This window comes from Ranitomeya imitator, chromosome 1, assembly GCF_032444005.1.
Source record: "Ranitomeya imitator isolate aRanImi1 chromosome 1, aRanImi1.pri, whole genome shotgun sequence".
Classification (NCBI taxonomy): Eukaryota; Metazoa; Chordata; class Amphibia; order Anura; family Dendrobatidae; genus Ranitomeya; species Ranitomeya imitator.
This window is the reverse complement of record NC_091282.1, coordinates 131653012-132229727: the sequence shown is the minus strand read 5'-3', so window position 1 is coordinate 132229727 and position 576716 is coordinate 131653012. Positions and strand designations below refer to the sequence as shown.

At 44.1% G+C, this 576716-nt stretch overlaps 4 protein-coding genes across 7 annotated transcripts; 2 read left to right on the top strand and 2 right to left on the bottom strand.

The window, feature by feature from the left end:
- The first annotated feature begins 23828 nt into the window (after window positions 1-23828).
- LOC138664412 (avidin-like) lies at window positions 23829-61372 on the top strand. Its single transcript, XM_069751095.1, has 4 exons — window positions 23829-23986; window positions 26631-26841; window positions 27031-27151; window positions 61187-61372. Exons 1-4 carry the CDS (start codon window positions 23924-23926, stop codon window positions 61215-61217), a joined length of 426 nt encoding a protein of 141 aa, XP_069607196.1. The 5' UTR covers window positions 23829-23923; the 3' UTR covers window positions 61218-61372.
- Window positions 61373-61510: 138 nt separating this feature from the next.
- Window positions 61511-68586, top strand: LOC138664420 (avidin-like). Its single transcript, XM_069751106.1, has 4 exons — window positions 61511-63748; window positions 64844-65054; window positions 65246-65363; window positions 67810-68586. The coding sequence occupies exons 1-4, from the start codon at window positions 63686-63688 to the stop codon at window positions 67838-67840; spliced, it is 423 nt and encodes a 140-aa protein (XP_069607207.1). The 5' UTR covers window positions 61511-63685; the 3' UTR covers window positions 67841-68586.
- Window positions 68587-87430: 18844 nt separating this feature from the next.
- ZCCHC9 (zinc finger CCHC-type containing 9) lies at window positions 87431-99146 on the bottom strand. Its single transcript, XM_069751082.1, has 5 exons — window positions 98833-99146; window positions 98198-98348; window positions 97725-97817; window positions 93189-93257; window positions 87431-89950 (listed from the first exon to the last, which is right to left on the bottom strand). Exons 1-5 carry the CDS (start codon window positions 99082-99084, stop codon window positions 89835-89837), a joined length of 681 nt encoding a protein of 226 aa, XP_069607183.1. The 5' UTR covers window positions 99085-99146; the 3' UTR covers window positions 87431-89834.
- A 28306-nt stretch (window positions 99147-127452) lies between these two features.
- Window positions 127453-527999, bottom strand: RASGRF2 (Ras protein specific guanine nucleotide releasing factor 2). Of its 4 annotated transcripts, none has more exons than XM_069751043.1 (28): window positions 527127-527766; window positions 366947-367053; window positions 362559-362706; window positions 342782-342871; window positions 338385-338638; window positions 289727-289806; window positions 266977-267170; window positions 264451-264560; window positions 247493-247611; window positions 241707-241867; window positions 238281-238347; window positions 233504-233640; window positions 227156-227238; window positions 226924-226968; window positions 224938-225186; window positions 224106-224476; window positions 214702-214830; window positions 194864-194956; window positions 170136-170242; window positions 155813-155925; window positions 144818-144878; window positions 143305-143408; window positions 143130-143214; window positions 141213-141410; window positions 140328-140407; window positions 138673-138790; window positions 133139-133207; window positions 127453-128789 (listed from the first exon to the last, which is right to left on the bottom strand). In XM_069751043.1, exons 1-28 carry the CDS (start codon window positions 527400-527402, stop codon window positions 128697-128699), a joined length of 3741 nt encoding a protein of 1246 aa, XP_069607144.1. In that variant the 5' UTR covers window positions 527403-527766; the 3' UTR covers window positions 127453-128696. The 4 variants fall into 4 exon arrangements, with proteins under 4 accessions (XP_069607144.1, XP_069607161.1, XP_069607152.1 ...); XM_069751060.1 differs by having other exon boundaries at window positions 224938-225141; window positions 527127-527543; XM_069751051.1 differs by lacking the exon at window positions 226924-226968 and having other exon boundaries at window positions 527127-527999.
- Between the last annotated feature and the right edge of the window lie 48717 nt (window positions 528000-576716).

Genomic DNA, 576716 nt, shown 5'->3' with positions numbered 1-576716 from the left:
AACCACCCTTTGTTTCCTATCCCTGAGCCAGCTCTCAACCCACTTACACATATTTTCCCCTATCCCCATTATTCTCATTTTATGTATCAACCTTTTGTGTGGCACCGTATCAAAAGCTTTTGAAAAGTCCATATACACTACATCCACTGGGTTCCCTTGGTCCAATCCGGAACTTACCTCTTCATAGAAACTGATCAAATTAGTCTGACATGAACGGTCCCTAGTAAACCCGTACTGATACTGGGTCATGAGGTTATTCCTCTTCAGATACTCCAGTATAGCGTCCCTTAGAATGCCCTCCAGGATTTTACCCACAGTAGAGGTTAAGCTTACTGGCCTATAGTTTCCGAGTTCAGTTTTTGTTCCCTTTTTGAATATTGGCACCACATTTGCTATACGCCAGTCCTGTGGCACAGACCCTGTTATTATGGAGTCTTTAAAGATTAAAAATAATGGTCTATCAATGACTGTACTTAATTCCTGCAGTACTCGAGGGTGTATCCCATCCGGGCCCGGAGATTTGTAAATTTTAGTGATTTTTAGACGCCGCCGCACTTCCTGCTGGGTTAAGCAGGTGACATTTAATTGGGAATTTTTATCACTAGACATTTTGTCTGCCATGGGATTTTCTTGTGTAAATACTGATGAAAAAAAGTCATTTAGCATATTGGCTTTTTCCTCATCCTCATCCACCATCTCACCCAGACTATTTTTAAGGGGGCCAACACTATCATTTTTTAGTTTCTTACTATTTATGTAGTTAAAGAATATTTTAGGATTATTTTTACTCTCTCTGGCAATGAGTCTCTCTGTCTCAATCTTTGCTGCCTTGATTTGCTTTTTACAGAATTTATTTAATTTTCTGTATTTATTTAATGCCTCCTCACTACCTACTTCCTTTAATTCTCTAAATGCTTTCTTTTTGTCCCTTATTGCGCCCCTTACAGCTCTATTTAGCCATATTGGTTTCCTCCTATTTCTAATATGTTTATTCCCATACGGTATATACTGTGCACAGGTCCTATCCAGGATGCTAATAAACGTATCCCATTTTCTCTGTGTATTTTTGTGTCTCAGGATATCGTCCCAGTTAATTGCACCAAGATCCTCTCTCATCCGTTGGAAATTTGCCCTCCTGAAGTTTAGTGTCCTTGTAACCCCTCTACTACACATCTTTTTAAAGGATACATGAAAACTTATTATTTTGTGATCGCTATTTCCCAAGTAACCCCCAACCCTTATATTTGATATGCGGTCTGGCCTGTTGGTTAATATTAGGTCTAGCAGTGCCCCCCTTCTTGTTGGGTCCTGAACCAGTTGTGAAAGGTAATTGTCTCTCATAATTGTCAAAAACCGATTACCTTTGCTGGAACTGCAGGTTTCTGTTCCCCAATCTATTTCAGGGTAGTTGAAGTCCCCCATAATAATGACTTCTCCTTGAGTCGCAGCTTCATCTATTTGCTTTACGAGGATATTCTCCATTGCTTCCATTATTTTTGGAGATTTATAACAAACCCCTATCAGTAATTTATTATTTTTTCCCCCTCCCCTTATCTCCACCCACAGGGATTCTACATTTTCATTAAATTCACCTATATTATCGCGCAGGATGGGTTTTAAGGATGATTTTACATATAGACACACCCCTCCCCCTCGCTTATCTGTACGGTCATTTCTGAACAGGCTATAGCCCTGCAAGTTAACAGCCCAGTCATGGCTCTCATCCAGCCACGTTTCAGATATCCCCACCATGTCATAATTATGCTCCAACAACATTAGTTCTAATTCGTCCATTTTGTTGGCGAGGCTTCTGGCATTAGTATACATGCACTTTATGTTCCTCTCTGTACTTCTATTTCTTAAATTATTAACTGTTCTGACCCCACCCCCCATGCCACCGCCACCCCCAACTTCCTTATTTGTGCCCAGGACTCTGTCTGCACTATCTTCCCCTCCTATAAAATGAATACCCTCCCCCCCAATTCCTAGTTTAAACACTCCTCCAACCTTCTAGCCATTCTCTCCCCCAGCACAGCTGCACCCTCCCCATTGAGGTGCAGCCCGTCCCTAGCGTAGAGCCTGTAGCCAACTGAGAAGTCGGCCCAGTTCTGCAGGAACCCAAACCCCTCTTTCCTACACCAATTCTTGAGCCACTTATTAACCTCCCTAATCTCCCGTTGCCTCTCTGGCGTGGCACGTGGTACCGGCAGTATTTCGGAAAATACCACGTTGGAGGTCCTTGCTTTCAGCTTGCAGCCTAATTCCCTGAAATCATCTTTAAGGACCTTCCACCTACCTCTAACTTTGTCATTAGTGCCAATGTGCACCATGACCGCTGGGTCCTCACCAGCCCCTCCCAGTAATCTGTCCACCCGATCAGCGATGTGCCGGACTCGAGCGCCAGGTAGGCAGCACACCGTTCGACGATCCCTGTCTTTGTGACAGATTACCCTATCTGTTCCCCTAATAATTGAGTCGCCCACTACCAGCACCTGTCTGGCCTGCCCTGCTCTCCTATTTCCCTCCTTACTGGAGCAGTCACTCCTCCGGCTTTCAGAGGACATGCCTGGCTGCAGCAGTGCTACCCCTGTACTGGCACCCCCCTCATCTGCCAACTTAGCAAACTTATTGGGGTGTTCCAGATCAGGACTAGCCTCCCTGGCACTCTTCCCTCTACCCCGCTTCCTAACTGTCACCCAGCTTGCTACTTCATTGTCCTGCAGCTCCATCCCACCATCCCCCCCCTCATCTGTCCCATTGAGCGTCTGCTCCGTGAGCAGAAGACTCCTCTCCATGTTGTCTATGGATCTCAGTGTTACCAGCTGCACATTTAGAGTCAGAATCTGGGTTTCCAAATGCACAACGTGCTCACATCTCGCACAGCAGTATGCACCCTCGATCGGCTGCTCAAGGACTGCATACATGTGGCAAGATGTGCACTGGATGGCATTAACAATCGTGGAGCACATTTCCTAATGGGGATTGCACCAGACAGAACAGTTCAATAAAAAAATAAATAAATACAAAGTATTAATAAAAATCAGACAGCAATTCAGTAATTCCTCCCCTGAAAACTCCCTGACTCCAAAGTCACTGAATCACAAGTCACACTTACCACCGTCCACACTTACGCTCTGGTCACACTCAGCTCGCTCACACTCGCTCTGCTGAAGATTTATAGAGATTTTTTTTTTTTTTCCTAGTTCCCCTCTACACTACATACAATGATCTCTGTTATCCAGCTTGGATCTTGCAGGTTCGACAGATTCTCAAGTTGGAAGTCACTTACTCGAGCCATTACCTGCCTGACTCATATAGCTCGCTCATTCAGGACCATCAGAACTTGTGGCACAGAAAAATGTAAAGGTTGGCATCTTTATAAAAATACCTACGTTACCTCTGACTTACAGTTCTCTAGAAATCACATCATCCTCACTGTTCAAAGAGAAACCTACTTTTCAGAAATCCAATGTCTTATTAACAAAGCTCCAATACCAGTGAGCAGCGTATTGAGAAAACTCGACCCATTCATCACAACAGCGGCCTACTGAGAGTAGGAGGCCGACTCAAAGAAGCTGAGATGGAGTTTGTGGAGAAATTCCCTCTTATACTTCCCGGAAAATGTCACGTTGCCTACCTAATCGTACAACATTACCAAAATCTGGTCAAGCACCAAGGAAGATTATTTACAGAAGGAGCCATCAGATCTGCTGGCGTGTGGATCATCGGTGCAAAAAGACTCATCAGTAGTGTCATCTACAAATGAATTACCTGCCGTAAACTTCGTGGTTCAACTCAAACCCAAAAGATGGCTGACCTACCAGCAGATAGACTCAGCCCAGACCCTCCTTTTACTAGCATTGGTCTCGATGTGTTTGGGCCTTGGTCAGTTGTTACACGTCATACGAGAGGCGGCCAAGCCAATAGTAAACGTTGGGCAGTCATGTTCACTTGCATGTCAATCAGAGCCGTCCACATAGAGGTCATCGAGTCCCTTGACACGTCAAGCTTCATCAATGCCTTAAGACGTTTTATGGCCATCTGTGGTTGTATGAAGCACATACGTTCAGACAGAGGTACTAACTTTGTCGGTGCAGCAAAGGAATTAGGAATACCTTCAAATCTAAACTATAAGACTCTTGAGAGGTTCCTCAGTGACCAAGACTGCACATGGTCATTCAACCCACCTCACTCTTCACATATGGGAGGATCTTGGGAACGAATGATTGGTCTAGTACGGAGAATTCTTGACTCCACTCTTCTTCAAGAGGGAGCAGCGAGGCTTACCCACGAAAGCCTAATCACCTTCATGGCTGAAGCTGCAGCTATAATCAATGCAAGACCCCTGGTTCCACTTTCTAACGACCCTTAGGAGCCCTTGTTATTGACTCCATCTACTTTACTTACCCAGAAAACGGGACTGTCCAGTGCCCCTCCAGGAGGATTCGACACTAAGGACCTCTACAAGTGCCAATGGAGACAGGTACAAAGTCTTGCAAATACCTTCTGGGACAGGTGGCGCAAACAATATTTGTCTACCTTGCAGCCACGTACAAAATGACAATCTACTAAACCTAATCTGAACATAGGTGACCTTGTTCTTGTGAAAGACTGTCAGATTCACCGGAACCAGTGGCCACTTGGTCTAGTTACCGCAACGTTCCCGAGCAAGGACGGCAACGTCCGCAAAGTTGAGCTAAGGATGACCAAAGGGAATGAACCTAAGGCATTTTCCAGACCGGTATCTGAACTGGTCCTATTGCCTTTGGAAGAAAGGAGTAGTGACATCCGTTGATGCCAGACGGGGAGTGTTCTGTCTCCGCCATCTAATTTGTTACCCCAATTATCTGTTTGCATAATTGCAGGTTTCTCAGTATTGATATATTCATACCTTTATTTGTTTGTAGTGCTTTGGCTCCCTCTAGCGGTCAGAGTTATGTTGGCAGTTCCATTTTCTGTTTTTGGTATTTTCCATTTCTCATTCTCCTCCCCCTTTGCAATGCATTATGGTAGCTCAGCCTCCATTTCCCTTTCACTTCCTCCAGTTTGCTTCCAAGGAAAGACGTTTGCACTTCATCCCCCTTGCGTTTGCATTGCCGGTATGTCTTTATGCTTTCTGTAGATATTTCTGCTCTATATTAGCCTAGTTTAACCAGTTGTACTCTTAGTTCAGTTACTAGCTTTCTAAATGTTATGCATAATGTACATCATGTGTAGTATGTATCTGTTCTATGCCATGCACTGATTCTATGTATATCATTGTTCACAGCTTCACTGCATCAATATACCACTATGTTTAATAAAGCACAGACTCAACCACAGTCTTCTTATTGGACCCCGGGTATAGCGGTTTAGCTGACTGTATAGCTGCGTATGAGCCTGCCTCATCTAGTGAGGACAGAACAATAGTGGACCTCCAAGTATATACATGAACATAAAGCACCACAGTAGATAGTTCGGAGCCGGATTCATATCAGAGTATGGAAGCAGATATGGAATGAATCAATCCTGCAATATTCCCATGCCACGGCAATGATTGTATAAGCTGCGAATAGATGACATGACCGGTAGCGTAATACTACAAGAATATAAAAAAAACAAAATAAATAAAAATTAAGAAACACAAAAACGAAAGATAAAATAACTATACACAAGCCTGTACACTCGGCCAACCCAAAGGAACAGCCAATTCATAGGAAGGGAGCGAATGAAAGACATTCATTTAGGCCAGGCGGATGAACAGTGTACAGCTGCCAAATCCATCTGGGCTCCAGCTGACTAAGACCTTTGGACAGATTACCACCACAAATATTGATTTTAACACAATCTATGCCACGTACTCGTAAAAGAGCACTGTTGCAATTGTGAAATAACTTAAAGTGGCGAGGAATTGTTTTCAGGGTGGCCGGTTCCTTGTGGCCAGCTGCCGCCTCGATGCCCAAAACATGTTCCCTGATACGGACCTTAAACTGTTTTGAAGTGAGTCCAATATATACAAGACCACACGGACACGTGGCATGATATACCACGTATCTTGTTGTACATGTCCACTATATTGACAGATATCTATAACTCGATAACTTTTTGTTGTCCTATGCTATATGTTTATTCTCTTAATATTCCCTTGCACATACTGTCACTCATTATATATTTATATTGTTATTTATTATGTATTGATCTGTAACATTGGTGGTATGTTGTGGAATTCCTGTTACTTCTTGTCGTTTTTGTATGCTATTTATGTGAGTGCACATAGCATGTCCCCATAAAGCCTATAACTATAATAATCACAAGACACCTTTAATTGTTGGAATAAATGGCCATGAGGTTTTATTTTGGGTTACAAAATCCAATTAATTAAATAAATAACCAATAAATAATATCCATAAGTTCATAAGTCCAAATGTCCATAAACTTCCAGAAACCAAATCCACCCAAAGTTGAGTGATTTTTACCCAAAAGGCCAAGGTTCAAAGAGCCGAGGCCCCCCCCCCCCCAAACCACACAGCCATTTTTCGATTATATTGCCCATGTTAAGATTAAATATATTAAGTCCAATATCGGACAAATGAACCAAATCATTTCTGAACATCCCTGGTAAAAAGCCTTCTAAGTCTGTATGTCTAAAAGAAAACCCAGAAATAAGAGGTAAAAACTTCTTCATGGAGAAATTAACCCTCTTCCGGATCTTATCCAAAAATGAAAGCTGATTACAGTGCCAAGCACGCCTGGGAATGATTTCTGAAAAAACGACACCAGACAATTGAAAAGTCTGTCTTAAATAAGTAAGATCTGACCGCATAATGGCCAGTAAATTCAAAGTGTTGATTCTTCCTAAGTCATTCCCAGCGAGATGCACTATAATTAAATCCGGATAAGGGAACTTCTCCAAACAACTCCCTACCTCAGACACCAAAGAAGGTCATTTCAGGCCGCGAATGCCGTGCCAAAAGACTTGAACTCTAGAAGAATGGAACGACAGATTTTCAGAATATGATCGAAGGCCGGCCCTCTTCTGAGCCCAGAAGACAAATGAATGCCCAACGATCCAAATAACTGCAGGGTATAAGAGAAATGAAAATTAATCGGGATATAAATCAGGACGAACATAAATTTTGAATCTTTTCGACTCCCATCTTCCCATTCTTTTAATTCTATCGTCAGGCCAGCTCTTGAGGCTTCTGTAGCCGCACCTATTCTGAAAGAATGGGAAGTAATTTTGAGATGACCTTTACCCAAAAATGTCAAACACTTCTTCAAAATAAAATTGAATTGAAAAACCATCACCGGGGAAGAATCCCTATGAATAAATAGGGAGCCTTCAGCCGGAGGCCTAAACGTAATCCATTTGGACAGATTGGCCACAGGACAAATTTTAGATTCAGGGAACGAATTCAATCTTAGTTCAGATCCTCTCCCCAGCTGATCCGTTTTAGACTTCCTGATAAACAAAAGAAGAAACGATTCAAAAATTCTGACGTCCGAAAGCATGAGCCCAGATGAAACAGATTTCTTGGCTGATACTACCTCACTAACCCTCAGTGCCCCAAAAAAGGAGATAGAAAATATGGAATTAAACAAAAGCGCTTCCTCAAAATTCTTACAAACGTGCGCAAGGGCAGAACAGATGTCAATTAACAAAGAAATAGAAATAGGGCACCTTGAATCCGGAAAAAACCTTTCCCTTTTCAGGCCCTTCAAAAATTGCTTAACTAAGAAAAATTCCGTTAACGCAGTACCGCCATGCAATTTCAAAAAGAAAGAGACTCCCGCAAAGCTTTTGGCTATTGCGGAGTAAGATAAGCCCTGCTTGACCAGAGACTCTGCGAATTTCAAAGCCGAAGTTGGGTCAGGAACATAGTAACATAGTAACATAGTTAGTAAGGCCGAAAAAAGACATTTGTCCATCCAGTTCAGCCTATATTCCATCATAATAAATACCCAGATCTACGTCCTTCTACAGAACCTAATAATTGTATGATACAATATTGTTCTGCTCCAGGAAGACATCCAGGCCTCTCTTGAACCCCTCGACTGAGTTCGCCATCACCACCTCCTCAGGCAAGCAATTCCAGATTCTCACTGCCCTAACAGTAAAGAATCCTCTTCTATGTTGGTGGAAAAACCTTCTCTCCTCCAGACGCAAAGAATGCCCCCTTGTGCCCGTCACCTTCCTTGGTATAAACAGATCCTCAGCGAGATATTTGTATTGTCCCCTTATATACTTATACATGGTTATTAGATCGCCCCTCAGTCGTCTTTTTTCTAGACTAAATAATCCTAATTTCGCTAATCTATCTGGGTATTGTTGCCCTCCTTTGTACTCTCTCTAGTTCCATTATATCCTTCCTGAGCACCGGTGCCCAAAACTGGACACAGTACTCCATGTGCGGTCTAACTAGGGATTTGTACAGAGGCAGTATAATGCTCTCATCATGTGTATCCAGACCTCTTTTAATGCACCCCATGATCCTGTTTGCCTTGGCAGCTGCTGCCTGGCACTGGCTGCTCCAGGTAAGTTTATCATTAACTAGGATCCCCAAGTCCTTCTCCCTGTCAGATTTACCCAGTGGTTTCCCGTTCAGTGTGTAATGGTGATATTGATTCCCAACAGGAACAGAGGCGTCAAAACCGAAAAGCACAGAAAAATCGACCCATTTCTTCCATGCAGCTGAGTAATCAGCCCATGATCTGTTTGATAAAGAATTCTGAATAAAATAAGGAATTATATCGGAATCAGGTCCTGAATTGAAAGGGGGCAATCGTACGCCTCTTTGTCTGCCATTGGGACCTGTAGATAATAATCAAGCCACTGACGATGCAATATAAGATCAGTTAAATAACTAACTTTACCACTTCCCGAGACTGCCTTTAACCAAATATTGCAGTTCAAACATTCCAAAACCAATTTTCTCAAAATTTTTGCTGCATTCGCATTCTTGGATGATAGGGTATTGATTGAAAAAATTACTGCCTGATTCATGGAATGTAGTAGAACCCTGGAATTTCGCAATTCACGGCCCCATAAGCAAATACATAGAAGGATTGACAAGAGCTCAGTAATAAAAGGGTTCTTGTTTAATTTTCTAGCAACCTTATTGACAGGCCAGTCCAGGGATACCCAGTGAGATTGGAACAAACAAGCTACTCCTAGAGTGGCGTCTGCAGAAAAAACAAGGGGAATAGAATCCGAAGAGACAAAAGGAGATTGGATTATTGATCTGCCATTAAAACCCGCTAAAAATGATAGCCAGATTCTGGCGTCCTCTTTCACCTCGGAACACAATCTGATATGAGAATTGGGGGAAGAATGCCCCTTAGTAGCTTCGTAAAGCGACCTGGAAAAAACCCTGCCAATCGGAATGACCCTTAAGGAAAAGTTCAGTAGCCCCAGCAGGGACTGAAGCTCCTTAAGAGTGATTTTGTCTTTTGCTAGTAAGTTTTCCAGAGAACTACGAAGCTTGTCAATTTTCTCCTGGGGCAGGACGGTTTCCATTTTGACCGAATCGATCATGATGCCCAAAAATTCAATGCGACTAGAAGGGCCTACTGTTTTCTCGTGGGCAATTGGGACTCCAAAAAATGCGCACAATTCAAGAAACCTAGAAAGAGTATTTTCACAAGACATAGATTGGGATGGGCCAACAAAAAGGAAGTCATCTAGATAGTGTAGAATGCCTGCCTCACAACCGCTAGATTCCAAAACCCAATGCAAAAAGCGGGAAAAATTCTCAAAATAGAAACAGGACAGGGAAAAACCCATAGGAAGGCATTTGTCAAAAAAGAAGCAGTTATCAAAATGAAAACCTAATGAATTAAACCCCTCCGGATGAACTGGGAGAAGTCTGAAGGCAGATTTAATGTCTGATTTGGACATAAGGGCATTAGGGCCGAATTTTCTAAGCATATCCAGAGCGCCATCAAAGGAGGAGTAGGTGACAGAACACATTGTCTTGTCCACCTCATCATTCAGTGATTGGCCGACTGGATAAGATAAGTGGTGAATCATCCGGAAAGAACCCGGCTCCTTTTTGGGAACAATACCCAGGGGGGATAAGCGAAAATTTAAATATGGGGGGGACAAAAAGGGGCCGGCGACTCTGCCTAACTCAATTTCAGAAAAAAATTTTTCCCTAGCGACATCAGGGAAGTCGGTAATGGACGGGAGATTTTTAACTAAAACACAACCAGAACCTTTGAATTGAGGAACACGAAAACCTAGAGAGAAACCGTCATATAGTAAACTACTGATCTCCTTGTCTGGGTATTTGCTTAGCCAGTGGACCATTTTTTCCAGCCTCACTGGCGATTGAGCCCTTTGAAATTGATTCCTTAGAGGATTGCTGGGCAGCCTGCTTTTTAAAGCATTTGGACATTGAATGGGAATTCCCACAGAAAGAACATTCATGCTGAAAACGGCAACTATTGTTCCACTTACAGAAAGAATCATTGTAAGCAAAACAAACACCTTTTTTGCTGACAGAAACAGAAGGCTGCCTAGTACCAGCATTCCTCATAGGAAGCATGAGATTAATCCATAAACCAATGTCTTTGGAGCCCCATTTTACTTCGGGATGAACTGACAGCTTCTGTCTAAATGCCTCATCATAACTGAGCCATGCGGAGCCACCAAAATTTTTATAAGCCTCCAAAATAATGTCGACGTGTTGGAAGAGACTACTACAAAGGTTAGGTGATTTCTCTCCCAACACGGCAGCATAGATGGCAAACGCCTGGACCCAGTTAGTAAAGGACCTAATACTACGTTTAGGGTCATCATGGTCAGATATGTCATCTTTCTTCTCTGACTTAGGGGGGTGATCCCTACTTGGTAACAATGAAAACAGATCGACAAATTGATTATTCCAAATGAGCTCCTTAACTGAGGGGCTCAAATGGAATCCCAGTGGAGAAAGCTCACAAGTTAAGGCCTCCTTGAAAGGATTCAAAGGAGGCATACTAAGGGCAGGAGCTTCTGAGCGAAAAGGAGCAGGAGAAGCTGCTGCCCGAGATGAGTTATTAGCCTCGCTTAACGCTTCAGCTACTACGGATTTAATTAAGTCTCTTAACTGGCTCTGAGGGACAGACAAGGGGACATTACAAGTCTCACCCCTCGCAGGTCGGTCGTCCGGTCTTCTTCCTCCTTCACAGCCTGCGCTCCAGCCCGCAGAATGGGGTGAGCGCAGCTGCCTGGCAAGTCTTGGGTCACGATCCTCCTCTTCATCAGATGACAGGGGGGGCGGAGCAGACCTCGAGTCCCGTGCAGCAGCTGCAGGAGCTGACCGGGCGCCAGCGGAGAGGGGCACCGCAGCGCTTTTACGGCAGGTGCCCTTTCTGGCTCTTCCGGCCGCTCCCGATGACGTGGACGGCTCACCCAGCTGATGGCCGCCGAAATCTCGCGGAGGGCTGCGAGACTTCGACGCGCAGCGGCGGCGTGACTTCCCGCTTGCTTCTGACAGACCGGGCCTGGATGCCACAGGAGACGGAGCAGGGGAGGAAGCCGCCTTCTGTCTTCTGGTCCTCGCCGGAGGGCTCACAGCAGCCGGAATTCCCATTTCTTGCCCCGCAGCTGGCACCGCAGGTTCCGGAACAGGAGGAGGAGCGACGGCTTCGGAGGCTGCTAATGGAGGTTTCATAGCCAAGCAGCTCCTCAGCCAATCCTCCCCGTCCTCCCCGCCGGCTCTTGATAGGAGTTCCTGCAGGAGCTTCTCCATCGCTCGGTGAGGTCTCTTCTTTTCTTCAAGCGCCGGCGAACTGAGTATCCAACGCCGGCGCTCAGGTATATAACATAACAAATTCTGCCCAGCAACTGATTGACAACCAATCATCCATCACAAATTTAGGCGGGCAAAAAGCCAGTCAGAACCAGATCTGACTGCTTTTACATACAGTAACAGTAAATACCCTGACCTCAACTTGACCCCTAATATTCATAGCATAAATGAATGAGCCAGGCCTATGTGGACATGGGACCCCCGCTATATTTCTGCTGTCTGAGCGGGGGGGCTTACATTATAGTTACCTGGTGACCGGCTACATATATGTGGTATTTTCCCCTCTTAAAAATGGCCGCGAGTAAGTTTTTTCGGTCCTGCGCATTAGCATGCCTTTACACATACTGTGTTTTCCCTCTTTCAATATGGCCACGCGCTCACTTCCGGTCATGCGCATGGGTAATTATCTTCCCCCTTACCTCCGGGTTGCAGCCTGGCGCCGGATTGCATGGGCCCGAGCTTTCCGGTGCCGGTCTGAACGCCTTGATTAGTTGGGGGCTTGCGCATTGGCCAATCCTGGTCCTCGGTGACTAGAAAGTTTATCTGCGGTGCTGCCATGACACGCCCCCTGAGGAAGGACATCTCCGAAACTCGCGTCGGGATGGGTCTGGAGCGGACGCTCTCCCCACACCATCAGCTGGCACGGTATTTCTCTGGGTAACTATTTCAGATATGTATCATCTTGTTATTTATATCTGCGGGCTCTGGTCTTGATATGCTACGATTGATGGTTACTATTATGGAGCGTGCAGAGGCTATTTTTTGCCTTATACTTCCCAGTGTGCTTTACCTGGCTGTTGATGTGGGGTGCGTTGTCTGTCTCTTTGTGTTCTATGCATCATGTTTGTAGATTTTAACCCACTATTATCCTTTGATTCCTTGTATTGTTATATTTATATATAGTTAATAAAGATATTGTTACCCCTTTTGGACTTTTTTACACCAATTTGTTTGTTCTTTTGCTTAGCAGTATCTGGTGTGTCCTGCACTGTTCCGTAGACAGGCGTCAGTTACCTCTCATTTACATTGTTTTGTGACATCATGAGTAGAGGGTGTATACGGTCTTGCCTGCTTTGTTTTCCTTGTATTTACTGTCCTATACTACCTAAGTTCCTTTTCTAGCCCTATCCTACAAACAGTACATAACATCACAATATGTAAACATTACATATTACATCAATGACAATAGAAAACTGCACTTACCGGTATATTACTAAACAATGAGATGCCGCAGATGACTGTGTGAACAGCACCCGGAAGAGAGGAGGCACGTGAGGTTCTCCGCCACCTCTTTACATCTGTCCCTCATTTGATGTGTTTTGGCAGCTTTTGGGGCTGTTATAAGGCGTTGTGCATGTGTTTGTTTTTGCCTCCCATTGACTGTAATGATGTTCGGTTATGCTCGGCGAATATTCGTCAAATAAATTGGCGAAAATTACAAATTTGGCGACCGTAATCCGAACCAAACATTGAAATATGTCCGTCTTTTATATGGATGTGACAGGCTAGACCATCGATAGACGCCGTTAAAGCGGGGGCACCATTCTCGTGCTCTTTCTACTGTGCCTACCCCTGCTGCTAGGAAGCGGTGCTGTACTATAATTCAGGGATAGATCACTCTTCCATCAAATTAGACAGATGTCTTGCACCGATTCACTTTTTGCACTTATGCACCTTAGTTACAGTCCTGCTCATTGTTATTGGCAGCCATGAAATTTGAGTTCATAATGTGGAATATCACCTGAAAAATTAATCAAGTGAAAGTTTTTTTGCATGGAGCACTCGTGTTAAATACAAAAGAGCAAATGATAAACAATAATTTAAAACAAAAAACAATGGGATGGAAAAATAGAAAAACCTAAAGCTCACTGTGACACTTGTACTGGCACCCTTTACATTAAATTAGTATGGAAACACATTTTGACTCGCCAAGTGAGAATCACCTGTGATTAAGTGTCCAAAGCCATGTGACATGAATTAGCCAATGAATGATGACTTCAGTGTTTTAAAAAGCTACATGGTAGGTCCTGTTCCTTGGTCACAATGGTGAAGACAAAGGAGCTGTCTGAGGAGATCAGAAGTGCTATTATTAGCAAACGTAAGGGTACCGTCACACTATACGATTTACCTACGATCACGACCAGCGATATGACCTGGCCGTGATCGTAGGTAAATCGTAGTGTGGTCGCTGGGGAGCTGTCACACAGACCGCTCTCCAGCGACCAACGATGCCGAGGTCCCTGGGTAACCAGGGTAAACATCGGGTAACTAAGCGCAGGGCCGTGCTTAGTAACCCGATGTTTACCCTGGTTACAAGCGTAAAACTAAAAAAAAACAAACAGCACATACTTACATTCTGGTGTCCGTCAGGTCCCTTGCCGTCTGCTTCCCGCACTCACTGACTGCCGGCCGTAAAGTGAAAGTGAAAGCACAGCCGCTGTGCTCTGCTTTCACTTTACGGCCGGCAGTCACAGTGCGGGAAGCAGACGGCAAGGGACCTGACGGACACCAGAATGTAAGTATGTGCTGTTTGTTTTTTTTTAGTTTTACGCTTGTAACCAGGGTAAACATCGGGTTACTAAGCGCGGCCCTGCGCTTAGTAACCCGATGTTTACCCTGGTTACAAGCGAACGCATCGCTGGATCACATCGCTAGATCGGTGTCACACACACCGATCTAGCGATGACAGCGGGAGATCCAGCGATGAAAGAAAGTTCTAAACAATCTGCTACGACGTACGATTCTCAGCAGGATCCCTGATCGCTGCTGCGTGTCAGACACAGCGATATCGTAACGATATCGCTGGAACGTCACGAATCGTACCGTCGTAGCGATCGAAATGGTATAGTGTGACGGTACCCTTAGGCTTCCAAACGCTATCAGGCCATCTACAAAGACCTTGGTATCCCAGTTTCAACAGTGCGCAATGTTATTATGAATTTTGTACCATCAAGAACCTCCCTGGACGTGCGAGAAATAGGAAAATTGACAAGAGCGGTCTTCAAAGGTTGGTGCGAATGATGGAAAAACACCACGTCAAACATCCAAAGACCTGAAGTCTGACCTGAAACAGTCTGGGGTCATGGTTTCAACAAGTACCATATGCCGCACACTAAACAAAGCATAGCTTTTTAGGTGAAGGCCAAGGAAGAAATCATTGCTAAAGAAAACACATAAACATGGATGGCTGATCTTTGCCAAAAAGTACCTTGAAAACCCACAATCCTTCTGGGAAAATGTTCTGTGTACAGATGAAACAAAAATAGAGCTTTTTCGCATTGAAAAACAACAGTTTGTTTACATACGGTGCAGTGAAGCTTATAAGGAAAAGAACACCCTACCAACAGTTAAGCATGGTGGAGAATCCATAATGCATGCTGTGGGTTTGCTTTTCTGCATCTGGTACTGGAGGCCTTGACTGTATCACAGGAATCATGAAATCAAAGAACTATCAAGAGATTTTAGAGTGAAATGTCCTACCCTGTGTAAGAAAACTTCAAAGATCATGGGTCCTCCAGCAAGACAATGCCCCAAAGAACAGACCCAAAAGTACACAGGAATAGTTGAAAAAGAAAAAATCTACTGTTTAAAATGTCTAGCAATGAGTCCTGACCTCAATCCCATTGAAAATATTAGGGGTGAGCTGAAATCCGCCATTGGGAAAAAGAACCCTGTAAACATTCAACAGCTTGAACAAACTGCAAAGGAAGAGTGGGAGAAAATACCAGCTGAGAAGTGCAAGAAGCTTTTTCATGGCTGCAAGGAACGTTTGGAGGCTGTCATCAATGCCAAAGGGTGTGGAACTAAGTATTAATTAAGGGTGCCTTTATTGCTGCACATGCTGTTTATTCTGTTTCTTCTTTGAAATTGCAACATGTAAGTTGAAAAACAATGTTTTATTGTTATATTACTTTGGACCATTAATTAAAAAATCCTTCGGATATAACTTTGGTACTTTCCATTTATTTCTGAAGATATTGTACAGTCTATGAAAAAAATGAAGGGGTGAAAATAATGGTGAGCAGTAGGGTTGAGTGACTTTTAGTTTTTTAGGGTCGAAAAAATCTCAAAAGTCGAGTCAAGTGAAATCAGCCGATTATCGCGAAAAGTCGGGGATCGACCGAAACACGAAACCCAATGCAAGTCAATGGGGAAGCATAGTCGGCAGTGAGTGGAGGCCAGGAAAACACCTACAGTGCCCATTTTAATGGCAAAAACATCCATTCTTGGTACTGAAGCTTGTCAATCTTAATTTACCTTATAATAATAGGCATTGGACATTGGGGGTCATTTGGCTAAAGTTGTGGGGGGTATGGATGGTTCAAGTATTTAGTGGGCCCGGGAAACGTGGACCACGTCACGGCAGTGGAGCAGGGAGAGGTAAGTGTTTCAACTTTGCAAGTGCTGTGATCCTGAGCAAGCAGGGGGGGCCCACTCGTTCGCATTGGCACTGGCACAGGGCCCCTCAAAGTACGGCGGTGTTTGCACGGCGGGGGTGCCTCCCACCGGCAGCGACACTTTTGCGTACTATGAGGGGCCCTGTGCCAGTGACGTCGCCAACGAGTATTCCCCCCCACCTGATGAAGGAACCTGCACCTTCCTCTTTGTCCCCGTGTAAGGTGGTATGGTATGCGGGAAGGGGAACCTCACTTTCAGCAGGGTCAGAAACTGGCTGTGTAGCGTTGCAAGGGGAATGTAGCGGTCCGGGTCAATGTACCAGCAGAGTCATCTAGCACTGGCTGGGCAATGGGCAGGATGAGGAGGAAACACAGATATAGTTCCAAATACAAAAGTAGGCTAAAAGCGGTTCAAAATTGGTAACAGGACTAAACAGGCGGCATTGCTTTGTTCAGTGGAGGACAACTGTAATGAGAGGCTGACACAGTGAGTAGGCCCAAATCAGTAGTCTAAATGCAGTTCAAAATTGGTAACAGTAGTAAACAGGCGGCACTGCTTTGTTCAGTGGAGGAGAACAGCAAGGAGCGGCAGACACCGTTAGTAGGCCCCAACCAAACTAGTAGGCCAAATGCAGTGTAATATTAACAACTACTTAACGAGAGCCTGAAAATGGAAGTTCAGGACAGGAAACCAGGAGAACAGCAAGGAGCGGCAGACACCATTAGTAGGCCCCAAAAAAACTAGTAGGCCAAATGCCGAGTAATATTAACAACTACTTAACGAGAGCCTGAAGATCGAAGTTCAGGACAGGAAACCAGGAGAACAGCAAGGAGCAGCAGATACCGTTAGTAGGCCCCAACCAACTAGTAGCTCCACTGCATTTGTTCCATTTAACAACTATTTAACAAGAGCCTGAAGATAGAAGGTCAGGAAAGGCAACCTGGAGAACACCTTGGAGCGGCAGACACTGTTAGTAGGCCCCAACCAAACTAGTAGCCCCACTGCAGTTTTAAAATTCCGATACGCTGAAAACCTGACAACTGCAGGTCATTTTTTTTAAGAGGACTGCTGTATTGAGTGGCACAGACAGACACTGCTAGTAGGCTTTACACCACAAAGTTGTCTCGAAGCAGGTTTAAAAAAGGTTACATGGGTACACAGGCAGCATTGGTGTGGTCAGCGGAGGACAATTGGAAGGAGGGACCGCAGACAGACTTACTAGGCCTAAAATAAAAGAAGTAGGCTCTATGCACTTTTAATTAGGTTCCAGGGGTACACAGGCAGCATTGGTGTGGTCAGCGGAGGACTATTGGAAGGAGGGACCGCAGACAGACTTAGTAGGCCTAACATAAAAAAAAGTAGGCTCTATGCACTTTTAATTAGGTTCCAGGGGTACACAGGCAGCATTGGTGTGGTCAGCGGAGGACTATTGGAAGGAATGTCAGACACAGTTAGTACTCCAAAATAATACATAGATGTTAATGTCTTACAAAAAAAAAGGGTGGCATACTTAGGTACAGGGGTGGGCTCCTCTGCTGACTTTCAGACATTGTTATTTGGCGCAAAGTATTTACTGGTGTAAATGTAGGACAGGGCCACTGAATATTTTAAGTAGCATCATACATGTCAACAAATTGGTATTGTCAGTGCCAGGCATTGAAGGATTTCACCACATAGACTAAACAGCGGTGGAGCAGTGACAGATAATTTTGCAAGTGGTAGAGCACAGTTTGAGCCTGGGGGGTGGGGTGCACTCTCTCGTGCCCGGTGGTACTGTCCCAAGGCCCCTCAGGTTACAACGGTGTGTCTGATGTTGGGTGCGCGCCACCACCACCAGAGACACTTCATTGTACTATGAGGGACCCGATGCCAGTGCCGTCGACCAAAAGTGGGCACACCCACCTCTTCAGACAAACGGCACTCTCACGGGTACTTGCACCAAGTAGGGAGGTGTAAACATGTCGTATGCTGCACATACAGCAGCTGCAACTGGAGAAATTGGAAAATTCAGTAAGACCAGTCCAAAAGCAAGACCTTTTTAAAGGAAAGCTAGGTGTCAGCCGGGAAAGGTGGGGCAAAATAATTAGAAATCCATGAGTGGTTCATTTTAATGAAGGTTAGATCATCAACATTTTGGGTAGCCAGACGAGTCCTTTTTTCGGTCAGTATTGAACCAGCAGCACTGAATAATCTTTCTGATAGCACACTAGCTGCTGGGCAAGCGAGCTCCTGCAATGCATATTCGGACAATTCAGGGCAGGTGTCTTTTTTTGGATGCCCAGTAATCAAATGGGAATGACGGGTGAGGGAGAACATCGATAGGGGAGGAAAAACAGTAACCATACTGGACAAATGTTGTCTCCTGTCACTTTGAATTGATGCTGCAGTACCTGTCCTGTCTACGGTTATTGCGAAATCACTCCACAACCTGGTCAGAAAACCCCTCTGTCCAACGCCACTTTTGATTTGTGCACCTCTAACACCTCTGCCCTGTTGCCCCCTGCAGCTCGTGTGAGAACCATCACCGGCGCTGTGTGCTGGGAATGCCTGAATCAAACGGTCAACAAGAGTTGCTTGTTTGGTTGCCAATATTTGTTTAAGGTTCTCATGTGGCATGATGTTTTGCAGTTTCCCCTTATAGCGTGGATCCAGGAGGCAGGCCAACCAGTAATCGTCATGGGTCATCATTTTTATAATTCGGGGGTCCCTTTTTAGGATACGCAAGGCGTAATCCGCCATGTGGGCCAATTCCAGTTGTCAATTCACTGCTTGTGCTGGGTTGAGGAGCACTTTCGGGCAAATCAACGTCACTTGCCTCCCTCAAAAACCCTGAACCTGGCCTTGCAACGCCACCAGTTTCTATTGCTCCCTGAGAAGCTTCCTCATCCAAAAAATACTCATCCCCATCATCCTCCTCGTCGTCCTCCTCTTTGCCCGCCACCTCGTCCAGTAGACTTCCCTGACCAGACTGGTTGACTGTCATCATGGCTTCCCTCGTCCTGGGCTGCAGACGCCTGCTCCTTTATGTGCGTCAAACTTTGCATCAGCAGACGCATTAGGGGGATGCTCATGCTTATTATGGCGTTGTCTGCACTAACCAGCCGTGTGCATTCCTCAAAACACTGAAGGACTTGACAGAGGTTTTGTAGCTTCGACCACTGCACACCTGACAACTCCATGTCTGCCATCCAACTGCCTGCCCATGTATGTGTATCCTCCCACAAATACATAACAGCACGCCTCTGTTCGCATAGTCTCTGAAGCATGTGCAGTGTGGAGTTCCACCTTGTTGCAACGTCGATGATTAGGCGATGCTTGGGAAGGTTCAGAGATCGCTGATGGTTCTGCACATGGCTGGAGTGTACGGGCGAACGGCGGATGTGCAAGAAAGTCTGCGCACCTTCAGGAGCAGGTCGGATAACCCCGGATAACTTTTCAGGAAGCACTGCACCACCAGGTTTAAGGTGTGAGCCAGGCAAGGAATGTGTTTCAGTTGGGAAAGGGCTATGGCAGCCATAAAATTCCTTCCGTTATCACTCACTACCTTGCCTGCCTCAAGATGTACACTCCCCAGCCATGACTGAGTTTCTTGCTGCAAGAACTCGGACAGAACTTCCACGGTGTGTCTGTTGTCGCCCAAACACTTCATTGCCAATATAGCCCGCTGACGCTTGCCACTAGCTGTTCCATAATGGGACACCTCGTGTGCAACAGTGGCAGCTGTGGATGGAGAGGTCATGCGACTGCGGTCTGTGGACGAGCTCTCGCTTCTGCAGGAGGACGAGGAGGAGGGGGGGGGCGAACGCCTACAGCCAACTGTTTCCTAGACAGTGGGCAAGGCAGAACTATCCCAATATTGCTGTCCCTTCTGGACCCTGCATCCACCACATTAAACCAGTGTGCCGTGATGGACACGTAACGCCCCTGGCCATGCCTACTGGTCCATGCATCTGTTGTCAGGTGCACCTGTCTACTCACAGATTGCCTGAGTGCATGGACAATGCAGTCTTTACCATGCTTGTGGAGGGCTGGGATGGCTTTTCTTGAAAAGAAGTGTCGACTGGGTAGCTCGTAGCATGGTACAGCGCAGTCCATCAGGGCTTTGAAAGCTTCGCTTTCAACTAACCGGTAGGGCATCATCTCTAATGAGATTAGTCTAGCAATGTGGGCGTTCAAACCCTGTGTACGCGGATGCGAGGATGAGTACTTCCTTTTCCTAACGAGAGTCTCATGTAGGGTGAGCTGGACTGGAGAGCTGCAGATCGTGGAACTAGCGGGGGTGCAGGTGGACATGGCAGACTGAGAGAGGGTTTGAGATGGTATTCTTGCTGGTGCCCTACATGCAGTGTTTCCTACAACGAAACTGGTGATTCCCTGACCGCTTTGGCCTGGCGACGAAATCTGCACATTTGCTGCAGGTGGTGCGGGAAATGGTGGGCTTACAGTGAGGGAAGGGATGTAGCGTTGCTGACTAGCTTCATTGTGAGAGGGTGCAACAACGTTAAGGGATGTTTGGTAGTTAGTCCAGGCTTGCAAGTGCATGGTGGTTAAATGTCTACGCATGCAACTTGTATTTAGATTTTTAACATTCTGACCTCTGCTGAAGGTCCTTGAGCATTTCTTACAGATGACTTTGCACTGATCATTTGGATCTTGGTTAAAAAAATGCCAGACTGCACTCTTAAAAGCTACTTTAACCGGATGACCACGCTGTCCTACAACTGGTTTTGGTTTTGCCACACGTTTTTGGCCAGATACAGGCCTGCCAGATGGAACCTGTTGCGATGTTGATGCCTGCTGCGGCTCCTCCTCCACTTCAGAGCTACTGCCAGCTGCACCCTGTTCCCCCAATGGCTGCCAATCGGGGTCAACAACTGGGTCATCTATGACCTCCTCTTCTATGTCCTGTGCACCTTCCTCTGTATCACCGTGTAAGCCGGTGCTATAGCGTTCGTGACGGGGCTCCATAGTCTCATCTGGGTCACATTCTGGCTCAGTACACTGCGAGGGCAATGATGTTGATCTGAGTCAAAGGAACAGCATAATAATCTGGCTGTGGCTGTGCATCTGTGCACTCCATGTCCGATTAATCTTGTAATGGGCATGGCCTGTTAACAATTTCCCTTTCTAACCCAGGAACGGTATGTGTAAAGAGCTCCATGGAGTAACCCGTTGCGTCGCCTGAAGCATCCTTCTCTGTTGTTCTGGGTGAAGAATGCAAGGAAGCGACTTGTCCCTGACCGGGAACATCCACTGACGACGTGCTGCTTTTACATTTTGCACTTTCCAAAGAGGAGGCAAAAGAGCTAGAGGCAGAGTCAGCAAGGAAAGCCAAAAATTGTTCCTGCTGCTCCGGCTTTAAAAGCGGTTTTCCTACTCCCAGAAAAGGGAGCGTTCGAGGCCTTGTGTAGCCAGACGATGACGGTGGCTGAACAACTCGAGACTTAGGTGCTATATTGCTTTTCCCATGACCACCTGATGCTCCACCACCACTACCATCATTACCAGCTGGCAATGATCGCCCACGGCCACGACCTCTTCCACCAGACTTCCTCATTCTTGGAAATATGTAACCAAACTAACAAACGGTATTTGGTACTGTAAAACCAGTTACAAGGTGGACGCAAAATTGTTGTGAATTTAAATCTCTCTTTATAGGTGTGTGAGACTGCAGGGAAAATCAGGCCCACTGTATTACAGTACCCAATTTCAGTGGCAGACAGTGGCTGACACATATGCCACTAACAGGACTGACGCAGATGCACACACTAGAAATAAAAATCTCCCCTTCTTTTTGTTTTTATATGGAAGACTAGTAAATAAATCTGGACCACTGTTTTACAGTATTGTTTCTGTGGCAGAAAATGACAGATACCACAGACTGGACTGGCAGAGATGCACAGATTTGCCAATATTAATCTCCCCCTTTTTTTTTTATGGGAGACTAGTGAATAAATCTGGCCCACTGTTTTACAGTATTGTTTCTGTGGCAGAAAATGACAGACAGATACCACAGACTGGACTGGCAGAGATGCACAGATTTGCCAATATTAATCTCCCCTTCTTTTTTTTATGGGAGACTAGTGAATAAATCTGGCCCACTGTTTTACAGTATTGTTTCTGTGGCAGAAAATGACAGACAGATACCACAGACTGGACTGGCACAGATGCACAGATTTGCCAATATTAATCTCCCCTTTTTGTTTTTATATGGAAGACTAGTGAATAAATCTGGCCCACTGTTTTACAGTATTGTTTCTGTGGCAGAAAATGACTGACAGACAGATACCACAGACTGGACTGGCACAGATGCACTGATTGGCAATATAAATCTCCCTTTTAGGTGTGGGACAGTGCAGAAAAATACAGGCCCACTGTTTCACACTACACAGTTTCAGGGGCAGAAAGTGGCTTGAAGCTATATATATATATATATATGGGACTGTACTACAATTACAATCTCCCTACAGTAACCTCTGAAAAGTATGGCAGGCAGCAATAAAAAGGACTGCTGCACACAAAAGTGTGGACAAACAAACAAGATAGCTGTGCAGAAAGGAATGCGCAACAGGATTTGTGCTTTGAAAAAAGCAGTTGGTTTGCACAGCGGCGTACACACAGCAATGCAGCTATCAGGGAGCCTTATAAGGCAGCCTAATAAGCTACAGAGCTGATGCACAGAAATCTAGCCTCCACTGTCCCTGCAAGGAAAAGGTGGTGTTGGACAGTGGAAATCGCTACAGCACAAGCAGTTTGGGGTTTAATGTACCCTGCCTAACGCTATCCCTGCTTCTGACGAAGCGGCAGCAACCTCTCCCTATGCTCAGATCAGCAGCAGTAAGATGGCGGTCGGCGGGAACTCCCCTTTATAGCCCCTGTGACGCAGCAGAAAGCAAGCCAATCACTGCAATTCCCTTCTCTAAGATGGTGGGGCCCGAGAACTATGTCATCACGCTGCCCACACTCTGTGTCCACCTTCATTGGCTGAGAAATGGCGCTGAACGCGTCATATGAAACGCGACTTTGGCGGGAAGGTCGCGTACTGCATGGCCGATCCCACGCTGGGATCGGATCGTGTTTCATGAAACCCGACTTTGCCAAAAGTCGGTGACTTATGAAAATGACCGATCCGTTTCGCTCAACCCTAGTGAGCAACACTGTACCTTTTTGCAGGATTTTGATTGGACTATTACTTTTTAATTGAGGTTTTCTTTCTGTGAGTCTTGCATAAATACCCTTATGCATATAAAAATCTACTAGATATTCTAAATCTACCAGAAGTCAGCATCATTAAGGAGCGAGATGGGATTCTGATTCACCCCAGTTTTGCGCTATGGTTTTCAACAAATACATTTACAAACCTGAGAACTGGCCAATCACCACCCCTGAGTAATCTTCAGAGACAGAATGCTCCTGTATCATAACATTGGCTTATAAAACAATGCTAACTCTGTTTAGCTTAAGTGAATTTATATCTCCATATTTACTTTATTGCACCATCATATAACCACAATCTACAACGCCAGTTTCCAAGTGGCACATACACTGAGTTTTTGTTGAACGATGAATCATCACAGATTAATTTCTTGACCATTTCTCAGAAATGTGTCCTCAAATTAATCTCTTACGATAATTGGGAAACTTGTAGACTTCCTACCTCATTCTCTGAGCTCTATAAATACAGCAGCAGGACAGGCTCAGGTGTCATCGCAGGTAAATATTTTGCTGAATACTGGAGCAGAGCGACAAGGATGGAGCAGATTCTGGCACTAGTTGGGCTTCTGTCCTGCTTGATGATGTCTACTGCTGTAGAGGTAAGAAAGATGATATAAGGATTCAACCCTGGGAGCCATCATCTGTCAGGGGATAGTTCGACAATGCCAAAATCAGTGGGTTCAGCCGACCTTGGTGAGGTCTACAGGTCCTTCTCAAAAAATTAGCATATAGTGTTAAATTTCATTATTTACCATAATGTAATGATTACAATTAAACTTTCATATATTATAGTTTCATTATCCACCAACTGAAATTTGTCAGGTCTTTTATTGTTTTAATACTGATGAGTTTGGCATACAACTCCTGATAACCCAAAAAACCTGTCTCAATAAATTAGCATATCAAGAAAAGGTTCGCTAAACGACCTATTACCCTAATCTTCTGAATCAACTAATTAACTCTAAACACATGCAAAAGATACCTGAGGCTTTTATAAACTCCCTGCCTGGTTCATTACTCAAAACCCCCATCATGGGTAAAGGTACCGTCACACTTAGCGACGCTGCAGCGATACCGACAACGATCCGGATCGCTGCTGCGTCGCTGTTTGGTCGCTGGAGAGCTGTCACACAGACCGCTCTCCAGCGACCAACGATCCCGAGGTCCCCAGTAACCAGGGTAAACATCGGGTAACTAAGCGCAGGGCCGCGCTTAGTAACCCGATGTTTACCCTGGTTACCAGCGTAAAAAAACAAACAGTACATACTTACATTCAGCTGTCTGTCCCTTGCCGTCTGGTCCCTGCACTGACTGCTGGCCGCAAAGTGAAAGTGAAAGCACAGCACAGCGGTGAGTCACACAGCGGTGACTCACTGCTGTGGCTGTGCTCTGCTTTCACTACGGCCAGCAGTCAAGGCAGGAACCAGACAGCAAGGGACAGACAGCTGAATGTAAGTATGTACTGTTTGTTTTTTTACGCTGGAAACCAGGGTAAACAGCGGGTTACTAAGCGCGGCCCTGCGCTTAGTTACCCGATGTTTACCCTGGTTACCAGTGAAGACATCGCTGAATCGGTGTCACACACGCCGATTCAGCGATGTCTACGGGGAGTCCAGCGACGAAATAAAGTTCTGGACTTTCTTCCCCGACCAGCGATCTCCCAGCAGGGGCCTGATCGCTGCTGCCTGTCACACTGGACGATATCGCTAGCGAGGACGCTGCAACGTCACGGATCGCTAGCGATATCGTCTAGTGTGACAGTACCTTAAGACTAGCGACCTGACAGATGTCAAGAAGGCCATCATTGACACCCTCAAGCAAGAGGGTAAGACCCAGAAAGAAATTTCTCAACAAATAGGCTGTTCCCAGAGTGCTGTATCAAGGCACCTCAATGGTAACTCTGTTGGAAGGAAACAATGTGGCAGAAAACGCTGTACAACGAGAAGAGGAGACCGGACCCTGAGGAAGATTGTGGAGAAGGACTGATTCCAGACCTTGGGGAACCTGAGGAAGCAGTGGACTGAGTCTGGTGTGGAAACATCCAGAGCCACCGTGCACAGGCGTGTGCAGGAAATGGGCTACAGGTGCCGCATTCCCCAGGTAAAGCCACTTTTGAACCATAAACAGCGGCAGAGGCGCCTGACCTGGGCTACAGAGAAGCAGCACTGGACTGTTGCTAAGTGGTCCCAAGTACTTTTTTCTGATGAAAGCAAATTTTGCATGTCATTCGGAAATCAAGGTGCCAGAGTGTGGAGGAAGACTGGGGAGAAGGAAATGCCAAAATGCCTGAAGTCCAGTGTCAAGTACCCACAGTCAGTGATGGTGTGGGGTGCCATGTCAACTGCTGGTGTTGGTCCACTGTGTTTCATCAAGGGCAGGGTCAATGCAGCTAGCTATCAGGAGATTTTGGAGCACTTCATGCTTCCATCGGCTGAAATGCTTTATGGAGATGAAGATTTCATTTTTCAGCACGACCTGGCACCTGCTCACAGTGCCAAAACCACTGGTAAATGGTTTACTGACCATGGTATTACTGTGCTCAATTGGCCTGCCAATTCTCCTGACCTGAACCCCATAGAGAATCTGTGGGATATTGTGAAGAGAAAGTTGAGAGACGCAAGACCCAACACTCTGGATGAGCTTAAGGCCGCTATTGAAGCATCCTGGGCCTCCATAACATCTCAGCAGTGTCACAGGCTGATTGCCTCCATGCCACGCCGCATTGAAGCAGTCATTTCTGCCAAAGGATTCCCGACCAAGTATTGAGTGCATAACTGAACATTATTATTTGATGGTTTTTTTGTTTGTTATTAAAAAACACTTTTATTTGATTGGATGGGTGAAATATGCTAATTTATTGAGACAGGTTTTTTGGGTTATCAGGAGTTGTATGCCAAAATCATCAGCATTAAAACAATAAAAGACCTGACAAATTTCAGTTGGTGGATAATGAATCTATAATATATGAAAGTTTAATTGTAATCATTACATTATGGTAAATAATGAAATTTAACACTATATGCTAATTTTTTGAGAAGGACCTGTATATGGGGGCCTTAACTTTAAGGAACAATACATCTTGTGTCATCATCACACGACCAGGGCAAATTATAATCGCAGCTGCATCACTGCTGACCATCTGGTCTTACCATGTAGTCTGATGAGAAGGTTTTTTTTTGTTTGTTTATATTTTGGCTTGGTATTAAGACTTCATCAGTAATATTGTTCTTTCTCTCCTTGTAGTCTGCAAAGTGCAATCTGGAAGGTCAGTGGAAGAATGACCTGGGCTCCAACATGACCATATCTAGTGTTGATAGCAATGGACAATTTGCAGGGACCTACCTAACAGCTGTATCAGTTACTAATAAGACCATTGTGAAATCACCTCTTATTGGATTTCAGCAAGAAAAAGATTCTCCTACATTCGGCTTTACTGTGAAGTGGAAATTTTCAGGTAAAGTATTTTCTTTCTTGATCTCTAAATTAAATATTGCAAACAATGTATGCAAGCCATGTATGATAATCCATCTACATTTGCAGAGATTTCAACTAACATAGTATAATATGAAAATAGTGTATCAAAACAGAAGAAAATGTAATATTCAGAGATTTATGACAAATACTTCTGTTTTTCTTCCTGCAGATTCAATCACAGTGTTTGCGGGTCAGTGTTTCATCAGTGAAACAGGACAGCCTATTCTACAAGCCATTTGGTTGCTGAGATCAGAAAGTGATGATATTAAAGATAACTGGAAGCAAACAAGGTAAACTAATATATATTGACATGGTATATTAAACTTTAGGATCAACAGCCAAAGATTCTCTCTATAATCAACACTTTCCTCTACAATACCCCTTGCACTACGCATATACACACTGTTTATCAGCCTTCCTAACCTGATTCTTCCAATTAGTATCATGTATTTGAAGGATGCCACTCTACCGAGTGCGTGGAAGTTCTAGGTCTCTCGAGTACAACGCCACATAGTCTTCCCTAGAAGCTATGCTAAACATGTAGGTCCAGATTCATCAAAATGGTCTTGATGAGGGAGCGTGTTGGAGTCAGATGCTCTGGATTAGAGATGAGCAAACCTTTCAAGGTTTGGTTCGGATTGGCGAACGTCCCGATGTTTGCTGAGCAGTTCGTCGAACATATCCGGACCCCATTGAATTCAGTGGGAGGCAAAACCAAACACGTAGACAAAAAGCTGCCAAAACAGATCAAACTAGAGGTAGACACCAGCAAAAGAGTCATCAATTGACCCAGAGTACAAATACTATAATTGTGCAGCATGGATGCATGGGACAGGGCTTGAACCAGCATTTCTAGTTGAAACATTGATCAGCAACAGGTGGATGAGTAATAGGTGTAGGTCTGGTGCTCTGGTAGACCCGCCAAATTTAGGCAACACACATGAAGGAGACCCAACTTGCAGTTCAAACATTAGGGGCAGACACCAGGAAACGTGGCATCAATTGACACAGAGTACAAATAGTATAATTGTGCAGCATGGATGCATGGGACAGGGCTTGGATCAGCTTTTCTAGTATAAATTTTATAATGGTGCAGCAGCAGTGAGCCATGGGCCATGCATAAGGTATCAGGGTCTAGGCCAGTATTTAGAGCTTTGAATTTAAGTTTAAATTAAGATGAGGTGGGCGAGGGAGCAGTGTAATCCTGCTGTACTGGGAGCCCTGATACCTCATGCAACAGTTCAAACTGTTTTTTTTGCTCAGCCACACTCAGGTGGCACAAATATCAGCTTTGTAAACTACTATTGTTAGAAATATTTAAGGATAGTAACACACGTAGTTGACTGAAAGTGCAGGTGGAACGCACACCAGGGCTGAGGGGTACTCGGTACCGGGGTGGTACTTAAAGGGTATGTGTCACGGTGGCGGCGACTCGGTCCGTGGCCCTGGGCGACCATATTAAGGGGATAGTCTTTAAAGGGATTTTGAATAAAGGTTGTGTTTGTGACGCCACCTGTGGTTCTCCGTCAGGGATGACCGACGCTGCTTAAAGGGGTCCACCGGGGTGATGTTATGGCAGCTAAGATGGTATGGCTTCCCACAGTTGAAGCTGGGTCCCCAGGGCTCCCGATGTATAGCTGAAGATGGTGGGTTGTGTAGTAAAAAACGGAGGACACAGGTTTGCAGTCTCTTTACCTGGTTTACTGAAGACTTCAGGCAGCCACAGTCCGGGGCACCAGATCACAGGTACAGGTAGGGTCCGGCCGACATGGAAGCGAGTTCCGAGTCCCCTTTACCAGGTGGAGTTAGAAGCCTTCCTACTAGCACTGTCCCTTGCTCCCTGTGGCTTCTGTCAAGGTCCTCACTGTTCTCTCTGTCCTCCTTATAGGTGGGACACTAACCCGTATGACATGTGGCTCGAGCCTTTTTACAGGGTCTCTATCACGACTTGGGCTCTATGCGCCACTGTGTCTCCAGGTGTCAGGGCGGACAGGTGACGTGTAGTCCAGCTGTCCTGCCGGTTTCTTTTGTAAGTCTTGGAGTCCCTCACAACCTCGGTCTTCCGGCTACCGGTGTCTGCGCTCTGTAGGGTGGTAGCCCAATTGCAGCTGTCCTCCCCAGTTATTACTCTCCTGCGCTTCGCTTCTCCAACATGCTCTCTGCAAATTGTTCGTCTTTCTGTCCTATCTCTTTCCTTCAGGACCTGCAGCACCCTCGTGGCTGCACGGCCCCTCTCTCTTACGTCCTGCTTCAGCAGTTCCAGTCTGGCACTCAATGACTGAACTCAACTTCCCTCCAGACCAGAATATATATAGGGGAGCCACCCACAAGCTGGATCAGAGCTCCCCCTTCTGGCCTGGAGTGTGAGCATGTTACATGCTTGTGTGTACCTAATAAAAGAGATCCTCCCTCACTTCCAAGCGTGACATCACTCTCCTGTGAGGAAATCAATGCCACTGTAACAACTAGGAACCTGGGGTGTTACACAGGCCTGTCAGTCTGGGAGCCCTACACACATGAAGGAAACATGTCCAAACATTTCAAAAAATTTTTGCCACACACCACTAATGGCATAAAATTCCCCAGAGTAGAAACGGTATAATGGGACTCTGACACCCCTTCCACTTCAGAAAGCCTACCAGATGGCGACCCAACCTGGGGTCTCCACATTTCCAAAAAAATACTGCCACACACCACTAAAGTGGCAGCAATTACCCCATAGTAGAAATAGTATAATAGGGCTCTGACACCCCTTCCACTACAGGCAACCCATCAGATAGAGACCCAATTTGGAGTCTCCACATTTCAAAAAATGTGTTGGCAACATCAACAGTAGTAGAAACAGCAGGCACAGAAGCCACGACAAAGGTGAAACAGACTGCAATAACGCGAGATCAATGCAGCACACTAAAATCCACACCATGGCCTACTGTGCCCAGTCTGCGACTGGGGTGCAAAAGTCATTGAAGATCCATGACTTGTTCCTCTGGACAAAAGTTAGGCAGTCTATACTTTCATGGGACAGCCAGATGCACTTATCTGTCAGGACACCAGCAGCAGCGCGTTCTAAGAGATCGCTGGATGCTGGGCATGAGAAAACCTCTAAGGCATGGCAAGCGAGGTCAAGACACTATTTTTGAAGACCAAATGCAAAAGGTCCAAACCCCCACTAATTGCATTGATACTGAGCTTGAGATACTCATGCACCATCCTCTCCAGTCATTCACCATGTATCAGACTTGTTCTCTGTTCTGCTGGAGCACGGGCTGGTCTAAAAATGTATGAAACAACTCACAGCAATTAATTCTGTCACTTGCACTGCTGCTAATGTTTTTGCGCTGATCACTTGACATGCCTGGCGTTGGAAGTCTATGAATGTGATGAACACTGTGTGCCTCACTGCTATGTTAGGGAAAACCATTCTTAAGATTGTCTACAAGTGTGTTTCTATACTCCAGCATGAGTGCTTCTCTTTCCAGTGGGGGAAGCATCTGGCAAAATTTACTCTTGTACCTTGGATCTAACAGAGTGGTAACCCAGTATTCAGCACTATTTCTAGCACTAAGTATACGGGCATCATGTTGCAGCAAGAAGGTGCTCCTGTGTTGGGCACTTCCATGAGATCCAAGTCTATGGTGTGTTGGTGGCTAGATAACACTCTAGCTTGCTTCTTTCATCCCTTCCCGTCAACCATGGACAGCAGAGAGGGGATCCTTATCCTCTTCATCTCCTGACTGTTGCATGCCCATCACCTCTTCCTCCTCATCTTCCTCCATCTGTTCTTTGGCTCTTGCACCTTCACTAACAGTTTGTCTGGTACCATGAGCCCCCCTGGATAGCTGTAACCCACCCTCCCATGGCACCCGCCTGTGGGACGACAGTCTGGAAATTTGAGATATTGTTATCCCTTCCGCATCTCCTCTGCTTCCTCCTCTACCTCTGGTACCACCACTTCCCCCCTCAGACTATTCAAAGTGTGCTCCAGCATGTAGATGACTGGAATAGCGATGCTGATGATGGCATCAGCAGCACTAACCATCTTATTAGCCATTTCAAAACTGTGCAGAAGGGTGCAGAGGTCCTTTATCTGTGCCCACTCCGCAAGCAAGATTTGCACCATGTCCATACTGTGTTGGCCCAGGCTATGCAAAACGACATACTGCACTAGGAATCTACTGATTTGTTTTTTCAAAGATGGCAGATAACGTGAGTTGGGTTGTCCTTTGAGGTCTCAAAAAAAGTCCAGGCTAGGCAACCCTTGCCGCTCGTGCGAACTGTAGACCCGTGACTGCTGCTGACCACAGCCAGAGTTGTGGCTGAGCATGCAGTGTTTGTCCTGGTTGCATCACTCCATGTATGTGAGGCAAGCTGCAATGAAGCTTCCTCATCTTCCTCCTCCACCTCCTCTGCTGAGCTACTCAGCTGCGTGCCTCTGGGTTCACACCAAGTGGGATCTACAACCTCATCATCATCCTTTCTGTTATCTCACTCCTCACCCTGAGTGTCAACCTCCTCCTCTTTCTGTCCTGACAGCAAAGTACAGTCCGCTTGCGCCTCAGGTATCTGAGTCTCATCATGATCACCTCTACCCACAAGGGTTAACATCTGGTTACAAGACTGGATTCTGCTCGGACTTTACTTCCCAGATTCAACTGAAAAAAATTTGGGGTATCAGTGCAGCTTTCCTCCTCCAGCATTTGTTTGCTGAGATAGTGTGTCTGGACCACACTATTAGCAGAAAGGATTTAGGTTCAGAAATGTGGCCTGGTGTCTGGCCCACATTATTAGTGCAAATAATTTCAATTCTGAAATGTGGCCAGGTCTCTGGCTTAAAGCATTAGCACAAACAATTTAGATTCTGAAATGTGGCCTGGTCTCGGGCTCACACTATTAGCACTGTGATGCAGTGACCGCTGTAACAGGTAGGGGGCGCTGCATGGTCTCCCCAGTATAGGCATGGAGGCGTATTGAGGCCATGAGAGTGCATAGCAGTTGCATGCATAGCTGTGGTAATGAGACAAAGTCTGGCAGTGTGGTGAATGACCGGTATATGTGTCGCAGAGGAAGACACTCTGCGCTACCAGCCTGAATTATGTTGTGTTCTGGGACCTGTAGTCCCCCAAGTATTTGTGTTGTTTTAATGGGAGGCTGGCAGGGCTAGTTATGAGAGATGGGCGGGTCAAACTAGCCACACACCCACACATCCACCCAGGGGAGTGGTTACAGGTATGTAATGTGACCAGGGTGTGGGTCACATGGTCTGAGTGAGGGGACCTGAATGGTCCATGTGCAAGGTCCTGGTAGAAACCTCGGTGTTGGGTGTGCTAGCCCTGAAGAGCACGTGGTGGGACTTTGCTACTGGTGGCCTGGGTAATGGACGGTCCCAGCCCGGGATGGACGTCCTGAATAGTACCCGTACAGGCCATCTGTGTGATCCCGAGTAATCTGGGTGTTTGGAGGTCCTGGGAGTAGAACTGGATCCCTGAACAGCACGAGGTGAGGGCAGGGATCTGCAGAGCCAGTTACAGCTACTGTGTGGGGAGGCTACAGTTCTTCGGTGGGTCTGTAACTGACTAGTGTGTGCCGGCCAGGCAAGTTGGTGATCCCCATAGGCAGCTTCTCCAGAGAACAGGACTCATGTGGTACTGCTAATGAAAACATGCAACGCTGACAAGCAGGTAATACCAGACTGTGTGTGTTTGGCTCCAGAGCGAGCCTGAATATTGGACTCGACCAAGAGTGTAAGGTCACAGTCCTCATGCGTTCGGCCTCATTTATTCCCTATGGGACTTGAGGACATGTGCGGCACTTGCGGTTTTGCCACGATCCGGCAAATGCGGTACTTGCAGTAATGGGAAAAAACGCTTCAAGCAGTGTTTTTGTCTCACTGCAAGTGCGAAACCACAAGTGCCACACATGTCCGCAAGTAGCCATCACTATCTGTCCCTGCACCTTGCTAGCTCATCCCTAACCATCCCTCCCTGACCTAAAACTGCACTATAAAGCTTTAGAAAAACAATTTATTAAAGGGAGTCTGTCACCCCAAAAATCGTATGAGATAAGGCCACCGGCATCAGGGGCTTATCTACAGCATTCTGTAATGCATTCTGTAATGCTGTAGATAAGCCCCTGATGTATCCTGAAAGGTAAGAAAAACAGGTTATATTATACTCACCCAGGGCTGGTCCCGCTGCGGTCCTGTCCGATGGGCGTCGCGGTGCGGGTCTAGGGCCTATCTTCAAACGATCACGTCCTCTTCTTGTCTTCCTGCCGTGGCTCCAGCGCAGGCGTACTGTCTGCCCTGTTGAGGACAGAGCAAAGTACTGCAGTGCACAGGCGGCGGGAAAGGTCAGAGCTGCCATGCGCCTGCGCACTCCAGTACCTTGCTCTTCCCTCAACAGGGAGGATAAAGTATGCCTGCTCCGGAGCCACGGCAGGAAGACAAGAAGAGCACGTGATCGCATGAAGATGGGAAGCGCTGCTCCTGCACCGTGATGCCCATCGGACCGGACCGCAGCGGGACCGCCCCTGGGTGAGTATAAAATAACTTGCTTTTCTAACCTTTCAGGGTACATCGGGGGCTTATCTACAGCATTACAGAATGCTGTAGATAAGCCCCTGATGCCGGTGGCCTTATCACATATACGATTTTTGGGGTGACAGACTCCCTTTAACTGACATATTCCTCTGATAATGTGGGCTCCAGGCTGTAAGAGGGTGAACTGTAGTCCCACTGAGAGGGCACTAGGACCCTGTGCTTTTTGCCTGTTGCAGCAGAGGACAGACCTCCCAGAGACAATGTGTGCTGCGGGGTGGGGTCTAGTGTCTCGAGTGTAAAGTGAAAGTAGGAAGTGAGAGCTGAGAGAGAAAAGGCGGGAAGAGAAGGAGAAGCTGCTGTGAGATCTTAAAAAGAGACTGTGTGGATTTACTGCAAGTGTTTTTGGAGGAAAAGAAGCTTTTGAGAGACTTTTTGTTGCTAACGTTCCCCTGGAGAAGAGCTAACCTTTTGTTTAACTCTGTGAGAGACTTTTGTTGCTAACGTTTCCTGGAGAGGAGCTAACCCTTTATCTAAGAAAAGACGGAGACTTTGCTAAGAACCCAGTACGAATTTGGAAGTCTGTGGATTCCCTGTGCATTGAGTGGAGGAACAAGTCTGGACAGACTGCTGATACAGAGACGGACGGATTGTCGTGGAAGCATTCCTAGGAGCTACAGAAGCAGAGACAACATCGTGAGACCACTAACTAAGTCCCCGGCGTTTGGGCTCGGCATCGGCCGACAAGACAAGAGGAGCTTGCTGTAACTTATTGGCGCTGAAGATATGAACTGCTGCAGCCTCTGCGGATTCCTGCCTGAGAGGAAATCCATCTCAGGATACGGTACCATAGTTATAGATACCCGGGTATCTCTGCTCAGAGTGTTAAATTGTTACTTTAGAGGTGTATCTTATATTAGAGTTGTGTAAGTTATACTCAATGTGCCATTCCAGGGGCTCCCTTAATAACACTACATTCAATTTACACTTGTTCCTGTTTTTAGTTGCCTGTTAGGTAAATTTCTTACTAGTCTGTTGTAGTACACAGTTCTCAGGAGACCTTTGAGTGGCACAGTGATTTCAGCTGCTGCTGAATTAGTGTATCTTTGGGGTGCATCTGCCTTAATATTCTCCATATTACCTTGATTAATTTGCCTTTGAGTAAATACCGTTGGAGATTTCTGCCTTGGTCTTGGTTTGTGACTCACTGGATCTTATTCGGACCTCTGGTCATTACATTTTTGGCGTAGTCGGCAGGATCCAGTGTTTGTCATGGACGAGGGCGAGGGTGGAAATGACCCCGCTGTATCCGCATCCTCCTCGGGGGTTGGGGTTCCCCTGGCAGCCGCTGCGACTCCGGGAGGGTATGTGCCTGTAGGAGCTTTACTTCAGCACATGCCGAAATACGATGGGCGCAATATGGCGTTGCAAGATTGGGCTGAGAGAATCCGGAGTATTCTGCGCATGTGTAATTTGACCCCCGCGTTACGCGCTGAGCTGGCATTAAATGCACTGGAGGGTGATATTAGGCGTATGGTGATGGTGCGCCCAGAATCAGAGAGGGATACATTAGAAAAGATTTTGGAACTGTTAGAGGGGAGTTTGGGGGGCCGAGCGCGTGTGGCCCAGCTTCGGTCCCTATTCTTTAATCGTCCCCAGAGAGAGTGTGAGTCCCTGATGCAGTACTCTAATATTTTACAAGAGATGTTGAATGAGATGCAGCGACTAGACCCGGGGGCCATGGGGGCGTTCCGGGAGGTAGACCGCTTGCTCCGGGACCAATTCATCACCGGTTTAGCCCATAGACTTCTCCGGGACAAGCTGTTGGAAATGGCCCGGGTTGCACCAGAGTTATCTTTCTGGCAGATTTACCGAGCTGCAGTGGAAAGGGAAGAGAAATCAGCCTATGTTCCCGAGGGGTCAGTGAACAGTGCCCAGCTGGAGGAAGGTGTGTCATCAGGGTCGGGGGGAGAGGGGCTTGTAAGCATGGTACAAGCTTTGCGTGCTGAGGTGAAAGAGTTGAAGCTGAAATTGTCTCAACTGACAGTTGATCCCGCCTCTACCCCCTCACGGGAACCTCCTGCCCCACCCCCTGGAACGGTGACCCCGCAAATGGCCAGGTCGTCCTATCAGAATGAGTCAAGCCCTCGCCCACGAGGAACAATCACCTGCTGGAAGTGTGGCCGCCAGGGACACATCTCGCGTTACTGCCGGGCGCTTACAGCCCCAGAAACCCCGTTGCCGGCTTTAAACTTCCGGCCGCTGCCATGAGAGGGCAAGCAGCAGCGGCCCCACCCACACAAAGCCCTCGACGGAATGAACAAGATTTGTTTGCATGTAGTCCAGTGATAGAAGCAGAGTTTGAAGGGCGGAAGATGAGGTGCTTGGTTGACACGGGATCCGAATGTACTATAATGCCTCTAGAAGTATATGAGAGATACTTCAGTCGACTAGTGATTCCAGAGGATGGCCGAGTGATACGACTGACCGCCGCAAATAATGGTCAATTGTCAGTCAAAGGGATCGTGTGGATGCAACTAAAAATGTTTGGTCAAGAGCTGGGGCAGAAAGGGGTAGTACTGGTGGATCACCCCCCTAGAAGAGGGATGGAAGTGACGCTCGGAATGAACGTGCTGCGAGATTTGAATCACCAGATGTATGCCAGTGAAGGACCCCGATACTGGGCCCGTGCGACAAGACACCGACCCACACAGAGAATTCTACACCGTCTAGTGCTGAGTTGCGACTTGCTGAAAAGTGCGGTCCCAGGTGGCCGGGTGGGCCGGGTCCGAGTGACTTCGAGGGCCCCGATCCTGCTGGGACCCAGACAAGAGGAACTCTTAATGCTGCCTGTGGGAGCTGCACAGAGATTGAATGGGCTTGAAGTGCTACTTGAGCCCGCCCGAGAGGGTTCCTCATTTGCCAAGGTACATGTGGCCCGGTCTTTGGCGATTGTGAAGAATGGACGAGTGCCGGTCCGATGCATCAATGTTTTAGATGAAGCTGTTGCAATTCCCGCTGGGACCATACTGGCTGAACTGTTCGTGCCGGCAGAGAAGGTGCCGGAAAATGCAGGGTTCGAATTGCGACCAGACCAACAGTCATCCTGGACATTCACGGTCGAGGTAGGCCGGACTGAACCTCCTACGGAGGAATGGAATGTTCATGTGATCATGGAGCAGATGGGAGTGGATCAGGAGAAGCTGACCCCCGTGCAGTTGGAGCAGTTGGAGAGAGTTTTGTGGGAACATCAAGAGACATTTTCCCGACATGGAGAGGACTTCGGGTGTACCCAGACGATTGAGCATGAGATTCCAACGGGGGATACTCCACCCATTAGAGAAAGATATCGTCAAATTCCTCCGGCGCTCTATCAAGAGGTGAAGAGCATGGTGGCCAGTATGCTGGACAACCAAGTGATCCGAGAGAGCCGGAGTCCCTGGGCGGCCCCTGTAGTCTTGGTCTGCAAGAAGGATGGGACACTCCGATTTTGTGTGGACTATCGGAAATTGAATGCCCACACCGTACGGGACGCATATCCTTTACCCCGTATTGAAGAATCCCTGTCGGCCCTGGGTCGGGCCAAGTATTTCTCAACGTTGGATTTGGCAAGCGGGTACTGGCAGGTCCCAATGGCTGAAAAAGATCGGGCCAAGACGGCGTTTGTCTTGCCAATGGGGCTCTTTGAGTTCAACCGGATGCCCTTTGGCCTCGCTACCGCCCCAGGAACCTTCCAACGCCTGATGGAACATTGCTTGGGCGATCTAAATTTTGAATCAGTCCTGATATATCTAGACGACATTGTGGTGTTCGGAACCTCATTTGAAGATCATCTGGAGAAGCTGCGTCAAGTTCTCCGGCGGCTCAAGAGCTACGGCCTGAAAATAAAGCCAAAAAAATGTCAACTGTTACGAAACCAGATTGAATATTTGGGGCATCTGGTGACCCCGGACGGGGTACTACCTTTAGCCAGTAAGATTAAGGCGGTACAAGAGTGGCCACCTCCTTGTGACCTGCGAGAAGTGCGGGCCTTCCTGGGCCTAGCAGGATACTATCGGCGGTTTGTGCCTAAATTCTCACAAGTGGTGAGTCCCTTGAATGAACTTTTGAGAGGGACAGCGCTGGGTCCTCGAAATCGCCCCATTCCATGGGGGCCCCTACAGAAAAAGGCATTTGATGGAGTGAAAACCGCCCTAACGAGTGCCCCATTGCTGGCCTATGCCCGGTTTGACACCCCTTTTTTGTTATATACCGATGGTAGTCTTCATGGGTTGGGGGCAGTACTAGCACAGGTGCAGGACGGCCGAGAACGAGTGATTTCTTATGGCAGCAGATCTTTAAGAAACTCCGAGCGAAATCCGGCTAACTACAGCTCATTCCGGCTGGAATTGCTGGCCCTGGTGTGGGCAATGACAGAACGCTTCGCCGAGTATCTAACAGGAGCTGAGGTGCTAGTCATGACAGATAACAACCCGCTAGCTCACTTAGAGAATGCAAAATTGGGGGCGTTGGAGCAGCGGTGGGTCGCCAGACTGGCCAAGTTCAATTACCGCATTAAATTTCGCTCTGGTCGAGAGAACGGCAATGCAGATGCATTGTCAAGGGTGCCCCTTGGGTCATCCGGGGAAGATGTTGACGAACAACTTGAGGATACTGAAACTCCAGCTTTGGGGCAGATACCTATCTTCCAAAGTGTGGTACACTCAAGTGGGGTGGCCACCGGGATGCCCTGTGTCCTGGGTAAAACACCCTCAGATTGGACAAGAGTCCAGGATGAGTGTCCGGACATTGCACTTGTGCGCCGTTGGGTACAAAACAAGGCCTGGCCCAGTGCAGAGGACAAGGCTCAGTTGTCCATGGAAGGAATGAAACTCCTTCGACAATGGGATAAATTGTGTGTGGAGCAAGGTCTTTTGTATCGTAAGGTGTACCTGCCATCGGAGCTGCAGCATCGGTACCAACTGATAATTCCTGTGGGGATGGGGCCAGTGGTTGCTCGTGAGGCGCATGAGAAGGGGGCCCATTTTGGAAGTGAAAAGACACTTCAGTGGTTGCAGCGAGTCCTCTACTGCCCTGAGTTGGGAGGGATGGTGGCCGACGCGTGTCGGCAGTGCCGAATTTGTGGGCTCAACAAAAGCCCTGAGCAGCGGGCTCCCACACAGTCTATTAAGACTTCAGCTCCACTGGAGCTACTCATGATTGACTACGTGTTGATAGGGTACTCTACGTCAGGGTACTCCTATTGCCTGGTGATGACAGATCACTTTACCAAGTATGCTGTAGCGGTGCCGACAAGAGATCAGACGGCCAAGTCGGCGGCTGAGGCAGTGTGCCGACATTTCTTCCAAGTGTTCGGGTGTCCGCAGAGAATACATTCAGATCAAGGGGCCTGCTTTCAGGGGACGCTGATGAAAGAGCTGCACCAGCTCTATGGTATCGAGCAGTCGAGAACAACGCCTTACCACCCTCAGGGTAACGGGGCGTGTGAGCGTTTTAATCGGACCCTGTTGCAAATGTTGAGGTCCTTAGAGAGTCAGCAACAGACATGCTGGCCTGAGTATCTCCCCGAATTGATGTGGGCTTACAATAACAGGGTGCACAGTACTACTGGTTACTCACCACACATGTTGATGTTTGGTAGACCTGGCCGAGACATTGAGGATTTGAACATGCCAGATCCCTCCTCCGCCCCCCTTCGGACTGCATCCGAGTGGGTACGAGAGCATCGGCGGCGGTTGAGGGTGGTGCATCAGGTGGTGGGCGACCGCCTTCGACAGGTGGTCCATAAGGACACGCGACCTGTACAAACAGAGCTGTTCTCTCCGGGGGACAGAGTGTTGGTGAGGACAAAACGACGGGCAGGAAAGCTGAGTGACCGATGGGAGGCGATACCGTATCTGATAAAAAAACAGGTGAACCCTGAGATTCCAGTGTACGAGGTCGAACCGGTGGGGACAGGGGGGCCAACCCGTAATTTGCATCGTAACATGTTACAACGGTGCTGGTTTGAAGATTCGGCGCCTACCCCCCTAGAGCCAGAGGCCATGTTCCAAGGGGCGGAAGCTCTGAATGATCTTGAGTTTGATGGTGTGCTTACTCCTGCGCCTGCTTATTTGCCCCCTGTGACCGATCTGGCCTCGGGTGATGAGAATGTTGGGGATATGGAGGATGTTGTTGAGGAGAGTGCATCAGGTCAACTGCTTGGTCCTGATGCTGTATCACAGGACATCGAGCCGCAGGAGGAGACAACTCCACTTACGCCCACTAACACGACCACGGAAGAGACTCTAGCTCCCTCTAAGGTCGCACCTGTTGATGTAGGACTCAGGAGAACTACACGATCTACGGCAGGAATACCGCCTCAGCGATATGCTCAAGATGAATTTGAGTGGGAAGGTATGTCGAGGACGCCAACCTCTAGTGGGGTGGCATGTAAGAGGGTGAACTGTAGTCCCACTGAGAGGGCACTAGGACCCTGTGGTTTTTGCCTGTTGCAGCAGAGGACAGACCTCCCAGAGACAATGTGTGCTGCGGGGTGGGGTCTAGTGTCTTGAGTGTAAAGTGAAAGTAGGAAGTGAGAGCTGAGAGAGAAAAGGCGGGAAGAGAAGGAGAAGCTGCTGTGAGATCTTAAAAAGAGACTGTGTGGATTTACTGCAAGTGTTTTTGGAGGAAAAGAAGCTTTTGAGAGACTTTTTGTTGCTAACGTTCCCCTGGAGAAGAGCTAACCTTTTGTTTAACTCTGTGAGAGACTTTTGTTGCTAACGTTTCCTGGAGAGGAGCTAACCCTTTATCTAAGAAAAGACTGAGACTTTGCTAAGAACCCAGTACGAATTTGGAAGTCTGTGGATTCCCTGTGCATTGAGTGGAGGAACAAGTCTGGACAGACTGCTGATACAGAGACGGACGGATTGTCGTGGAAGCATTCCTAGGAGCTACAGAAGCAGAGACAACATCGTGAGACCACTAACTAAGTCCCCGGCGTTTGGGCTCGGCATCGGCCGACAAGACAAGAGGAGCTTGATGTAACTTATTGGCGCTGAAGATATGAACTGCTGCAGCCTCTGCGGATACCTGCCTGAGAGGAAGTCCATCTCAGGATACGGTACCATAGTTATAGATACCCAGGTATCTCTGCTCAGAGTGTTAAATTGTTACTTTAGAGGTGTATCTTATATTAGAGTTGTGTAAGTTATACTCAATGTGCCATTCCAGGGGCTCCCTTAATAACACTACATTCAATTTACACTTGTTCCTGTTTTTAGTTGCCTGTTAGGTAAATTTCTTACTAGTCTGTTGTAGTACACAGTTCTCAGGAGACCTTTGAGTGGCACAGTGATTTCAGCTGCTGCTGAATTAGTGTATCTTTGGGGTGCATCTGCCTTAATATTCTCCATATTACCTTGATTAATTTGCCTTTGAGTAAATACCGTTGGAGATTTCTGCCTTGGTCTTGGTTTGTGACTCACTGGATCTTATTCGGAGCTCTGGTCATTACAAGGCTACGGCGTAGACTGGGATAGGCAGTCTACGGGTCTCCATTCTCTCTCTGTGCACACCCTCAGTTCCTGCTTCACTGCCTGTGCTGCACTGTGCACAGACATCCCTCCACCGGACCCGGTAACCACCGCTCACAGTAGCATACCAGCAGAGGTGTATCTAGGGTTTCTGGCACCAGGAGCAAGAATTCATTTTGGCCCCCCCCCCCCAGGACATATGCGATTTGCATCAGTCATGTACCCACGAGCTCCTCTCCCTAATGCTCTCAATGTTCAGTGAAAAACAGAGAAGCTGAAGAGAAGCTCGTTGTCAAAGGACCATAAGTATGAAAGTCACATATGAGGGAAGTGTCCATGCGACGACTACTGGAACCTGCAGAGCTGAATCCTGACATTGCAGGTTCTGAATTCTCACAACGCATGCACTGCACACTTTTAGGATTCTCCCTTGCCGGTGGAAGGTCATGTCAGCACAAGCATGTGATTTGCATACTTCTGACCACATTCCAACTAGACGTGCCCAGCCTCGCTCAGTTCATTTTCATTGAGTGAGGCCACAGATGTCTAGTCAGCACGTGACCGCATGTATGTAAATCGCCAGCAAGAGAGAATCCTGACAGCGTGCAGTGCGCACTGTGAGAACTCAGAAGTCTGCAGTCACAAAGAATGACTGCAGACTCATTACAAACCTGGACATCCCCTTTAACCCCTTACCGGCATCGGACGTACTATACCGTCCGATGCCGGCTCCCCTGCTTTGATGCAGGGCTCCGCGGTGAGCCCGCACCAAAGCCGGGACATGTCAGCTGTATTGAACAGCTGACATGTGCCCGTAATAGGCGCGGGCAGAATCGCGATCTGCCCGCACCTATTAACTAGTTAAATGCCGCTGTCAAACGCAGACAGCGGCATTTAACTACCGCTTCCGGCCGGGCGGCAGGAAATGACGTCATCGCCGACCCCCGTCACATGATCGGGGGTCGGCGATGCTTGTATATTGTAACCATAGAGGTCCTTGAGACCTCTATGGTTACTGATTGCCCGTCGCTGTGAGCGCCACCCTGTGGTCGGCGCTCACAGCACACGTGCAATTCTGCTACATAGCAGCGATCAGCAGATCGCTGCTATGTAGCAGAGCCGATCGGGTTGTGCCTGCTTCTAGCCTCTCATGGAGGCTATTGAAGCATGGCAAAAGTTAAAAAAAAAAGTTTAAAAAAATGTGAAAAAAAATAAAAAAAACATAAAAGTTTAAATCACCCCCCTTTCGCCCCAATCAAAATAAATCAATAAAAAAAATATCAAATCTACGCATATTTGGTATCGCCGCGCTCAGAATCGCCCGATCTATCAAATAAAAAAAAGTATTAACCTGATCGCTAAACAGCGTAGCGGGAAAAAAACTCGAAACGCCAGAATTACGTTTTTTTGGTCACCGCGACATTGCATTAAAATGCAATAACGGGCGATCAAAAGAACGTATCTGCACCGAAATGCTATCATTAAAAACGTCATCTCGGCACGCAAAAAATAAGCCCTCAACCGACCCCAGATGATGAAAAATGGAGACGCTACGAGTATCGGAAAATGGCGCAATTTTTTTTTTTTTTTTTTTTAGCAAAGTTTGGAATTTTTTTTCACCACTTAGATAAAAAATAACCTAGTCATGTTTGGTGTCTATGAACTCGTAATGACCTGGAGAATCATAATGGCAGGTCATTTTTAGCATTTAGTGAACCTAGCAAAAAAGCCAAACAAAAAACCAATGTGGGATTGCACTTTTTTTGCAATTTCACCGCACTTGGAATTTTTTTCCCGTTTTCTAGTACACGACATGCTAAAACCAATGATGTCGTTCAAAAGTACAACTCGTCCCGCAAAAAATAAGCCCTCACATGGCCAAATTGACGGAAAAATAAAAAAGTTATGGCTCTGGGAAGGAGGGGAGCGAAAAACGAACACGGAAAAACGAAAAATCCCCCGGTCATGAAGGGGTTAAGGCTCCTAAGATAAATAAAAACATGAGAGTTAGTTAGTATCACAAATAACATTTACATCCAGGTACCTTATAGATTACATCGTCTCTGGAGTCGTTCTCCTTCTTTTCTTCATCTTGTCCAGACCCCATGATGAGTTTTCTCATTCCCAGCAGACTTGTCTTTGCAGACTTCCATCTTCTCCGCTCTTTTGCAGAAAATCTCCACATTATGCCCTTAAAGATACAAGTGTCATTATAATGCTCCTGAATAAAAAATGCCCCTCACTACATTGTCTGCAAAAAATATGACCCCCACACTGTCCTTCTTATGGTACATGCTCTTCACACTGACCTTTCCTTTCCATATTGGCCCCTCTTCATACTGTGTCCCCCCTATAGGGCAGCACGGTGGCGCAGTGGTTAGCACTACAGCCTTGCAGCGCTGGGGTCCTGGGTTCTAATCCCACCTAGGACAACATCTGCAAAGAGTTTGTATGTTCTCTCCGTGTTTGCGTGGGTTTCCTCCGGGCACTCCGGTTTCCTCCCACATTCCAAAGACATACTGATAGGGATTCTAGATTGTGAGCCCCATCAGGGACAGTGATGATAATGTGTGCAAAACTGTAAAGCGCTGCGGAATATGTTAGCGCTATATAAAAATAAAAAAGATTAAAAAAGAAGATTATCTCTATACTGTACTCTCTCATCACACTCCCCCTCCTTGGCATACTGTCCCCTCCTGGCTGTGCCCTTACACTGTCCCCCCATGCTACGAACCCACTACTCAGTTTCTATTCTGTGCCCACTCACTTTTCTCCCCATACTCACACTATTCCCCTGTCTCCTCACACTATTCCCCTCCCTCCTCATACTGTCTCCTCTCACATCCCCCTGTTCACCATACTGTCTCCTCATATATTTAACCCCTCACTTTCTATACTGCCTGCTCACCTGACTCACCATACTGTCTGCACACATCCCATCACCCTTACTCCCCGTACTCTGTCTACATACATTTTTCACATCGCTACTCATAATGTGTCCACATACATTCCCCAGTCGCTCCCCATAATGTCTGCACCCATCCACCATACTGTTTCCTCATACATGCCCCTCTTTCCCCCAGTACTGTTTCCCCATCTACCCCTTTGCTCTTCATTTTGTGTCCTTAAATCTCCCCTACACATTAAATCCCCCCATCTCCACTCCGATTCTCCCCACACATAATAAATCCCCCTATCCTCGCTCAAATTGTCCCCCCCCCCCCTCCGTGCACTTAATCTTTGGTTTCTTCAACTCCACTGGAGCACTTACCACCAGTGTTCACCTCTGCACTGTGAGTGAGCGACATCAGCACTGTGATCACATGATCTGATCACGCTGCTCACATTGCTCTGACCCAGCAGTCAGAGCCTCAATTGTACTCACTTCTGTAAGATGCGAGTTCAATTGTTACCTGGGCAGGGGAGGACACTGACAGCTTGGGCCCCCCTCCTTTTATGGCGACAAAAAGCTATGTAGGTATATATATATATATATATATATATATATATATATATATATGTATCCACACACATACATGTGTATATATTACATACTGTATATACCCGAGTATAAGCTGGCCCGTGTATAAGCCGAGGCACCTAATTTTGCCACAAAAAACTGGGTAAGCTTATTGACTCGAGTATAAGCCGGGTATGTATTGTCCCCTCATTCCTATCCCGTTATGTGTGGTCCCCCCATCCTGTCCTGCTCTGTGTGGCTCCCCCTGTTATAGCATGGCTTCCCTGTCCCATCTTGTATGCATGGCTCCCCTGTCCCATCCTTGAATTCGTTGCTCTGCTCCCCCTCCCATCTAGTATGCATGGCTCTGCTCCCCCCTCTCATCTTGTATGCGTGGCTCTGCTCCCCCCATCCTTGTATGCGTGGCTCTGCTCCCCTCTCCCATCCTTGTATGCGTGGCTCTGCTCCCCCCTCCAATCCTTGTATGCGTGGCTCTGCTCCCCCCTCCCATCCTTGTATGCGTGGCTCTGCACCCCCCTCCCATCCTTGTATGCGTGGCTCTGCTCCCCTCTACCCATCCTTATATGCGTGGCTCTGCTCCCCCCTCACATCCTTATATGCGTGGCTCTGTTCCCCCCTCCCATCCTTATATGCGTGGCTCTGCTCCCCCCTCCCATCCTTGAATGCGTGGCTCTGCTCCCCCCTGCGTGGCTCTGCTCCCCCTCCCATCCTTGTATGCGTGGCTCTGCTCCCCCCTTCCATCCTTGTATGCATGGATCTGCTCCCCCCACTCATCTTTATATGCGTGGCTCTGCTCCCCCAACATCCCTATATGCGTGGCTCTGCTCCCCCTCTCCCATCCTTATATGCATGGCTCTGCTCCCCCCTCCCATCCTTGTATGCGTGGCTCTGCTCCCCCCTCCCATCCTTGTATGCTTGGCTCTGCTCCCCCCACCCATCCTTATATGCGTGGCTCTGCTCCCTCCCCTCACATCCTTATATGCGTGGCCCTGCTCCCACCCTCCCATCCTTGTATGTGTGGCTCTGCTCCCCCTCCTATCCTTATAAGCGTGGCTCCCTGTCCTCCTTCATCCTCCCCGTCCTCCTTCATCCTCCCCATCCTCCTTCATCCTCCCCCATCCTCCTTCATCCTCCCCAGTCCTCCTTCATCCTCCCCAGTCCTCCTTCATCCTCCCCAGTCCTCCTTCATCCTCCCCAGTCCTCCTTCATCCTCCCCAGTCCTCCTTCATCCTCCCCAGTCCTCCTTCTCCTCCCTCCTCCTTCATCCTCCCCAGTCCTCCTTCTCCTTCCCCGCTGTCCTCCTTCATTCTCCCCCGGGCCGTCATACTCACCCTCTGCATCGCTGTCCCGACTCCCAGCGCATGGTACCGCTCATTAAGGTCATGAATATGCATCCAGGTCATTAGGTCATGAATATGATCCCAGACTTTAAAAAAAAAAAAAAACCTTGCTCAGGTGCCGCCCCCAGCATCCTGGCTCCCTAGGCACGTGCCCACACGTGCCTAGTGGCAAATATGGCCCTGTGTATGGCCCAACCTATTAGCAGAAAGGATTTAGATTCTGAAATGTGGACTCCTGGCTGGACCTCACTATTAGCACAAACGATTTAGATTCTGAAATTTAGATTCTGAAATGTAGACTCCTGGCTGGACCACAATATTAGCATACATTATTTAGATTCAGAAATGTGGCCTGGTGTATAGCCCACACTTTTAACAGAAAGGATTAAGATTCAGAAATGTGGCCTGGTGTCTGGCCAACACTATTAGCAGGAAGGATTTAGATTCAGAAATGTGGCCTGGTGTCTGGCCAACACTAATAGCATAAACTATTTGGATTCTAAAATGTGACCTGGTGTATGGCCCACACTATTAGCAGAACAGATTTATATTCTGAAATATGGCCTGGTGTCTGTCCCACACGATTAGCACAAACTATTTAGATTCTGAAATGTGGCCTGGTATATGGCCCACACTATTAGCAGAAAGTACAGTATTTAGATTCTGAAATGTGGACTCATGGCTGTACAACACTATTAGCACAAACTATTTAGATTCTGAAAAGTGGCTGGCCTGGTGTCTGGCCCACACTATTAGCACAAATGATGTAGATTCTGAAATATGGCCTGGTGTCTGGCCCACACTATTAGCACAAACGATTTAGATTCTGAAATGTGGCATGTGTGAGCAAAAAGGATTAGGAGTATGTGTACATGATCAGTAAACGTTGCGGGTTGGACGCTGAATACATGTGTAGCGTCCAATCCCCAGCGGCCAGATGTTACAGATAGTAGATGGAATTTTAAGAAATCCCATGTCCGCTATGCATCCACAGACGCCCACGGCTCACCTGCGAAGACGGACATGCGGTGCGTCTCTCCAGAGCGCAGCATTTTAATTCCTCTTGCGGAGATGCTAGTCTCCGCAAGAGAAATTTCACCAATAGAATGTATTGGACGCGGTTCAGTGAACATATGCGGATTTACCTGTGTTCAATAGACGGCAGCGCTTCGGACGCAGTGAACATATGTTGCATCCAAAGTGCTACCACTTTCGGATCGTATGCACATACCCATAGATTCTGAAATGTGGACTCCTGGCTGGCTGAGACCACTACCACAAACGATTTAAGGTACCTTCACACTAAACGATATCGTTAGCGATCCGTGACGTTGCAGCGTCCTCGCTAGCGATATCGTTCAGTTTGACACGCAGCAGCGATCAGAATACTGCTGTGATGTCGTTGGTCGGGGCTAGAGGGCCAGAACTTTATTTGGTCGCTGGCTCTCCCGCTGACATCGCTGAATCGGCGTGTGTGACACCGATTGAGCGATGTCTTCGCTGGTAACCAGGGTAAACATCGGGTTACTAAGCGCAGGGCCGCGCTTAGTAACCCGATGTTTACCCTGGTTATCATCCTAAAGGTTAAAAAAACAAACGCTTCATACTTACCTTCCGCTGTCTGTCCCCAGCGCTGTGCTTTCCTGCACTCACTGTGAGCACAGCGGCCGGAAAGCAGAGCGGTGACGTCACCGCTCTGCTTTCCGGCCGCTGTGCTCACAGCCAGTACAGAGAAGCACAGCGCCGAGGACAGACAGCGGAAGGTAAGTATGAAGCGTTTGTTTTTTTAACCTTTTAGGATGGTAACCAGGGTAAACATCGGATTACTAAGCGCGGCCCTGCGCTTAGTAACCCGATGTTTACCCTGGTTACTGGCATCGTTGGTCGCTGGAGAGCTGTCTGTGTGACAGCTCTCCAGGGACCAAACAGCGATGCTGCAGTGATCCGGATCGTTGTCTGGATCGCTGCAGCGTCGTTTAGTGTGAAGGTACCTTTAGATGCTGGAAGGTTGATTTCACACAGGATTATATCTATCTGAACCATCTGACTACTTGCAGCAGGAGTAGCTTCTCTGTGCTGTTACACTGAGAAAGTGGTGCAAAAACAACATGTTCACTTTTTATATGGAGAGGGACATATGACTTCAGCAGCCAATGACAGAAGCCCTTGTGGATGGTTTCTGTGCCCTGATTGGCTGCTGGGATCTCCACACATTAAGTTAATTAAAAGAAAAAAAAATACAGTCCGCCGCTACTCTCAACTATCTGACACGTCCCCCCACTCATTATGCAGCATCAGTATCCTAGCCAAAGTCCTAACAAAAGCATTAGTGGAAACACGATCATTTGGTCGAATTTTGACAATGTTGAGGGAAATACTTGGGAATCTGAATCCGAATCTGCAAAGTTCGGGGCAAATTTGAGATTGATCTTGTTCGGAAAATATTTGCCCATCATCTCTACTCCTGTTTCATTAAGAGACACATTTTTCTTAATTAGGGGTGGGCAATTAATTTTCACAAGGGGCCACATGAGAGACTGTGACTGTTGTGGATGGCCAAACCATTAGACTGAAATAAATTCTGCTTGATATTAATATGATCCTATTAGTTATAATAATTTTATAGTAATATTGATTGTTTCACATAATATTGAGCAGAATTAAGTTTGATGACATCCATCCCCCTATGTACCGTATGAGCCCACACACAGCCTCCTATATAAGCCCTCACATAGCATCTATATGCAGCATGAGCCCGCACATAATCTCGCTATATACAGTATGAGCACTCTGTCAACATACAATATGAGCTCCACATTAGCCTTCTTTATACAGTATGAGCCCCCACATAGCCCCTCTATACAGTACGAGCCCCAAATAGCCTGACTGTACCCAGTGTGGGCTCCTACATAGCCTCCTATGCATGCTATATTATACTGTGTGTGGGGGGGTGGCATTATACGGTGTGTGTGTGGGGGCTGCATTATACTGTGTGTGTGTGTGTGGTTGCATTATTCTGTGAGTGGGGAGGGCTGCATTATACTGTGTGTGTGGAGTGCTGCATTATACTGTGTGTGGGCTACATTATACTGTGTGTGTGTGTGGGGCTGCATTTTAATGTGTGTGTGTGAGGCTGCATTATACTGTGTGTGTGTGGGGGGCTGCATTATACTGTGTGTGTGGGGGGGGCTGCATTATACTGTATGTGTTAGGTGTCGAGTTCCCACTGCTGCACAGGAGGAATCTCGAACCATGTCTGCTGCAGTCTCCCATTCTCCTTCAGCCGCAGTGGAGCCTGCTCAGCAGAGCCGTCGGTCCCAGCATCTGACTCAAGCAGATAGTGTGCGTTTGGTTACAGCTGTCATTCCAGGCTCAGCCTTTGTAGCCAGCATTGATCAGAGGCGAGCAGACGTTCCATAGACTAAGTCCTGCTTTTCTTCTACTGAGCATGCCCACGGGACGAACACTCATTGGTGGTCGGGGGTCACATGCTCAGGTTCTGTTGCGGCTCCAATTGGAGCACTAGGAAGGTCCTGGAAGGCTACAGATATAAATCAGTTTTTGTGTGTGTGTGGATGTGTGCCTGTTCTGGTGAAAGCTCCGAATCATTCCTATCTCTAGTGTTGATGAATGCTCGCGAATGTTGGAGCTGTCTAGCGCCAGTTAGTGCCATCCAGCACCAGGCACAATCTATAGCATCTAACAGCAGTGTTAGCCAGTGCTGCACCATGCGCAACCAGTGCGCTTACCTGTCCCTAGCTAGGGCGGTTAGTGTTGTTCACCAGAGCAGCTTTGCGCACTCAGTGCGATAAATCATTATTTAGGTTTTTCCCTGGCACCACAGTTGCGACGCCAAGCGCTAGTGGTCTAAAGGGACTCTAACCCCGTGTCCTTGGGGCAGAGTCCTGTGACCCAATACTAGCATTCACTCTGCGGTATTGCTACCCTGTGACGCAACAGGGTTCACTTCCTTACATAGCGGGTGAAGTTAACCCGTGTATGTTCACATTATACCGCCATATACTGTCCGCCATTACCGAGCAGCAGGTGTCATCTCTGCACGGTGGACCCTGGGCTGCGAACGCACCTTATACATCCCTATAATTATCTGGTGCGTTCCGCCAGCCCTAACAGTATGTGTGGGGGGCTGCATGACAACATGACATCGTTACAAAATTCACTATACCCTTGGATTCCAAAATGGAGTCACTTGTGGATAGTTTCAGCTGTTAGGGCAGTTTAAGGGTCATGCAAATGCAACATGGTGCCCGCATTTCAGCCAAATTTGTGTTCCAAAATTCAAATGGTGCCTCTTCCCTTTCAAGCCCTGACAATTGTCCAAACTGAGGTTTCTGGCCACGCGTGGGGTATCATTGCACTCAGAAGAAACTGGGTAACAAATTTTGCATCCATTTTCTCGTCCTATCCCTTGAAATAGTGAAAAAAATGGGGATCTCAAAATCACTGGGATACATTGGAACATTTCAGACTTATTACCACATAAAATGACATTGGTAAGATTTAAAAAATTTGACCTAGTTATTAAAGGGGTGGTCCGAAGGCAAAGCATTTTTCCCTATCTATTTAGTCCCAGAATCTAAGCCATTTTCTAATATACAGTACAGACCAAAAGTTTGGACACCTTCTCATTTAAAGATTTTTCTGTATTGTCATGACTATGAAAATTGTAGATTCACACTGACGGCATCAAAACTATGAATTAACACATGTGAAATTATATACTTAACAAAAAAGTGTGAAACAACTGAAAATATGTCTTATATTCTAGGTTCTTCAAAGTAGCCACCTTTTGCTTTGATGACTGCTTTGCACACTCTTGGCATTCTCTTGATGAGGTTCAAGAGGTAGTCACCGGGAATGGTTTTCACTTCACAGGTGTGCCCTGTCAGGTTTTATAAGTGGGATTTCTTGCCTTATAAATGGGGTTGGGACCATCAGTTGTGTTGTGCAGAAGTCAGGTGAATACACAGCTGATAGTCCTACTGAATAGACTGTTAGAATTTGTATTATGGCAAGAAAAAAGCAGCTAAGTAAAGAAAAACGAGTGGCCGTCATTACTTTAAGAAATGAAGGTCAGTCAGTCCGAAAAATTGGGAAAACTTTGAAAGTGTCCCCAAGTGCAGTGGCAAAAACCATCAAGCGCTACAAAGAAACTGGCTCACATGAGGACCGCCCCAGGAAAGGAAGACCAAGAGTCACCTCTGCTCCTGAGGATAAGTTTATCTGAGTCACCAGCCTTAGAAATCGCAGGTTAATAGCAGCTCAGATTAGAGACAGGGTCAATGCCACACACAGATCTAGCAGCAGACACATCTCTACAACAACTGTTAAGTGGAGACTTTGTGCAGCAGGGCCTTCATGTTAAAATAGCTGCTAGGAAACCACTGCTAAGGACAGGCAACACGCAGAAGAGACTTGTGTGGGCTAAAGAACACAAGGAATGGACATTAGATCAGTGGAAATCTGTGCTTTGGTCTGATGAGTCCAAATTTGAGATCTTTGGTTCCAACCACCGTGTCTTTGTGCAACGCAGAAAAGATGAACGGATGGACTCTACATGCCTGGTTCCCACCGTGAAGCATGGAGGAAGAGGTGTGATGGTGTGGGGGTGCTTTGCTGGTGACACTGTTGGGGATTTATTCAAAATTGAAGGCATATTGAACCAGCATGGCTACCACAGCATATTGCAGCGGCATGCTATTCCATCCGGTTTGCGTTTAGTTGGACCATCATTTATTTTTCAACAGGACAATGTGACCATAAACACACCTCCAGGTTGTGTAAGGGCTATTTGACCAAGAAGGAGAGTGATGGGGTGCTACACCAGATGACCTGGCCTCCACAGTCACCAGACCTGAACCCAATCGAGATGGTTTGGGGTGAGCTGGACCGCAGAGTGAAGGCAAAAGGGCCAACAAGTGCTAAGCATCTCTGGGAACTCCTTCAAGATTGTTGGAAGACCATTCCCGGTGACTACCTCTTGAAGCTCATCAAGGGAACGCCAAGAGTGTGCAAAGCAGTCATCAAAGCAAAAGGTGGCTACTTTGAAGAACCTGGAATATAAGGTATAATTTCAGTTGTTTCACACTTTTTTGTTAACTATATAATTCCACATGTGTTATTTCATAGTTTTGATGCCTTCAGTGTGAATGTACAATTTTCATAGTCATGAAAATACAGAAAAATCTTTGAATGAGAAGGTGTGTCCAAACTTTTGGTCTGTACTGTAATTGCTTTAAAAATTCCCTACCATTCCCTAACTACACTAACTACTTTTGAATTTTTTCTCTACTTCCTGTCTGATGACGATTTGTTTGAGTATCCCCAGTGCATGCTGGGATACTCAAACAAAACATAATTGGGGGAAAGAAGTTGCGGTTATTGCTACAACCCCTCGTTGACACTTGTTTCATGGGCAGTGCTTTCCCTGCGCTGTACCTGAGTGTCTCCTCCTTTGTGCTGTGTCTTCCCCAGCGCCCTGAGCAATGAGCGCAGCGTCCAGTATGCTGTCTGCTTAGCTGAATAATAATAAGCTGGCAGCAAAGCGAAGTAGCTATACCAAGCATGCAGGAGGACTAGAGCTGCTCCCGCATGTGACGTTACTGGTCTTTGCGGTGATTAGTGACACCTCTCTGCTGTCTGCTAATTACTATTTAGCTAAGACAGCAGACCGGACGCCGTTCTTATCGCACAGTGCACAGGGGGATAATAAACTGCACAAGGGAGACACTACAGGCACCAGCCCCTGAAACGAATGCCACTTATGACTCTTTGTTTCAGGGATGGGGCAGTGGCTGTGACAATGACTGCAGCCTCTGCCCACTAAGCATGCTTTGTTTGAGTATCCCAACATGCACTGGTGATACTTGGAAGAATTGTCTTAAGACAGAAAATAGATTAAAAAAACAACCAAAAGTAGTTAGATTGTGTACTTAGGAAAGGGTAGGGAATTTTTAAAGCAAGTTTATAAAAAAAATAGCTTCGATTAGAAGACTAAATAGATGGGGAAAAATGCTTTGCCTTGTGTCCACCCTTTTAAGATCAAAATTGGCTCTGTCACTAAGATGTTAAACATGGGTCTTGGTTAGTGTTGAGCATTCCGATACTGCAAATATCGGGTATCGGCCGATATTCGCTGTATCGGAGTTCCGATACTGAGTTCCGATAATTTTACAATATCGAATACCGGAATCGGAAGTTCCCATAATGCAATGAGCCAGTTTTATTCTATTCAGCCAATGAGGATCCTAAGAAGTGTGGACACATCCTGTTAGGCATGTTAGCCATGTTAACTAATGGCATGGCTGTGATAGGCTGCTGAAATGATGTCGGTGGTGGGAGGTGCGTGGCGGAGACTGCGTGTCTGTGTGGGCCTGCCGGGATCTTGCGGCCCTCTCGGGGGTCTGTGCGGCCCTCTCGGGGGTCTGTGCGGCCCTGCCGGGGGTCTGTACGGGCCTCTCGGGGGTCTGTGCGGTTTTCCGGGGGTCTTTGTGTCTGTGTGCAGGCATCGTCCGATGGGACTACAAGTCCCATCGGGCTATGCCTGCTACAATGACAGTGATTGACACATTAGCCAATGATGGGACAGTAGTAGTCCCATCATCCGGCTAATGTGTTGAATGTAAAAAAAAAAAAACAACATACATACTACATACATACTGCATACATACAAACATACAACATACATACATACAACATACATGCTACATACATACATACTATATACATACAACAAACTACATACATACAACATACCATATACTACATACATACTACATACATACAACATACATACAACATACCACATACATACAACATACATACAGTACAGACCAAAAGTTTGGACACACCTTCTCAGTTAAAGATTTTTCTGTATTTTCATGACTATGAACATTGTACATTCACACTGAAGGCATCAAAACTGTGAATTAACACATGTGGAATTATATACTTAACAAAAAAGTGTGAAACAACTGAAAATATGTCTTATATTGTAGGTTCTTCAAAGTAGCCACCTTTTGCTTTGATGACTGCTTTGCACACTCTTGGCATTCTCTTGATGAGCTTCAAGAGGTAGTCACCGGGAATGGTCTTCCAACAATCTTGAAGGAGTTCTCAGAGATGCTTAGCACTTGTTGGCCCTTTTGCCTTCACTTTGCGGTCCAGCTCACCCCAAACCATCTCAATTGGGTTCAGGTCTGGTGACTGTGGAGGCCAGGTCATCTGGTGTAGCACCCCATCACTCTCCTTCTTGGTCAAGTAGTCCTTATACAGCCTGGAGGTGTGTTTGGGGTCATTGTCCTGTTGAAAAATAAATGATGGTCCAACTAAACGCAAACCGGATGGAATAGCATGCCATTGCAAGATGCTGTGGTAGCCATGCTGGTTCAGTATGCCTTCAATTTTGAATAAATCTCCAACAGTGTCACCAGCAAAGCACCCCCACACCATCACACCTCCTCCTCCATGCTTCACAGTGGGAACCAGGCATGTACAGTCCATCCGTTCACCTTTTCTGCGTCGCACAAAAACATGGTGGTTGGAGCCAAAGATCTCAAATTTGGACTCATCAGACCAAAGCACAGATTTCCACTGATCTAATGTCCATTCCTTGTGTTCTTTAGCCCAAAAAAGTATCTTCTGCTTGTTGCCTGTCCTTAGCAGTGGTTTCCTAGCAGCTATTTTACCATGAAGGCCTGCTGCACAAAGTCTCCTCTTAACAGTTGTTGTAGAGATGTGTCTGCTGCTAGAACTCTGTGTGGCATTACCTGGTCTCTAATCTGAGCTGCTGTTAACCTGCGATTTCTGAGGCTGGTGACTCGGATAAAGTTATCCTCAGAAGCAGAGGTGACTCTTGGTCTTCCTTTACTGGGGCGGTCCTCATGTGAGCCAGTTTTTTTGTAGCACTTGATGGTTTTTGCCACTGCACTTGGGGACACTTTCAAAGTTTTCCCAATTTTTCGGACTGACTGATCTTCATTTCTTAAAGTAATGATGGCCACTCGTTTTTCTTTACTTAGCTGCTTTTTTCTTGCCATAATACAAATTCTAACAGTCTACTTAGTAGGACTATCAGCTGTGTATCCACCAGACTTCTGCTCAACACGACTGATGGTCCAACACCATTTATAAGGCAAGAAATCCCACTTATTAAACCTGACAGGGCACACCTGTGAAGTGAAAACCATTTCCGGTGACTACCTCTTGAAGCTCATCAAGAGAATGCCAAGAGTGTGCAAAGCAGTCATCAAAGCAAAAGGTGGCTACTTTGTAGAACCTAGAATATAAGACATAATTTCAGTTGTTTCACACTTTTGTGTTAAGTATATAATTCCACATGTGTTAATTCATAGTTTTGATGCCTTCAGTGTGAATTTACAATTTTCATAGTCCTGAAAATACAGAAAAATCTTTAAATGAGAAGGTGTGTCCAAACTTTTGGTTTGTACTGTACATACAACATACATACTACATACAACATACTATATACATACTACATACATGCAACATACATTCTACATACATACTATAAACTGTACATACATACTACATACATACTACATACATGCAACATACATACTACATACATACTATATACTGTACATACATACTACATACATACTACATACATACATACAGTACAGACCAAAAGACCGGAGTTGATTTAGCATCTGTTTTTTGCCGGATCCGTCAAAAAAGCTTTTTCTGCCGGACGGAAAACACATATAGAGCAATGGTTTTTCTGTACGGCGAAAAAACCCACAGCGACGGATCCGGCAAAAAACAGATGAAACGTGTGGCCGTCAGGCGCAATACGCTGTAGTATGTTGTATGTATGTATGTGTGTAGTATGTATTTTGTATGTATGTATGTAGTATGCATGTAGTATGTTGTATGTATGTATACATGTTGTATGTATCTAGTATGTATGTAGTATGTATGTATGTAGTATGTATGTATGTATGAAGTATGTATGTAGTATGTTGTATGTATGTAGTATGTTGTATGTATGCATGTGATGTTCGTCCTTCGTTTTCGAAGATGACCATGACTTCAGGGTTAGAAGAGAATTAATAGTTATGGGTCCGGAGGTGGCTGATGAGTCCAATCCGGGCCCTGAAGGTTCGCCCACATACTTGACATACGAAAGCAGGTGTGGTCAGTACACCAGATTCTACTTGTGCCTTGCGTACAGCACGCTTTCTTTTTGCGTCACAGATTTTCCTATCTTCAGCTACACGTGCTCCTGAGGTGATCCTGCCCCGCCAACCTGGATGATCCAGGGCAAGCTCTTCCCATTCATTGGTGTTGACTTCCAGGTTTTTGAGAGACACCTTACGGCAGTCTTTATAGCGCTTCTTTTGCCCCCCAACTACTCGCTTTCCTTGGCACAGCTCTCCGTACAGCAGTTGTTTCGGTAGTCGGCTGTCAGGCATTTGGACCAAATGTCCAGCCCACCTGGCTTGGACTTTCAGCAGGAGAGTGTAAACGCTGCAGAGCTCAGTTTGTTCCAGAATTGCTGTGTCCGGGACCTTGTCTTGCCACCTGATGTCGAGGAGTCTGCGGAAGCAACTCATGTGGAAATGATTAAGCTGTTTAGCATGCCGGCTGTACACTGTCCAGGTCTCGCTAGCATAGAGAAGTGTGGTAAGGACCACCGCGCAGTAGACCTTCAGCTTGGTGGTAAGGCTGAGTCCCCTTCGTTCCCAGACGTTCTTACGCAGTCTCCCGAAGGCGGCACTGGCTTTGGCGATTCTGTTATTAACCTCAGCGTCTATGGTTACTTCACGGGAAAGTGTGCTGCCTAAGTAGGTGAAGTTATCGACTGCTTTGAGGTTTTGCTCCTTCACCGTGATACGTGGCTCCTTGTACAGTTTTCCTGGAACCGGTTGATACATGACTTCGGTTTTTCTAATGTTGATTTCGAGACCAAAACTGTCGCAGGCTTGCGAAAAACAGTCCATTTCATGCTGCATCTGCTGTTCCGTGCTAGCATTAAGTGCACAGTCATCAGCAAATAGTAATTCACGGATAACAGTCTCATGCACTTTCGTAACCGCCTTCAGGCGTTTTGGGTTGAATAGCTTGCCATCAGTCCTGTACCTAACCTGGATTCCATCTTCACAGTTGTTAAAGGCATCACTTAACATTGCAGAGAACAGCATACTGAACAGGGTTGGAGCAAGCACACAGCCTTGTTTTACGCCGTTTGTTACTGGGAAAGCCTCAGATACGTCTCCATCGTTCAGAACCTTCACCATCATGCCATCATGGAACTGCCGGATGACTGAGATGAACTTGCTCGGGCAGCCAAATTTTGCCATTATCTTCCACAGGCCGTCCCCACTGACTGTGTCAAAAGCCTTGGTCAAATCAACAAAAGTTACATAAAGGTCACGGTGTTGCTCCTGGCACTTTTCCTGAAGTTGACATGCTGAAAAGACCATATCTACTGTTCCACGTTTAGCACGGAAACCACACTGGCTTTCGGGTAATAGTCCTTGCTCAAGGTGACGTAAAAGGCGGTTGAGCAAGACACGAGCCAATATCTTGCCTGCAGTGGACAGAAGGGAGATGCCTTGATGGTTGTCACAAGATTGGCGATTACCTTTCCTCTTGTATATGTGGATTATGCTGGCATCTTTCATCTGTTGTGGAACCTGTTCCTTTGTCCACATATATTGGAATAGTTTGGTCACCATTTGCATCAGAACAGGGCCGTCAGCTTTATATACCACAGCAGGTATAGCATCATTTCCAGGTGCTTTTCCACAAGAAAGTTGTTTTACTGCTTTCCTGACTTCATCTCCACTTGGAAGAACATCAAGCTCCTTGTTGATTTCTACCTGGGGCAGGCGAGCAACGGGGTATATGGGCTATGTAGATAGAGGTAGCACCTCTGGTGGAGTGCTTGCCGTGTCCTTTTTGGACAGCTCTTCCATCTTTGGTCCTCATCTGATGCTCAACTCTCACCTGTACCTCCAAGTAGCTGCTAGCATGCGGCAGCGGGTGCACCCCGGAACACCGTCTCGGCAGGTGGGCCAAACCAGGTGAGGGTAGCTGTTGGGTTTCTTTGAGACCTACGGTGATTTTCAAGGGTTTGCCTACCCTTGCATGTAAAGACTGGATATGGCAGACTGTGCGGAAGAAACCAAGATTCAACGGACAGCCAAGCGATTTCCAGCACAGTGTTGTGGAGCGTTGAGAGGGCGCAGCGAGGCACATATAGGACACTGCTGGCCATCAACTGCACCCTGACCTATCTCCAGTTGTCTCGTCTAGTTCTTGCCACTGGGGCTCGATAGGTACGGGCGAGAGAGTGAGGTTGACGACTGCACAACTCCTCCTCACTTTAATCCAAGTCAAGCGCAAGTCATGACTTCAACCACTGCGTATCAAAAGTCCTGTGGCGATGGGAGAGTGGCAAAGCAGCAGGTGTGGAGTCACTGGAAGCTGTAGTCACGAACCTGCACACAGGCGGCCCAGGCCATATGGTCGCTCTCTACTGGACCGAAGCAGCAGTGGAGTTCGGCAGCCTCCTGGGTGTCTGAGCAGTCCTGTTCAGGATCACTCTGCTCACCTCAATCGAGGAAGGGGCTAGAAAAGGTGCCTCAAACATAGTCTGCTTCATTTCACCTGGCCAGCCTACCACAGCTGGCGGGTTTCCCATACAGCGGTCGACACACAATAAAGAAAAAGAAAATGATGGTACTCAACCTTGGCACATGGAATGTGAGAACTCTGCTGGATAATACCAAGGCAGACAGACCAGAGAGAAGAACGGCATTGGTTGCTCGGGAGCTAGCTCGTTACAAGGTTGATATAGCAGCTCTCAGCGAAACACGACAGGCAGACAAGGGTCAATTGACAGAGCATAGTGGTGGATATACATTCTTCTGGAGTGGTCGAGGCAGCACTGAAAAACGAGAAGCAGGCGTGGGATTTGCTATCAAAACCCATCTTGCTCGTAAACTTACCAGGCTTCCGGAAGGCATCAACGACCGTCTGATGACATTTCAGCTCCCACTTACAAACAAGAAACACACAACTCTGATCAGTGCCTATGCTCCCACGATGACTAATCCGGATGACATTAAAGATAAGTTCTATGATGAACTTGACACACTTATTTCAGCAATCCCACAGGCAGACAAGCTCATTATACTTGGAGACTTTAATGCCAGGGTGGGAACAAACCATCAAAACTGGGAAGGGGTCATTGGGAGACACGGCACTGGCAAGTGTAACAGTAATGGCCTGCTGCTCCTCAAGATGTGTGCCACACATGACCTTGTCATAACCAACACTTTATTCCGCTTACCCACACGCAAGAAGACATCATGGATGCACCCACGCTCAAAGCATTGGCATCTCATTGATTACATCATTGCCAGGAAAAGGGATGAGATGGACTTTAGACTGAAGAAGGTCATGTGCGGTGCAGACTGCTGGACTGACCATCACCTAATTGTTTCTAAGTGCAGGCTCCGCATCCTGCCTGCGAGGAGACCCCAAGGGCAGAAAACGACAAAGAGGCTGAATATCTATAAGCTGCAAAATAAAAGAATTGCAAGGGAATTTGCCAATGACCTTGATGGCAGACAGTTAAATATACTACAGGCAGAGGAGATTGGCGTTGAGGAACAGTGGACAATTCTGAGAGATGCTGTTTATAATACTGCTCTGGAGCATCTCGGATCAGCAACCAGAAATAATCAAGACTGGTTTGATGAAAACGACGAGGAAATAAAGACACTCCTAGAAGAGAAACATCAGCGGTATAAGGTGTACCAAAATGACGCCACATCGTTAGCTAAGAAAGGTGCCTTTACCAACATAAAAAGGAAGGTACAAATCAAGCTACGTGAGATGCAGGATATCTGGTTTAGCAAGAAGGCCGACGAAATTCAGGGCTATGCAGATACCCATGACCAGAAACGCTTCTACGATGCACTCAAAGCTGTATATGGACCCCAGTCATCAAGCTCTTCATCTCTGCTTAATGCAGATGGAACTAAGCTGCTGACAGAAAGGAAACAAATTCTGGAACGGTGGGCTGAGCATTTAAATAATATTCTTAATCGCCCTGCCAATATCAAAATATCATGTTCGTCCTTCGTTTTCGAAGATGACCATGACTTCAGGGTTAGAATAGAATTAATAGTTATGGGTCCGGAGGTGGCTGATGAGTCCAATCCGGGCCCTGAAGGTTCGCCCACATACTTGGCATACGAAAGCAGGTGTGGTCAGTACACCAGATTCTACTTGTGCCTTGCGTACAGCACGCTTTCTTTTTGCATGTAGTATGTTTGTAGTATGTATGTTTGTGGTTTTTTTTTACATTCAACACATTAGCCGGATGATAGGACTAATACTGTCCCATCATTGGCTAATGTGTCAATCACTGTCACTGTAGTCCCATCGAACGATGCCTGCACACAGACACAAAGACCCCCGAAAGGCCCGTACAGACCCCCAGCAGGCCCGTACAGACCCCTGGCACGCCTGCACAGACCCCCGAGAGGCCCATACAGGCCCCGGCAGGCCCGCACAGACCCCGGAGAGGCCCGTACAGACCCCCAACAGGCCTGCACAGACCCCCGAGAGGCCCGTACAGGCCCCGGCAGGCCTGCACAGACCCCCGAGAGGCCCGTACAGACCCCCGAGAGGCCCGCACACACACACACACACAGTCTCCGCCAACGCACCACCCACACTCTTCCCCCCTCCAGAACAGGATGTGCAAGAAAAGAAAAAGTTTATTTTAATTCCGATATTTGTGTCCCATTGACTTGCATTGGTTTCCGGTATCGAAATCGGCGATACCCGATATTTTTGGGGTATCGGTCCGATCCGATATTTCCCGATATGGGAAGGTATAGCTCAACACTAGTCTTGGTGTTAAACACTATAGAGGGCTGGTTAGGCAGGGTGTTTAGCAACAAATAGTCTAATGGGTTTGTTGGGTATGTGGGACCTGTCAGGTTCCCATTAAAGAGATCCTGTCACTATGATATATCCAGTAATGACATTCATTTGCTGTCATAGTAAAGCTCTAAAATCTAAATCTCAGAATTGATTAAACAAATTCACTTCTGAGGCAATGAGAGGATGACATATTATCATTTTCAGAGCTGCTGACTACCTGACATGGATCATGTCCACTATAGGACTTCAGAGATCTAAGCATTGCCAGATGTGTCGGCTGTATGGTGGATGCAGTTACACTAGTAGCTCTGAGGTCCTCACACATATGCGGTCATATATAGGAGGTAGTTAGACACTTCCCTTAACATTTACCATCCAAAGCATTTCTGGTATAAGCACAAGATATGCCATAAGTGCCTCAAATACATCATTATTTTAGCAGACAAAGTATTATTAAAATAAGGGCATTATATTTTATTTTACATTTTCTCTACTTTTTCTTCCAGAGTTGGGAATAACATTTTTCAGCCAATGTAATAACAATCCAACTGAAAGTTCTTGTCAGCCATGAGTCCTCGAGATCTGACACACTGCGACTGAACAAGTTGGAATTTACCATGACGGATGAAGAGTTTGTCTGGATAGTAGCATAGTTCTTTAATAAACCAATAAAGCATATATGTCATATACAACGTAACTTGTTCATGGTGTTTATACGTTAATTGCATCTGTTACTTGTTACAGTTCTCAAGAGAGTCGATTAGTTCTGTGTTATTAAAACTGATTTTAATGATCATTTAAAACTTGACATGGCTGCAATGGTGCTGTAAGGTTAGGTTCATATTGCGTTAATGTGACCGCGCTAACGGACAGCGTTGCACGGCGAAATTAACGCTGTGCAACGCGTCCGTTAGCGCTCCCATTAACAGCAATGGGGACGCGCATCACTAGCGCGTGCCATTTTCGGCACGCGCTAGCGATGTGCCGGTGTTTTGTGGCGCGCCGCGGACGCTGCAAGCAGTGCAAGCGGTGCGCCCGAGGTCCGTTCCCCGGACTCGCGACCCCATAAAACAACATTGTGTTAGCGCAATCTGCTAGCGCTAGGCGCTAAACGGATTGCACTAACGCAATATGAACCTAGTCAGATTACATTAATACCTTTGGTGAAAAAATCCACTTTGTGGTTTTTATTTTACTCCTTCACCTCTGGGCAATTGTCAGTTTTTGTTCTTTCTTCCCCTTCCTCCAAGAGCCATTCATTTTTTCATTTTTCCATCCACATAGCCATATGAGGGCATGTTTTTTGCGGGACAAATTGTGCTTTTGAATGACAGAATTAATTTTATCATGTGAGGCACTGGAAAGCAGAGAAAAAAAATTAGTGCGTTGAAATTGCAAAAAAAGTGGTGGTGGGGGGTTGTTTACTTGTCATGTTCACTATACATTAAGCCTGATCTAGCAATATGATTCTTCAGGTCAGTACGATATATACACAGATACCAAAAATCCATACTTTTTTTTCATTTCAGTAGCAAAAAAATCAGAAATTGATTTAAAAAAAAAATTGTGTTGCCATTTTCTAAAACCCTTAATGCTTTCAATTTTCAGGTTATAGTGCTATATGATGGTTTATTCTTTTTGCCCTGAGCTGTCATTTTTACAGATTTTGATTTGGGGGCAGATACAATGTGTTGATTACCTCTTAATATGTAAGCTCGGCATGCAAAAAATAAGCCCTTACCAAGCCCTGCCTCACAAAAAATGGAGATGCTACGAGTCTCAGAAAATGGCGCTTTTTTTTTTTAAACTTCAGAATTTTTTTTCATCACTCAAATAAAAAAGAACCTACTGTGTACACGTTTGGTGTCTACAAACTTGTAATGACCTTGAGACTCATAATGGCATGTCACTTTTAGCATTTAACGAACATGGTAAGACAACAAAACAATTGTGGGATTGCACTTTTTTGCAATTTCACCGAACTTTGAATTTTGTTCTCATTTTCCAGTACACTATATGGCAAAACCAATGGTGTAGTTCAAAAGTAAAACTCATCTCTCAAAAAAAAAAAAGCCCTCACAGGGCAATATTGACAGAAAAATAAAAATAGTTATGGCTCTGGGATGGAGAGGAGCGAAAAACGGAAACTCAAAAACAGAAAAACCCAAGGTGGTGAAGGGGCTAATGCTGTCTGATCGCTTGTGCTATACATAGCAGTGCATAAGTTTAGAAAATAAACAAGGGCAAATAGATAAGGCTAGGTTCCCATTGCGTTAATGGGTGAACGCTAACGGACAGCGTTGCACGGCGAAAATGACGCAATTAACGCCGTGCAACGGGTCCGTTAGTGCACCCATTGACAGCAATGTTGTTTCTGCCTGTAGCGCATCGCTAGCGCGTGGCATTTTCGGCACGCGCTAGCGATGTGCCGTTCTTTTGTGAAGGACCTCGGACGCTGCTTGCTCGGGGATCTGCGGTAGCGGGGACGGCGAACGCAGACCCAAATTAAACATTGCGTTAGCGCAATCCGCCAGCGCTAGGCGCTTAACGGATTGCCCTAACGCAATGGGAACCTAGCCTAACACAGGTGCTTCTCACAAAATTTAAATGTAATCAAAAAGTAAAATTCATATATTATATAGAGTCATTACAAACAGAGTGATGTATTGCAATTATTAATTTTTGTTTTTAGCCAGTTTTCAACAACTGAGAACTGGCCAAGCACCACCCCTGAGTAATCTTCAGACTCACAATACTCCTGTATTATTTTACGAAGCCACCAGAAATAACTAATTTCCAATGGCATATACTTTCACTTTTTGTTTAACGATGAATCATCACAGAATAATTTATTGACCATTTCTCAGAAATGTGTCCTCGAGTTAATCTCTTACGATAATTGGGAAACTTGACGACTTGAAGAACTCTATAAATACAGCAGCAGGACAGGCCCCGGAATCATCACAAGTAAATATTTTGCTGAATACTGGAGCAGAGCGACAAGGATGGAGGAGATTCTGGCACTAGTCGGGCTTCTGTCCTGCTTAATGATGTCTACTGCTGTAGAGGTAAGGAAGATTCAACCCTGGGAGCCTTCAATAAGCGTGTCTTGTCTGGTTAGATGCAATGAGAATTATGGCTACTTAATGGGATCTTCTCATTCTCTTTAAACAGTCATATTTACATACAATTCGAATTTATTAATTCAGATTTTTATTAATGGAATTGTACAATTTTATTAATGGAATATTTTATTGCTAAAACTGTACAATTTCTCTTTTTTTGTTTTTTTTATACATTTTCATGTTTTACGCTTTCACTCATCCAACATTTACCGTACTTCCTGGGAATAAAAAACTGTTCTGGTCATGAAATCACACCAAAGCTCAACTTTTTCAAGATTTAGCAATTGTACTGTATAGCTGACCATACACAACTTAGCTCTTCGTCTCGTTCTATTTTTCCACGACTCCCCCATACACATGAATGTTTTTTTCAGTGGGGAGAAGGCTGCTGCCAAAGAGCTGTGACAGTGGCTTATTTAATGGAGAGTAAATGTGCCAGGGGTTTCCACATCAATTTTAAACATCATCTATCGGGAGTCAAACAATGCTGGTATCAGTGGGTTCAATTAACTTTAGTGGATTGTCTATGGGGCCTTTAAGGGGTTGTCCATGTGTGAACCCTCATATCGTGTGCAGCGAGGATTCTTTAGTGAGAATGTGACCGTAACTAAGGGATATGCATACTCCCGGCCACATCCCAACTAGACATGCCCGACCTCGCTCAATTCACTTGTATTGAGCGTGTCCGCACACGTCTACTCGTAATGTGACCAGATATATGCAAATGGCAAACTTGGAGGTCACATGACTGTTCAGTCTCGCCACCAGCGCCAGAGAATCCTCACAACGTGTGCGGAGTGTGAGTATTCAGAAGTCTACAGTGACATAGAGTGACTGCACACTTTCGTGATAAACCCAGAAAGCCCATTTACCCTTAAGGAGCCATGCACCCAAGTATCCATCACATTACCAGAACAAATCATGATCGCTCCATCTGGTATTAACCATATAGTTTTGCGAGGAGGTGATTTTATTTATTATTCTGCATATTGTTTTTTTCTACCAAGCGTTCATCAGTTATTTCTATCTACTGTCTAGTCTGCACAGTGCAATCTGGAAGGTCAGTGGAAGAATGATCTGGGCTCCAACATGACCATATCCGTGGTCTCCAATAGTGGACTATTTAAAGGGACCTACCTATCAGCTGTATCAGCTACTAATAAGACCATTGTGGAATCACCTCTTATTGGACTTCAGCAACTAAGTGATTCTCCTACATTTGGATTTACTGTCAAGTGGGCATTTACAAGTAAAGTATTTTTTTCCTTGAGATTTACATTATAACCAATGTATGCAAACCATGCAAGATCACTCATCAACATCTGCTGAGATTTCTACTGTACTACCAGAGTACAATGCACAAATACTGTAAATAGCAAAACAGGAGAAAACAATTTATTCTGAAATTTATGAAAGTTACTTGTGTTATTCTTGTTACAGATTCAATCACAGTATTCACGGGTCAGTGTTTCATCAGAGAAACGGGACAGCCTATTCTACAAACCACTTGGCTGCTGAGATCAGAAGGTGATATTAAAGATAACTGGCAGCAAACAAGGTAAACTAATGTAAATTGACATGGTATTCTTATAGGGAATGTGTCAGTAGGATCACCCCTCCTAAGCCGTCTATATGGGCATGTAGGTCATAGAAAGCTGAATAACATGATGCCTTGATATTTGTGCTCTGATGTTTTATTCCAGAGATATTCATGTTTTTCTTAATATGTAAATGAGCTGTTAAGATCTATGGGTCAGACATAGATCTCCCTAAGAATCTGCCTCCATAGCTTATTTTAAATGACTGACAGCCTGCTTCCCTTATATACATGCCTCACACTGGTAATGCCCTCCTTCATTTGAAGTAAGCTTAGGAGGCAGATTTTCAGGGACACCATCGTCCAGCCCATAGATCTTAACAGCTCATTTGCATATAAGATAACCATGGATTTTTCAGGAATAATACATCAGATCACACATATCAAGATATCATTTTATTCAGCTTCCTATGACCTACATGCCCAGATAGACAGCTTAGGAGGGTTCATTCTATTTACAGATGCCCTTTACTTTTAGGATTTATAGCCAAAGAGTTTCCTTATAATGAACATATTCCTCCATAATACACCATGCACCACTCCTATACACCCTGTTTATGAGCTTTCCCATTATTGAAGGATGCCGCTCTTCGGTGTGCATGGAAATCGTAAGGTTCTCAAGTACAGGGCCCCAGATTTCCCGAGAAGCTAAGCTAAATACATAGGGTAGCATGACACATGCTGTGATAGTTTTATCATTTCCTTAGGATTTGTACAGAATCAAGGCATACAGAGATAGAAACCTCATGTACCTTTATTAAGTACAAAACAAATACAGCGATGACCAGACTTGAGTCCTATCTTAAAGGGGATATCCAGTTCTTTTCATTTTTATTTGGTCCCCAAGTGGTCTAAAAATTAGAAAAAAAAACAAACATTCGCTTAGTTTTCCTCAGACAGTCTTATCACGTGCCATATTGCTAATTACTGCTTGGGTATGTGCACACGTCAGGATTTCTTGCAGAAATTTTCCTGACAAAAACCGGACATTTCTGCCAGAAATCCGAATGTATTTTTTTTGCGTTTTTCACGTGTTTTTGACACGTTTTTGGTGCGTTTTTTGCCAAATGCATACAATAGCGGGAAAAATGCAGAAAATCCGCAAAATTAATGAACATGCTGCATTTTTTTTACCGGTAGAAAAAAACACATCATGTGCACAAAACATGCAGAATGCATTCTAAATGATAGGATGCATAATGTATGCATTTTTAATAAGTTTTTATAGCGTTTTTACCACGAAAAACGCAAGAAAACCTGAAGGTGTGCACATAGCCTAAAGGAAGTTTGTCTGCACAAAATACACATTTAGAATTCACAGCACCTCATCAGGTGTGCTTGCCAGAAAATGTTCTTTATACAAGCATGCCAGTGATGTGCTCAGTGCACCTTCCTAGCGCCTTGTCTTCCATCTATCTCCACCCTTCTCTGACTCCTGTAAACCTAGAGATATCGGCCAAAGAGTGGGGAGACGTTAGATGGGGGAAAAAAGTACACTCTTTGGAAATGCAGCAAGGGTTTTGAACACTAAGGGGCCGATTCATCAACGTGTTAATGCCGGTTTAAAGGGAACCTGTCAGCTGTTTTGGCCGCTATAAGATGCGGCCACTGCCTTTCAGGGCTTATCTACAGCATCCTATAATGCTGCTGATAAGCCCCCGGTCCGAACTGCAAGATAAGAAAAATAAGTTTTATTATACTCACCTGGGGGGCGGTCCGGTCCAATAGGTGTCGCATGTCCGAGTCCGACGCCTCCCATCTTATGATCGCCGCCCTCCTGCTTGCTTCATGGCTCCCCGGCATCACGCTCCTGCGCAGTCGTACTTCTCTGCTCTGTTGAGGGCAGAGCAAATTCCTGCAGTGCGCAGGCGCTGGACCGCTCGGACCTTTCCTGGCGCCTGCACACTGCAGTAATTTGCTCAAGGGGATGTTTGCTTTGAACAGTCATTTTGTGCTGACAGACACCCTATAACGAGATCCTGTCACTATAATACACCCAATAAGGACACTCGCGTGATAGTAAAGAGCTAAAATCTAAATCTCTTAGTTGCTCTAAAAAAATCACTTCTGAGGCAATGAGAGGATGTCACATTATCGTTTTCAGAGCTGCTGACTACCTGACATGGATGATGTCCACCATAGGACTTCAGAGATCTAAGCATTGCCAGATGTGTCGGCTGTATGGTGGATGCAGTTACACTAGTAGCTCTGAGGTCCTCACACATATGCGGTCATATATAGGAGGTAGTTAGACACTTCCCTTTTACATTTACCATCCAAAGCATTTCTGGTATAAGCACTAGAAATGCCATAAGTGCCTCAAATACATCATTATTTTAGCAGACAAAGTATTATTAAAATAAGGGCATTATATTATATTTTACATTTTCTCTACTTTTTCTTCCAGAGTTGGGAATAACATTTTTCAGCCAAAGTAATAACAATCCAACTGAAAGTTCTTGACTGTCAGCCATGAGTCCTCGAGATCTGACACACTGCGACTGAAGAAGTTGGAATTTACCATGACGAATGAAGAGTTACTCTGGATAGCAGCAACATCCATTAATAAATCAATAAACCATATTTGTCACATATGGTGCAACTTGCTCATGGTGTTTGTATGTTGGATGCAGCAATGTCACTTGTTACAGTTCTCAGGACAGGCGATTGTACAGCAGGTAGTTCTGTGTTAATAAAACTAATGATCGTCATATGCAATTTGAGTATTAGGGGCATTTGCATTTCAGCCTTTCATGGTAATAACATAGTTCAGGTCCTGGCCACTAGAGATGGAGCTAAGGAATCAGCAGGGAGCGGCGGATCTTCGCGGATTCCATACCACCTCCTGTGGTCGGTAGATGAAAGGCATTTCCCCGAAATGCGCGTCGGGGTGGACAGGGGTGGTGTGCCTATACATCCTACTTCACTATTCTTTACGGTTGATCGGTATGTATTCTATATTTATGGCTGTTCTTACTGCTTACACTTGTTTGGAGCATGCGCTCATATACGCAGACATATGAACTGACCTTCTACCTACATTTGTGATTAGTATACACTCTGCAGGGTCATTCCATATAACTAGGTATGTGGTGTTAGGCTACCTACCCCTGTCCTATTTTTGTGCGTGCTGTGGGTGGCACGGTGATTCTTTCTTACTATTATCTATTTACTTGATATTATTCTCAATAAAGTTTTCTATGTTTTGCATATATTGGACTTTTGACTGTAGTTCTTCTTTTGGGTTTTGGTGCATGGTGTTTGTATGTTGGATGCAGCTATGCCACTTGTTACAGTTCTCAGGACAGGCGATTGTACAGCAGGTAGTTTTGCGTTAATAAAACTAATGATCGTCATCTGCAATTTGAGTATTAGGGGCATTTGCATTTCAGCCTTTCATGGTAATAACATAGTTCAGGTCCTGGCCACTAGAGATGGAGCTAGGGAATCAGCAGGGAGCGGCGGATCTTCGCGGATTCCGTACCACCTCCTGTGGTCTGTAGATGAAAGGCTGAGATGGGAATAAACTTTTGAGGGTTTTTTATTCATTTTTTATCATTTGAATAAGCAAAAGGGTCAGAACTCTACTGCTGAGCTGTTTGACGATGCAGTAGCACCATGTCCACCTTATTCTTTATCAGTCACGGCTCCCACCTTAGTTGGGACTGTATTACATAACTGAACCATGCCCCATTCACTTAAATTTTTTTCCTTTTATGATCACTGCATTGGAAAAAAGCATAATTAAAACATTTGCCCCAACCCCATAAGTTCTATAGGGGTTTTTACTGCTTTTCACAAGACATTTAAGGCTGACAATACATTTTTTATGAGGGTCTGGGACTCTTGTTTGGGCAAGTCCTCTAGACCCAGACAATGAAGCCACACAGAAATTGTTTTTTTATTCTAGAAAAATATTTAGAAAAGAGAGTCCTCAGTGGTTGATACCTTTTAATGGCTAACTGAAAAGATGGTAACAAATTGCAAGACTACACAGAGCTCTTCATCAGTCAAAGACTAAAACAAATTCTGAAGAATCACATATTTATATTTATATAAAAGGTATCAACCACTGAGGACTCTCAATTCTAAATATTTTTCTATCTACTGGCTAACACGGTACCAAGATATATATCTTTCCTGTATTTTTTATTCTATGGATTCCACAGATTTCAAAGATTCCATACCCCAGTTCTTATTAGGCACATGATATTCATGGACAGGTGATCAATATCAGATTGGTGGGGGTTTAATGTTGGTACAGTGTGTTAGGGTTGGCGGAACGCACCGAATATATTTATTAGATGAGGTAGGTGCATTCGCAACCCGGGATCCACCGTGCAGGAAAGAACCTGCTGCGAAGTAAGGCGGGGAAGTAAATTAGTATAAACGAACTCTGTTACTTTTCTGTGAATTACTGGTATGATGGACTCCTCGCCAGAGACGGACTACACCTCAACAAACCTGGGAAACACACATTCGCCAGAAGACTCGCTACACTCATCAGGAGGGCGTTAAACTAGAAGAAGAGGGGACGGGAAGAAAAGCATTAGACTCGAACAAAGACGACCCAGGAAAACATACTCAGAAGGGAGGTAAGAACATTTCTAAAACAATCCACAGTGAGGAGATTGGAACAAAACAAAATCCTCTAAACTGCATGCTCGCAAACGCCAGAAGCCTGACAAACAAGATGGAAGAACTAGAAGCAGAAATATCTACAGGTAACTTTGACATAGTGGGAATAACCGAGACATGGTTAGATGAAAGCTATGACTGGGCAGTTAACTTACAGGGTTACAATCTGTTTAGAAAGGATCGTAAAAATCGGAGAGGAGGAGGGGTTTGTCTCTATGTAAAGTCTTGTCTAAAGTCCACTTTAAGGGAGGATATTAGCGAAGGGAATGAGGATGTCGAGTCCATATGGGTTGAAATTCATGGAGGGAAAAATGGTAACAAAATTCTCATTGGGGTCTGTTACAAACCCCCAAATATAACAGAAAGCATGGAAAGTCTACTTCTAAAGCAGATAGATGAAGCTGCAACCCATAATGAGGTCCTGGTTATGGGGGACTTTAACTACCCGGATATTAACTGGGAAACAGAAACCTGTGAAACCCATAAAGGCAACAGGTTTCTGCTAATAACTAAGAAAAATTATCTTTCACAATTGGTGCAGAATCCAACCAGAGGAGCAGCACTTTTAGACCTAATACTATCTAATAGACCTGACAGAATAACAAATCTGCAGGTGGTTGGGCATTTAGGAAATAGCGACCACAATATTGTGCAGTTTCACCTGTCTTTCACTAGGGGGACTTGTCAGGGAGTCACAAAAACATTGAACTTTAGGAAGGCAAAGTTTGAACAGCTTAGAGATGCCCTTAATCTGGTAGACTGGGACAATATCCTCAGAAATGAGAATACAGATAATAAATGGGAAATGTTTAAGTGCATCCTAAATAGGCAGTGTAAGCGGTTTATACCTTGTGGGAATAAAAGGACTAGAAATAGGAAAAACCCAATGTGGCTAAACAAAGAAGTAAGACAGGCAATTAACAGTAAAAAGAAAGCATTTGCACTACTAAAGCAGGATGGCACCATTGAAGCTCTAAAAAACTATAGGGAGAAAAATACTTTATCTAAAAAACTAATTAAAGCTGCCAAAAAGGAAACAGAGAAGCACATTGCTAAGGAGAGTAAAACTAATCCCAAACTGTTCTTCAACTATATCAATAGTAAAAGAATAAAAACTGAAAATGTAGGCCCCTTAAAAAATAGTGAGGAAAGAATGGTTGTAGATGACGAGGAAAAAGCTAACATATTAAACACCTTCTTCTCCACGGTATTCACGGTGGAAAATGAAATGCTAGGTGAAATCCCAAGAAACAATGAAAACCCTATATTAAGGGTCACCAATCTAACCCAAGAAGAGGTGCGAAACCGGCTAAATAAGATTAAAATAGATAAATCTCCGGGTCCGGATGGCATACACCCACGAGTACTAAGAGAACTAAGTAATGTAATAGATAAACCATTATTTCTTATTTTTAGTGACTCTATAGCGACAGGGTCTGTTCCGCAGGACTGGCGCATAGCAAATGTGGTGCCAATATTCAAAAAGGGCTCTAAAAGTGAACCTGGAAATTATAGGCCAGTAAGTCTAACCTCTATTGTTGGTAAAATATTTGAAGGGTTTCTGAGGGATGTTATTCTGGATTATCTCAATGAGAATAACTGTTTAACTCCATATCAGCATGGGTTTATGAGAAATCGCTCCTGTCAAACCAATCTAATCAGTTTTTATGAAGAGGTAAGCTATAGACTGGACCACGGTGAGTCATTGGACGTGGTATATCTCGATTTTTCCAAAGCGTTTGATACCGTGCCGCACAAGAGGTTGGTACACAAAATGAGAATGCTTGGTCTGGGGGAAAATGTGTGTAAATGGGTTAGTAACTGGCTTAGTGATAGAAAGCAGAGGGTGGTTATAAATGGTATAGTCTCTAACTGGGTCGCTGTGACCAGTGGGGTACCGCAGGGGTCAGTATTGGGACCTGTTCTCTTCAACATATTCATTAATGATCTGGTAGAAGGTTTACACAGTAAAATATCGATATTTGCAGATGATACAAAACTATGTAAAGCAGTTAATACAAGAGAAGATAGTATTCTGCTACAGATGGATCTGGATAAGTTGGAAACTTGGGCTGAAAGGTGGCAGATGAGGTTTAACAATGATAAATGTAAGGTTATACACATGGGAAGAGGGAATCAATATCACCATTACACACTGAACGGGAAACCACTGGGTAAATCTGACAGGGAGAAGGACTTGGGGATCCTAGTTAATGATAAACTTACCTGGAGCAGCCAGTGCCAGGCAGCAGCTGCCAAGGCAAACAGGATCATGGGGTGCATTAAAAGAGGTCTGGATACACATGATGAGAGCATTATACTGCCTCTGTACAAATCCCTAGTTAGACCGCACATGGAGTACTGTGTCCAGTTTTGGGCACCGGTGCTCAGGAAGGATATAATGGAACTAGAGAGAGTACAAAGGAGGGCAACAAAATTAATAAAGGGGATGGGAGAACTACAATACCCAGATAGATTAGCGAAATTAGGATTATTTAGTCTAGAAAAAAGACGACTGAGGGGCGATCTAATAACCATGTATAAGTATATAAGGGGACAATACAAATATCTCGCTGAGGATCTGTTTATACCAAGGAAGGTGACGGGCACAAGGGGGCATTCTTTGCGTCTAGAGGAGAGAAGGTTTTTCCACCAACATAGAAGAGGATTCTTTACTGTTAGGGCAGTGAGAATCTGGAATTGCTTGCCTGAGGAGGTGGTGATGGCGAACTCAGTCGAGGGGTTCAAGAGAGGCCTGGATGTCTTCCTGGAGCAGAACAATATTGTATCATACAATTATTAGGTTCTGTAGAAGGACGTAGATCTGGGTATTTATTATCATTTATTATGATGGAATATAGGCTGAACTGGATGGACAAATGTCTTTTTTCGGCCTTACTAACTATGTTACTATGTTACTATGTTACTTCACAGAGCCCGTAGTAAAGAAAACGCTGTGCCCTGTTTAGCTCACAAGGAACACAGCTACTGAGTAGAGCCGACAGTGGTCATGCAGTCCCAACGAAACACGCTGCTCCTCTCCGAGTGAGCCGGAATTCTAATAGCTATTAGCCAGCCCTGAATTCACTCATGAGAAACTCCTCGCCGGAGGTGCCAGCATTCTAGGGGCTTATTTCAGCCAGGTCCCTGACTGCATACACACAAAAACTCCTCGCCGGAGGTGCCAGCATTCTAGGGGCTTACTTCAGCCAGGTCCCTGACCACACTGGCGCTGATCTCGTACATATTTGATACCAGCGCATGGCCGTGCGGCCATGAGAACCTTTTATAGCTGCAGCAACTTCAGGACCTTCCTAGAAGGACCAATGGAAGGCTGCCACAGAACTTGATCAGGTACAGGACCTTCCTGGAGGAACAATGGAAGTTGCTGCAGTACCTGAGCATGTGACCCTAGACCTCCACTGGAGATCTTACCCTGGGCATGTTCAGTGTGTGCAAAGCAGGACTTAGCCCCAGAAAAGCCTGCTCGTCGCAGACCAGTGCAGGGTACAATAGCAGAGCCTGGAGAGGCAGCATTAACCCTTTGCACAGTATCAGATTAAATGAGACGCTGGGACCGACGTCTCCGCTGAGCAGGCTCCACTGCGGCCGATGCAGAATGGGAGAACGCAGCAGACACGGCTCGAGATTCCCCCTGTGCAGCGGCGGGAACTCGACTCCTAAGGTTGCCGTCACACTATCAGTATTTGGTCAGTATTTTACATCAGTATTTGTAAGCCAAAACCAGGAGTGGAACAATTAGAGGAAAAGTATAATAGAAACATATGCACCACTTCTGTATTTATCACCCACTCCTGGTTTTGGCTGAGAAATACTGATGTAAAATACTGACCAAATACTGCTAGTGTGACGGCAGCCTGACACAGTGTTTCAGCTGTTTGCTAATATTATTAGTGTCCCACCAAGGACAACATCTACAAGGAGTTTGTATCTTCTCCCCGTGTTTGCGTGGGTGTTCTCCAGTTTGCTCCCACATTCCAAAGACCTACTGATAGGGAATCTAGATTGTGAGCCCCAATGGGGACAATGGTGATGATTAGTGATGAGCGAGTGTACTCGTTGCGCGAGTTTTCCCGAGCACGCTTGGGTGACCTCCGAGTATTTGTTAGTGTTCGGAGATTAAGTTTTCATCGTGGCAGCTGAATGATTTACAGCTATTAGCCAGCTTAATTACATGTGGGGATTCCCTAGCAACCAGGCAACCCCCACATGTACTTAGCCTGGCTAAAAGCAGTAAATCATTCAGCTGAGGCGATGAAAACTTAATCTCCGAACAATAACAAATACTCAGAGGTCACCCGAGCATGCTCGGGAAAACTCGAGCAACGAGTACACTCGCTCGTCACTAGTGATGATGTATGTAAAGCACTGCGCAATAAGATTGCGCAATATAAGCAAAAAGCATGATAATAATAATAATGGGGCTGCATAATAATAATGGAGTTCCATGTGGTATGTAGTGGCCATTATCACATGCTGAATAATCTTATTCACGTGAACAGGATCAGAGGTGTGGGTACCCTAGATAGGAGACCCCCTTTTCTGCACACGGCTCTATTTGCCATTTATCAGCCCAAGATTCTAGTTTACACTCCCTGACAGAAGTTGTGTCGCTTCTCCATGTTATGTACATAAAAGCTTATAACCTGACGTTAAATTCATCCATTTATACAATGATTCTTTTGAAAGCTGAAACCCTCTGAAATGTGGTTTAGGTTAAGAAAATAAATTGGCATCAATGCAGAAATATTGATCAGTTAATAGACACAGAATGGTCAGATTTTGGCAAGGCAAAAGTTTTGTCGCCTGTTCATATAATGCACCCAATCCTAGTTTACATCCTCACCTGTGATCACTAAATGATCGGTTAATTAGTGTGTGTATAAAAAGAAACCCAGCACCCCAGACCTTCACTTGAACTGCAACTTGCGCTCTGACAACATGCCAAAAATCCACCCTGCGACCAAAGCCTGGATTATCAAGAGGCTGAAAACCAGATCCACTGCAGAGGTGGCTGGCACCTTTAATGTATCTTAGCATCAAGTACAAAGAATTAAAAAAAAGATTTGAAGAGACTGGAGATGTGTTTGACAAGCCCAGGTCAACCCCACAAGACAACTGCTCAGGATGAATGTTTGTTGGTTAGAAAATCCAAAGCAAGCCCCTCTTCCACTGCAGCAGAGCTCCAACAGGTCTGGTCACCTCAAGTCCCTGTGTCAACTAGAACAGTTTGTAGGATTCTGTCTCGAAATGGCCTCCATGGTCGAATCAGTGCCCAGAAGCCAGCACTAAACAAAAGGCAAATAAAATAAAGTGTGACATTTACAAAGTCCCAAAGCCTGCTAAACAGATGGACGCTGGAAAAGTGGCAAAAGGTGGATTTCTCTGATGAATCTTCAGTAGAATTACACCACAGCCACTGCAAATACTGCAGAAGACCTACTGGAGCCCGTGTGGATAGGGTTGAGCGAAACGGATCGGACAAATTAAAAAATCGCCGACTTTGGGCAAAGTCGGGTTTCATGAAACCCGACCTGATCCTAGTGTGGGATCGGCCATGAGGTTGGCGATCTTTGCGCCAAAGTCGCGTTTCGTATGGCACTTTCAGCGCCATTTTTCAGCCAATGAAGGAGGACGCAGAGTGTGGGCAGCGTGATGACATAGGTCTCGGTCCCCACCATCTTAGAGTAGGGCATGACAGTGATTGGATTGCTTTCTGCGGCGTCACAGGGGCTATAAAGGGGTGTGCACGCCGACCGCCATCTTACTTCTGCCGATGTTAGCATAGGGAGAGGTTGCTGCAGCTTCATCAGAAGGGATATAGTTAGGGAGGGAAGATTAACCCCCGAAACTGCTTGTGCTGTAGCGATTTCCACTGTCCAACACCACCATTTGTTTGCAGGGACAGTGGAGGCTATATTTTTGTGCATCAGCTCTGTAGCTTATTAGGCTGCCTTATAAGGCTCCCTCATAGCTGCATTGCTGTTTGCACGCTGCTGTGCAAACCAACTGCTTTTTTAAAAGCAAAAATCCTGTTGCTCCTTTCTGCACAGTTATTTTGTTTATTTGTCCACACTTTTGTGTGCAGCAGTCCTTTTTATTGCTGCCATACTTTTCCTGAGATCATTGTAGGGAGATTGAAATTGTGCTACTTGTGTCACAATTACATTGTGTTGTTTTATACACTGGGCCTGAGTTTTGGTTCAGTCTCCCCCCAAAAAAGTGAGATTCAAATTCTCACAAAGTGGATATACTTCTGTCCTGTTACTTTGTCGTATATCAGCCAGCCACTTACATTGTGTTGTTTTATGCACATGGCCTGAGTTTTGGTTCAGTCCCCCCCCCAAAAAAAAAGGGAGATTTAAATTCTCAACAAGTTTTATATACACCTTCTACCTTGTTATACAGTACCATATAACAGTTGTTATTTTGGTTAGATTTTCCAAAAAATGAGGAAGTCTTGTGGAAGAGGCCTTGGGCGGTGGTTGCCAGCTGGTACTGATGGTGGTGGTGGTGGTGGTGCATCTGGTGGTAGTGGCAAAAGCACAATAGCACCTAAGGCTGGAGGTGTTGAGCCAGCATCGTCATCTGGCTACACAAGGCCTCGAATGCTCCCTTATCTGGGAGTAGGAAAACAGCTTTTAAAGCCGGAGCAGCAGGAAAAAGTTTTGGCTTTCCTTGCTGACTCAGCCTCTAACTCTTTCGCCTCCTCTTCAGAAAGTTCCAAATATAAAAGCAGCGAGTCGTCAGTGGATGCTCCCGGTCAGGAACAAGACGTTTCCTTGTATCCTTCACCCAAACCAAAAGTGAAGGATGCGTCAGGCGACACTACAGGTTACTCCATTGAGCTCTTTACACATACCGTGCCTGGGTTAGAAAGGGAAATTAACTGCCCATTACAAGATGAATCGGACATGGAGTGCACGGATGCACAGCCACAGCTAGATTATTATGCTGCTCCATTGACTCAGATCACTACGCTGCCCTCGCAGTGTATTGAGCCAGAATCTGACCCTGATGAGACTATGGTGCCCCATCCCGAACGCTATAGCACCTTACACGGTGACACAGAGGAAGGTGCATATGACATTGAAGAGGTGATAGATGACCCAGTTGTTGACCCAGATTGGCAGCCATTGGGGGAAGAGGGTGCCGCTGCCAGTAGCTCAGAAGCGGAGGAGGATGATCCACAGCAGCCATCTACATCTCAAAAGCTGTCATCTGGCAGGCCCGTATCAGGCCAAAAACGTTTGTCAAAAACAAAAACACTGGTAGGACAGTGTGGCCATCCGGTGAAAGTAGCACAGCGTGCAATGCCTGAAAAGGTATTCCATAGTAGGAAGAGTGTAGTGTGGCAATGTTTTAACCAAGATCCGAATGATCAGTCAAAAGTTATCTGTAAGAAATGCTCAAAGACCTTTAGCAGAGGGAAGAATCTTCAAAATTTAAATACAACGTGCATGCTTAGACATTTAACCAGCATGCACTTGCAAGCCTGGACTAACTAACAAACGTCCCGTACTGTTGGTGCACCTGCTCAGAATGAAGGTAGTCAGCAACGCTACATTGCTTCCCTCACTGTAAGCCCACTGGTTAGGACACAACCAGCAGCAAATGTGGAGGTATCGTCGCAAGGCCAAAGCAGTCAGGGAATCACAAGGTTATTGGTAGGAAACACTGTATGTAGGCCAACATCAAGAATACCATCACTAACCCTCTCTCAATCCGCCATGTCCACCACCACCACCACCACCGCTAGTTGCACCATATATGCACCTCTCCAGTCGAGCTCACCCTACAAGAGACTCTCGTTAGGAAAAGAAAGTACTCATCCTCTCATCCACATACACAGGGTTTGAACGCCCACATTGCTAGACTAATCTCGTTAGAGATGATGCCCTACCAGTTGGTTGAAAGCGAAGCTTTCAAAGCCCTGATGGTCTACGCAGTACCACACTATGACCTACCCAGTCGGCACTTCTTTGCGAGAAAGCCATCCCAGCCCTCCACCAGCATGTCAAAGACCGCATTGTCCATGCACTGAGGCAATCAGTCAGTAGAAAGGTGCACCTCACAACAGATGCATGGACCAGTAGGCATGGCCAGGGACGTTACGTGTCCATCGCGGCACACTGGGTTAATGTGGTGGATGCAGGGTCCACAGGGGACAGCCATAGTGGGACAGTTCTGCCTAGCCCACGGTCTAGGAAACAGTTGGCTGTAGGCATTCGCCACCCCTCCTCCTCCTCCAGAAGCGAAAGCTCGTCCACAGAGCGCAGTCGCACGACCACTCCATCCGCAGCTGCCAGTGTTGCACACGAGGTGTCCCATTATCGAACAGCTAGTGGTAAGCATCAGAAGGCTGTGTTACAAATGAAGCGTTTGGGTGACAACAGACACACCGCGGAAGTACTGGCCGAGTACTTGCAGCAACAAACTCAGTCATGGCTGGGCAATGTACATTTTGAGGCAGGCAAGGTAGTCAGTGATAAAGGAAGGAATTTTATGGCTGCCATAGCCCTTTCAGAACTTAAACACATACCTTGCCTGCCTCACACCTTGAACCTGGTGGTGCAGTACTTCCTCAAAAATTATCCGGAGTTACCAGCCCTGCTCCTGAAGGTGCGAAGACTTTGCTCGCACATCCGTCGGTCGCCCGTACACTCCAGCCGTATGCTGAACCATCAGCGATCACTGAATCTTCCCCAGCACTGCCTAATAATCGACGTTGCAACAAGGTGGAACTCCACACTGCACATAGTTCAGAGGCTGTGCGAACAGAGGCATGCTGTAATTAATTTGTGGGAGGATACACATACACGGACAGGCACTTGGATGGCACACATGGAGTTGTCTGGTGTGCAGTGGTCGAAGCTCCAAGACCTCTGTCAAGTCCTTCAGTGTTTTGAGGAATGCACACGGCTGGTAAGTGCAGATGCATCATAAGCATGAGCATCCCACTAATGCGTCTGCTGATGTAAAGTTTGACGTACATTAAGGAGCTGGCGTCTGCAGCCGAGGAGGAGGAAAGCCTTGATGACAGTCAGCCATTGTCTGCTCAGGGAACTCTCCTGGACGAGGTGGCGGACGAAGAGGAGGAAGAGGATGATGGGGATGAATATTTATGGGAGGAGGATGCTTCTCAGGAGGCAATAGAAACTGGTGGCGTTGCAAGGTCAGGTACAGGGCTTTTGCGGGACACAAGTGATGTTGATTTGCAAGAAAGTGCTCCTCAACCCAGCACAAGCAGAAAATTGACACCTGGAACATTGGCCCACATGGCTGAGTATGCCTTGCGTATCCTAAAAAGGGACCGCCGCATTATCAAAATGATGACCGTTGACGATTACTGGTTGGCCTGCCTCCTGGATCCACGATACAAAGGAAAATTACAAAATATCATGCCACATGAGAACCTTGAGCAAATATTGGCTACCAAACAAGCAACTCTTGTAGAACGTTTGGTTCAGGCATTCCCAGCACACAGCGGCAGTGATGGTTCTCACACGAGCCGTAGGGGGCTACAGGGCAGAGGTGTTAGAGGTGCACAAATCTGAAGTGGCGTTGGACAGAGGGGTTTTATGACCAGGTTGTGGAGTGATTTCGCAATGACCGCTGACACGACAGGTACTGCTGCATCGATTCAAAGTGACAGGAGACAGCACTTGTCCAGTATGTTTAGGAACTACTTTTCCTCCCTTATCGATGTTGTTCCTCACAAGTCATTCCCCTTTGATTACTGGGCATCTAAAATAGACACCTGGCCTGAATTGGTAGAATATGCATTACAGGAGCTCGCTTGCCCTGCTTCTAGTGTGCTATCAGAAAGAGTCTTTAGTGCTGCTGGTTCAATACTGACCGAAAAAAGGACACGTCTGGCTACCCAGAATGTTAATGATCTAACCTTCATTAAAATGAACCAATCATGGATTTCAAACTATTTTGCCCAACCTTCTCCTGCTGACACGTAGCTTGCCTGAAAAATGTCTTGCGTTTGGCCTCCTCTTACTGACTTCTCCAATTCCTCCATTTGCAGCTGCTGAATGTCCACCATAGGCCATTTTTATACCTCCCTAAATGGGCTGACTCCCCCCACAGGGCCATGGTCACCACCTGGCGCAAGCACCCGTGCGAGTGCCGTTTGCCTGGACAGGTGGGTGTGCCCACTCTTGGGCGACGGCACTGGCACAGGGTCCCTCATAGTACAATGAAGTGTCTCGGACGGTGATGGTGCACAACCAATGTCAGACACACCGTCGTAATATGAGGGGCCCTGTGCCAGTACCGCCGCCCACGAGAGTGTTCCCCCCAGCTCGAACAGTGCTCTACCACTTGCAATACTTACCTCTCCCTGCTCCACAACTGTGTAGTCTGTGCTGTTAAATCCTTCAATGGCACTGCCAATACAAATTTGTTGAAATGATAGATGATAGTTAAGATATACAGGGGCCCTGGCCTCCATTTAGACCAGTTAATACTTTGCGCCTACTACCACTGTCTGCTACTCAGCAGCGGAGCCCACCCCAGTACCTAGCTATGCCACCTGTTCATTTATGAACTATTTTTTGGCAGACATTTAGCCCACTTTATTATTTGGGCCTACTGTACCAACTGTGTCTGCCACTCATTACAGTTCTCTTCCACTGAACAAAGCAATGCCGCCTGTTTATTCCTGTTACCAATTTTTAACTGCATTTAGCCCACTTTATTACTTGGGCCTACTAACTGTGTCTGCCACTCATTACAGTTGTCATCCACTGAACAAAGCAATGCTGCCTGTTTAGTCCTGTTACCAATTTTGAACTGCATTTAGCCTACTTTATTATTTGGGACTATATCTGTGTTTCCTCCTCATCCTGCCCATTGCCCAGCCACTGCTAGATGAGTCTGCTGGTACATTGACCCAGACCACTACATTCCCCTTGCACTCTACACAGCCAGAATCTGACCCTGCTGAAAGTCAGGTTCCCCTTCTTGCATACTATACCACCTTACACAGGGACAAAGAGGAAGGTGCAGATGAAAGTGCAGGGTCCTTCATCAGGTGGGGGGGGGCATACTTGTTGGCGACGTCACTGGCACAGGGCCCCTCATAGTACGCAAGTGTCTCTGGCAGTGGGAGGCGCCACGCGCCGTCAAACACACCGCCGTACTATGAGGGGCCCTGTGCCAGTGCCAACGAGTGGGCCCCCCCTGCTTACTCAGGATCACAGGACTTGCAAAGTTCAAATACTTATTTCTCCCTGCTCCACCGCCATGACGTATTCCGCGTTTCCTGGGCCCACGAAAATCTTGAGCCAGCTCTACCCCTCCACAACTTTAGCCAAATGACCCCCAGTTTTCAATGCCTAACTATTATTATAAAGTAAATTAAGATTGACAAGCTTAAGTAATATGAATTGATGTTTTTGGCATTAAAATGGGCACTGTAGGTGTTTTCCTGTCCTCCACTCAATGCCGACTTTTATTCCCCATTGACTCGCAGTCGGTTTCGTGTTTCAGTCGCCCCCGACTTTTCGCAATAATCGGCCGATTTCACCCGACCCGACTTTTGACAAAGTCGGGTTTCGCGAAACCCGACTCGATCCGAAAAAAGTCGCTCAACTCTACATGTGGATGCAAAATACACCCTGAAAACAGTTAAATTTGGTGGTGTAAAGATCATGGTCTGGGGTTACATTCAGTATGGGGGTGTGCAAAACATTTGTAAGGTGGAAGGCAATATCAATAGCCTAAAATATCAAGAAGTATTAGCTATCTCTTATATTCCAAATCATAAAAGGGGTCAAATTCTGCAGCAGGATGGCGCTCCATCTCATACATCAATCTCTACAACAAAGTTCCTCCAGGCAAAAAAAGATCATGGTGCTCAAGGACTGGCCAGCCCAGTCACCAGACATGAACATCATTGAGCATGTTTAAGGTAGGATGAAAGAGGAAGCTTGGAAGACAAAACTAAAGAATCTAGGTGAACTCTGGGAGGCATGTAAGACTGCATTCTTTGCTATTCCTGATGACTTCATTAATAAATTGTATGAATCATTGTTGAACCGCATGCATGCAGTCCTTCAAGCTCAGGGAAGTCACACAAAATATTAAATATGACTCTAATAGCCCCACAACTTCATTTACCAATGTTATGCAACATATATTTGTATTTTAAGTTAATTCTTTGTTTTAATATCACATTACTTAAAATTTGACCATTCTATGTCCATTAACTGATCAATATTTCTGCATTGATGCCAATTTATTTTCTTAACCTAAATCACATTTCAGAGGGTTTCAGCTTTCAAAAGAATCATTTATACAACCAAAGGATGAATTTAACGTCAAGTTATAAGCTTTTATTTACATAACATAAGCGACATAACTTCTGTCAGGGAGTGTACATAAATCCTCCTGTAATATAAAATTGTCCTCCTCAGTATTGATTACCCTGCAGTTTTGTGTCATGTGCAAACATTGAAATTCTACTCTGTATGCCCCTTACAAGGTCATTAATAAATATGTTAAAAAGAAGTGGGCCTAAGGCCAGGTTCACACTGCGTTAGCAGCAGCCCGTTCAGCACATACGCTGAACGTCGACGTTTACATCGCGCTAGTGCAGATAGCGCATCTATGACGGACCCGGAAACACTGCAGCCCGCGTCTCAGGGTCCGTCACTCAATGACAGCACATCCCTAGCTAGCGATGCAACCGACATTGCTTTCAATGTCGGCGTTAACGGACTACGTTACACCGTGTTATGCCGCGGTGTAACGTAGTCCGTTTAACGGACCACCATAACGCAATGTGAACCTGGCCTAATACTTACCCCTGTGGTACTCTGTTAACTGTGACCCAGTCCGAGTGTGCTCCATTAATAACCACCGTTTGTTTCTTATCCCTGAGCCAGCAACACAATTTGGGGCAAACTTCACTCCATTACCCCAAGCCCCACCTCACCCCCATGGTGGATTTTTGAGCATGCCAAAAAAATGTATACAATTTTTGTGATTTTAAAAAAAATATAGTTCAAGACAGGAAAGAAATTTTCTTTTTTGTTTTTTTACTTTGTGCCAAACTCATGATTCGCATGCGCCATGTTGATCAATTTTTCACCAAATACAGCAATACCACAAGACAAACAGATAAATAAAAATAAAATGCAAATGATGAATCGAGGCCCAGGTTCCTTATGCAGTACAATGGAAAGACTGCTTAACACTTCTTTGAGACAAGGTCTGTCATTAAAAAAAGAAAAATTACATAAAAAAAATGCCTGAATGAAGGAAGAAACAACATAACACACAAAATCAATAGTCACGGTGGAGCAAATACCATGTAGAGTCGCTTTTCTATAGTGGGCTTTGGGAGAGTTTGGAAGGGAGAAGGTCAAATTAAATCTTGGTAGAAGCTTTCTGAGCAGATTCAAAGCAATAATTGCTGCATACAGGGTATAATTCCCACGCTGCAGATTCTGTGCTGTATTCTCTACAACTGAAAAGGAGTTCCATTCATCTGTATGAAAAATTACACACAGATTAGAAAAAATATCTGAAAATGCAACACCGTGGAAAGGATGGATGCTCTTATTTTTGCTTGCATCGATCCATCAACTGCTGAGTGCCAGCAATTTATACAAGGAGGAATGGATCAGAGTTAAAAGGATAGAAAATTCCAAATTTTTATTCCATCAGATTAAAAAATAGGATATCCATTGTACACAATTAAAATCATGTTCACTCTGACACGTTTCTAGCCGGACCGCTTAGGCTTTTTTTTTCCCTTTTTTTGCTATTAAACTGCCCCCAATGTCATGTTTGTGTCAAGCAAAACGTCCCAATATTTAGCGCAAAAATTATGGCATTCCACGTCGCAGGAGAGGATACAGAGAGGCGGCACTCTCCGTGCTCGCCTGCTGATGGTTCGGGGAGATCGGAGCCTTGAAAGGATCCGTCGCCCCTTCGTCCGTTGTAAAAATTAAAAACAAAAATGTAAAAAAAATTGTAAAAAATAAAGAGTTTTGGGTTTGAATAGCAGACCCGCCTGTGTGCTTCCTACGGATACTAAGCAAGAACTGGTTCTCTGGGAGCCAGCAGGAGGGTGTGTGCTGCAGGGGAGGAGCGAACTCTTTATATCACTTAGGCTACTTTCACACTAGCATTGTGGCGACGTACGCAGTTTTACAATGCATCCGCTGCACCATTGTGAGCTCTGGGGAGGAAATGGCGGACACAACGCACCAAAAAACGTTACAAGCAACGTTTTTTGGTGCCAACTTTCCACCACAACACGACGCAACCGTCGCACGACGGTTGCGACGTGTGGCAATGCGTCGCTAATACAAGCCTATGGAGAAAAAACGCATCCTGCAAACTTTGCAGGATGCGTTTTTTTCTGCAAAACGACGCATTGCGACGTGCGTCGTACAACACTAGTGTGAAAGTAGCCTTAGGGTATGTGCACACTTCTTCTGGAGGACTGCGTATTTTTCCGCAGCGGATTTGGAAAAACTGCAGTGCAAAATCGCTGCGGTTTTTCCTGCGGATTCCGCTGCGGCTTTACACCTGCAGTTTTCTATTGGAGCAGGTGTTAAACCGCAGCGGAATCCGCACAAAGAATTGACATGCTGCGGAATGTAAACCGCCCCCCCGGAGCGTGCTCGGGAAATCTCGAGTAACAAGTATATTCGCTCATCACTAGTGGGCAGCTCTAGCTTTTCAGTCACAGTCAATCAAGTGCGGTTTAAAATTCTCCACGCCCATCGATTAGCATTCCTTCCCATCACTGCAATGTCTCAGCAGATCCCGTGCTTGTGCAATGACGCTCAGCTTTCCGGGCACTGACACTGGGTGTACGTCCCAGCTTCGTATCCTACATGCGCATGCTCCGACGCCGAGAGTCAGCGTGGCGAGCAAATAACACATGTGCGCTCAGGAACTGTCATGTGGCCACAAACGCTCAGCGGCTCCAAGACAGATACAAAATATTAACAGTGAGAACAGAACATATTCTGGTGCAGCCAAACATTTTATTGATGGACATAAATGGCAACATGAAGTTTTTATTTTGTTTTAGCATCGAGAAGGTTAATCCTCCTATTAGAGGAGATTGGCAAAACAAAACCTCTCGTCGAAGTTTCTTGGATTGTGTGGTTGGATACTAAACAAAAGGCCTGAATTATTGGAGACACTAGGCTTGCAGTGTATTATTATTATACATTTTTATAGCGCCATTTATTCCATGGCGCTTTACATGTGAATACGAGGCAAATATAGACAAATACATTAAACATGAGCAGATAACAGGCACACGGGTACATAAGGAGGGAGGACCCTGCCCGCGAGGGCTCACAGTCTGCAGGGGATGGGTGATGAAACACTAGGAGAGGCTAGGGCAGGTTGCGCGGCGGTTCAGTAACTTCAGGATCACTGCAGGCTGTAGGCTTGTCGGAAGAGGTGGGTCTTCAGGTGTACGGAATTTTGTATCTTATTTTTTCTGTTATAACCGATAACTACTTATTATGAAGACATTTGTATATACCGTACTTCTTACATGCTAATTTTTGTAATTGATTACTCTATTACATCAGATAGGTTGTAGCCTTCCTGCGATATCGTGAGACACTGTACGACTAAGGCGCTGGCCAGAACCTGTATACCATGGATATCTTTTTTTTTGTTGTTGATCGGATGAAATAAAAACTTGAAATTTTATATCCTTTTAGGTCGATCCATTACTTCTTTACACAGCAGATTGGTGGCGGAAGGCACTGTATTGTGTATCTAAACTGACAGTAAGCATCATCGTGTTAAAAGGAGATCACGGGTTTGTGTCCTGTGCGATGTGCCAGGCTCAGAGTTACTGCAGGAAGCAATTGCAGAAATTACTCAGTTACATTCAGTTCCTATTTCTATGAATCAGTGAAGAAATTGCAGAATATTGAAGAACAATGAAATTATTCATTCCAAACTAATGACTTTCTGTAATTGGTTGTAAAGCCACAATAGAGGGCTATAATTAGTATACAGAGTATGTAAATTACAACACGGCAGAAACATCCACCAGGTTATATTCATTATAAGGTAAACTGGAGTTTCTCAAATATTGTCCATTCTAAAGGAAGATATCCCAAAAGTCTAGATTTGAAGCTCTAAAAGGAAGCCAGCGGATATCAACCCATGTATCCCCCCCCATACACACAGTGTCTTAAAGTTGTCCATTATTAACAGATAAAAATCAGTCAATTTTCACCTATTTTGTCATGTGTGCAATCCATATGGCATCCGTTATATAAATCAGCAGTGAGATTTAGTAAAAAAAAAAAAAACCTATCCAAAAGAATGAACATGCATTTCTATGTAACAATTGCTTGCTGTGCATACGTTGAGGCTTCCAATTGTCTTTTAACCACTTCAAGCTTCAAAAAAAACACCAAGCGGTATAAAGAAGCGACCTGACCAATCTTTTGGCACAGAAGACACTCTGTACTTTACAAATAAAAGGGAAATACAGCCAGCAAATTACCGGACGTTATTGGAGCATTTTTCCATGTTTCGCGTAAAAAACAAAAAAAAGCCAGCAGTTTCTTCATTATTCAACAAGGTGAAAATAAACGTCAAGAAAACTACAGTTTAAAAAAAAAAAGTCACAGAAACTTCACTCACTTCTTTCGGAGGTAACGGCCATCTGGAGGAACCCAGACAGCAGCAGCAGACTCACTTCTTCTGAATGGCTGTTTTGGCCAAAGGAAGAGCGAGTAAGGGTATGTGCACACGTATTCTGGGTTCACTGCGGATTTTTCTGCAGCGGATTCCAGATTTGATAAATCCGCAGTGGAAAACTGCTGCAGATTTATTGCGGATTTACCGCGGTTTTCCATAAGGGCAGTTGTAAAACCACTGCGGAAAACGCAGAAAGAAGTGACATGCAGCTGAATGTAAACCGCTGTTTCCGCGCATTTTTTTTCCGCAGCATGTGCACAGCATTTTTGGTTTCCCATAGGTTTACATTGTACTGTAAAAGCATGGGAAACCGCTGTGGATCCGCAGCTGCGGAAACTCTGCGGATCCGCAGCAAAATCAGCAGCGTGTGCACATAGCCTAAAGCAGGCCAGTAATGGCCACTGATTGGCTGCAGGCAATGTCAAGCAAGCCCCGTCACCATCAGGGAGTAGTTTGTTTTTATTTTACTTAGGGGTATATAGTAACTGAGAAGGGGGGTTGTCAAAGTAGTGGCCAAGCCCTATCAGAATTGCAAAGTAATCAGTAAAAATAAGATGCTAAACGAATGATCTATACGAGATCAGATTTTATTTTTTGAGCACGCATAGACAAATAGGTGAGCCTCATCCAAAAAAACAGAAGAATAGCATGTAATGTCATTTCTTATTTTTTCACGCAGACATGTGGACTGTAGTAAGAAATGGTCTCTTGAACAGCCCAAATTAAGTTTTCCTAGTGCTGTTCATGTGATGAGTTTTTTTTTCCCCATGGATGGCACTCAGATGGAAAATATGGTTATGAATAAAGCCTTAGGAAGACACCAACGTGAGGCAAAATCAGGTCAAGTAACAGAGGGATAGTTATTTTACATTTTAAAATTATCACAAGAAAAAAAAAAAACACTTTCACTTGATGTAAAATGTTTCCAAGTTGTTTTTACTGCCATTTGTAAAAGTATATACATCAACATTACAGGTTTACACTGCAGTTACTCAGGTTTTTTTTTTTTTTTTTAAGCAAAACTAGCTGAACTCGCTTCATGACCCCTCTTCCACTTGAGTTTGTGAAGTTTTTCCTTTCCTGAAGTAGTTGAAAAAAAAAATTCCCTAAAAAAAATGTTTTATTTAAGCCATTTGATTGGACAGTGCCTAGTTTGGAGAGGATTCCATAAGGTTCTGGTACAGAAAAGTGACATGCAATTAGATTTTTTTCCACACAGGAATTTTTTCGAAACCTGACAAAAAAAAAAAAAAAATACTCGAAAGACTGAACATATGAACAAAGTTGTTTTACATTATTTACAGTAGAAATAAATAGCAGCCGTCCTTAAAATCATTTTTAGCCATTTTTCCAACGCTCTTTTTGCTGTGGAACTGCTCTAAATGTTTCTTCAGAAACTATGAAAGTGAATATTCCCGCCGATCTTGATTCATGAATCCAGAAAAAAAGAAAAAAGATCACCTCCGCACAGCTGCAGCCAAACTAACCACCTAGCATAGCAATCGAATAATGCTGAGAGTCCCACACGGCAGCTCCAGTGGTGCAGTATCCAAGGAAAACAAAACGAAAAATATCCAAATGTATAAGAAGAGAGGAACGCACTCACCGGGCAGCTAAAATCCAATCCTTTATTACAGCATGGACAAACTTAGCAGGGAGGGGAGTGGAGGACGACGGCCGTTTCACGCTTACGAGCGCTTCTACGGGTCCCTGTAGAAGCGTTCCTCTCTTCTTATACATCTTGATTCATGAATCAGGAGTGTCAGACAAGTAGCATACACCTCTGTCTGTCTCGCTAGAAATCCTACTCCAATCCCTGCTGGAGTAAGATTTGTGATGTAGCGAGCGCCATCGCTGGTCATGAATTTGACAAGTGGTGGTCGCCATAATCTCTTCCTCCCCACTTTGTCATAGTTAGATTAAACTGGCAGAGAACACCAAATGCTGCAAAATTTTCACGCAGCCTCAAGTTGCACAAATATTATGTGGCTTTTCAAAGACTTACGCCAGAATACCGGTGTAAAAGCTTAGATCAATCAGGCCCTTTGTTTGCACATATCTCAAGGCTACGTTCACACGTTGTGTCTTTGCTGAATCTCTTTTCCATTCAAAACCTGCTCGTCAGTAAAGAAGATACCGTACTTACAAAAAGCAGGTTTTGCTGTGTTTTTTTTGGGTATGTGCACACATTGCGGATTCCATTGCGGATTTTTCCACACAGATTCTGCAGAGTCCGCAGGTAAAATGCCCTGCATTTTTCCTTCGGATTCACTGTTGATTTTCTGCGGATTTCACCTTCGTTTTTACACCTGCGGATTCCAATTATGGAACAGGTGTAAAACGCTGCGGAATCTGCACAAAGAATTGACATGCTGCGGAAAATAAACCGCTGTGTTTCTGTGCGGAATTTTCCGCAGATGGGGCACTGCAGATTTGGTTTTCCATAGTACTGTACATTGCATGGAAAACTGCTGCGGATCCGCAGGGCCAAATCCGCAACGTGTGGACAGACCCAAAGACGTGACACGTTTGCAGTTCACAAACACGCAGCAGTTCCAATTCAGTCGGGGGGAGTGGAACAAAAAAAAAAACAACTGAGCATGAGATTTCTGAAATCTCTTATCTTTGGCTGGTAATGTAAAGCACAGCATAAAATCGGCAGTGTGTGAACATAGCCTAAGTCTACTTGTAATAAATAACCTTGCCCTTCATTTTAATGGGAAATGCGTCCATAAAGTATGTGGTGGATTTTTAATGTTTGGCTGTCGCATGAATTCCCTCCACTGGTCACTTGTATGTAGCCGGTCACCAAGATGCCGCAAGCCGGCGCTCCTTCCATAGCACTTACATATTATACAGCGGTGTACACAGACCTGTACACCACGTCCCTCCGGGCACACACTCCATACCCTAATCACACACATACTGGCAGTCACATATTGCTGTGTTGGAGGAAGCCCACGGACATCACTGCTGTCACATCTATCCATATTTACAGCCTTCAGGTCTCTTTGGTTTCAGTCTCCAGTTCTCGTGATCCATATTTTCATAATGAAGACCGTGTCAGAAAGTGACAATTTTGGGCACTTTAGTTGATGCTTTCTTCACTTTTGTCTGTACGGGAACATCTTCATGATCTGCGCTCATACCACTCGACCACCTGCTGACTGTCATTTGGGCTAAAAAATAAAAAAATAAAATAGGTACAGAGAACACCAAGTGCTCTAAATGGTGTCTAATGGGTGGAGAATGGCATGTTATACAGTGTTAATACTGATGTGTGTGACCCCGGCCTGAGCCTGTACAAAATCTGACACTAATAGAGGGCGGCGATATATGCACAAAGACACAAAAACGAAGATTAATGGACAGGGCGGAGATATTATTACAGTACTTTATTCCCCTTAGCCAGCATTTTTCTAAGGATGCCATCACATTGTGTTTTTGTTGTTAATAATTGGCTTTGTCTAATAGCTTTTTTTTTTTTTTTTTTTACAATTTAGTCGCAATATAAATGACATTGTGATGTTTCTACTACAATAAAAGAAGACCGAAAAAAAAACAGGAGAACCAAAAACCCTTATTTGTTACCACCTATATAAAAGAATACAACCAGATAAAGACGATTATCAAAAAATACTTGCCAATGCTCAAAAGCGATCCTGCTTTGGATAGTATTCTTCAGGAAGGGTGCTTATTTTCCACAAGGAGGGCTCCCACCCTTTCTAATCTGTTAACCCCTAGTATGGTAAGGGATAGTCCTGCTAAAACGACCTGGCTGTCTACTAAAGGTTTCTTTAGCTGCGAGGGTGGCAAATGTGGAGTATGCAAATATGCAGTAAATACCAAGCAATTTATTAAGAAAGTGAGGTCTGAAACAATGGTTATTGGTGACTATGAATTGCAGTAGTACATGTGTCATATACATGGCTACCTGCAGTATTTGTGATCTCTCCTATACTGGCTGCACAACACAAACCCCGGCAGCGCATCAGTGAACACCTTAATGGATTCAGTGAACAGAGATGCACCTAATCCCTCTAATGTATCCAAACATTGTTATCAAGTGCACAGTGGTGATTTGAGCGGTTTCCAGTTTTTCGGAATGGAAAGGGTCAGTAAACCCAGAAGGTGCGGAGCTTGGCGACAAAAACTTCTTAGCCGAGAAACCCATTAGATCCTGATGATTGAGACCGCCCATCCCACCGGTTTAAAACAAGCGAACAGATATAATATCCTATTAATACTGTTCACTGACCTTTTGACTGTATCTAATGACAGCATTATATTCATTGGTTTTACGTTTGTATTTTTGTACTGGTAAAAGGCTTTTAATGCTTGTGGGTGTGTAAAAATTTGAACCATGTGATAGGGGCGGGTTTTTTTTTTTTTTTTAATCCTTGGTCAATATAAAACCCCGACTCACTGGAATAACACTAGGTTATGACTAAGGGGCATATTTGGCCCTGAAACGCGTAAACTGGTGTCTGGGACCTCTGCTATTTTGCCATTTTTCCTATTGTCGGTTGTCTATGTTTTTATATGAAGATTTTGGAATAAAGTTTGCTGCAGTGCAACTTCTTGGGGCAGGATTTTTTCACTACGTAATAGGTGGAAGTATCCAGGAGTCAATATTGGTGAACAGCATTTTTAAATGTCAACGCGTTTCAAAGTTCTCATACCTCTTCGTCAGACTAAACCACATCCAGAGACTGACAATGGCATTTAAGTGGTTAAACTACAGTGATCGGATTGCGGTACAGGCATCTGCCTGGTATGGTGTGTGCTCAGCCCCTGAGCCTGCTCCATACATGTGGAACAGACAATGCAATGTGTCCCATATCAGAAAGGAATAAAAGATACTCCCGAAATTACCGTATTTTTCCGACCATAAGGTGCACTTTTTTTCTTCCAAATTTGGGAGGAAAGTGTGGGTGCGTCTTATGGTACGGATGTAGCATGTGGGGAGGGGGGCAGCAGTGAGTGGGATCACACTGTTATCCCACTTCAGGATGTCCCCACTGCCCAGAATCACCACTGGGGAAACCATGTGGTCCCGATGATTAAGTGCAGTGAATATTCATTAGCGGCTCCCCGCCCACCTATCAGCTGAGCTGTGAGCCCGGAGCAGCAAATGAATACTGCACTTAAGTAGGGACACACATGGCTTCTCCAGCGCTGATTCCTGCAGCAGCTGGGGAGGTCTGTGTGTCCGGGGGAGAGGAGGCAGCAGCAGGGGCCAGAGGAGAGAGGAGATCGCTGCATACCTGCCTGCCATGCCTGGATGCTGAGTGCTGTGCACAAACAGGACCTGTTTGATGTCAGGAGTGGGTGGGCTGGAGCATCACATGGCAGCTCAGAGCCCTCCCTCTTCTTGACATCATCACAGGTCCTTCAGGCTCTCCACTAGAATCTGCAGCTTCCTCATAACCTGTGCTGTGGAAAGGAAACGAGGGAAGGCTCTGTGTGCAGTCATGGGATGCTTTTACCTCACCACAGTGTGGCTGGCTGCCACATTTAAGAGGCGAGTCTTTACAAAACACAATAAAGCACTCTGCCACTCCTTTGGTGAACTATAACTCCCAGCATGTCATAGGATCTGCAGGACATGCTGGGAGTTATAGTTCTCCCATGGGATTTTAAAGCAGCACTCCAGTGTTATTTTGCAGTGCTGGAGTGGTGCTTTCAATATAAGCCCCCATTCTTATACTCACCCTCCAGCATCTTCATATAGTACTGTACAGACACCACACTGGTCCCGCAGCTTCCAACATAATAACATACTATTATATATAATAACACCACATATAATAGTATGTTATTTATGTTATTAAATATTTTACCACATTTTTTTTGCTTCAAATATTTTTTTTCCCTATTTTCCACCTCTAAAACCTGGGTGCGCCTTATAGTCCGATGCGTCTTATAGTCCGAAAAATACGGTATATAAAAGGCTAAATATTTTTATTAGAAAAGTTCCTTTTCCTCTCTGGTAGAAGATCTTGTTAGAACCAAGTTATACTTAATCTCCTGTTTACACCATTAAAGAAATATTCCCATATATATCATTCTGCCCATGGCACTGCATGAATTGGAGTGTCACATGTGAGGCGACACATTTAGTACAAGTCACCAGACAGGTGTCCAACACATGTCACAGCTCATGCATGCCGGGTTATAGATTTGGTACCTCGTTACGTGTCAGACACATACTATTTTCTGCTTGGCTTTGTTAGGACCAGTATTTAACACTAAAATTTTGGTGCATTGTCACTGAAATTTGTGGTGCAAAGCAATAAAAAAGGTTGGTACTTAGACTATAGTAAATTTTCAGTACACACATGGTTACCGGTTTCCCCCAATTAAACTATAAAGAAAGTAAATTTTCAGTTAGCTGGTTGTTATCTGTTATCTCACCTGAGGTTTGATGCTCTGGACAGTCCCTTTGAAAATGCTCTACAGAACCACAAATCCGACAGCCTCCACCTGAAAGGGAAGACACAAAGTTTTATATAACGGTTGTGAATTTCTGATTGAGAGGTGCAAAGATTCAAACTGTCAGATGTAAAACTTACAAGAGGAACCGCCAGCTACCGGTTGCCCAAGAGGAGCCGCCAGCTACCGGTTGGCCAAGAGGAGTCGCCAGCTACCGGTTGATATTAAAGTCTTAAAATTACAAGTGTTTCCAGGATCTCCCAGCACTGACTTGACAGCAGGCCCCAATGCAGTGCCAGCCAGGGGCGAGGTTACAGCCGCTCCTTCCTGAACAGAGCGGTGACTAAACCCACAACTGAAACTGAATGCTGCTGGGTAAAATAAGGTTAATTTTCTCCCTGCAGCATTCGGCTAAGTGCAGGCACCGAGCAGTTTAGTAACGGTATTAACCTGCACGTTAATAGCGTTTTCTTTTCTGGTGACAGGTTCCATTTAATATGGAGCTGCCTCTTTTTTAAAAAAGAGACCAAAAGTAATTTGACATTTATGTCAAAAGGTCTTTAATCGGCTGCATGAGCTATTGCCCCAGATGTCAAGTGTGGCATTTGCAGGTTATTAAAAATAGTGGGGACCCCAAGTCATATCATGGCGGCTGATATTAATAGGATGGGAACATCCACGAATGTTGGCCCCTTCCCAGCATAAGACCATCTCACAGCTGTCTGCTTTACCTTAACTGGTTATTAAAAATAGAGGGACCCCACGTCGCTTTTTTAATTTATTTATTAGTACAGTAAACCACACACAGAGCACTGCTCCACTACTCCATATGTACCTCCACCCCTGGTTCAGGATTTTTAAAATAACTTAGAATAAAAAGAAAATAAAATTAAGTAATTTCCCCATCGAAGGGCAATTGTCCTGCTTCCACGCCCATTTCCAGCCCCGTAGCCCTTGCTACGACCATTTTACAGCACCAAAATTCAGGACCCCTTTGACTTATGGGGTTGGGGTTCAAGTTCGGAACAAGTTCTAGAACACAAATCGAACTTCGGACTTAAGTTTGGCTGAACCCAACGAACTTTCACGGGTTTGCTCATTCCTACTCTCAATGGAAGTGAAATAAACCATCATTAGGCTGAAAAAAAATAAAATCAAGAGATAGCCGAAATTTTAGGAGTGGCTAAAAAAGTCTGGCACATTCTATTAAAAAAACACAAACAAAAAAAAAACCTGAAACATACTGGTGAGCTTGGGAACTCAAAGGCCTGAATGTCCCTGGAAGACAACAGTGGTGGATGATCGCAGAATTCCTTCTATGGTGAAGAAAAACCCCTTCAGAGCATCCATTCAAGTGAAGAACACTCTCTGGGAAGTAGATATTTTATTATCTAAGTCTACCATAAAGAGAAGACTTCATGAGAGCAGATACAGAGGGTTCACCACAAAGTGCAAACTATTAATCAGCCTAAGGGTACCGTCACACTATACGATTTACCTACGATCATGACCAGCGATATGACCTGGCCGTGATCGTAGGTAAATCGTAGTGTGGTCGCTGGGGAGCTGTCACACAGACAGCTCTCCAGCGACCAACGATGCCGAGGTCCCTGGGTAACCAGGGTAAACATCGGGTAACTAAGCGCAGGACCGCGCTTAGTTACCCGATGTTTACCCTGGTTACAAGCGTTAAACTAAAAAAAAAACAAACAGCACATACTTACATTCTGGTGTCCGTCAGGTCCCTTGCAGTCTGCTTCCCGCACTCAGTGACTGCCGGCCGTAAAGTGAAAGCACAGCCGCTGTGCTCTGCTTTCACTTTACGGCCGGCAGTCACAGTGCGGGAAGCAGAGACGGCAAGGGACCTGACGGACACCAGAATGTAAGTATGTTCTGTTTGTTTTTTTTTAGTTTAACGCTTGTAACCAGGGTAAACATCGGGTAACTAAGCGCGGTCCTGCGCTTAGTTACCCGATGTTTACCCTGGTTACAAGCGAACGCATCGCTGGATCGCATCGCTAGATCGGTGTCACACACACCGATCTAGCGATGACAGCGGGAGATCCAGCGATGAAAGAAAGTTCCATACGATCTGCTACGACGTACGATTCTCAGCAGGATCCCTGATCGCTGCTGCGTGTCAGACACAGCGATATCGTAACGATATCGCTGGAACGTCACGAATCGTACCGTCGTAGCGATCGAAATGTTATAGTGTGACGGTACCCTAAGGCTATGTGCAGACGATGCGGATTTGCTGCGGATCCGCAGCAGATTTTTCCACGCAGAAACGCTGCAGATCCACACTGTGATGTACAGTACAATGTTATTCAATGGCAAAAAAAAAAAATGCAGATGGTGCGGAAAAATCAGTGCAGAATTGCTGTGGATTTCAAAGAAGTGCATGTCACTTCTTTTCTGTGGATCTGCAGTGTTTCTGCACTCCTCCATGTTCAGCAGAGGCAAAAACCGCTGAAAATCCACACAAAATCCGAATCAATTCCACACAAAATCCGCATAAAAAACACGGCTGCGGATTCTGCCAGGAGATGCGGATTTTGTGCAGAAAATTCGGCACCTCTTTTCCTACGTGTGCACATACCCTAAAAGTACAAGGGCCAGATTAGAAAAAAAAAAAAAACATCTAAAGAAGCCATTCCAGCTCTGGAAAAGCAGTCTTTGGACAGATGAATCCGAGATCAACCTGTACCAGAATAATGGGAAGAAAAAAGTATGGAGAAGGCTTGGAATAACTCATGATCCAAAGGCCACAACGTCCTCTGTATACCATGGTGGAGGCAGTGTGATGCCGCCATGCATGGCTTCCAATGGCATTAGGTCACTAGTATTTATTGATGATGTGACTGAAGACAGAAGCAGCTAGATGAGTTCTGAAGTGTACAGGGCGATAGCCTTGCTGCACAGATTCTAAGTGAGTACAGATGGACAATGACCCAAAACATACTGTGAAAGCAACTCAGGTGTTTAAGGCAAAGAAGTGGAATATTCAGTAATGGCTGAGTCAACCACCAGATCTCAGCCCCACCAAGCAGCATTTCACATGCTTTTAAAGGGGGAGACCCAGAAACAAGAAACAACTGAAGTCAGCTGCAGTAGTGGCGTGAAAAAGCATCACAAAGGAGGAAACCAGCGTTATGCCTGTTAAGGTACCTTCACACTAAACGATATCGCTAGCGATCCGTGACGTTGCAGCGTCCTCGCTAGCGATATCGTTTAGTTTGACACGCAGCAGCGATCAGAATCCTGCTGTGATGTCGTTGGTCGGGGCTAGAGGGCCAGACCTTTCTTTGGTCGCTGGATCTCCCGCTGACATCGCTGAATCGGCGTGTGTGACACCAATTCAGCGATGTCTTCGCTGGTAACCAGGGTAAACATCGGGTTACTAAGCGCATGGCCGCGCTTAGTAACCCGATGTTTACCCTGGATACCATCCTAAAAGTTAAAAAAACAAACGCTTCATACTTACCTACCGCTGTCTGTCCTCCGGCGCTGTGCTTTCCTGCACACAATGTGAGCACAGCGGCCGGAAAGCAGAGCGGTGACGTCATCGCTCTGCTTTCCGGCCGCTGTGCTCACAGCCAGAGCAGAGAAGCAGAGCGCCGAGGACAGACAGCGGAAGGTAAGTATGAAGCGTTTGTTTTTTTAACTTTTAGGATGGTAACCAGGGTAAACATCGGGTTACTAAGCGTGGCCCTGCGCTTAGTAACCCGATGTTTACCCTGGTTACCGGCATCGTTGGTCGCTGGAGAGCGGTCTGTGTGACAGCTCTCCAGCGACCAAACAGCGACGCTGCAGCGATCCGGATCGTTGTCTGGATCGCTGCAGCGTCGTTTAGTGTGAAGGGGCCTTAAGTGCTTAGATGCATTTTTTTGTTAAGTCCTGGATATCCCCTTTAAAATCTGCAGTTGCTCTATGCGACTGCAGATTTGTGATTCTTCACAGTAGTGATGAGTGAATATACTCGTTACTCGAGATTTCTCCAGCACGCTCGGGGTCCGCTGAGTATTTTTTAGTGCTCGGAGATTTAGTTTTTCTGGCCGCAGCTGAATGATTTACATCTGTAAGCTAGCATCAGTACATGTGGAGATTCCCTAGCAACCAGGCAACCCCCACATGTACTTATGCTGGCTAACAGCTGTAAATCATTCAGCTGCGACGAGAAAAACAAAATCTCTGAGCACTAAAAAATACTCAGCGGACCCCGAGCGTGCTGGAGAAATCTCGAGTAACGAGTATATTCGCTCATTACTACTTCACAGTTGGCTGTAAGATTCTCCGTTGCAGGTACCGGGAGCAGGCGATCATTTGACCGTAATTTCCGCACTTTGAGCCACATAACGTGTCTGGCTTTACTCAATTCACTTGTATGGAACGAGGCCGCGCACGTCTAGTCGGCACGTGACCGCAAATCACATACTTGTGGTCTCACTCCCAACTATTTCATATAGCATTCAGATGCAAACAAAAAAATATGTATACAAAACCACAAGATCCTACCTTCCGCATAGAGGCCTTTGGGATTGTCTGGGCACGACCTCGCCAAGTGTCCCATCTCTCCACATATGAAACATTTAGCAAATGGAAATTCTCCTGAAACATAAAACGAGAACATTTTTATTTTCACTAACTTGTTAAAATATTACTAACGCTCAACGTCCTGCAATTCCAACCATCCTATACAGATTTACCCATTAGGGCATATGGCTGTCAGAGGAAAGATGGGTGGGGGTCCCTTCCGTTAGACAGGGCCCATCCATTCTTTACATAAAACACCGTTTCTCTGGCCTATATCTAAGGCTGCGTCCACGTCAGCAGTTCTATATTCCATCAGGGCAGCAATCATTGCATGGAGTACCACGCCACGTACCCTATGGGGGAGACAGCTGGCGGCAGATCAGTGCCCGCACTCACCACTACCTACAGCATTAGGGGATTCACAAACTACAGGTCTGGGAGGTTCTCACATGTACCAAGTGCTGGATCCACTTTGGCTCTGCATTTATTGACTTCATGCTCTGTGGATCCACAGCGAAAACAGATCCCGGTGCCCGTGTCCTGGCATCTCAGGGCTTCTGAGCAATCAGCCATGCCGTGCCCAGCCTTCCGACAGTGAAAGCAGACCTGTAAGACATAGAAGGCAGAATATCCTCAGTAACGCGCCCGCCGTCTCCTCACCACCCGGGAGCTGGAGCTAAAGGGGTTGGCAGGCAGCTCAGAGCTGTCCCCAATCCACCCGGCACTCCAGCACCGCCACCATGACTTTCTCCAAAGGACCAGAAGAGATGACACCGTGGACACCAGCAACCTGCCCGCAGCCAATCAGCGGCCAGGTGACTGGTGGTCGGGACGTCATCTCTCCCGGGGGGAGGTGTATGTACACGAGCAGGGGTCCGTGCGCTACAGCTCAGGTGTGGAGGCCCCGGGCCGCTCTGTGCACACAGGCCGCACTCCGACCACGATCCCCGGATGTGTGGAGGCCCGGGGTTTGCATACAGGCCGCACTCCGATTACGATACCCGGATGTGTGGAGGCCCCGGGCCGCGCCGTGCACACAGGCCGCACTCTGATACCCGGATGTGTGAGGCCGCAGCCGGGCGCTTCTCACCATCTTGTCCTTTTTGCTCTGCTGCCTCCTCTGCCTCCGGCCCTCGCTGCGCTGCACCTTCCTCAGCTGCTCCTCCTGCGCGGCCCTGAAGCCATTCACATCTTCATCCACGTAGGCCGCTTTCTTCTTCTTCCTCTTGGCGGGGCCGGCTCCCGGCGGCTTCCCGAGCTCTTCCCATGGAGTGGCCGCACACACTTTGCGGTTCCGGGCCGCTGTATTATTACTCTGCCCCGGACGAGCCCAGCGAGTCATCACGCCGCGGACAGACTACAGAAAAAAAAGCACATGGGAAATACTCCGGATATTACGTCACTAGTGACCCGGAAGTTCTGGGGACTTTAGTTAGCCGGCGGCCATCTTTGTTACTGGACAGAGAAGATACAAATTTAAACAAACATTGGTCAGAGGCTGGACACTGCTCCCATCCCATGTTATCATAGTTCTACCGGAGACCATGCTGCGTGCGTCACAGAACGGCGCATGTGCAAGATACAAGCAGAATAACATGGTTATCTCCTAAAACCCAAGGAAACTTAGGAGGAAAGTATCAGTAAGGCTACGTTCACACTAGCGTTGTGCGCCGCTGCGTCGGCGAAGGAACGCACAACGCACGCAAAAACGCGGCAAAACGCACGCAAAAACGCTGCGTTTTGCGACGCATGCGTCGTTTTTTGCCGAAATTCGGACGCAAGAAAAATGCAACTTGTTGCGTTTTCTTGGTCCGACGCTTGCGGCAAAAAAGACGCATGCGTCGCACAACACAACAAACAAAAACGCATGCGTCCCCCATGTTAAGTATAGGGGCGCATGACGCGTGCGTCGCCGCTGCGTCGCCCGACGCTAACCCGACGCACACTAGCATAACGCTAGTGTGAACGTAGCCTAAAAAACGTTTTCAACAATTTTTTTTTTAGAGTATCAATGTTTTATTTTTTTTTAAATAACTTTTTTCAGGGTATGTGCACACGTTACAGATTAGCCTGCGGACTTTTCTGCACTAAATCCACAGCTCTTGGCAGAAAACGCAGGTGCGTTTTTTGCGTATTTTTTATGCGTTTTTGAAAGCTAAATAAAGGTCTATTATTGAACAAAAAAAAAGGTTTGTGATGTCATTTTTTTGTCCAACTTCCTCTTTCACATTTGTCCAACCTACACTTTATTAGGCCAGTTTCACACGTCAGTGTCTCAGGTACGTGAGGTGACAGTTTCCTCACGTACCGGAGACACTGACACACGTAGACACATAAAAATCAATGCATCTGTGCAGATGTCATTGATTTTTTGCGGACCGTGTCTCCGTGTGCCAAACACGGAGACATGTCAGTGTTCGTGGGAGCGCACGTATTACACGGACCCATTAAAGTCAATGGGTCTGTGTAAAACACGTACCGCACAAGGACGTTGTCCGTGTGCAGTCCGTGTGCCGTGCAGGAGACAGCGCTACATTAAGCGCTGTCCCCCCCACTGGTGCTGAAGCCGCGATTCATATCTTCCCTGCAGCAGCGTTTGCTGCAGAGAAGATATGAATAATAGTGTTTAAAATAAAGATCTATGTGCCCGAACCTGTGCGCCCCCCCGCTGTTCTGAAAATACTCACCCAGCTCCCTCGTTGGCTGTCGCTGCTTCCTGTTCTGGCCGCATCTTCTCCTGTATGCGGTCACGTGGGGCCGCTCATTTACAGTAATGAATATGCGGCCCCATCTCCCATAGGGGTGGAGCCGCATATTCATTACTGTAATCAGCGGCCCCACGTGACCACATACAGGAGAAGATGCGGCCAGAACAGGAAGCAGCGACAGCCAACGAGGGAGCTTGGTGAGTATTTTCAGAACAGCGGGGGGGGGGGGGGGGTTGGGGGCGCACAGGTTCGGGCACATAGATCTTTATTTTAAACACTATTATTCATATCTTCTCTGCAGCAAACGCTGCTGCAGGGAAGATATGAATCGCGGCTTCAGCACCAGATGCTGGTACGTGTGGTACCCAGCACGGTGCGTGTGGTACCCAGCGGGCACACGGGCGGCACATGTGTGCCGCACGTCTGCCACACTGATGTGCCACAGAAACGTAGGGGCACACGGATAATTCCGGTACATAGATCGATAGATATTATCTATCTCTAGATCTGTCTGTCATCTATCTAGCTCATTCTATCATCTATCTATCTCATTCCTTCTATCTATCGATAGAAGGAAGGAGTGGGATAAATAGATGGAAGGAATAGGATAGATATATCTATATCTATCCATAGATATATTTATCTCATTCCTTCTATCCCATATCTAGAAAAAACAGATCCGTTGCAAATAGTAAAAAACCGATGCAACTGATCTGTTTTTTTTTTTTTAGAGAGAACGGGAAATGTGCATGATTTCATTGAAAAAAATGCATGAAAAACGGATTTGGAGGCCGGATTCATCATTTCACATCTCAGTTTCATACGTTTTTCGCAGGATCCGTCGCTGTACGTTTTCTCTGTCCGCCGGAAACAGCTTTTTTTGGCGGATCTAGCAAAAAACGGATGAAACGTGTGGCCATCAGTTGCAATCCGGCACTAATACAATTCTATGAGAAAAAAACGGATCCGGCAAAAAAAAAGGATGTTTTTTTCAAAACTCGCCGGATTATGCCTGCCGGCAAAAACCTGATGTGTGAAAGTAGCCAGATAGATATATGGATAGAAACATCTATGTATCTATAGATATATCTATCTATAAATATATCTATTGATGGATATAACCATAGATATATAATAGCAAGGCCGATGTTGATTAATGAATGTTTAATTAAAAAATATAAAAAAATGGCGTGGGCTCCCGCGCAATTTTCTGTGCCAGAGGGGAAAAGCCAACTGCCGGGGCCAATATTTCTAGCCTGGAAAGGGGGTAATAGCCTTTACTGGCTATTAAAATAGGGGGACATCCCCCAAAAAATGATGTGGGATCCCCTATATTTTATAGCCAGAAAGGCTATGCAGACAGCTGCGGGCTGATATTCATAGCCTAGAGAGGGGTCATGGATATTTGCCCCTCCCCAGCTATAAATACCAGCCACCCCAGAAATGGCGCATCTGTAAGATGCGCCAATTCCGGGACTTAGCCCCTCTCTTCCCACTTCCCTGTAGCGGTGGCATATGGGGTAATAAGGGGTCAATTTCACCTTGCTATTGTAAGGTGACATTAAGCCCGGTTAATAATGGAGAGGCGTCAATAAGACGCCCATCCATTACTAATCCTATAGCAGTGAAAGAGTTAAAAAAAAGACAGCCAGAAAAAAGTATTTTAATATTCTTAATTTCACCATACTTACCATACTCGATCGCATGCAAAAAATTAAAAATAATAAACCAACCGTATACTACCTTTCCGCCGTAGTCCAATTAATAATGAATGTCCCATGACGATTTCCCCTATAGAACTGACATCAGGTGATGTGACCGCTCTATAGGGCCTCCAGTGACACACTGATAGGGGACAATGGCTCCTGCAGTGCATCACTGAAGAGGTTACCTGAGTTCAGGGTCTCACTTTATGGCAAAGCTGCGTGGAAATTTTCCCACACAGCAGTGCCACAAGTGAGAATAGGGACTATTTTTCACAGTGGCGGAGGAATACATTGCGGAGGGATACCTTCCGTCATTTTATTGTCGGAGCCCCTGGAGAGCGGTCGCATCAGCTGATGTGGCTGCTCTCCATGGGAGATCGTTGTGGGACACTCGTATTAATTGGATATCTGCGGATCAGGAAGTATATTGTTTGTTATTTTAATATTTTTACAGGTGATCAAGGGCTTCGGGGATCAAGGTGATGGTGAGTATGTACTTTATGTTGTATGTACTGTATGTCTATATGTATGTGTTGCATGTACTGTATGTTTTATGTTGTATGTATGTTGTATGTTCTGTCGTATGTTGTAATGTATGTATTTTGTATGTACTGTTGTATGTTGCATGTACTGTTGTATGTTGCATGTACTGTTGTATGTATGTCGTATGTTGTATGTACTGTTGTTTGTTGTATGTACTGTTGTATCTATGTCGTATATTGTATGTACTGTTGTATGTATGTTGTAGTTGTATGTACTGATGTATGTTGTATGTCGTGTTGCATGTATGTTGTATGTACTGTTGTATGTTGTACGTACTGTTGTATGTTCTGTTGTATGTTGTATGTCGTATGTTGTATGTATGTTGTATGTACTGTTGTATGTTGTATGTACTGATGTATGTATTGTATGTTATATGTTGTATGTACTGTATGTGTGTATGTGTTTTTTTGTCTTTTTTACATTCAACACATTAGCCGGATGATGGGACTACTACTGTCCCATCATTACCTAATGTGTCTATCACTATCACTGTAGCAGACATAGCCCAATGGGACTTGTAGTCCCATCGGACAATGCCTGCACACACACACACACACACCCCCAACAGACACGGCATACCCCCGACTGGCCCGCACAGAGCCCCGGCAGACCCCCCGACAGCCCGCACAGACCCCCGACAGCCCCGCACAGACCCTCGACAGCCCCGGCAGATCCCGGACAGCCCGCACAGACCTCAGACAGCCCCGGCAGACCCCCAAGAGCTCGGCAGATGCCCCGGCAGACCCCCGACAGCCCCGCAGACCCACACACACACACACGCAGACCCAGCCTGCACGCACAGACACGCACAGTTTCCGCCCACACACTTCCCTCCTCCCGATCTGCAGCGTTTCACCCGCAGCTAACCCACAGATCTTTTTTACATCTGTGGTTTTGCTGCGGATGTTCCCGACTCAATGCAAGTCAATGGGTGCAGAAACGCTGCAGATCCGCACAAAGAATTGACATGCTGCGGAAAAAACAATGCTCCGTTTCTGTGCGTTTTTTCCCCGCAGCATGTGCACAGTGGATTGGGCTTTCCATAGGTTTACATGGTACTCTAAACCGCATGGAAAACTGCTGCAGATCCGCAGAGTCAAAAATGCTGCAGATCCGTGGTAAAATCCGCAACGTGTTAACATGGCCTTATGGAGTGGGTGTAGAAACACAGCAGTTCTGCACAGAATTAACATGGTCCTTTTTTGAATATGCTGCATTTTCCATGCAGATTTTTCTGCACCATCAGCACAGCATTTTTTTTTGCCATTGATTTATATTGTACTGTAAATCACTTGAATATCTGCAGCGTTTCTGTGCGGAAAAAAAATCTGCAGATCTGCAGGAAATCTGCAGTGTGTGCACATACCCTAACAGGTCCCGTCACCAGATCACATACATAGCCAGCAGCTTTTGTTTTGGCCAAAAGATATTTTTAAGACACCATCACGGTAGACTCTTTTGGTCGAGCTCTACTCTAACCTATTAAACATTTGTTAAAATATCTAATACTCTTTTTATGTATATTTTTATTTGTTTCTTATTTGTTTAAGGCAATGAGTCACATACATTTTTTAAAACGAACAATAATATCACATAAAAGGGAGAAATATCACCATACCATGATCAGACCACATAGTACCACACAGTGAACGAATATTACAGTACTGATCATTAATAAACAAAAGAAGATAGTATTCTGCTACAGATGGATCTGAATAAGTTGGAAACTTGGGCCGAGAGGTGGCAGATGTGGTTTAACAATGATAAATGTAAGGTTATACACATGGGAAGAAGGAATCAATATCACCATTACACACTGAATGGGAAACCACTGGGTAAATCTGACAGGGAGAAGGACTTGGGGATCCTAGTTAATGATAAACTTACCTGGAGCACTCAGTGCCAGGCAGCAGCTGCCAAGGCAAACATGATCATGGGGTGCATTAAAAGAGGTCTGAATACACATGATGAGAGCATTATACTGCCTCTGTACAAATCCCTAATTAGACCGCACATGGAATACTGTGTACAGTTTTGGGCACCGATGCTCATGAGGGATATAATGGAGCTAGAGCGAGTACAAAGGAGGGCAACAAAATTAATAAAGGGGATGGGGAAACTACAATACTCAGAGATGACAAATTTTATTAATTTAAAAACACAAGTCATAAATACCATATCATAGTGTTAAGTAAGAGGAAAGGATAAATACCCAAGTACATAGCACAAGAAGTGATACAAGAAAAACATACAGGCTTCTGGGATCATATAGTTTATGTCAGAACATATGGGCATCCAAAATATATAAGTCCTGATCTAAGTAGTCCTAAAGTGCATAGTGCAAAATACCCAAATGGGTCAACACGTATCAAATGCCTGACACATACCCATGTGGTAAGCCCGTCCTTGGTATCACAAATGTTGGGACGTACTGCACATGATGAAGTGGGGGTTAAAGGGGGCTGGACATGATGAAGTGGGGGTAAAGGGGACTGCACATGATGAAGTGTGGGGGTAGGGGGACTGCTAATGAATTGGGGGGTAAAGGGGACTGCACATGATGAAGTGTGGGGGTAGGGGGACTGCTAATGAAGTGGGGAGGTGAGGGGCACTGCACATGATGAAGTGGGGGAAGAGGGACTGCACATGATGAATTGGGGGGAGGGGAGACTGGAAATGATGAATTGAGAGTGAGGGACTGCACATGATGAAGTGGGGGTTAAAGGGGACTGGACATGATGAAGTGGGGGTAAAGGGGACTGCACATGATGAAGTGTGGGGGTAGGGCGACTGCTAATGAATTGGGGGGTAAAGGGGACTGCACATGATGAAGTGTGGGGGTACGGGGACTGCTAATGAAGTGGGGAGGTGAGGGGCACTGCACATGATGAAGTGGGGGAAGAGGGACTGCACATGATGAATTGGGGGGAGGGGAGACTGGAAATGATGAATTGAGAGTGAGGGACGTGGATAGCAATTGAATTAAAGGTGGGGGTGGAGAGAACAAATGATGATCTGGGAAGAGAGCAAATAATAATGAATATTGAGGGTGGGGGAGAAAATGATGTATTGAATGTAGGGAGAGAGCTGTTGATAATGAATAGAGGGTGGGAGAGAGTAGACATGACAATGAATTGGGGCAGAAGGGGCATGTAAATATAATGAGTCGGGGGAGCGGGAGATACATAGTGGGGGCTGTTGAGTATGCAGTGACTGGTAATGAATTGGGGGATAATTGGGGCTAATTAATTTATATATTAGGTGGGGAAAGTGGCTATGTATAGCTAGAAAGGGATCAGTGGCGTATTAATAAAATAAATAATCTTTATTTTTATATAGCGCTAACATATTCTGCAGCGCTTTACAGTTTGCATACATTATCATCACTGTCCCCGATGGGGCTCAATCTAAATTCCCTATCAGTATATCTTTGGAATTTTGGAGGAAACCGGAGTACACAGAGGAAACCCACGCAAACATGGGGAGAACATACAAACTCCTTGCATATGTTGTCATTGGTGGAATTTGAACCCAGGCCTGTATTATAATTAATATTTGGAATGGTGGGTTGCATAATAACTAGTGATGAGCGAGTGTACTCGTTGCTCAGGTTTTCCCGAGCATGCTCACTCATCACTAATAATAACCAATTACCGTATATACTCGAGTATAAGCCGACCCGAGTATAAGCCGACCCCCCTAATTTTGCCACAAAAAACTGGGAAAACTTATTGACTCGAGTATAAGCCTAGGGTAGAAAATGCAGCAGCTACCGGTGAATTTCAAAAATAAAAATAGATGCTCCATACCGTTCATTATTGCCCCATAGATGCTCCATATACAACTGTGCTATATAGAATGCTCTGCACCGTTGATTATGGCCCCATAGATGCTCCTTATAATGCTGTGCCATATATGCTCTGCACCTTTGATTATGGCCCCATAAATGCTCCTTAGAATGCTGTGCCCCATATATGCTCTGCACCTTTGATTATGGCCCCATAGGTGCTCCTTAGAATGCTGTGCCCCATATATGCTCTGCACCTTTGATTATGGCCCCATAGGTGCTCCTTAGAATGCTGCCCCATATATGCTCTGCACCTTTCATTATGGCCCCATAGGTGCTCCTTAGAATGCTGCTGGTGCTGCCATAAAAAAAAAAAAATCACATACTCACCTCTCTTCTCAGGACGCCGGCGCTTTCAATAATTACCTGCTCCTCTGCGGCTCCGTCTCCAGCACTGACGCTCAGCAGAGGGCGCGCACTGACTACGTCACAGCGCCCTCTAACCTGAGCGTCACTGCTAGAGGATGCTGGAGACGGAGCCGCACCGGAGCGAGGAGCAGGTAATTATAGCGCTGCGCTCCCCTTACCTGCTGCGGCGCGGTCCCTGCAGTCCCTGGCTTCTCCGGCGCTGCAGCTTCTTCCTGTAATTGAGCGGTCACATGGCACCGATCATTTACAGCAATGAATATGCGGCTCCTCCCCTATGGGGGTGGAGCCGCCTATTCATTTCTGTAATGAGCGGTGCCATGTGACCTCTCAGTACAGGAAGAATCTGCAGCGCCGGAGAAGCCAGGGACTGCAGGGACCGCGCCGCAGCAGGTAAGTATGACTACACAGCCCCCGCTCTCCCTCCCCTGCTGACACCCGGGTATATGACTCGAGTATAAGCCGAGAGGGGGACTTTCAGCCCAAAAAAATGGGCTGAAAATCTCGGTTTATACTCGAGTATATACGGTATGTATTAATGGTGGCTGCATATCTGTATTCAGATGTGTAGTGTAGAAGGAAAAAGTGGGGAATGTGCTCTGGAAGCGGTGCTCTAAGTAACTATGTGTTATTTTATGCAGAGATGAGTCCTGGCTGGAAGAAGTGATGGCGATCTGCGCTGCATGAAAAAGAAAAGCAAAGATGAAGGACTTCAGCTAGAGATGTCACTGGTGAGTCAGTGCGTTAGGCCGGGATCACACTGGCGACTTTTTATCTCATTGCACTCGGACCAATGTTAAAGTATGGGGCAGCTCCCAGCAGCCGATTTTTTGTCAGCACACTGCGATTGTTACAGACACTCGGCCGACTGTCGGCTCACTCGCACCCATATAAGCCTATGGGTGCGAGTGAGACAGCGCACACCACTCGGATATCATCCGAGTGATGTGCATTAAACGCTGACCCCGGCAATGGAGGAGATGGAGAAATTAGTTTTTCCGCCTCCTCCATAGCTGTGCTCTGATCCGCTCTGTGCAAGAGGCTCGGAGCACAGACGCATTACACTCGGCTCCCGCTCGCAGCAGAGCAGGAGCCGAGGGTCATTAGCATATCGCAACCGATGCTCTCGCATCGGATGCAATACGCTAGTGTGACCCTGGCCTTACCTGTACACTGACACCATACACTGTATACTCTGTACAGAGCTCCTGTGTATAATGTCACCAGTGATCACTATATTATCTGTACACTGACATTGTATACAAAGCTCCTGTGTATAATGTCACCGGTGATCACATTATTACCTGTACACTGACACCATATACAGAGCTCCTGTGTATAATGTTGCCGGTGATCACTGTATTACCTGTACACTGACACTATATACAGAGCTCCTGTGTATAATGTTGCTGGTGATCACAGTATTACCTGTAAACTATACACTATATACCGAGCTCCTTTGTATAATGCCAATGGTGATCACTGTATTACCTGTACACTGACACTATATACAGAGTTCCTGTGTATAATGTCACCGGTGATCACTGTATTACAGTACCTGTACACTGACACTGTATAATATGTACAGAGCTTCTGTGCATATTGTCACTGGTGATCACTGTATTACCTGTACACTGACGGTAATTACAGAGTTCCTGTGCATAATGTCACTAAATATTATGGGCTTTTTATTTTATTAATGATCAGTATTGTAGTATTCAGTCACTATGTAGTGGTAATATGTGGTCCGGCCATGGTGTGGCGTTATTTGTTCCTTGTATGTGGTATTATTTGGTGACTATGCGGTGCTAATATGTGGTCTGGTCATGGTGTGACAGTATTTATCCCTTGTATGTTGTATTAATGGTCATTTAAAAAAAAATGTATGTGACTCATTCCCTTAAAAAAAAATACCGTGTTGTGGTGGTGGCTTAAAAATTCTTTTGGTCAGAAAAAAAGCTGCTGGTTATGAATGTGATCTGGTGTTTGATGGGAACTGTTAATATCTGATTGATGAGGATGTGGTGAGGAAGTTGAGTTTGTCCAAGAGTGGACGATGGGACTGTGGAAGGTTCAAAGGGTGGAGGCAGAGCTGGGGTATAGCCTGGGCAGAGTCTCAAGGGGGCCCGAAAATTTTGCCAGTATGGGCCCCGAAATTCCTAGTGGCAGCCCTGCAAGACACGCGTGTGAGCTTTCCTCGCCGTAGGGCCACCACCATGTTCGCACCGTTATCAGACACAGCCTTCCCTGGATGCAGGTTCAGCAGAGACAGCCATTGCTCAAACTCTGCCTGGAGAGCTGTCCACAACTCTTCAGCTTTATGACTGTGATCTCCAAGGCATATCAATTTTAACACTGCTTGATTGCGGTGAGCACTGGCTGGCAGTACGGCGGTGGTGGGGATTCACTCTGCACTGTTAGAACGCATGTATCATTAAAGCAGAGGTTGAGGGGGCACAGGTGGAGGCCCAAGAGGAGGTTGAGGAGGTAGAAGCAGTGGTGGAAGTGTGAAATATAGAGGATCGTCCTGCAAGCCTTGGGGATTCCAAGACCTGTGGAGCAGCGCCTGCCCCCACAGCCAAACTCACCCATTGCTCAGTCAACGAGATGTAACACCCTTGACCATGCTTACTCATCCAAGTGTCTGTAGTGAAATTCACCTTGGCAGACAGATTTAATCAAGGAACGGGTAATGTCTGCGACATACCGGTGTAATGCAGTCACAGCTTTTTTTAGAAGAGTAATGACACCTGGGCAACTGGCACTCAGGGACTGCGATGGCCATCAGCTTCCGGAAACCATCTGTATCTATGAGGCGGAAAGGCAGAATTTCCGTGGCCAACAGATTGGAGATCGTGGAGTTAAACCTCTTAGCTTTGTCATGTGTAGAAGGAAACAATCATTTATGTGACAACTGCAGAGATGTGGGCTGGCTGCAGTGCTGAGAGAGGGCTGAGTTAGGGTACCGTCACACAGTGGCATTTTGATCGCTACGACGGCACGATCCGTGACGCTCCAGCATCGTAACAATATCGCTCCAGCGTCGTAGACTGCTGTCACACTTTGCAATGTACGACGCTGGAGCGATAATTTCATGACGTATGTGTGATGTAGAAGCTGTTGGTTACTATGCGCACATCGTATACAATATCGTGCACACCTTTGTTACACCATGCGATCATGCCGCCACAGCGGGACACTAGACGACGAAAGAAAGTTTCAAACGATCTGCTACGACGTACGATTCTCAGCAGGGTCCCTGATCGCAGGAGCGTGTCAGACACAGCGAGATCGCTGGAACGTCACAAATCGTGCCGTCGTAGCGATCAAAATGCCACTGTGTGACGGTACCCTAAGGTGAACCGGACAAACTGCAGGACTGTGGGGGAGGTGCAGGTTGAGATGTTATGGTGGATTGAGAAAGTTGTGGTGTGCTCGTTCTCAGAGATCGGTCAGAAACAGCAGGCATGTCCACTTCCATTACAGCTTACGGTGGGCTCTCAGCGTGACTGGAGCAGGTAAAGAACCCAAGATTTTGTGGTCAGAAACCTGCGCCACAATATTTGGCACAATAACAGAGGAGGAAGAAGCAGCAGATGCAATTGGTGGGGTGGCTGATGGTTGCTGAGGTCCGCTTGTTAGCACAGTGGGATTCCCAGAGTAATGCATGTTGATTGCGCATACGAAGGTTCATACATGTAGTAGTCAAATTATTGCACTTTTTAGCTCTACTCAGTTTTCTTTTGCAAAGTTGGAAGATTTGCGGTGTCAAAAAACGCCCAGGCTAGGCAACCCTTGGCACCCCTGTGAGCTGCAGACCGATGGGTGCGGCTGGTTACAGCCACAGTTGTGGCTGAGGATGCATTGCTAGTCATGGCTGCATCACTACATGTCTGCGACATAAGGCACAGCGTAACCTCCTTGTCTTCCTCCTCAGATGACCGACTCAGCTGTGTGCCTCTGTGTTCACATCAACTGGAATCTAACACCTCATCATCCTCTGTGTTATCACATTCCTCTCCCTTGTAGTCACCCTAGTCTGTGTTAGCCTCAGATATCGGAGTCACATCAGGATTACCTCCCCTCCATGGGTTAACATCTGATCACAAGGGTCAAGATCCTGCCCCGGATCCAAGCTAAAAAAAATTTGGGCATCGGTGCAGATTTCCTCCTCTTGTCTCTGTGAAGCTTTTGAGTACACCGACGCCCATGGTATAGAATGTGTGAACAGCTCTTCAGACTCACCCATCTGTGGTTCCCTACAGGCAGTTGTACGGTTGGAGAGTTGTGACGCGGGGGAAACAAGGGTAATTTGGGTGTCACCTCTATGGACTGTACTGGGTGTGATGTTGAGGTGGAGGAAGAGCAGAGGCCTCTTGAAGCTGCGCTTGCCATCCATTCAAGCACATGCTCTTTTTGGGCCTCATCAACAAGGCATTCCGCTGTGCATCTGCCAATGAAAGGTAGTGGAGTAGCCGGTCCAGAAACAGAAGTTGTCAGTTGTCTTTGTATAGGATGTGACGTTGTTGGTTCACTAATGCTTTCACAACCATTAACACCTACTCCAATACACCTTGAACATCAAGCCTAATTCCCCTTCCACCACAACCTCACTTTTTTCCAGTCATGTTGCTCAGATAATGTGGTAGGAGCACAGTATTAGCAACAAAAAATTAGATTTAAATGACAAGGTGAAATATGTTGTGCTGAATCGCACTAATCACAGAATTGTTTGAGTGTGGATGAGGCCTGTATGACAAAGATATGCTCCAAACAATTTTAAAATTAGATCTCCCCTACTGTATGACATTAGTAACAGAATTATTTTTGGGGGGTCTGTGGATGAGGCCTCTATAACAGACAAGATGCTACAAACAATTTAAAAGCAAGATGTCCTCTACTACACAACATTAGTAACTGAACATTTTTTTTAGTGTGGGTGATGCCTGTATAACCTAGAAGATATGCGCCAAACAATTTCAAAATCAGATTTAGCCTGCTGTAGCACGCTTGTAAAACCCCCAAAATGTTTTTTTTGTGGTATTTTTTATGTGCAACAGCTCTGCACACCCAATTTCATCGCGACAAAATTACAACATGGGATATGTATCACGTTTAGCAACATATTTTTTTTCTGTGCGTAGGTCTGCAAACAGCTTAATTTCAACCCAAAAAAATAGCAATGGATATGGCGGGCTGTAGCATGTTTACCAACAGAAAAAAATTATATAGTCCTCCTGGTATGTAATGAGTAGGGCACATGTAAATATGGCCAATTATTGGGGTAATTATTTGGCCATATTTGCATGTGCCCTACTCATTACATACCAGGAGGACTATTTGCTGTGGGCAAGCTGCAGCCTGACAGGGTTTTGCTATTGACAGATATATCTTTTGCTGATCAGGACAGGGCGGCTTTGCCAGTAATTATTTGTGTATACTATTTCATTATCTGCCATATTTGATGCATGTTTTCCACTACTATATGGAAGTATTGTGTATTGGGCAGTGTTGGGCACACGTATATGGAGGGAGTTTTGTGTGTATGGTTTTAATTGTTTTTATATGTTACCAATAAAGCTTGTGTGACTTATTATAACTTTTGGTGGTGTGCATACATTATAGTGGCTTTTCTTTTCTTGTTTATTATCTGCAGTGCCAGGATCAGGAGCAGCCTCTCTGCGCTATTACAGTGTCAAAATGGCACTAAAACAAGATCTCTGCTCTTTATATGGAGAGGAACATGTGATTTCAGCAGCCAATGACGCAAGCCAGTTTGTCAGAATATTGTGGATGTTTTCTGCGCCTTGATTGGCTAGCAACAATGTGCACACATAGTTGAAAAAAAAAGTAAAGTTTACAAGAATGCTGAACCTCTGAGCTCTTCAAACCCCCTCCCCTCATCAAACACGTGTCAAAGGCGCATGATACACTACCGTTATAGTAGCCAAAGTGCTGAAAATATTTTAGTGGCAACACATGCTTTCCTGCACTTTTTACCGAATGTTACCAATTTTTCTCGATTTTATAAAATTTTGTTCAGGTTTCCGAATGTGCCATATTCGTGCTGAACTTATGTTTTGCTTTCATTTTTCAAACAAATTTGCTCATCACCAGTGGTGATTATATATACAGCTCTGGCAAAAATTAAGAGACCACTGCAAAATGTTCAGTTTGATTTTTCTCTGTATAGGTATATTTTTGAGTAAAATGTAAATAGTTTTTTTATTCTATAAACTTCTGACAACATGTCTCCGAATTTCCAAGCAATACATTTTGTATTTTTTTTCTGACAAAGAAAAATTGTCAAAATAAAAAAACAAAACAGTGCTTCCAGACCTCAAATATTGCAAAGAAAGTAAGTTCATAATCATTTAGAAACAAAAATACTAATGTTTTAACTCAGGAAGAGTTCAGAAATCAGTATTTTTTGGAATAACCATGATTTTTAATCAGGGCCGCCATCAGGGCATGACGGCCGTGACTGGCGTATGGGGCCCGTCTCATCTGCTCACCGGGCCCCTATCGGCAGCCGCAGGCTAACCGGGCCCTTAGCGCCGACGCTGCAGCTGTTTAAAGCTATTGATGTGCGGGCGCGATCCCGCACGTCAATAGTTAACAGCCGCCAGCCAATCTGAGGCTGGCAGCTGACGTCAGCCGCAGCGTGCAGGTCGCCGGCGTCTGACGTCATTGTCAGTCACCGGTGAGTGCACGCTGCAGCTGCGTGGAGACTTCGCCCGCCGCAGGAGCACGTCCAGGTAAGAAGAACTTCTTTTTTTTTTTTTTTCTTGAGAGCGGCGATCCGGGGGGCCCAGGGAAGAACGCTGGACACAGAGGCAAAAAGCTGGACAGAGATGGGGCAGAGTGCTGGACCGAGATGGGGCAGAGTGCTGGACCGAGATGGGGCAGGGTGCTGGACATAGATGGGGCAGGGTGCTGGACAGATGGGGCAGGGTGCTGGACAGAGATGGGGCAGGGTGCTGGACAGAGATGGGGCAGGGTGCTGGACAGAGATGGGGCAGGGTGCTGGACAGAGATGGGGCAGGGTGCTGGACAGAGATGGGGCAGGGTGCTGGACAGAGATGGGGCAGGGTGCTGGGCAGAGATGGGGCAGGGTGCTGGACAGAGATGGGGCAGGGTGCTGGACAGAGATGGGGCAGGGTGCTGGGCAGAGATGGGGCAGGGTGCTGGACAGAGATGGGGCAGGGTGCTGGACAGAGATGGGGCAGGGTGCTGGACAGAGATGGGGCAGGGTGCGAAACAGATGGGGCAGAGTGCTGGACACAGATGGGGCAGGACTGGACAAACATGGGGCAGAGTGCTGGACACAGATGGGGCAGAATTGGAAACAGATAGGGCAGGATTGGAAACAGATGGGGCAGAGTGCTGGACACAGATGGGGCAGGATTGGAAACAGATGGGGCAGGATTGGAAACAGATGGGGCAGGATTGGAAACAGATGGGGCAGAATGGAGACAGATGGGGCAGGATTGGAAACAGATGGGGCAGAGTGCTGGACACAGATGGGGCAGGATTGGACACAGATGGGGCAGAGTGCTGGACACAGATGGGGCAGGATTGGAAACAGATGGGGCAGAGTGCTGGACACAGATGGGGCAGAATTGGAAACAGATGGGGCAGGATTGGAAACAGATGGGGCAGAGTGCTGGACACAGATGGGGCAGGATTGGAAACAGATGGGGCAGAATGGAGACAGATGGGGCAGGATTGGAGACAGATGGGGCAGGATGGATACGATGGAGACAGATGGGGCAGGATGGGGAGATCATATGGGGCAGAATGGATACTTATGAGGGCAGGATGGGAGAACATATGGCTGGAGCCTGGAATGAGACACACGGGGGGCTAGGATGGCGAATATTACCATAGGGGCTAATTAAGGGATATTATTATTGCAGTGATGCATTTATTTTATTTTTTGAGTATACTGTTTTAAATGGGGGGCGGTCCTGTTACTGTGTAGAGTGATACTATGTCGCCTTCTTCATGTGGTGTAATGTAGAGGCTGGGAAAATTAAGTAATGTGTTCTACAAGCGGAACTCGAGATAACTGTGTTATTTCCTGCAGAGACGAGTCCTGGCTGGATGAAGTGATGGCGGTCTGTGCTGGATGAAAGATGAAGGACTTCACCTAGAGACGTCACTGATGAGTCAGTGTTACCTATACACTGACACTATACACCATATACTATATACAGAGGTGCTGTGTACAATGTCACCGGTGATCACTGTATTACCTGTACTGTTGTGAATTCTGCTCTTGGGTTTCCTCCAGTGGTTGTAGGTGGGAATGCAGTTGTCTCTGAGTCACAGTCTTGGCCAGGTGTATCTGCTAATTGCTGTTCGGACTGGGATATTTAAGTGTACAGGATTCATTAGCCCTTTCCAGTTGTCAATGTTTCTTGTGAAGTGATGGTTCACTTTCTGGCTTCTCCTGCCTGCTGCCAAATTCTGCAAAGATAAGTGTTTGGTTCTTTGTATCTGTGGCACACTGCTGTGTGCTGGTTTCAGTTTTATTCCTGCTCTGATTGTAGGATTCACTGGAGTTGCAGATTTACGCAATTACATCTATTAGTTAGATGTAGGTATTTTTGTTATTTCTGCAGTGGATGTTTTTGAAGGGTTTTTTACTGACCGCACAGAACTGTGTCCTATTCTGTCCTATTTAGCTAGTGTGGCCTCCTGTGCTAAATTCTGTTTTCTGCCTTTTTTTTTTTCCTCTCCGGCTCACCGCCAATATTTGTGGGGGGCTGTCTATCCTTTGGGGATTTTCTCTGAGGCAAGATAGTATTCCTCTTTCCATCTTTAGGGGTAATTAGTCCTCCGGCTGTGACGAGGTGTCTAGGTGTGTTAGGTACACTCCACGGCTACTTCTAGTTGCTGTGTTAAGTTCAGGATTGCGGTCAGTACAGTGGCCACCATCTCCAGTGAAAGTTCTCATGCAGCTCCAAAGTCACCGGATCATAACACTGTACACAGACACTGCTTACTAATTACAGATCTCCTGTGTATAATGGCACTGATGGTGATAGTATTGTGGGTTTTTCTTTTATTACTGATCAGTATTGTAGTATTCAGTCATTGCTGGTAATATGTGGTCTGGTCATGATGTGGTGGTATTTGTTCCTTGTATTTTATATTATTTTGACCACTGTGGTGGTAATATGTCATCTGGTCATAGTGTTGGGGTATTTGTTCCTTGTATGTAGTATTATAGGTCATTTTAAAAATTGAAAAATAAATAAAAATATACCTAAATTGCATTGCATATTTTAACAAATATTTAATAGGTTACAGCAGAGTAGGGCCCGGCCAAAAGTGTCTACCGTGTTATGGTGGCGGCTTAAAAAAATCTATTTGGCCAAAACAAAAGCTGCCGGCTATATGTGTGATCTGGTGATGGGAACTCTCAATGTGTGATAGGTGAGAAGTGGAGTTTTTCCAAGAGAGAGCGGTGGGACTGTGGACAGTTCGAGGGGTGGAGCCTGGAGGCGGGGCTGGGGTGGAGCCTGGGCGGAGTCTCAAGGGTGCCCCGAAAATTTTGCCAGTATGGGGCCCCAAAATTTCTAGTGGCAGCCCTGTTTTTAATCACAGCTTTCATGTGTCTTGGCATACTTTCCACCAGTGTAGAACACTGCTTTTGGCGCAAAAATTTAAGCAGTTCCTCTTTGTTTGATGGCTTGTGACTATCCATCATCCTCTTGATTACATTCCAGAGGTTTTCAATGGGGTTCAGGTCTAGAGATTGGGCTGCCCATGAAAGGGTTCGATGTAGTGGTCTCTTAAATTTTGCCAGAGCTATATATATATATATATATATATATACATATACACAAACACATATATATATATATATATACACACACACACACACACACACACAATCTCACCATACATCACTGCTTTGAACGGGAGACTGTCATCATTTTATAGACAATCATTTTGGCTGTCTCATACATACCATAATTTGACTTTCAACTATTTAGCATATGATCAGTTATTCAGATTCTTGTCAGTCACATCACCACTTTGTTACTGTTTCGCTCCTGGTGGTGTAAATCTTTTCCTTTCTGAATTCTTCAAAATACAACCTGTTCTCACATTCCCTAATAGCTCAGTGTGTTATTATGTAGATTCCCAAGGGAAAGGTCACTGGTTCAAATTGAGGAGCAATTAAGACTTCCCAAGAAAAGAGTAACAGCATCAACCAAATCATCGATAGAGGTCTCTCGGCCAAGAAAATGGACAAACTGCGTGATGCGTGTGCCATGACAGTTGGAAGACTACAATACTGAAGTCAGTCCATCCATTCAAAAGCCAAGAGGTGGACAGGTGGACATCCAGGTAAAATATTGGCATCAACAAGTCAGTTTATCGTAAGTACTATCAGTTTTGGTGAGATAAACAAGGCAGTGGAGATGGCTCGTATGCTTTGCAATAGTGAAATAACAAACGTCCATGCAAACATCGGGCGATGCACTTTACACAAGTCTGGAATGGTGGCCTGAAAAAAAGGGTGAAAAATCCTAGACTTCAATATTGTCACATGAAGAGTCAGCCCGAGTATGCAAAAAAGAATGAAAAGTGGACAGTAGAAGTTTGTAAACGGATGATTTGGAGTGATGAGATGAAAGTCAGTAGACTATGCTCTGATAGATGTAAATGAGTCTAGGAGAAACAATTTAAAATTGGGTGACCAATAAATTGAAGGAACTTTCAAGTTTTGTGGAGGAAGCCTGATGATATGGGGTTGCTTTCCAGCCAAATGCATTGGATACTTGACCAGGATTGATGGTGGTCTCATTGCTGAGCTATATGTGAGTATCCTACAAAACAAGTTACTTCATACACTTGAGTACTATGGGCATGAAAAGGACGACACAGACTCTCTATGTGATTGTACTATGAGAGGGGCCTTGAATGTTACATGAGAGCAAAGTCGAAGGATGGGATGCACCAACCATAAACCAGTGCATTGTGCTGGACTCCCAGGCTAAAATTTGCCAACCAGTCCTTGTGCAGGTGCTTTTAGGATATCCTATTGTAAATCCATTAATGTGGAGATAATTCCCCCTTTGCAGCCATAACAACATCTACTGTTCGAGGAAGACTTTTTACAAGATTTTGGATTGTGTCTGTGTGAATTTTTGCCAATTCATCTAGTAGAGCATTTGTAAGGTCACACTGATATTGGATGTGAGGGCCTCGCTCACAGTCTCCGTTTTAGTTCATTCCAAAGATGTTCGATGGGGTTGAGGTAAGGGCTCAGTGCGGGCCACTAAAGCTTTTTCACACCAAGGTAATCTTGCCTTTTGCAGGCATGTACTACGGAGGACAGAGAATGAACTTCAATCCAATATTGCAGCCAGCATGCAGCCAGCGGGTAAGGAAAGGGTGAATCAAACACCCGAAAACCCCACCTCTATGGCTGAAAATTGTTCCCTCCAAATTCAGGTGACAGAGTCCCTTTAATTGAATTGTCCATTCTTACTCCCTGAACAAAATTTATTGGTAATTTTAAATTTTTGTGGAAATTCAAAAACTGGTAAGTGGGGCGTGCAATATTATTCGGCCCCTTTACTTTCAGTGCAGCAAACTCACTCCAGAAGATCATTGTGGATCTCTGAATGATCCAATGTTGTCCTAAATGCCTAATGATGATAAATATGATCCACCTGTGGGGGCGTGGCCTGAACGTCCATGTGAGCGGACGTGTGACAGAGCGCTCCCGCTGCTAACGCTCAATTTATCCTTATAAGCCGCAGCTGAGCGGCGATTCAAGGCGCTTACCGGCTGCAGGAAAGTCCCGGGAGTGCGGCGGTGAATAGAGGCGGCCTCGAGGTCAACAAATATGACCAGGAGGAGGCAAAGAGATGCAGGAGCCGGCGAGGCTGGGATCAGCCAAGATGGCGCCGACGCCAGAGAGAAGGCGGAGAAGGACAACGCGGCATGCCAGAAGAGAATGTCGGCGGCGGCAAAGCTCCAGCAGTTTGCTAGAGTGGAGGCCGCAGGGAACACAGGAAAAGCAGAGGAGGATGCCGGAGCAGACACAGACACAGAAGGAGAGGAGGAAAGCCCAGCAGAGGAGCAGGAGGTACAACAGGGGAGCAGGGATGGTGACATGGCGGTGGTAGTAGGGGGATCTGAAGATAAGGAGTCAGGAGCAGAGCCCACCCTTAGAGATGTTTTTGCACTGGTATCATCATGCAAACAATCCCTCACCCAGCAGCTACAGGAGGTCAAGGGGGATACAGCCCAGATAAATGCAGCCCTGCAGAAGATTGACAAACGTGTGGGGGCTGTGGAGGAAAGAGTGAGCACGGCAGAAGACCATATAGTGCAGCTGCAGAAAGCGGAGAGGAAGTTTACTCAGGCAATATCGGAGCTGGCTGCAAAAAATGAGGATCTGGAGAACAGGTCCAGAAGAAATAACATTCGTATAGTGGGTGTCCCTGAAAAAATTGAGGGGAGGAATCCCACGGAGTATATTGAAAGCTGGCTCCTTGAGACCTTTGGTGATGCAGCACTGACAAAAGTATTTGCGGTAGAAAGAGCCCACAGGGTCCCACCGAAACCACCTGTCCCTGGAGCAAATCCCCGTACCATGCTTGCCAAAATCCTAAACTACAGAGACAGAGACATTATCCTGAGGAAAGCTAGAGACATAACGGATCTGACAATTGGAGGTCAAAGAGTTGCTATTTACCCTGACTATTCCGCCCTGGTACAGAAACAACGGATGATGTTCACGGGTATCAAGAGACGGCTGAGAGAACTGGGAGTGCAATACTCCATGATGTTTCCGGCACGACTGAGAGTGGTAGCGCTGGATAAGATTCATTTTTTCCAGACGCCGGAGGACGCTACCCAGTGGATAGATCTTAATGCTAAAAAGCTTAAAGGGAAAGGAGATTGAAAATGTGGGGTGGGTTAGTCGGGAGGTATTTTAATTCTTTCAAAAAGGGGAAAAAGAGATGGACTGACAGTACACTGGTAATTGAAATGTGAAGGTTGGAGGGTGGAGCTGGGTATTATTCAGGGAATGTACTGGGTGTGCTGATGCGGCGGAGAAGTACGAGGGAGGAAGGGTGTGCAGCGTACTAAAAGTTTATTTAGTTTCTTGCAGTTGTAATTTAATACAGGTTGAATTATATTGTTCTTCTAAGAATTGCGCCGAATTCTGTTATAAACGGTAGCGGGAGGCGGAAGGAGAAGGTTACGTTAACAAGAGTGTTCGCAATGGGTGATGGTGCCCCACTCTTGATAAGAGGCAGAATGTATAGTATTAGGGGGTGTGGGGGAGGGGGGGTAGGGGTAAGGGTGGGGAGGGAAGTTAGACAGCTCAGAACGGGAAGTAAAGACATAACTAAAGATGATGAGTCACATAATAGGGGACCGCTTTAAGATTTTGAGCTGGAATGTGAGAGGCCTGGCGGATAAGTCTAGGAGAGCTGCGAGCTTGCAGTATGCGAAGGATCAGCGGGCTTCTATGATATGCTTGCTAGAGACGCACTTGATACAGGAGAAAGTGGATGTACTGAATAGACGTTGGATACAGAAAGGGTATCATTCTACCTTTTCGACGTACTCAAGAGGTGTGTCAGTGTTGGTGCCGGTGGGAGTGCAGTATGAAGAGGTGAAAGTATGTGTGGATGCTGAGGGTCAGTATGTGGTGATACAATGTATATTGTATGGAGTGAGATTGTGTGTGGCGGCAATGTATATTCCACCTCCATATTCAAGTAAGAAGATCAGGGAGGTGTTGGAGAGGGTGCAACGATGGGAACCACTACCACTCTTAATTATTGGGGATTTGAACAATATCTGTGATGACTTTTGGGATAAAAATAAGAACACCCAGAACAGGTCGGAGGGGCACACTACAACATTTGGTACCTATGTGCGTGAAATAGGCATGATTGATCTATGGAGAGTTAGACATGTTGGGGAGAGAGGGTACTCGTGCTACTCGCCGGCTCATGCTACGCTATCCAGAATTGATATGGCGCTGGGTAACCGCCTGTTGGACACAATGGTGGGAGAGGTGCGTTATCTGCCGAGGGCCCTTTCGGATCACAGTCCAATTGAGGTGGAGGTTAGGTTGTTGGGGACACGGACCGCAAGTGGGAGAGAATGGAAGATCCATCCTAACTGGTTACAGAGTATTGATTTGGACGGTATAGGGAAGGAGGTGACGGAATTCTTTGCTTTAAATGATGGGAGTACAGATGCTCTAACTGTTTGGGATGCAATGAAAGCGTACCTGAGAGGGTTACTATTTAGAGACATTAGTAGGTGTAAGAGGAGGACAAGGGAGGCGGAGAGAGTGGCGATGGAGGAGCTGAAAGCCGCAGAGGACGAGATGGTAGTGCTGGGGACTTCTGAGGCAGAGAAAAGGTTGAGAACAGCGCAAAATTGTATGGAAAAGATTCTGCTGGGAAAAGCTGAAAGGAAGCGGGAGTTTCAGAGGGTGGCTTATTTTCAGGAGGGAGAAACAGTGGGACACATGCTATCGGTGGTAGCCGCGGCTCAGCGTGGTACCTCGTATGTACATTCGTTGGTTTCAGATGGGGGGAGCAGGGTATCTGAAACACCTGAAATTATAAAGGTCTTTGCGGACTTTTACGCGGACTTATATTCCTCCAGGGTCAATGAGTCAGCCGGAGATACGGAGACTTTCCTTGAGAGTCTGGGTCTTCCGAAATTGAGTGAGGAGGATGGGGTGAGCCTCGATGCCCCTATCACCGAGGAGGAACTGAGTCGGGCGCTGAAGTCTATGGCTAATGGGAAGGCACCTGGGGTTGATGGGTTACCAGCCGAAATCTATAAAAGTTTGGAGGAAGTGCTGATTCCCAGATTAAAGTTAGTACTGGAGGAGGCTGGATGCCAAGGGTATCTCCCAGCATCTATGAGGGAGGCTATTATAGTGGTTATTCCGAAGGAGGATAAGGATCTGGGGAAGCCTGAGTCGTATCGACCAATCTCTCTGTTAACCATCGATGTCAAACTCTTGGCCAAGGTGTTAGCTACCCGTTTGTCCAGCGTCATTGCTAGCCTTGTACATCCGGATCAGTCTGGTTTTATGCCTGACAGGTCTACAGCGGTTAATCTGCGGAGGCTGCATATGAACCTACAGCTGAAGTCTGACAACTGTGGCCGAAGGGTTATTGCATCCTTGGATGCCCATAAGGCGTTTGACAGTGTGGAGTGGGGATATCTCTGGCGGGTGTTGAAGTGTATGGGTATTGGTCCGCAATTTGTGGCATGGACTCAACTGTTATATTCACTACCAACAGCTAGAATTAGAGTGAATGGGGAACTTTCTCAGCCTATAAAGTTGGCCAGAGGTACGAGGCAGGGTTGCCCACTGTCGCCCCTTCTGTTTGCCTTAGCTGTGGAGCCACTGGCCGCTAAGATCCGACAATCGGATGAGGTTCCTGGGTTCAGATATGGGAGTGTTGAGGAGAAGATCGCGTTATATGCAGATGACATTTTACTGTTCCTGGCGGACCCGGATGAAGCCTTGAATGGGGCTATCGAGATCATTGGGAAATTTGGAGCCTTGTCGGGATTGAGGATAAATTGGGATAAATCGGTCCTCTTCGAGGTGGATGGGGTGGAGGAGAGCAGAAGTGAGCCATTGGGAGAGGGGCGGCTTAAGGTGGCATCCCTTTTCAAATACCTGGGAATATGGATCTCGATGCCAGTTACAGAGTTTTTGTATAGGAATTTGACTCCTCTCATGGGCGCCCTTAAAGCAAAAGTGGATGCGTGGAATAAATTACACCTATCGGTGGTGGGTAGGGTTAATCTCATTAAAATGGTTCTGATGCCCAAATTACTTTACGTCCTACATAATGCGCCAGTTTGGATTCCACGTGGGAAATTCCGGCAGATTAATGCTCTTTTTAGAAGCCTGATATGGGGGAGGCGGTACCCACGTATTCGCCTGGAGACGCTTCAGCGACCCAAGGAAGATGGAGGATTGGCTTTACCCAATCCTGAGTTATATTTTCTTGCAGCCCAGAGCCAGCATTTGAAGGGCTGGGCGCGGGGAGCGTCTACCAGTGCGGTACAACACTTGATGGAGAGGGTGACAAACCGAAGACCGGTGGCGCAGTGTCTGGAGGATGGCTCCTTGGGAGTATTGGGGAAATTATACCCAACTATGTTTTTGATACATAAATTATGGACCAGACTGCGACATATTCGGGGGGTTACGGGGCTGACTAAATTTACACCGATATGGCTTAATAATAATTTGGTTGAGTTTGCGGCTCTTGGAGTGCTGGCGGAGTGGCAGGCCAAAGGAATCCACTTGGTGGCTCAGATAATTCAACAACAAGGATTAAAGTCCTTTTCGCAGCTGCAGGGAGAGTTTGGATTGAGACCGACTGGGGAGTATCAATATGCTCAGATGAAACATGCCTTTAAAGCGCAAAACAAGGGCGGTGGTATTGAGATCCAGGAGGACATAGTTCTGGAATACGTATGTGGGGAAGGGTCCACAAGGGGAGTCATTACCACCCTTTATAAGGACCTTCTACATGCATATTTACTAGACTTCCCTCTAAAAGCGAGAGCGAAATGGGAAAGAGATTTAGGCCCAATGGAGGATGAAACCTGGGAGTCGGTGTTGGAGTGGGTTCCACGAGTGTCACTGAGCGAGCCGTATAGACTATCGCAGCTGTACATCTTGCACAGAGTCTATAAATCACCGGAAGTGTTGCACAGAGCGGGGTTGCGTGCGGACTCTGAATGCCCGAGATGTAAGACTGAGAATGCAGGAATATACCACATGATGTGGACATGTCCAAGACTGGTTGCTTTCTGGTTGGTGGTAATGAGCCGTGTGGAAGGGGCGTATAAATGCAGAGTGCCGAGAGATCCGATAGTGTGTATACTGGGACATGTAGAGGAAATTAGAGTGGATAACACCTGGAAGATAGCAATAGCTAGGCTATTATATATGGCAAGGAAGGTAATAGCAAGGAACTGGATCAAGGATGAGCCGCCTACAAGGGGTGAATTCCTGAAATATGTTAAACATGGTCTCAATTTGGAAAAGGGGGTATACAAAAGACGTGGGAAAATAGAAACGTTTGATAAAATGTGGTCTCCGTGGCTCGAGCTGGGATAGTAGGTATGGGAAATGGGAGGATGAGGGCCTCTGAAAGGAAGAGAGTGCTAAAGAACAAGCGGACATAAGTGATTCAAATGGCTCAAAGAGCCATCAATACTGGTAACAAAGTATAACTGGGTATGAGCTGTCAGGGGAGGGGGAGGTTTGGGTTTTGTTGGGATTGTTGGGGGTTTGGAAAATGTAAAAATTTTGTAATATACTGGAAAATGCATAAATTGTATTGTTCATATTCGCTTTCAATAAAAATCTATTTAATAAAAAAAAAAAAAATATGATCCACCTGTGTGTAATCAATTCTCCATATAAATGCACCTGCTCTGTGATAGTCTCAGGGTTCTGTTTGAAGCACAGAGACTATCATGAAGACCAAGGAACACAACAGGCAGGTCCGTGATACTGTTGTGGAGAAGTTTAAAGCCGGATTTGGGTACAAAATGATTTCCAAAACTTTAAACATCCCAAGGAACACTGTGCAAGCGATCATATTGAAATGTAAGGCGCATCATACCACTGCAAATCTACCAAGACCCAGCCATCCCTCTAAACTTTCATCTCAAACAATGAGAAGACTGATCAGAGATGCAGCCAAGAGGCCCATGATCACTCTGGATGAACTGCAGAGATCTACAGCTGAGGTGGGACAGTCTGTCCATAGGACAACAATCAGTCCTACACACATCAGGCCTTTATGGAAGAGTGGCAAGAAGAAACGCATTTCTCAAAGATATCCATAACAAATTGTCATTTAAAATTTGCAACAAGCCACCTGGGAGACACACCAAACATGTGGAAGAAGGTGCTCTGGTCAGATGAAACCAAAATCGAACTTTTTGGCAACAATGCCAAATGATATGTTTGGCGTAAAGGCAACACAGCTAATCAACCTGTACACACCAACTCCACTGTCAAACTTGGTGGCAGCATTATGGTTTGGGCCTGCTTTTCTTCAGCAGGGACAGGGAAGATGGTTAAAATTGATGGGAAGATGGATGAAGCCAAATACAGGACCATTCTTGAAGAAAACCTGTTGGAGTCTGCAAAAGACCTGAGACTGGGACGGAGATTTATCTCCCAAAAAGACAGTGATCCCAAACATAAAGCAAAATCTACAATGGAATGGTTCACAAATAAACGTATCCAGGTGTTAGAATGGCCAAGTCAAAGTCCAGACCTCAATCCAATCGAGAATCTGTGGGAAGAGCTGAAAACTGCTGTTCACCAACGATCTCCATCAAACCTCACTGAGCGTGAGCTGTTTGCCAAGGAAGAATGGGCAAGAATTTCAGTCTCTCGATGTACAAAACTGATAGAGACATACCACAAGCGACTTGCAGCTGTAATCGCAGCAAAAGGTGACGCAACAAAATATTAAGTTAAAGAGGCCAAATAATATTGTGCACCCCACTTTTCAGTTTTTGAATTTCCACAAAAATGTAAAATAACCAATAAAGTTCATTCAACTTCACAATTGTGTTCCACTTGGTGTTGATTCTTCACCAAAAATTTACATTTGGTATCTTTATGTTTCAAGCATGATATGTTGGAAAAGGTTGAAAAGTTCCAGGGAGCCGAATACTTTCGCAAGGCACTGTATCTGTCTGGTTAAAATTATCACTACACTCCTGGATAAATTCCTTAAATGGTGTATTTTACAAAATTGGGTCTATTTGGATGTTTCGCTTATGTTCTGGCACCTCAATGACTCTGCAAACCTATGCTGGTGTCTGGAAAAAAAGTCATAATGAAAGGTCTCAAAATCCATAAGATAGTTCTTCATTCCTGAAATTCGTTTTTGTGCCAACAAATGGCAACATACTGGATCGTTCTAAAAAGAAAAGAAAAACACAGCTAAAAGTGCATAATACTATACAGTTTACATTGCTGTACAGTCCTTCTTTCACTACACTGTTATATGTCTTTACTCCAGCTTACTTCAATTTTAACAAAGATACTACGTGGACCTGCTTAACTTTGGATTTAGGTTGTCAAATAGGTTATTTGGGTTTCAGGTATAATACGATACATAGAAGGTGTTTTAGGAATTTGTTAATTCTGTCTCAGTCTGCCAATATTTGCCCAGTGTGGTGACTAGAATGTACTGGTAGTTTATCCATAATCCTTTTGTTACATGAACACATCAATCACTTACTAAGGTAAAAAAAAGAAGTGGTAGATCCCCACCAATCAAAAAGTGATTTTCTATCCAGAGAATAGGCCATCATTCCTAATGCCCAGAGGGATTTTTGTGTGTTTTTTTCCCACTTCCACAGATGGAGAAGCACAACGCTTTATCGGGTAGCCCAGCCTAACTAAAGAAACAACACTTTCCTAGATAGTTATTACAGATTCTTTACATTGCGAGTTTTCTGCCTACTCCATTATGCAGCCTTGCTGTATTGCTCAGTACAAGCAGTCATTTATGGTACATAGCATCCTAGGAGAGCCTGAAATTTGAGGCACATTTTCTACAGCTCCAGTGAGTTTAACTGTGGTGCTACATGGGCCAACATTTGCCAACTAGGGTGTTGTGATGGATGCACCATTCTAACCGTTAAGAGGCTTGATTGCCGATGTGCTACATGTCCTCCAAACAGTGCTTCATCACCTACCAACTGGTATTAAAAAGGAATTTTTCTGGCAATTCATACTGCTGAAACCATGGGCAGCATGAATTGCAGCCTTGCTACACAATTACTTTGAAGATCCTGACTGGCTCTTCTCTGCGCTTCTGCATCTGATTGATAGGTCTCTCTCTTGCTTTTACATAGGGAGATACTTGTCAATCAGATAGCCAGAGTCTAGATTAGTCCGGCTCTTCAGAGCATGGCTGCAGATCACTGACAAACACAGGAGCGTTTCAGAAAATAATATACCTGACTGCGGGCAGCATGTATGACTTGGTGGGTTCCCATTAATCTCACACTACTTGCAGGCTCTATGCTTTACAGACCGCTCGCTATGCTCTGAAGCTCACCAGACTCCCAGATCTTCCCAGCTTCAGTCCGCTTATGCTTCTCCCGTCCTGTGCTACAGATGTAAAGCTACGTCTATACGTCTACTAGCAGCCTGAAGTGTACACCGCTCCATCCAGAAGCACCACCAAGCCACTAATCCAAAAATGTCAAATCTTCAGGAGCGCACCATCCCCTGCCAAAGTAGTATGGAGCTGGGAAGCATCGGGCTCCTGAAGATAGAATATTAGAACAAGCCCTTAATACAGGCCTAAATGTAGCACACATGACATCTAGTGCGGTCCAAATGACATTATGAATGGAAGAAAGGATGTGATCCGGGTCCCAGAGCCAATTTGATGTCTTTCATCTATCCATGACGTGTATGCACTCCATGTTGTATGTTTAATCATAGAAGTAACCTGTTCACATTCATGTGATAGGTAATTTATTAATGGGACACATGGGTTGTTCCTGTGTGGGGGTGGTCTCCAAACTGTAATATACAAGGCATGATCACATATGCAGGGTGTTACACTGCGTCCTTCTCCCTAACAGATGATACGGTAAGCATATTTACACATTTCCCGTTCATAATTCATTCTTTTTTTTGTGGCGTCCCAATGTGATTTGATGTTGGGGTTCACTCCACTACAAGTCATAAAAATAATGGCCACCGATCTAGTCGAGCAGTACAAATGTTTTTAGGTATACATTCTTTGAGCAAGCAAAAAAATGATATATACTGTAAATGAGGTTTGACACAAACAAAAACAGCATCTGAAAAAAACCAGAACAAAAAAACCCCGCAAACCACATTAGATATCCTCTAAGGAAGTAAATCAACAGTCATCAAAATAAGGAGTAAAAGACAAAACACACGGTTAATATCTAGGTTTGCCAGGCAGTGCAGTCACCTCCAATACGCACAGTGTCAGTAGTAGATACGTTACAAAATTAATGATACGGATTGTATGTTGTTTGAGATATTCAGTGTAAAATGAAGAATAAAACGCACAAATCCTGCTGCTCATAACACAAGGTCAAAAGCTTGAAAATAACGGAAATATGTTGGTTTTCGTCTTTCTTGGAGATGCGGGTTGTAAATCACGTGCTTGTGAATGCGGCGACTAAATGCGGTCCTCTTTTTCTCATTCACTCTTCGTTATGATGATAAAATACTCCATGCAAAGATTTACCTTTGTTATTTTGCGCATTATACTGCGGTACACTACACAGTAGACAGTCTCACTTCAATAGTCACAACTGTCCCCTAGGGGGCGCTCTGATGACACAGTACTCCGGGCACAGTGATTTGCACATTACAGATGGCTCACTTCAGTCTGTCCTTTACATCTTAGGTCTTCAGTCTCAAACACTTAGTGCCTTGCAGTTATTCAAGCCGTGGCACTGAGGTCAGAATTGCTTTTCACTTTTGTTCCCTTCCATAATGACCACCTCCTATAGTATTAGTATCTGCCCAGCACAGTGCCCCCAGACGTCACTCGTAATTTAGATCTGTTCCATTACACTTGCTTTAAAGCACCGACGGCACCGTCTGCTTCCACCGAAAGGGTGTTGTTGGTCTGCTCCCTGCTAGGCATGGCATGCATAATTCGGTTTGTGAAGTGAAAGCGTTGTGTTGCCTCGAGACGCACAACAAAACTCTTCATGCTGGGAGCCTCGGTTCAATCGTTAAGGATAATTCATACAGAGTATCTTCATCCAAGATCCAGGACTTGTCCAGGAGGAACTGAGTAACCTTAAGTACAAAACAAAGAAAGGTTCATTCATAATATGCAACACAATGTACGATTACGGAGGAATATTTAGTAATGCAGCTGTGCCAGTCATCCGGCATAACTGCACTCAGGAGAATGGCGTTCTGGCTCAATGTATACACAGGGCGGTTCAGTACTGATGCCCTTGCTAACCTTTATTAGCACTTTTAAAAGGGAACATGTCAGCTAATTCATACTGCCAGAACAGAGAGTACAGCACATGTGCAATTCTCTCCAGTTATTTGTACTGGAATTCCAAAAATTGCTAAGCGTGTCTTGTAATTTTCAGAACTCCCATACAGTTGAATGCAGAGAGCAACATATAAATGGCCACCTCTCCAATCCATGCTGCACCATGGGGCCCAATACTCAAAATGGTGAAACCTACATCTACCAAACATTTATGGCATATGTCATATGTGGCATACCTCTTATGTACAGGCAAAAGAATGTTTTAGTGATCTTTGAACTAAAAACTGTTGCCCCACATAGCCTCCTAGATACAGTATGAACCCCCCCCACATAGCCTCCTAGATACAGTATGAACCCCCCCACATAGCCTCCTAGATACAGTATGATCCCCCCCACATAGCCTCCTAGATACAGTATGATCCCCCCCACATAGCCTCCTAGATACAATATGACCCCCCCCACATAGCCTCCTACAGTATGAACCCCCCACATAGCCTCCTAGATACAGTATGAGCCCCCCCACATAGCCTCCTAGATACAGTATGAACCCTCCCACATAGCCTCCTAGATACAGTATGAACCCCCCACATAGCCTCCTAGATACAGTATGAACTCCCCCACATAGCCTCCTACAGTATGAACCCCCCACATAGCCTCCTAGATACAGTATGAACCCCCCCACATAGCCTCCTACAGTATGAACCCCCCACATAGCCTCCTAGATACAGTTTGAGACACCCGTATAGCCACCTATATACAGTGTGAGCCCCCACATATAGCCGCCTATATCCATTGTGAGCCCCCATATACATTGGGGAAAAAAAGTATTTAGTCAGCCACCAACTGTGCAACTTATCCAACTTAAAAATAAGAGAGAGGCCTGTAATTGACATCATAGGTAGACCACAACTATGAGGGTCAGAATTGAGAAAACAAATCCAGAATATCACCTTGTCTGATTTGGCAAGATTTACTTTGCAAATTATGTAGGAAAATAAGTATTTGGTCATTAACAAAAGTTCATCATCTTTTTTTTACATATCCTTTGTTGGCAATGACAGAGGTCAAACGTTTTCTGTAAGTCTTTACAAGGTTGGCACACACTGTTATTGGTATGTTGGCCCATTCCTCATGCAGATCTCCTTTACAGCAGTGATGTTTTGGGCCTGTTGCTGGGCAACAAGGACTTTCAACTCCCTTCAAAGGTTTTCTATGGGGTTGAGATCGGGAGACTGGCTAGGCCACTCCAAGACCTTCATATGCTTCTTACAAAGCCACTCCTTCGTTGACCTGGAGGTGTACTTGGGATCATTATCATGCTGAAAGACCCATCCAAGTCTCATCTTCAATGACCTTGCTGATGGAAGGAGGTTTGCACTCAAAATCTCACTATACATGGCCCCATTCATTCTTTCATGTACACGGATCTGCAGCGCCCCAGGGTCCTGGTCGTTGCAGTAATGTAATTTCCCACTAGGGGGGAGTGATGTTACGTTTGAAGGCAATAAAGGAGATCTCTTTACCACGTATAACAAACATGCAACACACTTCACACTCCAGCCCACCAGGGGGAGCTATGCTCCTATTTATTAGGGCACTCTTCACAATTAGGTAAAACTGGTGGTCTGTATAGGAAGTTAGTCAGTTCCTGTCAGGCAGACAGAGAGGAAGGAGGAACATCTAGTAGCTGCTGACAGGGTTGGTCCCTGACAAGGGTGGGGTCCTGTCAGAGGCCTAGACGGAAGATCACGGAGCTGCGCCTGCCCCGCGTGCGGCAGCATCCTAAGAAAGGGACACGAACAGCGAATTGTATTGTAGCTGGTGAGAAAAGAAGTCTTAGCAAAAGGAGAGGAAACCAGAAGGAGTTCTGCCCTACACAGGCTGCCTCCTTCTGAGGCACAGGATTCGGTAGCCGGAACACCGAGGGAGCAACAGTCTCTATGCCTTGCTACAGAGACCGGCAGGACAGCTAATTCCAAGTTACTGATCCGACCTATAACCAGGAGGCACGGTGGCAATTTGTGGGGGCAAGGGCATGCTAGAGTCCCTGTAAAAAGCCTCAGGCCACCAGTCATACGGGTTTGTTCCTATCCATCTGGGGGACAGAGAGAGACATAACACCTAGAACATCTACAACAGTTGTGAGGACCTTACCGAGAAGCTCAGCAGGAAGGTACTACAACACCCAGGCGCTAGAGGAAGGCTACTGATTTCCACCTGGATAAGGGGACTCTGGATTTGCCTTCAAACCGGCCGAACTCTGCCTGCCCTGTGATCTGGTGCTCTGGACTGTGGACGCTGAAGCCTTCAGTAAAGGTAAAGAGACTGCAACCTTGTGTCCTCGTACTTCACTGCGCCTTACATCATCCACCATCTACACACTGGGAAGCCCTGGGGACATACTTCACCTGTGGGAAGGTATACCATCTAGCTGCCATAACATCACCCCCAGCGGACCCCTTAAAGCAGCGTCGGTCATCCTGACCGAATACCACAGGTGGCGTCATGAACATTTCCCCTTTAAAGACCTTTTCTCCTTTTTCAATGGACCACCCAAGTGCCACGGACTGGGCCAGCCACCATGACACCCCCCTTGAGAACCGAAGGACCCGGTACCGAGTACCCCTAGGCCTTGGGGGCAATCCAGATCAGTCGTCCTGGTCCCTTTGCAGAGAAACAGACCCAAAGCATGATGCTGCCACCCCCATGCTTCACAGTAGGTATGGTGTTCTTTGGATGCAACTCAGCATTCTGTCTCCTCCAAACATGACGAGTTTTGTTTCTACCAAACAGTTCTACTTTGGTTTCATCAGACCATATGACATTCTCCCAATACTCTTCTGGATAATCCACATGCTCTCTAGCAAACTTCAGATGGGCCTGGACATGTACTGGCTTAAGCAGGGGGACACGTCTGGCACTGCAGGATCTGAGTCCCTGGCAGCGTAGTGTGTTACTGATGGTAGCTTTTTTACAGTGGTCCCAGCTCTATGCAGGTCCTTCACTAGGTCCCCCCGTGTGGTTCTGGGATTTTTGCTCACCGTTCTTGTGATCATTTTGACTCCACAAGATCTTGCGTGGAGCCCCAGATCGAGGGAGATTATCAGTGGTCTTTTATGTCTTCCATTTTCTTATTATTGCTCTCACAGTTGATTTCATCACACCAAGCTGCTTGCCTATTGCAGATTCAGTCTTCCCCGCCTGGTGCAGGGCTATAATTTTGTTTCTGGTGTCCTTCGACAGCTCTTTGGTCTTCACCATAGTGGGGTTTGGAGTGTGACTGTTTGAGGTTGTGGACAGGTGTCTTTTATACTGATAACAAGTTCAAACAGGTGCCATTACTACAGGTAATGAGTGGAGGACAGAGGAGCCTCTTAAAGAAGAAGTTACAGGTCTGTGAGAGCCAGAAATCTTGCATGTTTTTAGGTGACAAAATACTTATTTTCCACCATAATTTGCAAAAAAACAATCTTGTCAGATCAGACAAGATGATTTTCTGGATTTGTTTTCTCAATTCTGACCCTCATAGTTGTGGTCTACCTATGATGTCAATTACAGGCCTCTCTCATCTTTTTAAGAGTGGAGAACTTGCACAATTGGTGGCTGACTAAATACTTTTTTCCCCACTGTAGCCTCCTATATCTAGTGTGAGCCCCATATAGCCTCCTATATACAGTATGAGCCTTTCACATAGCACCCTAGATACAGTATAAGCCCACACAGCCCCCTAAATACCATATGAGTCTACACACCACCACGACATAGCTACCTATATGCAATATGTGGCCCACATAGCTCCTTATATACACTATGAGCCCCCACATAGCCTAATAGATACAGTATAAGCCTCCATATAGCCGCCTATATCCAGTGTGAGCCCACATATAACCACCTATATCAAGTATAAGCCCACACATACTATGAGCAAAATTAATTTCAGCATGTTGGTTACGGCCTCCACAATTGTCACGGTCTGTCATGTGGCCCCTTAGGAAAATTAATCTCCCACCCCTTCACTTTGCATAGTGCTATATTATGTATAGAGCTGTATATAAGGGAAACATTTGTGAGGCACCTGTCACAATCTTTGTCATTTTCCGTGTATGTGCAGTGCAGTGTTTACCAGGTTGATCGTTACCTTAGGCTGGTGCTCTATCCGGTATGGGGTCTGCTGGAACTGTCGAATTTCTCGAATAATATGTGATATCTGTAGAAGAAAAACAAAAATTAAAAATGTTTCCAAATAAATGAGGCAGTTTGTAAAACCTTTATTGCTGCTAACTTTTTAAACCATTCAAAAGTGACAAATTAACACACCAGTGAACTTGGGAAATTAACATATTATAATAGATTGTCATGAGCTAAAACACATTTAATATATTTGTCCTGACATTAGGAACATCAATTGGCCACTTCAATACAATTTGTCAACATTTTTTTTCTACCCCATCTGAGGTGTCACTTACTGAGCTGCTTGCTGCAGTTTTAATAAAATACTGAGCTTTGTATAACCCTGTCCAGACTACATCTGTATACACTACATAGGCAAAAAGCTGCCAATCAGTGGTGTGGTTGGGGTAATACAGAGCTCATGATTATGGATGACTACAGGACAGCAGGTTTATTAGACCTATAGTGATAATCTCCTACTGATAAAACAGTGATTTTATCAAAACTACAGCGAGCAGCCCAGTAAGTAACATCCCTGGAATCAGCGTCTTTGTCTCTACAATATGCTGCCCTAAGATTAGGCGGCAAAAACCTGGTTATAGATTCCCTTTACAAAGGGATTCAACACAAATGCCCTTTACCACTTATCCACAGAACAGTTAAAAAATATTTCATTGCTGGGACCCACTATCATTCAATACAAAAGGGTGGTCCGAGGCACCACGGTGATTGAGCAAGCAGAATGTTGCTCTATTCAAAGTCAATGGGTCTGATGGAAACCGCCAACTACAACAATTAGGCTATTTCCATCAGTCCAGTCAAACTCTTCCTAACTGCACCAGATGCTTGTCGCGCTGTCATGTGCAAACACAGCTTCTGATCGATGGTAAAATCATCACCTCCGGTCAGAGAGCCGCGGTTCCCATGCTGTCAAAATACAGCATGAGCGCACAGCTGTATAAAGTTTACCTCCGGTCATTGGTGTCAGCTGATGGTACTACTGCTCCCATCAGCCGATGTCTGCTGCCACTAATAACAGCGAGAGCAGGAGCGACTGATGGGAGCATTCATCAGCGGCATCCTGTGCTGTAAATAATTATAAAAGAAAACAAAAGTGTAAAAAAAACAACTGTATTTTTGATAACCAGCCAGACAAAACTCACAGCTGGGGGCTGACTCATCTGTCAGAGGTAGCAAGGCTGGTTATCAAGAATAAAAAACAGCATGGGATCTCCCCCATTTTTGACAACCAGCCAAGTTAAAGTAGACAGCTGGGGGGCAGTATTCTCAGGCTGGTAAGGGGCCATGGATATTGGCCCCCCAGTCTAAAATTAGCATACCACAGCTGCCAAGAAAAGGCACTTTTCTGGTGCTTTGCCTAGCTCGTTCCACTTGCCCTGTAGCAATGGCAAATGGCATTCATATTTGTGGGGTTGATGTCACCTTTGTATTGTCAGGTGACATCAAACCCACAGATTACTAATGGAGAGATGTAATATCAAAAATAAAGGGGAACCCATTCTGGTTTTTTAAAAAAAAATGTATTTACAGTGCAGGAGCTGGCTGATGAATACTCCCATCAGCCGCTCCTGCTCTCACTGTTATTAGCTGCAACAGGCGTTGGCTGATGGGAGCAGTAGTCCCATCAGCCGACAGCAGTGACCGCAGAAAGCACTAAACTTTATACCTTCGATCATAGCTGCGGGCTCACGCTGTCATTTGATAGTGTGGGAACTGCGGCTGTCTGACCGGTGGTGATGATTTTACCGCTGATCAGAAGAGATGTTTGCCTCCCTGTCATGCACATGACAGTGTGGCAAACACTGGATGTTCGGGCCCCCATTCAAGTGAATGAAGTCCGGGTTCGGGACTGAGTACTGTTCTGGTACCCGAATCCAAACTTTTTCTAACGGTTTGGCTGAACTCACCAGACCTGAACAAAAACTAGTAAGCAAGGCTTCAGAACCAAATTGAGTCATTACCAGCTATTTGTGGTTAGACAACACAGACATAAAAGTAGTCACAGCCATAGATCAAGACTGATGGATTAAGAGTGTCATGACTCATGAACTCTCGATCATAAAAAGTGAAGATGGAGTAGTGTTTTGATCTGTACTCAAAAGAAATATATCTCCTTTGAACAGAGGTGGATCCATTGGGGATGGGAAGGCTCGAGAACAGCAATCGGGAGCAGGACCACACACATTCACTCATAAACCGTCAAGATGGCGCAGTGTTTCGATCCATGTTCAAGTTCAGATCTGGGCAAAGTGAGGCCCGCGGGCCACATCCGACCCTCTGGCTGTTCCAGTCCGGCCCGATGATCGAGACAGCTGAAAGGCTGTAACAGTGGCTCACAGGCAGAACAGTGCCTTTTGCCGCCTGCCGTCCACCTGCCGCATGGTGAAGGAGGCGGTGCCGATCACCAATCAGCATGTGAGACAGCTGACGTGATGACAACATTTCATCACGTCAGCTGTCCATCGGTAACAGGAGCAGATGCAGAGCGCCGAGGGAATAGGAGTGAGGCGAGTATGTGGTGTTTTTTTTCATGTGTATGAGATGTTTGCATGTACATAGGAGGCTATGAGGGGCTCATACTGTATATACCGGAGCTTATCCTGTATATTGGAGGCTATGTGGGGCTTATACTGTATATATGGGGCTCATTATGTACATAGGAGGCTTTGTGGGGCTCATACTGTATATAGGGGCTCATACTGCACTTAAGCAGCTATGTGGGGCTCATACTGTATATAGAGGTCTCATATTATACTAAGGAGGCTATGTGGGGGCTCATACGTTATACATGAGGCTATGTGGGTGCTCATCCTGTATACATGAGGCTGCGGGGGGCTCATCCTGTATATAGGAGGCTATGTGGGGTTGTGTGTGGGCTCATCTACTATATAAAGCTGAATGTGTGTATGTGTGTGTGTGTGTATGTGTGTATGTCCGGGATTGGCATCTGCACCGTCGCAGCTACAGCCACAAAATTTTGCACAGTCACACGTCTGGACCCCGAGAGCGTCAGGCTATATTGTGAGGCGAAATTTTAACCCCGCGCTTTCCAATTCACCAAACAATTTTGCCCCTATCTACATAATGGGGAAAAAAGTGAAAGGAAAAGTGTTGGAAGCGTTGCAGCTACAGCCACAAAATTTTGCACAGTCACACGTCTGGACCCTGAGAGCGTCATAGGCTATGTTGTGAGGTGAAATTTTAACTCCGCGCTTTCCAATTCACCAAACTATTTTTCCCCTATCTACATAATGGGGAAAAGTGAAAGGAAAAGTGTTGGAGGCAAATTGACAGCTGCCAGATGTGAACAAGGGGAACTTAAAGAATGAGAGCGATGGCGCCAAAGAGTATATACTGATCAGTTGCTAAGGTGGGGCCCCGACATGAGATACTCACCACACATGGGGACATGAACACACACACAAAATGCGCCACACACTACCACGTGCTTGAACACATATTACCCTCAGCACACATTTCACCACACATACACCAACCTCGCCACATAAAAGTCGAAACACAAAAGTCGCCGCTCAAAACTCACCACGCTCAAAACTCGCCACATGCAAAAACTAGGCTCACGCAAAACTCCCCACAAGTGCAAAACTCACCTCATGGAAAACTCGCCACACGCAAAACTTGCACATGCGGAAAAATTGGCACATGCACAAAATTTGCAACACATGCAAAAGTTGCCTCACACAAAACTTGCACATACTCAAAAGGCACCAGACATAAAACTCACCACGCGCAAAACTCGCCATGCGCAAAACTTGCTGCACACAACTTGCTACACTAACCTGTCACATGCAACTCGACACACAAAGTTGCTACACGCATGTTGCCACACAAAACTCATCTCACAAAAGTCGCTACATGCATGTCGCCACACACAACTTGACAAACGAAACTCGCCCTAAAACACACACAAGTCTGGTATTATCCTTCAAAAATAAAAATCTGATTAATAAGCAGACAAACTACAAGAGCAACAAATGTACCATATAGGAAATACGGCAGCTGTCAGTCACATGACCTGTCTATTATGTGTATGTTTGAGCTAATATATACTGCCAGGGGGAGGGCTTCCTGTTGGCTGGGGATTTATCAGGCTGCCAATTTATCTTACAAATACTGAGGTAAAAATACTGAGCAAATAACGTGTGAACGAGGTCTAATACAGGAGGAGATGACATACAGGTATATACTATATACAGGGGAGATGACACACAGATATATACTATATACTGAGGAGATGACACACAGGTATATACTATATACAGGAGGAGATGACATACAGGTATATACTATATATAGAAGGAAATGACATACAGGTATATACTATATATAGATGATGACATACAGGTATATACTATATACAGGGGAGATGACACACAGCAGGTATATACTATATACAGGTGAGATGACATACAGGTATATACTATATACAGGAGATGACATACAGGTGTATACTATATATAAGGGAGATGACAAATATGTATATACTGAGGTGAAAATGAGAGGTGTGAGGTGAAAATGAAAAGGTGTGAGTGCAAAATGAGAGGAGTGAGGGAAAATAGTGGAGTGATCGGAAAATGACAGATGTGAGGTCGAAATGACAAGTGTTAGGGGGGAATGAGAGGAGTGAGGGAGAAAATGAGAGATGTGAGGGAGAAAATGAGAGATGTGAGGGGGAAAATGAAAGATGTGATTGGGAAAATGAGAGGCGTGATGGGAAAATAAGAGAAGTGAGGTGCTATAACTAACCACAGATATTTACTATGCCCAGGCAACGCCGGGCTCTTCAGCTAGTATGTTATATAGAGGGTCTGTGTGTGGGCTCATAATGTATATAGGGGAATATCAGCATACCTATTTCTACTCAATATTAAGTGATACAATTAATAGAAAATAATTATAATTAATATGTTAATATTAATATGTAGCAGAATTAATTTCAGTCTATTGGTTTGGGCCTCCACAACAGTCACGGTGTCTCATGTGGCCCCTTTGGAAAATTAATTGCCCATCCCTGCTCAAGACGAATCAGTTGTAGTGAACAGGGATAAATAAAGAAAACGGCAGATTAGGAACATGTGGTCGTGTTCCCAAATGCTGTCCCTGTGTCTCTTACCCCCTTTGCGATGGATCCCTCTCTATATGTAGGACTTTAGTGAGATTGAACTGATTCCTGTTGAGGCATGGATCTAAACACTTCACGGTTTATGATTGAGAGTTTGTAACCCTAGTAATCCACCAGGCCTGATCATTTATGGCTTTGATGATTTTTTATGTCTATGCTGTGTGACCACATACAATGGGGTAATGTTACTCCACTTGGCTTTGTGGCCTCACTCACACTTATTTTTATGACATAGTTATTGATAAGTGAGTTATGTGTTGAAAATACATTCTAAAAATATATTGTATTAATGGTCAATAAAATGTATTTATTTAATGAAGTTTTGGAATTATACTGACCATTCGCATTTTCGAAAAATTTACAAGGCCTTCCTCAGTGAAGTTTGGTGTGCCCTCTTCAATGAATGCTAGGTCAGTTAGGTACATCCCCAGGTAGGGTACAGAAGGCGGATTACAGCTGCAAAAAACACACCGAATAGGAGACAAACTGTTAAAGGCGTATCCCGACTGCAAAAGAATTAGCAAGTTACACATAGATTAAAGGTGATGCTCATCCATATGCAGTATATCCCTTTTAAATACACCTTTTTTCTTTACTTTTGATACCGGTAAAGCTTGTACATTTACGCGCAGCAGATTAACCGTTAGTAGGTTAAAAAGAAACGGTGTCGGTGTACAAAATGAAATGTCATGTTTTAACAGAACTTTATTTATTTTACCACTTCTGCAGCCGCTAGGGGCTGCCATTTTTATTTTCTCTTGTGTGTCTGAGCACAACACTTACCAAAAAAACAACTTGAGATATGCTCTGAGATATAATTTCCCCCTGTCACAGCTCTGAAGTGTTAAGCGAGCGGTGACTGCAGGTCCGGACAGCGGCGGTGAGCATAGGTCGGCAGTCTGACATTGTACTACTAATGAACGGCTTCTGAGCAGGTCTCCCTTCTGAAATTAGATGCACTCTGAACAGTGAGGGCAGGGTGGCTACTAACCACATGGCCGGAGTGAGAAGTTACTATTGAAATCTAATGCACTTTTTATTCCATGGAGAGCAGAAATGCTTCACTGAAATTCTGTTCCCCAAACAGTGAATTTGGAGTAACTTGTGCCCCTCTCTTTGTGCTTTCTCGTGACCACTAGGTTACAACTTTTTTGCGGAGTTCACGCCTAAGTATTCACAGCTTGTTTAATGCATGGTTGTGGGTCAGATCTAAACTGAGTGGGTATCCATTGTTTCTCTACCCTCTAGGAAGCAGAAGAAACTCTGCAAATCGTGTCAGGTACTTCTGTTATTTCTATTTTTTGTTCCATTGTGCCTTCTTTGTATTTTCTATGTGGTAAAAGCAAATAGATGCAACTGCAAAAACCAAGTCTATGTCACATGGTGAAAAAGGTGGGACAAGATCCATCTAGTGGTAAGATCTAAACTATGACAAGAATTACAAACAAACAGCAGTAGAAATAAGGAGCGCAGTCCCAAACATTGACATTGGTTCACCAGACTCACTCCAGGTGACGGCGTTCATGCCCCAAAACTGCTGTACTGTTACATTGCTGTAAGGTAGGTCCATTCATGTGGGACTTAGCCAATAGTGAATTTCCACAGCAAATCTCTGGCAGCAGATTCTGCACCAAAACGGTGTTGAATTTGAGATACTGCATATTCATGTTGGGGTGTGTCTTTATTACAGATTTTAGCCTTTACACTGAACCAGTGAAATCCTCGGCGAATATCAGCAGGATAAATTGTCATCTGCAGCAGTTCACAATTTACAGTGCAGATTTTCTCTACATCAAGTGGTTGAGTTATTGTAAAATTTCATACACAACGCTGGCACTGTACTGTGACCCGTACTGTACTGTGACCCGTATCCGTATCAAACCCTACCCTATAAGATGCTGTCAAAAAGTAATGATGACATGCCATTTACAAAACAACTACATTTAGATAGAAAAGTCAAGATGTAATTAGCTCAAAAATCAAACAAACATACTTTTTAAGAGACTCTCTAAGGTTTTTGAATCTCCCTTCTGATGAGACGGTCTTCTGAAGTTTGTCCATAAGCGCTTTAGTCTATATAGAAAAAATAACAAAGTTTAGAATGGAAACCATACACAGGTGAAAATATACTATCTATCTATCTATCTATCTATCTATCTATCTATCTATCCATCTATCTATCTATCTATCTATCTATCTATCTATCGTAGATTGTGAGCCTTTGCGGGCAGGGTCCTCTCTCCTCCTGTACCAGTTATGACTTGTATTGTTTAAGATTATTGTACTTGTTTTTATTATGTATACCCCTCCTTACATGTAAAGCGCCATTAAATAAATGGCGCTATAACAATAAATAATAATAATAATAATTATTAATAAATATATATATATATATATATATATATATATATATATCGCACACACATGTATATTTTGCCTTAAAACAATTTTCCAAGGTAAATACAATTTTGCCTGGGGGCTAAACTCTCCCACTCTCATCTGCTGTCACCTTCGTGGATCCAGTTCAGGCCACTCAATGAGTTCTTGTTTTTTTTGAGTGACAAATAACAATATTGAAGTTGTGAATGACACCATTCAGTTAACCATAAAACGGGGAAAAAAATATAAGTGGGGTGAAGCGGTGAAACAAAAACATAACAATGCTGCCCTTGTTTTTAGGAGTACGGTGTTCCTTCTGGGTATAAATAATCTGGTAAAAGGCAATCCCTGCATGTGTTGCGGCTGTCAATCAGCAACGAGACATGCAGGAGCGGGGACTCAAACATATTTTTTGAGAAAGCTGAAGTCACACGGTTAGCACACAAGCAGGTTCGTATAACGCCTTACCCTAGCACGTTCGCTGATCACTATTTCTTACCTGTTTAGAAACTTTGGCCCAGGTTTTCTTGAGTCTGTAGATTGCACTTCTGTTCAAGGCGGAGGTGATCTCCAGCACCCCATTATAGTTGTGCATGCAGCGGCAAATATCGGCTACCACCACCCACTTTTCAATTGAGCTAGCTCTAGAGGCGATATCGGAGTGACTCATGATTTCGGAGGCAACAAGGTTACTCATCTAGAAGAGAAAGACAGGAAATGTAATAATGATTTGCATGCACTTGAATTAAAATGCAATATGCACAACTGTGTCTAATTCTCAGCTAAGAGCGGGACTCAGTATGTAAGTCTTTATACTTAATGGAAGTAAAAAATATTTCTAAAAGTGTGATGCAAAATAATAATAATAATAATCCCTAATAATAAACCCTAATAATCCAACTGGTAGCACAATGATGAGGATATGCATTGTGACTTTCGAAAAATCTTTCATGGATTTGCCACTCTATAAGTGAGGGCGCTGTTAGACGGTCATAAACAAAACAAAGGCGACAACAGCGTCACAATGTGACCAGATCAGCCTGTCCGAGCATCGCACCTTTACTAAGAGTCTTCATATTATCTGCAGATTTCCACGTACACTGTAACCGATTCCCCCCTCCACAATCCTGTTTTCATGAACGATACAGAAATCAGGCCCACTCTAGCATTTTCTGTCCTGCATCTGGTGGGTGCACGTTTCTTTGTTCCTCTTGGCATTGGGCTTCCCTACTATACAACATTGCAGACAGGCAGGAGACTGGGCTCTGGAAGCTTCTTCATTCTTTGAGCTACCTGTAGCAAATGTTTAAGGGGCTGGGGTGTCACTATCTCTGCTCAACCAGGGAGCTGATCCCAAGAGATGGAGAACAATAAGCCACATGTTTGGTTAGTTAGTTGATGCTGTGTCATGTGAAGGGCGAGGATCTGCTGCTGTGGCCAGTGTATGGACTATTGGAGATTGGGGATCACATTGACATATGGCATTGTGATGTCTTGCCACCTTGCTGGATTTGAGGAACTAGTCTAAAGACTGTTGTTGCATTTTATTTGTCCCTTTGTGTGGCCACCTTGCAGACTCTAAAGGAACCATATCTATGTTTGGGGTTAAATTCTCCCAGTCCAAATAACGGTTGTTGGATTGTTCTATAATGTATTATAATATAATAGCTGTACATGTTCTGAAAGGAGGGGTGGCAGAGAAATTCTTAAAGGAAGGAGGGAAGGGGCCAGGACAGGGGACATTTTTTCATAATGTCCCCCCATCCTAGACCCTTTGTTTAACAAAGAGTCCAGAATGAGGGACATTATTAAACACAGAGGCCAGGACAGAGGACATTATTACAGGATGGGGACGAAGATGGAAACGTTTTCTAATAAAGTCCCCCTTACTGGTCCTTTTCATTAAAAAGGTGGGCAAGATAGGGAACGTTATTATTATAGGATGGGATACATTATTAATGACCAGACCAGAAAAAGAAAAAAAGTGAGCGTCACAGCTCGACTTTGCAGAGATTATAATCTCAATGTGGAGAGTTTCCCAACAAAAGGTAGTCCGATCAGGTGAAAGGCGGTGCTTGCGTGAAACAAAGTGTCCATGTAAATAAAAAAATTGAAAAAACGCAATAGCACTCACCAATCAGTGGCAATTCAAACGTCCTTTATTAGAACATGCAGCAAATCATCTTCACGGTTCAAGGGAGGGAGTGAAAGTAGGAGTGCGACAGGCAAGACGACGACGATCGTTTCGCGCTACTACCAAGAGCTTCCACCCGGACCCAAGAGCGCAAGAATATACTACTTGAGATGAGCAGTTTCCCACCTGATTCGGGACCCTTGTCACAGAACCTCATTTTCTGGTACAGGATTCAGAACACTATGTCAATGCTCATTTCTAACAAACTGACTGCATACTCACATCATTGAAGTGTTGGCTAGTTTTCATTATAAAAGGTGTCCTCCCGCTTTTGTCCGTCTTCATCCACCCCTGGCCAAGGAATTCCCTAGAAGTAAGAAAAATGACCCAGTTTGCAAAAAGTATACACTATTGTAAAAGCTCAGGGTAGATATATAGAACAGTAGTAGAGTCTTACTGATATGGTATGCTCCTAAACACTATGTGGTCCAAAAGAGTGATTTGCTCGGCTAGTTCCATGGCAGACAGTGAATCCAAATATTCTGTTGGTGGCCCTTCTGACTGCACCGAAAAAGACACATGACTTCATTAACATTCTGCACAATTAGCAACAGCAGCGGTACACACAATAGCAAAATGCACATGTCATAAAAAGGTATTATCGTATCGCCCACATCACTGTCCCATGCAAAGAAAAAGAAATCATGCAAAGGTTCACAAATTGTATTTCAAGCACCAACATATTCCATGGAGGTGAGTATCATAATTAGGCCGGGGTCACACTTGCGAGTGCAATGCAATGCAACTCGCACGAGTCTCTCGCCTCAATACACGGCACTGCCCCGGCACTCGGGACCGGAGTGTGTGGCTGCCTAGAAATACAAGCAGCCGCATGCTCCGGTCCCAAGTGCCGGTGACAGAGCCGGGTATTGAGGCGAGAGACTCGTGAGAGTTATTCGCATTACACTTACAAGTGTGATCCCGGCCTTAGTCATCACATATTTACCACATTAGCCTCGGTGGCCAATAAAATTATCCCGAGTCTGTGTGTGTGTGTCCCCAGTTTTATTTACCCCACAACTACAGACTTTTCAGTGAGGTTGTCCGACACGTCACTGGTAGCGGGAATAATGAGGCTGATGCAACGTGTTATGCCTAGTGCAGGTACTCAGCGGAAGAGCATGACACAAGGATTGAAAAAACACCAAAAAGGGATATCTAATCAAGGTGGGCATTAGCCATTATAGACTGTTATACTTCAATTATTTCAGTTTCTCAAAACAGAACTTCTACTTATAATAGAGCCCCCTTAAAAGGCCGCTAACATGTATTGTCTAAATTATGCACTTATATCTATATTCAGTGCAGGCAACAAACTATCTGCATCAGAAAATGCTGCTTTATAGAGGTGTAATTTCTTACCTTTGCTCAACATACCCCAAACTGTGTGGCGAGAGACGACCATTTAAAAAACAAAATCATGATTCTGTGATACTGTCACGAGAGGTTTATGCTATGTGTGTCCCTGTGTGGCCACTCAGTGGTTGTGATGTGAATTGCAGCCTCTATATAGGCTTACTAAGTGGAGCTTACTATTTGCCACATGTTTTTTTTTGCCTTCCTCTGGATCAACATGTTAGGGCATCTTAGGTTAGGCTATGGGTTGAACTAGATGGACTTAAAGTCTTCCTTCAACCTTAATAACTATATTACTATGTTACCTGCAATAAAAAGTGAAGTGTTCCCCAACGCCAGTCCGTAAGGCCCACCACCAACAACAGATCATGATTTCTGAATGTCCTTGGATGCAATGAAATGCTGAAAGTATGATCTGTTGGTGGGCTTGAGGACTGGTGTTGGGAACACTATCTTCGTGTACTTTGTATGTAATTAAATCAACATGACAGGAAAAAAAACTGGTATGGCTGATTGAGTACTGAAACTAAAAATGAAAACATAACTAAGCTCACCATGGCAATGATGTCCTCCATTGTCAAGTGGCAGTCATCTTGTTCTTCCTGAGAAACAGCGCTGATGGCAGGAAAGACCATAATTAGTAACAGCGGTGGTCTCAGAGTGTAGGAATAACACAGGACTTACTAATACAACATGCCCTTACTAATCATATAAAAGGCTGACAACAGGCAGTCACAACAGGATGCATAATATTTGCTATAAAGGCATGTTCACATGGTGCAGTAAGAAGCCACTAATGTTCCTGGTACAACTTCAGATATAATGGCAATGTAGAAAGGATGTCAGCAGTGCTTCTGATAGGACAAGCTGTGGTTATGAAATGTCTTAAAAGGAGTCTGTTAATACAAAAAGATGTCTGTTCTAACCAAGCACAGGTGAAAGGTGCCCCCTAGGTGTAGCCAAACAGTTCAGTGCTTCTTCCCACATATTTATTTTGTACCTATTTCCGCTCTCCTCCTCCTTGATTGACAGTTCTGGATTTATAAGAGATAGAGGAGAGTGGAAAAAATGGAAGTAAGTAAGTGGGATGGTGTACTGAACGGTTTGGCCTCACCGAGGGTGCACTGAGTGCCTGTGCTTGCCATTTTGTGCTGACAGACTTCATTGAAAAACATATCAATTCATAGCCACAATGTGCAAACATTCACGTCAGCGAGACTGAGGTGTAATTCCAGACACATGATTGAGACATGAGCAGCAAGGGGTGTTAATGCAGAATGGTGGAAGTCCCATCACCCATCACTGGTAAATGCTATCTATATATGTCACAGTTCAACCTAAAGATATCTCCAGATCCCTGGTTCAGACCAGAGGTGTCCTATTAAATGCGACATCATGGTGACTCTTCTATTTCCGATCTTCTCCTTCTTGATTAATGTCATTACAACATAATGACATCATGGCAGCCTACTAATCAAAGAGGAAAAACCTAAAATAAATAAATTGAGCATATACCCTGCTGTAAGTAAATACGTAAAAAGCAAAAGTGCATTTAAATAAAATAGGGTTCTTAATAACATTGTTTTTGATCAAAAATGGCATAAAAGCCATCTCACAACGACAAGGTGATCCTGATCAGGACGGTCCTACACTAATATTAAAACCTTACCATGTGCCAGAAGTGAATAAAGGCAGACCAACGACTAGGTCTTGAACTCTGGACAGCTCAGCCATGGGAAGCTTTTTAAATGTAATGTCCTGCTCAAGGATGGGAGTCCATGGCCTCACACACACATTGAGCTGGAGTTTGAGTTCGTATTATCAGGAACACCGACTGACAGCACTCCAGTCAGTTCACGTGTCCTGCTGGGTGCAAGACCAGCGGCGCTCGCAGCTCCCAGAGAGATTGCCGGGTTGGGGCGCGACCGCTGGCGTGCAGGACCTGTGGCACATGATCGCAGAGGGAGGGACCAGGGCGGAGACAGCCAGTGCACTCCCAAAGGAGGTAGCGGAGAGCGGCAGGGACCGGCAGGACAGATGAGAGGTCAAGAGAGCCGAGGTCAATACCGGAAGGACAGCGAGGTACAAGCGCGAGATACAGAAGAGAGGTCAGGTACAAGCCAAGTGTCAGAAACCGTGGAGGGCGACAGAGGTACCATGGCAACAGGCAAAATGGGCGTCAATGAGGAGCAGAAGTCAGAAACCAGGTAAAGAAACATAGCCAGACAGAGGCCAACAGCATTAACACCTGACGCACAAGCCGACAACTTAACACAAACCATGACAGTACCCCCCTCTCAACGGGGGGCCACTGGAACCCCAGGCCTCTCAGGATGTCTGGCATGAAATCTCCGAACCAGACGGTCAGCATGTACAGAGTGGACAGGAACCCACAACCGATCCTCTGGACCATACCCCTTCCAATGAACCAGGTACTGCAAGGAGAGGCGTACCAAATGAAAATCCACAATGTGTCCAACCTCATACTCCATGTGACCCTCAACCAAAACCGGGGGAACAGCTGACACACAGTTGTCCTCCACCGACTCCAAGGGTTTCAAAAGGGATTTATGGAAGACATTAGAAACATTAAAGGAGGCTTGGAGGTGTAACCTGTATGCTACAGGATTATCTCCACAATTTCATATGGACCAATGAACTTTGGGCCCAATTTGGATGACAGAACCTTGAGGCTGATATTCTGTGTGGAAAGCCAAACCTTTTCCCCAACCTGAAATGCATGACCAGAGTTTCTCCTCTTGTCTGCGAAAAACTTATACCTCCCTTGAGCCTTGGAGATATTGTGACGGTCCTTCGCCCACAGATTTTTTAATCTGTACAGACCCCTCCACCTCAGGGCAACCCGAATCCGAGTGGGAAAATTCTCCAAACTGTGGGCTAAACCCACACGCAGTTGTGGGCTAAACCCACACCCACACAATACCCAGTTTCTTAGAGAAAGCCCTCCAAAACCTAGCCACAAACTGCACACCTCTGTCAGACACCACATTCATGGGTACCCCATGCAAATGGACCACGTGTTGCACAAACAACCTGGACAAGGTTTCAGCTGAGGGTAATGCGGACAAGGGTACAAAATGAGCCTGTTTAGAAAACCTGTCCATCACCACCCACACAACAATACTACCCCTAGAAGGAGGGAGATTGGTGATAAAGTCCATGGACAGGTGAGTCCATGGTCTATCAGGAACCGACAAAGGCACCAGTTCCCCAGCCGGCCGGCAATGAGAGCTCTTAGAATGGGCACAAACCCCTCACGCAGACATAAATTTTTTTACATACATCCCGTGAGGGCCACCAAAAAACCTTTGCCACCGCCTCCTGCGTAGCCAAAATGCCAGGATGAGCACTCAGCCTAGACTCATGAAACTCTTGAAGGAGTCTAAGCCGAAATCTCCCTGGAACAAACAATTTACCCCCCGGCTTGGAGACAGGAGCAAGAGACTGAGCCCCCACAATCTCTCGCTCCAACTACGGCGAGACCCCAGCCACTACCACCCTGAGATAAAGAATGGGGGATGGCGGCTCGGGGGGGAAACACAGGATCAAAACTTCGAGATAAAGCATCAGCTGTAACATTCTTGGACCCAGGACAAAAAGTAATAAAAAACTGAAATCGAGAAAAAAAAGCGACCAGCGGGCCTGTCTGGTAGCCAATCTTTTAGCAGACTCAATATAGGCTAAATTTTTATGATCAGTAATCACAGTGATCGGATGAGCCACCCCTTCCAAAGAGTGCCTCCATGCTTCAAATGCCAGTTTGACAGCAAGAAGTTCTCTGTTGCTCACATTGTAATTTTTCGGCTGAAGAGAACTTCCTGGAAAAGAAGGCACATGGCTTGAGATTGGTCAAAGTGGTCGGTCCCTGGGACAATACTGCTCCCACCCCCACCTCAGAAGCGTCCACCTCCAAAATAAAAGGTTTGGACGGATCTGGCTGCACCAACATTGGAGCGTACATAAACCATTTTTTCAGTGTCAAAAAGGAATCCTGGCCCCTTGCGTGTAAGTTCAGTAAGTGGCTTAACCACCTGTGAAAACCCCTTAATACATTTACGATAATAATTGGCAAATTCTAAGAAGCGCTGAAGTTCCTTCAGATCCCGGGGTTGAACCCAGTCAGCATTAGCCTGCACCTTCTTAGAATCCATGCGAAACCCTTTACAGGACACAATCAGGCCCAAAAAAGACAGCTCCTGTACGAAAAACAAACATTTCTCCAACGTGGCAAACAATTGATTTTCTCTGAGTCTTTGGAGAACGATTCGTAAATGTTGTAGATAAGTATGACTGTCCGGGGAATATACCAAAATGTCATCAAGATAGATAACAAAACGGCCTATACGGTCAGCAAACACTACATTAATGAAGTTCTGAAATATGGCAGGGGCATTAGTAAGACCAAACAGCATAACCATGTTTTCAAAGAGTCCCTCAGATGTGAGGAATGCCGTTTTCCACTTGTCCCCCTCCCGAACCCTTATCAAATTATAGGCTCCCCGAACATCCAGCTTGGAGGACCATTTAGCCCCTGACAACTGGTAACACAAATCTGGAATAAGGGGAAGAGGGTACGCGTTTCTCACAGTAATGCTGTTAAGTTCCCGAAAATCGAGGCAGGGATGTAGACCACCATCTTTTTTTTTTAACAAAAAAAATCCAGCAGCCATTGGAGAGACAGAGGGACATATATGCCCCTTGCGGAGGCTTTCCACAATATACTCCTTCATGGCTAAACGCTCAGGACCGGACAAATTGAACAGACGTGCTTTAGGCAACTTAGCCCCAAGAATCAATTCAATGGCACAATCAAAGGGTCTATGTGGAAGTAAAACATCCGCCTAGCTTTCAGAGAACACATCTTCGAAGTCCTTCAGTTACTCCGGAATACCCTCCAGACCGACAGACGTCACAGAGACAGAGATCTAACAGGTTCAGACCAAAATGCAGATTTACAACATTGATTGACACAGTTAGAACCCCATTGAACAATTTATCCAGGCTCCCAAATGATGAGTGGGTTGTGGCGTTGCAGTCAGAGCATTCCTAACACCAACCCACCGCCAGGCAGATTTTCCAAGACAAAACAACTTTTTTTTTTCAACATGATCAGAGCCCACCTTGAGTGAGTAGACCTCCGAAACTTAGAGAATCCCTTCTTTGGTGAGGGGAGAAGAATCAATGGCCACCTATTTAATCGGAGTTTTAAGCCTAACTGTCCGTATCATTCATTGAGACATCAAACGAGGGTTGACCAAGTTGATGGACGAACCGCAGTCAACAAAAGCTGTAGAAAAAGAAGGGCAACCATCCACCAGCAGTTCTACTTGCAGCAAAACATTAGAAAATGAGGAAAAGTGTACCTGAGGATCTGGGTAGTCTCCTCGACAAGCACCCAGACCTAGTCGTTTCCCGACGCCTTGGCCGATGAAGGACAAGAGGGACAGTCCTTCTTCCAGTGTCCAGACTCCCCACAATAAAAGCACATCTGCTTCCCACGACAGCTTCTCAACTCTTTCTCCTTAAGGGTGACAGCGCCCACTTCCATGGCTTCAGATGTGGACGTGGCTTCACTTCCACTGGAGAATGGGGTTTCCTCTCGCCCACAGCCTACAGTCCATACGGACAGCCTGAGTCATGGCGTCCTCCAAAGAATCATGTGGGGGGTGAAGTGCCAATGCATCTTTCAGATGCTCAGACAGGACTCTGGGGAACAAGCCCCGAAAGGCGGCGTCACCTCAAGAAACCTCAGTGGCCCACCGTCTGAACTCAGAACAAAACCACTCGGCCGAGTACTTCCCCTGACTAACACTCATCACCATGTCCTCAGCCAGACGCACATGATCAGGTTCATCGTATGCCCAACGGCCTCAAAAAATGCATCCACCGACATTCTCTCAGGGGCCATTGAAGGGTGAGAAAAAGTCCAAGGCTGCGGGGCTCCCATTACCAGGGATATTATGACCACCTACCCTCTGACTTTCATCCCCAGAAGAGCAGGGTCTTAATGAGAAAAAAAAGCTTACAGCCCTCCTTAAAGGCTCTAAATTTCTTTTTGTCCCCAGAAAAAGTGTCCGGCAGCTTAACTGGAGGTTCAGGAGGAATTAGAGTAACATCTCTAGCCCCGCCCCCTGAACCCCAGAAGACAAAGCCCCCTGCACCGCATCAGATACCTGCTGCTGAGACCGAGCAAGGTTTTGTTGCTCCATATTCAGTTTTTGCATCATCTCAGAGAGGGTGTGCATGGGATCCATACCACCCCCAAGCACCAGGAAAATGTTAGGGTCAGTTATAATATCAGGAACGCCGACTGACAGCACTCTGGTCAGTTCATGTGTCCTGCTGGGTGCAAGACAAGTGGCGTTCGCAGCTCACGGAGAGATAGCCGGGTCAGGGTGCGACCGCTGGCGTGCAGGACCTGCGGCACGTGACCGCAGAGCAAGGGACTGGGGCAGAGCCAGCCAGCGCTCTCCCGAAGGAGGTAGCGGAGAGCAGCGGGGACCAGCAGGACAGAAGAGAGGTCAAGAGAGCCAAGGTCAGTAATGGAAGGACAGCGCGATATACAGAAGAGAGGTCAGGTACAAGCCAAGTGTCAGAAACTGGAGGGCGACAGAGGTACAAGGGGAACAAGCAAAACGAGTAGTCAAAGCGGAGCAGAAGTCAGAAACCAGGTAAACAAATAGTACCGAATCAACAAACGAATGCCAAACGGGAAGACAGACTGGATCAGAATCAGGAGATAATATGAAAAGCATGCACAAGGCACAAGCACACAGGGGTCAACTAACTCAACCGCGGGCAGAAGTATAACTGACAAGGAACGAAGCCCAATAGAGGCTATTTAAAGCCCTCCCATAGCCAGCTAGAGGCCAACAGCATTAACCTCTGATGCACAAGCCAACAACTTAACATAAACCATGACAAGTATACATGCAACATATAAACGCATATTCACATTGGCCATAAACAGACAAAACCTTCAACTGTGACTTCTGACACATGGAAAGGGTCACCTTACCGTGGTGGGATGGCTTTTATGCTATTTTTGATCAAAAACAGTATTACTAAGAACCCGGAGATATTTAAATGCACTTTTGCTTTTTACATATTTAGTTACAGCAGGGTATATGATCATTTTGTTACTTGTAGGTGCTGTCTGTTTATGGCCAATGTGAACATACATTTATATGTTGCATGTAAACCAACTCAAATTCTAGCTCAACGTGTGTTTAATCAGAAGAGGCATCTTGTATGCCGTAGGTATGAGGAGGTTCGCAGGGCTCTGGACCACGGGATCTGATGTGGCCACTGAATCAAGGTCCTGCGAGTCATTTTTCTCAACTCTGTCAGAACCGCTTTAAGAAAATATATGCCATCCCGTAAAGGGGTTGCCCCAAGATTGTAAATCATTCCCTATCCATTAAATAGGGGATAACTTATTGATTCCTGGGGTTCTGATTGCTGGGACCCCTAACAATCCTGAGAATGGGGCTCTGCAAAGTCCCATCTGAGTGGAACAAATATCATACAAAAAGTTATCAGAAATGACAGATATTTAAAATATATCTGGCAAAATACATAACTGAAGACATTACAATGTAATTGGAAGTCCACTACTCTAATTCCCCAGACAAAAGCCGAATTTCTGCCTAACCGATATATTAAAACCATGTATAATCAACAAATAAAGTTGCCCTCTGTATCTCTATATCTCTACAGCATGAAAACATGAAATATAGGATATTTGAGTAGAATTACTACTCTAGAAAATAGGAAACATTGAGAATACTTAGAGAATAAATGGCCAATTTATGTATACCCAACAGCCGCGATAAGGTGATTTTCACTGCTGGGAACCTGCCTAATGTGAATCCTCTCCTAGGCTGAAGCCTGCATTTATGTGGGTAGATATCCAAATTTCATAGACCAATTAATGTACAAGGCGTACCTCCAACATAATATATAACCAAACAAAAAGGGAAGTAGCATACCAAAATAAAATATAAAAGAATTTTTATTTGACAATATTTAAAAGCCAAACAATACGAATAATACATACAAAAAAGGGGTACAAGCACGGCAAAGTGAGTCCAAGGCAGTCCATAAAAAATGGTACTATATATACATATAAATATAGCAGTAATAAACTGGAGTATACGTTTACATGCAACAGCAGGCTCTGGATTGCAGAGAAAAAAATGACCAAAATGTGCCTACTAAAAATAATAACTAGTACCTATAACAAAATAGCCAGACGATGCTGAAAAGCTATGCTAGCAAGAAAAATGACAAATCAGTATACGAAAGTCTAAGAGTGGTATGAGAACCTACTAGAGACTGCGGGTATATAGGGCCATATGCTGGTATATAATACAAAAATGGTGACGAAATGGTATAAGGCTATAAGGCAATGCCATTAAATAAGTATCAGTGCATAATGCTACTAGGTGAATACCAAATTGCGCCTATGTAAAAGCCGTACAGAAAGGTCATTAATAAAGTAGTGGCATTGTGCTCATACCTGCTAATGAATGAATCTGCCTGGGACAGGAAAACCCCGACGCGCGTTTCGCAGCGTAGCTTCTTCCAGGGGGTCGTGGTGGAGCCTGCTGTTGCATGTAAACGTATACTCCAGTTTATTACTGCTATATTTATATGTATATATAGTACCATTTTTTATGGACTGCCTTGGACTCACTTTGCCGTGCTTGTACCCCTTTTTTGTATGTATTATTCGTATTGTTTGGCTTTTAAATATTGTCAAATAAAAATTCTTTTATATTTTATTTTGGTATGCTACTTCCCTTTTTGTTTGGTTATATGTGGGTAGATAGCCTCATGCTATGATTAAAATCGCCAGAGGCTGATGCATGGAGTGCTCAGTCAGGCTTCAACCTAGGAGAGGGTTCACATTAGATAGGTTCCCAGCAATGAGAATCACCTTATCGTGGCTGCCGGGAACACATGAATTGGCCAATTTATGCACCAAGTATTCTCAATTTTTCCTATTTTCTAGAGCAGTTTTGCAATTCATATATCATATATTTCATGCTATAGAGCTACATTGTGCAACGTTATATGTTGGTTACATATGGAGATGGTTAGTTAGTAAGCACCTGTACACACCTGTGTTCTGCTTGGAAGTGACGATCAGTCTTTTGTTATTTATATTAAAACCACGATTTTAGTTGAACAGATGATCACCGGCAATATACTAGTATCCGAAGACCACACAAGAGAATACACATAATCTGGGATGTATATATAAATATATAAAAGTAATTACATGATAAATCACACTTGAAAATGTGTATATACATATAAATGAAAATACTTCTAAATAACAAAGTGGTAGCACTATTTAAATGCTTCAGAAGTAGGAAACAAACAATGTTCAGCTTCATCAGGGACATCCCTTCCCTGAGGAACCTGTACATGCGAAACGCATTTTTGGTTTGTGGTCGGAGTGCCACTCTGATATAACAGGAGAAATAACTGCCTTTGAATACATGTGGTCCTGTCAGCCTTATAATTAAATGTTCTTTGTTGTACTGATATTAAAGATACATGCACCTATATGTAGTGACAATTGGTAGATATATATGGCTGCATTTAAAACAGATATGTTGGACATGTTATAGATATGATGTAATTGGTTTCCTACTTATGAAGGCTGAACATAGCCCTTTATTATTTACAATTATTTTCTTCTATTTGTATATACCTATATCATGTAATTTTATATACAGTGGATACGGAAAGTATTCATACCCCTTTCAATTTTTCACTCTGTTTCATTGCAGCCATTTGGTAAATTCAAAAAAGTTCATTTTTTTCTCATTAATGTGCACTCTACACCCCATCATGACTGAAAAAAAACAAAGGTAGAAATTTGTGCAAATTTAATAAAAAGGAAAAACTGAAATATCACATGGTCATAAGTATTCAGACCCTTTGCTCAGACACTCATATTTAAGTCACATGCTGTCCATTTCCTTGTGATCCTCCTTGAGATGGTTCTACTCCTTCATTGGAGTCCAGCTGTGTTTAATTAAACTGATAGGACTTGATTTGGAAAGGCACACACCTGTCTATATAAGACCTCATAGCTCACAGTGCATGTCGGACCAAATGAGAATCATGAGGTCAAAGGAAATGGCCAAGGAGCTCAGAGACAGAATTGTGGCAAGGCTCAGATCTGACCAAGGTTACAACAGAATTTCTGCAGTACTCAAGGTTCCTAAGAGCACAGTGGCCTCCGTAAGCCTTAAATGGAAGAAGTTTGGGACCATCAGAAGTCTTCCTCGACCTGGCCGTCCAGCCAAACTGAGCAATCGTGGGAGAAGAGCATTGGTGAGAGAGGTAAAGAAGAACCCCAAAATCACTGTGGCTGAGATCCAGAGATGCGGTCGGGAGAAAAGTTCCACAAAGTTAACTATCACTGCAGCCCTCCACCAGTCAGGCCTTTATGGCAGAGTGACCCGACGGAAGCCTCTCCTCAGTGCAAGACATATGAAAGCCCACACAGAGTTTGCTAAAAAACACATGAAGGGCTCCCAGACTATGAGAAATAAGATTCTCTGGTCTGATGAGACAACGATAGACTTTTTTTGTGATTTTAAGCGGTATGTGTGGAGAAAACAGGCACTGCTCATTACCTGCCCAATACAATCCCAACAATGAAATGTGGTGGTGGCTGCATCATACTATGGGGGTGTTTTTCAGCTGCAGGGACAGGACGACTGGTTGTCATTGAAGGAAACATGAATGCGGCCAAGTACATAGATATCCTGGATGAAAACCTCTTCCAGAGTGCTCTGGACCTCAGACTTGGCCGAAGGTTCACCTTCCAACAGGACAATGACCCTAAACACACAGCTAAAATAACAAAGGAGTGGCTTCAGAACAACTCTGTGACCATTCTTGACTGGCCCAGCCAGAGCCCTGACCTAACCCCAACTGAGCATCTCTGGAGAGACCTGAAAATGGCTGTCCACCAACGTTCACCATCCAACCTGACAGAACTGGAGCAGATCTGCAAGGAAGAATGGCAGAGGATCCCCAAATCCAGGTGTGAAAAACTTGTAGCATCATTCCCAAGAAGACTCATGGCTGTACTAGCTCAAAAGGGCGCTTCTACTCAATACTGAGGACAGGGTCTGAATACTTATCACCATGTGATATTTCAGTTTTTCTTTTTTAATAAATTTGTCAAAATTACTAAATTTCTGTTTTTTTTCAGTCAAGATGGGGTGCAGAGTGAACATTAATGAGAAAAAAATGAACTTTTTAGAAATTACAAAATGGCTGCAATGCAACAAAGATTGAAAAATTTAAAGGGGTCTGAATACTTTCCGTACCCACTGTATTTTTAGATACATCCCATGTGTATTCTCCTATATGGTCCCCCAATACCACTATGTAACTTATTTGTGGTCTCCCTTTTCTAACATTTCTTAATAAATCAGTACAAATAATGTTTTTCCTTAGGCAGCAAACCACGTTTTACTCCATCCATAGTGCGCTACCTTAGAATGTTGCTTGCTGCTTTCCTTTCCTGGGGGAGGAGGTCGGGGTCACGTAAAACATCTTCCAACAAATTCATGACGTTCATTTTCACTTCATGGTACAATTCAAAGTCCTGGAGGATGAACACAGCAATGAAAATGTCTTGTAGTGCAGGGAAATCTAAGCATTGAGTAAATGCCGCCGCTAGCAACAAACTAAACTGCATGCTTCATAGAGCAGCGGCGTCTCGAGATGGTTTATTCAAAACATACAAACGATATGTAAATTATAAAAATCACCAGTAGATGGCACCAGTGCCTTAAAATTGAATAGGCGGATAGAGTGCAGGAGACAAGCAAAAGTGCAAAGACAAAAAAAGTCTGTAATGTATCCATTCTTTGTAGCATGTAGAAAGGCACATGTAAGAAAAGTTGATAATATATTTTAACCCCTTCCCGACCTCCGCTGTACTAGTAGGGCGGAGGTCGGTACCCCCGCTTTGATGTGGGCTCCGGCGGTGCCCTGCCTGGGGCCCCTATATGCTGCCTGTGGCCTCTGTATGCTGCCTGGGGCCCTGTACGCTGCCTGGGGCCCCCATGTGCTGCACGAGCCCCAGTGTGCTTAATGGGGCCCTGTGCACTGCTTGAGGCCCCCTGTGTGCTGCCTGGGCCCCATGTGCTGCCAGAGGCCCCTGTATGCTGCCTGGAACCCCGTTCGCTGTCTCTGCCCCCCATGCACTGCCTGGAGCTCCCGTGTGCTGCCTGGGGCCGTCTGCGCTGCCTGGTGCTCCCGTGTGCTGCCTGGGGCCCCCTTGTGCTGCCAGTGGCCCCTGTATGCTGCCAGGGGATCTGTGCACTACCTGGGGCCCTTTGTGCTGCCTGGGGCCGTCTGCGCTGCCTGGTGCTCCCGTGTGCTGCCTGGGGCCCCCTTGTGCTGCCAGTGGCCCCTGTATGCTGCCAGGGGATCTGTGCACTACCTGGGGCCCTTTGTGCTGCCTGGGGCCCTGTGTGCTGTCTGGAGCCCCGGTGTGCTGCCTGGGACCCTGTTCGCTGTCTCTGCCCCATATGCTGACTGCGGCTACTGTGCGCTGCCTGAGCTCCTGTGTGGTGCCTGGGGCCCCCATGTGCTGCCTGGGGCCCTGTGCACTGCCAGGGGACCCTATATGCTGCCTGGGGCCCTGTGCACTGCCTCAGGCCCTGTGCACTGCCTAGAGCCAGTTTGCTGTCTCTGCCCCCCATGTGCTGCCTGGGGCCACTGTGCGCTGCCTGGCACCCTGTGCCCTGCCTGGGGCCCCTGTGTACTGTGTGGGGCCCTTTGTGCTCCCTGGAGCCCCCATATGCTGCCTGGGGCCTGTGTGCTGCCTGGGACCACATTCGCTGTCTCTGCCTCCCCCCCCCCCATGTGCTACCTAGGGCCCAGTGTTCTGCCTGGGACCCAGTGTGCTGCCTTGGGCCCCATTATTGAGTATATCACTCAATGGTTCTCAAAAGCCTGAAAAATCTGATCTGCAGCAGCTGGGGTATATTCTGACTCGGAGGGGTATAAACTGGCCTAGGCCACTTTAAAGGGAACCGGTCACCCCCAAAATCGAAGGTGAGCTAAGCCCACCAGCATCAGGGGCTTATCTACAGCATTCTGTAATGCTGTAGATAAGCCCCCGATGTAACCTGAAAGATGAGAAAAAGAGGTTAATTATACTCACCCAGGGGCGGTCCTGGTATGATGGGTGTCACGGTCCGGTCCGGGGCCTCCCATCTTTTTACGATGACGTCCTCTTCTTGTCTTCACGTACTTTGTCTGCCCTGTTGAGAGCAGAGCAAAGTACTACAGTGCGCAGGTGCCGGGCCTCTCTGACCTTTTCCGGCGCCTGCGCACTGCAGTACTTTGCTCTGCCTTCAACAGGGCAGACACAGTATGCCTGCGCCGGAGCCGCAGCGTGAAGACAAGAAGAGGATGTCATCGTAAGAAGATGGGAGGCTGCGGACCGGACCGCGACACCCATCATAGCAGGACCGCCCCGGGTGAGTATAATGTAACCTCTTTTTCACATCTTTCAGGATACATCGGGGGCTTATCTACAGCATTACAGAATGCTGTAGATAAGCCCCTGATGCTGATGGGCTTAGCTCACCTCCGATTTTGGGGATGACAGGTTCCCTTTAACCCCGGGTATATTCTGGGTTAATCTGGCCTGTTACACTGGAAATGAGCGCATCGCCGAACCCCGTCACATGATCGGGGGTCAGTGATGCGTCGGCATAACAACCAGAGGACTCCTTGAAACCTCTATGGTTGTTGATGCCAGATTGCGGTGAGCGCCACCCTGCTGACGGCGCTCATAGCAAGCCTGTAATTCAGCTACATAGGAGCGATCTATGCATCACTGTATGTAGCAGAGCCGATCCAGTGGTGCCAGCTTCTAGCCTCCCATGGAGCCTATTGATGCATGGCAAAAGTAAAAAAAAAAGTTTTATAAAAATATGAAAAAAAAATAAAAAAAAATCTAAAAGTTTAAATCACCCTCCTATCGCCCCATTCAAAATAAAACAATAAAAAAAAAATCAAACCTACACATATTTGGTATCACCGCGTTCAGAATCGCCTGATCTATCAATAAAAAAAAAAGATTAACCTAAACGGCGTAGCAAGAAAAAAATTCAAAACGCCAGAATTACGTCCACGACATTGCATTAAAATGCAATAATGGGTGATCAAAAGAACATATCTGCATTTAAATGGTTTCATTAAAAACGTCAGCTTGGCACGAAAAAATTAACCCTCACCTGACCCCAGATCCTGAAAACTAGAGATCTTACGGGTATTGGAAAATGGCGCAATTTTTTATTTTTTCGCAAAGTTTGGAATTTTTTTTTACCACTTACATAAAACATAACCTAGACATGTTTGGTGTCTATGAACTCGTAATGACCTGGAGAATCCTAATCGCAGGTCAGTTTTAGCATTTAGTGTACCTAGCAAAAAAGTCAAACAAAAAATAAGTGTGGGAGTGCACTTTATTTGTAATTTCACCGCACTTGGAATTTTTTTTGCCAGTTTTATAGTACACCAATGATGTCGTTCAAAAGTAGAACTTGTCCTGCAAAAAACAAGCCCTTACATGGCCATATTGATGGAAAAATAAAAAAGTTATGGCTCTGGGATGGAGAGGAGTGAAAAACGAGAACGCAAAAATGGAAAAGGGCAAGGTCTTGAAGGGGTTAACCTGCCCTTTGTCTTGCCTCGTGCATAGTTTACAGACATGGACCCATTTGAAGGAGCGTATTAGTCAGAAACAGCAATAATCGTCTATTTTACATACTCAATAGTGTAAACCTGGGGCAAACTGCATTGTTTAATTAGGAGGAGCGTCAGCCACTTATACAGAATCCTGAACTCCTGCAGAATGCATAAACTATAGAAGACCTGACCCCCTTCTCTGCAGTGGGGGCCACACTAGATCAATGGAAAGTAGGGGATGTATTGGGATCGTTCAGCTGAATTCCAGCTCTTATCTCTCATATCCTAGTTAGAAACTTACATTAACAACACGGCAAATAGTCCACTCATCCCAGCCACTGGTTTTAGAAATGTCTCCAACCATTAAGCTTGATAAACAGTGTATGTGTACCGTACTTATACAGTCTTTGTAAAAATAATACAACCTCTCTGAATTCTATGGTTTTACATAACAATAATAAAAAAAAAAAACATCTGGTCCTTCCAGTCTGCTAATAACCTAATACTAACATCCTAAATAATCGGAACCTCCCGCTCCCGTCTCCAAGACTTCTCTCATGCTGCATCAGTTCTCAGGAATGCACTACCCCAGACAATCCCAGGATCCACATCTCTTTAGACTGGCCTATCGCCTCACCACAATAGTGTAACAATTCTTTTTTTGCTCTGTTCAAATTTTCCTCAGAATCTGGTCCCTCGAGTCATCTGTTCGCACACCCTCCATGCACTTAATAGCCCTCTGCATCTGTACTTGTAAGTACTGGCTGGTGACCGGTTCCTGCAACTATATGTTCAATTATGTGTTATTCTGTATTGTCTTTTATTGTCTGTACAAGTCCCCTTTGGGTTGTAAAGTGCTGCGGAATATGTTGGCGCTACAGCAATAATTTGTATTTAAATCTATTACTTTTAAAAGATCTTAAAATGAGTTAAATAAAACCCTAGAGGAACAAAACATGAGAAATTATACCGGGTCATTGTTTAACAAAACACTAGGCTAAATGCAGAAGCAATGTGTGAAAAATCATATACACCCCATGAATCAATTTAGAGAACCACCTTTAGGGTATGAAGTGCAAGATACAATGAAGAGGGCCCCCGATGCAAGAACAGCACGTGGGCCCCATTATGTGTCTGTGACAGAAGCTGCTTGTTGCTTTGGAGATGGAATAGGGCACCTTTAGCTCTTGGTCCAGTTCGCACTAATGGTATGTCCGCCCCTGAGGGTATGGGCACATTGTGTCTTTTGAGACACCATCTTTGGAGACCTGCCGAGATTTTCCTATGTGAATAGGCTTCTGGAAAGTGACAGTAGTCTTTTTTCCAGAAGTGGCTTCGCTGGCGGTCCTGCCATTGTTTTGCGGAAGCTAGGGCACCGGTGTCTTTTTTCCATAATGCTGGACCAAGATCAGCGACGCTCATTGGACCGGACCGCCTCGCAGGTGAGTATAGTAAGTTATTCTTCTTCTCTCACAGGTCAGGTTGGTGACAGATATACAGCTTTATAGAATGCAGCATATCCGGCCCGAAATGACCGCATTTCTTATCGGCCAAACCGGGTGACAGGTTCACGTTAAAGATTCAAGTATTGACTACATCAGTCTTGTCCGAAGAGCGGACAGACCCTCATGAATATAATACTAGGAGGGCAGAGAAATGTAAAACATTTGGGTTCTTTATTACAGTAGTCCAACGTGATGTCATAAAACCTTGTGGCAGATGTGTGACAATATTTAATTATCTGTAAAGTAGCATCTTAGGGATTCATATACAATATGATAAAAGAAGACTAAGCAGAGTTGGTTTGTAAAAGGAGCACATTAAAATTCATGTCTTTTGCCACCAGCCAAAAAAATTGACTTCATTAAGAGTCCAAAAATGAAGAGCAGATGTGTCAGCAGCAGCTCATGCAATGGCCAGTAGACCTGTCCTTATATGATCCCCTCGCTGTAATGGCATACAGCTGTACAATTTATCTCATCATTACAAACACAAAGGCAGCTGATGGCGGTCAGACATCACAAACAATGGAAATCTGTGCTGTTTGGGATGAGCACAATGGCGAGCGGACGAAAGACTTTTCCTTTGTCCTACAAGATGTCTCATTGTGCTCTAAACATTTTGTCTCTGTATTATACGGTCTCATGCCGACACCTCAAAAATTATCATGTACTCAAAGCAAACATGACAGTGTTAAACGGCATCATACATGGTCCTGCACAAGAACTAGAAAATGTTCTACATCCAAAAGACACTGAACATCTTCTGCCAGTATTCCCCCCACATATTACACATGATGACTGGGGGTCCAAACAGCCGCACACGCTGTGATCATCTTTTTTTTTTTTTGGGGGGGGGGGGGGGAACACTTCTATAAAAAAATATAAAAAATAAAAAAGGTGATTGTTTTATGAGGACTACCCCGATCGAAAATAACCTATTTTTTAACTCAGGTTTTTGTGTTGCATATATTTCCAATTTTTTTAGTGATATCATGATCTTTAGTTAAAAAATAAATTCCTGCAATTTTATCATTAGCAACAAAGACATTTTTAGGCTTATGCCACCTGTCCTTTCATGGAGATTTTTCATTAGACTCCTTATCATTAGGCCGGTTTCACACGTCAGTGGCTCCGGTACGTGAGGTGACAGTTTCCTCACGTACCGGAGACACTGACTCACGTAGACACATTAAAATCAATGTGTCTCTGCACATGTCAGCGTGTTTTCATGGACCGTGTGTCCGTTTGAAAAACACGGAGACATGTCAGTGTTTGTGGGAGCGCACGTATTACACGGACCCATTAAAGTCAATGGGTCCGGGTAAAACACGTACCGCACACGGATGTTGTCCGTGTGCAGTCCGTGTGCTGTGCAGGAGACAGCGCTACAGTAAGCGCTGTACCCCCAGCATGATGCGGAAGCCGCCATTCATTTCTTCTCTCCAGCAGCGTTTGCTGGAGAGAAGATATGAAAAATCTTTTTTTTTTTTGGTGTTTAAAACAAAGATCCCTGTCCGTGTGGTCACGCGGCACATCAGTGTGGCACACGTGCGGAGGCATCCGCATACATCCGCATGGCCTGCGTACCCAATGTTAAAGATAGGGTAAAGAGAACGCATTGAGACGTAGGCGGAGCTGAAGAGACGCGACAGTGGGCGGGGCTTCACGGAGGAAGAAGGCTTTCATCCGTAGCCCTGCCAAACGCTAGTGTGAAGCTAGCCTTACTCACTGTCAGGATTCAGCTCTGCTTGCAGATTCCAGCAGTCATCACATGGCCCCTTCACTCATATGCATTTTTCAATCTTACTGTCTCGTGACAGCGAGTTTCTCTTCCTGCTTCTCTCACTTTTTCACTGAACATTGAGAGAATTAGGGAGAGCAGCACATCGCCACGTGACTAAGTGTGCAACTCGCATATGTGCTTGGGAAGAGGGGCGCCAAACTGAACTCTTGCCTCGGGTGCCAGAAAACCTAGAAACACCTCTGACCCTGCATATGAGGGTCTCCTGTTTATAACATAGTAACAGAGTTAGCAAGGCCGAAAAAAGACATTTGTCCATCCAATTCAGCCTATAATTATTATAATCTGTTGCAGATTCAGGGATCTCAGTGTGATGTACCCCTTGATCCGTTCTTATTTTCACTCACATGACTTCTATTCTGACTTGACAGATCACACAGCGCTCTATGTGAGACCTGGAAGTGGATATTATTCTATGTGAGACCTGGAAGTGGATTTTGTAAGTAGGTCTATGTAATGTCAGAACAAGGCTCTACACCAGGGATGTCAAACTCAAATACACAAAGGGCCAAAATTAAAAGCTTGGACAAAATAGCGGGCCAACCTTGATATTTATTTTAAAAAAAAACTACAGTTGAGGACGTTTTTCCATATCATCAAATATAACTATGAACTTTTTCATATGGAAACAAACTTAAATGGGTTGTCCCACCAACAAAGTAAATTTTAATTAATAGATTTTAGAATAAAATTTTGAAATAATATAATATGTTATGTAAGAGCAGTAAAAAGCATATGGCCCAATAGCCTAATTAAATATGTAATAACAAAGGATAAAACAGGGGTGTCAAACTGCAATCCTCAAGGGCTGCAAACAGGTCATGTTTTCAGGATTTCCTTGTACTGCACAGGTGATAATTTAATCACCTACACACATCATGATTACAGCACCTTGTGCAAAGCTAAGGAAATCTTGAAAACACGCATGGTTTAAGGCCCTCGAGGAATGCAGTTTGACACCCCTGGGATAAAAGACCTTGAATAATACAGATAATAAAGTGTGATGCCAACAAATGTGCCTGTCAAACACAGTATGCTACCTCCACAGTGAATTCCTCCACACGAATGGTATTGCGACCCTACTGTGCCTCCTCCCTCAATCCCCCTGACAAAGATGGTGACCCCAGCACAGTATGATTCTTCAAGTGTAATCCCCACACAACCCTCCATACAGTATAATGTCCGCACACAGCCCTCCATACAGTATAATGGCCACGAATAAAGCTCCATACATTATAATGTGCCCCACATACTGTAGTTCTCCATATAGTATAATGGCCGCACATAGTGCTCCATACAGTATAATGGCCACAAAAAGTGCTCAATACAATACAGGGTGGGCCATTTATATGAATATACCTGGGTGGGCCATTTATAAAGTAGCATGCAAAAATGGCCACCTTGGTCTCCACCCATCTTGAAAAGTTTTCCCCTCCCATATACTAATGTGCCACAAACAGGAAGTTAATATCACCAACCATTCCCATTTTATTTAGGTGTATCGATATACATGGCCCACCCAGGTGTATCCATATAAATGGCCCACCCTGTATAATTGCCCTACATAGTGATCCATCTAGTATAAAGGCTCCACATAATGCTCCATACAATATAATGGGGTCAGGCATTGCCTTTCATACAGTAAAATAGGCCCCACAAAGTGCTGCATACAGTATAATGGCCAGAAAAAGTGCTCCATACAATATAATGGCCCCACATAGTGCTCGATACAGTATAATGTGGCCCACATAGTGACTGAAACCACGCCCCCCGTCCCTGACTGACAGCCGGCCCCATTCTCAGACCAGTGACTGAACCAGCGCCTGCGGTGCCCCCATTGAAACAGGAATGCTGCTCAGGAGAATAAAGTTAATTTTCTCCCCACAGTATTAGGCTACAGGCTGGTGCCGGCCTGCATAATAACATTATTAACCTGCAGATTAACCCCATATATGTTAATAGCGTTTTTTTCTGGTGACCGGTTCCCTTTAAATATTCAGATTTAGTAACTTTTTGGATTGACCAACAGCACTGTATTTGTTCAATAATGGACTTACAATGTAAGGCTACGCTGCGGTGTTGGGAGCAGCGTCGTCGACGCATACCGACGCATGCGTCATGCGCCCCTATCTTTAACATGGGGGGCGCATGGACATGCGCCGGTATGCGTTGTATTGCGTTTTACGATGCATTGCGTCATATTGACGCACAGACAGGGCGCAGAGGACGCTACTTGTAGCGTTTTCCCTGCGCCGAAATTCCTGCTCTGTACGATCTTATGACAACGCATGCGTCGCAAAACGCTGCGTTGTGTACATGCGTTGTTGGTTGCATCGCCGACGCTGCGCCCAACAACGCAAATGTGAACGTTACTTAAAAGTGACTTCAGACTCACAGATAAACCCCTGCGTGATCCAGCAAGTCAGAATAGAAGCCGTGAGACCCAGAAAAAGACTTAAGCGCCATTGGAAACTGGGGAAGACGGTGATCATTGAGTACATTACCACAATTGCACAGGTTTAGGCAATAAAAAACAGATTGGGAGAGCTTATTTAGTATATGGTACGAGATCTATTATCACAGAATTTTGGACATAAAAAAAGAAAAATTAAGTGACACATACACTTTAGGTGCCTGTAGTGCCGCAGCTAGCAGAGGATCTGGGATGCAGCTGCCGTGTTTCAGGCACATGCACAGCGCGTTCACAAGTCTAGTAAATGTAATATTCTTGAAAGGAATATAAAGCCAAGAGGCGCTGTCACATTAATAACACTTGGACGTGGTAAGAGATGACACGGGGGCTTGTAACTTCCAGGACTTATAATCTTTAAATGCATCACAAAGCAAATAAGAGAAAGGGAACCTGTCATTGCCCAACACGAGCCAGAGTAATGCACATCTAATTAATCAGACTGACTGCATGCTTGACTGACGCTTGCACAGCGACTTCCAGTTCTCACAGGGCTACGAGTTTGCAGCATCCTCTGATGATACCTTCCTAGTTATGCAATTAAGAGCTAGTATTCACCCCTGAATTCCCAGTGCAAGTGACAGTGCAATTATGTAGTGGAGTATGAGAACTGGGGCAGAATATTATGTAACTCACTCCAGTTATTAAAAAATAAATCCTGTGTAAATACAATCAGGAACAGACCAGAAGGCTATAGCCTGCTCTCCAAATATGATTTTGTCATTGACTGTACACAATATGCAGCTCAATGGGAATGAAGAAGAATTTCAACCGTAGGCCGTGTCGGTAAGGCAATGAATGGGAGTAAGGGTCCTCCGTCCTTCTATACAGTACATATACACATCCACTTTTATCTTAATTTGTAGACCTCATTGCAGAAATAAAGACTTCCAAAAGGTCTAAGGAGTTATTTTTTTTAAGCCAGTATGCAAGAAAAAAATCCCTAGTTGTTGCATAGTCATCCCTAGGTTCCTGCTACAGCAGTGCAATGGTTGCCTCTTTCTTCTCCTGAGCCTTGCACTACTCCACTTTCCTGGATGAGCTCCTCAAACTTCCTATTAGCCGATTCCACAGTCCCGTAGATATGGCAGCCAAAACTTGCACCAACGTAGAGATCGTTGAAGATCGCAATTGACTGAGAATTCCAACATGTGGCAATTAATGGGAATCAGTAGGTTGGATAAACCTTCCTAAGCCGTCTATATGGGCACATAGGTCATAGGAAGCTGAATAAAATGATACTGTGACATCTGCAATCAGATGGCTTATTCCAGAGAAATCCATGTAAATGAGCTGTTCAAGACTATGGCCAGGACCCTGATGTGCATAAGAATCTGCCTCCTGAGCATGTTTTAAGTAAAAGGAAGTGTTGCCAGTGTGATGTGTGGTGGCTGCTCCCTTCTCTCCTTATCTCACCGCATAGCTGTGTGTGATTATACCTGACACATCTACAGATTCTTCTCAGACTCCATCTCACAGGCAGACAGTGTTGTAATACAGCAGAGCTGTGAGAGCTGCAGCTCCTAACATGTTTGTTATGAAATAAAGTTCAGCTTTACTGGTCTGTGTTAGATACATGTCTCACACTGATAACAGTAAATACTCCCCACAATTTTTCCCCACATGTACAGTATAATGCCACACAATGCCTCTCAAATAGTAAAATATACCCACAGCATGATGTCCCTAAAATGCCTCCCCCCTACAGTATGATGTCCCCATAGTTCCCACACACATAGTATCATGCCCCCCTCACAAATGATGGCCTGTCAGTACAATGGATCCCACTGATTATGATGCCTCTCATATACCCACTCAGTATGATGGCCCCTCAGAATCATGCCACCATGGCCCCCAAGCAGTATAATGGCCTCCACTCAGTAAGGTAACCCCAAAGCCTACCACACCGTATCATAGCAGCCACTGCCTCTCACTCATTATGATGGCCCCACAACCCAACTTCTACTCACTATGTCGTCTCCCATGGATCAAGTCACCCATTAAAATAAATGCTTTGGTGAAAAAAAAGGCAGCACACTCCATCCCGTGTGTTATCAGAGTGCTTTTAGTTTTTGCCATTTAATGAATGAATAAAAGCTTTGAACAATGCCTAATGATAAAAATGGACACATGGACCAAAAATGGAATGAAATTGGATAAAGCCCATTAATGAAAAACAGTCTGTTTTTTCATATGCAAAAAAACCCCATACATCTGAATGAGACCTAAGGTTGGTTTTACATATCAGACATATATGGTCTGAGCATTAAACACATACATTACATGAGGCTGTTGAATTTGGGTAGGGAGAACCAAAAGCCTTTCACACGTCATGGTTTGTCCTTGGCCCATCAGGAATGTCGGATGTGTGAAGTTGGCCCTTTTTAAAGTTTTTGTGCAAATGTTGTATAACCCCTTGTATATCCATATAAATTGACTCTCTATATCCTACAATATGGACCTACAGAGCATTATGTAATGATGAGCCGCCCCAAAACCTCCCTATCCAACATCACTGAAGGGTAGCTTAATGGTCTTCACTCCAAATCGCACCTCACCACCTGTGCACTCGACCCCATACCAACCCACCTCCTCCCCAACCTCACCACCACTCTTCTCCCATCCCTAACCCACCTCTTCAATCTATCACTAACTTCTGGTACCTTCCCTTCTGCTTTCAAACATGCCACAATCACGCCTATCCTTAAAAAGCCAACACTCGACCCAACCGCTATGTCCAGCTATCTCTCCAATATCGCTGCTCCCATTCACTTCCAAACTCCTGGAGCAGAACTTTCCTTCCACCTCTCCTCTAACTTGCTCTTTGACAATCTACAATCTGGTTTCCGCCCCATCACTCCACTGAAACTGCCCTGACCAAAATTACTAATGACCTACTTACAGCCAAAGCTAACGGACAATACTCTATACTCCTCCTAGACCTGTCCTCTGCTTTTGACACAGTTGACCACTACCTCCTACTACAGATCCTCTCCTCCTTTGGCATAAAAAACCTTGACCTATCCTGGATCTCCTCATACCTTTCCAACCACACATTCAGCGTCTCCCACACTACCTCCTCATCCCACCCTCTCTCTGTTGGAGTCCCTCAAAGCTCTGTTCTAGGACCCTTACGCTTCTCAGTCTATACGCTTGGCCTGGGACAACTCAAATTCCCATGGATTCCAGTACCACCTTTACGCTGATGACACTCAGATCTACCTCTCTGGCAGATGTCACCTCACTGCTGTCCAGAATCCCGGAGTGTTTATCAGCCATATTCTCCTCCTTCTCCTCTCGCTTCCTCAAACTCAATGTGGACAAATCTAAACTCATCATCTTTCCTCCATCTCATAGATCTTCCTTACCTGACCTACCTATCGCAATTAAAGATATCACGCTTTCCCCTGTACCGGAAGTCCGCTGCCTCGGAGTAACCCTTGACTCTGCCCGGTCCTTCAAACCGCACATCCAAGCTCTTTTCTGTCACCTCCAGCTCAAAAATATCTCCAGAATCCATCCCTTCCTCAACCCTCAATCTACTAAAATGCTTGTGCATGCCCTCATCATCTCCCACCTCGACTACTGCAACATCCTTTTCTGTGGCCTCCCTGCTAACACCCTTGCACCTCTCCAGTCCATCCTTAACTCTGCTGCCCAACTAATTAATCTCTCTTCTCGATACTCCTCCGCCTCTCCCCTCTGCAAATCTCTTCATTGGCTCCCATTCCCTCAGCGTATCCAGTTCAAATTACTAATATTGACCTACAAAGCCATCCATAACCTGTCTCCTCCATATATCTCTGAACTAATCTCCCAATATCTTCCCTCACGTAATCTCCGGTCCTCCCAAGACCTCCTTTTCTCCTCCACACTTATTCGCTCCTCACCCAACCACCCCCAAGACTTCTCCCGAAAATCCCTCATCCTCTGGAATTTTTTGCCCCAACACGTCCGACTATCAACCACATTCGGATCCTTCAGACGGAACCTGAAAACCCACCTCTTTAGGAAAGCTTACAGCCTGCACTGACTCCGCTGCCTCCTCACCACTACCGGAGCTACCGCCTCAACAACACCGGAGCTCCTGCACCCCTCAACCTACTGTCTCCTTCCCCACCATCCTGTAGAATGTAACCCTGCAAAGACAGGGTCATCTACCCTCTGTATCAGCCTGTGATTGTTAGTTTGTCTACTCTAAGTGATATCTGTAACTTGTATGTAACCCCTTCTCATGTACAGCACCGTGGAATCAATTGTGCTTATAAATAAATAATAATAATAATGAGGTATCATCTGGTCATTTACAACAGACGCAGGGTCTAAAATTCATATTACAGATTTGCTAGACATAAGTATATTTTTTCTTTATAGAATCTATGTTTTAGCAATGAAACTTTTTACAACCTTTAGGCTACATTCCACAATGAATTTTTGGTGAGTTTTTTTTACTATGTGTATATTTGGAAAAATGCAAGCAACCTATGCTTAATGTACGTAGAAATTCTGCAACATCAAAAACTCACCTAAAACTCATCTTGGGGACGTAGCCTTAAGGTTTATTTGCATGAGCTGACTACCGACACTTAAAAGACCGCTGATCAACAATTGTGTTAAAGCCCGAGTATGGAGGCAGGCCCCTCTTAACGATGCGCACTGAAAGATCTGCAATAGCTCATTCAGGGAGCATAGGCTGCCATTAGTCTCGGCGGCACAGGTGCTGTTTACACAGGATGATGCGCTTCCAAGAACGATCATTTTTTTAATACAGCACAAAAGAGAATTTCACCTGACGATCAGCAAACCATTTAGGGTATGTGCACACGTTCAGGTTTTTTTGCGTTTTTTCGCAATAAAAATGCTTTACAAACTGCAGACATATGCATCCTATCATTTAGAATGCATTCTGCAATTTTTGTGCACATGATGCGTTTTTTCCGCAAAAAAAACGCATTGCGGTAAAAATAGCAGCATGTTCATTAATTTTGCAGATTTTTCGCGTTTTTCCCGCTATTCTATGCATTGGCAAAAACGCAAAAAAAAAATGCACAAAAAATGCGCAAAATAACACGTCAAAAACACGAAAAAACGCGAAAAAAACGCAGGCGGATTTCTTGCAGAAATGTCCGTTTTTTGTCAGGGAATTTCTGCTAGAAAATCCTGACGTGTGCACATACCCTTAGGCTTTTAAGATTATCAGGAGCCATGTCTCCATAGGAATACTCGATCACAATAATCTTGTAATCTTGCAGTGTAAATGGACTCTTAGCCTCATTTTCACACAAACACTGGAGACACAATAACAGTAACCCTGACACATTGTTCTGTAATACCTGTGAATGCTTTGAAACCCAGTGACGTAGAACATTCAAGACCCGGTTTGTGGCAGCCCTGCGAATTATGAACTCTTTGTCGCACATCCTTTCCATATTGTTAAAACCTACAGGGTAAAAAAGAAAGAAGACAAAAAAAAAACCAGAAAATGTCATAATGTACTGGCAGTGAAACACAGCACTCCTTTCCAGAAGGTTGGGCTTACAAAAGCCTATTCAAGGAATGATTGTTTGGTAAAATGCTGCAGTTCTGTTCAGATGCTTCCATCTAGGGTCACACGTACAAATAATACTATTTCATGTTGTAGACTGGAAGGCAAATTTATTATGATCAATTTAATTAAATGAAGAATTGCCTGCTACATCCACAATAAAGACGGAAATCTAAGAGCAATTGAACTATGGTGCACCGGGATTTAAAATTCATTTCCCCAGTTGCTGTAGGCAATCGGATACTTTGGTGACAAAATGAGGTTTTATAAGGTTCATTTAGTTTTATCCAAAAAAGCATACAATGAGCCAAAAATAGACATGACAAGAGCATATCTGGAGAAAAACACAAAAATGACATCGAAGGCAGGGTTATGCCTCAGCTGGACATTTTTGTGCACTGGTGTGGCATCCATACAGCACTTCCTTGTTCTGGGCAGGGAGAGGTTTAGCAGCACAACTGATACAATGGATATCAAAACTGACCCATAGGCAAAAAAGGTATCAGCTCCGGTATCAGTTTTTATCCAGATAGTTTGCTCCACCCCAAAAGGAAATCATTGGGTGATGAGGGGGTCTTTGTTCATGCTTAGGGTCCTAAAGCCAAAATTATGTCAAAGCATCAACAACATGTCTTGGCCAGTTGACATTTTATAAGCTAAACTTCTGTCTGTTTTCTTTAGATAAATCAATAGTACAACTGAAGGTATGAACCCTTGTAATTTAGCTAAGTAAAAAGGACCTCTTTCCGGAACCTATCAGATTCCCGGAGTTGCTGCCTAGAGAAGTCGACAGAGACAAGAAGGGAGAGGAGCAGAGATGGAGCTAGAGATGCAGGCAGGAAGAGAGGGAAACCAACCCAAAAAATGCAGGATGGAAAACATAGTCAAAACTAGTATTTTTACACATACACAAGCACACACACAGACGCGCGCACACACACACACACACACACACACACACACACACGCACACACACGCCAGCTGATCCTGAAACAGGTAACTTTTCATAACACGAGCAGATATCTGGAACAAAGGCTAAAAAAAGGGATAAAATGGAAACAAAAATAATAGAAAACCATAATAGAAAAAGAGATGGAGAAGAGGATCGGATGATCCTTAGAGCCTATACAAAGCTTCGTGCATCTGTGCAGACCCTGAACCGGCACAGTGATGTTAAAAATGGAGACATGGATGACCACTGATGGTAAAAACGGACACACTGATGAGACACCGATGGTAAAAATGGAGACGTGGATTACACACCGATGGTAAAAATGGAGACATGGATGATACATTGATGGTAAAAAAGTACACACGGATGAGACACTAATGCCAAGAAAGTACACATGGATGACACACTAATGGTAAACAGGTACACACGATGAGACACTGATGGTAAAAAAGTACACACGATGAGACACTGATGGTAAAAAAGTACACACGATGAGACACTGATGGTAAAAAACGGACACACGGATGGTAAAAACGGACACATGGATGACACACGGATGGTAAAAATGGACACAGATGAGACACTGATGGTAAAAATGGATACATGGATGACACACTGATGGTAAAAATGAAGACATGGATGACACACTGATGGTAAAAATGAAGACATGGATGATCCACTGATGGTAAAAAAGTACACATGGATGACACACTGATGGTAGAAAACGGACACCCGGATGACACACTGATGGTAAAAAACTGACACACGGATGACACTGATGGTAAAAAACGGACACATGGATGACACACGGATGGTAAAAATGGACACACGGATGAGACACTGATGGTAAAAACGGATACATGGATGACACACTAATAGTAAAAATGAAGACATGGATGACACACTGATGGTAAAAATGAAGACATGGATGATACACTGATGGTAAAAAAGTACACATGGATGACACACTGATGGTAAAAAACGGACACATGGATGACACACGGATGGTAAAAACGAACACCCGGATGACACACTGATGGTAAAAAACTGACACACGGATGACACACTGATGGTAAAAATGAAGACATGGATGACACACTAATGGTAAAAATGGACACATGGATGACACACTAATGGTAAAAATGGACACATGGATGACACACTAATGGTAAAAATGGAGACATGGAAGACACACTGATGGTAAAAACGGACACATGGATGACACACTAATGGTAAAAATGGAGACATGGAAGACACACTGATGGTAAAAACGGACACATGGATGACACTGATGGTAAAAATGGAAACAGATTACACACTGATGGTAAAAATGGAAACAGATTACACACTGATGGTAAAAATGGAGACATGCATGACACACTGATGGTAAAAACGGACACATGGATGACACACTAATGGTAAAAATTGAGACATGGAAGACACACTGATGGTAAAAACAGACACATTACACACTGATGTTAAAAATGGAGACATGCATGACACACTGATGGTAAAAACGGACACAGATTACACATTGATGATAAAAACAAACTCACTGATGACACACTAATAGTAAAAACAAACACACAGACTACACACTGATGGAAAACACTTTGGGTGGTAAATAAAATGCATTGATTATGTGTAGGGAAATGGCAAAATAAAATAAAATAACCTAACTTCTACCAGTTGCTGTTTGGTCCCAGGCACAGTAACCTATTGGCACTGTGGACCTACTGACTGATCGAGGAGTTATAAGCCTGTAAATGCTGCACAGATATCTTTGATTCCGGCAGATGTGGCAAGAGTGCAGCTAAGTACAACTGTATGCTTCCCTCAATCCTGGTCTGTGAATTGGGTACAACCCCTAAAATTTTACCGGCAGAAAAAAAAAATTCCTTCTCACCCCCAATTGGAGTGGTCTTTGCTGTCCTTTCCCATTCTCGGGTCCTCTACCAGAGGCCTGGGAGTTTGAGAGTTCTGTGCAGGATCTTCGCTGTTCCCAGCATTGAGCTTTTCTGGACAGAGCTCAGATGTTGCTCCTGGGATCTGTTGAAGCCATTCTTCCAACTTAGGGGTCACTGCTGCAAGTGCTCCTATCACCACTGGAATCACTGTTGCCCTCACCTCCTACATCTTCTCCTGTTGTCATTTGAGGGCCTGGTATTTCTCCAGCTTCTCATATTCCTTCTTTCTGATGTTGCTGTCACTTGGCACTACCACATCTATTATCATTGCTGTCTTTTGATCCCTGTCTACTATCACAATGTCTGGTTGGTTAGCTTATCCATCTGGATCTAGAAGTCCCACAGGATTTTAGCCCTTTCATACTCCATCACTTTTTCTGGGGTCTCCCACTTGGACTTAGGAGGACTTAGCCCATATGCCGTACAGATGTTCCTGTATATAATCCTTGCTACTTGGTTGTGGCGTTCGGTATACGCTGTTCCTGCTTGCATTTTGCATCCTGCCACTATGTGTTGGATGGTTTCTGATGTTTCTTTGCATAGTCTGCACCTTGGGTCTTTTCGTGTGTGGTAGATTCTTGCTTCTCTGGATCTGGTACTTAGTGCTTGCTCTTGTGCTGCTATGATTAGTGTCTCTGTGCTGTCTCGGAGTCCTGCTTTCTCCAGTCATTGGTAGGATTTCTCCATGTCAGCCACCTCCATTATCTGTCGATGGTACGTCCCATTCAGCGGCCTGTCTTGCCATGATGCTTCATGTTCCTGTTCTTCCTTCCAGATCTGTTATTGCTGCCTTAGGCTTTCTCTCAGCATCTCATCTTTTGGTGCCATTTTCCTGATGTATTCCTGGATACTCGTTGTTTCATCTGTGATGGTGACTTGGATGCTTATCAAGCCTCGACCACCCTCCTTTCTGTTGGTATACTACAATCTTTGTGTGTTAGACTTAGGGTGGAGACCTCCATGCATTGTGAGCTTTCATGTCTTCACAACTGCAGCTTCAATTTCTTCTTTTTGGCCGGCACACTATGCCAGCAGGGTATCTGATAACTGGCAGGGCATATGTATTGATGGCGCGGATTTTATTCTTCCCATTGAACTGGCTCTTCAGAACCTGTCTTAAGGCCCCGTCACACATAGCGAGATCGCTAGCGAGATCGCTGCTGAGTCACAAGTTTTGTGACGCAACAGCGATCTCAGTAGCGATCTCGCTATGTGTGACACGTACCAGCGATCAGGCCCCTGCTGTGAGATCGCTGGTCGTGTCGGAATGGCCTGGGCCATTTTTTGATCGTTGAGGTCCCGCTGACATCGCTGAATCGGCGTGTGTGACGCCGATTCAGCGATGTCTTCGCTGGTAACTAGGGTAAACATCGGGTAACTAAGCGCAGGGCGGCGCTTAGTAACCCGATGTTTACCCTGGTTACCATCCTAAAAGTAAAAAAACAAACGCTACATACTTACCTATCGCTGTCTGTCCTCGGCGCTCTGCTTCTCTGGTCTGGCTGTGAGCGCCGGTCAGCCGGAAAGCAGAGCGGTGACGTCACCGCTCTGCTTTCCGGCCGCTGTGCTCACAGCCAGACCAGAGAAGCAGAGCGCCGAGGACAGACAGCGATAGGTAAGTATGTAGCGTTTTTTTTTTTTACTTTAACGATGTTTACCCTGGTTACCGGGGACCTCGGGATCGTTGGTCGCTGGAGAGCGGTCTGTGTGACAGCTCTCCAGCGACCAAACAGCGACGCTGCAGCGATCCGGACCATTACCCGGTGACTACCTCTTGAAGCTCATCAAGAGAATGCAAAGCATTCATCAAAGCAGTCATCAAAGCAAAAGGTGGCTACTTTGAAGAACCTGGAATATAATACATAATTTCAGTTGTTTCACACTTTTTTGTTAAGTATATAATTCCACATGTGTTAATTCATAATTTTGATGCCTTCAGTGTGAATGTACAATTTTCATAGTCATGAAAATACAGAAAAATCTTTAAAAGAGAAGGTGTGTCCAAACTTTTGGTCTGTACTGTATATATCAATTTATGGAACAAACCATACATGGACAAGGCAAGAGAACCTGTATCTGATGAAATGCTACTATAACAGTAGACCAAATGAGCGAGGATATATGAAGCGTATGAGGAAACTCTGGATGGATACAAGACCTGCATGTCCACCGACTGAGAAACAACTAGTCACCCAGCATTTCAATATCATAAAGAGAAAGCTATTGTCACAACTTGAGATGGATCCACCCTACGTGAAGACCTGGAAGAACAACATGTGCAACCCCCTGAAGATCCTGATCTAATCCGGCAACTAGAGCACTGTAGCTGATCTGAAACAGAAGATCTTAGATAAACCATATACCATCAATACCAGAGATTGGCTGACAAGGCTCAGCAAAGAAACACCACCAGACAGTAAGCTAGAAGATGCCAATAGAGCACTTGCATCAATATCTACCACCACCATAACTCAAACTAATAAACAGATCTATGCTACTGCCTCAGCAATCCTGGAAATGCTTGGCTATACAACCAGCAAGAACAACAAAAGTACCGTATTTTTCGGATTATAAGACGCTCCAGATTATAAGACGCACCCCAAATTTAGAGAATTTTTTTTTTAAATAAAATGGTGGTGCTTCTTATAATTCTTGCATCTTATTGCTTACCAGGGATGGTTGCTGCGGTGAAGCGGGGTCCCAGGGTCGCTGCTGGAGGAGGCAGGAGTGGGGTGATGCTGCAAGTCGCAGGCTGGGATGAGGGGGTGTTCTGATGTGCGGCACGCTGCTACCGGGGTGTCCGGTGCTGTGCAGGAGTGTCTCCGTGTGCCCCAAGGTTGCTGGCCTATGCTGCGTGGGGCCTCCGGTGCCCAGCGCTGAAATCTCATATCTCGAGATCTTGATCCCGAGATCACCATCTGCACATGCATCGCCCCCAGCGGTGGCCATATTCCCGAAGACCACAGCACATGGAACCGTGGAAGTGCCGGGGCTCTGGCCTGCAGCACCGGACACCCACGCAGCACCGCTGGGCACCGGACGCCCCCCGCAGGACAGGCCAGCAACCGTCGGGCACTCGGAGACACCTGGACACCCCCTCATCCCTGCCTACGGCCTGCACCCACGATCTCGGTAAGGCATGTTACCTTTCTAAGACGCACCCCCATTTTCCCCCCCAAGTTTGGGGGAAAAAAAGTGCGTCTTACAAAGCGAAAAATACGGTATGTGCCCCCCTTGGAAAAGAAGACTGGAGACCAAGATCAAAGTGACACGATGGGAAGTCAGCCAACTAACAGAAATACAGAAGGGTGTAAAGATCAATAATTAAACCAAGTTAGACATGTACAAAGGTCTGACCCCAACTGAAGCCCTAGAGACTGCAAAACAGAAGCTCACAGCATTTGCTGCAAGACTAGGGAGATACACCAGAGAAGCTGAGGCCAAGAGGATAAATGCCATGTTCTCCAAAGAACCATCCAAGGTGTACTCCCAACTTCATATTAACAGCACAAAGGCAGCAACTCCACCAATAGCAGAGACTGAACAACACCGGAGGATCATATGGGAGAAGGAAAAGACACACAACACCAGTGCAATGTGGCTGCAAGATCTGAGAATGAAATACAGCAACCACCTAGAGTAAGAACCAGTCACCGTTACAGAAGCAGACATCCAGCAGCGCATCAAGAACATGAAGAGCTGGACAGCACCTGGCCCAGACATGATCCACACCAACTAGCTAAAGAAATAAACAGTGGTACATGAACGCATGGCAGAGCAGATAAACCAACTGCTAGAAGCAGGCCACCACCCAGATTGGCTAACACAAGGATGAACAGTGCTGATCATGAAGGATACTCACAAAGGAACAGTTCCATCCAATTACCGCCCAATTACCTGCCTTACAACAACATGGAAACTCCTGTCAGGCATCATAGCAGCCAAACTACAGAACCATATAAACCAGTACATGATTTCAGCTCAGAAAGGCATTGGGTCTGACACCAGAGGCTCTAAGCACCAGCTCCTAGTAGATAGAGTAGTCTCTCAAGACTCAAGATCCAGACAGACCAATCTCAGCACAGGGTGGATTGCCTACAGGAAAGCCTATGACTCAATGCCACACACATGGATCGGTGAATGCTTGGCTCTCTACAATGTCAACAGGAAATTAAGAACCTTCCTCAGAAACTCAATGGGGCAATGGAGAACAACATTGGAAGTCAACTAAAGACAACTAGCACAAGTGACCATCAAATGCGGCATATACCAAGGTGATGCCCTATCCCCATTGCTGTTCTGCATAGGCTTGAACCCCCTCAGTCAGATAATTACAAAGACTGGCTATGGATACAAGTTCAAGAGTGGAAGCACCATCAGCCACCTCCTCTACATGGATGACATCACGCTGTATGCGAAAAACAAATGAGACATCAATTCACTGATCCACCTGACAAGGATCTACAGTGAAGACCTCATGATGTCCTTCGTACTGGAGAAGTGCGGCCAGTTGGTAATAAAGAGAGGCAAGGTAGTCAAGACTGATGGAGTGGAATTACCAGCAGGGCACATAGCAGATGTACAGACATGCTACAAGTACCTCGGCATCCCACAGGGATATGGTAACCATGATGAGGAGGCAAGGAAAGCAGCAACATCCAAATACCATCAAAGGGTAAAGGCCCCGTCACACATAGCGACGCTGCAGCGATACCGACAACGATCCGGTTTGCATTCTCTTGATGAGCTTCAAGAGGTAGTCACCGGGTAATGGTCTTCCAACAATCTTGAATAAGATCCCAGAGAAGCTTATCACTTGTTGGCCCTTTTACCTTCACTCTGCGGTCCAGCTCACCCCAAAACATCTCTATTGGGTTCAGGTCTGGTGACTATGGAGGCCAGGTCATCTGGCGTAGCACCACATCACTCTCCTTCTTGGTCACATAGCCCTTGCACAGCCTGGAGGTGTGTTTGGGGTCATTGTCCTGTAGAAAAATAAATGATGGTCCAACTAAACGCAAAACGGATGGAATAGCATGCTGCTGCAAGATGCTGTGGTAGCCATGCTGGTTCAGTATGCCTTCAATTTTGAATAAATCCCCAACAGTGTCACCAGCAAAGCACCCCTGTTATGATCTGGTGGTTAGAACAAATAGTGGACCTGGTAGTTAGAGCACCAGAAAAGACCTGATAGCACATTAATACAGGACAAGCTCTGGGAAGTGGAACCTCTGCTGACCGCAATCCCTAATCCTATCACGTACACTAGAAATAGCCGTGGAGCGCTCCTATCATGACCTAGGCGCCTCGTCACAGCCTCAGAACTAGCTAGCCCTAGAGATAGGAAAAATAAGCCTATCTTGCCTCAGAGAAAATTCCCCAAAGGAAAAGGCAGCCCCCCACATATATTGACTGTGATTAAGATGAAATCACAAACACAGAGATGAAATAGATTTAGCAAAGAGAGGCCCGACTTACTAAACAGACAGAAGATAGGAAAGGTCACTTTGCAGTCAGCACAAAACCCTAAAAAAGCCACACAGAGAGTGCAGGGAAAAGTACCTTCCGCACCGACTAACGGAGCGGAGGCGTCCCTCTGCGTCCCAGAGCTTCCAGCAAGCAAGGCAAAATTCACATAAGCATGCTGGACAGAAAAAAATAGCAAACAAGCAAAAAAGCAAAGCGAAACTTAGCTTCTGCTGGAGAAAACAGGTAACCAGGAAGATCCAGGAGCGAACTAGACAAATGCTACAACATTGACAGCTGGCATAGGACAAGGATCCAAGTGGAGTTAAATAGAGCAGCCCACTAACGAATTAGCCTCATCACCTGTGGAAGGAAACTCAGAAACACCCACAGGCATCAGAGAAAGTCCATGGACAAAACCAGCCGAAGTACCATTCATGACCACAGGAGGGAGCCCGAAAACAGAATTCACAACACACCCCCACACCATCACACCTCCTCCTTCATGCAACACGGTGGGAACCAGGCATGTAGAGTCCATCCATTCACCTTTTCTGCGTCGCACAAGGACACGGTGGTTGGAACCAAAGATCTCAAATTTGGACTCATCAGACCAAAGCACAGATTTCCACAGGCCTAATGTCCATTCCTTGTGTTCTTTAGCCCAAACAAGTCTCTTCTGCTTGTCGCCTGTCTTTAACAGTGGTTTCCTAGCAGCCATTTTACCATGAAGGCCTGCTGCACAAAGTCTCCTCTTAACAGTTGTAGAGATGTGTCTGCTGCTAGAACTCTATGTGGCAATATGCTGGTCTCTAATCTGAGCTGCTGTTAACCTGCGATTTCTGAGACTGGTGACTCGGATAAACTTATCCTCAGAAGCAGAGGTGACTCTTGGTCTTCCTTTCCTGGGGTGGTCTGTTGTGAATTCCGCTCTTGGGCTCCCTCCGGTGGTTGTAAGTGGCACTTTTGTGAGTTCTGCTCTTGGGCTCCCTCTTGTGGTTTCTAGTGGTATGGCTGCTCCTTGGAGTTAGCTGTCATCAGCTGCCTCCACTAATCGTCTCTTCTGCTCGGCTATTTAAGTCTGGCTCTTTCTTCAGCCAGTGCCACTTGTAAATGGTTCCTGGTTGGATTCACATCTCTTTGGAGTTCCCTGTTATCCTGACCAGTTCAGCTAAGCTAAGTTTTTGCTTGCTCTTTTCTGTCCATAGATTGTGGACTTATCCATTCTGTGCTTTCTATGTTTATCCAGCTTATCAGTGTGAATTAGTTCTGTCTTGCTGGAAGCTCTGGGAGGCAGATTTGCCCTCCACACCTTTAGTCAGGTGTGGAGATTTTTTGTAAACTCTGCGTGGATTTTTGTAGTGTTTTATACTGACCGCACAGTATTCCATCCTGTCCTATCTATTCAGCTAGACTGGCCTCCTGTGCTCATCCTGGTTTCATTCTGTGTATGTATTTTCCCTCTCCACTCACAGTCATTATTTGTGGGGGGCTAATCTATCCTTTGGGGATTTTCTCTGAGGCAAGATAGTTTTCCTGCTTCTTTCTTTAGGGGTAGTTAGCTCTTAGGCTGTGACGAGAAGCCTAGGGAGACTTAGGAGCAGGGGCAGATTATCAGAGGATCAATATGGGCGGTAGCCCAGGGCCCAGTGGTCTGGGGGGGCCCTGGGCTACCGCACAGATTGACCCTCCGCTAATTGTCTGAATGCCCACCGGCATTTGTGTGCCCCCGGACCCGGTGGGCAGAGAGAGGGGGCCCGCATCGGGCCCCTTCTCATCTGCTCACCGGGCCCTTTCCGGCGCTGCGGCATTTTCCTATTGACGTGCGGGCGCGCACCCACACGTCAATAGTTAACAACAACAGCCGCCAGCCAATTGGAGGCTGGCAGCTGAAGTCGGCCGCTGCGCACACGTCGCCGACGTCTGACGTCATTGTCAGTCACCGGCGAGTGTGCGCTGCTGAAGGGAGCTCACCGCCTGGAGCGCGGACAGGTGAGGAGACTTTTTTTTTTTTTTTATCAGTTAACGGTGGACACACTGGGGGGCAATGCTGGAGGACACACTGGGGGGCAATGCTGGAGGACACACTTGGGCAGATTGCTGGAGACACTGGGGCAGATTGCTGGAGACACTGGGGCAATGCTGGAGACACTGGGGAAGATTTCTGGACACACTGGGGGTAATATGCTGGACACACTGGGGCAGATTGCTGGACACACTGTCTGGGGGCAATATGCTGGACATACTGGGGCAGATTGCTGGACACACTGGGGGTAATATGCTGGACACACTGGGGGCAGGACTGCAGGCATGGGCAGAATGGAGACACGGGGTAGAATGAAAGACATGGGGCAGGATTGGATCATGGGGCAGGATGGATACGATGGAGACAGATGGGGCAGGATGGGGAGATCATATGGGGTAGAATGGATACTCATGAGTGCAGGATGGGAGAACATATGGCTGGAGCCAGGAATGAGACACACGGGGCCAGGATGGGGAATATTATTACCATAGGGGCTAATTAAGGGATATTATTACTGCAGTGATGTATTTATTTTATTTTTTGAGTGTACTGTTTTAAATGGGGGGGCGGTCCTGTTACTGTGCAGAGTGACACTATATCGCCTTTTTTTTCTTCATGTGGTGTAATTTAGAAGTTGTGAAAAATTAAGTAATGTGTTCCGCAAGCGGAGCTCGAGATAACTGTTATTTCCTGCAGAAACGAGTCCTGGCTGGAAGAAATGATGGCGGTCTGTGCTGGATGAAAGATGAAGGACTTCACCTAGAGACGTCAATGGTGAGTCAGTGTTACTTATACACTGACACTATACACTGTATACTATATACAGAGGTCCTGTGTACAATGTCACCAGTGATCACTGTATTACCTCTACACAGACACTGCATACTAAGTACAGATCTCCTGTGAATACTGGCACTTATGGTGATAGTATTGTGTTTTGTTTTTTTTTTTATTACTGATCAGTATTGTAGTATTCAGTCACTATGTGGTGGTAATATGTGGTCTGGAAATGGTGTTGTGGTATTTGTCCCTTGTATGTGCTATTTAGTCACCAAGTGGTAATATGTGGTCTTGACATGGTGCGGTGGTATTTGTTCCTTGTATGTGCTATTTGGTCACCAAGTGGTAATATGTGGTCTTGACATGGTGCGGTGGTATTTGTCCCTTGTATGTGCTATTTGGTCACCAAGTGGTAATATGTGGTCTTGACATGGTGCGGTGGTATTTGTTCCTTGTATGTGATATTATTCGATCACTGTGGTTGTAATTTGTGGTCTGGTCATGGTGCGGTGGTATTTGTTCCTTGTATGTGATATTATTCGATCACTGTGGTTGTAATTTGTAGTCTGGTCATGGTGCGGTGGTATTTGTTCCTTGTATGTGATATTATTGGTCAAGATATACCTAAATTGTATTGCAGATTTTAACAAATATTTAATAGGTTACAGTAGAGTAGGGCCCGGCCCTTTTTCTGGAATAATCTGGTTCGGGTATATCATGACCCCCGTCACATGACCCTCGTCACATGACCCCCGTCACGTGACCCCCCACCCCCGTCACATGACCGGGGGGGGGGGCCCACAGTGTGTGAACAGCCCGGGGCCCTGGTTACCCTTAATCCACCCCTGGTTAGGAGCATTCCACGGCTACTTCTAGTGTTGTGTTGAGCTTAGTGACTGCGGTCAGTACAGTTACCACGTCCTTCAGAGCTCGTTCCATGTTGCTCCTAGACCAACGTATCATAACAGTACAAGTGGCCAAAAATGAATTAAATGCATCTCAAAAGAAGGAAAAGAAAGTTCTGAACCATTTTTTTTTCTGTGCTTTGGTTTGTCTTTTTTTTTTCCTCTTGATATCTGGGTGGTTCAGGATATATGCTTTGGCATGGATGTTCAGGGTTTATTTTCTCGTGTGGATCAACTTGCTGCAGGAGTACAGAGTATCCAGGACTATGTTGTCCAGACTCCGGCTTTAGAGCCCAGAATTCCTACTCCTGATTTGTTTTTTGGGGACAGATCCAAGTTTTTGAACTTTAAAAATAACTGCAAATTGTTTTTTGCTTTGAAACCCCGTTCTTCTGGTGATCCCATTCAGCAAGTAAAAATCATCATATCCTTGCTGCGTGGTGACCCTCAAGACTGGGCTTTTTCTCTTGAAACAGGGGATCCGGCATTATTGAATGTAGATGCATTTTTTCAAGCACTCGGATTATTGTATGACGAACCTAATTCTGTGGATCATGCAGAAAAAACCCTGTTGGCCTTGTGTCAAGGTCAGGAAGCGGCTGAGTTATACTGCCAGAAATTTAGAAAATGGTCTGTGCTCACTAAATGGAATGAAGAGGCTCTGGCTGCTATTTTCAGAAAAGGTCTTTCTGAAACCCTTAAAGATGTTATGGTGGGCTTTCCTACGCCTGCCGGTTTGAGCGAATCTATGTCTCTAGCCATTCAGATTGATCGGCGTCTGCGCGAGCGCAAAGCTGTGCACCATATGGCGGTATCCTCTGAGCAAAGTCCTGAACCTATGCAGTTTGATAGGATTTTGACTAGAATAGAACGGCAGGAATTCAGACGTCAGAATAGGCTGTGTTTTTACTGTGGTGATTCGGCTCATGTTATCTCTGATTGCCCTAAGCGTACTAAGAGAGTCGCTAGGTCTGTTACCATTAGTACTATACAGCCTAAATTTCTCTTATCTGTGACCCTGATTTGCGCATTGTCGTCCTTTTCTGTCATGGCATTTGTGGATTCAGGCGCTGCCCTGAACTTAATGGACTTAGAATTCGCCAGGCGCTGTGGTTTTTCCTTGCAGCCTTTGCAGAGCCCTATTCCTTTGAGGGGCATTGATGCTACACCCTTGGCCAAGGATAAACCTCAGTACTGGACACAGATGACTATGTACATGGCTCCTGCACATCAGGAAGATTGCCGTTTTCTGGTGTTGCATAACCTGCATGATGTTGTTGTACTGGGATTTCCATGGTTACAGGAACATAATCCGGTGCTGGATTGGAAAACTATGTCGGTGACTAGTTGGGGTTGTCGAGGAGTATATAGTGACGTTCCTTTGATGTCAATTTCCTCTTCCCCCTCTTCTGAGGTCCCTGAGTTTTTGTCGGATTTCCAGGATGTATTTGATGAGCCCAAGTCCAGTTCCCTTCCTCCACATAGGAACTGTGATTGTGCTATTAACTTGATTCCTGGTTGTAAGTTCCCTAAGGGCCGACTTTTCAATCTGTCTGTGCCAGAGCATGCCGCCATGCGGAGCTATGTTAAGGAATCTTTGGAGAAAAAGCATATTCGGCCCTCTTCGTCACCATTGGGAGCGGGTTTCTTTTTTGTTGCTAAGAAGGATGGCTCCTTGAGACCCTGTATTGATTATCGTCTTCTTAATAAGATCACGGTCAAATTCCAATACCCCTTGCCTTTGCTTACTGATTTGTTTGCTCAGATTAAGGGGGCTAGTTGGTTTACTAAGATTGACCTCCGAGGGGCATATAATCTTGTTCGTATTAAACAGGGTGACGAATGGAAAACTGCATTTAATACGCCCGAAGGCCATTTTGAATACCTTGTGATGCCTTTTGTGCTCTCTAATGCTCCATCTGTGTTCCAGTCTTTCATGCATGATATTTTCCGCAATTATCTCGATAAATTCATGGTCGTATATTTGGATATTTTGATTTTTTCCGATGATTGGGAGTCTCATGTGAAGCAGGTCAGGATGGTGTTCCAGATCCTTCGTGATAATGATTCATTTGTGAAGGGGTCTAAGTGCCTATTCGGCGTTCAGAAGGTCTCTTTTTTGGGTTTTATTTTTTCTCCCTCGTCTATAGAAATGGATCCTGTTAAGGTCCAAGCTATTCATAACTGGATCCAACCCACATCTGTGAAGGGTCTTCAAAAATTTTTGGGCTTTGCTAATTTCTATCGCCGTTTCATTGCCAACTTTTCCAGTGTGGTTAAGCCCCTTACTGATTTGAAGAAGAAAGGCGCTGATGTGACGAATTGGTCCTCTGAGGCTGTTGAGGCCTTTCAGGAGCTTAAACGCCGATTTACTTCTGCCCCTGTGTTGCGTCAACCGGATGTTTCTCTTCCTTTTCAGGTTGAGGTCGACGCTTCTGAGATTGGGGCAGGGGCCGTTTTGTCTCAGAGGGAGTCTGATGGTTCTTTGATGAAACCGTGTGCTTTTTTTTTGTCGGCCAAGCGGCTGAATCCTAGACAGGCTCGATGGTCCCTGTTTTTCTCCCATTTTGATTTTGTGGTCTCGTGTCTTCCGGGATCTAAGAATGTTAAGGCTGATGCCCTCTCTAGGGCAACTTCATTCGTGGGCGAAACGCGCGTCGGGGGTCGGTCTGTGGATCCCATCTGGTGTGCCCCGTCTTGGTGCCTCGCATTGACCTTCATTTGGTAAGAGCCGCTCTTATTTACCTGTCATCTCACGCCGTTATTTGGCATTCCACATGGACAGTGTGACAGGCAGTTGGCAGTAGCACATTTCTTCTACCTTTTGGTATGCATGTTGGCTCTGATGACAATGTGCACCGGGGGATGCTCACTCACGTTTTTACCATCCTTTAGTTTTGTACTCTATCAGATTCTTTTGTATATTACTTGTTTTTGCAAACTTAAATGTAAATTATATGATATTATGTGATTTAATAAAATATTACATTTTTCTAATTACCTATATGCCCCTGGTGTACTCCTATTTTCCTTTGGGGATTTTCTCTGAAGCAAGATAGTTTTCCTGCTTCTTTCTTTAGGGGTAGTTAGCTCTTAGGCTGTGACGAGATGCCTAGGGAGAGTTAGGAGCATTCCACGGCTACTTCTAGTGTTGTGTTGAGCTTAGGGACTGCGGTCAGTACAGTTACCACGTCCTTCAGAGCTCGTTCCATGTTGCTCCTAGACCACCGTATCATAACAGTGGTCCTCATATGAGCCAATTTCTTTGTAGCGCTTTTTGCCACTGCACTTGGGGACACTTTCAAAGTTTTCCCAATTTTTCGGACTGAGTGACCTTCATTTCTTAAAGTAATGATGGCAACTCATTTTTCTTTACTTAGCTGCTTTTTTCTTGCAATAATACAAATTCTAACAGTCTATTCAGTAGAACTGTCAGCTGTGTATCCACCAGACTTCTGCACAACACAACTGATGGTCCCAACCCCATTTATAAGGCAAGAAATCCGACTTATTAAACCTGTGAAGTGAAAACCATTTCCGGTGACTACCTCTTGAAGCTCATCAAGAGAATGCCAAGAGTGTGCAAAACAGTCATGAAAACAAAAGGTGGCTACTTTGAAGAACCTACAATATAAGACATAATTTCAGTTGTTTCACACTTTTTTGTTAAGTATATAATTCCACATGTGTTAATTCATAGTTTTGATGCCTTCAGTGTAAATGTACTATTTTCATAGTCATGAAAATACAGAAAAACCATTAAATGAGAAGGTGTGTCCAAACTTTTGGTCTGTACTGTATACATACATATATATATATATATATATATATATATATATATATATATATATATATATATATATATATCAATCAGTATGGGATGAACCTCCCATCTGTGATATGTGGACTGTATATTTGTTACTAGATGGGAAGGGTATGCAGCTAGGGTCCTTTTTTTTGCACACTGCAGCCAAAGAGACTAATGTAAGAGTCTTGCCCATTTCATTGCTTGAACATAAAAAAAGAAGTGTTAACACTACTGGAATGTGTGTTTTAGTAAACTAATTTTTTATTCATTCTTAGACCTCTAAGATCTGCATTTCCTCTGTTACTCCTCCTGGAAATCTCAAAATAAACTTGGCACGTGGAAATTCAGACTCCCTTCCCTATGGGTTGTATGTCAGCCAGGGCTGGCGTTAGAGGCAGGCAGACCAGGCAGCTGCCTAGGGCTCCCGCTCCTCCAGGGGTCCCCAGCCAGTGGAGTGTCGCTAATAGCGGCATACCACGCGGCCGCTATGGGGCCTGTGAGTAACAGGGGCCCAGTGCCGCACCTCCCTCTGCATTCAACTTATCGGCATCATAGATGCCGATACAGTTGAAAGCAATAATGGAGAGAGCGTCACATGACTCTTCCTCTCCCATCACTTCCCCTCTGCCTCTGACTCAGCGTGTGCCAGCAAGGGAGCTGAGATGCTCTGCAGAGTACAGAGGTCAGAGCAGGGGGAACGAGGAGGAGAGGTAAGCATTGTATGTGTGTCTGCTGCACTATACTGTGTGTGAATGCATTCTAGTGTGTGTGTGTGTCTCTGCTGCACTATACTGTGTGTGGGAGGACTGCACTATACTGTGAGTGTGGGGGGACTGCACTATTCTGTGTGTGGGGGTGCACTATACGGTGTGTGGTGAGGCTGCATAATACTGTGTGTCGGGATGCTTTATACTCTGAGGGGGATACATTATACTGTGTGTGGCGCTGCATTATAATGTGTGTGGGGGGCTGCATTATACTGTGTATGGGGGGAGTGAATTATACTCTGAGGGGGCTGCATTATACCCTGAAGGGGCTGGATTATACTGTGTGTGTGTGTGGGGGGCTGCATTATACTCAAGTGGGCTGCATTATACTCTATGAGAGGACTACATTATACTTTGAGGGGGCTGCATTATGCTCTGAGGGAACTACATTATACTCTGAAGGGGCTGCATTACATTTTGTGAGGGGGGCTGCAGTATACTCTGTGAGGGCGGCTGCATTAAACTCTATGTACTATATGGGACCTGCATTATACTGCATTGAGGACTATCTGTACCCATCATTCTTCCTCAGCCAATGTAAAGAGGCCGGGAAATAAGTGTCGAACGACTTCAATATTGTCGATTACGCTTGTTTAGTGGCCTGAACTCACGTACTGTAAATACAACAGAAATGTTTCTGTGTGATGGTGCAATATTTGAGCATTTGGGGCCCCACTTTAAACTTTTGCCCAGGGCCCCACTTTGTCTAAAACCGGCCCTGTTGTCAGCACTGATCTAACAGACTATGTAGGAACACACCTTAAGAGGAAAGCAAGCATGCAAAAGCCCACTTGTCAATTTAGAACATTTCCAAGAGGAAAAAACAAATGGTATAAACATTTATTAAAGTTTTGCTAAAATATGTCGGGAGAGGTCTTCTCGAAAGACACACAGCCTCAGTGTCCAATGAGACACATCTAGATCAGAATAAAGCTGTAAAATAAAGGGGACAAAAATCAGCCTCCAAGTTGTGAAGGAAGATGTTTTTGCATTTTTTCATTTATTTTGATCTTCAAATGTTTTTAAAATTAAGAAGTCAGAGTATAACTAAAGAGGCAGGCTACTGTAAGAAACCGGGCTACTCAAGACAAATAATACACCGAGTTCCTGAAATCCTGCAATTAAGTGTCCCCGCTCTGTTATCACCTTTGCCAGACGCTGACAGTGATTATATGGCATCGCACCTGAACAGATTATTCATTGCTCCATGTAAGATATGTACATAAACAGTTCCTAGACAATGTACATCTTGCCTTTCACTGCAATTATCTTAATTATAATGTATGAAGATGCAGATGGAAATTATACTTTTCTTTCACTAAATAGCAGTTATGATGAAGTCTCTAAAACACAACAAGGTCACGAAACGTAAAAAAAAAAGTTTTAATGGAAAATTTGTTTCTTGTAAATATCTCCACTTTTTCCCCCAAACAGTGCATATACATAGTACAGCCGTTGACAATTTTGGGAAGTAAAAAAAATGCTAATTTACTATTTGCTATGAAAATTAACTTGATCTAAAAAAAAACAATTCCATTGAATTTCAGCCCTGCCACAAAATGACCTGCTAAAATCATTTTAATGATTTTTTGGTTAGCTCATAAAGTGTTAATGACGATAAAATTGCCAATATCATTCGGTGATACAAACTGGTTTCTTTAAACAGGGTTGGTTCTTGAAATCATTGTCTTCCTCTGTTAACCATGGTTAACTTAAAGGAAATATGTGCAATCATTATTGCTTTACATCAAAAGGGCTTTACAGGCAAGGACATTGCTGCTTGTTGATATAGTGGAAATCTTACCATCAATCGGATTTTCAAGAACTTAAAAAAAAGTCCAACAAGTGTCAAGACTGTCTCCTAAAGAGGATTCAGCTATGGGATCAGTTCAGCACTAGTGGAGAGCTTGGTCAGGGATAGCAGCAGGCAAGTGTCAGTGCATTGGCATGCACAAGGCAAATGGTTTTGGAGGCTGGCATGTTGTGAGAAAAGGCAGAAAATAAGCCACTTCTCTTTAAGGAATCATAGGATGTCACAGTTGGAAGGGTCCTCATGCCCAACCCCCCAGCTCAAGGCAGGATTCACTAAACCATCTCAGACAGATGTCTATTCAGCCTCTGTTTGAAGACTTCCATTGAAGGAGAATTCACCACCTCTCGTGGCAGCTTGCTCCACTCATTGATCACCCTTACTGTCAAAAAGTTTTTCTAATATATAATCCGTATCTTCTCCCTTTCAGTTTTATTCCATTGCTTCTTGTGTTTCCATGTGCAAATGAGAATAATGATGATCCCTGTGCAATGTGACATCCCTTCAGATATTTGTAGACAGCTATTAAGTCTCATCTTAGCCTTTTTTTTTTGCAAGCTGAACATTCCAAGATCCGTTAACATTTCCTTGTGGGACATACTTTGCAGCCGGCTCACCATCCTGGTAGCTCTTCTCTGAACTTGCTCAAGTTTTTCGATGTCTTTATTAAAATGTGGTGCCCAGAACTGGAAAGAGTATTCCAGATGAAGCCTGACCAATGAGGAGTAGAAGAGGATAATTCCTTCATGCCATCTGTGTTTTGCCTTTTTTTGGTGCTGCATCACACTGTTGAATCTTGCAGTCTGTAATCTATTAATATACCCAAGTATTTTTCACACGTGCTGTTGCTTAGTTCTATTCCTCTCATTTTGTAGATGTAATTTTTGTTTTTCTTGCCCAGATGTAGAATGTTGCATTTCTCCCTGTTAAATACCATTCTATCAGTTGCTGCCCAGACTAACATTTGCTGACAGACTAATAGTTAGCAGGAAGTAAAGGGATCAGACTGCAGAAGACGGAGATAAAAACATGATCTCTGATGAAGCCAACTTCAGACTGTTTAGGACATCAGTCCTCTCCTCAAGAAGGATGATTGTCCAGAGAAGAAAAGGTGAGAACCACATTGAGTCATCTGCATTGCCAATAGTAATATATCATGAGACCATTTATAGTGTGGGGGTTGCTCTTTATCCAAGGGAGTGGGTTCACTCACAAATTTTGCCTAATAACAATAGCATGAATAAAGAAGGGGATCTAAACATCCTCCAAGAGAAAATTCTCCAATTTACTGATGAACAATGCTTTTTCCAGCATGATGGAAGCCATACCACAAGGCAAAAAGCTATAAATGAGTGGCTTGGTGACCAAAACATTGAAATTTTAGGCCAGACCCAGGAGCTTTCCATATCTCAATCCCATTGAGAATCTGTGGTCAATCCTCAAAAAAGAGTGGGCTAACAAAACTCAGAAATTGTGATACACTTCAAGAATGGATTAGGCAAGAATGGGTTGTCATCAGTCATGATTTGACCCAGAACCATATCTAGAAAGGAGCACGAATTGCAGATGTTTTGAAAAATAAAGATCAACTCAACACTGTAAATATTGAGTCTTTTATTAACAGATACATCAAGTTTATGCAAAGTTTTAAGACATTAAATGCTTATAATTATACTTCAGTAACCATAGAAACATCTGACTAAAGGTATGTGCAGATATCGTTTTTTTTTTTTTTCGACACAGGCGTAGTTTTTGATGCAGAAGACTTTTTACGAAAAGACTAGCAGTGTTTTTCCTGAAGCGTCGGCTCCATCATTTGTGTTGCAACTTTGCCGCCGACATCTTCATTTTTAGATCATTCATTCGTTCATTTATACAGTGCCTTGAAGAAGTATTCATACCCCATGAACATTTTTACATTTTTTTCATATTAAACCCACAAACTTAAATGTATTTTATTGGGATTTTATGTGATATACACTTCACAAACACTTGCTATTTGGTGTTGGTATAAGGAAATTATACATGGTTTTCTAAATATTTTAAAAATATAAATGTGAAAATAGTGATGTGCATTTGTATTCAGCCCCCTATAGTCTGATACTTTGTAAGACCACCTTTCACTACAATTACTGCTGCAAGTCTTGCGGGGTATGTCTCCCCCAGCTTTGCACATCTAGAGGCTGACATTTTTGCCCATTCTTCTTTGCAAACTAGTTGTATGTCAGTGAGATTGGATTGAGAGCGTCTGAACAGCAATTTTCATATCTTGCCACAGATTCTCAATGGCATGTAGTTCTGGACTGTGACATTCGCACACATGCTCTGAACTAGATCATTCCATTGTAGATGTGGCAGAATGTTTAGGGAAGTTGTCCTGCTGGAATGAACCTACACCGCAGTCTCAAGTCTTTTGCGGGCTCTAACAAGTTTTGCTCCAGGATTGCCATGTATTTAGCTCAATCCAACTACCCATCAACTTTGACCAGCTTCCATGTTCCTACTGAGGCAAAGCATCCCCCACAGCATGATGCTGCCACCACCATGTCTGACAATGGGGATGGCGTTTTCGAGCTGATGTGCAGTGTTAAGGCCCCTTCACATTAAGCGACGCTGCAGCGATACCGACAACGATCCGGATCGCTGCAGCGTCGCTGTTTGGTCGCTGGAGAACTGTCACACAGACCGCTCTCCAGCGACCAACGATGCCGGTAACCAGGGTAAATATCGGGTAACTAAGCGCAGGGCCACGCTTAGTAACCCGATGTTTACCCTGGTTACCATGCTAAAAGTAAAAAAAAACAAACACTAGATACTTACCTACCGCTGTCTGTCCTCCAGCGCTGCGCTCTGCTTCTCTGCTCTCCTCCTGTACTGGCTGTGAGCCGGAAAGCAGAGCGGTGACGTCACCGCTCTGCTTTCCGGCTCACAGCCAGTACAGGAGGAGTGCAGAGCACAGCGCTGAAGGACAGACAGCGTTAGGTAAGTATCTAGTGTTTGTTTTTTTTTACTTTTAGCATGGTAACCAGGGTAAACATCGGGTTACTAAGCGCGGCCCTGCGCTTAGTTACCCGATGTTTACCCTGGTTACCAGTGAAGACATCGCTGGATCGGTGTCACACACGCCGATCCAGCGATGTCAGCAGGAGTCCAGCGACGAAATAAAGTTCTGGACTTTATTCAGCGACCAACGATCTCCCAGCAGGGGCCTGATCGTTGGTCGCTGTCACACATAACGATTTCATTAACGATATCGTTGCTACGTCACAAATAGCAACGATATCGTTAACAATATCGTTATGTGTGAAGGTAGCTTTAGTTGTTTGCCACATATAGTGTTTTGCCTATGACCCAAAAAAGTTCATCTTTGATCTTATCTGACCAGAGCACTTTCTTCCACATGCCATGCAGGGGACATAGGTGCACTGGTCATTAGATTCCTTCTAATAATGCAGTGGTGTCTGAAGATCAAGCTTAAAAATAATTTTACACTACAAATAGATGTTTTACTCATTTGTCGGGTCACACTGCACAATTATCAGTGATTTCTAGGAATTCTCTGACAATAATTGTGCCATGTAAATGCAATCCAAGGTTGACTAAAATGTGTGTGGCTGTATAGATATAACAATTGTTCACCTTGTTAAACATGGTTAACCCTTCAAATAGTGCTACATATTGCAATTATTCCTCTGCAGCATCGAAATCTGAAATTCTAGCAGCTGAATCTTTTTCCTCCCCATCCCCTTTTATACACATAATAAAGCCAACATGTTTCATGGTACTGCACAGAGGACGTCAGAAAATATTATTTATTGCACCATTTCTACACACACACACAGAGCAATCTTCACTTTCCACAGGAAATGAACCATTGAGAGAAATCAGCCACTGGATAATGGCACAAGCATGTATATCTGGATTCTTTTACATAGACGATATTAAAGCATCAGGGCAAGTATTATCAGTCAGTGCCAGAGTGTCAGCTTTCCGTCACCTCGGTTACATCTCGCGTTTTGATTTACTGACCTTATTCACATGACAGAGCCGCATGTCGTGTCTTTTTCTGCTTTGCATATATTATGATACATATTAGAATTTTCTTACAAGGACAATGATGAAGTTTATATTATGGAGGAGCACACATCTGTGAAGACGGCAGCTGACATCTGTACATATGCAAATCAGCCTATCTACATTAGACATGTGAATTTACTTTAGTTCATTGTTTTCAGGTTGATTTTTCCAACCACTTCTAAAATTGTGCTGCTTGCCCTTGGAAACAGACAGCTCCTTAGCTCCTGTCAGCTTTCAGACATGCGATCCAACACTCCTTAGCTCCTGTCTGCTGCCAGACATGCGATCTAAAGGTACCTTCACACATAACGATATCGTTACGGATATCGTTGCAACGTCACGCTTTTTGTGACGTAGCAACGATCCCGCTAACGATCTCGTTATGTGTGACAGCGACCAACAATCAGGCCCCTGCTGGGAGATCGTTGGGGAATAATCAGGACCTTTTTTTGGTCGCTGATCACCCCCTGTCATCGCTGGATCGGCGTGTGTGACGCTGATCCAGCGATGTGTTCACATGTAAACAGGGTAAATATCGGGTTACTAAGCGCAGGGCCGCGCTTAGTAACCCGATATTTACCCTGGTTACCATTGTAAAAGTAAAAAAAAAAAAAAACAGTACATACTCACATTCTGATGTCTGTCACGTCCCCCGGCGTCCACAGGGTTAAAACTGCTTTTGGCAGGAGCGCTGCTAATGCACGCGCTCCGGCCGAGAACTTCCCTGCACTGACTGTCAGTGCCGGCCGTAAAGCAGAGCACAGCGGTGACATCACCGCTGTTACTGCCGGCGCTGACAGTCAGTCAGTGCAGGGAAGCTTCTTGGCAGCAGCGCGTGCATTAGCAGCGCTCTTGCCAAAAGCAGTTTTAACCCTGTGGACGCCGGGGGACGTGACAGACATCAGAATGTGAGTATGTACTGTTTTTTTTTTCTTTTACTTTTACAATGGTAACCAGGGTAAATATCAGGTTACTAAGCGCGGCCCTGCACGGCCAGGTCGTATCGCTGGTCGTGATCGTTGGTAAATCGTTTAGTGTAACGGTACCTTAACACTCCTTAGCTCCTGTCAGCTGTCAGACATGCGATCTAATGATCCTTAGCTCCTGTCTGCTGCCAGACATGAGATCTAGCACTCCTTCGCTCCTGTCTGCTGCCAGACATGCGATCTTACGTAACTGTAATAGTATCTGCTGAGCTACCACAGTCAGCTGCTCACTGGTAACACAAAATCATTACCAATAAAATAAAAAATGTGCACAAATGCACAGGTTTTATGTAGATTTTTGTGAAATGGGAATTCTTCCTCCAAAGCAGATTCATTTGATTACTTTTGCTGACTTTAGATCTATTGGAAATCTTTGCCTGGAATTTCTGGATTTCTCTCTTTTTAGACACTATTTTTTTTTTAAAGTCAATTGTCCACTACTTCGGTCATCAATATCCAAATTGGTCATAAGCCAAGCTTTAATCCTTATGTCAAAAAATAAAAGTAACTCATAATAATGAATGACAACCTGGGGCTCAAGTGATAAATCAAGAATGGCTATTTATCACTATAGCATGAATAATAAAATCATAATGCTAAATTAAGACATTATAACAATTTGTTTATTTTCCTTATTTCACTAGCATCCTATGATAGTTAGATTTCTGGATATATATGGTATTATTCCTAAAATAAGTGCCTATAACTCTTCCATTAGAAAGCACTATGATATTTAAAAGAGCTAGTCTTAATAAGCTCCCTAAACTAGAGTCTTGTCCAAACTTACTACACCTCTAGAAGCATAGCATAAAAAACAAAATTAGACAAATTGCTGAGAAATAAAGAGCTAAATTAACTTGCCGTTCATGTCATATTTGTTAGGTTTATGGGTACAGGAAGATCAGTCGAAGAAAAATTATTTAAAGTGATATTCATACTTCTCTTACAATACATCATTTTGACATTCGTACCTGGCGGGCTCCCATGTCCAGCAGCAGCTGTGGCAATGGCAAAGGCTGAAGCAGGAGAGACGGAGCAACAGCGAGAGTTGTCAGAAGTCTGCACTGTAAAATAAGGAAACACATTACAAAATTATGAAAAATTTTAATGTTGCGGGGGAAACAACAACGTAAACTGTAAAAACCCATTTATAGTAAACTATAAAACAGTAAGCATGGCATGCGGAGCATATTTGCACATTTTTCTTTTCAAGAGTGCATTTCCTCTTTAAAAACCCACCCTCTTTAAAGGGAACCTGTCACCACCAAAATCGAAGGTGAGCTAAGCCCACCGGCATCAGGGGCTTATCTACAGCATTCTGTAATGCCGTAGATAAGCCCCGATGTATCTTGAAAGATGAGAAAAAGAGGTTAGATTATACCCACCCAGGGGCGTTCCCGCTGCGGTTCTGTCCGATGGGCGTTGCGGTCCGGGGCCTCCCATCTTCTTACGATGAAGTCCTCTTCTTGTCTTCATGCTGCTGCTTCAGCGCAGGCGTACTTTGTCTGCCCTGTTGAGGGCATAGCAAAGTACTGCAGTGCGCAGGCGCCGGGAAAGGTCAGAGAGGCCCAGCGCCTGCGCACTGCAGTACTTTGCTCTGCCCTCAAAAGAGAAAACAAAGTATGCCTGCGCCGGAGCCACAGCGTAAAGACAAGAAGAGGACGTCATTGTAAGAAGATGGGAGGCCCTGGACCGGACCGCGACACCCATCGGACCAGACCGCCCACCCAGGTGAGTATAATCTAACCTCTTTTTTCTCATCTTTCAGGTTACATCAGGGGCTTGTCTACTGCATTACAGAATGCTGTAGATAAGCCCCTGATACCGGTGGGCTTAGCTCGCCTTCGATTTATGGAGTGACAGGTTCCCTTCAACCCTTTCGCGCCAGAGCCTGTTTTCACCGTTGTGACCAGACCAATTTTTACAATTCTGACCACTGTCACTATTATGTGGTTATAACACTTGAACGCTTCACTGATTCTGAGATTGATTTTTCGGGACATATTTTATGACAGTGGTAAACATTTGTTTTATATGACTTGCGTTTATTTCTAAAAATATCGGAAGTTTGGCAAACCTTTTGCAAATGTCACAATTTTCAAACTTTTAGTCTTTATGTCTTTAAACCAGGGAGTTATGTCACACAAAATAGATCATAAATAACATTTCCCACCTGTCGACTTTACATCAGCACAATGTTTGGAACATAATGTTTTTTTGTTACAAAGTTAGAAAGGTTAAAAGCTGATCAGCAATTTCTCATTTTTCCAGAAAATTTACAAAACCATTTTTTTTTTTTTTTTTGTTAGAGACCACGTCACATTTGAAATGACTTAGAGGGGCCTATATGACAGAAAATACCCCAAAGTGACACCATTCTAAAAACTGCACCCCTCAAGATGCTCATAACCACATTCAAGAAGTTTACTAACCCTTCAGGTGCGTCAAAAATTAATGGAACGTGAAAGGAAAAAAATGACCATTTAACTTTTTCCCACAAAAATAGTACTTTAGCGCCACATTTTTCATTTTCACAAGGGTGACAGAAGAAAATCCACCACTAAATCTCTTGAGTACACCAATACCACATATGTGGAGGAAAACTACTGTTTAGGCACACAGCAGGGCTCGGAAAGGAATACTAAATTGGCTTGAATTAAAGGGAACCTGTCACCACTTTTTTGCTCTATCAGGTAAAAATGTCATTTAATTGATTGTCAGGTATGCATTCCACATCTACATTTGAAACCCCCTGACACCCCATGCATCACCCATAGAAACCTTTTTTATTTGTCCCGCGCTGTATATTAATCTCGCAGAGCGCCATACTGCTTTTCGGCTTTGCCCGCAGTTGGGCAAGCATACTGTGCATGCGCAAGGTCTCATTGCAATGCGCAGGCGCAAAATCTGTACGCACTCTCCGAGATTCACGGCAAAGAATGCGTACAGCAAGCCAAGGAGGCGTGGAGTGAGGGAACAGAGGCAACGCCCATCGGACCGGACTGAACAGATTAACATACAGCGCGGGACAAATAAAAAAGGTTTTTATGGGTAATGCATGGGGTGTCAGGAGCTTTTAACCCCTTCATGACCGGGGGATTTTTCGTTTTCCCATGTTCGTTTTTCGCTCCCCTCCTTCCCAGAGCCATAACTTTTTTATTTTTCCGTCAATTTGGCCATGTGAGGGCTTATTTTTTGCGGGACGAGTTGTACTTTTAAACGACATCATTGGTTTTAGCATGTCGTGTACTAGAAAACGGGAAAAAAATTCCAAGTGCGGTGAAATTGCAAAAAAAGTGCAATCCCACATTGGTTTTTTGTTTGGCTTTTTTGCTAGGTTCACTAAATGCTAAAACTGACCTGCCATTATGATTCTCCAGGTCATTATGAGTTCATAGACACCAAACATGACTAGGTTATTTTTTATCTAAGTGGTGAAAAAAAATTCCAAACTTTGCTAAAAAAAAAAAAAAAAAATTGCGCCATTTTCCGATACTCGTAGCGTCTCCATTTTTCATCATCTGGGGTCAGTTGAGGGCTTATTTTTTGCGTGCCGAGATGACGTTTTTAATGATAGCATTTCGGTGCAGATAGGTTCTTTTGATCGCCCGTTATTGCATTTTAATGCAATGTCGCGGCGACCAAAAAAACGTAATTCTGGCGTTTCGAATTTTTTTCCCGCTACGCTGTTTAGCGATCAGGTTAATACTTTTTTTTAATTGATAGATCGGGCGATTCTGAGCGCGGCGATACCAAATATGCGTAGATTTGATATTTTTTTTATTGATTTATTTTGATTGGGGCGAAAGGGGGGTGATTTAAACTTTTATGTTTTTTTTATTTTTTTCACAATTTTTTAAACTTTTTTTTTTAACTTTTGCCATGCTTCAATAGCCTCCATGAGAGGCTAGAAGCAGGCATAGCACGATCGGCTCTGCTACATAGCAGCGATCTGCTGATCGCTGCTATGTAGCAGAATTGCACGTGTGCTGTGAGCGCCGACCACAGGGTGGCGCTCACAGCGACGGGCAATCAGTAACCATAGAGGTCTCAAGGACCTCTATGGTTACCATTCACAAGCATCGCCGACCCCCGATCATGTGACGGGGGTCGGCGATGACATCATTTCCGGCCGCCCGGCCGGAAGCGGTAGTTAAATGCCGCTGTCTGCGTTTGACAGCGGCATTTAACTAGTTAATAGGTGCGGGCAGATCGCGATTCTGCCCGCGCCTATTACGGGCACATGTCAGCTGTTCAAAACAGCTGACATGTCCCGGCTTTGGTGCGGGCTCACCGCGGAGCCCTGCATCAAAGCAGGGGAGCCGGCATCGGACGGTATAGTACGTCCGATGCCGGCAAGGGGTTAAATGTAGATGTGAAATTCATACCTGGCAATCAATTAAATGATATTTTTAGCTGATAGAGCAAAAAAGTGGTGACAGGTTCCCTTTAACAGCCGACTCCAAGTGGCATTCGGAGAGCCCCTGAGGTGCCTAAACAGCGGAAAACCCCCACAAAATACCCCATTTTGGAAACTAGACCCCACAAAGATTTTATCTATATGTGTGGTGAGCACTTTAAAACCTCAGGGGCTTCACAGAATTGTATAATGTTGAGCTGTAAAAATTAAAAAACACATTTTTTTCCACAAAAAAAATTTTTTTTGCCTCATTTTAAAAATTTTTTCACAATGGTAACTGAAGAAAAGGAATCCCCAAATTTGTTGTGCAATTTTTCAAAAGTAAGCAGGTATCCCATATTTGTTGTAAAGGACTGCTTGTGTGGATGGTAGGGCTGGAAAGGGAATGAGTATTTTTTTGGCTGCAATAGGTTGCGGATACTATGTCACATTTGAAGAGCCCCTGGCATGCCAAAAGAGCAGAAACCCCCAGGTGATCTTAATTTTGTAAACTACACCTCTCAAGGAATTCATCTAGGGGAGTAATGAGTATGTTTAACCCTCAGGTGATTTACAAACTTGTATAAAATTGGGCTGAGAAAATGAAATATTACTATTTTTTCCACTAAAATGTTAATTTGACCCCAAGTGTGCAATTTTCAAAAGGGGTAATAGGAGAACATGCATAACAAATTGTACTGTTTGTTTTCTCCCGAGTGCATCAATACCCAATAAGTGGATGAAAACTACTTTGACGTACAGTGCCAAGCTCAAACGTGAAGGAGCGCCATCTTACAGTGCATTTTGCTGCACTGCTTTGAGGGGGCCATGTCACATTGGCAGAGGCCCTGAGGTGCCAGAACAGCAGATCCCCCCATAAATGACCCCATTTTACAAACTACACCTCTCAATTAGTTCATCTAGGGGTGCAGTGATCACATTGACACCACAGGTGGGTCACAGAACTTTATTTTTTCTTCACTGCCTAATGGTATAATTACATTTTTACCACAAAAAAAAATTGTTATAGCCCCAGATTTTACATTTTTACACTGGGAAATGGGTAAAAATTTTGCCAAAATGTGTCACACAATTTCTGCTGAACTTGTCAATACCCCATATGTGGCTGTACAGTACTGCTTAGCCACATAACGAGACTCGGGAGGGACGGAGCACTATTTGACTCCTGAAGAAATTATTATAGAGTAGATTCTGGACTCCATATACAGAGCCCCTAAATGCTAGAAAAGCAGGATTCCCCTCAAGTGACCCCATTTTGGAAATTACACCCCTTTGGGAATTTATCTACAGGGGTAGTGATGATTTTGACTCCATAAGTGTTTTCCAGAAACAAGCAGCAGTGGATGTTGCTGAGGGAAAACTGCTGTTGTAGTGACCAGTACACTGTAATGACCAGCACATTATGCTCAGCACATGCTTCAAGAGACATGCACTCGTAAATTAGGCGGGCTCTCATCGCTACAGAAATGCCAAACATGTGGACGCTAAATGTGGATTAAGCACACTGGGGCTCAGAAGGGTGGGGGTATTTGAATTTGGGAGCACAGAATTTGGTGAATTTCTTTTGGAGGGCCAGGAGCCATTTTGCTTTTCCAGAGCATTTGTGCTACCTGTAACGTGGAAGCTTTTTTTTGGATTGAGTTGAAGCTTTTATTGGGAACATTTTACATAACATTTGGGATCACATTTATCTACACTCTGCGCTTACCACTTACTTTGGAGTTTCCATCTAAATTTCAGAGTGACGTGATTTAGAGGAAACCTCCAAGGTATCCATTCACTATAATGAGGCAGCAGAGTTACTCTGGACTCTGTCTGGCCTCTGTTCAGTGGTGCCCTACTTTTCCCAGGTGAACAAAACTGTCGGACCGTGCATTTATGTATGACTAAAACGAAGGACACCACCAGATGACAGGTCAGACAGCATCCACAGTGCCTCCATCTGCCCCATTATAAGGAATTTTTCCCCCGGGGTTTCGTTTGAATCACATATTTCAGAGATTTACACGGAAATTCCGGCATAAGCGCTCAGCGCAGATCGCAGGATAAATGTGAGCCGAGCATTACTGAGATCTTTTTGAGGCAAAATGAACAACTCAACAGCAGGCGAAGAATTGGTTTTATTTTATTTTCACGCCGTGCCTTGTGTGGTATAAGTGATTAGATGACTTTATTCTTCGTGTCAGTGCCATTACAGCGATACCAGATTTATAGCAGGTTTTTATGTTTGGCAGCTGTCACACACTAAAAGATGCTTTTATTGCAAAAACAAGTTTTTGCATCACCATATTTTCAGAGCTATAATTTTTCCAAATTTTGGCCGACAGTATTGTGACGGCTTGTTTTTTTGCATGACATTTTTGATCACTTTCTTTTCTGATTTTTGGGAGACAGAATGATCAAACACAAGGAATTTAGGAATTGTTTTTTAGGGTTTTTTTTATTGCCATTCCATGTGTGGTACAATGGATAAGGCAGTTTTAGGCTACTTTCACACTTGTGTCGCTTGGCGTACGTCGCAATGCGTCGGTTTGGTGAAAAAACGCATCCTGCAAATGTGCCCGCAGGATGCGTTTTTTCTCCATAAACTTGTATTACCGACGTCATGCGTCGGATGCGTCGTGTTTTGGCGGCCGCGACGCACAAAAAACGTTCAATGTAACGGTTTTTTTGTGCGTCGAGTCCGCCACTTTTGACCGCGCATGCGCGGCTGAAACTCCGCCCTCTCCTCCCCGGAACTCTCAATGGGCAGCAGATGCGTTGTAAAACTGCATCCGCTGCCCACGTTGTGCTACATTTAACGCACTGTCCGTCAGTACGTCGGGCCGACGGTTTGCAACGGCCCCGTACCGATGCTAGTGTGAAAGTAGCCTTATTCTTCGGGTCAGTACTATTACAGCGACGCCACATTTATACAGCTTTTTATGTTTTGACGCTTTTCACAATAAAAACTATTTTATAGAAAAAAAATAATTGTTTTTGCATCACTTTATTCTGAGAGCTATAACTTTTTTATTTTTCTGCTGTTGGAGCTGTATGGCAGGTTGTTTTTTGTGGGACTAGATGACGTTTCAATCACCAGCCTTTTTATTTCGATTTGACTTTTTGATTGCGTTTTATTCTGTTTGTTAGGCAACATGATGAAAAAGTAAAAGGTTTTTGCTTTTTTTTTTACACTGTGGACTGAAGGAGCTAACAAGTGTCACAGTTTTATAGGACAGCCTGTTCCGGATGCGGCAATATCAAATATGTGTACTTTTTTTGGTTTTACATAAATATATGGTATGTATTTATTGGTTTAATATTTTTCTTTTTTATTTTGCGATTTTTTTATTGTTTTAAAACATTTTTTTACTTTATTTTTTTTTTTACTTTTTTTACTTAGTTCCTGTATGGGACTTCAATTTTTATATCTCTGATCACTGGTCTCATATAATGCAATACACATGTATTGCATTTTATGAGAGCTGACAGTGTTACAGAGGCAGATCGCTTGTTAGACTCAGCTGCAGACTAGGGATGAGCGAGTATATTCGCAATCATTTGGTACTCGGTGAGTAATGCGGGACTTGGAACACAGTGAGTATTTCACTACTCGCCTCTCAATATTCGGATCTCCTGCCCAGTCAATGGGTGCGAGTAAAACAATTGCAGAGCACTCGCACCATGCGAGTGCTGTCCAATTTTTATGCACCGGTGTCCTTTGAAAAGCTGGCAATTCATATGCGGCTACAGTAAAATCACAGTGACAGGTTAGAATAGAATAGATAGAATACATATATACACATAGAATAGGTGTGTGTGAATATATATATATACTGTATATACTCGAGTATAAGCTGAGATTTTCAGCCCAGTTTTTTGGGGAGGGGGAGCGGGGGCTGTCTAATTATACTCACCTGCTCCTGGTACGGTCCCTGCAGGTCCCTGGCTTCCGCAGCTTCTTCCTGTACTGAGCGGTCACATGGTACCGCTCATTACAGTAATGAATATGCTGCTCCACTTCCCATAGGGGTGGAGCCGCATATTCATTACTGTAATGAGCGGTAACGGTGACCACTCAGTATAGGAAGAAGCTGCGGCGCTGGGGAACCAGGGACTGCACAACGCCAGGAGCAGGTGAGTATAATGGGGTGGGGGAGCGCTGCACGATATTCATCTGCTCCCCATTCCGGCGCCGCTCCGTCTTCAGCATCTTCTGCAGTGACGCTCAGGTCAGAGGGCGCGGTGACGTGGTTAGTGCGCGCCCTCTGCCTGAACGTCAGTGCAGAAGACACTGAAAATGGAGCGGCGCCAGAACGAAGTCAGGTGAATATTGAATGTGTCGGGGGCCTGAGCGACGGAGAGGGGAGTATGTGATTTTTTTTTTTATCGCAGCAACAGCAAATGGGGCAAGTGTCTGTATGGAGCATCTTTTGGGGCCATAACTTTTGTGCAGCACTATATGGGTCAAGTGTCTGTATGGGGCCATAATCAACGTTTGTGCAGTACTATATGGGGCAAGTGTCTGTATGGAGCATCTTATGGGGCCATAATCAACGTTTGTGCAGCATTATATGGTGCAAATATCTTTATGGAGCATCTTATGGGGCCATAATCAACATTTGTGCAGCATTATATTAGGCAAATGTGTCTATGGAGCATCTTATGGGGCCATTATTAACCTTTATGCAGGATTACATGGGGCATATTTTAATATGGAGCATCTTATGGGGCCATCATAAACTTTATGGAGCATTATATGGGGCTCCTGATTCAATATGAATATTCAAAAATACTCAACCTACTGATGTCTCAATTAATTTTACTTTTATTGGTATCTATTTTTACTTTTGACATTTACCGGTAGCTGCTGCATTTCCCACCCTAGGCTTATACTCGAGTCATTAAGTCTTCTTCCCAGTTTTTTGTGGAAAATTAGGGGGGTCGGCTCATACTCGGGTCGGCTTATACTCGAGTATGTACGGTATATATATATATATATATATATATATATATATATATATATATATATATATATATATATATATATATATATATATTAGAGATATAGATGGAATATTAGCCGGTAATTCATTTGTCAGATTCTATAAAACCGGGAGCGGTGCTAATGCGACCATCCCAGCTGAATGAATGAGAAGCTGCCGGAGCAGCATCAGTGACTAGCTCTGATGTCACTGATGCTGTGCTGCCTCACAGCTTGACCCTCAGTGAACTCTTGGGCGTGGGAAAATGCATTAGCACTGCTCCCGGTTGTAAACTTTGTACCTCCTAGATATGAATTACGGCGTGGGACTGAACGCCGGACAGGTATGGTATACTGTTAGTTTATTATTTTTTCTTTATTACAGGAGATCGAGGGCGTCGCATGGATTAGCAGTAACAATAAAAAGGTCAAACTGCATTTAGTGTTTTATTTCATTAAAATACTTTTTTCTGGCTGTGTCTTTTTATAACCCATTAACAACTATAGGATTAGTAATGGCTAGGTGTCGTACCGCTCCATTACTAAGCCGGCTTGATGTCACATTACAATACAAAGGTGACATTAACCCCCTAGTACGCCAAATGCCACTGCTGCAGGGCAGTGGGAAGAGAGAGGCTAAGTGCCGGAATTGGCACATCTTAGAGATACGCCATTCCTGGGGTGACTGTGTGCTGTTGTTTGTAGCCAGAGGGGGCCTATAACCATGGTCCCTTAGGCTAGGTTCACATTGCGTTAGGGCAATCCGTTAAGCACATAGCGCTAGCGGATTGCGCTAACGCAATGTTTATTTTGGGTCCGCGTTCGCCATCCCTGCTAGCGCAGATCCCCGATCTGCGCTAGCGAGGGACGGACCTCGGATGCACCTCGGACGCTGCAAGCAGCGTCCGAGGTCCGTCACAAAAGAACGGCACATCGCTAGCGCGTGCCGAAAATGGCATGTGCTAGCGATGCGCTACAAGCACAAATCACATTGCTGTCAATGGGTGCGCTAACGGACCCGTTGCACGGCGTTAATTGCGACATTTTCGCTGTGCAACGCAGTCCGTTAGCGTTAACCCATTAACGCAATGTGAACCTAGCCTTACTAGGCTATGAATATCAGCCTGCAGCTGTCTGCATAGCCTTTTCTAGGGGGACTTCACGTTATTTTTTTGGGTGGGTCCCCTTACTTTAACAGCCAGTAAAGTCTAAATATACAGCTGCAAGCTAAGATTCATATCCTGGGAAAATCAATGGGTATTAACCCCTTCCTAAGCTACAAACATTGGCCCCCAGTCACTGGCTTTCCCTCTCCGGCGCAGAAAATTGGGCGGGAGCCCAAGCCATTTTTTTCCCCGAAAAGATTCTTTTATTAAATACATACAAGTCCCATAATCTGCACACTCACTATATTAATTGCATTGGACACACACATAAATATATCTGCAAGGATTTACTGTATATAAACCATGTCTCCTATCCTGTCGGCTCCTGCATTGATTTTACAGAAGCCGACAAATGAATTACCGGCTAATCTTCTATTTATATCTCTATGCAATATAAAGATATAAATATATATGTGTGTGTCACTGACATATATATACAGTTAGGGCCAGAAATATTTGGACAGTGACACAAGTTTTGTTATTTTAGCTGTTTACAAAAACATGTTCAGAAATACAATTATATATATAATATGGGCTGAAAGTGCACACTCCCAGCTGCAATATGATAGTTTCCACATCCAAATCGGAGAAAGGGTTTAGGAATCATAGCTCTGTAATGCATAGCGCCCTCTTTTTCAAGGGACCAAAAGTAATTGGACAATGGACTCTAAGGGCTGCAATTAATTTTGAAGGCGTTTCCCTCGTTAACCTGTAATCAATGAAGTAGTTAAAAGGTCAGGGGTGGATTCCAGGTGTGTGGTTTTGCATTTGGAAGCTGTTGCTGTGAGCAGACAACATGCGGTCAAAGGAACTCTCAATTGAGGTGAAGCAGAACATCCTGAGGCTGAAAAAAAAGAAAAAATCCATCAGAGAGATAGCAGACATGCTTGGAGTAGCAAAATCAACAGTTGGGTACATTCTGAGAAAAAAGGAATTGACTGGTGAGCTTGGGAACTCAAAAAGGCCTGGGCGTCCACGGATGACAACAGTGGTGGATGATCGCCGCATACTTAATTTGGTGAAGAAGAACCCGTTCACAACATCAACTGAAGTCCAGAACACTCTCAGTGAAGTAGGTGTATCTGTCTCTAAGTCAACAGTAAAGAGAAGACTCCATGACAGTAAATACAAAGGGTTCACATCTAGATGCAAACCATTCATCAATACCAAAAATAGACAGGCCAGAGTTAAATTTGCAGAAAAACACCTCAAGAAGCCAGCTCAGTTCTGGAAAAGTATTCTATGGACAGATGAGACAAAGATCAACCTGTACCAGAATGATGGGAAGAAAAAAGTTTGGAGAAGAAAGGGAACGGCACATGATCCAAGGCACACCACATCCTCTGTAAAACATGGTGGAGGCAACGTGATGGCATGGGCATGCATGGCTTTCAATGGCACTGGGTCACTTGTGTTTATTGATGACATAAGAGCAGACAAGAGTAGCCGGATGAATTCTGAAGTGTACCGGGATATACTTTCAGCCCAGATTCAGCCAAATGCTGCAAAGTTGATTGGACGGCGCTTCATAGTACAGATGGACAATGACCCCAAGCATACAGCCAAAGCTACCCAGGAGTTCATGAGTGCCAAAAAGTGGAACATTCTGCAATGGCCAAGTCAGTCTCCAGATCTAAACCCAATTGAGCATGCATTTCACTTGCTCAAATCCAGACTTAAGACGGAAAGACCCACAAACAAGCAAGACCTGAAGGCTGCGGCTGTAAAGGCCTGGCAAAGCATTAAGAAGGAGGAAACCCAGCGTTTGGTGATGTCCATGGGTTCCAGACTTAAGGCAGTGATTGCCTCCAAAGGATTTGCAACAAAATATTGAAAATAAAAATATTTTGTTTGGGTTATGTTTATTTGTCCAATTACTTTTGACCTCCTAAAATGTGGAGTGTTTGTAAAGAAATGTGTACAATTCCTACATTTTCTATCAGATATTTTTGTTCAACCCTTCAAATTAAACGTTACAATCTGCACTTGAATTCTGTTGTAGAGGTTTCATTTCAAATCCAATGTGGTGGCATGCAGAGCCCAAATCGCGAAAATTGTGTCACTGTCCAAATATTTCTGGCCCTAACTGTATATATATATATATATATATATATATACATACACCTATTCTATGTGCATATATATGTATTCTATCTATTCTATTCTAAACATGTCAGTGTGATTTTACTGTACACTGGACATGAATTGCCGGCTTTTCAAAGAACACCGGTGCGTAAAAATTGGACAGCACTCGCATGGTGCGAGTGCCGTGCAAGTTTTTCTCTCGCACCCATTGACTTGCATTGGACTCGCTACTCATTACGAATACCTGAGTATTAGGACCTACTTGTTATGAGTCCGAACATTTCACTACTCGCTCATCCCTAGTCATCATTTGATAGTCTTCAGCTCTGTCTATCATCACCATCCCTCCCCAACTGATTGACAGCCTTCAACCTATGCACAGTGTAGTCAGAAAGCGGTGTGGATGGGATTAGACAGAGCTCATTATTGAGAGAAATAGCAGAGCTTCAGCAGATAAAAACAGTGATATCATCAAAATTACAGCAAAGAGCCAGTAAGTGACACAGCGCTAAAATTTGGTTCTTTTTTTTAAATTTTGTCCTTTTTTTTTTACTGCCCTCAGATTGAGAATTATAAACCTGGTAACAACTACCTTTAGGGCATTTATCTTTATGTTAAAGAGGACATGTCACTTGTAGAAAAAAATGAATTAAATATTTAGTAAAAATCACAGAGCTTTCCTGATTCTGCAGCTTTTTTCCATTTTATTCTGCATCACTTCATTGATTAGATATTCCCATTTATTGCTTTTGAAATGCAATATGTGAAATCTCTGGTTAAAGGGAACCTGTCACCAAGTTTTGTTTTTCCTATTTAAAGTAGGGTACCTGTACGCCCTCATATACAGCATTCTAGAATGAAGTCTATATATCCCCAATGAACTCTGCATAACACACAATAAAACTTTTATTTTACTCACCTACGCTGCGGTCCAGTCTGATGGGCATTGCTTGTCTTGATCCGGCACCTTCTCTCTTCTTGTGATCGCTGTCTTCCTTCCTGCTTCGTTTGGAAGATTCGTCTAATATCATCCACAGTGTGTCCTCCATTGTGCTCCTGTACAGGTATACTTGTCTCTGCCTTGCCAAGGGCAGAGCAAACCTCTGTAATGCACGGGGAAAGACAAAATGGCGTTGGCATATATGCACAACAATACTTTGTTCGGCCCTCAGCAGGACAGAGTGCAGTACACTTGCGCAAGAATGCAATCGAGGACACTGTGTGGATGACAGCGATTGCATGGAGTCGTCTGATAAAGAACAGCGACGCCCATCAGACCAGACCACCCTGTAGGTGAGTATAATAAAAGCTATTTTTTGAGTCATGCAGAGCACATTAGGGACATGCTGGTGCTTCTCACAAAAGTAGAATATCATCAAAAAAGTTAAACTCATATTACATAGAGTCACTACTTATATTGATGATTATGGCTTACAGCCAATGAAAACCCAAAAGTCATTATCTCGGTAAATTAGAATACTTTATAACACCAGCTTGAAAAATTGATTTTAAAATCCGAAATGTTGGCCTATTGAAATGTATGTTCAGTAAATGCACTCAGTACTTGGTCGGGGCTCCTTTTGCATCAATTACTGCAACAATAAGGCGTGGCATGGAGGTGATCAGCCTGTGGCACTGCTGAGGTGTTATGGAAGCCCAGGTTGCTTTGAAAGCAGCCTTCATGTTGTCTGCATTGTTGGGTCTGGTGTCTCTCATCTTCCTCTTGACAATAAGCCATAGATTCTCTATGGGGTTAAGATCAGGTGAGTTTGCTGGCCAATCAAGCACAGTGATACTGTTGTTTTTAAAACAGGAATTGGTACTTTTGGCAGTGTGGACAGGTGCCAAGTCCAGCTTGTCGGCAGAGGGAAGCAGGAAGTGCTCTAATATTTCCTGGTAGATGGCTGCGCTGCCTTTGGTCTTGATAAAACACAGTGAACCTACACCAGAAGATGACATGGCTCCCCAAACCATCAATGATTGTGGAAACTTCATACCAGACCTGAAGCAAGCTTGGATTGTGGCCTCTCCACTCTTCCTCCAGACTCTGGGACTTTGATTTCCAAATACAATGCAAAATTTACTTTCATCTGAGCAACAGTCCAGTTCTTTATTTCTTTGGCCCAGGTAAGATGCTTCTGGCAGTGTGTATTGGTCATGAGTGGCATGACACAAGGAATGCGACACTTGTAGCCCATGTCCACGTCTGTGTGAGGTGGGTCTTGAAGCAATGACTTCAGCAGCAGTCCACTCCTTGTGAATCTCTCCCAAATTTTTGAATGGCCTTTTCTTAACAATCCTTTCAAGGCTGTGGTTATCCCGGTTGCTTGTGCACCTTTTTCTACCACACTATTTCCTTCCACTCATTTTTCCATTAATATGCTTGGACACAGCGCTCTGTGAACAGACAGCTTCTTTAGCAATGACCTTTTGTGGCTTACCCTCCTTGTGTAGTGGGTCAATGACTGCCTTCTGGACATCTGTCAAGTCAGCAATCTTCCCCATGATTGTGGAGCCTACTGAAACCGACTAAGGGGACCTTTTTAATCGCTTAGGAAGCCTTTTCAGGTGTTTTTTGTTAATTATTCTAATTTATGACATAAAGACGTTTGGGTTTTCATTGGCTGTAAGCCATAATCATCAACATAAGCAGAAATAAACACTTAAAATAGATCACTCTGTTTGTATTGACTCTATATAAATTGTTGTGAATTCTGCTTTTGAGCTCCCTCTGGTGGTAGCAGATGGTAATGCAGTTGTTTCTGGGCTGCAGTCTTGGACAGGTGTATCTGCTAATTGCAGTTCTGACTGGAGTATTTAGGCTTGCTGGACTCATTAGTCCTTGCCAGTTGTCAATGTCTTTTGGGATATTATTGATCTCTGCCTGGCTTCTCCTGCTTGGCTGCCATTTCAGCAAAGATAAGTGTCTGTTTCTTTTTCTGTGGCACACTGGCTGTGTGCTTGTTTTTGATTGTATTCCTGCTCTGAATGTAGGATTCGCTGGAGTTGCAGATTTACGCTCCTACGTCTTTAGTTAGATGGAGGAGGTTTTTGTATATTCTGCTGTGGATATTTTTGAAGGGTTTTAATACTGACCGCACAGAACTCTGTCCTATCCTGTCCTATTTTAGCTAGAGTGGCCTCGTGTGCTAAATCCTGTTTTTCTGCCTGTGTATGTTTTTCCTCTCCGACTCCCCGCCAATATTTGTGGGGGGCTGTCTATCCTTTGGGGTTCTGCTCTGAGGCAAGATAGTATTCCTATTTCCATCTTTAGGGGTATTTAGTCCTCCGGCTGTGACGAGGTGTCTAGGATTGTTAGGTACATTCCACGGCTACTTCTAGTTGCGGTATTAAGATCAGGATTGCGGTCAGTATAGTGACCACCTACTCCAATGAAAGTTTTCATGCTGCTCCAAGGTCACCGAATCATAACAATAAATATACAAGTTTAACTCTTTCTATTGAAAAACTGAAATTAACTTTTTGATGATATTCTAATTTTGTGAGAAGCACCTGTATATACAGCATTCTAGAATACCGTCACATAGGATTTCCAGGTGCTGTCTCTACCTTACATCAGAAAAACCTTCTCTGGGAGCGTGTACTTTCTTCCTCGATGCTGTGAATCACAGCTGATCTACCAGTCAGACGCCATTAAACTGTGATTGGCAGCTTATGAGAAGGAGATGTGAACATGCTTGCCTTGAAAATTCTGAAAAACACTGTGTTGAAATACAAGCAGAGATTTCACATATTGAGATCCAAAAGCAATAACGGTGAATATCTCTGCAATGCAAAACAGGAAAATTGCAGAATTAGGGGAGGTGAGGGATTTTTACAAGATATTTAATGCAATATTTTCATCAAGTGACAGCCAGGTCCTTTTAAAGCAATGGAAAGTTTGATATTAAGCGAGTAGAGGATGTGTAACTTACTAACAAGTAAAAGAACGTGTACTAATATTCGTAAATGAACTCCCCTACTTCTAGTCCAAGGCAAGAATTTCCCATGCAATCTGTTTATGGGCATAAAAAGGTTCTACAGGAAGGAGGGTATATAGCTATATAATCGGAGCTCACATTTAGGGCACAACCATATAACGACCATGTTTTCACAGCCATATAAAGGAAGATGTTTGCTAGGATCAGGAGACTCTGGTTGGGTCGGGAGTTACAGCCATAATGCAGAATATCGACACTATATGGACATGGGAATTAACCCTTAAAATGCATTACTAGGAATAATCCCACTAATTAAACATACAAGTAGTATATGCTAAGCATGGTTTGGCCTTTCCACACTCATCACGGGTGATCCCGAACAGCCACTTATGATCAATTCCTGTAGTTTTGATAAATATAGTGCCAGAAAAAATATCCTTCATATAAAGTACATAAATCTTTATTAGTATACATTAATAATACCCCATTAATTAAAATAAAAATGTATAAATGGAGTTATTGACAGTCAATCCAGACTCAATGAAGGCAATAAACCATCAACCCTATAAGTATAATACCGAAAACAGATGCATATTAAGGTAGCCGGGAAAAACAAAAGGTCCAAGGTAAAGTAATAATACACAGAGTTGTATAATTACTTGGACCTTTGCTTTTTCCCAGCTATTTTAATATGCACTTATTTGGGGTATTATCCCTATAGGGTTTATGGGTTACTGTTCTCACAGTGTCTGGGCTGACTGTCCATAACTACATTTATATTTTAATTAATGGGGTATATTTAATGTATACTAATAAAGATGTATGTATTTTATAGGAAGGGTGCCTTATAGAATTGCAATGGGCTTCAAAGCAATTCACATGAAAACTTGAAGCCGGACTATAATCCTGTTAATCCCTAAATATTGGACTATTAGTTATATTAGCAAAATTACCGCAGCAATAAGAGCAGTTAGCCAGGCCACGACAATGTTTGTTCATTGTTAATAGCGGACTCCTCTATATCTTGAATATATAGTCTTCTGACGTCTCCATGACAACATAAACAGCCTTTGTCTAGAAATATGTTTTTTCATGGTGGGTTTTCGTTACCATGGCATTATAAAACTTCTCTCCCATCTGTGGATCTCGTTACATAATATAGATAAGGAATGGATCTATTTTTAAATCATTATCCAATTCTCTTTAAAAAAAAAATTAAAATATCTAAAGTACAAAAAAACACAAAACAACTCGGAGAGCTATACTGCCACCATGAACGGCAAAGGTTAATTAAAAACACTGGGGAAAAAAATCTGAAGTCCGGTAATAAAGAGTTAATTTAAAAAAGAAAAGAAAAGAAATGGATTTTACAACAGAATATGTAAAATGTTCATATGACAAGGACACAATGTAATCAGGTTTAAGGTCTATGGTTCACAGGACGCCACCAATCTATTACAGTCCTGATGAGAGCACAGGACGCTGCAATGAAAGCTGATGGAAATGACAGAAAGGCAACATCTGTCCTGCGTTTTACCCAATCATCAGAATACGCACCCGCGCTGCATCTATAAATATACTATCAAAATAATCCATCCAATTAGCGCTTCTTCCGATCACAAAGGCAGCTGAACGCTGTGGAGACAGAGTCCAATCAAGTGCACAAATTACAATGAAAAATTTCAATGCTTCGTAGGATTACCGCACGACAGCTGTCAGAAATGACAATTTTCTAGTCAAAGGCCCTCATTAAACTACGTGCGCAATAATGATTTATTTTTTTCTTCTGCCTTTCTCTTTTCTTTGTAGAAGAGGCTAAAGAAACATTGGATGGCCTCCTCCAGCATCAGTAACCTGTATGCCGAAACGGGGCGTCTGTGTGCAAGGTTCAAGAGGAAATCAATATCAGGGAGAAAAAGTAAAAAAATAGAGTGTAGATCAAGATACATGCTGTAATTTGTATTTTTTTCACATTCATGCAATCCCAAAATCATAATCTTGCATCCAATGGTGAGAAAAGAGGAAAGCACAGCAAAAGACAAAATTAGCCCTCCATTATGGTGCCGAGTTCTGACTTCTGAGATCTCGGTGTTCCCTTCCCCCTTCTCACTACTTTTGATGGCGTTGGCCTATCTTACGTTGCTTGTTTTCCAATGATGGCAAAAATGGGTACTGGCACTTTTAGGCGGGCTATGCTGCATGAATGAAGAGCCATGGGGACCAATATCAACGCATTTCTCAGCTGGCAGTGCCTTTCTTAAGAATAAAAACCAAGTGGCTTGCTAATAATGTAGCTCCCATGGATAGGGAAGTCTTGGCAAAGAGAATCAAATAACAAAAAGCCCTCTCTCCAAAGATCTTAAATTAGTTGCACAATTTGGCTTTGTTATATATGCGCTTCAATGTTAAACATTCTGCAAAATTACAACTCAAAACTAAAGCAGAATTTTTCTTTTCATTGTACCTCGAGTGTGAGTCAAATCTAAGTTACCATGAAGAAGACTAATAAGTCGAAACGCGTCGACACCAGAACACTGTCCTCTTTGTGACCGGCTTTTAATGGCTATGTAATAAAGCTGCCAAAATTTTACCGGAGACGCCAATTTTTCTTTCTTATATTGGACTCAGTTGCACAAGTCGAGCGGCTTGCCATATTGAAAAAATGTAAACTTATACCCTAAAGCTCATAACGTTTTGCAATTTTTTAAATATATTTTAAATTTCAAAGATGGGTTTAGTTGTATATAACAAAAGGGAAGACAAGTAATAAGTAGCAACAACTCAGCACATTGCATCAATCTTAACAATTCCCATCAGGGGATCTTGAGTAAGCATTTAAAGAGTTCAGAGAGTAAAGGTACCGTCACATTTAGCGACGCTGCAGCGATCTAGACAACGATGCCGATCGCTGCAGCGTCGCTGTGTGGTCGCTGGAGAGCTGTCACACAGACAGCTCTCTAGCGACCAACTATGCGAAGTCCCCGGGTAACCAGGGTAAACATCGGGTTACTAAGCGCAGGGCCGCGCTTAGTAACCCGATGTTTACCCTGGTTACCAGTGTAAATGTAAAAAAAAAACAAACACTACATACTTACATTCCGGTGTCTGTCCCCCGGTGCTCTGCTTCCCTGCACTGTGAGCGCCGGCTGGCCATAAAGCAGAGCGGTGACGTCACCGCTGTGCTTTACGGCCGGCCAGCGCTGACAGTGCAGGGAAGCAGAACGCCGGGGGACGCGACAGACATCGGAATGTAAGTATGTAGTGTTTGTTTTTTTTTTACATTTACACTGGTAACCAGGGTAAACATTGGGTTACAAAGCGCGGCCCTGCCTTACCAGTGAAGACATCGCTGAATCGGCGTCACACACACCGATTCAGTGATGTCTGCGGGAGATTCAGCGACGAAATAAAGTTCCGGCCTTTCTGCTCCGACCAACGATGTTCACAGCCGGATCCAGATCGCTGCTGCGTGTCAAACACAACGATATCGCTATCCAGGACGCTGCAACATCACGGATCGCTAGCGATATCGTTGTTAAATTGTTCAGTGTGAAGGTACCTTAACAGAAGAAGAAAAAGAAGAGATTCGAGATTAGGATAAAGGTAGAGGGGAAACAAAGAGGAGTAGACGCCATAACTTGGTAACTCTAGAGACTTGCAGTGCTGAAAGGCACCTAAGAGGACTTGGAGGAAAGATCAAATAGGTAATTTGGCATTGTGGAGATGAGTGATCCTATGGAGACATTTGGAGGGTTTCTTGTTCTGAAAACTGACTGGTATACATGAGCCAAGGCTCCCAGATAGCAACATAAAGATCCCTGGAGTCTTTTCTTTTAGCTTCATTACATTCATAGATCACAATAAGATTAAATCTATTTATAATTGCATGGAAGGAGAGAAAAAATGATTTTACTTGGAAGTTGTATGGATTTTAATTTTCAAATAAAATAATTGAAAATCTCATCTGCATGAGGCCAAATCTGCACTGTGTAATCAGTGCCTTTATAAGACAGTCCTACGTATGATATAACAATTTTTGTAACAAAGTAAATGGTCACAGGTTTCTTTATCTCAGTAACTCAGAATACTTAAAGGCTATTGCACCTTTTACAGATGTTTCTCATGTCCCTCCTGTTGTAAGGATGTGAGGTCTGTGTGTCCAGGAAGAGCTGTGTGAACAGAGCCTAAAAGTCAACGTATTTATTAAATTTCCAAAGCAAGTTGCTATTACCTCCTGCTTGACGGTACCGGAGATGCCGTGGAGTTGATGGAGATCGACATGGAGAACTCTCAGCTGTGTCCGGGGAAGCGTTACTTTCAGGGATGGTCCTGTCTAATGACGCCGATTCTAGGACCGCAGCTGAAATAATATACACGCATATAATATCAGTTATACCCTTAAGACAAAGGATCATTTCTCTATTTCAGATTGAGAGAAGAAAAACTAGTTTTTTATTCTCATTTTTTTTCAATAGAACAGAATCATCATCAGTTTTCGGGAGTATGACAGATTGCCTTTAACAGGGCAATAAAGGTCTCTATTTAAAAGAAAAAGAACAAACAGAATATCAAACATTTATCAAATATGTGCTACAAAATATTCACACATCGGAATTCCGGAACAAAAAAAAATTTAGGTGCACTTGAATAACAATTTAGATTTTTTTAAAATATTTGGTAGCAATGGGCAGAAAATAATAAAATATACCATATACTGAATTTATAGGGACAATGGCTTTTGTATATTTTTTTTTACTCAAATGTTTTTTATTAAATAGAGTCCAATAAAACATTTCACATTAAGACATAAATTTAAATTTTCCCCACTCTTAACCCCCGTACCCATCCCGCCCCCCTCCTTCCCTTTTAGATAGCTCACGCTTTCCTCTTAACATATCCTGTGGTATTATATACATTAACCATATACAATAACTTTCATTTGTAAACGAATACACCGTAAATATATAGGCGAACCCTCCTCAGGCCTAACTTCTCTTGGCCTCCCCTAGCCTAGTTCCAACCAAGGCGTCCACAATTTTTCGAACAGGCCCATCTTCCCTCTTTTCTGATATACACCCTTTTCCAGGGTAATGACCTGCTTCACATATTTAAGATATTCTCCCCTCGAGGGAGGTTCCTCTTTGATCCATTTTCTGGCTATGACCTTCTGAGCCATGTATTGTAGTCTGACGATTGCTATTTTCAGCTTGTTATCCACAGCTATCTCTTGCACGTACCCCAGCACGCACACCAAAGGTTCTCTTGGAATTACACATCTGTATGCCCCATCTCGGACACGACCATAACATATGAAAAATTCCAGCACTATCATTCCTACATCTAGGGCATTCCGAATCACATCTCAGCCCAGCTCTATACAGGACATCCGCAGATCTATACACTCTGTGTACAATATAAAGCTGGGAAAGTCTATATGGCTTATTCAGTGATAGTTTCGGTATCCATTCTAATACAGATTCATAGTTATTAAGGTTGAAGGAAGACTTTAAGTCCATCTAGTTCAACTCATAGCCTAACCTAACATGCCCTAACATGTTGATCCAGAGGAAGGCAAAAAAACCCATGTGGAAAATACTAAGCTCCAATTTGGGGAAAAAAATTCCTTCCCGACTTCACATACGGCAATCAGACTAGTTCCCTGGATCAACGCCCTATCAAGAAATCTAGTATATATACCCTGCAACATTATACTTTTCAAGAAAGGCATCCAGTCCCCTCTTAAATTTAAGTAACAAATCACTTACTACAACATCATAAGGCAGAGAGTTCCATAGTCTCACTGCTCTTACAGTAAAGAACCCGCGTCTGTTATTATGCCTAAACCTTCTTTCCTCCAGACGTAGAGGATGCTCCCTTGTCCCTGTCTCAGGTCTATGATTAAAAAGAAATTCCCACATTTCATCCTCTAAACGACCCAGCTCTCTTTCCCATTTAGCCCTTGCACCAATCAGATATTCTAATAGATGAGTGTGAAGCAGATCCTTATATAAAGATGAAATAGCACCCCTCGTTGTCCCCACTCCACAGATGTAGTCTAATACTAAGTCGTTTTGAATCTGGAAACAATCCCCCTCATTCTGGGCCACAAACGCATGCCGTACTTGTGCATATTGGAACCCCCCAGATGCCCTAAGACCATATTCCGACTGTAGCTGGGAAAAGGATTTCAACTCCAGTTGCTCTAAAATCTGACAGGCATACTGGATCCCCCTGGCTTGCCATTCTGGTATATGTCCCATCGCCAAAAACTCCGGTAGGTTATTATTAAACTACAGCGGAGAAAACCTGGTCAGGCAAGTAACCCCGCAAATTTGTTTAACTCTCCCCCATACTTTATATATCAGAAATAATGTTGGGTATTTCTTCCCCAGTATCTCAAGGGATCCATCTTCCAGACACTGTGCCGCCGGACTTCTCTTCACCACACTCTCTATCAAAAGTTGTGCTACATTGGAAGACGACTCGTGTTCCCAGCTCTTTAAATGCTGACATTGGACCACCAAGAAATATATTTCAGGGTTAGGTAAAGCCAAGCCTCCCGCGTCCTTAGGGCGCTGAACGGTCTCCAATCTAATTCGCGGGTGTGGCCTCCCCCACACCAGCCCTCTAAATAAAGAGTTAATCAATTTGAATTTTACACGTGGTATCCAGATAGGGGAGTTATGGAGAACATACAGTATCTTAGGCATCAGAATCATCTTAATGAGATTAATTCGGCCTGCAACAGATAAATGCAACTTAGACCAAGCCCCTACCTTTGCCTTAAGAGTTCCCAGCACCGGTGTAAGATTTGTATGCAAGCAATTCGTGATCGGCAAAGAGATTAGTATCCCCACATATTTGAATTGATCTGCTACTTTAAGTCTACCCCCTTCCATAGAATCTCCCGGCTCACCCCCTGCATCATCCACCATAAACAGAGTTGACTTATTCCAATTTTTTTTTAAGCCCTGACAAAGCACCAAATCCCTTGATGAGCCGAATTGCATTACTAAATTATTCATGTGGATCACTCAAGAACAGCAGTATATCATCCGCATAAAGCGCTATCTTTTCTGTTGTGAGTTCTGTTTTTGGGCTCCCTCTGGTGGTTACTGATGGTACTGGGTGATTTGTGTTCTGCTGTCTCTGGTGTCCACCTGTTCTATTAGGATTTGGGAGTTTCCTATTTAACCGGGCTTTCTTGTCATTTCCCCGCCGGCTATCAAGGTTATCAGAGTGTTTTGTTACCTCAGCTTCTGGCTTCAGTAATCTTCAGGACAAGCTAAGTTTTTGATTTTCTTGTTCCACGTTTTGCTTTATTTTTGTCTTGTCCAGCTTGCATATAATTGTTTCTTTACTGCTGGTTGCTCTAGTGGGCTGTAATTGCTCCTCATGTTCCATGAGTTGGAACATGAGTTCAAGTAATTGCAGGATGGTTTTTTGAAGGGTTTTTTGCTGACCGCGCAGTTTACTTTTGTATCCTCTGCTATCTAGTTTTAGCGGGCCTCATTTTGCTGAATCTGTTTTCATACTGTGTATGTGCCTTCCTCTCATTTCACCGTCATTATATGTGGGGGGCTGCTATTTCTGTGGGGTATTTCTCTGGAGGCAAGAGAGGTCTGTGTTTTTTCTAATAGGGGAAGTTAGATCTTCGGCTGGTGCGAGACGTCTAGGATCAACGTAGGCACGTTCCCCGGCTATTGTTATTTGTGTGTTCAGGTTTAGGGTCGCGGTCAGCTCAGGTTCCATCACCCTAGAGCTCGTTGGTGCTTGTCCTTTTGTGATTCCCTGCCATTGGAATCATGACACTTTTCCTCTATCGATCCATATTTAAACCCAGAGACCTCAGCGGACTGTCAGATCCTGGCGGCCAGCGGCTCCACAGCTGAAGCAAACAAAAGAGGGGAGAGCGGACACCCCTGTCTCATCCCTCTATGTAGCCTTATTGTATGAGAAAGCTCCCCATTCACTCTCACCCTAGCTGATGGTTGTGCGTACAATAGCTGAACCCAGGACACAAATTGTGGGCCAAAGCATTGCAATACCTGCCACAAGTATCCCCATTCCACACTGTCGAATGCCTTATGGGCACCTAAAGAAGCAATAACTCTATGCCCACCATTATCAGCCCCCAATAGTAAATTCAAAAAAAGCCTTCTAAGATTGACTGCCTTGGACCTGTCGGGCATAAAGCCAGACTGATCTGGATGAATCAACTTAGAAATAACACCCGACAATCGGGCCGCTAACACCCCAGCCAGAAGTTTAACATCCGTTGTGAGCAAAGAAATCGGACGATATGATTCAGGCAGTCGTAGATCTTTATCTTCCTTCAGGATTAAAACTATTATGGCCTCCCTCGTGGAGGCTGGAAGAATCCCCCCATTCCTAGCCTCCTGCCAAACTACTCGTAATCGGGGTAGCAACACCTCCTCCATCCATCTCATTATAAATTTCAGCTGGCAATCCATCTGCTCCTGTTGCCTTACCTCTTGCTATGGCTCTTAACCCCTTCATGACCCAGCCTATTTTGACCTTAATGACCTGGCCATTTTTTGCAATTCTGACCAGTGTCCCTTTATGAGGTTATAACTCAAGAACGCTTCAAAGGATCCTAGCGATTCTGAGATTGTTTTTCCTGACATACTGAGCTTCATGTTAGTGATAAATTTAGGTCGATAATTTTTGCGTTTATTTGTGAAACAAAAAGGAAATTTGGCTAAGATTTTGAAAATTTTGCAATTTTCAAATGTTGAATTTTTATTCTGTTAAACCAGAGAGTTATGTGACACAAAATAGTTAATAAATAACATTTCCCACATGTCTACTTTACATCAGCATAATTTTGGAAACAAAATTTTTCTTGCTAGGAAGTTATAAGGGTTAAAATTTGACCAGCGATTTCTAATTTTTACAACAAAATTTACAAAACCATTTTTTTAGGGACAACCTCACATTTGAAGTCACTTTGAGGGGTTTATATGGCTGAAAATACCCAAAGTGACCCCATGCTAAAAACTGCACCCCTCAAGGTGCCCAAAACCACATTCAAGAAGTTTATTAACCCTTCAGGTGCTTCACAGCAGCAGAAGCAACATGGAAGGAAAAAATTAACATTTAACTTTTTAGTCACAAAAATGAATTTTAGCAACAATTTTATGTATTTTCCCAAGGGTAAAAGGATAAACTGGACCCCGAAAGTTGTTGTACAATTTGTCCTGAATACGCTGATACCCCATATGTGGAGGGAATCACTGTTTGGGCGCACAACAGGGCTCGGAAGGGAAGGAGCGCCATTTTACTTTTTGAATGAAAAATTGGCTCCAATCTTTAACGGACACCATGTCGCGTTTGGAGAGCCCCTGTGTGCCTAAAGATTGGAGCTCCCCCACAAGTGACACCATTTTGGAAACTAGACCCCCCAAGGAACTTATCTAGATGCATAGTGAGCACTTTAAACCCCAAGGTGCTTCACAAATTGATCTGTAAAAATAAAAAGTACTTTTTTTTCACAAAAAAATTCTTTTAGCCTCCATTTTTTTGTTTTCACATGGATAACAGGATAAAATGGATCTTACAATTTGTTGGGCAATTTCTCCTGAGTACACTGATACCTCATATGTGGGTGTAAACCACTGTTTTGGCACACGGCAAGGCTCGGAAGGGAAGGAGCGCTATTTGACTTTTTGAATGAAAAATTAGCTCCAATCGTTAGTGGTCACCATGTCACGTTTGGAGAGCCCCTGTGTGCCTAAACATTTGAAATCCCCCACAAGTGACACCATTTTGGAAACTAGACCCCCAAGGAACTCATCTAGTTGTGCGATGAGTACTTTGAACCCCCAAGTGCTTCACAGAAGTTTATAACGCAGAGCCATGAAAATAAAAAATCATTTTTCTTTCCTCAAAAATTATTTTTTAGCCCACAATTTTTTATTTTCACAAGGGTAACAGGAGAAATTGGACCCCAAATGTTGTTGTCCAGTTTGTCCTGAGTACGCTCATACCCCATATGTGGGGGTAAACCACTGTTTGGGTGCATGGCAGAGCTCAGAAGGGAGGTAGTGACTTTTTGAAATGCAGACTTTGATGGAGTGGTCTGCGGGTGTCATGTTACGTTTCCAGAGCCCCTGATGTGCCTAAACAGTAGAAACCCCCCACAAGTGACCGCATTTTGGAAACTAGACCCCCCCAAGGAACTTATCTAGATGTGTGGTGAGCACTTTGAACCCCCAAGCCCTTCACAAAAGTTTATAACGCAGAGCGGTGAAAATACAAAAATCATTTTTTTTTCCTCAAAAATCATTTTTTAACCCGCAATTTTAAATTTTCACAAGGGTAACACGAGAAACTGAACCCCAATAGTTGTTGTCCAGTTTGTCCTGAGTACGCCGATGCCCAATATGTGGGGGTAAACCACTGTTTGGGCACACGTCGGGGCTCGTAAAGGAAGTAGTGACGTTTTGAAATGCAGACTTTGATGGAATGGTCTGCGGGCGTCACGTTGCATTTGCAGAACCCCTGATGTACCTAAACAGTAGAAACCCACCACAAGTGACCCCATTTTGGAAACTAGACCTCCCAAGGAACTTATCTAGATTTGAGTGGTGAGCACTTTGAACCCCCAAGTGGTTCGCAGAATTTTATAACGCAGAGCCGTGAAAATAAAAAATCTTTTTTTTCCCCACAAAAATAATTTTTTAGCCCCCATTTTGTATTTTTCCAAGGGTAACAGGAGAAATTCGACCCCCAAAATTGTTGTACAATTTTTCCTGAGTACGCTTATGCCCCATATGTTTGGGTAAACCACTGTTTGGGCACACGTCGGGGCTCGGATGTGAGGGAGCACCATTTGACTTTTTGAATGCAAGATTGGCTGGAATCAATGGTGGCGCCATGTCGTGATTGGAGACCCCTGATGTGCCAAAACAATGGAAACCCCTCAATTTTAACTTCAACACTAACCCCAACACACCCCTAACTCTAATCCCAACTCTAACCATAACCGTAATCACAACCCTAACCCCAACACACCCCTAACCCTAATCCCAACCATAACCCCAACACACAACCAACCCTAATCCCAACCCTAACCACAAGCCTAACCCTAACCTCAACACACCCCTAACCCTAATCTTAACCCTAATTTTAACCCTAACCCTAATTCCAACCCTAACTCTAGTTACAGCCCTAATCCTGAGGCTATGTGCCCACGTTGCGGATTCGTGTGCGGATTTTTCCACACCGTTTTTGAAAAATCCGCAGGTAAAACGCACTGCATTTTACTTGCGGATTTACTGCGGATTTCCAGTGTTTTTTGTGCGGATTTCACCTGCAGATTCCTATTGAGGAACAGGTGTAAAACGTTGCGGTATCCGCACGAAGAATTGACATGTTGCGGAAAATACAACGCAGCGTTTCCGCACGGTATTTTCCGCACCATGGGCACAGCGGATTTGGTTTACCATAGGTTTACATGGTACTGTAAACGTGATGAGAAACTGCCACGAATCCGCAGCGGCCGCAGTCAATCCGCACCGTGTGCACATAGCCTAATTCTAACCCTAAATGCAACCCTAGCCGTAACCCTATCCCTAACCCTAGTTCTAACGCTAACCCTAGTTCTAACCCTAACCCTAGTGGAAAAATAAAAATAAATATATTTTATTTATTTCATTATTTTCCCTACCTATGGGGGTGATAAGGAGGGGCTTTATTTACTATTTTGTATATTTTGATCACATCAAAATGTACCTGTAATGAATCTTCCGGCCAGCAGATTCGGCGGGCGCACTGTGAATGCGCCCGCCATTTTGGAAGTTGGCGGCGCCCATCGAAGATGCCGGACGGACATCGGGAGGGTCCCCGGGACTCCAGCGGTACGGGGGGGGGGGGGGATCGGACAGCAGGGGGGCACCAGAGCAAAGAGGAGGGGAGAGGAAAGCAGCGGAGCACAAAACGGAGGGGAGGAAAGACTGACAGCGGCGGCAGATCGCCGCTGTCAGTCGGTGGGGGGGGGTCAGATCGCGGCCGATGATATTGCAGCATTGGCCATGGCTGGATTGTAATATTTCACCATATTTCATAGGTGAAATATTGCAAATTGCTCTGATTGGCTGTTGCACTTTCAACAGCCAATCAGAGCGATCGTAGCCACGTGGGGGCAAAGCCACCCCTCCTGGTCTAAAGTACCACTCCCCCTGTCCCTGCAGATTGGGTGAAATTGGAGTTAACCCTTTCACCCGATCTTCAGGGACGCGATCCCTCCATGATGCCACATCGGCGTCACAGGTCGGATTGGCACCGACTTTCATGATGCCTGCGTGGCGTCACAGGTCGGGAAAGGGTTAAAGCACGACTTAGTTCTTCATCCGTGATAGGTCCCTCCAAACTTTCCCTATCCTCCTCACTCAGTCTAGGTAAGACAATACCTTCTAGAAATGCCGCGTTGTCAGTCCCCGATGGGTCCACACCAGAAAAGTACAGATCCGCGTAGAAGTCCGTAAAGACCCTTAAGATCTCAGAGGTCTCCGACACTTTTATACCGTTAACAGGCTCTAGTGAATGGTGTACCCCTCTGGGCCGACGCCACCAGCAAGAGCATATGCCCCACTACCTCCCCCTCCTGGTAAAAGGCTAGTCGCTGGAACTCTCTCTTCCTCCCTGCCCTTTCCAAAATAATTTTATCCATATTATTCTGGGCTTCTCTTAATCGTTTCCCAGCCTCAGGGGTACCCAGTGTGGCCATCTCATCTTCAGCAATTCTCAGCCTTTCCCTTGCGGCATTCTCTACCTGTTTTGATCGCCACTCACATCTACTGATGTCCCTGAACAGCAAACCTCTCAAATATGCCATCATCGTCTCCCATATAGTGGGTATGTCCGAGCTGCCCTCGTTAATTTCAAAAAACTCCTCCACTTCCCACTGTATTCCCTCCAAACTCACACTATTCAGCCAGTTAGGGTGAAATTTCCACTCTCCCCTATGCCGTGCTTGTGTCCCCATTGGCCATAACCACACCTCTATAGGATTATGATCGGAGCTCGCTCGTGGCAAGTATCTCACTTCTCCCACCATAGAATCAAACATATTGTTTCCGAGCGCCATATCAATTCTGGATAAAGTATCATGAGCCGGTGAATAGCAAGAGTATCCCCTCTCCCCCACGTGTCGCACTCTCCACAAATCAGTCATACCGATCTCTCAAATATATGTTACGAACGGCGTAATATGGCTTTCCGACCTGTTTTGTGTATTTTTGTTTTTATCCCAGAAATCATCACATATATTGTTGAGGTCTCCAATAATTAAAAGCGGCATCGGGATCTCCCCATCCAATCAATTCTAACACTTCTCTAAGTCTTTTACTCGAAGAAGGGGGAGGAGTGTACATAGCCACCACGCACATCAAAATACCAAGCATTCTGCATTTCACTACCACATACTGTCCATCCACATCAACATACACCTTCAGCTCTTCATAGCGCACCCCAGCTGGGACCAATACCGATACCCCCCTTGAGTATGTAGAGAAGGTGGAATGATACGTTTTTTGCAGCCACCGCCTAAGTAAGACGTCTACCCTCTCACGAACGGCTTTTGTATATTTACATAGAAGAACTTTTTGTTACCTCTGTGAATGCTCCTCCGTAACTTGTTACACAAATCGATGCGTGGGTTCTCTGAATTCTCATCAAGGCATCCTGGGCTTTGTTCTGGTGAGGAGAGTCCTTTACTGAGGTCCAGAGGTACTTTGCCAGTGCTGGGTGGTGGAGAGGTTGCAGGGCTGAACACGGATGTTGGGCTGCTTGCACTGGAGGATGTGGATAAGTCTAAAGCCCCAATTCGTGAATTTACAGGCGAGTTTAGGGACAGTTTTCTTGCCCTGACAGGCGATGACGTTCTAGAAAGGGACAATGGAGGTGGAGAAGAAAACTTGCGGCAGAGATGTGGCGATTTCCCATCTAAGCTTTGGCTAGATGCGAAAAACAACTCTAAAGATCTAGGAAAGGAAAGGAACATTTTCAGATTTTCACAGTTCATTGATCACTAGAAGGACTTTGATCTTTTCTCCAATGTTTTTATTTAAAACTATAACTACATAATGTATAAAGAAAGAAAAATGTTATTAATGGACCTGAACCATCTACTTCCATTTTTGGTACAGTTATACAGAAAAAGATTACAATCTTGATGCTGTCAATTTAAAGTCCATTGATTCTTTGAAAATTAACAATATTATATAATATATCAAATGAGCCTTAGATAACATAATCTTATAGCAGCAATTGAATTGCGGTAAATTATTCATGTAATCCGGCATGACATTAGATTAAGGGTCTGAAGGGCACATAAGCCATAATCACTGCACTTCTATTAAACCTCAAATGTGCGAAAACTGAGGGAATTATACTTTAAATATAAAATAACAAACAATTTGAGAGGTGGCTGTCACAGAGTTACCTGACCGGTATTGATGTGAAAGGTCTCTTGTAAATATCAGCTAGTTTTTCCAGCACTACAAAAGAAGTGGTGAATATCCTGTAGGTATGCAGGAAAGTGTTGAGAAAATCAATGCTGAGGAAGCGCAAGTCAGTCAATCTCTCCAGGAGACGCTCCACACTGGCGTAGCGGATCTGAGGGACCTTGCAGGAGTTCAGAGTTTTGCTGAAACATATATCGATATCATCTCTATGAAGTCTGGCATCGGACCTGTAATATGAATATAACATTGGAGTAATGTCACAATTCTAGGGGTTGAGGGACACCGCAGGAGAGAGAAGCTCTGTAATCACTCTTGTTGTATTGACAACAGTTGTGGGGCTGAAGGTCCCCGATCTCTGTCATGGGTCAGGCGCACACAGCTGGAAATCCAGGGTAAAAACACAGAAGTCCAAGTACTTTTCATAGTATGTATGATGGGTAGAGTTTGCCCACGGTTCCCTATGGTCCCCATGTCACCTCTAAATACCCACTATTTTTACTGAAATGTTATTGCTTCCTCAACTACTGTTTGCAGCGATGTTTCAATATGATTGTATCCCAATACAATGCTCTTTGAGGCCTATTTAGTTGGCATTTAGACAAAACGTTGTAAAAACTTTCTGTAGCTTTTCAATGTCACATCACCCCCACGGCACATGAGCCTACAGGTCACAGTATTACTTAAAGTGGTTGTCTAGAAGTATGACAAAGATTAAGAGGTCATTGAGGTCAGATCAATGGTGGTCTGCCATCGGGAACCCCCACTGATCAGCTGTTCTAAACTATCAGTGGCCATGTGAAAACTGTATGGAGCCAGAACTGTCTAGGGCTGTTCTCGAGTATTGCAGCTCCGTGAATGGAAGCTAAGCTGCAATATCCTGGGATTAGCCACTACGCAGTATATAGAGCTGTGCTGTTGCGGGCGGCTCCATAAATAAACTTCAGGTCACCAGAGTAGTTATAACAGCTGATTGTTGATGGTGCTAGGATTCTAAGGATAGATCATTAAACTTTCAGTTCTGTACTACCCCCTTAACAAAGTTATTGAGAAATACCATATGAAGAAATTCTGCTTATAACTCAGGCATGAAGAGGCTACAGTTTAATTAAAACCAACTTTTATATGTAAAAGTGTCTCTGATCGAGAACTCCTTCTGCTTCTCTCCCCACAAAAAACAACAGACCAGGCATGTTTAACTACAACTGCCCAATCTTCTTCTCTACCACATCTGTTACGGCAGGTGCACACGACAGATTTCACAGTCCAATTGTGCGGATCTCGTTTTTCTAAGAAATGGAGAGAAAAAAAAAGTTTCTCCATCAAGTCAGACCATGAAAGTTGGACCACACTCCGATATCTCAGTGTGGTCAGATGTTTTCCATGGACTCAGACTTGCCTTGCCAATTTTGATCCGACACTCAGATCAAAATCGGACAGGTCACTGATCTTTGGACATGTGCACAGCCCCATAGAATAACATGGGTACAAGTGCCATCAGTGTCTGTAAAAACCACAGATAGCACTCGTCAAATATAAGTGGTCACGTGCACCCACCCTTAGATGAAGATTGGAGACCCCAATACACACACGATGGAAAGCTGGTCCCACCAAAATCACTGGGTTTGGATGACGATTTTCAATAGCTTTGTATCTTTGTGACAACCCGCGCACTTGTGCCCTTCACGAGAAGGACACATTTAAATTCAATGGAAGCAGAGATTTGGAAAACCATCGGAAATTTCGAGAGTAAATATTGAAAAATTGTCGATGATTCGTCATACAAAGACTAACTGGTAGTTGCTGAACCTATAATATTCCCCAATATAACTAGCTAACTATCGACACCCATCTAGCCCATGAAAATGCTGGTGTACACCGCTTACATCGAGAGCACTGTATATAAAATTATTGCCGTGTAGAGAATGTAATACTAATTAATACTGTTATTAGTTTATATCACTTACAAGATCGGCGCTTTGACAAGTTTCATCCTGCTGCTGCCAATTGTCCTACACAACAGAAATGATAGTGTTTCTATACGGGCATGTCTGCAGGACTTCTCTAGAGCTGCACCACCACTTTGTACATACCTTTCTTACTACATGTCAAAAATGCAGTAAGGTCGTTTACATGAGGTTCAACACGCCATGTATGTTTCACTCGTGGGTAAATGCTTATGGATGGACGGCTTCTTACCGGATCATGTGTGGCACAGTAACCTTGGAGTTCTCCTCGTACACGTTGCTCATCAAACCATTGCATCTTATATTTTCAATACACTGTCAAAATAAAACGATACATAATTAGTAGGATTTGCCCGAACCAAAATTTTCGCATTGCAATTGTCTCGCGTTAAAGGGCGCCTCTGCTTATCGTATGCCATTTAGTGATTCACGGCATTATTACTGCCAGCTGAGGATTTCTCCAGAGTAATGGCGAACTAGCATATGCGAGTGACAGCTGCACGTCTCCCAACAGACTATACACCGATATATCATTTCCTCACCTCCGCGACTCACTCAGACATATAACATGAAATCAACGTGCACACCAAGGTTTGCTTTGCCATGCTCTAATTTCTGCACATTCTCCTCTGTAATTTCTTCCCTTTTCCCGCTTTCTAAATGTGATCAGATGACTTTGAAATAATATCTGTAATTAGAGGCTTCATCATACCAGTTATTAATCAGTATGAACTAATAATTAATTTGTGAGTCAGAAATAGTGATATATACATATGGTAGCTGCATTATACCAATCATATTTCCTGAAGCAGTGTGTATTTGCTTTATGGCAGCTGCAATAAAAAGGAGTTAATGCAGGTGCAGACAGAAGAGGGCCCCTGTGCAATAGCAGTATTAGGCCCCTTTTGTATTCCCATAGCTCATCATAATGCACAATTCAACCTGCCTTGGAGATGGTAGTGGCTCCTTACTTCTTGGGCTCCTGGTGCAGCTGCATTGGTTGCACCAATGGTAAGTCCGCCCCTGAGCTAATGCTGAGAAAAGTGTCAAAAGCGTAAAGGGAATCTGTCAGCAAGATTTTGCCATGTAAGACAGCATGCTGCAGGGGTTCAAACACAGAGTTCAGCGATGACTCTCTTATCACGCTCCAAGGTTTTGTTTGCTTTCAATTATTGTTTACGCGCCAGTAGCTTATCATTGCTGTGACTAGCTAGTGCGTGAGCCCTCATCCCATATGCCCTTCCTGTGATAGGCAGCTTACTGTCTATAGACATTGTATATACAGAGCCTGGTGTGCGCGGGGTTAGCTTCCTCAGCTCTGCTTCACTGCTAAATCTAAAAGCTCTGATTGTGTGAGAACGGCTGCACCCAGTAAACTAAATGATACATTGTCTACATCAGGCTGCTCTCGGATGAGGAAGCAAAAGTCTGCTGACAGATTCTCTTTAAGGATGTCATGGGGACTAGTTCACAGACAATGGTGACAAAGGAGCTTAAAGTGTAACCATTGTATTAATTTGTATTTTATAAATCAATACTACATGTAAAAATTTGCAACTTTGTAAAATGGCGTTTTCCCCTCAAGCTTTAAACATGCCTGAATCACACCAATCCTCAAAAAGCCCTCTCTTGACCCATCCTCTGTATCTACCTATCGCCCTATATCACTTCTCCCCTATGCCTCAAAACTACTGGAACAACACGTCCATCTTGAACTATCCTCCCATCTATCTTCCTGCTCCCTCTTCGACCGCTTACAAACAGGATTCCGGTCACACCACTCCACTGAAACTGCCCTAACTAAGGTCACCAATGACCTAGTAACCGCCAAGAGCAAGCGACACTACTCTGTCCTCCTCCTCCTGGACCTGTCCTCTGCCTTTGACACAGTGGACCATTCCCTATTACTACAGACCCTTCTCATGCCTTGGCATCACAAACTTGGCCCTATCCTGGATCTCGTCATACCTAACTGACCGAACATTCAGTCTCCCATTCACGCACCACCTCCTCACCTCGCCCCCTATCTGTTGGAGTCCCGCAAGGTTCAATTCTAGGACCCCTGCTCTTCTCCATTTACACTTTTGGCCTGGGACAGCTCATAGAATCTCACGGTTTTCAGTATTATCTCTATGCTGATGACACAGAGCTACATCTATGGACCAGATATCACCACCCTACTAACCAGAATCCCTCAATGTCTATCTGCTATTTCATCCTTCTTCTCCGCTAGATTTCTAAAACTTAACATGGACAAAACAGAACTCATTGCCTCTCCCCTCTGTCAATCCCTTCACTGGCTCCCCATTACCCAGAGACTCCAGTACAAGACCCTAACCATGACATAGAAAGCCATCCACAACCTGTCGCCTCCATACATCTGTGACCTTGTCTCCCGGTACTTTCCTGCACGCAATCTCCAATCCTCACAAGATCTCCTTCTCTACGCCCCTATTATCTCCTCTTCCCACAATCGCATACAAGATTTCTCTCGCGCATCACCCCTACTCTGGAAGTCTCTACCACAACATATTAGACTTTCACCTACCATCGAAACCTTCAAAAAGAACCTGAAGACACACCTCTTCCGGCAAGCCTACAACCTGCAGTAACCACCGATCGACCAAACCGCTGCACGACCAGCTCTATCCTCACCTATTGTATTCTCACCCATCCCTTGTAGATTGTGAGCCCTCGCGGGCAGGGTCCTCATTCCTCCTGTACCAGATATGACTTGTATTGTTCAAGATTATTGTACTTGTTTTTATTATGTATACCCCTCCTTACATGTAAAGCGCCATGGAATAAATGGCACTATAATAATAAATAATAATATATCATATCAGAGAATCTGCTTCTTTCTCCTCCTGGACTGATCATTAATTTTCAAAATTCTCAATTCTGGTGTAACATCTGCATTCAAGGAAGACATACAACATTAATGAGATAGAAGATGGCAGCTGCAGAGAGTATTTTGACCATATTATTTTTATGCAGATTTTCCAACTCCAAGTTGTATACAAGTGAATGCTTATTTGATGACGCTGACCAGGTGATTTGTACTTGTGTAATGAAGGAGGGTGAGGCCTAAGGATGCAACGGCCTTTATACAGGTGTGCCTTTGAAAAAAAAAAAAAGAAAGAGTACCACTCTAGTGTTTTTTATTTAATTTTACCTCCTGCTAATTATCTAAGGTCCCTGCCCCTACTCATACTTACCCGCTGCCATCTTCACCTTCTATTGACGCTGCTTCCATTGGTCTCCAGCAGTTTGTGACCTGTGGGATGGCTCCAGTGTTTGCTGGAGCAAGCTGGAGGTCACTTTTTAATGAAAGTCTATGAAAACCTCACTCAGGCTCTTATAGAGTTGCAATGAGAGTTCGTGATCATTAGCTCTCCCTTCTGGCCAGAAGTTGCAGTCACAAGATGGCACTGGAGCGGCGCCGAAAAGCGATGAAGACGCCTGTGGGTAAGTATCAGACTATGGGCAGAGAGCTTAGATTACCAGGAGTGATGTTCTAATGGACTCTGAAAAGTCAATAATTCTGCAATCCTTGATAAAGGGAGAATATTCATACAAAATGATGATATGATCAAAATTCTCTCTTACAGTGTAGTCGGATTATACAAAATGTAAAAAAATAGCACTATCAAAATATAAAAGAAAAGTAGGTAAAATAAAACGGATTTAAATTATACAGAATTGTTTAATACACTCTCTTTAACTCGACAACGAATTTCTCTCTCCTTCTCCATTGACATATATACTTAGCTTACAGGAGCGGATTAATTTTACTCTCTATATACTTTTCCACGCAGTGTGCAAAGTGATTACGCCCTACTTCCTTACTTACCTGCAGACAGCAGTGTAAAGAACATGTAATCTCTAAATCTCTCTGCTGTTCCGGCTCCTGTATTTGTTAAAGCTAAATGAATATGCATGAACATGATGGGGATGATAAACTCGAAATAATCTCCAAGCTCTAATATACATGAATGTGAAAGCACACAATAGATAATTATTTATGCAATATCCTCTCCAAAAGACTTTGATCTATCCTTTATTGCTGAGTTCATATTACTTTGCCTTACATAAAGGGTTATTCCCCTCCCCAAGATCCTTTTCCAATATGTAGTAGGTGTAATAATAAATAATATTAGCAAATACCTAAAACTAGAAATGTAGTATAGTTCTCCTGATTCGCTATGTCACTTACCTCTTGTGAAGGGCATTGAGGTAGCTTAGGTATTCATGGTTACGACCACTGGCAACTAACTGTCACTATATGAGTGGTTATAACCATTTATATCTAAGCTACTACAATGCCCTTCACACGACATAGCAAATCAGGAGAACTATACTAGATTTCTCATGGGAGCAAGTTGCTAATGTTATTGTCATTATTATTATTACACATATTTGGATAGGATCTTGGAGATGGGAATACCCCTTTAATTGAATAGTTAACAGAAAAGCTTTTGTTCACATACCAAGGATGCAGGACTAAAACTTGTTCTGGCCCTTTTCTGATCCTGTTAGACCTAGCTTATGGTTATACATAATGATGAGTACTTGTCAGTAGAATGGGCGAACCCAAACAGTAGAGTTCAGGATCCGTTTCCGAACACCTACTGTTCATGCACGGACTCTGAACATGGACTTCTCCATTAAGTCCATGTTACTGTTTGGGTGTTTTCACCAGTGGCTATGATTGGCAGTAAGATCATTACCGTTTGTCAGAGAGTTGTGGTTCATTTGACAGCTAGCAGCTGTGACCGGCGGTAAAAAGTTTACCTCCGATCACAGAAGCTTCGTCTGAGGTGCGTACTACTCCCATCAGCCTACACCTGCTAATAACAGTAAGAGCAGGTGCTGCTAATGGGAGTATTCATCAGCCAATGCCTGCCCTATAAATATTTTTTTTTTTTTAAATGACATAGGGCCTGTTTTATTTTTGATGACCATCATGGCAAAACTGACAGCTGGGGGCTGGTATTCTCAGGCTGGTAATGGGCAATTGATCTTGACCCCCCACCCTGCCTAAATATAGCAGCCTGAAGCCACCTCAGAAAAGGCACATCATTTTAAATACCTTTTGTCCTTATTTGTTTTGTATTTACTTTGAATATGATGTTATAATATTATTTAATAAAAGATTTTTGTGATTTTTTTTTAAAACGTGTTTCATTGTACTCCCTGTGCTCTTTGTTTGCATCCATGATTGTATGCACATGTAACTCTTTCAAAAACAATCAATACCTTCACATGTCCAGTCAAGTCCTCTACTAGGGTAAACCTGAAACTTCTGTCACTCCAGCTCTATTCCCTGCCCAGCTCTGCCTCCTTCTGCTTGACTAACAGCTTCTTTGCCAGCTCTGCCTCCTTCTGCTTGACTAACAGCTTCTTTGCCTGGAGTCACACAATATAGAGGCTGCCAGTCAAGTAGGGGAAAGTTGGGATCTCTGGGGGGCTGTCTCATGGTATCCCCCACGGTCAGCTGACTAAGGTGGCTGTAGTGCACCGGTACTGACCTATCACTGTACCATTGTGCAGTGGCCATGACTGGAAGTTCATCTTTCTCTTATTCAAGTAAAAGTTCATCAATATTAAAGGGGCTTTCAACATTCAGCATTCTACAGAAATTGACAAGCAGCCGGTACTCCCACTCCCAAGGTTCAGTGCTGCGTCTTTGAAGATTCTTCAAGATTACTTACTTTATGAACGTTAACAGCGCTGCAGCCAATCGCTGGGCTCCGCAGCTCATGCAGTTTACATTGGCAGAGACACGTTGGGACACTATTGACTTATAATAGGCTCAATTAGAGATGCATAAAGAACGTTAGAATATTAACAAATGTTTATGTGTGTGAGTATTACCGTAATGAAGAAAAGTTAGTCTGATTTATTGGCTGAAACTAGATTTTAAAGTGCCAAAGTAAAACAGGTTTTTCCACAATATATTTCTACCTTTGACAGAAATATTCTAAAATACAATTTTCAAAGAAGCAAATTCTCTTTCATGCTTCAGCGGCTTTGTTGATATGCGAGTAGAATTAGGAAGTTACTTTGGAAATACTGCATGGCATGTTATGTTATACTAGGTGGGAAAAGATAAAGAAACAGCCATTGTTAAAATTACCAATTGGCCTTTAACCAATGGCATTTCAAACGTTCACAGCCATCCATACATAAAAAAGTCAGGCAAAAGTAAGGTTAAATTAACCCTACCATGCTGACCATTAAGCAGCCCACTGTACCATAATCTTCAAGCTACGACGGTCTACAGTGTAAAAGAAATCTAACATGAAAAATTAACAATATTGGAGATTTTTTGTTGGGCCCTAGTAGTTTGCATGGAAAAAAACAACCAAATAATGCCCATGAATAGGGAAAAAAAAGTTGGAACTGGAAATTTTTGTTGGTAATCATCTTTGTCTTTGGTTAATAATGTTGGATTTATGTGGCAAGGTGTTGCCAATAACAAGCAGACTTCTGCCAACCCTAAATGTAACTAATTAAATTATTGTATTACAACGTATCTAAGTAAATTATTGACAGCTAAGTATATTGAAATAAATACCTGACTGATATCACTGGTCCAGGCTGCTTTTTCTTGACGCGATGGTGCCAACAGAACCACAGTGAAACGTGTAGCATCTACTGATTCCACCACAATCTTAAAGTCCAGGTGGCCAAACACATATCCGGACCCCTTTGCTTGAGAGAGTAAAGTTATAATTACAACAAAAGCAGAAACATAAAACACACAGAAGATCATAAATAAGAAAGTCTTCATTTTTACATCACGATGACAAACATTTATGTAGAAATCCCACAATTACGGTATTTAAAATGGAACTGCACTTCCAATACACTTTGAAAAGATCAATGGTACAGACAAACAAACTTGTAATAAATCTCATCAGATTAATCCATTTTTATTCCCAATTATCAGACACTTCTTCCCTAACTCCTGAACTCACCACCAACTTAAAAAACAAACAAACAAAAAATCAGATTAAATGAGTCTAGTTTAGACAAGGAGGACTGCCAGCTCACTATGCAGTCATGTGGACCATATTTTATTGTATGGCTAGGGGAAGGAGCGGAGGAGCGAGGAGCAGGGAGAGGAAACAGGCAGAGAGAGAATTAGAAAAGTCAAGGTGAGCTTTCTAACAAGTCTTCTTTCACATCCAGATAGCTCAGCTTTGTTGTACAATATCCTACATGTTGGTAGTCTCTGTGTTCTAAAAAAGGAATAAAGACCAGGAATCCCTCTCTGTGCGCTCTAGTATGTTTGGGAGAGATCTCTGCAGCTGGTCTACTGCCACTAATTCCCAATAGATTGCAAACGAGAGAGATAGCCTGTAGAGAGAAAAAACTGTAAAAATGTAGGAAAGAGGTAATAGAACGGACAGTACCCGTGTTATTCCTCAGGTACACACACGACAGCTTATTCTGAAAAGCATAGTTATCCTTAAGAGAAAAAAAAATGATGTTAAACATATGGTACAAATATATATATATATATATATATATATATATATATATATATATATATATATATATATATTAAAATCTCTTGGGCCAGGAAATTTGCCATAAAAGGGTACTATTGTCAATATATGGGCATTTACATAATGCAGTAGCAGCGTAACATACATGTCCTGGGGTCAATACAATGATAGGATAGTACTCATAATTCAATAAAAGTGCTAGGCTATTATCATCTCTGCATAAAGGGATCAAATTATGCAAATTTGCATAAAACTGGATAATCAGTACAAATTATATGTCTAAATTTGGGATCTTGTGGCAGAGTCTGAGGCTCAATGGTCAGCACAATAAGCTACAATGGAATATGTCTTACTACTACCAAAAAATGTAAAGGATGTCAGCCATATGTTCACATGAACAAAATATGGAGTTAGCATCTGGTTGTGTGGACAGTACACATGGCTTCATGGTATAACAACTAAAATACAGTGTTTTTTTGTAGCAATGATTTTCCTTTGAAGGCGCCTTAAAGGACCAAAGAAAGAACATGTTGAAAGAATGTATTAGTCTCTCCAAGAGAAATGTAAGCCTGATTATATTCAGCATAGATCAGGGAGGCACTTCAGTGCACTACAACATATATAGTGCTTTAAAAAGTGATATATTTTTATCAGTGACAGAAAAAAAGGATTTAAAAAGTAATAATAATGGAAGTTTTCAATTGGACATCAGGAGACACTGATGGCCTGGTTATTTTATCTAAGCCCTGGCACAAGATTTTCTACAGCTGAGTCTTCTGCCTAGACATCCACGCAGCTAAAGGCAGAACAAACAATCATGGAAAAAAACAAGTTGAGAACATAAAAAGCTTATGTAGATTAAACCTTATGTAAAACAATCGTCGCCCTATACTTTGTGATCTCACACCATGTAGAAAACCATGATGGCACATGCACAAATGTTGTCACAGCACTGGAATAATGTAGTGACATGATAGAATAGCAAAAAGTAATGCCACAGAAACGGGAAAATGTAGAAAACATAGGAAACCAAAGAAACACTTGGAATATATGCACACATTGTATTTTTCAGGTGGATTCCTCCATGGAAACCATGTGAAAAATCATAAAATATCTCAAAAGAATGAACATAAGCAACTATATGTAAAATGACTTGTGAAAAAGTTCTGGCTTTTGGGCGTCTTTACGACTTCAGGTTTCCAAAAACGGCAAGCAGTCAAAAGCGACCTGACCATTGTTCTGGCTTTTTTTCAACCGGAAGACGCTCAGCACTTTACTATCCAAGTCACAGGGAAAAATTCAAAAGACACCTGCACGTCATTTGAAGCATTTTGACATCATTTCACTACAAAAAAAAAAAAACAAAACTGCTAAAAACTACCTGAAAATGATAGTAAAAATGACGTCACAAATACCATGGGAAAACCGTCCAAAAAATCCACTGTCAGCTGCAACCGTAGGAAATATGCTCAGGAAAGAACTGAAAAAAAGACACAAAAGATGCTTGAGGAATATAGAAAAGTTTCCCGAAAAGTCTTCTGCTTGAAAAATGCGGCAGGCTCGCTAGAGTTTAAAAAAACGTGTGCACACACTCAGAATGTGACTGCATTCACTCTTCAATAACCACTTTCATTGGACCAGAAGTCTGTGGGAAAAAGGCCAATTGCAGCTCTATGCCTGGTACCCTGGTAGTTACCATCGAAAGAAGCCCATTTTCTTTACACTTTTTGGCAAGTGAAAAAACAATACTAGGACAGTTTGACTACCAGCTATAAATATAGAATGTGCCCCCTGGGGTACATGAACTACAAGTTGAAAAACGAGGGCCTAGACAATCAGATAGCCCACTCACCCAATGATTCTCACATCCTAATTATTATATTAAACCCGCAAAGTTTAATGTAAGTTTCAAAAATTATCATGAAAGGAAAACTACAGACATTTTTCAGTGTCCCAGCTACGGCGCGAAGCGAGGAAGGAGGGGACAGACAGAAAATAATCATCTCCTGCAATGCAGCTAATGAAGTGGCATTGACAGATTCCGGATCACTCGGGGGCTGTCATAGTCTCCCTGACATAATTTATATTGTTATGAGGCAAAACAACATGTGGAGACCAGACAAGGAACAGACACGCTCCACCACAAATGTCATTTGATCTTTTCCGACACAGAACAAAAAATGTAAGACATTAAAACAAGCTCCAATTCCGATCACTATCTCCTAGATATCATATCGTTCACCACAAGATGCTATTAAGCTCCTGGTCACCGATACAATATTTTAACACCTCTATCCCCCTCTACTATTATACCAGGAAAAATTCTTCAATGTTTTAAATCAACATTTTAAAATCCAGTATCCTAGTCCATACAAAAAGTGTTACAGGGATATGCAACGTATAAGCAACACATCCCCTTACAGGAAATCTGTCAGAAACGTTTACCATCCCAAACCAATATTCTGATTGTGTGGCCTTGTAAAAGATAAGGCAATCAATCCCTTTATGATCCCAAAGCGCTGCAATAGCTGTGAGAAATCACATTCTGGAAGTGCATTGGGGCGTGACAACGCAGCTCTAACTTTTCAGCCTATTTCCTACCTAGCAGCACCCTTCCTTGACCTAACAGACGGGTTGTTTGCTCTGGTACATGGTTACTGACCTGTGAATCAGCTGCGGGAAGGTTCGGCTAGTGTGGAAAAACGTGGAGGCCAAGGAGCTGTAAGTGCATCTTCACACCCCAATGCACTTACAGACACAACTTCAAAACACAAGCTCTCTCTGCTGGAGCATCACTTTAGGGCCATAAGGGGATCGAATGGCTTATCTTTTAAAGTGCTGCAAAGTCATATAACAGATTTTTTTGGGGGTAAAAGTTTTTGGCAGGATCGCTTTAATTGTGGGGCATCTCCATAGTAATGTTCCCCAAGACTTTGCAGGTAATTGCACTAGCTTCATGCTGTACTTTGAAGTCTACCTGCATCCTTTCAAGTAATTTTTCTGAATAAGCCGATCGGTGTCCATGATCAACAAAAGTATTTCTGGACATTATATGAATTGTATCCTACATTTTGCATTTTACATGCTGCTACTGTAGCTCTCATACACAATACAGAGAGATGGATTCCTGTTCGTGGTTCTCTATAGCACACAAACAGAAGAAGCAGCATGAAAAATGTTACACAGGAGTACTGAGCTTTGTAGCTGTGAATCCAGCACTGAAGTGAAAACCGTTACCTGAAGGATGCAACTCAATCTCTCTTTCTGTCCAAATCTACCTGGTCTCTCACTCTTCTCGCCTCCTCTCCAAAGACTTAAGTATGCCCTGACACCTCATTATGCTGGCAGCCCATCTTGTCTTTAACCAGACAGGTTGGAGCTGTACTTCAGAGTCGGGTGCAGTCAGATGGCTGTATAAATTGGACTGCAATAGATCGGCTGATGGCTCTCATGACCCGAGTGTGACCACTACAGATACGGTATTTCTATGCAGCTGTCAAACTCGGGTTGGGAAAGCTGCGGGCGGTCCGAACATTGCGGTCTGATTCATACGGCCGTCTGACTGTGCTCTTTATGGTGAGTTCAGGGGGCAGGTGGTGGGGGGAAATAGCTCATAAGTGGAGAAAAAAAAGTAGATTTTCTTGATCAGACATATTACAAAGTTTCTCATAATAACTTGCACTAATTATTTAGGAAACATTTATTAAAATGACAGTGATCATTTAAATGTATAGCGCACTTGTGTAATCACAGTATGGGGGGCACCTTTAATAATGGCTACATCGCTTAATAACAGTGAGAAACACTAGTCTAGTAAATTAATTGGGTGATATTACTTACAGTCATCATCATTAATGTCTGGTTCTTCAATCAGGGTGCATTCGATCAGAGAAAGGACCCCACCTGTCTGTAAAAAGGAAACTCCATGATAGTAATGCAACCTAAATGCTTTTATCAGCTACATGTTAACATGACATGCCGATTCAGAGATGGCCCAAATGGACTTTCATCACTGGAGACAACAGCTACAAGACTTGCTGTTACTTTACTGTTACCTTACACAATATCATTACTATAGCCAATACTATATATATGTATATATATATATATATATATATATATATATATATATATATATATATATATCTGTTTTGGTGCACAGGAATACGATCAGGATAGCTTAGGAGGCATGAAAATGTGCTCTAAAAATGATGCCAGCTTAAAGCTGGCTAAGAACTTTAAAACACCGCATGTTCCTCATTAAATGGGTATTCTCAAGTTTGGAAGTTACCCCATATCCATGGGATAGGAGATAACATCCCAATCACTGGATGTCTGACTGCTGGGACCCACACTGATCCCAAGACAGGGTTGTGTGAATGGAGTGACGCCGACCATGTGCAGTGCCGTTCACTTATTCCTATAGGTCTGCCAAAGACCAGCCAAGTGCAGTGCTTGGCTCTCCCTAATGGTTCTACGAAGAATTCATGGAGTAGTAGTGCCAATGAGCAACCATCGCTCCATTCATATGGGTCTCGGTTCTCGGGCATGGTGGGGGTCCCAGCGGTCAAAACCAAGAAGTTCAAGAAGTTATCCACTATTGTATGGATAGGGTATAATTGCCAAACTTAGGGATACCTTTTAACATGGAGAAAGTCAGCCAAATATCCATGTTTTTTAAGGATGCGGTACATTATGGTATGTCTGGTATGTCTATGCCTGATAAAGAGACCCGAGTAGTCTCGAAAGCTTGCAATTTGTTACCATCTTTTCAGTTAGCCATTAAAAGGTATCAACCACTGAGGACTCTCAATTCTAAATATTTTTGTTATTTAAGGAGGAAGATTGGATTAGTCAATGCCTTTTTTACTGCAAAGAGGAAAGGCAGAGTTCTGGTGATAAGAAATGTAAAGACTGACAGTCCGCTCTCCTGATCTATATGTCTCACCCTTGTAACACCCCCTTTCAGTTAAAAAACTCTCTGGAGGCAGAGTCTTGGGGAAATCTATGTCTGGCTCATAGTCATATGCAGCTCATTCCCATAAAATCAACCTGTGGATTTCTCTAGAAGAAGACATCAGATCGCAGATATCAAAATATCACTTTGTTCAGCTTCTTACGCCCTACATGCCCATATAGGAGGATTGATCCTACTGAAAAATTACCTTTAAAAATATAATTTCCCCTGCCAAATGAGTATGTTGCTGGATCATCGGGTGGTCGGCAGCCTGTTTACACTGCACATGTATTGGGAAATTAGTGTTCTACAGAACACTTGGTCACGACAATCGGCCACTGTTTATCCAGCTTATCTGTCTTTGGACATTTAAAAAGAGACAATATACACATTCTTACATTTATGACATTACTATACAAAGCCATTAAAGTGAAGAGCAGACCGCTTCATCCACACGTTTTAATGTCCTCCATCTTATTCCTCCTTTGCAGGGTCATGTCACTTGGCTGAGGGCACATTTTACAGAGCTGTCAGATAATACTTCATGTTAAGCATTGTCATCTGCTTACTCCAAATGAAACACATGTGATTTCTCTATATATGCTACAGCTAGTAGCTAAATGCACTGAGCATTAACCTTTTACTGCCCTAGGATCTCCTGTCCTCTGTAACTGCATTACGATGACGTCTTATAAACTTTGTTTACACTGTCAATGTCATTCTGAAGAGAAGTGTTCTGGAAATAAATGCAAAATGTTTTTACATTTTCTGGTAAAAAGAATAAAAATTCGCAACACAGATTTACATTGGCCCATGAATATATTTGTATAGTTAAGTGACCTCCTCCTGATGAAGACTGGCGAAACGCGTGTTGAGGCAGCAGGTGGGGGTTTACAACTCTTACTTAAGGTACCGTCACACAACGATTTCTTTAACGATATCGTTGCTTTTTGTGACGTAGCAACGATATCGTTAACGAAATCGTTATGTGTAACAGCGACCAACGATCAGGCCCCTGCTGGGAAATTGTTGGTCGCTGCGAATGATCAGGACCTTTTTTTTGGTCGCTGATCATCCGCTGTCATCGCTGAATCGGCGTGTGACGCCGATCCAGCGATGTGTTCACTGGTAATCAGGGTACATATCGGGTTACTAAGCGCAGGGCCGCGCTTAGTAACCCGATGTTTACCCTGGTTACCATTGTAAATGTAAAAAAAAAAAAAAACACTACATACTTACATTCCGGTGTCTGTCACGTCCCTCGCTGTCAGCTTCCCGCACTAACTGTGAGCGCCGGCCATAAAGCACAGCAGTGACGTCAAGATTCTAGAAGTCAAGATTCACCGCACACTCTTAAGTTCAAGTGATGCAAAATATTTTTATTCAGGTCCGTGAATAATGGGGAAATGATGGGAGCGGGGAAGTAACAGTGCAAAGTGACTATGATATATAACAGACGTTTCGACCCATCCCGACCCTTACTAATTATGTCACTTGTTATGGTAGAGTAGCATTAGATCACTACTCATAGTAGAGGAGGAGAGTCTCCCTGTTAGGTTCACATAGAAAAAATGCTGTAAAGTCATTAGTGCAGGAATTAAGGTGAAATGTGCTGCTTATATAGATGTGATCAGCTGTCATGTGCCGGAAAAAATGCGGGCTCAGTGTCGGAGCCCACGTCAAAGGGAGTAGACGACCTATGACGTATATGTTATAGGTCGTGAAGGGGTTAAAGAGTGTAATATCTAAACCCTTACTCCATGTAGCATGTGAACACCCACAAGTTAATGCTCAGAGTCTCCACTTTAAGTCCATATTGAATTACATGACTATCTGGAAAATGTTTTAATAAGCAGATAAAATACCAAAACTTGTATCACTGTCAAAATGTTTCTGTACCTAACTGTATATGTGAATGTAAATTAATACAGGATTCAGCCCAGTGCAAGTACTACATGTGCCTTTATTCACACTGCAGTGGTCAGCTGCTTTAATTGAAGAGTCTATTGGTAATTTTGGCAAAAAAATGTTACATTAAGTTTGCATTTATGAACTATAAATTATATGAAAAATACAACAAGATATTTTAACATTCCTGATATCTATTAAATACTTTATGGCATGATTAAAAAAAAAAAAACACAAGGAGGATTGCCAACATGACCACAAAACTAGTCTTGAAACAACGGGCAGGTTGTATTTGCTTAATTAGCTACAACCTTGGAACCAGAAAAACAGATAAAATGGCAGAGACCCAGTAATGAACATATATACTGTGCGCACTAGAAATTTTCCCATGACTCTCTTACCTTGAGTAAATGCAATTTGCCCCCGGAGCTTCTCGTACATATTAAGAAATGTTTTGTGAATAGAAAGCATTGCCTTTCCCCTTCTCTTTTTAAAGACAGAGGCCCCAGGCGAACTTTGCTTAGCTTCCCTCTCTCTACAGACGGGACCTGGATGAGAGTACCTGGAATGGAAATATCTATTATGAGCTCTTCTCATCTTACATTTACTAACCATGACACTTCTGCTGGTCGGGGAATTAGACGTGCTGTTAGCTCGATCTGCAGTAACTATATTATAGGACACAAAAAGCTGAGCAGATTGATCTACAGTTTTCTAGGAAAAGATTCAGTATAATTTCATAGAAATCTTGCTCGTTCTAGGCTTAGCAGCTAGGCGGGTCATCCAAATCGACGACCAACGCATCTCTCTATGCAAATAGCCTCTTCAGAGATTAAGATGACATGAACTCATGTAGCACCTATTAGATATAGAAGTCCTAAAAGTTAATATTGACTATTTAACGAGCCTTGCCACATGACTTGGGATAAAAAGCCAAACAGAAACTCCATTTGTGGACACGTTTTGGAGTGTTTTCCCCAAATCATTGCATCAGTGCTCACCCAACCAAACTGGTCATCCTGCTTTTTACTGATGAGGGACAAATCCCCCAAAACACATGTCTGCAAATGGAGTGTCTGCTTTGGCTTCTTATCCTAAGTCACGTGGAAATGGTCGATATTGATTTTAGGGGGTGCTACTTCCAATAAAACACACAAATTCCTGTTCTCTTCCTCTCTAAAATTACTATTGGTATACTTAAATTCACAGAGATGTATTGCATGGCCTATAAGGTCTCATGCACACGTGGTTTTCACGGATAGCACTCATACCTATGATATTCTATGGGACTGCATATGTCTGATTTTGACCTGACTGTCAGATCAAAATACAAGTCTATGGGTCCATGAAAAAGATCGGACTGAACTGACAGAATGGAGAAGGTGCAAAACTTTTTTTTTTTTCCTCTGTCCACAACCGAGAAATATTGATGACACTGATCAAACTAATCACAATAATTGGACCACTTTTCACGGATGTGGCGAAAAGGCCATATGACCCTACCCCAAGTCTCCTTACGGTGAGCTACACTTTCCACATGGTGGAACTTTACCCTTTAAATCTGTAAATGCACACTCATTTATGGAAGAGTATGAGTACTTTATTAGGACCACCCACCTGACTAATAAGCTAAGAATGAGCAGGGATTTCAAAGGAAACAATACAACTGATATTGGATCTTTTCCCACAAACCTAAATATCAATCTGTTCACCTTCTCCCGCTCTATACCAAGCTACGCACAGATTGTATAATATTAAAAAAAACAATGAAGAATTGTTTTAAACATTTCACAGCATTACATTATAGAGATTCTATAATCTATAGAAAATTTCAAAAATATATTTCAGCAGATTTTTAGAGACAGAAAATTTAGTCTAGTCCTAGGATGACATTGTCAAACTAAGGTATTTCCTCAATAACATGAATGAACTGTCTGTTCAGTGTCATGCAACAGTGACCTGAGTGTTAACACTAGGACTTACTGGACTCGTGAACCCTGACTAGAACTATTGCAAGTAAATAGTCAAAATGACTATACCAGTAGTCCTAGTGTTAAATAGTCATTGGCACATTTAGGCTACCGTAATAAAATTGTTAATAGGGAATCTAGATCATAAATATATCATTGGAGCATATAAACCTATCTCCAAACATATCACATCAAGCCACATCTGGACTATGCTTACTCAGCTATTGCTTAGACACATGTGGTACTCCAGAGATGCCCAGAGCTCATAATCTCTACCACTGTTTCTACAATATACATGCACAGCTCTGGCAAAAATTAAGAGACTACTGCATAGTTTTATAAAAATCAGCTTCTCTATATGTCTGACAGCTTTTCCATTCCAGTGCCAGTTGAATTCCAACCAGAGTACACCACATTCTACTAAAGGGGCTTCTGATTAGGTGATCACCGGAACCAAATCTTATTTACGAAGGAAAGTATAAAAAACACTGCTGTGGTGTTCACAATCCTCTTGCAATAGGACAAGCTGGATGGCAAAACAAGTGCTAGTAATATCCCAAAAGTAATAGGAATGAAAAAATAATTTTTAACCATGCCAAAGGAGTTGAAAAGAAAAGTCTTGAGTGAGGAAAAGAAGGGCTTAATTCTGGCTTTACTAGCAGAGGGACACAGTGAGGGTCATGTTGCTTCCATCCCTAAAATTTCTAAAAAGGCAGTCCATTACAACAAGGTCAAGCAGCAGACATTGGGGACAACAAAGCTACAGACTAGCAGAGGGCAAAAATGACTCTCCACTGACTGGGATGACCGTCATCTTATTCGACTGTCACTCAGCAACCGCAGGATGACATCAAGTGATCTACAAAAGGAATGGCAAATGGCACCTGGGGTGAAGTGCACGGCAAGAACAGTTCGTAACAGGCTCCTAGAGGCAGGACTCAAGTCATTTAAAGCTAGAAAAAAGCCTTTCATCAATGAGAAGCAAAGGAGAGCCAGTCTCAAGTTTGCCACAGACCATAAGGATTGGACCATAGGAGGACTGGAGTAAGGTAATCTTCTCTGATGAGTCAAATTTTCAGCTTTGCCCAACACCTGGTCATCTAATGGTTAGATGGAGACCTGGAGAGGCATACAAGCCACAGTGTTTTGCACCCACTGTGAAATTTGGTGGAGGATCGGTGTGATCTGGGGATGCTTCAGCAAGGCTGGAATTGGGCAGGTTAATCTTTGCGAAGGACGTATGAATCAAGCCGCATACAAAGTTATCCTGGAAAAACAGTTGATTCCATCTGCTCAGGAAATGTTCCCCAACTCTGAGGACCGGTTTTTCCAGCAGGACAATGTGCCACGCCACACAGCTAGGTCAATCAAGGAGTGGATGAAGGACCACCACATCAATTCCCTGTCATGGCCAGCCTAATCTCCAGACCTGAACCCCATTGAAAACCTCTGGAATGAAATCAAGAGGAAGATGGAAAGTCACAAGCCATCAAACAAAGAAGAACTGCTTAAATTTTTGTACCAGGAGTGGCATAAGGTCACCCAAAAGCAGTGTGAAAGCATGCCAAGACGCCTGAAAGCTGTGACTAAAAATCATGATTAATCCACAAAATATTGATTTCTGAACTCTTCCTGAGTTAGTATTGTTGTTTCTAAATGATTATGAACTTGTTTTTTTTTGCATTATTTGAGGTCTGCAAGCAATGCATTTTTTGGTTATTTTGACTATTTCTCATTTCAAAAAATAAATACAAAATTTATTGCTTGGAACTTCGGAGACATGTTGTCAGTAGTTTATAGAATAAAAGAGCAATTTACATTTTACTAAAAAATATACCTATAACGAGAAAAATCAGATAAACTGAAAATTTTGCAGTGGTCACTTAATATTTGTCAGAGCTGTATGTTATACATAAATATACACATACACAAATATATATGGTATATTAAATGACAATTTTGTCTAATGCTAGCACTCATACAGCTTCTGTATCTTTAGCACTATATATGGTTAGAAATGGCATTAGAAGAATGGGGTGTCACTATATCTGGAGGTACAAAAAACCCTGAACGACAGCAGAATAGTACAAGGCAAGATCCCCACTGCCAATAACCAAATCTGGAATTTAATACTTATGTAGTTGCCAAGTTGGATAACAATCCCTGAAGCATGTACATCATAAAATAATCTCACATGCCAAGTTTTTTTTTTTTTTTTCTTTTTTAAAGGCCTGGGATGTGTCAAAAATGATTATTTTGACTACTGGGGTGCAGACCCAAAATTACCAAAATATAAGTGAAGCTCACATGAATGTGACTGTAGAGACCTTCAGTGGCATGTAAAGGTCTGGGTACCCCTGGTCACAATTACTGTTATTATGAACAGTTAAGCATGTTTTAGATTAAATGATCTCTAAAAGGCCTAAAGTTAAAGATGATACATTTGCTTTGTATTTTAGGCAAAAAAAAATATGTTGCCATCTTTTACATTTTAAAAATTACAAAAAGGAAAATGGGCCGATGAAAAGTTTGGGCACCCTTGGAGGTTTGTATGCTCAGATAACTTTGCCCAAGGCTTCAGACCTTATTTGGCCTGTTAGGGTTATGGATTGTTCACTATCCTCATTAGGAAAGGCCAGGTAATACAAATTTCCCAGCTTTATAAAAAGCTAGCATCAGCTAACCTTGTGCCAAAAAACAGAAGCCATGGGTTCTTCTAAGCAGCTGTCTGGCACTCTTAAAATGAAAATGGCGGAGACCCACAAAGCAGGAAAAGGCTAGAAGAAGATAGCAAAGTGTTTTCAAGTTGTCCGTTCCTCAGTTTGAAATGTACGGTAATTAAGAAATGGCAGTTAACAGGAACAGTAGAGGTCAAGACGAGTTCTGGAAGACCAAGCAAAATTTCACTGAGAACTGCTCGTAGGATTGATAGAGAGGTAAACTAGAACCCCCGATTGACTGAAAAAGACCTTCAGAAAAATTTGGCAGACGTTAAAGTTGTGCTATATTGTTCTACTGTTCAGACACCTGCACAAATATAACTGGAATGGTCAGCAGAAGAAAACTTCTCCGGCATCCTCACTTTAAAATTTAGAATCAGATGTATGCAAAAGAACATAAAAACAAAACTGATGCATCTTGGAAACAAGTCCTGTGGACAGATGAGGATAAAATAATAATAATAATCTTTATTTTTATATAGCGCAAACATATTTCGCAGCGCTTTACAGTTTTTTTGCACACATTATCATCGCTGTCCCCGATGGGGCTCACAATCTAAATTCCCTATCAGTATGTCTTTGCAATGTGGGTGGAAGCCAGAGTGCCCGGAGGAAACACATGAGAACATGGGGAGAACATACAAACTGCTTGCAGATGTTGTCCTTGGTGGGATTTGAACCCAGGACCCCAGAGCTGCAAGGCTGCAGTGTTAACCACTGAGCCACCGTGCTGCCCCTAAAATAGAGCTCTTTGGCCACAATGACCAGAGGCATGTATGGAGAAAAAGGGCACAGAATTTCAAGAAAAGAACATCTTGTCAACCATTAAGCATGCGGGTGGAAAAATCATGCTTTGGGGTTGTGTTGCAGCCAATGACACTAGGAACATTTCACTGCTAGAGGGAAGAGGGAAGAATGGATTCAATGAAATTTCAACAAAGTTTTCATGCAAAACATAACACCATCTGTAAAAAAGGTGATGTTGAACACAAATCAAAATCCACATTTGACTACCTCAAAAGGCACAAGCTGAAGGTTTTACAATGACCCTCACAGTCCCCTGATCTGAACATCATTGAAAATCTGTGACTAGATCTCAAAATAGCAGTGCAAGCAAGACGACCCAGGAATCTCACAGAAGTGGAAAAGTGTTGTAAATTTTGTAAAAACTGAAAAGACTCTTGTTTTGATACAAAAAGCATTTCCAAGATGTGATACTTTCAAAAGGGGGAGCTACTAGGTATTAACCATGCAGGGTACCCATTTTCCTTTTTGAAATTTTTAAAATGTAAAAAATGACTTTTTTGCCTAAAAATGGAAATGTGTCCTCTAACTTTAGCTCTTTTAGAGATAATTTTATCTTCAACTTGCTTAACTGTTCTCAATAACAGTAATTTTGACCAGGGGTGCCAAAATTTTTTCCATGCCCCTGTATATATATTGATACATGTCACATATTTCACTGGTAGTTTGTATGTAAAAAATAGTAAATCTTACCTTGGCGTATGAATGTTTGGCTTGTATCTAGTAATATATCGCAGCCCTCCACAATCATTCTTTCAATGGACAAGTTTTTTCGAATGTTTTCTGTGTCGCTGACTTCATCATGCATTACCCTGTATAGCACAATCTATATTAAATGATTTGTCTACATAGCAGAATAGCACTAAAAACACATGCCGATTTGTCCTACAATTATCACCTCCTCAAACATGCACACTTTAAATGACGACATTAGCAGGAGGAGCAGTTTACATCATCTTAATATAAGGTTTTAATAATATTTTGTTTGCAAAAAAAATATCCCTCAATTCCCTGTAGTTGCAACTGCTGGTACCAGAGTTGTATTAGTTAACATTATGTCCAGAGAAGGGCGATTTGGAGTCCTGTATCAGGCTCATGGCATTGTTACATGCAGCACTCATGGAAAGTGTACGCTGGGCAGACTCTATTTGGGATATATCAATTAGGCTATGTGCACACATCAGGATTCTTTGCAGAAATTTCCTGAACAAAACTGGACTTTTTCTGCAGGAAGTCCGCATTTTTCCCGTATTTTTTGTGCGGATTTTTCCCTTTTTTTTCGGGAGCTTCCCAATGCACTAAATAGTGGGAAATCTGCGAAAAATCAGCAAACTAATGAACATGCTATGTGGTTTTTTTTCCCGCGGAAAAAAACGCAACATGTGCACCAAAATTGCGGACTGCATTCTATTAATAGGATGCTTAATGGATGCGTTTTTTTGTGTTTTTATATCGAAAAAAACGCGAAAAATCTGGAATGTGTGCACACAGCCTAAATGTGAGATAGAGTGAAAGTCGAGAGGAATATTTAATCAGATACTTTTTCCCCATCACAGCACACAACACTGGTTGTAAAGTCACTGACTAGGTTTTCTCTAAAACTTGCCAGTCCTTATGGCGCTTTCACATGTGATAAATGGCACTGTCATTTTATCATGTGGTAACTGGATGCACAGCATTAAGACCGTATCATTTAGAAGCTGAGTACTGTTCAGTAAGGTCATGGGACCAGTCACTAAAGTAAGTTACACTGCAAGAACTATGACAGAACTATGACAAAACTAGGGCAAAATCCAATGAATTACATGTAGATTTGTCCCAGGGTTTTCTGAGGATTGAGATGCGGTATTTTTGCAGTAATTACTTATTGTATAGTGTATAGCTGCAGCGATGGCTATATGGCTTATAGATGCAATTATGGCTATAAGAAGTATTAGCTGCATTGATGGCTATACAGCGGACTGTCAAACTCTTTTTCACAAAGGGCCATATCAGCATTATAGTTGCCTTTAAAGGGGTGCTTATAATTGTAAGGGCTCGTGCAGTTGTCTGTACAACACAGTACGAGCATGGACTGCAATGAATGGACTGGGGCTATAAGACAGCGTGGCCCCTAAGGCCAAGAGCACGGCCCATGGACAGCAAGGCCAAGAGCACGGCCCACGGACAGCAAAGCCAAGAGCGCGGCCCCTTTGAAGCAGGGCCAAGAGCGCAGCCCCTGGACAGCAGGGCCAAGAGCATGGCCCCTGGCGAAAAGGGCCAAGAGCACGGCGCTGTTCCAGGGCAGTAGGGTTAAGAGCGCTGTTCTAGGGCAGTAGGGTTAAGAGCGCTGTCCCTGGGTAGTAGGGCTAATTGCGCTGCGTCAGACCTCAGAGTTTAAGATGGACTGCTCCCTATGATAATTAATGGCTGCATCTGCTCTCATTCAAAGATGGAACCTGATTCCTTTGCCAGCCCCTCCTGCCAAGTACTGACTACCTTGGTTCTGATTTAAAGATGGAACCTTCTCCTTTTGCTGATCAATCTGCTAGGCACTTGCTGGTCCCATTCCAATTTAAAGATGCTATCCGCTTAGTTAAATGCTGGCTGACTGCATCCACTCTGTTTCAAAGATGGTCCTCGCGCCTTGTGCTGGTGCCACGCCCTTTACTAAGTGCTGGCTGCATCCACTCAGATTCCAAGCTAACACCAGCTTTACTACACGCCATGTCACTGAAGATCACAGACAGTGCTTCATAGAGGGGGTGGCCCAAGCACAGGCGGGTGTCATCTCGGATTTTGAGCTGCAGCGCACACTTCCACACTGCTCTTTAAAGGAAACTCACATGCAATGGACACAGAAAGCATAGTTTTCTGTACAGGAAAAGTGGAGAGACGTTTCTTCTGTGTCTTAACCTCACTAGCCACATGAATTGACGTGTCGGGCCAGATTCGGCTAGCGGGCCTCGAGTTTGACAAGCCTGCAGGTTATTGTTGCAGCAAACGATGGCTATATGGGATATTGTTGCAGTGAGTGCTGGCTCTACGGGGTATTGTTGCAGCGAGTGATGGCTATACGGGGTATTGTTGCAGCGAGTGATGGCTATACGGAGTACTGCTGCAGCGAGTGATGGCTATACGGGGTATTGTTGCAGCAAGTGATGGCTATACGGGGTATTGTTGCAGGGAGTGATGGCTATACGGAGTACTGCTGCAGCGAGTGATGGCTATACGGGGTATTGTTGCAGCGAGTGATGGCTATACGGAGTATTGCTGCAGCGAGTGATGGCTATACAGGGTATTGTTGCAGCGAGTGATGGCTATACGGGGTATTGTTGCAGCGAGTGATGGCTATACGGAGTATTGTTGCAGCGAGTGATGGCTATACGGAGTACTGCTGCAGTGAGTGATGGCTATAAGGGGTATTGTTGCAGCGAGTGATGGCTATACGGGGTATTGTTGCAGTGATGGCTATACGGGGTATTGTTGCAGCAAGTGATGGCTATACGGAGTATTGTTGCAGCGAGTGATGGCTATACGGAGTACTGCTGCAGCGAGTGATGGCTATACGGGGTATTGTTGCAGCGAGTGATGGCTATACGGGGTATTGTTGCAGCGAGTGATGGCTATACGGGGTATTGTTGCAGCGAGTGATGGCTATACGGAGTACTGCTGCAGTGAGTGATGGCTATACGGGGTATTGTTGCAGCGAGTGATGGCTATACGGAGTACTGCTGCAGTGAGTGATGGCTATACGGGGTATTGTTGCAGCGAGTGATGGCTATACGGGGTATTGTTGCAGCGAGTGATGGCTATACGGGGTATTGTTGCAGCGAGTGATGGCTATATGGAGTACTGCTGCAGCGAGTGATGGCTATACGGGGTATTGTTGCAGCAAGTGATGGCTATACGGGGTATTGTTGCAGCAAGTGATGGCTATACGGGGTATTGTTGCAGCGAGTGATGGCTATACGTGGTATTGTTGCAGCGAGTGATGGCTATACGGGGTATTGTTGCAGCGAGTGATGGCTATACGGAGTACTGCTGCAGTGAGTGATGGCTATACGGGGTATTGTTGCAGCGAGTGATGGCTATACGGGGTATTGTTGCAGCGAGTGATGGCTATACGGGGTATTGTTGCAGCGAGTGATGGCTATACGGAGTACTGCTGCAGCGAGTGATGGCTATACGGGGTATTGTTGCAGCAAGTGATGGCTATACGGGGTATTGTTGCAGCAAGTGATGGCTATACGGGGTATTGTTGCAGCGAGTGATGGCTATACGTGGTATTGTTGCAGCGAGTGATGGCTATACGGGGTATTGTTGCAGCGAGTGATGGCTATACGGAGTACTGCTGCAGTGAGTGATGGCTATACGGGGTATTGTTGCAGCGAGTGATGGCTATACGGAGTACTGCTGCAGCGAGTGATGGCTATACGGGGTATTGTTGCAGCGAGTGATGGCTATACGGGGTATTGTTGCAGCGAGTGATGGCTATACGGGGTATTGCTGCAGCGAGTGATGGCTATACGGGGTATTGTTGCAGTGATGGCTATACGGGGTATTGTTGCAGTGATGGCTATACGGGGTATTGTTGCAGCGAGTGATGGCTGTACGGACCCAGCCAAGTGAGAATTTCACAGCATATTCTAACATATTTACTACTAGAATTCTCATACTAACTTGCAACATTTTCATGCAGTTAACAAGACTGACTGTCCCCAGACTAACTGCCAGCATTAGGCTCTACTATTTACTGCCAGATTACTAAGGTTACACGTAAACTGTGACAACCATGTATGTGGGTTCTAAACATAGCACAGCTCCATACTTTTAGTCAAATTAGAGATTGATCAAAAATGCCAGAGGATAGCAGAAGGAGAACAAGAAAAACACAAAGTATAATGTATGCATGTTTAAAATTCAGGTCAGTATAATGTATACATGTTTAAAATTCAGGTCTATATTTCTACTGTAAATAACAAAAAGACTGACCTGCACCTCCAAACAGAACAAGACAAGTGTGAACAGTCAAAGCTAAGAAAAAATAGAAGCACTCGGAAATGCTATAATCTGCAAACATTGAATATATGAAACTGGAAAGGAATTACTGCTATAGCAAATATGTTAAAAAGGAAGGTACTTAACGAATATTTTGGGCAATTTGAAAGAGCCAGCGACAAGGCCCTTAGTTGGGACCGTAACCTAATATGCCAGTTTCGATTGCATATATTCAATGTTTGTATATTATAGCTCCCTCTGAGCACTCCTCCCATCAGCCTAAGGTATCTTCAATTAGAGCTGAATTTGACTTGCCATTAAACTGTAGGCATTCAGCACGGGAAAGGTATACTAGGTTAGGGTCCCAACAAAGTGGTACACCTTGTCGCTGGCTGTTAGGCTCTCATGAACTGGCCAATTTGTGCGCCAAGTACGTTCATTTTTAATGTATTTTCTATAGCAGTAATTAAGTAATTATAGCAGTAATTAAGTTTCAATTTCATAAATTCAATTGTTGCATATTATTGCATTTCATAGTACAGTTGTTTTTTCTTAGACATATTTGTACAGTGACACAATTTTCAGCATTATCTACTTTACACCAGTACAAACGGATGTGAAACAAAGTAACCAAGATGTGATTACAGTGAAACCTAAGGTCAGGAGTCTGCCTCTGCCACTGAAGAATCTTCCATTACTGGTTGAAATGCAGTAAGTTTTGGTCATTAAACAACTATATTGTCAAGCGGTATTAGCAGGTTTTAGAGCACTTGACCAAGTCTGAGCAGAATGCATGTCTGTATACAATTCATTCTGTTTCTTCATTCTGCTATCCAGTTCAGGGTTGCCAACTTGACTTATTTTTTCTGGACAGCTGCTATCCAAAAATCACGGACAGACAATATTTTTACAGACACATTAGAAAATGTGGAGCAGGGGTACGTCACTCGTCATACGTTACAGATTCATGAGGAGGCATGCACCTTCTATGAATCAGAAGCATCTGACTCCAGCATGCCCATTTATCAAGACTGGTGTGAACAACGCTAGCCTTGATGATTATGTATTTTTCCATTGTATACTATTGTATTGTATAGCGTAATATAATACTGCAAGAAAAAGATTTATAAACATATACTGGTCTGACAGCACCCCAAAAAAGACATGACTTCGGAAAGTGTAACTATAAGGCCTTAATCACCAGATCCAATCTACCAACCCCTTATCTAATAAATAAATACACCATACTGCATGACGTTAGATATAATGACCATAGCAGCCTCATTTTATCAAATAAACATATAAAAAAATAATAATTCTTTGTCAAAATGACAACCAGAAAGGAAGGGGGATTGAAGGTTCCGAAACCATTCTAAAACCACAACGAAACAGTTCCTCCACACCAGCCCCATTGCACCTAGCTGAATGTTGCCCATACTAAAATGTTCCGCTAGACCTCACCCAGTAGGGACCCGTGTACAATTCTGTAGAATTCTGTAAGAACTTTGAAACAGATGGGAGTCACCCATCCCTGCACTTGGCTTCCACGTCCTTCAGTGCAACTAACCTCCTTCAAAACACCCTCTTTTAATGCCAATGTGGGCAAGCATGACCCCTTATGCATGAGGGCCACGCAACACCAACAACGTATTCTCAACTCCTTCCATTAAAGCCAGAGCCCATATGTCAGTCCCAATTGCATTTAAATTAATAATGTCAGGCCTCAGAAATTCCCTGGAAGGAATTTCCATCTTGCGGTGCCTTACCACTACCCCCTCATTGCGTGCAAGGAAGCAGGACACCCAGTTAACTTTACCATGGGCTTTGTTGATCCTCTCTAACGACTTTGCCTGTCTCCAAGAAAGGTGCACTACAATATCGGACTAAACCCAGGTAGGAGGACCAGTGCCTCAAACAATCATACTTGATGTCACAACTCCCTTCACAGCCTGGAGTTATTGCCACCCGTGTGTAGTACCAGAATATCTGGGGGCTTATCTAGAGTGATATGCAAATGGTATTCTGACATTACTCTGTTCCACATCAAATTGCTGAAACCATCCATTGCACATTTTGCAGAATCTCTAAGGAGACCCAATTGCGGTCCTGCCCATCTTGCATTAGCCGAAGGGAACTTCAATACACTTAAGAATGACCTAAAACCCAGACCAACAAAGGTGTTCCTGCAACACAAGAAAAGTTGGGATGCAATAGGTATTAACTTCAAGAAAATATACGTACAAGTATGTTTATAACATGCAGTCTAACGTAGGACTGATATCCTGTAGACTCCTAAAGGCCAACCTTCTTTACTGCCTTGAACCTTAAGCTCTAGCAAGCAGCCTTGGTTGCGATGCCAATCCGGAAAGAGTGAGAACCAAAATCCCCACTATTCAAACCGCACCGATACCAACAGCGCCTAAAGATTATATTGAATTGATAGACCGTTAAAGCCGACCAATACTGAAATCAAAAAGAACCGTGGCGTGGAACCCCTCACCTCCAAAAAAGAAAAAACTAATTTTAGCAGACATTTGAAATATGCTTTTAACACCCCACAACTCTAAACAGATTTTCCCATCCATATCAGATTTGAAATCTTCAAGTAGCATCGTACTACGTCTTCAAAACACGATACAGCCTTTGAAGACAAACCTCCATGGCACTTGACATTTTGCTGACCAATTCTACCACCCGAAATGCCCCCAAAAATGCCAAAACAAAAGCTACGTAAAATAAACAGCATTCATACTCAGACTTGCACACGTCTCCCAGGCAGCATAATAGCTGCTCTAAGATTTTAAAAGATACTTGGATTCGCCAACCCCGTATGATGCTTCCTAAACACTTTCATTGCCTGGTGAACTAAAAAATCTTATGTGAAGTCCCTCCAACTCAACAATTTAAAGAAAATGGCCAAGCCTGCTATTCTACCCAACATCTCTGAGAATGACAAACTTTCCTGAAACGCTCTCATATATAATAACAAATACGGGCGGTCAGCTGCCAATACCTGCTCGCCAACGGAATCCTTGAGTTCCTGGCAAAAACACCAGAAACCTACACAAAAGTGCTTGGAGTGACGGGACCCCTCACCAGCCAAGGCTGTGCGAAAATAAGGTCCCAAAACCACTGGGCCCATTTGGTCTCCAGTCGCTCCATGTCTGGTGCCAGCTCCTGAAACCGATGTGACTGGAAGCAAGGCAATATATCAGCTATTGAGTTCTGAACCATTGGCGCATGATCAACATGAAACCATACATTTAAATCTAAACACCTGAGCACTAGATGGTGCAACAGAGATAAAACCGCTGACAAAGGCTTCATACAATGCACTATACTTATCACAAAAGAAGCATACCCTCCTTTTCCTAAGCTCTGTCCCCCAGACCTCCAAAGCTACAACGATAGGAAACATTTCCAACTATGCCAAATTCCTGATCACACCTGCAGTTTCCATGTCTCCAGCCATTCATTCAGGCACAATCTACTAGCAAAATGGGCCCTGAGTCACAAGAACCAGATGAGTCCATGAATTCCACAAAGTCAATGTTAGACATTACCTGATCCAACCACACTGATCTTTCATTGTATGATTGAAGAAATTGCTCCCAAACAGCTAAATCCACTTTGTGCTCGGAGTTTAATTGCACATAATGCATAGGATGCTTTATACCAGCGTTAGCCTGGGCCAATCTCCCTGAGATCACTCTACCCATAGGAAGAATTCTGCAAACAAAATTGAACTTGTCCAAAGGAGATTGTAATTGACGGAGACAACATTTTTTGGCCTGCAACAACTCCTACACACAAGCTTTCAAATCCCTTAACTTATCCACTGATAAGCGACATTCCATTTTAATAGTACCCGGCTTAATACCTAAAAACTTTAAAACCGTTGAAGGGCCTTCAGTTTTTTCTGGAAACAAAGTAAGGCCAAACTGGGAATCCACCTACTTAAACGTCCTAGGCAGTGATGAACAAAATGCGGATACACAAAGTCATCTGAGTAATTCAAAACCGAACCCACATCAGATTCTTCCTTCACTAGCCACTCAATGAAACTTTTCAAAGTATGATCACGAAATCAAACAACTCATCAGTAAACAACAATCCACATAAAATGTTCCATCCCAAGAACAACCTAGGAAATAAAAAAAATCTCTGGATGTACTGGCAGCAAGCGAAACGTGGATTCAAGGTCCGTTTTTGCCAAAGAGCCCCTACTCCTAACATGCGCACCCAGTTCATGCCTTATCAAACAAAACGTAAGAAACAGACACCAACTCTCAAAATTACATAGGAAAGACCTGCTGACAGGTATAATTTAAGCTAACATAATTGTAAACTGTAAGGGCAGCCATACGCTGGGACTGATTAAGGTGTGGATAAAACCATAATGTCCTTTGTATAGCATTTTTTCCAAGTAATGTTGAGTGCCCTTTTTCATCAGCAATACATATTATATACCGTAATGAGGCTATTTACAGGTTTAAAAAAAAGGGAGTGATGTTTCACTTTTACAGTAGTGTCCCTTTAAGTGTTCTCTTTGCGATAAAGTATTATGCAATGGCATCGATATTTCCTTGATGAATGCATTATCCTTCAGCCAGTGCATCAGCCAATGACCTGGGCAAATAATCTTTTAATCTGATCTAGATCAGAAGCATGCTTTCTATTCATTTTAAAGACATTATATGACTGACATAAGTAATGATGGGAGAATAGAAAACCAGCCTTCTACATGAGGCATTATCGTATCTAATAGGAAAGGAGTGTATAGTAGAGACAGAAATAGAAGGAAGCATCTAGGCAGAGGCAAGCTCTTAGCACCTTCACAACAAGGCCAATTATTGTTTCTGCTTTTCAATTTTTCCTCCCCATCTTCCCAGATACATAACTTTTTATATTTCTGTCCACAGACATATGAGAGTTTGTTTATTGCAAGAAGAGTTGTACTTTTGATTGACATAATTCATTTTACCACATAATGTATTGGAAAAAGGGAAAAATAATCCAAGAGGGAAGAAATTATGAAAAAATTCAATTCTGACATTTTTTTGTTTTTTGGGGAATTGCTTTTACCATGCACATTTTGCGCTAAAAATTAACTAGCCATACGATTCTACTAATCAGTTCGATTACAGCGATACCAAATATGTCCCGCTTTTTAATTATTTTAGTGGTGAAAAGAAAATATCAGAAATGTAAAAGAAAATCTCGGGGTGCTGTCACTGTTTTCCAAAACCCATCACATTTTCATTTGTTCGGTCGATGGAGCTGTGTGACGGCTTATTTTTTGGAGTGCGAGACAGTTTTATTGCTATCATTTTGGGATAGATGTGACATCTAGATTATTTTCCTATTTTGATAGATCGGACTTTTCTTAACACGGTGATACTACATGTTTGTATTTTCTAAGTTTTATTTTATTTTTAATGGGGGAAAAGGGTCGATTTGAACGAATGTTTTTTTTTCATATTTTCCAAAATATAAATTTTTCTACGTTTCATTGTTTTTATTAGTGCCCTTAGGGCAGGGGTCCCCAACTCCAGTCCTCAAGGCCCACCAACAGGTCATGTTTTCAGGATTTCCTTTGCATTGCACAGGTGATGCAATTATTACCTGGGCAAGACTAAGGAAATCCTGAAAACATGACATGTTGGTGGGCCTTGAGGACTGGAGTTGGGGACCCCTGCCTTAGGGGACTTGAAGCTGCAATTGTCTGATCGCTTGTGTTATATACAGCAATGCCACAGTATTGCTGTATATAGTAAAAATCACGGTCTCCTTTGAAGCTCGGCCACTCCATAATGAGAGACTCCGATGTCTTCAACAGACCCTCGGCTGCAATAGCAACCCATCGGCGACCGACCTGGAAATCATGATTGGGGCACACCAATGGGTGCATGGAATCACGCGCCCCCATACCCAGAGTTTCACAACTCCACCCACAATTGTTAGAGGCAAGTCCTGGCTGTGACACAGAGCCATCAACTGCCGAGTATTCCATTAACTTCACGTCATCTCACACAAAGACTACAAGTGCTTCTTACTAAATTAGAATATCATCAAAAAGTTAATTTATTTCACTTCTTCAATACAAAAAGTGATACTCATATTATATACAGTCATTACAAACAGTGTGATCTATTTTAAGTGTTTATTTCTGTTAACGTTGATGATTATGGCTTACAGCCAATGAAAACCCAAAAGTCATTATCTCAGTAAATTACAATGCTTTATAACACCAGCTTGAAAAATGATTTTAAAATTCTAAACGTTGGCCTACTGAAATGATTGTTCAGTAAATGTACTCAATACTTGGTCGGTGCTCCTTTTGCTTCAATTACTGCATCAATGCGGTGTGGCATGGAGGCGATCAGCCTGTGGTACTGCTGAGGTGTTATGGAAGCCCAGGTTGCTTTGGTCTGGTGTCTCATCTTCCTCTTGACAATACCCCATAGATTCTCTATGGGGTTAAGGTCAGACAAGTTTGCTGGCAAATCAAGCACAGTGATACTGCTGATTTTAAACCAGGTTTTGGTACTTTTGGCAGTGTGGACAGGTGCCAAGTGCTGTTGGAGAATGAAATTTTGATCTTCAAAAAGCTTGTCGTCAGAGGGAAGCATGAAGTGCTCTAAAATTTCCTGTTATACATTTGCACTGACTTTGGTCTTGATAAAACAGTGGACCTACAAAAGCAGATGACATGGCTCCCCAAGCCATCACTGATTGTGGAAACTTCACACTAGACCTCAAGCAGCTTAGATTGTGTTCCTCTGAACTCTTCATAAGGACTCTGGGACCTCGATTTCCAAATGAAATGCAAAATTTACTTTAAACTGAAAACAACACTTTGAACCACTGAGCAACCGTCCAGTTCTTTTTCTTCTTGGCCCAGGTAACACGCTTCTGGCGTTGCCTATTGTACACGATTGGCTTGACACAAGTTATGCGACACTTGTAGCCCATGTTCTGAATACATCCGTGTGTGGTGGGTCTTGAAGCAATGACTCCAGCAGCAGTCCACTCCTTGTGTATCTTCCCAAAATTTTTTAATGGCCTTTTCTTAACAATCCTTTCAAGGCCGTGGTTAACCCGCTTGCTTGTGCACAGTTTTCTACCACACTTTTTCCCTCCACTCAACTTACCATTAATATGCTTGGATACAGCACTCTGAACAACCAGCTTCTTCAGCAATGACCCTTTCAGGCTTACCCTCTTTGTGGAGTGTGTCAATGACTGACTTCTGGACATCTGTCAAGTCAGCAGTCTTCCCCATGATTGTGGAGCCTACTGAAACAGACTAAGGGACACTTTTAAACGCTAAGGAAGCCTTTGCAAGTTTTTTTTGTTAATTATTTTAATTTACTGAGATAATGACTTTTGGGTTTTCATTGGCTGTAGTGAGAAGCACTTGTATGATCATGCAGAGCAAGATGGCAGTGGAGGCTTTCCTCTACAGGGATCAGTCTAGCTTTTGTCTTGGATGCAATGATAGCCAGATATTGGTCTGGAAACAATGCCATTAAAAGGCCTTCATGAGGGAGCATCACACTGGTCCTGCTCCTGAGACTGTGACGTGAGGTGGCATAACATACATTAGTTGTACCCCTCTAGTCTTCATTCCAGGTACACTAACAGCTCGGTGTTACATTCATTTTGTGGTGAAATCAGTGGTACATCCATTTCTCCAAAGTGTCCCAGGATTTATTTATTAATGTTACAATGCTAGGCTGCAAATTGGTTGTGCTACTGTGAGCAGCCTGTGTGTGACCTATACGTATTGCCATGGTTCGCAGAATCTCCAGACTTGTCTCCCATCGATCACAACTCAGATGTAATTGAAAAAGGAGCTGGCAGCAGCGAATCCTGATGATTTGCACCCCTAAATGCATTCAGGAATATTTACAACAATTTAAAAACAATTAATTTTGTTCAATATGGAGAAAGTGATTACCCATATAGCGTGCTGCAATGTGTACTATATGTTTACAGACTTGCCAGAGGAAAAGACAAACTCTACATGCCAGAAATGCAAAGTGCAAAGTCTTCAGGAGAAAATAGCTACCGTATATACACTCGAATATAAGCCGACCCGAGTATAAGCCGACCCCCCTAATTTTGCCACAAAAAACTGGGAAAACTTATTGACTCGAGTATAAGCCTAGGGTGGAAAATGCAGCAGCTACCGGTGAATTTCAAAAATAAAAATAGATGCTCAATACCGTTCATTATGGCTCCATAGCTGTGCCATATAGTGCTCTGCACCGTTCATTATTGCCCCATAGATGTACCATAGAAAGGTGTGCCATATAATGCTCTGCACCGTTCATTATTGCCCCATAGCTGTGCCATATAGTGCTCTGCACTGTTCATTATTGCCCCATAGCTGTGCCATATAGTGCTCTGCACCGTTCATTATTGCCCCATAGCTGTGCCATATAGTGCTCTGCACAGTTCATTATTGCCCCATAGCTATGCCATATAGTGCTCTGCACCGTTCATTATTGCCCCATAGCTGTGCCATATAGTGCTCTGCACAGTTCATTATTGCCCCATAGCTGTGCCATATAGTGCTCTGCACCGTTCATTATTGCCCCATAACTGTGCCATATTGTGCTCTGCACAGTTCATTATTGCCCCATAGCTGTGCCATATAGTGCTCTGCACCGTTCATTATTGCCCCATAGATGTGCCATATAGTGCTCTGCACCGTTCATTCTTGCCCCATAGCTGTGCCATATAGTGCTCTGCACAGTTCATTATTGCCCCATAGCTGTGCCATATAGTGCTCTGCACCGTTCATTTTTGTCCCATAGCTGTGCCATATAGTGCTCTGCACCGTTCATTATTGCCCCATAGCTGTGCCATATAGTGCTCTGCACCGTTCATTCTTGCCCCATAGCTGTGCCATATAGTGCTCTGCACCGTTCATTTTTGCCCCATAGCTGTGCCATATATTGCTCTGCACCGTTCATTTTTGCCCCATAGATGCTCCATAGAAAGCTGTGCCATTGCTGCTGCAATAATAAAAAAAAAATGCCATACTCACCTCTCTTGCTTGCAGCTCCTCAGCGTCCCGTCTCGGCGTCTCTCTGCATTGACTGATCAGGCAGAGGGCGGCACGCACACTATATGATATCATCGTGCCCTCTGACCTGAACCTGAACAGTCAGTGCAAGAGGACGCGAAGACAGGGCGGCGCCCGGCGGGTGGAACGCGGACAGGTGAATATAAAATACTCACCTAGTCCCAGCGCTCCTGACGCTGCCCCTGCCTGTCACACTGTCTTCGGTGCCGCAGCTCTACCTGTCAGCGATCACTGGCACCGCCCAGAGGAATGAATATGCGGCTCCACCCCTATGGGAGTGGAGTCCATATTCTTTTCTCTAATGAGCGGTCCCACGTGACCGCTGAACAGGGGAAGAGCTGCGGCACCCGGAGAAATATGGTAGATGTAGTATATTTTTACTTCTGCAAAGCATGATAAAATATCTCATACTATCCTTATTGAAAAAATGATTAAGTATGGGATGGACAAGGCTACGGTTAACTGGCTCACTGATCGTATTCAAAGGGTGGTAATAAATGGTGGAACATCCAATTGGATGAGTGTTTTAAAGGGAACCTGTCACCTGCCTTGTGCAGGCGTGTACTTTGGAGGACACAGCATGAACTTCAACCCAATATTGTGGCCAACATGCAGCCAGTGGGTAAGGAAAGGGTGAATCAAACACCCAAAACCCCGCCCATATGACCGCAAACCTGTCCCACCAAATTCAGGTGACAGGTTCCCTTTAAGTCGAGTACCACAATACTCTGTCTTAGCCCCAGTGTTCAACATTTTTATAAACGATCTAGATAAGGGAACTGAAGCTAAACTAATGAAATGGTAAGCTAGGGGGATAGCAAACACTAGAGAAGACAGAGAAAGGATTGAGATGGATCTAGATAAGCTTGAAAAAATGGTGTTAGAATGGTATTTAACAGGAAGAAATGCAAGATTCTACTTCTGGACAAGAAAAACAAATGACAGCTACAGAATGGGAAGAACAGAATTAATTAGCAGCATGTGAAAAAGACTTGGGCATACCAATAGATCACAGATTGCACATAGTGTCAATAGAGAGACAGCAGCAAAAAAAAAGGCAACACAGTTCTGGGATGTATTAAAAGAAGCATAGAGTCTAGATCACGTGAAGTAATTGCCCCCCTCTATTCCTCCTTAGCCAGACCTCAGCTTGAATACTGTGTCCAGTTCTGGGCACCACAATTTAAAAAAAGATATCGAAACAATTTAGCAAGATCAGAGAAGAGCTATCAGGATGGTGAGCGGACTGCCAACTATGTCCTAAGAGGAACGGTTAAAGGATCTGGGAATGTTTAGCTTGTAAAAAAGAAGGTTAAGAGGAGACTTAATGTCTATCTACAAATATCTGAAGGAATGTCACAGTGTAGAGGGATTATGCTTATTTTTATCTACATGTGGAAACACGAGAAGCAATGCAAAGAAACTGAAAGGGAGAAGATACAGATTAGATATTAGAAAAAACTTTTAGACAGTGAGGGTGATCAATGAGTGAAACGGGCTGTCATGAGAGGTTTAAAGTTCTTCTTCGATAGAAGTCTTTAAACAGAGGATGGACAGACATTTGTCGGAGATGGTTCAATGAATCCAGTACAGAGTAGGGTGTAGCACATGACGTCCTTGGAGCTCCCTTCAAACTCTAACATTCTATTAATATACACTCAGATAACCATTAACCCCTTCACGACCTTGCCCTTTTTTGTTTTTGTGTTCTCGTTTTTCGCTCCCCTCTTTCCCAGAGCCATAACTTTTTTATTTTTCCATCAATATGGCCATGTGAGGGCTTGTTTTTTAAGGGACAAGTTGCACTTTTCAACGACATCATTGGTTTTAGCATGTTGTGTACTAGAAAATGGGAAAAAAATTCCAAGTGTGGTGAAATTGCAAAAAAAATGCAATCCCACACTTGTTTTTTGTTTGGCTTTTTTGCTAGGTTCACTAAATGCTAAAACTGACCTGCCATTATGATTCTCTTGGTCACTACGAGTTCATAGACACCAAACGTGTCTATGTTTCGTTTTATCTAAGTGGTAAAAAAATAATTCCAAACTTTGCTAAAAAAAAAAAAAAAGCGCAATTTTCCAATACCCATAGCGTCTCCATTTTTTGTGATCTGGGGTCAGGTGAGGGCTTATTTTTTGCGTGCCGAGCTGGCATTTTTATTGATACTATTTAGGTGCAGATACCTTCTTTTGATCATCAGTTATTAAATTTTAGTTTTTGTCAACACTAGGGTTGAGCGAAACGGGTCGAAATTTTTCAAAAGTCGCCGACTTTTGGCAAGGTCGGGTTTCATGAAACCCGACCCGACCCCAGTGTGGGGTCGGCAATGAAGTCGGCGATCTTTTGAATCTAGAATCGGAATTCCGATACCGATTCCCGATATGTTTAAGATATCGGGAATTGGTATCGGAAATCAGATTTAAGTGTAAAATAAAGAATTAAAATAAAAAATATCGCAATACTTACCCTCTGACGCGCCCTGGTACTAACCGGGAACCTTCCTTCCTTAGAATCAGCCTTCCAGGACCCTGCGGTGACGTCGCGGTGACGTCGCGGCTTGTGATTGGCCGCGCGGCCGCCCATGTGACCGCTCGCGCGGCCAATCACAAGCCGCGACGTCACCCGCGACATCACCGAAGGTCCTGGAAGGGCTGATTCTTAGGAAGGAAGGCTGCCGGAAAGAAGCAGGGCGCGTCAGAGGGTAAGTATTGCGATATTTTTTATTTTAATTCTTTATTTTACACTAAAATATGGATCGCAGGGCCTGAAGGAGAGTTTCCGCTCCTTCAGACCCTGGGAACCATGGAAACCCAATGCACTGCATTGGGTTTCGGGTTTCGTCCGACCCCGACCCCGACTTTTTTATAGGATCGGCCGATTTCACTCGACCCGACTTTTTCAAAAGTCGGGTTTCGTGAAACCTGAGCCGATCCTATAAAAGTAAAGGTCGCTCAACCCTAGTCAACACAGCTGCATGATTTGCGGCTGCTAGACAGCTTGAATACATGTGGGGGTTGCCTGTTTGTTAGGAAATCCCCACATGTATTCAAGCGGTCTAGCAGCTGCAAATCATGCACCTGCGTCGATAAAAACTAAATCTCCGAGCACACTGAAATACTGGGAGACCACCCAAGCATGCTCAGAGAAACTCAAGTAACAAGCATACTCACTCATCACTAGTGGTGATGCGTTAGACAGCAGGATGGAGCAACAGAAGTGTAGTAGGTTATGAGTCTAGTAAGGGAGGAAACATAGGAATTAAAAAGTGGTTGTTCAAGTAGTGGACAACCCCTTTAACTTATGGTACAGCACCTACACAACTAAGGATGTTCTCAGGGAAAGATGAGAAAGTGAACATGTGGGTAAATTATGTGACCACTAGATGCAGAAACCTGTCTCTAGTGTTTAAGTAGCCCATGTATGGACAGCAGGCAAGGCATTTGCAGACCTGGGATAAGTTACAAAGACAGTTGCATATGTAACAAATTAACAGTCTATGGCACTAAGTCAGTACCCCCCCTTCCCCCGTTACCTGAAAATAAAACATGATTTGAGGACAGTTCTGTTGCCTTACCTTGAAAGTTCCTCTAACTTGGATTGTGCAAATTCTAAACTTTTCCTCTCTACATGCTCATGTGGAGTATGGGCCAGAAGCTCATGGAGGGTTATAATGTACCGAGGTATCTAAAAGAAAGATATATTTCTATTTAATACTAAATTATGTCATCAGCATAAAATGCTTTAATTAAACATGTGCGAAAATTTCAGTGACTGAAATATCCAAAATTTTAAAAGATAACTATGAAGGCATTTTATGTGCAGAAAGAGGGATACTTTGTCATTTCATAAATTCATCTTAGCAAAAATGCTTAAAGAAAACCTATATGCAAATTGCCTCTACAGAGAGGAAGAGGACTTTAACTCTACAGCACGACCTGTTGGAAGCAGCAATCCTACAAGTCATTATCGACCCTTTAACGAGTCTTGCAATATGACTTGTGATAAAAGCCGAATCAGAATCTCAATTTACCGACATGGCGTTTTGTGGTATTGCCCCTCATCAAGCAAAGTATGAGAACTGATTTGGCTGGGTTAGAGCAGTGTTTCTCAACTCCAGTCCTCAAGACCCACCAACAGGCCAAGTTTTCAAGATTTCCATAGGTGATGGAGTTAATGCTGTAGCAAGTGATGAAATTATCACCTGTGAAATACTAAGAGATCCTGAAAACTTGACCTGTTGGTGGGTCTTGAGGACCGAAGTTGAGAAACACTGGGTTAGAGCAGGGGTCCCCAACTCCAGTCCTCAAGGCCCACCAACAGGTCATGTTTTCAGGATTACCTTTGCATTGCACAGGTGATGCAATTATTACCTGGGCAAGACTAAGGAAATCCTGAAAACATGACATGTTGGTGGGCCTTGAGGACTGGAGTTGGGGACCCCTGCGTTAGAGGATGTGGACTGATCTGAGGGGTAATGTCCAAAAAAGAAGAAAAAAGGTGGCACTCACCATCCAAATTAAAACAGTCCTTTATTCAATCCATTTAAATGGGTACAGAGGGGGAGAGGTGGATGCCTTCTGTCGACGATAACTGCGCTACAACGGGTCCTATACTGTGTACTTAGTATAAGACCTGTTGAAGCGCAGTTAGCACGAAATGGCCGTCTTCCACAGAAGGCTTCCATCCGCTGTACCCGTTTTAATGGATTGAATTAAGGACTGTTTTAATTTGGATGGTGAGTACCACCTTTTTTCTTCTTTTTTGGATATTATTTGATTATCCCTGTTTGGTGTGCACCCGTATTCCTGCAGTTGTCCGGTGTTCATAAATACAGGTAGAAGTTGAATTACAGCTGTAACAATCACAGAGGTGCCAGCAATACATTCTCCTTTACAAACATTTTTGAGTTGAGGGGTAACGTTTCTCTTGAGAGTGACATACCAGCTATGCCAAGGTAAGGCTGATTCGTCGTGCAATGAACCTCACACCTGATGGATGCTGCCCAGTCCGTTGGGGAAAGAGATCATGCTACAGACAAGTCAGAAAAGTGGGTCCTCGGTGGCTTCTTCCTGCCCACAGCGCTAGATTCAGAGGTCTCTGCCTATATGTGTGTACAGGCAAAGAACTGGCAATCCAGGGCAGCGGGTGGGGAGAAGCCACTGAGGATCTGCCAATCAGACTATTCTGTAGTACGGTCTCTTTCCCCGGCAGCTTTTAAATTATGTTTTTCTCTGAAAATGCCGCAACATTTAGGAGTCAAACACAAATGGCTATGTTCATACAGCCAGTGCCCGATACAAGCTGCCCATGGATTGGGCAGTATGTAATCATTGTCAGATTTTTTTAAATGATCTAACTTTAGCTTTTTTTGAATCTTTGATTATGAAGACCAAGCTTTTAGGCCGGCCTTTGCTGGGTGCATGAGGGCTACAGAAGCTTCGTCTTTAATGTTTGGTAGTTTCTTAAAGCGCATTTCGTGTACAGTCCCCTGTAACCTCAAAAAAATGAAAACTGAAACTAAGTTACAGTTATTGCATTTGGTTGTCTACAGTAACTCCACAACTAATCAATTGTAGCTGTAACATTATGCTTAAGCGTCATAAACACTAAGAATCTCATTAGCATCAAAGCAAGCCGAGCTTTCAGAATAGGAAATGCTCAGAATTGATATTTGCTATTCAGTCAGCCAAGCAGTTAATTATGGAATAAAATGAATACTTCCCTATCTCGGTATCTATATATGGATTAGAAAAATTCTGTATGGTTTCTCACAATAGACCTTCTAGCTACAACCATGGTAACATAGGCCGCTTGTCTGCAGATCAACCAATAATTATCCATGGTCACTCCTCATTGTTTGGAAGAGGTGTACTTATTTGGTCAGCATGACAAAATTGCGCTACCAGACAATTAACAGGTGGCAAAATATCTGTTTTCAAGGACTTCCAACATCAATAACAGCCACATAAAAATCTAGCAAATAAAGCACCTGCTTGCAAATGAATTAGAACTGTGAAATCAGAGTGTACGTGGATAAACACATGCATTTGTATCAGTGTTACAGACTGGTATGTGCCGTTTGACCATGCACCAAAATTACCTGGAACATTGGATAGGTCAGGAACGTCTCCAGCATCCTCCCTTCACATGCTGGATTGGCTTCGTATTGTTTGAGGAGTTTGTCGAAGTCACGGTTTTGCTTGCAGTTTGCCAGCACTTGCAGACTGTACTGATGATTCCGGACAAATTCTTGGTAGATGTTCAGCATGGGCAGCAAAATATCAAACAAATCAGCTGGATGAAAAGGAAGAAAGGTCTGAGGATTGGTTTAAGCATTTCTAAGAACGGAAAAGCTACCACAAACAAAATAAACTACAATGTGAAAAGATTAATCGCCAAAGAAAATGATTATACTACTGCAGAAAGAGGAAATAAAACTATGCTTGGAAAAAGCATTCATTTCCAGTGAACTATTCCACATTTCTTTTTCACGTTGCACCCGCAAACTAAAATGTATTTTATTGGAATTGTATGTAATACACCAACACAATGTAGCAAATATTGGGGAAATGTTAAGAAAATGAAACATGGTGTTCTAATGATTTTAAAAATAAAATCTGAAAATTGTGACATGCATATGTATTCAGCCCCCAATAGCCTGATACCCCTATATAAATCCTGATTGACTTCATAAGTCATATAATTAGAATATAATTCATATATTAGAATAGAAGGCCACCCAAACAGAGATCCCAAGCAAAGAGAGCACTAATTAGAAAAGTAGCCAAGACACCCATGATCACTCTGGAGGAGCTGCAGAGATCCACAACTCAGGTGGGAGAATCAGTCCACAAGACAACTATTAGTCATATACTCCACAAATCTGGCCTTTATGGAAGAGTTGCAAGAAGAAAGCCATACAAAGTCCAGTTTACAAAAAGCCATGTAGGGGACACAGCCAACATGTGGAAGAAAGTGCTCTAGTGAGAGAAGACCAAAGTAGAACTTTTTAAGCTAAGAACAATGCAGAACGATATGTACGGTGGAAAACTAACACTTTAAATAACCATGAAAACACCATCCCCACTGTCAAACATGGTGGTGGCAGCATCATGCTGTGGGGATGTTTTTCTTCAGCAAGGATTAGAAAGCTGGTCAGAGTTCATGGGTAGATGAATGGAGCTACATACAGGGCAATCCTGTAGGAAAACCTGTTAGAGGCTGCAAAAGACTTGAGATTCGGGCATAGGTTCACCTGCTTGCAGGACAACAAACCTAAACATTCTGTCAGAGCTACAATGGAATGGTTTAAATCGAAATATATTCATGTGTGTGAATGAGTCAGTCACAGTCCAGACCTAAATCCCATTAAGAAGCTGTGGCAAGACTTGATAATTACTGTTCACACACACCTCCATCCAATCTCCCGGAGCTAGAGCTATTTTGCAAAGTAGAATGGGGAAAAAAAAATCTGGTAGAGACATACCCCAAAAGACTTGCTGGAGCAATTCCTGCAAAAGGTGGCCCTACAAAGTATTGACTTAGAAGGGGCTGAATACAAATACAATTTTCAGATTTAGATTTGTAAAATAATTAGAAAACCATGTATCATTTCCTTTTAACAAATACTTGCTACTTCGTATTGGTATGTATTAAATAAAATGCCAATAAAACACATTTAAGTTTCTGGGTGGAATGTGAAAAAATTCACCAGGTATGAATATTTTTACAAAGCACTGTAAATATACAGTGCCTTGCAAAAGTATTCGGCTCCCTGGAACTTTTCAACCTTTTCCCACATATCATGCCTCAAACATAAAGATACCAAATGTAAATTTTTGGTAAAGAATCAGCAACAAGTGGAACACAATTGTGAAGTTGAACGAAATTTGTTGGTTATTTTACATTTTTGTGGAAATTCAAAAACTGAAAAGTGGGGTGTGCAATATTATTCGGCCCCTTTAACTTAATACTTTGTTGTGCCACCTTTTGCTGCGATTACAGCTGCAAGTCGCTTGGGGTATGTCTCTATCAGTTTTGCACATCGAGAGACTGAAATTCTTGGCCATTCCTCCTTGGCAAACAGCTCGAGCTCAGTGAGGTTTGATGGAGATCGTTTGTGAACAGCAGTTTTCAGCTCTTTCCACAGATTCTCGATTGGATTGAGGTCTGGACTTTGACTTGGCCATTCTAACACCTGGATACGTTTATTTGTGAACCATTCCATTGTAGATTTTGCTTTATGTTTGGGATCATTGTCTTGTTGGAAGACAAATCTCCATCCAAGTCTTCGGTCTTTTGCAGACTCCAACAGGTTTTCTTCAAGAATGGTCCTGTATTTGGCTCCATCCATCTTCCCATCAGTTTAACCATTTTCCCTGTCCCTGCTGAAGAAAAGCAGGCCCAAACCATTATGCTGCCACCACCATGTTTGACAGTGGGGATGGTGTGTTCAGGGTGATGAGTTGTGTTGCCTTTACGCCAAACATATCGTTTGGCATTGTTGCCAAAAAGTTCGATTTTGGTTTCATCTGACCAGAGCACCTTCTTCCACATGTTTGGTGTGTCTCCCAGGTGGCTTGTTGCAAACTTTAAAGACACTTTTTATGGATATCTTTGAGAAATGGCTTTCTTCTTGCCACTCTTCCATAAAGGCCATATTTGTGCAGTGTACGTCTGATTGTCCTATGGACAGACTGTCCCACCTCAGTTGTAGATATCTGCGGTTCATCCAGCGTGATCATGGGCCTCTTGGCTGCATTTCTGATCAGTCTTCTCCTTGTTTGAGATGAAAGTTTAGAGGGACGGCTGGGTCTTCGTAAATTTGCAGTGGTATGATACTCCTTCCATTTGAATATGATCGCTTGCACAGTGCTCCTTGGGATGTTTAAAGTTTTCAAAATTATTTTGTATCCAAATCCAGCTTTAAAGTTCTCCACAAGAGTATCACGGACCTGCCTGTTGTGTTCCTTGGTCTTCATGATGCTCTCTGTGCTTCAAACAGAACCCCAAGGCTATCACAGAGCAGGTGAATTTATACTGAGACTTGATTACACACAGGTGGATTATATTTATCATCATTAGGCATTTAGGACAACATTGGATCATTCAGAGATCCACAATGAACTTCTGGAGTGAGTTTGCTGCAGTGAAAGTAAAGGGGCCGAATAATATTGCACGCCCCACTTTTCAGTTTTTGAATTTCCACAAAAATACCCGCTTCCCACATATACTGGTCAAAAAAACTGCCAATGTAGAAAGTTGGCCACCTATGTCGGTACCACTGGCATGGAAAACATCAACACCACAATTCAGGTCACCCCCATAAAGGGCAGACCAATTGTGTCAGGAGTGAACAGTCTCACACATAGCCTTGATGTATATCTTGATAGGATCCTCCATTCATTTGTGATGGCATTGAGCTCCTAAACTTGTAACACTTCTGATCGACTCCAAAAAATTGATGGAGTCATGCTAGAACAAGATACAATCCTGCAAGCATTGATGTGGAGGCCTTGTATTCTTCCATTCCCCGCAAAAAAAGGCCTAGAGATAACCAATTACTATCTTAACTGTTCTGACATTAAAAACTTTAAACATCAGGCTGGGGACTTAGGTAATAGTGTAAGAATATAGAAATATTATAAAGAGGGAACAAAATGTGTGGACATAAACCCCCTAAAAACTTTATTAATGACTAATAAAAACCACCCAATTTCTGTAAGTGCAAAAAGAAACAGGTAATGAACATTAATAATATTATTATTACCTAAGACAGTAATAATTTTCTATTTAATATTTCTAACAGATCAAACATTGGTCTGCCATTTATTGATTGTTTCTTTTTGCACTTAGGAAAATTGGGTGGCTTTTATTAGTCATTAATAAAGTATTTAAGGAAAAAATAAGCAATGTGTGCATGGGACTTCAGGGATCTCATTCACTTTGCTTATACTGTAAAACCATGCATATATTCCATGTGCACATAATCTTACAGCTAATCGAGGAGAGTCACTGACTGAATAATTTATATTATTAAGCAGCAGAGATTATAGTTAACTAGCTATTGAACCCGTTCTACGCCCGGGTGGCGAGCATTTATATTGGTATATGGTCTCCATCCTGGTATGTGCTGCTCCATCCTGCGTCCCCATCCTGTCATGTGCTGCACCCATCCTGCATCCCGAACCTGTCATGTGCTGCACCTATCCTGCGTCCCCATCCTGTCATGTGCTGCTCCATCCTGCGTCCCCATCCTGTCATGTGCTGCACCCATCCTGCGTCCCCATCCTGTCATGTGCTGCACCTATCCTGCGTCCCCATCCTGGTATGTGCTGCACCCATCCTGCGTCCCCATCCTGTCATGTGCTGCACCCATCCTGCGTCCCCATCCTGTCATGTGCTGCACCCATCCTGCGTCCCCATCCTGTCATGTGCTGCACCCATCCTGCGTCCCCATCCTGTCATGTGCTGCACCCATCCTGCGTCCTCATCCTGGTATGTGCTGCACCCATCCTGCGTCCCCATCCTGTCATGTGCTGCACCCATCCTGCGTCCCCATCCTGGTATGTGCTGCACCCATCCTGCGTCCCCATCCTGTCATGTGCTGCACCCATCCTGGTATGTGCTGCACCCATCCTGCGTCCCCATCCTGGTATGTGCTGCACCCATCCTGCGTCCCCATCCTGTCATGTGCTGCACCCATCCTGCGTCCCCATCCTGTCATGTGCTGCACCCATCCTGCGTCCCCATCCTGGTATGTGCTGAATAATTTATATTATTAAGCAGCAGAGATTATAGTTAACTAGCTATTGAACCCGTTCTACGCCCGGGTGGCGAGCATTTATATTGGTATATGGTCTCCATCCTGGTATGTGCTGCTCCATCCTGCGTCCCCATCCTGTCATGTGCTGCACCCATCCTGCATCCCGAACTTGTCATGTGCTGCACCTATCCTGCGTCCCCATCCTGTCATGTGCTGCTCCATCCTGCGTCCCCACCCTGTCATGTGCTGCACCCATCCTGCGTCCCCATCCTGTTATGTGCTGCACCTATCCTGCGTCCCCATCCTGGTATGTGCTGCAACCATCCTGCGCCCCCATCCTGTCATGTGCTGCACCCATTCTGCGTCCCCATCCTGGTATGTGCTGCACCCATCCTGCGTCCCCATCCTGTCATGTGCTGCACCCATCCTGCGTCCCCATCCTGGTATGTGCTGCACCCATCCTGCGTCCCCATCCTGGTATGTGCTGCACCCATCCTGCATCCCCATCCTGTCATGTGCTGCACCTATCCTGCGTCCCCATCCTGGTATGTGCTGCAACCATCCGGCACCCCCATCCTGTCATGTGCTGCACCCATTCTGCGTCCCCATCCTGGTATGTGCTGCACCCATCCTGCGTCCCCATCCTGTCATGTGCTGCACCCATCCTGCGTCCCCATCCTGGTATGTGCTGCACCCATCCTGCGTCCCCATCCTGGTATGTGCTGCACCCATCCTGCGTTCCCATCCTGTCATGTGCTGCACCCATCCTGCGTCCCCATCCTGGTATGTGCTGCACCCATCCTGCGTCCCCATCCTGCGGCCCCATCCTGGTATGTGCTGCAACCATCCTGCGTCCCCATCCTGGTATGTGCTGCAACCATCCTGCGTCCCCATCCTGCGTCCCCATCCTGGTATGTGCTGCAACCATCCTGCGTCCCCATCCTGGTATGTGCTGCAACCATCCTGCGTCCCCATCCTGTCATGTGCTGCACCCATCCTGCGTCCCCATCCTGGTATGTGCTGCACCCATCCTGCGTCCCCATCCTGTCATGTGCTGCACCCATCCTGCGTCCCCATCCTGGTATGTGCTGCACCCATCCTGAGTCCCCATCCTGTCATGTGCTGCACCCATCCTGCGTCCTCATTCTGGTATGTGCTGCACCCATCCTGCATCCCCATCCTGTCATGTGCTGCACCCATCCTGCGTCCCCATCCTGGTATGTGCTGCACCCATCCTGCGTCCCCATCCTGTCATGTGCTGCACCCATCCTGGTATGTGCTGCACCCATCCTGCGTCCCCATCCTGGTATGTGCTGCACCCATCCTGCGTCCCCATCCTGTCATGTGCTGCGCCCATACTGCGTCCCCATCCTGTCATGTGCTGCACCCATCCTGCGTCCCCATCCTGGTATGTGCTGCACCCATCCTGCGTCCCCATCCTGGTATGTGCTGCAACCATCCTGCGTCCCCATCCTGCGTCCCCATCCTGGTATGTGCTGCAACCATCCTGCGTCCCCATCCTGCGTCCCCATCCTGGTATGTGCTGTACCCATCCTGCGTCCCCATCCTGTCATGTGCTGCACCCATCCTGCGTCCCCATCCTGGTATGTGCTGCACCCATCCTGCGTCCCCATCCTGTCATGTGCTGCACCCATCCTGCGTCCCCATCCTGTCATGTGCTGCACCCATCCTGCGTCCCCATCCTGGTATGTGCTGCACCCATCCTGCGTCCCCATCCTGGTATGTGCTGCACCCATCCTGCGTCCCCATCCTGTCATGTGCTGCACCCATCCTGCGTCCCCATCCTGGTATGTGCTGCACCCATCCTGCGTCCCCATCCTGTGTCCCCATCCTGGTATGTGCTGCAACCATCCTGCGTCCCCATCCTGGTATGTGCTGCAACCATCCTGCGTCCCCATCCTGGTATGTGCTGCAACCATCCTGCGTCCCCATCCTGCATCCCCATCCTGGTATGTGCTGCAACCATCCTGCATCCCCATCCTGTCATGTGCTGCACCCATCCTGCGTCCCCATCCTGCGTCCCCATCCTGGTATGTGCTGCAACTATCCTGCGTTCCCATCCTGCGTCCCCATCCTGGTATGTGCTGGAACCATCCTGCGTCCCCATCCTGGTATGTGCTGCAATCATCCTGCGTCCCCATCCTGTCATGTGCTGCACCCATCCGGGGGCCTGAGCAGGCGGGGACACCGGCGCGCTGTGGGGGTCAGGTGCCGGTATCGCCGCCAGCTCAGGCCCCCCAGCACTTACTATACTCACCTGTCTGTCCCGTTCCAGCGCTGCGCGCCGCCATCTTCCCGGTCTCCTGGATGTGACTGTTCAGTCAGAGGGCGGCGCCGGCGCGCATCATCGCGCCCTCTGAACTGAAGGTCACAGGCCGAAGACCGGGAAGATGTCGGCGCTCAGCGGTGGAACGCAGGACAGGTGAATATGGCCGATACTCACCCTCCTGGCGGTCCCTGCTTCTCTGTTGAAGATCGCTGTGTGCGTTCAGTGTGAACGCATACCGTGATCTCTCGGGAGCGTCATTCTGTGAGGCCCAGACTGCGCCGGCGCTTGCGCCTGCGCAGTCTATAAAGGCTTCGGACAGAGTGACGCTCCCAGCGTTATATTATAGACTAGATGGCAGCCCGATTCTAAAGAATCGGGAGTCTAGAATCCATATATACTTTATTTATTCAAATGTAAGAATAATACAATTAATAAATAATAGTAAGAAAGAACAAAAAATGGCTGCACTCACCAGCTCTTGACAATTCTTGTTATTTAAGGTACAGTTACACAGGATCCATGAACATGCTTATGAGGGGAGGGATGAAAGACATCAGACGACAACTTTGCGTGTTGTGGCAAATGCCACAACAACGGTTCTTTGCGAAAATAGCCAGCTAATAATAGGCAATAGTTCTTTGCAGGAATGCAGATATTAATAAATAGGCAGTTTATATTGCAGAGAAATTGCTGGGCAATAATGGACAATGTCCTTATGTGGCAAATAATAGAGCAATATACCCAATGTGGCAAAGAAGAGGTTAATAAACGGCAGTCTCTCAGTATAACAGTCAGTGAATAATAGGCAGTATATGGAGAAAACACCAAACAAAAGTTCAAAATTGGTGTGAAAATGTCACTGAACCACTTCACAACTAAATATATATAGTTTTGGTAAATGGTATTATCATTTTTTTGACGAAATTCGGCAGGAGCTTGAAGAGCAACGTCACTGGGCCCGCCTCCACGCAGTAGAAACTTGCTGTGAGGTAAAAATTCAAAAATCACACCAAAATGGCGGGCGGAGTGTGTCACAGTACGGCACGTTTCTGATTGGTCGCTCGCAGCAGGCGGCAACCAGACACTGGACACTGTTGACGTCACTTATCTCCGGACATTATCTCCGGACATTATCTCCGGACATTAGCTCCGGACAGGAAGTTGGCACAAATTGCAGGAAGTAGTATTCTAGGCAATTATATATTAGATGGGGGGGGGGGGAACGGACCACGCTGCTTATCACTTTATATTTTGATTGGTGTGTGGCTAATAGTATGTTGATGGTGAGACACATGTATCTATACAATGTATGTGACCTTGTTAATTTTAGGGCTGTGACAAGCATCGTGATAAGACGAGTCGTGGCAGGGAAATGTCGACATGAAGGTCTGAACAGATGGAGAAGAAACAGCAGAAAACAACTGTAATCAGATGAGATGTCGGTGGCAAGGGCCTGGATGTAAATATTATTCTGTATCTGTTCTGTGTGACTGGGAGTGATAATGTTATCTGTAAAATCCGTTAGGCTACAGTCTCACATTTGTGTATTATGTCCGTGTGCTGCCAGATTTTTTCTTATCAGATGGCACATGGACTCGTAGAGTTTTATAGGTCCATTCACACATCCGTGAATATCATGGCTCTGAGAATTAGATCCGTGAGGGTCAGAGAATGTTCTGTTCTGATCCAATTTTGAGGATCAGAATAGGAAATACTCAATGCGTCTGTAAAAGCGGGCAGCACACTGACACTGCACACGGATACAGGAATGTAGCCTTATTATGTATAGCACAGTCCCTTAGCATATATTGTACTCTCTTATTATGTACAGTGCTGTCCTTAGTTACAGTTTCCTCTTTTATTATGTGTATCACCGTCCCTTATGTACCATCCACTCTAGTTATATATGGTGCCATCCATTATTAGATAGCTTCCTCTGCTGTTGTGTAGAGTGCTGTCCCTTACATAGCGTTTTCTTGTTATTTTTCTTAATCACAGTGCCCGCTCTATTACATAGTCATCTCTTGTTAGATACAAAATGACTGCTGGTGGAGTAGCTGGAGACCAGGAGACCAGTCTATCAGCTCCTCCATTAGAAAAGAAGCTTTCTCATGCTCCATCAGCCATCATAGCATTATATATCTATGAAGAAAAAACTATACATAATAAAGGCGGGGGTGCTAAAAATAATACGATATGTAAGGAGCCGTAAATAAGTTAACACAGTATAATAAGGGACAGCGATATACATACTAAAGGAGACCATGCAAGATATTGTATGTGTAGGTTATATCTAAATATATACACACACACATATATATATATATATTATAATCTGTAGCCTGGTCACCATAAAAGGAGGGGGGGCCCAGACACATTTTTTGAAAAGGGGCCCAAAGGGGCTGACATTATTATTCATAATATATACATATATACATACATACAGTATATATACACACATATATACATCCACATGCAGACCAGACTGTTGCGCTGCAAGCACCTTTGTTGAATTCTTTAGGATAGATATTGTTATAGCAGCTGCAGTTCTTATCAGTAATGTCCACAATATCACACAGAGAAACTGATATTCATTGATTCTTTGCTTGTGAGCAGTAAAGAGGATTTGCATCCAGCAGGGATTTGTGTAACAGTAGTATTTGCAGTAATTGTTAATGGAAATGAACTCTACATTTATGAGCACCTGCTGTCCTGCACGTGCGACCTCAACACTACATCAATTGCTGTAGATGAATGAAAGAAATCAGTGCTGGAAACAACTAGATAGTGACTATGCACCGCAACACAAACCAGTATTTCATGTGCAATGCCCCAAAGTTGTGGTGTATGTACCTTTAGGACAGGGGTGGGGAACCTCAGGCCCCAGGGTTAATGATGGCCCTCGATGACCTTTAATCAGCCCCTCCCCCCGAGCAGATTTTCGGACCGCATTCTTGGGCAGGGAGGTGTATTTTGAGTACAACCAGCTCATTAATTTTTTCTTGCTCTGTTAGCACACACACAGTGTTCACTACTGAACATTGAAGGGCATGCAATGAAAGATTACATCCCGAAACCAGTGCCAGAGTCAGGATGTACTTTGTGGGCAGATTTTGTACAGCCCCGAAGGTTGGCATAAATATCCAAATGGCCCTTGGTAGAAAAAAAGATTCCCCACCCCTGCTCTAGGATGTAGCAGAGCTAGCGGCTACCTCATTATGTTGAACAATGTTCACGTTTCCTTTGCAGATAATGTACAGGAGAATCCAGTACATGGAAGTGGTAAATATGTATAAATTGCTGAACTGATTAGGTCCTGCTACCAGGAGATTAGTAAAGAGTTAAGGCTGCTTTCACACATCAGGTTTTTTGCTTCATGCTAAATCCGGCTCTTTGGAGAAAAACCGGAACCGGAAAAATTAAAAACCGGGACCGGTTTTTCCCCCATTGACTTGTATTACCGCTGAATTGCGACGGATGGCCCAGCGTTCCTTCCGGTTTGTCGCCGGATCTGGCGAACAATCGATTCCAGCGTTTGGAAAAAAGGTCTACTTTAAAGTTTTTTGTCTGCGGCGAAAAAGCCGGAAGGGCCGAATCCGGCCTTTCTGGCTTTTCACTACAATGCATGTCTATGGACACCGGATTGCACCGGATCCGAAAAAAGGCAGATCCGGCGGCCTGATCCGGCTGTTTATACTGAGCATGCTCAGAAACTATGACATGCCCCCAGGACACATATATAAAGCAATGCCATTGAGGCCCTCACTCATTTCCAGCCATACTGCCAGCCAGAGAGCCCACACCTTGCCAAGACTGAAGAAATGACGGCCAGAGAGTGGAGCCAGCTACAAACTTGCCACAGAGCCCAGCCAGCCAAGTCTGGAGCAGAGCCTGCGACAGAGGCCAGCCAGTTATAACCTGCCACAGAGGCCAGCCAGCTATAACCTGCCACAGAGCCCAGCCAGCTCTCCTGCTACAGAGCCCAGCCATAACCTGCCACAGAGCCCAGCCAGCTCTCCTGCTACAGAGCTCAGCCAGCTCTCCTGCTACAGAGCCCAGCCAGCCACGGGCCTGCCACAGAGGCCAGACAGCTATAACCTGCCACAGAGGCCAGCCAACTATAACCTGCCACAGAGCCCAGCCAGCTCTCCTGCTACAGAGCCCAGCCATAACCTGCCACAGAGCCCAGCCAGCTCTCCTGCTACAGAGCTCAGCCAGCTCTCCTGCCACAGAGCCCAGCCAGCTCTCCTGCTACAGAACCCAGCCATAACCTGCCACAGAGCCCAGCCAGCTCTCCTTCCACAGAGCCCAGCCAGCTCTCCTGCTACAGAACCCAGCCAGCTCTCCTGCCACAGAGCCCAGCCAGCTCTCCTGCTACAGAACCCAGCCAGCTCTCCTGCCACAGAGCACAGCCAGCTCTCCTGCTACAGAGCCCAGCCAGCCACGGGCCTGCCACAGAGGCCAACCAGCTACAACCTGCCACAGAGGCCAGCCAGCTACAACCTGCCACAGAGCCCAGCCAGCTCTCCTGCCACAGAGCCCAGCCAGCTCTTCTGCTACAGAGCCCAGCCAGCCACTGGCCTGCCACAGAGCCCAGCCAGCTATAACCTGCCACAGAGCCCAGCCAGCTCTCCTGCCACAGAGCCCAGCTCTCCTGCCACAGAGCCCAGCCAGCTATAACCTGCCACAGAGCCCAGCCAGCTCTCCTGCCACAGAGCCCAGACCTCCTGCCACAGAGCCCAGCCAGCTCTCCTGCCCCAGAGCCCAGCCAGCTCTCGTGCTACAGAGCCCAGCCAGCCACGGGCCTGCCACAGAGGCCAGCCAGCTATAACCTGCCACAGAGCCCAGCCAGCTCTCCTGCTACAGAGCTCAGCCAGCTCTCCTGCTACAGAGCCCAGCCTGCCAAGCCGTACCAGAGCAGCCATGTCTTCTTCTGGGAGCTCTCCCTCCCTTCGGCAACGCACTGTGTTAAATATGTTTTTTACATAATTTTGCACTCTCGCTCTCTCTCTTTTGTGTATGTGTGTGCATGTATGTGTGTATGTGTATGTGTGTGTATGTGTGTGTATGTGTATGTGTGTGTATGTGTGTGTATGTGTGTGTGTATGTGTGTGTATGTGTGTGTATTTGTGTATGTATGTGTATATATTAATGTATTTTGCCATTTTTCATCTTTGTGGGAAGCTGGTGAAGCTGCTGCCACAGTCCAAGAGGTGCTCCCTGAAGAAGAGGGAAGGGGTGGAGAAAGACCTGGAGCGGGATCACAATTGGTATGTTTCTTTCATGTATCGCGGAACCACAACCTCACACTACACACAACACATAACAATACAAGATACTTACAGATAGAACACAACACATACAAACTGATAAATTCAGACATCACACAACACATAAACAATGATCATTATAGATATCACATGGCAAACTACACATAAAAAGGCTACATACAAGCACATAATTGTTATGTTTTTTTCTCTTCTAGAGTTCGGATTCTGGTGCTTAATCCAGAGGTCCTCCCAGTGGCTCCCAGGGTCGTCGGCATGAGAGTCATGGCGGCCGTCATCGTGTAAGCATATGGTTTTTTTTATTTTAAGGTTTATTCTTTATGTTGTTTACAATTTAGTTTTATTTTTTTTTCCTTTCTTTTCACAGGCTTCACAGCGTGCTCCTGATTCTGACGGTGAGGAGGTCGGCCTCGATACTGACCTCCTCATCGATCTTGTCCGAGACAGGGAGCCGCTGTGGAACATGGGTGATCGCCGCCATGCTGATATCATCGTGACCCGGCGACTCTGGGAGCAAGTCTGCCAAGAGCTTATAGCAAAGTGGGAGGACCTCGATGTTCGGGCCCAGAATCAAGAACGTAAGTATACTCTGTTCAGTTTTGTTCATGCATTCTAAGTATTGTTTCTAACCAATTTGTGTTTCTCCTTTTTTAACAGTTGAGAGGATTGTAAAACGGTGGCGGTCGATTAGGGATCGCTTTAAGAAGGAATTCAATAAAGAGATGCGGGCCCTGATTGGTTCTGGAGGACGCAGGAGCAGATACAAGTATGCCAAAGCCCTGTCGTTCCTCAGCTCTACGATGGGGGACACGAAGGTAAATATTACCCACCACATGTGATAATTAATGTTTTACATGTCTAACCCTCTTTTGTTCTTTCAGCCAGGACCATGCAATTACAGTATATTAATTGTTTGTTTTTTCTCTTTTGTTCCACAGCACCGTCGGCAGCACTCGGGAGCCTGCAGCACACTTGAATCCTTCTGGGGTGATCCCTCAGGAGGCCGCCACCGAGGGACATTTTGACAGTGCCAGCCCCTCTGCACCTTCCCAGCCTTCCCACACATCGGATCCCTCTGTCCCATCCGCGAGCGCTGGAGCATCCTGGCCGGTTCCATTGCATGTATCTGCTGGTGAGGATATAGCGTTTCCTGTACCTTACCCCTCTGCTGCTGCCACCTCTAGTACACCTGTAGCATCGGGGCACCATCGGCAGAGGGGTCAGGTACACAATTATGCGCCCGAGTTCTTACACCTGAACGCATCCTTCCAGAACTGTCTGAAAGTTTTGTCCGAGCAAATGGCTGTAGGTTTTAATTTAATAAATAAAAGTATACTCGAGATGCATACACTTCTGTTAACGATGCGTTCAGAGGCAAGATAGTCACCGAACAACACTTTTTTCCAGTTGGTACTTGAGCAAATGGAGACGCTATCTACTTCTCAGCAGATGCAAGTAATGGAATCCTGCCAGTTGACTCTAGCGCTCATTGCCTCAAAAGCAGAGACTATAGCCACCCATGCTGCGACTGCCCCCCTTCCTCCACTGTCCATCACTACAGCCACTACCATCCTCCTGACCCGTACCACCAACCTGCCCGTGCCCCATCCCACCAACCTCACCATCACCCACATCGTGCCCGTGCCCCGTCCCACCAGCCACAACACTTCCAGCGTTCCCGTGCCCCTTCCCACAAGCCACACTACCAGCCTCCCGCCACTAATATGATGATCCCGACCCATACCACTTCCCATCTACTTCATCTGTGCCTCCTCTCCCTGCCCACTACCAACAGCCTCTTTCACCTCCTTCCCAACTCTTTTCTCCACCCATCACTGCTTCTGCCTCCCAAAACATCACCTACACCCCTCCATCCTACCAAATTCCTAACCCCAATCCCACTTTCCTGTCCACCTGCTCAACTGCCTTCTCCACTCCTTCACCACTACCTATTGATCCTTCCCCACCACCAACACATTCCTCTCTCCACACTCCCACTGTCTAAGTGTCCCTATCCGACAGCCCCTCCAGCACTATCTCCACCCCGACATATTCTAATTTATAGTTTTGTGTGCTGCAAAATAAAGTTTATTTTTGTTATTTAAAAAAAATAATTAATAAAACTGTGTTGTTTACAGCTATTTTGTATTTATTCTTTATAAGGTATAGATAACACTTTGGTTAAACAAGGTTTATTGGTCAGAGGTAAAATACTTTGGGTACAACCCAAACAGGTGCACAACTTGGGTAAAAGGTAAAACCAAACAGGTATACAACTTGGGTAAAAGGTAAAATACTTGTTACAAGGAAAAAGACAAATTGTTCAAACTCTCTCATCCTGCCAGTCTATTCTTCCTTCGGGTGAAATAAAATATTCTGCAAATTGATCCCGAATTCTGGAAACAGTGGCAGAACTTCTATACGTTTGGTTGCTATAATCAGCCAAGGTGGTTTGTTCAGACTGGTCCTCAATTGAAATCTGTTCCTTGGATAGCACATAATTGTGCAGGACAACATAAGCTTTCACTACCTCATCCACAGTGTCTGTCTTCAAGTTAATAGATGTCAGGAGAACTCTCTGTTTGGCCGTTAAGATCCCAAACGCACACTCCACCATTCTCCGTGAACGTGTGTCGGTAGTTGAAAATTCTTTTAGTATTGTTTAAGCCACGGCTGGAGTAGGGTTTCAAAAGATTATCTGAAAGCTGAAAGGCTTCATCCCCAACACAAACAAAAGGCATTGGTGGCTCAGAGGTTTTAGGCAGTGGTCTGGGGGGGGGAATTGAAAGGTTTTTCCATACAAATGCCACCCCATAGAAGACAGTTTGAAAACTTGTGAATCATTTGAGCAGCCATACGCCCCAATATCCACCGCTACAAATTTGTAATCCGCATTGGCGATGGCCATCAGCATGATGGAAAAGTACTTTTTATAGTTGAAACACTCGGATCCAGAACCAGCCGGTTTCACGATACAGATATGTTTCCCATCTACCGCGCCCAAGCAATTAGGTAACTGACACACTTCCTGGAATCTGTCTGCTACTTCCAACCATGTCTGCATTGTGGGATGTGGAATGAATTCATTGTGCAGAGAGTCCCACACAGCACGTCAAGTGTGCCTCACTATTCCAGATATGGTCGAAATTCCCAGTCTGAAATGGAAATGTAGTGAAGACAGGGATTCTCCAGTAGCTAGGAATCTGTGAACAAAAGCAAGGCAGAAATTACTGCAAATTCAAAATATCAATCAATGAAAGTGCGCTACAAGAGTACATTAAAAAAGAATGCTTACCAAAGAGTGACCATCAGACGCTCAGCCGGTGTAATGGAGAATCTGCAATATGTATCACTCCTTCTTATTAGATGTTCAATCCGCTCCACCAATACATCAAAGTTCTCCGCTTTCATCCGCACATAGCTGAAAAACTTATCCGGGTCTCCTCGTAGCTCCATGTATAAAGTAGAAAAGACTCCCTGCGTCATTGGGGTGGATCCACAAACGGCAGCGTCGCCGCAGATGTATGAAGCGCTGTCTCTCCCGCTCCTTCTCAAGAACAATTGTTTTCAATCGATTCGCATCCACGATGAAATCCACGCTGTTCTGCAGAATCTTCGCAATAATGCTGTCCATCTTGCTCTGTATCTTGCTCCTCTCAAACCTGTCACTGATGGCCTGTAGGAACACTGTATATATAGTTTTCAGGGGGCCAATCACATTTTTAGCCTGTCAGGGGGCGTTTTTAAAAACCGGCTCCATCAAAAACGAGATGGAAAACCGGACGAAACAGATGCCAACCGGATGGGACGGACCCGGTTTCCTCGCCGGATCCGGACATCTGATCCAGCTGAAAACCGGATCCGTCCAGTTTTCACAAAATAAGCCGGATCCGGCGCTGCAGCGCGACACCGGAATCGGCATGTGGTGAAAAACCTGATGTGTGAAAGCAGCCTAACAATTCATCCCTGCTTTCCACACATGGCAATAATGACACATGATTTGACCCCATGAACAGGGCCTGAGCTTAGCACCCACACAGAGTCCCAGAGAGGAGACATGTATTTCAAAGCTGGAGGAGCAGGTACATGACGTAAGGGGTACACGTGACTCATGACCGCCTTTACTGACTTAAATGCCTAAACTTAATTACTTACTGCATGGGATCTCTTGTAAACTGCCTTATCGTAAGATCCCCTCCTGAATAACGACATTACACCAGATTTGGATTAAATGGCTACAGCAGCCTTTTATTAAACATAAATACAACATGTAAACAATATCCCCCCAGGGAGTGGTGGTCCACGAAGCCTCAAAAATAACCTTGCAGAAATTCAAATTGTGTACCTTGGCCTCCAGGCTTAGTCTTGCCTCCAGCCGCTAAACACCAGCTCGGAGGCAGATAATGACCAACCAACCGGCCAAACCAACCGATTACCAAATCCTTTAATCAGCCCCTCCACGGGCTGATCTACCACATCCACTCGCAATCCACTCCGGGGAAGTCCAGGACCGCTAGAGGTCCCCCCCCCTAGAATCTGCCATTCCCCTCTTTCCACCAACTTCAAGGACCTCCCTCCCCCGCCTAACTGCTATGACAAAAATTTCTTCTTTCCCTTAAACAAGAACATAACCTTAAAATAAACGCGATTAAACAAAATCGAAACAAGAAAAAGGGAGGGTGAGTGGGGATTTCAGCCACCGCCGGACCAGCAGGTGAGCGTGGCAGTTGCTGAGGTGAAATCGGTTTCTTATCCAAATCACCCCCTCAGTAAGATCCCCCCGCTTGCTCCTCCCTGCCTCATCCAAACCCCGCCCCCCTTCTGTCCAAATTCAAAAGTACACAGCCCAAGCAAACTATTCAACCCCCGACTTACCCTTGCCCACCCTGAGGCTCTGCCATTCCCCGTGACCCCGTCATGCTGGCCTCCCTTGAGGGCCAGGGGCCCAGTACGGCCTTTTCTTGAGAGAGCACAGGCTTAGCTGCAGCCGTTGTGTGAGAGACTGGGCATAAAAGCAGAAGGTAACACTCAGGACTCTGCACCAATTATGCACCTGCAATACTAGACTGGAAAACACATGTGCTTACTGCATTGGGATTGAGTCTCTGCTGAATCATGGTTTCTCAGGATTTACCTGTGCTTTTTTGCAATAAGTAAAGCTGATTAATAACCTATTGGCCTCTCTGTGTTTCTGGACAATCGGGTGATTTACATATCACATTACCAGGAAACAGCAGTGAATACAGTGCACCCTGACGTCACAAACTACATTTTCTTTTACTCTTGTTCCTACCATAGCGAGGTGGTAACATCCGCACACCACATGGTGCGTGACCTATGACAGAGTATTGCGTCACTGGCATTACACATGTAATAATGGATATATAAGTGAGGCAACCCAATTCAATCACATGTACGCGAATGGAGAACAGAGCACAAGCAACCCAATCCATTGATGTGTACAGTAATGTATAGCTGAGCGCAGCACCACAATCCAGTCACATGTACAGTAATGGATAGCTGAGCGCAGTGTAGGAGGGTGGTGCTGTTATGAACAGTAAGGAACATGCTGTTACTTAAAGAGACTGCACCCCCTTGTCTGGCGTGATTGAATGTTCTTCTCCCCAGCAATAGACTGTATAATGGACTGGACTGTGCAGATGGCAGGGGTGGAGCCTGAACTGTGTGTGAGCTGAGGCTGCTGCAGAGAGAACTTTGTGCTGATAGCTGCAAGAGAGGAGAACTGTGTCCTGATATAGCTGCAAGAGAGGACCAGAAGCCTGTAACGGAGTGGTCTTGTGAGATTTGACAGACTTTTCTGGGTACAGCAAGGGTGGCTGTCCTGTGTTAGTTCGAGGAGCCACGAAGATACCAAGAAAGGGATTTACAGTTTCCAGGAGCACTTCCAGGACCCAGAAGCAAGGAGAAGACCACGTTTCACGGAGCTGGCAGAGAGCCGTGCGCACCACCGTACTAGACTGCTGGGGACCCCTGGGACTGTATCGGAGTCCCCAACATCACCGTGAGTTTGTTCCTGTTTTGTGCACATGTCAGGGCCTAGTGTAGGCTTCAATAGTCAGAAAACGGCAGCCGTATGGCCTGCTTAGTAAAGGCCAGGGAGGTTATATGTAGAGTAGCATAATTCTTTGTTCATTGTTTGCATTTACTTGTGTAACATATGTTGAGTCTGTAAAGGTACCGTCACATTAAGCGATGCTGCAGCGATATAGACAACTATGCCGATCGCTACAGCGTCGCTGTTTCATCGTTGTATGGTCGCTTGAGAGCTGTCACACAGACAGCTCTCCAGCGACCAACGATGCCGAAGTCCCTGGGTAACCAGGGTAAATATCGGGTTACTAAGCGCAGGGCCGCGCTTAGTAACCCGATGTTTACCCTGGTTACCATTGTAAAAGTTAAAAAAAACAAACACTACATACTTACATTCCAGGGTGTCTGTCCCCCGGCCTCAGCTTCCCTGCACTGTGTCAGCGCCGGCCGGCCGTAAAGCAGAGCACAGCGGTGACATCACTGCTGTGCTCTGCTTTACGGCCGGCCGGCGCTGACCAGGGATGTTTACCCTGGTTTACCCTGGTTACAAGTGAAGACATCGCTGAATTGGCGTCACACACGCCGATTCAGCGATGTCAGCGGGTGATCCAGCGACGAAATAAAGTGCTGGCCTTCTAGCTCCGACCAGCGATCTCACAGCAGGATCCTGATCGCTGCTGCATGTCAAACACAACGATATCGCTATCCAGGACGCTGCAACGTCACGGATCGCTATCGTTATCGTTCTAAAGTTGCTCAGTGTGAAGGTACCATAACAGTCGGATCACCGTGCTATTTTACGGACAAGCTAAAGAATATAACTCTTGTAAATTATCTTTTGCCACTGCATACCCCTGTTTGCATCTTCCTCGTCCACTTCATTCCTTGCCTTCCAATAAATCTACCCTTTGTTGTTTGCACCTCATTATTATTATTATTATTTATTTATATAGCACCATTGATTCCATGGTGCTGTACATGAGAAGGGATTACATACAAGTTACAGATATCACATACAGTAAACAAACTAACAATGATGGACTGATACAGAGGGGCGAGGACCCTGCCCTTGCGGGCTTACATTCTACGGGATTATGGGGAAGGAGACAGTAGGTTGAGGGTTGCAGGAGCTCCGGTGTTGGTGAGGAGGTAGCTTTGATAGTGATGAGGCGGGAGCGGTGTCAGTGCAGGCTGTAGGCTTTCCTGAAGAGATGAGTTTTCAGGTTCCGTCTGAAGGATCCGACTGTGGTTGATAGTCGGACGTGTTGGGGCAGAGAGTTCCAGAGGATGGGGGATATTCGGGAGAAGTCTTGGAGGCGATTGGATGAGGAGCGAATAAGTGTGGAGGAGAGAAGGCGGTCTTGGGAGGACCGGAGAATGCGTGAGGGAAGATATCGGGAGATTAGATTAGAGATATATGGAGGAGACAGGTTATGGATGGCTTTGTAGGTCAGTATTAGTAATTTGAACTGGATACGCTGAGGGAATGGGAGCCAGAACCTCATCTTGCGTACAGTAGTCTTCCTGAACCGTGGTGGTCCCCCAGCCATCGCTTCAGCAGCACCACAATCCAGTCACATGTACAGTAATGGATAGCTGAGCACAGCACCACAATGCAGTCATATGTACTGTACAGTAATGGATAGCTGAGCGCAGCACAATAAAGTCACATGTACAGTAAAGGATAGCTGAGCGCAGCACAATACAGTCACATGTACAGTAATGGATAGCTGAGCGCAGCACCACAATGCAGTCATATGTACTGTACAGTAATGGATAGCTGAGCACAGCACCACAATACAGTCACATGTACAGTAAAGGATAGCTGAGCACAGCACCACAATACAGTCACATGTACAGAAATGGATAGCTGAGCACAGCACCACAATACAGTCACAAGTACAGTAATGGATAGCTGAGCACAGCACCACAATCCAGTCACATGTACAGTAATGGATAGCTGAGCACAGCACCACAATACAGTCACATGTACAGAAATGGATAGCTGAGTGCAGCACAATACAGTCACAAGTACAGTAATGGATAACTGAGTGCAGCACCACAATACAGTCACATGTACAGAAATGGATAGCTGAGTGCAGCACAATACAGTCACAAGTACAGTAATGTATAGCTGAGCACAGCACCACAATACAGTCACATGTACATTAATGGATAACTGAGCGCAGCACCACAATACAGTCACATGTACAGAAATGGATAGCTGAGCACAGCACAATACAGTCACAAGTACAGTAATGTATAGCTGAGCACAGCACCACAATACAGTCACATGTACATTAATGGATAACTGAGCGCAGCACCACAATACAGTCACAAGTACAGTAATGGATAGCTGAGCACAGCACCACAATACAGTCACATGTACAGAAATGGATAGCTGAGTGCAGCACAATACAGTCACAAGTACAGTAATGGATAGCTGAGTGCAGCACAATACAGTCACATGTACATTAATGGATAACTGAGCGCAGCACCACAATACAGTCGCATGTACAGTAATGGATAACTGAGCGCAGCACCACAATACAGTCACATGTACAGTAATGGATAACTGAGCGCAGCACCACAATACAGTCACATGTACAGTAATGGATAACTGAGCGCAGCACCACAATACAGTCACATGTACAGTAATGGATAGCTGAGTGCAGCACAATACAGTCACATGTACAGTAATGTATAGCTGAGTGCAGCACCACAATACAGTCACATGTACAGTAATGGATAGCTGAGCGCAGCACCACAATGCAGTCATATGTACTGTACAGTAATGGATAGCTGAGCGCAGCACAATATAGTCACATGTACAGTAAAGGATAGCTGAGCGCAGCACCACAATCCAGTCACATGTACAGTAATGGATAGCTGAGCACAGCACCACAATACAGTCACATGTACATTAATGGATAACTGAGCACAGCACCACAATACAGTCACATGTACAGAAATGGATAGCTGAGCGCAGCACCACAATACAGTCACATGTACAGTAATGGATAACTGAGCGCAGCACCACAATACAGTCACATGTACAGTAATGGATAACTGAGCGCAGCACCACAATACAGTCACATGTACAGAAATGGATAGCTGAGTGCGGTATAAGAAAATGCAGTATAATATGCTCAACATCACTTCCTGGGCCTTATCTTGTGTTCACATAAGAATATCAAATGGCAAATTAAAGGTTTTCAAAATACTAATGTATAGGTGTAACAGGAGCGATAAAGGCGGTTCTATTGGCTTCTACTTTTTCCTGGGCCACATAAAGTAAGAAATAGCTGAATAGAACAAAAGACTTCCGATATGACACCAGCTAGTCATTAGGGATTTTTTCCTAGTTCAGAAGAAATGTCACTAACTATCCAGTTCTAAGCTTTTTCAGCTTTTAAATATGAAGTGGGGAAAATAGCTTCGCCTTGGGAAAACTGGAACAGGAAAGCTCCAATTATAAAATTAATTGTGTCTTAGCAAAATCGAAGTGCATCACTTCAGAAAGCGTCAGCCTGATACTTGACAAATTAATTTCCTCAAACACTTCATCTTGAGCAACAGATTGGTCATTAGAAAAAGAAATGATATCTAATTCAGTGACAAAAAAAGGCGATCTCAGCCAACACAAGACATACTTCAAAATGAAGCAAGAATCCTAAAAGGCGAATGTCAGTCCAAATGGACAGTAATAATTAAGCACGCAGTTTTGTGGGGGATATAAACCTTCTATACCTGGCACCTCTAGTGTTCTAAACTGGAAATCTATTCGGATATGCTTATTAGGGCACTCCGTGCACCCCTGGTGCGCCCAATGGTGACTGACAGCACTGTCAATCCCCAGTGAGGACTTCGGGGGCATATATAGAAGATCCAGATGTATATATTACTAATAAGCAGATACGGTAACTCAGGTCGGGAGATCCGGCAGTCCGGCCATGGTTTCCGATACAAGAACAGTCCCATGTTTCATGAGTGTGTGACTATAATGGTGTTATATCCCCTACAAAGCTATTTACTTCATACATATTGTCAGTTTGAGCCAACACACACCCTTTTAAGAGACCGCACACAGTGATATACATTATGGGGACAGCATGGGCAGCACGGTGGCTCAGTGGTTAGCACTGCAGCTTTGCAGCGCTGAGGGCTAAGATTAAATCCAACCAAAGACGTCTGCAAGGAGTTTGCATATTCTCGTGTTTTTGTGGGTTTCCTCCGGGTTCCCTGGCTCCCAAATGCCAAAGTCATACTGATAAGGAATTTAGATTGTGAGCCCCAATGGGGACAGTGTGATGATGTCTGTAAAGTGCTGCGGAATATGATGGCGCTTTATAAGCAAAGCATAATAAATAAATAAAATAAAAGTATTAAATAGCCATTCTACTTGGCAGCCCTCATTCATTTATTGTTTACAGCCCTACAAATCAGAGTCACATACCTAAAATTAAAGTAGGCCAATTAGTAATTCTCGCCTTGAGTCCTTGGTGAAAGATTTCATGGAGAAACATGATGGTTTCACTGCAGGAGATAAAGAAAGAAAATATGACAATTTCTCCGCACGTCCCAGACATTATATTGAATGCTACCAGTAAACAGCAAGTCTCAGCTTTACATGAATTTTCAGTACATTGTTATTAAATGGATAAATAGTGCGAGGAGGACGACTTAAAATAAATGAGCAATAAAAGAAGTAAATAATTCATCAGTGAAAAATGAAGAACTGAAGGTGAAATTACAGGTCACCAGCAAGAAAGGTCAGGATTAATCAGCCTCCAGGCATTAAATAAGGCACAGCTGGTGACTTTTATTGTATGATTGTGAGATTAACAATAATTCCTGCAGATAGAGGACAAACCGGGTAATATATAGGAGTGAATATGGCCAAATATAAAAATTAAAGGAGTGGTCCAAAACAAACATTTATTTTAATCCTAAATTTCAGTCTATTTAATGTCATAATTAATCTTTTATTTAATATACCGGTACTTTAATTAAAAATTCCCTATCTGTCCCTCATTATGCGATCTAACTGCTTTAAACTAATTTTGTTAACCTACAATTGAGAATTTACATTGCATGTTGGGATACTCAAATGAATGGTTACTGCTGCAGCCTCTGCCCTCAACCTGAAATAAAGCATCAGTGATGTCCGTTTCATTGGCTGGACTAATCCCTGCTCTACTGAGCATGCATCTCTTAATTCTGAAGGATGCTCAGTAAGAACTCATCACTGTGCAATACTCTTCTCGGCGCACAGTCACAGTGCACTCTCTCCCCAGCTCTAATGGGAAGTGACGAGCCAGCAAGAGAGCACACTGTCAGAATATTGCACAGTAACAAGATCCTAATGAGCTTATGACAAAATCGACAACAGATGCAGAGAAGTGACCATAGTCGCTACCCCGATGATGACTTGTTTGAGTATCCCAGCATACCCTGGAGTCTGTCAAACTAAGAGTCAAACAGGAAGTAGGTTAAAAACAAAACAATAGCAAGAGCCAAGAAAAAGATGTCATGCTATCCAAAAAGGGGAACCATCACACAATAATAAAGAAATATGAAAATAAGCTAAATAATTTTATTATCGACCAACACACAAAACAAACCACTACAGTTTAAAAACATTTAAAACAAAGAATAGGTCATCAAGGATTCCAATAAGGAACCCCCCCCTGGACATGTATTCTACAACACTATAAGCTTATAAATGACAAAGTCAATGGCAGACACAGCTGCTCTACCTGCACATATATACAAATGATAGAATGATTCAAAACATGTGTATAAACATAAGAATAATAGCAGCAAAAAATGGAGTACATCTATTAACCCCTGGTCCAGCTCGCAGCACACAATGATAGGTATATATACAACAATGTCAGGTATGTACATACATATTTAGTGAGGAATATATAGTGTGTAAACCAAATATTCTTTTTTTATTATTTTTTTAATTTTTTTATATATCCCAAATAGGTACACATAGAGGTACAAATTCAAGAGTGGCTAGTACGACATAACCTGATAATAAGATACCAATATATAGATGTAAAAGTATACCCATACAAGTATAACAACAAATGTATCTCTTGCGAGCGGATAAGAGCAGATAGACGCCAATAAAGGGCAAATGCACAGTGTCTATGATAAAAAAACACTATGCATGCGCATAACCCCACATATAGAACCAGAGGTCAGAAATTATCCGAACCTCCTGAGGCATGCACAATCCCAAACAACGCAGGTGCATACTGCCAATCCTAACACAGTAAAAAATAAGACAAAAATTGTTGTCTGTATAGAGCCCTCAAAGAGAGGAGGGACACTGTACTGCCATCTATGTGCAAAAGATACCAGTAGAGCACGACCAAATACCAAGTATAAACAGAGGTCCAGGGGGCTGAAGCCCCACGCGTATCGCCACTAGGAGTGGCTTCGTCAAACAAAATGCAGTTAGATAGAGTAGTGAGGGTACAATAGGGAATTTTTAATTAAAGTATATTCGAGAAGAGACTAGATTATGACATTAAATAGACATTTAGGATTAAAATAATTGATTGTTTCAGACCACCTCTTTACACATAAAACCAGTGTTAAAGGGAAAGTCTACTTTATCTTCATTTTACCAGTTGTGTTGAGGGTATGATTTTGTGCCACTTATAGGTTCTCCTCTTACCCTGGTTAGTACAGCCTTCCTTACATAGCACTCACTATTTTCAAAATGACTCCTGATGGAGGAGCAAGTGACCATCCCTGTCCATCAGCTTCCCCCAACTAGAAAACCCTGTGCATGGAAAGCGTTTTTTATTCTTTTTCTTCAATTGGATGACAGGTCTGGCCACACAGATGTGCCTCCATCAGCTGCCATTCTGTGCAGTCTGTGAGGAAGGTGGTACTAAGAGCAGAAGAAGGCCCTGTAATACTGATAAGTTAGCGATGGTCACAAAATCATGTCCCCAACACAGGTTTACATCTTAAATGGACAATCCTTTTAAGTTTATCGGTCACCAGGTCCGTACTGCCAAAACCATTGGTTGCACATTCGTGGCCAGGTTTATTTTTCTCTGAAACGTTGGACAAAATTTACTTTAATGATCTCGCTGAGGACCATAGCTGGAGAGGAGTCTAATCTGGCTCTGCCCCTGGCTGGCTTCTCCCAGCGCCTCTCTAAGTGATTGCCAAGTCTCTTACAATGGTGAGACTTGTCAATTACCTCTAGAAGCTCTGGGAAGAGTGGGTCAGGGACTGAATTGAGCTTTTCAGTGAAAAATAGAGTCGGGCTCCATGATTGCCGTCAGGTGAGATTCATATTGCCCACAGTTTGGGCAACAAGAATCAGGTGTCGGGTTTTCTTTAAAAAAAATTATGAGTGTTAGAATAATAAAAATTGTGTAATAGCATACAACAAAACCAACTATTCTACCATTGGTTTTCATTTTTGTTTTATATTAAAAACAAGCAGCAGGATTGTTAGTGAAGGCACTTGGGATTAATGGCTCGGTGCTTGCAGACATTTGCTCTTTGATTGTAATGTTCTCCTCTGTGTTTATCACTCTAGCAGCATTGGCTGTATCACATCAGGGAAGTAATCAATACCGGTCATGAGGTTACTGCAAATGTCTCATCAACGCCAGAAAGAAATTCTACAACAAATCCAGACAGTAGGCAGAAGAGTCAGAACATCTGATGAGAAAATCAATGAAATGGAACACGTGGACATATTATTATAGAACTAAACATTGAGCTATGGGACAGATATTATCTTCTAGGGAATAGGAATCTAGCCTTTTTTTTTATCTAGCATAAGCATAAAGGAACATAAAAATGTGATATTTGGTTAGTGGCTTATCTAGGTAAAGCTGCATATACAAAGGTTTTGACATCTAAGCAATTGAAACATACTCATGTCCTGAGACCGATCTGAGGGAGCGCTTTTTCCTTGATATAAGAAATTTAATTTAATCAGCTCTCAGCAAAGTCAACATTTTAATATCATTGTATTCGTAATACATGTTCTACACGCTCCCACATTGCAATAGATCAAAATATCATACCATGTATGGCCAGCCTAACAGATTCTAATTAAAACCTCTTTGTAATTTAAAGGGAAGAAGTCATCAGAAAATGACATTGATAAAGTACTTTTAACCCCAAATCCTGATTTAAATAGATTTCTGGCAAGGTTTATATTTTCCCCCTAATCTGTATTAAAAATAAAATCTAAATTTTGCAATTTTCACATTGACCACTGGGACTTTCCTAGTGTGTCAGGAAACAACACATGTACACAGTCACAGACGTCAGACTCCAACGTATTGAAGTGTCTATAGAGTGTATGCAAAGGTCTTGTGAAGATGTGACATTGATTCTGTGTTGTCAGTTGTGTATAGATGTGCTATCAGTCATTGTTATCCTGTCTCTGATAAGATAACTCATGTAAACTCTCCCTTAAAGAACAGGTGAGGGCTTGCTTTATTTGTGAATTCAGTTGAAGCTTTTATTGGGAACATTATACATAACGTTTGGGATCACATTTATCCGACACTCTACGCTGAGCACTTACTCATCCCTGGGGTTTTCGTCAAAATCTCTGAGTGACGTGATTCAGATGAAATCCCTGAGGGATCCATTCACTATAATGAGGCAGCAGAGTTATTCTTGACTCCGTCTGTCCTCTGTTCAGTGGTGACATTCTTTTCACAAGTGCACAAAACTGTAGCGGACGGCACTTTTATGCAATCCTAAAAAGACGGACACCGCCAGATAACAGGTCAGATGGCGTCCAGAGTAAATCCATCTGCCTCATTATAAAGAATCTTCTGCCGGGTGTTCCATCTTGATTCACCTATTTCAGAGATTTACACAGAAACACCGATGTAAGGGCTCAGCACAGTGTGCAGGATAAATGTGCGCTAAGCCTTACTGTGATCTTTGGGAGGCAGAACGAAAAAAATCAACAGCATGTGAAGAATTGGTTTTATTAATTTTTTACGCCGTTCCTCATGCGGTATAAGTGATTAGGCGACTTTATTCTTCGGGTCAGTGCAATTACAGCAATACCAGAGTTACATCAGGTTTTTATGTTTGACAGCTGTCACACAATAAAAGATGCTTTTTAATGCAAAAATTATTTTTCGCATCACATTTTGAGAGCTATAAATTTTCCATATTTTGGCAGAGTCATGTGAGGTTTTGTCTTTTGCGGGACGAGTTGACGTTTTTATTTGTACCATTTTTGGGCACATGACATTTTTTGATTGCTTTCTATTCTGATTTTTAGGAGGCACATTGAAGAAAAAACAGCAATTCAGGAATTTATTTTTTTGGGGGGGCACGTGGGGGGTTATACCGTTCCATGTGTGGCAAGATTGATAAGGCAGTTTTATTGTTCGGGACAGTATGATTTCAGCGATACCTCATTTGTATAGTTTTTTTTTAATGTTTTGGCGCTTTTATACAATGACAACTTTTATAGAAAAAAAATAATTATTTGTGCCGCTTTTTAATCTAAGAGCTATAACTTTTTTTTTATTTTTCTGCTAATGTAGCTTTGTGGTGGCTTTTTGCTTGCGGGCAAAAAATGAAGTTTTCAGGCGGTACCATGTTTATTTCTATCTGTCTTTTTGATTGCATTTTATTCCAGTTTTGGTTTGGCAGTATGATGATAAAGCATTGTTTTTTGCCTTTTTATGGTGTTCACTAAGGGGATAACTAGTGGAAATGTTTCATGGATCAGATCGTTGCGGACATGGTGATACCAAATATGTGTATTTTCATTGTTTATATTTTGTTTTCACTCAAATATTTATTTAGAGATACAATATCTTGATTTTTTATTACTCTTGATTTTAAAAAAAAATGTTTTAGAATTATTTAAATTTTTTTTTTTTTTTTAAACTTTTTTCTAACTTTTTTACTTTGTCCCACTATGGGACTATCATTCTTTGCTGACTGATAGTTTCTATAGCATGGGGATGCAGCAGCATCCCCATGCTGTAGAAACTGTCAGTTTTGCATCGACAGACAAACTTGCTCATCATGCACTAGGCATGATCAGCAAGTTTTCTAGGTCTGGTGACTCGGATGTCATCATGATGACATCAGGTCACCATGGCAACGATCGGGACCCGACATCACGCTGCGGGGTCTCCGATCCAAAGGCTGTCAGCCCTCTGCCGGCTCCCAGAATGTTGTGATCTTGCGCTCCTGGCACTTAGTGCCGGGTGTCAGCTGTCAGTATCAGCTGACACACAGCAGCGATCGTCCGCACACCACCCGTGTGCGTGGGTGATGTCGCTGACGTAATAATTCGTCTCTGGTCAAATAAGCCAAGGGCTCATAGTCGGATTATTACATCTAATGTGAGAAAGGGGTTAATATGCATAAATAGCTCTTTCAAAGAACAATCCAGCAATACCTTTAAAGGGACACTGTCACCTGAATTTGGAGAGAACAATCTTCAGCCATGGAGGCGGGGTTTTTGGGTGTTTGATTCACCCTTTCCTTACCCGCTGGCTGCATGCTGGCTGCAATATTGGATTGAAGTTCATTCTCTGTCCTCCGTAGTACACGCCTGCACAAGACAATCTTGCCTTGCGCAGGCGTGTACTATGGAGGACATAGAATGAAGTTCAATCCAATATTGCAGCCAGCGGGTAAGGAAAGGGTGAATCAAACACCCAAAAACCCCACCTCCATGGCTGAAGATTGTTCCCTCCAAATTCAGGTGACAGTGTCCCTTTAAATGGCCATTCCATTCCTTTGTTACTGAGAAAACAGCATTTAATGGAAAATGCAAATGAACCTGAAATACGCTTAGCATGTAGAAGCTCTTCCCAAGCCCCTGTCACTCCGGCTCTATTCCGCACCCAGTGACGCCTCCTCCTGCTACTTGACTGATTGCTTTTTTGCTTGAAGAGCACAGTGAAAAAGCGGTCAGTCAAGCAGGCGGCACTGGGTGGAGAGTAAAGCTGGAGTGACAGAGGCTTTGGATCTACCAACATGTTGAGTCCCAGAAGACTAGTGATCCCACACTAGGACACTCCAAGGAGCTTTTTACAGTATCATTTCTTCATTGTTGCTTCTCACTCTGCATGGACCAAGAGGGACAGAAGGAGATGCTGTTTTAGTGATGCACAAAACTTAGAAAAGCCACAAGAAGATGATGGTGGCAAACGGCAAATTTTGTCTAAGGAGCAAGATGATGAGACCCAGTTGCTGATAAGTCAGGTTGTTAAGTCATCAAGTCAGGAGGACCAGGGTGTGGCGTTGGAAGACTAGGTGGTGGATGATTTAGTCACCAACCCAACTTGGAAAGCTGGCGTGCAGAGTCGAGGCCAGCAGCAATGAGGGTAAGGGATCAGCAGCACCGAAAAAGACAGGAAGAGGCAGTTGGGTGACCAGAGGGAGACATCGGGCAACTGTTCTGCAGAGCACCGACACTCAAGAATTTCTCCGTCAAAGAGTTAGGTATTCCCTGGTCTGAGACTTTGTTTAAGAGAGTTCAGAGACAAAGAAAAAAATGGTCATTTGCAACCTATGCCATGCCAAGATCAGCAGTGGCCTGACCAGTAAGATCCTAACCATTACTAGCATGATCAGGCACATGTCATCTAAGCACCAAACTTGGTGGGCCGAGAACCTGAGTCCACGAGTGATGCCAGCGGTCGACACCACTGCCTCTTTCCCTGTGTTAGGTGCTTCCCAATTCACTATCCATGACAGTAGTGCAGATGTCTCCGTCTCCCGCACTGCACCTGTCCTTGCACATTCTGATGCTTCAGGCACTTCCAAATTGTTGTCCCAGCACAGCGGTCAGCTGTCCCTATCCCAGGCCTTGGACCGAAACAGAAGTTTTCTAGCCACCCATCCCCAGGCTCAATAGCTAAACGGCTATATGGGGTATATGGGGTATCTAGATAGAGGTAGCACCTCTGGTGGAGTGCTTGCCGTGTCCTCTTTGGACAGCTCTTCCATCTTTGGTCCTCATCTGATGCTCAACTCTCACCTGTACCTCCAAGTAGCTGCTAGCATGCGGCAGCGGGTACACCCCAGAACACCGCCTCGGCAGGCGGGCCAAACCAGGTGAGGGTAGCTGTTGGGTTTCTTTGAGACCTACAGTGATTTTCAAGGGTTTGCCTACCCTTGCATGTGAAGACTGGATATGGCAGACTGTGCGGAATAAACCAAGGTTCAACGGACAGACAAGCGATTTCCAGCACAGTGTTGTGGAGCGCTGAGAGGGCGCAGCGAGGCACATATAGGACACTGCTGGCCATCCACTGCACCCTGACCTATCTCCAGTTGTCTCGCCTAGCTCTTGCCACTGGGGCGAGAGAGTGAGGTTGACGACTGCGCAACTCCTCCTCACTTTAATCCAAGTCAAGCGCAAGTCATGACTTCAACCACTGTGTAATAAAAAGTCCTGTGGTGATGGGAGAGTGGCAAAGCAGCAGGTGTGGAGTCACTGGAAGCTGTAGTCACGAACCTGCACACAGGCGGCCCAGGCCATATAATAATAATAATAATAATCTTTATTTTTTATATAGCGCTAACATATTCCGCAGCGCTTTACAGTTTTGCACACATTATCATCACTGTCCCCGATGGGGCTCACAATCTAAAATCCCTATCAGTATGTCCATATGGTCGCTCTCTACTGGACCGAAGCAGCAGTGGAGTTCGGCAGCCTCCTGGGTGTCTGAGCAGTCCTGTTCAGGATCACTCTGCTCACCTCAATCGAGGAAGGGGCTAGAAAAGGTGCCTCAAACATAGTCTGCTTCATTTCACCTGGCCAGCCTACCGCAGCTGGCGGGTTTCCCATACAGCGGTCGACGCACAATAAAGAAAAAGAAAATGATGGTACTCAACCTTGGCACATGGAATGGGAGAACTCTGCTGGATAATACCAAGGCAGACAGACCAGAGAGAAGAACGGCATTGGTTGCTCGGGAGCTAGCTCGTTACAAGGTTGATATAGCAGCTCTCAGCGAAACACGCCAGACAAGGGTCAATTGACAGAGCATAGTGGTGGATATACATTCTTCTGGAGTGGTCGAGGCAGCACTGAAAAACGAGAAGCAGGCGTGGGATTTGCTATCAAAACTCATCTTGCTCGTAAACTTACCTGGCTTCCGGAGGGCATCAACGACCGTCTGATGACATTTCAGCTCCCACTTACAAACAAGAAACGCGCGACTCTGATCAGTGCCTATGCTCACACGATGACTAATCCGGATGACATTAAAGAAAAGTTCTATGATGAACTTATTTCAGCAATCCCACAGGCAGACAAGCTCATTATACTTGGAGACTTTAATGCCAGAGTGGGAACAGAAAATCAAAACTGGGAAGGGGTCATTGGGAGACATGGCACTGGCAAGTGTAACAGTAATGGCCTGCTGCTCCTCAAGATGTGTGCCACACATGACCTTGTCATCACCAACACTTTATTCCGCTTACCCACCCGCAAGAAGACATCATGGATGCACCCACGCTCGAGGCATTGGCATCTCATTGATTACATCATTGCCAGGAAAAGGGATGAGATGGACTTTAGAGTGATGAAGGCCATGTGTGGTGCAGACTGCTGGACTGACCATCGCCTCATTGTGTCTAAGTGCAGGCTCCACATCCTGCCTGCGAGGAGACCCCAAGGGCAGAAAACGACAAAGAGGCTGAATATCTATAAGCTGCAAAATAAAAGAATTGCAAGGGAATTTGCCAATGACCTTGATGGCAGACTGTTAAATATACTACAGGCAGAGGAGATTGGCGTTGAGGAACAGTGGACAATTCTGAGAGATGCTGTTTATAATACTGCTCTGGAGCATCTTGGATCAGCAACCAGAAATAATCAAGACTGGTTCGATGAAAAATGACGAGGAAATAAAGACACTCCTAGAAGAGAAACATCAGCGGTATAAGGTGTACCAAAATGACCCCACGTCGTTAGCTAAGAAAGGTGCCTTTACCAACATAAAAAGAAAGGTACAAATCAAGCTACGTGAGATGCAGGATATCTGGTTTAGCAAGAAGGCTGACGAAATTCAGGGATATGCAGATACCCATGACCAGAAACGCTTCTACGATGCGCTCAAAGCTGTATATGGACCCCAGTCATCAAGCTCTTCATCTCTGCTTAACGCAGATGGAACTAAGCTGCTGACAGAAAGGAAACAAATTCTGGAACGGTGGGCTGAGCACTTTAACAATATTCTTAATCGCCCTGCCAATATCAATGATGAGGCTATTGCTCGCCTGCCCCAGGTAGAAATCAACAAGGAGCTTGATGTTCTTCCAAGTGGAGATGAAGTCAGGAAAGCAGTAAAACAACTTTCTTGTGGAATAGCACCCAGAAATGATGCTATACCTGCTGAGGTATATAAATCTGGCGGCCCTGTTCTGATGCAAACGGTGACCAAACTATTCCAATATATGTGGACAAAGGAACAGGTTCCACAACAGATGAAAGATGCCAGCATAATCCACATATACAAGAGGCATCTCCCTTCTGTCCACTGCAGGCAAGATATTGGCTCGTGTCTTGCTCAACCGCCTTTTACATCACCTTGAGCAAGGACTATTACCCGAAAGCCAGTGTGGTTTCCGTGCTAAACGTGGAACAGTAGATAAGGTCTTTTCAGCACGTCAACTTCAGGAAAAGTGCCAGGAGCAACACCGTGACCTTTATGTAACTTTTGTTAATTTGACCAAGGCTTTTGACACAGTCAGTAGAGATGGCCTGTGGAACATCATGGCAAAATTTGGCTGCCCGAGCAAGTTCATCTCAGTCATCCGGCAGTTCCATGATGGCATGATGGTGAAGGTTCTGAACGATGGAGACGTATCTGAGGCTTTGCCAGTAACAAATGGCGTAAAACAAGGCTGTGTGCTGGCTCCAACCCTGTTCAGTATGCTGTTCTCTGCAATGTTAAGTGATGCCTTTAACAACTGTGAAGATGGAATCCAGGTTAGGTACAGGACTGATGGCAAGCTATTCAACCCAAAACGCCTGAAGGCGGTTACAAAAGTGCATGAGACTGTTATCCGTGAATTACTATTTGCTGATGACTGCGCACTTAACGCTAGCACGGAACAGCAGATGCAGCATGAAATGGACAGTTTTTCGCAAGCCTGCGACAGTTTTGGTCTCGAGATCAACATTAGAAAAACCGAAGTTATGTATCAATCGGCTCCAGGAAAACTGTACAAGGAGCCACGTATCACGGTGAGGAGCAAAACCTCAAAGCAGTCAATAACTTCACCTACTTAGGCAGCACACTTTCCCGTGAAGTAACCATAGACGCTGAGGTTAACAACAGAATCGCCAAAGCCAGTGCCGCCTTCGGGAGACTGCGTAAGAAAGTCTGGGAACGAAGGGGACTCAGACTTACCACCAAGCTGAAGGTCTACTGTGCGGTGGTCCTCACCACACTTCTCTATGCTAGCGAGACCTGGACAGTGCACAGCCGGCATGCTAAACAGCTTAATCATTTCCACATGAGTTGCCTCCGCAGACTCCTCCACATCAGGTGGCAAGACAATGTCCCAGACATGGCAATTCTGGAACAAACTGGGCTCTGCAGCGTTTACACTCTCCTGCTGAAAGTCCAAGCCAGGTGGGCTGGACATGTGGTCCGAATGCCGGACAGCCGACTACCGAAACAACTGCTGTACGGAGAACTGTGCCAAGGAAAGCGAGCAGTTGGGGGGCAGAAGAAGCGCTATAAAGACTGCCTTAAGGTGTCTCTCAAAAACCTGGAAGTCAACACCAATGAATGGGAAGAGCTTGCCCTGGATCGTCCAGGTTGGCGGGGCAGGATCACCTCAGGAACACGTGCAGCTGAAGATAGGAAAATCTGTGACGCAAAAAGAAAGCGTGCTGTACGCAAGGCACAAGCAGAATCTGGTGTACTGACCACATCTGCTTTCGCATGTCAAGTATGTGGGCGAACCTTCAGGGCCCGGATTGGACTCATCAGCCACCTCCGGACCCATAACTATTAATTCTTTTCTAACCCTGAAGTCATGGTCATCTTCGAAAACGAAGGACGAACATCAGCTAAACGGCATATTTCCTGGTTGCTTGCCATAGAAACGTTGCTGTTTATGCTTGTCGACATGGAAGATTTCTGCCAACCCATGGCGGCAGCCGTCACTCGGTACTCAGTCCCCAACTGTCATTTTACCTCCCAATGTAGGGACTCCTCCTTGTACCAGCATGTGTCCTTACCAATGCACTGGGATTACCCACTTAACAACCAACACGTGGACAAGCTCTTATGGCCAGGGACACTACACCTCCCTGATGGCAAACTGGGTAAACATTGTGGAGGCTGGGGCAGAGTCTCACCCTGCACATTTGCACCCGATGCCGAGGATTGCTAGCCCTACTTCTATAAGGTATTCCTCCACCTCCTACATCAGTTCCTGCACCCCCTGCTGCTCATCCTCCATCTCCGATGTGTTATCCTAGAGCACACTGTCCACATTAGCCTTGAAGATGGAAGTTCTGCAGTACTGCCTCAGAGAAGCGGAACTGGCTCTACTGAAGATAATTTGTCTATGAGATAAAGCGCATACTGTGGCAGAGTTAATTAAAGGAGTAACAGACCAGACAGATCTGTGGCTTTTGCCGCTGAACCTCAAACCAGGCATGGTCATGCGTGATAATGGGAGTAACCTGGTAGCAGATATAAAGCTTGGCAAGCTCACACACATACCATGCTTGGCACATGTGCTCAACTTGGTAGCTCAGGGCTTTCTGAAAACATACCAAGATTTTCCAGAGCTTCTTGTCAATGTATGCAACGTCAGTGTCTATTTTCTCAAGACGGCTACAGCTGCCACTTCTCTGGCAGCACTGCAGCAGTGAATTCAAGTGCCAGCTCATCGACTGGTGTGCGACGTCACCACGCGCTGGAGCCCCACACTGCACATGCTAACAAGACTTTGTGAGCAGCACAGGCCAGATGTCGAATACCAGCTTCAACACACCTGTCGGTACTCTGGTCAGCCTCGGCACATAACTAAAGAGCGGGCATGAATGTCTGATGTTTGTATGGTTCTCCAAGACTGTGAGGACGCCACGCCGTAGTCAGTGCAACAATCCTGCTTTTGTGCCTACTTAAACAGTCGCTGTTCACAATTAAACATTATACATGAAGCTATGACCAGGTGGCGATGGGAGGAAGACATCAGACAGGGAGATACTACCCAGCCCAGCATGATCTCATCTGCTCAGCACGGATTAGATAACAATGAGGCTGAGGAGGAAGAGGAGCTAATTGCTAGTGCAACAGAGGCTAGCACCCACACAACCTTTGCCTCTCCTATGTGCATGGGCTGAGGACGAGGAAGAGGATATGGAGTATCATCATCATGGTGGAAACAGGAAAGTTATTATCTACCACTGCCTTTCCCGTGACTCTCGCATTTTTTGGGGGGCTAAGATAAATATGAGCACTGGTTGTTCACCCTGCTAGACCCATGCTACAAGGAGAACTTTGTTTCTCTCCTCATAGTCTGTAAGCTTGCGAGCAGGGCCCTCATTCCTCCTGGTATCTGTTTTGAACTGTATTTCTGTTATGCTGTAATGTCTATTGTCTGTACAAGTCCCCTCTATAATTTGTAAAGCGCTGCGGAATATGTTGGCCCTATATAAATAAAAATTATTATTATTATTATTTGTGAGGCATAGAAGTCTTCTAAAATAGTGCTTCACCAGAATGGTATTATGGAAAATATTTTAAAAAAATTCCCATCAAATTACACTAGAGGCAGGGGGGCAAGCTTCACTGCCCAACCAAGGAGGAGGGGCGAAGGAGACACACACATAGTCCGTGGCACACTGTCAAAAGCCTGGACCGATTTCATGAAACCATCCCAGCGTCCAGGGCCTGATGGCAGGGTATTTTTGACAAGAAGGGAAAGTTTTTAAAGATGGTCAAGCAATACCTGGCTGACCAAACCAGTGTATTCCCCAATTCCTCTGCGACCTTAAAGCTGGACACCTAGCATGAGGCGTCCCTCTATGCATTGGAGTTGTTGTGCTGCCCTGCTGCTAGAGTCTTGACTGAGCGGGTTTTTTAATGCCGCCGGGGGGGAAGGGGACAAAACAGACAGGTGCTTTCAACTGTCAACTGAGAATGCTGACAGGCTCACTCATAAAAATGAACAAAGCCTGGACTTATTCCAACTTTTCCACACCACAAGATGACAGCAGCACAAAGTATTTTTATTGATCAATATTTGAATGAGGACCTCCACTTGGTGCCTTCAAGGGTGTATGGATGACCCGCCTTATAATTTTTTTCTGTCTTTGCATTATTTGCAAAGCCATTATGAGTGTAGAAGTACCACAACTACACTTTATTAGTTTTTTTTTTATGAGGAACTCCACGTGGTGCCTTTATTGTTGTATGGATGACCTTATTTTTACCTGGCTTTGCACTTTGTGAAAAACCATTGAGTGTAGGAGTACATCAACTACACTTTGTTGAGACAATACAGTTGGTGCCTTCAAGGGTATATGGAAGACCCTGCTTGTAATTTTTGGCTGGCTTTGCACTTACTGCATAACCTTTATGAGTCTTGGAGTACCACTACATGACAATTTGAGCATATTGTGTATGATGCCCTCCTTTATGTCTAATAGAGGGTGTATCTGAGTGATCTTACACCTAATTTTTGGCAGTTCTTCCTTCATAAATTACACTGAAATTTCCAATTTTTTAACCCCTTTCTGACATGGGACGTACTATCCCGTCGAGGTGGGGTGGGCCCCCATGACCACGGATGGGATAGTACGTCCAGCGCGATCGGCGGCGCTCACGGGGGGAGCGCCGCCGATCGCGGCCGGGTGTCAGCTGTTTATCGCAGCTGACATCCGGCACTATGTGCCAGGAGCGGTCACGGACCGCCCCCGGCACATTAACCCCTGGCACACCGCGATCAAAGATGATCGCGATGTGCCGGCGGTATAGGGAAGCTTCCCGCAGGGAGGGGGCTCCCTGCGGGCTTCCCTGAGCCCCCCGCAGCAACGCGATGTGATCGCGTTGCTGCGAGGGTCTCACCTCCCTCCCTGCTTCCTCCAGCCCCGGATTCAAGATGGCCGCGGATCCAGGTCCTGCAGGGAGGGAGGTGGCTTCACAGAGCCTGCTCAGAGCAGGCACTGTGAACGCTGCAACGCTGCATGTCAGATCAGTGATCTGACAGAGTGCTGTGCACACTGTCAGATCACTGATCTGTGATGTCCCCCCCTGGGACAATGTAAAAAAGTAAATAAAAAAAATTTCAAAATGTGTAAAAAAAAATAAAAAAAAATATTCCTAAATAATGAAAAAAAAAAAAAATATTATTCCCCTAAATACATTTCTTTATCTAAATTTAAAAAAAAAACAATAAAAGTACACATATTTAGTATCGCCGCGTCCGTAACGGCCCGACCTATAAAACTGGCCCACTAGTTAACCCCTTCAGTAAACACCGTAAGAAAAAAAAAAAAAACGAGGCAAAAAACAACGCTTTATTATCATACCGCCGAACAAAAAGTGGAATAACACGCGATCAAAAAGACAGATATAAATAACCATGATACCGCTAAAAGCGTCATCTTGTCCCGCAAAAAACGAGCCACCATACAGCATCATCAGCAAAAAAAAAAAAAGTTATAGTCCTGAGAATAAAGCGATGCAAAAATAATTATTTTTTCTATAAAATAATTTTTATCGTATAAAAGCGCCAAAACATAAAAAAATGATATAAATGAGGTGTCGCTGTAATCGTACTGACCCGAAGAATAAAACTGCTTTATCAATTTTACCAAACGCGGAACGGTATAAACGCCTCCCCCAAAAGAAATTCATGAATAGCTGGTTTTTGGTCATTCTGCCTCGCAAAAATCGGAATAAAAAGCGATCAAAAAATGTAACGTGCCCGAAAATGTTACCAATAAAAACGTCAACTCGTCCCACAAAAAACAAGACCTCACATGACTCTGTGAACCAAAATATGGAAAAATTATAGCTCTCAAAATGTGGTAACGCAAAAAATATTTTTTGCAATAAAAAGCGTCTTTCAGTGTGTGACGGCTGCCAATCATAAAAATCCGCTAAAAAACCCGCTATAAAAGTAAATTAAACCCCCCTTCATCACCCACTTAGTTAGGGAAAAATTTAAAAAATGTATTTATTTCCATTTTTCCATTAGGGCTAGGGTTAGGGCTAGGGTTAGGGTTTGGGCTAGGGTTAGGGCTAGGGCTAGGGTTAGGGCTAGGGTTAGGGCTATGGTTAGGGCTAGGGTTAAGGCTACAGTTAGGGTTGGGGCTAAAGTTAGGGTTAGGGCTATGGTTAGGGCTAGGGTTAGGGCTACAGTTTGGGTTGGGGCTAAAGTTAGGGTTGGGGCTAGGGTTAAGGCTACAGTTAGGGTTGGGGCTAAAGTTACGGTTAGGGTTTAGATTACATTTGCAGTTGGGAATAGGGTTGGGATTAGGGTTAGGTGTGTGTCAGGGTTAGAGGTGTGGTTAGGGTTACTGTTGGGATTAGGGTTAGGGGTGTGTTTGGATTAGGGTTTCAGTTATAATTGGGGGGTTTCCACTGTTTAGGCACATCAGGGGCTCTCCAAACGCGACATGGCGTCCGATCTCAATTCCAGCCAATTCTGCGTTGAAAAAGTAAAACAGTGCTTCTTCCCTTCCGAGCTCTCCCGTGTGCCCAAACAGGGGTTTACCCCAACATATGGGGTATCAGCGTACTCAGGACAAATAGGACAACGACTTTTGGGGTCCAATTTCTCCTGTTACCCTTGGGAAAATACAAAACTGGGGGCTAAAAAATAATTTTTGTGGGAAAAAAAAAGATTTTTTATTTTCACGGCTCTGCGTTATAAACTGTAGTGAAACACTTGGGGGTTCAAAGCTCTCACAACACATCTAGATGAGTTCCTTAGGGGGTCTAGTTTCCAAAATGGTGTCACTTGTGGGGGGTTTCTACTGTTTCGGTACATTAGGGGCTCTGCAAATGCAATGTGACACCTGCAGACCATTCCATCTAAGCCTGCATTCCAAATGGAGCTCCTTCCCTTCCGAACCCTCCCATGCGCCCAAACAGTGGTTCCCCCCACATATGATGTATCATCGCACTCAGGACAAATTGGGCAACAAATTTTGGGGTCCACTTTCTCCTGTTACCCTCGGGAAAATACAAAACTGGGGGCTAAAAAAATAATTTTTGTGGGAAAAATTTTTTGTTTTATTTTTACGGCTCTGCATTATAAACTTCTGTGAAGCACTTGGTGGGTCAAAGTGCTCACCACACATCTAGATAAGTTCCTTAGGGGGTCTACTTTCCAAAATGGTGTCACTTGTGGGGGGTTTCAATGTTTAGGCACATCAGTGGCTCTCCAAACGCAACATGGCGTCCCATCTCAATTCCTGTCAATTTTGCATTGAAAAGTCAAACGGCGCTCCTTCCCTTCCGAGCTCTCCCATCCGCCCAAACAGTGGTTTACCCCCACATATGGGGCATCAGCGTACTCAGGACAAATTGTACAACAACTTTTGGGGTCCAATTTCTTCTCTTACCCTTGGGAAAATAAAAAATTGGGGGCGGAAATTTAATTTTTGTGAAAAAATATGATTTTTTATTTTTACGGTTCTACATTATAAACTTCTGTGAAGCACTTGGTGGGTCAAAGTGCTCACCACACATCTAGATAAGTTCCTTAAGGGGTCTACTTTCCAAAATGGTGTCACTTGTGGGGGGTTTCAATGTTTAGGCACATCAGGGGCTCTCCAAACGAAACATGGCGTCCCATCTCAATTCCAGTCAATTTTGCATTGAAAAGTCAAATGGAGCTCCTTCGCTTCCGAGCTCTGCCATGCGCCCAAACAGTGGTTTACCCCCACATGTGGGGTATTGTCGTGCACAGGACAAATTGTACAACAATGTTTGGGGTCTATTTTCTCCTGTTACCCTTGGTAAAGTTAAACAAATTGGAGCTGAATTAAATTTTTTGTGAAAAAAGTTAAATGTTCATTTTTATTTAAACATTCAAAAAATTCCTGTGAAGCACCAGAAGGGTTAATAAACTTCTTGAATATGGTTTTGAGCACCTTGAGGGGTGTAGTTTTTAGAATGGTGTCACACTTGGGTATTTTCTATCATATAGACCCCTCAAAATGACTTCAAATGAGATGTGGTCCCTAAAATAAAATGGTGTTGTAGAAATGAGAAATTGCTGGTCAACTTTTAACCCTTATAACTCCCTAACAAAAAAAAATTTTGGTTCCAAAATTGTGCTGATGTAAAGTAGACATGTGGGAAATGTTACTTATTAAGTATTTTGTGTGACATATCTCTGTGATTTAATTGCATAAAAATTCAAAGTTGGAAAATTGCGAAATTTTCATAATTTTCGCCAAATTTCCATTTTTTTTCACAAATAAACGCAGGTACTATCAAAGAATTTTTACCATTGTCATGAAGTACATTATGTCACGAGAAAACAATGTCAGAATCACTGGGATCCGTTGAAGCGTTCCAGAGTTATAACCTCACAAAGGGACAGTGGTCAGAATTGTAAAAATTGGCCCGGTCATTAACGTGCAAACCACCCTTGGGGGTAAAGGGGTTAATAAAAAAAATATTTTTGTTTACTTCAATTATTTGTTTTAAATCTTTTTTAAATTTTGCCTCATATACAAGTCATTATACAAAAAAGAATATTTCTTAACTTTTTTGTCCTGTAAACTCCAATTTCTTGTTGATTTTGAATGTTTTATTTTCAGTACTTAAAGTTGAGTAAAATTGTGACATTATCAGCAGTGATCTGAGAGTCAGATGCTTTCAGCGGTATTCCCCCTACTTTTCTCCTTCCATTCAGCACTTTTCCCATCCATTTCAACATCCCCACTGCCCCTCAGACCTCCTTGTAGCGTCTGCTGGAAAAATGCTCAAATTTCCCATTGACTTCCATTATACTTATTACTCAAAACGAGCACCTGAACATTAGGAATTGCTCAATTGGAGTAACAAGCATCCGAGCAGTTTAGTGCTCACTCATCCCTAATCATTAGTGCAGTGCCTACTGTAGTACTTGATTCAAATATGGTTACAGGGTATTTGCGGTATGCCTACACTCATAAAAGATCTGTACACAGTACAAAGCCTGCCAAGAATTACAAGCAAGGTCATCCATACACCCTTGAGGGCACCTACTGTAGTGCCTCATTCTGTTATGGCCCCCTGGCAGCTAGCAGAAGGGCAGCACAACACCTCCAAGGAATAGAGGGACAGCTCATACTAAGTGTCCAGCTTTGAGATTCAATAGTTGACGGTCGCAGAGGAATTAGGGAGTGTGCTGGTTTTGTCAGCCAGGTACTGTTTGACCATCTTTAAAAAAACTTTTCCCTTCTCAAAATACCCGGTCATTCGGCCATGGACACTGAGATGGTGTCAAAATTGACTCAGACCTTTGACAGTGTACCCGTGCCTCTGCTGTGTGTCTCTCGCACCCCTCCTTGGTTGGGAGAGGAAGCTGCCCCCTACTGCTAGTGTTGTCTGATGGGAATTTTTTTCAACATATTTTCCACATTGGTCTTCTGGTATAGCAACATTTTAGAAGACCTCTCGGCATCAGAAAGAAAAGATGCAAAGTTCTCATTGTAGCATGTGTCTAGCGGGGTGAACAACCAGTACTCTTTCTTTGGCCAAACTAAATATAGTGTGAGGTTCACAGGAAAGTCAGCGGTACATAAAGTCGGCCATAAGTGCTATGCTCACTACAGCCAACATTTCCCTGTCTCCATCATGATGACGACTCTACATTTCCTCCTGCTCCTCCCTCTCTTCCTCCTCAGCTCATCCACGTAGAAGAGACAGGACAAAGGGTGTGTGGGTACTTGCATCATCTGTGCTAGCAATCAGCTCCCGTTCTTCCTCCTCAGCTGCCACCTCCTCATTTTTAGCCAATCCAGACTGAGCAGATGAGATCATGCTGGGCTGGGTAGTATCTCCCTGTTTCATGTCTTCCTCCATCTCCACCTGGTCCGAATGAATAGCTTCATGTTTAATTGTGAGCCGAGACTATTTAAGCATGCACAAAAGATCATTGCTCTGACTACGACGTCATCGCCGCTCACCATCTTTGTGGAGTCCTCAAAGTTTTGGAAAACCATACTAATGTCAAACATACTCGCCCATTGTTCAATTATGTGCGGAGGTGGACCAGAATGCAGACGAGCATGTTGGAGCTGGTATTCGACAACTGGCCTCTGCTTCTCACATAGCCTTGCCAGCATGTGCAGTGTGGAGTTCCAGCGGGTGGGCATGTTGCACAGTCGTGAGCTGGCACTTTCATGAGCTGCTGCAACAATGCCAGAGCGGCAGCAGCTGTAGCAGACTTGCGGAAATGGGTGCTGACAAGGCGTACCTTGACCAGAAGCTCTGACAAATTTGGGTATATTTTCAGATTCCGCTGAACTACCAAGTTTAGCAAGTGTGTCAAGCATGGTACAAGTGTGAGCTTGCAAATTTTCACAGCTGCCACCAGGTTACGCCTATTATCACACACGACCATGCCTGGTTGGAGGTTCAGTAGTAAATCCACAGATCTCTCTGGTCTGCTATTCCTTTAAAGGGGTTTTCACATGAACAGGTGAGGTGGTATGATCAGACCATGTCCCTGTATGGTCAGACACAGCCATTAGACAGTATACAGCAGGGGCATATTTATAACATTATCTCATGAACATTTTATTTAAACACATTCAATTGTGGAAATTATTATTCCAAAATCTATTGATTAAAATGAAATTTTGTTTGTGGGAAATCCCCTTTAAGTAACTCTTGTCGTGTGCAGTTTGTCTCCTTGATGAAATTAATTCAGCAGAGCCTGTTGCAGCTTCGCTGAGGCAGTGCTGCAGAGCTTCCGGCTGATGTGGACATTATGCTCTGAGATAACATATCGGAGATGGAGGAGAAGGAGCAGGAGGGAGTGCAGGAACTGATGTAGGAGGTGGAGAAAACCCTGGGAGCACATGTGCCGTGCCAGAGTGGGACTCTGCGCCAGACTCCACAATGTTCACCCAAAGTGCAGTCAGGTAAATGTAGCATCCCTGGCTACAAGCACTTGTCCAAGTGTCAGTCATTAAGTGAACAATCCCAGAAAGTGCGTTGGTAAAGGCACGGGTGATGTTCCTTGACATGTGCTGGAACAAGGCGGGGTGGCCACAGTGGGAGAAAAAGTGGCGGCTGGGGACTGAATACCGAGGGATAGCTGTCCTCATAAGTCGGCGTAAATCCTTCATGTCAACAAGCCAAAAATGGCAATATTTCCACAGCAAGAAGCCTGCAACTGTGCCCGCTAAGCGTTTGGGCCTGAGAGTGTGGCTGGAAACTTTATCTTTTGTTCCAAAGACTAGGATAGGGACATCTGGAAGCTGCGCTGTTACGATTTGAAAGTGCCTGATGATGATGCGTCAGAGTGTGCAAGGCAGGAGGCATCTGCGCCACTGTCATGGACAGGGGATTGGGAAGCACCTAGCACACGGGAAGAAGTAGTGGTGTCGCCTGCTTGCACCAATCGTGGAGTGAGGTGTTCTGGCCCACCAAGTCAGGTGCTTAGATGACAAGTGCCTGATCATACTGGTGGTGGTTAGGATTTGGTAACTCCCGCTAATTTTGGCATGGTACAGGTTACAAATGACTTTTTTGTCTCAGAACTCCATTTATAAAATTCCCAGACTTATGAATATCTAACTCAGACGGAGAAATTCACAAGTGTCGGTGCTCTGCAGAACAGTTACCCGCCTTCTCCTTCTGGTCACCCAACTGCCTCTTCCTGCGTGTTTCAGTGCTACCGATCCCTCACCATCAGTGCTGTCAGCTTCGCTCTGCATGCAAGCTCTCAGGTTAGTTCTGAAACTTAGTCATCCACCACCTCGTCTTCCACAGCTGCACCGTGGTCCTCTTGACTTGGTGACTTAATAATAACCTGACTTATCGGCAAATGTGTGCGATCATCATCATCTTCAGACAAAATGTGCAGTTCCCCACCATCAGTCTTCTTGTTGTGGCTGCTCTAATTTGTGTGTATCACTAAAGAGCATATCCTCCTATGCCTCTTGGACCATGCAGGGTGTGAGAGGCCACAAACAAGAAATGATGTTGTAAAGAGCTCATTGGAGTGTCCTAATGTGGGATCGCTAGTCTCCCGGGACTCAAAATGTTGGGAGAAAGGAAGATCAAGGTGAGGAACAAGTAATCTAGATTCTTGGCTGGTGAGACTGGACCGTGTGAAAAACTGGTTGGTGCTAGCAAGCATGCTGGAAGCATTATGGGGGAAAATGTGTGTAAATGGGTAAGTAACTGGCTTAGTGATAGAAAGCAGAGGGTAGTTATAAATGGTGTATTCTCTAACTGGGTCGATGTGACCAGTGGGGACCGCAGGAGTTTGTGTTGGGACCTATTCTCTTCAACATATTTATTAACGATCTGGTAGAAGGTTTACACAGTAAAATATCGATTTTTGCAAATGATACAAAACTATGTAAAGTAGTCAATACAAGAGAAGATAGTATTCTGCTACAGATGGATCTGGATAAACATGGGCCGAAAATTGGCAAATGCGGTTTAACAATGATAAATGTAAGTTTATACACATGGGAAGACGGACTCAATATCACCATTACACACTGAACGGGAAACCTCTGGGTAAATCTGACTTGGAAAAGGACTTGGGGATCCTAGTTAATGATAAACTTACCTGGAGCAGAAAATGCCAGGCAGCGGCTGCCAAGGCAAACAGGATCATGGGGTGCATTAACCCCTTACCGGCATCGGACGTACTATACCGTCCGATGCCGGCTCCCCTGCTTTGATGCAGGGCTCCGCGGTGAGCCCGCACCAAAGCCGGGACATGTCAGCTGTTTTGAACAGCTGACATGTGCCCGTAATAGGCGCGGGCAGAATCGCGATCTGCCCGCACCTATTAACTAGTTAAATGCCGCTGTCAAACGCAGACAGCGGCATTTAACTACCGCTTCCGGCCGGGCGGCCGGAAATGATGTCATCGCCGACCCCCGTCACATGTCCGGGGGTCGGCGATGCGTCTCCATTGTAGCCATAGAGGTCCTTGAGACCTCTATGGTTACTGATTGCCCGTCGCTGTGAGCGCCACCCTGTGGTCGGCGCTCACAGCACACGTGCAATTCTGCTACATAGCAGCGATCAGCAGATCGCTGCTATGTAGCAGAGCCGATCGTGCTGTCCCTGCTTCTAGCCTCCCATGGAGGCTATTGAAGCATGGCAAAAGTTAAAAAAAAAAGTTTAAAAAAATGTGAAAAAAATAAAAAAAACATAAAAGTTTAAATCACCCCCCTTTCGCCCCAATCAAAATAAATCAATAAAAAAAATATCAAATCTACGCATATTTGGTATCGCCGCGCTCAGAATTGCCCGATCTATCAAATAAAAAAAAGTATTAACCTGATCGCTAAACAGCGTAGCGGGAAAAAAACTCGAAACGCCAGAATTACGTTTTTTTGGTCGCCGCGACATTGCATTAAAATGCAATAACGGGCGATCAAAAGAACGTATCTGCACTGAAATGCTATCATTAAAAACGTCATCTCGGCACGCAAAAAATAAGCCCTCAACCGACCCCAGATCACGAAAAATGGAGACGCTACGAGTATCGGAAAATGGCGCAATTTTTTTTTTTTTTTTTTTAGCAAAGTTTGGAATTTTTTTTCACCACTTATATAAAAAATAACCTAGTCATGTTTGGTGTCTATGAACTCGTAATGACCTGGAGAATCATAATGGCAGGTCATTTTTAGCATTTAGTGAACCTAGCAAAAAAGCCAAACAAAAAACCAATGTGGGATTGCACTTTTTTTGCAATTTCACCGCACTTGGAATTTTTTTCCCGTTTTCTAGTACACGACATGCTAAAACCAATGATGTCGTTCAAAAGTACAACTCGTCCCGCAAAAAATAAGCCCTCACATGGCCAAATTGACGGAAAAATAAAAAAGTTATGGCTCTGGGAAGGAGGGGAGCGAAAAACGAACACGGAAAAACGAAAAATCCCCTGGTCATGAAGGGGTTAAAAGAGGTCTGGTACACATGATGAGAGCATTATACTGCCTCTGTACAAATCCCTGGTTAGACCGCACATGGAGTACTGTGTACAGTTTTGGGCACCGGTGCTCAGGAAGGATATAATGGAACTAGAGCGAGTACAAAGGAGGTCAACACAATTAATAAAGGGGATGGGGAACTGCAATACCCAGAGATTAGCAAAATTAGGATTATTTAGTCTAGAAAAAAGACGACTGAGGGGCAATCTAATAACCATGTATAAGTATATAAGGGGACAATACAAATATCTCTGTGAGCATCTGTTTATACCATGGAATATGACCGTCACAAGGGGGCATTCTCTGCGTCTGGAGAAGAGGTGGTTTTTTCACCAACATAGACTAGGATACTTTACTGCTAGGGGAGTTAGAATCCGGAATTCCTTGCCTAAAGAGGTGGTGATGGTGAATTCAGTCGAGGGGTTCAAGAGAGGCCTGGATGTCTTCCTGGAGCGTAACAATATTGTATCTTACAGTTATTAGGTTCTTTAGAAGGACGTAGATCTGGGGATTTATTATGACGGAATATAGGCTGAACTGGATGGATAAATGTCTTTTTTTGGCCTTGCTAACTATGTAACTATACAACCAACCTGCTATCTGTACTGGTGTAGCTTCAGAAATGGTGTACCGTGTCTCCCTGCAAAGTAGGATAGGAACCTATGTGTCGTGGATGGGAGTTTTTGTTGTGCTCCAGCAACAGGCGTAGTGGCTCCTTCCCCACATTCTTGGCATCTGCGTGCCCCACCATCAGAAATTCCACCTCCCTTATCACACACATTAAGCATTTTCTAATTACTAGTTGTCTTCAAACCATGTTTACTTTTAAATTTTTTTAAAAAGTTGGTCAGCTGCAGCAGTCAAAGCATTTTTTTTTGGAGTTAAATAACACTGTAATTTAACACAAAACACGTAAAAGTGTATAGATGACTAATTCAATCCAGATGACTAATTGAATCCCAAAAATTTTTTCAACGCTTTTTTGAAGTGTTGTATACTACCAAAATGTAAAACAAAGCATGTAATACTCTGTGGACGACAATATAGTGCATTTTTTTCACCCAAAATAAAAAAAAGAAAACAATGTTGTCACATGTAGCTGCTATATATTTAGCAAAGGAATGTAAAGCCCCAAACCTTGCCTAGACGTTGTATTCTGCCACTCTTCCTGTTCCTGCAACTGTCCCTACGCTCAATGCAGAATGTAAATGCCGAGCACTAGTCCTTTTATAACCTCGGATGAGGTAATGCAGCCAGCCAATCATAGTAATGCCACTACCAAGATGGAGACAGCATTACAGTGACTGGCAGGCAATTGCAGCATGCTTATTGATCTGTGTAACCGGCGCAGGGAATAGAGCTTCAAATCTGAACACCAGCTAAAGCTCGTCGAGTGGCGAGCACATCCGAGCACCCAGATACTCGAGTGATATCCAACTATCACCGAGCATGTTCACTCATCCCTAGTTATCTAAAATAATGCCTAGATCTTGCAATGACTACATACTTTTATTGAGTGTTCAATATTTCTAATACTTTTGGATAAACCTGGCGATACTGGGAGTGTGTTATTTGATCACCCTTTAGACAAAACCATGAAACTAGGCCTAGCCTGAGCTTATTCTAAGGACTTCATTTTTTCTATTTATGGGATCGGATAGTGGGATGCGTTGTTGAAGAAGACTTCCGGAGTTGTGTATGTGATACCATTCAATAACCCAGCTCACTGTATTGCCATATAAACACATGGGACTAAAGATGGAAATACTTTGCTACTTACTCTTGAATCTCTTAAGTAATGTCCTGAGTATTATCGATTTACATACAAAGAGGAGGAAGGAAGATTATTTTCAAGGTAATTCTCTCATTGTTGACTCAGCATAACCACAGGCTATTTTCATTGAATTCTACTCCACTGGACATAAACATCACAAGGGAAACGTCTAGTACATCTATCTAAACTTGAACGATTATGTACTGATCAGGTTTTTAAAAGGTCCTCAATGCTATAACTGGAAATATTAAAGCTAATAGTGAAATTGATAATTGAGAGATTTTAAAACCCCTTTCTGACCTCGGATGGGATAGTACGTCAGAGGTCAGAACCCTCGCTTTGATGCGGCCTCCGGCGGTGAGCCCGCATCAAAGCCGGGACATTTCAGCTGTTTTGTACAGCTGACATGTGCTTGCAATAGCGGCGGGTGGAATCGCGATCCACCCGCCGCTATTAACTAGTTAAATGCCGATGTGAAACACTGACAGCGGCATTTAACTAGCGCTTCCGGCCATCGGGACGGAAATGCGCACATCACTGACCCCATCACGTGATCAGGGGTCAGCGATGCGTCGGCATGACAACAAGAGGTCTATTGAAGACCTCTATGGTTGTTGATGCCGGATTGCTGTGAGCGCCACCCTGTGGTCGGTGCTCATAGCAATGCAGCAGTTCTACCACATAGGAGCGATCTGAGCATCGCCCCTGTGTAGCAGAGCCGATCAGGCTATACCAGCTTCTAGCCTCCCATGGAGGCTATTGAAGCCTGGCAAAAGTTAAAAAAAAAAAAGTTTTTTAAAAATATATATATAGAAAAAAAAAATAGAAATTTAAATCACCCCCTTTCGCCCCATTCAAAATAAAACAATAAACAAATTGCCTAATCTATCAACAAAAAATGGATTAACCTGATTGCTAAACGGCGTAGCGAGAAAAAAATTTGAAACAGAAGAATTGTGTTTTTTTGGTTGCCGTGACATTGCATTAAAATGCGGGCGATCAAAAGAACATATCAGCACCAAAATGGTATAATTAAAAACATCAGCTCAGCACGCAAAAAATAAAGCCCTCATGCAACCCAAGATCACGAAAAATGGTATCGGAAAATTGCGCGATTTTTTTTTTAAATTTTTTTTAGCAAAGTTTGGAATTTTTTTTTACCACTTAGATAAAATATAACCTAGATATGATTGGTGTCTATGAAATCGTAATGACCTGGAGAATCAAGATGGCAGGTCAGTTTTAGCATTTAGTGCACCTAGCAAGAAAGCCAAGCAAAAAACAAGTGTGGGATTGCATTTTTTTTTTGCAATTTCACCACACTTGGAATTTTTTTCCCGTTTTCTAGTACAGGATATGCTAAAACCAATGATGACATTCAAAAGTTTAGCTTGTCCCACAAAAAATAAGCCTTCACATGGCCATATTGATGGAAAAATAAAATAAAAAGTTATGGCTATGGGAAAGAGGGGAGCGAAAAACGAAAACACAAAACCGAAAAAAGCTGGGGTCATGAAGGGGTTAAAGTCAGCTTTGATTGTGACTGTTTCCTTTATTTACACCAAATTTATTTAAGTGTGACACAATGTTTGATATATGCAGCACAACTTAAGTTATTAAAAGTTTTTAAAAGTGGAAAGAGTGATATCAAAAAGCAGAGTCACACTTTTCTCTTTTGCAAAATTACGTGCAACAAAATTTAAAACATTTTGAGGCTAACAAAAATGGAGCAAAATACTTCATAAATTCCCAAAATGACTACAAAAGACAGGTTTTTTTTAATACAGACAATTCTATTTGTGTCATAGTGAGAAGCTCTTTAAACATTATGAATTGCTTTCAAGGCATATTTATTTACTTAAATTAATGCATTTTTGGCAAAATATAATTTTTGCAATATGGTCTTATTAAAAAAAAATGTGGATGACTGAAAATGGCCAACCATTTAAGAAAATGGGGGTCCTATTTTCCAGTCCAATACAACACCTTACATAGGAGCATTGATCATTTAATTTGCCATTAAATTGCCTAACTTTAGCCAATGTCACTGAAGAGCAACGAGAAGAGGGACGAGGACCTGAGAGCATTAAGTATATTTTGGTGTGGTCTGAGATCTGAATGAATATAGGGGTCAAGTCTGGTTTAAATTTTTTTTTGCTTTGTTTGAATTTTGAGGTCTTTTCTGTTGTCTGAATGACAAATGAGCAACAGTTAAGAAAGAATGGGTCGTTCTAAAGAGCTCACCGATAGCAGTCCGGTCCTGTAATAGGACATCACTAATATAACAATTAGTTCATGAAGTCTCTTCACTCCTAAATATTCCGTCGCCTGTGAGTGGGATTAATGAGAAGTGTAACGAACCACAGCAACTCAGTCACGGGGTGGCAGACCATGTTACCACGGGTATAGTGCATTAAAGACGCCAACCCTCTGCTGACTCAACTGCAATGACCAAACTCTCTGGCATGAACATCAGCACAAAAACCGTGTGGTGGGTGCTTCATAGCATGGGTGTACAGCATGGCTCCACTGGACTCTGGATTAGTGGGAACATGTTCTGTAGAGTGACGGATCGCGCATCTCTATATGGCAGTCTAATAGACAAGTCTGGGTTTGGAGAGTTACCTGCCCGATTGCATTGTGTCAGCTGTAAAAATTTGTGGAGCAGGGATAATGCTATGAGGTTCGTTATCAGGACTTGACTTTGGCCGCTTAGTTCCAGGAAAGGGAAATCTTAGACTGTGAGCACACGGTGCGTTTTTGATGTGTTTTTGTGGCGATTTTCCCCTTGGAAGTGGGCTAAAAACGCTATGGAATCCTTATGCAAGCTAATTCAATGACAATCCTGAAGTGTTGTGCACATGATCAATAAATTTCTTTTGAGTATTTGCATTGCATTTTTTTTCACAGCATGTCAATTCTTTGTGCATTTCTGCAGCGTTTATCACCCATTGACTTCAATTAAGTCAGTCAAATCCTCAGCAAAAGCGCAGGTATAAAAATGTTTGCGAATTTGCTGCAGATTGGCTGAGTTTTTGTTTGCCTTTTTTTACCGTACTTCCCTTCCTATGGTGTTTCCCATGCTGTTATCTGTGGGACCTCATGTAGAACCTGTGGGCTTGATGCTACCTGACAATAACAAAGGGGACATCAACCCCACAAACATGAACCTCACTTGCCACCGCTATAGGGCAAGTGGGAAGAGCGAGGCTAAGTGCCAGATATGGCGCATCTTATACATGCTCCTTTTCTGGGGTGGCTGAGAGCTGATGTTTTTAGTCTTGGAGGGGTCCAATATCCATGGCCTCTTCCTAGGCTAATAATATCAGCCCACAGCTGTCTGCCTAGTTTTTTCTGGTTAGATTTTATAGGGGGACCCTATGTCAATTTTTTTCTGGTGTTCCCCTGTAAACTAGCCATTAAAGGCAAAGCAAACGGCTGTGAGCTGATATTAATAGCCTGGAAACCTTTATGGCTATTGGCTCCTTCCAAGAATATTAACATCAGCCCTCAGCAGTCGGCTTTTCTTCTGATGGTTATTAAAATTACATGGAAGCTCACACAATTTTTTTCTTCACTTTTTTTTTTTTAAATTAAGAGTTGATGTTTTGTTACAGCCTATGCAGGTTCATCCTGTTAACGCTCCTACATAGGCTGGTGACAATGTGTTTTCATTATTATGCCTAAGGCTTGGTGTCAATGACAGCTGTTGACACCAAGCCCTAATCCTATTACTCTGATACTACTGTATCAGAATGAAAAAGGTGGTGCTGAACAAAGAAATTACATCACAAAACTTTTTTTCTTAATATCTTTATTAAATCAAAAAAGCCTTCATAACTGTACAAAAACGCATGCAAAAATGCACCAAAAAGCGCAGAAAATTCTGTAAGCAAATACTCAACGTGCACACATAGCCTTAACCCCTTCCTGACATTGTACGTACTATTCCGTCAATGTGGGGTGGGCCCTAATTCCCAAGGATGGAATAGTACGTCCAGCGCAATCGGCCGCGCTCAAGGGGGAGCGAGGCCGATCGCAGCCGGGTGTCAGCTGACTATCACAGCTGACATCCGGCACTATGTGCCAGGAGCGATCACGGACCGCTCCCGACACATTAACCCCCAGCACACCGCGATCAAACATGATCGCAGTGTTACGGGGGCATAGGGAAGCATCATGCAGGGAGGGGGCTCCCTGCGGGCTTCCCTGAGACGATCGGTACAAGGCGATGTGCTCACCTTGTACCGAGCGTCTCCTCCCTGCAGGCCCTGAATCCAAAATGGCCGCGGGGTTACTTCCGGGTCCTGCAGGGAGTACTTCCGGGTCCATAGCAGTCTCTGGTAACCGAGCAGCAGGGCACGCCAGATCGCTGATCTGACACAGTGCTCTGCAAAGTGTCAGATCAGCGATCTGTCAATATACAGTGATGTCCCCCCTAGGACAAACTGAAAAAGTTAAAAAAAAAATTTTTTAGATGTGTAAAAAAAAAAATCCTAAATAAAGAAAAAAAATATATATATATTGTTCCCATAAATACATTTCTTTATCTAAATTAAAAAAAAACAATAAAAGTACACATATTTAGTATCGCCGCGTCTGTAACGACCCGACCTATAAAACTGTACCACTAGTTAACCCCTTCAGTGAACACCGTAAAAAAAAAAAAAAAACAAGGCAAAAAACAACGCTTAATTATTATACCGCTTTACAAAAAGTGGAATAACACGCGATCAAAAAGACGGATATAAATAACCATGGCACTGCTGAAAACGTCATCTTGTCCCGCAAAAAACGAGCCGCCATACAGCATCATCAGTGAAAAAATAAAAAGCTACAGTCCTCAGAATAAAGCGATGCAAAAATAATTATTTTTTCTATAAAATAGTTTTTATCGTATAAAAAGTGCCAAAACATAAAAAAATGATATAAATGAGGTATCATTGTCAATGTACTGACCCGAAGAATAAAACTGCTTTATCCATTTTACCAAACGCGGAACGGTATAAACGCCCCCCCCCCCCCAAAATTCATGAACAGCTGGTTTTTGGTCATTCTGCCTCACAAAAATCAGAATAAAAAGCGATCAAAAAATGTCACATGCCTGAAAATGTTACCAATAAAAACGTCAACTCGTCCCGTAAAAAACAAGACCTCACATGACTCTGTGGACCAAAATATGGAAAAATTATAGGTCTCAAAATGTGGTAACACAAAAATTATTTTTTGCAATAAAAAGCGTCTTTTAGTGTGTGACGGCTGCCAATCATAAAAATCCGCTAGAAAACCCGCTAGAAAAGTAAATCAAACCCCCCTTCATCACCCCCTTAGTTAGGGAAACATAAAAAAATTAAAAAAAATGCATTTATTTCCATTTTCCCATTAGGGTTAGGGTTAGGGTTGGGGCTAGGGTTGGGGTTAGGGTTGGGGTTAGGGTTAGGGCTAAAGTTAGGGGTGGGGCTAGGGCTAAAGTTAGGGTTGAGGCTAAAGTTAGGGTTGGGGCTAAAGTTAGGGTTGGGGATAAAGTTAGGGTTGGGGATAAAGTTAGGGTTGGGGATAAAGTTAGGATTAGGGTTATATTTACGGTTGGGATTAGGGTTAGGGATGTGGTTAGGGTTATGGTTGGGACTAGGGTTAGGGATGTGTTGGGGTTAGGGTTTCAGTTAGAATTGGGGGTTTCCACTGTTTAGGCACATCAGGGCTCTCCAAACGCGACATGGCGTCCGATCTCAATTCCAGCCAATTCTGCATTGAAAAAGTAAAACAGTGCTCCTTCCCTTCCGAGCTCTCCCGTGCGCCCAAACAGGGGTTTACCCCTACATATGGGGTATCAGCATACTCAGGACAAATTGGACAACAACTATTGGGGTCCAATTTCTCTTGTTACACTTGGGAAAATAAAAATTTGGGGGTCTAAAAAAAACATTTTTGTGGGAAAAAAATTAATTTTTATTTTCACGACTGCGTTATAAACTGTAGTGAAACACTTGGGGGCTCAAAGCTGTCAAAACACATCTAGATAAGTTCCTTAGGGGGTCTACTTTCCAAAATGGTGTCACTTCTGGGGGGTTTCTACTGTTTAGGTGCATCAGGGGCTCTGCAAATGCAACGTGACACCTGCAGACCAATCCATCTAAGTCTGCACTCCAAATGGCGCTCCTTCCCTTCCGAACTCTGCCATGCGCCCAAACGGTGGTTCTTCCCCACATATGGGGTATCAGTGTACTCAGGACAAATTGGACAACAACTTTTGGGGTCCGAATTCTCTTGTTACCCTTGGGAAAAAAAATTGAGGGGGGGGGGCTAAAAAAACATTTTTGTGGGGAAAAGTTTTTTTTTATTTTCACGGCTCTGCGTTAAAAAGTGTAGTGAAACACTTGGGGGTTCAAAGTTCTCACAACACATCTAGATAAGTTCCTTGGGTGGTCTACTTTCCAAAATGGTGTCACTTCTGGGGGTACCTACTGTTTAGGTGTATCAAGGGCTTTGCAAATGCAACGTGACTGTGGTTCCCCCCACATATGGGGTATCAGCGTACTCAGGACAAATTGGATAATAACTTTTGGGGTCGAATTTCTCCTGTTACCCTTGGGAAAATACAAAACTGGGTCTAAAAAATAATTTTTGTGAAAAAAATAATTTCTATTTTCACGGCTCTGCATTATAAACTGTAGTGAAACACTTGTTCCTTAGGGGGTCTACTTTCCAAAATGGTGTCACTTGTGGGGGGTTTCAATGTTTAGGCCCATCAGGGGCTCTCCAAACGTGACATGGCGTCCCATCTCAATTCCAGTCAATTTTGCATTGAAAAGTCAAATGGCGCTCCTTCCCTTCCGAGCTCTGCCATGCGCCCAAACAGTGGTTTACCCCATGTGGGGTATCAGCATACTCAGAACAAATGGCACAACAACTTTTGGGGTCCAATTTCTTCTCTTACCCTTGGAAAAATAAAAAATTGGGGGCAAAAAAATCATATTTGTGAAAAAATGTGATTTTTTATTTTTACGGCTCTGCATTATAAACTTCTGTGAAGTACTTGGTGGGTTAAAGTGCCCACCACACATCTAGATAAGTTCCTTAGGGGGTCTACTTTCCAAATTGGTGTCACTTGTGGGGGGTTTCAATGTTTAGGCACATCAGGAGCTATCTAAACGCAACATGGCGTCCTATCTCAATTCCAGTCAATTTTGCATTGAAAAGTCAAACGGCGCTCCTTCCCTTCCGAGCTCTGCTATGCGCCCAAACAGTGGTTTACCCCCACATGTGGGGTATCGGCGTACTCAGAACAAATGGCACAACAACTTTTGGGGTCCAAATTCTTCTCTTACCCTTGGGAAAATAAAACAAATTGGAGCTGAAGTTAATTTTTTGTGAAAAAAAGTTAAATGTTAAATTTTTTTTAAAACATTCCAAAAATTCCTGTAAAACACCTGAAGGGTTAATAAACTTCTTGAATGTGGTTTTGAGCACCTTGAGGGGTGCAGTTTTTAGAATGGTGTCACTCTTGGTTATTTTCTATCATATAGACCCCTCAAATTGACTTCAAATATGATGTGGTCCCTAAAAAATATTGGTGTTGTAAAAATTAGAAATTGCTGGTCAACTTTTAACCCTTATAACTCCCTAACAAAAAAAATTTTTGGTTCCAAAATTGTGCTGATGTAAAGTAGACATGTGGGAAATGTTACTTATTAATTATTTTACATGACATATCTCTGTGATTTAAGGGCATAAAAATTCAAAGTTGAAAAATTTCAAAATTTTCTAAATTTTTGCCAAATTTCCGTTTTTTTAACAAATTAACGCAAGTTATATCAAAGAAATTTTACCACTATCATGAAGTTGAATAGGTCATGAGAAAAAATTGTCAGAATTGCCAAGATCCGTTGAAGCATTCCAGAGTTATAACCTCAAAAAGGGACAGTGGTCAGAATTGTAAAAATTGGCCCGGTCATTAACGTGCAAACCACCCTTGGGGGTAAAGGGGTTAAAGTTTCATCATAGCAAGGCATTTTGGGAAAAAAAATTGAGTTAGCAGAAGCAAAGAAAACTGGTATTCATCTGAAGCCTCAAATTATAGATGTTATCAGTATTATTTGATATTATTAGGAGGAGGGGTGATGAGCATTTTTAATGTTTGTCTAGTTGGTCAATTTCCCTAGAAACTGCTCCAGAGTCAGCTATTAGAAATATGTCCTAGCTAATGTCTGTCTATCTGATTTTTATTACTGGACTTAACTGAATTCAATTATGAGCTTTTATTCCTGTCCCTTAGGCTAGTTAAGTGAATATGTATTGAAGACAACTATGTGAAATGTAAACAAGTATTTGGTAATCAAATTTAGTTGTCATTTTATGATAGGGAAAGATTTACTGACTGGTACTTCAGGACATCAGTCTTCATAGGATTGGACGTCGGTACTCTAGAATAATATGAGACATTAGTACATAGGTTACAGAAGGCGAGTGTATATCTACAAGGTAATATTATAGGGAACATATAGATGATTACCAAACTACAGGATGTGGCCTTCTATCTCATTTATTTTATTAAGATCTATAAAGATTTGGCTGCTCTAAACACACAATAAAGAAACCCAGAAGAAATGCCATAGAATATAAAGTGCTTCCTTCATAAGCAAACACGGGAATCGCAGCTTCAATCACTGGGATTGGTGATGGATTATTACACAAATCTCTATCTGCACAGATGACATTTCTCAGAATACCAATTGTTTGATGATTCTATCATGTCAGTCAAGTTTCCAGGCTAAGTTCCATAGACAGAGAAGGAGATGTACAAAGATTGTCTTCATCAATGTGAATAATGGAAAGTCGGGATAAGTCATGTAAGACCAATCTTCATCCAGTCAGTTTTATAATAGACACAGCAGTCAAAGCTAAATCTTTCTGCCATTTCCTAGCAAACACAATGTCACAGAAATATATAATCCAATAATACAGAGTTGAAGGGTGAGCAACATGGATACTAAACTTCTAAGGGAATGTAACACCTATACTTTTATACTAATTAATCCAGATGCAAGTTGTTTTATTTGCTCTTTGTAGATTGTTCTATTCCATTTTCTGTATTGTGGTGGCCTCCTAGTTCAGGCTTCTGTTAACGGCAGCTAAAAGATGTGCTTTATGGCAGCCACATAGACCACAGAAAACAATAGAGCATCTAACTACTTATGGTACAAGTAGGCATTGCCATGTACATGAGCCCAATGTACCACTGTGTGTCTACAGGTGATGCACCTGAGCATTGCCATGTACATGAGCCCCGTGTGCCTACAGCTGATGCACCTGAGCATTGCCAGTTACATGAGCCCTGTGTGCCTACAGGTGATGCACCTGAGCATTGCCAGTTACATGAGCCCTGTGTGCCTACAGGTGATGCACCTGAGCATTGCCATGTACATGAGCCCCGTGTGCCTACAGGTGATGCACCCGAGCATTGCCATTTACATGAGCCCCGTGTGCCTACAGGTGATGCACCTGAGCATTGCCGTGTACATGAGCCCTGTGTGCCTACAGGTGATGCACCTGAGCATTGCCATGTACATGAGCCCTGTGTGCCTACAGGTGATGCACCCGAGCATTGCCATTTACATGAGCCCTGTGTGCCTACAGGTGATGCACCTGAGCATTGCCATGTAAATGAGCCCTGTGTGCCTACAGGTGATGCAGCTGAGCATTGCCATGTAAATGAGCCCTGTGCCTACAGGTGATGCACCTGAGCATTGCCATGTACATGAGCCCTGTGTGCCTACATGTGATGCACCTGAGCATTGCCATGTACATGAGCGCTGTGTGCCTACAGGTGATGCACCTGAGCATTGCCATGTACATGAGCGCTGTGTGCCTACAGGTGATGCACCTGAGCATTGCCATGTACATGAGCCCTGTGTGCCTACAGGTGATACACCTGAGCATTGCCGTGTACATGAGCCCTGTGCCCCGCTGTGTGCCATGACTCTGCACGATTATATGCCTAGAGATACATATGAGCCCTTATTCTGTGTCACCTTGTGCCTACAGATGGTATACATTCACACAGTGTCATGCACATGGACCCTTAATGTATGCCACTGTGTGCCTACAAATTGTACACATGAGCATTATCATATACAGTGGCTTGTAAAAGTATTCACCCCCTTGGCAGTTTACCTATTTTGCTTTATTACAACCTGTAAACTGATTTGTGTGTGATGCCTCAGCACTAAATAGTGTAAGTTGGTGAAGTGAAGCGAGAAAAATATAGGCATACATTAAATTTATGGGATCAAATAACTAATAATTGGCATGTGCATATGTATTGACCCCTTTTTCTTTTAAGGCCCTAAAAATTTCTGGTGCAAGCAATTACCTTCATAAGTCACATGCTTAGTGAAAGGCAGTCCACAGGTGTGCAAACTAAGTGTCACATGGTCTGTCAGTATATACACTTTACGTTTTCTGAAAGGCCACAGAGGCTGCAACACCATCAAGCAAGAGGCACCACTAACCAAACACCATGAAGACCAATGAGATCTCCAAACAAGTCAGGGACAAAGTTGTTGAGAAGTACAAGTCATGGATGGGTTGTAAAAAAAAATATAATTTCTCATAGTCCCCCGAAGCACCATCAAATCCATTATCTTCAAATAGAAAGAACATGGTACCACAACAAACCTGCCAAGAGGGCCGCCCACCAAAACTCTCAGCCCAGGCATGTAGGGCATTAATCACAGAGGCAGCACAGAGACCAAAGGTAACCCTGTAGGAGCTGCAGAGTTCCCAAGCAGAGAAAGGAGTATCTGTCCATATGACCACAATGAGCCGTGCACTCCATAGAGGTGGCCTTTATGGAAGAGTGGGCAGAAAAGTAGGAATTAGGCTAAGTTCACACTTGTGTTCGGCTGGTCTGTGTATGGCTGCATATGTTACGGTAGGTGTCGAGTTCCCGCCTCTGCACAGGGGGAATCTCGAACCATCTCCGCTGCGGTCTCCCATTCTTCTCCAGCCGCAGTGGAGTCTGCTCAGCGGAAACGTCGGTCCCAGCGTCTTGCTCAGTCTGCCATTGAAGCCAGTGCTGGGCAGCGGCGAGCAGATGCTTTTGGGACTAAGTCCTGCTTTTCCCCTTCTGAGCATTCCCAAGGCAAGATCTTCCGTTGGAGATCGAGGGTCACATGCTCAGATACTGCAGCAGATCCCATTGGTCCTCCAGGAAGGTCCTGAAGGTGCTCAACTTCCGTGGTAGCCTCTCATTGGTCCTTCTGGGAAGGTCCTGTACATGCAGCTATAAAAGGTTCGTATGACCGCACGGCCATGCGCTAGTGTAAACTTGTAAACGTGTGTGTGTTGATGTGTGAAAGTCGTTCATTTATTATTCCCTCCCTTGTGTATGACTGCTCGTGTAAGGTGGATGATTGCTATCTAGAGCCCGACTTAGCCATCAGCACGTAACACACAAAACAGCGTCTATTGCTGTGACCACCAGTGTGGCGCTGTGCGCTTTCACAGCGCTTTCCTGACCCAAGCCTGGGTGGCTAGTGGCGTCCGCCAGTGCGGCACAGCACGCACTCTCGTGCATCTTTATTATTATTATTTCTGTCACTCTGACACCCCAGTAGCAGTGTCGAGCGTAAGAGGTCTATATGAACTCAAATCCTGTGCCTTGGAATTAAGTTCTGAGACTCCTTGCTTGGCTCTTGGTCCGGTACTGCAGTCCTGTGACGTAACAGGGTTCGCTTCCTTCACACAGGGTGAAGTTAACCCGTGTGTTTATCCACATTGTACCACCATATAGTCCATCATTACTTGGCAGCAGGTTCCATCTCTGCACGGTGGACCCCAGGCTGCGAACGCACCTTACTCTAACTTTCCTATTATTTGGTGCGTTTCGCTAGCCCTAACAACGTACTTCCTCCCTTAAGCTCCGCGTACTTGCGCATGTGTCCTGTGTACCAATCTTTAACATTGGGTACGCAGGGACAAGAGAAATACCAAAATAACTCTTATTAGGGCGGGATTACTGCTTGGAGGACTTTCTTCCCAAAGGCCGTCAGTTGATTTGACAGAAAATCCAACTTATAGTGTCTGCAAAACGTATTTAAATTTGACCAAGTTTAAGCCCTGCAGAACTGATCCATGGATGCCCCAGTGCTCTCTGCCCACAAAGCTGAGATTGCTCTCAGCGAGTGAGCCCTGAGGTGTTCCTTCGGAGTCTTTCCTGCTGAAACATATACTGCGCTAATTGTCGACTTTATCCATCTGGCTAAAGTAGCTTTTGAAGCTTTCTTCCCCCTGTTCTTTCCGGCCATCTGGACAAAGAGGTATGAGTCCACTCTCCAGCTCTCTGTGAGCTGTAAGTAGTGTAGAACTGTCCTTTTTACATCCAAGGAGTGGAGAGAGAGTTCTTTCTCATTGCTGAACTTTGGGCAAGAAGTGGGTAACGATTTCTTGATTCCTGTGGAAGTCAGTAACCACTTTGGGAAGAAAAGCTGGATCCAATTTTAAGATGATACAGTCCTTCTGAATTTTTAAATATGTGTCTCTTATGGATGGGCCTGGATCTCGCCTATACGCCTCACCAAAATTACTGCTACTAGGAAGACTGCTTTGAGCAACACAGACCTTAGGTCTGCCTGGTCTAGTGGCTTGTATAGACTTGTGTAGTTTGTTTAAAACTAGGTTGAGATCCCAGGGGGGCACCGAGCTACGTATTGTGGGTCTAATACGCTGAGTAGCTTTAATGACTCTTACTACCCAGGGATGATTGGCCAGTGGATAGTTAAAAAAAAAAAAAGAACCCAGGGCTGAAATCTGTACCTTCAAAGTACTAGGCCTCAGACCCCTATCAAAGCCAGCCTGAAGGAAATCTGGGCCCTGAGTGATGGAGACTGGAACTGTACCTTGTGAACAGCTTTCTGCTCTTTTGTATGGTAGAGATGACTGATTCTGATAAACCTTTTGATCTCAGGATCTCCTTCTCAGGATCCAAGCTGACAGCTGTAACATCCCTAGATTTTGATGGACAAGAGGGCCCTGCATCAGAAGGTCCAGTCTTGATGGTAGCAGAATTGTGTCATCCAACGCCATCCACTTCAGTAGGGAAAACCAGCGCCTTTTGGGCCAGTAGGGGACTATTAGGATTACCATTGCCCGGCTCTCCTGGATTTTCCTCAGTACTCTCGGTATTAGAACAAGTGGTGTGAAGGCATATGCGAGCCCCATATTCCAGCTCTGTGCCAAGGCGTCCACCCTGGTTGGATTGTCTCCTGGATTTAACAAGAAGAATTCCTTTGTTATTGTATTTTTCCTGGAGGCAAATAAGTCTATTTCTGGTGTGCCCCAGTGCTGGGTCAGCATAACAAAGACTTCGTTTAGAGATCATTCCGAGGGTTGAACCTTCTTCCCTGCTTAGAAAGACTGCTGCCTGATTTTTTGAGCCTCTGAGGTGCATTGCCGTGATTGACTTTACCATGATTTCTGCCCAGGAAAATCTTTTCTCTGATAATTCCTGTAAGTGATGGTGCCTCGGACCTCCTTGATGTAGGAGGAAGGATAGTGTGGTTGAATTGTCTGAGAAGATCCTGACATGTCCATCCTTTAGCTCTTCTTGGCATCTCCTCAGTGCTTCCCAGCCTGCTCTGAGTTCCCTGTGGTTCGAGGAGCTGTCGCGCACTGATGTGGATCATGTTCCTTAGAGATAACATCCTTCTGTGTGCGCTCCACAACCCCTGAGGCTTGCATAAGTACTGATGTTTACGCATGGGAACTGTCACGCCGTACGGCGATAAAGGGGCAGGACGGTGTACTGGGACCCGCTCCTGTCCCTACCACTTTAAAGGGGCCCTGGCTTTCCCTCATCTCGGGGGTACCTATGATGGTTAGGAGGCCCGAAACCGGCAGCGTATCCATATCTCCTGTGCAGGCCCTATCAGTGGCCCCCTCTCCCCCCAAAGAGGTGGACTGCACCAGTGTAGTAATACAACAAATAACAGGGTATACAGACAGGGTAACTAAAAGTCTCAAACTCACCAAATGCTCACACAACCACAGAGGAAAAACAGAGAAGGGAAGAGAAGGAATAAACTAGGAAGGAAAACAGGTTTAACATGCAACCAAAACAGCAGACACCAATCTCTGTAAATAAACCTCCAACACCAACACAACGCTCCTTCAACCTCCAAGCTGGGCATTAGAACTGATCACTGACAATAGCTGAAGTCAGGACTGGGCCTATATAGAGGACCAGATTACAAAATCCACTTCAGCTGAGAGAGACCCAGCTCTCAGCAACAAGGTTAACTCCTGTACTGCTGGCACAAAGCAGCCAGGTCAGAATACAGGTGAAGAGCTTCTGTTCACTGTGTGTGAACGAGGCCCAGAGCGCTGCGGTTCTCTGGAACCTCTCTGTCGCGGTAGCCCCGTGACAGGAACACCCTCCAGGATCTTCTTTTCTCGAGGTTTGCTATTCTGGTTCACCATGACAGAGACTGTTTTTACTTCTCTGGATATTATCATCCTGCTGTCCAAAGATGCCTCCTTGCCATCCAAGGTGGAAAGGACCTTCCGCTGTAGGATCCTTGAATGGAACTGACTCCATTGGACGCTGGGAATATACGAGGTCATTAAACCCAGAACTCTCACGGCTTTCCTGATGGAGATATATTTTCGCTTTTGCATCTCCTGATGGATTGTTGGCTGTTTGTGTAGCGGAAGGAATGAATACTCCTGTTCAGAATCTAGGAGAACACCCAGAAACACTTTCTTTCTGGCCTGAGACTTGATTTTTTTCAAGTTTATTTACCACCCCAGCCTCTACAGGAGTGACATGATGGTTGTTGTTAAACATTATTCCATCTGTCGTTGTGAGTCTGCCACTAGCAGTAGGTTGTCCAAGTATGGGACGATGAGGATGTTCTTTTCTCTTAAGAAAGCCATAATTTCTACCATGAGTTTTGCGAAGATTCGGGGTGCAGAGGAGAGGCAGAATGGCAGGCACTGGAACTGGAAATGTTGTACCTTCCCCAGGTCCTTTATCGCCAACCTGAGTTATTTCTGATGCGAGGTATGGATAGATACATGATAATAAACACTCTTTAGATCTAGCGTGCTCATTACCGAGTCCTTTCTTATCAAAGGTATAACCGATCTGAGTGATTGAACTGCTTGTAGAACCCACTGGTTTAGTGGTTTCAGGTTTATTATTGTTCAGTATTCCCCTCCTGGTTTCTTTATGGAAAAAAGACTGGAATAATGTCCGTGGAATTATTGAGACTGAGGCACCTGAATTATGACCCGCAATTCTATAAGCCAGACCTGGGCAAACTGCGGCCCGTGGGCCACATCCAGCCCCCTAAGTGTTTCTGTGTGGCCCCGCTGACACTCACAGCCAGAGGGCCGGAGAGGGACTGATTTAGGAGTCTTATCTTTCTCAGAAGGGATTGTAGCCCCGCCTCCTTTCACAATGTGGAATGAGAGTTGTGGGGCTGTAGTTCATATTCAGGTAGAGTGGCTAACTAGCAGCAGCTACATCTCCCTGGATTTTCCTGGCAGCTGAAGGGGATAAAACACTTGGGCTGACTATTTCCACTGAATATGGGGTCCAGCAGTGAAGTGCCCCCTCACCTCCACTACATACAGCCTTTAGATGGTATATTCTATGTGCTCCCCAAACTGCTATTCTGCCCAGAGGCGTATCTAGGGGGGCAGCCGGGGCATGTGCCCCGGGCGCAGCCAGCAGGGGAGCGCAGTCGGGCCCCTAATGTGGCGGTCCACAGTGTCTCCCCCGGCGGCTGCATTATGCCGCCCCCCCAGACTGAGAGTCGGCTGTTCTGTGCCGACTGTCAAGCTGACAGCCGCCACAGAGAAGCTGCAGAGTGCACGCGCTTCCTCTCACACAGACAGCAGCGCAGCTGGATGATGTAATCATTCAGCGGCCGGCTGTGCCATAGAGAGGAAGCTGCCGACGGAGATGGTGCAGCAGAGCGGTGAGTGTGTGTGTGTACGTGTGTGTAGCGCTGCGGGGGAATGTGCAGAGAGGTGACTGGTGCGGTGTGTGTCTGTGTATGTAGAGGGAGGAGAAGGCAATGATGTGGCAGATGGGGAGAAGGCAATGATGGTGTGAGGAAAAGAAGGATGTGGTGGAAAAGGCAATGATGGGGATGGTGGGGGGAGAAGGAAATTATGGAGGTGGTGGAATGGGCAATGATGGAGGTGGGCGAGAAGGAAATGATGGTGGTAATGGAAAAGACAATGATGGGAGTGGTGGGGAAGGAGGCAATGAATGAGGGTGGTGGAGGAGAAGACTGTGATGGAGACGGCAATGATGGGGTGGTGGGGGGAAAAAGCAATGATGGAGGTGGTGAAAAGAACAATGATGGGGTGGGGGGGGAGAATGCAATGATGGTGGTGGAAAGGGCAATGATGGGGTGCTTTATTATGTGTGAGGAGAATTGGAGTGGGGATGGGGGGATTTATTGTGTGTGGGAAGATTTGTAGTGGGGATTGAGGTGTTTAATGTGTGGGGGAAATTTGAGGAGACAAAATGAAGAGCAAAGAGGGAGATGGGGGCATGTATGAGGTAACAGTACAGGGGAATGGGGGGCATGTATGAGAAAACAGTACGGGGGAATGGAGGGCATGTACGAGGAAACAGTATGGGGGATTGGGGGTCATGTATGAGTTAACAGTATGGGGAGTGAGGGCATGTAGGAGGAAACAGTACTGGGGAATGAGGAGCATGTATAAGAAAACTGTATGGGAGAATGGGGGGCATATATGAGGAAACAGGATGGGTGCAGCCAGTATGGGGAGCAAACGTGGGAATGCATGCGGACACAGTATAAGTAGCGATGTGAAAAATGTATGTGGACAGAGTATGGGGAGTGAGGGTGATGGGATGTGTGCAGACACAGTATGGGGAGTCAGGTGAGCAGGCAGTATAGAAAGTGAGGGGGTAAATATATGAGGAGACAGTATGGTGAACAGGGGGATGTGAGAGAAGACAGTATGAGGGAGGGGAATAGTGTGAGGAGACATTATGGGGGGAGAAAAGTGAGTGGGCACAAAATAGAAACTGAGTAGTGGGTTCGTAGCATGGGGGGACAGTGTAAGGGCACAGCCAGGAGGGGACAGTATACCAAGGAGGGGGGAGTGCGATGAGAGAGTACAGTATAAATACTGGGCCCTATAGGGGGATACAGTATGCGAGGACAGTGTGAAGAGGGGGCCGGTATGGAAAGGAGAGGTCAGTGTAAAGAGCATGTACTATAAGAAGGACAGTGTGGGGGTCATATTTTGTGCAGACAATATAGGGAGGGGCAATTTTTTTATTCAGGAGCATTATAATGACACTTCTATCTTTAAGGGCATCATGTGGAGATTTTCTGCAAAAGAGCGGAAAAGATGGATGTCTGCAAAGATGAGCTGTGGATGAGAAAACTCATCATTGGGTCTGGACAAGATGAAGAAAAGAAGGAGAACTACCCCAAAGATGACATCATCTATAAGGTACCTGAATGTAAATGTTATTTGTGATTCTAACTAATTCTCATGTTTTATTTATGTTAGGAGCATTAAAGGTTTGTGACGAGTCTGCAATCATTCTTTGTGACTGCAGACTTTTGAATTCTGACAGTGCTTCCTGCATGCTGTCAGGATTCTCTCGTGCTGGCGATTTACATACATGCGGTCACGTGCTGACTAGACATGTGTGGCCTCACTCAATGAAAATTAACTGAGTGAGGCCGGCCACATCTAGTCGGAATGTGGCCAGAAGTATACAAATCGCATGCTTATGCTGACATGACTCCACCGGCAAGGGAGAATCCTAAAAGTGTGCAGTGCATTAGTTGTGAGAATTCAGAAGCCTCCAATGTCAGGATGCAGCTCTGCAGGTTCCAGTAGTCGTCACATGGTCACTTCACTCATGTGCGACTTCCATACGTCTGGTCCTGTGGCAACGAGCTTCTCTTCCTGCTTCTCTCATTTTTTCACTGAACATTGGGAGCATTTGGGAGAGGAACTCCTGGGTACATGACTAATGCAAATCGCATATGTCCTTGGTAGTGGGGGGGGGGGGGGGCAAACTGAATTCTTGCCCAGGTGCCAGAAACCCTAGAAACAGCTTTTGCTGCTGCCTCCACCATGAACTCTGATACCTCCTCACCTCTGTATGTGAGGGTTAACCCGTACCTCCCTCTTTGCTCCCAGCTTGTACTGTTGTATGTCCTGTGCAGGATAGGTAAGTGTTTTATTACAGAAGATTCAGTGGAATTCAGCGTTAGGCAGGTATAACGGTGTTTGTTATTTTCAAAATAAAGTAAAGGCGTGTTTTGTTTTATTTCAAATAAAAGACTATTCTGGCTGTGTATTTATTTACCACACAACTATAGGATTAGTAATGGATAGGTGTATTATAGACCCCTCTCCATTACTAAGCCGTGGGCTTGTGGTCACCCGACAATACAAAGGTGACATCAACTCCACAAATATTAACCCCACTTGCCACCAATATAGGGTAAGTGGGAAGAGCCATGCAAAGCGCCAGAATTGAGCATCTAATAGATGTGCCTTTTCCGAGAACAATGCTTTATCATCATACCGCCAGACAAAAAGTGGAATAACACGCAATAAAAAAAAAAACAGATATAAAAAAAATGTGGTACCGCTGAAAATGTCATCTTGTCTCACAAAAACCAAGCCCCCATAAACTTTAGTGAAACACTTGGGGGTTCAAAGCTTTCACAACACATCTAGATAAGTTCCTTGGGGGGGGTCTAGTTTCGAAAATGGGGTCACGTGGGGGGTTTCTACTGTTTAGGCACATCAGTGGCTCTGCAAACGCAACATGACGCCCGCAGACCATTCAATCAAAATCTGCATTCAAAAAATTGGACAACTTTTGGGGTCCAATTTCTCCTGTCACCCTTGGGAAAATACAAAATTGGGGGCTAAAAAATCATTTTTGTGAAAAAAAACAATTTTTATTTTTACGGCCCTACATTATAAACTTCTGTGAAATTCAAAGTGCTCATCACACATCTAGATAAGTTCCTCAGGGGGTCTACTTTCCAAAATGGTGTCACCTGTGGGGGGTTTCCACTGTTTAGGCACATCAGGGGCTCTCCAAACACGACATGGCGTCCGATCTCAATTCCAGCAAATTTTGCATTGAAAAGTCAAACGGCGCTCCTTCCCTTCCGAGCTCTGCCATGCGCCCAAATAGTGCTTTACCCCCACATATGGGGTATCTGCGTACTCAGGACAAATTGTACAACAACTTTTGGGATCTAATTTATCCTATTACCCATGGTAAAATAAAACAAACTGGATCTGAAGTAAATTTTTAGTGAAAAAAAGTTAAGTGTTAATTTTGTTTTAAACATTCCAAAAATCCTTGTGAAGCACCTGAAGGGTTAATAAACTTCTTGAATGTGGTTTTGAGCAACTTGAGGGTTGGAGTTTTTAGAATGGTGTCACTTTTGGTTATTTGCTATCATATAGACCCCTCAAAGTGATTTCAAATGTGGTGTTCCCCAAAAAAAAATGGTGTTGTAAAAACGAGAAATTGCTGGTCAACTTTTAAACCTTATAACTCCCTAAAAATATTTGGTTCCAAAATTGTGCTGACGTAAAGTAGACATATGGGAAATGTTACTTATTTACGTATTTTGTGTGATTTAAGGGCATGAAAATTCAAAGTTGGAAAACTGCGAAATTTTTGCCAAATTTCCATTTTTTTTTCACAAATATCAAATAAATTTTACCACTATCATGAAGTACAATATGTCATGAGAAAAAAATGTCAGAATCACCAGGATCCGTTGAAGCGTTCCAGAGTTATAACCTCATAAATGGACAGTGGTCAGAATTGTAAAAATTGGCCTGGTCATTAACATGCAAACCACCCTTGGGGGTAAAGGGGTTAATTTTCAGGCCATTGCAATTACAGGGATACCAGATTTATATAGAGCTTTTCTGTTTTGCTGCTCTCACACACTAAAAGACTTTTTATTTCAGCTGACAGTCATGTTATGGCTTGTTTTATGCGGGAAAAGTTGACGTTTTTATTTTCAGACACATGACATTGTTTTATCTGTTCAGATTTTTGGTAAGCAGAATGAACAAAAACCATTGGGGGGGATTTAGGCAGTTACACGTGTGGTAAAATTGATAAGGCAGTTTTATTCTATGGGTCAGTACGATTACAGCGACACCACATTTATTTTTTTATATTTTGGTACTTTTATACAATAAAAACTTTTATAGAGAAAAAAGTATTTTTGCATTGCTTTATTCTAAGATCTATAACTTTTTTATTTTTCTGCTGAGGGAGCTATATGGAAGTTTGTTTTTTTGCGAGACAAGATGATCTTTTCAGCGGTACCATTTTTATTTACATTTGTCTTTTTGATCATGTTTTATTGCACTTTTTGTTTGAGGTATGCTGTTAAAAAAAAGAGGCAAAAAACTATGCTTTAACGGTGTTTACTTTAGGGGTTAACTAGTGGGACTGTTTTATAGGATCGGTCATTTTGGACGTGGCAATATAAAATATATCTACTACTTTTTTAATTGTTTTTACATAAATAAATTCATTAATAGATTTTTTTTTTGTTCTTTATTTTGTGATTGTAAAAATAAATAAAAAACACACTTTTTAATAACTTTTTTACATTGTCCCAGGATGGGACATCAATTTTCAACTGCCTGACTGTTGATCTAGTACTCTGCAATGCTTCTGAATTGCAGGGCATTAGATTGGCGTCTCTCACACAAGGAGGAGGAGTGTCAGCTTCTGCTCTAAGAATGAGCTGACAAGCCACCGTAACTGGGTGACCTCGCATCCATCTTTTGGAATGGGGTCACCATGGAGACCATAGACACAACGAGATCACAATCGCATTGTACCGATGGGAGCAGGGAGTGAGCTCCCTCCCTCTGCGATGCCCCTCGATTTTGCGGTCACTATTGACAGAGGCATCAAAGAGGATAAATGCCCACGATTGGTGCTAGCACCGATCATGGTTGTTGCTGCAGTGTATCAGCTCTCATATAAAGCTGACATCCGCATTTGCTCACGGCAGCGCAAGCGAACGCGATCATCACGCCGTACATATACTGTCATTTGCAGGAGCTGCCGTGTATATTGGGCACATGTTGGGAGAGGTTAATTACACATATCAAATTATGCCTTTTATTTGAGAACTGAAAATGGTCAATTAAACTAACATTACTTTATGTTCGTTTTAAACCCATGGTACTTTAACATTTTCTAAGCCAGGATGAATAGAATAAAACATGTACTGATATAGGGGCTGAATATGAATACTTCCAAATGTAAAGGCTCTCTGGGAATTGAACATGTGCCCATCACGGAAGGACATATCATTGGTGTAACCAATGCATTTGCACAGAGGCCCAAGAGGTAAGGAGGCCCATTTCCACCTTCAAAGCAGATGGAATTTTTCATGATGATGAGATATAGGACTCTAAAGGGCCCAGATATTGCTCTTGCACAGGGGCCCTCTTTCGCAATGTCCGCTCCAGATGCCAACATATATGTTATAATATACTGCATTTAAAAAAGGACAACAGCTAAAAAAAAAATTGCTTGCCACTGTGGTGCTGCTCATACTGTACAACCTGTGCGGCAATGTATGTGCTTTACCCCAGTGGGATTATCAAGTCTGCTCTGAAATCATACGTGGGGACTTGCCTGCACAACCAGTCCGTCCTCTGAGGTTACTATACATCGTAAGGTCACGGGGAATATCATGCCATCATCATACCCAAGGACACCCAACACCTAGTGGCAGCTGGAAGTCCCGGCCTATAATGACAAGACTATAGATATGGTGTAGAGCAGTGGAGAGAAGAGACTTTGAAGATTGGACAGCGCACAGCAAAGCCATGAGTTGTTTTTTTTACATCTTACGTTTATTATGCCCTAAAGTCTGTTTATACTCCAGAGCAGAATAAGGAATGATTAATTCACTAATAACTTTGTTGCATTTTGAATTCCCTGGGACAATCCATGAGACTTAGCACTCCATCCAGTTTCTTCTTGGTCACATAGCCCTTACATTGCCTGGAGGTGTTTTGGGCCATTGTTCACCTGCAACTCAAATGATGGTCCCACTAAGTGCAAACCAGATGGAATGGCATGTCATTGCAGAATGCTGTGGGAGCCATGGTGGGCAAGTGTGACTTAAACTTGGTATAAATCAAAAACAGTGTCACCATCAAAGCACAACCACACTATTACACCTCCTTCTCCATTCTTCCTGGTGGGCACCACAAATGTACATAGAAACTAGCCACTCACCTTTTTCGTGTCTCACAAAGTCCTATCAGATGGTACAAAAATTAAACATTTTGACTCATCAGGCTACAGTACAGAATTTTACTGATTTAATGTCCAGTCCTTGTGTGGCTTGGCCCAAACAAGTTTCTTATTTTATTTGCTGCAATCTATGAATTCTTTCAAATTTTACTTACTGTATCAGTGCAAATGTTTTCATTTTATGTGTTGTAATTCTGGAACCATAAGAAAGGGTTAATATATTTAAGGGAATGTAAAAAAATGGCCTATCATTTAAATCAGGCTTTGAATCTCATGTATTTTATATTAAAAAAAAAAAAAATTATATCACAATTTTTTTCCTTCATCACTGGGGATATTTTAGACTTCTACAGCCTGTTCTTTTAGGAAGAGTTTACAAAAGTTTTCTTATCAGCAGCAGGATTACAATGACAGGTAACACTCCCTAAACAGAGCTGACAACACCAGACTCACCAATCACAATAGGTGATGTCACAAATGTCCTGTGCTCCCGCTCTTCACAATGACCTTTGCACAGGCTCACTAGATACTTCAATACAAAAGATAGAGTCAGAGTGTTCATTGTGGCTATGTACATGTATTGTTTCTTGAAACAACATGAAGTGTACAAACCAGCCCAAGTGCCCAATGAAAATTACAAGAGTTCTCATTTTTATTTTCAATATAAATTGCAATATGGAAAATAAATTCCCCTCCTCCCCCCAAAAAATACATTTAAACACAAGACCAGCATTTAAACAATAGATAATTTTTATGACACTTTCCATTTGAGCTTTAGACATCTTATTTATCATGTCACAGAGTAATAGATTGACCATAAACTGATGAAATGTTACCTGTTAAGGAATATGCTGCTGACGTCATCATGACTAATGGGTGGTTTCTTGGAGCTTGCAGCCATCCTCAAGGGTCGGAGAAAACAGTTCACAAGGACATAAAGCTGATGGACATATTCTGCCTCAGCTTCCACCATGTTAAATACAATTTGATTCCGCTTCCTCATACTTTCCGCATGGGGAGAACATATATAGTCTTGCACAATTGTTTTCCATTTTCTTCTACAAAGCCAGCCACGCATGAAACTTTGAACCTGGATAAACAGAAATACAAACTCCAAAGATAAGTATGCACAAATATTTAGACTTGTAATTTTTCGAGAAGCTTGCCTTATAGGGCACTGATTTACAGTTAGGTCCATATATATTTGGACAGAGACAACCTTTTTCTAATTTTAGTTTTAGACATTACCACAATGAATTTTAAACAAAATAATTCAGATGCAGTTGAAGTTCAGACTTTCAGCTTTCATTTGAGGGTATCCACATTAAAATTGGATGAAGGGTTTAGGAGTTTCAGCTCCTTAACATGTGCCACCCTGTTTTTAAAGGGACCAAAAGTAATTGGACAGATTCAATAATGTTAAATAAAATGCTCATTTTTAGTACTTGGTTGACAACCTTTTGTTGGCAGTGACTGCCTGAAGTCTTGAACTCATGGACAACACCAGACGCTGTGTTTCCTCCTTTTTGATGCTCTGCCAGGCCTTCACTGTGGTGGTTTTCAGTTGCTGTTTGGTTGGGCCTTTCTGTCTGAAGTATGGTGTTTAACAAGTGAAATGCATGCTCAATTGGGTTCAGATCAGGTGACTGACTTGGCCATTCAAGAATATTCCACTTCTTTTCTTTAATAAACTCCTGGGTTGCTTTGGCTTTATGTTTTGGGTCATTGTCTATCTGTAGTATGAAATGACGACACTCCTGGGTTGCTTTGGCTTTATGTTTTGGGTCACTGTCTATCTGTAGTATGAAATGACGACCAATCAGTTTGGCTGCATTTGACTGGATCTGAGCACACAATATGTCTCTGAATACATCAGAATTCATTCGGCTGCTTCTGTCCTGTGTCACATCATCAATAAACACTAGTGACCCAGAGCCACTGGCAGCCATGCATGCCCAAGCCATCACACTGCCTCCGCCGTGTTTTACAGATGATGTGGTATGCTTTGGATCATGAGCTGTACCACGCCTTCACCATACTTTTCTCTTTCCATCATTCTGGTAGAGGTTGATCTTGGTTTCATCTGTCCAAAGAATGTTCTTCCAGAACTGTGCTGGCTTTTTTAGATGTTTTTTAGCAAAGTCCAGTCTAGCCTTTTTATTCTTGATGCTTATGAGCGGATTGCACCGTGCAGTGAACCCTCTGTATTTACTTTCATGCAGTCTTCTCTTTATGGTAGATTTGGATATTGATGCGCCGACCTCCTGGAGAGTGTTGTTCACTTGGTTGGCTGTTGTGAAGGGGTTTCTCTTCACCATGGAGATTATTCTGCGATCATCCACCACTGTTGTCTTCCGTGGGCGCACAGGTCTTTTTGCATTGATGAGTTCACCAGTGCTTTCTTTCTTTCTTTCTCAGGATGTACCAAACTGTAGATTTTGCCACTCCTAATATTGTAGCAATTTCTCGGATGGGTTTTTTCTGTTTTCGCAGCTTAAGGATGGCTTGTTTCACCTGAATGGAGAGCTCCTTTGACTGCATGTTTACTTCACAGCAAAACCTTCCAAAATCCATCACCACACCTCAAATCAACTCCAGGCCTTTTATCTGCTTAATTGAGAATGACATAACGAAGGGATTGCCCACACCTGTCCACGAAATAGCTTTGGAGTCAATCGTCCAATTACTTTTGGTCCCTTTAAAAACAGGGTGGCACATGTTAAGGAGCTGAAACTCCTAAACCCTTCATCCAATTTTAATGTGGATACCCTCAAATGAAAGCTGAAAGTCTGAACTTCAACTGCATCTGAATTGTTTTGTTTAAAATTCATTGTAGTAATGTCTATAACCAAAATTAGAAAAATGTTGTCTCTGTCCAAACTTATATGGACCTAACTGTAGGTCACTTAGGGGTGAGACAACCTTTGTTGTGTGGTATGTAACACAGCCTCACACCCTAGGGTGAAGCTTACTATACAGAGGGGCTTACAGCTGAGGCTTATCTTCCAGGAGACACCGAATGTCTACAACAAGGACTGGACTGCTCACTAGGCACCTGAGAAGGTGGATTTAGCTGCTGGAATGGTTGCTTACCCCAAGCCCAAATATCATTAAGTTGGTGTGGGGGCTAAGAGAGAAATCCTTAAGACGTTGGGACACATTGACTTTATAATGGCACACTACCTTCTAATACATTAAGGATCAAAAAAGAACCACTGTTGGGCACAAGTGTATGTTAGCTTTGTTAATGTTGAAGGCAGCTGCCCTATGATCAAGAGAAGTGGAAAACTTAAAAGGACTATCCAGGTTTGGCACAAATATCTGCAGTCATTCTGCATGGCTGGGCACATCTAACACTTCCCATGTTAACAAGGGCAACATATCAAAATCTAATGCTGCATGGTTAATCCATATCGGATACAATTATATTTTGCAGACCAATGAACTTGCATTCACAAGTCTCATCCAAAATGAGGAAGAGAACAGTAAGTCCTGCAATATTATTCACACAGAGATTTGGTCAGGGTAAAAAAAATAGTGTAACCTGAACATCCCAAATGAATAACAATGTTCTTACTATTGTAAGGTCATTTTTTCTCCATGAACAGCACTCGAGACCAAAACTACAGTCGTGTGAAGGTAGCCTAACCAGGAAGTCCCACCATTACACTCTGTTTGCAGGAGGTCATATTTTTAAGAGGGCTTAGTAATTGGTTATGGGTGTTTTGCAGATATACTTTGCCAAAACTGTGTTATGACAAGCATACTCTAAATCAGGGGTCTCCAACCTGTGGCTCGGGAGTCACATGTGGCTCGCTGGTCCATGATGTGTGGCTCGAGGCTCTGTGCCAGTTTTATAGATTAGCAACAAGTCTAAGCATTATGAAGAGTAAGTCTCCAGAGCATCACTCCAGTATTTTGTTTTTTTTATTGCAGCGCTGGAGTGGTGTTTCTAATGTAAGGTCTCTGACCCTAGACTTAAACTTACCAGATGTCGTCTTCACCTTCTATCGCCGCCGCTCCAGTAGTATGAGCAGCCAGATCACCCAGTGTTTACTGGGTGAGCCAAAGGACACTTTTTAATGCAAATCTTTGAGTCTCGCTCTGGCTCTCATAGCCTTGCATTGAGACATTGTGACCATTACTCTCACTTCTGGACCCAAGATGGCACGGCGGCACCAGAGCAGCGCCAATAAAAGGTGAAGATGGTGGCAAGAAAGTGTAAGATTACGCTCAGGGACCTTAGATTAGAAATACCACTCCAGTGCTAGGAAAATAAACACTCTGGAATAGTGCTGTAACACAATTTATGTATTCAGCCACCACCATTGGGTGATCAGGAGCATACCGCTGCAATGAGCCTAAGAAAGCAGTGCACAGTACAACCCCATAGCGCTGGCTAAAGACGGGCAGATCAGATTTTTATTATCTAAGTACATGTAGGTAGGTAAATTGAAGCTTCACTTCAGAAAAATGGAGTTCTACCTGCTAATAAGATATATTAAGATATTAAATCAGCACATACTGTTGGTACTTAAAAAAAAAAAACAGATGGTGTTGAAAGTTTATTTCTAGGAATAAACAAGTGGTGAATACAGAATTTCCACTCAAGTTTTGATCAGTCTGTTCTAATGGTATTTAAATAAGACAACAATGAATGCAATTGATAAGAGCAGAAAAAAAGGCGGCCTTATGTCTGCCATCATGCAGTGTGCATTGCAATCATAACCGTGAATCAACGGAGGGAAAAAAAAATCGTGGTTAGGCCAAACTAATTTCTTTTTTATAACTTATCTGAGGAGTGGTCATTAGAAGGTCAGGAAGGTTGGAGTTATTAACCCGTTCACAAGCACAGTAGTTAGTGCACCCGCTGCATCATTCTGGGTAGCTGAACCTAAAAACAAAGAACTTAATTCTAACCATTATGTAAGGTGTATGGAGATGGGTGCCGTTAGCCCTACTAATGGGCTAACCATGATGGAGTAATCCGAAACGCGTAGTGTACAACGGTTCGCATGATATGTGGGGTGGATATCTGCATTATTTAATCACATACATTGTAGAAACAAGTTTTTAATGGATTCCGGTTACTGGATACCAGTTTTCTGAGATTTACTATCACTGGGAAAGATCCTAAAAATTGGTTTAATGGTATTCCAACCATTGAGACAATTTCTTACATTCATTAGCGCTTTTACTTGACAGATAGTATATTTTTTGTGGCTTGAGTTACCTTCTTTATTTTCTTGATATCGGGGTCTTCATCCTCGTGGCTGATGTGATAAGGACGCATCCGTTCCTTTGTTTTATTGAGGGCTACAATCTGGTATAAAAAAAAATACATGTGTGATTTACTTTATCATTCACATTCTTGTGTTGAAACTAAGTACTATAGGTTCTGTCTGTTAATGGCTGCAATGTGAACGTGCACCTACACATTGCACGGTTACTATGCTCACCTATGGTTCTTGTTTTGCTTTAGTTTCTTATACTAGATTCGTTTTGGACAGGGGTCACTCACCTTTGCGTTATACAATTTGTCTCTCTAGCTTTCTGCCGGCAGGTGTTAAACACAGTCAGGTCCGGGTAATGTTCTGCCCACTGTCTATTTCGCTGACACAAAGCGAGACGAGTTACTAGAGTTAGGGACCATCCTGATTGGGTACGCCTTGTTGTGGGATGGCTTCAATGCTCTTTTGATGAAAATGGTGTCACAACAAATTTATGTCACTTTGCTGTAAATCCAATGACGGATATTTGAATACATGGATCAAAAGCGGGTGTAGTTTGAAGGGCGCGAGTTCACGCTAAGTATACTCTGCCATTGGGTCTGGGAGCCTGAAACAGTCCACAAGTCACTAATCAGTCCGAATCCTCCAACCTTTGAGAACTGGGGTACTCCTATCTTGTACAGGCCAGCAATAAAATGCATAATAGATGTGGGTCTCACCAATGAGGTCCACAGCTATCTCAAGAACGGGGCCCTTACACGCACTCCATTAGGGCAGAGGTGGTCGGAATTCCCTTTCATTTGTATCCATAACGCACCCAGCTCTAAACTGACAACAGAGAAATCTGCTGCAAATATGGATGTGTTTGCAGGAAAACGCAGCATAAAATACATGTTTTTGTGATGTGCCTTTCCCTTTCATTAAAATGGGCGAGTTCTGCAGCAAAAAGCTGAAAGAATCAACCTGCTGCAAATATAAATCTGCAGCAAATCTAGAAGGAAAAAAACAGTACAAGAAAAGAGGCTCCAGCCTTAGGGACATACAGAGTATAAAACAAAGGACAAATGGTGTGACTTCCATACTAGGGTTGGGTATAGCATCTACACAGTGGCGGACATAGACGAGGGTCCCAGTGCAAAAACAGTATATGGGCCCTCATTGAGTCAGTGCCAGAAGTTGCTTACTGCTTTGGAGGTGGTTAGGGGGTCCGTTGGGAAGTGTGCGGCTGAAAAGGTTGCACCATTCGATGTCCACCCATGCATCTCTGGATTTCAGATGCCATAGCACCCACATCATGAGGAGGAATGATACGACACCTGAAACCTAATATTAGTTGCACCAGTGGTTTGCCGGACTAGCCGGAACTGTATAGGAAGTACTACACTAAAACTACCTCTCCTGCCACATTTCTACATTAATTTAAATAGCGTGACATCAATAACTCTGGGATTAATATGACAATTTTAGCACAAACCTCTGAATTCATTTTGCTTTAATATGTATCATACTATCCAAGTGGCTGGCACGCTCCCTCTGATCCAGTTCCATAATACGCTCTCTACACATTATTCTGATGAAATCCCAAATGTAATGTAACAGTGTATGTTCTGCTATTTCTAGAATATTATGCACTGATTTGTAGATTATACAGTTAATTGTTAATATAGAATCAAGATGCACTTCCAGAAGAAGAAGAATACAAAGTATTCCCAGTGGAAAGTTTCCACTAAGTAAATCAGACCCAACCACAGTAAAAGATTAAAGAAATGAATCAAAAAGACTTTGTAGCTTATGCAGAACTACCCCTCAACAGCGGGAATTTCAGGTTTGCATTTTCGGAACTTACAATAACAATACATCCTTAGTGATAACATACAAATCCGCAGAAAACCTACGGGATCAAATATCGAACGAATGCTGAAAAATAATATGCATCCAAATAATCTTGTTACATTGATCATTGAAAATGGCTGTGAAAATAGGGTTATCGACCCATATTTAAGGTGGCAATAGAGAAATGCTGTAATGGTCTATGGACTATGACCTGTGCAAGATGACTAACGGTACTGTGCATTATTACAAGGAAATGAACCTGACCTCTTACTCAAAGAAAATAATAACTTTTTATGGAGTAATAGACTGGAATATAATGGCCTCAGGTTAACACAACTATAAAAATCCCTTTGATCTGGAATTATTTCAGTAGGTGCTGGATTCTAAAATATTCTGGATTTCTGGACTGAAAGAAAACAAGTAGGGTATATAAAATGTACCAAAATATACAGAATGGAAGGTAGGCCTAAATATAATACTAATATAAAATTATGCTACTACCACTTTGTCTACTCCACACTGGCCTTCTACTTACGGCTCATTGAAATTCAAAATTATTATGCAATTTGGGCACAGCTGGTCAAAATATTACTATTACTTATTACTATTATTGTGAACAGTTGACAATGAAATGATCTTCAAAAGGGCTAAAGTTAAAGATGATAGATGATACATTTCCTTTAAAAATTACAAAGGAAAAAAAAAAGTTGATGCAAAAGTTTGGGCACCCTACATGGTTAGTACTTAGTAGCACCCCCTTTTGAAGGTATCACAGCTTGTAAACATTTTTTTGTAGCCAGAAAAGTCTTTCAATTCTTGTTTGAAGGATTTTCATCCATTCGTCCCTGGAAAATTCTTCCAGTTTTGTGAGATTTCTGGATTGTCTTGCTTACACTGCTATTTTGAGGTTGAGCCACAGATTGTCACTGATGTTTAGATCAGGGGACTGCGAAGGCCATTGTTAAACTTCATTCTGCACCTTTTGTGGTAGTTTATTGTGTGTTTAGGATCATTACCCATTTGTAGAAGCCATCCTCTTTGCAACTTTAGCTTTTTTACAGATGGTGCTATATTTGCATCAAGAATCTGTTGACATTTCATTTATTCATTTCTTCCCTCTATCATTGAAATGTTCCCTGTGCCACTGGCTGCAACACAATCCCAAGGCATGATTGCTCCACCCCCATGCTTAATGGTTGGCAAGATGTTCTTTTCCTGAAATTCTGTTGTAATGGTTTGATCAGAAGTTCTTTGGCAGTGCTTCTAGTGTTAACACCATGTGGCTGTTCTTTGGTTGGGGGAGGGGTACATTTACCCGCCCCTGTGCTGTGCCCATTGTCAGTTATACATTCATCCTTGGCTGAGCAGCTGACCCTGTGAATACCTGTGTGTATTTGCTTGTATCTGTTTGCGTGCTTGTGTATGACCTGGTCTGTTCCCCGTTTTGCATTTGTCTCCTGATTCGGTACTTCTCGTGATACTCCTGGTTTTGATATCTGCTTTGTCCCCGGACTGTCTGCTTGCTAGTCCCTCTGATACCTCGTATCTCTGTCTGTCCTCTTGGCTACCGCGCTGTTCTCTGGTTTGACCTCGGCTCGCCTGACACTTCTCTGGGCTCCTGTCATCATCCCTGGGAGTTGAGGACCTAGCCCCGTCTCCAAACCACTCCCATGGTGGTCACGTGCCACAGGTCCAGTTCACCTGCAGGCATGCTCACAGCAGCTTCCCACATTATAGCAGAAGTTCCCGGCTTTCCCAGCATGTCCACGGACACTAATACAGTCTCAGGGGGTAAGTATGTCATGGTGTCCGTTACATCTGTGCCCTTTTTCTCCACACATAGCTTTGATCATGCGATCCATGAAAGCCATATTTGTACCTCTCTGAATAGTAGAACAATGCACCACAATTCCAGAGTCTGCTAATTCTTTCTGAAGGTATGTTGCAGTCAAGCAGGGGTTCTGATTTGCCACTCTAACAATCCTACTAGCAGCTCTCACTGAAATTTTCCTTGGTCTTCCAGACCTTTTCTTGACCTCCACTGTTCCTGTTAAATGCCATTTCTTAATTACCGTATATACTCGAGTATAAGCCGAGATTTTCAGCCCAAATTTTTGGGCTGAAAGTGCCCCTCTCGGCTTATACTCGAGTCAAGGTGGGTGGCAGGGTCGGCGGGTGAGGGGGTGAGGGTGCTGAGGCATACTTACCTGCTTCCAGCGATCCTGGCGCTCCCCCTGCCGTCCCACGGTCTTCGGTGCTGCAGTTCTTCCTCTATCAGCGGTCACGTGGGACCGCTCATTAGAGAAATGAATAAGCGGCTCCACCTCCCATAGGGGTGGAGCCGCCTACTCATTTCTCTAATCAGCGGTAACGGTGACCGCTGATAGAGGAAGAAGCTGCGGCACCGAAGACAGCTGTCCGGGAGAAGGAGCCGGATGCCAGGACCAGGTAAGTATGTAATATTCACCTGTCCGCGTTCCAGCCGCCGGGCGCCGCTCCATCTTCCCGGCGCCGCTCCATCTTCCCGGCGTCTCTGCGATCTGACTGTTCAGGTCAGCGGGCGCGATGACGCATATAGTGTGCGCGGCGCCCTCTGCCTGATCAGTCAGAGCAGAGAGACGCCGGGACCGGACGCCGGAACGAGACGCCGGGAGCTGCAAGCAAGAGAGGTGAGTATGTGTTTTGTTTTTTTTTTTTACTGCAGCAGCAGCAGCGACAATGGCAGAGCTTTCTATGGGGCAATATGAACGGTGCAAGAGCACTATATGGGGCAGAGCTATAGGGCAATAATGAATGGTGCAGAGCACTATATGGGGCAGAGCTATAGGGCAACAATGAACGGTGCAGAGCACTATATGGGGCAGAGCTAGAGGGCAATAATGAACGGTGCAGAGCACTATATGGGGCATAGCTATAGGGCAATAATGAACGGCGCAGAGCACTATATGGGGCAGAGCTATAGGGCAATAATGAACGGCGCAGAGCACTATATGGCACAGCTATGGGGAAATAATGATCTATTTTTATTATTGAAATTCACCGGTAGCTGCTGCATTTCCACCCTAGGCTTATACTCGAGTCAATAAGTTTTCCCAGTTTTTTGTGGCAAAATTAGGGGGGTCGGCTTATACTCGGGTCGGCTTATACTAGAGTATATACGGTACGTACATTTTGAACAGAAGAAAAGACAACCCGAAAACGCTTTGCTATCTTCTTATAGCCTTCTCCTGCTTTGTGAACCTCCATCATTTTCCTTTTCCAAATGCTAAGCAGCTGCTCATAAGATCCCATGGCTGCTATTTTTTGGCAAACGGTATATAAAAATCACTTCAATTTTGACAGAGTATATGTAATAAGAATTAAATTGCACAGATGTTTATTACACTTGCAATTTTACCCATATAAGAACACAATTTTTCAAAGCTGTGTAGGGCTCAACACTATTAAGTAAATTAGCAATAAGCATGAGTGACATAAAATCAAAATAGATGTACATACGGGAACCACATCCTCAAAGATGAATAATCTGTTCTCTCATGATAGGGGAGCGCCACGTCACCAACACTGTGATAAGTACTTTTGGAGTATGCTACTACTTTGCTTATTTTTTTTTTTTTGCAGTGATCTTCCAAATTTGCAGTAAAAATGCAATGTGTTGTCTGACATTTAAAAAAAATGCGGCAAACATCGAAAAATCTCAGCTAAAACTCGGCACAATTGCACCTTAAATTCCAAGTACTGATCAGTCACTAGAAGTTTTTTCTTTAAGTGGAGCATAATACGGTAAATACTTTCTTCCATTAATATCTTCAATATCTGTAGTTTTGATAAAATCACTGTTTTTCTCAGCAGGAGATTCACATTATAGGACTAGTAAATCCCAATGCTATGCAGGATTGCCAACTTTATTTTTTATCATTTTTGGACAGTTTCGCAAAAAATCACAGACGGACAACTTTTTTTTTTTTTTTTTTTAAGTAAAACATTTCTACAGACCATAAATCTGATATGAAGACATGACCTGCATTCACTGTGCACCCTAAAAGGGTGATGAATATAAAATCTGTAAAAAAAAAAAAGTCATAAAATCTGTACAAATCTCTCCAGATGAGAAAAAAAAATCACGGAACATTTCTGCATATTATCATACTACGGTAATTTAATAATACAGAGTATTCATTAGTGGCCTTTATCTTATTCACCCTCTTGGCTTGATCTAGAAATTGCCTTTAATGGTGGTTTCTCATTATTGACTTACTCACGTGACAAAATAGTGGTCACGTGACTTATCCTAGCTACAATAGGAACCTGGAAAAAATTTTCAAAACCCCAAAAAGGTTCTACCAGATCTGAATTAATAAAAAAAAGTATCCCTCGATTTCATATTCTCTTTATCCAATAAAACCCTAGATCATTTATGGGCAGAATTAGGAATTAAAAAATGACAGTATATATGTGATGATAAAATTTGTTTCCCTTTTAGTTATATTAAACTTAAGTTTAATTCGCCCTCTTCTGCTTTTTTTAAATATTTGATTCTTAAAGACCAAGTACCGTAAATAACTTTCTCTTTAAAAAAAACATCCTTCACAGAACCCTCCATAAACCTGTTAGGAAATATTAAACACTAAATTTTCTGGAGTTTTAAATATATATATATATATATATATATATACTAGCTGAAGAGCCCGGCGTTGCCGGGGCATAGTAAATATCTGTGGTTAGTTATAGCACCTCACGTCTCTTATTTTCCCATCATGGCTCTCATTTTCTCCCTTACACCTCTCATTTTCCCCCTCACTCCTCTCATACCCCCTAACACTTGTCATTTCGACCTCACATCTGTCATTTTCCAATCACTCCATTATTTTCCCTCACTCCTCTCATTTTGCACTCACACCTTTCATTTTCACCTCACACCCCTCATTTTCACCTCAGTATATACATGTTTGTCATCTCCCTTATATATAGTATACACCTGTATGTCTTCTCTTGTATATAGTATATACCTGTACGTCATCTCCCCTGTAAATAGTATATACCTGCTGAATGTCATCTCCTCCTGTATATTGTATATACAAAAAGCAAAAAAAGAATATCCAGCTCAACGAGACAGTGAAAAGTAAAAACTTGGTACTTTATTCACTTCAGGGATTCAAGCTTCAAACCAGGGATTCAAGCTTCAGGAGGCTAATTTGCATATTCCAGGTGCCTTCTGGGAGAAGCGAAGTCTCCCTAAGCTAGAAGATCGTTGGGTACAGCCGGGACCAGCTGCTTCGAAAGCATCACCAAACCAGGGATTCAAGCTTCAGGAGGCTAATTTGCATATTCCAGGTGCCTTCTGGGAGAAGCGAAGTCTCCCTAAGCTAGAAGATCGTTGGGTACAGCCGGGACCAGCTGCTTCGAAAGCATCACCAAACCAGGGATTCAAGCTTCAGGAGGCTAATTTGCATATTCCAGGTGCCTTCTGGGAGAAGCGAAGTCTCCCTAAGCTAGAAGATCGTTGGGTACAGCCGGGACCAGCTGCTTCGAAAGCATCACCAAACCAGGGATTCAAGCTTCAGGAGGCTAATTTGCATATTCCAGGTGCCTTCTGGGAGAAGCGAAGTCTCCCTAAGCTAGAAGATCGTTGGGTACAGCCGGGACCAGCTGCTTCGAAAGCATCACCAAACCAGGGATTCAAGCTTCAGGAGGCTAATTTGCATATTCCAGGTGCCTTCTGGGAGAAGCGAAGTCTCCCTAAGAATTTTTGCCTGTAGGACATTATTGCAAGAGAGCTTGGCTGAGTAGATTACACAAGAAGGAAAACACACAGCAAGTCAGCAGGATCTAGGAGCAACATGGCAGATGTGACAACCTACATGGTGAGCTGCAGCATGTGCTACATGTTCACAGATCGACCAGAAGAAGAATCCAATTTCACCTGTCAGAAGTGTAGACTAGTGGCCCTTTTAGAAGAAAAGGTGCGGGGTCTGGAAGAAAGAATAGCAACTTTGAAACTCATCAAAGAGAATGAAGACTTTCTAGACAGAACAGAAGCATCTCTACTGGTCACAGAAGGTGAAAAAAGTGTCAGAGAACCTCCAAAAGCAGATGAGTGGAAGCATGTGACCAAAAGAAGCAAGAAGACCATGGAGAAATCACCAACCACACAACTGAAGAACCGATATCAAATCTTTGTAGAGGATGAAGATGGCACACCTAAGAATGAAGCAATACCAGCAAGCAAAAAAGAAAAGGGCACACAGCAACAAGTGACAGCAAAAAGTACAGCCAAGAAGCAACGAAGAGTGGTGGTGGTGGGAGACTCACTACTGAGAGGCACAGAAGCAGCCATCTGCAGACCGGACATAACTGCAAGAGAAGTATGCTGCCTTCCAGGTGCGATGATCAAGGATGTGACCGATAGGATACCAAAGCTCTTCAGCTCCAAGGACGTCCACCCATTTCTTCTGATACATGTTGGCACCAATGACACGGCAAGGAAGGACCTACCGACCATCTGCAAGGACTTTGAAGAGTTGGGGAAGAAAGTAAAGGAACTGGATGCACAGGTAGTTTTTTCTTCTATCCTTCCAGTAGACGGGCATGGCACCAGGAGATGGAACAGGATCCTTGATGCAAACAACTGGCTAAGACGATGGTGCAGACAACAAGGATTTGGATTCCTGGACCACGGTGTGAATTATTGGTATGATGGACTCCTCGCCAGAGACGGACTACACCTCAACAAACCTGGGAAACACACATTCGCCAGAAGACTCGCTACACTCATCAGGAGGGCGTTAAACTAGAAGAAGAGGGGACGGGAAGAAAAACATTAGACTCGAACAAAGACGACCCAGGAAAACATACTCTGAAGGGAGGTAAGAACATTTCTAAAACAATCCACAGTGAGGAGATTGGAACAAAACAAAATCCTCTAAACTGCATGCTCGCAAACGCCAGAAGCCTGACAAACAAGATGGAAGAACTAGAAGCAGAAATATCTACAGGTAACTTTGACATAGTGGGAATAACCGAGACATGGTTAGATGAAAGCTATGACTGGGCAGTTAACTTACAGGGTTACAGTCTGTTTAGAAAGGATCGTAAAAATCGGAGAGGAGGAGGGGTTTGTCTCTATGTAAAGTCTTGTCTAAAGTCCACTTTAAGGGAGGATATTAGCGAAGGGAATGAGGATGTCGAGTCCATATGGGTTGAAATTCATGGAGGGAAAAATGGTAACAAAATTCTCATTGGGGTCTGTTACAAACCCCCAAATATAACAGAAAGCATGGAAAGTCTACTTCTAAAGCAGATAGATGAAGCTGCAACCCATAATGAGGTCCTGGTTATGGGGGACTTTAACTACCCGGATATTAACTGGGAAACAGAAACCTGTGAAACCCATAAAGGCAACAGGTTTCTGCTAATAACCAAGAAAAATTATCTTTCACAATTGGTGCAGAATCCAACCAGAGGAGCAGCACTTTTAGACCTAATACTATCTAATAGACCTGACAGAATAACAAATCTGCAGGTGGTCGGGCATTTAGGAAATAGCGACCACAATATTGTGCAGTTTCACCTGTCTTTCACTAGGGGGACTTGTCAGGGAGTCACAAAAACATTGAACTTTAGGAAGGCAAAGTTTGAACAGCTTAGAGATGCCCTTCATCTGGTAGACTGGGACAATATCCTCAGAAATAAGAATACAGATAATAAATGGGAAATGTTTAAGAACATCCTAAATAGGCAGTGTAAGCGGTTTATACCTTGTGGGAATAAAAGGACTAGAAATAGGAAAAAACCAATGTGGCTAAACAAAGAAGTAAGACAGGCAATTAACAGTAAAAAGAAAGCATTTGCACTACTAAAGCAGGATGGCACCATTGAAGCTCTAAAAAACTATAGGGAGAAAAATACTTTATCTAAAAAAACTAATTAAAGCTGCCAAAAAGGAAACAGAGAAGCACATTGCTAAGGAGAGTAAAACTAATCCCAAACTGTTCTTCAACTATATCAATAGTAAAAGAATAAAAACTGAAAATGTAGGCCCCTTAAAAAATAGTGAGGAAAGAATGGTTGTAGATGACGAGGAAAAAGCTAACATATTAAACACCTTCTTCTCCACGGTATTCACGGTGGAAAATGAAATGCTAGGTGAAATCCCAAGAAACAATGAAAACCCTATATTAAGGGTCACTAATCTAACCCAAGAAGAGGTGCGAAACCGGCTAAATAAGATTAAAATAGATAAATCTCCGGGTCCGGATGGCATACACCCACGAGTACTAAGAGAACTAAGTAATGTAATAGATAAACCATTATTTCTTATTTTTAGTGACTCTATAGCGACAGGGTCTGTTCCGCAGGACTGGCGCATAGCAAATGTGGTGCCAATATTCAAAAAGGGCTCTAAAAGTGAACCTGGAAATTATAGGCCAGTAAGTCTAACCTCTATTGTTGGTAAAATATTTGAAGGGTTTCTGAGGGATGTTATTCTGGATTATCTCAATGAGAATAACTGTTTAACTCCATATCAGCATGGGTTTATGAGAAATCGCTCCTGTCAAACCAATCTAATCAGTTTTTATGAAGAGGTAAGCTATAGGCTGGACCACGGTGAGTCATTGGACGTGGTATATCTCGATTTTTCCAAAGCGTTTGATACCGTGCCGCACAAGAGGTTGGTACACAAAATGAGAATGCTTGGTCTGGGGGAAAATGTGTGTAAATGGGTTAGTAACTGGCTTAGTGATAGAAAGCAGAGGGTGGTTATAAATGGTATAGTCTCTAACTGGGTCGCTGTGACCAGTGGGGTACCGCAGGGGTCAGTATTGGGACCTGTTCTCTTCAACATATTCATTAATGATCTGGTAGAAGGTTTACACAGTAAAATATCGATATTTGCAGATGATACAAAACTATGTAAAGCAGTTAATACAAGAGAAGATAGTATTCTGCTACAGATGGATCTGGATAAGTTGGAAACTTGGGCTGAAAGGTGGCAGATGAGGTTTAACAATGATAAATGTAAGGTTATACACATGGGAAGAGGGAATCAATATCACCATTACACACTGAACGGGAAACCACTGGGTAAATCTGACAGGGAGAAGGACTTGGGGATCCTAGTTAATGATAAACTTACCTGGAGCAGCCAGTGCCAGGCAGCAGCTGCCAAGGCAAACAGGATCATGGGGTGCATTAAAAGAGGTCTGGATACACATGATGAGAGCATTATACTGCCTCTGTACAAATCCCTAGTTAGACCGCACATGGAGTACTGTGTCCAGTTTTGGGCACCGGTGCTCAGGAAGGATATAATGGAACTAGAGAGAGTACAAAGGAGGGCAACAAAATTAATAAAGGGGATGAGAGAACTACAATACCCAGATAGATTAGCGAAATTAGGATTATTTAGTCTAGAAAAAAGACGACTGAGGGGCGATCTAATAACCATGTATAAGTATATAAGGGGACAATACAAATATCTCGCTGAGGATCTGTTTATACCAAGGAAGGTGACGGGCACAAGGGGGCATTCTTTGCGTCTGGAGGAGAGAAGGTTCTTCCACCAACATAGAAGAGGATTCTTTACTGTTAGGGCAGTGAGAATCTGGAATTGCTTGCCTGAGGAGGTGGTGATGGCGAACTCAGTCGAGGGGTTCAAGAGAGGCCTGGATGTCTTCCTGGAGCAGAACAATATTGTATCATACAATTATTAGGTTCTGTAGAAGGACGTAGATCTGGGTATTTATTATGATGGAATATAGGCTGAACTGGATGGACAAATGTCTTTTTTCGGCCTTACTAACTATGTTACTATGTTACTATGTTCATGTAGAAGCAGAGGATAAAAACATCAGCACAATAAGGATAAGAACACTATCTATCTACGCGTTTCAGGTGGCAAAGCACCCTTAATCATGATATCATGATTAAGGGTGCTTTGCCACCTGAAACGCGTAGATAGATAGTGTTCTTATCCTTATTGTGCTGATGTTTTTATCCTCTGCTTCTACATGAAGTGAATAAAGTACCAAGTTTTTACTTTTCACTGTCTCGTTGAGCTGGATATTCTTTTTTTGCTTTTTGGATTCCCCACGCCTTGACACAGCGTTTCCGTGCTCCGAGTTGAACTGTTACTATGGTGAGCTGGATTTTCTTTTTCGTTACTATATATTGTATATACCCATGTGTCATCTCCTATATTATATACCTGTATGTCATCTCTTCTGTATATACCTGTATGTCATCTCCTCCTATATATAGTATATACATGTATGTCATCTCCTGTATATAGTATATACCTGTATGTCATCTCCCCTGTATATAGTATATACCTGCTGTATGTCATCTCCTCTTTTATATAGTATATACCTGTGTCCTCTCCTCCTGTATATAGTATATATGTGTGTCATCTCCTCCTGTATATAGTATGTACCTGTAAGTCATCTCCTGTATATAGTATATACCTGTGTATCATCTGCTCCTGTATATAGTATATAAATGTATGTCATCTCCTGTATATAGTATATACCTGTGTGTCATCTCCACTGTATATAGTATATACCTGTGTCATCTCCACTGTATATAGTATATACCTGCGTGTCATCGCCCCTGTATATAGTATGTACCTCTATGTCATCTCCCCTGTATAAAGTATATACCAGGTTGTCATCTCCTCCTGTATATAGTATATACCTGTGTGTCATGTCCTCCTGTATATAGTATATACCTGTATGTCATCTCCTCCTGTATATAGTATATACCTGTGTGTCATCTCCTCCTGTATATAGCATATACAGGAGGAGATGACATACAGGTATATACTATATACAGGAGGAGATCACACACAGGTATATAGTATATACGTGTCTCATCTCCTCCTGTATATAGTATATACCTGTGTCCTCTGCTCCTGTATATAGTATATACCTGTGTGTCATCTCCTCCTGTATATACCTGTGTCATCTCTCCTGTATATAGTATATACCTGTGTGTAATCTCCTCCTGTATATCAGTATTTTTACCTCAGTATTTGTAAGCTAAATTGGCAGTATATATTAGCTCACACATACACATAATAGACAGGTCATGTGACTGACAGCTGCCGTATTTCCTATATGGTACATTTGTTGCTCTTGTAGTTTGTCTGCTTATTAATCAGATTTTTAGTTTTGAAGGATAATACCAGACTTGTGTGTGTTTTAGGGCGAGTTTCATGTGTCAAGTTGTGTGTGTTGAGTTGCGTGTTGCGACATGCATGTACCAACTTTTGTGACATGAGTTTTGTATGGCGACATGCATGTAGCAACTTTTTGTGTGTCGAGTTGCATGTGACAGGTTAGTGTAGCAAGTTGTGTGCAGCAAGTTTTGCACGTGGCGAGTTTTATGTTTTTAGTATGTGCAAGTTTTGTGTGAGGCAACTTTTGCATGTGTTGAAACTTTTGTGCATGTGGCAATTTTTCCGCGTGTGCAAGTTTTGCGTGTGGCGAGCTTTCCATGAGGTGAGCTTTGCACGTGTGGCGAGTTTTGCGTGAGCCTAGTTTTGCATGTGGTGAGTTTTGCGCGTGGCGAGTTTTGCGCGTGGCGAGTTTTGCGCGTGGCGAGTTTTGCGCGTGGCGAGTTTTGAGCGGCGACTTGTGTTTCGACTTTTATGTGGCGAGGTTGGTGTATGTGTGGTGAAATGTGTGCTGAGGGTGGTATATGTGTTCAAGCACGTGGTAGTTTGTGGCGCCTTTTGTGTGTGTGTTCATATCCCCGTGTGTAGTGAGTATCCCATGTCGGGGCCCCACCTTAGCAACTGTACGGTATATACTCTTTGGCGCCATCGCTTTCACTCTTTAAGTCCCCCTTGTTCACATCTGGCAGCTGTCAATTTGCCTCCCAACACTTTTCCTTTCACTTTTTCCCCATTATGTAGATAGGGGCAAAATTGTTTAGTGAATTGGAACGCGCGGGGTTAAAATTTCGCCTCACAACATAGCCTATGACGCTCTCGGGGTCCAGACATGTAACTGTGCAAAATTTTGTGGCTGTAGCTGCGACGGTGCAGATGCCAATCCCGGACATACATACATACATACATACACACACACACACACATTCAGCTTTATATATTAGACTAGCTGAAGAGCCCGGCGTTGCCTGGGCATAGTAAATATCTGTGGTTAGTTATAGCACGTCACTTCTCTTATTTTCCCATCACGCCTCTCATTTTCCCAATCACATCTTTAATTTTCCCCCTCACATCTCTCATTTTCTCCCTCACACCTCTCATTTTCTCCCTCACTCCTCTCATTCCCCCCTAACACTTGTCATTTCGACCTCACATCTGTCATTTTCCGATCACTACACTATTTTCCCTTACTCCTCTCATTTTGCACTCACACCTTTTCATTTTCACCTCACACCTCTCATTTTCACCTCAGTATATACATGTTTGTCATCTCCCTTATATATAGTATACACCTGTATGTCATCTCCAGTATATAGTATATACCTGTATGTCATCTCCCCTGTATATAGTATATACCTGCTGTGTGTCATCTCCCCTGTATATAGTATATACCTGTATGTCATCTCCTCCTATATAGTATATACCTGTATGTCATCTCCTTCTATATATAGTATATACCTGTATGTCATCTCCTTCTATATATAGTATATACCTGTATGTCATCTCCTCCTGTATATAGTATATACCTGTGTGTCATCTCCCCTGTATATAGTATATATAGGTGTGTCATCTCCCCTGTATATAGTATATATCTGTGTGTCATCTCCTCCTGTATATAGTATATACCTGTATGTCATTTTCTATATATAGCATATACCTGTATGTCATCTCCTCCTGTATATAGTATATACCTGTAGATAATCTGCTCCTGTATATAGTATATACCTGTGTGTCATCTCCTCCTGTATATAGTATATACCTGTATGTCATCTCCTCCTGTATATAGTATGTACCTGTATGTCATCTCCTCCTCTATATAGTATATACCTGTGTGTCATCTCTCCTGTATATAGTATATATCTGTGTGTCATCTCCCCTGTATATAGTATATACCTGTGTGATCTCCTGTATTAGACCTCGTTAACACGTTATTTGCTCAGTATTTTTACCTCAGTATTTGTAAGATAAATTGGCAGCCTGATAAATCCCCAGCCAACAGGAAGCCCTCCCCCTGGCAGTATATATTAGCTCACACATACACATAATAGACAGGTCATGTGACTGACAGCTGCTGTATTTCCTATATGGTACATTTGTTGCTCTTGTAGTTTGTCTGCTTATTAATCAGATTTTTATTTTTGAAGGCTAATACCAGACTTGTGTGTGTTTTAGGGCGAGTTTCGTTTGTCAAGTTGTGTGTGTTGAGTTGTGTGTGGCGACATGCATGTAGCGACTTTTGTGAGATGAGTTTTGTGTGGCAACATGCGTGTAGCAACTTTTTGTGTGTCGAGTTGCATGTGACAGGTTAGTGTAGCAAGTTGTGTGCAGCAAGTTTTGCGCATGGCGAGTTTTGCGCGTGGTGAGTTTTATGTCTGGTGCCTTTTGAGTATGTGCAAGTTTTATGTGAGGCAACTTTTGCATGTGTTGCAAATTTTGTGCATGTGGCAATTTTTCTGCGTGTGCAAGTTTTGCGTGTGGCGAGTTTTCCATGAGGTGAGTTTTGCACTTGTGGCGAGTTTTGCGTGAGCCTAGTTTTTGCATGTGGCGAGTTTTGCGCGTGGCGAGTTTTGAGCGGTGACTTTTGTGTTTCGACTTTTATGTGGCGAGGTTGGTGTATGTGTGGTAAAATGTGTGCTGAGGGTGGTATATGTGTTCAAGCACGTGGTAGTGTGTGGCGCATTTTGTGTGTGTGTTCATATCCCCATGTGTGGTGAGTATCCCATGTCGGGGCCCCACCTTAGCAACTGATCGGTATATACTCTTTTGCGCCATCGCTCTCATTCTTTAAGTCCCCCTTGTTCACATCTGGCAGCTGTCAATTTGCCTCCAACACTTTTCCTTTCCCTTTTCCCCATTGTGTAGATAGGGGAAAAATAGTTTGGTGAATTGGAAAGCGCGGAGTTAAAATTTCACCTCACAACGTAGCCTATGATGCTCTCAGGGTCCAGACGTGTGACTGTGCAAAATTTTGTGGCTGTAGCTGCGACGCCTCCAACACTTTTCCTTTCACTTTTTTCCCCATTATGTAGATAGGGGCAAAATTGTTTGGTGAATTGGAAAGCGCGGGGTTAAAATTTCGCCTCACAATGTAGCCTATGACGCTCTCAGGGTCCAGACGTGTGACTGTGCAAAATTTTGTTGCTGTAGCTACGACGCTTCCAACACTTTTCCTTTCACTTTTTTCCCCATTATGTAGATAGGGGCAAAATTGTTTGGTGAATTGGAACGCGCGGGGTTAAAATTTCGCCTCACAACGTAGCCTATGACGCTCTCGGGGTCCAGATGTGTGACTGTGCAAAATTTTGTGGCTGTAGCTGCGACGGTGCAGATGCCAATCCCGGACACACATGTTAAACTGTAAAGCGCTGCGGAATATGTTGGCGCTATATAAAGATTATTATTATTATTACATACACACATTCAGCTTTATATAGTATATATATATATATATATATATATATATATATATATATAGAGAGAGAGAATAGATTGCCACCTCAACATATTGGGAGTTTTGGAAAATTCACCGTCATTGTTGAACCAGATATATATATATATATATATATTGTATATAACTGGTTCAACAATGACGGTGAATTTTCCAAAACTCCCAATATTTTAAGGTGGGAGTCTATTCTCCAAATAACGATAGAAAGGGAAGATTGGGAAAGAGCCCTAGACATTACTTACTCTTCAACAATTTCATTAGATTTACAAGAATCAGATTTTAAAATTTTTACAAAATGTTATTATACCGCATCTAGACTGGCATTGATAAACGCTGAAACACCCTCAACATGTTGGAGGGGATGTGGCCAACACGGCAATTTATTTCACATCTACTGGCTTTGCCCTAAAAGAAAACCCCTTTGGAGAAAGGTTTCATTCCTAATTGGCAAAATTTTAAAATAAATAACTTTATCATTTCCCCCCAATTGGCTTTACTTTCATTGGATTCAGATCAGATTGACTCTACCGATAGACGAATACTAATCCATTTATTGGTCGCAAAATGTTTTATTGCATTCCATTGGAAAAGCCCGGTTATCCCTTCCCTAAAGGATATAATTGATAAAATGATATTATACAAAACGTTTGAATATAAATTAGCGGTGGTTAATGTTTGTTTTGATAAATATGCACAAAAATGGCATAGATGGTTAGAAATATATCCTTAATTGCTTGAGTTTCTATCTTAAATGTATTTCTTTGAGATGTAATACAAAAAGGTTGGAACCGTTACTGGATCTCATTTACTATTATTGTCCTCTATTTTCCCCTTTATTCATTTCCTTCCCCTCCCACCCCATTCTATCCTATCTTCCCAGTTTGTTTTATTTTAAACATTTTAATAAAGTTCTTTGGAAAAAGAAAAAAAAAATCAGGGATGCAAAAGTGTCCTATTTTTTATGGACTGTCCAGGAATTTATGGATAGCTGGCAACCCTGCTGCCATGCAGTCCTCAATATTCATAAGCTGTGTATAGCCCCGCCTCCACCTCTGATTGGTAGCTTTTGTGTACACTGTGCATGGGCATAAAGCTGCCAATCAGTAGTGTGGGCGGGGTTTTACAGAGCTCAGCATTCAGAGAACTGCTAGATCTGCAGCAAGTAAAGATGTATTATTTATCAAAGCAGCCCAGTAAGTGACATCACTGGAATCAAGGTTTCTTCCCCTACATCATGCTGCTCTCAGATGGGGTAGCAAAAACCTCGTGACAGATTCTGTTTTGGCTATTCTGCCTTTCCTTAGATATCTTCATTGTTGAGAAAGCTGTGACACACAGAGCATTCCCACATGTCGGGATCTATAGCTATTTACACATAAGAGGCCGGTTTGCCCCTTTAGAGTCTGGGAAAGGTTTGTGCTTTAATAAATGGCATATCTACTATATACCGTAATTGTCTAAGGGGCACTTCCGTCTGCCTGTCACAGAAATCCCAAGTCGCTGATTGGTTGCAGTCAAATGGCCACGAACAATCAGCGATGGGCACAGTGCGGCTGCGAAATGGCAGCTCCCTACTGCCCTGCCATCAGTGGCCCCTCCACAGTCCCCTCCAGTCAGCGCTCACACAGGGTTAATGGCAGCGTTAACGAACCGCGTTATGCCGCGGTGTAACACACTCCGTTAACACTGCTATTAACCCTGTGTGACCAACTATTTTACTATTGATGCTGCCTATGCAGCATCAATAGTAAAAAGATCTAATGTTAAAAATAATACAAAAAAAATTAAAAAAATCATTATATACTCACTTTCCATTGCCTTTCCCGCTCCTCGCGATGGTCCGGTCCATGCATTGCAGTCTCGCGAGATGATGACGTAGCGGTCTGCAATGAACTCTTGGGAGCGGAGCGTCACGAGGAGCATCGGTAAACACCTGGGCTGCATCCGGGCGCTGACAGAAGGTGAGTATATAACTATTTTTTATTTTAATTCTTTTTTTTAACAGGGATATGGTGCCCACATTGCTATATAATACGTGGGCTGTGTTGGATACTGCGTGGCCTGTGTTATATACTACATCTCTGGGCTATATACTATGTGGGCTGTGCTATATACTACGTGGCTGTGGTATATATTACATGGCTGGGCAATATACTACATTGCTGTGCTCTATACTACGTAGCCTGGGTTATATACTGCATGGGCAGTGTTATACACTACGTCTCTGCTATATACTACGTGGCTGTGCTATATATTACATGGCTGTGCAATATATTACGTGGCTGTGCAATATACTTCGTGTCTGTGCTATATACTACGTGGCTGGGCAATATATTATGTGGCTGGGCAATATACTACGTGTCTGTGCTATATACCACGCGTCTGTGCTATATACTATGTGGCTGGGCAATATACTACGTGGCTGTGCTATTTACTACGTGGGCTGGGCAATATACTACGTGACTGGGCAATATACTACGTGGCTGTGCTATATACTATGTGGCTGGGCAATATAATACGTGGCTGTGCTATATACTACGTGGCTGTGTTATATACTATGTGGGCTGTGTTATACACTACGTGGGCTGTGTTATACACTACGTGGGCTGTGTTATATACTACGTGGGCTGTGTTATATACTACGTGGGCTGTGTTATATGCTACTTGGCAGTGCTATATTTCTCTGCTGTATCTGTGCATCATGAATCGTGGTATGTGTTAAAGAGGGGGGCCCACTGAGACTCTTTTGCCCGGGGCCCTCAAAAACCTGGAGCCGGCCCTGGCTTCACTGATTGGTCATGCACGGCCGCGAACAATCAGCGTCAGGCGCAGTCCGCCCACGAATTGGCACAGAATTTAAACCACGCTTCGCTAATTGGTCGCGGCCAGCCGGCCGAATCCTGTGTATAAATTGAATTATTCTGAAGACTTCATAAATAAACTACATACATATTCTAGAATACCCGATGCATTAGAATCGGGCCACCATCTAGTTTATTAATACTTCGCTTTCTCAAAACCATATATACATCCGGTGAAGGCCCGAGTGCAATTTTTAGCTTCTTGACAGAAGAACAGCTTCTATCAAAGAGTTCTTGAATTTGTGGTGACAACCTGTCACGTTTAAAAAAAAACATTTTATCGTCACTCGGTATCTGACATTTACTATTCTGCATTTATTTTGCACTGCTTCTTTTTCTATGTATTATACTGTTGGCTTCGTGTTTGACATTTTTTTATTCTTTATTAAAGAGCTCGATTATGTCACTTCTCAGAATTATGAAGAATACAAACACGCCGTAAACAAGAGCTCTTCACAGACAAATACCTCCGATTTCAGCCTTTCAATTTCAGTGTCTTGATCTTCAAGTTGTTGTCGCAGTTGATTAGCTGCAATTTTTTCTGTTTCTACAATTTGGACCAAGTGAATGTACTTCTGCATCAAGACCTCCCTCTCTATCAGGATGTCTGAATAGCTGAAAGGCAAAACATTTTATTTTAATTTTACCGTACAGGGCATTATAATTCTCCATTAAAAACAGTTCTCAGTCTAGGAGTAATTTTAAGCACGCCAATTCTGTAAAATATTGCAACAGACAAAATAAAGCAAAAAAGACTAAATGTGAAGGTCCAGAAGAAACGTCTGGACACCTAATAATTGTGTTTGCATTTATTGGTCATCCAGATTATATCAAATAAAATTCAGATAAACCAATTTTACAAATTTTTTTTATCCTTTCTAAAAAAAAGGACATACGGGGCCACAGCTATGCGCGTAGTAACCCATGATTCAGCTTTGCAGGGCAAGTGAAGGGTTAATTGGTCTACAACTATGTGGGTGGGTAACTAGTTCAAGTGGTGACCATATATTCCCTTATAACATAACTGTATTATAAATGTCAGTAAAATACACCAAAGCAAAAAAAAAAATACCTGTGAACAAAAAGACACAAAAATAGTCTATTGTGGACTACACATGGGCAGCATGGTGGCTCAGTGGATAGCACTGCAACCTTGCAGCACTGGGGTCCTGGGTTCAAATCCCACCAAAGACAACATCTGCAAGGAGTTTGCATGTTCTCCCCGTGTTTGCGTGGGCTTCCTCTGGGTTCTCCGGTTTCCTCCCACACTCCAAAGACATACTCATAGGGATCTAAGATTGTGAGCCCCAATGGGGACAGTGATAATGTGTGCAAACTGTTTACATTAAAATGTCTGGGAAATGCAAGTCACACAGCTGAGGAGTTGTGGTCAGCTCTGGAGACCGAGTTCCATCAATGGTTGTCTCCACTCAACCTGCAGCAAGGGAAGGCCGTGTGCGACAATGCTGCAAACCTGGGTGCGGCCCTTCGCCAGGGCAATGGCACACACATGCCTTGTATGGCTCACATTTTTAACCTGGTTGTCCAGCAATTTTTATCCCACTATCCCAGACTAGATGGGCTTCTGCAGAGGGCACGGTCGCTGTGTGCTCACTTCCGCCATTCGCATCCCGCAGCTCAACGACTTAAATCTCTACAGAAGTTGATGGCCCGGCCAGTTCACCGGCTGAAATGCGATGTGCCCACACGGTGGAATTCAACTCTGCACATGTTGCAGCGATTTTGGCAGCACCGACGAGTCCTGGTGCAATACGTTATGACGTATAGCCTGGGCCAACGAGATCCAGAGGTGGGGCAAATCACGCTGCAGGAGTGGTCTCAGATCAGGGACCTATGCACCCTTCTGCACAGTTTTGAAATAGCAACGAAGATGTTTAGTGCTGACGATGCCATTATCAGCATGACAATTCTGGTGATTTACATGCTGGAGCACACCTTAAACAGTATTCGGAGTCAGGTGGTGGAACAAGAGGAGGAGGGGGAACAGGAGGAGTCATATGCGGAAGGGATAATATCTCCAAGGTCCAGACGGTCGGCAGCACCAAGGCGGCTGGCATTGGAGGCTGGGGGAGAAGGATTATCGAGGGCGCATGGTAGAAGCCAAACTGTTGAGGAAGGTGCAGGAGGCGAGGAAGAAGTGGAGGACGAACTGGCGCTGGGCATGGAAGAATCATCAGATGAGGGAGACCTTGATCAAATTTCTGTTGTGCGAGGTTGGGGGGAGAGGACAGAGGAAGGAAGCATGATTCTCACCTCACCACCACCAAGACAACAAGGACTTGGTCCTCCTGGATGCGTAAGACACATGAGTGTCAGAATCCGAAGTAATGCCGACTTAGATCCCCGGTACAAAAGTAAATTTGGCAAAATAATTCCTGCCATAGAAAGGGATTCATGAATGCAGGAGTATCAGCAGAGACTGTTACAGAATCTATCATCTGCTTTTCCACAAAACACCAGTGGTGCACGTAGTGAATCTCTGAGTTCTAACTTGCCAACCGTGGGACTTTCGAGTCATCACTCAAACCGTAACAGTAACATCGTATCTGGTGGTAACAGCAATTTTTTCCAATCATTTCAAGATTTTTTTAGACCATCCTTTGCAAGGCCACAGGAGATAAGAAGTCTGACGCACAGCCAACGCCTGGAGAGGATGGTACAAGAGTATCTCCAAGTTAACATCGATGCCATGACTGTGGAACTGGACCCTTGCTCATTTTGGGCTTCAAATCTTGAAAAATGGCCTGAGCTCGCCACTCACGCCTTGGAGATCTTGTCGTGCCCTGCAGCAAGCGTTGTCTCTGAACGTGTGTTCAGCGCTGCTGGTGGTGTGCTGACAGATAAGCGCACGCGGCTGTCCAGTGACAATGTAGACAGACAAACGTTCATCAAGATGAACAAATCCTGGATCCGCAAGGACTTTTCTACCCCTGTGTCATCCTAGGGAGACTAAAAGCTTGATGTTTTTGAAAATCACCTCACCAACCATTTTAAAAAACTCTGGCGAAATTGATGCCACTTAAGTGGTGTCTGTGGCCGAAGTTTTGGAAAAAATGGAGACTCTTTATTGAGTCATCCTAGCTGTGTTTTACATGACGTTGCCATCGTCAATTCCAGGTGGGTTTGGTCGTCTGCAGGGTTGTTTACTCATACTATGGCCTGGGATTCAGAGGTCTGCTCCAAAGCTTCAGTGTCTGCTATTCAGCAGCGTACCCCAACCATGAGGCAAGCTACACCGCCTGTTTACCTAACTACTACTACTTTTTTGGGCCTAGTAGCAATTTCTGCTACTCAGCAGAGTACCCCACCCATGAAGCAAGCTACACCGCCTTATTCTTTTCTCAATCTAACCCCTCGGCTCTGGGGTGTCCACTCTCCCTCCAGCTTTCTCCTTCTCACAGGTGGACTACCGCGTGTATTCACACTGTGGCGAATCTTTTGGGCCCAGGCATATAAGTCGTCGAGGTAATGGATAATGTGTGCCGCCTAAGAAACATCCATAACAACACATTCGAGGAAGCAACTAAACGCCTCAAATAGTGAGCAGGATATGGAGCACCCTATGGGCAAACAGCGATCTATGTAGTATGCTCCTTCACAAAAGCAGCCCAATGGGGGGACACTATTTGGAGGCACAGGTAGAAACCGGAACACCTCCTCAATGTCTGTTTTGGCTATTAGGGTGCCCCTTCCCAACTTTTTGACCCGCCTGATTGCCTCGTCAAAGGCGGTACAATACATAGTAAAATAAGAAAAAAATAGGAGCGCACTTACCCTAGTGTGGTATGCATCATTTTATTGAGACATAAAAAGTGGACAGCAGGGAGGGGCAGGATCTGCCATGGACAACGGCCGTTTCGTGCGTGCTGGCACTTCAACGGGTCCTGTTGAAGTGCCAGCACGCACGAAACGGCCGTTGTCCATGGCAGATCCTGCCCCTCCCTGCTGTCCACTTTTTATGTCTCAATAAAATGATGCATACCACACTAGGGTAAGTGCGCTCCTATTTTTTTCTTATTTTTCTATTTTGGACTTTGCATTTGCTTCTGGAAGCTGCACCCCTGTTGTTGTGGATAATACATATAGCCCTTAATTCCTGTCGGGTGATAAACTTTGTGGATTACTATATCAGCTGTGCGGCTTTATATGTGCGTTCTGTGTTTCTTGGATTTTATATTTGGTACAATACATAGTACTGTACTTGGTTCCACATCGATGTTGTGGTTTACTGACCTGCCCCTTGGATATGACAAATGGTGGATTAGTCTGAATGTACTGGGTTCCTTTTATGGCACAACTCCCAACGAGGGTACCACTATGTCTGCTAAGGAAAGTGTTCTGAATGGACCCACCGCCATTCTACCTAAAGATATTTCTTTTTTATTTTTTTTTTTTTAACGAAGTCTGGGTGTTGGTTGGGTGATTTTAGATTTTTTCTTCAACCTTTCTTGATTTTAGAAGGGCATGACATGCATCTGTGTCTCCTCCTCCTTTTACTCCTTCACCTCTTTTCTTTTTGCATGACTATATGTAGATGTGACTTTTCCATGTGTTTGTTGTGTCTTCTGAGCAGTTTGTCAGCTTTTGGACACCTTTTCAGGTGTTTTCTATGTGTTTATATGTGCTTGTGTTTGCCTGCCATTGGTTTCAATGGGGTTTGACAGTGTTCGTGGAACGTTCGACGAACATACGTCGAACACGTCCCAGTTCGACGAACCGAACCGAACACGAACACTAGGGGGGTGGCTCAACACTAGTCACCTGTGTAAACAATTAGGCATTTCTAATAAAAAATCCATTGTAGCATCAGCAAGTGTAGAATCTGCTGCCGTACCTTGCTTGGTGTATGGCCTCCACCCACTCATCTCGTTCCGCCTCCTCTTCACATCTCAGTTCCAATGGCTTCTGAGCCTCATGGCCAAAGGTCACAGTGAAATAATGCTGCGGAAAATAAGAGATTGACATCATTACACTAATCAGAATATTTAAATCAAGGACACATAGTACACCTTACAATATAATGGGGTACATTTTGTTTTTATGAGATTTCATTACAACATGGAGGACAATTCTCCAGATTATCTAAATGATGGATCTTTAATTCTAAATTTTTAAAACTGAATAGTGATAGAATAAAAATATCCATTTGCCTACTAAGCGCACTGTTATGAACAGGTGATTCAGAACCACAATGGACCTGGTGAATACGAGCACAGAAAATGACCTGATAGTTGCTAATCACATAGGACGAGCTCTGAGACGTGGGAACTCTGCTGACCGCAATCCCTAATCCTATCACACCACACTAGAGGTAGCCGTGGAGCGCTCCTGACTAGACCTAGGCGCCTCGGGCACAGCCTGAGAAACTAACTAGCCCTGAAGATAGAAAAATAAGCCTACCTTGCCTCAGAGAAATTCCCCAAAGGAAAAGGCAGCCCCCACATATAATGACTGTGAGTAAAGATGAAAATACAAACACAGAGATGAAATAGATTTTAGCAAAGTGAGGCCCGACTTACTGAACAGACCGAGGATAGGAAAGATAGATTTGCGGTCAGCACAAAAACCTACAAACAACCACGCAGAGGGCGCAAAAAGACCCTCCGCACCGACTAACGGTACGGAGGTGCTTCCTCTGCGTCCCAGAGCTTCCAGCAAGCAAGACAAACCAATATAGCAAGCTGGACAGAAAAAATAGCAAACAAAAGTAACACAAGCAGAACTTAGCTTATGCAGGGCAGACAGGCCACAAGAACGATCCAGGAGAGAGCAAGACCAATACTTGAACATTGACTGGAGGCCAGGAACAAAGAACTAGGTGGAGTTAAATAGAGCAGCACCTAACGACTTAACCTCGTCACCTGAGGAAGGAAACTCAGAAGCCGCAGCCCCACTCACATCCACCAAAGGAAGCTCATGGACAGAACCAGCCGAAGTACCACTCATGACCACAGGAGGGAGCTTGACCACAGAATTCACAACAGCACCCCCCCCCTTGAGGAGGGGTCACCGAACCCTCACCAGAGCCCCCAGGCCGACCAGGATGAGCCAAATGAAAGGCACGAACCAGATCGGCAGCATGAACATCAGAGACAAACACCCAGGAATTATCTTCCTGACCATAACCCTTCCACTTAACCACGTACTGGAGTTTCCGTCTCGAAATACGAGAATCCAAAATCTTCTCCACTATATACTCCAACTCCCCCTCAACCAAGACCGGGGCAGGAGGGTCAACGGATGGAACCACAGGTGTCACGTATCTCCGCAACAATGACCTATGGAATACATTATGGATGGAAAAAGAAGCTGGAAGGGTCAAACGAAAAGACACAGGATTAAGAACCTCAGAAATCCTATACGGACCAATGAAATGAGGCTTAAACTTAGGAGAGGAAACTTTCATAGGAATATAACGAGACGACAACCAAACCAAATCCCCAACACGAAGTCGGGGACCCACACAGCGCCTGCGGTTAGCGAAACGTTGAGCCTTCTCCTGGGACAATGTCAAATTGTCCACTACATGAGTACAAATCTGCTGCAACCTATCCACCACAGTATCCACACCAGGACAGTCCGAAGACTCAACCTGCCCTGAAGAGAAACGAGGATGGAAACCAGAATTGCAGAAAAACGGCGAAACCAAAGTAGCCGAGCTGGCCCGATTATTAAGGGCGAACTCAGCCAAAGGCAAAAAGGACACCCAGTCATCCTGATCAGCAGAAACAACGCATCTCAGATATGTTTCCAAGGTCTGATTGGTTCGTTCAGTTTGGCCATTTGTCTGAGGATGGAAAGCCGAGGAAAAAGACAAATCAATGACCATCCTAGCACAAAAGGCTCGCCAAAACCTCGAAACAAACTGGGAACCTCTGTCAGAAACTATGTTCTCCGGAATGCCATGTACACGAACCACATGCTGGAAAAACAATGGCACCAAATCAGAGGAGGAGGGCAACTTAGACAAGGGTACCAAATGGACCATCTTAGAGAAGCGATCACAAACCACCCAAATGACCGACATCTTTTGAGAGATGGGGAGATCCGAAATAAAATCTATAGAGATATGTGTCCAGGGCCTCTTCGGGACCGGCAAGGGCAAAAGCAACCCACTGGCACGAGAACAGCAGGGCCTAGCCCGAGCACAAATCCCACAGGACTGCACAAACGAACGCACATCCCGCGACAGAGACGGCCACCAAAAGGATCTAGCCACCAAATCTCTGGTACCAAAGATTCCAGGATGACCAGCCAACACCGAACAATGAACCTCAGAGATAACTCTACTCGTCCATTTATCAGGGACAAACAGTTTCTCCGTTGGGCAACGGTCAGGTCTATTAGCCTGAAATTTTTGCAGCACCAGCCGCAAATCAGGGGAGATGGCAGACAAAATTACCCCCTCTTTGAGAATACCCGCCGGCTCAGGCAAACCCGGAGAGTCGGGCACAAAACTCCTAGACAGGGCATCCGCCTTCACATTCTTAGAGCCCGGAAGGTACGAAACCACAAAGTCAAAACGGGAGAAAAACAGCGACCAACGAGCCTGTCTAGGATTCAACCGTTTGGCAGACTCGAGATAAGTCAAGTTCTTGTGATCAGTCAAGACCACCACGCGATGCTTAGCTCCTTCAAGCCAATGACGCCACTCCTCGAATGCCCACTTCATGGCCAGCAACTCTCGATTGCCAACATCATAATTACGCTCAGCAGGCGAAAACTTCCTGGAAAAGAAGGCACATGGTTTCATCACCGAGCCATCAGAACTTCTTTGCGACAAAACAGCCCCTGCTCCAATTTCAGAAGCATCCACCTCGACCTGGAACGGGAGCGAAACATCTGGCTGGCACAACACAGGGGCAGAAGAAAAACGACGCTTCAACTCCTGAAAAGCTTCCACAGCAGCAGAAGACCAATTGACCACATCAGCACCCTTCTTGGTCAAATCAGTCAACGGTTTAGCAATACTAGAAAAATTATTGATGAAGCGACGATAAAAATTAGCAAAGCCTAGGAACTTTTGCAGACTCTTCAGAGATGTCGGCTGAGTCCAATCATAAATGGCATGAACTTTAACAGGGTCCATCTCGATAGTAGAAGGGGAAAAAATGAAACCCAAAAATAAAACCTTCTGAACACCAAAGAGACACTTTGACCCCTTCACAAACAAAGAATTCGCACGCAGGACCTGGAACACCATTCTAACCTGCTTCACGTGCGACTCCCAATCATCCGAGAAGACCAAAATATCATCCAAGTATACAATCAGGAATTTATCCAGGTACTCTAGGAAGATGTCATGCATAAAGGACTGAAATACTGATGGAGCATTGGAAAGCCCGAATGGCATAACCAGGTACTCAAAATGGCCCTCGGGCGTATTAAATGCTGTTTTCCATTCATCGCCCTGTTTAATACGCACAAGAATTATACGCACCACGAAGATCTATCTTGGTGAACCAACTAGCCCCCTTAATCCGAGCAAACAAATCAGACAGCAGCGGCATGGGGTACTGAAATTTGACTGTGATTTTATTTAGAAGGCGGTAATCAATACAAGGTCTCAACGAACCATCCTTCTTGGCAACAAAAAAGAACCCTGCCCCCAATGGCGACGACGACGGGCGAATATGACCCTTCTCCAAGGATTCCTTTACGTAACTCCGCATAGCGGCGTGCTCAGGTGCAGACAAATTAAACAGTCGACCTTTAGGAAACTTACTACCAGGAATCAAATCGATAGCACAATCACAATCTCTATGCGGAGGTAGGGCATTGGACTTGGGCTCATCAAATACATCCCGGTAATCTGACAAGAACTCTGGGACCTCAGAAGGGGTGGATGATGAAATAGACAGAAATGGAACATCACCATGTACCCCCTGACAACCCCAGCTGGACACCTACATAGATTTCCAATTCAATACTGGGTTATGGACTTGTAGCCATGGCAACCCCAACACGACCACATCATGCAGATTCTGCAACACCAAAAAGCGAATATCCTCCTGATGCGCAGGAGCCATGCACATGGTCAGTTGGGTCCAATACTGAGGCTTATTCTTGGCCAAAGGCGTAGCATCAATTCCTCTCAATGGAATAGGATGCTGCAAGGGCTCCAAGAAAAACCCACAGCGCCTAGCAAACTCCAAGTCCATCAAATTCAGGGCAGCGCCTGAATCCACAAATGCCATGACAGAATAGGATGACAAAGAGCAGATCAAAGTAACGGACAAAAGAAACTTCGACTGTACCGTACCAATGGTGGCAGACCTAGCGAACCGCTTAGTGCGCTTAGGACAATCGGAGATAGCATGAGTGGAATCACCACAGTAAAAACATAGCCCATTCCGACGTCTGTGTTCTAGCCGTTCAGCTCTGGTCAAAGTCCTATTACATTGCATAGGCTCAGGTTTATGCTCAGATAATACCGCCAAATGGTGCACAGTTTTACGCTCACGTAAGCGTCGATCGATCTGAATGGCCAAAGACATAGACTCATTCAGACCAGCAGGCATAGGAAATCCCACCATGACGTCCTCTTACCTCCCCTTGCACTCCTCTCCTCACCAAGCCGCCTCTCCGCTACATGTCTGTGAGTGTATGCTCTGAATAAAGGACATTCTCGTATAGCAATATCGGGTGAGTGCCACCTCATTTCTCTTTATTTTTTTGAAAGAAATAATGATCTTTACTTGTTGAACTGGGTCACCAGAGGAGCGGGGTTTCAAAGCCAGAAATAGTTTACAATTATTTTTGAAGTTCAGAAACTTAGCTCTATCTCCAGAAAATAACTCAGGAATAGGAATTTTAGGTTCTAACATAGGATTCTGAACCACCATCAAAGAGGACAGACCCTGAATGTCCATGTCTACACCTGTGTTCTGAACGACCCTGATGTCTAGGGGAAAAGAAAGACAAAACACAGTGCAGAGAAAAAAAAATGGTCTCAGTACTTCTCTTTTCCCTCTATTGAGAAGCATTAGTACTTTGGGCCCCAAGTACTGTTATGAACAGGTGATTCAGAACCACAATGGACCTGGTGAATACGAGCACAGAAAATGACCTGATAGTTGCTAATCACATAGGACGAGCTCTGAGACGTGGGAACTCTGCTGACCGCAATCCCTAATCCTATCACACCACACTAGAGGTAGCCGTGGAGCGCTCCTGACCAGACCTAGGCGCCTCGGGCACAGCCTGAGAAACTAGCTAGCCCTGAAGATAGAAAAATAAGCCTACCTTGCCTCAGAGAAATTCCCCAAAGGAAAAGGCAGCCCCCACATATAATGACTGTGAGTAAAGATGAAAATACAAACACAGAGATGAAATAGATTTTACCAAAGTGAGGCCCGACTTACTGAATAGACCGAGGATAGGAAAGATAGCTTTGCGGTCAGCACAAAAACCTACAAACAACCACGCAGAGGGCGCAAAAAGACCCTCCGCACCGACTAACGGTACGGAGGTGCTTCCTCTGCGTCCCAGAGCTTCCAGCAAGCAAGACAAACCAATATAGCAAGCTGGACAGAAAAAATAGCAAACAAAAGTAACACAAGCAGAACTTAGCTTATGCAGGGCAGACAGGCCACAAGAACGATCCAGGAGAGAGCAAGACCAATATTGGAACATTGACTGGAGGCCAGGAACAAAGAACTAGGTGGAGTTAAATAGAGCAGCACCTAACGACTTAACCTCGTCACCTGAGGAAGGAAACTCAGAAGCCGCAGCCCCACTCACATCCACCAAAGGAAGCTCATGGACAGAACCAGCCGAAGTACCACTCATGACCACAGGAGGGAGCTTGACCACAGAATTCACAACAGCGCACATAATGGTAAAATCTACTGAGGCCGGCGTCACACTTGCGAGTTTTACGGACGTAAGAGCGCAGAAACTACGTCCGTAAAACTCGCAAAAAATACGGCACAATTATTCTCTATGCCCCTGCTCCTATCTGCCGTATTTTACTGATCAGTATTATACGGCTTTCTACGGCCGTACAAAATCGCAGCATGCTGCGTTTGTCACCGTACTGCGCAAGAAATACGCCAATGAAAGTCTATGGAAGCGTGAAAAATACGGATTACACACGGACAAGCAGTGTGACTTGCGAGAAATACGCAGCGCTGTTAGAGAGAAAAGCCGGCAATTCAGTGCGGTGTACAGTAAAATCACACTGACAGCTTACAGTCCAATAGGTAGAATAAATGTGTACATATATATATATATATATATATATATATATATATATACATATTCTGTCAGTGAGACACATATATGTATATATATTAATATTTATTCCAGCGCTAGACAGCTTGAAAGCCGGTAATTCAATTACCGGCTTTTTCTTTCTCCTTCCTAAACCCGACATGATTTGAGACATGGTTTACATACAGTAAACCATGTCTTCTCTCCATTTTTTTTGCAGATTCCACACTACTAATGTCAGTAGTGTGTTTCTGCAAAATTTGGCCGTTCTATCTACTAAATTAAAGGGTTAAATGGCAGAAAAAATTGGCGTGGGCTCCCGCACAATTTTCTCCGCCAGAGTAGTAAAGCCAGTGACTGAGGGCAGATATTAATAGCCTGGGGAGGGCCTGGGAGCTTTCTAGGTAAGTTCCCACGATCTATGAACAGCCAGCAGAGGGCGCCTCACCGCAAATGAAGCTAAATATAGATCAGTGACCTATTTTTAGCTTCATTCCCCGGGGTTTTGCAGCAAGGAGCAGCCTGCATTAGCGGAACTCCTTGCTGCAAAATGTTTTAACCCCTTCAGAAGGATTTACATCGTTGGACTTTACAGATCTGCGGAAGGTAAGTATATTGTTGGTTTATTATGTTTTTTCTTTCACAGAACGAGGGTCTTCAGTGATTGGATTGGGCGTTAAATAAAATATTACAACAACCTTTGGTTTTATTTCATTAAAATAATTTTTAATAATGTGTGTGTGTGTTTTTTTAACCCTTTCATTCATTTGGATTAATAATGGATAGGTGTCATAATTGACGCCTCTCCATTATTAATTAGGCTTAATGTCACCTTACAATAGCAAGGTGGCATTAACCCTTCATTACCCCATATCCCACCGCTACACGGGAATGGGAATAAAGTGGCCAAGTGCCAGAATAGGCGCATCTTCCAGATGTGCCTTTTCTGGGGTGGCTGGGGGCAGATGTTTTTAGCCAGGGGGGGGGCCAATAACCATGGACCCTCTCCAGGCTATTAATATCTGCCCTCAGTCACTGGCTTTACTACTCTGGCGGAGAAAATTGTGCGGGAGCCCACGCCAATTTTTTCCGCCATTTAACCCTTTAATTTAGTAGATAGAACGGCCAAATTTTGCAGAAACACACTACTGACATTAGTAGTGTGGAATCTGCAAAAAAAATGGAGAGAAGACATGGTTTACTGTATGTAAACCATGTCTCAAATCATGTCGGGTTTTAGGAAGGAGAAAGCAAAAGCCGGTAATTGAATTACCGGCTTTTTGCTATATCGCGGCTGTATGAAGTAATAACATATGTACATATATGTGTCTACTGACATATATATATATATATATATATATATATATATATATATATATATATATATATATATATATATATATATATATATATACAGTATATATGTTTTTATTTTTTTTTAAACACATGGATCCCTTGTATAGGCGTATGTCGGTTTGGCAAGCCTGCGATAAAAACACGCAGTACGGCTGCCATACGGATTACATACGGAGGATGCCATGCGCAAAAAACGGTGACACACCCTGCCTACGGAGGAGCTACGGACCACTATTTTCGGGACTTTTCAGCGTATTACGGCCGTAATATACGGACCGTATTTGCATACGCTGTGTGTGACGCCGGCCTGATGCTACAATATTTGCATGCAATCGTCCTCTTGATCTCTAAATAATATATCAATAAAGAGTCCATGGGAAAGACTATTATTCCTTCCAATCTCCCTGACTGAACATCAGGACTGTGGAGTCTGCAAGCCAAACCTCCGACTCAGACTCCCTCATACATGGCTCATGTTTAACAGATACATTTACTGTAGTACAACGGTAACATCAGGCTTTTAATCTGCATTATGATATCATAATCAACCTATTTTGGATATAACATTAATTATATTTATCGGAATACAACTTTAGAACACAAAAAAGTTTAATAAATTGTAAATATGCAATACACTATGCATTAAGTGGGAAAAAATGTACTGAATAACATTCGTGCAGTCTATGAATTTGTTCTGAGAAATAGCATGGCCTCATCAGATCCTCCTTCATAGATGACCTCAAATCAGATCTAATTATTTTATGGCTAAAGAACAGCCTCTCTACACTAACTTGGGTTGGTGGCAAATAAGTAACCACATGGGCAACATGTCTAACAACTTCACGGAATAAAGGAATTGCCTCATGCACAGTCAGTTTTGATGAACGGTTGAACTTTTCTATTTCTTTGAAATCAAGTGAAAAATGTGACTGAAATATGGTCAATCTGTTTGCTATGGGAATGGAATCTTTTTCCCTACGGTAACGCTTTGCCTGTTCCAGGTCGTCCAAATACTTTCCAAAATTAAATTCCTCTGATGAGGCCAAAGATATGGTAGCAATAGCACTGGGAAGACCCAAGTCCTCTAGCTCTTGGCCGTCCTGTAGCCCACTCATCCTAACTACTACTTCAGTCAGAGCTTCTTTTCCTTTAGTAAGCTGTTGATCATCCAGCAATATACGATGAGTTGGGTCCACATAAACAGCTGCCAGAAGAATTGTATTTTCTAATAGCAGTGTCTTTCACTCTGTTTCATTGAAGCAGCAATGCCATCTGTGATTAAATCTCCTATTTGGAGTTCTACCACTCCTTTATGAAAATGCCAGGAGTTAAATCCTAGGTTTTAATTTTTTAGTCACTGTAAATGGGTGATGAAGCAATTCCTTCAATTCAGCCACCTGTGTCCATTGACCTTAGTGTTACCTGAGGGTTGGTTATGTCTACAAGAAGGGGTTTCAGCTCAAGCAATCGCTCAATCATTAAATAAGTGCTGCTCCACTGAGTGGCATGATCCACAATTGCCCCCTTTTCCAGCACCTCCGTTCAAGATAGAATCAGTTTTAGGGTTTCTGGTAGCTATAACCAATTTTCTCACTTTGCCAATCAGATTTCCAGCATGTCGCTCTCCAGACTATCTCTTATTGCCAGCTGCAGTGTGTGCACAACACAGTGCATGTGATGAATATGAGAAAGCTTGGAAGCTGCCTCAACAAGATCTTATATTTGTAAAGTATCATTTTGCTCTACTTCTGTAGTAATATCTGTTTGCTCCTCCGTTACAGAACTGTGATCTTCCATCTCAAACATACTGAATCTGAAGTTTTCTTCTAGCCACTGTTCACCTTCATTATTCTCATTCATCAGCTAATTTGTACTTATCTTGTTTGCAGCTTTGTCAGTTAGAATATTAAGAACATGTTCTTTTTTTTTAGTTCAGAATCTTGCAGAACTTTTTCCACTAAGGCCTGGAGAAACTGGCTGGGGTGATGAGCTTTTGTATCTTTTACTGTCAGTGTCTTGGTCACAATTTTCTAGTTGTAAAAAACAAATTGAACGTTGATAGCAAAATAGTTCACTCTGTGATGTGTGCCGGCATCCATTTTAAGAAATATGAAGCAACTCGAGAGTTTTTTTAAGATCCTCCTTTTGGTTACGGGCTTCTTTAAGCACTAATTTTGTAATGCTCTCTTTCCAGAGAAACACTAAGCTTGCAGCTCCATTAAGAGCTGTAAAAGCTGGCCATGCAGATAATGAAAATGGTACACAGTCTTTAACAATAAGCTCCTCTTTGGTCAGACCTCATCTGGAATACTGTGTCCAGTTTTGGGGACCACATTTTAAAAAAAGACATCAACAAACTCAAGCAAGTTGGTTAGAATGGTGACCGGTCTGCAAACCAAGTCCTATGAGGAATGGTTACAGGATTTGGGAATGTTTAGCTTGCAAAAAAGACAGAGGATTCTTAATGGCTGTTTACAAATATCTCAAGGGCTGTCACATTGTAGAAGGATCATCTTTATTCTTATTTGCAAAATTGCCTTGTGCAGGCATGAACTACGGAGGACAGAGAATGAACTTCAATCCAATATTGCAGCCAGCATGCAGCTAGCGGGTAAGGAAAGGGTGAATCAAACACCCGAAAACCCCGCCTCTATGGCTTAAGATTGTTCCCTCCAAATTCAGGTTAAGAGTCCCTTTAAGGGCACTTAAACCACAGCGCCGCTTTTTAATGGCGCTGAGGAATAAGGGTAAAGCACCCCCCCAGAGTCAGAATTTCTCCAGGGTATTGGCTACCGGGACTAGCAGAGACCCCAGAGAACATGACTCAAGTCTGTTTTCACCACCCCTAGTGTTGCAATCGCAGTTATTAATGGTATAACAGTGACCGGAAAAAAAAAGTCAGATTTCCGATTTAATTTCCTTCTCTGATGTGATCGCACATCAGAGGAGAGAAAAATGGGAGCACTGATCCCTCCGATGTCCCTGCATCTCCCCGTTTAGTCCCTCGGGCCGCCGGCGTCTTCTTCCGAGAAGGACATGGTGGGCGCATGTACAGTGCGCCTGCCGAGATCTGCCAGCCGGCACCAATAGGAAAATTTTCCTATTGGTTAATTTTGATCACTGTGACAGACCCTATCACAGTGATCAAAATAAAAAATCTACTATATAATTGTCTAAGGGTCACTTCCGTCTTTCTGTCTGTCTTTGTCTTTCTGTCTGTCACGGAAATCACGTGTCACTGACTGCTGGCCGCAACCAATCAGTGACGGGCACAGTCCGGCCGCGAAATGGCCGCTCCCTACTCCCCTGTCAGTGCCCCCTCCATACTCCCCACCCCCCCCAGTCAGCGCCCACATAGCGTTAAAAGGAATGCCTTACACCGCGGCATAACGCGGTGTAAGGCAGTACGTTAACGCTGCCATTAACCCTCTGTGTGACCAACTTTTTATTATTGATGCTGCCTATGCAGCATCAATAGTAAAAACATATAATGTTAAAAATAATTAAAAAATAAAAAAAATCATATACTTACTCTCCGGTGGCCCCCGGATCCAACCCAGGCCTTTCCCGCTCCTCGCGCGCTGCTCCAGTCCCCAGAATGCATTGCGGCAATGACCGGAGATGACATAGCGGTCTCGAGAGACCGCTACATCATCACGTATTATTGCCGTATTATTGCCGCTTGGGACCGGAGCAGTGAGCGAGGAGCGGGAAAGGCCTGGGATGGATCCGGGGGCCGTCGGAGGGTGAGTATATAACTATTTTTTATTTTATTTTTTATTTTAATTCTTTTATTTTTTAACAGGGATATGGTACCCACATTGCTATATACTATGTGGGCAGTGTTCTACACTGCGTGGGCAGTGTTCTACACTGCGTGGGCAGTGTTCTACACGGCGTGGGCAGTGTTCTACACGGCGTGGGCAGTGTTCTACACGGCGTGGGCAGTGTTCTACACGGCGTGGGCAGTGTTCTATACTATGTGGGCTGTTCATATATACTACGTGGACTGTGCAATATACTACGTGGCTGTGCAATATACTACGTGGCTGTGCAATATACTACGTGGCTGTGCAATATACTACTTGGCTGTGCTATATACTACGAGGAACTATGTGGGCTGTGTTATATACTGCATGGGCTGTGTTATATACTGCATGGGCTGTGTTATATACGGCATAGGCAGTGTTCTATACGGCGTGGGCAGTGTTCTATACTACATGGGCAGTGTTCTATACTACGTGGGCTGTGCATATATACTACGTGGACTGTGCAATATACTACGTGGGCTGTGTAATATATTACGTGGCTGTAATATACTGCATTGGCTGTGCAATATACTACATGGGCTGTGTAATATACTACGTGGCTGTGCTATATACTATGTGGCCTGTGTTATTTACTACGTGGGCTGTGCTATATACTACGTGGACTGTGCAATATACTACGTGGACTGTGCAATATACTACGTGGACTGTGCTATATACTACATGGCTGTGCTATATACTACATGGCTGTGCTATATACTATGTGGGACTACGTGGCTATGTTATATACTGCATGGGCTGTGTTATGTACTACGTCGCTGTGCTATATACTACGTGGGCTGTGCTATATACTACGTGGGCTGTGTAATATACTACATGGCTGTGCTATATACTACGTGGCTGTGCAATATACTACGTGGCTGTGCTATATATTATGTGGCTGTGCTATATACTACATGGGCTGTGCAATATACTACGTGGGCTGTGCAATATACTACGTGGCTGTGCTATATACTACATGGGCTGTGCAATATAGTATGTGGGCTGTGCAATATACTACATGGCTGTGCTATATACTACGTGGAACTATGTGGGCTGTGTTATATACTGCATGGGCTGTGTTATATACTACGCCGCTGTGCTATATACTACGTGGGCTGTGTAATATACTGCGTGGGCTGTGCAATATACTACGTGGCTGTGCAATATACTACGTGGCTGTGCTATATACTACGTGGCTGTGCTATACACTACGTGGCTGTGTTATACACTACGTGGGCTGTGTTATACACTACGTGGGCTGTGTTATACACTACGTGGGCTGTGTTATACACTGCGTGGGCTGGGTTATATACTGCGTGGGCTGGGTTATATACTGCATGGGCTGTTATATACTACGTCGCTGTGATATATAACACGTGGGCTGTGCAATATACTACGTGGCTGTGCAATATACTACGTGGCTGTGCAATATACTATGTGGGCGGTGTTACATACTACGTGGCTGTGCAATATAATATGTGGGCTGTGATATACTACGTGGCTGTGTTATACACTACGTGAGCTGTGTTATACACTACGTGGGCTGTGTTATACACTATGTGGGTTTTGTTATATATACTGCGTGGGCTGTTATATGCTACGTCGCTGTGATATATAACACATGGGCTGTGTAATATACTATGTGGCTGTGCAATATACTGTGTGGGCTGTACAATATACTACGTGGCTGTGCTATATACTATGTTGCTGTGCTATATACTACGTGGCTGTGCTATATACTACATGGGCTGTGCAATATACTATGTGGCTGTGCAATATACTACGATGTTATGATCTGGTGGCCTAGGAGCAGCATGAGACGGACTCTGGAGAAGGTGATCCCTGTACTGACCGCAAACCCTGAACCTAGCAGCGCAACTAGAAGTAGCCGTGGGGGGTACCTAACACTCCCTAGACCCCTCGACACAGCCTAAGATCTAACTACCCCTAAAGACAGAAACAGGAAACCTATCTTGCCTCAGAGAAAATCCCCAAAGGATAGATAGCCCCCCACAAATATTGACTGTGAGAGGAGAAGGAAATAACATACACAGATATGAAATCAGATTTTAGCATAGGAGGCCATACTAGCTAAAAAGAAAGAATAGAACAGAGTACTATGCGGTCAGTATTAAAACACTAGAAAATATCCACCACAGAAAATACAAATCACCACATCTGACTAAAGACATGGAGGGTATATCTGCATCTCCAGAGACACAGCTTGGCTGCAAAAAATCCTTCACAGACAAAGCTGGACAAGACAAAAACATGAATATGCACAGAACTATAAGGTCCACAGCAGGTGGACAGCAAAAACAAAGCCAGGACTTATCTTTGTAGAAAAGCACAGCAAACTGGAGAGACCAGCAGGGAAGAGAATCCTCCAAAAACAATGGACAACTGGCAGGGACTAAAGAGTCCTGCAAAGCTATATACCCCAGTCAGTTTTGCAATTAGTAGATACACCTGTCCAATCCTGCAGTCCAGGCACAACTGCATTACCCTCTACAACCACCGGAGGGAGCCCAAAAGCTGAATTCACAACACTACGTAGGCTGTGCAATATACTATGTGGTCTGTGCAATATACTACGTGGGTTGTGCTACATACTACGTGGCTGTGAAATATACTATGTGGGCTGTGTTATATACTACGTTGCTGTGTTATACACTACGTGGGATGTGTTATACACTGCGTGGGCTGTTATAAACTACATGAGCTGTGTTATATACTACGTGGCTGTGCTATATGCTATGTGGGCTGCTATATACTACGTGGCTGTGCTATATACTACGTGGCTGTGTTATATACTATGTGGCCGGCCGCGAACAATAAGCAACAGGCGCTCTCTGGCCGCGAATTGCCGAGGGATTTGAACCGCGCTTTGTTAATTGGACACGCCCGGCCAGCAGAATTCTGTGTATTCATTGTATTATTCTAAAATCTTCATAAATAAACTACATACATATTCTAGAATACCCGATGTGTTAGAATCGGGCCACCATCTAGTAGTAAATAAACCCCCCCTTTATCCCCCCTTTAGTTAGGGAAAAATAGTAAAATAAATATATATTTATTTCTATTTTTCCATTAGGGTTAGAGTTGGGCTAAAGCTAGGGTTGGGCTACGCTAGGGTTAGGGTTTGGCTTTGATTAGGGCTGGGCTAGGGTTAGGGTTGAGCTAAAGTTAGGGATAGGGTTGGGCTAAAGCTAGGGATGGGTTAGGGTTATAATTATGGTTGGGATTACGGTTAGGATTGGGATTAGTAGGTGTGTTAGGGGTTAGGTTTGTGGTTAGAGTTGGGAATAGGGTTAGTGGTGTGTTGGGGTTAGTGTTGGAGTTACAATTGGGGGGGGTTCCACTGTTTAATTACTTCAGAGGGTCTCCAAACACATTATGGTGCCTCCATTGATTCCAGCCAATTTTGTGTTCAAAAAGTCAAAAGGTGCTCCCTCCCTTCTGAGCCCTGCCATGCACCCAAACAGTGGCTTTCCCCCACATATGGGGTATTGTCGTACTCAGGAGAAATTGCACAACAAATTTAGTGGCCCATTTTCTCCTGATACCCTTGTTAAAATAAAAAAAAATAGGTTTCAAATTAAATTTTTTGTGCAAAAACTAAAATGTTCATTTTTTCTTTCCACATTGCCTTAGTTCTCGTAAAACACCTGAAGGGTTAATAAACTTTTTGAATGTGGTTTTGCACACCTTGAGGGGTGCAGCTTTCTGAATTGGGTCCCTTTGGGGTATTTTCTGTCATATTAACCCACCAAACTCACTTCAAATGTAAGGTGGTCTCTAAAAAAAATGGATTTGTAAATGTTGTTGGAAAAATGAGAAGTTGCTGGTCAAATTTTAACCCTTATAACATCCTAACAAAAAAAAATTATGTTTCCAAAATTGTGCTGATGTAAAGTAGACATGTGGGAAATCTTATTAACTATTTTGTGTGTGTGGGGGGGGGGCTTCATACTTGGACCGTATGGCATTATTGAATTTTATATTGTTTATATCCTTTGGCCCGTCGTTCTGTATATTAGAATAACAATTAACTTTATTATTTACTTTTTATTTTTCATCTCATTATCCCAGCACAGGCACGTTTTTAATGTTTAGTAATACTTATTTGCCATTTTTTTTTGTAATAAAGGCAATTTTATTTGAATATTTCTGTAGTCCGGTACCTTCTTTAGTCCTTTGTTTTGGGTACTTCTGTCTTGGTTCGTATCTACAGTAAGTGGCTTCCACTTTTTTCTCTCAGTGCACCTGGTAATTCATGTATTAGCACATTTACATTACTTTATTTTATTGAAGTTATATATTATTGTGGGATTCTCAGGTGTTACTGTGTGTACCGGTTAACAATTTTTTGTAAAGCGAGAGGAGCTTTCCAGGGAGGGGACATAGTTGAAATATAGTAGGGAAATTCATGATAAAATTGTCATCAATTACAGAGATGTCCTCCAGTCCGCGACTGACGAACAATTCTTGCAGTGACGCACGTCTCTTAAATTTGGTACATCTTACTCCAGTGCACTGTTCATCAAGACTAACGTGAAAAACACCAGCATTAATGAATTGGGGTTAAAGTCTCAAAACGATTGATCCTATATTCACTGAATCATTGCTTCAGGCTCTCGACTCTCTAAATTCTGATAACACGTACAGGGTCACAATAGGGATTTTCATTTTCCAACCACTTCATTGCTATAACACCAGATTAACCTCCATTTATAAGGCAGTGGTTCAAATAATAGATACATATTGGGGAACTGCTGAGAGTCCAATACTAAAATATATTATTCTTAAGAAACAAAAAGGGACAAAACAGATACATTGAGTGAATCAATATTTTAGGTGCCACCTTCTAATTTAAAGAGCACCCAAGAGAGAGTTCTTGTGTCATGTACAACCCACCCAGGACCATATAAAACTCCAAAGGAGAGCTTCACCCATTAGTTTAGAGTTAACGTTCAGGTTACACATGGAGTCCTCCCGGATAACGACCACAAAGAACCGACCAGATTGATTTTTCTGGAGAAAAAGATTCTACATAACATTATGTGAAATATTATTTGTAAATCCCTCCTCTGCCTATGGGTAGGAGTCCAGTGGGCGGCTCTACATAGTGATTGACAACTGTGAGCAAATTCATGGGGGACTGTCTGCTATGGAATAGCAACACTTACTCCTAAACAAAAAATAAATGGTGTTTCAATGAATAAACATTAAACTGAATCTGCTTGGCTCTTCCTGCGCTCTGTAAATTAGAAACCATGTTCAGTGTGACAGTTTCCCTTTAAAGAAGTCTCAAATTAATGAAGCCTATACTGACATATCCATTAGGTAAAGTCACTCCCTTTAACTTTCATGTCAGCCTAATTCCTAGCCAACAGACGAAGATGAAGTTTTGGTCTAAACAATGATGAAGTATCGCTGACAATAACTTATACTCTTTCCTATGCACTTCATCCATCATCTGCTCATGGGAGACAGGCTAGCTCGAAGTCTTAGTATTCGTTTCAACAAACTGTCTCAAAAAAATAATCTGCAATCAGATTTTAATAGAAAGCCATCAATCTACAACAAATACCAGTTTTCGATGTTCTGCCATGATCTCGCAAAGGACAACGTATTGGGTGCAGACAGCCACATCCATAATGAAGCCGTCATAGTCCTACTCAGAGTCAGAAAAGATGGCAGCTTATCTATGCATCACCTTGTCTGGAGCGCTTTACGCAAGAAAAAGTGGCTTTCTGCATCTACAATGTACATCAGTAAGGCTACATTCACATTAGCGTTGCGTCGGGCGCAGCCGCGGCGACGCATGCGTCATGCGCCCCTAGATTTAACATGGGGCGCTTGGACATGCATTGTCTTGCGTTTTGTGACGCATGCGTCATTTTTGGAGCAAGTGTCACGGCGCAGAGGACGCAGCAAGTTGCATATTTTTTTGCGTCCAAAAGCAAGGCAAAAATGGACGCATGCGTCACAAAACCATGCGTTTTGCATGCGTTGTGCGTTGCGTCGCCAACGCAACACACAACATCGCAAATGTGAACGTAGCCTAATACATCTAGGTGTGTCATGTTCTTGCAGAAGATTAAGTGGGATGACTTCTGCACATCAAAAAAAGTTACTAGGCTCTCATGGATGTATCCAACTTTGGCCCAACTCAGGTCCATGTTCTCTGTATTTTGTGAGGCTATGGACACTTGTACTGCTGTCAATCGAGTGTTTGGGAGGAGTTTGAAGAGACCTTAGGCTAAAGCAGGGGCCAAGAACCTGAGCTTTGTCACCACCAAAAGGTAATATATGGTTCTCCATAAAATCATACAAAATTGCTTCACAATGCAGCAATAATGGATTGCCCTGCCCTGAAGCCTCGTTTACACGTTCTCAAAAATGTTACCGTTGTCAGCGTCTGGTCCGTGTGCCTGGTTTTCCCATCAGTGCGTCATTTGTGTGTCCATTTTTACCATCAGTGTTTGTTTTTCCAAGGATGGATAAACAAATTAACAAACTTTCATACTTTTCACACATACAACATACAGATGACACAGGAATGCCATCCGTGTTGTGTACGTATTTTTCACGGACCCATAGACTTATATTGGCCCTTGTCATCCATGATACCGGAGGAAAAAAAACAGACATATAAATAGGACTATAGATTCTAATGGAAACATGCTGCATCCGTGAAAAAAAAAAAAAAAAATCGATATCACACATACATGCAATATGGACGTCTGAATGAGGACTATATACAAAGTCTATTTATTTATATTTTTCTTTACATTTACGTAATTCAGGAATACAGATCTTACAATATGATATAATTTACACCAGTCAGTAGAATTGTTCCCTTTATATTGAAATCACAGATATCCTTATAATGATGGCAAGAACCACCTAGCAAAATAAAATTGATGTACAGTTACAGGGGTTGTGACTAGGGTTGAGCGACTTTTACTTTTTTAGGGTCGAGTCGGGTTTCGCGAAACCCGACTATCTCTAAAGTCGAGTCGAGTGAAATTGGCCGATTATGGCGAAAAGTCGGGGATCGACCGAAACACGAAACCCAATGCAAAGTCAAAGGGAATTTTTTATTTTTTTTTTCCTCTCTCTCTCTCTCCTCCGTCCCTGAACAGAAAAGCTGGTGTTACACATTGCAAATTGCTACAGCGCACAAGCGACAAGATGACGATAGGCGTCCACGCCCCTAAGACCTATGTCATCACTCTGCCCACGCTCCTTCATTGGCTGAAAAAATGGCACCAAGCACGTCATACGAAACGCGACTTTGGCGCGAAAGTCGCGTACCGCATGGCCGACCCCACACAGGGATCGGGTCGGGTTTCATGAAACCCGACTTTGCCAAAAGTCGGCGACTTTTGAAAATGAACGATCCGTTTCGCTCAACCCTAGTTGTGACTAATGATGAGCGAGTATACTCGTTGCTCGGGTTTTCCAGAGCACACTCGGGTGACCTCCGAGTATTCGTAACTGCTCGGAGATATAGTTTTCATCGCCTCAGTTGCATGATTTACGGCTTCCAGATAAGCTGAATACATGTGGGAATTCCCTAACAAACAGGCATTCCTCACATGTATTCAACGTATCTGGAAGCCATAAATCATGCAACTGAGGAGATGAAAACTAAATCTCCGAACAATAGCAAATACTCGGAGGTCACCCGAGCGTGCACGGGAAAACCCGAGCAAAGAGTACACTCGCTCATCACTAGTTGTGACCGCAACAGCTGACAAACATACCTAAGCGCGCGCAGAGTGTGGCTGTAAGTGAACACTGCACACATGAATTTTGAGCAGCATTAGAGCTACATAGGCTATAAGTATACAACTGAGACATTTAGGGCACAGTAGCTCAATTTTTACAAGTATAATCTATATAGTAAGAATGCAGTTAAAATTCATACAACTGCACTTGCACTTTGCACTAAGGTATATATTGTTTGTTTTTTTTTGTATGTAAAAAGGAACTGGTAGTATATTTCTCTCCTGGTCAGTATGAGTGCAGTAATCCCAAACTTATATTTAACCCATTATCTACCAATGTCCTTTTTTTGGGACGCCTAATCTCTAGCTTCTAGCAACTAAGATTTTATAATTTTTATAATTAGGTCCAATTTTTTGTGTTGTGTTTGTAAAATAAATGTTTTCAAAATAGGAAATCATGTCATTGTCATTTTTAAATGAATATTGGGACGCCCTTTTCTGTAAAATCCGTACTTGTAAAAATTTTAATTTGGCAAGTAATGGGTTAAAAAGATTACAAAAAAATACAAGTGAGAAAAAAATTCAGAAATTTTGAAAAAAAAAATTGTGTTACCATTTTCTGAGACCCATAACATTTTACTTTTTACATTGGTTAACTTGTTTTTGTGTATGCTGATGTTTTAATTGATACTATTTTGGGGTGGATATGACATTAATAATTTTTTACAGCATTTTTTAGGGAACTGCAGTGAATTAAAAAAAAAATTGAAAATCTGGCTTTTTGACTTTTTTGGGTTGGTTTTGTTATTCAACATATGTTTGAAATTTCAACGTTTTGACCCTTCCTGGGTCTTGTTTTGGACCAGACGAACCAGAACTAGGAGAAGGAACGCCTCTACTCAACTCTGCCTACAGGGACATTGTGAAAAAAAACCAAGGAAGGGTCGAAATGTTAAAATCCCTTTTGCACTTCTTCCTGAATATCGATGTACACTCAATTCACATCTGCAATTGAAATAAAAAAATATATACTGCATTTTGGAATAAGAGTATGTGGTGAATTTCTCTATGTCTATACCTAGGATTCTACATCTATTACTTTCTTTACATTTTTCTACCATTAGTACTGTATGAAAATTATGTGTGTGCCATCCGAGTGTGGCCGGAAAAAAAAAAAAAATTTGAAGGTGTTGCATGAGGTGTCAGGGCTCCCAGCTAACATGGCTTACACATGTGCCTTAACCACCAGGTCTTCATTGAAACTTCAATTCAAAGCTGTAAATGCTAGCCCAGACCCTTATAGCTCATTCATGGCCCATGACTGACTGCTCCTGTGTCATTTGCAAATTTCGACTGTAGGTCAATTGATGTCACTTTTTATGTTGTCTGCCCCTAATTTTAACTGTTTGGGAAGCTTTTCGTCTCCCCTTAAGGTGTTGTGTATACGTTTAGTTTGGCCTCCAAATGAATTTAATGGGGCTCGGGTACGTCAATGTTCGGGGAATCGAACCGAACCTTGAAAGGTTCGCTCTGTCTCTAGTCCCAAGTCCCTCATCAGAGTGATGCTGCAGGTGAGTTTTGGCACTTATGTTCCTTTTAAAAGCCTTACAGTACTTCACTGTGTAGCACTGGCACTGCAACAAATATTGGATTATCAATGAAGAACGGCAACAGGCTAAATTTCCAGCATCATGAGAAAAAGTACCGTATATACCATGATTAAGGCTTCCCGCTGAAATGCGTCGGTCTTTACTGCTGTTTATCTCTACTTGTGGTGTCCAGATATCCCAATTTTTTATGTAGAATATTAAAAGCTACATTTTAATCCACTTGCCTTCTTCTTTGATTATCCATGACCCTGACTAGGACGGTTCCGGGAGTCTACGCCAGACAAGGTGCAGGCAGCAGGGTGCGCTGAATAACTTAATTTTTAAACATTGGATTAGGGACCTCAATTTTCAGATCTGCAGCGTTCATCAATTTATCTTTTGTGACTGGGTAACAAGCTGCAAACTATTTACACTATTTTTTAATAAATTCTATAAAATGTTTTCAGAGTACAGCTTTACGTTAACGGTGGCTGTTTCATGACAATAGTCCCTCTGTCCCTTAGAACATCACACAAGAGGTTCGTTTGCTCAGGACCCCCTTCTGCGAGTCAGAACAGAGATCTGTTTCAGCAGTCAAGAAAACTGCAGATATCTTACCATGATCTCCATTTAAATTAATGGCTGCCATGTAATACTAAAATTCCCTTGCAGTAGCCACAGGCATATGGTGATTGCTGCATTGACTCCCATGTAAAACATGCCTAACAGTACTTCACAATTAAACAGTTCCCGCAGTGCAGCTTTAGTCCCATCAATCAGCATTAAAAAGATTTTAATCAGCCGTCAAACTGTTGTCTGTAGAAGTGCCGCTGACACTAAAGCGAATGGTTTCTCACCGCTTCTTGAGCACATAGGGTTTCTCCTCAGTGGACAGTCAATATGAACATCCTGTTCTCTATCCTGACATATGTTTTGTACTCCCTGTGACACCTTAGTAAAAAAGGGGAGAAGCCAGCGCTGCTTATGGTCAGAACGCAAAACAAAGTGCACATGCACATACTGATTTCTAACTGTTTTTCAAAAATGAGACATTTAGCAAATAATTGATCAATTATTTGAGCCACCCCGCTATGTCACGGCATTCTCATAATGGAGCAGTCCTACTCTACGTTTTTTATATTCGCTGTGCCATTACGGCCTCCTAAATGTATTAAAAGTAAGACTACATTAAATGGAAGCTGTACCTGAAGCATTTCTGAATCACTCCCATGACGCCAGAAAGGGCAAGCACAGATAAAGGTTGACCAGGTCTGGACATAGACATTTCAGGTACAACCTCCACACTACCTAACCAGCACCACAGATGAAGGGTGAGACAGGCTTGGACACAGGTGCACAATCTAACAAAGCCTACGGCAGGGCTGCTGTATGTGTGTACAGCAGCCTAGGTCAATCACAAAAAACACAGAAAGAATGGCGTACACAACCCAGCGCGCACGGCAACAGTGGTGGTCAACCACTGGTTAGGCAGTGTGGCGGTTAGACCTCAAGTGTCTATGCCTGGACGTGGTCGGCCTTTATCTGCTCTTGCCCCTCTGGCGCCATGGGAGTGATTCAGAAATGCTTCAGGTACAGCTTGCATTTAATGTGGTCTTGCTTTTAATACATTTAGGCTATGTGCACACGTAGAATGATCCACTGTGGATTTTTCCGCAGCGGATTTGATTAATCTGCAGGGTAAAAACGCTTTTGCCGTGTTTTTTTCTGCGGATTTGACTGCGGTTTTACAACTGCGGTTTTCTATTGGAACAGCTGTAAAACCGCTGCGGAATCCGCAGAAAGAAGTGACATGCTGCGGAATGTAAACCTTGCGTTTCCGCGTGTTTTTTCCGCAGCATGTGCACAGCATTTTTTGTTTCCCATAGGTTTACATTGTAATGTAACCTCAAGGGAAACTGCTGCGGACCTGCAGCTGCGGAAAAGCTGCGGATCTGCAAATTCATTGTATAGTAAGGGGGGGTATAGATCTGTGCTGAAATAACTCCGATCTCCATTTTTCTTTTCTTTCCCGCATTTACAGTGGGGCGGTGCAGTCTCTCAGCCTATCAGCAGTGCACACACACAGCAATGTGCATGTGATGCATACAAGCAAGGGCATGTGTCATTGGCTGTGTATGTCACATGTCCTTGCCCTATAAGAACCAGCCATTTTCCCCATTGCCACCATTTCCTCACTGCTGCAGCTTAGTGTGAGACGGCACCGCTGCTGCTGTGGGCACTATATAGTCTAAGAGTGTTTTTTGAGAGCAAATTTTCGGTTAGATAGAAAGAGATAGGTTTAGGGAGTCGGGAGGAGTCGGACTAGTTGTACTATCAGCCCTTTTCAGGGTAGGTAACAGCAGTTCATAAACTTTTTGCCAGGCAGATCTGTGCCAGTGCTGTGCAAGGGTTTGTCACAGCATTTGGTGTAATCCAGCTCAGCCAATCCTTTTGGGCTAGTAGCACTGTCTGGTAGTCATCTGAGTAGCCCACCTGTGAAGCTAGCTACACCGCCTGTGTATCTAAAGTTTTAAGGCCCCTTCACACTAAGCGACGCTGCAGCAATACCGACAACGATCCGGATCGCTGCAGCGTCACTGTTTGGTCGCTGGAGAGCTGTCACACAGACAGCTCTCCAGCAACCAACGATGCCGGTAACCAGGGTAAACATTGGGTTACTAAGCGCAGGGCCGCGCTTAGTAACCCGATGTTTACCCTGGTTACCATCCTAAAAGTAAAAAAAACAAACGCTTCATACTTACCTTCCGCTGTCTGTCCTCGGCGCTCTGCTTCTCTGTACTGGCTGTGAGCACAGCGGCCGGAAAGCAGAGCGGTGACGTCACCGCTCTGCTTTCCGGCCGCTGTGCTCACAGTGAGTGCAGGAAAGCACAGCGCTGAATCGGTGTCACACACGCCGATTCAGCGATGTCAGCGGGAGAGCCAGCGACCAAATAAAGTTCTGGCCTTCTAGCCCCGACCAACGACATCACAGCAGGATTCTGATCGCTGCTGCGTGTCAAACTAAACGATATCGCTAGTGAGGACGCTGCAACGTCACGGATCGCTAGCGATATCGTTTAGTGTGAAGGTACCTTTACTGAACAGACCCAGTAAACCATTTTGGGCTTAGTAGCAGTGTCTGCACGTCAGCGGAGTAGCCCGCCTGTGAAGCTAACTATACCACCTGTGTATCTAAATTTTTACTGCATCTAACCCAGTAAATCATTTTGGGCCTAGTACCACAGTTTGGCCACTCAGCTCTTCTCAGTTTCCATCCAACGTTTTTTGTGCCAACAGCTACAGAGTTGCCAATTAGTAAAGCACAAAAATGAGTGGCAAAAGGCCTGTTGCTGGTGGAAAGGGGAATAGGCGTGTTGGAAAGGGAAAAAAAGGTTGTATCCGTGGGGTATGTGGCAAAGCAACAGTAACATCTGCAGAAGAAAGACCATCTTCCAGCCAAAGTAAGATGTCTACTTCTTTTTGTGGACAATCTGATATGATCACTTTCTTACGACCAGGGTAACACAGATGGTTGAGTCTTGCAGAGCTGATTACTATAGCCTGGGAATCAGAGGTCTGCTCCAGAGCTTCTGTGAATCCAGACGAGGAAATGATCTGCACTGATGCCCAGAATCTTTGTGAGTCGGATCCAGGCCAAGATGAAGAAGGTTCTGAGCATAATGTAGACCCTTGTTCCCAAACTGTAACTCCTGCTGGTGGAGACAATGAGGAAGATGATGAGGAGACTGAGATACCTGATTACAACGAAAACTTGACTTTTGGGTCAGGGCAGGAAGAGGTTGGCTCTGAGGACGACGGGTGTGAGAACACACAGGGTGATGATGACGAGGTTGGAGACCCCACTTACTATCAACCCACAGTCCGCCAGTCCATGAGGTCAGCAGAGGAGGTGGAGGAGGATGGTAGTGATGAGGTTAGGTTGCGCATTCCTGGACAGAGACGGAGTACTGGAAGCACGTCAACAACTGCATCCTCAACCACAACTGTGCCTCTGAGCACAAGTTGTGGTGGCGCTTCAGGTCGCATGGGCTCTAAGGCTTGAATAGCCTGGGCATTTTTTGAGATCGCAAAGGATGACCCAACTCATGTTGTCTGTAAGATTTGTCACCAAAATCTCAGTAGAGGCCAAAAAATGAATAGTTTGAGTACTTCATGCATGAACCGTCTCATGGATATGAGGCATAAGTTGCAGTGGGAAGCTCACTGTGCTACAATGTGGCCTAGTGGGCCGGGCCAATCACCGTCTGCCCCATCAAGTGCATCTGCGGCCTCTTCATCCTCTGTGACTGTGGGGACAGCAGTGGCACATGGTTTTGGACGCAGACCTTCCACCTCTTTACCCGCAACAGCCAGTGTGATTGGCAGGTCGTCAGTAAATTTGCAAGTGGAAACACCTGCTGGTGTTGAGCGCTCTCAGACATCGAGACCACCACATTTTGATCAAGGAAACATAACATCTCTGCCTGCACCTTCCTCACAGAACAGCTGTTTGCTGGGGACACCCTACTCAACCCCGTCTAAGCACGGCAGCCAGCCCTCTGTCCCTCAGATGTGGACAAGTAAAAGACCATTTCCTCCTAGCCATGACAAAGCTAAGAGGTTGAATTTCACCACCTGCAAGCTGTTGGCTACAGAAATGCTGCCTTTCTGCCTGGTGGACACAGAGGATTTTCGAGACCTTATGTCCATCGCAGTGCCCCAGTATCAGATACCCAGTCGCCACTATTTCCCAAAGAAAGCTGTGCCTGCGCTACACCAGCATGTCGCACACCATCACCGCTTCCTTGAGTGCCAGGGTGCATTTCACCACATACACTAGGACGAGTAGACATGGACAGGGGCGTTACAAGTCGGTGACTGGGCATTGAGTAGCTATAGTGACATCAGGAGAAGGGGGCTGCTGTCCAAGTCTTGCTGTCCCCACGAGTTGCGCGTTGATCCTCTGTATCTAGAAGTTCCTCCACTGCTTCTGCCTCCTCAACCTCCTCTCGGTCCTCCACCTGCACCAAAAGCCTGTCTGGTAATGCCACCCGCGTTCTAACTGCGCAGAAGGAATCCTGCACACCTCCTTACTATGCTGTCACCAGGGCTCAACGGCATCAGGCGGTGTTTACCTTGAAATGTCTGGGAAATGTGAGTCACACAGCTGAGGAGTTGTGGTCAGCTCTGGAGACCGAGTTCCATCAATGTTTTTTCCACTGAACCTGCAGCCAGGGAAGGCCGTGTGTGACAATTCTGCAAACCTGGGTGCAGCCCTCCGCCAGGGCAATGTCACACACGTGCCTTGTATGGCTCATGTTTTGAACCTGGTTGTCCAGGAATTTTTATCCCACTATCCCGGACTAGATGGGCTTCTGCAGAGGGCACGGTCGCTGTGTGCTCACTTCCGCCGTTCGCTTGCCGCAGCTCAACGACTTACATCTCTACAGAAGTCGTTGGGCCTACCAGGTCACCGGCTGAAATGCGATATGCCCACAAGGTGGAATTCAACTCTGCACATGCTGCAGCGACTGTGGCAGCACCGACGAGCCCTGGTGCAATACACTATGACGTATAGCCTGGGCCAACGAGATCCAGAGGTGGGGAAAATCACGCTGCAGGAGTGGTCTCAGATCAGGGACCTATGCACCTTTCAGCACAGTTTTGAAATAGCGACGAAGATGTTTAGTGCTGACGATGCCATTATCAGCATGACTATTCCGGTCATTTACATGCTGGAGCACACCTTAAACAGTATTCGGAGACAGGTAGTGGGACAAGAGTAGGAGGAGTCGTATGCGGAAGGGATAATATCTCCAAGGTCCAGACTGTCAGTAGCACCAAGGCGGCTGGCATTGGAGGGTGGGGGAGAGGGATTACCGAGGAAGCATGGTAGCAGCCAAACTGTTGAGGTAGGTGCAGGAGCCAAGGAAGAAGTGGAGGACGAACTGGCGCTGGTTATGGAATACTCATCAGATGAGGGAGACCTTGATCAAATTTCTGTTGTGCGAGGTTGGGGGGAGAGGGCAGAGGAAGGAAGCATGATTCTCACCACCACCAAGACAACAAGGACTTGGTCCTCCTGGATGCGCAAGACACATGAGTGCCTTCTTGCTGCACTACCTGCAACATGACCCTCGGATTGTCAGAATCCGAAGTAATACCGACTACTGGGTTGCCACACTCTTAGATCCCAGGTACAAAAGTAAAGCTGGCGAAATAATTCCTGCCATAGAAAGGGTATCACGCATGCAGGAGGATCAGCAGAGACTGTTACAGAATCTTACATCTGCTTTTCCAGAAAACACCAGTGGTGTACGTAGTGAATCTCTGAGTGGGACTGTTGAGTCATCACTCAAACCATAACAATAACATCGTATCTGGTGGTAACAGCAATTTTTTCCAATCATTTCAAGAATTTTTTATACCATCCTTTGGAAGGCCACAGGAGACAAGAAGTCTGATGCATAGTTAACGCCTAGAGAGAATGGTACAGGAGTATCTCCAAGTTAACATCTATGCCATGACTGTGGAATTGGACCCTTGCTCATTTTGGGCTTCCAATCTGGAAAAATGACCTGAGCTCGCCACTCACGCCTTGGAGATCTTGTTGTGCCCCGCAGACAGCGTTCTCTCTGAACGTGTATTCAGCGCTGCTGGTGGTGTGCTGGCAGATAAGCGCACGCGGCTGTCCAGTGACAAAGTAGACAGACTAACGTTCATCAAGATGAACAAATCCATCTTCTTTTTGGAGTCCCATTGCTGTATTTTACAAGACGTTGGCATCATCAATTCCAGGTGGGTGGGGTTGCACCCCCTCCCCTTTTAACCTTTAGAAACTACATACACTATGGCTTGGGATAACACAGATGGTTGAGTCTGCAGAGCTGTTTACTCATACTATGGCCTGGGATTCAGAGATCTGCTCCAAAGATTCAGTGTCTGCTAGTCAGCAGAGAAGCCCACCCGTGAAGCAAGCTACACTGCCTGTTTAATTAATAATTTTTAACTGCATCTAGCCCAGGAAATCCTTTTGGGCCTAGTAGCAGTTTCTGCTACTCAGCAGAGTACCCCACCCATGAAGCAAGCTACACCGCCTGTTTAAGAAGTAATTTTTAACTGCATCTAGCCCAGGCAATACTTGGGACCTAGTAGCAGTTTCTGCTACTCAGCAGAGTACCACTCCCATGAAGCAAGCTACACCACCTGTTTATCTAAGTACTGATTTTTTAACTGCATCTAGCCCAGGCAATACTTTGCTGAGTAGCAGAAACTGCTACTAGGCCCAGAGTACCCCACCCATGAAGCAAGCTACACCGCCTGTTTATCTAAGTACCAATTTTTAACTGCATCCAGCCCAGGAAATCCTTTTGGGCCTAGTTGCATTTTGTGCTACTCAGCAGAGTACCCCACCCATGAAGCAAGCTACACCGCCTTCTTCCTTTCTCAATCTAACCCCTCGGCTCTGGGGTGTCTGCTCTCCCTCCAGCTCTCTCCTTCTCACAGGTGGACTACTGCGTGTATTCACACTGTGGCGAATCTTTTGGGCCCATGAGTAAGAATTCGTCGAGGTAATGGATAATATGTGCCCTCTTAGAAACGTCCATGACGACCCAGTCGAGGAAGCAACTAAACGCCTCAAATAGTGAGCAGGATATGGAGCACCCTATGGGCAAACAGCGATCTATGTAGTATGCTCCTTTACAGAAGCAGCCCAATAGGCGGACACTATTCGGAGACACAGGTAGTAACCGGAACGCCCCCTCAATGTCTGTTTTGGCCAATGGGGTGTTCCCCTTCCCAACTTCTTGACCGGCCTGATGGCCTCGTCAAAGGAGGTACAGTATATAGTACTGTACTTGGTTCTGCAACGAAGTTGTCGTTTACTGACTTGCTCCTTGGGTATGACAAATGGTGGATTAGTCTGAATGTATTAGGTTCCTTTTTTGGCACGACTTCTAAGGAAAGTGTTTTGAATGGACTCGCCATTCTACCTACAGATATTTCTTTTTTAAATTTTTTTGTAACGACGTCTGGGTGTTGGTAGGCTGATTTTAGATTTTTACTCCAACCTTTCTTGATTTTAGAAGGGCATGACATGCCTATATCTGTGCCTCCTCCTCCTTTTACTCCTCCACCTCTTTTCTTTTCGCATGACTATATGTAATTGTTACTTTTTCATGTGTTTGTAGTGTCTTCTGAGCAGTTTGTCAGCTTTTGGACACCTTTTAAGGTGTTTTCTATGTGTTTGTATGTGTTTGCCTTCTGTTAAAGAAAGGGGACTCCTCCACAAAATATTGACCTTATGGTTACCAAAGGAGGATTTCTCCTTACACCTCTAATGAGGTCCGATATCAACTATTAACACCAAAATTGACTACTAATCGTTAATATCCAGTTAATACTACTACGTTATCTTTACCTTATACTATACACTAACTGTTATCTATTCCTTATACTATATACTGAGACAAAACCATGTATCAATAAAGAGTTTTTATTACACACACACACACAAGTCTGCAGTCTATAACATACATATATAATTTATACCCAAGCTGGCGACAATATATATATACTAGATGGTGGCCCGATTCTAACGCATCAGGTATTCTAGAATATGCATGTCCACGTAGTATATTGCCCAGACATGTAGTATATTGCCCAGCGACGTAGTATATTGCCCAGCGACGTAGTATACAGCACAGAGCCACGTAGTATATTTCCCAGCCACGTAGCATATTGCCCAGTGACGTAGTATACAGCACAGAGCCACGTAGTATATTGCCCAGCGACGTAGTATACAGCACAGAGCCACGTAGTATATTGCCCAGTCACGTAGTATATTGCCCAGTCACGTAGTATATTGCCCAGCCACGTAGTATATTGCCCAGCCATGTAGGAAACAGCACATAGCCACGTAGTATATTGCCCAGCCACGTAGTATATTGCCCAGCCACATAGTATACAGCATAGAGCATATTGCCCAGCCACGTAGTATATTGCCCAGTTACGTAGTATATTGCCCAGTGACGTAGTATACAGCACAGAGCCACGTAGTATATTGCACAGCTACGTAATATACAGCACAGAGCCACGTAGTATATTGCCCAGCCACGTATGTCACAGGTTAAAAAATAAAAAATAAACATACTCACCTTCCGATCACGTGACCGTGACGTCATGGCAGGTCCTTCTCACGCAGGACCTTTGATGATGTCGCGGTCACATGACCGTGACGTCATGGCAGGTCCTTCTCGCGCAGAGCCTGTGATGAGGTCGCGGTCACATGACCGTGACGTCATGGCAGGTCCTTCTCCAATACCATCGTTGGCACCAGAACTTGCCGCTTGCATGGAGCAGTGGTGAGGAGCAGGAAAGGCTTATTTTTAAACATTAGATACTTATACTATTGACGCTGCATAGGCAGCATCAATAGTAAAAACTTGGTCACACAGGGTTAATAGCGGCGGTAACGGAGTGAGTTACCCGCGGAATAACGTGGTTCGTTACCGCCGGCATTAACCCTGTGTGAGCGGTGACCGGAGGGGAGTATACGGGCGTCGGGCGCTGACTGCGGGGAGTAAGGAGCGGCCATTTTCTTCCGGACTGTGCCTGTCGCTGATTGGTCGTGGCTGAAACAGAGTGAAAAATTTAAAGGGGTCCGAATACTTTCCGAATCCACTGCATAAAGGCAGATAGAAGTATGGAAGCTCTTCTGAGATTTTCAGCTTTACTTGTACAGTCTTTGATAGCCCATAGAAAACTTTACTTGGTCTGCTCCTAGAGTTTTGGCACATACAGTGGGGCAAAAAAGTATTTAGTCAGTCAGTAATAGTGCAAGTTCCACCACTTAAAAAGATGAGAGGCGTCTGTAATTTACATCATAGGTAGACCTCAACTATGGGAGACAAACTGAGAAAAAAAAATCCAGAAAATCACATTGTCTGTTTTTTTAACATTTTATTTGCATATTATGGTGGAAAATAAGTATTTGGCCAGAAACAAAATTTCATCTCAATACTTTGTAATATATCCTTTGTTGGCAATGACAGAGGTCAAACGTTTTCTGTAAGTCTTCACAAGGTTGCCACACACTGTTGTTGGTATGTTGGCCCATTCCTCCATGCAGATCTCCTCTAGAGCAGTGATGTTTTTGGCTTTTCGCTTGGCAAAACGAACTTTCAACTCCCTCCAAAGGTTTTCTATAGGGTTGAGATCTGGAGACTGGCTAGGCCACTCCAGGACCTTGAAATGTTTCTTACGAAGCCACTCCTTCGTTGCCCTGGCGGTGTGCTTTGGATCATTGTCATGTTGAAAGACCCAGCCACGTTTCATCTTCAATGCCCTTGCTGATGGAAGGAGGTTTGCACTCAAAATCTCACGATACATGGCCCCATTCATTCTTTCATGTACCCGGATCAGTCGTCCTGGCCCCTTTGCAGGAGAAACAGCCCCAAAGCATGATGTTTCCACCTCCATGCTTTACAGTAGGTATGGTGTTTGATGGATGCAACTCAGTATTCTTTTTCCTCCAAACACGACAAGTTGTGTTTCTACCAAACAGTTCCAGTTTGGTTTCATCAGACCATAGGACATTCTCCCAAAACTCCTCTGGATCATCCAAATGCTCTCTAGCAAACTTCAGACGGGCCCGGACATGTACTGGCTTAAGCAGTGGGACACGTCTGGCACTGCAGGATCTGAGTCCATGGTGGCATAGTGTGTTACTTATGGTAGGCCTTGTTACATTGGTCCCAGCTCTCTGCAGTTCATTCACTAGGTCCCCCCGCGTGGTTCTGGGATTTTTGCTCACCGTTCTTGTGATCATTCTGACCCCACGGGGTGGGATTTTGCGTGGAGCCCCAGATCGAGGGAGATTATCAGTGGTCTTGTATGTCTTCCATTTTCTAATTATTGCTCCCACTGTTGATTTCTTCACTCCAAGCTGGTTGGCTATTGCAGATTCAGTCTTCCCAGCCTGGTGCAGGGCTACAATTTTGTTTCTGGTGTCCTTTGACAGCTCTTTGGTCTTCACCATAGTGGAGTTTGGAGTCAGACTGTTTGAGGGTGTGCACAGGTGTCTTTTTATACTGATAACAAGTTTAAACAGGTGCCATTACTACAGGTAATGAGTGGAGGAAAGAGGAGACTCTTAAAGAAGAAGTTACAGGTCTGTGAGAGCCAGAAATCTTGATTGTTTGTTTCTGACCAAATACTTATTTTCCACCATAATATGCAAAAAAATGATAAAAAAGCAGACAATGTGATTTTCTGGATTTTTTTTTCTCAGTTTGTCTCCCATAGTTGAGGTCTACCTATGATGTAAATTACAGACGCCTCTCATCTTTTTAAGTGGTGGAACTTGCACTATTGCTGACTGACTAAATACTTTTTTGCCCCACTGTATAGGCCATTATGACTTTCAGTAGTAAAAAGCACGGGTTCAGCACTACATATAATTAAAGAAACCGTTGTCCACAAATCTAACTTTGATGGCCGATCCTTAGGATAGGTCATCAATGTCTGATTGGTGAGGGTGTGATATTCGGTACCACCGTTGATCAGCTGTTCACAATGTAATTGGCAGCCAGAACTGCTCTGTTACTTAGTTACACAGCTCAGTCAATGCTATAATGGCTGCGGCCGGGTAATGCATTTCCACCCCCTAGTCAAATCAATAGGTGGCGGATCTGCAGTAGCTAGCCACGGCCACTATTCTATTGATGGGAATAGTTTTGTGCATCTCAGTATTGAGCAGTTTCGGCCGCCGACGCAAGGAGCAGCTGACATGTAGGGGTCCTTAATGTCGCAGCCCCACCAATCAGACATTGATGACCTATCTCCTACTTTTCTTCGATAGAATAAACTGAAGACAGAGCAGACAGTCATGGGAAATGGCAATTGCCACAGGTTCAATGTGCTTTTTGGGCCTGAAGATGTGCATGGCCGGAAAAAAAAAAGGTCCATGCCACTGGTGCTGTATGTGTCGCACCACCTTCTGTTTGTTCTCCACTATGTTTTGGATACAGCGAATCTGACAATCAATTAATGGTGAGTGTGGCTCCTTTTTTCTTTCTGCATGGGTCAGCTCGATAGGTACAGGGAAAGTTCTTTCCACAGACTTACCTGTCCTGATCTAAAAGTCTGAACAACAAAGAAAAAAGTTTGAAAAATGACCGGTTCTCACTTCCTCTAATACTTCCTAGTGCCTCTGCTGGTAGAGATGGATCACATTTGACCACATACAGTACATAGCTTGTGACATAGAAAGGCTACATCTAGTGGTTGACACAAGTTCAAAAGATAATGCTATGCTCAAACAAAAGAAATAGAGATTTGAGAATATTCATGGTCTCAAGTGACCATTTACTGACCAGGAAGATACTGACCACACACAGGAAGTTCATGGTGAACGAGTAATTTACAACAAAATTTCCCATCAAAACCCAAGAGGCTTGGATTATGTCCTGACCAAGGTCATTAAGGGGTCTGACCACTGTATGTTGGCAGGCTATGGGCACTAGTTGTATCCTAATCAATGACTCCCTGAAGAATTACATACTTAGTCATTTCCGGTAATGGTCTTTTGGATTAATTCAGTTTAGTTTCTCTATGAAATGCTTTACTGTTATATTCAGTAGCCTTGATTCATTTGAGGTGAATGAGTAGAGAAAGATAATGCAAAGTCATGGTCATAAATGACAGGATAACTACTGACAGAAAACAATATTACATGTCGCTGTTATAGCACACAGACCAAATTTAATTTAAACTCTTATTTCAGAGGATGATGCGTTCCCATTCAGAGGGTGACGCATTCCCTTGACTCAACATCTTAGAGAATGGATTTCTGAATATTTGTATGGAACCACATATCGAGCTCTACGACGGCAATATACCATTCAAATATGAACATTGTCTAGTTCCTTTTCGTTACAGAGCAGCAGAATACATTTACATTGCTGGCGTTTGGGGAGAGGAGGGTGGGCTTCTACTCATCCATCTTTTTTTTTGGCCAGTTAGGAACTAGCTAGGGCGGTGATCAATTAAAAGACTATAATGGTTTCATAAGGCTTTTAGTCTGGACGTGCCAAAGCCATTATCACCACAGTGAATGGTATGGGCTGTTGTGTTTTAAAGAGGTCCTTTCACCAAATTTTTCATGCTGGACTGGACTTTTTTTTTGTAATTTTACTTCTTTATTGTGTAGATATTACAATCAAAGTATTTTGGCACTTAAAAAAAATGAAGTAGGTTTTATCAGATAGTATTCACTGGAAGCGTGTACTACTTCTCTCCTTTGAGCGTTGCTGTCTGCTTATGATTAATCAGTATCATAAAGGGAGAAGATCACATCCCCACCATAGCTTAGAGCAGATTTCACAGTGTGTGAGATGTAAGGATTCAGCTCTGAGCAGAGGTGTTACAGCCAGGCTCGTGTAGGAGCGGGGTCTGCCGACACCAGCGCCTATTTCAGCTGCATGGTGGCTCAGAGACCCGCCAGCTCCATGCACCGCAATTCAGGCAGCAGGCCAATCAGAGGCCGTCAACCCATGTCTGCGTGCCCATCTCAGGCAATGCAGGATGTCAAGCGCCGTCCATGGCTGGCACCAAGTCAGCTGCAGGCTATAGATGAGCTCTGTCAGAGCTTTGACAAAGAACACCATGTGCTTTTGAAACATGTTGCTGCTATGCTGTCCTTTTACTGATTTTTTTTTTACATATTTTTTGCACCTTTCCTACATAATACATTTTTTGTTAAAAATTATGAAAGCTGGATCAACCCCTCTTTTTGTCCACAAATGATAACATCTTGTCCTATGGATCTCGTGCCTCCAACCGCCTACGGCGCAGTTGAGCTGGAATTTCTTTTCTATAGATGAGGACACTGCTAGTGATGAGCCAACGTCCTTGGATAAGGTGTTATCTGAGCATGCTCGGGTGGTAATCGAGTGACTTCGGCACGCTTGAATAATAAGTTCGAGGTCCCACGCCTCCATGTCTCGCGGCTGTTCGATAGCTGCAACACATGCAGGGATTGCCTAACAGGTAGGCAATCCCTGCATGTGTTGTGGCTGTCAAACAGCCGCGAGACTTCTAACTGCAGGGACTCAAACATATTTTTCCAGTACGCCAAAGACACTTAGCACGCCTCATGCAAGGACATTCACTCCTCACTAGTTACTCCACAATGTGGGAGAAGAGGAAGATAAGAAGAATTGTTTAATTTTTTTATATTTTGGAAAAGAGCGGCAGAACGGATATTATACCAGGAAGAGGCCTATAATTAGGGACATTATATCAGGAAAGGGAATATTATATCAGGAAGAGGTCCAGGACAGGGAACATTATAAAACAGGAAGGGACACAGGATGGGGGATATAATGTAGGATGGGAAACAGGTTGAGCGACATTACTACAGGATGGGGGACATTACTACAGGAAGGAATCCAGGACGAGAGACATTATTACATTACGGGGACCAGGACGGAGGACATTACAAAAAGGGGTAAAAACAGGGGACATTATTACAGGAAGGTGACAGGATGGAGGACATTATTATATGGAAGGTGAATCCGCATGTATTATCTACATTTTACAGCAGGGTCCATCAGACTCTAGTTACATCGCTGGCTCTGATCTTCAGGTCTAACCTCCTGCATGAGTCAGTGTTGGTGGAGAGGCAGTGCAGCTGAATTTAGCTGTGTCGCATTACAAAACCTTCCCATCAGCTCTCCTAATTAGAGAGTTAGTCAGTAATCACACTTATGTCTGTTATGCCAAGTCAATTTGCAATCACTCTGCAGATGTTCCTGGGCTACTCCTGAGAGAGATGTAATGAGTCCTCACTCTGATCCCCACTCTGATCTCACAGCAGAAAGATTACAAGTTGCCCTGAGCACAACAGACTGTGTGATTAGGGATACATCTCCAGACAAGCAGTGTGGGGGAAGGAGCAGTACACCAGAACCGACAGTGCTATGAGAACAGCTTACAGAAAGGTTTGAAATGTGACACAGCTAAACTCAGTTGTGCTGCCCCTCCACAGATGGGTACCTAATCTAAAAGAGGTTAGTCATCCTTCTAATCATGCAGGAGGTTAAGGTACCGTCACACTAGACGATATCGCTAGCGATCCGTGACGTTGCAGCGTCCTGGCTAGCGATATCGTCCAGTGTGACAGGCAGCAGCGATCAGGCCCCTGCTGTGATGTCGCTGGTCGGGGAAGAAAGTCCAGAACTTTGTTTCGTCGCTGGATCTCCCGCTGACATCGCTGAATCGGCGTGTGTGACGCCGATTCAGCGATGTCTTCGCTGGTAACCAGGGTAAACATCGGGTTACTAAGCGCAGGGCCGCTTAGTAACCCGATGTTTACCCTGGTTACCATCGTTAAAGTAAAAAAAACAACCACTACATACTTACCTACCGCTGTCTGTCCCCGGCGCTCTGCTTCTCTGCACTCCTCCTGCACTGGCTGTGAGCACAGCGGCTGGAAAGCAGAGCGGTGACGTCACCGCTCTGCTTTCCGGTTGACCAGCGCTCACAGCCAGAGCAGAGAAGCACAGCACCGGGGACAGACAGCGGTAGGTAAGTATGTAGTGGTTGTTTTTTTTACTTTAACGATGGTAACCAGGGTAAACATCGGGTTACTAAGCGCGGCCCTGCGCTTAGTAACCCGATGTTTACCCTGGTTACCGGCATCGTTGGTCGCTGGAGAGCTGTCTGTGTGACAGCTCTCCAGCGACCAAACAGCGACGCTGCAGCGATCCGGATCGTTGTCGGTATCGCTGCAGCGTCACCGCTCTGCTTTCCGGCTGACCGGTGCTCACAGCCAGAGCAGAGAAGCACAGCGCCGGGGACAGACAGCGGTAGGTAAGTATGTAGTGGTTGTTTTTTTTACTTTAACGATGGTAACCAGGGTAAACATCGGGTTACTAAGCGCGGCCCTGCGCTTAGTAACCCGATGTTTACCCTGGTTACCGGCATCGTTGGTCGCTGGAGAGCTGTCTGTGTGACAGCTCTCCAGCGACCAAACAGCGACGCTGCAGCGATCCGGATCGTTGTCGGTATCGCTGCAGCGTCGCTTAGTGTGACGGTACCTTTAGACCAGGAAATCAGAGCTGTATCATTACATTGCACACTCGGACAAACCTGCTCTAAGCTATGTTCTTCTTTCCTTCGAGGGCTGTTGCCTGCTTATGATTGATCAGCATCATACAGGAAGCTGAAGTACACCCCCCCAGTAATACCACTAAATTGGACTTAAAAAAAAAAAAAAATAATAATTATATGACTCATTAAGGGGTCAAATACTTAGATTTAAATAACTCGGCAATGGATAAGTGAAATTAAAAAAACAAAAATAAATATTTTATTCTGTTCCGCAGCCACTATTACACAGTGTTTCGACTATAACAAGAACAATTTGGTGAAAGGCGCTCTTTAAGGTGTTGGAGCTTCACTAGAAACCTATAGTGGGTGTGACTAAGCTTGTGAAAATCACCAAAATTACTAAAAAGAGTTTTTAGCTTAAAGAGCAGTCTAAGAGTAAGACTATAATAGCTGGTATAAAGTTAGACTAGAAAGTCTAAAAAAATTGCATGCATATGACTGTTTAGGCAAAGTATGCAGTCTGTTTCAAGGGAATACTAAACCTGCCCCATTGGCTGTGTTTAGCTGAAGGATGACAGGATTTATTTTGCACTGATGTACTTTATTATTTAGCTGTCTGTACAGGTAATACAGCTGGCTGAAGCGAATTTTGAACAAAACAACTGAAATGGAGTGGAAGTGATTTTGCGACTCCACTAGCTAATATAGGAATTACTATGTATGATATAACATAACAGATATTGAGCAAAGAAGATGGCTTCCTACAAGTGCTATATTATGTCTATATACTTAACTTGCTAATTCCCCCTAATTCTCAAATGAAGTCAGAGCAAAGTTGAAGAGCATTTTGGGGAGCTGAACAAAAATAATAGGGTCGTGTATGGTCGTCTGCTTTAGGTTATGAAGCTTAAACAGAGGTACACGTCCTTATAGAAACATATCTTACTTCAAACCCTCTGGACTGTCGTCTGGCCATGAGCATTTGCTAAGGACCGGACACATTTTGCAATTAGAACTAAAAACGATGAAAACTTATTCCACTCCCAACCTGCAATTTATAGGACCTACAGATGAAGAGAGACATTGTATTTGTGCTAGAATTATAGGGGTTGTGACACTGATGGAAGTCCCACTGATTCCAAGAGTGGGGCTCTGAAGAACCCCATGTGAATGGAGTCGTAGTGGATCATGTGCACGTCCTCTCCATTCATTTTTACAGAGAGTGGCAAATACCACTCAAACGCTGCACTCTGCCATCTCCGGCGGTCCCATTAAGAATGGACAGAGACGAGCTACACATCAACTATTGCTTCATTCCAGCAGTCGGATCCCCAGCAATCGAGAGCTTATCCAAAATCCTATGAATATGAGCTAACGTCCCAACTTTGTACAACCCCTTTAAGAAAATTATTTCAAGGCCTTTATCTAGAACAGCAGGGACACAAGGAGAGCAATATTGCTATTTAATACAAGATTATTCCTTATTTCTTGTTAAATTGATATGTGAACTACAGTTATTTAACTAGCTGAAGTAATGTTTGTTAATTCTGTGAATGTATCTTGTAGCATATGGCAAACAATAGGAATGTGTCATCATAAATTAACTTAAGGCAGGTTTGCTACATGCAATCACCACTGAGTTTAGCGACTGGCTGCAGGGGTGATGAGCGAGGTCGATGTCACATCACCACTGCAAACAAAACACAGCCTGAAGTAGTGGAGGAAAGCCAGCGCTGGAGCTAGATGTTGTTATTTTACATGCCTGCATTTGTTTGCTTTGCTTAACGAAGCTACCGTACATACTTTAATTGTTTAAACTTTTAACCAATTCTTAAACATTTTTGACGTGATGCATTTATATATTCATTATCATAATCTATATTAAATAAAAACCTAAAATTTAGCAATTTTCATCCTGGATACGGAGCCTAGAGGCCCCTCATACACACTCAGTAGCTGTCTACCGACAACTATTGCTCCTGGCTGCCACATACATGGGAACAAAGATTTCAACCAAGTGCTCTGATGTTCTCTATAATAGAGCAATACGCCTCTCATGAAGGTTTATTACCTCAAAGAACCAAAGCATCAGCCATTGAAATTCCTTCTTTACTCCACCTCTCAAAGGAAAATAAAGACGCCCCCATACACCATGAGATGTTAGCCCATCTTGTCAATATAGGTGTGCTCATCCAACTTTAATCTAATGTTTATGGGGGCCCTTATATTAGGCTGACGTTTCCTATTCTGAGATCACTTTCTAGCAGTCATCTCATTATCACAGTGAGGATTAAAATTATTATTATTATTTATTGTTATAGCGCCATTTATTCCATGGCGCTTTACATGTGAGGAGGGGTATACATAATAAAAACAAGTACAATAATCTTAATACAAGTCATAACTGGTACAGGAGGAGAGAGGACCCTGCCCGCGAAGGCTCACAATCTACAAGGCTTGGGTGAGAATACTGTAGGCGAGGATAGAGCTGGTCATGTAGCGGTTTGGTCGATCGGTGGTTACTGCAGGTTCTAGGCTTGTCGGAAGAGGTAGGTCTTCAGGCTCTTTTTGAAGGTTTCGATGGTAGGTGAGATTCTGATGTGTTGTGGTAGAGGGTTCCAGAGTACGGGTGATGCATGAGAGAAATCTTGTATACGATTGTGGGAAGAGGAGAAAAGAGGGGAGTAGAGAAGGAGATCTTGTGAGGATCGGAGGTTGCGTGTAGGTAAGTACCGGGAGACGAAGTCACAGGTGTATGGAGGAGACAGGTTGTGGATGGCTTTGTACGTCATGGTTAGGGTTTTGTACTGGAGTCTCTGTGCAATGGGGAGCCAGTGAAGGGATTGACAGAGAGAAGCTGGGGAATAGCGGGGGGACAGGTGGATTAGTCGAGCAGCAGAGTTTAGAATAGATTGGAGGGGTGCGAGAGTGTTCAAGGGGAGGCCACAATGAAAAATAACACCTACAGATAACACACAATCCACCACTCACAGTAGATGATCACAGCTCACCTTTATATCACAGAGCATGCAGAGATGGTTATACCACAGAGCACGCCAAGATGGTCATACCACAGAGCCTGCCAAGATGGTCATACCACAGAGCATGCCGAGATGGTCATACCACAGAGCTTGCCAAGATGGTCATATCGCAGAGCTTGCCGAGATGGTCATATCACTGAGCATGCCGAGATGGTCATAGCACAGAGCATGACGAGATGGTCATACCACAGAGCATGCCGAGATGGTCATACCACAGAGCATGTCGAGATGGTCATACCACAGAGCATGCCGAGATGGTCATACCACAGAGCATGCCGAGATGGTCATACCACAGAGCATGCCGAGATGGTCATACCACAGAGCATGCCGAGATGGTCATACCACAGAGCATGCCGAGATGGTCATACCACAGAGCATGCCGAGATGGTCATATCACAGAGCATTCCGAGATGGTCATACCACAGAGCATGCTGAGATGGTCATACCACAGAGCTTGCCAAGAACATTCTCTTGGAGAAGTCATGGAACATTTTATACCTATAGCGTTCAGGTGTCCATGTGCGTACTGTTAACCAGATCTCTAGGCAGCCCCCAAAATTCTGTACAAAATATATATATATATTGTAAGGCAGTGATCGGTGTCACATGCAAGGGTCACTACGCGTCTCCCCCAGAATGCACACGTAGGCATAATGAGGCCGTGGGAGTGCATTGCAGTCACAGGCATAACTGTTATTGCAATGCAGAATAAAAGAGAGTGTTAGTCTTTGGCAAGCTATTTGTCCAAGGCAGATTTAAGAAAACCTGCTCTGGGTTTTTATTTTTTTGAAACGGAATACAGGATAGTAGTGGGGCAGTCTGTTTCCTTCCTGGACGGGTTTTCCATGTAGCCTACGGCACAGGTTCCTTGTACAATCCCCTGAAGCAGAGGGTTGGGTGTGTCAGTTTGGTTTTGCAAGTGTGCAGAGCATAAGGCTCTGCTCTGCAGAGCTCCACCTGTGTGAGGCAAAACAGGCAAGTGGATCTGAAAGGCCTGGCACCCACAGCATACATGGCTGTGCAGTCGCCCACGGCAACCGGTCTCAGAGGCGGACTGTCGTATTTCGATCCGGAGGATATGGTTCCCAACTGCGATCCAGAGGATATGGTGTGCTGTGTATTACTGCGAGTTGGACATTAAAACACGTTTAGCATTGAACTTTGCTGGGTCAATGCAACATCACTGCACAGTGTGGATACCGCTGCACTACAATATATAAAAACATAATAAGTTGCACTACTTGGTTTAGTGATGTTTAACTTTTATGTTTACAATCCCCAAAACCAATAAGTTTAATAAACTAATTTAGAATTGGACATGACAGAAACAGAAAAACATTTAAGAACACCTTCAAATAACATTGCCACCATTTTGGCAACTAGATGACATTTCTCTTTTAAAATCATGTAAAATAAGGTACAATTTCCCAATGTGAATTATTTTTATAAAATGCTCCTGTGTCTAAATAATGCCATTAAACACCAGTAATGGTGTAGAATGTTTCCCTTATGTTTCCAGTGTTGTGGGTCACACATGCTCAGTAGCTCAGTCCCTCTGCAGAAAAATGTTTGTAGCTTGATAGCACAGCAATTCCTGTTGTTGTGAACTTAACCCCTTAGTGACAGAGCCAATTTGGTACTTAAAGGGAACCTGTCACCCCGTATTTTAAAGATGAGATAAAAATGGCATTAACAAGGGCCAGAGCTGAGCTTTACAGTACTGTCTTCTGTGTGTTTATATTCCGCACCTATGTTGCCGAAATACCTTTTGAAAGTCGGCGTTTGGTGCTGTCACTCAGTCAGGTCTGGTCAGATGGGCGTTGATAAGTTGCGGTTCCTCCCCCACCTCTTGCGTTTCCCTGCGAATGTTATTCCCGCCGTCAGCGTTGTGCTTAGCGCCTGCGCACTAACGTATAATTTGGCGCCTGCGTATTATGGTTTTCCCAACTGTGGGCATATCATAATGGACATTACTGCGCATGCGCGTGTCGGCACTTTTACCTGTGTGCCCCGGAAGTGGTCATATGCGCATACTGTATAGCTGGATGCCGGTAACAGTTTCTCAGCCCCACCTGCGATCGTAAGTTTTACCGGCATCCAGCTATACATTAAATGCGCATATAACCACTTCCGGGGCACACAGGTAAAAGTGCCGACAAGCGCCTGCGCAGTGATGTAACGTACGCTATGCCCACAGTTGGGCACAGCATAATGCGCAGGCGCAAGAGGCTCATTTAATGCGCAACTGCGAAAAAAGTGCGCGATCTGTGTGATTCACAGAGCGCATTTAAGTCATACACGCCGAGGAGCAGGGGGGAGGAACCGCAACTTATCAACGCCCATCTGACCAGACCTGACTGAGTGACAGCACCAAACGCCGACTTTCAAAAGGTATTTCGGCAAGATAGGTGCGGAATATAAACACACAGAAGACAGTACTGTAAAGCTCAGCTCTGGCCCTTGTTAATGCCATTTTTATCTCATCTTTAAAATACGGGGTGACAGGTTCCCTTTAATGACCAGGCCAATTTTTGCAATTCTGACCACTGTCACTTTAAGAGGTTATAACTCTGGAACGCTTCAACGGATCCCGCTGATTCTGAGATTGTTTTTTCGTGACATATTGTACTTCATGTTAGTGGTAACATTTCTTCGATATTACTTGCGATTATTTATGAAAAAAACGGAAATATGGCGAAAATTTTTAAAATTTTGCAATTTTCAAACTTTGTATTTTTATGCCCTTAAATCAGAGAGATATGTCACGAAAAATAGTTAATAAATAACATTTCCCACGTCTACTTTACATCAGCACAATTTTGGAACCAAATTTTTTTTTGTTAGGGAGTTATAAGGGTTAAAAGTTGACCAGCAATTTCTCATTTTTACAACACCATTTTTTTTTAGGGACCACATCACATTTGAAGTCATTTTGATGGGTCTATATGATAGAAAATAATGAAGTGTGACACCATTCTAAAAACTACACCCCTCAAGGTTCTCAAAACCACATTCAAGAAGTTTATTAACCCTTTACATGCTTCACAGGAACTGAAACGATGTGGAAGGAAAAAATGAACATTTAACTTTTTTTTGCAAACATCTTAATTCAGAACCATTTTTTTTATTTTCACAAGTGTAAAAACAGAAATGTAACCATAAATTTTGTTATGCAATTTCTCCTGAATACGCCAATACCCCATATGTGGGGGTAAACCACTGTTAGGGTGCACCGCAGAACTTAGAAGTGAAGGAGCGCCGTTTGACTTTTTCAATGCAGAATTGGCTGGAATTGAGATCGGACGCCATGTCACGTTTAGAGAGCCCCTGATGTGCCTAAACAGTGGAAACTCCCCACAAGTGACACCATTTTGGAAACTAGACCCCTTAAGGAACTTATCTAGATGTGTGGTGAGCACTTTGAACCCCCAAGTGCTTCACAGAAGTTTATAACGTAGAGCCGTGAAAATAAAAAATCGCTTTTGTTTACACAAAAATGATCTTTTCGCCCACAAATTCTTATTTTCACAAGGGTAACAGGAGAAATTAGACCACAAAAGTTGTTGTGCGATTTCTCCTGAATACGACGATACCCCATAAGTGAGGGTAAACCACTGTTTGGGCGCACCGCAGAGCTTGGAAGTGAAGGAGCACCGTTTTACTTTTTCAATGTAGAATTGGCTGGAATTGAGATTGGACGCCATGTCGCGTTTGGAGAGCCCCTGATGTGCCTAAACAGTGGAAACCCCCCACAAGTGACCCCATTTTGGAAACTAGACCCCTTAAGGAACATATCTAGATGTGTGGTGAGCACTTTGAACCCCCATGTGCTTCACAGAAGTTTATAATGTAGAGCCGTGAAAAAAAAAATTGCATTTTTTCTACAAAAATGATCTTTTTGCCCACAAATTTTTATTTTCACAAGGGTAACAGGAGAAATTAGACCACTAAAGTTGTTGTGCAATTTCTCCTGAGTACGTCGATACCCAATATGTGGGGGTAAACCACTGTTTGGGCGCACCGCAGAGCTTGGAAGAGAAAGAGTGCCGTTTTACTTTTTCAATGTAGAATTGGCTGGAATTGAGATCGGACGCCATGTCGCGTTTGGAGAGCCCCTGATGTGCCTAAACAGTAGAAATCCCCCACAAGTGACCCCATTTTGGAAACTAGACCCCCCATGGAACTTATCTAGATGTGTGGTGAGAACCTTGAATGCCCAAGTGCTTCACAGAAGTTTATAATGCAGAGCCGTGAAAATAAAAAATATTTTTTTTTCCACAAAAAAGATATTTTAGCCCCCAAGTTTTTATTTTCACAAGGGTAACAAGAGAAATTGGACCCCAAAAGTTGTTGTCCAATTTGTCCCGAGTATGCTGGTACCCCATATGTGGGGGTAAACCACTGTTTGGGCGCACGGCAGAGCTCGGAAGGAAGGAGCGCCGTTTTGGAATGCAGACTTTGATAGAATGGTCTGCGGGTATTATGTTGCGTTTGCAGAGCCCCTGATGTACCTAACCAGTAGAAACCCTCCACAAGTGACCCCATTTTGGAAACTAAACCCCCCAAGGAACTTATCTAGATGTGTGGTGAGAACTTTGAATGCCCAAGTGCTTCACAGAAGTTTAGAATGCAGAGTCGTGAAAATAAAAATATTTTTTTTTCCACAAAAAAGATATTGTAGCCCCCAAATTTTTATTTTCACAAGGGTAACAGGAGAAATTGGACTGCAATAGTTGTTGTCCAATTTATCCCGAGTACGCTGATGTGCCATATGTGGGGGTAAACCACTGTTTGGGCGCACGGCAGAGCTCGGAAGGGAAGGAGCGCCATTTTGGAATGCAGACTTTGATAGAATGGTCTGTGGGCATTATGTTGCGATTGCAGAGCCCCTGATGTACCTAAACTGTAGTAACCCCCCACAAGTGACCCCATTTTGGAAAATAGACCCCCCAAGGAACTTATCTAGATGTGTGGTGAGAACTTTGAATGCCCAAGTGCTTCACAGAAGTTTAGAATGCAGAGTCGTGAAAATAAAAAATATTTTTTTTTTCACAAAAAAGATTTTGTAGCCCCCAAGTTTTTATTTTCACAAGGGTAACAAGAGAAATTGGACCCCAGAAGTTGTTGTCCAATTTATCCCGAGTACGCTGATGCCCCATATGTGGGGGTAACCCACTGTTTGGGCGCACGGCAGAGCTCAGAAGGGAGGGAGCACCATTTGACTTTTTGAGCGCAAAATTGGCTGTCGTGTTTGGAGACCCCCTGATGTACCTAAACAGTGGAAACCCCCCAATTCTAGCTCCAACCCTAACCCCAACACACCCCTAACCCTAATCCCAACCTGATCCATAATCCTAATCACTAACCCTAACCATAATCACAACCCTTACCCCAAAACAACCCTAATGTCAACCCTAACCATAACCCTAATCAAAACCCTAAATCCAACACACCCCTAATCCTAATCTCAACCCTAATCCCAAACCTAACCCTAATCCCAAGCGTAACCCTAATGCCAACCCTAACCCTAATACCAACCCTAATCCAAACCCTAACCCTAATCCCAGCTCTAACCCTAACTTTAGCCCCAACCCTAGCCCTAACTTTAGCCCCAACCCTAACCCTAGCCCTAAGGCTACTTTCACACTTGCGTCGTTTGGCATTCCGTCGCAATCCGTCGTTTTGGACAAGAAACGGATCCTGCAAATGTGCCCGCAGGATGCGTTTTTTGCCCATAGACTTGTATTGCCGACAGATCGTGACGGATGGCCACACGTCGCGTCCGTCGTGCACTGGATCAGTTGTGTTTTGGCGGAGCGTCGGCACAAAAAAACGTTCAATGAAACGTTTTTTTGTACGTCGCATCCGCCATTTCTGACCGCGCATGCGTGGCCGTAACTCCGCCCCCTCCTCCCCAGGACATAGATTGGGCAGCGGATGCGTTGAAAAACTACAGCTGCTGCCCACGTTGTGCACAATTTTCACAACGTGCGTCGGTATGTCGGGCCGACGCATTGCGACGGCCCCGTACCGACGTAAGTGTGAAAGAAGCCTAACCCTAAATTTAGCCCCAACCCTAGCCCTAACCCTAGCCCTAACCCTAGCCCTACTCCTACCCCTAACCCTACCCCTACCCCTACCCCTAACCCTACTCCTACCCCTAACCCTACCCCTAACCCTACCCCTAACCCTACTCCTACCCCTAACCCTACCCCTACCCCTAACCCTAATTTTAGCCCCAACTGCTGTTCTCCTGCCGGCCGGCAGATGGAGACAGATGGCGGGCGCACTGGGCATGCGTCCGCCATGTTCTTCTGCCGGCGGCCAGGAGGAGCAGCAAGAGGATCCAGGGACCTAGGTGAGTATGCTAGGGTCCCCGAATCCCCCTATTTCTCTGTCCTCTGATGTGCGATCACATCAGAGGACAGAGAATTACACTTTACTTTTTTTTTTTTTTTTTGCGGTCGCCGGTAAACAGTTAATTACCGGCGATCGCAAAACAGGGGTCGGTAATACCGACCCCGATCATGCTCTTTGGGGTCTCGGCTACCCCCGGCAGCCGGGACCCCAAAGATTCTCCCGGTGCCGGCCGGCGGGCGCACTGCGCATGCGCCCGCCATTTTGAAGATGGCGGCGCCCACCGGGAGACACGAGGAGCATCGGGGGAGCTAGGTGAGTATTGGGGGGCCACCTGGGACCCCTTTTCTCTGTCCTCCGATGTGCGATCACATCGGAGGACAGAGAAATTAAAAAGAGATCGCGTTTTGTTTTTTGTTTTTTGTTTTTTTTTGCGATCGCCGGTAAACGGTTAATTACCGGCGATCGCAAATGCGGGGTGGGTTAAAAAACCCCCGAATCATGTTCTCTGGGGTCTCGGCTACCCTCGGCAGCCGAGACCCCGGAGAAAATCGGCCTCTGGGGGGCGCTATGGACTTTTTCCACAGTGCCGTTAATTAACGGCGCTGTGGTTTAAGTACCCTTAGCGGCCGCCGTTAAAAGGCGTATCGGCGGTCGCTAAGGGGTTAAACAATAAAAATTAGTGCGGTAAAAAAGCCTTAATTTTAATAAAGCTCCATAATTTACCGGTAGGTGGATGTTATGAGAAAAGATGAACAGAACACAAGGGAGCCCTATATGAAGTATGTACTGACACTGGAGCACTTGTTAAAAAATCTACTATATAATTTTCTAAGGGTCACTTCCGTCTGTCTGTCTGTCACAGATATTCATTGGTCGCGGCCTCTGTCTGTCATGGAAATCCAAGTCGCTGATTGGTCGCAGCAAAACAGCCACGACCAATCAGCGACGGGCACAGTCCAGAAGAAAATGGCAGCTCCTTCCTCCCCGCAGTCAGTGCCCGTCGTCCGCATACTCCCCTCCGGTCAGCGCTCACAGGGTTAATGGCAGCATTGACCGCGGTGTAACGCACTTGGTTAATGCTGCTATTAACCCTGTGTGCCCAGCTTTTTACTATTCATGCGGCCTATGCAGCATGAATAGTAAAAAGATCTAATGTTAAAAATAATAAAAAAAATAAAAAATCCTTATATATCGTACTCACCGTCCGTCGGCCCCTCGGATCCACAACAGGCCTTTCCCGCTCGCGATGCTCTGGTAACCGGTCCATGCTGCGATCTCGCGAGATGATGACGTAGCGGTCTCGCGAGACCGCTACGTCATCATCTTGCGAGACCGCAATGCACTCTTGGGACCAGAGCACGTAAGGACCATCGGTAACCAGCCGCTTCGATCGGGAGGCTCCAGAAGGTGAGTATGTAACTATTTTTTATTTTAATTCTTTTTTTTAACAGGGATATGGTGCATACTACGTGGCTGGCCAATATACTACGTGACTGGGCAATATACTACGTGGCTGGGCAATATACTACGTGGCTGGGCAATATACTACGTGGCTGGGCAATATACTACGTGGCTGGGCAATATACTACATGGCTCTGTGCTGTATACTACGTCACTGGGCAATATACTATGTGGCTGGGCAATATACTACGTGGCTGGGCAATATACTACGTGGCTGGGCAATATACTATGTGGCTGGGCAATATACTACGTGGCTGGGCAATATACTACATGGCTCTGTGCTGTATACTACGTCACTGGGCAATATACTACGTGGCTGGGCAATATACTACGTGGCTGGGCAATATACTACGTGGCTGGGCAATATACTACTTGGCTGTGCAATATACTACGTGGACATGCATATTCTAGAATACCCGATGCATTAGAATAGGGCCACCATCTAGTATATATATATTTGAATTGAAAAATGTAATGTTTTATAAAAGAAGAATTGTAACATTCCATTTTAAGTTGGGTCCTTTCAGAAACCTCAGCTTTGTTTTTAAGTGATCAAATCCCATTTTTGACATTGTAGACAGATCCCATATACCGGCATATTCGTTTGAATGATGATAGCAATACTAGGCTCCATGTAATTTATAAAAGGTGTAAAAGTGAACCTACCAGACAATTCATTCTCAGTTATTGTAAATGTGGAGTTTCAGAGAAGACATACGTACAGCACCTGCGCTCCACCTTTACTGACCAGTCTCACCCTATATACATATAGTGAGAGACCGATCAGTCAAGAGGAGCAAGGTAGGGAGACTGGTGTCTTGGACTTGTCATCCTTGTTGCATAGTCCCCAGATGCCATTTCAAAACGTTTTCTCTGAAAATATAAAAGGCTGCAGCAGAGCCAGTCTCCGATTCATTCTCCTGCAGTTCGAGGACGTTCACGTTACTCTATAATGGCGCAAACGCATCCTTTTAAGGGAATCTGTCAGCAACTTTTTGCTATTTAATCTGAGGACAGCATGTGGTAGGGGCTGAGACACAGATTTCAGCGATGTGTCACTTATTAGGTTGGGTGCTGTAGTTTTAATACATTGAGTGATTTATCAGCAGGAGATTATCACTGCTGGACTACAACTAACGTGCCTCCTGGTCCAGCTCTGCCCCATCATTGAATAACAGCTTACTGTCTTTAAATAATGTACATAGAAAGCTGCTAATCAGGGGTGTGGAGGGGTCAGTTTTCTCTGCACCCAGTAAAGTAATTGATATATATCACTTAGGGAGGTAGTCTATTCTATTAGTCCATTTCCCTACATAATCCTGATTTCAGATGAGGTATCAAAAACCTGGAGACAAATTCCCTTTAAGTGAACTCTTGTAACATGATTGCATATGCAGTATGATCCATTCACGATGACTCCCAGGATACAGTCTTTTAGCCAGCTCGTATTGAATTACATGTAGTACATTCTAGAAGAGCCTCAGGTCCCACATCAATCACCTGTGAGGCAGAGACCCAAATGCTTTGGGAGAGACTAAGTATATTACACCTGCTGCCAATTCTCAGCACAAATTCTTATTCATTGCCTAACAAAAGATTAGAACGGTGGCTCTAATAGATGTGACATGACAAGATCATCCTTTCATAAAGCCATGCAGGCTGTTACTGTCTACCGCTCCTCAACATGATCTCTTATACAGCCGTCAAATAGGTTTCCCTAATAGAGACATCAAAATTACTACTGTGTTTTGTAAATTTGGGATTTAAACATTTTTGGGGCTTAATAATGTTCTATAACTATATCATATGCAAATATCATCTATATGTAATGTTAAAAGGTTAACCTTCGTATAAGATGGGAATGTCATAATTGTCTGATAGTTCTATTATCTGCAGAATCTGAACATACAACAGTTTTCCATAGCTGCCCACCATCACTAAACTACCGCCGTTGTGTACTTCTTTGGTGCAGTCTTGACGCGACAAAATGGTCTGGAAATGCCTGCTTAGCCAATCACCGACCGCAGCTGTGATCCGCCGCAGTCAGTGTTTGGCTGAATAGGTATTTCAAGATGGGACCAGGAGGTGGAGACCAGTGGTGATACCCTCTGTGGCCATACTTTACAGTCTATTGGGTACATACCATATGTGGGGGAGGTCTCACACCTACTGGGAGCCTATCTAATATATAAAGGCGTGTGTGTGTGTGTGTGTGTGTGTGTGTGTGTGTGTTGCATTGGCACCTGCACCGTCGCAGCTATAGCCAAAAAATTTTGCATAGTCACACGTCTGGACCCAGAGAGCGTCACAGGCTATGTTGTGAGGCGAAATTTTAACCCCGCACGTTCCAATTCACCAAACAATTTTGCCCCTATCTACATAATGGGGAAAAAGTGAAAGGAAAAGTGTTGGAGGCAAATTGACAGCTGCCAGATGTGAACAAGGGGGACTTAAAGAGTGAGAGCGATGGCGCCAAAGAGTATATACCGTACAGTTGCTAAGGTGGGGCCCCGATATGGGATACTCAACACACACGGGGATATGAACACACACACAATATGCGCCCACACACTACCACGTGCTTGAACACATATACCACCCTCAGCACACATTTCACCACACATACACCAACCTCGCCACATAAAAGTCGAAACACAAAAGTCGCCGCTCAAAACTCACCACGCGCAAAATTCGCCACATGCAAAACTAGGCTCACGCAAAATTCGCCACACGTGCAAAACTCACCTCATGGAAAACTCGCCACACGCAAAACTTGCACACGCGGAAAAATTGCCACATGCACAAAAGTTGCAACACATGCAAAAGTTGCCTCACACAAAACTTGCACGTACTCAAAACACACCACACAAAACTCGCCAGGCGCAAAACTTGCTGCACACAACTTGCTACACTAACCTGTCACATGCAACTCGACACACAAAAAGTTGCTACACATATGTCACCACATAAAACTCATCTCACAAAAGTCATTACATGCATGTCGCCACACGCAACTCAACACACACAACTTGACACATGAAACTCGCCCTAAAACACACACAAGTCTGGTATCCTTCAAAAATAAAAATCTGATTAATAAGCAGACAAACTACAAGAACAACAAATGTACCATATAGGAAATACGGCAGCTGTCAGTCACATGACCTGTCAATTATGTGTATGTGTGAGCTAATATATACTGCCAGGGGGAGGGCTTCCTGTTGGCTGGAGATTTATCAGGCTGCCAATAGCAACCAATCACAGCTCAGCTTCTATTTTGCTACAGTTAATTAATCTGAGCTCTGATTGGGAAGCGTGGCTTGCAGACAGGAGAACAAGAGCTGCTTCCTCAAGAGCCAATGAACTTTCTGAGGAGAGGGAAGCAAGGCTTGCAGACATGAAAACAAGAGCTGCTTCCTCAAGTGCCAATGAACTTTCTGAGGAGAGGGAAGCGAGGCTTGCAGATAAGAGAAGAGCTGCTTCCTCAAGGGCCAATGAGTCATCTGCTTCAATTAGCTTAGTTTTTGCCTTTTAATAATTACATTTCTATTTATTTGTTTTGTGGTTTTTGTGTGCAGAATAAATTTTTGTTAACACATTCTATTTTGCTAACAGCAGTTATAAACCCGGGCGAAGCCGGGTAGTACAGCTAGTATTTATATATTAACCTTGACAGGACAAAAACTTTTTGTAGCAGCCATAATGATAGCCATTTATTGACCATGAATATTCTGAAGCTGTCCACGCATTGTGTTGCCCATAGTATCAAGAACCTTATAAATGGAATCCTGTCACTTTGGATATGCGGTTTGATCTGTAGAAAGTAGATGGCAAAAGGAGCGGCCAGAGTGATATATGGCTTTGAGAGAGAGGATTTTGCCTAACTAAATCATTTTTCTTACTTTTTCCCGACTGAACAATTTTCTGGGGTTTTCTTTTTGTTTGTTTTGCTTTGTTTTTTTTCTGTCCTTTCTTCAAAGAACCATAACTTTTTTTTTCATTATTCCATTTGTATAGCCATATGAGGGCATATTGTTTGTGTGACCAGTTGTAGTTTAGATTGATTTCATCAGTTTTATCATGTGATATATTCCAAAAAGGAGGGGGGCGGGGGAGAGAGGAATCCCAGTGCAGAAAAATTGTGAAAAAAGTACAATTCTTAAATTTTTGGGGTTTTGCTTCTGTAAAGTTTATTAAACTCTAAAAATGACCTTACAATATCATTCTCAAGGTTAGTACAATCACAGAGATACAAAACATACATCTTTATTGTATTCATGTGCTGAAAAAAAAATAACGCTTCTGTTGCCATTTTCAGAGATCGATCCGTAGTATGTTTAATTTTTAGTCAAGGCTTGTTTATTGTGCACTGAATGGGCAGTATTATTGAGACTATTTTGAAATTGATGTGTTTTGACTCATTGATTTTTTTTTGTGGTGTTGCAGCTGAAAACCCATATTTATAGCATTTTTATTTTTTCTTTATAGAATTTTACAGGTTGGATTAATTAAATATTTTGATAAATCAGATACCACATAAATGTATTTATTTGTAATGGAAGAAAAGGGGGAAGAGCCATCTGAATTGTTATATATTTTTTCTTATTTTAATTTTTTAGGCAAAAATTAAGAGACCACCACATTAAAACCCTGTCATGGGCAGCCCAATCTCCAGACCTGAACCCCATTGAAAACCTCTAGAATGTAATCAAGAGGATGATGGATAGTCACAAGCCATAAAACAAAGAAGAACTGCTTACATTTTTGCGCCAGAAGCAGTGTGAAAGACTGGTGGAAAGCATGCCAAGGCGCATGAAAGCTGTGATTAAACATCACGGTTATTCCACAAAATATTGATTTCTGAACTCTTCCCGAGTTAAAACATTAGTATTGTTGTTTCTAAATGATTATGAACTTGTTTTCTTTGCATTATTTGAGGTCTGAAAGCATTGTTTGTTTGTTTTTTTTAATATTTTTTGACCACTTTTCAGAAAAAAAATAAAAAATGTATTGCTTGGAAATTTGGAGACATGTTGTCAGAAGTTTATAGACAAAGAAAAATTTACATTTTACTCAAAAATATACGTATAAAGAGAAAAATCAGACAAAGTGAACATTTTGCAGTGGTCTCTTAATTTTTGCCAGAGCTGTACATGCCAAGGTGAGAGAGACATATAAAAGGATGAGCTCGGGATAGAGGACAAACACACCAGGAAGAAGCCCAGGATGAGGGACATTAGTACAAAATAGGAGATAGGGCAATAAGTATGTGTTATAAGATTTAGAACGCTACAAGGGCCCACACATCTGACCAACATGCGGGGAGGAAGTGGCACATTGTACTCTTGTTAAGCCACTGGACCTGACGTATGACTTACCAGTACATCATATGGTAGGTAGTATCCAGGACTTTACAAAAAAACAAAAAATGTATCTTAGCACTAACAGACAGGTAATTGAAGCCTACCTGTCTGTTGTGCCAGGTGCCGTTGTTGTGCCTTGCGAGAGAATCAGATCTCAGTCAGAGGACACTAGGTTCAAACTCTTATCAGAGTATGAACAGAGTGTCATTAGAATAACCAATCCAATTCTCCCACATGAGAGCATATACGACCGTGTGAATGAACCCTAAAACTGACAAAAATGCAAAGCATGTCTTAAGTGTATCAGCTGTTTTGCATGGATTCCCCAAAACTTTCGTGACCGACTGACGAGAATAGGACATGTTCTGGGTTTCCCAGATCAGGACACTGAAAAATGTAAAAAAAACATGGAGGTGTACATGGACCAATTAGATTCAATAGGTCAGTGCACTTGTCCTAGAAAAATAAAAAAAGGACAGCACATGAATGTGTCACACGGGTGTGTAAATGCAACTCAAGGGGATAAAGTAGTTAAGCTCTTTTCTTGTAGGATGGGTTGGTGCCTGGAGTCCCTACATTAAACAGGATGTACATTACTGAACTGCTGATAACCTATCTGCAGGATGTGTCCTCAATATGACATTTTTGTGGGGCCAATGCCTGGTAGGTACCCACACCGATCTGCTGAAATGTACTCCAGCAGCCAGATGTAAGCCATGTATGAGGTGAAGCATGGCAGCCATTATACATCCAGTTGCTGTTGGAGCAGATTTCAGATGATTAGTTGGGGCGCTGGATTTTGGATCCCCACCCAATCTCATAATGATGACCGTTCCCAAGGGTACGTCATGAACTGTTCAGCCTGGGACAAACCCCATTAATAAAACAGATGATGTGTCTAATGCTCCCGCACTATGGCGAGATGGGCTAAAATGCACAAGGTCTTCTCCCGCGATGCCGGCTCTGTGTGGTGATGCTACACGATTTCTTAGAATGAGGATGAGCATTACGACTGTAGTGTTACTATAGAAACCATCAGCAATCCCCCATGTATTCATCCTCAGCACTTTAATGACTACAGTAAATAGACTCCATGTAATATTGTTCCTCTGCTCTGAGCAATGTATCCAATGTACATCTGTTGCTAAATGATCTCCAGGGTTGTGCATTTCCCAAGGTGAACTACATATGTTCAAAGCAAGGAGAAAGTATATAATGCCTGTGACACAACAGCAGAAGAAGCTGCTTTCTATTACACAGTATATTAAAAGACATTTATAAAACAGTAAGTTGACAAAAGGGTATAACCAAGAGGGAAAGGCTTATGGTACTCTTCTTTTTCATCTCCCCTTCATTTCCTAGTATACGTCTCTTGTCCAAAGCTCATCCTTTAGAAGCACGAAAGGAAAGGGTAAAGTGCAGTCATGTGGATGGTCATCACCCTCCATTCTTTTTTGGAAAGAGTAAATTATGGCTTCTGCTGATAGGGCCATGGAGATCTGAGACAGATTATCTGATTTCCCCACATCTGTTTATCGACGGAGATAAATTGTGTAATGCGTTATACTTTTAAAGAATTTCTAGGTTAGTTGTAATTGGAAACATTGACTACTTTGACATCAGGTCTATCTGCCACAGCTTCTCTGAGCTTCTGTAATGCAGAAAGAATATAACAGAACAAGCTCCTTACCACCATTCAACTAGCAAGTAATTATGAGAGATTTCTGCTCTGAAGCCTGGAGAATTGTGAACGTAACTCTGTAGTATGAATCCGACAGAAATCCAGGATCAGTTTAATGCAATTGCAAAGTTACTCAATATTTTATGGAGATTTGTAAATGGTGGCTTAATGTGGTGTTCTCACAAAAAAATAATTTTCTTCCTGTATACAGAGCTGCCCAAGACTAACGCCACAGAAGTTCCCTGGTGGCAAGTCAAACCTTCTGCAGCATACACCATACGCTACATGGCATGAGACATGACTATTCCATGCTCCAGTGCACAAGTTACTTCGTCTGCACAGTAGGCCACCCTGATGAGGGCAACTAAAGAATATTTGTTGTAACTTGCAGTGTAGGTGCATTGCGATATATCAACTTGTGAAGTCCGCTGCTTAGGCTTCTTTCATACTTCCGTTTTTACAATCTGCACAGGATCCATCAAAATGTTGAGATGACAGATCCTGTGCAGATTGTAAAAAACGGGTGCACTGGGCGGCTACCAAAACTACGTAATTCTGTTTCTAATTTTTTTCTCATTACACCGTTTACCGATCAGATTAATTCTTTTATTGATACAGCAGGTGTTTCTGAATGCAGCAATACCAAATATGTACATTTTTTTTTTTTTTTTTTATTTTGAATGGGGCAAAAGGCGGGTGATATGAACTTATTTTTTTACTTTTTAAAATAATTTTAAAACTTTTTTTTTCCTTCTTCTATACACTTTTTACTTCCTTAGGAAACTTGAAGCTGCGATCCTCAAAAATGCTCATCTGCTATGAATGCCGGCCACGGGTGGCGCTAATATCAGATTGGCAATGACAACCACAGGGGTCTCCTGCAGATCCCGAGTTGTCACACAAACACATTAGCAAACTGCAATCATGTGTCAGGGCGACGATGGGCAGGGTTAATGACACGCTTCCAGCGCGAGCATGTTAAATGAAGCCGTCAGAAATTGACAGTGGCATTTAACATGTTAACAGCCGCGTGTGGATCGCAATTCCATCCACAACAACTAAACAGAAATGCTACTTTCCTTACAAACCAGCTCTAGAAGGAAAAGAACACTTTAATTGCTCACTGGTGGCGATCGGAAATTGCACATTTGTCCTCTGTAAATAGCTGCAGCTCTTATTGAAGTTTTTCTTTCATTCTTACTTGATGGAGATGGTGATTTTCACTGTTACACAAACTGCAAAAGGGAATTTGACCCAGATTAACACTTTGTTAAGATCTTGCAGAAAAATGTGACTTCTCTGTGCAAGCAAAATAAAGTAAAACTTTCTGGCCAGCAATGGAGAGCGTTTGCTTAACATCACAAAGCAATGTTGGCATAGGTCTGTTATTAGACTTCAAAGACAATTTACGGTACTTTGAAATTGTGCAAAACTCGCTGCCCGTTAAGGCATAAGTTTCGTGATAGGTGATGAACATCTCGTCTGAAGACTCTTGTCAATCATACAATTGTAACTTACAGTCCAGATTTGTCAAGAGAACAAATCGACTTATTTTACAACTAACTACAACTAAGGATTGTGCTCCTCAGACCATTTGGGGGCATCAGGACCGTGGACCGGACCTCAATCACAGGACAATAAAACCTTCACACTCCTTATTTATGAACTGTTCCAATATTTATGGCCACAATGGGTTATCCCGCTCCCATAATGATAGTTCTGCTTCACGTCATTTGTGTTATCTATTGTACTTTTCCTGTGTCCTGTTGTGTATAAATATATGCAACTCTTGAGATTTTGTGTTATTCTGTCTGATGGAGACCTGAGTAGTCTCGAAAGCTTGCAATTTGTTACCATCTTTTCAGTTAGCCATTAAAAGGCATCAACCATTGAAGTCTCTCAAATCTTAATTTTTGCATTTTACAATTCACCAAGTCACCTATCACCAGTGTCTATGACGTGAAACCACACTGAGAAAGTGATTATCTGGAGTAATGCAAAGTTGGAGAGGTCACTCTATCCTTTCACAACTTTCAAGATTAGAACTATAAAGTTGGTAACCTTGGGTGATCTCTTAAGGTCAGACCTTTAGTGATTGCCTGTTCTTGACCTAATAAATATGAGCCAGGTGCATGCATAGAAGAATTACATCAGACACAGAAGTCAGATATACGCTCCTCTCCCAGCAAAATCTGGCACACAACTGAACTTTATTCTTAAGGTACCATCACACTCTGCGACGCTGCAGCGATATAGACAATGAGCCAACCTAAACTAGATCGCTGGAGCGTCGCTGTTTAGGTCGCTGTAGAGACGTCAAACACAGCAACTCCAGAACAATGCAGGAGCGATGCAGTGACGTAACGGCGACTCACTTCTCGTTCTCGCTGGTTGTTAGCTCCATGTCAAACAGCCGGAGTGTTCCGATCCGACACACATCTAGGGGCCCTATGCTCGTTGCTAGCGTCGTTGCTTTTGATGTCAAACATGACGATACACGCCGACCTGGCGACGAAATAAAGTTCTGGACTTCTAGCTCCAACCAGCGATGGCACAGCGGGATCCAGATCGCTGCTGCGTGTCAAACACAACGAGATCGTTATCCAGGACGCTGCAATGTCACGGATTGTTGTCGTTCTCTTTGCAAAGCTGCTGAGTGTGACGGTACCTTTAGAACAAAGAATCTTGTAATACGCAGAAAGTGGGTGTTGCACAACTTCTGAACGACCAGTATCAGTCTATGATAGGTCCTTGCCATCTCCACTCCATATATGGTATTCAATCCAATGTCTAGTATCTGCTTCATATTGCAAGAATTCCTTTCAGGGCGTTGTTCCAGGACAAAATCGCCATCTTGCCACATTACATCTGAGCTGGCTTATGTAAGGTTTATTAATTGATTTCATTAGCCTTTCTTTCCTTCACAGTAAATGAGGCCTCAAATGTGCAGTCCTGTTGTAGGTCTACAAAAATATTAGAGCCACATGTAGAGCATTTCTAAAACCAGGGACACAACACAATAGGAGCAGTCATTTCACGATGGCAGTAACTAGGCACAACATATTGGGAACTGTAGCGGAATATGTAAGGAAACAACATTCACTACACAATCATCTGGGATTTCCATTGTTCCGATGCCTCAAGAGCTCTTCAACTGCAACATGATATCTGCAAAATCTGTATTGCAAAACCAAATGGTGGCTTTCCCCCTATAAGTGCTGCTATATGCTCAAAAGCAAGATTACAACCACACATTGCTTTAACGTACAGCAATACCCAATCGCAGTAAAATTGTTTTTTTTTTTGTCCAATTTTTCCGTGTTAAAAATTAGCTACAACTACATGTTAGAAAAAAATTTAAGTCATTTTTCATTTTCATTGCTCAATGCCAAAAATTCCTGTGAAGTTGAAATAACCTATTTTTATTTTTAAGCGTGATTAAGCGTGAGGACCCATGACGGGGGTTACAAGGTTACGTATTTTGGCCAAAATATTAACTAATACCTCACATTTTTATACGTGTTTTTTGCACTTTTTTCAGGGTGCAGTTCAGCCCATTTTGTCTAGTAAACTGTGGCACCTGTTCACATGGGATGCATTTTGATAGCGCTGGGCAGCCCGCCTGAGCTAATAGAAGGGTGTCACTATTAGGCTGTTAACCTGGATGCTGTGCATATTCATTGTGTGAACAGCGCTACAAGTCTTTATTGTGCATTAATATACCAAGCCAACGCCCCTCCATGAATTGGTAGGCTGTGAGCAGTTGCATCATCGGTATTCTTGCACCTTGTGTTACTGCCATCTTAACTACAGTGGGGCAAAAAAGTATTTAGTCAGTCAGCAATAGTGCAAGTTCCACCACTTAAAAAGATGAGAGGCGTCTGTAATTTACATCATAGGTAGACCTCAACTATGGGAGACAAACTGAGAAAAAAAAATCCAGAAAATCACATTGTCTATTTTTTTCTAATTTTTTTGCATATTATGGTGGAAAATAGGTATTTGGTCAGAAACAAACAATCAAGATTTCTGGCTCTCACAGACCTGTAACTACTTCTTTAAGAGTCTCCTCTTTCCTCCACTCATTACCTGTAGTAATGGCACCTGTTTAAACTTGTTATCAGTATAAAAAGACACCTGTGCACACCCTCAAACAGTCTGACTCCAAACTCCACTATGGTGAAGACCAAAGAGCTGTCAAAGGACACCAGAAACAAAATTGTAGCCCTGCACCAGGCTGGGAAGACTGAATCTGCAATAGCCAACCAGCTTGGAGTGAAGAAATCAACAGTGGGAGCAATAATTAGAAAATGGAAGACATACAAGACCACTGATAATCTCCCTTGATCTGGGGCTCCACGCAAAATCCCACCCCATGGGGTCAGAATGATCACAAGAACGGTGAGCAAAAATCCCAGAACCACGTGGGGGGACCTAGTGAATGAACTGCAGAGAGCTGGGACCAATGTAACAAGGCCTACCATAAGTAACACACTACACCACCATGGACTCAGATCCTGCAGTGCCAGACGTGTCCCACTGCTTAAGCCAGTACATGTCTGGGCCCGTCTGAAGTTTGCTAGAGAGCATTTGGATGATCCAGAGGAGTTTTGGGAGAATGTCCTATGGTCTGATGAAACCAAACTGGAACTGTTTGGTAGAAACACAACTTGTTGTGTTTGGAGGAAAAAGAATACTGAGTTGCATCCATCAAACACCATACCTACTGTAAAGCATGGTGGTGGAAACATCATGCTTTGGGGCTGTTTCTCTGCAAAGGGGCCAGGACGACTGATCCGGGTACATGAAAGAATGAATGGGGCCATGTATCGTGAGATTTTGAGTGCAAACCTCCTTCCATCAGCAAGGGCATTGAAGATGAAACGTGGCTGGGTCTTTCAACATGACAATGATCCAAAGCACACCGCCAGGGCAACGAAGGAGTGGCTTCGTAAGAAGCATTTCAAGGTCCTGGAGTGGCCTAGCCAGTCTCCAGATCTCAACCCTATAGAAAACCTTTGGAGGGAGTTGAAAGTCCGTGTTGCCAAGCGAAAAGCCAAAAACATCACTGCTCTAGAGGAGATCTGCATGGAGGAATGGGCCAATATACCAACAACAGTGTGTGGCAACTGTTATGGACCTGGTGGTTAGGAGCACCCGGAACGACCTGATGGTTAAACTAACACAGGACAACCTCTGGGAAGTGGGAGCTCTGCTGACCGCAACCCCTAATCCTATCACACACACTAGAAATAGCCGTGGAGCGTACCTAACTCTGCCTAGACGCCTCTTCACAGCCTAAGAGCTAACTAGCCCTAGAGATAGAAAATAAAGCCTACCTTGCCTCAGAGAAATTCCCCAAAGGAAAAGGCAGCCCCCCACATATATTGACCGTGAGTTAAGATGAAAGTCACAAACACAGAAATGAAACCGGTTTCAGCAAAGGAGGCCAGACTTACTAAACAGACTGAGGATAGGAAAGGTATCTTTGCGGTCAGCACAAAAAACTACAAAAAGACCACGCAGAGTGTGCAAAAAGACCTCCGCACCGACTCACGGTGCGGAGGTGCCACTCTGCATCCCAGAGCTTCCAGCTAGCAAGGCAAAATCATGATAGCAAGCTGGACAAGAAAACAATGAACAAATAATTAACTAGCAGGGACTTAGCTTCTGCTGGAGTAGACAGGTCACCAGAAAGATCTAAGAGCGAACAGAACCAGTACAAGAACATTGACAGCTGGCATGGAGAAACGATCTGAGTGGAGTTAACTAGAGCAGCCAGCCAAAGAATAAACTAAGTCACCTGTGGAAGGAACCTCAGAAGCAGCAGCTCCACTCACAGCCACCAGAGGGAGTCCATGGACAGAACTCGCCGAAGTACCATTCATGACCCATGTTCACTTGAACAGTATCATGTATAGGTAGACACAGTGGACTTTTGTGCATATATTTGCCCTCGCCTCATTACTATTGCTAGCTATTTTTGTATATATATAGGCACCAGTTTACCCACTGGGTACCACACGCACCGTGCCGGAGACAGTGCTAAAGTTTAGCGCTGTCCCCGGCATCGTGCTGAAGCCCCATTCATATCTTCCCTGCAGCAGCGTTTGCTGTAGAGAAGATATGAATATTAGTGTGTAAAATCAATATCCAGGTCCCCACACCCCTCCCACCCCCTGTGCGGCCCCCTCCCCCACCCCGCTGTGATTAAAATACTCACCTAGCTTCCGGATCCCTCGCAGCGTCCTGTCCTGGCCGCACCTTGTACTGTATGAGCGGTCACGTGGGGCCGCTCATTTACAGTAATGAATATGCGGCTCCACCCCTTTGGGAGGTGGAGCCGCATATTCATGAGTGTAATCGGCGGCCCCACGTGACCGCTCATACAGTACAAGGTGCGGCCAGGACAGGACGCTGCGAGGGATCCAGAAGCTAGGTGAGTATTTTAATCACAGCAGCTGTCTCCTGCACGGCACACGGACTGCACACGGACAACGTCCGTGTGCGGTACGTGTTTTACACGGACCCATTGACTTTAATGGGTCCGTGTAATACGTGTGCTCCCACGAACACTGACATGTCTCCGTGTTTGGCAGACACGGTCTGCAAAAAATCAATGACATCTGAAAAGATGCATTGATTTTTATGTGTCTACGTGTGTCAGTGGCTCCGGTACGTGAGGAAACTGTCACCTCACGTACCGGAGCCACTGACGTGTGAAACCGGCCTAAATACCATTGATATAGCATTGATTAGCTCACTCACTAATTTTATTTTGTCATCTGTGCCAGCTTATACTTGATTATGCATTGTTTATTGCTATATATATTTATTTTTACATTTATGGAAAAAAACTTAAATTTTACCAAGATATTGTCACATTTTCCTCCTGGCCCACTTTTTCTTTCTTTGGTTGCACATATCCTTAAGAAAAGACTAAATACGGTAATAAATTATTTCCTATGGTGCGATCTCTTCTAATTACACATTGAACATCACTCTGTGTGCTGTATACATCCAGCCGGGAGAGATGATCGGTGGGGGGTGCAGGACGTCAGACCTCTCATGGACATATATACTGATGACTTATCTGAAATCCTGGGCAACCCCTTTAATATTTATGGCAATCATCTTGTCTTTAACGTCATGTGTTGATATTATGCTTCAAGTATAGAAATACGTATATTGTATTTGTATTCCCTTGAATTGTTCCATATTGTTTACTCTTTGTAATGTCTTTATGCCTAGGTATTCAATGGTTATCAATCTGTATCGTTCCTCTATTACAATGTCACTGTGAACCACTCACATTTACAAATCACCACTTTAAAACGCTGCACAAGTTAAGCCCGCATCAAATACAGGATATCCTGATTAGTATTGATTCAGCGTGGAAGCCTTAAGCCTCTGATGTAAAATTTTGCCAGTACGGCATGTCGTTCATTTCATTTAGAGACAGGCTGGGAATAATGTCACTGGTGATTTATGCAGCGTTTGTGGTGGCAGAGCGCTGCTGCTGCTCACAATCTGATGACTGGTTATGTATTTGCAGTCTATAAAAGTAATAGATAAAAAAAATCCTGGGTGATAGCCGGTGACAAAGCTGGAAGTCATCTTCGCACATGGCATAAAGGATTACAGCAATACAAGACAAAAGAAATGCTTTCAGATATACAGTGTAAGCCGATTATAGCACACACTATTAAGCTATAGGTCAGAGGTTTAAAGAGAAGCAGACTCTCACCATTACACTAATGATGAGAATATAGCCGACAACATCCATCGCTCTAATACGACCAACTCCAAGCCAATTTATTCATCGTCCCAATTATGGGTTTCCTATAGGGGATCCAGAGCAAGTTCACACAAGTCAGTTTGATGGGGAATTATGAGCTTTTTTTTTAAGTGGATCCAAAAGGAAAAGGAAAGAGCACCACCTTTTAATTCACTCAAACTACACTGAATGGACCAAACTTATAAAAAGGACCTGTAATGTTGAAAATGAAAATGAATCTGCTGGTAGAGTGGATTAGATTTGTAGACATTTCTGTGGGATGCGTTTTAGTAAATTTATCATTTTATTTATTAAAATCCCTGGTGTTTCTATGTACATTAGTCCAGTGGGCGGGGCTATTTAGTGATTGACAGTCTTCACTGTGTCACTGTATACGCAGAGGTAGCCGTTAATCACTAGTAGGACCGCCCACTGGACTCAGGTGCTCACAAAAGCCCAGGATGTCTATGAATAAAATACCAAGTTATACTGAATTGTTTTCAAACAAACCTATTATTCAGCTCAGACTCTCCTTCTCTATACAATACCATGTGCTGTACCAAGCTGCCCGTAGATAGGACTGCGTCTACAACACGACAGGTTCCCTTTAATAGTTTTTTAACAATTATAATGAGACGTGGAGATCACCTTGACATCAGTAGAGAAGGTTTAATGTTTCTGTTAAGATTAAAGGTACCGTCTTACTGAACGATATCGCTAGCGATCCGTGATGTTGCAGTGTCCTGGATAGCGATATCGCTCAGTTTGACAGGCAGCAGCGATCGGGATCCTGCTGTGATATTGTTGGTCGGAGCAGAAAGTCCAGCACTTTATTTCGTCGCTGGACTCCCTGCAGACATCGCTGAATCAGCGTGTGACGCCGATTTAGCGATGTCTTCACTGGCAACCAGGGTAAACATCGGGTTATCAGCGTAAAAGTTAAAAAAAACAAACACTACATACTTACATTCCGCTGTCTGTCCCCGGCGCTGTGCTTCTCTGCACTGGCTGTGAGCGCCGGCCAGCCGGAAAGCACAGCGATGACGTCACCACTCTGCTTTCCGGCCGCTGTGCTCACAAGGCCTTAGAGTGACTAGTTTTCTCCCAATAGCTCTCTTCGCATTTATGGGGTCTGCCTGGACTTACAGACATCTATATATATAATTGTCTAAGGGTTTTTCCGTCTGTCTGTCTGTCCTGGAAATCCTACATCTCTGACGGGCACAGTATCGACGTAGAAATCCCGCGTCTCTGATTGGTCAAGGCTGCCAGGCCTCGACCAATCAGCGACGGGCACAGCGACGATGATGTCAAAGGACGTAGACATCCCGCGTCTGATTGCGGGATCAGCGACGGGCACAGTATCGACGTAGATGTCATAATGGTTGCCATGGCGACGATGATGTCATAAAGGTTGCCTCGACCAATCAGCGACGGGCACAGTCTGCCGCGAATTCTGGAATCATCATTGTCCATATACTACGGGGACATGCATATTCTAGAATACCCGATGCGTTAGAATCGGGCCACAATCTAGTTTTGAATATTAAAGAATACCATGCCTGTCAATCGGGTCTCTTAAGATGTCCCAATATACCTTTCAAAGAGTATTTGGCCATGAAGCTAGGTTTAACAGATTCTAGCTGTCAAAGTGCAATCATACATATAACAGTACATAGGCCTCTGCTCATCCAAAATACCAATCAAAAAGAAACAATTGTACATTGGTATTAGAAGATCCACCTTGAATTTTTCTCCTGATTTTGCAGATGACTAGATCACAATTAGTATGAACAAAGTTTCAGACGTTATTGATGACATCTTCAAGACTGTGAAGACTCATATTAAGCCCATCTTAAAAATGCAGAATACAAGTCATAAAAGAAGCAGAGTTATTCTTCACATAAATGCAAATGACAGCTTATCCTGAAAAATCACACGAAAAGACAGGTACACTTGAAAAGGGACACGTGTAATATGTCATTTCCATCGCCACATGCTAAACATAATCACTCTTTATGAAGCCTAAAATGGGATACATCATACCTCCTGATGCCTTGGCTACCTTTCACATATACAGTTAAAATCAGAAGTTTCCATACACTACTGTGTATAAAAAGACACATCTGCAGGTTTTTCTCAATATCTGACATGAAATCAGAATAAACCTTTCCAGTTTTAGGTCAATCAGGATTACCATAATTATTAATATTTACCAAATGCCAGAATAATGAGAGAGAGAATGTTTTAAGGTATTATTTTATTACCGCACCTACTGCAAAGTCAAAAGTTTACTGTAAATACTCGAGTATAAGCCGACCCGAGTATAAGCCGACCCCCCTAATTTTGCCACAAAAAACTGGGGAAACTTAATGACTCAAGTATAAGCCTAGGGTGGGAAATACAGCAGCTACCGGTAAATGTCAAAAGTAAAAATAGATACCAATAAAAGTAAAATTTAATGAGACATCAGTAGGTTAAGTGTTTTTGAATATCTATATTGAATCAGGAGCCCCATATAATGCTCCATGAAGTTTATGATGGGCCCCATAAGATGCTCCATATTAAAATATGCCCCATATAATCCTACATAAAGGTTAATGGCCCCATAAGATGCTCCATAAAGATATTTGCCCCATATAGTGCTGCACAAACCTTGATTATGGCCCTATAAGATGCTCCATACAGACACTTGCCCCATATAGTGCTGCACAAACGGTAATTATGGCCCCATAAGATGCTCCATAAAGATATTTGCCCCATATAGTGCTGCCCAAACCTTGATTATGGCCCTATAAGATGCCCCATACAGACACTTGCCCCATATAATGCTGCACAAACATTATGGCCCTATATGGTGCTGCACAAATGTTATGGCCCCATATAGTGCTGCACAAACGTTATGGCCCCATAGATGCTCCATACAAACACTTGCCCCATATAGTGCTGCACAAACGTTATGGGCCCATAGATGCTCCATACAAACACTTGCCCCATATAGTGCGGCACAAACGTTATGGCCCCATATAGTGCTGCACAAACGTTATGGCCCAATATAGTGCTGCACAAACGTTATGGCCCCATAGATGCTCCATACAAACACTAGCCCCATATAGTGCTGCACAAACAATATGGCCCCATAGATGCTCCATACAAACACTTGCCCCATATAGTGCTGCCCAAACATTATGGCCCCATAGATGCTCCATACAAACACTTGGCCCATATAGTGCTGCACAAACATTATGGCCCCATAGATGCTCCATACAAACACTTGCCCCATATAGTGCTGCACAAATGTTATGGCCTCATACAGTGCTGCACAAACGTTATGGCCCCATAGATACTCCATACAAACACTTGCCCCATATAGTGCTGCAAAAATGTTATGGCCTCATATAGTGCTGCACAAACGTTATGGCCCCATAGATGCTCCATAAACACACACTTGCCCCATTTGCTGTGATAAAAAAAAAAAAAAATAAACCACATACTCACCTCTCCGTCGCTCAGGCCCCCGGCACTTTCAATAGTCACCTGCTCCTTGTTCCGGCGCCACTCCATCTTCAGCATCTTCAGTACTGACGTTCAGGCAGAGGGTGCACATTAAACACGTCACCGCGCCCTCTGACCTGAGCGTCACTGCTGATGACAGAGCGGCGCCCAAAACGGGGAGCAGGTGAATATCGCGCAGCGCTCCCCTTCCCCGTTATACTCACCTGCTCCTGGGGCTGTGCAGTCCCTGCTTCCCTGACGCCGCAGCGTCATCCTGTACTGAGCGGTCACCGTTACCGCTCATTACAGTAATGAATATGCGGCTCCACCTCTATGGGAGGTGGAACAGCATATTCATTACTGTAATGAGCGGTACCATGTGACCGTTCAGTACAGGAAGAAGCTGGCGGTGTCGGGGAAGCCAGGGACCTGCAGGGACCGCGCCAGGAGTAGGGGAGTATTATTAGACAGCCCCCGCTCCCCTCCCGTCGACCCCTGGGTAGGACTCGAGTATAAGAAGAGGGGGACTTTCAGCCCAAAAAAGTGGGCTGAAAATCTCAGCTTATACTCGAGTATATACGGTACATCCATTTCTTTAGTATTTGGTACCATTGCCATTAAACTGAATGACTTGGGTCAAAGGTTTGGAATATCCTTCCAAAAGCTTCTCACATTAGTTGGTCGGAATTTGGGCCATTCCTCCTGACAAAACTGGTGTAACGGATCCAGGTTTGTAGGTCTCCTGGCTCGCACATGCCTTTTCAGATTTGCCCATAAACTTTGAATAGGATTGAAATCAGGGCTTTGATATGGCCACTCCAAAACAATGACTTCGTTATCCTTATGCCACTTTGTTACCATTTTGGCATTATGCTTCGGGTCATTATCGATTTGGAAGACCCATTTCCGCCCCCAAGCTTTAACGTCCTGGCTGTTGTCTTGAGATTTTTCTTCAGTATTGCCACACAATCTTCTTTTCTCATGATGCCATCTATTTTGTGAGTGCACCAGTCCCTCATGCAGCAAAACAACCCCACAAGAGGACTGCCACCTCCATGTTTCACAGTTGGGATGGTTTTCTTAGGCTTCCAAGCTCCTCCCTTTTTCCTCCAAATGTAACAATGGTCATTATGCACCAAAAAGTTCAATTTTAGCTTCATCAGACCACATGACATGTCTCCAAAAATTAAAGTATTTGATCCTGTGCCCATTTGTAAAAATTAATCTTGCTTTTTTAGGTTTCTTTTTTAGCAATGGCTTCTTCCCAGCAGAGTGGCCTTTCAGCCCATGTTGATTCATTACTCGTTTCACTGTGGATGCTAATACAATCTTACCAGCTTCCACCATCATCTTCCCAAGGTCTTTTGCTTTTGTCCTTGGGTTGATATGCACATGTCAGACCAAAGCACATTCATCTCTGGGACACAGAACCCATCTCCTCCCTGAGCGGTATGATGGCTGGACATTCCCATCTTGTTTGTACGTGCGTATAAATGTTTTCACAGATCAACGAGGCACCTTCAAGTATCTTGAGATTGTACTCAAGGATGAGCCATACTTATGCAAGACCACAATTCTCTTCCTGATATCTTGACTGATTTCTTTAGACTTTCCCATGATGCTACACAAAGAAGCAGTGTGTTTCAGGTGTGATTTAAAGTACATCCACAGGTGTGTCTCTATTTAACTTAGATGTTTGTTGTGAATTCTGTGGCCAAGCTCCCTCCTGTGGTCGTGAGTGGTACTTCGGCTGGTTCTGTCTATGAGCTTCCTTTGGTGGATGAGAGTGGTACTGCGGCTTCTGAGTTTCCTTCCTCAGGTGATGAGGTTAAGTCGTTAGGTGCTGCTCTATTTAACTCCACCTGGTGCTTTGATCCTGGCCTCCAGTCAATGTTCTAGTATTGGTCTTGCTTCCTCCTGGATCGTTCCTGTGGCCTGTCTATCCTGCATAAGCTAAGTTCTGCTTGTGTTACTTTTGTTTGCTATATTTTCTGTCCAGCTTGCTATATTGGTTTTTCTTGCTTGCTGGAAGCTCTGAGACGCAGAGGGAGCACCTCCGTACCGTTAGTCGGTGCGGAGGGTCTTTTTGCTCCTCTGCGTGGTTGTTTGTAGGTTTTTGTGTTGACCGCAAAGCTATCTTTCCTATCCTCGGTCTATTCAGTAAGTCGGGCCTCACTTTGCTAAATCTATTTCATCTCTGTGTTTGTATTTCATCTTTACTCACAATCATTATATGTGGGGGGCTGCCTTTTCCTTTGGGGAATTTCTCTGAGGCAAGGTAGGCTTATTTTTCTATCTTCAGGCTAGTTAGTTTCTCAGGCTGTGCCGAGTTGCATAGGGAGCGTTAGGTGCAATCCAAGGCTACCTCTAGTGTGGTGTGATAGGATTAGGGATTGCGGTCAGCAGAGTTTCCACGTCTCAGAGCTCGTCCAATGTTTTTGGTAAATGTCAGGTCACTTTGTGTGCTCTGAACTTCAAGGTCCATTGTGGTTCTGAATTACCTGTTCATAACAGTACTGGAGGCCCAAAGTACTAATGCTTCTCAATAGAGGGAAAAGAGAAGTTCTGATACCATTTTTTTTTCTTTGCACTGTGTTCTGTCTTTCTTTTCCCCTTTACATCAGGGTGGTTCAGAACACAGGTGTGGACATGGACATTCAGGGTCTGTCCTCTTTGATGGATAATCTCACTATAAGAGTACAGAACAATCAAGATTTAGTGGTTCAGAATCCTATGTTAGAACCTAAAATTCCTATTCCTGAGTTATTTTCTGGAGATAGAGCTAAGTTTTTGAATTTTAAAAATAATTGTAAACTATTTCTGGCTTTGAAACCCCGCTCCTCTGGTGACCCAGTTCAACAAGTTAAAATCATTATTTCTTTATTACGTGGCGACCCTCAAGACTGGGCATTTTCCCTTGCGCCAGGAGATCCTGCATTATGTAATATTGATGCGTTTTTTCTGGCGCTCGGATTGCTGTACGACGAACCTAATTCAGTGGATCAGGCAGAGAAAAATTTGGCCATTCAGATCGGTCGCTTGCGTGAGCGTAAATCTGTGCACCATTTGGCGGTATTATCTGAGCATAAACCTGAGCCTATGCAGTGCGATAGGACTTTGACCAGAGCTGAAAGGCAAGAACACAGACGTCAGAATGGGCTGTGTTTCTACTGTGGTGATTCCACTCATGCTATCTCCGATTGTCCTAAGCACACTAAGCGGTTCGCTAGGTCCGCCACCATTAGTACGGTACAGTCGAAATTTCTTTTGTCCGTTACTTTGATCTGCTCTTTGTCTTCCTATTCTGTCACGGCATTTGTGGATTCAGGCGCTGCCCTGAATTTGATGGACTTGGAGTTTGCTAGGCGCTGTGGGTTTGTCTTGGAGCCCTTGCAGTGTCCTATTCCATTGAGAGGAATTGATGCTACGCCTTTGGCCAAGAATAAGCCTCAGTATTGGACCCAGCTGACCATGTGCATGGCTCCTGCGCACCAGGAGGATATTCGCTTTCTGGTGTTGCATAATCTGCATGATGTGGTCGTGTTGGGGTTGCCATGGCTACAAGTCCATAACCCAGTATTAGATTGGAAATCAATGTCTGTGTCCAGCTGGGGTTGTCAGGGGGTACATGGTGATGTTCCATTTCTGTCTATCTCATCATCCACCCCTTCTGAGGTCCCAGAGTTCTTGTCTGATTACCGGGATGTATTCGATGAGCCCAAGTCCAATGCCCTACCTCCGCATAGGGATTGTGATTGTGCTATCGATTTGATTCCTGGTAGTAAGTTTCCTAAGGATCGACTGTTTAATTTATCTGTACCTGAGCACGCCGCTATGCGGAGTTACGTGAAGGAGTCTTTGGAGAAGGGTGATATTTGCCCGTCATCGTCGCCATTGGAAGCGGGGTTCTTTTTTGTGGCCAAGAAGGATGGTTCGCTGAGACCTTGTATTGATTACCGCCTTCTAAATAAAATTACGGTCAAATTTCAGCACCCCTTGCCGCTGCTGTCTGATTTGTTTGCTCGTATTAAAGGGGCTAGTTGATTCACCAAGATAGATCTTCGTGGTGCGTATAATCTTGTGCGTATTAAACGGGGCGATGAATGGAAAACAGCATTTAATACGCCCGAAGGCCATTTTGAGTACCTGGTTATGCCATTCGGGCTTTCTAATGCTCTGTCAGTGTTTCAGTCCTTTATGCATGACATCTTCCGAGAGCACCTGGATAAATTCCTGATTGTATACTTGGATGATATTTTGGTCTTCTCGGATGATTGGGAGTCTCATGTGAAGCAGGTCAGAATGGTGTTCCAGGTCCTGCGTGCTAATTCTTTGTTTGTGAAGGGGTCAAAGTGTCTCTTTGGTGTTCAGAAGGTTTCATTTTTGGGGTTCATTTTTTCTCCTTCTACTATCGAGATGGACCCTGTTAAAGTTCAGGCCATTTATGATTGGACTCAGCCAACATCCCTGAAGAGTCTGCAAAATTTCCTGGGCTTTGCTAATTTTTATCGTCGCTTCATCAATAATTTTTCTAGTATTGCTAAACCGTTGACTGATTTAACAAAGAAGGGTGCTGATGTGGTCAATTGGTCTTCTGCTGCTGTGGAAGCTTTTCAGGAGTTGAAGCGTCGTTTTTCTTCTGCCCCTGTGTTGTGCCAACCAGATGTTTCGCTTCCGTTCCAGGTCGAGGTTGATGCTTCTGAAACTGGAGCAGGGGCTGTTTTGTCGCAGAGAAGTTCCGATTGCTCGGTGATGAAACGATGCGCCTTCTTTTCCAGGAAATTTTCGCCTGCTGAGCGAAATTATGATGTTGGCAATCGAGAGATGCTAGCCATGAAGTGGGCATTCGAGGAGTGGCGTCATTGGCTTCAAGGAGCTAAGCATCGCGTGGTGGTCTTGACTGATCACAAGAACTTGACTTATCTCGAGTCTGCCAAACGGTTGAATCCTAGACAGGCTCGTTGGTCGCTGTTTTTCTCCCGTTTTGACTTTGTGGTTTCGTACCTTCCGGGCTCTAAAAATGTGAAGGCGGATGCCCTGTCTAGGAGTTTTGTGCCCGATTCTCCGGGTTTGCCTGAGCCGGCGGGTATTCTCATAGAGGGGGTAATTTTGTCTGCCATCTCCCCTGATTTGCGGCGGGTGCTGCAAAAATTGCAGGCTAATAGACCTGACCGTTGCCCAGCGGAGAAACTGTTTGTCCCTGATAGGTGGACGAATAAAGTTATCTCTGAGGTTCATTGTTCGGTGTTGGCTGGTCATCCTGGAATCTTTGGTACCAGAGATTTGGTGGCTAGATCCTTTTGGTGGCCGTCTCTGTCACGGGATGTGCGTTCTTTTGTGCAGTCCTGTGGGATTTGTGCTCGGGCTAAGCCCTGCTGTTCTCGTGCCAGTGGGTTACTTTTGCCCTTGCCGGTCCCGAAGAGGCCTTGGACACATATCTCTATGGATTTTATTTCGGATCTCCCCGTCTCTCAAAGAATGTCGGTCATTTGGGTGGTTTGTGATCGCTTCTCTAAGATGGTCCATTTGGTGCCCTTGTCTAAATTGCCTTCCTCCTCTGATTTGGTGCCATTGTTTTTCCAGCATGTGGTTCGTTTACATGGCATTCCAGAGAACATCGTTTCTGACAGAGGTTCCCAGTTTGTTTCGAGGTTTTGGCGAGCCTTTTGTGCTAGGATGGGCATTGATTTGTCTTTTTCCTCGGCTTTCCATCCTCAGACAAATGGCCAGACTGAACGAACCAATCAGACCTTGGAAACATATCTGAGATGTTTTGTTTCTGCTGATCAGGATGATTGGGTGTCCTTTTTGCCTTTGGCTGAGTTCGCCCTTAATAATCGGGCCAGCTCGGCTACTTTGGTTTCGCCGTTTTTCTGCAATTCTGGGTTCCACCCTCGTTTCTCTTCAGGGCAGGTTGAGTCTTCGGACTGTCCTGGTGTGGATACTGTGGTGGATAGGTTGCAGCAGATTTGGACTCATGTAGTGGACAATTTGACTTTGTCCCAGGGGAAGGCTCAACGTTTCGCTAACCGCAGGCGCTGTGTGGGTCCCCGACTTCGTGTTGGGGATTTGGTTTGGTTGTCGTCTCATTATGTTCCTATGAAGGTTTCCTCTCCTAAATTTAAGCCTCGTTTCATTGGTCCATATAGGATTTCTGAGGTTCTTAATCCTGTGTCTTTTCGTTTGACTCTTCCGGCTTCTTTTTCCATCCATAACGTGTTCCATAGGTCATTGTTGCGGAGATACGTGGCACCTGTGGTTCCATCTATTGATCCTCCTGCTCCGGTTTTGGTTGAAGGGGAATTGGAGTATATAGTGCAGAAGATTTTGGATTCTCGTGTTTCGAGACGGAAACTCCAGTATCTGGTTAACTGGAAAGGTTATGGTCAGGAGGATAATTCCTGGGTCTTTGCCTCTGATGTCCATGCTGCCGATCTGGTTCGTGCCTTTCATGTGGCTCATCCTGGTCGGCCTGGGGGCTCTGGTGAGAGTTCGGTGACCCCTCCTCAAGGGGGGGGTACTGCTGTGAATTCTGTGGCCAAGCTCCCTCCTGTGGTCGTGAGTGGTACTTCGGCTGGTTCTGTCTATGAGCTTCCTTTGGTGGATGAGAGTGGTACTGCGGCTTCTGAGTTTCCTTCCTCAGGTGATGAGGTTAAGTCGTTAGGTGCTGCTCTATTTAACTCCACCTGGTGCTTTGATCCTGGCCTCCAGTCAATGTTCTAGTATTGGTCTTGCTTCCTCCTGGATCGTTCCTGTGGCCTGTCTATCCTGCATAAGCTAAGTTCTGCTTGTGTTAGTTTTGTTTGCTATATTTTCTGTCCAGCTTGCTATATTGGTTTTTCTTGCTTGCTGGAAGCTCTGAGACGCAGAGGGAGCACCTCCGTACCGTTAGTCGGTGCGGAGGGTCTTTTTGCTATCTTTCCTATCCTCGGTCTATTCAGTAAGTCGGGCCTCACTTTGCTAAATCTATTTCATCTCTGTGTTTGTATTTCATCTTTACTCACAGTCATTATATGTGGGGGGCTGCCTTTTCCTTTGGGGAATTTCTCTGAGGCAAGGTAGGCTTATTTTTCTATCTTCAGGCTAGTTAGTTTCTCAGGCTGTGCCGAGTTGCACAGGGAGCGTTAGGCGCAATCCACGGCTACCTCTAGTGTGGTGTGATAGGATTAGGGATTGCGGTCAGCAGAGTTTCCACGTCTCAGAGCTCGTCCAATGTTTTTGGTAAATGTCAGGTCACTTTGTGTGCTCTGAACTTCAAGGTCCATTGTGGTTCTGAATTACCTGTTCATAACAGTTGTTGCCAAATAACCTATCGGAAGTTTCTAAACAAATGACATCATATGAACAGTCCAGAATTTTTTAAAGGCATAGTAATCTTAGTCTTAGGTCCTGTTCAAGGCCTTAAAGGGAACCTGTCACCCCCCCCCCCCCCAGGCGTTTGAAACTAAAAGAACCACCTTGTGCAGCAGTAATGCTGCATTCTGACAAGGTGGCTCTTTTAGTTATTGGTGCTGTAAATGCAGAAATAATCATTTTTTTAATTTGTCCAAAATAATTGTCTTCAGTCCTGGAGGCAGGTCTTTCCCCCCCTGCTGCAGACGCCTCACAGCCATCACTCAAGTCTTCTTGGCGCCGGGCGCCGCCTCCTCAGCGCTGTTTGTTTTGAAATCTGCCAGCGCCTGCACTCTTTTGTCTTGCCTGGGGCAGGCGCAGTGAGCGCTGCCCGTCTGTACCCATATGCAGTCTCGCTGACTGCGCCTGTGCGGCCGCCCTGCTTGTGAATCCCAGCCCCTCAGTGTCTTCTGATTTATTCACACTGCGGGGCTGGGATTCCTGGGCATGCGCACTGCGTGTCTAAGCCACTCACCCAGGTGATGTATATGCTCAAGCGTATCTTGTGTGGTGTATGTGCTGCAGCCCCAGTCTCTCCAATGGGATGTGTACGCTGCAGCCTTACTGTCTCTAATGGGATGTGAATGCTACAACCTCAGTGTCTCCTATGGGATGATGTATATGTGCAGCCTCAGTGTCTCCTATGGGATGATGTATGTGTGCAGCCTCAGTGTCTCCTATGGGATGATATATGTGTGCAGCCTCAATGTCTCCTATGGGATATGTATGCTGCAGCCTCAGTGTCTCCTATGGGATGATGTATGTGTGCAGCCTCAGTGTCTCCTATGGGATGTGTACGCTGCAGCCTTAGTGTCTCCTATGGGATGTGAATGCTGCAGACACAGTGTCTCCTATGGGATGATGTATGTGTGCAGCATCAGTGTCTCCTATGGGATATGTATGCTGCAGCCTTAGTGTCTCCTATGGGATGTGAATGCTGCAGCCACAGTGTCTCCTATGGGATGTAAATGCTGCAGCCACAGTGTCTCCTATGGGATGATGTGTGTGCAGCATCAGTGTCTCTTATGGGATGTGTATGCTGCAGCCTCAGTGTCTCCTATGGGATGTGTATGCTGCAGCCTCAGGTGTCTCCAATGCATGGGCCCACATTAGGATTAATCAGACCAGACAGTCACCTAGGGCCCCCGCTACTCCAGGTGCCCCCAGCCAGTGGCTGGTATGGGGCCCCTGAGTAAGAGGGTTCCGGCGTCCCACCCCCACATTTCGTATTGAATTTATAGAAATCATAGACACAGATACAGTTGAAAGTAGTGATGGAGGAGAGAGCGTCATGTGACGCTCCCTCTCCAATCACTCCCCCTCTGCTTCTGACTCAGCATGTGCCAGCAGTGGAGCTGATGAGACTATGAGATGCCCTGCAGAAGCCAGGGCAGGAGGGGTAAGTATAGTGTGTTTGTGTATGCATGTGTGTGTGTCTGCTGCACTATACTGTGAGTGGGGGGAATGCACTATACTGTGTGTGGGGGGGGGGCTGAATTATACTGTGTGTGGCTGCATTATACTCTTAGGGTGCTGCATTATACTGTGTGTGTGGGGGTGCTGCATTATACTATGTGTGAGGAGGCTGCAATATTCTGTGTTTGTAGGGGGGCTGAATTATACTTTGTGGTGGGCTGCATTATACTATGAGGGGTCTACATCATACTCTGAAGGGGCTGCATTATACAGTCTGTGTGGGGAGCTGCATTATACTGTGTGTGGGGGTGCTGTATTATACTATGTGTGTGAGGAGGCTGCACTATACTGTGTGTTTGTAGGGGGGCTGAATTATACTGTGTGTGAGGCTGAATTATGCTGATGGGAATGCATTATACTCTGGGGGCTGCATTATACTATGAGTGGTCTACATCATACTCAAGGAGCTGCATTAAACTCTGAAGGGACTGCATTATACTGTGTTTTGGGCCTACATTGTACTCTGAGGGGGGCTACATTATACTGTGTGGGAATGCATGCATTATGCTCTAAGAGGGCTGCCGTATAATCTGAGGGGGGCTGCATTACACTCTGAAGGGGGCTGCATTAGGCTATGTGCATACGATGCGGATTTAGTGCGGATCCGCAGCGTTTTTTTCCGCTCAGAAACGCTGCAGATCCGCAAAGTGATTTACAGTACAATGTAAATCAATAGGAAAAAAATGCTGTGCTAATGGTGCGGAACATTCCGCATGAAAAACGCTGTGGATCAAAAGAAGTAGCATATGTCACTTCTTTTGTGCGGATCTGCAGTGTTTCTGCACCCTTCCATTATAGATATCTGCAGGGGTAAAAAACGCATGAAATCCGCACAAAATCCACAGCAAATCCGCAACAAAAATGCACAAAATCCACATAAAAAACGCTTCAAATCTGCACCTGCGTTTTCTGCCAGGAGATGTAGATTTTATGCAGAAAATTCTGCACCCCAATCCGCAACGTGTGCACATAGCCTTATACTCGGAGTGGGGCTGCATTATGCTGTGTGAGGGGCTGCATTATGATCTATGAGGGGACTACATTATACTTAGAGGGGGGCTGCAGCATAATCTGAGGGGGCTGCAGTGTAACCTGAGGGGGGCTGCATAACACTCTATGAGGGAGGCTGCAGTATATTCTGAAGGGAGCTGTATAATACTCTATCAAGCACCATGGGGAGAGCATTCTACTATATGTACTATATGGGTCCTGCATTATACTGTATCGAGGACTATCTGTATCAATCATTCTTCCTTATCGGAATAAGGGTAGGTGCACACGGTCAGCAAACGATGTGGGTTGGATGCTGCGTACTTGTGCAGCATCCAGATCTTACAGCACAGTGGATGGGATTTCAAGAAATCTCATGCCCACTATGCGTGCACAGATGCCCGCGGCTCACCCGCAGAGACGGACATGCAGCATGCGTCTCTCCACATTGCAGCATGTCTATCTATCTTGTGGAAATGCGAGCCTCCACAAGATAAATTTCAGCCGTACAAGGTATTGGACGCAGTGAATCTAAACGGTTCAATGAACACATGCGGATTCACTTGTGTTCAATAGACGGCAGCGCTTTGGACGCAGCGGACATGTGCTGTGTCCAAAGTGCTGCCAATTACTGAACGTGTGCACCTACCTTAAAGAGGCTGGGAAACAAACGTTGTACGACTTCAATATTGTCGATAGCGCTCATTTAGCGGCCTGAATTTAGTGCTTGTAAATGCAACAGAAATATTTCTGTGTGATAGTGCAATATGTGACCATTTGGGGCCCCACTTTGTTTAAAACTGGCTCTGCTTCTATGCGATATGTATGCTGCAGCTTCAGTGTCTTCTATGTGATGTGTATGCTGCAGCTTCAGTGTCTTCTATGTGATGTGTATGCTGTAGTCTATCTCCTATGTGATGTATATAATGAAGACCCCCACATGCTTGAGTTCTAAAAATGTTACATGAGCAGTAATGAATTTCCCCCGGTGAGGACACTTGCCGTGTAATATACATCTGTGTTCAGAACTTACTGCTGCAAGTTTTCAAAATTCATCGCACAGTCAACTGTGCTCCAGACCAACTCAAATTTGGAAAAGCAGTTGTGAGTAGAAATATCATTGATACCACCTAACATTGTTGCAACAAAGCTAAACAGATCCAACCATTACTTTAGGAGTAAGCTAATTAAACGTTTGACCATATTTGCAGGATAAAATGTCAAGTTGATGATTTTGCACTGCCCCAGAGCATTACATAAATATCCAAATGGCCCCTGCCAAAAAAAATGCTATAAAGCATGATGCTTCGTAAAGAAACTCAAACATTCAGGTTTATAGTGAAAATTCTGACCCAAGAAATTCACATCTGAAAATAAAAATGATAGGATGTGCAAAGTTTATACAGTACATGCCACTTATGATTGTATCTACATGTAACCCCCTCCTCCCCCCCAACAAACAAAAATAAAAGATTACCTGAAAGGGTACCGTTTACCTGAAAGGGGTGAATAACTTTACAATTGCTCATTATCTTACTCCTTGACGAAAAATAAAAACACCCCTCCCCTATGTGACACTTTTTGATTGACCACAAGTTTTACCACCAAGTTATCCATTTTTCCTTGTGACATGCTAGAAAAGCATCACCAAATTGCTCCTGGATTGTTGAAAGGAGTTCAACTTGGAGGATGTTCAGATCCCATTCTTTATTCATGGCAGTGTTCTTAAAGGGAATCTGTCAGCAGGTTTTTGTTACGTAATCTGAAGACAGCAGTAGTAAGTGGTGGAGAGACAGAGTTGAATGGGATTGACATACAACACAGAAGAAGGTCAAAAGGTTTTTTGGAGTTATACAGGAGGAGTCGGGGTTTTATAACCATTGATGGACTGCAGCACAGACGCTGATTAAGGTTTTAGTTGACACAAGACAAAACTGGTGACAGATTCCCTTTAAGAGTTAAACAGACGACTGTCTCGTTCCACCTAGTCCAGTAAAAGTACCGTAATATCTTATCTGACAACTTTAATTTAAATTGTGTTTATTATGCATATCCCTGAGAGCTACATCTGACCAAGATGGATGGCAAATGTCAGAGAATATGAAATTCTTCTTTACCAGAGGTGCACAGAAATAACTGTAGGGATTATGCTAATCCACCACCGGGATACAGAAACCACAATGGTTCGCGGCAGTGCACACAGTACAGAAATATTAAATAGCCTAAAAGTGAAAGCCTTATAAAAATACACAAGAGGTTTGTGTTGCAGACATATATGACATCCGTTGTATTATTGTCTTGGGTCATTGTACACGCTGATAGAATTTTATGAGGACCTTTCAGCCCTACTGACAAGTCTAGGTAAATGCATGAAACATTGCTTCTTAAAAACATTGTGCGGTTGGTTGCAGTACTCAAAAAATGTCAAGTCTGCCTAAAGACATGTAAATATGGGGCTCTTATGGAAAATGTAAAGTATTTCCCATATAGCAAAGTGTCATATAAATGTCTGCATATCGGAGGGTGAGTGTTCAAACAGAATTGAAAAACAAAAAATATCACACGGAAAACACAGGGAAAGCAACAGTTTTAATATCAAAGTAAACAAAAGTTATTTGCCAGTAGTCGTATTGTGTGAAAGTGCCATTACCTCACAGTGAAAACATTTCAGTGAACTGGCAGAGAATCCAAACACGCTACACCCTTCACATCCTTCCTGACTCAAGCTACTTAGACTTGAGGTACATAGGTTCCCTTAGGCTACTTTCACACTAGCATCGTGCACTGCACGTCGCTATGTGTCGTTTTGTAGAATAAACGCATCCTGCAAAAGTGCTTGCAGGATGCGTTTTTTCTCCATTGACTTGCATTAGCGTCGCATTGCGACGCTTTGCTACACGTCGCAACCGTCGTGCGACGGTTGCGCCGTGTTGTGGCGGACTGTCGGCTGCAAAAAACGTTACATGTAACGTTTTTTGCTGCCGACGGTCCGCCATTTCCGACCGCACATGCGCGGTCGGAACTCCGCCTCCGCCTCCCCGCACCTCACAATGGGGCAGCGGATGCGCTGGAAAAATGCATCCGCTGCCCCCGTTGTGCGGCGCATTCACTGCTAGCGTCGGTACGTTGACCCGACGCACTGCGACGGGCCGAGTACGACGCTAGTGTGAAAGTAGCCTTATTGGCATTTGCCAGATCATAACGGAGATTATCTATCAGGTCCATGGGTTCGAGACATTGGTAAATGTAAGAGTAGTCATTTTTATATCCTTATCTACAACAAACAGGTTCTTTGCATATTAAATTTTTAGAAAAATGTGTGTATGGGCTCTGGCGTGCTGCTTTTGGTGAAATTCTCAGTAATAATAAACACTGATAAAGGGATGTCAAATTTGTTGGTATTTGCTACTGTATTGTTTTCTTCCACAATGGCAGGTGTTTAGGCGTTCCTGCTCCCAGACCTTTCCTTCCCACCATTGCCCGTTTGGTTGTAAATAGTGATGAGTGAACATGCTCAGATAATGTCTTATCAGAGCATGCTCGGGTGTTATCCAAGCATCTGGGTGTGCTCGTATATTATGTTCGACTCCCTGCGGCTGCAGGATTTGCGGCTGTTAGGCAGCCTCAACAGATGTGGGGATTGCCTGAAACGGACAATCCCTACATGTGCTCAGGCTGTCTAACAGCCACAAATCATACAGCCACAAATCATGCAGCCACAGAGACGCAAACATAATATATGAGCACGCCCCGATGCTCGGATAGCACTCGAACATGCTCAGACTAAGCACGTTCACTCATCACTAGTTGTGAACGGAGCCTAAATTATATGAATATTGAGCAAAGATCCACCCTAATAAATAAAATTTGAGACCACAGAATTGCAAGCATAATCAAAGCAGACGTTTCTGTATTATTCTGCCTAATAGATAACAGTCCAGTGTAAAGTATTTATACCTCATGAACCTTTCCACATTTTTTTGTCACACCCATAAACTTAAATGCAAGTATGTGTTAAGTTTAAAGGAAATCATACCTAGTTTTCTCAATATTTAAAAAATGTATAAATCTGAAAATTGAGATGTGGATGTCTACCAGCGGTGCACATCTAGAGGCTGATTTTTTTTCTCAATACTTTGCAAACTAGCTCGAGTTTCTTTTACAGTCTCTATTAGATTTTCCTCCAGGATTGCAACGTACTTTGTTCCATCCATCTTCCCATCAAATCTCACCATCTTTCCTGTTCCTGCTGAAGAAAAGCATCCTTACAAAATGATGATGCCACCACGTTTGATGGTGTGGATGGTGTTTTCAGAATGATGTGCAATGTTAGTTTTCTGCCACACACAGCACTTTGCATTTAGCCCAAACAGTTCTACTATGGTCTCATATAAACAAAGCACCTTCTCTCACATGCTACAGTCATGGCCAAAAGTATTCACACCCCTGCAATTCTGTCAGATAATACTCATTTTCTTCCTGAAAATGATTGCAAACACAAATGATTTGGTATTATTATCTTCATTTAATTTGTCTTAAATGAAAAAACACAAAAGAGAATGAAGCAAAAAGCAAAACATTGATCATTTCACACTAAACTCCAAAAATGGGCCAGACGAAAGTATTGGCACCCTCAGCCTAATACTTGGTTGCACAACCTTTAGCCAAAATAACTGCGACCTACCGCTTCCGATAACCATCAATGAGTTTCTTACAATGCTCTGCTGGAATTTTAGACCATTCTTCTTTGGCAAACTGCTCCAGGTCCCTGATATTTGAAGGGTGCCTTCTCCAAACTGCCATTTTTAGATCTCTCCACAGGTGTTCTATGGGATTCAGGTCTGGACTCATTGCTGGCCACCTTAGAAGTCTCCAGTGCTTTCTCTCAAACCATTTTCTAGTGTTTTTTGAGGTGTGTTTTGGGTCATTGTCCTGCTGGAAGACCTATGACCTCTGAGGGAGACCCAGCTTTCTCACACTGGGCCCTACATTATGCTGAAAAATGTGTTGGCAGTCTTCAGACTTCATAATGCCATGCACACGGTCAAGCAGTCCAGTGCCAGAGGCAGCAAAGCAACCCCAAAACATCAGGGAACCTCCGCCATATTTGACTGTAGAGACCGTGTTCTTTTCTTTGAATGCCTCTTTTTTTCTCCTGTAATCTCTATGTTGATGCCTTTGCCCAAAAAGCTCTACTTTTGTCTCATCTGACCAGAGAACATTCTTCCAAAACGTTTTAGGCTTTTTCAGGTAAGTTTTGGCAAACTCCATCCTGGCTTTTTTATGTCTCGGGGTAAAAAGTGGGGTCTTCCTGGGTCTCCTACCATACAGTCCCTTTTCATTCAGATACCGATGGATAATATGGGTTGACACTGTTGTACCCTCGGACTGCAGGGCAGCTTGAACTTGTTTGGATGTTAGTCGGGGTTCTTTATCCAACATCCGCACAATCTTGCGTTGAAATCTCTTGTCAATTTTTCTTTTCCGTCCACATCTAAGGAGGTTAGCCACAGTGCCATGGGCTTTAAACTTCTTGATGACAATGCGCACGGTAGACACAGGAACATTCACGTCTTTGGAGATGGACTTGTAGCCTTGAGATTGTTCATGCTTCCTCACAATTTGGTTTCTCAAGTCCTCAGACAGTTCTTTGGTCTTCTTTCTTTTCTCCATGCTCAATGTGGTACACACAAGGACACAGGACAGAGCTTTAGTCAACTTTAATCCATGTCAACTGGCTGCAAGTGTGATTTAGTTATTGCCAACACCTGTTAGGTGCCACAGGTAAGTTACAGGTGCTGTTAATTACACAAATTAGAGAAGCATCACATGATTTTTCGAACAGTGTCAATACTTTTGTCCACCCCCTTTTTTATATTTGGTGTGGAATTATATCCAATTTGGCTTTGGGACAATTCTCGTTGTGTTTTTTTCATTTAAGACAAATTAAATGAAGATAATACCAAATAATTTGTGTTTGCAATCATTTTCAGGAAGAAAATGAGTATTATCTGACAGAATTGCAGGGGTGTGAATACTTTTGGCCATGACTGTATGTAGGGGTCACAACTAGCATGTGGAAGCAGGTACTCTGGTCAGATGAAACCAAAGTAGAACCTTTTGGACAAAACGGAAAGCAAATGTGACTGAAAACTAACACTGTACCCGGAAAACACCATCCCACCATTAAACATGGTGGTGGAATCATCATGCTGTGGGTATGCTTTTCTTCAGCAGGAACAGAGAAGCTGGTCAGAGTTCATGGCAAGATTGATGGAGCTAAATACAAAGTAATCCTGAAGGAAATCAGCATATGCATTTGTTTAAATGGTCTAGTTGAAGTCCCGACCTAAATCCCATTTATAATCCGTGGTAAGACATGAAAATTGCTGGTCACAAATGCTCTACATCCAATCTCGCTGAGCTAGAGCTAGTTTGCAAAGAAGAATGGGGAAAAAAATTCAGCCTCGACATACAAAGATGGTATACCCAAAAAGACCTGCAGCAGTAATTGCAGTGGTAAGTGGTCCCGTAAATTATATTGACTCATGGGGTCTGAATACAATGGCACGTCACAATTTTAAGATTTAGATTTTTTAAATATTTACAAAACCATGTATCATTTCTTGTACAGTTCACAAATACTTGCTACTTTGTGTTGGTATACCATGTAAAATCCAAATAAAATACAGTTACATTTGTGGATGTAACGTGAAAAAGTTCATAGGGTATGAATATTTTTTTAAGGCACTGTATGTAGCTCTCTTTACCATCATCTTGTGCCTCTAAAGAGACGAACAAAGTGGTCACAGTAGATATTATTATTAATGTATATAGCACCATTGATTCCATGGAGCTGTACATTATTATTATTTATTTATATAGCACCATTAATTCCATGGTGCTGTACATGTCAAAAGGGGTTACATACAGGGTTATTGATATCGTCAACAGTAAACAAATTTACAGTGAAAGACTGGTACAGAGGGGAGAAGACCCTGTCCTTGCGGACTAAAGGTACCTTATTATTATTATACATTTTTATAGCGCCATTTATTCCATGGCGCTTTACATGTGAATACGGGGCAAATATAGACAAATACATTAAACATGAGCAGATAACAAGGCACACGAGTACATAAGGAGGGAGGACCCTGCCCGCGAGGGCTCACAGTCTGCAGGGGGTGGGTGAGGATACACTAGGAGAGGGAAGAGCTGGCTGTGCGGCTGTTCAGTAGGTTGAGGACCTTCACACAACGATTTCGTTAACGATATCGTTGCTTTTTGTAACGTAGCAACGATATCGTTAACGAAATCGTTAAGCGTGACAGCGACCAACGATCAGGCCCCTGCTGGGAGATCGTTGGTCGCTGGGAATGATCAGGACCTTTTTTTCACTGGTAACCAGGGTAAACATCGGGTTACTACGCGCAGGGCTGGTTACCATTGTAAATGTAAAGAAAAAAAAAACACAACATACTCACATTCCGGTGTCTGTCACGTCACCTTCATGACGTCACCGCTGTGCTCTGATTTACGGCCGGCCGGCGCTGACACAGTCAGTGCGGGAAGGTGACAGCGGGGGACATGACAGACATCGGAATGTGAGTATGTTGTGTTTTTTTTTACATTTACAATGGTAACCAGGGTAAACATCGGGTTACTAAGCGCGGCCCTGCGCTTAGTAACCCGATGTTTACCCTGGTTACCCGGGGACTTCGGCATCGTTGGTCGCTGGAGAAGCTGTCTGTGTGACAGCTCTCCAGCGACCACACAACGACTTACCAACGATCACGGCCAGGTCGTATCGCTGGTCGTGATCGTTGGTAAATCGCTTAGTGTAACGGTACCTTTACATTCTTCGGGACATACAAGTTACAGATATCACTTACAGTAAGCAAACTAACAATGACAGACTGATACAGAGGGACGAGGACCCTGCCCTTGCGGGCTTACATTCTACAGGATGGTGGGGAAGGAGACAGTAGGTTGAGGGTTGCAGGAGCTCCGGTGTTGGTGAGGCGGTGGCTCCGGTAGTGGTGAGGAGGCAGCGGAGTAAGTGCAGGCTGTAGGCTTTCCTGAAGAGATGGGTTTTCAGGTTCCGTCTGAAGGATCCGAATGTGGTTGATAGTCGGATGTGCTGGGGCAAAGAATTCCAGAGGATGGGGGATTTTCGGGAGAAGTCTTGGAGGCGGTTCAGTAAGGAACGAGTAAGTGTGGAGGAGAGAAGGAGGTCTTGGGAGGACCGGAGATTATGTGAGGGAAGATATTGGGAGATTAGTTCAGAGATATATGGAGGAGACAGGTTATGGATGGCTTTGCAGGTCAGTATTAGTAATTTGAAATGGATGTGCTGAGGGAATGATCCACGTTACTCTGTAATCCAGAGTTGCAGAGTAACGTGGAATGATTGGGGGGGGGGGGGGGGTTATCCTTATAAACTAACAGAACTCTGGGAAGGGAACGGATTCTAAATAATTAAAATACTTTAAGGGTGTGAACCCCACTAGTGACCCAGCCTTCACTAACAGGTCATTAGAACACCTGATTGTTTGCTTTGTATATACATTATGTACATATATATTTATGTAGAACTAGATAATACTCAAATAATTACAAGAAAACTATCAGAAATGACATTTTATATTAGGCTTTTGTGTGACTAAAAAAATCTAACATTTGTAATCTTGCGATTTTCACACTGGCCACTGAGGCTGTTTTGCACACGTACTTCCTGTCCTTTCAGAAGAGTTTACTGCTCCTCCTCCCTTCACAATGGCCTGTGCCCAAGTAACTTAAGATCCTTCAATACAAAAAATAAGGTCAGGATCCAACCATTATTGGTAATCTACATGAATTAAAAAAGAAGCACGAGTCTAAAAAAGCACCAGTAGCCAAAAGTGAAAATAGCAGGATTTCTATTTTTTAGTGTTATTTAAGATTGTGCTCTGTCTCTTTTTTTTTGTTTCTTTGGTTTGTATTTCGTAATTGGTGACTGTTTGTTACTTATATTCTTTAAATTCCTTAATAAAAAACCAACTGGTTTAAAGATTGTGCTCTGCAAAATTAAAAAAAAAGTGTAAAAAAACAAACAACATTTAATCTGATTAAATCAATCTTTTTTTGATTATAGCTTCCCTTTATTAAAGAGAAAGGGGGATAGGTGCCAAGGTTCCCAACCTATACTGTTAAATATAGGAACGAGTTTAATGCCTCAAGTCCATCATATTTTTCCAACTAACAAATAAAGCTGCACGCTGTAGCGCTATAGCATGCAAACATGAAATAGATGAAACTGGAAATGCATTATTGTTCTAGAAAATAGAAGAAAAGGAAGATGCTTCTCACACAAATTGGCCAATGCATGTGTAATGTCTGTAAAGTGCTGTGGAATTATAAAGTGAGTAAAAGAAATAAAAAAATATCCAGCAGTCAACGACAAGGCAATCTTCTTTGCTGGGCACCTAGCCGAATGTGATTCCTCTCCTGGGCCTACATTTATATGGGTAGCTAGGATCCTGCTGTCATTAAAACCGTTATAATGATGGGTGGAGCGCTCGGTCAGGGAGCCCATGTATGCAAAAGTCAAAGACTATCACTTCCAAACATACAAAGTGTAGCCACCTCCATATATACGGTAACTAACACATAAGTTGCACTCTAATGTTATAGTATGCAAACGTGAAATATGAATTGCATTCCTGCTCTAGAAAAAAAGGAAAGACAAAGATACTTAGATAAGTTGGCAAATTCATGTATTCTCAGCAGGCACGACAAGGCGATCTTTGCTGGGAACCTATCCTAATCCATATAGACATACTGTATATTTCATGTTTGCATGCTACTACATTACAGAGCACAACCTATTTAGTTATGTTATATATGGTGATGGGAAAGTACAAATCTGTACAATAATAGTTCAACCTGTACCGCATGATATGTGATGAAAATAAGACAATGATTGGTTGTAGACGGACAAGATGCTAATATACAAGCAGGACAATATTTATCAACGAAATGCCTGGTCAAGGGGGGTTGAGGAACTGGTCACCATAATTAAAGGATAACATGATATAGCAAAGTGGAAATTATACAATTTAATTTTTGGAACTGGACAAGTTTTATTGATTTAATCCAAGAGAAGAAATTGTAAGCAATGAGCCATAATAGTATAAAATATAACATTTTATTAAATATACAAAAAACAAGTATAAAAAATAAGAATGAAAAAGTTGGAAAACCAGCAAATTGGCACCACACTCAAATTACATAGCAGGGGAAATCACAACAAAATGTTGGTCAATTATTAATTGCACATATACATCTATAATTATTACAAGAGACCCTAGGCAGCCATAGTGGAACAGACAATGAAAAGATTATAATTATGATCTTAGCAATCCGTTAAAGTCATAATACCAGTAGTACTTTAAAATACAGTAAACAGTTTACTCTAGATTACTAGTAATAGGTAACCAAAAGATGGCTGGCGCAAAGTATAAACAATGTAATTTAGATAGGAACAAAAGGAGGGGCAAAGAGGGAGAAGGTAGGAATTACCTCCTGTAGGGTGTTGTGCCAGGCCCCGCCGGACGTTTCGGCGTATATAGCCTTCTGCCGACGTTATTGCTATAGTTAGACTCCTTTTGCCAGGACAAATTAAAAAATGAATTGTCAGTGTTTGGTGCCTTTGAATCAGTGTGGGTGCCTAAAGGTAATGTTTCCAGAACATTGAAGAGTAGCCATGACCTTCACCACTGCAATAAACTTGTTTTTATTACATTTAGATGCTATTTATGTTAAAACCTTAAACTGTTCATGTTTTGTAAAATGTAATTTAACACTGTGGCTTTTTATAATCACACGTGGCTTCATCACATCTCTTTGTCTGGGTAGGCCTAACATATCCAAGTTGTTGAGAAATTCATTCAGATGTCTGGAACCAATTTTCAATCTCCGAAAAACAAAAGAATCATTGTAAATGTCAGCAATGGGGACTGCAAGGATCCTTGTGGATAAGAATGATTGTAAAGTGTCAGTCTTGTGCCATCAGCAAAGACAATGTAGGATAATAAAAATTTAGATAGATTATATAATATTACAGAACGAATAGGCTGGAGTAATCATATAGCTGAACATGGATTGGGTGGAAATATACTAGGGATTACAGAACAGGAGAAGGACTTGGATATTCTGGTTAAAAGTAAGCTAAGCAGCAGCACTCAATGTCAAGCAGCAGCCGCAAAAGCAAAATGTATAAATAGAAAGAAAATCCCATGATCCAATTGAATTATTACCCCTCTATAAATCACTTGTGAAGCCAGATTTAAAATATGGGATCCAGTTTGGGGCTCCACGTTTTAAAAAGCATAATGGGAAGTTTGACCGCGGTGGGCAACTAGATTACATGGATTGGAAGGTCTCCTCTGAGAAAAGTTGGGCTTGTTTAGCTTAGAAAAACAGATGCCTCAGAGGACATCTCATTTATGTGTATAAACGTGTATACATGTGTGGTCAATACAAAGGACTGGCACCAGACCAGGTGATTCCGGCAGCTAAATAGAAAAGGGTTCTTTTCAGATAAAGTGGTAAGACTGTGCAATGCCCTAGCACAAGAGGCAAATCAAATGCTTTATCGGCAATTAGAAAAACTAATCTGAAGAGCCATATTTAATAACATTGGTGTGTGCGCTATTTGACTAACTCAGGGCAGCACATACGTGCCTAGTGTGAATGAGCCCTAAATCTATGGTTGCTGGCAGGTTCACCTCCTGTGTTGTCTCACTGGATAAGCCCCATGTGTATCCAATCTGCAGGAGCTCGGAACAACTTATTACAGATACAACTTTCCTGAAAGCCGAGTAAGAGTGCTATAAATGCAGCTTGCGCCAAATTATATTTGATGAAGAGCTTTCAAGGACAGAGAAAAGTAAGACAAAGTCTAGCTTGTAGATTTTATCTGTCTAGCATTGTGCTAAAATACAAACAGTAAAATTAACTATGAAAGGAAAAAACACAAAAACGGGAAGCGTATTTGACTATAAACCATTGAAAGCTAATTGTTAACTCTACAGGGAAGAAGAAGTAAATATAGCTTGTGCCACCAAGAACAGTGGCTGCTTCAGACCATCAAGCAATCGCCGAATCCATGCCGTAGATTATACAAAGTAGCAATCTATTACTCAGTGTGAACAATGGCAGAGGACAACAAGACAATGTTAGAACATATATATATATATATACACATCACACTACAATTAACTGTGTCTATGTGGGCTGTTTGGCAGCTACAGTAGCATAACTAGAGTTTGGCAGGTGGGGGATATAGCACCAATGTTGTGTGCTAAACAAAAGCTCTCTTACAAAACTACCTTGTGCCAAAGGAAAAACTACAATGACCCTTAAGGCTCCCATACACACAGACTTATGCTGCCTGAAACCACAGACACTGGTACGCTCAAGTTAGCAGTTTAGTATGTATTAGAGCCTCTCAATTCTCAATGATTTTTGTGGGAGTAAAGGATCTGGCATGTTTGATTTTGGACTACCAATCCGTTTAAGCAGCCACCAAAAGAATCTGGCAGTAGTTCTCTTGTAGAGAGCCCAGGAGTGCTCAGCAGAATGGGTAATCCTGTGTATGAAGGAGTTGGGAGAGAACAGTCAGCCTAACAATTGGCCAAACCACCATTTAGCCAGCAGATACCTAATGTGCACGGGACCACTTAGGAAGTCATACGGCAACATCCATGAACCATATCAAACAGGCTAAAAAGTATCTGGCCACGAGTTGAAAACTTGAATAACCAGCGCTTTTGCCATATGATCACAAGTGGAGCCCCTGATCAACAAGTGAGCTAAGTGAGTCATGACACGAAGGCCACATGTCTGCCATGCCTTTACAAAACAACATCTTTAGATGGTCTAGAAGGAAGATCAGGGTTGTAGAAGTTCCCCATTGAGGATATCTAGCCTAACAAGTGGCATCTTGCCACCCAAAAAGGCGACTAGGGATTGATTTCACACTGTTCCCCAAGAACTTGGATACAAAATGCTTGGTCAGGGGATCAAAAATAGAAATCATACTTCATTAGTATTACATCTCAGATTACAGATCACTGAAATTCTTTTTCCTCTGTCAATTACAACTTGCTAATCTTTAAAAAATCAAGCTCATCCCGTGGTAAAAAAATCAAGAAAAACAATCTAGACAAGGATATAATCATATAAAATATAATTTTTATTAAATTCCACACATAAAATTACACGGAAAAAATAAATACCAATATATATGTAAACAAATTATTACCACGTGCCCTAATTTCACTGGCTGTTATAGTCTAGATCTCCATGAAAACACTATTCAATCCTACTACCTACTGCAAATACCAAAATATATATAACAAAAAAGAAACTCGAGATTGAATAAAAAAGTGAAAAAAGTGTAATGTGCCTAAAGTGCCAAAATGTACATATTATGATGTAAATTGTTGTGAATTCTGTGGCAGAGCTCCCTCCTGTGGTCACAAGTGGTACTTCGGCTGATTCTCTCTGTGAGCTTCTGTTGGTGGAGGGAAGTGGTACTGCGGCTTCTGAGTTTCCTCTCTCAGGTGATCTGGTGAGGTCGTTAGGTGCTTCTCTACTTAACTCCACCTAATGCTTTGATCCTGGCTTCCTGTCAATGTTCCAGTGTTGGACTTGCTTTTCCCTGGATCATTCCTGTGGCCTGCTGCTCTGCATAGCTAAGTTCTTCTTTGCTATTTGTTTGCAATTTTTTGTGTCCAGCTTGTCTATTTTGTTGCTGGAAGCTCTGGGACGCAAAGGGTGTACCTCTGTGCCGTTAGTTCGGTACGGAGGGTCTTTTTGCCCCCTTTGCGTGGTTTTCTTTAGGGTTTTGTGTAGACCGCAAAGTTACCTTTTCTATCCTCGCTCTGTTAAGAAAGTCGGGCCTCACTTTGCTGAATCTATTTCATCTCTACGTTTGTCTTTTCATCTTAACTCACAGTCATTATATGTGGGGGGCTGCCTTTTCCTTTGGGGTATTTCTCTGAGGCAAGGTAGGCTTATTTTCTATGTTCAGGCTAGTTAACTTCTCAGGCTATGCCGAGTTGCATAGGCAGAGTTAGGCGCAATCCACGGCTGCCTCTAGTGTTGTTTGGAGAGGATTAGGGATTGCGGTCTGCAGAGTTCCCACGTCTCAGAGCTCGTTCTATGATTTTGGGTTATTGTCAGATCACTGTATGTGCTCTGACCGCTATGTCCATTGTGGTACTGAATTGCCTTTCATAACAGTACAGGAAGCCCAAAGTACTAATGATTCTCAATAGAGGGAAAAAAAGAAGTTCTGAGACCATTTTTTTTTCTTTGCACTGTGTTTTGCCTTTTTTTTTTCCCTAGACATTTCGGTGGTTCAGTAAACAGGTGTGGTGATGGACATTAGAAGTCTGTCTTCATTTGTGGATCAGCTCTCGGCAAGAGTACAAAAGATTCAAGACACTATTGATCAGAAATCTATGTTAGAACCAAGAATTCCTATTCCTGATTTGTTTTTTGGAGATAGAACTAAGTTTCTGAGTTTCAAAAATAATTGTAAATTATTTCTGGCCTTGAAACCTCGCTCCTCTGGTGATCCAGTTCAACAGGTTTTGATTGTTATTTCTTTTTTGCGCGGCGACCCTCAGGACTGGGCGTTTTCTCTTGCGCCAGGAGATCCTGCATTGAGTAATATCGATGCGTTTTTCCTGGCGCTCAGATTGCTGTACGATGAACCTAATTCAGTGGATCAGGCAGAGAAAAATTTGCTGGCTCTTTGTCAGGATCAGGATGAGATAGTGGTATATTGTCAGAAATTTAGAAAGTGGTCCGTGCTCAGCTATGTTCAGAAAGGGTCTCTCTGAAGCCCTTAAGGATGTCATGGTGGGATTTCTTATGCCTGCTGGTTTGAATGAATCTATGTCTTTGGCCATTCAGATCGGTCGACGCTTGCGTGAGCGTAAATCTGTGCACCATTTGGCGGTATTACCTGAGCTTAAACCTGAGCCTATGCAGTGCAATAGGACTTTGACCAGAGTTGAACGGCAAGAACACAGACGTCTGAATGGGCTGTGTTTCTACTGTGGTGATTCCACTCATGCTATCTCTGATTGTCCTAAGCACACTAAGCGGTTCGCTAGGTCTGCCACCATTGGTACAGTACAGTCAAAATTTCTTCTGTCCGTTACTTTGATCTGTTCTTTGTCATCGTATTCTGTCATGGCATTTGTGGATTCAGGCGCTGCCCTGAATTTGATGGACTTGGAGTATGCTAAGCGTTGTGGGTTTCTCTTAGAGCCCTTGCAGTGTCCTAGTCCATTGAGAGGAATTGATGCCACGCCTTTGGCCAAGAATAAGCCTCAATACTGGACCCAGCTGACCATGTGCATGGCTCCTGCACATCAGGAGGTTATTCGCTTTCTGGTGTTGCATAATCTGCATGATGTGGTCGTGTTGGGGTTGCCATGGCTACAAGCCCATAATCCAGTATTAGATTGGAAATCCATGTCGGTGTCCAGCTGGGGTTGTCAGGGGGTACATGGTGATGTTCCATTTCTGTCAATTTCGTCATCCACCCCTTCTCAGGTTCCAGAGTTCTTGTCTGATTACCGGGATGTATTTGATGAGCCCAAGTCCGATGCCCTACCTCCGCATAGGGATTGTGTTTGTGCTATCAATTTGATTCCTGGTAGTAAATTCCCAAAAGGCCGATTGTTTAATTTATCTGTGCCTGAGCACGCCGCTATGCGCAGTTATGTGAAGGAGTCCCTGGAGAAGGGGCATATTCGCCCGTCATCGTCGCCATTAGGAGCAGGGTTCTTTTTTGTAGCCAAGAAGGATGGTTCGCTGAGACCTTGTATAGATTACCGCCTTCTAAATAAGATCACGGTTAAATTTCAGTACCCCTTGCCGTTGTTATCTGATGTGTTTGCTCGGATTAAGGGGGCTAGTTGGTTCACCAAGATAGATCTTCGTGGTGCGTATAATCTGGTGCGAATCAGGCGAGGAGATGAATGGAAAACTGCATTTAATACGCCCGAGGGTCATTTTGAGTATCTAGTGATGCCATTCGGACTTGCCAATGCTCCATCAGTGTTTCAGTCCTTTATGCATGACATCTTCCGAGAGTACCTGGATAAATTCCTGATTGTGTACTTGGATGACATTTTGATCTTCTCGGATGATTGGGAGTCTCATGTGAAACAGGTCAGAACAGTTTTTCAGGTCCTGCGTGCTAATTCTTTGTTTGTGAAGGGATCAAAGTGTCTCTTTGGTGTGCAGAAGGTTTCATTTTTGGGGTTCATCTTTTCCCCTTCTACTATCGAGATGGATCCTGTTAAGGTCCAAGCCATCCATGATTGGACTCAGCCGACATCTCTGAAAAGTCTGCAAAAGTTCCTGGGCTTTGCTAATTTTTATCGTCGCTTCATCTGCAATTTTTCTAGTATTGCCAAACCATTGACCGATTTGACCAAGAAGGGTGCTGATTTAGTCAATTGGTCTTCTGCTGCTGTGGAAGCTTTTCAAGAGTTGAAGCGTCGTTTTTCTTCCGCCCCTGTGTTGTGTCAACCAGATGTTTCTCTTCCGTTCCAGGTCGAGGTTGATGCTTCTGAGATTGGAGCAGGGGCTGTTTTGTCGCAGAGAGCTTCTGATTGCTCAGTGATGAAACCATGCGCTTTTTTTTCCAGGAAGTTTTCGCCTGCTGAGCGAAATTATGATGTGGGCAACCGAGAGTTGCTGGCCATGAAGTGGGCATTCGAGGAGTGGCGTCATTGGCTTGAAGGAGCTAAGCATCGCGTGGTGGTATTGACTGATCATAAGAACTTGACTTATCTTGAGTCTGCTAAGCGGTTGAATCCTAGACAGGCTCGTTGGTCGCTGTTTTTTGCCCGTTTTGACTTTGTGATTTCGTACCTTCCGGGCTCTAAAAATGTGAAGGCGGATGCTCTGTCTAGGAGTTTTGTGCCCGACTCTCCGGGTTTGTCTGAGCCGGCGGGTATCCTCAAGGAAGGAGTAATTGTGTCTGCCATCTCCCCTGATTTGCGGCGGGTGCTGCAAAAATTTCAGGCTAATAAACCTGATCGTTGTCCAGCGGAGAGACTGTTGGTCCCTGATAGGTGGACCAATAAAGTTATCTCTGAGGTTCATTGTTCGGTGTTGGCTGGTCATCCTGGAATCTTTGGTACCAGAGAGTTAGTGGCTAGATCCTTTTGGTGGCCGTCTCTGTCGTGGGATGTGCGTGCTTTTGTGCAGTCCTGTGGGATTTGTGCTCGGGCTAAGCCCTGCTGTTCTCGTGCCAGTGGGTTGCTTTTGCCCTTGCCGGTCCCGAAGAGGCCTTGGACACATATCTCTATGGATTTTATTTCTGATCTTCCCGTTTCTCAAAAGATGTCAGTCATTTGGGTGGTCTGTGATCGCTTTTCTAAGATGGTCCATCTGGTACCCTTTTCTAAATTGCCTTCCTCCTCTGATTTGGTGCCATTGTTCTTCCAGCATGTGGTTCGTTTACATGGCATTCCAGAGAATATCGTTTCTGACAGAGGTTCCCAGTTTGTTTCAAGGTTTTGGCGAGCCTTTTGTGGTAGGATGGGCATTGACTTGTCTTTTTCCTCGGCTTTCCATCCTCAGACTAATGGCCAGACCGAACGAACCAATCAGACCTTGGAAACATATCTGAGATGCTTTGTTTCTGCCGATCAGGATGACTGGGTGTCCTTTTTGCCTTTGGCTGAGTTCGCCCTTAATAATCGGGCCAGCTCGGCTACCTTGGTCTCGCCATTTTTCTGCAATTCTGGGTTCCATCCTCGTTTCTCTTCAGGACAGGTTTAGTCTTCGGACTGTCCTGGTGTGGATACTGTGGTGGACAGGTTGCAGCAGATTTGGACTCATGTAGTGGACAATTTGACCTTGTCCCAGGAGAAGGCTCAACGTTTCGTTAATCGCAGACGCCGTGTGGGTCCCCGACTTCGTGTTGGGGATCTGGTTTGGTTATCTTCTCGTCATATTCCTATGAAGGTTTCCTCTCCTAAGTTTACACCTCGTTTCATTGGTCCATATAGGATTTCTGAGGTTCTTAATCCTGTGTCTTTTCGTCTGACCCTTCCAGATTCTTTTTCCATACATAACGTATTCCATAGGTCATTGTTGCGGAGATACGTGGCACCTATGGTTCCATCTGTTGATCCTCCTGCCCCGGTTTTGGTGGAGGGGGAATTGGAGTATATTGTGGAGAAGATTTTGGATTCTCGTGTTTCTAGACGGAAACTCCAGTATCTGGTTAAATGGAAGGGTTATGCTCAGGAAGATAATTCCTGGGTTTTTGCCTCTGATGTCCATGCTCCCGATCTTGTTCGTGCCTTTCATGTGGCTCATCCTGGTCGGCCTGGGGGCTCTGGTGAGGGTTCGGTGACCCCTCCTCAAGGGGGGGGTACTGTTGTGAATTCTGTGGCAGAGCTCCCTCCTGTGGTCACAAGTGGTACTTCGGCTGATTCTCTCTGTGAGCTTCTGTTGGTGGAGGGAAGTGGTACTACGGCTTCTGAGTTTCCTCCCTCAGGTGATCTGGTGAGGTCGTTAGGTGCTTCTCTTCTTAACTCCGCCTAATGCTTTGATCCTGGCTTCCTGTCAATGTTCCAGTGTTGGACTTGCTTTTCCTTGGATCATTCCTGTGGCCTGCTGCTCTGCATAGCTAAGTTCTTCTTTGCTATTTGTTTGCTATTTTTTCTGTCCAGCTTGTCTATTTTGTTGCTGGAAGCTCTGGGACGCAAAGGGTGTACCTCCGTGCCGTTAGTTCGGTACGGAGGGTATTTTTGCCCCCTTTGCGTGGTTTTCTTTAGGGTTTTGTGTAGACCGCAAAGTTACCTTTTCTATCCTCGCTCTGTTAAGAAAGTCGGGCCTCACTTTGCTGAATCTATTTCATCTCTACGTTTGTCTTTTCATCTTAACTCACAGTCATTATATGTGGGGGGCTGCCTTTTCCTTTGGGGTATTTCTCTGAGGCAAGGTAGGCTTATTTTCTATCTTCAGGCTAGTTAGTTTCTCAGGCTGTGCCGAGTTGCATAGGCAGAGTTAGGCGCAATCCACGGCTGCCTCTAGTGTTGTTTGGAGAGGATTAGGGATTGCGGTCTGTAGAGTTCCCACGTCTCAGAGCTCGTTCTATGATTTTGGGTTATTGTCAGATCACTGTATGTGCTCTGACCGCTATGTCCATTGTGGTACTGAATTGCCTTTCATAACAGTAAATATAATTGCAGTAACTTGTAAAGAAACTAAAGTGCTATATGCAAAGTGCAGATGCAGGGAAGGTAGGTAGATAGAAATAGGAAGACACTTACTCTGACCAATATGTATATAGTCCACTATGGGTAGCCAGGACAATCAGGGGCACCCCGACGCGCGTTTCGGACGCACTTGCTCCTTTCTGTATTGGGCCAAGGTCACACTTCCGAGTGCAATGCGAGTAACTCGTATGAGTCTCTCGCATCAATACCTGGCACTCAGGACCAGAGCGTGCGGCTTCATGTATTTTTATGCAACTGAACGCTCCATTCCCGAGAGCCGGCGGCAGTACTGGGTATTGATGCAAGTGACTCATGGTATAAAAGTGGTATAAAATGGACCGACTCCGAAAATACACACTGCTCGAAAAAATAAAGGGAACACAAACAACAGAATATAACTCCAAGTAAATCAAACATCTGTGAAAACAAACTGTCCACTTGGGAAGCAACACTGTTTGATAATTAATTTTACATGCTGTTGTGCAAATGGAATAGACAACAGATGGAAATTATTGGCAATTATCAAGACACACTCAATAAACGAGTGGTTCTGCAGGTGGGGACCACCGACCACATCTCAGTACCAATGCTTTCTGGCTGATGTTTTGGTCACTTTTGAATGTTGGTTGTGTTGTACAGTAAATTTGTCACTTAAACATGAGCCATGTATGAGGGAGTTGTTGTCATGGAAATTGATGAGTCCGAGTCAGAGGTTTGGCTTATCAACTCCACAGACCTGGTCTGCAGAGCTTGCGACACAGACATATTTGACTTCTCACGTTAACATCCCCATCCCCAATAACAACTGGCAAACTCCCCATCATGAGGCTACATCTAATTTTGTGTCTGTTGCATAATTTGTGTCTTTTACTGCATCATGATGTATGGAATAGTAGTTTAAAGGGAACCGGTCACCAGATTATTCCCATATAAAGTAGGGCCAGGACCGGTAAGACCTATGTGCCATCATTCTAGATTGTCTGTCTGTATATCCCAAATGCGTTCTCCATAAAACAAAAAAATAGGTTCTATTATTCTCACCTATGGAGCGATCTGGTCAGGTGGGCATCTCTGGTCTTGGTGTGCGGTGCCTTCTCTCCTTGCTTTGTGTGGATGACGCGTTCTACGTCATCTACACAGTGTCCTTGGCATCGCACTCCTGCACAGGTCCACTTCTCTGCCCTGCCAAGGGCAGAGCAAAGTATTGTAATGCACGTGTGAGGAAATGCTGAAGAGCACCGGCTCTTGTGCACTACAATGCTTAGCTCTGCCCTCAACAGGGCAGAGAAGTGCGCCTGCGCAGGAGCGCGATGCTGAGGACACTGTGTGGATGACGTAGCAGGAAAAGAGGAGGCACCGCCCCAAGACCAGTGAGGTCCTCAGACTGAACCGCCTCGTAGGGCAGTATAGTAAATGCCATTTTGCATATACATCATTCTAGAATGCTGTCGATATCATGCCTTACAGATGCTGGTCTTACTTTATATAGGAAAAAACCTTGTGACAGGTTCCCTTTAAATACTCCATAAGACTATAAGTAAAGAGATGAAATAGTGCACTTAATCTTGCAACAGATAGTGTGCAGCAAAGTTAAAAGCTCCATCTTTTGTTCCTCACGCAGTAGTAATTACCTTATTACCACAAATCAGTAAGTGCTCCTCTTAAAGGGGTTGTCCACTACTAGGACAACCCCTTAAACTAAATGTTCCACCCCAATAAAAATAATAAAGCCTATACTCACCTCCAGTGGCGGCGACGTTCTAGTGGTGTCGGCATTCGCGGTCTTGAGGCTGTGATGGAATGACAGGTGAAGCCCGGCGCCCAAGCAGTGCTGGCGTCACTGTCTCCACCTTTGAACAAACTGTACATGAAGAGGAAGACAGCCTCAGATTTAGTCTAAATGTTCAGTTCGTACGAAGGAGGAGACAGGCCAGCGCTGATTGGCCGCTGGCGGCACGTGTCACAACACCGCATCACAGCCTCGGAGAGAGCGAGTGCCGACAGAGCGGGAACGGAGCGGTCACAGGAGGAGTATAGACTTATTTTATTTTTATTAGTGGACAATCCCTTTAGTGCCTCACAATGTAGCAATTGTCACCATTGCACCCCTTACAAACTAAGCTCTCTTGTGCACTCTAGACAGTAAAAAAAAAAAGTTTTAGTAGACAAAAGGTAGTATTGTCCTTTGTGTGCCCCTTAAACAGTAATATTGTCCTCTAAGCACTTTCTACATACCCCTTAACAAGAAGTAATGCTCCTTGGGCCTACGAGTATAAGACTTACCAAGAAAAAAATACTTACCGTATTTTTCGCTTTGCAAGATGCACTTTTTCCCCCAAACTTGGGGGAAGTGGAGTGCATCTTAGAAAGCAAACATGCCTTACCGGGGGGGGGGGGGAGGTGTCCGGGTGCCTGGCGGTTGCTGGTCATTGCTGTGGGTGTCTACGGTGCCCAGCGGTGCTGCGTGGGTGTCCCGCTCTGCCGACATTTTGCGACAGGCCAGAGCCACAGCACTTCCAGGGTTCCATGTGCACTGGTATCCAAGAATATGGCCGCTGCCGGGGGCGGCGCATGTGCTGATGGTGATCTCGAGAGGTGAGATTTCAGCACTGGAAGTGCCGGGGCTCTGGCCTGTAGCAAAATATCGGCAGAGCCCTGGGCAGCGCCGGACACCCACGCAAGCACCGCTGGGCACCGGAGACACCCGCAGCAACGGCCAGCAACCGCCGGGCACCCAGAGACACCCGGCAGCAGCACAAGAACCCCGCAGCAGCACAAGATCCCCGCAGCAGCGTGCCACACAACGGAGCCCCCAGTCATCCCCGTCTGCGGCCTGGAGCATCACCCTACTCCTGCCTCCTCCAGCAGCAACCCTGGGACCACGCTTCACTGCAGCCACAACCCCCGGTAAGCAATAAGATGCAAGGATTATAAGAAGCACCACCAATTTATTAAAAAATATTTTTTCCTTATTTTTCTCCTCAAAACTTGGGGTGTGTCTTATAATCCAGAGCATCTTATAATCCAAAAAATACGGTATTTTAGATAATGAATAGGAGCGCTCAAGAAATAGGAATACTAGAGTGAGGTCTATGCCACAAGCATTTACTAAGACAACTGATTCCAAGTCAGAATGGATTCATAGCAGATTCATGATAAATTGACAAAAGAGGCTAAAGAAAAACTATGTTTTGCAATTTACACACTGCTCTACCTACCTCCAATACATGGTGGGGTATGGTCAGAGCAACATACAACATATATAACATACACAAGGCATAACAGTCTGATGGTTTCATACAGCATTTTCCTAGGACATCTCGTTCAACTGCTATCCAACAAGTGACATTTTCTGCTCTTTATCTAAGTGCTCAGAAACATGTTGTACATTTTCTCTATGGAGAAAAAAAAATGTTGCTGAAGAATGACACTTTCACTTAACATGTTTTTCCTATTGCAAATCAATATTCTGGGAGTCTGGAAGATTGTGGGCAAGACACAATAAAGCCAGTGTAAATGCTGCCATAGATGACATAGTGACGGTCTATGAGTTACATTATGCTCCTTGCCTGGTGGGAGACATGTGCAGTAGTAACGCCTGACGTCTTACGTGTATGTATCATCCAATATTCTAATATATTATAGTATGTGAATAGGTAGAATGCTTTATTTATGTTTGTAAACCTAATAGTGGTACATGATTTTTTCGAGCCTGCCAGCTTCTGTGTGAATGCTTCTTATTCTCTACTTTTCTTGTTAGGCTGGCCACCTAATGAACTTTTCCTTCTCTTTCCAAGTTGCCCTCTACGCACTGTGTACCAATACCAAGAAAAATGGATATGTGTATAACAATCTGCTTGAATAATAGTTTTGGAATGTACATGGGTGAACCTAGCCTCTCTGCTGCCTGAGGCGAACGGAAAAATGGCGCCCCCCCCCCCCCCACACACACAGTCCCTGCTGGAGGGGGGGTGGGATGGAGGGAGGGAGGACACTTGACCCGAGTTTTATAAAAAAAAAAAACAAAAAAAAAAACTTGCAGCGCAAATCCAGTTACCGTATATACTCGAGTATAAGCAGACCCGAGTAGTATAAGACGACCCCCCTAATTTTGCCACAAAAAAACTGGGAAAACTTAATGACTCGAGTATAAGCCTAGGGTGGGAAATGCAGCAGCTACCGGTAAATTTCAAAAGTAAAAATAGATACCAATAAAAGTAAAATTAATTGAGACATCAGTAGGTTAAGTGTTTTTAAATATCCATATTGAATCAGGAGCCTCATATAATGCTCCATAAAGTTTGATGGGCCCCATTAGATGCTCCATATTAAAATATGCCCCATATAATCCTGCATATAGGGTAATAAGGACCCATAAGATGCTCCATAGAGATATTTGCCCTATATAGTGCTGCACAATCGTTATGGCCCCATAAGATGCTCCGTACAGCCACTTGCCACTAATAGTGCTGCACAAGAGTTATGGCCCCATAAGATGCTCCGTACAGCCACTTGCCCCATTATAGTGCTGCCTAAGTGTTATGGCCCCATAAGATGCTCTGCACAGCCACTTGCCCCTTATAGTGCTGCACAATCGTTATGGCCCCATAAGATGCTCCGTACAACCACTTGCCCCATATAATGCTGCACAAGTGTTATGGCCCCATAAGATGCTCCGTACAGTGACTTGCCCCATTATAATGCTGCACAAGTGTTATTGCCCCATAAGATGCTCCGTATAGTCACTTGCCCCATATGCTTTTGCTGCGATAAAAAAAAAAAAAATATCACATACTCACCTCTCTTCGCTCAGGACCCCGGCTGTTGTGAATTCTGTGGCAGAGCTCCCTCCTGTGGTCACAAGTGGTACTTCGGCTGATTCTCTCTGTGAGCTTCTGTTGGTGGAGGGAAGTGGTAATGCGGCTTCTGAGTTTCCTCCCTCAGGGGATCTGGTGAGGTCGTTAGGTGCTTCTCTACTTAACTCCACCTAATGCTTTGATCCTGGCTTCCTGTCAATGTTCCAGTGTTGGACTTGCTTTTCCCTGGATCATTCCTGTGGCCTGCTGCTCTGCATAGCTAAGTTCTTCTTTGCTATTTGTTTGCTATTTTTTCTGTCCAGCTTGTCTAATTTGTTGCTGGAAGCTCTGGGACGCAAAGGGTGTACCTCCGTGCCGTTAGTTCGGTACGGAGGGTCTTTTTGCCCCCTTTGCGTGGTTTTCTTTAGGGTTTTGTGTAGACCGCAAAGTTACCTTTTCTATCCTCGCTCTGTTAAGAAAGTCGGGCCTCACTTTGCTGAATCTATTTCATCTCTACGTTTGTCTTTTCATCTTAACTCACAGTCATATGTGGGGGGCTGCCTTTTCCTTTGGGGTATTTCTCTGAGGCAAGGTAGGCTTATTTTCTATCTTCAGGCTAGTTAGTTTCTCAGGCTGTGCCGAGTTGCATAGGCAGAGTTAGGCGCAATCCACGGCTGCCTCTAGTGTTGTTTGGAGAGGATTAGGGATTGCGGTCTGCAGAGTTCCCACGTCTCAGAGCTCGTTCTATGATTTTGAGTTATTGTCAGATCACTGTATGTGCTCTGACCGCTATGTCCATTGTGGTACTGAATTGCCTTTCATAACACCCGGCACTTTCAATATTTACCTGCTCCTCGTGCGGCTCAGTCTTCGGCACTGACGTTCAGCAGAGGGTGCGCACTGACCACGTCACTGCGCGCTCTGACCTGAGCATCACAGCCAGAGGACGCTGAAGACGGAGCAACACTGGAACGAGGAGAGGTAAATATCGTGCAGCGCTGCGCTCCCCCTCCCCGTATACTCACCTACTGCTGGCGCTGCGTCCCTGCTTCTTCCACCACTGCATCTTCTTCCTGTATTGAGCAGTCACAGTTATCGCTCATTACAGAAATTAATATGTGGCTCCACCTCTATGGGAGGTGGAGCCGCATATTCATTTCTGTAATGAGCGGTATCATGTGACCGCTCAGTGCAGGAAGAATCTGCAGCGCTGGAAGAAGCAGGGACGTCCAGGCACCACGCCGGGAGTAGGTAAGTATAATACTACAGAATCTGCCGCCCCCTCTCTTCTGCCGCCTGAGCCAAAGCGCTCAAATCGCCTCATGGTAGCAGCGTCACTGGGAATGTAACACTTTCACTTACTTGCAGTAGTCCAGGTGCAGCGGGGCGTCTGCTCTGAACTTATAAGATACCGGCCAGGAGCCTGCTGGTGTTATATAGAGAATCTGCAAAGAATTGTGGGAGTTTCCATGTGTATAAAAGGTAGCAAATAGCAGCAATACGGTGGATAGTTGTGAGGTCTTGTCTGTGACCATGATAAAGGGATATGCAACAGCCTGATGTAAAAGGCTTATGTTGCACAAAATGTGGATTTTTACTTTTTGCTATTTTCTTTTGCTGAGGAAAACAACGGCATAAAATAAACTCCTTTGGAATATTTTTGCATCTATCAAAGACTTTCATTTTGAAAAACCCCATGCATCAGTAGTAGTAGTTTTCTTATTAAAAGTTAATTTATTCATTGTTAAAATAAAGATTTTCATCTAAAGGAATAAGATACCACCGAAAGCATTACAATATAATAGTTCATCTGACAAGAGAAGGGGGAAAGTGCTGATTAGAAAGAAAAACAAAACAAAACCGGATTTTAGGTGAAGGCTGCTATGTGGACGAGTACATAGAGACAATCACATCCACAATTTGCAGATGTAACTGATCAATTTCCAAAACGGCTATCTGAACCCAATAGATAACTGGCTGACATATACAGAGTAGTTTTATTTTGACTACAGACTACAAGAATAGTGACCATTGGGATTAGGGGTGTGTTGGGGTTAGGTTTGTGGTTAGGGTTGGGATTAGGGTAAGGGGTGTGGTTAGGGTTGTGGTTAGGATTATAGTTATGGTTTGGATTAGGGGTGCGTTAGGGTTAGGTTTGTGGTTAGGGTTATGGTTGGGGTTAGGGTTGGGATTAGGGGTGTGAGAGTTAGGCTTGTGGTTAGGGTTATAGTTAGGGTAGGTTGTGGTTAGGGTTGGGATTATGATTAGGGGTGTGTTAGGGTTAGGTTTGTGGTTAGGGTTATGGTTGGGATTAGGCGTGTGTTTGGGTTAGGGTTGGTATTAGAATTGGGAAGTTTCCACTGCTTAGGTACATCAGGGGGTCTCCAAACGCGACATGGCGCCACCATCGATTCCAGCCAATTTTGCATTCAAAAAGTCAAACGGTGCTCCCTCCCTTCTGAGCCCTGCCATGCAACCAAACAGTGGTTTACCCCCACATATGGGGTATCAGCATACTGAGGACAAATTGCACAACAACTTTAGGTGTCTAATTTCTCCTGTTACCCTTGGGAAAATAAAAAATTGGGGGCAAAAATATCATGTTTATGGAAAAAATATGATTTTTTATTTTTAGGGCTCTATGTTATAAACATCTGTGAAGCACTTGAGGGTTCAAAGTGCTCACCACACATCTGGATAAGTTCATTTGGGGGTCTAGTTTTCAAAATGGTGTCACTTGTGAGGGGTTTCCACTGTTTAGGCTCATCAGGGGCTCTCCACACGCAACATGGCGTCCGATGCCAATTCTGCATTAATAAAGTTAAACGGCGCTCCTTCTCTTCCAAGCTCCGCCGTGCGCCCAAACAGTGGTTTACCCCCACATATCAAGTATCGGCGTATTTCAGGAGAAACTGCACAACAAAATTTTGTGGTTCATTTTCTTTTTTTACACTTGTAAAAATAAAAAAAAAGGTTCTGAAGTAAAGTGTTTGTGAAAAAAGTAAAATGTTCATTTTTTCCTTCCACATTGCTTCAGTTCCTGTGAAGTATGTAAAGGGTTAATAAACTTCTTGAATGTGGTTTGGAGTACCTTGATGGGTGCAGTTTTTATAGTGGTGTCACTTTTGGGTATTTTCTATCATGTACACCCCCTCAAAGTGACTTCAAATGTGATGTGGTCCCTAAAAAAAAAAAAATGGTGTTTTAAAAATGAAAAATTGCTGGTCACCTTTCAACCCTTATAACTTGCTAACAAAAAAGCTTTTTGTTTTCCAAAATTATACTGATGTAAAGTAGACATGTGGGAAATGTTGTTAAGTATTTTGTGTGACATATCTCTCTGATTTAAAGGCATATAAATTCAAAGTTTGAAAATTGCAAAATTTTCAAAAGTTTTGCCATATTTCTGTTTTTTTCATAAATAAACGCAAGTCATATTGAAGAAATGTTACCGCTAACATGGAGTACAATATGCCACGAAAAAACAAACTCAGAATCAGTGGGATATGTTGAAGTGTTCCAATGTTATAACCACAAAGTGACAGTGGTCAGAATTGTAAAAATTGGCTGGGTCATTAAGTACCAACTTGGCTCTGTCAAACTTGGGGTATTGTGACTGTCAAAGGGGCACACATGGCATTACTTTGTAGGGCGCAAAATGGGGGCACATGTTGTATCATGTAGTGGACACACAGAACGACACATTAGGTGCAGTAATTGGGACACATCCACCAGCAGCGGATCAGTATTGGGGCATCAGCAGGATGAGGAGTTTGTGCAGGTTGGAGATATATGGGGACGGTACTGGAAATGCGAGAAGTCGAAAGAGTCTTTGTTGTAATCTCTGCAGAAGAGTCTTGGCTGGAGAAGACGTCATGACTGTCTGGGCCAGAATGAAAAAACGGGAAAAGTGACTGACTCCTCTAGAAAGGAAGTCAGCAGTAAGTCACTGTCTATAACTGTACTTTAATCTCTTATATGTTCCGTAGGACTGGTATCTACCACTATATGGTCACCATATGATGGTAATAACATTGCTGGTCTTTGTAAAGATTTATTTTAGTAACAGCGCGGTCATCTGCTGATGTTAAATAATAATAATAATAATCTTTATTTTTATATAGCGCTATCATATTACGCAGCGATTTACAGTTGCACACATTATCATCGCTGTCCCCGATGGGGCTCACAATCTAAATTCCATATCAGTATGTCTTTGGAATATGGGAAGAAACCTGGAGAACCTGGAGGAAACGTATGCCAACATGGGGAGAGAACATACAAACTCTTTGCAGATGATCCCTGGTGGGATTTAAACCCAGGACTCCAGCTAACCACTGAGCCACCGTGCTGCCCTAGGTTCTCCTACATTCGCTATTAGGGGGCACCACTATAGTTACCTGGTTAGGGACACACTCAGATGTTTGCCCCCCCCCAAACCAAAACCTTGGCTACCCCTCTGAATCTACACCAAGAACGGTCAATTACCGTATATACTCGAGTATAAGCCGAGATTTTCAGCCCAAATTCCGGGGCTCCTGGCGCTGTCCCTGCAGTCCCACGGTCTCCGGGTGCCGCAGCTCTTCCCCTGTTCAGCGGTCACGTGGGACCGCTCATTAGAGAAATGAATATGGACTCCACTCCCATAGGGGTGGAGCCGCATATTAATTTCTCTAATGAGCGGTAACGGTGACCGTTGATAGAGGAAGAGGCTGCGGCACCGAAGACCAGCTGTCCGGGGGAAGGAGCGGGACGCCGGGAGAAGGGAAGTATTACATATTCATCTGTCCGCGTTCCACACGCCATGCGCCGCTCCATCTTCCCGGCGTCTCTCCGCACTGACTGTGCGGGTCAGAGGGCACGATGACGCATATAGTGTGCGTGCCGCCCTCTGCCTGATCAGTCAGTGCAGAGAGACGCCGAGACGGGACATTGAGGAGCTGCAAGCAAGAGAGGCGAGTATGGCATTTTTTTTTTTTTTTACTATTGCAGCAGCAATGGCACAGCTTTCTATGGTACATGTATGGGGCAATAATGAACGGTGCAGAGCACTATATGGCACAGCTATGGGGCAATAATGAACGGTGCAGAGCACTATATGGCACAGCTATGGGGCAATAATGAACGGTGCAGAGCACTATATGGCACAGCTATGGGGCAATAATGAACGGTGCAGAGCACTATATGGCACAGCTATGGGGCAATAATGAACGGTGCAGAGCACTATATGGCACAGCTTTCTATGGTACATCTATGGGGAAATAATGAACGGAGCAGAGCACTATATGGCACAGCTATGGGGCAATAATGAACAATGCAGAGCACTATATGGCACAGCTATGGGGCAATAATGAACGGTGCAGAGCACTATATGGCACAGCTTTCTATGGTACATCTATGGGGCAATAATGAACGGTGCAGAGCACTATATGGCACAGCTATGGGGCAATAATGAACGGTATGGAGCATCTATTTTTATTTTTGAAATTCACCGCTAGCTGCTGCATTTTCCACCCTAGGCTTATACTTGAGTCAATAAGTTTTCCCAGTTTTTTGTGGCAAAATTAGGGGGGTCGGCTTATACTCGGGTCGGCTTATACTCGATTATATACGGTACTTGTTAAACTGATCCATCCAAAGAACTATTACCTTAATTTTACAAAATATTCATCTTCTTTACTACAAATCTTGTTCTATTATTTTGCAAAACACAGAAAGTGAAAGGGTATGTCAAGTTAAATTATTAAACAAATTATTTTTTTTTTGCCATATATTTAGACTCCACATTTGGTACTTGTCACAAGCACCGCAAGCTTGCTGCACACGTGACTCAGATGCGACTGTAAAAGGGGTACTCCTCTTCTCACAATCACTTGTCCATTTATATATCCCATTACAATAACAATGAGCTTAGAGCATCCCTCAGCAAGTTCACATATCCACACCCCACTTCTTACTGCCACCACTTGCCATTTTGTTAGGCCAGAAAGATGCCTATCCTTGGTAACATACCCACACACCCAGCTTTCCAGCACCAAACAGGTTAAAGCACCTTGGCATACACAGGGTAACACAGCTCAACTATACTTTCCATCTGTAAGGTTTTGGGTACGTTTAGCGCAGCAAGGAACAAAATATAAAACATTTTAGATTTAATATCCAAAAGGTAATATGCTTACAAAAATGACAAAATGATTAAAATTATAAAAGAAAATCTCTAACTGATCAGTGAGATTCTTGCAGAGGAGAAACCGCTGAAACACCCTAGCTGTGTTCTCTATGTCGCATGTGGAAGAAGGTTATCTGGTTAAATGAGACTAAAGTAGAATTTTTTGGGCTAAGAGCAAAACGCTATGTGTGGCAGAAAACCAACACTGCACATCACCCTGAAAACACCACCCTGAACCCCCCCCCCCTCCCAGTCAAACATGGTGGTGGCAGCATTATGTGGTGGGGGGGGGCTTTTCTTCAGCAGTTACAGGGAAGCTGGTCAGAGTTGATGGGAAAATGGATGGAGCTAAATACGGGCAATCCTGGAGGAAAACGTGTTATATGCTGCAAATTACTTGAGACTGGAGTGTAGGTTTACCTTCCAGCAGGACAACAACCCTAAACATACAGCCAGAGCTACAATGGAAGGGTAGCGATCAAAGCACATTCATGTATCACAGTCCAGATCTACATCCCTTTGAAAATAAGGAGCAAGACTTAAAAATTGCTGTCCACAGACTCCTCCATCCAATCTCACGGACCTAGAGCGAGTGTGCAAAGAAGGGGCAAAAACTTTAGCCACTAGATGTGCAAAGCTGGCAGAGACATACCCTAAAGACTTGCAGCTGTAATTGCAGCAAAAGGTGGTACAACAAAGGATCAGCCTACAGGGGCTGAATACAAATGCACGTCACAATTTTCAGATTTGTATTCTTAAAATATTTAGAAAACCATGTATCATTTCCACTACTCTTCAAAAATACTTGCTACTTTGTCTTGGTATATCACATAAAATGCTTATGTGAAAAGTTCCCAAGGTATGAATACTTTTTCAAGGCACTGTACATATCTGTGCTTTCCACAGGTTGAAAATCTTGGTGCTTGAAACAGAAGCAGTTCCCCCATCACAAATATATCAGTAGATTGCAGGGCCGTGGAGTCAGTAAGCTAAACCTCCAACTCAGATTCCTCAATTTCCCAGACTCCTGACTACCTAACTCCACAGCACTGGTCACTACTCAACAAGTACATAAAGTGCTCCACAGATTCATCTCAACTAAAAGCCCAGATCTGTAGATCAGGAACACAACAGACATTTATAGGACATTTCTTGACTTTCCCAAATTCTTATGCATTTACAGCACATACTGCATTATACTACTGAATCCAATTTATTACATATATTAGGAGTCCATTTTATACCAACTCCTCCAAAATGGACACAGACTCCAACTCCACAGCCGGGTGGATTGCTTTGAAATCAGATTATAGTAGAGATGGCATTGAAATATTACATTTTCATTGTGCAGTGTGGATGTTCCTGGTGTGGGCTGGAGACGGCCAGTCTGTGCCAGGCAATTATCTTTAGTTACTAGATGGTGGCCCGATTCGAACGCATCAGGTATTCTAGAATATGCATGTCCACGTAGTATATTGCCCAGCCACGCAGTATATTGCCTAGCGACGTAGTATATTGCCCAGCCACGTAGTATATTGCCCAGCCACGTAGTATATTGCCCAGCCACGTAGTATATTGCCCAGCCACGTAGTATAATGTCCAGTCAAGTAGTGTATTGCCCAGTCAAGTAGTGTATTGCCCAGTCACGTAGTATATTGCCCAGTCACGTAGTATATTGCACAGCCCACGTAGTATATTGCCCAGTCACGTAGTATATTGCACAGCCATGTAGTATATTGCCCAGCCACGTAGTATATTGCCCAGCGACGTAGTATATTGCCCAGCCACGTAGTATATTGCCCAGCCACGTAGTATATTGCCCAGCCACGTAGTATATTGCCTAGCCACATAGTATATTGCCCAGCCACGTAGTATATTGCACAGCGCTACGTAGTATAGAGACTTTAAAAAAATAAATAAACATATACTCACCTTCCGAAGGCCCGTTGCCGTTGAAGTCCTGCTATACTCACCATCCGCCGCCTTTGCCGCTCCTCGCGACGCTCCCGGGACCGGTCACCGCTCCATTGCAAGCTGCAGCTTCCGGTCCCAGCGCTGGTATGAGCAGGACCTGTGATGACGTCGCGGTCACATGACCGTGACGTCACGGCAGGTCCTTGTCGCACACCAGCCCTGGGACCGGAAGCTGCCGCCTGCAATGGAGCGGTGGCCGGTCCCGGGAGCGTCGCGAGGAGCGGCAAAGGCGGCGGAGGGTGAGTATAGCAGGTTTTTTTTTTTAATTATTTTTAACATGACCTATTTTTACTATTGATGCTGCATAGGCAGCATCAATAGTAAATAGTTGGGAACACACAGGGTTAATAGCAGCGGTAACGGAGTGCGTTACACTGCGGGCCGTTACCGCTGCCATTAACCCTATGTGAGCGGTGAGTGGAGGGGATTATGGAGCGGGCGCCGGGCAGTGAGTGCAGGGGACTAGGGGAGGGACTAATCGGACTGTGGCCGTCGCTGAATGGTCGCGGCAGCCATGACAGGCAGCTGCCGAGACCAATCAGCGAATGAATAACCGTGACAGAAGGACAGATAGATGGACGGAAGTGACCCTAAGGCTATGTGCACACGTTCAGCAATTCATGCAGAAAATTCCTGTGAAAATCCGGACATTTCTGGGAGATTTCCGCATGAAATCCGCATGCGTTTTTTTGCGTGTTTTTTGCGCAGTTTTGACGCTTTTTTTGCGCGTTTTTTTCCGGACATTTCCCAATGCATTAGACAGTGGGAAAACCGTGAAAAAAAAACGCAAAATTAATGAGCAGGTTCATTATTTTTCCGCAATGCGTTTTTCATGCGGAAAAACGCACATCATGTGCACAGAAATTGCGGATTTCATTAAAAAGGATAGGATGCTTAATGTATGCAGATTATTTGCGGTTTTATAGCGTTTTTATAGCGCAAAAACGCTAGAAAACCGCAAATAATCTGCAACGTGTGCACATAGCCTTAGACAATTATATAGTAGATTTGTTAGCACCTCTTTGATAAAGATGACACACAAGAGTCAATTTGGTCTTGTTGTAGAACGTCGACTTTGTTAATATGATTATGGATTACGTTGATGAATGAATGAGATTTACAGCCATCTATTCCATAACAGCACTGTATATGAAGAAGTTATACCAGCAATATCTGTGGATTGGCAAGTGGAGGGAGCAGACTGAGAAAAGTTACACATGACTGCAGGATCAAACTACATGCAAGGTACATGGTAGGATAATTGAAAAAGGAGTGAACAAATTGCTCACCATGCAGTGAATGACCAAATCTGTCCTTTGTATGATATGGCTGCAGTTTCAAGTACTGCTGACCGTCAGGAAAATTAGTCCAAGAAAAGTAAAGTTGATTGGCACATCCAAAAAAATGGATAACATCTTCAAATTTTACTCCATAAGTATCAAACAACTAAAATCCCCATGCTGATAAAACACTAATGCGTTTCTGACACTTTGTGCGCCCTTAGTCATACATTTCTTGAACATGGTAGGACAATCGTGTTATGAAAAAACTGTCTAGCTCCAAAATATACCAGATAATATGTACTCTAAACAAATAAACAGACTTCCGAACCAATAAAAGAAAAGAAATCTGATTTGCAATGGGAATTGTGATGCTGTCTATTTATTCTTTTATCTTCTCCTAGTGCACCAACCTGCTCGGAGTAATGTCATGTCAATGGTGTGATGCAACAGAGCAGAACTGACAACTACCAAAAAAAAAAATGTTTTTGCACTCAAAAGTTCTGGAAAAGAACAAAAGTTATAGTTCTCAAGAAAATAAAATGAAAATAGATCAAATTAGATTTATTATGCTTCACTAAAAAGATGTGATACAGTGACACTTTCAGTGAGTAATGCTACGTTCACATTTGCGTTGTCTACACAACCCACAACACATATACACAACGCAGCGTTTTATGATGCATGCGTTGTCATAAAATAGTAAAGTTCAGGAATTTTGGCGCAGGGAAAACGCTACAAGTAGCGTCGTCCGCGCCCTGTCTGGTGCGTCAAAATGGCGCATGCGTCATAAAACGCATATATACAACGCATACTGGCGCATCTCCATGCGCCCCCCCCCCCCATGTTAAAGATACGGGCGCATGACGCATGCATTGGTATCGGTCGACGACACTGCGCCCAACAACGCAAATGTGAACATAGCGTAACAAAAACAAAATAATTACCCCGTATTATTGCATATTTGGCCCATTGACACATTTATAATGATTCAACAAGTAATTGAGGTTGACGCTGCTTGTTCGTACGCTATCCCGCGTCTATGCTACTACCCCATACACGAGAGATAGCGATAGGCTGAACAATGGGTCAGTTAGCAGCCATCTCTTCAGACTCTGTACACAGGAAAGCCTGTTTGGCTATGAGAGAGATGCCGTCAGACTCTTCTAGTGGCTTATCAAGCCAAGAACAAAAGGATCGACAGTTCAAAGTCAGACATGCTGGAACCTTCTCTTCCCCGACATTTCAGGGAAGAGTTGGGAGGCCTCTCCATACATAAGACTGGTGCCCGAGCCTGGTGGGTGTGACCAACTATCAGTCTAATGTGTATGAAAGCCTTAAATCTCAAACTAGGTTCTATAGCAGAACCAAACATTACCTCTTAGGGATTTTTATCTTTAAGGCACAGTGATTTTATGGAGCAGCCAGTGCCAGGCAGCAGCTGCCAAGGCAAACAGGATCATGGGTTGCATTAAAAGAGGTCTGGATACACATGATGAGAGCATTATACTGCCTCTGTACAAATCCCTAGTTAGACCGCACATGGAGTACTGTGTCCAGTTTTGGGCACCGGTGCTCATGAAGGATATAATGGAACTAGAGAGAGTACAAAGGAGGGCAACAAAATTAATAAAGGGGATGGGAGAACTACAATACCCAGATAGATTAGCGAAATTAGGATTATTTAGTCTAGAAAAAAGACGACTGAGGGGCGATCTAATAACCATGTATAAGTATATAAGGGGACAATACAAATATCTCGCTGAGGATCTGTTTATACCAAGGAAGGTGACGGGCACAAGGGGGCATTCTTTGCGTCTGGAGGAGAGAAGGTTTTTCCACCAACATAGAAGAGGATTCTTTACTGTTAGGGCAGTGAGAATCTGGAATTGCTTGCCTGAGGAGGTGGTGATGGCGAACTCAGTCGAGGGGTTCAAGAAAGGCCTGGATGTCTTCCTGGAGCAGAACAATATTGTATCATACAATTATTAGGTTCTGTAGAAGGACGTAGATCTGGGGATTTATTATGATGGAATATAGGCTGAACTGGATGGACAAATGTCTTTTTTCGGCCTTACTAACTATGTTACTATGATTTTTCATATCCAGCCATATGTTTTTATTTTTCTGTCAACATTGTGAAATGAGGTTTTTTTTTTGGATGAGGCAATTTGTATTTCTAATGGTACCAGTTTAAGGTAGATATAGTTTACAGAAAAACTATTTGGATAAAGCCAAGTTCAGCGTGTGATCCGTGTATAACGCGATCAATGTTAGTCAATCTGCTAGTGCACATGGGCAATTTCCTTGGGCTCATATGGGAAAACAAATCTCAGCATGCACTATTCTCATCTCTTGTACAAACGAGAATAGGGCATTTAATGGTGGGTAGCTCCTGCACCCATCCTCAATGGCAACAAGTGCACATAGCTGCACGTCTGTTTCAGGCCAGATCATGTCAATGGCAATGCTTACAATCCCTTCCAATAATGATATATTGTAACCTATCATTGAAGCAATCCAAAATGATCAGAGGACCAAGTCCCTTACATAAAAAATACTATATAGAAAAAAAATAAAAAAATATTTACTGTAAGACTGAGTCAAGTAAAAAAGCAAAAACAAAAAACGTTAACGCCGTCTATAAAAGTTTGATCTTTAAAATGATTTTAAAAAGTGATGTATAGAGAAAGTGTTGTAAAGGGAAGAAAAAAAAGTATCTCCTGTCCTGGTGTTTTTTCAGTTACACCACCTAAAAAAGAAAAAAAAAGGCATACAAGTTCCTTTGGTAAAAAAAATTAAGTTTTGGGCCTTAAAATACAGTGACAAGCTAAACTTTGTTTTTTTGGGTTCTTTTTTTCCACTGAAATATGAAAGCAAAAAAAACCCGTAAAAAGTTTGGCATCATTGTATTCATACTGACCTGGAGAATTTAAACCTATGGCAGAATTGTATATTTATTTTAAAAAAATTTTTTAAATTGGCACCAGTGATGGGGTAAATGTCTTTCTGAATGCGCTATGAACGGAGTTGACGACAAGTTCTCTTTAAAGCAAACAATCCTGCTTTTCATTGTAACATATATATACAATGCATGAAAAGAAGCTGCGGAGACACCATCACGTGTTTCTCGACGCAAGCAGTGAATAGCCAGGCCTTTCCCCGGGAAGGAACAACCACGGGAAGGGCAGCATCCTATGAAGGAAAGCCACCTATGCCAAGCATGGTATCCATCCACAGACAGCTGTTTCGGGGTTTTTGCCCCTCATCAGTGTGGAGTAGGAATCTGGCTATTAGGAGCAGTGCCTAGTAAAAAGGCTATAAAGGCACAGATGATTGGCCTCGGGGAGACCAAAACATCCAACACCGCGGAGACACCATCACGTGTTTCTCAACGCAGTGATTCCAGAACACTGCCCCCATCCCTTATGGGAAATATGCAGATGCATGAAAAGAAGCTGCGGAGACACCATCACGTGTTTCTCGACGCAAGCAGTGAATAGCCAGGCCTTTCCCCGGGAAGGAACAACCACGGGAAGGGCAGCATCCTATGAAGGAAAGCCACCTATGCCAAGCATGGTATCCATCCACAGACAGCTGTTTCGGGGTTTTTGCCCCTCATCAGTGTGGAGTAGGAATCTGGCTATTAGGAGCAGTGCCTAGTAAAAAGGCTATAAAGGCACAGATGATTGGCCTCGGGGAGACCAAAACATCCAACACCGCGGAGACACCATCACGTGTTTCTCAACGCAGTGATTCCAGAACACTGCCCCCATCCCTTATGGGAAATATGCAGATGCATGAAAAGAAGCTGCGGAGACACCATCACGTGTTTCTCGACGCAAGCAGTGAATAGCCAGGCCTTTCCCCGGGAAGGAACAACCACGGGAAGGGCAGCATCCTATGAAGGAAAGCCACCTATGCCAAGCATGGTATCCATCCACAGACAGCTGTTTCGGGGTTTTTGCCCCTCATCAGTGTGGAGTAGGAATCTGGCTATTAGGAGCAGTGCCTAGTAAAAAGGCTATAAAGGCACAGATGATTGGCCTCGGGGAGACCAAAACATCCAACACCGCGGAGACACCATCACGTGTTTCTCAACGCAGTGATTCCAGAACACTGCCCCCATCCCTTATGGGAAATATGCAGATGCATGAAAAGAAGCTGCGGAGACACCATCACGTGTTTCTCGAAACAGCTGTCTGTGGATGGATACCATGCTTGGCATAGGTGGCTTTCCTTCATAGGATGCTGCCCTTCCCGTGGTTGTTCCTTCCCGGGGAAAGGCCTGGCTATTCACTGCTTGCGTCGAGAAACACGTGATGGTGTCTCCGCAGCTTCTTTTCATGCATCTGCATATTTCCCATAAGGGATGGGGGCAGTGTTCTGGAATCACTGCGTTGAGAAACACGTGATGGTGTCTCCGCGGTGTTGGATGTTTTGGTCTCCCCGAGGCCAATCATCTGTGCCTTTATATATATACAATGGTAATATCAAATTCTTAATTAACTGACATTTACCTAATGAATCATTAAGCCAATTCCACATATCGGTCCATAGACAGTAAGATTATAAGGTCACAGGCGTACGACATATTAAAGAAAAGATGAAGCTTCCGCTGTAAACAGCAGTTCGTTAATTATCTTAAGACAATACTTGATTCATTCATGCAGGACATCTCCGGAGAATGAAATGTACAATTAACGCCCAACTACACTGCTATGGTTCTTTCCAGGATACGTCTTGTAGACTTTCTCATCCCCAATGGCCACCATATCCGCGTGCTCACGCGGTAAACAGCCGTGTAATTGTATTTCTGGGGAAAGAACACCGACATGTGATAAGAAGGGTCAGTCGGAGAGAGCGTCTTTGGTCAACTTGAGACACAATTATCAGAAGAATATTCTATGCTTTACATTCACAGCCAAGGAGACATTTTATTGTACAAGGCTGACATTTTGGTTGCCTTAGCAACTTAAACGAGGGGAAAAAAAATATTGGAATCAAACATACGTGACAGAACATAGTTGATATTCCATTCACACTGTTGTGCATATTCACATGGATTCAACGGGAGCAAGCACAGAAAACGGCTATATGTAGACAAAAGTAATCAAAGTACTTTAAAAAATATCTTAAGATATTTTTTCCTATTTTCTAAAGAAAAGAAATGATTGTACATCATGAGCATTATTGAACATTGAATCGTTCCTATACACACACATTTATAATTATTTACTTTTTTCCCCCAACAATCCTATTGCACTACTTTTCTATTCAGCAGCATTAAGTCTTTGTCCTACACATAACACCGTAGTTCAGAGACGGACGTACTGCTGGGGCAGCTGCACAGGGGCCTAGAGGTGGCTTGTGCCATAATCTGGCCAGCAGCTCAGGGTCCAAGGCCCAGGGGGCTTATGGCAACAGAGCCCTCATAATTAGCAGCTTGCTGGACAGGGAGCTCTCCGGCACCTCCACAACCTATATGTAGAACATAGCAGCATTCCAACAGGAAACCATCCTCAGTTTCTTGCCCAGTGCTTTCTTAATGACTCTGGCGTGCACGGCGTGATGACGTGGGCATGCCACCTGTGTCATTTAGAAAGTTCCTGGCTGGAAGAAGTAGGAAGCAATGTCAAGGGGATCATCTGGAGAAGCACGTCATCCGGGGTTTCTAATGTATTGGGGGTGGGAATGGATGCTATACAGGGACTTTTCCTAAGTTGGGGAATAATTCAAGATGCTATACAGGGTCTTATAATGGGAATTAATTAGAGGGCATTATACAAGGACTTATAATGAATTGAGGTGTGGGCACAGGACAGAGTCTTAGAATGCATTATGCTGAAAAAAAAAGAGAATGGACAGCACCTCCACAAATCATAAGTTGATCTAAAACCGCTAGGCAAAAATCTATATAACTAAACATGAGGTTCTTAGTTTAACATTCTGATCAGACTGTATGAAGCCCACTGCCACGTCACGGCAAACCTCGCAGAGGGTCCTACCATCCTAACAGAGTAGAGCAGTGTGCCGACCATCGCCACAGTGGCAATGCACCAGCAGGGCAGACGGCCTGTTGCCCCACAGCACCCATGCTGCAAGGCTGAGTCCCCATGACTCCTGACCGCGCCGCAACACCACCACAAAGCCACAGCAACAATGGCCGGCCGCCACACAGCACCACACCAAATGAATGGACAGCACCTCCAAAAATCATACGTTGATCTAAAGCCGCTATGCCAAAATTTATGTAACTGAACATGAGGTTCTTAGTTAAACATTCTGATCAGACTGTATGAAGCCCACGGCCACGGAAAAACCTCGTAGAGGGTCCTACCGCCCTAACGGAGCGGAGCTGTGCGCCGACCATCGCCACAGCAGCAATGCACCACAGGTAATTTTAATTAGCAGGAGACTGCAAAGAAAGGGGTCTAGCCCATCTTTGCTCTCACCATTTATTTGGTGTGGGTGCTCTGTGGCGGCCAGTGTTGCTGCAGTTTTGTGCTGGTGGTGCGGCACGGTCTGGAGTCATGGGGACTCAGTCTTGCAGCACAAGTGCTGTGGGGCACCAGGCCGTCTGCCCTGCTGGTGTATTGTCGCTGTGGCAGTGGTCGGCGCACAGCTCCATTAGGGTGTTAGGACCCACTACGAGGTTTGCCGTGAAGTGGCAGTGGGCTTCATTCAGTCTGATCAGAATGTTAAACTAAGAACCTCATGTTCAGTTATATATATTTTTGCCAAGAGGCATTAGATCATTGTATGATTTTTGGAGGTGCTGCCCTTTCTCTTTTTTAAGCTTATTACAAAGTCTTAGAATGAATTGTGGGGAAAGCCATAGTGACTGATTAATTTGTATTTTTTAAGTGTTTTTTAAGTGTTGCTTATCAATTTATATTTTCAATAGGGTATGGCTAATTGTATATTATAGGTGGGTAACATTTGTATTTCTGGGCACAGTGTGGGGAATTTTTTTTTATTCAGGAGGCAAATGTAAATATACACGACTTATTTTCAGGGCTGCGATGATCAGTATGACAAGACAAGTCATATAAGATGTCAATATGAAAGTCTGACCAGATGAGATGTCAGTGGTAAAATAGCTGGATGTAAATATTTTTGCTATAGCTATACTTTATAACCTGCAGAGAGATGATAGGAGTCAGTCTCGTTTGTAAGACAACCCCGCTTAGGGCTCATGCAGACATCTGTGGTTCTCGGACTGCAACAAACAGACTGGCTGTGGGGGCCCCAAACAAAGTGTGACAGCTTTGTGTTTTTCGTTGAGGCCCTCAAGCTCAGGAGACCCGCAGCCAGTCTGTGCATTGCGGACGAAGATCAGACAGAGATCCACTTACATATACATGAGCCCATGGGATACATGCCCACATTTGTGAAAAATATTCATGTGGTCAGGGCTGTGGAGTCGGTAAGCCAAACCTCCAACTCCACAGCAATGCCTCACTACTGAGCATGTACATAAAGTGCAGCACAGATTCATCTCAACTAAAAGCCAAGATGTTTAGATCAGGAATAGAACTGACATTTACAGGACATTTCATAACATTCCCAAATTCTTATGAAAAAATTTATAACACAACCTGCAATGTACTTCTGTACCCACTGTATTATGTATTTTAGGAGTCCGAGTCAGTCCATTTTATACCAACTCCACAACCCTGCAGCCAGATTTAATTAGCGGACGGCCCACAGACCCATATCATTTCATTAACTCATTTGAGAAAAATCACACATCCGAGAACGAGATGCATGAAACTGAGAGCATGTCCTATTCTCATCCCATTTTGAGGATCAGAATAAGACATAAAGTTAGTCTGTGTACTGTCCAAAGACAAAATTGGGCAGCACACGGACAAGTCGCACTTGAGTAGCACGGTGGCGCAGTGGTTAGCACTACAGCCTTGCAGCACTGGAGTCCTGGGCTCAAACCCCACCAAGGACAACATCTGCAAAGAGTTTGTATGTTCTCTCCGTGTTATGTGGGTTTCCTCCGGGTACTCTGGTTTCCTCCCACATTCCAAAGACATACAGATAGGGAATTTAGATTGTGAGCCCGTCGGGGACAGCGATGATAATGTGTGCAAACTGTAAAGCGCTGCGGAATATGTTAGTGCTATATAAAAATAAAGATTATTATTATTAACTAGTGTACTCTCTTGATATGTATAGCATCATCCTTTATTACATAGTATCCTCTCTTGTTATGTAGACCATCATCCCTTATTACACAACATCCTCTACTTATGTAAGGTACATCCTTTATTACAAAGGGTCCTCTATTATGTATAGCACCATTCCATTATCACATAATATCTCTTGCTAAGTATAGCACCATCCCTAACAGTGTCTTAAAAAAGTATTCATGCCCTGTGAACCTTTATACATTTTTTCACATTACACCCACAAACATATTTGTTTTATAAAAACCTAATCCATTAATGGGATTATTATTATCTGATCATTGACTGGTATGTGTTCCACTAAGTATTTGAGGGTCTGCCTATAGGGGTGCTGCCTTATACAGTATAGAGTTTGCCTATGGGGGCTGCCTTGTGCTATAGTCTGCCTATGGGGGGTGCATTATACAATATATAGTAGGCCTATGGGGAGTGCATTATACTATATGGAGGCTTATGGGGAGTGCATTATACTACATTTAGGACTATCTGGTGCATTATACTATATGGAGGCTATGTAGGGGGGCATCATACAATGTGGAGATTACAGTGAGGGGGCCATCGTACAGTGTGGGGATTACAGTAAAGTGGCCATCAAACAGTTTGGAGGCTACTAAGGGGTCAGTATACTGTGTGGGGGGGTACTATACAGTGAGGGGGCGTTATACTGTTTATAAGAGCATCATGTCGTGTATAGGGGAGCTGTACAGGGAGCAGACTCAGGACATTATTAAATGTAAAGTGGGCACTTATTGTTATAGGGGAACTCGGGTTACTGTGACTATCAAAGGGGCACACAGGGCATTATTACTTTCTAGGGGGCAAAATATGGGCACTTGCACCTGGCATTACTATATTATAGAGGGTTGCTTTAGAATTTAGAGGGCACACAGAACCACATAGCAGGTGCAGTAATAGGGACATATACGGCAGCAGCAGCTTAGTATTGGGACATCAGCAGGATGAGGAGTTTGTGCAGATTGGGAATAGATGGTGATGGGGCTAGAATATGAGAAGTGAAATGTGTCTTTGTTGTATTCTCTACAGACGAGTCCTGGCTGGAAGTTGTGATGTCGGTCTGGGCCAGATGGAAAAGATGGGAAAAATGAATGATTCCATCAGAAAGAACATCAGCGGTAAGAGATTATCTGTAACTGTGCTGTGATCTCTTATATGTTCTGTAGGACTGACCATATGGCGGTAATATCCATGTTGGTCTTTATATAGAGATGATATTAAGTAATAGCGTGGTCATCTGCTGAGGTTCTCCTCCACTATTAGGCTGCCGTCACACTAGCAGTATTTGGTCAGTATTTTACCTCAGTATTTGTAAGCCAAAACCAGGAGTGGAGCAATCAGAAGAAAAGTATAATAGAAACATATGCACCACTTCTGTATTATCACCCACTCCTGGTTTTGGTTTACAAATACTGATGTAAAATACTGACCAAATACTGCTAGTGTGACGGCAGCCTTAGGGTGCGTCACCCAGTTGTAATCAAGGTTACCTGGTTAGGGGCCCACTCAGAAGTTTCGCCCCCCTGAACCAAAACCCTAGCTACACCTCTGAGTAGCACTATCTTGTATGGTGCTAGAACCAGGATGTTAAAGGAACTGAGTTTTCAGGTTTTTTTGGTATTCTTTCTTTTTTTTTGTTCCGTTGAACTATGTGTTACTTTGTAATGTCTTTAAATTGTTGGTATATATAAAAAATTTGGCAGATCCAATATAGCACATAAAATATTTAATAAATAACATTTCCCATATGTCTACAGGGTGGGCCATTTATATGGATACACCTAAATAAAATTGGAATGGTTGGTGATATCAATTTCCTGTTTGCGGCACATTAGTATATGGGAGGGGGGAAACTTTTCAAGATGGGTGGTGACCATGGCATCCATTTTGAAGTTGGCCATTTTGGATCAAACTTTATTTTTTTTTAATGGGAAGAGGGTCATGTGACACATCAAACTTATTGAGAATTTTACAAGAAAAACAATAGTGTGCTTGGTTTTAATATAACCTTATTCTTTCATGAGTTATTTACAAGTTTATGGCCACTTATAAAATGTGTTCAAAGTGCTGCCCATTGTGTTGGATTGTAAATGTAACCCTCTTCTCCCACTCTTGACACACTGATAGCAACACCGCAGAAGAAATGCTAGCACAGGCTTCCAGTATCCATTGTTTCAGATGCTGCACATCTCGTATCTTTACAACATAGGCAATTGCCTTCAGACGACCCTAAAGATAAAAGTGAAAGGGGGTCAGATCGGGAGATCTTGGGGGCCATTCATCTGGCTCACGACAACCAATCTACTTTCCAGGAAACTGTTCATGTAGGAATGCTCGGACCGGACACCCATAATGTGGTGATGTACCATCTTGGGTGTCAGGTCTGAGCATTCCTACATGAACATGGTTGGGGGAAAAACAAACAATATAAATGCCACATGCTCTACATACCCCCTTCCTTTTAATATGGTTGTCCCCAATAATGGTAGAACATATACATTATATATATATATACACTAGATGGTGGCCCAATTCTAACGTATCGGGTATTCTAGAAAATGCATGTCCACGTAGTATATTGCACAGCCCATGTAGTATATTAGCCACGTAGTATATTGGCCAGCAACGTAGTATATTAGCCACGTAGTATATTGCCCAGTCACGTAGTATATTGCACAGCGACGGAGTATAGAGCACAGAGCCACGTAGTATATTGCCCAGCCACGTAGTATATTGGCCAGTCACGTAGTATATTGCCCAGCCACGTAGTATATTGCCCAGTCACGTAGTATATTGCCCAGCCACGTAGTATATTGCCCAGCCACGTAGTATATTGCCCAGCCACGTAGTATATTGCCCAGCCACGTAGTATATTGCCCAGCCACGTACTATATTGCCCAGCCACGTAGTATATTGCCCAGTCATGTAGTATATTGGCCAGCCATGTAGTATATTGCTCAGCCACGTAGTATATTGGCCAGTCACGTAGGATATTGCCCGGCCACATAGTATAATACCCAGTCACGTAGTATATTGCCCAGCCATGTAGTATATTGGCCAGTCACATAGTATATTGCCCAGCCAAGTAGTATATTGCCCAGTCCCGTAGTATATTGCACAGGGACGGAGTATGCAGCACAGAGCCACGTAATATAGACTTAAAACAAAAAATAAACATATACTCACCTTCCGAAGGCCCGTTGAAGTCCTGCTATACTCACCATCTGCCGCCTTTCCCGCTCCTCGGGACGCTCCGGTGACCGCTCCATTGCAAGCGGCAGCTCCCGGTCCCGGGGCTGGTATGAGCGCAGGACCTTGTCGCATACAATCCTTGGCATCGGAACCTACAGCTTGCATGGAGCGGTCACCAGAGCGTACCGAGGAGCGGGAAAGGCGGCGGATGGTGAGTATAGCAGTTTTTTTATTATTATTTTTAACATGACATTTTTACTATTGATGCTGCATAGGCAGCATCAATAGTAAATATTTGGGGACACACAGGGTTAATAGCAGCGGTAACGGAGCGCGTTACACCGCGGCCCGTTACCGCTGCTATTAACCCTGTGTGAGCGGTGACTGGAGGGGATTCTGGAGCGGGCGCCGGGCACACTGACTGCAGGGGAGTAGGGGAGGGACTAATCGGACTGTGCCCGTCGCTGATTGGTCGCGGCAGCCATGACAGGTATATAGGTGTGTGTATGTATATATATATGTGTGTGTGTATATATATATATATATATATATATATATATATATATATATATATATATATATATATATATATATATATATATATATATCAAGAAGAGTAAAACAGCAAAGGGTACTCAGTATGAGTCAAGTCCACAAACTTTCCCTTTTCTTCAAAAGGAGATGAGATGTTCCTCCCCCTTCCTTTGAAAATGGTACTTCTGTACCCTAAAACATAGTCCTTGGAAGAAGTCCTGCTTTCCAGCAGAAAGCGTACAGCAGGTGCAACAAAAACAAAAGAAAAGAGTCCATAGGCTCTGAATGTGGGTATCCAGCTCGCAGTCCTCTGGATCAAACAAATGTACACACACCAAAAATGTCATTGTGACCACTTATGGCCACAAAACTCTCCTGTCCTCTGTAGAAAAACTCCAGGGCATTTTCCGTCCTTCATTCATTTTTTTTTTTTTTTTTTTTTTTAAGGTGCAACAGCACAATTTAAACCACTGTCCTGTCTCTACTCCTCCTTTAGGCCATCCCCAACTTTGGGATGAAGGTGGCTCTGCAGCCGTAGAAACCACAGACTGCCCCAATGAAGCAATTTTTCGGTAAGGAGCTTGAAGAACGAAGACCTTGCGGGGGTCTAGTTAGACCAAGCTCGATCCTGCGTGTTGTTGCACCTTCTTCAGGGTACATAAGGTCACGGCCACCGCATAATAGCCCTGAGGGCAGTGCTCTTTATAGAAGGAGACCCAGTTCCCTTCTTCCGGGGGTCTCACAAATTTAACTAAGGCAGTGTTCACGTAGACTTTCTGGCGGGACTCGACCTCACAGATGAAGACAAAACCTCAGCCCAACTCCACATAGACCAGCTACCTGAAGGTGTGGCAGCCGGCCATAGCGCCACCTCCTGGCTGGCGCAACTCAGCCCACACCTCCTCTCTTTTCTTTCTGCTCCACTACACCGGCTATCCAGGCCAGCTGGTCAGAAGAGGGAAATGGCCCCTTGGTAACAGGGGCAAGACATGCAGCCGCCTGGGATACCTGAGCGCCAGTGATGTGCCTTCCCTGCAACACCAGGCGTGGAGCTTCAGACTCATCTGGCGCAGGTCAGATGGCCACGGCAGGGGTAAACTACTTAGGACAGGCTCCAGGGGTAAGTGACGGGGAAGGGGTCTTACTCGCTTGGGCCACAGGTCGAGGCACACTCACCGCCTCAGGTTGTCGTCTGTGGATCACGTTCTCTCCGCGACCGCTGCATTCTTTCGCGGAAGTGGCGAGAACGGATCTCTCAGGAAGAAGTTCCGGCCTCTGCCTTGCTTCCAGCTCTGGCCTTTCAGCAGACGACCCCGGTCTCGACGGTCATTTGAGCTAAGACTCCACAGGCTCCTGATGCTGTTCACTACGTCCCACAGGGATTCGTAAATTGTCCTCATCAGGGTGGCGCATGACTTCAGGCAGCCGCCGAGATCCTCCGGCTTTGGCTAAGGGCAACTTTCCCCACTCCTCGCTGCTCCGCTGCACGGACGGGGCCCGATCCCTCTCCTTTCGCCACTGTCACTCCAGGCGGCTCACTCCTCTGCCGCTACAGGACCGATGCATTGCTGCCGGGTCGCATAATGTCACTGCGCAGCTGCACCCATGATTTTCTTCTGGGCCCCACCCATTACAGGGAAGGGTCACTTCCTGTCGCTCCTCCCATTCTCTCTCCAGTAGTCTCAGTAGGCGTGGAGATAGACGTCTCTGCACGTTCTCCGGAGTCGCCGCCTGAAAGATCTTTGCGCCATTTCCTCGCAGTTACTCCCACGAGGGGTGCAGGTACAGCAGTGGCCTCCCATTTTAGTACCATTCTCCGCGCCATATTTGTTTCATCAGTCCTTGTAGTCACATCCAGGTTGTTTGTCATCTTCTGAACATCCGTTCCTCCTAAAGTCTCGGCTTTAGACATATCCAGTATAGTTACAGTTTTTCCTCCGCGTCGGCTTCACTGCCATATGGGGCAGTGAGATGAATAATAGTTATCTATGTACAAGTTGTACCCCCTCATCTAAAAGGGAATACACCAGGTCCAGGACAATGTTCCCAGCAATGTTTAGGGAGAGGGGGCATTCACGAGGAACAATCGGGTTGTCTTTCCCTCAAACACCCTTGATTTGTGTGTGTTGCCAGAGTCGCCTTCACTCAATTTATAGATTTTCAGTCCGAATCGGGACCTTTCATTTGGCAAGTACTGTTGGAAATGCAACCTACTCTTGATAAGAACCAGAAACTCATCCCCACAAATATTTTTTTCAGAGGTATATGCGTAGGAAAATTTATCATTAAAATAATTTATTAGGGGCCTAGCTGGCATCATTGGGAGGAGGGGAATTTTAGTTTTCTCTCAAGTGTAGGAATTGCAGAATGGGCTCAAATCCTTGCCGGGCCATTACCTCTCTGAACATAGGGATGTTGTACAGAACATCAGATGATCAATAAGATCTGATGGTGTTTTTTTTTTTATGTTCATTTTTGTTTTAAATCAGATCCATGTTCAGAAGTAGGTTGAAAAATTTTAAAAATATCCGCCACATCAACATGTCTCAGTTACTATAAAAAAATATAAGGCTATGCGCTAATATGCCAGTACCGGATCAAGAGAAAAGCAACAAACCAACCTGAGTAGTGTCCAATATGTCTCACTCCAGTTTGTGGTTCTAATGTCTCTACGTGAAGAGATATCATAGAGTTTGCTGTCAGTGGATAACCATGCATCCCACGTTAACCGCTGTGATAAGATCCGGAGGTGCAAGTTAAAAAAAGAAAAAAAGAATCCCCCTCCAATCTGTGAGTGTAATGGCTCTAGATTGGACATTTAATCCCAGGACGTCCTCCATCGATGGTCATAATTTCCACTGCATTCTGTTTGATGAATAGATTTAACTATAGCCTGTGGCTCTATAGAAATTCAGCGTTTCGGCCAGTCACACTGCATCAGGCTTACCACGAAAAAAAAAAAAGTTTCAAGCCCTTGAAAAGGGTTCACACTTTTGGACCAAAATGTCACCATATGGGCTAATAAATAGCACATAGATTTATATCTTTATATAGGGTGCTGCCTTAATTCTTTGGACAGCTCTGATGTCTAAGGGTATGTGCACACGTATAAAACTCGTCTGCGGATTTTTCCGCAGCAGATTTGATAAATCCGCAGGGGAAAACCGTTGCGGTTTTTACTGCGGATTTATCGCGTTTTCTATTGCGGATTCCGCTGCGGATTTACATCTGTAGTTTTCTATTGGAGCAGATGTAAAAACGCTGCGGATTCCGCACAAAGAATTGACATGCTGCGGAAAATAAAATGCTGCATTTCCACGCGTTTTTTTCCGCAGCATGGGCACAGCGTTTTTTGTTTCCCATAGGTTTACATCGTACTGTAAACTCATGAGAAAGTGCTGCGCAGCAAAATCCGCATCGTGTGCACATACCCTAAGGCTATGCTCAAATTTGAGTTTTTGCTGCAGGCAAAACCTGCTCTTTTGGAAGTAAAGAAGCAGCTTACAAAAAGCAGGTTTTGCTGTGTTTTTAGTATCCTAAAGTTCAGCATTGCTTCCAGCACTGAAGCATGAACACAGGTCACCGATGCAAGACATATGTGAAACCCTAAAACCATTTTTGGAAATAGGGCAGCTTGATCAAATTATTAAGTAGAAAAATATTTTTAATGTCTAAAAAAAATATTGACTACTTTGAACAAAAAAGTTTTCGAATCCATGAAAAAATACATAATTACAAATGCAATGGTGGGCAGAGGGGAAATGGCCAGGAATAGTTAAATGCAATGGTGGGCAGAGGGGAAATGGCCAGGAATAGTTTACCTAAGAAATTGGCAGAGAATTGCATTTGAAGGACACCGTTTACTTTTATACTTTGGTTGGCCCTTGAGTTGGTCAAGTATTGTTCAATTTCACACACTGGTCAGCCAATGAGTACTTTGTATGCATCACTAATTTACTTAAAGTGCACTTATCCTAACTGCCATTCTCAGGTGAGCAGACCTAGGCATTCGGCTTTAGGCTATGTGCACACGATGTGGATTTACTGCGGATCCGCAGCGTTTTTTTCCCGTGCAGAAACGCTGCAGATCCGCAAAGTGATTTACAGTACGATGTAAATCAATAGGAAAAAAAAAAAGCTGTGCTAATGGTGCGGAAAATTTCGCATGGAAAACGCTGCGGATCAAAAGAAGGAGCATGTCACTTCTTTTGTGCGGATTATTATTATTGTACATTTTTAGAGCGCCATTTATGCCATGGCACTTTACGTGGGAAAAGGGGGCGGATCTGCAGCGTTTCTGCACCCTTCCATTATAGAAATCCGCACAAAATCCACAGCAAATCCGCAACAAAAACGCACAAAATCCGCATTAAAAAAAAAAATCAATTCTGCACCCCAATCGGCAACGTGTGCACATATCCTTAAACTTGAGAAAAAAATACTGCAGCACCTTTTTTTTTTTTTTTTTTTTTTACTAATATCCAACAAAATCTGATATCCACGTCTTGTTATTGTGTTTTTGCACTTATATGTAGCAGGATATAATCCAAGAAAAATTTAGTATATTCAGCAAATGGACTAAAACTTAGCTTTTAATAGTTTATATAAAAAGGACAAACTATCGTGATACCATCACCGAGTGATACACAAATAGAATAAATATAAAAACAAAGAGGGGTTTTCACCCACTCTCTTCGACACAATCGGGTATGTTAGATAATAGCTGATGCGTCTGTTTTGGTTTATAGTCTCCGGGCGGACACGGTATATTTGTACTGTCTTGCTTCACAGATAAATACGCCAATATACACTCATATGTGGAAAAGAAGTGTTTTTCATCTATGACAGCTTCCTATGGTGCACACACATGGTCCGTAACCAATTTTAATCAGATACCCAAATACTGGGATACCGCACATCCAAGTGTGGTGTCAACTTCCGCTCTCCAGACAAAAAGAGTATCCAAACCAAAATATACATTCAAATCAGCGTATAAACTTAACAGCATGAAGGCCGAGAAAACATAGTCATGGTAAAACCTGTTCAATTATATACACATACTGTGGGGTATTCAAATACCATTCCCATCCAGGGGAGGAACCCCAGGTGTATATAGACAGGTGTATATGCACAATGTTATGTTTCAATCATTTGCAAAATATGTAATCTATTCATGATCAATTCAAGCTCCTCAAGCCGGATATCATTTTAGCATGGTACGATCTCACCCATTTCTTTTATGTGTAATAGGTGCTCGGCCTCCCGGTGTAAGTGGGCGTCTCACATTAGGTAGCATCTCCCAACGCGTTTCGTCCTATCCAGGACTCATCAGGAGAGTGACAGGGATACCTGCGAGGCTGCGTTACCTACCGCTCGCTTGTGTCTCCTTTATCTGTTATGGACCGGATTGCCATGTAACGCTCACCGTTCTCGGCGTGCGCCATACTTCCGGTCCATGTGACCTCAGTTCCGGTTTACCCGAGAGAAAGTTTGCGCATGCGTGAAGCGTGGACCGCATAAATGATATGTGGTGGAGGGCAATCATTTAAAGAAACATTGTAATAGTGGGCTTACTGAAACGAAAAGCGATCACATGAGGTCATTACGGGCATAGGTGCACCCCACCAGGAATGTGATCCGGGTGGAAGGTGCACCGTGGGGCCGAATGAACATGCTATATTGCACGTCTAAAAAAAAAAAATCAAACGCCCATATTAAAACAGAGCCAATCTATTAATTGTATTTACGCAGCATTGCTCCGTTTATCCAAGGTTATGGTCCGGATTTATTCCAATGTTATATATATACCAACATATTTTTGGGGGTTCAATGGAAGCCAGAGATAGGAGGGGGGTGGCATAATGTAGAAAGTGTGCCAATATGTGGTTAGTTAATATACCAATAGGACTCATCGCAGGGGACACCACAGACCAAAAAGGAAAAGGAAAAGGAGAAACAGGAAAGAGCTAACGTGCCCTATATGGAGGCTAAACTGATAAGACCCTTCCTACGTGGAGGTTGGCACCATAAAGTCCTGCTCAGAGGGCGCCCCCACTCAACGGAGGCTATCCCTGACTATCCCTGTTAATCCCTACATTAGAGAGATAAAGATAAAGGGATATAGGACCTATGTATATATATATATAGAGAGAGAGAGAGAGAGAGAGAGAGACCAACCTTAGTGGACAAGAGCATATGTGTAGTTTAATATGAGGATGCCTATTACCAACTGCGCTGTAGTTCTAAGTTTCTGGTATCCTACCTAACGAGGGGGTTGGCACCCTAAAAAACCTACGCAGAGTGGCGCCCCCACTCCTCGGCGGCTGTCCATGCTCTGTCCCTATTGGGCCCTATGATTGCAAAATAGGGAGGGTAGGTGGTAGAGTAAGGACTCCTCTTATTAGGCAAATGACATACTGTATACATCTCAGATATTTTATAAAAAACAAGCATATGATAATTGCTTATTCAGTCCATATGGTTGTGTGGTCCTCAAATAGAAGATCCATCTACTTTCTTTTTGCAATATTCGTTTGTCCCAATCCCCCCCTCTTGGTGATGGAGTGATGCTGTCGATCCCGACAAATTTGATCTTTTTATAATCTCCACTGTGGTGTATGTTCATATGGTTGGCCACTGGAGTGTCCCTTTTGTTGACAATGTCGCGGACGTGTTCACATATCCTTCTGCGGAATTCCCTTTTGGTTTTTCCAACGTACTCCATCCCGCACACACAGGTGGCCTTATAGATCACACCCTTAGTGCGACAGTTTATGAAGTGTCGGATGGAGTACGTGGTACCATTCACATTGCCGAAGAAGGACCTGCTGGGGAGGACAGAGTCACAAGCCTTACAGCTCCCACATCTGAAGCAGCCCTTGGTCTGGTTCGTGAGAAAATTGGTTACTGGACTTGTTTGAAAAGGACTATGAACCAATCGATCACCCAGGGATCTCCCCCTCCTCTATGTAATCTGGGGTGATGCGGGGAGAAACCTTTTAATATCAGTGTCCATTTCTAATACTGACCAATGTCGCTGGAGAATGGTTCTTATGTCATTAGCTCCATTAGAATATTTTGTAACGAAATTGACCTTGGTCTCAGCCTCATCCTTTGTTCTTGGGATAAGTAATTCTCCCCTATCTTTATCCATTGATTCTTTGTAGGCTTTGTTCAGAATTTATTTTGGATATCCTCTTTCCAGGAACCTAAAGGTACCTTCACACACAACGATTTCGTCACCGCTGTGCTCTGCTTTACGGCCAGTGCTGACACAGTCAGTGCGGGAAGCTAACGGCGGGGGACGTGACAGACATCGGAATGTGAGTATGTAGTGTTTTTTTTTTTAACTTTTACAATGGTAAGCAGGATAAATATCGGGTTACTAAGCGCGGCCCTGCACTTAGTAACCCGATGTTTACCCTGGTTACCCGGGGACTTCGGCATCGTTGAAGACAGTTCCCCTGATCGTTGGTCGCTGGAGAGAGCTGTCTGTGTGACAGCTCCCCAGCGACCACACAACGACTTACCAACGATCACGGCCAGGTCGTAATGCTGGTCGTGATTGTTGGTAAGTCGTTTAGTGTAACGGTACCTTTACTCGTAAGTCATTTGCCTGTTCCTGAAAGGTCTCAATTTGTGAGCAATTCCTGCGCATTCTAAGATATTGTCCTTTCAGAATGCCTCTCTTGAGTGGGATTGGATGGTTACTTTCCCATCTCAAGAGAGAATTGGTTGCTGTACTTGTCCTATGCGTTCTGGTGGATATTGCCCTATTATGAGTTTTCGCAATGCATATATCCAAAAAGGACAATTTTGTGGGACTAACTTCGTGTGTGAAGGTAAGGCCTATATAGTTGGAATTCAGGCTATCAACAAAGGAACCAAAATCAGTGGGATCCCCCCTCCAGATGACCAGAATGTCGTCGATGTATCGTAGCCACAATATTACTTTATCATCGAGACATAAAGAGGAGTCACCAAAGACCATTGTTTCCTCCCACCAGCCCAGGAGCAGATTTGCGTACGAGGGCGCACAAGGACTGCCCATCGCAGTGCCCCTGAGCTGGTGGTAGTGCTTATGGTCAAAGAGGAATACATTCTTTGCGAGACAAAATTCTAGGCTTTCCAGTATGAATTTGTTGTGTTTATCAAACTGTGTACCCCTGGTATTCAAAAAATATTTTACAGCCATTAGGCCCTTCTCATGTGGGATAGAGGAGTATAAGGCTTCGACGTCTATGCTCTCTATTACCATGTCAGGATCCAGAAACACTCCCTCCAATTTACTTACTGTATATACTCGAGTAAAAGCCGACCCGAGTATAAGCCGACCCCCCTAATTTTGCCACAAAAAACTGGGAAAACTTATTGACTCGAGTATAAGCCTAGGGTGGAAAATGTAGCAGCTACCGGTGAATTTCAAAAATAAAAATAGATGCTCCATACCATTCATTATTGCCCCATAGATGCTCCACATAAAGCTGTGCCATATATAATGCTCTGCACCGTTCATTATGGCCCCATAGATGCTCTATATAAAGCTGTGCCACATATAATGCTTTGCACCGTTCATTATGGCCCCATAGATGCTCCATATAAAACTGTGCCATACAGAATGCTCTGCACCATTCATTATTGCCCCATAGATGCTCCACATAAAGCTGTGCCATATATAATGCTCTGCACCGTTCAGTATGGCCCCATAGATGCTCCACATAAAGCTGTGCCATATGGAATGCTCTGCACCGTTCAGTATGGCCCCATAGATGCTCCTTATAAAGCTGTGCCATATAAAATGCTCTGCACCGTTGATTATGGCCCCATAGATGCTCCTTATAAAGCTGTGCCATATAGAATGCTCTGCACCGTTCATATAAGCCGACCCCCCCTAATTTTGCCACAAAAAACTGGGAAAACTTATTGACTCGAGTATAAGCCTAGGGTGGAAAATGCAGCAGCTACCGGTGAATTTCAAAAATAAAAATAGATGCTCCATACCATTCATTATTGTCCCATAGATGCTCCACATAAAGCTGTGCCATATATAATGCTCTGCACCGTTCATTATGGCCCCATAGATGCTCCATATAAAGCTGTGCCACATATAATGCTCTGCACCGTTCATTATGGCCCCATAGATGCTCCTTATAAAGCTGTGCCATATAGAATGCTCTGCACCATTGATTATGGCCCCATAGATGCTCCTTATAAAGCTGTGCCCCATATATAATGCTCTGCACTGTTCATTATGGCCCCATAGATGCTCCATAGAAAGCTGTGCTATATATAATGCTGCTGCTGCAATAAAAAAAAAAATTACATACTCACCTCTCTTGCTCAGGACGCCGGTGCTTTTAATATTTACCTGCTCCTCGTGCGGCTCAGTCTCCAGCACTGACGCTCAGCAGAGGGCGCGCACTGACTACGTCACCGGGCCCTCTAACCTGAGCGTCACTGCCAGAGGACGCTGGAGACGGAGCCGCACCGGAGCGAGGAGCAGGTAAATATCGCGCAGCGTTCCCCTCCCCGCATACTTACCTGCTCCTGGCGCGGTCCCTGCAGTCCCTGCTTCTCCCGACGCTGCATCTTCTTCCTGTATTGAGCGGTCACAGTTACCGCTCATTTTCAGTCATGAATATGCGGCCCCACCCCTATGGGAGGCGGGGCCGCATATTCATTACTGTAATGAGCGGTACCATGTGACCGCTCAATACAGGAAGAAGATGCAACGCTGGAAGAAGCAGGGACTGCAGGGACCGCAGGGACCGTGCCGGGAGCAGGTAAGTATAACTAGACAGCCCCCGCTCCCCCTCCCCTGCCGACCCCCGGGTATGACTCGAGTATAAGCCGAGAGGGGGACTTTCAGCCCCAAAAAATGGGCTGAAAATCTCGACTTATACTCGAGTATATACGGTATATGTTTTTGAACTTACTCATTGCTTTCCATGGGTGAAAAAAACACTGAAAGAAGTCTCATGCTGCTATTTTAAATTATGCACCAGTTTTCCAATTCAGTCAGAAAAAAATGTGTGTGTGTGTGTGTGTGTAGTGCAAAAGTTTGGACACACCTCATGTAAAGATTTTTCTGTATTTTTGACTATGAAAATTGTCAAAAATACAAATTACAAAGCAGTCATGAAAGCAAAAGGTGACTACTTTGAAGAACCTAGAATCTAAGACATATTTTCAGTTGTTTCACAGTTTTTTGTTAAGTATATAATTCCACATGTGTTAATTTATCGTTTTGATGCCTTCAGTGTGAATGTACAATTTTCATAGTCATCAAAAAACAGAAAAATCTTTAACCCCTTTCTGACATCGGACGTACTATCCCGTCGAGGTGGGGTGGGCCCCTATGACAACGGACGGGATAGTACGTCCAGCGCAATCGGCGGCGCTCACGGCAGGAGCACGGCCGATCGCGGCCCAGTGTCAGCTGCCTGTCGCAGCTGACATCCGGCACTATGTGCCAGAAGCGGTCACGGACCGCTCCCGACACACCGCGATCAAACATGATCGTGATGTGCCGGCGGTGCAGGGAAGCATCGCGCAGGGAGGGGGCTCCCTGCGGGCTTCCCTGAGCCCCCCGCAGCAACGCGATGTGATCGCGTTGCTGCGAGGGTCTTACCTCCCTCCCTGCTTGTTCCAGGCCCGGATCCAAGATGGCCGCGGATCCGGGTCCTGCAGGGAGGGAGGTGGCTTCACAGAGCCTGCTCAGAGCAGGCACTGTGAAGCAGCCTGCACTGCTCTCAGATCGGTGATCTGACAGAGTGCTGTGCACACTGTCAGATCACTGATCTGTGATGTCCCCCCCGGGACAATGTAAAAAAGTTTAAAAAAATTTTTCAAAATGTGTAAAAAAAAATAAAAAATATTCCTAAATAATGAAAAAAAATATATATATATTATTCCCCTAAATACATTTCTTTATCTAAATAAAAAAAAACAATAAAAGTACACATATTTAGTATCGCCGCGTCCGTAACGGCCCGACCTATAAAACTGGCCCACTAGTTAACCCCTTCAGTAAACACCGTAAGAAAAAAACGAGGCAAAAAACAACGCTTTATTATCATACCGCCGAACAAAAAGTGGAATAAGACGCGATCAAAAAGACAGATATAAATAACCATGATACCGCTGAAAGCGTCATCTTGTCCCGCAAAAAACGAGCTGCCATACAGCATCATCAGCAAAAAAAAAAAAAAGTTATAGTCCTGAGAATAAAGTGATGCAAAAATAATTATTTTTTCTATAAAATAGTTTTTATCGTATAAAAGCGCCAAAACATAAAAAAATGATATAAATGAGGTGTCGCTGTAATCGTACTGACCCGAAGAATAAAACTGCTTTATCAATTTTACCAAACGCGGAACGGTATAAACGCCTCCCCCAAAAGAAATTCATGAATAGCTGGTTTTTGGTCATTCTGCCTCACAAAAATCAGAATAATCAAAAAATTTAACGTGTCCGAAAATGTTACCAAATAAAACGTCAACTCGTCCCGCAAAAAACAAGACCTCACATGACTCTGTGAACCAAAATATGGAAAAATTATAGCTCTCAAAATGTGGCAACGCAAAAAATATTTTTTGCAATAAAAAGCGTCTTTCAGTGTGTGACGGCTGCCAATCATAAAAATCCGCTAAAAAACCCGCTATAAAAGTAAATCAAACCCCCCTTCATCACCCCCTTAGTTAGGGAAAAATTTAAAAATGTATTTATTTCCATTTTTCCGTTAGGGCTAGGGTTAGGGTTAAGGTTAGGGTTAGGGCTAGGGTTAGGGCTAGGGTTAGGGCTAGGGTTAGGGCTAGGGTTAGGGCTAGGGTTAGGGCTAGGGTTAGGGCTACGGTTAGGGTTGTGGCTAAAGTTACGGTTAGGGTTTAGATTACATTTACAGTTGGGAATAGGGTTGGGATTAGGGTTAGAGGTGTGGTTAGGGTTACTGTTGGGATTAGGGTTAGGGGTGTGTTTGGATTAGGGTTTTAGTTATAATTGGGGGGTTTCCACTGTTTAGGCACATCAGGGGCTCTCCAAACGCGACATGGCGTCCGATCTCAATTCCAGCCAATTCTGCGTTGAAAAAGTAAAACAGTGCTTCTTCCCTTCCGAGCTCTCCCGTGTGCTCAAACAGGGGTTTAACCCAACATATGGGGTATCCGTGTACTCAGGACAAATAGGACAACAACTTTTGGGGTCCAATTTCTCCTGTTACCCTTGGAAAAATACAAAACTGGGGGCTAAAAAATAATTTTTGTGGGAAAAAAAAAGATTTTTTATTTTCACGGCTCTGAGTTATAAACTGTAGTGAAACACTTGGGGGTTCAAAGTTCTCACAACACATCTAGATAAGTTCCATGGGGGGTCTAGTTTCCAATATGGTGTCACTTGTGGGGGATTTCTACTGTTTAGGTACATTAGGGGTTCTGCAAACGCAATGTGACACCTGCAGACCATTCCATCTAAGTCTGCATTCCAAATGGCACTCCTTCCCTTCCGAGCCCTCCCATGCGCCCAAACGGTGGTTCCCCCCAACATATGGGATATCAGCGTACTCAGGACAAATTGGACAACAACTTTTGGGGTCAAATTTCTCCTCTTACCCTCGGGAAAATACAAAACTGGGGGCTAAAAAATAATTTTTGTGGGAAAAATTTTTTGTTTTATTTTTACGGCTCTGCATTATAAACTTCTGTGAAGCACTTGGTGGGTCAAAGTGCTCACCACACCTCTAGATAAGTTCCTTAGGGGGTCTACTTTCCAAAATGGTGTCACTTGTGGGGGGTTTCAATGTTTAGGCACATCAGTGGCTCTCCAAACGCAACATGGCGTCCCATCTCAATTCCTGTCAATTTTGCATTGAAAAGTCAAACGGCGCTCCTTCCCTTCCGAGCTCTCCCATCCACCCAAACAGTGGTTTACCCGCACATATGGGGTATCAGCGTACTCAGAACAAATTGTACAACAACTTTTGGGGTCCAATTTCTTCTCTTACCATTGGGAAAATAAAAAATTGGGGGCGAAAAGATAATTTTTGTGAAAAAATATGATTTTTTATTTTTACGGTTCTACATTATAAACTTCTGTGAAGCACTTGGTGGGTCAAAGTGCTCACCACACCTCTAGATAAGTTCCTTAGGGGGTGTACTTTCCAAAATGGTGTCACTTGTGGGGGGTTTCAATGTTTAGGCACATCAGGGGCTCTCCAAACGAAACATGGCGTCCCATCTCAATTCCAGTCAATTTTGCATTGAAAAGTCAAATGGCGCTCCTTCGCTTCCGAGCTCTGCCATGCGCCCAAACAGTGGTTTACCCCCACATGTGGGGTATTGTCGTACTCAGGACAAATTGTACAACAATGTTTGGGGTCCATTTTCTCCTGTTACCCTTGTTAAAATAAAACAAATTGGAGCTGAATTAAATTTTTTGTGAAAAAAAGTTAAATGTTCATTTTTAAACATTCAAAAAATTCCTGTGAAGCACCAGAAGGGTTAATAAACTTCTTGAATGTGGTTTGAGCACCTTGAGGGGTGTAGTTTTTAGAATGGTGTCACACTTGGGTATTTTCTATCATATAGACCCCTCAAAATGACTTCAAATGAGAGGTGGTCCCTAAAAAAAAATGGTGTTGTAGAAATGAGAAATTGCTGGTCAACTTTTAACCCTTATAACTCCCTAACAAAAAAAAATTTTGGTTCCAAAATTGTGCAGATGTAAAGTAGACATGTGGGAAATGTTACTTATTAAGTATTTTGTGTGACATATCTCTGTGATTTAATTGCATAAAAATTCAAAGTTGGAAAATTGCGAAATTTTCATAATTTTCGCCAAATTTCTGTTTTTTTCACAAATAAACGCAGGTACTATCAAAGAATTTTTACCATTGTCATGAAGTACAATATGTCACGAGAAAACAATGTCAGAATCACTGGGATCCGTTGAAGCGTTCCAGAGTTATAACCTCACAAAGGGACAGTGGTCAGAATTGTAAAAATTGGCCCGGTCATTAACGTGCAAACCACCCTTGGGGGTAAAAAGGTTAAATGAGGGGTGTCCAAACTTTTGGTCTGTACTGTATGTATGTATGTATGTATGTATGTATAAGATTTCTGAAATCTCAGCTTTTGCTGTACTGTAAAACGCAGCTTAAAAATTTGCATAAAAAAGCAGAGCAAAAATGCAACATGTGAACATAGCCTTACTATGTCACAGATAGCGTATAATAAAACGCAGCTACTTTCAGCAATTGATACATTGCTCTGCACAAAAAAAAAAGAAAATAAAAAAAAGAGCATGAACCGCACCTCCAAAAATCATACGTTGATCTAAAGCCGCTAGGCAAAAATTAATATAACTGAACATGAGGTTCCTAGTTTAACATTCTGATCAAACTGTATGAAGCCCACTGCAGCGTCACGGCAAACCTCGTAGTGGGTTCTATCTCCCTAACGGAGCCGTGCGCTGACCACCACCAGTGGCAATGCATCGGCAGGACAGACGGCCTGGTGCCTCGCAGCACCCATGCTGCAAGACAGAGTCCCCATGACTCCAGACCTCGCATCCCCACCAGCATAAAGCCACAGCTACAATGGCCGCCACACAGCACTAACCCCAATTGAAAGGAGCACTGAAACTCCAGCTCTTCAGTGAGAGCAAAAATGGGCTAGACGCCCTGCAGTCTCCTGCTAATTAAAACCATCTGTGCCAAATGCTATGCACAAAAAAAAAAAAAAAGGCATGAAGCGCTCCTCCAAAAATCATACATTGTTGCCTATAGGCAAAAATTTAGGTAACTGAACATGAGGTTCTTAGTTAAACATTCTGACCAGATTGTACGAAGCCACTGCCACCTCTTTCACCTCAAAGGTGATGAACAGTAAGTGGTCACATTTCACCAAATCTTACATTCAGGTGCATGATCTAGGCTACCTTAGAAGTATTATGGAGATATTTACTACACCATGTTCCTCTGATGAAATGAACAGAGCAATAGAACAGGAGAGCAATACTAACACGGTAGCAATTTTATTTCCAGAAAAGTCTCTAGACCACAATAATTCATTTATAACAGCCAGGCGTTGGTGCTTATAAGACCCTCATGGATAAATAATACAAGGGCCATCTTATTGTGAGCTCTTCAGGTGACAACTTAAGGCCTGAAAGCGTTATGTTGCTATGGTAACTGTTTCTTTCCTAGAATTTTTTTTAATGACTCCTCAGACTCCCGTGTGATGATTGCATGAAATTAATAGAAAGGCGAGTATCCATCATGGTCCTACTGATGTGCATTTACATAACCTAACTAGAACCACCTAACTTCCAGCAGAAATATTCCAAACACTACACAAATGCTTTCCGTGTACAGTTTAGCTACACATAGAGGCACCTTCTACATCAGTCGTGGACAAATACATTTTTGGGGGTTCAACTGAACCCTTTTAAAAAAAAAAAAAAAGTCCTCCACACTGGTAGAAGTGTCCAACATTGTTCCCAGCCAGCTGATGATGCACGGAAACCATCATGGGATTGCCTGATTGGTGGCAGCAGTGACACTCAAATTGAGGCTAAACAGTCTACATGCTCTGTTCTTCTAGCTCAGATGGAACTTCAAGGCTGAAGCAAATTAGTAGCAGCTATTTAGCTGCAAAAGTAAATGCTAGAAGAGGAAGCTAGGCAACCTGGAGACCGAGGCCAGGAGTACAAAAGACTTTCAGGGGTCCTGTAGGTAATTTAAGGGTTTTTTTCTATAAAAAGAAACTTATCATGTAAAATAACTTCATTAACCTGCAGATATGGGGTTAATAGCTTTCTGACAACGTGTGACGCCCGCACTTAGAGCACCGCTGCCAGGAGGAAATGAACTTTATTCCTTCCGGCAGGCTCAGTCTTTCAGTCACAAGTATGGGCCCACATGGTTTCTGTGCACAGAGAGCGGTGGCTGAAATCCTGAGCCAAACAGTGCCAGAGAAGCAGTTAGGCTACTTTCACACTAGTTAGGACGCACGTCGCAATGCGTCGTTTTGCAGAAAAAACGTATCCTGCAAAGTTGTCTGCAGGATGCGTTTTTCTCCATAGGCTTGTATTAGCGACGCATTGCTACACATCGCAACCGTCGTGCGAGGGTTGCGTCGTGTTGTGGCGGACTGTCGGCACCAAAAAACGTTGCACATAACGTTTTTTGGTGCGTTTTGTCCGCCATTTCCGACCGTGTATGCGCGGCCGGAACTCCGACCCCTCCTCCACGGAGCTCACAATGGGGCAGCGGATGCGTTGTAAAACTGCATCCGCTGCCCCCGTTGTGCTGCGCTTTCACAGCATGCGTCGGTATATCGCCACAACGCATTGCGTCGTACGACGCTAGTGTGAAAGTAGCCTTACAGCCACCTCTCACTATGCACAGAGCAGTGACAAACTGTGCCGACCCCACCCATGACTGAAAGAGTGAGCCTGCGGGGGAAAATAAGTTACATTTCTTCCTGGGATCGGGGCTCTTGGTGTTTGAATGCTATTAACGTACAGATTAACCCCATATCTGTAAATTATTTAACATGACAGGTTCGCTTGATGACCAGCATGGGCCTGTCTGTAAAATACAATATTGAGGTGGACAACCCCCTTAAAAAAAAAAAAAAGAGAGAGAGATGGCAAATAACGGAGCAGAATAGCCTCATCATGCAGACTCCCTGATACCTTTGCCATTCCTGGGTCCCCGGCGCCATTTTCCTGAAAAAAAAGGCGGACACGCACATTGAGCCTGCTGAGATCAGCCCGCTGAGATCTGCCCGCAATAAAAAAGAAATTTTGATAAAATATATTTTTTTCCCATTCTTTGCAGATGTGGGTAGGGTTAGAACTAGCTAATATACTCGTTACTTGAGATATCCTCCGAGTACTTTTTAGTGCTCGGAGTTTTAGTTTTTAGCGCCGCAGCTGAATGATTTACATCTGTTAGCCAGCGTAAGTACATGTGGGGATTCCCACGCAACCAGGCAACCCCCACATGTACTTATGCTGGCTAACAGATGTAAATCATTCAGCTGCGGCACTAAAAACAATCTCTGAGGACTAAAAAATACTCGGAGGACCCCCGAGCATGTAACTGTTTAGACACATCAGGGCATTTCCAGATGCGACATGGCATCTGTTAACTATTCCAGCAAATTTTACATTAAAAAAGTCAAATGGCGCTCCTTTCCTTATGAGCCTTGCCGTGCACCCAAACAGTAGATTTCCCCCACAAATAAGGTATCGAAGTTCTCAGGAGAAATTGCACAACAAATTTTGTGGTCCATTTTCTGCCGTTCCCCTCAGTGGAATATGTTGAAGCGTTCCAGACTTATTACCACATAATGTGATACTAGTCAGATTTAAAAAATTTGGCATGGTCACTACGGGGTTAAATCTTGTGTAATTTATGATGCCAGTAATTCACTTATCTGAAAATAAACAAACCTTAGCACAAGTTTTCTGCATCAAAAATGAAAAGTGTGGAAGGAAAAAGGCCGTGTATATTACAAATATTAGTAATCTTTCCATTCAATTGACTGAGTAAAAAAAATCAGCTAAAATGCTGGAAGAATTAACATGCTGTGGTTAAAAAAACAAATAAACAACGCACTGTAGCTCAAAAACATAAGGAGAAAAAAAATTAAATTAGAATTTAGAAATGTTATTTTTCTGCTACTGTGAAACCCTTTTTTCCAGCACAAAAAAAAACACTACATGTGAAAATATCCCTACATATCTGTCAAATACTGCACTTTGAGCTGCAATAGTAAAAACTACAATGCCGTGCTCAAAAAGTGTTCTGAACACTATCTAAATTCTCTATAAAAGTCGGGAATCATTTCTGGAGCTGAACTTGCTTCTTTTTTACGAGACACCACAAGTCACTCCAATGAATACAATGTAATCAAATGGGTTTTCAAAGCTAAATAAAAGCGTTTTTAAGAGCGTGCAAGGCTATAAATAACCGGAGTCTATGCTTCCTTGTCCTGTAAGAGATTAGATTATATAAAGCCCGAGAGAGCTTTCTTACAATGTTAAGAATCAAGTTTATGTTAGGAAATCATTTATAATATCATGTACTAGAAGCCTATGCACAGCAGACGAGATGGATGTAACGCTATCTGATGATACTTTGTGATGTCCCGATATTTCAACTGCAGTTTTAGACAGGATTTGCAATATTATTGGAATACTAAAGGATTATGGGGACAGTGGAAATTTATATTGTAGGCTGATGTCTGGTAAGTGAGGATTCTATTTCTTAAGGAAGCACTCCTCCTCCTCTCAAAGTTTCAGTCTGCGTTAATATATTGCAATCATCATATTATACAGCACTGATTACTTACAATTGCTCATTTTTCTTTCTTCCCAGGCAATTCTACTGTTTTCTTTAAGTCTATGACATCACGTGATTAATAACCAACTAGCTGAGTCCTATGGATAAACAGGAGATCAATTTTCCCTGTGTGAGTCATGAGTAGAGTTGAGCGAATTTGTTCGGATTTGGGTCCGAATACGATCAGCAGCAAATATTGTTTTTCCAAAATTCGTCGAACACAGCCTAACGTCATTAGAGTCAATGGGAGCAGAAATTACCCAATATGTTCGGAACCGATCCTCAAACAGAAATTCGACACAACTAGAGTATGGCACAACTATGGCAAATTCAGATTCGGCGACCGAATCTGAACAAATTCTCTCAACTCTAGTCATGAGTCATTGTAAAAGTCCCTGGTGGGAGGACGGGAAGCAGCTGGGTCAGGAGGTGAAGAGGGGAATAATTCATGCAGGGAAAGAGAGAGACTTAGCTTTTCTCAGCTCTATATAGAAAAGCTAAGAATTAGCTTGGTAGAAAAGTAAAATGAACAATTGTAAGTATACAGTGCTATATAATATGATGATTGCAAGATATTAACCCTTTCAAACCCGGGTCGAATTTCTTGGCTTTTTTTTTGTTTTATGCTTCGCTTTTTCCCCAGAGCCATTCATTCTTTTTTATTTTTCGATCAATATAGCCGCATGAAGGCTTGTATTTTGCTATTCCAAGTGCGGTGAAATTGCAAAACTAATACAATTCCACAATTTTTTTTTTTTTTTTAATTTGCCATGTTCATTAAAATGCCAAAACTGCCTGCCATTATGATTCTCTAGATTATGAGTTCGCAGATAAAAAACAATCCAAAGTTTGTGATAAAAAAAGTCACCATTTTCCGAGACCCATAGAGTCTCCATTTTTCGGGATGTGGGGCTGGATAAGGACATACAGGTGCTTCTCACTAAATTAGAGGATCATCAAAAAGTTAATTTATTTCAGTTATTCAATACAAAAAAATGAAACTCGCATTCATTACAAACAGAGTGATCTATTTCAAGTGTTTATTTCTGTTAATGTTGATGATTATGGCTTACAGCCAATGAAAACCCAAAAGTCATCTTGAAAAATGGTTTAAAAATCAGAAATATTGGCCTACTGAAATGTATGTTCAGTAAATGCTCTCAATACTTGGTCAGGGCTTCTTTTGCATCAATTACTGCATCAATGCGGCGTGGCATGGAGGAGATCAGCCTGTGGCGCTGCTGAGGTGTTATAGACGCCCAGGTTGCCTTTATAGCAGCCTTCAGCTCGTCTGCATTGTTGGGTCTCATTGCATTGATGCACTGAATAAGGATTAAATTCCGAAATGTGTATGCTAGATTTGCACATTTTTTCTGCTCATGTTCACTGGTGCAACTTTTTAATTCTTCAATAATGACTTCTGAATTTTATTCAACATGCTGGATATTTTTTTTTTTCTACAAATGGTTTCCTAACTGCGTCACTTCGGGTTTTCTTGCGTGATATCCATTGAGAAAGTGAACTGATATTTTTCTCTCTTTTTAGCATAAATTACGATCTATGAATGCCAGCCACACACAGTGAGGAAAATAAGTATTTGATACATTGCCGATTTTACAAGTTTTCCCACCTACAAAGAATGGAGAAGTCTGCAATTGTTATCGTACGTACACTTCCCATTTGAGAGACAGAATTAAAAAAAACAACAAAAAAACAGAAAAATCACATTACATGATTTTTTAAATAATTAAATTGCATTTTATTGCATGAAATAAGTATTTGATCATCTACCGGTCAGCAAAAATTCAGGCTCTCACAGACCTGTTAGCTTTTCTTTAAGAAGCCTTCTTACTCTGCACTCATTACCTGTATTAATTTCACCTGTTTGTACTTGTTGCCTGTATAAGAGACACCTGACCACACAATCAATCACACTCCAACCTCGCCACCATGGCCAAGAAAAAAAGAGCTGTCTAAGGACGCTAGAGACAAAATTATGCACCTGAACGATGCTGGGATATGCTACAGTACAATAGGTAAGCAGCTTGGTGAGAAGGCAACTGCTGGAACAATTATTAGAAAATGGAAGAAACACAAAATGACATGTCAGTCTTACTCGGTCTGGGGTTCCAAGCAGGATCTCGCCTCCTTGCCTCGTAGGGCAAGAATAATTCTAAGAAAGGTCAGGAATCAGCCCAGAAGTACACGGGAGGACCTGGTCAATAATCTGAAGAGAGCAGCTGGGACAATAGTCTCAAACATTACTGTTAGTAACACACCATGCCATCATGGATTAAAATCCTGCAGGGCACGCAAGGTTCCCCTGCTCACGATAGCACATGTCCAGGCCCATTTGAAATCAGCTAATGACCATCTGTATGATCCAGAAGAGGCATGGGAGAAGGTCTTGTGGTCAGATGAGACCAATATAGAACTTTTTGGCATCAACTCCCATATCTGGATGAAGAAGGAGGAGTATAATTCCAAGAACACCGTCCCAATCCCAACTGTGAACCATGATGAGGGAAACATCATACTTTGGGGGTGCTTCTCTGCAAAGGGGACAGTACAACTGCACCATATTGAAGGGAGGATAGATGGGGTCATGTATCGCAAGATTTTGTCCAATATCCTCCTTCCCTCAGTAAGAGCTTTGAAGATGGGTCATGGCTGGGTCCAGCATGACAATGACCCAAAACACACAGCTAGGGCAACTGAGGAGTGGCTCTGTAAGACGAATTTAATGTTCTTGGAGTGGAGTAGCCAGTCTCCAGACCCGAACCCAATATAAAATCTTTGGAGGGAGCGGAAACTCAATGTTGCCCAGCAACAGCCCTGAAACCGGAGAGATCTGGAGAAGATCTGTATGAGTGGGTCAAAATCCCTGCTGCGGTGTGCAAACCTGGTCAAGAACTACAGGAAAAATCTGACCTCTAATTGCAACAAAAGGTATCTGCACCAAATATTAAGTTCTGTTTTTCTATTGTACGAAATACTTATTTCATGCAATAAAATGCTCATTAATTATGTAAAAATCATACAATGTGATTTACTGTTTTTTTTATTTTTAGATTCTGTCTCTCACAGTTGAAGTGTAAAAATGACAGACCTCCATTCGTTGTAGGTGGGAACACTTGCAAAATTGGCAGTGTATCAAATACTTAGTTTCTTCACTGTAGATTTATAATGACAGCGACAGGGATATTCTGTACACCAGCTATCATGGCACACCAGCGGCGCAACGAGGTCATGTGACAGGGCTGCTGAAGGGTGTGTCTTGTGACAAGCTTCCTGCTAGCGTGAATTAAATGCTGCTGTCAGATTGACAGCGGCACTTAACATGTTAACAGCCTGCGGCTGTTGAGTTCACATCACAGCTGATCAGATGTGCAGGGAAACATGCGGGCTCACTTTAGGAGCCTGCATCAAAAGGCAGGTAAACGACCGATGACGTATCTATACGTCGTCGGTCGTGAAGGGGTTAAGAGTATAAAAACTTTGATTGGAGTGCTTCTTTAATCCTCCACTTCTTGGGAAAACAGCGGTATCTGTGAAAGGGAGGAGTCCACACATTGAACGCGTATGCTATGCGGTCTATTAAAGTCTGGAGAAGATAAAGGGAATCTGTCAGCAGGTTTTTGCTATGTAATCTGAGGGCAGCATGAGGTAGAGACTAATAGACTGATTTCAGCTATGTGTCACTTATTAGTCTGTGTGCTTTTGTTTCATTACAATGAGAGCTTTATTAGCCGGAGATTATCACTATAGGACTACGTCTCTCGTGCATGCTGGTCCAACAAGGCCCCCAGCACTGATTAGAAGTTCACTGTCAATGTATAAGGTACACAAGAAAAATGCTAGTCAGGTATGTCGGCAACTTTCTGAGCTCTGCTGCATGCTACATCTAAAAATACTGATTGTTTAATAGGTGCAGCAGTTGTGATACATCACTGGAATCAGGGTCTCTTTCTGTACATAATCCTGCTCTCACATGAGGTAGCAAAAACCTGGTGACAGATTCCCTTTAAAGGAACAGGCTAGTCAAAGCATTTGCGTGCTTCAATAGTCTCCATGAGAGACTAAAAGCTGCAATACTTTGACCACCTCTGATCAGATTGCCTGTGTGTAGAAAAAATGCTCACGTGCTATGAGCGCTAACCACGGGGCGGCACTCATTGCCAGATTGCTATGACAACCATAGAGGTCTTCTGCAGACCTCTGGTTGTCATGCCTACCCATCGGAGACCCGCGATCATGTGATGGGGGTCACAGATGGGTGGAGCCAGTGACACTTCCTATAAGCAGAGATTGACAGCGGCATTTAGTTAGCAGCTGCAGGTGGATCGTGATTCCACCCGCGGCTGTTGTGAGCCCAAGTCAGCTGTATAGATTAGCTGTCATGTGCCTGGAAAGGTGCAGGCTCAGCACCAGAGCTCGCACAAAACAGGGGGGATTTCAACATGTGCGTATTAATACGGCACATGTCTGAAAGGGGGTAATGCAAGTCTACACAAAAAATCCAGATGCATAACTGGAAGAGAATTGACATGCTGCGGATCTGAAAGATGCGCCACGTTTGTTTCCGTGGGTGATCCGGAAGTGCGCACAGATGCACAGTGGACATGGGATTTCTAGAATTGCCATCCACTATGCTGCAACTTCTGGCTGCTGCATAAATACGCAGCGTCAAACCAGCAGCAAATCCAGAATGTGGAAACATACACTTAGCAGTTTTGCTTTACATAAATGGAAGATTCAATCTTCAAAATACCTCTTTTGGGTATGCACACACAGGATGTAATTTGCATCAGACAGTAGAAAATAAAATCTTTTAAAAAGATTTCAATGCAGCTTTTCTGCTTAATCCTCTGCAATTCAGTAGCCTTTTTGCTGCATATTCATTGCATATTTCACTCTGCTCATTAAAACAGATAAAAGCTATGTTCCCATGAGAAACAAAATTAAATAGGTTACCGTACTTGCATTTTTTTTTTTTCAAAATACACAGCATTAAAAAAAACGCAAAAAAACTCATCATGGGGATGTAGCTTTACAATGTAAATCCACGGCGTGCAAAATCCATGTTAATTTTGTGAAGATCCTGTGTGGAATTATTCTGAGGCATACGACAGGGAGAAGGACTTGGGGATCCTAGTTAATGATAAACTTACCTGGAGCAGCCAGTGCCAGGCAGCAGCTGCCAAGGCAAACAGGATCATGGGGTGCATTAAAAGAGGTCTGGATACACATGATGAGAGCATCATACTGCCTCTGTACAAATCCCTAGTTAGACCGCACATGGAGTACTGTGTCCAGTTTTGGGCACCGGTGCTCAGGAAGGATATAATGGAACTAGAGAGAGTACAAAGGAGGGCAACAAAATTAATAAAGGGGATGGGAGAACTACAATACCCAGATAGATTAGCGAAATTAGGATTATTTAGTCTAGAAAAAAGACGACTGAGGGGCGATCTAATAACCATGTATAAGTATATAAGGGGACAATACAAATATCTCGCTGAGGATCTGTTTATACCAAGGAAGGTGACGGGCACAAGGGGGCATTCTTTGCGTCTGGAGGAGAGAAGGTTTTTCCACCAACATAGAAGAGGATTCTTTACTGTTAGGGCAGTGAGAATCAGGAATTGCTTGCCTGAGGAGGTGGTGATGGCGAACTCAGTCGAGGGGTTCAAGAGAGGCCTGGATGTCTTCCTGGAGCAGAACAATATTGTATCATACAATTAGTTTCTGTAGAAGGACGTAGATCTGGGGATTTATTATGATGGAATATAGGCTGAACTGGATGGACAAATGTCTTTTTTCGGCCTTACTATGTTACTATGAATGAGATTTGCCAAAATCTTATCTGAAATGCTGCTACTATGATACGGTGCAGATTTTAGCACCTGGAAAATCAGAAAGTGTTAAGTGCACCCGCCCTGTGTGTAGGTGCTCTCTGGCGTACCTGTGATGCCCAGAAAAATATACAGAGAGGCAGATCTTCCAGTGATACACTATGGAGCTGCTGCATGTCTATGACAAATGTTTGATCATGGTTTTGAATGCTTGTAACATTAACAATATAAAATAAAGAGCTGCTTGGAAGTTGACAGGAGAGAAGAAGCTAAATGAATGAATGTCATTCCTCTGTCATCTCTGGGAAATGCAGAAATTGCCAAAAGTACTTATTTTGATAATATTCCCTTTATCAGAAATATTAACACCATTTAAATATTTACACTAACTTGTGAAATGGAAGATACAATGAAAGATGAGGCATCCGGCGGCAAATTGCCATCTACTGTAGGTCAATGTAAAAGTCACAACCCCTACTATGAAATCCTGTTGCCTCTCCCTTTGTCAATCCCACTAGCATTAATCCACAGCTACTTTTAGATTACAGTGGGTTTTATTAAATTGGGATGCCTAGATTTACAATCAATACATACAGTAAAAGCATATTAATAACAATCTTTGCTTTACCTCTTTCCTAAGCTAATCCAGTAACTTTATATAGAATATCCATTATTCTTGTCATTACATTACCAGTAGATATAAAAACTACGCTGTCAGAGAAAGTCTGGAGTCTGACACTACTCATGGGGTTTGGTGTTCGGGAACCGTGCCAGCAGACGATTGGAGACGCCGCGCAGTCCTGCCCCACAGACTGTGTCCTAGTTAGTGGCTGCTGCTCATCCCTGCCTGCGCCCTCGCTCTAAAACCAGAGGATTCTAACCCTATTCCAATGGCCTACGCTAATCCCCTGCCTGTGACAGATTGCTGGCTGAGATTCAAGAACTGCTCATAATGGAAGCCAAGAAAGACATTTAATCAGCTTCTGCTCCGTGTTTATCCAAAGTACTAGTTTCTAACCTGTAGATGCCATCCCCACATAATATCCACCGCTGAGCTATCCATCCATCTACACTAAGGGAGATGTCATACAATTCAGGCCATTTAATGGACAACCTTTATATTTTTAGGAGACTTACTAAACCAGTTTATGGCCAAGGCTGGTCAGTGATCCCATTTGATTGTCAGCAGTATTTGCCACACTTCGAAGTGGAGACCTACTGTGCAGTATATATTGGCTTTCAAAAAGACAAACATGCATGATTTCGGGTTCCCTTTAAAGCAGGTTTCCTATGCTACTTCATGTGTCCAACAGGATAAAAATGGAGAAACTGAGCTTGGAGATAAAAAGAGTTCAATCATTTAATTAATGTCAATTACAAAGCCCTTTCAATGCTGAGAGCTAGAGAAGACCTCTGAGATCTGCTTTTCCTGACCACACACAATGATTGAGTGGTTTACTTGTAGGAGATTGATAACTCTATGGTACACAATCTCATTCCGGTGAATCTGTAAATCCCGGTGTGTGGTCAGGAGAAGCAGGACTCACAAGGTGTGCCAGTGAGTAGAACACACAGAAGTCATTGGCTCTACCAATGAGTGGGTGGAAGAAGCAGGGATCACAGGCACTCACTCACGAGTGTATAACATGGTTGAATGCTATTCAATGTTTTATCAGATACCACTCAGACCAATGTTCTACTATGAAGCAGCACAGATCTGATATTTTTTTTCTTATGCCGATTCGGCATGAAAAAAAAAAAAACAGCATGCTGCGAGTGGCTCCAGAATTCAAATCACGCGCACCCATACAAGACAAGTACGTGTGAAGCATCAGACTGCACTGGGATAACATCTGAGTGCAGTCTGACATCTGTGGACACCCCTTGAGAAAGGCTATAATCGCCGAAACGCGCGTCGGGGAGGACGCCCACAGGATTCCCCTACTGGCATAGGCAATATATACAGCCATTGTGGCTGCCCCATTATATACCAGCTGAATACTTCAATACTTTGCTCTGGGGTATCACTATGCAACAGAATATTCGGGATTAGGTGCAATAGATTTATACTGTGATTGCTGACAATGTTTACTGGTACCTTAATCTACTATTGTTCTTTCTGTGGGCGTTTTGTTCAGGACATGTGCGAGTGGGTGTTCTCTTTTTTCCCCCCTCCTCCTTGTGTCATCTGTACTTGGTCCTATTAATAAAAGTTATATTATGTTTATATATTTCATTTTCGGGAGTTTTTTGTCGTGTTTTTTCTCCGTATTATAATTAGTCTTGCGACATTCCGGTGTTATGTCCATAGACATCGCAGTTTTCCAAATATTAGATCCCATGTGACTATTTCTGTGATGTGTCATTTCAATAGGTGTTCTAAAAATCTGTGGACTCAGACAATGGAGAAGATGGAGAAATTAAGTTCTCCATCTTCTCCGCACCAGTGAAACAATTCTCGCATACGAGGGAACCAGATCGTAAGATTACATTTGGCAGGGTTTGAGCGGATTCTCTCGCATGAGAGAACATACGCTCGTGTGACCCCAGCCCATCACTGGCTGGAGGAAGCCGGAGTCACAACTATGGAATCAAGCCATAGAAGACAATACATCACCCAGCTTAAAGTCTCCCACTTAACTTTCAATTTTGTGAAAAGTGCTTTATCATTTATCCACATAAAGCATGTAGAACCAGTGCTCCATTCCTACAGGCTATTACCGCGATCCCTTTTTAATATGAAATCAAAAACGTATCGCCTATCAAGATGTCAAAGTTGGGAATAGCTCTAATTCTATAGATACTGAGCAGATAGATTCAGCTTCCACAACACATAGCCAAAAGATTTTATGCCTCCCGAGGAGCTATCCAGGAGACGCCGCTCCTTTCTTATATTCATATGTATTTTGTGAAGGAAATTCAACGAGGGACAGTTATTTTTTCAGGGACACAACAAGGGAGATACCGTGCCCTTAAAAGTAAAAGTGTTGGGAAGAACTGCTGAAGACTGATAAGAGCATTAGACATGGCGTCTGTGCTACTTGGAGAAAAAAGGGATCGAAACAACTCCAGAGAAAATGTCACCTATAAAGTATCTGTATGTAATTATTTGTAATCCTGCCGGAGTCTCATCAGTGTTGTGGTTCCTGTGTAGGCCATAGTCTTATGATGACTTTAAAAACTCCCAGTATCTCCTTACCAGTGTTAAATACATACTGGGAGTTATAGGTTCATGTGATACAATTGTACATGGGGCTGATCTGATGCTGAAGTTATCGCTGTACTAAGCTTGGTGATTTCATGTACTTACTGTGGCTTTGGCGCCGCATTCATGTACTGACAGTGGCTATCGTGCCGCATTCATATACTGACTGTGGTTCTGGCGCCGCTTTCATGTACGGATGGTGGTTCTGGCGCCACATTCATATACTGACGGTAGTTGTGACGCCGCATTCATGTACTTACTGACAGTGGTTCTGGCGCCGCATTCATGTACTGACGGTAGTTCTGGCGCCGCATTCATGTACTGACGGTGGTTGTGATTTTGCATATTTATTGAAAAAGAAAATATGAAATCATTTTTACATATTTTTTTGTCAATATGGAGTGTACATTTAGGATAAAAAAAAATAAACTTTTTTGAATTTACCAAAGGGCTGCAATGAAACAATGGGTGAAAAATTTAATTTAATTTAAAGGGGTTGAAATACTTTTTGTAGTGTGTGCGTGTGTGTGTGTGCGCGTATATATATATATATATATATATATATATATATATATATATATATATATATATCTCTATAATTGTCTAAGGGTTTTTCTGTCTGTCTGTCTGTCCTGGAAATCCCGCGTCTCTGATTGGTCGAGGCCGCCAGGCGTCGGTGGGCGTCGCGGTCCGGCATCTTCCATCTTCATATGATGACGTCCTCTTCTTTGCTTCTTGCCGCGGCTCCTGCGCAGGCGTACTTTATCTGCCCTGTTGAGGGCAGAGCAAAGTACTGGAGTGCGCAGGCGCTGGGCCTCTCTGACCTTTCCAGGCGCCTGCGCACTGCAGTACTTTGTTCTGCTATCAACAGGGCAGACAAAGTACGCCTTATATAATACAATTTACAGAGTCCATATAATAGCAGTAGTTTTAATGCATAACCAGAAGTGTCAACTTTACATAGTACAATTCTGACAGTGCCAATTACTGAACGCTTACTCTCGCAACCACATGCGCTACTACACCAAGGTTCCTCCTGTATGAGCATTCAGTTCTGACGAAGGTCCCTAGTAGGACCGAAAACGTTCAACAATAATGAATGCAAAATAAAATAAAAAGGAACTTCATTCTCACAAAAAAAAATGTTTGTCTTTGAGTGCCAAGTTTATTTGATATTATAGTGCCAATCAATGCAGGGTGTGAACATTTACCAGGATACTTTACTTACAATATACAGGTGAAAGGACTATCCAATTACGGAATAAGAAAGTCATAGTCCTCTGTAAATGACCAATTAACAGCACTTTATCATTTACAACACAGGCATTCAATACATAAATGTATCTTCAGCTAGTATTGGGGGTGTGAGATATTAGTCAACAATAATTTCCTATAATCTTTGTTTTGCCACAGAAGCCCCTAAAATTGTGCATGGTATGTCAGGCCTGTAACATTTTCTAACTAAGGCTACAGTTGCACATCTGTGTGTGAGAGTGTTACCAACAGAGCCCAACTTTTCCTCAAGTGCCACCCTGGTTGTATCCATGTTTTTTTCTCATCTCTTTTTTTTCTAGCTGAGCATAATAAATGCAAGATGTAAAATGTAAAAAAAGATCCTTCTGCTCACCCGTCCAGTCCTCAATGCTTCTTATCGCCACCGCTAGTGCTGAAATCCATAGAAGTTCATGACGCTCACGGCAGCGATAAGAAGATGCGACTAGGACCGGATTGGTGATGATAAAGAGCCGGAGAGGTTAGGGGTAAGGAAAGTTACTGGTTTATACATGGACATTGTGCTATTGAGAACAAAGTATGTCTTCTGTGTTTCATCCATTTTATTCGGATCCCAGTAGACTTTGAAGGCAGAGTCTGTCTGATCCTGATGAGAACTGGACATGCGCCAAGTCTCACGAACTGGAGACATGGATCCATTATTAAGGATGTCTGCTTGAATCAATAAAACTCTATGGGTCCGTGTGTTGTACAAGAAAGAAAAAACAAATGACCGCACAAGGACATGTCACACAAATGTGCGATTGTGGCAGCCTAACTCTACCTTGGCCGTTCTCCAAAGTTAGGTCTCATTCAGAGGTCCATTTTTCTCATACGACAGCTATTTGTATTTGTCATAGATAGCACTTGTACCTCTGATAGGCTAAGGGGCTGTTCACATGTCCATGATATTTGGCAGAATGAGTGGTCCATGCAAAATCGCAGAGGCAGGTTCCATTTTGATCCCCGTGTCTGACCAGAAATGGCAGTGCAAGACCATGGCTCCATGAAAACAAATTGGACAGCATTCCGATTTTCACAGACTGTCACATAGAAGGTGGAGATTGTTTTTTCTCTCCACGTACATGAAAAACTGATGACATTTGGATCACATTAATCGGTCCGTTTTTCTCATACATGAGTTAATGGATGTCTGAGTGAGCGCTTACTGCTTTGCTTGGGACTGGCCTCAGTGGTGGCCAAAGACCAGTAATTTCCTACAGATTTCATATGCATGTCCTGGCAAGATGGGAAAAGACAGAGACAGATGGGAGACTCCAGCAGAATTCGAAAAAGGGGCATTAGGGATGGGTGAAGGGAATAGGAGGTTTTTTTCTTGCTGCATTCCTTAAAAAAACAAAAAAACAACAACAAACACCCATATAAATAATCTGCGGTTGAAAATAAAGTGGTAACTGTGTGTGGTGGGGATTGTAATGCTGAATGAAGAATGGAGACTTTATAACTGAAGCTTTTTATTTTGTTTATTTTTTTTTTTTATATAAATGTCCTCTATGAACCAGCACCACGTTTACTAAAAAAAAAAAACAACAAAAAAAAAAAACAGAAAGTTCCCTTTATCTCAACTTTTCCCAGCCACCACCACCTGAGAAAAGTTAAGAATATCTTTCTGGTAAACCACAAAGTAGAGTCCAAAATACATTTCCAGTCCTTCACACCACTCAACATTATCCTTGACTTGAAGCCAAAGAAAAAGAGGATATTGTGCTGATCCTCAGAGAGCCATACAAAGACATATATTGACACAGAATTAACCTCTTCAGTGTGGAGTTATTCCATCCCTAAGAACAGGGACTGATCATCTGCTCGGCTCTTGTTTATGGCATTGAGCAATTATATCCTTATATTGATTCTTTAATTATTATTACCAGAGCAAAGCTAAATGCAAATATATAGACTAAACATCAGATGTCGGGGAACATTATACTAATCTATCCTGCTAGAAAACATTAGGATGGCGGGATCATGCCGATCCTACACACTCAATTATCATCATCATGTACTATCTGAGATTCCACACTGAATATGCATGCATTATGTGTGATAGGAACTGGTTAAAGAAATTTAAAGTGAAAGTTCTCCTTTGGACTTTTAGATTCTTAAAGGGAACCTGGAACCCCCAAAATGGAAGTTGAGCTAAGCCCACCGGCATCAGGGGCTCATCTACAGCTTTCTGGAATGTTATAGATAGGCCCCCCCTCCTCCCTATGTATCCTGAAAGAAAAAGAGGTTAGATTATACTCACCCAGGGGCGGTCCCGTGCGGTGGGCGTCGCGGTCCAGTCCGGGGCCTCCCATCTTCTTACGATCGTGTCCTCTTCTTGTCTTCACGCCGCAGTTCTTCCGATTCGTTATTTCACTTACCCCATGTACAGGACATTTCAGTAGCTTAGGTATCCAAGGTTATGGCATCTAACAACTAAATAACTGCACTATGAGTGGTCACAACCATGGATACCTAAGCTACCGCAATGCCCTGCACATGAGGTAAGCAACAAAGAGAATCAGAAGAACTAATCTAATTGGAGGCATTTGCTGATATTATTACTCCTACTATAAATTGGGACAGGATCTTGGAAATAGGAAGATGGGAATACCCCTTTAAAATTTAAAACACTTGGCCTTTTTCTTTGAGAAGCACTGCCATAGCTGTCAACAGTAGAGCCAAGATACTATACCAGACATCGCCCTTGGGAGGATGTGGCGCTGGCTAAAATAAAGGAAATTATGTTTTCCTAACTTTAGAAAAGTCTTTTAATTCACACAGTTAAAAAACAAATAAAAAAATAAATCGCAAAGTGTGAGCTTGGCCCAAATCTGATTAATGACCGGCCCCCGCCATGCCCCTACTTCTCAAACTGCAGACAAGGAGACGTTATCAAGAGGCTGGCGTGTCAGGAGCTGCTCCTCACTGCTCACCCCTCCATCTGGGACATTACAGCAGTGTGCAGCTCCATGCTGTTACTATCAGCCAGTCTCCTGTAGAAAACAGATGATATCCCCTCTTCTCAGGCAGCCTGTTACTTACAGGGGTGAGGTGCACACTGCTGTGTGACATAATGTCCAAAACGAGAGGGGGAGAATGAGGAGCAGCTCCTGTCATACATACGGTAATTATACGTGTTAAAAGGATAGTAGAACTACACTGGGCATCTCATCCTTACAGTTTGGGGGCAGGGACAGTCAAAAACTTTCTTTTTATCTCCCTGGAGTACCCCTTTAAGGCTGTGCCACCTACCTATTGAATCACTCAAACAACTGTCTACTCATGTAGATGAAATCTTACTTAATTTCTCCTAGTTTATGGCCTCTTTGTTAAAAAAACTCAAGTCATTCATGGGACTGAAAGTCCATTCGAGTTTGGTGTACTTCGTGTCAAGCTCATCAACACAGGAGAGCAAAGGCTTGACACCCCAAGCACAATCGCAGGTACTGAAACTTGCATGGCCAACAGCCGAAAGCTGAACAGTACCAAGATTCGTACTCCAAGCTAACCCTCTACAAGCCACAATATTAGATCAAAGTGCGTATGGTTTCTTTTGTACTTCAGAACATATATACCGTAATCATCTCACTCACCCAGCATCACTGTAAAATTAAAAGGAACAGGGAGAAGGGCGGGGAGAACCTGTAGGGAGTCACCCACTGGACTCTTCTGTGCTCCGACTTTTCTCCCCATGCCTGGCTCGTTTTCCAATCTATGTAGATTATGAGGTTAAAGGGTTTCTTACCTACGAAGCACCTGCCCGCAATCGCACCCGATTCTTCATGCTTATGGATTTGCTGAAAAGACTGCTCACAACTGCATTTGTTCTAGAAGTAGTTATCCATAACAAAATACATTTTTATCGTAAACGCAATCAAATGTAAAAAAGTGTCTTTTAGCCGTGTACTTTAATTTGAAACTTTGATGGGTTTTCATGTACTTCAGTTGATGGCCCATCATTAATAATGGCTCATCATTATTTCTGTAATTGGCATCACACTCCTAACAATTAAAAAGAGGGGTTGCAAGTGAATAGGTTGCATAACCAGGTACAGTTCATATTTTGGCTAGGCCATAAATATGATCTTGCTGGAATACCCCATTTAAGTGGTCATCCAGTCAAGACATGTTTCTCATTGAAGCCAAGGACGTGATCAACTAGTCCCTGCAGGACCATAAACCCCTGAGTGATCAGTTGCCAACACTTGTTCAAGATGCAGCAGGCCGTACATTCTTCCTGCAGTGCCCCTTGCAGGGAAAGTGAACTATTGCAAGCAATAAATGAATGACCATGTAATAAATGACAAGACAAACTCCACCAAAGCACTATCGAATCTTTTTTTTAACGGTGGATTCCCAAGAGAGAATGAAGGGGTCACAGCTCTGCGCTCCCATTATAGATTTTCCTCTGCACAGTGGTGGTCCCATTCAAGTCAAGTGGACATCTGCGGTTCCCTATGCGGCTGGGTGGGAAGAGATGGCTGCTGTGCAAGTGAAAGCTGTGAAGGTAACAAGTAGTGCGGTGCTTTCATTATTAGGGTCAGTATGGGTCCCAGAAGTCTGCAATGTAGCTAACAAAAATATAGGCGGTCAGAAATCTTAAATTTTTCTATAAATGGCACATGTATTTGTTGCACTACCAACCTCAATCATTTCCGCAATTTGGGACTCCGATCGGTAAAATGAGGACAACATTTTCATGCCCTAATGCACTTCCAGACACAACTTCAGAAAATGATCTCTTGCTGCTGGCGCAGCGCTTTGGGGGTCATAAATGGATTAACTGGCTTATCTTTTAAAGGACTACACTCTCATAATAATGGTTTGGAGTGTGGCAAAAGTTCACTTTAAATGAAAGGTGCACAGGAGACGACCAGTGATAATAGAGCTGATTACACAATTGTAGCGTTCTCATTCATTTATTCTATCCACAATATCCCAGCCTGACAGTCAGGGAGACGGTACAAAGCACCTGCCCCGGGTGCTGGAGAGATGCCTATATGACATGACAGCAGGTCCAACTTGCCCAATTCTTGATATTTGTGAAGTCTCACGGCATTTTTATTTGTAAACTGTCTGAAACCTCAGGTTAAATAGAGGACTTAGAGAAAATGAGAAATGTAATACAGAGACAGACACGGCACAGAATGGAATTATGCCCAGACTGCGCCTCTCTAATCTGCAGACTACCCAGTAACCTGATGTGACCTCTAGCTAGGCTGACCAGTTGGCATTACAAGAAGGGACAGCAGCTGGTCGTGCCCTTACTTGATGTCGCCGAGATTACACAAGGATGCTCTCCAGGTATATTCACAATTTGTTCTATAAATTCAAGTGCTTTTTTTTTAGTAAAAAGAAAGATTCCACACTTTAGAACAGGACATGCAGAGTCTGTGAAATGTTATGACACAACTATGACACCGTTCTGATAATAAACTTTATTTATATAGCGCCAACATATTCCGCAGCGCTTTACAGTTTAAGGCTATGTGCACATGTTGCGGATTAGCCGCAGGAATTTTTTGTGCGGATTCTGCCACTGTTGGCAGAAAACGCAGGTGCGGATTTGACGTGTTTTTTACCCCTGCAGATTTCTATAATGGAATGGGTACAAAAACACTGCAAAAAAGTGACATGCTACTTCTTTTAATCCGCAGCGTTTCAGTACGGAATTTTCCGCACCATTAACACAGCTTTTTTTTCACATGGATTTACATTGTACTGTAAATCACTTGTGGATCTGCAGCGTTTCTGCACGGTAAAAAACGCTGCGGATCCGCAGGAAATCCGCAACGTGGGCACATACCCTAACAGTTTCAAACAAGTCATAAGTAACAACGTTGACAATACAATAATTATAGCACAAAAAGATTTGTGCTAAATCTGATAAAAGTGATAAAAAGATTTTCCACCGCTATAAAAACGTGATGAACTTTACATTCCCGTGTCAGATGGAGGAAACTGATTAATAGATGACGGTCAGTGTAAAGGGGATGTTTCATGACAGACAGTTATGGCATACCCCCAGGTATCTACCATGAAGGTGTATAGATGTGGGATCCACCTCCATCTCTAGATGGGGATCACCTGATCCCCCATTCTAACTTGCTGGCCCCAGTGACCATAGAGGTGACCGCGCCCTCCTCAGTTCTGTAGGGAAGGAATGGAGGAGAATTACATGTGCTCGACCTCCGCCCCATTCAAACAGGGTTCTGCCGAGAACCCTTCTTGGGATCGGCAGGGGGTCCAGCGATTCTTTCTCCCTGCAATCAATAAGTTCTCTCTTAGGGTATGTGCACACGTTGCGGATTCTCTGCGGATACGCAGGGTTTTTTGAGGTGCAGAAATGCTGCAGATCCACAATTGGTTTACAGTACAATGTAAATGAATGAGAAAAAAAAAATGCTGTGCACACTTTGCGGAAAATCCGCTGCGGAAACGCTGCGGTTTAAAAGAAGTAGCATGTCACTTCTTTTTTTGTGAATCTGCAGCGGTTTTGTACCCATTCCATTATAGAAAACTGCATGGGTAAAAACCGCAGCAAATCCGCAAGAAAACCGCACAAAAACGCACAAAAAACGCTGTGGAACCACAGGTGCGTTTTCTGCCAGGAGAGGCAGAATCCGCACCAGAAATTCCTAAGCCTAATCCGCAACGTGTGCACATAGCCTTATGTCATTGATAGGGGTTAACATAGATTTGACTCAACCACTTGAATTATATATCGGCACCTGATTTCAGATCCCCTCCCAGTTTCATCAGCTCTGCTTCCATGTTTTTCTAACGCAGAGATCTTCCACCCGCCCATCTGTGTGTAACGAGATTGTAAGTTAAACATCCCCATCTGTTATGCTGGTAGCATGGGGTTAAATGGAGTCCATAACCTGGTGAGGTCTGGTGCATGGGGTGCACCTTGACTTAAAGGGGGCATTCACATCTCCAAGATCCTAACCCAATATGTAGTAGGAATAATAATATTAGAAAATACCTCCAAATAGAAATGTAGTATAGTTCTTCTGATTCGCTAAGTAACTTACTCCATTCGCAGGGCATCACAGTAGCTTAGATATCCATGGTTCCGACCACTCATATAGAGACAGTTACTTAGTTGTTAGCAACCTACTACTTATTGGGATAGCATATTTGGAAGTATTCGGCTGGGTTCACACTGCGTTAGCGTGACCCGTTTAACGGACTACGTTACACCGCGGCATTACGCGGTGTAACATAGTCCGTTAACGCCGCCATTACTTTCAATGGCGGACGCATTGCTAGCGCACGCCCACAATGGGCGTGCGCTAGCGATGTGCTGTCATTGAGTGACGGACCCGAGACGCGGGCTGCAGCGTTTCCGGGTCCGTCACTGCTAGCGCAGATGGAGCTAGCAGATGCTCCATCTGCGCTAGCGCTGTGCAAACGTCGGCACTTGCGTTAGTGCAGTCCGTTTAACGGATGTGTTGAACGGACTGCACTAACGCAGTGTGATCTTATCCTTACATGGTGGCTCAGTGGTTAGCGCTGGGGTTCTGGGTTCAAATCCCACCAAGGACAACATCTACAAGGAGTTTGTATGTTCTCCCCGTGTTTGCGTGGATTTCCTCTCAAACTACAAAGACATTCTGATAGGGAAATTAATTATGAGCCCCCATGGGGACAGTGATGATGATGTCTGTAACGTGCTGTGGAATTTAATGGCGCTATAAAAATTAGTTAAATAAACACATTTACTAATATTACTTCATATTGGAATAGAATCTGGGAATACCAAATTTAAGTCCGGTTTCGCAAATCCAACATTTGTGGCCCAAGTATGGACCACAATGTCCGGATCTATCGCAGATCTCCTGACCCAAACTCAACAGACTCAAATATATAAGGTTGTTAGGTTCGGATCAGGAGACTCGTTACCAATCTTGACATTGTGGTCCGTCCTTGGACCATGAATGCCGAACATGTGAAACGGGCTTAACTGGCTGCTTAGACCACAATGGTGACCTGCTTTAACCCAAGAATGGCAATTTTAAGTATGCCAAGAAAAGACCACAAAGTAGAGACCAGCAGTGAACGGTTAAGCATCACAGTGGGAGAGGTAGGGACAGGACATTACCTAACTTTTAGCAATTTTCAATCACGTCTGGAGGGATCACAGCAGTGCACATTAATATAACACTGAACGTGTTCTGAAGTGGTCTCAGCATAAAATCTGAGTGCAGCAGTCAGGTACGAAGGTGCGCGTGTGTCTGCAGGTACGGAGCACGAGGGTCACAGACAACGTTAGGAGACCCGAACAAAGCGTTCCATGTGAAGAAGGTTTCCAGCTACCAGTTATACCAACAGATGGGAAACATCCCAAGACATGGTCCTCGGACAAGACGCCTATACTAAAGTCTGACGCTGAATTCCAGGATTGCTGATGTACACTGCTCTGAATGGAATTAATGCAACATCCCATTTGCGTATTAGGTCAGAGCGGTTGTTCTGCAGCTTCTGTGACATAAGAAACATAATTCTTGTTTTATTCTTCTGTGACTGCCCATACATCGCACTGTGGTTTGCAGAAATCCATGCGCTTCCTGCAGAGACAACTCACTTGTTACCTATGACATCCTAATGGTTGGGAGATTTAGCGGAGTATAGCGTCCCCCCTGTGTAAGGAGAAGGTGGTTCAGCAGATGGTAAGCAGGGAGTGATTGGGGAAGGGTGCCCGGGCTGCTCGAGCCCTGCTGGAACAGAGATGCCCCCGAATCTTTCCCATACAGAGCACATAGTGAGTTATGCTAGAAGTCCTGACACTGCCCGTCTGAGCCCAAGCCCTGCTGTGTATATGAGCCCGGCTCCGGGGCATAGTGGCCGGTTTCAGAACAGTTACTTATATGGAATAAGGGTATGTGCACACGTTGTGGATTCTCTGCGGATCTGCAGCTTTTTTTGCGGTGCAGAAACGTAGCAGATCCGCAATTGATTTACAGTACAATGTAAATCAATGAGAAAAAAAAATGCTGTGCACACTTTGCGGAAAATCCGCTGCGGAAACGCTGCGGTTTAAAAGTAGCATGTCACCTCTTTTTTGTGAATCTGCAGCGTTTTTGTACCTATTCCATTATAGAAAATCGCAGGGGTAAAAAAACGCAGCAAATCTGCAAGAAAACTGCACAAAAAACGCTGCGGAGCCGCACAAAGACAGCGACAAATCCGCAGGTGCGTTTTCTGCCAGGAGAGGCAGAATCCGCACCAGAAATTCCTAAGCCTAATCCGCAAGGTGTGCACATAGCCTTAGGCAAGTGATGATAATGGCTGTATTTCTATGGCGCCAACATGTTCCATGGCACTTTGCAATGTAGAGGGGTAATAAAGACCCCATACACGCTCAGACAGCTGGGTTCGTATGACTTCCCTCCAATGTTTATGGGGGTCTATAGATTTTAGAATTAAAGGGGCTCACCCTGCACAGGTAAGGTATCACCACCTGAGTATGACTTACCAAGGAACCAATTACTGGACCTCACCATGCAGCACTGACATATAACAGAGGAGATCAGCCACCATATACTGTAAGAGGAAAGTCTTCTATCTCTGGCCGGCATTGGATCTGGATTGGAGGAGTATTGTGATCATTTCCCCACAAGGAGCCATTGGGCAGCAGCATCGCCACTCGCTATATGTTATAGGGCACCTTCATGTACAAAACTAAACGAAGAGCCAAAAGTTCTGCTCCCACCTGCCAGTGACCCCATACTGTGCCCACAGACCACCTTCTCCTGCATCACCCATGGGAGTCTAAAAAGATTACAAAATGTAATAACTTTTACAAGCAAAACACCGCAGTCAGGAATCAATAATATAGACCATCACACCTGGGCATCGTCACTATAGGTGACAGCCTACAGTATAGCAATCACAGAAAGAGGCGGTTAATGAAGGGTTAAAGAGCCATTCTACCTGTGACCTCTCCTCTGCAGGCACCATGGTTAACACTATCGTTCCCAGAGCCCATCCTTACCTGCTTCTCCATGGTCTCCTTCCCCCCACTGGCCACTATGGGCGCTGGGACCCTCTCACAGCTGCAGCCTTCCAGCATGTACATCCCCGAGGGTCTTCCACTTTGCTCTGTCTCGAAGTAGAAGAGGACATTTTGGAACAGAGCGAACCACTTTTCGTGCCACCTGCTGGTTTCGGTGGCCTTTTTGCCGAGAGTGCCCCTTTTGGTGCCCTCCTTGCGGGCCAGGAAGGCCAGGTACAACGCATGGCCCTCGTTACACCGGACGCTCTTCTGCATGATCCGGACCTTCAGGGCATATTCCCCCCAGCAGCGACCCCTGGGGAAGGACACTGGGCGCACCGTGGTGCCGTGCCCCTTACAGCTGGATGCCAGTGGGCTCAGAGGGTGCAGTGTGCCAGGGTCAGTGTGCACATGGGCATCCTCACGGTGCGGCTCCGGATCAGCAGGTGCTATCAGCCGGGCTGTGCCTGCAGGTGAGGCGCCTGCCTCGGATTAGCCGGGACTTCTCGCCGCGGGGTCCTGCTCTGTGGAGAAGCAGCGACAAGTCTTCTGCGGAGATCCCACGTGTAGAGAGTCGCAGGGTCCCACTCCCAAACTTACTTCCTCCCCCCACCCAGATCCACAGCACGGCTCCGGGAGCTTCGCCAGCTGAGCGCGCAGGAATGCAGGCGTCCGGCAGGGGGCGCAGTACTCGGCTTTGTGCGGAACCAAGAGTGAGCAGCACAGGCTCCTCCGCGCCCCCGACAGTCCGTGCTGCCTCTGTGTGTGCCGGGGCCCGTGACTGCAGCCTGACCGGGCATCACCGTGAGAACAGTCACTGCCGGTGCACGCCTCAGCTCCGGGAGTCTAGGGGCGTCAGTGCTCTGTGTGCCCATGTAGCGCAGTGTGAGGCAACCTTAGAAATGCGCTAGCTGGAGAGCCCGGTGTTGCCCGGGCATAGTGACTAGCTGTGGTTAGTGATAACAAATTATAATGATTATATTGCACATAAAAACGTTTCACATCGTATATTCAACACTACAGATTTGCAACACTTTAAATGATTACCCAAGTATTGATAGTATTTTATTTTTAACTCATTCAAGAGCCTTTTGATAAACATTTTTGGTTTTTCCTTCCTGTGAAAAGTATTTGTAAGCTAAAACTTGGAGTAAAACAATCAAAGGTTATTGGAAACAACGTCACCACTTCTGTATTTTTCTCCAACTCGTGGTTTTGGCTTATAAATACTGAGGTAAAATACTGACCAAATACTAAACGGGTGAATGTGGCCTTAGGCTACTTTCACACTAGCGTCGGCCCGTCGCAGTGCATCGGGCCGACGTACCGACGCATCCTGTCTCAACGCTGCACAACGGTGGCAGCGGATGCATTATTACAACGCATCCGCTGCCCCATTGTGAGTTGCGGGGAGGAGGGGGGCGGAGTTCCGGCCACGCATGCGCGGTCGGAAATAGCGGACACGACGCACCAAAAAACGTTGCAAGCAACGTTTTTTGGTGACGACGGTCCGACGCAACACGCCTCAACCATCACACGACGGTTGCAACGTGTGGCAATGCGTCGCTAATACAAGCCTATGGAGAAAAAACGCATCCTGCAGACAACTTTGCAGGATGCGTTTTTTCTGCCAAACGACACTAGTGTGAAAGTAGCCTTATACACAGCCTCCACCTGCAGCGCCTCACTCTTCTCTATACACAGCCTCATACTGCAGCAGCTCCTCACTTCTCTCATTTTCCCATGAAGCCTCTAATTTTCCCCCTCACTCCTCTCGTTTTCCGATCACTCTACTATTTTCCCCTCACATGTGCACAGCAACTTCCTGTTGTGAGCACAGCGGTGTAATCCATGAGGCTCTTCCCTTTCCCTTGCCGTCATGCCTCGCAGGAGCAACTCCATTCTAGACACGACGGAGCTACATGTGGCCTGTGCCTGCCACGCACTGATACCGTACTCTAAAGGCGGCCGCCCTGATTGTAGCTCGTAGCGGCTGGGACATTGCAGCCGGTGAGTTTTGCAGGGTGGCTTTCGAGGTGAATATATCTCCGCCCGTGTGCTCCAACAATATGGGCCGTGTGGACGGGGCTTTGCTAGTGGAGTGAGTGTGGCTACGCAGAGTGGGCATGGCTTGATACATACACACACACGCACTCAGCTTTATGTAATATATAGATTACACTGCACAGGATCAGAGTAACAGTAAAAAAGACACAATGAAAAAACACGTAAGCTAGATTACCTAGTAGATGCAGGAATCTGGTTCTATTCCTGAACCAGAGCCACCACCTCCTGCTACTTTGTTGTGTGACTTTAAGGCTGCCGTCACACTAGCAGTATTTGGTCAGTATTTCACATCAGTATTTGTAAGCCAAAACCAGGAGTGGAAAAATTAGAAGAAAAGTATAATAGAAACATATGCACCACTTCTGCATTTATCACCCACTCCTGGTTTTGGCTACAAATACTAATGTAAAATACTGACCAAATACTGCTAGTGTGACGGCAGCCTAAGGGATGTAAGCTGGGTAAGTATTTTAATGCCAGCGGGGGGGCGCACAGGGGGTGGGAGGGGGCAGATTACCGGCAACTTTATTTAAAAATATATATATATATTCATTCCTTCTTTCCAGCGAACGCTGCTGGAGAGAAGGGATGAATACCGGGTTCAACACCGCATGCAGGGGACAGCGCTTAACTCTAGCGCTGTCTCCTGCACGGTCCGTGTGGTCCTCAGTCGGCACACGGCTGCCGCATGTGTGCCACACTGATGTTCAACGTAAGCACACGGAAACGGATAATTCCGGTACCGATTTTTCTGGTACCGGAATTATCTGGACGTGTGAGACTGGCCTCAGTCAGTGAGCTTTCAGTCAATCAGGAGAAGCTGGTTGATGGGAATAGAGCTGGAGTGGCAGAGGCTTGGGAGGAGCTTTAAGCAATGACTAAAACACATTTTTAAGGTATGCTTAGCCTTCCCATTGGCATCTATTGTAAAGTATAGAGCAGTTTCATAGCAGAGTACACCTGGAGAATGGTTTTCTCAGTTCTTTTAACCTCTTCCCGATACAGCCAATTTACATTTTTTGCGCTTTGGCTTCTTTCTTAATTTTCTTCCTAATTTTACGTTTTCATAGCTTGGACATCAACAACCCTGAAACCGTGATACAGTAGACAAAGTAATTAGGATCCTAAAGGACATTCATGACAACTACTGACTTGGGTAATTTGCGCATTCACTTATTCCTTGGGTTCATAGGGAAAGGAAGACAGTGGCCCAGTATGTGAACGCGATGCAGGAGGTAACAGCCTACATCACTAAAAAGACTCATAAAGAGTATAGGGGACTGGAGCCGCTGGACGAGGTGCTAAGGGACCAGTTGGTTACATGCTTGAGGGACCCCTATCTGAGACACACGCTAAAGGAACATCTACATTATAACCCCAGCATGAGCTTCCTAGAGGTCGGACCCAAAGCTAGGGTCCAAGATCGTGAGGTACCAGCTGTGACAGGTGTGGTCTGGAGCCATTAGGTAACTGCCTCTGATCTATCGCCGAGCCAGATTAGGCTTGAGAATTACGGAAAGAAATGCCTCTGTACAACTGTACGTAGGACTAACAAAACATTCAATGAACAAACAAATTAATGAACATCTGTGCAATATTAGAATAAAGTTTGATGATCACCAGCTCTCAAAGCACTTTGTAGAAATACACGTGGGACTACTGCATGGGGTTGATGTAATAGGCATTCAAACTATTCAAAAACATTAGCACAATGGTGATTTTATAAAACAGATGTCAAGGGCTGAGAGCCGTTGGATTTTCCAACTTGACACCTTGAGGACAAGAGGTCTAAATAACGAAATTGAACTCTTTGCCTTTGAAGACTGACACTGGAATTAAATCTCCACGGCTATTTAAACCCACATAGCTGCATTAAGGACCATCCCTGAGGAAGGAAACCGATAGATTTCTGAAACACATTGGATTTTGCTTCTTTTCGCCAACTGTACCTGTTCGCAGCATCATCATCACATGATCGCGAGTGTCACGTGACCGAAGATGTCACACAGGTCCTGCAGGCATCAAAGGTAACACACGCCGGACTCTGCATGAGCGCTTGACACCGGCTGGGACAGCACTCCAACTTTTTACAGTCCTTATAACTTGCAGTGCAAACTGCCCGCCTGCTATATTCTTAAACCGGGGAATCTACTTAAAGAACTAACACCAATGATATCATAAGAAGACATTAATATTCTCATATCCATACAAGGTACTGGTTCCACCGGTAATGCATGCATAGTATACTTTTATCACCACTCCTTGTGTCATCATTAGGTGGTTTGTGTTCAAGGGAGAGCCATGGAACAATTTCACTAACTCTATGGCATTGATTAGTCTCAAACAACACCTTGCCACCCTCAAGCGAACAGGACTTGTATGAGCGCTTCAACAGGACTTTGCTGCAGATGTTAAGGACTCTAGAAGAGGATCAGAAGATGAGACTGCCTGAATATGTACAACAATCAGGTCCATGCCACCACTGGGTACACGCCATATATGATGCTGTTTGGTCGGAAGGGCCTAGAAATCACTGAACTGGAACTCAGACCAGAGGATGATTGTACTAGCAGCAGTCTGAATACTTGGGTGCAAGAACATAGACATAGGCTACAGAAACTGAGGCGGCTGATGGGACAGAAATTTCGGAAGGTAGATCATCCAAATGTGACCTCAGTGCAGGAAGTAGCGCTCCAGCCGGGAGATCGGGTACTGATAGGGGCTAAGCGCCCTATAAACAAGTGTGATTATTGATGGGAGGTGACTCCCCACTGAGTGATGAGAAGGATTCCCGGTGTATGAAGTCCAACCAGAAGGAGAGTAAGAGGTCCCTAAGGCCGGGATCACACATACGCGAGAAACGGCCGAGTCTCGCAGGTGAAAACCCAGCTCTGGCTCCGGCACTTGGGAGCGGAGCGTGCAGCTCCATGTATTGCTACTGTATGCGGCTGCACGCTGTGCTCCCAAGTGCCGGCGCCAGAGCTGGGTTTTCACCTGTGAGACTCTGCCGTATCTCGCGTATGTGTGATCCCGGCCTAATAGGGAGTTACACCAGAACATGCTGCATCCCTGTCTTTCAGAAGGAAAAGAGAAAAGTGCCTACCGTCCAAAAGAACTGTAAAAAGCTGCGTCGAGGAGGGCTGCTGATGATGAGGGCAAGTGGATTGTGGTCTCCTAGGCCCCGATGGAGCGATGGAGGCAGCGCCACCGCCTCCCACTGGATTTCAAAATCGAATCTCCGCAAGAAGCACCCAAAGTCCCAAGTGCCCCTGTGGAGCCACTGTAAAAGGAGGTTTGTAGGACTGAGTGTGTCAACTTCAGTATCGCACCTACAAGGTATGCGCAGTGGTATGTGAGTTCACATGGCAACGCATCATACAGAAGGTTCACAAGTGTGCTCAGTTACAGGCAACAATAGGACCACCCTGAAGAACAGCAAGATCTATGAAGTTTCTGGAGAGTTAAAAGAAAGGAGGAATGTAAGGCTGGAAAGTGAAAATTCATGAAACTAGTCAACTACCACGGCACTCACAATTACTTGCTGCCATTTGCTGGTTGAACCGAATAAACGGGAACTGAAAGATCAGGAGAGTATTCCCAGAGAGAGGAGCATGACGAGCAAGAAAACAAGAAGAAGAGGTATGGACAAAAAAAGGGATCACCTTGTCTAATATTTATCGAAGATATAAGCAAATACACATACAACTTAACCACAAAAGGATATAAAAACATTTAAAAAGCCTAAAGCTAATAAGAACCTGACCCTATATTAAGGTCTTCCCCAAAGTCATCGCAATATATGAGGGTACGCCATCAGAATAAGATCTACATATACCAACAGGAGTATAAATATAATACAGTAAATGACTTACAAAAACAATAAGTACATGCCAGAAAATCAGTACAAAATAACTTTGTTGATGATGTGCTGCCATCCAAGTCAAAGACAATCAAATAACCTGCTTATCAAACAATGCTTAAAGATTATAAATAACGTACGGTATATACTAGTGTAAAAGCCTAGTTATTCAGCACTTTTTTGTGCTGAAAATGCCCCCCGCCCCCTCCCCCCCGAGTCATTGTTGCAGTTTACAGCGGGAGGGGGATCAGCGGGTCACAGGAGGAAGGAATCAGCGGCTGTGGCTAAAACCCGTGCCCCTGCTAAAGATGAATGAATACACACTACACTGGCAGTGAATATTCTTTTCTCTTATAGCACACGCATAGTTACAGCTGCAGCCGCCGGTTTCCAGCAGCTGTCGGGCTCTCATGGGTGCCCGCTCATTAAGGTAATGAATATTCACCTCTCTCCACTTCCATAGGCATGGAGAGACGTGAATATTCATTAGCTTAATGAGCAGGTACACGTGATCGCTCGGCCGCAGGAGCTGCTGACCCTGGAACGAGATACTGCGAGGGCGCGCAGGGAAGGTAAGTAGGATTTTTTTTTACTTTTGGCATGCTTCAATAGCCTCCATGGGAGGCTACAAGCTGCCACACTTTGAGTGGCTCTGCTACATAGAGGCGATGCTCAGATCGCCTGTATGTAGTAGCATTACAGCCTTGCTATGAGTGCCGACCATAGGGTGATGCTCATAGCAATCCGGCATCAACAGCCATAGAGGTCTCAAGGAGACCTCTGGTTGACCTGCCGATGCACCGATGACCCCCGATCATGTGGGGGTCACCGGAGCACGCATTTCTATCCGGATGGCTGGAAGCGCTTGTTAAATGCCACAGTCAGAATTTGACAGCGGCATTTAACTAGTTAAAAGGCGTGGGTGGATCGCAAATCCACCTGCGCCTATTGTGAGCACACGCCAGCTGTTCAAAACAGCTGACATATCCTGGCTTTGATGCGGGCTCACCGCCGGAGCCCACATCAAAGTGGGGGTACTGCCATCGGATGTACTATTCCATCCGATGGCAGAAAGGGGTTAAATAAAGCTGTTGCCATTCTGACAACCAAAATAAGGTGTTTTGTGTATTTATTCCAGTGTCTAGGTTTACTGTAGTTATGGTTGTTTTAAGATGGAGTGGGGGTCCGTCCCATATCCAAAAGTCATGTGTGGTGAGCCGCTGTCAAAGAGAGGAGTGAGCTAGGTTAGGTATGTGTGCATTCTAATATAGGAACTCCAACAGCGAGTGAGCACAGGCACCAGATATCTCCTGACTGGCAACGTTGGCATTGGTTAAGTCAGTGCTATTTATCACCAAAGAGGGGGGAAGTATATAAATTCAGGGATGCACTGAAGTTATTCGGACACACTAAGGATGCACCGAGCACCCTGTTTGGTATAAGATAATGAATAGCATTTTTTTTGCAGAAGAGTTCAGTGCACACTCTCGACGTGAAGTTACCGATGCAGCCAAAACCCTGTGATCCGAGCAGCAATGTGGAGCTGGTGCTGGAACCTGGGAGGGTAAGTACCTGCTCTGTTTGATATTTTATGTATTTTAGAATGTTTGGGGTTCATTTTTCTGAAAGTGAAAAATTCCTGTAATGTTAGGATGATCCCATAAATGATAAGCTTGCTGTAGACAAAACGCATTGTTCATACAAATTAAACCCATAATACAAAATGCACTAAAATATTTTGAATCATAAAGGAAATTCATCTGAGGTTTTAAACTCAATTGATTATAATTACATAATCATAACATGCAGTTTGTGATCTGAGGCGCTGAGAAGAAGAATGATAATGGAGTTTAAGGCACATTGAGCAATACTGTATGTTCATGAATTGTCAGAAGAAGATCAAGTGACATTTTTTTCCATTGTTATGCCTAATTGTTTAGTTTAGAAAACTATCATCTGATATTACACTAAAAAAAAGATGCAATCTTAAACTAAATTTAATGAGACAATTGTTTAATTTCCAGAAATGAAAATAATTAAATCCTCATTGGTGGTATTGCAGCTCCTGCTTCAGGCTTTTTGTTTAACTTGGGCCCCTTTAATCTCCAACAAAAGTTAGAAAATTTCAAAGTGGAAATCAAAACCTAAGATGAAACTCAGAATTGGATTGGCTAGCAGATCAGTCCAATGGCCAGTAGAGTTATTCGTGGTTTTATGTTCAGAGTCCACAGCAAGAATAAACATGGTGTAGATTTTTTAAATACGTTACACATTATTCCTTGTGGATTTGTTCAAGAGCATTGTAGGGTTTTACTTGCTCAGCTCCCGTTGAGGTAGGCACAGGAAGCTGTTTTCATAAAAATGTCCACTCAGGTTTATTAAACTCCATAAACCTTCTTAAGCGTAAGCAAACAAAAGATAGTCTTCTCCAGCGCAAAATGAAAACAAACAAAAAGTAAACAGTCCATATAGTACTGTGGGTCAGCCCACTCAGATCAGTGTCTTTCAGCAAACACACTGGAGGCGTCCACTCCTCCAGTTCCAGACACTGAATGAGACTGAATGGTCTCCATTTTATCTGCCAAATCACGTTCCCGGGGTGGGGATATGTAAGCAGTCATTCCCACCCATCTCTTTTGACTACTCGTAAAACCTAGCTCTGGAATGCTCTAATAACTCTCTTAGCACTATACATGCTGGAGCATGCTTTCTGGAGCTTACATCACCGAAGCTACCAACCTCGATGATATATATTTCCCCTCAAGGACCTGTCCGGCAGCCATCTTACATAGCTCCCCTCTGCCCAAAGCCAGGTGGCTTGGCACTTTCTGCCATCAAACAGTGGACTCTCGTCAAGAGTGTCAGCATTGCCATGCAGTTTCCCTGGCCTTACTGTATACCCTGCATGGAAATTAAAATCCTAAAGTGCTAGGAACCACCCAGTCACTTGGGCTTTGTTCCCCTTCTCTCTCATCCACTTCAGCAGGGCATGGTCTGACACTAGCCTTAACTTCCTGCCTAAGTGGTAGTATCGTAGAGTGTCCAACGCCCACTTGATGACCTAACATTCCTTCTGCATTATGGAGTAAGGCCGGCGTCACACTGGCATATTGCATCCGATGCGAGAACATCGGATGCGATATGCTAATGACACTCGGCTCCTGCTCGCAGCAGGAGCCGAGTGTCATGGGTCTGTGCTCCGATTCTCTCACACAGGGAGGATCGGAGCACAGCTGCAGAGGAGGCGGAGAAATGAATTTCTCCATCTCCTCCATTGCTGGGGTCCGCTTATAACGCACATCATTCGGATGATATCCAAGTGGTGTGCGCTGTCTCTCGGTACGCTGTCTCTCGGACCGAGAGTTTTCCTCGGTCCGAGACAATCGCAGCATGCTGCGATTGTCTCGAACCGAGGAATACGGCTGCAAAAAGTCGGCTGGTGAGAGCTGCCCCATAGCTTAACATTGGTCCGAGTGCAATGCGACGTTTTATCGCATTGCACGCGGCCGTTTAAAACGCCAGTGTGAAGCCGGCCTAATTCTTCACACAGGATGACAACGTCCAACTTACATACATTATGGGGTGTTCTTTCTCATTCACCTCTTGTGATAAGACAGTGCCCAGCCCTACATCTGACGTGTCCGTCTTTACCACAAACTCCTTATAGAAATCCGGTGACACCAGCACTGGCTGTTTACACAGGGCTAGCTTCAGTTCATGGAAGTCTGTCTCAGCTTCTGGAGACCATTTAGCCATAGCCAACTTTGTCCCTTTAAGGAGGTCATTCAGAGGAGTGGCTATCATGGCGAAGTTAGGGATAAACCAGCGATAATAGCCCACAATGCCCAGGAATGCTCTGAACTGTTTCTTTGAGAGGGGTTGTGGCCAACTCTGGATCTCAAATTTATTTATTTGGGGCTCTGCCTACAACATAGCCCAAGTATTTAGCTTCCTCCATACTCATGGCATATTTCTTTGGGTTTATGGAAAACCCAGCCTTCGATAGAGCTTCAAGTATCGCCTGGACTTTGCTCAGATGGCTTCCCCAATCCTGGCTAAATCTTGACGTCATCCAGGTAGCCCGCTGCGTACCTCTTGTGGGGAGTTAGGATCTGATCCATGGCTCTCTGGAAGGTGGCTGGAGCTCTTTGTAACCCGAACGGCATCCTTGTGTGCTGTAAGCATCCATCTGGCGTTGAGAAGGCAGTCTTCTCCTTAGCATCTTGGGACATGGGAATTTGCCAAGACCCTTTTGTGAGGTCAAGGGTGGTAATGTACCTGTCCAGCCCTAGCCTCTTAATCAATTCATCAACACGGGGAATTAGGTATGTATCGAACTTAGAGACCTCATTAAGCTTCCTATAGTCATTACAAAACTGCCATTCATCTGGTTTTGGCACTAAGACTATGGGACTGGACCAGACACTCTTGGACTCTTCAATGACCCCCCAGGCTCACCAGACATCTGCTTCCTCTCTTTTGAGATCACCTCTCGGCAAGCTTTGGGATTCCGATATGGCTTCAAGTTTAACCGGGCATGAGGCTCCGTCAGAACCTCATGCTTTATGATCCTAGTACAACCTGATAGTTCTGAGAACAGGACTCTATTCAGATGTAGCAGCTCTCGGCACTGTTGCTTTTGGACACATGATAGTGTCTCTGCCACCTTAACATCTTCCACGTCAGATTCAGGTTTAGCCACCAAACACAGAGCTACCATGGGCTCCCTATCTCCTCATGGCTTAATCAAGTTGAAATGGTATACCTGGTAGGGCTTTCTTCTTCCTGGATGGTGGATTTTATAGTTGACATCTCCAACCTTTTCATCTACTTCGTAGGGACTTTGCCACTTGGCCAGGAATTTGCTCTCCACCTTAGGTACCAGTACCCAATCCCCAGGGTTGAAGTGGAGGTGTTCTTTCATGATGGCATCACCTCTGCAATCCTCTCTTGCATCTGGGCCACATGTGCGATTACACTCCGGTAGGGTGTAGATTCCGCCTCCCATGTCTCCTTTGCTACATCCAGGAGCCCACAGGAGTGTCGGCCATACAATAGTTCAAAAGGGGAGAATCCACTAGAGGTCTGTGGGACTTTTCTGATGGAGAATAGAAGGTACAGAAGTAGACAGTCCCAGTCTTGGCCGTCTTTCTCTACGACCCTCTTCAACATGGCCTTCAAGGTTTTATTAAACCTTTCCATCAAGCCATCCGTCTGTGAATGGCAGATTGAGGTTCAGAGTTGTATAATCTGCAGGGTTTTGCATAATTCCCTCATCACTTTTGACATGAATTGGGTCCCTTGGTCCATTAGGATCTCTTCGGGCAACACTGTTCTAGAAAAGATGTGGAAAAACTCCCAAGCTATACACTTGGAGGATGAGTTTCATAGTGGTATGGCCTCCAGGTACCGTGTAGCATAGTCCATTACCACAAAGTTATACTGATGCCTTCTGGTGTACTTGACAAGGAGTTCCACTAGATCCATGGCTATGCGATCAAATGGCACCTCAATAATATGCAACAGCACTAAGGGGCTATGGAAGTGAGCCACTGGGGAGGTCAGCTGGCAGGTGGGACATGACCTACAATAATTTATGATATCTCGGTGACAACTGGGCCAATAGAACCTCTTGAGCATCTGTTCCTGTTTTATTTCTAAGCCCAGATAACCACCTAACACATGTGTATGGGCCTTGTCTAACACCTTTCGTCTGTATGGCCCTGGCACCAGTATCTGCTCAATTACCTCCACTCTCAGTTTGGTGACCCAATATAGTAACTCTCAATTTACAGTAAAGTACGGGTATTGGGTGTCAGCCCCCGGCTCTTGAACAACACCATTAAGTACTGTCACATTATCAAATGCCCCTTTTAAAGTAAATCCCTGAGCTGGGTGGTTCCAAAGTTTCCCCCAAACACCTCCAGCTCAGGGATGTCGACCTCCGGGGATGTTGCTTCATCCTCATTGACAACAAGCACGCAAAAGGAAAACCCGTCTGCCGCCTGCGACAAAGTGTCTTTGGGAGAAGCCTGGCATTTGTCCTGGCAACCAGGCATACTGCCTTTCCCCCACAAGTCCCAAAAAATTGCAAAGTTTAACCCTATTATAGTAGGGTGCAATAGGTCCTTGACTACGCCCACCTCATGGGACTCGGTACCACAGTTTGTGTCTATGACCACTCGGGCCACATAGTAGTCCTTAGCGTCCCCATGGATAAAACAGACACCCACCATCTTCCCAGGAATCAGCCGATGAGGAATTGTAGCCCTTACCAACATTACCAAACTAACCGAGTCCAACAGGCCAGTGATTTACACTCCGTTCACTGATAAGGGACATGCCTGCATTCCCTCGCCTGGTTGAGGGACTGCACTGCAGACAGGATATGCAAAACACAAGCAACGCCATTCTATGCTGCAGTCCATTGTTTCTGTAGCCATAGAGCAACGGGCGGTTCCAGCACAAAGTGAAAACAAACAGAAAGTAAACAGTCCTTATAGTACTGCTGGTCAGCCCGCTCAGGTCAGTGTTTTCCTGCAAACACACTGAAGGCCTCCACACCTCCAGTCACAGATACTGAATGAGACACTTAGGCTATGTGCACACGTTGCGGATTAGCCTTAGGAATTTCTGGTGCGGATTCTGCCTCTCCTGGCAGAAAACACAGCTGCGGATTTATCGCGTTTTTTGTGCGGATCCGCAGCGGTTTTTTTTGCAGATTTACTGCGTTTTTTACCCCTGCGGATTTCTATAATGGAATGGGTACAAAAACACTGCAGACCTGTAAAAAAGAAGTCACATGTCACTTCTTTTAAACCGTAGCGTTTCCGCACCGGATTTTCCGCAAAGTGTGCACAGCTTTTTTTTTTTTCTCATTGATTTACATTGTACTGTAAATCAATTGCGGATCTGCACCGCAAAAAACGCTGCGGATCCGCAGAGAATCCGCAACGTGTGCACATAGCCTCAGTTTCCATTTTATCTGCCAAACCATAACCCTGGGGTGGGGATCTGTGAGCAGTCATTCCCACCCATCTCTTTTGACTGCTCGTAAAACCCGGTTCTGGAATTCTCTAATAATTCTCTCAGCACTATACGTGTTGGAGCTTGCTTTCCTGGGCTTATATCACCAAAGCTACCAACCTCGATGATACATACAGTATCTCCCCTAAAAGACCTGCCTGCCGGCCATCTTTAAGCTTGTAAATGCGGTATAAACTAGGTCTGTCAGGTTTTAGGCGCATCCTGATTGTGTGTTCTTGGCCTGAGGGGACCAATAACTGAGGATTTGCTGCCATAGGGCTGCTGAAATGAAAATTATACAATGTGCTTCTAGTGGAAGTGGATGTTGTTCTACAAAATATAATGCAAAATGTTGCTGTGGTGGAAGTTGAAGAGGTCACAGGAGGGGATTTCTAAGGACATGATGAATCTTCTTAAAGGATCAGAATTAGCTCCACAGCTTTGTGTGTTTTGGTTCGTGATATCACAGGGGGCTGCTGACCCTATAAATTGCCCATTGAGACCCATAGTTGACAGACATCTGGTACAGATGCAACGAGGAGTAAAAGGTTTTATGATGAAAGCACGTACCATCATAAAAGCATGTAGAACCTTCTTTATGATTCCATTAACATCACAGTTGGTGACATGATCAAGAAACTGCATCTTCCAGACAGCTATGTTGACTGTACCCAGAAAAAGAGCTGGCCCATGCCTGAAATGTGGTGTGTCCCTAAGGCACCATAATGTTTTAGTGGCCTCAGGTCTTTAGCATTGAAGCATTGCATGTGTTATGAAGTTGGTGGGGTTATAATGAAAGATTATAATGAGGTTGGTGGGGGTATGCTGTCATTATAATCAAAGTAAGTGACATTGTGAGGCATGTCTCTTTTAAGGTCCCAGGTCATTTGATGACGTCGCAAGCAATGATCTTACAGCAGGTGGCATTGAATCACAGCTCAAGAGTCGGTTGCAGGAGTAATATGTCTCCATTAAGTTGGCCTACTGGATGATGTTGCATGAGAGCCGACATTATTTCTTGGGGAACGTCCCTGCTGTTTATTTTAGAATTCCTATGGGCACAATCTGTGAAATTGTGCAATACTATGAAATTATGAACCATTGCAATGGACCAATTCAGAATTATTTTCTGTGGCACAGCAAGCCTTGTATCGCAAACCTATGTGTACAGTACATCGATGCTTGAGGTCTTTTCATGACCTAATACTGCTCCATATTGTTGTCAGTCTATATCTGGTCCTGGATGGCAGGTTTGATGACATAGCACTACTAGTTTAATCCTTACTAATAGCCTTTCACGGGTTGTGTACTGCGCAGGAATCACCATCTTTGCTGTTACTTCTGTTCATTCAAATGTTTCCATATTCACAATGAAGATGCAAACATTGTGGGAATATTCCAGAGACATCTGCCTGAGTTTGCCGCTTATATATAGACATGTGTTGCACATTGCCAACTTTCAAAGAACGAGCTTATGTGTGTATTAGTCATGAATATGAATGATAAACCTAGGAGTTTTGTACAGTGTCTATATCTTTGTGACAAAGGAGCTCTTCCATCTAATACATTTATAGTATATTGACAGGATGCCTGTTAGGGAGCTGCATCTGTTTTGAGAAGGAGACCCGGTGCACACTCGCATAGAATGCTGCTCCCCTCATGTTTATTCCTATGGCAGCTCCAAATATTGGCAAGCAAGCAGAATCCTGAGGTGTAGAACCAATAGAATTCCTCATGGGTGATGCAATGATCCCCTCATACATAAATCTCACAAACCAATAGCGAAGACAAAGGAGCAATTGATCATCAATAGTTATAATGTAACAATTTTCATTAGAATTATATATAGAAGATAATAAATATCAATTTAGACACAGAAGTCCAATATCAATGGGACACAAAAACAGAAAAATAAAAAACAGACATAGACCCCAACAGATCAGTGGGCATAGCAAACATATCTATCAATAGTATAAATGTAAGGAAACAAAATATATATGTGCCACTGATATGTCCAGAGGTAGTATATCTAGATAAATGTCTCTATCAAGAATCACAAATACTATGGCACAAGTATGAAATAAGAAGTGATGATATGATATCAGAGATAGCTTTGAAAAAATGACCAGGGGATAATAATAGGATAATCAAATTGATACTGTAAGGTCACTGGCATTATGATAGGGAGACCATCAGATTAAGTTGCAGTATCATAGTTAGTGGAATGCTAAGATACATGGAGTCACGAACCAAGGCACATGGAGTCAAATGTAAGTGAATCATATTAAATAAGTACCTGTAGCCATAGGTGAACGGGGTATATGGTCTGCCAGGATGCACCTCGACACCTCTACAACTTCATCGGGAGGTGTCCTGGGGTGTTCTGACAACAAAACGTTAGTAGCACAGGCGTAGCTGGGGTTTTGGATTGGGGGGGTGAAGCTTCTGAGTGGGCCCCTAACCAGGTAACCTTGATTACAATTCGGTGATGCGCCCTAATAAGTGGAGGAGTGGAGGAGAACCTACATAGATATTACCACCATACGGTCAGTGGTAAATACAGTCTAACAGAACATATAAGAGATTACAGCACAGTTACAGATAATGTCTTACCGCTTATGTTTTCTGATGGGGTTGATCACTTTTCCCGTCTTTTCCATCTGGTCCAGACCGACATGACAACTTCTTCCAGCCAGGACTCATCTGCAGAGAATACAACAAAGACACATTTCACTTCTCATATTCCAGCCATCACCATCTATTCCCAACCTGCACAAACTCCTCATCCTGCTGATACCCCAATACTGAGCTGCTGCTGCCGCATGTGACCCTATTACTGCCCCTGATACCCCAATACTGAGCCGCTGCTGCCATATGTGTCCCTATTACTGCACCTGATACCCCAATACTGAGCCGTTGCTGCCGTATTGTCCCTGATACCCCAATACTGAGCCGCTGCTGCCATATGTGTCCCTATTACTGCACCTGATACCCCAATACTGAGCCACTGCTGCCATATGTGTCCCTATTACTGCACCTGATACCCCAATACTGAGCCGCTGCTGCCATATGTGTCCCTATTACTGCCCCTGATACCCCAATACAGAGCCGCTGCTGCCGTATGTGTTCCTATTACTGCCCCTGATACCCCAATACTGAGCCGCTACTGCCGTATGTGTCCCTATTACAGCCCCTGTCTGATACCCTAATACTGAGCCGCTGCTGCCGTATGTGTCCCTATTACTGCACCTGATACCCCAATACTGAGCCGCTGCTGCCGTATGTGTCCCTATTACTGCACCTGATACCCCAATACTGAGCCACTGCTACCATATGTGTCCCTATTACTGCACTTGATACCCCAATACTGAGCTGCTGCTGCCCAATGTGTCCCTATTACTGCACCTGATACCCCAATACTGAGCCGCTGCTGCCATATGTGTCCCTATTACTGCACCTGATACCCCAATACTGAGCCGCTGCTGTATGTGTCCCTAGTGTCTTGTAGATAGTAAGCTTGCGAGCAGGGACCTCACCCCTAATGTCACTGTTTAAATTGTCTTAACTTGTACTGAATTTATTGTCTGTATTGTCCCCGCTTAATTGTAAAGTGCTGCGGAATTTGTTGGCGCTATATAAATAAAAATTATTATTATTATTACTGCACCTGATACCCCAATACTGAGCTGCTGCTGCCGTATGTGTCCCTATTACTGCACCTGATACCCCAGTACTGAGCCTCTGCCGTATGTGTCCCTATTACTGCACCTGATATCCCAATACTGAGCCGCTGCTGCCGTATGTGTCCCTATTACTGCACCTGCTGTGTAAATTCTAAAGCACCCCCTCTATAATATAGTAATGCCAGGTGCAAGTGCCCTAGAAAACACTGCCCATATTTTGCCCCCTAGAAAGTAATATTGCCCTGTGTGCCCCTTTGATAGTCATAGAGTTCCCCTATAACAATAAGTGCCCACTTTACATTTAATAATGTCCCCAGTCTCCCCCTGTACAGCTCCCCTATACACAGCATGATGCTCCCTCACTGTATAGTACCACCCACACAGTATACTGACCCCTTAGTAGACTCCAAACTGATGGCTCTAACACTGTAATCCCCACACTGTATGATGGCCCCATAGATAACCTCCATATAGTATAATGTGCCAGATAGTCCTCAATATAGTACAAGACAGTACCCCTATAGGCAGACCCTGTAGTATAAGGCAGTACCCCTAGAGGCAGACCCTGTGGTATAAGGCAGCACACCCCCACAGGCAGATCCTGTAGTGTATAAGGCAGCACCCCCCCATAGGCAGATCCTGTAGTATTAGGCAGCACCCCCATAGGCAGATCCTGTAATGTATAAGGCAGCAGCCCCCCCATAGTCAGATCCTGTAGTGTATCAGGCAGCAGCCCCCCATAGGCAGATCCTGTAGTGTATTAGGCAGCAGCCCCCCCATAGTGAGATCCTTTAGTGTATTAGGCAGCAGAACCCCATAGGCAGATCCTGTAGTGTATTAGGCAGCAGCCCCCCATAGGCAGATTCTGCAGTGTATAAGGCAGCCCCCATGAAAAAAACACAATACTCACCTCTCTTCCTCCTTGTTCCAGCGGCACTCCCTGCTCCCGCTCTTGTCCTGACAGCGAGCGCAGGGTGGTGACGTCACCGCGCCCACTGTCAGTGTCGGTGTCTGCAAGTGACATCAGACGCTGATGGGGATGATGGGGGAAGGAGCGCAGCGCAGCACAGTGCTCCTTCCCTCATCAATGCGGTGAGCTGCATTGGCTACTGGTCGATACAGCTCACCATGCGATGGCGGGGGGCCCACTGCGCAGGGAGATTGATTCTCCCTGCCCTGCCGCAGAATGTAACTGCTGCACACACCGATGCAGTTACAGTAGCGTAGCTCTGGGTGGGCCCCCTCAGAGCACGGGGCCCAGGGCGATGGCCCCCTCTGACCCCCCCCCCCGGTAGCTACGCTACTGGTTAGTAGCAAGTCCTGTAATTGACAAGATAGCATGCCGATCAGGGCCAGACTGGAGCAAAAAAAGCAGCCTTGCCACAGAAACCCCACCAGCTCACATACCATAACAATCCCCACCCCTGCATACTATAACAATCCCACCCCCGATCATAATAGTGTTATTTGAAGAGCCACGTAAGAGTGGCACTGAGGTGCGCTTGATCGTCCATAGTGTTCTTTAGCCCAAACAAGTCTCTTCTGCTTGTTGCCTGTTCTTAGCAGTGGTTTCCTAGCAGCTATTTTACCATGAAGGCCTGCTGCACAAAGTCTCCTCTTAACAGTTGTTGTAGAGATGTGTCTGCTGCTAGAACTCTGTGTGGCATTGACCTGGTCTCTAATCTGAGCTGCTGTTAACCTGTGATTTCTGAGGCTGGTGACTTGGATAAACTTATTCTCAGAAGCAGAGGTGACTCTTGGTCTTCCTTTCCGGGGCTGTGCTCATGTGAGTCAGTTTCTTTGTAGCGCTTGATGGTTTTTGCCACTGCACTTGGGGACACTTTCAAAGTTTTCCCAATTTTTCAGTCTGACTGACCTTCATTTCTTAAAGTAATGACGGCCACTCGTTTTTCTTTACTCAGCTGCTTTTTTCTTGCCATAATACAAATTCTAACATTCTATTCAGTAGGACTATCAGCTGTGCATCCACCAGACTTCTGCTCAATACAACTGATGGTCCCAACCCCATTTATAAGGCAAGAAATCCCACTTATTAACCCCTTCCTGACCTCCGCCGTACTATTACTGCGGAGGTTGGGTCCCCTGCTTTGCTGTGGGCTCCGGCGGTGAGCCCGCATCAAAGCCGGGATATGTCAGCTGTTTTGAACAGCTGACATGTGCCCACAATAGCGGCGGGTGAAATCGCGATTTTAACTATTTGACTATTAGCTAGTTAAATGCCGCTGTCAAATGCTGACAGCGGCATTTAAACAACACTTACGGCTGCGCGGCCGGAAATGTGCACATCGCCGACCCCAGTCACATGATCGGGGGTCAGCGATGCATCAGGATAGTAACCATAGAGGTCCTTGAGACCTCTATGGTTACTGATGCCGGCCTGCTGAGAACGCCACCCTGTGGTTGGCGCTCATAGCAAGCCTGCAATTCAGCTACATAGCAGCGATCTGATGATCGCTGCTATGTAGCTGAGCCAGTTGGGCCACCTTCTACCCTTCTATGGAGGCTATTAAAGCATGGCAAAAGTAAAAAAAGTTTAAAAAATATGAAAAAAATAAAAAAATATAAAAGTTTAAATCACCCCCCTTTCGCCCCATTCAAAATAAAACAATAAAAAAACAAACCTACGCATATTTGGTATTGCCGCGTTCAGAATCGCCTGATCTATCAACAAAAAAAAGCATTAACCTGATTGCTAAACAGCATAGAGAGAAAAAAATTCCAAACGCCAGAATTACATTTTTTTAGTCGCCGCGACATTGCATTAAAATGCAATAACGGGCAAACAAAAGAACGTATCTGCACCAAAAGGGTATCATTAAAAATGTCAGCTCGGCACGCAAAATAAGCCCTCTCCTGACCCCAGATCACGAAAAATGGAGACGCTACGGGTATCGGAAAATTGCGTAATTTTTTTTGTTTTTTTAACAAAGTTTGGAATTTTTTTTTACCACTTAGAAAAAACGTAACCTAGACATGTTTGGTGTCTAGGAACTCGTAATGACCTGGAGAATCATAATGGCAGGTCAGTTTTAGCATTTAGTAAACCTACCAAAAAAGCCAAACAAAAACCAGTGTGGGATTGCACTTTTTTTGCAATTTCACCGCACTTGGAAATTTTTTCCTGTGTTCTAGTACACGACATGCTAAAACCAATGATGTTATTCAAAAGAGCAACTTGTCCTGCAAAAAACAAGCCCTTACATGGCCATATTGACAGAAAAATAAAAAAGTTATGGCTCTGGGAAGGAGGGAAGCAAAAAACGAGAACGCAAAAACGGAAAAGGGCAAGGTCTTGAAGGGGATAAATCTGACAGGGCACATCTGTGAAGTGAAAACCATTCCAATGAGAAGGTGTGTCCAAACTTTTGGTCTGTACTGTACACAGGACAGGAGGAGTGATACTGTACCGTGCATATACAGTACAGACCAAAGTTTGGACATACCTCATTTAAAGATTTTTCTGTATTTATCACTATGAAAATTGTACATGCACACTGAAGGCATCAAAACTATGAATTAACACATGTGGAATTATATACTTAAAGGGAACCTGCCACCCCCAAAATCGACGATGAGCCCACCAGCTTGTGAATCCCAGCCCCGCAGTGTCTTATAATTTATTCACATTGCGGGGCTGGGATTCACAACCAGGGCGGCTGCACAGGCGCTGTCTGCGAGACTGCATATGAGGTCAGACGGGCAGCGCTCACTGCGCCTGCTCCAGGCAGGACAAAAGAGCGCAGGCGCCGGATGATTTGAAAACAGCGCTGAGGAGGCGGTGCCCGGCGCCGAGAAGACAGTTGAGTGACGGCTGTGTGGCGTGTGCAGCAGGGGGGAAAAGACCTGCCTCCAGGACTGAGGACAGCTATTTTGGAGAAATTACAAAACGCATTATTTTGGCATTTACAGCACCAATAAGTAAAAGAGCCACCTTGTCAGAATGCAGCATTACTGCTGCACAAGGTGGCTCTTTTAGTTTATAATGCCTGGGGGGGGGTGACAGGTTCCCTTTAAATTATGTAACAGGTCAGAAGAAGAGACCGTATCAGGGGTTAATATAATAAAGTATCAATAAAGTAGAAAAGATATTGGTATCAATAGATTATTGCCCAGATACAATCACCAGCCTGTGAGGATAAAATAATTAGTCATGGTATCAAATGCATTCATGTAGTACCTGTGGCCATAGCTGGAAAAAGTGGATATCGCTTGATGCCACGCTGTCGGGCACCTTGACGCGCATTTCGCCAATAGGGCTTCGTCAGGAGGCATCAAAGGGCAGACAGAGTACGCCTGAGCCACAGCTTGTGGACAAGAAGAGAACGTCATCATAAGAAGATGGGAGGCCCCGGACCGGACCGCGACGCCCATCGTACCGGACCGCAGCGGGAACGCCCCTGGGTGAGTATAATATAACCTCTTTTTCTCATCTTTCAGGGTATATCAGAGGCTTATCTACAGCATTCCAGAATGCTATAAATAAGCCCAGTGGCGTAACTACAAAGTTATGGGCCCCGGTGCGAACTTTCAAATGGGGCCCCCCCACCATGTCAAAATATTTTCCACCCAAATTCACATTTTCCCTATTAATTAATTCCCTATTAATTCCCTACATGCCCCGGCTGCCCCCCCCCCTAGATACGCCACTGCCCTAGATACGCCTCCTTGCCTATTCCACCACTTCCATCATTTCCTCCTCCCCCACCATCCCCATCCTTGTCCATTCCACCACTTCCATCATTTCCTCCTCCACCACCATCCCCATCCTTGCCCATTCCACCACCATCCCCATCCTTGTCCATTCCACCACTTCCATCATTTCCTCCTCCACCACCATCCCCATCCTTGCCCATTCCACCACTTCCATCATTTCCTCCTCCACCACCATCCCCATCCTTGCCCATTCCACCACTTCCATCATTTCCTCCTCCACCACCATCCCCATCCTTGCCCATTCCACCACTTCCATCATTTCCTCCTCCACCACCATCCCCATCCTTGCCCATTCCACCACTTCCATCATTTCCTCCTCCACCACCATCCCCATCCTTGCCCATTCCACCACTTCCGTCATTTCCTTCTCCACCACCATCCCCATCCTTGCCCATTCCACCACTTCCGTCATTTCCTCCTCCACCACCATCCCCATCCTAGCCCATCCCACCACTTCCATCATTTCCTTCTCCACTATATCCCCATCCTTGCCCATTCCCCCACCATCCCCATCCTTGCCCATTCCACCACTTCCATCATTTTCTCCTCCACCACCATCCCCATCCTTACCCTCTCCTCCCTCTACACACACACACACCATTTACTTCTCTGCACATTCCCCTGCAGAGCGCAACACACACACGCACACACCTCACCTTTCCTCACGCTCTGCCGCAGCATCTCATCTCCTTCCTCTGACACAGCCAGCCGCTGGCTGATGACGTCATCCAGCGGTGCGTCTGTGTGAGAGGAAGCAGGAAGACAGATCGCTGGGCAGCGGCGCTGCAGGGATTTCTCCCTGCCTGCCGCAGCCACTCTGCAGGGGCTCCCCTCCACCTCTGCTCACATTGGGAGTAGGCGCTCTGCAGCTTCTTTGTGCCGGCTGTCAGCTTGACAGTCGGCGCAGAGAACAGCTGACTCCCAGTGCAGGGGGCGGCAGAATGCAGCCACCGGGGGGGACGCTGCGGACCGCCACATTAGGCGGCCCGACTGCGCCCCACCTGCCGGCTGCGCCCTGCCCCCCTAGATACGCCTCGGACTGTTGCTGTGCGGGAGGGATCTCCTGCACTGCAACATGGTGTAGGCCGGTGCCTCTGACCTGCCGGGCGGCGGGCCCCTGACCTGCCGGGCCCCGTCGCAGTGGCGACCGCTGCGACCGCAGTAGTTACGCCACTGGATAAGCCCCTGATGCTGGTGGGCTTAACTCATCGTTGATTTTGGGGGTGACAGGTTCCCTTTAACAAAAAAGTGTGAACCAACTGAAATGATGTCTTATATTCTAGGTTCTTCCTTTTGCTTTGATGACTGCTTTGCACACTCTTGGCACTCTCTTGATGAGCTTCAAGAGGTAATCACCGGGAATGGTTTTCACTTCACAGGTGTGCCCTGTCAGGTTTAATAAGTGGGATTTCTTGTCTTATAAATGAGGTTGGGACCATCAGTTGTGTTGTGCAGAAGTCTGGATACACAGCTGATAGTCCTACTGAATAGACTGTTAGAATTTGTATTATGGCAAGAAAAAAGCAGCTAAGTAAAGAAAAACGAGTGGCCATCATTACTTTAAGAAATGAAGGTCAGTCAGTCCGAAAATTTGGGAAAACTTTGAAAGTGTCCCCAAGTGCAGTGGCAAAAACCATCACGCGTTACAGAGAAACTGGCTCACATGAGGACCGCCCCAGGAAAGGAAGACCAAGAGTCACCTCTGCTTCTGAGGATAAGTTTATCCAAGTCACCAGCCTCAGAAATCACAGGTTAACAGCAGCTCAGATTAGAGACCAGGTCAATGCCACACAGAGTTCTAGCAGCAGACACATCTCTACAACAACTGTTAAGAGGAGACTTTGTGCAGCAGGCCTTCTTGGTAAAATAGCTGCTAGGAAACCACTGCTAAGGACAGGCAACAAGCAGAAGAGACTTGTTTGGGCTAAAGAACACAAGGAATTGACATTAGACCAGTGGAAATCTGTGCTTTGGTCTGATGAGTCCAAATTTGAGATCTTTGGTTCCAACCACCGTGTCTTTGTGCGACGCAGAAAAGTTGAACAGATGGACAGTACATGCCTGGTTCCCACCGTGAAGCATGGAGGAGGAGGTGCGATGGTGTGGGGGTGCTTTGCTGGTGACACTGTTGGGGATTTATTCAAAATTGAAGGCATACTGAACCAGCATGGCTACCACAGCATCTTGCAGCGGCATCCTATTTCATCCGGCTTGCGTTTAGTTGGACCATCATTTATTTTTCAACAGGACAATGACCCCAAACACACCTCCAGGCTGTGTAAGGGCTATTTGACCAAGAAGGAGAGTGATGGGGTGCTGCACCAGATGACCTGGCCTTCACAGTCACCAGACCTGAACCCAATCAAGATGTTTGGGGTGAGCTGGACCGCGGAGTGAAGGCAAAATGGCCAACAAGTGCTAAGCATCTCTGGGAACTCCTTCAAGATTGTTGGAAGACCATTTTCGGTGACTACCTCTTGAAGCTCATCAAGAGAATGCCAAGAGTGTGCAAAGCAGTCATCAAAGCAAAAGGTGGCTACTTTTAAGAACCTAGAATATAAGACATAATTTCAGTTGTTTCACACTTTTTTGTTAAGTATATAATTCCACATGTGTTAATTCATAGTTTTGATGCCTTCGGTGTGAATTTACAATTTTCATAGTCATGAAAATACAGAAAAATCTTTAAATGAGAAAGTGTGTTCAAACTTTTGGTCTGTACTGCATACAGGTCAGGTGGAGTAGTACTGTACAGTGTATATATACAGTACAGGAGGAGTGGTACTGTGCAGCGTATATATACTGGAGAGGAGAAGTGGTACTCTGTAGTGTATATACAGGACAGGAGGAGTGGTACTGTACAGTGCCTATATGCAGGACAATGAGGAATGGTACTGTACAGTGCATATATACTTGGTAGGATCATAGTAACATAGTAACATAGTTAGTAAGGCCGAAAAAAGACATTTGTCCATCCAGTTCAGCCTATATTCCATCATAATAAATACCCAGATCTACGTCCTTCTACAGAACCTAATAATTGTATGATACAATATTGTTCTGCTCCAGGAAGACATCCAGGCCTCTCTTGAACCCCTCGACTGAGTTCGCCATCACCACCTCCTCAGGCAAGCAATTCCAGATTCTCACTGCCCTAACAGTAAAGAATCCTCTTCTATGTTGGTGGAAAAACCTTCTCTCCTCCAGACGCAAAGAATGCCCCCTTGTGCCCGTCACCTTCCTTGGTATAAACAGATCCTCAGCGAGATATTTGTATTGTCCCCTTATATACTTATACATGGTTATTAGATCGCCCCTCAGTCGTCTTTTTTCTAGACTAAATAATCCTAATTTCGCTAATCTATCTGGGTATTGTAGTTCTCCCATCCCCTTTATTAATTTTGTTGCCCTCCTTTGTACTCTCTCTAGTTCCATTATATCCTTCCTGAGCACCGGTGCCCAAAACTGGACACAGTACTCCATGTGCGGTCTAACTAGGGATTTGTACAGAGGCAGTATAATGCTCTCATCATGTGTATCCAGACCTCTTTTAATGCACCCCATGATCCTGTTTGCCTTGGCAGCTGCTGCCTGGCACTGGCTGCTCCAGGTAAGTTTATCATTAACTAGGATCCCCAAGTCCTTCTCCCTGTCAGATTTACCCAGTGGTTTCCCGTTCAGTGTGTAATGGTGATATTGATTCCCTCTTCCCATGTGTATAACCTTACATTTATCATTGTTAAACCTCATCTGCCACCTTTCAGCCCAAGTTTCCAACTTATCCAGATCCATCTGTAGCAGAATACTATCTTCTCTTGTATTAACTGCTTTACATAGTTTTGTATCATCTGCAAATATCGATATTTTACTGTGTAAACCTTCTACCAGATCATTAATGAATATGTTGAAGAGAACAGGTCCCAATACTGACCCCTGCGGTACCCCACTGGTCACAGCGACCCAGTTAGAGACTATACCATTTATAACCAGTGGTCACTGCATGATCAGTGGTGCTGTGCAGTGCGTAATATACAGGACAGGAGGAGTGGTACTGTGCAGTGTATACAGTATATACACGACAGGAGGAGTGGTACTGTACAGTGTATATATACAGGACAGGAGGAGTGGTACTGTACAGTGCATATATACTTGGTAGGATCAGTGGTGCTGTGCAGTGTGTAATATACAGGACAGGAGGAGTGGTACTGTGCAGTGTATATATACAGGACAGGAGGAGTGGTACTGTGCAGTGTATATATACAGGACAGGAGGAGTGGTACTGTGCAGTGTATATATACAGGATAGGAGGAGTGGTACTGTGCAGTGTATATATACAGGACAGGAGGAGTGGTACTGTGCAGTGTATATATACAGGACAGGAGGAGTGGTACTGTGTAGTGTATATATACAGGACAGGAGGAGTGGTACTGTGCAGTGTATATATACAGGATAGGAGGAGTGGTACTGTACAGTGCCTGTATGCAGGACAGGAGGAGTGGTACTGTACAGTGCATATATGCAGGATAGGTGGAATGGTACTGTACAGTGTATATATACAGGACAGGAGGAGTGGTACTGTACAGTGCATATATGCAGGACAGGAGGAGTGGTACTGTACAGTGTATATATACAGAACAGGAGGAATGGTACTGTACAGTGCATATATACAGGACAGGAAGAGTGGTACTGTGGAGTGTATATATACAGGACAGGAGGAGTGGTACTGTACAGTGCATATATACAGGACAGGAGGAGTGGTACTGTACAGTGCATATATGCAGGATAGGTGGAGTGGTACTGTACAGTGTATGTATACAGAACAGGAGGAATGGTACTGTACAGTGCATATATACAGGACAGGAGGAGTGGTACTGTACAGTGCATATATGCAGGACAGGAGGAGTGGTACTGTGCAGTGTGTATATACAGAACAGGAGGAATGGTACTGTACAGTGCATATATACAGGACAGGAAGAGTGGTACTGTGGAGTGTATATATACAGGACAGGAGAAGTGGTACTGTACAGTGTATATATATACAGAAAGGGAGAAAAGATAGCTCCAGCTTCATTAAAATTTTCCAAACTTTAATCTCGTATAATAAAATACAGAGAGGACTCCTGGGACAACACCATAGCCCATGAGGTAAGCAACGTGTTTCGACTGACGCAGCGGTCTTTGTCACAGCTGATCTAATCATCACTTCATCCGGTATAAAAAGGAATGCACAACCAATGAAATGAAGAGAAATCCTCACATGACCCAAAGGTCCTAAATATACACGGAAACTAAATAAAAAACTGCACAAAAGAAACAATATATACATGGCAAATACAAATTACAAATGTAGGACAACATATCCACATATGAAAATACATAAGAATACAAATATACGAAATGTTAAAATACATACAAAAAAAGAAAAAGAAAGAAAAAAAGGGGAAGACATATTTTTTCCGCATGAGAGGGCTATTAATAATGGAACATCAATTCATTCCTTCTATTCATGCCATCGGGAAACCTAGTGCCCAAATTGAAGATCCAAAAAGCCTCCCTGGTAAGTAACATTCTCTGGGTGTCACCTCCACGTGAGGGTTTTGTTATTTTTTCGATTCCAGTTACTCTCAATGATGCTGTTACGTGAATGAAAATCAACGAAATGTTTAGCCGCTGCTGAAATAGTGCGACTGTTATTACTGGTGCATGAAATATCATAGAGATGTTCTGTTATACGATTTTTTAGTTTCCTAATGGTACAACCAATATAAGATTTATTGCAAATAATGCAATCAATCTTATATACAACAAATTGTGTATTGCAATTAATGAAATTGCGAATTTTAAAACAATTATTTTTATCTGCCGTACCAAATGTTTTGGTGATGACCCAATGCTTGCATGTAGTACAGTTAGTGACATTACATTTATAACACCCTGTACACTTAAGCCAGGTTTCATTGCGTTTTTGGGACAAAAAATTATTAGGAGACAATTTGTTTGCTAGCGTAGGCGCTCTTCTGGCTATGATATTGCAGCCTTCACCAAGTATTTTTGAGAGAATTGGATCTTCATATAGGATAGGAATAGCCTTAGTTATGATGGTCTTAATATCACTAAATTGGGGACTGAATTGTAAACTAACAAATGGTTTTTTTATCATATTGTTTTTATTTTTATTTATTTGTTTGATGGACATTCGTTTTGTGGAATTTGATAGGGGAAGTATCTCAGTACACAAATTATTACTTTGGGATTCTGTATTTTCATTTACCACATGTAGCGCTCTATTAAGCATCCAATTGGGATATCCTCGATGATGGAATATTTTACAGGATCTAACAAGATCACTGTGAAGTTCAGTGTTATTGTTACAATTGCGTTTCAACCTTGTAAATTCGCCTACAGGGATGGATTTGATAGTGTGTTCTGGATGGCTACTATTAGCATGTGGGATCGAATTTCCTGCTGTGGGTTTAATGTAAGTCCTGGTTGAGATTAATTTGTCAGGAATACCTGTCAGTAGGGTTGAGCGAAACGGGTCGAACATTTTCAAAAGTCGCCGACTTTTGGCTAAGTCGGGGTTTCATGAAACCCGATCCGACCCCTGTGCGGGGTCGGCCATGCGGTACGCGACTTTCGCGCCAAAGTCGCGTTTCAATGACGCGAAAAGCGCCATTTCTCAGCCAATGAAGGTAAACGCAGAGTGTGGGCAGCGTGATGACATAGGTCCTGGTCCCCACCATCTTAGAGAAGGGCATTGCAGTGATTGGCTTGCTGTCTGCGACGTCACAGGGGCTATAAAGAGGCGTTCCCGCCGACCGCCATCTTACTGCTGCTGATCTGAGCTTAGGGAGAGGTTGCTGCCGCTTTGTCAGAAGCAGGGATAGCGTTAGGCAGGGTCCATTAACCACAAAACCGCTTGTGCTGCAGCGATTTGCACTGTCCAACACCACCCTCGGTGTGCAGGGACAGTGGAAGTTTTTTTTTTTTTTTTTTTCCCCTCAGCGCTGTAGCTCATTGGGCTGCCCTAGAAGGCTCCCTGATAGCTGCATTGCTGTGTGTACGCCGCTGTGCAAACCAACTGCTTTTTTCAAAGCACAAATCCTCTTGTTCCTTCCTTTCTGCACAGCTATCTTTTTTGTTTGTCCACACTTTTTATTTCATTTGTGCATCAGTCCACTCCTTATTGCTGCCTGCCATACCTGGCTGAGATTACTGCAGGCAGGGAGATAGTAGCTGCCTGCCATACCTGGCTGAGATTACTGCAGGCAGGGAGATAGTAATTGTAGGACATTCCCTGTTTTTTTTTTTTTTTTTTTTTTGGTGGGAGATTAAGATTGGCAATTTGGCATTTCTGCTAGAGTGCCATCCCTGTGTGTGCCATCTCTCTCACATAGTGGGCCATAGAAAGCCTTTTCATTTTTCTGTATTTTTTTTTGTGGGGTGTATAAATTCTCCCTGATAAAAATACAGTGGGAGATTAATATTGGCCTTTGGGCTTGTGTGCCAGTCCTGAGTGTGCCATCTCTCTCACAAATAGTGGGCCATAGAAAGCCTATTTTATTTTTTTTTGGGTTTTATAAATTCTCCCTGAAAAAAAGGGAGATTAATATTGGCCTCTGGGCTTGTGTGCCAGTCCTGAGCGTGCCATCTGTGCCAGCCCTGAGCGTGCCATCTCTCTCACAAATAGTGGGCCATAGAAAGCCTATTTAATTTTTTTTTTGGTTTTATAAATTCTCCCTGAAAAAAAGGGAGATTAATATTGGCCTCTGGGCTTGTGTGCCAGTTGTGAGCGTGCCATCTGTGCCAGTCCTGAGCGTGCCATCTCTCTCACAAATAGTGGGCCATAGAAAGCCTATTTAATTTTTTTTTTTGTTTTATAAATTTTCCCTGAAAAAAGGGAGATTAATATTGGCCTCTGGGCTTGTGTGCCAGTTGTGAGCGTGCCATCTGTGCCAGTCCTGAGCGTGCCATCTCTCTCACAAATAGTGGGCCATAGAAAGCCTATTTAATTTTTTTTTTGGTTTTATAAATTTTCCCTGAAAAAAGGGAGATTAATATTGGCCTCTGGGCTTGTGTGCCAGTTGTGAGCGTGCCATCTGTGCCAGTCCTGAGCGTGCCATCTCTCTCACAAATAGTGGGCCATAGAAAGCCTATTTAAATATTTTTTTGGTTTTATAAATTCTCCCAGAAAAAAAGGGAGATTAATATTGGCCTCTGGGCTTCTGTGCCAGTCCTGAGCGTGCCATCTGTGCCAGTCCTGAGCGTCCCATCTCTCTCACAAATAGTGGGCCATAGAAAGCCTATTTTTTTTTTTTTTTTGGGTTTTAGAAATTCTCCCTGGAAGAAAAAAGGGAGATTAATATTGCCCTTTGGGCTTGTGTGCCAGTACTAAGCGTTCCATCTCTCTCTCTCTCTCAGTCAGTGGGCCATAGAACGCCTATTTTTGGTTTTATTTGTTTTCTAAATTCTCCCTGAAAAAATCATTTTATTTTATTTGGTTTCTAAATTCTTCCTGATAAAATCATATTTTTTTTATTATTTTTTTTTCTAAAGTCTCCCTGAAAAAAAAAAAAAAAAAAAAAAACAGTGGGAGATTAATATTGGCCTTTCTGCTTGTGTGCCAGTCTTGACTCCTGGGTGCGTCATCTCTCAGTCAGTGGGCCATAGAACGCCTATTTTTGGTTTTATTTGTTTTATAAATTCTCCCTGAAAAAATCATTTTATTTTATTTGGTTTCTAAATTCTTCCTGATAAAATCATATTTTTTTTATTATTTTTTTTTCTAAAGTCTCCCTGAAAAAAAAAAAAAAAAACAACCAAAAAAAACAGTGGGAGATTAATATTGGCCTTTCTGCTTGTGTGCCAGTCTTGACTCCTGGGTGTGCCATCTCTCTCTCTCTCTCTCTCTCTCTCTCCAATTGTGGTCCATAGAAAGCCTATATTTTTTTTCCTTGATTTGGGTTCCAAAATCTACCAGAGAAAATAACTACATCAATCATTGGTAGAAAAATATTGGCCTCTGGGCTTGTGTGCCACTCCTGACTCCTGTGTGCGTCATCTCTCAGTCAGTGGGCCATAGAACGCCTATTTTTGTTTTTATTTGTTTTATAAATTCTCCCTGAAAAAATCATTTTATTTTATTTGGTTTCTAAATTCTTCCTGATAAAATCATATTTTTTTTATTATTTTTTTTTCTAAAGTCTCCCTGAAAAAAAAAAAAAAAAAACAACCAAAAAAAACAGTGGGAGATTAATATTGGCCTTTCTGCTTGTGTGCCAGTCTTGACTCCTGGGTGTGCCATCTCTCTCTCTCTCTCTCTCTCTCTCTCCAATTGTGGTCCATAGAAAGCCTATATTTTTTTTCCTTGATTTGGGTTCCAAAATCTACCAGAGAAAATAACTACATCAATCATTGGTAGAAAAATATTGGCCTCTGGGCTTGTGTGCCACTCCTGACTCCTGTGTGCGTCATCTCTCAGTCAGTGGGCCATAGAACGCCTATTTTTGTTTTTATTTGTTTTATAAATTCTCCCTGAAAAAATAATTTTATTTTATTTGGTTTCTAAATTCTTCCTGATAAAATCATATTTTTTTTATTATTTTTTTTTCTAAAGTCTCCCTGAAAAAAAAAAAAAAAAAACAAACCCCCCAAAAAAATGGGAGATTAATATTGGCCTTTCTGCTTGTGTGCCAGTCTTGACTCCTGGGTGTGCCATCTCTCTCTCTCTCTCTCTCTCTCTCTCCAATTGTGGTCCATAGAAAGCCTATATTTTTTTTCCTTGATTTGGGTTCCAAAATCTACCAGAGAAAATAACTCCATCAATCATTGGTAGAAAAATATTGGCCTCTGGGCTTGTGTGCCACTCCTGATTCCTGTGTGCGTCATCTCTCACTCAGTGGCCCATAGAAAGCATATAGTTTGTTACATTTGTTTTCTAAATTCTCCCTGCAAAAATCTATTTTTTTTTTTTTGGGGGGTTTCTAAAGTGTTCCTGAAAAAAATAAAAATAAAAAAAAAATAATAGTGTGACATTAATATTAACATTTGTGCTTCAGTGACAGTCCTGCGTGTGGGGCATCTCTCTAATTTGCAGCCACCAAAAAAAGAGTGTGTAACATTGGGCCTGATTTTCGCTGTGGTCTCACCAACCTGTAAAGGGGTAGCTAAATCATACTGAAGTTATAGCTCACCGTGTAAGTTGTGTGACTGCAACAAATAACGTTAGTTTGGTTACGTTTTTAAAACAATGAGGAAGTCTAGTGGAAGAGGTCGTGGCCGGGGGCGTTCATTGTCAGCTGGTAATGAGGGTAGTGGTAGTGGTGGAGCATCAGGTGGTCGTGGGGAAAAAAATATTGCACCTAAGTCTGGAGCTGTGGAGCCAGGTTCGTCGTCCGGCTACACAAGGCCTCGAACGCTCCCTTTTCTGGGATTAGGAAAACCGCTTTTAAAGCCGGAGCAGCAAGAGCAAGTTTTGGCTTATCTTGCTGACTCAGCCTCTAGCTCTTTTGCCTCCTCTCGTGAAACTGGTAAAAGTAAAAGCAGCGCGTCGTTAGTGGATGTTCACGGTCAGGGACAAGTCACTTCCTTGTCCTCTTCAGCAAAAACAACAACAGAGAAGAATGCAGCAGGCGACACAACGGGTTACTCCATGGAGCTCTTTACACATACCGTCCCTGGCTTAGAAAGTGAAGCAGTTAACAGTCCATGCCCATTACAAATTGAATCTGACATGGAGTGCACTGACGCACAGCCACAGCCAGACTACTATGCTGGTCCTTTGACTCAGACCACAACATTGCCCTCGCAGGGTGCTGATCAAGAATCAGACCCTGATGAGACTATGTTGCCCCATCACGAACGCTATACCACCGAACGACACGGTGACACAGACGAAGTTGCGCAGGAGGTACAAGAAGAGTTATTAGATGACCCAGTTCTTGACCCCGATTGGCAGCCATTGGGGGAACAGGGTGCAGGCGGCAGCAGTTCTGAAGCAGAGGAGGAGGAGGGGCCGCAGCAGGCATCAACATCGCCACAGGTTCCATCTGCCGGGCCCGTATCTTGCCCAAAACGCGTGGCAAAGCCAAAACCTGGTGGAGGACAGCGTGGCCATCCGGTTAAAGCTCAGTCTGCAATGCCTGAAAAGGTATCCGATGCTAGAAAGAGTGCAGTCTGGCATTTTTTTAAACAACATCCAATTGATCAGCGCAAAGTCATCTGTCAAAAATGTTCTACTTCCTTAAGCAGAGGTCAGAATCTGAAAAGTCTCAATACTAGTTGCATGCATAGACATTTAACCACCATGCATTTGAAAGCTTGGACTAACTACCAAACGTCCCTTAAGGTTGTTGCACCCTCGGCCAATGAAGCTAGTCATCAACGCAACATCCCTTCCGGCAGTGTAGGACCACCATTTAGCGCACCACCTGCTGTATCTGTGCAGGTATCTTTGCCAGGCCAAAGCAGTCAGGGTCAGGGAATCACCAGTTTCGTAGTAGGAAACACTGCATCTAGGGCACCGGCGGCAACAATACCATCTCCCACCGTCTCTCAGTCTGCCATGTCCACCGGCACCCCCGCTAGTTCCACGATCTCCAGCTCTCCAGTCCAGCTCACCCTACATGAGACTATGGTTAGAAAAAGGAAATACTTAGCCTCGCATCCGCGTACACAGGGTTTGAACGCCCACATAGCTAGACTAATCTCGTTAGAGATGATGCCCTACCGGTTAGTTGAAAGCGAAGCTTTCAAAGACCTGATGGACTACGCTGTACCACGCTACGAGCTACCCAGTCGACACTTTTTTTCCAGAAAAGCCATCCCAGCCCTCCACCAGCATGTTAAAGAGCGCATCGTCCATGCACTCAGGCAATCTGTGAGCACAAAGGTGCACCTGACAACAGATGAATGGACCAGTAGGCATGGCCAGGGACGTTACGTGTCCATCACGGCACACTGGGTAAATGTGGTGGATTCAGGGTCCACAGGGGACAGCAAGTTTGGGACAGTTCTGCCTAGCCCACGGTCTAGTAAACAGTTGTCTGTAGCCGTTCGCACCCCCTCCTCCTCCTCCTCCTCCTCGTCCTCCTGCAGAAGCAAGAGCTCGTCCACAGACCGCAGTCGCACAAACACTCCATCCGCACCTGCCACTGTTGCACACCAGGTCTCCCATTATGGGGCAGCTACTGGCATACGTCAGCAGGCTGTATTGGCTATGAAGTGTTTGGGCGACAATAGACACACCGCGGAAGTTCTGTCCGAGTTCTTGCAGCAAGAAACGCAGTCGTGGCTGGGCACTGTAGATCTTGAGGCAGGCAAGGTAGTGAGTGATAACGGAAGGAATTTCATGGCTGCCATCTCCCTTTCCCAACTGAAACACATTCCTTGCCTGGCTCACACCTTAAACCTGGTGGTGCAGTGCTTCCTGAAAAGTTATCCGGGGTTATCCGACCTGCTCCTCAAAGTGCGTGGACTTTGCGCACATATCCGCCGTTCGCCTGTACACTCCAGCCGTATGCAGACCTATCAGCGTTCTTTGAACCTTCCCCAGCATCGCCTAATCATAGACGTTGCAACAAGGTGGAACTCAACACTGCACATGCTTCAGAGACTGTGCGAACAGAGGCGGGCTGTTATGTTTTTGTGGGAGGATACACATACACGGGCAGGCAGTAGGATGGCAGACATGGAGTTGTCAGGTGTGCAGTGGTCGAAGATTCAAGACATGTGTCAAGTCCTTCAGTGTTTTGAGGAATGCACACGGCTGGTTAGTGCAGACAACGCCATAATAAGCATGAGCATCCCCCTAATGCGTCTGCTGATGCAAAGTTTGACGCACATAAAGGATCAGGCGTCTGCACCAGAGGAAGAGGAAAGCCTTGATGACAGTCAGCGATTGTCTGGTCAGGGCAGTGTACATGACGAGGTAGCGGGCGAAGAGGAGGTGGAGGATGAGGAGGATGATGGGGATGAGTATATTTTTAATGAGGAAGCTTTCCCGGGGGCACGGGAAATTGGTGGCGTGGCAAGGCCGGGTTCTGGTTTTTTGAGGGACACAAGTGACGTAGATTTGCCTGCAACTGCCCCTCAACCAAGCACAACCGCAGATTTGACAACGGGAACTTTGGCCCACATGGCGGATTATGCCTTGCGTATCCTCAAAAGGGACACACGCATTACAAAAATGATGAACGATGACGATTACTGGTTGGCCTGCCTCCTTGATCCTCGCTATAAAGGCAAATTGCAAAATATTATGCCACATGAGAACTTGGAACTAATATTAGCAACAAAACAATCAACTCTTGTTGACCGTTTGCTTCTGGCATTCCCTGCACACAGCGCCCGTGATCGTTCTCACACGAGCTCCAGGGGCCAGCAGACCAGAGGTGTTAGAGGGGCAGAAATCAGAAGTGGCGTTGGCCAGAGGGGTTTTCTGACCAGGTTGTGGAGTGATTTTTCTATGACCGCAGACAGGACAGGTACTGCAGCATCAATTCAAAGTGACAGGAGACAACATTTGTCCAGTATGGTTACAAACTATTTTTCATCCCTTATCGACGTTCTCCCTCAACCGTCATTCCCATTTGATTACTGGGCATCCAAATTAGACACCTGGCCAGAATTGGCAGAATATGCATTGCAGGAGCTTGCTTGCCCGGCAGCTAGTGTCCTATCAGAAAGAGTATTCAGTGCTGCAGGTTCAATACTAACAGAAAAAAGGACTCGTCTGGCTACCCAAAATGTAGATGATCTAACCTTCATTAAAATGAACCACAACTGGATTTCAAAATCTTTTGCCCCACCCTGCCCGGCTGACACCTAGCTTTCCTATGAAAAGGTCTTGCCTGTGGACTATTCTGAATGACTTTTCCAATCTCGTAATTTTCTTCACCTGATTGTCCAGCATACGACATGTTTCCACCTCACGAAATGGCCAAACTCCCCACACGGGGCCGTGCTATCGCCACTTTGCGCTTGGACCCTTGAGAGTGCTGTTTGTCTGAAGAGGTGGGTGTGGCCGCTTTTGGTCGACGGCACTGCCACTGGGTCCCTCATAGTACAATAAAGTGTCTCTGGCGGTGGTGGTGCGCACCCAACGTCAGACACACCGTTGTAATATGAGGGGCCCTGGGCCTGTACCGCCGGCCACAAGACAGTTTCCCCCCACCCCAGCTCAAACAGTGCTCTACCACTTGCAAAATTATCTCACAGCTCCACCAATGTTTAGTCTATGCGCTGACATCCTTCAATGCCTGCCACTGACAATACCATTGTTTTGACATTTTTGTTATGTTAGGCCTTCGAAGCCTGTCTGCGGTCCCTTCTTTCTACAACTACTACACTGACCAGGCCACTGCTGGCCGTGTTACCCTGGAACCAATTTAAAAGTGCCTACAGTCAGCCCAATTTTGTTATGTTAGGCCTTCGAAGACTGTCTGCCGTCACTCCTTCCACTAGACTTCCACTGACCATACACTGCTGCCCATGTACCCCTGGAACCAATTTAAAGTGCCTACAGCCAGCCCAATTTTGTTATGTTAGGCCTTCGAAGCCTGTCTGCGGTCACTCCTTCCACTAGACTTCCACTGACCAGACCACTGCTGCCCGTGTACCCCTGGAACCAATTTAAAAGTGCCTACAGCCAGCCCAAGTTTGTTATGTTAGGCCTTGGAAGCCTGTCTGCGGTCACTCCTTCCACTAGACTTCCACAGACCAGACCACTGCTGCCCGTGTACCCCTGGAACCAATTTAAAAGTGCCTACAGCCAGCCCAAGTTTGTTATGTTAGGCCTTGGAAGCCTGTCTGCGGTCACTCCTTCCACTAGACTTCCACTGACCAGACCACTGCTGCCCGTGTACCCCTGGAACCAATTTAAAAGTGCCTACAGCCAGCCCAAGTTTGTTATGTTAGGCCTTGGAAGCCTGTCTGCGGTCACTCCTTCCACTAGACTTCCACTGACCATACACTGCTGCCCATGTACCCCTGGAACAAATTTAAAAGTGCCTACAGCCAGCCCAAGTTTGTTATGTTAGGCCTTCGAAGCCTGTCTGCGTCCCGTTCTTTCAACTACAACTACACTGACTAGGCCACTGATGGCCGTGTTCCCTTGGAACCAATTTTAACTTGCCTACAGCCAGCCCAATGTTAGGCCTTTGATGCCTGTCTGCCGTCACTCCTTCCACTAGGCCTCCACTGACCTGTCTATTGCTGCCCGTGTACCCCTTGAACCAACATCATTAAATATAAAAAAAATTAATTTGATTATAAAAAATAAGATCGTGTTGAGATCTCAAATGCAGACATTTTAACAATCAAAACAAACACACAACAAATATCTGGAACTGTACTACAAAGGTCCAACAGCTACAATTTCTTTCTCCTGCAAGAAGTTAACTGAAAGTTTTTTGGAGTTGTTAACACAGATATGGCATCCACCGAGTGTTGTCCTGTCGCGTCTCCTTTAAATTATTTCCAATAAGATGTTAAACTATTAATTTAATAAAATCAATAATTAAAAAAATAATTGAGTAAGTCAAAAGCACATTGCAAATAAACATTAATTACAAATCAAGAAGCATGGCGCGTCCGAGGGTGAGTAGATACCGAATAAGAATATAATCACCCTCGGATGCGCAATGCTTATTTACAACAGCCTTCCTTCCTAAGAATCAGCCCTTTCGTGGTGTAGAGAGAGGTTGTGTTACACTCCAAGGTGTTCCCCGGGTTGCCTTTCATGAGCTTCGATCTTCCGGCTCTCGTTTAGTAGTTGGTGGAAACTACGCTGCATTAGGCCTACAAATTTGGTATGGGGTGTAGAGACAGGTTGTGTTACACTCCAAGGTTTTCACCAGGTTGCCTTTCCTGAGCTTCGATCTTCATGCTCTCGTTTAGTAGGTGTCGGAAAGTAGGCTGCATTAGGCCTACAAATTGGGTATGGGGTGGAGAGAGATGGTGTGTTACACTCCAAGGTGTTCCCCAGGTTTCCTTGCCATTGCTTCGGTCTTCCGACTCTCGTTTAGTAGTTGTAGAAAAGTACACAGCATTAGGCCTACAAAATGGGTATGGGGTGGAGAGAGATGGTGTGTTACACTCCAAGGTGTTCCCCAGGTTGCCTTTCCTGAGCTTCGATCTTCATGCTCTCGTTTAGTAGGTGTCGGAAAGTAGGCTGCATTAGGCCTACAAATTGGGTATGGGGTGGAGAGAGATGGTGTGTTACACTCCAAGGTGTTCCCCAGGTTTCCTTGCCATTGCTTCGGTCTTCCGACTCTCGTTTAGTAGTTGTAGAAAAGTACACAGCATTAGGCCTACAAAATGGGTATGGGGTGGAGAGAGATGGTGTGTTACACTCCAAGGTGTTCCCCAGGTTGCCTTTCCTGAGCTTCGATCTTCATGCTCTCGTTTAGTAGGTGTCGGAAAGTAGGCTGCATTAGGCCTAAAAAATGGGGAATGGGGTGGAGAGAGATGGTGTGTTACACTCCAAGGTGTTCCCCAGGTTTCCTTGCCATTGCTTCGGTCTTCCGACTCTCGTTTAGTAGTTGTAGAAAAGTACACTGCATTAGGCCTAAAAAATGGGTATGGGGTGGAGAGAGATGGTGTGTTACACTCCAAGGTGTTCCCCAGGTTGCCTTTCCTGAGCTTCGATCTTCATGCTCTCGTTTAGTAGGTGTCGGAAAGTAGGCTGCATTAGGCCTACAAATTGGGTATGGGGTGGAGAGAGATGGTGTGTTACACTCCAAGGTGTTCCCCAGGTTTCCTTGCCATTGCTTCGGTCTTCCGACTCTCGTTTAGTAGTTGTAGAAAAGTACACAGCATTAGGCCTACAAAATGGGTATGGGGTGGAGAGAGATGGTGTGTTACACTCCAAGGTGTTCCCCAGGTTGCCTTTTCTGAGCTTCTATCTTCAGGCTCTCATTAAATTGTGGTTAAATGGAACAACTGCATTTGGCGTACTAGTTGGTTTGGGGCCTACTATCGGTGTCTGCCACTCCTTGCTGTTCTCCTGGTTTCCTGTCCTGAAATACCATTTTCAGCCTCTCGTTAAGTAGTTGTTAATGTTAGACTGCATTTGGCCTACTAGTTGGGTTGGGGCCTACTATCGGTGTCTGCCACTCCTTGCTGTTCTCCTCCACTGAACAAAGCTGTGCCGCCTGTTTACTACGGTTGCCAATTTTGAACTGCATTTCGACTACTTACTGATTTGGCCCTACTCTCTGTGTCAGCCTCTCATTCCAGTTGTCCTCCACTGCAATACCCCCTGGTTATTCCTGTGTTACCAATTTTGAACTGCATTTAGCCCACTTTCTTCTTTGGGCCTATATCTGTGTTTCCACTTCATCGTGCCCATTGCCCAGCCAGTGATAGATGAGTCTGCTGGTACATTGACCCATAACGCAACATTCCCCGTGCACGCTACACAACAACATTGTGACCCTGCTGAAAGTCAGGTTGCTCTTCCCGCATACCATACCACCTTACACGGGGACAAAGAGGAAGGTGCAGATGAAAGTGCAGGTTCCTTCATCAGGTGGGGGGAGGAATACTAGTTGGCGACGTCACTGGCACAGGGCCTCTCATAGTACGCAAAAGTGTTGCTGCCGGTGGGAGGCGCCCCCGCCGTGCAAACACACCGCTGTACTTTGAGGGGCCCTGTGCCAGTGCCAATGCCAACGAGTGGGCCCCCCCTGCTTGCTCAGGTTCACAGCACTTGCAAAGTTGAAATACTTACCTCTCCCTGCTCCACTGCCGTGACGTGGTCCAGATTTCCTGGGCCCACTAATTACTTGAACCAGCCCTACCCCCCACAACTTTAGCCAAATGACCCCCAATTTCAAATGCCTTCCAATTATTATAAGGTAAATTACGCTTGACAAGCTTCATTAAGAAGAATGGATGGTTTTGACATTAAAATGGGCACTCTAGGTGTTTTCCTGGCCCCCACTCACTGCCGACTATGCTGCCCCATTGACTTGCATTGGGTTTCGTGTTTCGGTCGATCCCGACTTTACGTCATAATCGGCCGATTTCACTCGACCCGACTTTGGACATAGTCGGGTTTCGCAAAACCCGGCTCGACTCTAAAAAGGTCAAGGTCGCTCAACTCTACCTGTCAGTTCTAAATCTAGAAATGAAATTTTTGATGTGGCACAGACATGTGTAAATTTTAAATTAAAATTGTTATCATTAATGTAAATCAAGAAATCTTGTATGGCAGATACATCGCCTTGCCAAATGAATAGCGTTTCGTCGATGTATCTGCCATACCAATGGATCAGAGGGGAAAAAACATTAGATGTAGAAAATAAATATACATGTTCCCAGTGTGCCATAACCAAATTTGCTAATGAGGGTGAGAACTTAGCCCCCATTGCTACACCGGTACATTGCAAATAATATTCAGAATCAAATGTGAAAAAATTAGTTAACAGAAAAAATGTGACCTGTAAAATAAAATTAATGAGAACCCGTGAATATAAACTGAAATTATTCAAATGAAATTGTAATGCTGTCATAGCTACATGATGTGGAATAGAAGTGTACAGCGACACTATATCACAGCTTAACCAGGTATATCCCGATTTCCATTGTTTATGGACAAGAATATCTAAAATGTCCTTTGTGTCCCTAATATGCCCTGGAGTTCTTAAAACCAGTGGTTGCAGCAAGGAATCTAGCCACTGACCCAAAAATTTCATTAATTTAATCTCATAGGGGGAAATTTGGCTTGCTTATGAATTTTGGGCAATCCATACAAAATAGGCATGACAGGATGAGAAACTTGTAAAAAATCTGCCTGTTTCATAGTTAGAACTCCCAATGTGACCCCTTCCTCTATAATTTTGTTAATTTCTTGTTTAAACAAATTCGTGGGATCTGCAGATAATTTTTTATAAATGTTTTCATCAGAGATCAGTTTAATAATTTCATTCTTGTAATCTAGGGAGTTCATGATGACAACCTTCCCCCCCTTGTCACTGTTCTTGATGACTATATCTGTCACGCCCGCTGCGCATACTCACCCGGCTTCTTCCATCCCGCGGCGCGCTCGCGATCCTGTCCCGCGCCGTGCTGCGTCCTCCTTTGCCGGCTCTTGGCGTCTGGTCTCTCTGCGCATGCTCGGTCGCGTCTCCTCTGTCGCTGGGCCTGCTGGGAGGTCGCGACCCGATGGCTCCGCCCCAACATGGCAGCGCCCATCGGCTATTTCTTCGCGGCGTCTTTCCAGGCAAGACACCTTTGCCTTGTAGGTGCACTGCCTGCTGTCAGTGTCCCTATGCCCTAAGGCTCCCCTGTATCTTTTCCCAGCTTAGTTCTCGTTTTGTCTCAGTGTTAGTTCCGTGTTCCTGTTGTGTCCTGCCAAGTTCCGTTTTCCTGCTGTGTCCTGCCAAGTTCCGTGTTCCTGCCGTGTCCTGTCAAGTTCCGTGTTCCTGCTGTGTCCTGCCAAGTTCCGTGTTCCTGCCGTGTCCTGCCAAGTTCCGTGTTCCTGCCGTCTCCTGCCAAGTCCTGTGTTCCTGCCGTGTCCTGCACCGTCTCGTGTTCCTGTCTTTATCAGTTAAGTCCTGTTTTCCTATCATTTTACCGCCATTCCAATAGCTCTGTGGTCACCTTCCTTATCTTGGGTCGTCCCTTTGGCTCTAGCTGTTGTGTCTCCATTCCCCCGAGGTCCTGCCCCTAACACTCCCTGTATAGGGGGTGATTCCATCTGGTCCGCTCGACCCCGGGGGCTCTAGAGTCACGACCCAGAGGGTCCACTCTTGGATTTTTGTCCGAATCCCTACAGTAGGCAAAGGCCATGGACCCCGCTGGGGCCTCTGCTGCGCAAAAAGAGTTACTCTTTTTGCGGGAGAATCAGTCCCGTATTATGTCCTTTATGAAGGCTATGGATTCTCGCCTGTCTACGCTCCTGCCCTCTGATCCTGGCAACGCCGCTCTACTCGTTGGCTTACAGCAAGAGTTAGCTCAGCAGCGTGACACCCAGGCTCATATCCTTATATGTCTTCGATAGACGATCGGCTGCTTTCTATCCAGACAGCCGCTAATACCTCAGCTTCTGCTCCCCATCCTCCACCCCGCTTGGCTAAACCACCTCGGTACAATGGGGATCCTAAATTCTGCCGAGGTTTTTTGAACCAATGCCGTCTTCACTTTGAACTTCTGCCCCAGCATTACCCGATGGATCGGTCCAAAGTTGCCTTTTTGATTTCCCATCTGGAGGGTGACGCCTTGGCATGGGTTAATCCACTCTGGGAGCGAGACGATCCCCTAGTCTCCCGGTTGTCTGAATTTTTGGAGACCTTCCGTCTTGTCTTTGACGAACCTGGTCATCTGGCCTCTACTACTGAGGCTCTATTGTCTCTCCATCAGGGATCGTTATCTGTGGGCCAGTATGCTATTCAGTTCCGCACCCTCTCCTCTGACTTAGGCTGGAACAATGAGGCGTTAGTGGGCGCTTTCTGGCGGGGCCTCTCTGGGCGCATTAAAGATGAGTTAGCTGGTCGGGACACCCCTACGGTTTTGGAGGATTTAATTTCCTTAGCTACCCGTATTGACCTTCGGTTCCAGGAACGCGCCCGGGAGCGGAGATCTCTTCGTCCTTCCCCTGCCACCCGTAAGCCACTCAGCCCACAGCCTAGGTCTTCCTCTCTGGCGTCCGCACCAAAACCTATGCAAGTGGACCATCTTAAGATGTCCGAACAGCGACGTAAAGAGAGGCGTACTCAGGGTTTATGTTTTTACTGCGGGAGTGCTGCCCATTTGCTGCGGTCTTGCCCTGAACGTCCGGAAAACTCCTCCGCCTAGGTCTGGTAAGAGAGGCCTCCCTAGGTGTGTGTGATTCCTCTCAACCCCTCACTTTGTCTGTCCTTTTGCATATCTCTGGCAAAGGCATTTCTTTGGATGCTTATGTGGATTCTGGCGCAGCAGGGAATTTTATCAGGTTGGAAGAGGTTTTGAAATTCTCTGTTCCAGTCAAAACCCTAGAGGCTCCTGTGATTCTTGCATCTGTGGATGGTAGACCGTTACAGGAGACCATTACTCAAGTTACGCTTGAGGTGGAACTTCAAGTTGGGGTTCTGCATAAGGAAAAAATTGCATTTTATGTTTTAGCGGGTCTGTCTCATCCTATGCTTTTAGGTCTTCCTTGGTTACGGAATCACGAGCCCACTTTAGATTGGCGCAATGGCAATATCTTGCGCTGGGGAGAGCTTTGTCGGGAACGTTGTCTGCTGCCGGTGCATCCTGTAGGTTCTTCTTCTTCTCCTTCCTCCTCTTTTCCCGCCTTACCCTGCGTCTACAGTGCTTTCTCTGATGTCTTCAACAAGAAAGAGGCTGAGGGTCTTCCGCCTCATCGTCTCTATGATTGTCCCATAGATCTCGTGCCTGGAACTAACCCGCCCAGGGGAAGAATCTACCCTCTCTCTCCTGCTGAGACACAGGCTATGTCTGAGTATATTCAGGAAAATCTTGCTAAAGGATTCATTCGCAAGTCCTCTTCTCCCGCCGGAGCTGGGTTTTTTTTCGTGAAGAAGAAGGATGGTTCTCTTCGTCCCTGTATTGATTATCGAGGCCTAAACAACATCACGGTGAAGAACAAATATCCTCTGCCACTCATTCCAGAACTCTTCGATCGTCTTCGAGGTGCGCAAATTTTTACCAAACTGGATTTACGTGGCGCATACAATCTGGTTCGAATTCGTGCGGGCGATGAGTGGAAGACCGCCTTCAATACTCGTGACGGTCACTATGAGTACTTGGTTATGCCGTTTGGTCTCTGCAACGCCCCTGCGGTTTTCCAGGAATTTGTGAACGATGTATTTCGGGATCTTCTCTACTCCTCAGTCGTGGTTTACCTTGACGACATTCTCATCTTTTCTCCGGATCTCTCCACTCATAGACGAGATGTCCGCCGTGTTCTGCAACGGCTAAGAGAGAATCATCTGTTCGCTAAGATTGAGAAGTGCGTCTTTGAGCAATCTTCACTTCCCTTCCTTGGATATATTGTCTCAAGATCCGGCTTAGAGATGGATCCAGAGAAGGTTTCTGCTGTCTTGAATTGGCCCCGTCCTCTTGGAACAAAAGCAATCCAACGTTTTCTTGGCTTTGCCAATTACTATAGACAATTTATTTCTCATTTTTCTTCCATGACCAAGCCTATCTCTGCCCTAGTTCACAAGGGAGTCAACTCCAGTCTTTGGACCCCTGAGGCTGAAGAGGCCTTTCAGTCCCTTAAACAAAGCTTCGCTACAGCCCCTGTGCTTCATCGTCCTGATGCTAATAGACCGTTTGTCATTGAAGTCGACGCATCCTCTGTTGGAGCCGGAGCAGTACTTTTACAAAGATCCTCGTCCGGACATTTGGTGACCTGTGGTTTTTTTTCTAAAGCCTTTTCTGCTCCTGAGCGTAACTACTCCATTGGGGATAAAGAACTATTGGCTATCAAACTAGCCTTAGAAGAGTGGCGTTATCTCCTTGAGGGGTCTCTTCATCCATTCACCATTTACACAGACCACAAGAATCTGGCCTATATTCAGTCTGCCCAAAGACTAAATCCACGACAAGCCAGATGGTCTTTATTCTTTGGACGATTTGAATTTGAACTTCATTTCCGACCCGGAAATAAAAATGTCAAAGCAGATGCACTTTCTAGATCCTTTCAGCCTCAGGACATTGAGGATTCTCCGGCTCACATTATTGATCCTGCGAAGGTCGTCACTCTCGCTCCTCTAAGAGTGATTTCAGCTCCTCCTGGCAAGACTCTTGTGTCTAATCAAGACAAGGAGAGAGTTTTACGTTGGGGTCACTCCTCCAAGATTGCGGGGCATGTAGGAGTCAAGAAAACAATTTCCCTCATCTCTCGGCACTACTGGTGGCCATCTCTCCGACAAGACGTCACCGAATTCGTTGCTTCTTGTTCTTCTTGTGCCAAGAATAAAGTTCCTAGGCAGCTTCCTTCCGGTCTCCTGCATCCTCTGCCTGTGCCTTCCGTCCCATGGAGCCATATCGCTATGGACTTCATCACTGATCTACCTTGTTCCTCGGATTGCTCTGTCATTCTAGTTGTAGTGGATCGGTTCTCTAAGATGGCTCATTTCATCGCGTTGCCTGGTCTGCCTTCCGCTCCTGAGTTGGCAAAAATCTTTTTACACCAAGTCTTCCGTCTTCATGGTTTTCCACATCATATTGTCTCAGACCGCGGAGTACAATTTACCTCACGTTTTTGGAGAGCTCTCTGTAGTCTATTGAAAATTAACTTGGACTTCTCCTCCGCTTATCACCCTCAGTCCAACGGTCAAGTAGAGCGAGTTAATCAAGTCCTGACTACCTACTTACGACACTTTTCCAATGCACATCAAGATGATTGGGTCTCCCTTCTTCCCTGGGCTGAGTTCTCATATAACAATCTTCCCAGTGAGTCTTCCTCCAAATCTCCCTTTTTTGTGGTCTATGGTCAACATCCAAGCATTCCTCTTCCTGTTTCTCTCTCCTCGGGGGTACCGGCAGCGGATTTCTTGTCCCGGGAATTCTCTAAGATTTGGAGTGAGACTAAAGAGGTTCTTGAGAGAGCTAGCCACAATATGAAGAGATTTGCTGATAAAAGGCGTTTGGATGCTCCTCCCTATTCCCCGGGTGATAAAGTTTGGCTCTCCTCTCGCTATATCAAGCTCAAAATCCCCTCTTACAAACTGGGTCCTCGCTATATTGGTCCTTTTCCTATCTTGAGTCGCATTAATGATATTTCCTACAAATTGAAACTACCTGCCTCTTTACGCATTCCCAATGCCTTCCATGTATCTCTTCTCAAGCCCGCAGTCTTTAATCGTTTTCACTCCGCTACCTCTCTTTCTCCTCAGCTCTGTACCACTGATGGAATCTTTAATGTTAAAGATATTCTTGCCAAAAAGGTAGTTAGGGACAAAACTTATTTTTTGATTGATTGGGAGGGATTCGGTCCTGAGGAGAGGTCCTGGGAGCCTCGAGAGAACATCAATGCTCCTCTTATCATGAAAAGATTCCTTTCTAGCCTTAAAAGGAGGGGGACTAAGGAGGGGGGTACTATCACGCCCGCTGCGCATACTCACCCGGCTTCTTCCATCCCGCGGCGCGCTCGCGATCCTGTCCCGCGCCGCGCTGCGTCCTCCTTTGCCGGCTCTCGGCGTCCGGTCTCTCTGCGCATGCGTGGTCGCGTCTCCTCTGTCGCTGGGCCTGCTGGGAGGTCGCGACCCGATGGCTCCGCCCCAACATGGCTGTGTCCTGCCAAGTTCCGTGTTCCTGCCGTGTCCTGTCAAGTTCCGTGTTCCTGCTGTGTCCTGCCAAGTTCCGTGTTCCTGCCGTGTCCTGCCAAGTTCCGTGTTCCTGCCGTCTCCTGCCAAGTCCTGTGTTCCTGCCGTGTCCTGCACCGTCTCGTGTTCCTGTCTTTATCAGTTAAGTCCTGTTTTCCTATCATTTTACCGCCATTCCAATAGCTCTGTGGTCACCTTCCTTATCTTGGGTCGTCCCTTTGGCTCTAGCTGTTGTGTCTCCATTCCCCCGAGGTCCTGCCCCTAACACTCCCTGTATAGGGGGTGATTCCATCTGGTCCGCTCGACCCCGGGGGCTCTAGAGTCACGACCCAGAGGGTCCACTCTCGGATTTTTGTCCGAATCCCTACAATATCCTTCATGTCTTTAATATCCCCGATAGCCTGTCTATGTTTTTTAAAACATAGACAGGCTATCGGGGATATTCTAACTATGAAACAGGCAGAATTTTTACAAGTTTCTCATCCCGTCACGCCTATTTTGTATGGATTGCCCAAAATTCATAAGCAAGCCAAATTTCCCGCTATGAGACCTATTGTTTCAAGTATAGGGTCAATTAATGAATTTTTGGGTCAGTGGCTAGATTCCTTGCTGCAACCACTGGTTTTAAGAACTCCAGGGCATATTAGGGACACAAAGCACATTTTAGATATTCTTGTCCATAAACAATGGAAATCGGGATATACCTGGTTAAGCTGCGATATAGTGTCGCTGTACACTTCTATTCCACATCATGTAGCTATGACAGCATTACAATTTCATTTGAATAATTTCAGTTTATATTCACGGGTTCTCATTAATTTTATTTTACAGGTCACATTTTTTCTGTTAACTCATAATTTTTTCACATTTGATTCTGAATATTATTTGCAATGTACCGGTGTAGCAATGGGGGCTAAGTTCTCACCCTCATTAGCAAATTTGGTTATGGCATACTGGGAACATTTATATTTATTTTCTACATCTAATGTTTTTTCCCCTCTGATCCATTGGTATGGCAGATACATCGACGACACGCTATTCATTTGGCAAGGCGATGTATCTGCCATACAAGATTTCTTGATTTACATTAATGATAACAATTTTAATTTAAAATTTACACATGTCTGTGCCACATCAAAAATTTCATTTCTAGATTTAGAACTGACAGGTATTCCTGACAAATTAATCTCAACCAGGACTTACATTAAACCCACAGCAGGAAATTCGATCCTACATGCTAATAGTAGCCATCCAGAACACACTATCAAATCCATCCCTGTAGGCGAATTTACAAGGTTGAAACGCAATTGTAACAATAACACTGAACTTCACAGTGATCTTGTTAGATCCTGTAAAAAATTCCATCATCGAGGATATCCCAATTGGATGCTTAATAGAGCGCTACATGTGGTAAATGAAAATACAGAATCCCAAAGTAATAATTTGTGTACTGAGATACTTCCCCTATCAAATTCCACAAAACAAATGTCCATCAAACAAATAAATAAAAATAAAAACAATATGATAAAAAAACCATTTGTTAGTTTACAATTCAGTCCCCAATTTAGTGCTATTAAGACCATCATAACTAAGGCTATTCCTATCCTATATGAAGATCCAATTCTCTCAAAAATACTTGGTGAAGGCTGCAATATCATAGCTAGAAGAGCGCCAACGCTAGCAAACAAATTGTCTCCTAATAATTTTTTGTCCCAAAAACGCAATGAAACCTGGCTTAAGTGTACAGGGTGTTATAAATGTAATGTCACTAACTGTACTACATGCAAGCATTTAGTCATCACCAAAACATTTGGTACGGCAGATAAAAATAATTGTTTTAAAATTCGCAATTTCATTAATTGCAATACACGATTTGTTGTATATAAGATTGATTGCATTATTTGCAATAAATCTTATATTGGTTGTACCATTAGGAAACTAAAAAATCGTATAACAGAACATCTCTATGATATTTCATGCACCAGTAATAACAGTCGCACTATTTCAGCAGCGGCTAAACATTTCGTTGATTTTCATTCACGTAACAGCATCATTGAGAGTAACTGTAATCGAAAAAATAACAAAACCCTCACGTGGAGGTGACACCTAGAGAATGTTACTTACCAGGGAGGCTTTTTGGATCTTCAATTTGGGCACTAGGTTTCCCGATGGCATGAATAGAAGGAATGAATTGATGTTCCATTATTAATAGGCCTCTCATGCGGAAAAAAATATGTCTTCCCCTTTTTTTCTTTCTTTTTCTTTTTTTGTATGTATTTTAACATTTCGTATATTTGTATTCTTATGTATTTTCATATGTGGATATGTTGTCCTATATTTGTAATTTGTATTTGCCATGTATATATTGTTTCGTCTGTGCAGTTTTTTTATTTAGTTTCCGTGTATATTTAGGACCTTTGGGTCATGTGAGGATTTCTCTTCATTTCATTGGTTGTGCATTCCTTTTTATACCGGATGAAGTGATGATTAGATCAGCTGTGACAAAGACCGCTGCGTCAGTCGAAACACGTTGCTTACCTCATGGGCTATGGTGTTGTCCCAGGAGTCCTCTCTGTATTTTATTATGCGAGATTAAAGTTTGGAAAATTTTAATGAAGCTGGAGCTATCTTTTCTCCCTTTTTGTCTATGGATTTCCTCCACGTCTTGTCAGGACGGAGTTCCGGGCTTCTCATATGATCGGTGAGCTGGCTTCCTCTGTGTTGCTTGTTATATATATACAGGACAGGAGAAGTGGTACTGTACAGTGCCTGTATGCAGGACAGGAGGAGTGGTACTGTACAGTGCATATATGCAGGACAGGTGGAGTGGTACTGTACAGTGCATATATACAGGACAGGAAGAGTGGTACTGTGGAGTGTATATATATATATATACAGGACAGGAGAAGTGGTACTGTGCAGTGTATATATACAGGACAGGAATAGCGGTGCTGTGGAGTGTATATACACAGGACAGTGCTTCAAACAGAACCCTGAGACTGTCACAGAGCAGGTGCATTTATACGGAGACTTGATTACACATAGGTGGATTATATTTATCATCATTAGGCATTTAGGACAACATTAGATCATTCAGAGATCCACAATGAACTTCTGGAGTGAGTTTGCTGCACTGAAAGTAAAGGGGCCGAATAATATTGCACACCCCACTTTTCAGTTTTTGAATTTCCGCAAAAAATTTAAATAACCAATAAATTTCGTTCAACTTCACAATTGTGTTCCACTTGTTGTTGATTCTTCACCAAAAATTTACATTTGGTATCTTTATGTTTGAAGCATGATATGTGGGAAAAGGTTGAAAAAATCCAGGGGGCCGAATACTTTTGCAAGGCACTGTATTTGAGGTCTAAAAGCACTGTTTCTCTATTATTTTGATGATTTTTCATTTGATGCAAAAAAAATAATTTTTAGCTTTGAATTTTGGAGACATGTTGTCAGTTGTTTATAGAATAAAACAACAATGTACAATGTACATTTTATGCAAACATATACCTATAAAGAGAAAAATCAGAGAAACTGAAAATGTTAAAGTGGTCTCTTAATTTTTGCCAGATCTGTATATACAGGAAAGGAGAAGTGGTGTTGTGCAGTGTTTATATAAAGGACAGGAGAAGTGGTACTGTGCAGTGTGTATATATACAGTACAGGAGAAGTGCTACTGTGCACTGTATATATACAGGAGAGGAGAAGCGGTACTGTGCAGTGTACATATACAGGACAGGAGAAGTGGTACTGTGCAGTGTATATATACAGGAGAGGTGGAGCGGTACTGTGCAGTGTATATATACAAGACAGATGAAGTGGTACTGTGCAGTGTATATATAGAGGACAGGAGGAGTGGTACTGTGTAGTGTATATATACAGGCCAGGAGGAGTGGTACTGTGTAGTGTATATATGCCGGACAGGAGAAATGGTACTGTG

Coding starts and splice junctions, on each gene's coding strand:
- LOC138664420 (XM_069751106.1), top strand. CDS start 63,686: ATGGAGGAGATTCTGGCACTAGTCGGGCTTCTGTCCTGCTTAATGATG. Junction 63,749..64,843: donor TGATGTCTACTGCTGTAGAG/GTAAGGAAGATT, acceptor TCTACTGTCTAG/TCTGCACAGTGCAATCTGGA. Junction 65,364..67,809: donor GATAACTGGCAGCAAACAAG/GTAAACTAATGT, acceptor TTTTTCTTCCAG/AGTTGGGAATAACATTTTTC.
- RASGRF2 (XM_069751043.1), bottom strand. CDS start 527,402: ATGCAGAAGAGCGTCCGGTGTAACGAGGGCCATGCGTTGTACCTGGCC. Junction 233,641..238,280: donor AGACATTAATGATGATGACT/GTAAGTAATATC, acceptor TACTCTCTCAAG/CAAAGGGGTCCGGATATGTG. Junction 214,831..224,105: donor ACGGAGGAGCATTCACAGAG/GTAACAAAAAGT, acceptor ATATTATTTCAG/CTGCGGTCCTAGAATCGGCG.
- ZCCHC9 (XM_069751082.1), bottom strand. CDS start 99,084: ATGACTCGCTGGGCTCGTCCGGGGCAGAGTAATAATACAGCGGCCCGG. Junction 93,258..97,724: donor CAAAGGCCTCTATGCGGAAG/GTAGGATCTTGT, acceptor CTTCCCTTTCAG/GTGGAGGCTGTCGGATTTGT. Junction 89,951..93,188: donor TCCAGAGCATCAAACCTCAG/GTGAGATAACAG, acceptor TTTATTTTTTAG/CCCAAATGACAGTCAGCAGG.
- LOC138664412 (XM_069751095.1), top strand. CDS start 23,924: ATGGAGCAGATTCTGGCACTAGTTGGGCTTCTGTCCTGCTTGATGATG. Junction 23,987..26,630: donor TGATGTCTACTGCTGTAGAG/GTAAGAAAGATG, acceptor CTCTCCTTGTAG/TCTGCAAAGTGCAATCTGGA. Junction 26,842..27,030: donor TGTGAAGTGGAAATTTTCAG/GTAAAGTATTTT, acceptor TTCTTCCTGCAG/ATTCAATCACAGTGTTTGCG.